At 28.7% G+C, this 432103-nt stretch overlaps 7 protein-coding genes and 8 non-coding genes across 16 annotated transcripts; 6 read left to right on the top strand and 9 right to left on the bottom strand.

The window, feature by feature from the left end:
* Positions 1-439: 439 nt before the first annotated feature.
* LOC123294595 (E3 ubiquitin-protein ligase MYCBP2) lies at positions 440-205812 on the top strand. The gene is made up of 53 exons (XM_044875677.1): positions 440-586; positions 820-1132; positions 1210-1566; positions 2905-3210; positions 4017-4184; positions 4255-4459; positions 4526-4741; positions 6077-6277; positions 6343-6495; positions 6560-6770; positions 7478-7611; positions 8157-8300; positions 8364-8509; positions 8566-8995; positions 9566-9815; positions 10098-10560; positions 12312-13044; positions 13832-14067; positions 14135-14335; positions 14392-14601; positions 15178-15315; positions 15390-15568; positions 15900-16158; positions 16229-16428; positions 16945-17160; positions 17220-17473; positions 18072-18216; positions 188571-188793; positions 189202-189630; positions 190130-190545; positions 192513-192823; positions 193152-193488; positions 193557-193735; positions 194687-194767; positions 195667-195747; positions 195811-196034; positions 196101-196977; positions 197170-197388; positions 197448-197732; positions 197792-198027; positions 198088-198259; positions 199289-199539; positions 199598-200059; positions 200336-200563; positions 201443-201560; positions 201625-202531; positions 202844-203075; positions 203135-203362; positions 203432-203560; positions 203895-204137; positions 204217-204510; positions 205148-205339; positions 205404-205812. The coding sequence occupies exons 1-53, from the start codon at positions 516-518 to the stop codon at positions 205785-205787; spliced, it is 14277 nt and encodes a 4758-aa protein (XP_044731612.1). The 5' UTR covers positions 440-515; the 3' UTR covers positions 205788-205812.
* Positions 5135-5206, bottom strand: Trnad-guc. The gene has a single exon. It is a non-coding gene; the product is annotated as a tRNA-Asp (tRNA).
* On the top strand, positions 7271-7342 carry Trnad-guc. Its single transcript has one exon. It is a non-coding gene; the product is annotated as a tRNA-Asp (tRNA).
* LOC123294598 lies at positions 21660-30004 on the bottom strand. The gene is made up of 2 exons (XM_044875679.1): positions 29789-30004; positions 21660-22963 (listed from the first exon to the last, which is right to left on the bottom strand). The coding sequence occupies exons 1-2, from the start codon at positions 29981-29983 to the stop codon at positions 21701-21703; spliced, it is 1458 nt and encodes a 485-aa protein (XP_044731614.1). The 5' UTR covers positions 29984-30004; the 3' UTR covers positions 21660-21700.
* LOC123297031 lies at positions 64947-65142 on the top strand. Its single transcript, XR_006535216.1, has one exon. It is a non-coding gene; the product is annotated as a U2 spliceosomal RNA (small nuclear RNA).
* On the bottom strand, positions 151666-151737 carry Trnad-guc. The gene has a single exon. It is a non-coding gene; the product is annotated as a tRNA-Asp (tRNA).
* On the bottom strand, positions 188355-188426 carry Trnad-guc. The gene has a single exon. It is a non-coding gene; the product is annotated as a tRNA-Asp (tRNA).
* On the top strand, positions 192339-192410 carry Trnad-guc. The gene has a single exon. It is a non-coding gene; the product is annotated as a tRNA-Asp (tRNA).
* Positions 205813-207433: 1621 nt separating the features above from the next.
* Positions 207434-209214, bottom strand: LOC123294603 (4,5-DOPA dioxygenase extradiol 1-like). Of its 2 annotated transcripts, XM_044875686.1 has the most exons (3): positions 209115-209214; positions 208851-208924; positions 207434-208497 (listed from the first exon to the last, which is right to left on the bottom strand). In XM_044875686.1, exons 2-3 carry the CDS (start codon positions 208918-208920, stop codon positions 207734-207736), a joined length of 834 nt encoding a protein of 277 aa, XP_044731621.1. In that variant the 5' UTR covers positions 208921-208924; positions 209115-209214; the 3' UTR covers positions 207434-207733. The 2 variants fall into 2 exon arrangements, with proteins under 2 accessions (XP_044731621.1, XP_044731620.1); XM_044875685.1 differs by lacking the exon at positions 209115-209214 and having other exon boundaries at positions 208851-209004.
* Positions 209215-210029: 815 nt separating this feature from the next.
* On the bottom strand, positions 210030-211680 carry LOC123294604 (4,5-DOPA dioxygenase extradiol-like). Its single transcript, XM_044875687.1, has 2 exons — positions 211499-211680; positions 210030-210954 (listed from the first exon to the last, which is right to left on the bottom strand). The coding sequence occupies exons 1-2, from the start codon at positions 211614-211616 to the stop codon at positions 210194-210196; spliced, it is 879 nt and encodes a 292-aa protein (XP_044731622.1). The 5' UTR covers positions 211617-211680; the 3' UTR covers positions 210030-210193.
* A 3256-nt stretch (positions 211681-214936) lies between these two features.
* Positions 214937-216354, top strand: LOC123294601 (extradiol ring-cleavage dioxygenase-like). Its single transcript, XM_044875683.1, has 2 exons — positions 214937-215185; positions 215397-216354. Exons 1-2 carry the CDS (start codon positions 214999-215001, stop codon positions 216158-216160), a joined length of 951 nt encoding a protein of 316 aa, XP_044731618.1. The 5' UTR covers positions 214937-214998; the 3' UTR covers positions 216161-216354.
* A 3971-nt stretch (positions 216355-220325) lies between these two features.
* LOC123294600 (LIM/homeobox protein Lhx9-like) lies at positions 220326-266966 on the bottom strand. Its single transcript, XM_044875681.1, has 4 exons — positions 266592-266966; positions 238933-239327; positions 221200-221438; positions 220326-220568 (listed from the first exon to the last, which is right to left on the bottom strand). Exons 1-4 carry the CDS (start codon positions 266870-266872, stop codon positions 220326-220328), a joined length of 1158 nt encoding a protein of 385 aa, XP_044731616.1. The 5' UTR covers positions 266873-266966.
* A 12916-nt stretch (positions 266967-279882) lies between these two features.
* On the bottom strand, positions 279883-282252 carry LOC123294605 (protein dj-1beta-like). Its single transcript, XM_044875688.1, has 3 exons — positions 282020-282252; positions 280941-281206; positions 279883-280424 (listed from the first exon to the last, which is right to left on the bottom strand). The coding sequence occupies exons 1-3, from the start codon at positions 282150-282152 to the stop codon at positions 280119-280121; spliced, it is 705 nt and encodes a 234-aa protein (XP_044731623.1). The 5' UTR covers positions 282153-282252; the 3' UTR covers positions 279883-280118.
* Positions 282253-298377: 16125 nt separating this feature from the next.
* On the bottom strand, positions 298378-298451 carry Trnan-guu. Its single transcript has one exon. It is a non-coding gene; the product is annotated as a tRNA-Asn (tRNA).
* Positions 298452-323697: 25246 nt separating this feature from the next.
* Trnan-guu lies at positions 323698-323771 on the top strand. The gene has a single exon. It is a non-coding gene; the product is annotated as a tRNA-Asn (tRNA).
* The last annotated feature ends 108332 nt before the right edge of the window (positions 323772-432103 follow it).

The following is a 432103-nucleotide window of genomic DNA, read 5'->3' as shown; positions in this document are numbered from 1 at the left end:
TATTTTCACTTCTATTCTAGAATGATCGTTCGAATATATGAAAGTAGAATCCAAATACCGCCAATCATAGAACAAAAGAATTCTAGCAATTAAAATATTAGTAATTAGTCGAAAGTATTATATTTTGTTTTTTAAAGTTCTTTTACAATTACAATAAAATTAAAATATCAATCGTTTTAAATATGTGACTTGCGCACTTTTAAATACAATTTAATCAACAAATGTCACTTTACATATTTTAAATACAATTTAAAAATGTATGGAATGTTAGATATAATTTAATTTATATTTATAACATCATTAGTTCTATTTTTAAATCGCAAAAAATTTCTTTGTAAAAATTGTGTTATGATTACGATTAAATTAAAAATAATTTTTTTTTCTTTGAAAAAATGAGGTTACATTTGTATACCGCTTTTCGTTAGTTTGCGATCAATAATGTCTATTCAACTTTGGGGTATTTGAGTGATTCATTTACGGTTTAACAATAAAAGCATCTTGTTGTATTTATTAATATGTTACCAGAACCAGAAGATTTTCCAGCGATATTTTATGAATTATTTGAGCATCAAAATCATCAAACAAGGTTTGTATTAATTTTTCTTTTTAATGTTATTTGATCAAGTACTTTTCAGTTAACAAAAATAAAAGTTAATTTATTATGAACTATGATGATTATTTTTTATCAATGCGAATCTTTTGTTTTAAATAAATGTAGCCAAAATAAAACTACATCAATAGAGCGTCTTTTTAAAATTTAAAAAACAAGAAATAGTACAGCATTTTTATAAATACAAATTTAATTTTATTTTTTAATAGAAAACATGTACAATGGAAAAAAACCAAAAAGAAAAATTCCAAAAATTCTGATGGGCGGGTAAAAAATAAAATGGAATTGTTATCCACATATGGAAATCTTGGGCCACCTGAAGTTGATGTACCAGGAAATGCATCTACGTTTGCAGTATTTGCATCAGTTCGCCTTGCGGTATTAGAACGATGGATGCGTTGGGCTTGTCAAGAATACCATTTAAGCTCTTCGAGCTCCCCACCGGGAGATTTGTCTGAAGCGGATAGCGACACAGAAGATTTATCACAATCTAGCAATATAATTCTAGTTCCTGTACCAAAGGTATGATTTTGTGTTTTAAAAATTTATGTCCCTTAATTTTAACTGAAATAAAAAAAATTAAATTTTTTCTATTTCAGATTGTTAATGTCGGTTTAAGAAGTGTATTTGAATTAATAAGAGAAAGTCGGACAACCCATACACAATTATGTACGAAAGCACTTTCAGCCTTATTAGATGTTTTACAAGGGCAAAATCCAGAAGGCTTAAAAGCTGAACCACCAGAAGCTATAGAACCGCTATTTGATTTATTATTAGATTTAGCCACACTTCATGGTCCTGAAACATCAGCACCTAATGATGGAAAACATTTAACGGCTGTAGCTTGTTCATGTTTATTAGCGTTAGTGGTTGTTAGAGGTGATACTGGTAAATTTTTATCAGCTATAGCAGCAATTTTAATGTGTCCGCGAGCATTATCCACTCAAAATATTCAGGTATTACGTATTTTAATTATATGTGTACCAATTTTAGAAATAAACGTATCCAAATTTGATTTTTTTATTTTATTTTATTATTATTTCCTTAATTTAAACCTGTATTTAGAAGTAGCTTTTTTTTTTTATTTATTGTAGTTTCAAAAGTTTTGTATAATTAAGTAATATAAAGTGAAATGTATTTTTAAAATATCTGTGCTTGAATATGGTTATTAGAAAATTGATTCGATTTCAATAGGTCTCATTAAAAAAAAATATTTTGAATATAACAGCCTTAGCAAACATGATATAGAGAAATACTTTTGGGCAGAGCTAATGACAAATATTTCATAACATTAGGCAAATATTAAACCTCTAAGTCACTAGATGGGGTGTAACTAAGTATGTACACTGCTGCTCTGTCTTGATTCTGTTATAATTTTTCTTTCTGTTTTTAAATGTTTAATTTATGTTTGTAGCACTTATCACAGGATCTAACTTTCCAATCAATTCAGAAAAATCAAATAGCATTACAAATATTTTAAAAAAAATTGAATTTAGTTAAATGATTGATGATTATGCAAATATCTAAATATCGTTTAGATATTTGCATAATAATATTTTATCTATCCAGGGCCTTATTTTCTAGACTCATAATCTGATGAGTTAAACTCATCAAATGTCGTTGTAAACCAATGTAGGGTGTTCTACAAATAACATGATAAAAAAAAATGAAGGATTCTGACTCATGAAGAAAACAAAGCATTATGCACATAATAATGTAATATTTAGATTACATAAACATTTTTGGTTTTAACATTTCGTTAAAACACTCAGAAAATGTACCATTATAAATAATCGTTTAACGAATCAATGCCTTTGTAATTTTTCTTAAAGGAAAAATTATTTTATCGACAAATGAAGTAATAAAAAGTAATAAATAATCGATATTTGGGATGTTAAATATCTGGAGAGCGCATTATAACATATTTTGCTTTGGTTAGCCTCGTCCAATGTGTATAATTGTTGATAAAAATGCTTTATTTCTATACATATTTATTAGGTAAAATTTATCCCCCGGGGATGGAGTTAGCCCTGGTTAGCGATACTAGGATGTCACACTGACGGAAAAAGGGTATCAATACTTTGTTACATTGCGTTATTATTATTGTAAAATATAAATAAAAAAACAAAATTGGTTTAATAAATTGCTTTTTAACGAAAAATATAATCTCCTGAACAAGCACTAAAAGAGAAGGTGGTCATAGAAAATGTTCCCAGTATTCCCTGTATCGTAACATGACCAAATGGATCAAAAATAAAAATTTGGTAAATTAAACAATAATGTCTCATTTTCAGTTACCAACTGTATTAACTTCACTTCAACGATGTGTACATAATGTTTTACTAAGTAAAATTGTTCGACCTGATTGGATAACTTATGGAGTACCACAAAATAGTCGAATTGATTCATTTCGAGTACGACTTCCATTAGATGTTCAAGCAATACGTTCTATGTGCAGTGATGGTCAATATATTTATTTATTAACATCCAAAGGATTATTTAAAGTGGGATCTGGCTATGGGGGTACAGTTAAAGGGCATATTTATATGCATCGTACTGATTTTTATCCAAATGAAAAAGGTTGGCTAGGATTTTGTAATGTAAGTATTACACATCGGTGAAGTGGCACATATTTGTTATGCCGGGAAAAGTGGTTCAGTGATACAGATATGTTATTTTATCTGCTATGGTAAAATGATAGCCCTTAAAAGCACTTATCAAAGTTAATTAACTTACTTAAGTTTCAAGAGCGCGTTTTTGCAACCTTGTAACAATAATTGTTTGATTTTTAGTAAAATTAAAAGCAGTTTGAAGGTATCGCGATTATTTTTTTCGAACTCTTTTCCACTGTTGTAATTTGTACCGAAAATTAAGATTTTTCCATAGAATGCTTTACAGAATATAAGTTCATTTTGTTTGTATTGTTTTTTGTTCAAAAAGTGATATTAGTATAAAAATACAAAAGAGTTGGTGAGTTTTAGAAAGCGGCACGAAAATCTAAGTTCGTGGAAACTTTAGCCATGTGGTCTTGCATGAGCCACTTCGGGCTGGGCCACTGTGGAAACTCGGGATACACAGTGGCTTATTTCCCTCATTTTCGAAAAGCTTTGTAGGCTTGGGGAAAGACCGGAGTTAAATTTGTTTTTACTTTAGCTGGGCTAAGAGTGTCGGGGGAATTATAAATCTATAAGTAAGATAAACAAATTTTAAAATTTTAAAAATGTTATTAATAATTAATAATTCCTCGGGAAACTGATAATTTTTATATTTAATAAAAGTTTAGAAAAAATTATTACGTCTTATCATTTGAGGGAGTGGGAGTCTAAAATCATTGAAAGTTTGCTAACGTACTTGAATGACGCCATTATCTAAAGATGGTTTTTAATGCAAAATAAATTGTTTTTAGAATAAATTATATTTACGGCGTATTTTAAAACAATGTACTGAACTTTTGGCTGTGGAAAGAGATGGACTTTTAGTCACAGGCGCAGTATCGTTAGATATTCGGGATTCTTCATCGTGTGTTATGTTCTCTGACGGTGATAATTTAGGAATGATTTGTGGTGCAAAAGATGTAAGATTTGTTTTTCTAAATTTTAATAATCTAATTTTATTTGCTATTGAGATATACATTTATTTTAAAGGATGGCTTTGTTGTAAAAACATTAAATCCGTCTACAAATCCCCCCACAATGGTAAATGAATTATCATTAAAATTAGCACGACGCTGTGTCGATGTATTAGGTGCTGCAGCTCATGAAAAAGCTATTTCTGGTAATACTACATTAGCTCCTACAGGAGAAGCACCGTCTACACAATGTTTGCCTCCTGAGGAAATTCTTTCAATTGGTAAGTCTTTCAAGTGGTAATGAATTATTATGAAAAACCAATTTATTTGATTATTTTTACTATTAGTTGCGGGGAAAGAATTCACTCTGGTGAGGACAATTAGTGGTCATGTAATGTATTGTGGAAAAGCGGCAGCTCTAGGCTTGAAACAAACTGGTGGTCAATCAGGAAAATGGTCAGAATTGACCCTTACTAAATCACCGAAAGTTACACATATCGCGGTTGGCCATGAAGGAATGCATGCAATTTTAGTGACTGAGGATGGAGCTGCATTTTTTGCTGGTAATTTGTATTATGAGCCTGTCCGCATAATTTTATTTTTTTATTTTGAACTATGTTTACGTGCTTTTTTAAAAATGTTTTTTGTTTAACAGAAAAAAATTAAATTAAATTACTTTAAAAAATAAAAATTCAATTAATATTTTATTAATTTAAATAGAATTTCTTGATGATAATTCGTAAATATTAGATGTATTCGGGTAAAAAATTTTCTTGACTACTCTGTTTAGGTTTTGCTTTTTAAAGGGTAATTTAAAGTAAATATTATAAGAAATTGAATAAAATAAACTTAAATAGTTACCTTAAATGTTTAAGTTTCATTGATATTTTGCATTCAAAATCATACTGACTTCATTCTCGCATATCTGAAATGACAATTTAAATTTAAAATAAAAACTCTCCGGCGGGGAATCGAACCCCGGTCTCCCGCGTGACAGGCGGGGATACTGACCACTATACTACCGAAGACTTAGTGAGAGTTCAAAAAATTATGAATTGTAGGCCATAAAATTCAATTACTACCTACTGAAAAAAAAAAAAAAACTTTTTGCTAAAATATTTGTATTATTTTCTTCATGTCAAGAAGAAATTATCAAAGGAATAACTTTCATCACCGATCTTTATCTTAAGCTTACATGGAATATAGACTCTTCTTTCTCCTAATACTTTATAATGTTTCATAAATAAAATATAGTAAAAATTTTGTTTCTATTTTTCTATTATTCCTTTTTAATGGAAATTTATACGAAAATCAAAATTTATCATCAAATATTTTCAATGCACTTGAAAATAAAGAAAAAAGAAAATAAAAGATTTAGGTCTGATCCTATTGATCAGGCTGATACAGTGCGCCACTCCCGGATGCGATCCCACTACTGCTCGACACGAGAACTTTTGACTGCTGGGTTTCCCCCCTGGTCCGGTTCGCTCTTCCTTAGACAACCTGCACACTTCGAATTCCTTCAAAGTGTCCATATTGGTGCCAAGCTTAATGCGGACATTCAGTCAACATGATCACAATTGTAACAGTACTCCTGATCTCATACCATCCACTAAATCTGACCTCCAAGTAGCTGGATTACAGGAGTTCGCCAAACTCCCAGTCGATAGTTCATTCAAATATATTTAATATAAACTATTTTGAATAATATGATGGACACAAAATTTAAAAGGCAGCTAATTTTATTTTTTAATAATAATTTTGAAAATTATTTTATTCATAAAATTAAATTTTGATGTATTTCTTTGTTAAATAAAAAAAAAATTGTTGAGACAGGCTCATTGAATTATATCTAATATAAAGGAGAAAATAATATATTTTGCATCATTTTTCCTTAGGATTAGCACGGCGAGGTGAAGATGGTGACCAAAATAAAGCTAGACGCCAACCTAAACCAAGTAAACCGAAAAAAATGATTAAAGTTGATGATAAATTCATCGTACATGCTGCATGTAACAGTGCCACAACAGCTCTTGTTACACGTGACGGAGAACTTCTAATGTTCGGAAAAGACACACAATATGCGGATCCAGCTAGTGGTAAATGGTTTATTTTAAACAAATTTTAGAATAATATTATCTTAGAAATTTTTTAAAAAACTTAGGTGCTGTAACAGATTTAAAAGGGGAGCATATTGTCCAAGTAGCATTGGGTAAAGCTCATGCTGTTGCAGTAAATACAAAAGGCCATGTTTTTACATTTGGTATAAATAACAAATATCAATGTGGACGAGAATTTCCCCATCATGCTCGTGAAGGTAGACTATTTTTAACCGTTAGTAAAATTCTTTTTCATATAATTAATAATTAATTATATTTTAGCACCGAGTAATATACCAGAATTAGGTTCACCGGAACATAGTTTACATGAACCGCAACACGAAGTGAATCGTACTACTGACGTACAATTATGTCCTAAATATTGTCATGAATGGCATGTGGATCAGTGTATGATTTGTAAAGTTTGTGGAGAGTGTACCGGTTATGGCAGTGCTTGTTACAATGCATTTTTTCCTGATCGTTATCCAGGACAGTAAGTATTATATTTTACTTATATATTAGCTCTTTTATAAAATTCTATAACAACTAAAGATTAATGCCCGCTTTATGTTTATAATTTTAAGATACTCCTTAGTAGCTTAAATGTTACAAACAAATATTTAATAAATTTATAGTCCATGATACGAACCTCAAAAAATACGAACTAACATGCCGCATAATTTAATTGCACCTTTACCATAATTTATTTTTTGCGATTCTGTATTTTTCGATTCTGATTCTGTAATTATTTGTTTTCCTTCCTTTGGCCGACTTTGCATTAAAACATTTTCTAGTCATTATATAACGAGTTTGTAATTACGAATAAAGACAAACGAAAATGGTGAATTAAATCGGACAAATTTTCAATTACACAATTAACACTTAGGAAATAAATTAAAATTGCATTTTTTGAGAAAAGTATAAATTTAAACTTTTAAAATGATGCATACTTATAAAATAAGTTGTTGAACATTATTGGCTTTCATGAACAAGTCTTCGGTAGTATAGTGGTCAGTATCCCCGCCTGTCACGCGGGAGACCGGGGTTCGATTCCCCGCCGGAGAGAATATTTTTTTAAAAAATAATTTATTATTAATTAATAGTACATCAATTTATAATTTTTTTTATGTTAAGAAAAAATAAACAGAAAACTGAAGACAATTTTGTATCGCCAATTTTGATGTTGTTCTTTTGTTATAGAGAGTGTGGCTGTGGTGGTGGTCAAAGTGGATGTGCAATTTGTGGGTGCTGCAAGTCATGCGGAGGAGGCTATATTAGCAATTCAGAAACAACATTACGTGATAAATCTAGATATTCAGCAAATAACGTTTACGGTAATTATTTTGAAGGTATTTTTGCGATTGCAAATTAAGAACTCTATGCAATATCGGTAGCAAGCAGCATACCGATGATATTCAGATCACTTTGTGATAATTTATATACTCCCTATTGAAGGATATTAAGAGATCAGTTTAATAACAATTTTGTAACCATTGTATTGGAATTTATCTCTTTATGTTAGTTTATCTTGCCATACCAAGAAGATAATTTAAAAACAAGATACGAAATTGTAATTTGAACTGTATTAAGTAAAACCCCAAAAATTGGTACTTTCCGGGTTTTCGAAAATCAATCACTTTTTTTTCAAGAAATTTTTCTTGGCAACTGTTTTTAGATATTTGTCTAATTAATAGCTATTGGTAAATTCAGCAATGATGTTTTCTTCAGATTAGAATATTTGTGTTATATAAACAGTTAATGAACTTGGTTCGCACAGGTTACTTAAAGAATTATCTCAGTTACAAATTTATTAAGAATAGTTAAGAATAGGGCAAGTTTTCAAGAATTCCAAAATAATTTGGATTTAATATGTCTTCAGGCAGTAAAGATGAACAAAAGAAGAAACAAAGAAAAGCAAGCATAGTGTCGTCAAAACATGCTGGTAAATCATCTAATTCTCGTACGGGTATTGTAAAATCAGTTTCAAAGCAAGGGTCACAAACGAGTCTCACAAATACTATTGGTAATAGCTTTTCATAAACTTTTACTCACTAAAAAATTTGATTTTAACGTTTTTATTGTTTAGTTAAAGAGTCGGTTATTGACGCTGACAAAGATACCACACGTATTGGAACATTGCCACCAGGTCGATTATACTTACCATCAGAAAGTCCTGTTATTCAAGTTGCATGTGGTCTTCATCATACGGTTTTGTTACTTCAAAATGGAATGGTAAAAATTATTCACTGCAAATTTAAAATCAGTGTTTCATAAAAATTTATTTATAGGTTTATACTTTTGGATCCAATCAATACGGACAACTAGGAAGTGGTGATATTATTGCTTTAACAGGCCCACAACTTGTTCGTGTTTCTGCTACACATGTAGCTGCAGGCTCAAATCACACTGTGATTCTAACAAATCGAGGGGAAGTGCACACTTTTGGAAATCATCAGAATAATCAACTAGGCCGAAGTGCCCCAACTGCAGATCCAGAGAATTCATCAAATACAGCTACTGCTGCTGATGATTTGATTGAATTGAGATATCCATGGCATGCTTCGCCTGGGCCTGTTCCACATGTTGGTCAACGATATGGACGGAAAGCAACGTGGGTGGGTGCTTCTGGCGATCAAACATTTTTAAAAATTGACGAATCATTAGTTAATTCATCTAGTTTAAGTCAATCAATTGTGATTGCCAATAAAAATAGCATCGGTAAGTTTTATCTTTTATTTTATTTTAGGTTTAAGATTTTGTTCAAAAGTGCTTTTCTCAGAGGCTTGTGGTCCTTTGTGTTACCACAATTTGTACTAAAAGCTATAACATCTATTTTAATCCTTTGGTTTAAAGCATTTTCCGCTTCGTACAAAGTTTATTTCACATCTACCCTAGCTGCTTCTTCTAGATCTCTTAGAAAATTGGTACAGTGGTACCAATTGTCTTTTATTCAACTTCAATAGACCTTTTGATTTCAATAACGATTCGTTATTGTTTCGGACAGGCAGTAGTAAGTTGGATAAAGATACAAGATATTTGTTATTCATTTTATCACATTAGCTTTTTAACAAACTGTTCGAAACAAAAGGTAATCACTTTTTAAAATGAAATGGATAAAAAAAAATTTGAAAGAAATCTTGTAATGCATACAATTATTGTTGTTATTACTTATCTCGGGCCACAGTCGTTGAGCTATGCGGCCTATTTTTGATTATCTTCTTTGTTATGCCTCTTTATTTTCTACAATTTTACAAATAATTTTCAATGATTGGTCTTTGTTTGTTTCAGTACTACTCCCAAGTCAAACTGAGCGCCATAACAATGTGAAATGTTTAGTAATAAATCGACATGATGGGAGTTGCAATTCTTATTCTGGAAAAGAACAAATTAATTTTGTAGATATGGCAACGTGTATGGATCCTTTATACAATGTGATTTGGGCATATCATTTACAAAGCCAAGAAATGTCCTGTTATAATGTTGTTGCTTGTCAAATTCCTACAATTGTTCATACAAATGAGACTACAAAACTATTGAATAACCAAAATATATCTAATCGATTATCTGACAAAGTCCAAGATAAGTTAAATAATTTATCTCCAAAAGTTGCCGATAATGAAAAAAATGATTTGAAAATTACGAAAACAACGTTGCCACCAGGCAAAAAAATCAATGTATCACGAGGAATACATTTTACTAATTATGCAAAACCATATGTAAAGTATCCAACAAATCAAGAATTCCAAAATGCAACTCCAAAACACCATGGAATCAATGGTGTTTTGAATTCCGAACAATTTTCATTAGAATCAATTCTATCCTGTGAGTTAGCGTTACCGGTTGTCTCAAATTGTCAAGTTACCCGCTCTCAAGCGGCGTTACATTTATTATGCTGCTTGGATACGTTAACTGTGGCGCATGATCTAAAAATGACCGTAAATTTAGAACTGGACGAAAAAGATACATCACCTACAAAGGCTTATACAAAAGATGATTTTCAAGCTGTAAATCGATTTGAAAACTATGGTGGTGGTTGGGGATATTCTGGTCATTCTTGTGAAGCTATTCGATTTATGGCTGATACTGATGTTTTAATTGGCGGATTTGGCCTATTTGGTGGTCGAGGTGAATATACAGCTCGCATCCGACTTTTGGATTTGGGTATGGAAGGTGGTGAACATGAAGGTGAAGGAGAATTATTAGCTGAAACTGAAACTCAACACTATGAATGCCCTATTCGACAAAAACATCCCATTCTTTTTGATTCGCCAGTTCCCATCAAGGTAAACTTTTAGACTATGAGCCAATTCATTTAGGGTATTTCAGTAAGTTTCATGGACACCCCGTTTCATGTTCAATTTAATTGAATTATTCTCTTGAGCTTACCCTAAAGAAAATGTGGAACGATTGATACTGCTTCAAATTGAAAAAAAATTTCAAATGTCAATTTTTTTCTGATATTTATTTTATGATACGCTAGCTTACCCTGGTGGAAAAAATATTTGAAGAAAGAATAAGAAATTCTGAAAGAGTCTTAGGAACTTTGAATTTCTCAACGTTTTCGGATTAGTCTTATTCAGAGTTATTTAGAGTTCTTTATACTTTTTTAAAGTTTCTAAGACTTTTTCAGAGTTTCCTAAAATTTATTAAGACTTATTATTTTTTAAAATATTTTTTCCACCAGGGTACCATCAAAATTAACTCAAATTTCTTATCTCATTCTATTTTAGAAACATTTCCAAAATTTGTTTACATCTTGAATTGATACCATTCATTTGAATTCGTAATGATAAAACGAAATTTAAACTGAAAAAATTTAAAAAAATATTCTCTCCGGCGGGGAATTGAACCCCGGTCTCCCGCGTGACAGGCGGGGATACTGACCACTATACTACCGAAGACATAACGTACCTTTAAAAAATATTGAACTGTACGTCATGGGTACAAAAATATACATTTTTATTATCACTATTACTTACGAAAAAAAAAAACATTCTGCTAAAATATTTGTAATTTGTAATATTTTCTTCATGTCTAAATGAAATTATCAAATGAATAACTTTCATCACCGATCTTTATCTTAAGCTTACATGGAATATAGACTCTACTTTCTCCTAATACTTTATAATGTTTCATAAATAAAATATAGTAAAAATTTTGTTTCTATTTTTCTATTATTCCTTTTTAATGGAAATTTATACGAAAATTAAAATTATCATCAAATATTTTCAATGCACTTGAAAATAAAGAAAATAAAAGATTTAGGTCTGATCCTATTGATCAGGCTGAAACAGTGCGCCACTCCCGGATGCGATCCCACTACTGCTCGACACGAGAACTTTTGACTGCTGGGTTTCCCCCCTGGTCCGGTTCGCTCTTCCTTAGACAACCTGCACACTTCAAATTCCTTCAAAGTGTCCATATTGATGCCAAGCTTAGTGCGGACATTCAGTCAACATGAGCACAACTGTAACAGTACTCCTGATCTCATACCATCCACTAAATCTGACCTCCAAGTAGCTGGATTACAGGAGTTTGCCAAACTCCCAGTCGATAGTTCAATCAAATATTTTTAATATACACAATTTTGAATAATATGATGGACGCAAGAAAAAAGGCAGCAATTTTTAGTTTTTAATAATTTTGAAGATTATTTGATTTAAAAAACTAAATTTTTTCTATTTTATTATTAGCTATCATAGACGTAAAAATGTGTGTCTCATTTGGCTATCCGATTCGTGAAGGTCGATCTTAAACCATCTCTTAGACTATATATGTAGAGTACGATTTTCAAAATTTGGTAAGACACACTTGAAAATGTAATAAGATTCTTTCCAGTTTAATTTTTACACCTTAAAGTTCTTAAAAGAATCACTGATTGGGATTCTGAATCTTTGTTCCAAGTAGAGCCTAAAAGAATCTTGAAATTTTATACGAAACTTAATGGAATATCATAATTCAGTCAGCGAGACTGAATACCATTATTCAAAATTTAAATAAAATTCAATAATTTATAATTTATATTTATTTCTAGGCAAATCGTTGGTATTTAGCTTGGTGTAGAGTATGTGGTCCATCAAGTGACTGTGGATCAGCGGGCCAAAGTATGGTCAATTCTGAAGATCAAGTTGTATTTTATTTTAAATCATCAAAAAAATCAAATAACGGGACAGATGTAAATGCTGGACAAATACCACAAATTTTATATCGTATTATAACACCAGAAACACAATCCACAACAAGACCACCTGAAACACAAGAACCTATACATATTCTAAGTAAAGAATTCTCTCGATCAGTCACTAAAGACTGTTTTCAATCACTTTTAGCCTTGTTACAATGGTCATGGAATACATTCAAAGTAGCTTTGATTGAAACTCAAACGCCACAAAATTATTCACCATTAGAATTAGAACGTTTAGTTTATATTAGTCGGGCAAGTTTACGATTAATTCGTACTTATATCAGTGAAATTTATCCCAATCATATATTAAAGAAAACACAAATGGAAAATGTTTTATTAGCACAGTGTATTGGTGATGTACGTGCTTTACTAAAACAAATTTTATCAGATACAGTTCGAAAACGAAAAGGAAAGTCTCATAAATTAACAGAGAGTCAAATAAATATGATTAATGGAATATTTGATGAGTGCCATTTAACTTTTGTATCTTGTTTTCATGCTTTTTATCCAACCGCTTATTTAAAATGGACTTGCTTATGTGATCTTTTATTAGAAATGGATAAAGTAAGTATTTTATTAAATTGTTTCTTTAATTATAGTAATTTTTTAACAGAGTAACTCCACTTTCAAAGTTGCTCTGTTAAGAAAATTGTGATTGGTTGACACTACTATAGGCCACAGTTCATTCGCATGCAAATTTGATAATAATGTAATTTTTCCCTTTAAATTTTTATTGCAAAATGGCCTGAGAGATAAATTATAGAAAATTAAATGCCTAAGATCAAATTCTTTTTCGATTAAAATAGTATTATTGAAAAAAAGGCAATTTCATCTTAGTTGCTTGGAAAAATTAAAAAACAATTTTTTTATAATTGGATTAATGTTTTTATCAAGATTATCCGTAAAGCAAAGTAAACACGTACTACAGGCGTGAAAGATAAAAAAAAAAGAAAATAATAATTAACATAAAATTAATTGTGTAACTAAGTATGCAACCATTTACACAACATAAATCTACAAGTTGCATATCTAAACTTTTTATGGCAAGCAAATTATAAATAATTTTTTGATTTAAAAAAAATATTTATGAGTTAAAAAATTAGCATAATCACAATCATTGAGTGAAATATTCGATAAAATAATTAAAATATGAATATGTATTGTAAAGTGAAATGATTTCCGATAGCGCATCGACTTATAAATTCACGACGACTACAAAAGAGTTTTTAATGAAGATTTTTATTACCGGTAGCTTAATTTTTAAAACTGCCTACAAACGCAAAATTTTATAATCCACTTCTGATAGCATGGATAAACAGTGATTAACATATAAGTATTCATATTTTCTATTTTCTAGGATAAAGATACAGGTTCTCATCATAAAAATGAACGTTTACTAAGCGCAGTAGTAGCAGCTTTATGTGGACCAACCATTCGTTTACGATCATTATGCCCTACGTTATATCGTAGCAAACATTTGTCACCAGGACATAGTTCTAATGATGGAGGCTTAAGTCCGTCAGATAATTCGGGAATGCCAATTATGTCGCCAGGAGATGGACATTGTTATCCTATTTTAGTCGAACAAATGAGTTATCGCACGCAGGTAATTTAAATATATTTGCCCTTAGTTTTGAATCGATTCTTAAACATTTTTGTAAATTCTTGTATAGTTGGAAGGAGGGAGTAATGAAATTAATTGGAGTTTACGCGAAGTTGTCGATCGACTTTTGGCAATGGTTACTAATCCAGTTCGAGCAAAATTACTAGAACAAAATCATCATAATCGACATTTACCAGCACTTACGAGACATGCGTGTCACTTATTGGCTAAACTATTAGCGGAATTAGCCTATCAGTGTACAACAGCAGATGTAAGTTCAATGGAATTATTTTGTGATCATCACTATTTGAAATATTACAATTTTAGGAAGAATTACAAGGTGGCTGTGGTCGCGGTCCATTACATTCAACCCCGTTACGATTTGCAAGAACAAATCAATCACGTCCATGGAATACAGGAGGAGGTTCGCCTGATGCTATTTGTGTACGAGTTGATCGGCCAGGTGTTGCTATTTCTGGCGTAGCAATTTACGCTGGTCAAGGGCAATATGATTATGAATTGGAGTTAATTGAAGATGTTCGTAAAAATGCGTATACCCCGGTATTTATTTAGTATCCTTTTGTCCAACACATCATTTTCCAAATAGTTTTTGTTGCTTTATAATTGTATTTAGTGGATATAATTTTACTTTGAAGTAATATTATTGAGGAAGGTGGTGAATAAAATTGAATTGTTTTTCGCACAAAAATAAGAGGGTTGATTTGGATCACTCACCTACAGGACTGTTTTTCGGAAAAATGTTGAAAATTTATTGAAAATATCTTAGGTCTCGGCCATAAAAGCTACGAAAAGTTGCCTAGAAGAAAATAAAAATACCCCTTCGGAATAATGTGTTAACATTGAACGCAATCTAGATTATGTAAATTCAATTTGCGCTAGGTCAATTTTTATTCGAAAAACCGTTTAATTTTCTCCATTTCCTTAATTTTATTTTATTTTGTAAATGTCGGCTTTTAGGTTTCTTAAAATTTTAGTTCTCAGCAAAAATACTCAAAATATTTTTATTAAATCCACACTTTTGTTATCTGTAGCTATAAATATTTTTAAAATTCTGAAAAATGTTTTGCAATCAAAATTCGATTTACTTTTTAGACTTCAACTGGAGATAATCAATCACATACACATTCACAAAGATGGATTAATATTGAAACAGTTAAAGGTTCTTTTGGACCGGACGATTGTGTTTCAGATATTGTAGAAATTAAATTTGAAAATCCAGTGCCATTAAAAGTAAGCATTCTGAAGGATTCCTTACAGTTTATAAGTGGAAAGGTTTATGTTAAATCGTTTGTTTTATTTTTTAGGAAAATGTAAATTATGCCATTCGATTACGAAATCATGGAGGTAGGACAAACAATGGAGATGGTGGTTTCAGTAGTGTTAAAGGTCCTGATGGGACAACTTTTACATTTACTACGTGCTCATTAAGTTTTAATGGGACTACACAAACTCGAGGCCAATTCCCCTATGTACTGTATTACAGGTAAATATTTTTCTAATAAAACATTTTACCAAAATTTTAAAACAGGGAATAATACCCTTAAATCCAAGAACACGGGTTGATAAAAAATTACGGATAAATTTCCCGAATGCACTTCCAATTATAATAAGGTAACGCTAGGAAATCGAAAATTTTGATTATAGTTAGAGTAACAAAATTTATTATAAAAATCCAGCTCAATTGAAGATGAATATTTTCTGCAATATGATTAAGGATCCTAGGCATTCGTCTTACTTGTCTCTTGGTTAATCCTGCCTTACTAAAATTTTAAATTTACTTGTTCTTGCGCTTAACGACAAAAAATTATTTTCAGTAACCCATTAGACTTTAGCCAACACTCAAGTCGGATGGCTTTGGAACAAGAGGCTCGTCAGTGTACTCTAACAATGGTTGCAACCATTTTACAAAAGTGTACAGAATTACTGGTTTTAGCACGAGAAAATTCCAGTAATAGTCAGTCATATTCATCGGGTGTTTCACCATGTGAAATTCTTGGAGATGCAAGTGTATTTAATATGCTTTTGCCAAATATATTTGCACATGTTAGTTCGATTGTTTCTTCAGATCCTAAGGTAAAAGTTTAACATTCTTAAATGATTTTTTATTGAAAAAAATAAGTTTAAATTTATTAATTTATTTTAGAGTGCTGTACGACTTTTAACTTTAATACAAGAAATGTTACCTCATGTATCTGCTTTGAATTTGTTGGCTGCAGGTGATACTCAAACTTTAACGCAGTCGGTGTGTGCAAATATGGATATAAGTTTATTTACAACAAGTCAACATTGTACTTGGATTGAAAGCGAACACCCCTATAAACCAGCAACAGTATCGCAATACAAGTAAGCAATTCATTTTAAACGAATTAGAAGATTGTTTAAGTAAGGGCATTCAGTGTCGGTCCTTTGATTTTTTGTAAAGTAAATTTTAGTGTATTTGAGTCAGGTTAAAGCGTCAGTTCAGTATATTTACCTGTAAATGGGAGTAGATCATGAATATTCACCATAGCAGTTTTCTTTACTAATAGATTTTTCCATTTAAGTTACGATTCATTTATGCTAAGAACAGACTTTTGATTCAAACTAACAGGTATCAATAAGGTTTTGACAAAAATAGAAGATAATATTTACTATCCATTTTATTACATTATTTTTTTGGATGTCTGTCCGAAATCAATCAAATAATTTAAAACGAAATATCTATTAAACAAGCTTACAGATAAAACAACGGCTGCAACTTAGTCTTGTACACACAAAAATGATTTTGCTAAAATAGCTGAGAGTTTTAACTTGTTCCGAAATTTATTCATACGTTGAAATTAATTAATAATAAGTTTAAGCAAATTTTCTTATGTTTAGAGTATCATTCCCAGAATCTGTGAAATGGTTATCATTAGAATTCGATCCAGCTTGTTCCCTAGCACAACCTGAAGATTCCTTACAAATATTTGTACCAAAAATTGACACACCCGCACCATTTCAACAAACTGTTGCAATACCAAACAACACTAACATTGATGAAAATTATCAATGTTCAGCTCCCCTGTGGCCAGTGTTACAAAAGTTTACTTCAAGGTAAGATTTATTTCTATAATTATATCCTAGGAAAATATAAATTGTTGCTTAATTTTCAGTTCACCATGGCCACAAAACGCAGTAATTTTACCCGGAAATGAAGTACTTTTTTCATTAGAAACAGCATCCGATTATAATGAACATAATGATAAAGGCTTAGCATATGGATTTAAATGTTTAGTGTTTGGGTATGATTGGCCGTATTTCATTGGCAATTCAGGCTTAATTCATTTAGAAGCTGAGTTATCGTTCCTTGGGGGAATGTGTGCTGCTAGTCTTATGAAAAAAGAATTGCCGTTGCCTGTTATTAGTGGTAAGTTTACAGCACTTTATTTTGAAATTTACTTACCCTTGATTCGAACAATCTGGAAAATTTTGAAAAACTAATAAAGGAATTTTCTTCTGCTGTCGGGTAAGAATTGTCCCACCTGAAAAAATGATTCTAAAATCGACAGCATAATCAAATTTGAGAGCTTCGAAAATTTGATTGTGAATACTTGGACTTATACATATCGATTTACCTTGGTGAATGATTTTCATTAGAGATCTATTTGAAGTGAATAGTTTGTCCTTATTCTTTTCAAATTCTGTACGCTATAGTTTTTCTTTTTGGTCGTCGACTTTCTTTGATATGTCGTATTTTCGCTACAGAAATACCATTGTTAATCATTAAAGACAATTATAAAATAAAATTATTTTTCATAAGTATGAGTCGTTAAAAATGGTTTTGAGGCTTTTTCGTCGGTAATTAGATAACTTTATAACACCATTTCGTTATTTTCGAACGTATACATAATAATTAGGTATATATTTAAAATGAAATCCAACATAACGACAGATTCCCCTAAATTTGACAGATATTATAATTAGTTGACAATAAATTGATTTGCAATATTCTGAATTCGTTGTAGATGAAGATTTGGAGAAAGATATCGAAATGTGTGAAGTAATTGCGCAGAATGTAGTGAAGGAACATGCACATCTTCTAGGAAAAGGTTTGGCTCTGGCAAGTCCTCCAACAGCGATGCAGGCACTAGATGGAAATCTACCTTACAGGTAAGTGCACTTACGTCATGACGTTTATGAATTTATTGAGATGAATTTTAGAAGGGTTTAGAAGGGTAAATAATCAACTTCTTGACGATTTAAAGCATTTTATTGAATATTGGCAATTTAATTTATTATCACAGGATTTACACTTGATAAATTACACCATACAATACACAGGTACAATAATAACTGACGTTTATAAATTATTTATATTGTAAACATTTTTTGCAATTTATATGCATAATTTTTGAGCATTAAAAGTTATAGAATTATTAATTACTTATTTAAATTCATCTATTTTTAAATGCATCAATACGTTTTTCTAGTTTGTTGAAATGAAAGTTTTTGTTTCAACCTTGGAAATTTTTCTCTCTCCTCTGAGTCATGAGATGATTTTTTTTCTTACTAGGTAATAAATAAAGTAGTTAGATCATTTTGTATTTTTGTTGATGTAACAGAGAAAATAGTAAAATTGTTTTGAATACTCTAAGGTGCCCGTAATGAAGAGACGAACGCCAATATTGATTATAAAAATTAAGTTAGGGTATGTATCCACTTGAGTTTTTGAGAGTAGCTATCAAAAGTTATAATCTCAAATTTATTTTGATTTAATCTAAAAGAAAAACTTCTCATTTAAAAGTTGGGAACGTAAAATTACAACACTAATAAGATGAAATTATTGTCTATAAGTAAAACGAAAAAATGATATATTTGAAAACGTCGCGAATAAAAATAATTTAAGAAATAAATTTAAGAGATAAAATAACATCCGTTAAACTGCCATCGTCTTAGATCAGTTAGAATTTGATCGGCGTATTTTAGTATAATACTTTTCAATACGCCAAGATAATCCATATTCTCTTTTGTGCAGCAATAATTCACGTTTGTTAAATAACGTGCTATGGTTTGTATATTTTTTCGATATTGTTTCATGTAGCAAAACTAGCCATGGAAATTCTATGTTTTAGAAACACTCTGTATATTAAAAAAAAGTCAGTAACACTAGGTAGATCTAAAAGATTTTCAATTATGAGTATTGTGCATTCAATGACCGGATATGAAATCAACACCTTATTAGTTAAAAAGAAATAGTAGACAGCATTACCATTTTCGTTTACCTACATTCCCAAATACAATTTTGTACTTTTTATGCATATTTTTAAGCAAGATAAATAATGATTTTGGACATTAGATTTAAAAATTTATATAAACGACGTAGTAGGTATTTATTTAACTTTACTTTTATTTAACAAGAATCAATATTTTACAAAAAAAAAAAAAAAAACGAATACTTAATCTATTTATCACTTTTCAAATTTTTTACATAAATATATAATACAAATTAAGTCTTTACAATTTTTATACGAACGATAATTTCATTATAATCGATAGTTCATAACAAAAACTCTTAAGTAAAAGGACTGCATATTCGCGCTGAGATTGGTTGAACAATGGTTCTTTACTCACATCAAAATGATGTTCAATAATACTGAACATATTTTATTCTTCGGGTATATTACGGACTATAATCTCGCCATCTGTGAGTGAATTATACGAAGTTATCAGAAATCTTAGTCAGTAATGTAAGTAAAAAAGAAATGTTTGTATCTATACACAGATACATTTATATGAATGTGTGGGTAAAAATAAAAATGTATATGTTATTTAATCTCTTTTGAACATTTTTTTCTTTTTAATATTTCTTAACTTTAAACTAAAATATAAAAATTGTCAAACGCGATAATTTTTTCAAAGTAGTATAAATAAATACTTTAATGTCTTATTTACAATAAGAGAGTTTTTGAAAAAAGCTTTTATTTTTTTCTTTATGAAAAAAGCAAAACAGTTTTGATTGTCAAAATACTCTGTAAGAGTAGGAGGGACACAACTATAATTTTCACATTCATTTTCAGGAAATCCAAGCGCGAGAAAATGTACCGTTCTATAAAATGTGGTGAAACATTGTTACAATTTATTTCTAATGCAATATACCTTAACGCAGATTAATATATCTACCTTTTCATTTTAAAAATCGCGATTCATTTTTGTTTCGAACTAAATGATTTATAACCAATGTGATAAAATGAATAACAAATATCTTTTATCTTAGTCCAACTTATTGCCGTCAGTTCGAAAAAATAAACTCTGCATATGCGCACATGACATGATGAAAAGGCATATGCTTTTCTATAAAAATGACGAATTTGTTCATTTTGTTTTGAGTAAAGAACACAAATATAGTGTAGTAAAAATCGTTCAAACTGAAATGAGACTGTTCGAATGCAGTATAGATTTAACTGCATATACGTATACTTACATAATCATTTAATTTTTTCTTATTTGGCCTAATTTCAATTTGAACCACCTTGTTATTGTATTAAATTTCTATAGTCGATAAAATTTTACTATTAGAAATTCAACCGTACGATATCTCACGGTGGTGCATTAATGACTAACGGAATTTTTAGCCCTTTCTTTAGTGTTATTGGATCAGTTTATGTAGGTATAGGTTAGGAAACTTTCTTCATAAGTTATTTCAAATTTAACGTTAAAATTTTAAATGAAATTATTTTCAATATTATGTAACTCGTTTAGTGCTTGCTTTGGTTTAAAAATGAAGATAAAATTCGTTTATATCTTCAATTATGTGACTTATTAATTAAATATATTTATATACTTTTTAATGTGATTTTGCAAAGGCGCCAAAATATTATTTTAAATATTTTTTATGTGGATTTAAATTAATACAATTTCCATTTTATGACGAAACGTTGTAAAACTTTTTATTTAATGTAGAACATTTACTTTTATTTGGCGCAACTTATTTCATGAAACTTTGACAACAATGTTTGAACATTTATGAATAAATAGTATTTCGAAGATAGTGGTAGTATAAAATGGGGTTTTATTTTTAAAGTTTGGTATACTTCATAAAGGTTACTTTTTACTGTAATAAATGGCTTACATCATAGCTTGTGGTGCAAAATTTCACCATTCAAGTTTTCCTTGTTTTTTGATTCAATAACCAAAATTTATATATTGCATTTTGCTTGCCAGGTTTGCGATTTATTGATCCTATCATTTCTCAGTTTGAATTTAAACTGAGTTGAAGGTTTGGCTTTGGGAATTTTTTAAAACATTGCATGTCGTTGAGGATATTATCATTTGCATATCTGCGATTATAGTTCCCTCTTTATACGAATTAAACTTTTTTGATTTATTTTTAATTTTTGATTATTACATAATATTTTGACTTGACTTTAATCTTTACATTTTTATAGATAGTAAGCCTGGTATCAAATAATAAAGTGTAAAAAGTAACCTTAATTTGTTCTGATAATTTTAAGGATGTACGAGCAACTAAATATTAATAATCGACTCAAAACTGTTTTTATGTGAACAACTATCCAAGAGAAAAGATGATCATACATCCTTAAAAAACATAAAAACATTGTTTATTTATATTTTACATAAATTTTTATACAATTGACTACAAATCAGTTGTTAAAAGATCAGCACTTTCAACAACAACAACTGTTTCACGATAAGTTCTACCATCGGGTACAACCATTGGTAACTTTCCATTAATACATTTCAAAGTATTATTTTTATTATTAAAATTTTTACGTTGTGCTAATGGCGAAGCATTATTAATCCATTGTTTTTTATGTGTACGTTGATAACGACTACGTAAATAAAAATACACAATTACTAAAATCACAATACTAATAATTAACGCTGTTGTAACATAAACAAATGTTTTAAATGTTCGTGTTGATCCACAATGTTTCGCTGAATAATGTTGTGCATTTATCATTTCAAAATTCCAATTTTTATTATCATTTAAACAATGTAACACATTTGTATCACTATTATATAACATTGACGTCCATTTTACAATGTTTTCACATGAACATGTTATATTTAGATTAATCGTATAAAATTTCACATCAAAACCGGTGGTATTAATTTCTAATGCACGATCTTGTAATTCGTTGATGTAGTTATTTGCGAATATAAAATCTAACTTTGGAGTACGTTCAGCGGTGATGCCAATAAATGCACCAGATTGTAAACTACCGAATGAATTATCTCGAAATGTTGCTTCACCTAATACATTTATTTTAAAAGATTCACCATCTAATTGATTAAAATGTGAATCGGTCACTTCAACTTTTAATGGTTTATTTAAAATGAACGCACTTGGTTTAATTGTTTTAAGATGACTTTGTGAAATACGAAATAATACGCGCACTTCTATGTCCGAAAATGTTCGACTAACTAAATCACTATTAAATGTTGTATTTTCGATCATTATCGAATTCGTTGTAAATTTTTTAAAGCCTTGTACTTGAATATTATTTACTACTGAATTTTTAAATTCTAATTTTTCCATTCCATTTAAACTGGAGAATGCGAAATGTTGAATTTTTCCAATGTAGACATTATCCATTGATATTTTACGTATATTACCATTAAATGCATAACGACTTACATCTGGTATATTTGTGTTGGAGATATGGATTGATAATCGTGGAAAGTCCATGTTGTAACCGGTTAATGGTGGCATACCATCACCAGCCCATTGAAAGGATTTCTCTTGTAATTCTAAACGTTTTACATTGTGAATGTTTACTGTTCGTAAACTTCCAATCTTGTTTATGGCACCACTTTGAATTTGTATGGTATCACAATTAATTATTGTTAAATTACTTGCACCCGGCCGAATTTCGTTTGGTTTTATCACGATACGCTGAAACAAAAATAAAAGTTTAATATTAGCTAATATTACTAAATAATAAATTTGTTAATATCCTAACTATGTATACTCAATTTGAAATCTACATCCGCCCGGATATTATATTATCTACATATAGTATATAAAAGTTACCTCAATCATGTAATGTATATTGCATAAACTGAATGAAATATGAAATAGAAACAAATATAATTAAGCCCACGAAAACGTAAAGTTTAACTTGTTTAATCTAATAATTAAAATTTTCTAAAACGAGGTTGTTTTCATATCGAAAATCAAACTAAAAACTGTCATTATATCTTTAGAATACACAAAATTTTTAAATATTTATTGTCACCGAAGTTGTAGAAAATTGATTTTATATAGAATTTATCATTGTGCGATCTGGCCATACATTTATAAAGACATTGACGGTTTAAATTTTCTAATTCTAATGAAAAATTTGAAATTGTTCGATAAATATTGATTAAAAAGAAAAATTTATAATAATAATTAAAGTTATAGAGAATACATTTTACCTTTCATAACTTACGCCCTGATCATTTTTGCTGTTATTGTATACGATAAATTTACACAGATATGTCTGTTCTATTACTTTTTCCTAAAACTGAATTGTATTCTTATATGGAGAGCTTTTATTTCCAAATCGTTGTCAGTTTAATTCTCGAGACTTGTTACTTTGGTATCGTAAACTGTGCGGTCAGCTCATAAAAGTACAATATTATTTGTCCGACACAGAACACTGAAATGGACTTCCCAAAGGCTTGCGTGTCACAAACTACGAATATGATATTTAATTAGGTTGAATAGGCATTCTTTAGTACTTTATTATACCGACAAAACTAATTAAAATTTATTATCAAGATATTTCGTAGTAAGATTTATAAATTTGTTTCTTAAAATATATTCATAAAATCTTAAAATTTTATTCGTGTTTCTTTGACCCTTTTAGTTTTTATTGTTTACTTGTGGGTGTAAAGTGGCTCCAAGCTTTTTAACAAAGTGGTTCGAATAATAATATTATAATATCTCTTATAAGTCGGTGATTGATTAATGTTAAGAATGGCAAAAGCTTTCTAAGTCAAAGTATTAAAAGCTTTCTAAGTTCAAGTGTTAAAAGTTTCTTAAGTCAAATTTTAATTGTTACCCGATATGAACAGATATTTGTTAAAAACAAGTAATGATTAAAAAGTTGATGATTTTTTTTAGAATTTTGTTCTATTGTTATAAATCGATAAAAGAGGAAAATTGTTGGGTCATTCACTTAGACAAATCAGTCATAAACTAATTTTACTCAAGAAAATTTATAAGAAGTATCATTTTGAACTCCGGACCATAGTTTGTTTTACAATAAGAGTTTTTATTTGAAGGATGGTTTATTTAGGACGATTCATAGTTATCTATGTTAAGCTTTGATTAGCTGTTTGATGAACAGTTATTCTTTTTCTGCTTGCTACTACGACGGTGGGAAAATGTCGGAAATTAAAAAATATGTATTTACAAAATGTTGCTTTCGTGCGCTTCCACCAAACAAATATAATCATTTTTAACACTCAAAAAATGATTTTTGATTTCATCACAACTTGTATAAATTTCTCAAAGTTTACTTATTATGATTTTAATATTTTAAGAAGATAAATAAAAAAGATAAAAATTTCCATGTGACATAATATTTTGAACCACTTGGTAATTAATATTTATAAATTATGGTTCCTTATATTACCCATATTCACGCAATACGTTTTATACATTTAAAAAGAAATTGAATAAAAGAAAGTAACAATTAAACTTGCATTATATAGATGTACAGATATCTATTTATAATAATAATAAAAAACTACTTATATTTCGTAATAATTATGTTATCTTCAAATTATGTATAAGTACAAATAAATAATAAAAGTTTGACGGAAATACTCTCGTCACTTCTATACGTAGGCCTAATAGTTTACCAGTACTTTAAATTTGGGTATTTCACTATTGGAAAATGATATATTTCTTATAATTGCAAATTAGTTTTCGTTTTTATTATTCTTCTTTTTTAATTTTTCTACTATACCAAAGAAAAATTTCCATTCTCAATGTACTAATATTTAAGATTTTAAAAGTTTCTTTTATATCTACTTAATCGTCTTTTAATCGATTCCTATCAATAATAAAATTATTTTTTTGATTTGAGTTTCTAAAAATTTTTTTTTGGTATCCTGTATATTTACGAAGATATTTTTGCAACTAAATTTGCGAATATAGACCAAGTTTAGAGATAAATTTTTTTATTGGATTCTACTCATTAAACATAATTTCCAGCTTGTTTGTTTCTATTGTAAAGTGAAAAGCTAAAATGACTATAGGAAGGAAATTTCTTACTTTTTACCTCAACAGCCGAGGGTTATGTGTTTGACCCATATGTATGTATGTTCATCTGTTCGGACCTAGCTTCTAAATTACTTATCATAATTCGACAAATGAGGTATCGTTAGAAGCTTCTTGATCGCCCGCTTATGGGTCACATTAAATTGAATATGGCGCCCTCTAGAGGACATGAAGCTATGATAGCACTTTTCAAATATATATATGTTGTTATACTTTCTCACGAAATTATGACTCCAAAATGTCTTAAATAAAATAAAGTTCGAAAACTTAAACCCCGACAATTACAGAATCGCGCTCTTAAAAGTATGAAAACAAGAAAATATTTTCATCTGAAATTGTTATGATAAGTATAATCGTCATTACAGTCGAGGGACCTCTTTTCGGTCCTGTATTTAATCTTAGAGATCCCTCGACTGTAATGACGATTATACTTATCATAACAATTTCAGATGAAAATATTTTCTTGTTTTCATACTTTTAAGAGCGCGATTCTGTAATTGTCGGAGTTTAAGTTTTCGTACTTTATTTTTTTGCATTCAATTTTGCTTAAACTATTTTCCTAACCCTCTCGATAATTTTCCCTGGAGTAGTTTATAAATTTTTTAGCTTATCTAACTTATTATCTAATATATTTGACATTAATTAATTCAAATTTACATTAATTAAATTAATTCTCAGTGAACTTAAAAATTGCGAATTTAAGCTTGCATCCCCTACATAATTATTATGATTATAATCTGTATATAGAAGTAAATTATACTTTTAAAGTACCTATACCTGTTTCATGATTCATTAGTTATTCAAGCAATAAGGTTTTGATAAAATAATTTTCATCTTTGCACACAATTAAAAATAAAAGGCTGATTCATACACATATATTTACTATATACGAGTACATTCACAATCAGTAAAACACCTTCATTTAGTATTTATACATGTGGCATTTTATAATATAAATGTACTGATAAGAAGTTTATTGTTTTTATCAATCATACATAACAAGTATATTTCATTTTCAAACTTATAAATATTATAATGCAGCCAGCAAAAGTAAGTTTAAAAAAATAAATAAATATTTATATTTTATAGACTAGATGGTATGGGCGTTGGCAATCCAAATTCAGATTTAAATTTGTACTGGATTTAGTTCAGGAGATATTACTGATTATGAACATTCATGTAACTAAACGACAATTTCGTTTAAAACAATAATATATTTTGACAAAAGAAAAAAATTAACGTACTAAATTTAAACAAGTGGAACAAAAAAATTGAGTTAATTGTTGAAATACTCTGTATAGAAAGTGTTGAATGTCAGTTCTTGATAAATTATAATAGTTTTAAAAACCAACACAATTATGAAGGCCTTTCGGTTGCTATTTATTTGGTTTTCGGAAATTTCAAAAATTTAGTATTTATATAGTATTTTCCAGAAGTTTTTTCATTTTTTTAGGGAATTTTCCACAAGACTACTAGTTGAAGGTACTTGGAAATAAACTCCCTATATAGTTGGAAATATACTCCCTTAATAGTTTTGGAGAAAACGGACCCCAAAGCTTTGATCTAATTTACGCCCTCACTTGTAAATAGTGATGTTTACAAAAAAAGTTTCAAACAAAAGTTTTTTTTTAATAAAAAATACTTTTTATATTTAAATTTAGTTATAAATTATTTAAATTTTTTTTAAGTTTTAAGTTATATCTTTAACGGTTTACAAAATGGGTCCTACGAACCAAAGACCCAATTGACCTATGTTGTTTATTTACGAACTCAACCTCACTTTTATTGTCTTGAGTACGCTATAAAAATTTCAGTTTGATATATCTTTTCGTTTTTGAGCTATCGTACTGACAGACGGGCAGACGGATAGATAACCAGAAATGGAATAATTAGATGGTTTTATGAACATATATAAGAAAAAATTTTCGTAGCATCAATATTTTTAAGCGTTACAACCTTGGGTCTAAACTTAGTATACCTTGATATATATTTTTCATTCCCAAAACAATCAATACTGATTTCAGAAAAAAATTCTTTTTGAATCATGAGCGTTATCACCCATACGACCATACAATAGTTTAAAAAAATAATTTAAATAATTTAGATTATTTATATTTATAAATTTATTTATTTATTTATTATTTATTCATTATTAGTCATGTAGATTAAAAATTTAAATAAAAAAGTGTAATCAATTAATCGCATTAAAATGAAATTTAATGGATTGTATGATTGTAACAGAATGTTCAGTGAAATAATTGATTTGCTTCGTTTTTCAAATAGTTTTATTTATAGATCTAATGTTTTATTGATTTGATGGAGTCGCATTTAAAATTTTTGTTTATATTATTATTGATGACTTTAATTTTAATTTTGTTTCATATGCATATTAATATCTATCTCTATATATTATAAATGCGAAAGTAAGCATGTTTGTTTGTTACGCTTCCACGCTAAAACTAGCGAATGGTTTTTAATGAAACTGAACAGCAATATAGCTCATACTTCAGAATAACACATGAGATATAATTTATAAAGATATATTAATACAAAATTAAAACATTAAATTAATTTGACATTACCATAAATTACATAAAATTGAGTATTCCCAGCGCTTCCACCATAATGATATCTTAATTTTGTTTAATCTATTGAAAAACTAAAATTTTTTTTTAACATAATCTTACAATCGACATGTTAATTTTTTTAACTTTTGTAATGCTTGATATTATGTGATAAAAAAATATTATAGATCATGTTCATGGTCCCCAAGTTGTGGTTACAAAAGTGAATTTCTGGTTACCTAAATAATGATAATTTATATACGATATCTTAAAAAGGATTTTAACATTACATAGAATCCTTATATAGATATTTTAGAAACAAAACATTTCCAGTCCCATATCATTTGAAATTTCCAGTTTTGATGAATTCACCTGTTAAATTATCTTGTATTATTTTTCAAAAATACTATACTGTCTTTAAAAAAACTTGAATTCAATGGGTTCAAAAACTGAAATGAAAAAAACCTCCCTATTTTTTAATTGGTTTTTTTTTTTCGGTTTGTTTAGACTAAATAAAAACATCTATACGCCCGGATATCATTATCATTAGAAACCTTTTTGAGTTATGTTTTTTTTTTTTTATTATAGGTATCTAAATTCGATACTAAAACCTTGCTTAGATGAGTCATTTCTATTCACTGAACTATATTTAGTATATTTACTTTTTAACTTTTAAGGTATACAATAAAAGTGTGGGAATATTTTTTTTTTAAAAACAAATTTTTGCTATAATTGTAAAAATATAATTTTTACACTAAATGAGATTTCAAAAAAGAAATAATCTATGATGGGTTTACCTCTTTAGAGAAGACCAATAATTTCCTAAATAAATTATGCTATTCATTAATAATAATTTAGAATACGAAAATTCGAGTAAACTTTCTTAATAAACAATTGTTTAATTTGTTGAAAAATTAACTTTAAGATAAAGTTTGTCGAATACACCAAAAATTTTTCAATTTTTAAAATTAATATTAAATACATTAAAAATTTAGTGTTATGTACTCATTTTTGTCGATACGACAAAAATCTAAAAATGACACACTCCATTATTATAAATAACGGAGATAGAGTTATGGAAGTGGGGTTTTTTTATTGGAAATTTCCTCTTTTTAATAATCTTTTTTTAAAAATTTCTTAAATTTTAATATTTTTTGAAATATTGGCCAAAAACGAAATATCTTTTTTTTCAACTTTATATAATTGTTTAAATACTTTTGCAATTTTTTATGTGCTAAAAATCGCTTTAGGCACATTTTTCTAGACATCATTCTGAATCAAACGAGCTATCAAACGTATTTCACCAATTTGAACTTGTTGACGAGACGTTTCAATAAGCGAACGTATGTCTTTTTAAGGGTTACACACTTTCTGGATTTATTTTGTTTATTATATTGCCAATGACATTCCTTTAACATACACGATTAACAAAATTGGATTACACCTTTCATTTTGCAAGATAACCTTTTAATATACCCCAAACATTAATCAATACTTTTCAAATAATATAAAAGTGTTTAGTTTACATGGTTTGATTGACACAAAATTTCTGTTAGTAGCTGTCGGTCTATTAATTGAGTTGTCAAAATGAACGCTGATCTATATAATCTTGGAGAAGCGCTTTTTATTTAAGTATTTTTAAGAATTTTAATGAACCTAAATTGGAATTTTGATTTGGTGACAATAACCCTAGCTTTGACGAAAACCGACTCGAATTTAAAATAGTTTGTAGATATCTTACAACGTACAATTTTTGCTTCCGATTTTCTGGTCGAATTTAACAACTTTCTATCATAAAGTAAAAAAATAATAATTTTTACACTGAATGAAATTTCTGAAAAGCAAAAAAAAAAAAACTGCACAAAATAATGATTGCAGGTACCTGAATTTGTTGAACACATTCACATATAATTAAATCATATCCACATTTACATGCCATTGAATCACATAGTACACCTGGCTTTATAACAATACCAGAACTCTCCACCATAAATACGGATAACATCCATATAAATCCAATAATTATTTCACATGAAATATTTAATAAATTATTTTTTTTACACAGAAATTTACACATTTTTTCTGTAATTTTTTAACACTTTTTATAACACACATAATAAATAATATTTTGTTAAAACAACACCTCTCAACACTCTTCCACTGACTAGCTTATCACATTGTTGATTAAAATAAATATTATCTTTCATTGTTTTCTCTGGACTAATTAAATTATGTGGCCTTTTATTTCAATATACATTCTAATTAAATTTAGAGGTATTTATTAAATTTAATTATCTTGTAATTTTTTTTTTATTAGTGTCTGAATAATACTTGATTAGTGGTGATATGATGATTATTCTGTTGTGTATTTAATACTCTTATCACCATTTTGCATTTGATTATTAACATTATGAAACTTTTTAAAACATTTTCAATTTTTTGTTTCCATATTTGAATCTGTAAAATGAAAAAAACAATTATTTTGTATTATTCACCACATTAAAAGCTAGGATTGATATTTTTTGTTAGGAAATAGAAAGTGTTAAATTTTTTAGGGTGTAGCTTGTTAAATTTATGGGCGAAGTGATTTATTATTATTGTAACTCGTTGTGCCTAAGGACTTGCATGAGTCACTTCAAAATTGTCGGTCTAGTAGCTCAGTTGGTTGAGGTGTAAAAAATTCCGTTCGCGGTAAGCCTAGGGTAGCGGATTCGATTACCGTCGTCACAACAAAAATTAATTTATTTAATAGTTGTTGGGGCTGGTGTAGTGCATGATATATGCATGCAGGAGGTGCACTCAGCCTCTGAAAATAGTTGAGTAGCTGATAAATGAAATTATCAGCGGAAAAGGTGGTAAAACACATATATGGTATCACAATGGGCTCCATAGCCTAAGTGTGTCCTTTATGGATAGCCAATATAACCTAAAAAAACCTAACCACTTCAAAATTATGGTTTAGGTTTTTTTAAAATCACGTTGAATTTTACTCTGCTCGAGTTAATTAACCAAAAAGCCGGTTTAAGCCTTATATTCTAAAATATGTAAGAAAATAATTTAAAAAGATGGCTTATGAGTCCTAATTACGCGACCGGAAAATAAAAAAATTACGTTTTATAATATGTAGGAAAACAAATAGTCGAAGTCATATGAAAAATAATGAAAATTTTCAGAATGGTTGTGAAGTTGCCCTCAGGGCAAATTGTTTTTTTCGAAAAGAATACATTACACAACGCTAAACAATATCCCAACGTAAAAACTTAAAATAAAATCGCTTGACATTTTTATCATTCATCAAAATACAACCCTATAATAGGGAAGTGATTTTCACTACTAATTTTATTTTGCTAGAGTTTTATGTTTGATTTGCCCTCTCCAGAGCCAATCAAATTCGGAAAGCAAAAACGAAGATCAAAAGGACGTATAAACCTTATTAATTTATTAACAACTGTAATGTAGTAAAATTTAAATGCGCGATAAGAATTTTTGTAATTTATTACCAATAAAAACTCAAAAGCATTTAAAAAATGTTAATATTTAACCTTGAATAAGATTTATTTTTATGATTTATAAAGAATATTTGATAACGTTGTGGTAAAAGTTGATCAAATTATTTAATTGGCAAAAAAACAAACCGGTGTAAGATATCAATATGGTTTCTTTTTTAAATTTTAGACACTGAACATTTAAAATCATGAAATGTCTAAAATTAAAAAGAAATCATATTGATATCTCATACCGTTTTTATAAATTAAAATGTATAAACCCAATTTAATAAACACCCTGTATAATATGCCTAAATTGAAGGTGTATAATCTACAATCTTATCCGGAAATTTCTTTCGGATATTTTACGCAGCCGAAAATTTTTCCACGTATCCTATTTCTTGAAAGTATTGCTGGATAGATTTTATCGACAAATATTATATTATCAGCTCCAGAACGCGTGCATTATTGCTTGGTGATATTGTTCCTGTGTCCGTGAAGATTTTAGTCAAAAGTCATTCGCCATGAAGAGGCCAGGCTTTTGCTTTTAGAAAATGAATGACTTTGTTCTGTTTATGTGTCTTAGACTGTACACTTAGAAGTTTTGAACGATTTTTATCGATTCGTAAAGAATTAAATACGAATCTAGGTATTTTCCTGGTAATCGGGTGGGATGTTATTTTAAAATTAAGATTTATTTTTAAAATAAAAATTCATCATAGTTTTATGACAATAAAAATGTGGTTTTTATTGTGCAAACTACAAATTAATCTGTGACATTATCTTTTTAATATTGTGAAAGATTTCTTGAATTATAGATATATATTTAAAAACATTAAAATTCATTGAATGAACGAACTCAGAAACAACTTGATATCTTTCAAAAAGTACGTCAAACAATATAAAACCCCTTGAATAATTGAACGTGCTATAATGGTTTCCATTGACAACCAGCAGTAGTTTTGTATTGTTGGATAATAAAACTTCTACATATCATAAATGTAGTAAGTACATTTGGGGGAATTCTTTTTTATGATTGTAATTCCTGAGGGGAACGTATAATACGTATAAGAAAATCAGATCATGTACTCACAAAGTGTGTCAGGAAATAGCTATTCCCAATTTTCAAGTGTGATCAATCTTTAGTTGCTGTTTGATAAAGAATTAAAAACAATAAATCAAAGACCTGATGTGAATGTTTTTAAGAATTTCTAGTGAACCGGTCTCTAAAGTAACGAAGAAGTATGAAATATGCGAGGAACGAGCTCTCTTGCAGGCAGATTCTATACCTGAGACCTTCAATTTTAGTTTTGCCTCCTAATTTTAAGCAGTACAAACTTTAGAATGAAATTGCATAGCATAATATCGATTTTGGATGCTAAAATCGCAATCTTTAGATATATTAAATATTGTTGTAGTATGTATAATATAATCAAAAAACAGACATATAAGCATGGAACAGGAAAGATGAATCATGGTCAACTTATTTGTAATTTAAACATCTTAGAACGTATATAAAAGTGGTCCATTTACATCCGTTTGTAAGAATAACGTGTCCCGATACTTTTCTAGTGAAGACTCATAAACAATATTTTTAGCCATTTGTTGATCTAATTTAATTAGGTTGTTGTGTAGGATTCTGAATGGTCTGATCGATTTGTCTGAGACATCGTAGCTCCTAAGCCGATGAATCGATTTTAATTTTTTTTTGTTTGACGGATAATTTGATCGAGAGTGTTTTTAGCTATTTTTCAAAAAAATTTACTCAGCTGTTTGAACAAAGAGAAAAATGTTCCATTAAATTAACTTTAAAAGAAAATCAAAATCGGTTCATCCGTTTAGGAGCTACGATGTCACAGACAGAAACATAAATACACGTTAAACTTATAAGATCCCTATTTCCCTATTTTTAGTCGGGGGTTAAAAAAATATTATGTTTATAAAAACCAAACATTTTATGTATGATGAACTATGTCTTCCCGTGACCTCCACCATCTAAATTTATATATCATCTAGTAAGTACCTTTACTCATGCAGGACAAATAGCTTCTTTCTAAATTGTATTCCTTACAAAAAATAGCTGATTTCCCATTGCGTATGCCAAATTTTCCTATCGCAATCAAATTTCCATTTTCGCCCGATTAGTAAAATAATTATGTATATGTTGCCGCACGGAAAATTGTGCACAAAAAGAGAACTAATCCCACATTCATTAAAAAAAGTGTGTGAAATTCGTGCGGCTGTTACACACTTGAGTGATAAAAAACACTCATTTGGGTACACTTGTTGCACAATACTATTAAAATTTCCTTCTAATATCGGAATTTCCTTCTAAATGCATGTAAAATTAAAATCGAAATTTTTATATTAGATAAGGAATTCTGGTTCATTCTGTATAAGAATAATATCAAAGTTTTGTTAGTATTTCCCTTTTTATGTAATAATCGAAAATAATGAACAATATGAAATTGTCCAATTTTACACACTCGGCTTGTTTTAGATGAGGGCAGGAAATATATTATGTGGGAATATTTCCTTAAAATAATTAAAATGGAATTAGATTTATGTTTACAATAGTTACAAACAATAGTTATATTTCATAAAGAAAAATTCTATGTAAAAGAGATTGGTTTCTTCAATCCATACTAGTCCATACTAATATTATAAATGCGAAAGTAACTCTGTCTGTCTGTCTGTCTGTTACTCTTTCACGCCTAAACGGCTGAAAGAATTTTGATGAAATTTGGTATGGTGATAGATGGTTACCTAAAAACGGATATAAGATCAAAATGATCACGTCATCGTACTTAGGGGGTAGGAAGTAGGCAGAAAACTGATAACCTAGAAATGGTCATAGGCTATAAATAATCACGCCATCGTTCTTAGGAGGTAGGTAGTAGGCAGATAACTAAATTGGGTTAGTGATTTTTAGTCGTTTTTGTTGGCACTTTTGCTCTTTCACGTCTAAACGGCTGAACAGATTTTGATGAAATTTAGTAAGGTAATAGATGGTTACCTAAAAACGGATATAAGATCAAAATGTTCACGTCATCGTACTTAGGGGGTAGGAAGTAGGCAGAAAACTGAATTGAGTTAGTGATTTTTTTATGGTTTTTGCTGGGAGTTTTGCTCTATCATGCCTAAACGGCTGAACGAATTTTGATGAAATTTAGTTAGGTGGCAGATAGTAACCTAGAAAAGGATATGGAATATGGGGGGAGGGGTGAAAGTGGGAATGTTGCCCAGCAAAGCGGGTAGTTCACAGCTAGTATTTGATAAAAATTGCTGATATAACACAAATAAAATTGAAAAAAAAATTATCATACCGCAAACTTGGTAGTCGGTTTGTTAGTAAATTAATAAGTGATTATTTAACTCATTAATTTGAATTTAAATATAAGTTTTGTTTACTGATTAGTTAAATAAGAAGAGTATCAGTTGTAAAGCAGGCTTAGTTTGTGAATCTCAAATTCTAAAATATAAAATCAGTGTGTTGAAATTCATTTGGAAGAAGTGAAACTTGAAGCATTACTTTGTGCTCAAAGATTAAAAATGAGTAAATAATATAATACAGTGGAATCTCGATAATTCGACCTCGTTAAGTAGAAATCCTCGATAAAAAAAATAACAAAAAATGCCACTGCCTTCCGCTGAACGCCCAAATACCTACGCGATATTTCAAACTATTTAGATTCTGTAACTCGAGAAATTATTGTTTCCCTCGGAAGTATCTATGGCGCATATTTACACTCGATAACTCGCTTTACAGACTCCGTAAATCGAATTTGATAAAATATGTATGTATGTAAAGAAGTATTATTTGGAATTTCCCGAACTCAAAGCAATATAATCTAAATAAATGTTTTCTTTAAGTCGAAAACTCAACATTTTTCATGTAATTAAAGTTATCGAGATTTAACTGTATTTGATATCCTATTTTTTCCACCATTGATTTAATATAGTTTCACTGTTCATATCCACCCACGAAGAGGTACTGCTACTAAACCTTTCTATTTTCGATAAGAGATTGATTAATTACTATTTGTGACCATAACTGTAAATTGCGGCCAGCAGATAGTTAAGAACAAACACTTAAATTATATTTATAAATTGATTAAAAAACAAACTGGCATAGCATTTTGTTGCGTGACTCTCCTTTGATTAGAAAACTTATAAAAATATATTTTGTGGAAATAAACATTCTTATCATGAAATCATTAATGGCATTATTAAGTAGATTTTTTTCATTGAGTATATTCTGTTGAAGATGTTAGTATATCCAACAACGAAAATGGAAATATAAGCTCGAAACTTTTTACACATAGAATTTTAAGTACCCCTGATGTAAATTGATCGGAAATATTTCATTCTTTGTCGATCTCGTATAAAAAGTATTGAAAAATTTTGTTGAGTTTTCAGTTCTCTTGGTCCATTCTATTTGAAGTTCTGTTGCGTGACTATCAAATTAAATGTACCTAAGTACTTAAAGTATTTATTTTGATCTAATTATCACCTTAGGCGTACAAATAATACCATTTACTAGTTTAGCATATTAATTGTTTCTAACAACTATTAACGGCTTAATTAAAGACTATTTAATGGTGTAGTTAAACGATTTGATTAAATATAAGTAGTCTTTCAAGGTGGAAAAGTGTATCAGCATTTTTTAACATCACATGTTATGTATGATTGACATGAAAAAAAATTATACAAAATATGCAATAAAAATGATAATTTATTTCATTAATTAAAAGAATCTTAAATATTGCTATAAATTTTCCATAAAAATGTAAAAACATCCCAAGGTGGTATAAGATGTGAGTTGTAACTATTATTTATTTCTAATACTATCGATTTTATCCAAGGACATTGAACTTAATAATATTAGAAAATTTATGAAAAATAAATATAAATACGAAAATATAATTCTAAATTTCTGACTATGGGAAACACACAATTAAATTAGATCGAAATTTAATGCATCCCTATTTACCTAAATTTCAAATTGATCACATAATTTGTTGGGACTTAACACGTGATAAATCAACAGGAAGTTAATATATTAAGTACCAAACAAACATGAAGTTTGAAAACAAATCTAGGAAGTTGGTTTTCTCTCATTTCTGTAGTTCAACACGAAAAATAAGTAATATATTCAAATTTTGGTGGAAGCGCCAGGAAGTAAAGTATAAAAAAATGATACAGTTATTAAATCACTCTTATTAGTTAAGAAATGAATTTTTTAAAATAATTAATAAGTTAACTGTAAAATCGAAGCGCTTTGTATATAAATCAAACAATGGTATTATAATTTTTAAACTAAATTTTTAATACAAAACCACCCACGGTTGTCAAATTAGTAATTTAATATTATTTTTTTGATATCTAAATCATTAATTATAATTACTTCTTCATTTATTGAATTTACTATTATTTACTTTTTCGTTTTGTGTTTTAAAATTTATGTGTTACATAAACGGCGATAGAGTTGAGAAAAGTTCATAAAAGGAAAAATAACATTCCTGGGTGTATTCGTTGGTAGTTTATATTTCACAGTTTTGATCTCGATATATATAAGAGGATGTTTTCTTTCAAACCGTCTAGACAGGCTTAAAATTTAATTACATAATACCTAATTATAAATTATAAATGCAAATATTATTTTGTCAGAGGAAAATTTCGTATCATATTATGTGCGAAACCCGGAAAATTCCAATATTCAAACCATCGAGAATTTTTCGGATGCCTTTCAATACGACGTCCTTTTTACGACAATTTCAAATTTTTATTGTAAAAGCAACGTTTATTAATTCTAAATCGAGAAATTTCCTAACGCCTTGCAAAACAACGTTTTAATTATGGTAGGATAAGCATAAATTATTCACACAAAATTTCTAGATGAGTTTTTCTGACATATATCTTATTTGCCGGGTGTTTTAATATTTGTTTCGTAAAACGGATATTCATTTTTAGCTTGGCAATAAATCGAAAATTTTTAGAGTGCCCTGAAAGAGCGCTTCATTGGTAGGTTACTCATAATTAAGACACGCAAAAATTTCTGGAAGTGGGATTATCAATGAAAGCATATGCTAACAACTCTTTAATTTGAAAATAATAATAATTACTGAATCAAATAATTGATTAAGTAATTGTTAAGAAATTCTTTAACATTCGTCAAAATTAATTTGTCAAATAAATAATAGCCAATAAAAAAAATAAATAAAATAAAATAATATTGTTACGTATTGTTGTAGTACCTTTTCTAATAAATTGTTGAATTAAAACACAAAATTAAATACAACATAATAAGTAAACAAGGAAATAAATAAATTTCAATAATAATGATGAAAAACACAATATTTTAAATGACATTTAATAAAATATATTGGTATTGTTGATTAAAAAAATTAAAATATACAACAACAACAAACAACATTGATTATTATTTTATTAAAAAACACATACAACAACCGTGCAACAAACACATTGAACAAACTAAACAACACTACTGCTGTGTGGTGATCACTTGTACCACGTTTATTTCCAACTGACATAAACATATGAACTGATAGCGAACGTATGTGTACTATGAAGGCGTGTATACGGTATACGAATACGATGAATACGGTATTCGCTCCGAGCGTGAATTTCGTTTCCATGACAACGATACACTACTTTAATTATAGAATTAATGGATGCATATATAATTGTGTGGATTGCATTGAAAACTTACATTTAAAATTTAATATTCTTGTTTCACAAATTTAAATAAATAATTACGATAATTAACATTTGAAAAATAATATTTGTACAATTTGATTTCTTATTTTCACAATTTTTAATGCATTAAGTTTAATTAATTAGTGTTTTTCAATCATTTTAATTTGACAGTTTCTATATCATTAACATGTAAATAATTGCAAATTAGTCATAACAGCCCACTTTATCTCCAAAATTTTTCACTTAAAGCGCTGGCATCGATTTTATTACCCCTACCATGACTACGCACACAACGAATACTACTACAATGATATGAGATTATACAGTGTGGTTGCAACAGGAAGGATATGTACTATGTAGTCAATATTATTATCATTTTTAGTCCGAAAATTGGCTGAATTCAAGATTTTTAACCATTTACACATTCTGAGAAATGCGTACTGTGAGCTAGAAATAGCAACGTGCGTCAGGTTCGTTGTAGCTAATGGAATATACTGAGAAATAACTTATTTCAATTCTGACTATCCAGTTTCCATTGAGATTATATTGAGTTTACTGTTTCAAATATGATTGCAAAACCAAAGTGAGTTGGAAATGACAGATAAAGCGCCGCGTTAGGCTCATTAGAGAAATGTACTATTTAAAAGATCCCCTTGCTAGGTATTTTAATCAACGTGTGTTGAGAAAAACAAATAACGTATGTTTAATAGTTTATCTTTGTTTACAAAGTATAGGAAGTATTTTAAGTGCGAAAAAAAAACTAGATTTTTCGGCGTGATATCTCTTTGAACGAATAAATAACTCAAATTCGATTCGTAACTCTTGGTTAGATTGGGCAGAAAGGTTGACTCATCAGTGCTATCACTTGCTCGAAGTCTTGCGACACACATAGCTGCCTGGAATATAATTTTTAAAATGTGTCTCTGTGATGTTTGCCATGCTTTTATTAACTTACTCCGTATAGAGTGTATATTCAAAGATTTCACTCACTTCAGAGTATGTGAATCATATGAACAATCTGAACTTAAAAAGGTTAAGAACTGATGACATTACAAAAGTACAGTTCTAGGAAAATAGGATGCGAAATAGAAATTCGAATGGTGGAGAGGACGTGAAGACATGAGAGAATTAGGTAGATGACTGATATCAAATTTGCTACATTATCTATAAAAATGTGAAACTAACCTTGATACCTGAACAAAATTTGAAAGTGAAATTAAAATTGATTTAAAAGTTATCAGCATTCAAAGATTGTTGACTGTCTCTTTCTTGCAAAAAAAAAGTTTGACATGTAACCTCTGTGGCAGTACACAACAATGACGTCACTTTTAAAGTATCTCCTTCTTTGTTTAATTAAGAGTTTTAAACGTTCATATTTTGTGTATTTTTAAAGATTTTCAAGAAAATTATTCAACTGAATTGATTAAAAAAAAGTAGTCATCCAATTAACAACACTTTAAGATTTCTGTTTGTGTGTACGCATTTGTGTATAGGTTAGGTTAGGTTATATTGGCTGTCCACGAAGGACACACTTAGTCTATAGAGCCCATTGTGATACCATATATGTGTTTTACCACCTTTCCGCTGATAATTTCATTTATCAGCTCCTCAATTTCAAACGCTGAGTGCACCTTCTTCATGCATATACCATGCACTACATATTAATTTTGTTGCGACGGCTGGAAACGAATCCGCTACCCTAAGCATACCGCGGATTATGCCTTAACCAACTGTGCTAAGAGGGTGACCATTTGTGTATAAGTGTACGGAAAAGTTTTTTCGTTCGCGATATTTTATGAAAGAAAGGTGATCACCATCTCAAATTAACGCCATTCGTTACATAAAAAAGCCCACGCTTTGTATAATTGATGTTTAAACGTGTGTGCATAGGTATTCAATCGGCAGCCGTCTAATTCCGAACACTCTGTATATAAATGTGTATTGCGCCTTTAGCTACAAGACCAACAACGAACTCGAGTAATAATAATAGTATCTAAAATCTACAATAACAGTATGTAGAATAATTTATTTAATATATATCGTAGTATTATGTGTAGAAGACACAGAATCACAGCAGCGGTTATTATGAAGACGTCATTACTCAATGTGCGCGTCCTTCTTTTTATTTTACTCATTCTCTCAATTCAATCTCAAACTTCTTTATTTCTATGTCATTAATTATTTATTTATATTTTTCTAAGTCTCTTTAATGTTTTATAATGTACATACATTGTACAAGTATGTGTGTTTATTGTAACATTCGTTCGGTTTAGAATTATGCGTGTATCTTATCTGTTTAATGTTATATACAAAGATGTTTTTATTTCGTTATATTATGTAGTATGTTATTTAATAAACAGCAGTTACTCATCTGACTCGCTAGACTATTTGAACTTTATAAACTAATACCATCACAAAATATTATCATCTGCTGAATGTTGAATATTCATGCTCACTCCTACCAGATAAGTTTATAAAAGTAAATACGTTCAGCTTAGTATTCCAATTAAGTGGTAAAGTGAACCCCCCCCCCCTCCTCCGCCCCCTTAAGCCAGACTGGGTTTCCGTCATCTTCCAATTCCAAATTAAATGAAAATCGGTTCAATTTTTTCTTTGCTCACTATTATTTGATCCTATGTATCTACAATATCATATATTTCATACGCGATTTTTTTCTTGCGATCAGATAATTAGCTTTGCTAATAATAGAAGAATAGATATACAGGCTAAGAAAGCTCAGTGTTAAAAAATATAAAATGGTTTTCTTCTGGTTTGGATCTTTGAGAATATCTAACTCTTGTGAATTGAACTTCACTGCAGACTTTGAGCTAGCAAACATTGCTTATAACTTGAGCCTGGATAGAGGATACTGTATGTTACCTGTAAAAATCGACTTTTACCAAATACATTCTATTTTGACAGCACGTCGAGTTGTTGGATTTTGGAATATTAATACCAGGTAGTAATAAGTAATACTCAGTATAATATGTATAAATTAATTTCATGGTGGAAGCGCAGATAAGATAAGTTGTGTATTATAAATACAATATTCAATTTAATTTCCCATCCCTTCCACCATATTTTAAAGCATAAATCTTTATTATCGATTTGAATTGAAATGCAAGGCTTAATTCTATCTCAAAGTGACCGGCCTCTAGATTAACAGGTATAACAGAGTTTTTTTTTTTTTTTTTCATTTTAATGGTATTAGAATATCAAACGTAGAATTTTATTACTAATTGTAATAAACTAAAATATCGGCTCAGATCAAAAATTTTAGGCTTGTAGCAAACTCGAAACTTTTCCGTGTATCTTGAAAGGGTAACCCCGCACACGAAAAGTATCGAAGAGGAATAAATTGATAGGTTAAGCATAACTAAACAACTTAAAGTAGTTTTGTATTGATCAATGACATCATACATACTAGTGGGCATATAAATTTTGTGAAGATTTATTTTTGAAGGAGAGACTCTTGACATCAACAAAACATATTAAAATACGGTTGATTATTTTCCATTATTTGTTTTGAGTAAAATTCCAAAGAATAATAAATGAACATTGAGACTAGGTCACAACAAATCATATATTTTTATTAAACGATAATCTTTGAGCTAATAAGATTTTAATTAATTGAATAATTAAATAATGTGATGATATAATATATAAAACTTAAAATCTAATTGGAATGTCATATTACATTGATTGATATATTAAAAGAGTTATTTGCTGGACTATGCCAATGGTATGTATTTCCCATTGATCTGGTTTTTATCGTGTCGGCCGCGGCGACGACGGTGATAAACATTTGTTGTTTATTTTTATTTTTTTTTACATTTTTATAAATAAATTTTTTTGTTGCTTATTTATAGATTTATATATGTTTTGTTTATTTATTCGAGAATAAAGAAAGTTAATAATACAACTTTAACCAGTCGTGATGGATATGGCTTTTAGACGCCAATTCTGGTTCTTTAACTTGCTGATTCAAAAATGTTGCAAATGGCATGATTTCTTAAAATAAAATTTAGTAAAAAAGAGTTATATGTTCAAAGTTAAGAGTTAATTAATAATAGTTGTGATGGGTTGGTGTAGTGCATGGTATATACATGAAGGAGGTGCACTCAGCCTCTGAAAATAATTTTAGAGCTGGTAAATGAAATTATCAGCGGACAAACGTATCACAATGGGCTCTTATCAATGGTATCAAAATGGACTCTATAGCCTAAGTGTGCCCTTCGTTGACAGCCAATGTAACCTAACCTAAACCCATCAGATCAGATAAAAACAAAACGGTATAAGATATCACTATAGTTTTAATTTTAGACCTCTGTGAGATAAAAATAACACTATTTTCGTTTTCAAATATACGATCCAGTTAGTCCATTTCCAGTTGTCTGCCTGTCTGTCGTCTGTCTGTCTGTCCGTCTGTCATCACGGAGATATCAAGCTGAAATTTGTATAGCGTGCTGAGGACGTAAAATGAGCAACATATAGGTCAATTGAGTCATGGTTCCATAGGACCCATCTTGTAAACGGTTTGAGATAGAGCAAAAGTTTAAATGTAAAAAATGTTCGTTATAAAAGTAACTTTTGTTTGAAACATTTTTTCGTAAACATCACTGTTTACCCGTGAGAGCGCAAATTGTATAGAATGTATAATATGGGAATATCAGTTATATATGTGTGACATGTATGTGTGTCTAATGTGACAGAGTAATCAACACTGTCTATACATGTTAGTTCAACAATTAACTCAGTCAATTGTTTATTTTCACTTGTTTTTATTTTGTTTTTCTGGATGAAAACAAGAACTTTCTATAAAAAAAAGGTTAATAATAATTTATGATACGATTAATTTTTAATGAAGCGTCCGTTTGCACATCATGTATATAATTTTTTTGTAAAAATACCTTAAGTATGCATGATATGTATGTGATTGTTGTATCACAGTCACAGCAGCGTTGTTGCAGCACTGTCGTAGCTACTTAGTGGCGTCTGTTGTATCGATATATTGGCGAGACAGTTATAATTATAATGGTTTCACTATTCTCTTGCAAATTAAAACATAGTATTTAATTTTAATGTATACGTACACACGTATTTATTAAAAAAGAATTTATCTATATTTTGTTAGTTTTCTACCCCTTAGCTATGAATTTCTGTATATTAAGTGTATGTGTTTGTTTGTTTCAAATATATACAATTAACAAACGGCTATATCAAATAATATGACGTATTGTATTCTTTTAAATATATAGACTGGTAGAGTGTGAAAATTTGGTCGAAGGTAAATTCACTAAATTTTTAATTGTTATAAAATTAAATAGAGCTAGTAGCTCAGTTGGTTAAGACGTTGCGTTAAGACCAACTCCGTCTGCGGTATCCCTAAAGCAGCGGGTTCGATTCCCGCCGTCGCAACACAAATTAATTTAATTAATATTTGTAATGGGCTGGTGTAGTGCATGGTATAAACATGAAGGAGGTGCACTCAGCCTCTGAAAATAATTGAGAAGCTGATAAATGAAACTTTCAGCGGAAAAGGTGGTAAATCACATATATGGTATCACAATGGGCTCTATAGCCTAAGTGTGTCCTTCGTGGACAGCCAATATAACCTAACCTAACCTAATCTAAATAGAGCTATTTGTGAATTATTCCACTTAATTCCAATTAAATACTGAACTTAGCCAATTTATGTTTTTGAAAAATAGAAACATACTGAATTGTATCATTAGAAAAAACATAGTTGAAAATTTTGGACTTATACAATATGATAACAAGGAACGAGTGAAAATTTAGTATAATATTTGTTAAGAATGTTATGAATGAATCATAGGTAAGGTCTGAGGCGTTCCGATGATCTTACTACTTCAAAGAGCCTCTATAAACAAAGTTGTTGCAGCTATTACAGGACACTGGCTAGGCCGCAGGGACGCTGAACCATTGCGTCTATCAGTGCATCACAATTATTGCATGGACTGTCACAGTGTGGGAAGGGGATAAACTATCTCTCATCATCTCTGTCACTATCCTGCTTTTGCCAAGAGGCAGCCTTTCTTTGACGACTTTACCTACCTGAAGTCCGTTGATGTAGCAAGCCCGTCGATCAAAGCACTCGTGCTGTTCTTAAACAGCTCAAAAGGTTCATGGAGTAGAGGCTGGGAATCGGCTAACCCTTTTTGCGGTACCACAACGGGCCGTATAGTCCTTCTCCAAGGTAACTATTATAACCTTAGATAACCTAATAATTCATAAGTAGTAAGTTAAGTTTCTAATCAAGTGCCTGGAAAAAATAGACACGAAAAATATAAACCGAAAATTTTATAGGCTCCGAGTATTGTTGGTAATTAAGAAGAGTTGGTTAGGTTCTGAAGTTTTTAGCCCTTGTGTTCAAAAATGGGACACTATCACAGAAATTTTTGCAGTCTGGTTTTTTGTCTATTTTTCCAGTCTATAATTGTCTATTTTTTCCTAAATTCTATAAAATCAAACAGACATTTTCCTGTATATTTCACCATTCAAATTTTTATTTTGTATCCTATTTTTGAACTTCTTATGATTCAGGTATGTCATGAATTCTTTTGAAAATCATTCACACACCAAGAAGTGATTGAAAACTGAATTGAAAAATTCTATTGCATTCATATTTACAAGTCAAGCCTGTTGAATAAATTAAATAACGTAGGTTTTTAATTTAAATTAATTTATAATAAAATTTTATTATAAATAAAATTCGCGTAATTTGCCTACTATTTAATTAAAGAACTAACGGCTTTATCAAAATAATAATATGAAGTTTTTTTTTTAATAATAAACTGGTCCAGTATGAAAATTCTTGAATACAGTTTTGTAATTTGAGAAATTCCATGTGTTTGTATTGACATGACAGTCAGTCCATTTAATAACATAATAATAATCATACTTTTAAATAGAGAAATGATTTAATCTTATGTTTAACTACGACTGGTCATGTAAGTAAATTAAGTGATTATTTTTTTTATTACAAAACGTAATAAATACTTTTATTTTCCATTTTAAATATTGTTTTTGTAATTTTTTTTATTCAAATACAGATTACAATGTATAAGAGAGAAGATAGTAACTGTATTTTGAATCACAATATACATTCATATATGTTTTTTAAACCCATTATTTGGGTTTTTTAAACCCAAGGCCTACGTTTTTCAAGACATTTAAATCACTGGTTACTCAGTTTTTTTAGCTGATATCTCGAGAATAGTTCGCTGGGTCGATTTTTTCTCCATTGGTATTGATTTCGCTTGTATGTATTAGTCTAGAACAATGTTTTTGTAAAAATGTTTGTTAGGTTGCTGAATCCAAAAATTACGTCGTTTCTTATAAAAAAAAAACCGGATATTCGATTAATTGAAGAGGTATATACCGTGTAATCATTTCAAAACTATCCATCCTTAATAACTCTTAACTCTGATTAATATTATTTTGAGTGAAAACACGTCCATTTGATAAAAAAAATGAAATCGATCGATTGGTTCTTAAGATAGACTACACAGAAGATGAAGGGTGTGAATTAAATCTTCTGGGTAGCCTATTTTAAGAATGGGATATCATAAAGGGCTGAAACCAAAAATTTTGTAGGTACCATTTTTGAACTTCCCCTTCGATATCTAAATCGATGTGTTTTCACCCAAACAATAATCACGTCAGGTCTAGAGTTATTAAGGGTGGATACTTTTGAAATGTCCCACTGTATATTAATTGATACTAGCCCCTTTGGAACAAGTTTTCCTTTTTTGTCTTTCACAAACAATTTTAAATCTATCGGTAATATTTTTGGATATGACCAACTGGCTATTTCCAAGACTGCGAGGTTCCCTCTCCAGTCAGCATCCTTCTATTATCCCCCTGAATTGCCCGAAGTAAAAAAGGGGTGTTATAAGTTTTACCGGCTTGTGTGTGTTTGCCTGTCTGTGGCATCGTAGCGCCTAGACGGATGAACCGATTTTAATTTTTTTGGTTTCATTTGAGGTAATTTAACGAAGAGTGTTCTTGGCTGTTTCAAGTGCGAGTTTAGGGTTACATACCCCAAAAGACTTAAAAATTGGCGATCATCTTCAAAATCAATTCAGTTTGGAAAAGACATGACATATAATTTTAACATATAAATAATTACCATGGAAATGAATGGTCAAATAAACCTAACTCCATTCATTTTGAAAAGTGAAATGGTAAAATAATTAGGTAATTCAAAACAATAATTCAAAAAAACGAAGTCAACTCAAATATTTCATTTTTAATTAAAATATTTCCAAAAATTGGTCTCAAAAAATGATATCTCTCTGAGTATCATTTTCATCTCATCTGATGTCCTTGACCATCACTTTGATATTGATGTAAGAAGGAGTGTTTTAAGTTTAAAGTGTTTATCTGTTCGTCTGTGTGTTTTTAGTGACATCGTAGCCACTAAACGGTCGAATTGACTTGATTGAGAACATTTTATAGCTAAGTTTCCAAAAATCGGTTTACGAGAATTAAATCGCATTTGTCGGGGAAATTTTCTAAATTTCACTTGCCATATAAAGTTCTTTCGATTATACATAATAAATAGAATATTATAATATTATTTCAACATTATAAAAATAAACATTTGCATTAAACTGACATTGAGAATGTGCTTTTTAATGCACCATTCACTTCACTTCTCTCATAATAATCTTTATGTAAATTTTCCCAACCATAAAATAATAACAAAAACTTACACAAAACACAACAATATTATATTATTTATAATATTTTATTTTTCGAATGACCTCGTAAAATTTTATGTAATTTTCAATTTATAATCTCCAGCTGATATTACAATAGTGACATAAATTTTTAATATTAGACCATAAAATAAGTAATAAGTGATATTGTTGAAAATATATTTCAAGCCTTGAATTTTTGTTATTTTATTAGACTTCTTTTGAATTATGTACAAAACGGTAATATTTTCCGGGTTTGTTAAGTCTTAGAAGTAGATTTATTAACGGAAGTTTGTATAATATAAAAATGTTGTACCCGCTTTTATTGAAATAAGTATAAATTCACCATGTATATGAAATATACAATAGCTACTACAAAAGCAGGTATACTAAGTTTAGTCCCAAGTTTGTAACGCTTAATAATATTGATGCTATGAACAAAATTGAGGTATAGATGTTCATAAAATCACCTAATTAATCCATTTCCCGTTGTCTGTCTGTCTGTCGTCTGTCTGTCTGTCATCACGATCACTCAATAATTAAAAGAGATTTCAAGTTGCGTGCTGAGGACGTAAAAAGTGAGGTCGATTTCGTAAATGAGCAACATAGATCAATTGGGTCTTGGGTCCGTAGGACCCATCTTGTAAACCGTTATAGATAGAACAAAATTTTAATTGTAAAAAATGTTTCTTATAAAAAATAAAACAAATTTTGTTTGAAACATTTTTTCGTAAACATCATTTTTTCCCGTGAGAGCGCAAATATCAGTTATATATTTGTGACATGGGTGTATGTGTAATGTGACAGAGTAATCAACACTGTCTATACATGGTATTTCAATAATTAACTCAGTCACTTGTTTGTTTTCACTTGTTAAATGAAACGTAAAATTAAATGTAAAATTAAACTCGTGCTTTTTTGTTTCGAAATTTACAATAATTTTGCTTTTGATTCCATATTTAGTGCTTTTGATTCCATATTTAGATAAAATAAAGTTCAAAATCTATGGAATGATCAAACCATTAAAAGGGGTCTTTTTTTTATTAGACTGCTGACTATTCGCAGATTTGGAGAGTATTATTGCAAAATAGATGCAATTTTCTTAATTGAACATTCATCTATTTGTTCAAACTGTTGAAATGCAGTTTGAGCCTATTATCATAGTTTAATTTTAAGCTACCGATTGCCGTATGGCAAAATGATTTTTATTTTTTTAATGCAGTATTCTTTACCTATATTTTTTTGTCTTTTTATCTTCGATTGACCATCTTTTGCTTACTTAGACAAAGAAAAATTACTTAAAAATCGATAAATATATATTTTTATTTAATGAATTTTAAAATTGTGGTCGTACATATTTGATTTGAATATTTGGGTGTGAATTTTATGGTACATATAATATAAACACGGATGAATATATTTTTATTATTTGTATACATACAACACACCAAATATTCTATTTTATTTAAAAAATATAACGCCTTTCTTCAATTTGTCAACAATAGGATTCATTTTTATACATATACATTTATTTATTTTTTATTCCTCTATAAAGTGTTAATTTTTTTTTATTAAACTTTTTGTATACTTAAAAATCACTCATTTTATTAGGTATTTATTTGTATACGTCACCGTATTATTGTAAGAATTGTTAGATTTTAATAAATCTAGCCAGATTGTAAACCAATAATATATTACAATACCATAAGATTTACAATCGGACGCTTTTATTTTCGTAAGTTTAAGTTATAATTTATTCCTATCCCTATATATTATAAATGTGAAAGTAAGCATGTTTGTTTGTTTGTTTGTTACGCTGTCACGCTAAAACTAGCGAATGATGGTTCAAAATGATGATTATAGATGGAATAGATCTATGATCATCATTTTGAACCATAAATTAAACAATTCTGTAAAAATTTAAAATAGTAAATGTCAAACAAATCATGGCTCACCATTCTGATATACTCAATGAATTATGACTATTTTACATTTAACGAAATTGAAAACTGTGTACATCAGGAGAGGATGGAGGCTATATATAGTGGTGGTTTTTACTTTTAAGCCCAGTGAAGCGGGTGGGTATCAATCTCATAATATGAATATTATTTGTAGCTCTTGAAACTCTTAAACTAAATAATAATAATAATGAGGTTTAACCTCCGTTTCTCAGACCACATGTATAACAGAGGCGACCCACATTGTTTTTTAATCTTTATTCATATGTTAAATTACATTCGAATATACAATTAATTTTCTGATGTGGGTGGAGTCGGTTACTTCGTTCTTATCCAAGCAACGGCAGTGTGATCAATTTACCGCCCCATTAACTATTTTTGATCACACTGCCGATGGATTCGAGCCCACAATCGAACCCACAATAGTAGTCAAAGCAAGTAAGGATACCAATAATCAAAGTAAGTAAAGTTGCTTTAACTCGCTGTCCTGCTAAGCCGGTTAAACTGAATATTGTTTTATAATAGAGGTATAGTTTACAATTTGACTAGATTTATTATAAACTAACGATTTTTACTTTAATGTGGTGATATATACATGCATTATTGAAATTCGTTGAATTTTACAGTGTGATACGTGACTTTTGTATCTAGAATAAAATTATTGCTTTTACTTACTAATTAAATTTAGTAAAAAATTTAATGTGGATTTAAAAATTTAGAAAATAATTAAAAATTAAAAAAGTCAATATTAGCTTAGATGCTGGTGGTCAATGGGTTTGTCATTCTAAATTTTGTTACTATTAATTATTATATCTTGGCAAAATTTTAGTTTTTTCGCCATTAATCATTTAGTGTCTAAGACTAAACAAGATCTGGCAACATTATTATGAATTTATTTTAAGATGACGGAATTTCGGATATATATTTTCTTATTGAATTTAAATAGGGAAAAGTACAACTTGCATCTGACAGCGATTGCGTTCTAACTATATTGCTTTACTTAGCAGGATGCTAGTAAATTAGTTAGTTGATAACCGTTTTCAGGTGCCAAATGTTCTTCATCCCCATCTTAATACAATAAGGAAAAAAATATCCTTATCCCTCGAAAATATTACCAATTTTCGTAGCAGAAAGTTTTTTTGAATTTCAATTGATTGTATGATTGTTTAGTTTTTCACCATTTGGCAAGATAGAAACATTTATGGACAATTGTATGCCACCATTACAGTTGATGGTTATGGTTATGTTACACTCAAAATACATCCAATAATCTTGGGTATAACAACTTGAACATCAAATAAATGTGTATTAGAAATGCTATTTGCTTGATATATATTTGAATACTTGTTTCTTCAGGTGTTTATATAGATTTTTGAAATGCATTTGTTAATGTTTACCAAATGTGTCCAAATATAAACATTTATTTTTAAAGGTAAACGTGCTTTGAATTTTTATGTATTTTATTTACAGTGTGATACAATTTACTATAATCAAAATAAATTCGTTCCGCAAAATCGGAAGGTCGAGGTTCTAGATGGATAGTTCTAGAACTCTTAAGTCCCATCTATATAATGTATACTTTTACTAGTTTCTATTATAACAGAATATCTATCAAGGTTGAAATAAATTCATAATTAATATTTTTTAACTTCCCAAATGATCTCCTTAAACTTTTGGTTCTTTTAGAAGTAAATCATAAAGATGTGCAGCATTTTCTCTCATAGCACATATATATGGCAGAGCGGCAATTTTCGAGATAAAGGAGAATGAGGAAATAAAATGATTAAAAATTAAAAAAGTTTCTGCTCCTTGCCAAATAAGTTCTCTAACGACCGCACAAATGCTAGCAGACATATCCCCACTACCCTTCCAGACTAATATCAAAGGTGTTCCATGCAACACCTTTTCTGACTTTTGGGAGTAGGGAGAGGGGCGAAAATGTCTGCTAGCAGTAATTAACGTTTGTGCAATCATTAGGAGGCTTATTTGGTAAAGGGTAGCAAATTTTCTCAATTTTTTACTAATTTTTATTCTATTTTCCCTTTTATCTCGAAAATGGCCGAGCTGCCTTATAGATAGTATTGCATTTAAGATAAAGACACCATTATATTTTCGTTACTTATAGGAATATCGATTTGAAATTTTGCGCAGTCATACAGGATGATGTAGAGAATAATAATAAGAATGCATTGGTGTAGGTACTTAGTAGTATTGAGTATGTAAGAGTTTGCTCTTACATCTGAAATAATGCTCTTTTTTTCCATAACTACGAATAATCACACAAATTAAAATCGAAATTTTGTTTTTGAATGTTATTTTCATTTAGAAAAAAGTATCTGGAAACCAAAATTCATATTATTCTTAGTTAGTTTCCACACCCTTTTTTTTTCTTACCCGGGGAGGTAATGTAACGACATTGCAATTGCGTTTCTATCGAATGGATGTACATTCGATAGATTCGACTTTGCTTTGTAGACAAATATTACCTAAGCAACGCCTGTTGTTTGTACTCTAGATAAATGCGGAATAAATTCTCAAACATAGTTCTTAAGTTTTATTTCGTATTTTAGATTTCAGCATTTTCAGATCTAAGAGTAAACTTTTACAAATATTGAAAGTTAATTAACCAAATAAAATTCTTTTAAAATTTTTAATATACACATAAACATACCGATAGAATAAAACACGAAAACGTTACACAAATAATTGAGTCTCTAACGTATAACAGAAATGACGGAGTGGCTACATCCTAACCGAATATCTGGAAAATTTATTCCCAACATCTGTGTAATTTTTTGGTTTCTTTCTTCTTTTTAAAATGATAAGGAATGCTTTACAATTTGGATTATTCTTTAAGGTGGTAACAAACCGTATTAAAGCGGCTAATTAACTTAAAATGTGTTTTAATAAATTGAAACATCTTGTATTGTGTAGAATGAAATATGCTTTGTTTATATTCGTGTTGATTGAGAAAACCTTTCTTTCTTTCTTTTTTTTTTCTAAATGTAAATTACACTTCAAAAACAATTTAAATTTATCGTTTTCTACGTACACTTATTTTAAGAACTTAAACTAAATATTCGATACTTTAAAACATATTATACTTAAAAACTATTTTTAAAATACAATATAAATGTTTTCACTTTGATGAAAAATTTTTTTGGAGTTTTTGGGCGTTAAATTAAATATTCATTTAATTTTGTGTACAAACATACAAGTTACATTGTAGAAAAAAAAATGAAAATTTAAGGTGGTTGTCTTGCTATGGGCAGATTGTCTTGCTATGGGCATTCTAAATTTGTGTATACTTATTAGGAATATAATAATACTTTAACCAAAAAAATTTGAAGTCGATTGAGCGTCTCTAACTTAAGTTAAATTCAATTAAAGTTCGGATAATACATGGAGAGCATAGGAAAGGTTGCGTTTTGTTGTGTTTTTAACAAGTTTTTTAATTCTAGAAAAAAAATAGATTTAAGATATTTTCAAAAAACTAACTGAACATTCATGAATTTGTGCATGTGAGTTTAAAAAAAACCAAAACTATTGACCGCTTCATTCTTGAGATATAGTCACTCAAAATTGTTTAAATTTTTTGTATAACAGAAACAATTATATTCAGAGTATAAGTAGTGTAAGAGAGATGTCTATTATATAAAGAATTACAGATGTTTATTATCATGCTATTATCATACAGAATATGTGATAAATGGATAGTTGAGTTAAAAGCATGTTTATACGTACAAACCACTGCTGTATGATCTAGTACACTATTTTTACAATATTGTACAAAGACAACCACCTTAAACATTCCATGCCTTGGACATTATCTTTAAGTAACTAAATATTATGAAAGCTAGAACGATAAAATATTAATTAATTGATATTAATATCCATAAATCATTTAATAACTTTTTAATTTTTTCTTACAAAAGCTGTAAAATCTTTGCTAAATGAAAAATATAATTAAATCTTATTTAGATGTAATTCTAATTTAACATTGACCTTCTAACATCTTTTGTATTCAAATAATGTTTATGTATAATATGAATGATATTAATTTTAATAAATACACCACATTATGAGCATATGTGGAAATATTTTAAAGCTATGTATAATTGATAATAATTAGAGATTGGCTTTATCGGATATTTAAAAAACATGCTGTAAATGCGCGCGCTTTAATTAAAAAGTGCAGAAAGGATGCATAAAATAGTCATAAGTATGAAGAATATCACAATCAGTTTGAAAATTCAAAATTTATTATTTATATCCTTTTTCTTCTGTCGGCAGTTTCTATGTCTGTCTTCGATTTTTTTTAAATGTCAGGATCAGAATTCTGACCCATTTTTCGGGACAGAGACCATTCTTATGTGAGAAGCTCAAAAATGATTCAGAATATTTTTAATATGTGAGAAAGCGAGTATAATTCGGGATGAAAATGTACGAAATTATTGAATTTTCTAGAGTGGCACAAAAAGTACAATACCTGAAAGTTCAAAGTAAATATTTAAGCTATAAATTTCAATTTGTTTTATGATTTAAAGGAATTGAAGATACGAAAAAATTCTTGAGTTTCAGAGAATAATACCTAGTTTTTTAATATGTAACGACATTGCAATTGCGTTTCTATCGAATGTATGTACATTCGATAGATACGGCTTTGCTTTGTAGACACTTAAGCAACGCCTGTGGGTTGTACTCTAGATAATTGTGGAATAAATTCTCAAACATAGTTCTTATGGTTTTATTTCATATTTATATTTCAGCATTTTGGGATGCAAGAGCTAGCTAACTCTTACAAATTTTGTGCATTGTCCAGACTAAAAGATATGCTCTTTGCTAATAACGTGCTAATAACGGGATGGTCGTTACAAATAATTCCTGTCTCTAGTTATTTTTGATATACTGATATAAATTGCATAAAATAAAATATGTCTTTAAAAAAAAATATTTTACATGTAATTGAATTTCATTTAATTGATATTTATCATAACATAGTGATGAAAAACATGTTTGTTAAAAATATTTTTATTGTTCGTTTCATACAAAATGAACATCATTTTCATGATATTTCCATTATGTGCATTGATTTTAATATTGTTATCAAACTGATTTGAATTGAAATTGTACAATAAATTATAAATTAATTAATTTATTTGAAAATTTACGATAAAAAATATATTAGGTTAAAGATTAAAAACATTATTTTAATTGATTTTCTAAAATCTATGCGCATTTAATGACATTTTCGAATGCGCACAATTTAAATTTTTTGCATATACAAATTAATTATTTTGCGTGACATTGAAATTGATAACATATCAGGGTTGTTATGTAAAAAAATGTAATGAATATTTCGCTAAAAACAAACAAAACTATGAGAGATATTTCGTCATGTCATTCAATGTATATAGTCCTTAATCTTCGTGTTTCGACTTGGAAATGGTCCATTCGTTTTCTTTATATTTCGAAATTTCCGGATAAATTTCTGTCGTATATGGTATATATACCGGGTGTTCCATTTTAAACAATCCTGCTGAGAATTTTATCAACGAAGAGTTTTGCTTGGAGGAAGCGTACCAACGTAAGACCAGTACTGAGGTTGTTAAAAAATTGACTCATTCTCTGAACTCTTCACAATTTTGTGGATTTTAATTTTTCGGTGGGGAACTCTAAACTGTTTTTAAAATGAAGTTTTGCCTATGATACTCGCTGACATTTCTATAGGTCCAATCATTAAATTAACCTGATTTTTTATACATTTGGGATGAAAATTACCCCATCTACTGAGTTTCATCAAAATTCCAAAACAAAATTTTTTTTCCCAATTTTCTCGATTTTTTCAAAGGGGTACCCTTTTAAAAAAATCGAAAAATTTTTGGTGTTTCGAATTTCGTTAAAACTCAGTATATAAGGTAATTTTGACCCAAAAAGTTAAAAAATCGGGTGCATTTGTTGACTGGTCGAATACTTTTTGAGATACGGACTAAAATCGATCCAAATATTGCGATATCTCAGAAACACTCCATCGTCTATGAACTTGAGTTTATTTTCCAGAGATCTTGCAAGTCTAGGTTATAACTAAACATCAAATATTTTGGTAATGTATTATACAGTCTTTTTTAAAAAAGATCAGTGAAAATGAAAATCAGCCTTGGTCTTACACTTTAGGCTATATCTTACAAAAATTGCAAGACTAATAATAAGATTATACCTTTGATAATATTTCCATGTTTTGAAACAGTTACTAGTTTGTCGCCTCACGAAATTAATCTTATAATGAGAAACGATAGGTATTAGGATTGGAAGCAAGTCTCATAAAGGTTGAAATAAGGACTTGATTTTCTAAGGAACATGGCAAGTTTTCTGCTTTTTCGACGTATTGCAGAAGTGTTCTGCCTATAGTTAGTATAAAAGGTGATATCGCGAGGTACTCAAAATTATTGGCTTAAGGTTTGTACATTATCCAGTAAGAATAGGGGACTTTTTTAGTCACCTATTTTTATAAGAAACTTTTATTATTATTTTATAAGAAACTTTATAAGAAACACATTTTTCGATATCTTATTTTCTCTCATTTTATTTTTTCACAAATACTTATCTTTTAGCTTCGTCTGATACAAACCAGTAGGTAAAAAGGCACTAGAATTTACCAGAACATAAAATGATTGCATCAAAAGCTACATTATATTTAGTATAAATAAAATAAGGATAGAAAGGGAATTTTAGATTTGATGACTAAACTCGATACTGTCATTATTAAGAAACACATCATCTATGACATAGATAAATATCTGATTTTATTTTAGTTTGAATTTGCATTCATTCATATAAAATTTTCTGTCTAATATTAGTAATATCTATTCATATTAAAATTTTATAATATCGTTATTGTATTATAGTTGGAAATTCATAAGGTCATGACCTAAATTTAATTCAATTAATTAGTAAATATATCAATATATCATAAAATTACATATCATACTTCTGAATAAACTATATTTTTTTCTAGATTAATAAATTATTTTAACCACAGAATTCCTTTTGCTAACATATAAATACCCAAGACAAAAGAAGATGGGGGATTACAAAATGCAATTTAAATAATAATAATACTATTAACAGTTCGTGTTTTTAAAAATTTGGTTTTAATACTACACGACATCCATATACAGATTAAAAAAAAAAAAATTAATAATTCATGGTGTCAGACATATTCTCCAAAAAATTTCAAGATTAAAAAATTTTTCATAAAGAGCTGAGGAAAAATTTTTATTATTTATTTTACGCCATGCTTCATAGATGGAGTCTTATAGCATGATATACGGAAGGAATACGCTCGTAAAGTTTTACTAATAGGGTATTATCGTTAGTCAAAAATAAATCATGAAATTTGAAAAAAATTTTAATCAATGTAAAAATATACTTAAATATTCTGATTTCGAGTCAAAAAAGCACATTTTTCTTTTAAAATATTATATTAGAAATCGTAATTTTGCCCTGCTGTGATGTCATAGCTGTATGAGTCATAGACCATCAATTAGTTCAGTGTTGACAGCTGGGTATAATGTATACATATATAATAAGTATTTATATTTATTATAATCAGATATCTATGAATATATCTGTCAAACTTTTTTGTGCAAAACTGTACAAAATTCTGACTATTTATAAAATTCTAAAAATTGTTTTAAAAATACACACTTCATAGGTTCCTATAACCTTTCAGTTCTGATAGTAAAAAGTTATAGGCAACTAACCTGAACTTGGCTATAATGCTTCGAAGAAATCTTAAGATCTATTTATACGTCTGTATCATATTACATATATTTCTAGAACATAGAAGTTAAAATATGCAGAATCATTATAAAAGCGATGATATATTCTTATTAAATTTATATTTCATATGAAATGTAATCAGTCATAAATCATCCATCAACCATAAAGTACTGAAGTAATAATTTTATTTGTGGTTTTACAATACAAATAACCATAAAATTCAGATGAAACTACAATAAACACGCACATTGCAAATTTAATTGCATTTTTTTAAAAGTAAAAATAGTATGATTTTTTACGTAGTTTATACAGTATTGATAAATTTTATGTTAAATCGAAAAAGAAATATATGTTGTCTTCACAGTCAGGTGTAATGAATGATGCGACGATTCGAATTGTTTAAGGATGTACGAGCAAAGAAATAACTTAAAGTAAAAGGCTTGATTTTTATACCATGTATATATGAAATATAAAGGGAATATTAAGTTTAGTCCCAAGTTTGTAACGCTTCAAAATATTGGCGCTACGAAAAAAATTTTGGTATAGGTGTTCATAGAATCACCTAATTAGTCCATTTCTGGTTGTCTGTCTGTCTTCTGTCTGTCATCACGATTACTCAAAAACGAAAAGAGATATCAAGCTGAAATTTATATTTATTATAATCAGATGTTTATGGGAATCGGCCCATGTTATGAATTCAATAAATCAAAATTTACTTAAATCGACAAAACTAAAAACTGAATAAATTTCCATCACTGTACCTTTTTCTTCAATGTTTATTTCATGCGAATTGTTCAGATAAACCATAACCATAGTATTTGTTTACAAAAATATAGATATTTTGTAATATCCGTCACCTATTATATGTTATGAATTTTCATGACGTGAGACTTGAATCATTTTATTTATGAATGACAAATTTAACCATCAATTATTGTTAATGATTAGTAATGACTACTCATTTTCCGTTTTGACATTATCATGCAAAACAACTAATATGGATAATTTGAAATTATTTTTAGAAATTATTCATTAAAATTATTTAATTACATTTTTTTTAATAACAACTCTAGTCTAGAACAAAAAATTAGAAAATTAAGTAATATGAGGCAATAACCGCTCACTCACAATATAATATTTAGTAGTTAAAAAAAAAATTAAAAACAAGCTTTTATTAATGATACGCTAAAAACTAAAGGACCCCTTTAAGTTAGAAAATTTAGCTTATTTATTGAATAATGAATTTTACAGTGAAGATTGTATTTTTATTGTATTTATTCACCTATTCATTCATGTAGTTACTGACCTCGTTAGAGTTAAAGTTTAAAATTCATAGTTAAATATTGATCATATTTATAAAATTTGATAGCTTTTCCTAATTTCGATCGAATTGGTTATTGCTGACTTAGTTTAATCTGAAGAAAACCCAAAACAGCTAGTTGTTCGTAATATTCATAAATATTCATAAAATTCAAGACAAAAAAAAGTTTATATTATGTAATAATGCATTAGTGTAAAGGGTTCGTTCCTTTATGAGCAAGTAAATATTACTTTATGTTTGTCAATATTACTGCAGGTAAATTCTTAATATTTCCGCGTTTGACTGCCTAAACAAATATTATTTTGAGTTGATGGTTTGTATATTTTCAGTTTATTGAAATTGACTATATATTAATTATTTATATTTAAACCAAAGTTTTAATAATCATCAAACGCGATATTACGGAAAAGGTCAAACTATAATTAGTTTCTACATTGAATATTTAACTTGGACAATTTCCTATCTTCCGTAACGTAACTCTTGTGTCTTTGGTAAGATTAATCATACAAAACAGTTTCGCCTTTCGTTGTAGTTGTTGTGTCTATGGCTACGCATAACCATGTCTTCTAGTTTTTAGAATTTTCTTGTAATAACAACATATTTTCAAATTTTGACAAGTATTTGATATTGAACGTTTTTTCTTTCTGAATTCTTCACTGTTCAATGTCCATCATTATCACTATTAATAAGAAAATATATACCGAAAATTGGTTGGAGATACATACCTTTAGGTTAAAATATTCACAAACTTTGAATGTCGTATTTATTTATTTCTAATAAAAAGCCTAAAAAATAAGTTTCAAGCTTCTAGCTTTAAAAATGACGTAATTTCCACACAAATTTGTATCCTCTATTTCAACCCCTCACAAACCTTTTTTCCCCATTAAAAGTAGCCAGTGTCCTTTTTCAGGATCTCTGTTCCAAATTTCATTTAAATTGGTTCATAGCACATTTTAGTAGCATCCTTTTAATCTTGCATCGCCTATTTCAACTCGTTACAGTCGTACTAAATATTTTCGCGGTAACACTTTTTTTTCTCAAAGTTCGAACGGATTTGACTTGTTGTTTTTCGCATCTTTCTGATTTATTAAACAACTTTCTATACTCCGATTTTTTCAAAGAATGTTTTCTTAAAAATTACTATTTTTCTTATCCCGAAGAAAATCCGGATGGGAGAATTTTTTTTTTGAATCTGAGGTATTTTTTCCTATTTACTGCATAGAAAATAAGGAACAGAACTATTAAAAAACCATGAAAAATGAGATAGTTACAGAATATATTCGATATGTGAGATGTAGCTAAAGTTTTTGACTGCTGTTAAATATCTATAGAGCCAAACATACTGTTTTTAGGTTTTTTTATTTATAAACTAAACATAATATTGTAAACATAATTATTCGTATTTGTAATATATGTAAATATTATCTACTTTTTTATTTGGAATAGTAATTTCCAGATGTTTGTGTGTGGTATTGGTCTGTTTAAAAAAATCTTTAGTGTTTTTTTTTAATACCATGTATATATGATATATACATAGTATATTAAGTTTAGTCCCAAGTTTCTAACGCTTAAAAATATTGATGCTATGAAAAAAAATAGCTATAGGTGTTCATAAAATCACCTAATTAGTCCATTTCCGGTTGTCTGCCCGTCTGTCTGTCAACACGATTACTCAAAAACAAAAAGAGATATCTATCTGAAATTTTTATAGCGTGCCGAGGACGTAAAAAGTAAGGTCAAGTTCGTAAATAAGCAACATAGGCTAATTGGATCTTGGGTCCGTAGGACCCATCTTGTAAACCGTTAGAGATAGAAAAAAAGTATTAATTGCAAAAAATGTTCCTAATAAAAAAATAAACAACTTTTATTCGAAACATTTTTCGTAAACATCACTGTTTCCCCGTGAGAGCGCAAATTATGCGCAAATAGTATAGATTTTATGTTATGGCTATATTAGTTATATATGTGTGACATGTATGTGTGTGTAATGTAACAATGTAATCAACACTGTCTATACATGGTATTTCAACAATCAAGTCATTTGTTTGGATTCACTTGTTATTTGTAAATTTTTGTTTCCCGTCGAGAATAAGAAAAAAAAGTTTTTTAGTGATTCATTCAAACACTGAATTCACCAAAAAAAAAAAAAAACCAAACGTATTTCCATAGTTCATTTGCATGTAATTAATGTTTCACTCTTTGTTTTGACAAATGTTTGAATTACCCATAAAAGTTTTAAAATTAATAAGAATCATTTGTTATTCAAACTTAATAAGGTTTTAAGTAAATAATAAACTTTCGTCAGTGATTGGTTGGATGTTTGTTGCAATTATTTAAAATTTCCCGTATGTTGGTTACATGGGGAATTTGAAATATTTGCAAACTATAAGGAAAAATAAAGACCAGGATGCCACATTCTTGAAACCTATTATAGCTAGGGTAATTTTGGTCACAAATTTGAAAAGTATGGCCCAAATTTAGTAGGATTACATAATTGGTTTATCAAAATTGGATAAAATTTGGATGTGATAGAGCAAAATAAAATTTTTTGGATTCTGATGACGTCATAAAGTTAAAAAATTCGATTTATTTGAGAACACAAGCAAATTTGATCCGATTTTATTGGAATTTTTTTTGAAACCCACTAATTTTGGGTCATTCTTTTCAGCTGTGATGTCAATTATTCGCTAGCTATCACATATGTGCTTAATTCCGGGACCAGGACTCCACATTCTTGAAACCTATTATAGCTAGGGTAATTTTGGTCACAAATTTGAAAAGTATGACCCAAACTTAGTAGGATTATATACTTGGTTTATCAAAATTGGATAAAATTTGGATGTGATAGAGCAAAATGAAAATTTTTGGATTTTGATGACGTCATAAAGTTAAAAAATTCGATTTATTTGAGAACACAAACAAATTTGATCCGATTTTATTGGAATTTTTTTTGAAACCCACTAATTTTGTTTCATTCTTTTCAGCTGTGATGTCAATTATTCGCTAGCTATCACATATGTGCTTAATTCCGGGACCAGGACTCCACATTCTTAAAACCTATTATAGCTAGGGTAATTTTGTTCACAAATTTGAAAAGTATGACCCAAATTTAGTAGGATTACATACTTTGTTTATCAAAATTGGGTAAAATTTGGATGTGATAGAGCAAAATGAAAATTTTTAGATTCTGATGACGTCATAAAGTTAAAAAATTCGATTTATTTGAGAACACAAGCAAATTTGATCCGATTTTATTGGAAATTTTTTTGAAACCCACTAATTTTGGGTCATTCTTTTCAGCTGTGATGTCAATTATTCGCTAGCTATCACATATGTGCTTAATTCCGGGACCAGGACTCCACATTCTTGAAACCTATTATAGCTAGGGTAATTTTGGTCACAAATTTGAAAAGTATGAACCAAATTTAGTAGGATTACATACTTGGTTTATCAAAATTGGATAAAATTTGGATGTGATAGAGCAAAATGCAAATTTTTGGATTCTGATGACGTCATAAAGTTAAAAAAATTTTCATAAAACCCGCCAAAAAAAACTTTTTCGGGGCAAATTTTTGTGCAACTGTTTTTAATTTTTATTTTTGATAACATTAAGAACCCATTCACCATGGTCGCAAAGTGTATACTTCAAAAAATTTGGAATCAATATAGAGCGACTGACCTGTATACGATACACGTCTGCAGTAATACATGCTGTGTATGTACTAATATTTATATACAATGGAATCTCCAACCGGTGCGGTGTGTAAATCAATACATACGATGATACCTCCCACATCTAAATGCCTTTGTAATTGGACAATTCTATTGATATTTGATTAATTGTTTTGGTTAATTACATCAGAACGTACACATAAGATCGAAATTTGGTTAAAAGTTTTTCCATTTGTCTTGATAAGCTTGATTTACTGGTATAATTTTCTACTATCAATTATAGAACACTCTGTATATGATAAGAATTTTTTTGTGAAATTTTAAAATAAGATTATCTATACATTTTTCTTTTAAATCATTTGTATTTTTGTAAACTAATCGTCTCCATAGAATTCGTAATAGAACAGTTTTGTGATGTAATTTCGATATCTCTGTCATTTATTACTTACTGATAAAATGCAGCGTGTGTAGTAGTAATTTATTGCAACAAATGGCAAGAAAAAATTTAAATTGAATTTATAAACAAGTTTTAGTATGGATGGTATGCTAACAATCGGATAAAAGTTTTATTACTACATCGATCCAAAACAATCAATATACATCAATTTGTACACATTATATCAGATATGCTCCATTATTTATCTAGCAGCAAGTGTATTAGTGCTGGGTTAAACACTTCTGATATTCATTGCGTTTACAAAATTTGCAAAATGTGCATTGCTGCTGCTATTTTAAAAAATTACATTATTTAACTGTAAAAATAAGTTACGCCTATAAATTTGATGAATAAAATTTTTATGAGAAGGACCGCACATAAGGGGGCGCCAAAGTGATTTACGAAGACTGAAAAAATACGTCGCATTGATTTTCACATTTCGTAGGACGTTCGGAAAATTTCATTGCCTAGAGGTCTCGACATGGGATAATCCTGCATTGAGCACTGTAAGCTTGTGAAAGTTGGATCTCGATAAAATTAGTTCACAATGCTAGATTTTGTAAATCTTTACATCGTGATCAAAACGCCCAATGCGCACGACGGTCTAAATCCAAAGGTTTTTGAGTTATGGGCGTTTCTAAAGGAATATGTGTTTTCAAAAATAGAAAAATTTTTTATACACTGATTATTTATATTCCAATGTCCATAACTAGAATAACTGGAAACGTTTGCATTCGTTGCATCATCTCCATTATGGTTTGGATCCGTATGCTAAAAACTACAAAATCTCGTAATATGCGCAAAATTGACCGAGAGCCAATCCCCATAAGATTTGTGCGGAATTCTTTGTCTGAACACTCTTTAAGTTAAAAGTTTTCTTTGGCATTTTTATTCTACGAGTGCAGTTCAGAAAATGACTAACTTCAGTAAATTCATTCATGAATCATACAGCAACTTAGTCCGACACTAATATTATGTTATAGCTTATTATTATTATTATTTCACGTCTAGTTGAAAATAAATTGATTTGAAATAGGTAGTTGAAATAAATAAATTTATGAATGTCACTAAAATGAATTGAAATATATTTATAATTATTAGTTAAATAGAAATAGAATACATAAATCAAATAATACTTCTTATTTATACTTCAAGACATTCAATATTATTAGATCATAAGATGATGACGTTATTTTATTGCTTCTATCTCAAAACGGGATTAGAAGTATATATATGCTTTAACTAGAGCTTCCGCTTGACTAACATATCCAAAAATTTGTTCCTTCATTTTTGAAACAGTTGCGATTATACCTGTTTCGTCTTATTTTTGAATGAATTACAAAATAAAATTAACATTGTAGTGCTCTTGGTATATAGAACGAATATCATCTGACCGCTGGCTTTTTGGATACAGTTTTGAAACTTTGCACATATATATTCTTTGGAACTATAAAACGAAATTTTACCCGATGTAATAAAATTTTATCCGATGTTCTTTTTTTAAATATCTCCCAAACAACATTAACAATAGAAATTAAACACAAATTGACGAGCGAAACATTATTTCCGTACATGATGATTATCGCAGGTCGAATAAAACTACCTGATATTTCGACCATGGAGAGTCGAATAAAATCAGCCACTTCTCGATTCGTGTTTAGCTACATTGTTCTGTTTTTCACAATGGGACCTTTAGGCCAAGCTAAGGCTTCAATCCAGTAGGGAATTGTTTTATCGACTCACCATTGTCGAAATAAAAACTTAATGTCATGTCTCGCATCAAATAAGTCCATGCTTGGAATGAAAGATGTTAGATTGTGTATCCATTTCCGTCGAACAAAATTGGGTCACATCGATTGATATTTCATTTGATAGTTTCTGAAAACATTTATGGTCAGAGGTAGTAGGCATAAGAATAACAGATGTTAAAACCGTTGAAATAAGTACCGCTTGAAGTAAGAAAGTATATGTAGTAAGGCCCTGAAAAAATAGTAGCCAAAAGTCTCAGAAAGAACAAGTAAAATTAAGAAAAGTTGAAAACGAAAATTGTTTGATATATTATCAAAGAATTCACTCTCAAAGGATCGGAAAGACATAGGAGTAAGAAGTGGTACTTCTGGTCTTCACACAAATCTAATGGAGAATGAATCCCCATCAAATTTGCTAAAATTCCGTGACTTTGTAGATAATGCCAATACTAAGGGTAAGAGTAAGGGTAGCGTAGTTCCATTTACCATCACTTTAGTAAACGATGAAATAAATTTCAGTGCTCCTCCGAGGCAGAATCAAAAAAACAAGGTACTTAAATCTGCCACTATCTTACGTTCTATATACAGCACAATATAATGTACTATGTAATATGATTTCATTATGCAATCATAGCATTACCAAGGACAGCATTACAAACCAAGAGAAGACAAATACCACCATATATTAAAACAAATAAGAATTTACATTTATAATATGAATGCAAGTTTTGTTGTGCGTATTTATTTTATTTTATATTTTGCTATTATTTTAATATACACTTGCTTATAACTTCTCAGTATTTACATGATATTTGTGGCAAATATATTGTCAAAGTTTCCTTGTTATAATCACTCTAATAGAATATTGCACAAATTTGAGGAGCCTTATCCGATTATTAATAAATAAATGACTTCCAAAATTGCGGGGTAAGAGCATTATTAACGTACACAATGCGAAATTTGCACAATTTGGCGTAGAGAAAGGATGATGTGTCAACTAGGCTTCGTCTGAACTGCTGTAGAAGATAGCCGTGTATATCGCTATCATGCGTATACACCAAAATTTATAAACGCCTTTCTTTCTATTATTTAATAGTCGCTATTATTTTTCAAATTAATCGCAATTATTTCAAACTCTCACAAGTGAGTTGTTGAAGTTTAGTGTATACAACCTTATCGTAGTGTGTGATAACTTATTGCTTCTTGGCGAAATTTAGCTAACATCAATGTGTATTGTCCGTTTTTATCAGTATAATATCTGATATGCCTCATATTGTGAGATCCGATAGTTATACTGTTTCCTTGGAACATGGTGGAATGTTAGGAGCTTCATGCTCTTCAGCCTCGAGTTGGCCCAATATTGCAATATCATTGGGAGTATCCTTATTAAAATAATCAAAAATGTTGCGGTGGTAGGACCTCCGTTAGGAACGAAGAAAAAATTTAATGCTGAAACAAAGCAAAAAATCAATATCCTTGCACTCTCAGGAAAATAAAAAGAGTAACAAAAGAAGACTTAATCATTAGGTATTTCGAAAATTAAGCCACAAATCGAAAAATTCTTTTCGGGAAATTCATGAAGCTATAACAAAATTCATCATCAAAGTTGAAAATTTGATTAAAAAATTCCAATAACATTAAGAGGAAGACTAAGTCATTGTAGTAATACGGCTTGAAAATTGACTTAACATTTGCATACACTGGTGGTTTAGCTGCTTTCTCATATACACTTATTTCTTTTTATCATATTTACTTTTAAATAAACACATTAAAAGACTTTACTTGCGTTTTATTTATTATCATTTATTTGTATTAGGTCTAACTCATAATAATAATAATAATATTATTTTAAAGTTTGTTTTTAATATTTATTACGTGATGTGAAACAATAAAATTTTGTTACCTACGTTCTAATATAAAGATTAAGATACACTAAACTTAAAGTGTTTATTTTCAAGAGTGAGAAACATTTATATCTAGTAATGACAATAAAGTATGTATTTTAGTTGCTGGAGCATATACTAATTAATTATATGTTCGCCTAAAGTGTTAGCTTTTTTATATTTAGAAATATTATTTATAGAGTATTGCTTATAGTCTATATAAAATATTTCACGGCCACCTTTTCTGATATACTCAATGAATAATTGCGACTATTATACATTTAAAAAAATAGAAAACCATAAATATATTTTACCTGTGTAAACCAATCCTTACCATTATTTCGAGTGTTATAGAAAGGGGATAAGTGAGAGCAGTCCTCATCAATCTTTACTTTTAAACCCAGCGAAGTGGGTGGGTATCACTCTAGTATATAGCACTCGAAATAATGGTAAGGATTGGTTTACACAGGTAAAATATATGTATGGTTTTCTATTTTTTTAAATGTATAATAGTCGCAATTATTCATTCAGTATATCAGAAAAGATGGCCGCAATTTAAACGGTTTGTTTAAACGTAGAAAGACCTTCTCCTCATGTGTTCGAGATATAATTTTTTGACAATCTTAATTTTCAGATAGAATTATGACATCCCCAAACCTTAACATAACGGAACAGTTTATGTATAAACAATTGATTAATCGATAATCGAACATTTTTTATAATTTTAAATACAATTTTCTGCAATACCTACATTCTGAAAATATACCCCGGGCTGCAAGAAGTTATATAAATAATATTGAATACAGAATACCGTTTCAGAACAGCTGATAAATGACTTTATTACAAACACATCTAGATACTATATGAAATAACTTTAGTAATATTATTGATCAAATGCAAAAACCAGCTTGGTTTATACGAAACCAAAATAGATACTACGTTGTCACAGTTTTTGCGATAAATATTGCCAACTTCAATTAAACAACAGAGCGTATTATATATATGATGTTTGTATAATAAACCTTGAGTCCATAACGAAGCGCAATGTCTGTTCTTTTTGCCTGCCATTCGAAGGACTGATAAAGATAAGTTTGGTTAATAAAGTGGTTTTAATAACGGCTCTAGTTGCAATTTGTGGAAATCGAGTTTTTCAATGCACGTGTTTTTGAACGACCTTTTTTGCCTAACGTATCTAGAATGGTCCAAGATCTTATAGCAGAATTTCATCAACTGGTAACATTAAAATAATGATAATTTTTCAATAAATACATAGTATAAAACAAAATCGCTTCCGTCTGCCTGCCCCTATAACCTATGTATGCTTTGATCTTTAAAACTACGAAATGGATTTTGATGCGGTTCTTTCTAATAGATAGAGTGATTCAAGAGAATGGTTTTTTATATATAATGCATAATATATAGTGGGGTAAGGAGTTGAAAGGGATATGCATCAAAAACTTAAAAAGTTGTGCATCGATTAAGCTCAAATATTGACAAGATATACAACCAGCTTCAAGGAATGTTTTTATTTATTTTTAACCTCAGTGGGTTGAAAGGGGGTTGAGGGAGGGGGGAGAAAGTGGAGATTAATAATCGAAGATTTTCAAATATACCCAAGTGGGGTATCAATTAAAAGAGCATGCTGAAGCTAGAACAGGACGCTTTCTCGGATATAAATGCATAGAGAATTTGTCATTATTTTTACGTTATCTACCACTTGACAAAAAGATATATAGAAATTTCATTTCACTATGGGCTCACGGGTTATAAGTTATTAATATAATATATGCTCATATCAACAAGTTCATGTCATATCTTTTAGTAATCTGACAGTTGATTACTGTGTAGTGACAACTGTGACAAAATTACACACGTAAATTTTAATAAAGTTTTATTAAGATGATCAAATTTACAGGCACGGAAAAGAAGTCCAAGGTGCTTAAATTTTTCACAAGAGTATTTTTTTCAATCGTGTAGTTTATTCTTCATATTGTCAGTGACCTCAATTGACCAAAAACTTAATGGTCAATCTTTACTTAAATTTTCAAGAACAAGGTTAAAAACTGTATTTAAATTTCGTGTGTTCCTTTAAAAGTTTATGATTTTTTTTTAGTTTTCAATTGAGAGAAGTTTAATTTTGTAGAATCACGGCTTCACCTTTTATTTGAACTGTAGGAAAAATTAAAATAAGTGAATAGTTCTCTCTAACCAGTTTAAAATTAATATTACAAAACTGTTAATTATTGTTGCAGATAAAAAATTGTTAAAAAAACCCTGTTCATGCAGTTTATTGATTTTTCAATAATTATGCAAAAATAGTTTTTGTGGTAATTAGCGTATTGCATGTAACAAAATACGCTAATTGTTTTAATTACTACTTATGGTAAAATTTTTTTTATTAAAAAATTTAATTAATTCACTAATATCTTATGATTATTATTAATTTTAGTATAATATCCATAGATATTTTTTTTAATGAATATTGCGTTAAATTGTCTCATAACGCCAGCCAGATTAATCATAATAGCCAGCTAAATATTAGTTCTTTTTTGATATTACTTTATAAGTTAATAAAAATTCAAGATTTTTCAAAAATATACTTTTATAAATGATAAATAATTAGTTATACTCTTATATTTTCGTAGAGATAATACCATAAAGTTGTATAGACATAAGAAACGAAATAATTCAAATCTTGGCCGCAGTGAGACAGGTAGAAAGATACTGACGAGAGACGAAAGCAGCTATACATACCTACTCTATCTGTCTCTTTCTACTGCGATAAACCGTTTTGGTGGCGACTTTACAATTCCATGGTATGATCTCTAAAATAATTTATTGATTTCACCCAAAATTAAAAACTTTTATGTCGTGAGAGATGCAAAAAAATTTTTAAGAAAAAAAATTTTGTTTTACAAAGGCTAACAACTTTTGCTTAATTATATAAATCGATAGAAATAATCCAGTGAAATCTATTTTTTCTTTTTGCATGCAGTATGTCTAGCCAAAAGACAATTAAAAGAGAAATTGAAAATAAGGTTGCAGTTTGTGGGTCACGTGATAAGAAGACAGTCTGTAGAGTAGAACATATAATTTTAAGTGTTAAAATCTTAAGGGGAAAAGCAATAAATTACCTAACATACCTGCCTTTTCTGAAACTTGTTGAGCTTTTTCACATGGCATACGATTGCGAAAATTGGAAATTTTTAATCAACAACATCTGTTGAAGAGACCAAGCACACAAAATGATGATGTAGTATATGTTGAAAATCATGTATAAAGCGAAGATCATTTTCATTATGTAATGGCTAAGAATTACTATGATGAATACGATATTTTTCGTGTCTTATGATGATTATAATGAATACGGGGTGTGTCATAATTTGCACAGGAACTGAATTGTTTTAAGCTAATTTAAAACATTATTTCAATTTTGTTATAATATTTTTTGTCATTTAAATTTTCTAGGAGTACCTACATTTATGGTAAAATCGAATAAGCACCTACCCGGATTTTTTTTGTGAATCCGGGTCTGCCTTGCTTGTTTGGATGAAAGATTCTATACCACAAAATCAACGATTAATAAAATTAAGTACTTTTATTAAAATATTAATATTAATACGATGAAAAGAAAGCAATTTATTTTTAATAAAATTTAATTGTATAATTTGATTAAATAAAAAACAGCTCTTAGTAATTCAAAGAATATAAAGTATATAAAATAATTGATAATATAAAGAGATTACAAATTTGTATCAATTACATACAGTTTATCATATTTCATAAGAACGAACCGGTTGGGTAGCGTGTGGCGCCTCAAATAATCACGTATGCGTATGTATTATAGCACTTCATATATATATTAAATAAAATAATAAATGTATAATAACTTTTTAAAAATAAATAATATTCTATAATTATTAGTTGTATGAAGACAGTATAACTTATAATTATTATCTACTTAGTTATTGGATTTATTTTCGTAAATGAAACACAAAATTTGTCCTTCAATTATAATGCAAAATCATATTCATTTTCGTCATATTTGAAATTCAATAAGTCAAAAACAAAGCAGTTGAATAGACTCATGCAACCTCTGTATACACAGAGGTGTGAAGGTCGAGTATAAAGCAGGCAACTAATGATAAAAGAAATTTTATAATAAATTAAGATAACACGATGTAATATTTTATTCATCAAATTTAATGTCTATTAAAAATGAATAAAAGTCATACTAAACATTTATAAAAACTGAGTTGATCAAAATTTAAATCTCGAATTCAATTATTAGCTACTTTATTTGAAGGCAGTTAATTATTATATCATTAATAAATGCGTTATATATAAACTAAGGAATTTTAAAAAATTCAAATTTGTGCGTACAACACTTCCCAATGTTGCCGATTAACAACCGAGACAGAAACTAAGAAGAAAACGAATTAAAAAATTAGTTTTTCAATTGTAAAGAATGAAAATGCAACTGCGCTCTCTTTTCATTTTAAGAAGAAAGATTGTTTCTTTTACCTTTAATAGAAAAATCGAGGACAGTATTATCAACCGCGTTCAGTACTCAGTCATAAAAATTTACTAAGAAAATGTCGAAATATTCTTTTGCGACTAGGTTTCGAAGAATTATTCGAGATTGGTTTAGTTCTATAAAATAATATGAACAATAACGCAGGAAGTTCTTCAAAAACTCAGATTCGATCAAACGTAATCCGCAAAGCTATTCATAATAATTTTATGTATAAGAAAAGCGAATATTGGCTTATCTAATCATTATATACTCCCGCAAAACGTCCCAAAAACGAAAATATTTTGAAGATCGGTTGCTTGTACACTTGTACATGGTGGTAATCATACAGATGCAATTATGCTTGCAAAAAATCATAAATGTAATTATATATTTTATGAGTTTCAGTGGTGTAATAATACACGAAATATTTACACGTTTCATGTATATATATATATAGATACAAAAAAATTATTATGTTTTTTCGACCATTTTATTATAATAATTTCAAAGTTTATTAGCACTTAGCCTGCCTAAAGGTATGTAGTTTGTTGGCTACGCTCAAGCGACAACTAACGTAAAAGTAATAATAAGTCTGGCCTTAAAAAAGAACGTTAATTTGTTTTATTCTTAAGTGTTGAAAGATATATTTTACCGTTATCTTTTATAACACTTATATCTTTCGCCTATTTAATGAATGATTTAGAAAATAAAAACAATTTTTCTTTGAATGCAATTAATATAGGTGTATAAGTAATTTTTAACACCGTTGGTTGTACAATATTGGAATTGGTTGATAATAATTAGATACCACAACAGTTACCATTACGGACTGCCTGTGATTTAAGAACCTGTTTAGATAAAATTTTATTACCATAATATTTTCCTGAAGAATTAAGACGAACTGAGTCCTAATATTTAAGATTAAGAAATATTTATCTTCTACAGTTCCAGTAAGAGCAACTGCAAAAAACTACAACTGAAATATAAACAGATTTACATGTACAAGTGAGGAACACTATCCATTTTGGATTTCTAGCAATAGATGTTTTAATTTTCTTGCGCTTCAAATCAACACTGTTAATAAATTATTCCAAAACCTGAAATATTTTTAATTTTCTTTTAACTTTGCTCATGTCATTAGAAGTAACAAAATACTTATAAATCTATCTAATGCAGAAGTTTTAATCAAAACTTCATTTAAATAAATCACCTTATTTTGGATTAAAACTATCTCCTATCTCGTTAGCTATTAGCTATCTCTACTTATCAAATTTTTTACCTAGAATAATAGAATATTATTCGAAAATCTTTTTTTCTGTACAAGGTTTATAATATCAAAGGGGATAAATGTATTATTTAATAATATATATAACAAAACTACTGTTTGTGGCTTCAAAGCTCCCAGAATGATGTTTTAAATGTGAGTTTTCCTATTTAAAAGAGGGTTTAACCGACATAACAGCTTTAGAGGATGGAAAACTTTGCAATTTTATATCGGAGACCTTAAGATATATTCGTTTCTTACTTTTCCACTAAGGTTAGGTAAGGTTACGTTAGAGTGACTGTTCTGGGTTTGGGTCGCATTTAGACTATAGAGTTCGTTGGATACAGAGAAGAGGAATGGTCCATCCTAGGCCATACTACTTCATGAACCATTTGCAGCTGTTTAAGAACTGCTACAATTCGTTGACGTCAACGGACCTCAGGTCGGAGAGCTGTCAGGCAAGAGTTGGTAAACGACAGAGAAGATAAAACATCCGTTCCTCCTTTATTTAAGATTTCCCTGTCTTATAATCGCATACATTAGCAGCTTGTAGTTCGCAAACGCAATTCCCGGATGCCTATTGATTCTTTGTCCGATAGCCTTGTGACATTTCTAGCAATCTGGTCGACTTCACAAGTTCTTGAAACGTGACAATGTTTTTTTCATCATAGTAATGTACAAATTTTAAACAAATTTTTAAAATTTTTATTTTTATAATAATAGACTTCAAAGTTACAACATTTTAAATTGTTATTTCATATAATTAGAATATATTTCATTAATTATAAAAATTCGATTCGTAATGCCAATAAATAAATCTATCGTGAGTTAAAATTATTATCATGAATAAAATATAAATAACACTTTCTTTTGACATTTTTCATCTTCTCAAATAAATAAAAATAAAGATAATACATACTAAACTTATAGGTACTATTAATTACGATTTACATTGAACAAGAGATCATCTCACATTTTATCGCCTGCTTGTAGCTATTTATTTTAATTTGTAATTTTTGTTTTCTACAAGGTGTGTCATGCGGGGAATAATGTTTAGAAATAAATATTAAATCTAAATAAAATAGAATTGCAGTTCAGAAGAACTTGGGCTAAACAAACAAATTTGTTCACAATAGTCCAAGAGCCCACCGTAAAATAGCTAGCCGATAAGCAGACTGGATGAAATATATTTTTTCCTATATAATTAACTGTAGGCATTACAGAAATCATTTAGTGCCAGGCGTGGCGCGGTTATTTTTATCTTCAAAATTTTTGAAAATGGAATTTTCTTATGTACTAACTATACCTACAGCCTAACACCTTCAAATTAATGGCAAACTCTTCTATTTATCATTATGAAAAAAGATTTTATCAAGTGCCTCGGTTTACCAGGTATTTACGAGTTGGCACGGATCGTTCAATTATCTTTTCCGCGCGTACTAACTATACCTACTCGTTAACACCTTCCAATTAACGCCAAATTATTCCTTAAATATTAATATAGTAAAAAAAAATCAAGTGCCAGGTATATATAAGGATTTAATGCCTGGCACGACACTTTATATTTCGTTATTCCCTATGCTATTATATATAAAACCTATTGGATTTATTTTATCATAATAATCTTATTAATCACTTTCATTCATTCTGAGGTACAGAATTCTGTTCAGCACAATACAAATCACATCTTTACACTCCAATTATATGATATTAATATAATTACCTTTTTTTGTAACTGCTTCAGCTCTGTAAAATCACCTTCCCAGAGCTCTACGTTTGCTGAGATCTATAGTTTTACGAGAAATAACAAATACAACATATTTTTATAATAATATTTTTTTATTTATTGAAAATTTGTTGAAATTATGATTTAATTACAATACTAATAGAGAACACCTACATTACATTATATCTTATACATTACTATGCATTCTTTACACTCTTTACATTTATTCATCGTGATCGCTTACATCGTTGTCATCATCGTCATCATCATCATTTTCCTCATCAACATTATTCAGATCATCATCATAATTAATATTTTCATAGTGGTTAGCATCATCATCGTCATTCTCGTCAAAATTACAATTATCGATATCAATCTGAAATTCTTCATTTTCAACTTCATCTAACTCCACCAAAACAATGTCCTCAACTGTTAGAGGTGTTGGATCACCTTCAAACCAAAGAGGTTCGAATGTATTATCATTTATAATCCAACCACATTGTTCTGGTGATAATCGGATGCAGTTAGACTCAGTCGCGTTTTGCCACATAGAAGTGACATAAATGGTTCGCAAAATTTTTTGCTGCAGTGATCTCCAACATGGTGGGAGTTGTGATGAATCAAATTTTTTTACATTTTTCATAAAATATTCTGCAACAGATGTTGATGTAAATCTGTTTTGGAATAACAATAATCTAGTAATCTATAATAATCTCATATTATAATCTTCTTTATATTTAGCTTTGAGGACAACAAATTTTCCGTAACAAGCGGAGTGATAAGCAGCATTTTCCATCGTCGCAGGAAAATCAAGATCACAATATTTATGATTTTTAAGTTTTCGAAACATAAACATACGTCTAGCTTTCTCAAAATGTGCCTCATCAAAGGGTATCAAATTATCACCACTTCCACACAAAAAACACTTCGTCATGTTTGTTAATTTGAATTATTTTTTCACAAAGAAATTACAAAAATACTCCAAAAATAGCACGTGCTCGAAAAATATGCGTGTGTACTGTTGCAGGGCTAGCCTTCAAACTGACACGTAGGACGCTAGCATCGGTCCCAAACGGCATCTCTATCTATCTTTATTCAATATTATGAGATCTCTCTCATCTACATAGATGAAGCATAGACCCATCTATGACAATGAGCAACAGGAGGTCCCAAAAATTACTTGAATGCAGCGTACCTGGGAAAAGGAGCGTTCCAGGTGTTTAGCAGAACCATAGTCGTAGCATTCACATATTCATTCCATTCAGTAATGTACAAATGGCATTTTAAATCTAAATGACAAATATATAAAATGATTTCATACTTTAAAATTAACAAAATTTTACTTCAGAATGAATGAAAGTGATTAATAAGATTATTATGATAAAATAAATCCAATAGGTTTTATATATAATAGCATAGGGAATAACAAAATATAAAGTGTCGTGCCAGGCATTAAATCCTTATATATACCTGGCACTTGATTTTTTTTTACTATATTAATATTTAAGGAATAATTTGGCGTTAATTGGAAGGTGTTAACGAGTAGGTATAGTTAGTACGCGCGGAAAAGATAATTGAACGATCCGTGCCAACTCGTAAATACCTGGTAAACCGAGGCACTTGATAAAATCTTTTTTCATAATGATAAATAGAAGAGTTTGCCATTAATTTGAAGGTGTTAGGCTGTAGGTATAGTTAGTACATAAGAAAATTCCATTTTCAAAAATTTTGAAGATAAAAATAACCGCGCCACGCCTGGCACTAAATGATTTCTGTAATGCCTACAGTTAATTATATAGGAAAAAATATATTTCATCCAGTCTGCTTATCGGCTAGCTATTTTACGGTGGGCTCTTGCTCTAACAAGTGAAATTTACAAAATTAAAAAAAACCCCGATAAATGCCATTTATTCTTTGTAAACCCATTTTTGGAAACTTTGCTTTAAAATGTTCTCAATCGAGTCGTTTCGACCGTTTAAGGGCTACGATGCCACTGAGAAACACACAGACGCACAAATAAACACTTTAAACTTATAACACTCCTTAAATCAATATCAAAGTGATGGCCAAGCACATCAGATGAGATGAAAAGGATACTTAGAGAGCTATCATTTTTTGGGACAAATTTTTGGAAATATTTTTATTGAAATTGAAATATTTGAGTTGACTTTGTTCTTTTGAATTATTGTTTTAAATTATCTAATTATTTTACCATTTCACTTTTCGAAATGAATTGAAGCAAGCTTATTTGACCATTCATCAATACTTTTAAGTGTTACAAAAGTTTTAATAAAAGTAATAAACGGACAATTTTGACAAAAATTTTATGAAGTACACAATTTAAATTTTATAAGGATATTATCTGAAAAAAAAAAAAAACAGAAAAACAAACACTACTTGATAACAGATATCCAACATCGTTACCCCGATTATGTTATATCGATAAAATGATTTCCGATGGTTTTATTTATTGCGTACAATTACACGATTAATTGCGTCAATATTCCACAAAAATTCGTAGAATTTCATAATACACACAGATGTTTTATTTGTACTAGGTACTTGAAAAAAAAATTGAATCATGACCCTTTTTCTCGTGAAATTTCATCGTTATGTAAACTTAGGTACATTATATTACGGTAACAATTATAATCAGTGTATTTATCATTATTTTTCTTATCTTTATTCTTGTATAAATAATAAAAAAATAGGCTTGGTACCATTAATAAAAATTGTTATTTTACCATGTATCTAAAAATTGAGAGAAAATAGTTCTTTTACAGATGCTTCAATTTTATAGATTATTTTTAAAGTGATTTAGATACATTTAGAAATTAGATATATATATCGTATCCAAATTTTTATCATTTATATATTGAAAATAATGTGTAGATTCAAGATGATTTCAATTCATTTCCGCACCAACCGTAAATTTTGCTTCCAAAAACTAGGGGAGTAGGTTTTTTGAGTAGGCTTCATCGCAAAACATTGGCAGGAGGTGGTAATGGACCCATCTGTCATCTTGTATCGCCCATTTACTTTCAATCGGAAGAGAGATAGGGACCCTAAAGTTTTTTCAACTCAGGAGTCAAAGTCACATATAAGGCTGTCGCCACCTATCTATATTTCGAAATGCAGCCATGTCAAAAATCCTGTTGATTTCTTTACACGTATATTGAGACAACTGGTAGTTCAGTTGGTTAAGGTAAGCTCAGCGGTATGCCTAGGGTAGCAGGTTCAATTTCCACCGTCACAACAACAACTAATTTAATTAATAGTTGTGATTGGCTGGTGTAGTGCATGGTATATGCATGAAGGAGGTGCACTCAGCCTTTGAAAATAATTGAGTAGCTGATAAATGAAATTATCAGCGGAAAAGGTGGTAAAACACATACGGTATCACAATGGGCTTTATAGTCTAAGCGTGTTCTTCGTGGACAGCCAATATAACCTAACCTAACCTAACCTAACCTATATTGAGACAAAATAATTTTTAAACCTTCATATTAGAATTACCATAAATACTCTACTTTTAAAATAATCTTCAGTGATCAATAATTTAAGGCAATGGATATTTAGTGCACTGGACGATTTTAATAATATATATACAGGGATATATGAAATTTTTCAATACATTCTCTTACAATTCACTATCACAAATACAAATATATATGAATTAGAAAATTAATCACAAATACGGATATATATATCTCTCTTCAGCCTGGTTGAGTTATACGGTATCAAGCCTTGGTGCAAATCGGCAGATAGGACCATATCTTTGACTGGTAATAGAATCTTGATGAAACTATCTGGCATGGATTTTTTTAAATATTTCCCAGGCCAATATAAATACCTCACGGAATAATATTCTGTGTATTTTTACATTTTCTGCGAAAATAAGAGTGGGTCCAGATTTTAAAAGCATTGATTAATAAACTACATACCTACCTAAGTCAAATATTTGTGAAACACTCTGTATAATATACATATTGTACAATATAATGTATGTGTTCTTTATTTAATGAAAAATATTTGCAAAATGAATTGTTTTATTTGTTATATATATTAACACATGCGCTCTCAGGTAACATAATAATAATACATTGAATTTGCACTTATGATTCTTACAAATGAATAGAAATATTTATTGAATAAAAAAACAATAAACGCCTTTCAACCCTTTTTTTTCAAAGTCAACATACAATTCGAAGATATATTTTTATATTTTGAACAAACAATGTTGCCGATTATTGTTCAATAAAGATTTGTGGCGACCTAGAATTAGATATAAATAAAAAGTAAGCAGGTAATAATCATATTTAGTGCAGGCTTTGGATGGGGTTGATTGTGCAACACATGAGTATCGCATTTTGTCAATTGATTCTTGGTCAGAGAAGCTTATAGATTAATATTCTGTATCTTGCCAGAAACCCCATTGGTCCAATTTTTGCATACCCATCCCCCTCCACAGAAACAGTTAAATGACATTTTTTTGAATCAAGTAAAAGTTACTCTAGGTTCTATGAGTCATTTAACGTCAAAAAGACTCTTTGTGATTTTTTCGTAAACTTCTTCGTTTTCGAGATATTAACAGTTTAATGTTTTGAAAAACTACAAAAAAGCTATTTTAAAAGCTGGAAAACGGGGCTTACAATTACATTTTTGAGCTTATCAAAATTCCAAAATAATGTTTGAACATCCTTTAATAAGTTCTAAAGGTCCTTAAAACATGAAATATTACCTATGAAAAATTATTATTTTTGAATGATTCTTATGGTAAATTTGAGAAAAAAAAAATGTTCGAGTGCACCTTTTAAATGTAACCTTTAGGTACAAACTGGCACCACTGGTTACAATCGAATCTTACTTCCAGTTATACGTGCAAGTATAATATTAGCATGAATACCAAACAAAATAAATAAAAATATTACGAACTAACTTCGAACGAATCGAACGTTTGTATAATATTTACATAAAGGTTATTTTTATTTATATAATAAATACATACAATTCATTATAATAACTCACACAGAGATGGCCATTTATAATTGTTTATAATTACATTTACACAAGGTGCCTTTAAGGTGAAAATATACCGCCATGTCTACATTTGTGTACTGTTAGGCCGTCCGTATGATGATGACAAATCAGTGTGGCCCATTCACTCGTTTCTATTTTTTCAACTTCGATTTGCTTACAAAATCAATTTTCTAAGTTAAAATCAAGGTTTGGAAAGTGGTAGGCAAAATTGTAAGTGAATAGAGGGTTGAAATAAAGACCTGATTTTAGAAAGTATGCAAGAGTATATCGTGTATCTCCCTTAAATATTGGTAGTTGCAGTTTAGAGAATAGGCAAGTTGGATAAGGAACCTGAAAAAAATTTTAGTTTCTAAATGTTATTCACGTAGTTTACTCCTAAATTTCTCATTTTTTCTCTGACAGTAGCCGCAGGAAGAAAATGAGGTACTCTAATCTACCACTATCTTACAGTCCAGAACAGTCTAGATATGTCTTCTGTGTAATAAAGACATTAATTTGTTTGTTGAATATAAAATGTTTGGGATATATGGGACAAGCGCAAATGATATATGTAAATCAGATATAGAGAACAAAGAAAATCTTCAAAAGATTCTATTTCTGACTACTGCTTACGTCTTTGTTATTTCGAGTGTAGATATTTACTTTTTTCGATATTAAATAACCCTTCATACACACTCTCGCTGAGTATACTCACCAATGTTAGCCGAAGTAAATCACTCAATACTACATTCTTGACTTACGTCGCAAGTATCTTATTGCTATGACTGACATCGAAATGGCAAATACTTCTTCGGTAGCCCTCTGTCCGTATGACTATTATACCCTCGACATTATCGCAAATTAGTACAAAGTTGGGCAAAAAACGAGAATGTTAAGGTGATATTTGTGGTGTCTCTCCTGTCCTAGCCTGTGTATTTTGCTATTCAAGCCTTTAATATATTTTCAAAAAGAAGCCAGCAAAGAGGCGTCAAGTTTGAGTAGTTCAAGTATATTATTTTTTGTTAGCAGACTTAAACGTATAAATTTTTTTTTTTTTAAATATACATGTAAATTACTATTTTGTGACATAAACAGATTTTTATGCCATTTTAACAATAATATTTATGTATTAGATATATTTCTTGTAAATATTAAATATGAATATTAAATCTTGATCGCTAACTTATTGTTTATTAGTTTACTGTTTGTATTTTCATTCATTGAATATGAGCAAATCATTAATTACTAATTAATGGCTGTTATGGTAAAACTCTGTGGAGGCTTTAAAGGATTTTATTTTTTGTAAAATACTGTTTTCTATTTTTATTCTCTTTAAAACTTTAAATACTAGAATCGGTACCAATACAAAAGTTTACTGCGATACCCATATACTAAATATTTTATGCGGTACACTTTTTCAATCTTTTTATGTGTTAGTGATCTAAAATAATCATAAATCTGTGTAGACACGTATCTTTGAACATAAAAAATTTCAAAGGATCGATTGAATTACACACTGATACTAGGTACAGATTAAATAATACAGTAAGAGGCGTAAAATCTGTTGAAAAATCAACTATACGGTTGAAAGCAAAATAAAATTATCACATCTCTTTTATGAAAGCTGTTCGATTAAGGTATTGCCAGCATGGTATTTACAGTTTCTATGCTTAAACTATGGTAAAACCCACTTTTCGACAGAGTTTACCTTTTTTTCATAGACTATGAATAGGGGTTACTATTAAATCCCAAAGTTTCAGAAATTTTGATCGTTTAAAACACGAGATAATTAATGCCTAAGTTTCCAATTTTGACAATTTACGTCAAAATTAGTATTAACATTCATTTTAACCTCCTATTTTTTTTTCAATTCTGTCGATATTATTTTTAAATATCGTAAAAAATTGCTGGAAAGACAATGAGTTTTACATTGTAATGGAATCTAACTTTGAAGTGTCATTTTATTATTTCGTGCCAACAGATTTCATCTTCCAGAAGAAAATTTATTTCAAGACATTTCTTTCGATTAAATGCAATAATGACATACTTTTAAGTCGTATTTCCTCCGGAATCGAACGATTTTTGATTAAATAAAACAAGCCGTGGGATGAATCTGGTGCGACCCTTAAGGTCCACATGAATAACTCCCAGTCTCGACCGAATGTTACGAAATTCTTTTCGAATCATATTGTCGTAAAACGCTTCGATCGACCCGTCAACGAAGTTGTTATCATTTTTTGTTCGCGCAATGGCGATTTGGAAAAAAATGACCAAATCCGTACACACACACACACACACACACACACATATATATACATATACATATATATATATATATATATATATATATATATATATATATATATATATATATATATATATATATATATATCTTCTTAAAAATGATGTCTTCTTAAAAGATATGTTAAAATTTCGATTTCGAAAATCGGATGCATTACAATAAATTCCTATACCGGGAAGTTAACATTTCAGCTTTTTAGTTATATTATAATTTTTGTGATAAAAGACATTGCACAGAGAATACTCAGAATAATGTATCTAATATTTGTAATAAAATATATTTCTATAGTTAGTTACTGGTACATGAAATACACACGTATGCTGGCTCTAGTTATATATGTCATCCAAGTCAATAAATTATTGTAAATGATAATAAATTGTGAGTTTATTTTGACAGTATATGTCGAATTATAAATTTATATTTTTATATATTGAATTAATCAAAAAAACATATAAAATATTAAAATATAAAAAATTGCCATAAAATGTTTGGTTTAAATTACTTCCTCTTTACTATTTTTTATATTTTTGTTTGAATTGTAGGTACAGATCATTGTGTTTGTTTAATGTTTGATTACAATAAAAAGATTAAATCATTTTGATTGGAAATATAAATCAAAATATAATCTGATTAACAATTTAGTTCTATTAAAATAATAGTTTTTAGGTTCCACCAAAAATATAGATTTATGCACTGTAACGAATGTCCATAGGGAAGGGTGGGAGTGTATTTTAAATCCGATTGATGACCCACTAGAATAAAACTCATATGATTCGTAAAATGTCTGCTTGACATTTTTAAGGCTGCACACATGCATAGAATCTCCTCAAACCAAAGAGAGCCAGAAACTGAAAATTAGTATGTGGGTTGGCCTAGTATCATAGCTGTGGTTTCTTGAAATTTCAATATCTCAGACACCCTTTCCCCTTTTTTACACCACAAAATCATGTTTTATGCGATTTTTGAAGCTTTGCCCACCTCGACGGTCCCTTCAAAAATTTCTCGATTTTTTTGCAATTTTTTTAAGGGGTTTGCTCCTCTTTGAAAAAGTCGGGAAAAACGAAAAAAAAATTTTGTTTTGGAATTTGATGAAACTTGGTGGATGGGATAATTTTGATCCAAAAAGTATAAAAATCAGGTAAATTTAATGATTGGATGCAGAGTTTCTGAGATATCGCAATATTTTGATCGATTTTAGTCCGTATCTGAAAAACTATTCGACCAGTCATCAAATGCACCCGATTTTTGTACTTTTTGGGTCAAAATTACCTTATATACTGAGTTTTATCGAAATTGGATATAAACAAATTTCTCGATTTTTTTGCAATTTTTTTAAGGTTCAATCAGGTTAATTTAATTATTGAACCTATAGAAAGTTACAATGTCAGCGAGTATCATGGGCAAAATTTTCGAAAAAAGTTCCCCACCAAAAAATTTAAATCCATTAAATTGTGAACAAAAGGATGGATAAGTGAGTGCAATAACGTGATAGTCTAAAGAAGAAATTGCCCTGCAAAGCGGGCGGGTATCTGCTAGTATTAAATTTACAGTAGAAGATTTTATTTTCTGTAATAAAATTTTTATTTTCTGTATGATAATTTATGGCGTTTTCAAACTGAATTATTTTTCTTTTTTTTCAGGTATGTATCCCTTTACTAATATACTTACCACTTTCAACATGTCATCTGATAGTTCCTGGTAAGAAAGTTTTTACTTTAATAAGTTATATAAAACGGCATACACAACATTGAAATTCATCATTAGTTAAGAGTCATAAAAAAAAAAAAGAAAATGCGTCAAAAGTATATGAAATCAACGGAGCGCTGTCTAACTATTCTTTAGGTCGACCAACAAATATTCGAGTTTCTTCAAAATCTTTATTCGTTTGTTCCTTATGATTACCGTTTCATTAATCGTTTATTCGTGTACCCTTTTCAATGAGATTGAGATAATCTTGTTGAGTCCTGTTGAAGTATAAAAATTTTGATTCCTTTGACAAAATTCGTTTAGCTTACTGCAGACTCTCTTCAATTCAGAAATTCTATTTGAATATAATAGTCACATGTAAAGGTATTTATTTGCAGTTATATCTAGAGGAGAGTAGACCATCTCGTGCCGGTTCTTAAATCGTACCTACATAACTGATGGTTTTTATGCGAAAACTGACGATGAATTCATAAACTAAATAGTTAATATAGACATAAAATTTTATATCTATATTAACTATTACAGTTTTATGTGGCGATTAAATATGAAACATAATTATTTTTCTAAACGTTTCTATACTTATATAAATAATTCTACAATCATTTTACTATTTGATAAGATCAATGTTATAGAATATGTTTTATAAATTATAAAAGTTTTCTTGATTTTTAATACGCTTTTATTAACTGGACCTGCATGTATGTATTTATGAGTTTAACCTTTCGACGTAATTTTCCCTAGCTTGTAAACGTTCGAATTGTAAACGTATTGAAAATTTTTACTTTACCCACGCTATTTTACGATAAAACGATTTTTTTTTTGAATTTAAGGAAATTATTTTCTACTTTTTGGTTCAGCTAGTTACAAAAGCATGTTTATAGTTTTTTAAACTATTATTTATTTTGTGTTTTTTTAGTTTTTAAGACTATTATTTATTAATCAAAATTCAGTGAAAATATGGTGGGAGCGCAAAGAAATGTATATATTTTCAGAAAAGAAATTCTTTATTCCTGAAAATCCTGGTCAGGATAATCAAATAAACTTATTTAATTATTGTATTTTCATTGGTCCTTGATAAATATGTCAAATTTCGAGTTAATCCGACGTTTTAAAGGGGGTCAAAATCATGTTCAAATTTTCCGTTACATACTAACATACGTATGAAGCTAATAGAAGCGTGTTAAAAAATAAGAGGCCCATTAAAATCTAGATCGAATAAAATCTTTCGAATGTTGGTTTGCGTGGATTTATTTCGATTTCGATTTCGATAATGGTTAGGTTTTGGAAACTCGATAGGCTAGGTAAATTTTTTTTTGTTTAAACATCTAGTTAAGGACACTTGAGTTTTTATGACGAATATAACGATACCTTAAATGTCAAAATCCATCGAGCTGTTTGGAAGATACGAGGTAATAATGAAATTTTACAAACAAATATTTGTACATATAAGCTAGCGCGAAAAGCATAGCAAAATTTTGACAGTCGGGTAAAAATGGATTTTAAACTCTTTTTGCTCTCATGCGTAAAGACAAATCAATACTCTATCATTCTACTAAAAAAAGAAAATTGTATTAAAGTACGATTATGGCTACTCTCCCCTATAATGAAGTTTAAGTCGTTCACGAAATTTTATGTGAACAAAACAAAACGATATTTCGCATTCATAAATAAGTAGATCAATAAACGAGATATAGTTTATAAAACTAGTATTTCGTTAGTTCACTTGTAACTAACTCTCTTTTATCTATTAGACAGCCAATAACAATATCAACTTGTAAATATGTACGAAAAATCGTGTTCGTACATACAAAATGATTTTACATAAAGATAAAATTCTATTGAATATGTTGTGGAAAAGATTATTACATTGAAAATGATTAAGACCATGTAAGATTATTACTAAAAATGAGGACATTTTAAATTTTTTAAACTGTATAGAATAGAAAAAGACAATCCTTTGTGTATCTAAATATCGTTTACATGCATTTATCTGTTGCAAGTATAAGTCAATTCAGACAAATTATTATAAATCTAGCTAAAAGATTATCCTAGAGAAGAAACTAAAAGAGACGTTAGAAGTTATAACAATTTTCAGTTTGTTTAAAAATTGTTAGATCTTTCCTGGGTTTGTAAGAATTTGATAAAATTTCCGGGAGGGCTCTGATTTTCATTGTTTTATTTTTTAACTTCACAAATTTTCATTCTTAGAATATTTAACAATTACTAATTTAACTTTTTACATTAATTTTGTAGTTTTCAAAGTTATTTCCGCAAACGATCAAAAATTTTTAGAAAGTGTTAAACTTTTAGGATTGTTTCATTTTGTGTTTTTAGTTTAAATGAAATTTTTGGATTAGGAAAAATTTTCTTTTGGTTTTGCTTCGTACATATTTCATTTAAATCCAAATAAATTTTGTTTTGCCAAAGCCCTAGCATAAGATATCATTTATAAAAGTCCATAGAATTAAAAGTCAAAAACATATATCAAAGGATATTTGAAGAAGTTTGAAAACAAAGTTAGTGCATTGGCATTCTCAAATTTTGTATTTATAGACTGTTACTACTCGATAACAAATGAGTTTCGTTCTTGGTAAATTGTATTCATAAAAATACATCCTACATGCTAAAAAAAAAACTCGTGAACAGGGGAGCCCCATCACTAAAGTCATATTTCCCCTTTATTATATATTTCTTATTATAAGATACTTTTCATTCAAAGGGATAGATACTTGCTACAGAAAAATGCATTTTCTTAACTCAATTTACATATAAATTTTCAATTATTTTATTCCATTTAGAGACTGTGTAAAGGTACGAAAGCCTTAAAATTTTCGAAAAAACATGATGTTTTGATCTCGAAAAAAGGGGCTGGAAAATAAACAGCCCAATTATTCTCCCGGGAATCTCCTCCAAATTTCTGGAATGGTTCCTGCTACTTTCCTGTTGACTTTCGATATGTCTGAACGAATAAGTCTGTATTTTCGAGGAAAAAATACCTATAAATATAAAATAAACTGGTACTAAAGTATTTTATGTCAATAAAAGTACATCCTGTGCACGTAGAAGCGAAAATGATTGATGAAGTATACAATTTTCTGCTTCGTCATTTTTCCTTTTACCATTTAATAGAGGAAATACGAATTTTATAAAAAGAGGTAATTGTGAACCACTAACTTTATTTAACAAAAGTTTTAGTTTGTTATGTTTTCACATTACTTTCTAAGGTAATAAGTTTTCATCTGGTTTTCAAAGTGTTGCTGTGTTTTCTTCCATAGCTACAAAAATATTTAAAATAATGGTGCTAAAATACATTGTTAAACAATTTTTCCCCGAAAATATAGACGTACACTTTATCAAAAGTTACCGAGAAAGGTGGAGTATGTTAAAGAGTACGCTTGTTTTGTAAATTTGTAATAGCTTCTTTTTTTTTTTAAATATTTGATAAATCTGCAAGATAAACACTAAAAGTAAATTTTTCTGTAACAAGAATTTAAATTTTTCCCAATTTTTCCAAGAAATCAACCCAAGATGGTTGTCCTCCCCCCCCCCCCCTCGTAACGCAATTTTGTGCAGTATCGTCTCCAAGTATACTCGCCAAAGTTATCTGAAGTCAAACACTCAGAAACATACTCCCGGCTTACTTCGCAAATCGCAATTATCTCATTGCTATGAATGACTTCGAAGATTTAACACAACTGCTGCGGTAGTTTTTGTGAAGTCAAATAAGGCAAGGTGAAGACAGGACAAGACACAAGTATCACCTTCACAGTTTCGTCCCTCGCCCGATTTCGTGCTTGTTCTTGAGAGAGTAGAGTAGGCTTGAATAGCTTGATATGCAAGACAAATTTTTATTTTTCTGAATTTGTTTTACACGTGTAAGACAATTTTTTTAAAAATGATATGAAGAACACAACAATATTATTATTACAGATTAAATTATGCAAACGTTTTATAATATTATATTTTTTATGTAATATAAAACCTAGCTAGTATGGTTGTAAAATTATTTATTTATAAATTTAATGTTTAGAAAATACACTTATTTAACACAATTATGTTGATATTACTTCATATTGTGCTCTAAAATTAATAAATATTGTATAATAAAAACACCTTTATCTCTTTTTGCAATGAGCTAACTGACTGACATATTGCAATTGCAATAGATATTAAAGTGAATCAATAATCACGGTGTTATAAATAATTATCTATTCAATATTTTTATTTCGTTGAATATCCAATGTTCTAAAATTTACTTCTTGAAAGTTGGCATGATCATTTTAATGTAGGAGGGCAAAATTGACTACTTCAAATTTTTACCGTAAATTATTCGTAAAACACGATCTACAAGACAGAGAGCTCAAGAACCTGAAACATACCAGGGTATCTTGAAGAGTATCAATCCTAGAATCATAAATATTTATTATTATAGTTAGTTGTTTATGCCAAGCATATGGTTTTCAGAAAATTATACGGGTATATAAAAATACATATGGCAGTGTGCACCGTTTTTATATAGAAAATAATAACATAATTTGTTGTCAATTCGCAGACAGAAAGATTATGCTAATAAAAACGAAGAAAAAAAGACACTTACCGAAGGTTTTTTTTTAAATCTAAGAATATCAAATTTAAGAAATAATTTTTTTTAATGAAAATTTAGTCTTTTTTTTTAGCTCTAGACAAATTGTAGGAATATGTTTAATAGTGTTTGTGACCGTGGCAGCTAATTCAACTAAGCTCCAGCATACAACGATTTATAAAAGCTAGTCTATGTGCAATAAAATTTTGTATTTAAGTTAAAAATTAATTGAAGTTAAACAAGTGAAAACAAACAATTGACTGAGTTAATTGTTGAAATACCATGCATAGACAAAATTGATACTCTATCACATTACACATATATACATGTCACACATACACAGCTAATTTACGATGATGTTTACGAAAAAATGTTTCAAACAAAAGTTGGTAATTTTTTATAAGGAATATTTTTTACATTTAAACTTTTCTTCTATCTCTAACGGTTTCTAACAAGACCCAATTGACCTATGTTGCTCATTTACGAACTCGACCTCACTTTTTACGTTCTGAGAACGCTGTAAAAAAAATTTCAGCTTGATATCTTTTTTTGTTTTTGAGTTATCGTGTTGACAGACAGACGGTCAGACAACCGAAAATGGACTAATGTGGTGATTTTTTAACACCCATACCAAAATTTTGTTCATAGCATCAAACTTAGTATACCTTGCATATTAAATATATACATGGTATAAAAAAGTTATCTTAAAAACTGAAATTACAATTGAGATTTCTCTATTTCTTATAAGTTGATATTTTTGTGTACATGGTTAACTTTTCAACAGGTAATTTTTCTCATAATGTATATTAATATTTATTAAAGGTTACATAATAAATTTTAATATAATAATGGTATGACACTTTAAATTCATTTTAAATTGTTATTAACAATAATAATGTAACATAAAAAAATATTTAACAAGGTAAATTCGAATATTAAATGAGCCCCGTCACTTCGTTCTTACACCAGTTATTTCTAAATGATAGTCATTCACAATCTTGTTAAATTATTATTCTTGTAAACTTCAGTTTTATTTTATCATACATGTTTAAATATGAACACAATTTTGGATGCACTCTAATATTTCGAAATATAAAATTCTGAAGACTAAGTATAAAAGTGTGAGTGAGACGTCGTACCTCCTCCAGATTGACCACTATCAATGCGCTTGATTAATTTCAAGCTAATTGAAACGGTAGTTAGTTATATTTGATAAAAATCTGCCTTTTAAAGATTCTAAGAATGCATTTTATTATTTTAAGAATAAAAATTCTAACACGTTCTTAACAATTTTCTCCATTTGATGCGATATACGACATAAATTATAAGAATGTGGTGTGAGCTCCACACAACCTCTATCCTTAACTTGTATGTGGAACTTAAAAAACAAAAAATAATAGTCAGATGAAGGTACTTACTATCAGTAGTAGAGACCGAGCGTATTGAGAGCGTTTTAGAAATAATGGAATGGAAGAATCTATTGTGCCTTTTTGAACACACAAAAGAGATATCTTGTGACAAGTCTTGTGGAATGTGAAATTTTATACCGTCGTTGGTGTTACATAATGAAGGGTAACTGGTAAATTTATGTTACAACGTTACGCTTTATGAACTAACAAGCAACATTTTTTAGATACGTTTTCTGTTAAAAAATTATTTTTAAAGAAACTAATGTTATATTATAAAGGATTCCGCAATATTAGATAGGAAAATGGTTTTCTGTAAAATTTTTTCTAACCCTCCCTTAAATGTTCTTTTGATCATTCTAATTAAAACTCTCACGGCTAGAAAAATTTTTAACGAATAGTTTTCGAGTTACGGGTAATCAAAGCTACAGATATATTATAGTTTTAGTATATGACTAGGAAAATGACTTTCTGTGAAACTTTTTCAAACCGCCCCCAAAATGTTCTTCAGATCGCTTTGGTCAAATTTCTCACTTCCACAAAACTTTTAAAAACTTTTAAGAACATTTGGGGGCAGTTTGAAACAGAAAGCCATTTTCTTAGTCAGATACTACAACTATAATATATTAATAGATTCAATCGCTCGTAGCTCGAAAACTACTCGTTAATAATTTTTGTGGCTTTGAGAGCTTTTAATTATAATAATACAAAGAACATTTTAGGCTGGGTTAGAAAAAGTTTCCCAGAAAGTCATTTTCTTATCAAATATTGCGGAGTCCTTTGCTTCTATCTCTTAGTTTAAACTTTTTGTAGCGAGAACAGGATCATTTGAGATTAGAAAATATTTCTTGTGACAATTTTTTTCTTCTCTTTTCTTTCTGTTTATATAATTAATCTATTATATTTCGGAAACATGCCCTTCCATATATACAAATTTTTAACCTATCATTTTAATTTGTGTACAGAGGTAAAAACCAATAATACTTCAATGAAAGCTATCTCTATACTTGTTAAAGCTATATGGTAGCTATAATATAATTATTTCTTCCGCACACAATCACATGCATTTCAAGTTCTACACATCTATATATGTAACAAATTTGTAATTATCATTTGTAATAAGTGTAGTAAGATTAATAATACCTACATAATCTATAAAATTGTATAAAATAATTTATAAAACAATTAAATTAAAATAATCAATTGATTTTTATCATACATGATTCGAATTAAAATATTATCAGGTTTTTCCTTTATACTACATACTAGCTGTGAACTACCCGCTTTGCTGGGCAACATCCCCACTTGCACCCCTCCCTCCACATTTTCCACATTTCCTTGCGTTGGATAACAGTTTTGTAATGTACACGTCATGCTCTTTTATTTGATACCCCACTTAGGTATATTTGTAAATATTCGATAATTCCTTCCCACTTTTTCGCTACACCTTTCTACCCTCTGAAGGTTAAAAGTAGATAAAAACAATAGATCTTTGAAGCTGGTTGTATATCGTGTCAATATTTGAGCTTAATCGATGCACAACTTTTTTTTGTTTTTGAAGCATATCCCTTCCAACCCCTATTTCAGCCTTACTCTACTATAATATGGATGTATTATACATAAAAACCTTCCTCTTGAATCACTCTATCTATTAAAAAAAACCGCATCAAAATCCGTTGCGTAGTTTCAAAGATTTAAGCGGACATAAGGACAAGGGACATAGGGACAGAAAAAGCGACTTTATTTTATACTATGTAGTGATAAACATAAAAGTTTGTGTTACAAAATGGATGTTTTATATCGTCTTTATTTTAGTTCAGTAATGTATAACAAGAATTTAATACATATTCTAAAGGCAATCAGGAAGAATGCAAAAAAGTTCCCTTAGAAACATGGAAATGGGGGAGGAATTTACCATCTAAATTAATCTTGAGCTTTTTCCAACAATATATGCTTTCTGAAAGGCAGAAAATTTAACAATATTCCGAACCGTAAAATTTTGCTAATACCAAGCTATTGTGATACAATATTTATTAAAATTAAATTTTGCATACAATCCGCTATCTAATTATTACTATTGCATAAATTACATAAAAAGTGAAAATCAAAAATTTCACACTTCATCAACATTTAAAATAATTTTAACAACACTATTAAATAGAAATACAGGATTCATTTTAAGTTTTATGTTTAAAATTGCTTTTAGAACTAAAAAAGGAAAATAATCGAAATTTTTTCAAACTCAAAAGGAAACCTCATGGTTTTTGGAAGGTAGGTTTCTTTTTTATTATCCACTTGTTGATTTGTAAAATTCTTAGTTCTCTAAATGCTAGTTCAATATTAGAGGGAAGGTTGAGAGGAACAAAAATCAAAATAAAACACAGAAAAATGTTTTTTAATATCCATGAAATTAGCTTTACTTAACAAATAATTCAATAGCATTATTAATGTTTCATTATGTTTTCGGACATGTGACCATCACGGCTGGCGAATACATGGAGGTACGATTTTCGTACACTCCTTGGCTGATAAATCAGGTTGTATTTCGTCAATAATTCATTGAATTTTGGATTACAAGTGCTAATAACATATTTCCAGATTGACAAGGTCCGGCTGAATTCACATATAAACACATGTATGAATCTATAATCTATAACAATATCAGTTATAACACCATATCGGTTGTAGCGACCAGTATTCATTACATTATCGAAAATATAGGCCGATATATCGGCTATAATGACCAACGCTTGTATATACATTCGTACATACTTTTGTTACATGTACATATTTCTCCAAGTAAAGAAAACAAAATCGTCATATACATATACACGTGCAAATTTTTTCACTTAAATATAAAAATAAACACATCGCTTATAACTACTATAACTGTAATACCATAACTGTATACCCACTTATGAACCATCCTGTATATTTCTGGATGGCATTCAATATTTATTTATATTATTGTGTTTTATTAATTTACATTAGTTTTTATATTTCTCTTTTTCCATATGTTGATCTTTATTTGCATAAAAGATTAGATAACAAATTGTAAGCTCATGATCATAGAATATTTCATAATTTAATATAATATTTCCTTTGTTACAAGAAGGTTACGAAGTACGATGGAATTTTTTGTTAGCGCTATGTACGTGTATGAATTGTTGATTAGCACTATTTATGGACAAAGTATAGTATTTGATACAATTTCCATTTGAGACTCGAATTTAGGACTCAAAACCATTTTTTGGGGTACCAAAAAGCACAATTAAAACATAAATAGTGAAATGAATGTGGAATGAAGTCCAATTGTTCCGGCCATTGTCCATAAGCAAATTTACAAAATCCATCCCGGAGGGAACGATATTTGCAGCTTTTGTCATCAAAAGGAGCAAATTGGAATTCAAATTTTGTGTGAATATGAAAGCCTTTATTTCAGTTTCTTCTTCTTCTTCTTAATGCACCCCAGACACTTTCTGTTGGGCTGTTTCAGATATCGTTTGTTGGGATATGATCAACTTACAATTTCCAACACAGCGAGTTTCTCTTTTGCGTAAGAATCCCCCCTATTATCAGAATAGGGGGAAGTAAATGCCTACATAGTTCCAGAAATTTTTGATTTTTTAAACTAATTTCGAAATTTTTTTTAAATATGATAGCTGGTTTCAGTAGGTAAAAATCTATAAGAAGCAGTTTTAAAATTTTTTTTATGCAGATCTGTGACCTGTGAATACTTAAGAAAATACCAAAAGAATAAAAGTGGTTCCTATCAAAGAAGAAGGATACATCAAAATCACTAAAAAGTGCTAAAATTCCTGAGAATTTTCTACGATTTCTAATAATGTTTAGTATATTTAACACACTTATATAAGCTTGCTATTATGTATCTATGAATCTATGTAACGGAATTTTTCATGTGATTTTTACCCACTTCAAAACGTCGAATTGAATTGAAACTTCGTACACTTAAGGAACAATGATTTCTTCGAAGTTCTTCAGGGTTAACGATTTTCATATCTGAAAATATACACATTTATATGCGCTCCCACCATATTTATACTGAATGTTTAGGTTAAAGAACTAAAAAAACACAAAATAAATAATTTTATGGTCAAAAAGCGCAGTTGCTTTTAAAGATATTTTGTATTGACTTCATTTTTTATTTGAACTTATCAAAATTATTTTCTAGGCACTTTTTAGCTCAGCTAGTTATAAAATGTAAGGGATTTCTTTGGTCTTTAGTCGAATAATTTCAAAAATATGTGTACTTCAAACGATTGAAGTACATAAACACATCATTATGATATTATGTGTACCTACTTCATGCATTTTGTATAATAAATTAGACATGGTTATTAATGTATTGTTTACCATATAGTACAAAAAGGTTTCTCCGTGTTGAATATATTGATTACATCAGATTAGAATAAGCAATATTTATTGATAAAACTTCTACATATATTGAAATAAATCAGTATAAAAACATTAATATATTTTAGATAAGTCTTTGCTTTGAGGTAAATCAACCTTGACATTTCAACATTATCATATTTCTTTCTACAAACACATACTGCAAATATTATCAAATTAAACGCTTCAATTGATTTTACAAAAGTTTATTAATAAATTTTCCCTTATGGAAAATTGAGAAACGAAGAGAATAATAAAAGTTTTTTTCCTAGTTGGTTGAAAGATACAGATTGATTTTTGTGACGCATTACTCAATTTCTAGGTTAAAAATCTCCAAAAGTAAGAAAAAGAAATATCCTATGAATAATGCAAGATAGCTATTGTATATTTTTTTCAAGCAAATAAAATTTTTGAAATTGATAAAAAATATCTAAAAGACTCATACTTTTGTTATAGCTTGTATATATGAAATATTATAAGTATTTAATTTAGTACCTTTTTAAAGCTTAAAAATATAGATGGTACAAAACTTTGGTGTTCATAAAATCATCTAATTTGTCCATTTTCGCTTGTCCTTTTATTCACAAAAATGAAAAGAGATATCGATTTTAAATTTTCGTACTCAGTGCGTAAAAAGTGGCTTTGATTTTGTTTATGAGTGACATAACTGCCTCTTGTTAACCGTAAGAGATAAAACTAAAATTTGTTACTTATAAAAGAATAAATAAATTTTGCTTCGAAAATTTTTTTGTAAATGTCATTGTTTTCCCATGAGGTGGGTGGTTTCAACCAGAGAGTCTTGTAAAAGAAAAAGAACAGTGACTGTAAGATCGCTATAAATCTGTTGGTTTTTAAATTTTGCAAATTTGTTAAAAATAATGCAACTAATGACATTCAGCAGGGAATTTCATCAATTAACTCAATTAATTGTTAATTTTCACTTTTTTGTATGTGTTTAATATAATTAAAACAATTTCATTTTTGGTTAACCACGCAAAATAATAAAAAATTTACGGTGACCTACACATTAACAAAACGGAGTGCTTTAATTTTTCCCGACTTAATTACAATAGTTTATTCAATTTAAAACAAATTGAATAAAAAACTAAAATATGCATACAATAATGCTATCCAATACTCAATAAATATACTTTTTTTTTTAATTTAAATCACCAATTATTATTATGTATTTGTAAATAATTTATTTTCAATTTTATTTGTTTTTCTAATGCAATGGAATGTTGTTTCTGCATGACTTTTTTCATTTTAATTTTTAATTAAATAATTGAAAAATGATCGTTAAGTGGAATTTTTATTTCCTTTAATGGTTCGGTTATATTATAATTAGATCGTTATGCCTAATGAAGCAAAAAATCGAAATTATTTTTAATTAGTATAAAATCAAAATGCTAGTAACGAAACTCTTCGAATAAACTTATTAAATTAATTTGCATTAAGGAATCATTTTGAACATAAAAAATACACAAGTAAACAATTATGCCGTTCAAAATTATGCAAAATATATAAAAAATACCAGTGTGAAATGGTTATGTATGCTATATATACACAAACAGCAGGTTTCATATAATTCGAGTAACTTACATAGAACAGGAGTTACGGTGATGGTTTCGTCCTAGTCCTGATATCTAAAGGACCCGGGTTCGAGTCCCGTCTTCTGTGTAATTTTTTTGCGTTTCTCTCTATTTGTTCAAATATACGTGATGTGCGTTCATCCATTGAAGTGTACAGTCTCACCCTCATATGCTAATTGGTATAATGTTTGCAATGGAAAAAGCTATTAAACGTATCATATTTGAAGCATTTTGACTTTGAAAAGTAAAAAAATTTTGTTTCATAATAAAAATACTTATTATGTATTTTATAAATTACTAACTTTAGAGGAAAACTTTTATTTAAAAACTTTTTCGTTAAATCGAAATATTCTGTTGGAAGAATCCACTTGTGAATCCACAATGCAGTGTCCGTCTGCATTTTGTGAAGAAACCAACAAGTTACAGATAAGGAATCCTAACATTATTAATTTAGTTGTAAATGAGATTATTAACTGAATATTTTCAATTTATTATAAATCTTTTTTAAGTGCATATAATTACTGTAAATTTTTACAACCTTTGATTTCTATTACAGTTATCATAATATAAATTTTAATTGCGAGTAGGTTCATTTACTACATTTTTAATATGCAAATCAATGAGTAAATATTATTATACCATGTATATATGAAATATATCAAGGTATACTAATTTTAGTACCAAAATTGTGGTATAGGTAGATGTTCATAAAATCCGTTTCCGGTTATCCATCTGTCTGTCTGTCTTTCCGCCTGCACGTCTATGATTACAATAACTCAAAATCGAAAAGAGTTATCAAGATGATATTTTTATCGTGCTTGGGACTTAAAGAATAGGTCCATTTGGTCTTGGGTTCGTAGGACCCATCTTGTAAACCGGTAAAAATAGAAGAAAAGTTTAAATATTCCTAATAAAAAAATAAACAACTTTTGTTTGAAACATTTTTTCGTAAACATCACTGTTTACTCGTAAGAGCGCAGATTTAATACGTTTTTAAACGTTACATATATTATGTGTTTGTGTGTTATAGCCATAGAAGTAATAACATAGAACCTTCATGTGGCCATCCAAACGGTTGATCAGTATAGAGACCTAAAAAAAGTACGTGTATAGCTGTCTTCGTCTGTCCTATATTACCTCAAATGTTTATATTCGCGCTTTGTCAGGCTGCGAGACAACGAAGGAAGACGGTATCTCTTTTCGGTCTCTTTTTTTGCGGTCAATAATTCACTTACTGCGTGTCCTATGCTTATAAGCCTCTTTGTTATATAACCTCTTTGGTTATAGCACTATATCCACTGAAGAAGTGAGAAGAAAGATACTTTTATTATTTTGTGTGAATAAGTGTCGATATTTCTTTACTTACATGACGTAAAAAAACAAACGACTGCGTAAACAACGCTGTCTATACATGGTATTTCAACAATCAACACAGTCAATTGTTTGTTTTCACTAGTTCCTTTTAAATTTTCATGTAGGTGGTTTTATTATTTGAAAATATGCATTAGACGATGAATTTTATATGATTAATTTAATTATATCTTAAAGAAATTATATCTAAAGAGGAATAATTCTCTGTTGGTGGCCGTAAATGTGCCTTTTGGATACACTTATCTGCATAGCTGGACACCATCGTTGAGCATTAAATGTACAAGATATATGTTTCCATTAAATTACAATACATATTTGTTTAATTTTTTATGAAATATAATTCAAAACCTTGTATTACTTTTAACACTTCTTAATTAACACGATTAATTGATGGTGTATAAATAAGTATAAAATGGTACGAGAGCTGGCATCCTTTTTTAAGGTTCATTTAGGACGTCTGAATTTCAGATATTTTTTTCGTTATTGAAATAAATTGAAATACGTCTTACATTTTAGAGCGGTTGCATTAACTAGCGCAGATTGCTCACTGGTAAATCAACCGCATTTCTGTCTGTCTAATTGAAATTGCATTCTTTAATTATAAAACTAAATCATATTAAAATTACAGCCATACTGTAAATGATTTGAAAGCGGTGATAGCAACAATAAACTGTTTAAAAAATTGTCTTAAAATGATCTTATTAACAGTAATTTTTGCAGCTTTTTCGAGGATATGCACTAGTAGTAATCCAATAAACTTATCCGCCCTAAAATATTTTAGTACGGAAAATTTCAATAAGGAAAAAAATATCAAGAATTCTATCCAATCCAGTCCGTCTTAAATTTAACTTTTTCGTAATGTTGCCAGCTTTTATACTATAATTAAAAACAAAAATGTTTTTGATAAAAATAAATTTAGCACTTTAAATGTGTTAATTTTATTAGAGCAGATCCTGGTGAAACTTTCCATTTTTGTTATTACCAGACTTACAAAGAATGTAAGTATGTTAAATTGTATATAAATTTGCAATTCTGTCCGTCAAAATTATATACGAATCTTCGAACTAATTTCAGCAAATGCGCTACCATTTCATTTTAGTTCAGGGAACGTAAAATAGGAGAAGTTACAAAAGAAATTAATATTCCTTCTTAATTAATTTTTTTATTACGTTCACATTTCCACATTTTATTGTTTGAATGTAACATCATTTTTTGCTTGTTTATATATTATGGAAATCAAAAAAACCAACAACTGTGAACAATTTGCGACGATTCGGGGTCTATAGAATGTACCAACAACTACCAAGTGTGAATATTAATAGTAGTCTCATTTCTAAGAGAGATGGTCTTTAGAAAATGTTTATTTTTACTGCAGTGAAGTTTGTTTTTAGTTAGCAAATTATTTTTCTTCCAAAATTAATCCCATCTTTTCCAATTGCTAAGAAAAATTTGAAATTGAAAATTCTATATAATTGATTTTTATAAATATTGAATTTTTGTTTTGTAAGACTCCCTGGATGTAAACTTTAATTTTAATCGATGGCTTAAAAATGATTAAAATAAAGAGACCTCGACTTAGCGGTCAACTGTTCATCAAAAATTTGTTTTTATGAGAGATTAAAAAAAATTTGCATACGAGGTTATTCTCATGTATCAATCAATTTTAAACAAATATATGATGTATTTTTTAAAAAATTTACCAAATTATTATTATTTAAAACTGTATATCACACTAATTTAGTTTTGAAAAAATTTATAATGTCAAAGGTTGTAATAAATTAATTTGAATCAATAATAAAAACAATAAATAAAAAAAATTCAAAGACATATATTATTAGTTATTACTGCAACTAATGCACTTTCAATTTATTTATTTTCGACTGTGATATATGATCATCATCACATGCTATTTATCATTTAAATAATCAATTAGGAATTTTCGATAGTTAAAAAATTTTGTGTACTTATATGAAACAATCAAAAATTTGTGTGGATGAATGAGTACGTCTAATAAAAAGATAATCAGCTCTTCAACTGTGCTGATTTTGGTTCGATTCCACTAAACTGTCTGCAGTCTGACATTTTCATATTTAAAATTTTCAAATTTCGAACTACGGAAAAGTATACGCTTTGTTGAGTGTTAGGAAAAGAGTGTAAAAGTTAACAGTGTCAGAGATCGATTATCTTACTAGCTGCGCTCCACTATCTATGCAAAAAAACATATCAATCCTTTGCTGTATGAAAAATTGAAACAAATCTATCCCACGGGAACCATAAATTTCACCGGGATAAAAAGTAGCCTATGTGCTATTCTAGACTATAATCTATCCCTGTGCCATATCTATTGGGTAGTTTTTGCGTGAAAGATTAACAAATATCCATCCAAGATGATAATAAATTTCAGATATATCCTTTCAAGATGATAATAAATTTCAGATTATCTCGTTATTTTTCTATGGAATTTTTCTCGGGATATGACGGTTACAGGACTGGAGATTTTACAGATTTTGAAAAGTTCCAACCATTAATAACGTAAGTTTGCGATAATACTGTTGAAAATTTCATCGAAAAAATGCCAACTGGATAGAAGCATCCATTTATGGGATATTGTGTAATACACATTCATTATATGTTCCAATCTGAGCAAACGTTCTGTCCAGAGTGAAATAATTAATTTAAAATAAACCATTTTTATAACAGGTATATATTTCTCAAGTCACCGTTCACAGAACTTTTAGATAAGAAAATTAGACTGCTTAAGAAATTTTCTTGAACCATTAAAGTATTTAGTTGATAAAAGAAAATATATTTGCAACCATGTTTTCATGTAACTGGTACTATTTTCAGTATAAAACTATAAAATAAGCTATAAAGGCGTTTTTAGGGAATATTTCAACTTTTTCATGCTGCTAAATAATGGTAAATACTCAAATTTTATCATTGTAAACAATATTATTTCCTCCAAGAATAGAAGCTTTACTACGCGGCTGCGATTTCTGGCATGCTGCTCTATGAAATAAAATTAAAATAATTGTCATTGATAAATATTGTACGAACACTCATATAATTATGAACATGTTAATTTTAACGCAACAGTAGCTATTTAAGTAACGACACAGAACAAATGTATTATTAACCTTGACTTATTTCAATCATTTTAATGTTCTAAATGATTTATTTAAACAAATCATACTTTATTTATTTTTATACAGCTATAGTTAATATCATAATCCGGGAGATGCGCAGGGAAAATCCAAGCGAGATGACTGTGGAGATTTTTTTATCAGTTAAAGATGTTTTCCCATCCACCGTTTTGTTTTAAGGCTCGAGTTTGTAATTCTGATCGGAGGTATTGAGAGGATGTAAACCTCCTAAATAGAAGCAATTCTGAAGAAGCCTTTTCGACATGCTTTGCAAAACATGAGCAGATAGGTAAACGTAGGTAAATTAGTGAACCTATCTCCTACTTTGCACGGAATTTCGTCCACTGATCTTCATTCAGAAGATAAATACACGTCCCGAAAGTTTTTCCAAAAAGTATAGATTTTATGAAGATAGTTGGGCAAAAGATGGTCACAAGTGGCTGCTCCATGTTTCGCAAAGCAACTATATCGAAAAAGTCGCGGAATATTGGCTGTCCATGAGAAAAACTTAGGCTATATTGATACCATATGTGCTTTATCACCTTTTCCGCTGATTATTTCATTTATTAGCTCCTCATTTATTTTTAGAGGCTGAGTACATCTTCTTCATGCATATACCATACACTAAACCAGCCCATCACAATCAATAATTTTTTTTGTCACTCTGGGAATCGAACCCACTACTGTAGGTATACCACGGATAGAATTGGAGACGCTCTAACAACTGAGCTACTGGAGTTGATATCTTAGGCTGGTTTTAAAATTTCGACGCAACCATCACGTACAGATTTTTCCCGTTCTCCATCCGGACCATTAGATGGTGGCATATTTTAAATAATAACAATAATATTTTATTTATTTTTATCAGTAATATTGACCTAATCGATTATATTTCAATTTGTTCAAGATTATTATATTCAATGCTGTGATTTTATCGATTATCTATGATTATAATTAGCAGAAAATTATCTTAAAATAAATAAAAATATTTTATAATTGACATGTTCACTTACATGGGTGGTCCAACTCATTTAGTGCAGTAAAATGAAATGTTATTCTTAATTAGTATTTATTAGTCCAGCTAATTAGGCTATGCTAATTAAATATTCAGATAAGGTATCTAACTTTAGTGTATCTGTTTGATATAGAGCTATCAGCCGTTCTTATTACTTGTCAGAAGGCCAGAATAGTCCTTATCCATATATCCGCGTGCTATGGCAAATACCAGGTTCGTAATCAGTCTTAGTGTATTGATCTAAATATTCTAAACCATTCTTTTTTCGTCGGACATTTTCCATAACCCTCAAAAGTAGCATAATAATAAAGATTTAAGTAATAATAAAGCTATAGAAAATGATTGTGAGAGATTGTGAGTGCAAGCCATTATCAACGAAACCTACGTACAGCAGCAGGCATTTTTCTGCCTGATTTGCAATTCGAGCAACAACTTAAAGAATTTTGAAGTAATATTTTCTAAAATTCCATCATCAGTACAAAAGCAATAGCTCCATTTCCTTCGGCAATTAGCTAAAAAAATTTAAATTACTTTCCAGTTTACATTCTTATTTTATTTCATTCTATTTATTCCCTATACTATCCTCTTATGTAGTATTATGTTTGAATGAAGTCAAAGCGATTTTTGAAAAAACAATGCACATAAAAAAATTTATATTTGTATGTATACTTACGTTTATCTTTGACCTTATATTTGTTTAAAACAATTTAACTAGAAACACTAAACAGAATAGACTTATTTTTTACATTAATAATATCTCAAATGATCACTACAAAATGATAATATGTAAATTAATTTTAATTTTAAACCCCTTTTTTGTAATGAACTTTAACATTACTTCGTTTTTTACGTCTTTATGATCATATATTTTATAATTTATAATAAGCTAAATAATGAAATTAACTACTTCCTCTTTAAAATATGTTCATTTTAATAAGTTTCTATGAAAATAATTATGTTAACAAAATATTTACTGTGTTTGACAGCCATTTAGAATTTTAGAAAGTATATTTTCAAAAACAAATAATATTAGTTTGTTTAAAATTAATATCGTTTTCATTTTTAAAGTACAAAGTACATTTATGCAATACAAAAGCTTTCTTCATTAAGATTAAAAGCACATTTCACCGCAACATTATACCCATAAATTTTGACCCTGTTATCTCATTTCGTTTACACACAAAATTTAATTTTCATTAATTTTTGTTAATGCAATGATAATGTGTATCATCAAACCTCATTACTTTTTATATATTCGTGAAAAACTGTAAAAACGCCGTTTAAATTCTTCCCCTATCCATGTACACCTACAACCCGGGCAAAATCCAATTCAAAATCGATTCAGTTTGGAAAAGGCATGACATATAAATAATTACTATCGAAAAAAATGGTCAAATAAACCTGGTTTAATTCATTTCGAAAAGTGAAATGGTAAAATAATTAGGTAATTTAAAACATTAATTCAAAAGAACAAAATCAACTCAAATATTTCAATTACAATTAAAATATTTCCAAGAATTTGTCCCGAAAAATGATAGATCTCTAAGTATCCTTTTCATCTCATCTGATGTCCTTGACCATCATTTTGATATTGATTTAGGAGTGTTATAAGTTTTAAAGTGTTTATCTGTGTGTCTGTTTGTTTCTCAGTGGCATCGTAGCCCCTAAACGGTCGAACCGACTTGATTGAGAATATTTTATAGTTAGGTTTCCAAAAATCGGTTTATTGAGAACATTTTATAGCTAAGTTTCCAAAAATCGGTTTACAAGGAATAAATCGCATTTGTCGGGGGTTTTTTAAAATTTGTAAATTGCACTTGTTTAACCTAAACATTCAGTATAAATATGGTGGGAGCGCAAATAAATGTGCATATTTATTATTTTCAGATATGAAAATCGTTAATCCTGAAGAACATTTATAGCACAGTTTCCAAAAATCGGTTTACAAGGAATAAATTGCATGTGTCGGGGGCTTTTTAAATTTCGCTTTTCACTTGTAAAGTAATTTTTTAAGTTTGTATACTGCAATAAAGTAGTGTTTTTTTTAGTTTTTAAAATGTAATTTTTTGAAAACAACTGGAAAATTTGAAATTTTTAGGAAATTTAGTTATTAATAAATATAAATATTATAAATTTTTTAACTACATTTTAATAATTTACTATAGAATAAATATTATGAAATTAAATGCGTCATTTAATTTCACCCCACAATCATCCATTAAAGATACATTATGAAAATAAATTCGTGTTAAATTACAATAATTTATTTATTAATTACTGTTAATATATTTTAAGTAGAACGGAAATAAATTGCTTATCTTAAAAAAACATATATTATCCCCGTATAAATCATTAATCTTTTTTTTTTTGCTCTACCCTAATGTGAATAAGTATACACAGTATTCGTACTTCAACCCCTAATGCAATAAAATAAATTGTATGTTGTGTGAAGAAAATATTTTGTTGTGGATAGATTACGAATAAAAAAAGCAAAAGAGAGGCTAGATTGTTTTTATCTTCATGAAAAACAAACAAAAAATTTAATTACACATTAAAAAACAGACCTCTATCATTAAGGTCATATTTCCTTTATCTATTAGATCAGGCATGGGCGAGTTATTTTAAGTCGAAGTCACCATTGTTGTTGTCCAACTTTATTTTGTGCCATAAACTTTATTGTGTGTCTCTTTTTCCAAGTCCGCATTGCTCATAGAGGAGGAAGCGAGACGGGTATACAACTCTTCTACCTATCTCAGTCGCTCTAACAGTAATGAAATAGGTAGAAAACAAATGTTGTCTCTCTATCTTACTCATACTTTTAGTTGTGACTTGTTAGCTTATCACTGTTTACTGGTATTTTAGATACAAAAGTCTGAGGGACTTCTCTAAGCCACGTTTGTCCATGACTGTATTAGAGCTTCTTATTAATAAAGGCTTTTAAAAATTGTATGGCATTGCCTTTTTTATTTTTTGTTTTTTTTACCTCAATTCGCCGATAAATTTTCAACTCTTCTCTTATATTCAGTATTTGAGGTTGGGAAGTTGACACCTTCCAATTGGTGAATTCAGATCCGCTTTAATGGCATCGATCCACCTAATAGATTCTGATCTGATTTACATATACTTGCAAAATTTCAGTTCCAATCGGAAACCGGGAAGTGTGCCGATTTTAATTTACAAGATTTGATTACAGATACCGGGACAAGGGAAACTAAATAAAAGCTTTTAATAAAAATGAATAGAATTAAATTGATAGAAATAGTCAAGATGCGTGGTAACAGATAAACCAAAAACGAATAGCATATACTACGTTCTTAATTTGTCGTATTCCTACAACTTAATATACCTGCAGTGTAACATGCTTATAAAAACTATTATGGGTAGCTAGAATTAGTAAACATAAACTTAAAACTAATAATTCACAGGACTATTATTTAGTAATAATAACTTACCTAATAATAAGGATACAAAATATTATAATAACCAAAATAGGATCTAAGGGAGGACCTATTTTAAAACATAATCCACATTAAAACAGAACACAAAACAATGTATGTAAATCATAAAATAATATACCTAACTATAATTTAAAATATAACAGAAATCCTAACCATCATTTAAAATATAACACAGCCGTTGTACATAACACTACATAATAATAACAACTTCCCAACATAAATATGTATGTTGTCCGTCTTCCATACATTACATGCATACATACGTACATATGTATCAAGTAAGCTGTTACATATTACATTTACCTACATGAAAAATCTAATAATAATGATACAGGTTGATGGATGTTTACAATATGGTAGTAAGTATTATAGATATGTAGTTGCTGATAAAAATATATGTGTAATATAAATAGGTGAAGCAAAAAATATAATGAAACAAGTGAAAACAAACAATTGACTGAGTTCATTGTTTAAATACCATATATAGTCAGTGTTGATTACTCTATCACTTTACACATATATCTATACATGTCACACATTCATAACTGATAATCCCATATTAATACATACTATAAAATTTGCATCTAATGTGTGTGCTCGTGAGTAAACAGTGATGTTTACAAAAAAATGTTTCACACAAAAGTTGTTTATTTTTTGATAAGGAACATTTTTTACATTTAAACTTTTGTTCTATCTATAACGGTTTACAAGAGAGGTCCTACGGATCCAAGACCCAAGTGACCTATGTTGCTCTTTTTTCGTGTTGACTGGCGGACAACCGAAAATGGACTAATTAGATGATTCTATGAACACCTATACCAAAATTTTTGAAATTTTTTTCAATATTGTTAAGCGTTACAAACTTGGGACTAAACTTAATATACTATGTATATTTCATATATACATGGTATAATAATAAAATCTTACATATCATTATTTTATTCTACAGATCATAAAAACTAAATTATCGCATCAGACTTCAATTAAATTTTTATGAAGGGTATTATACAACGACAAACAAACGAAGGCCCGTTTAAAAAACAATAATACAGTCCTTTCATTCTTAAAGTTCATTCGAAGTTTGTTTTTAACGAGTACATCTTCTTATGTGGTTCGTCCTACACTCCTATACTTGAGTTGTTTTATTTAGGACAACTTTTTGAACTTTGAAGTGTGTCTTGAAGCTTAATGGTACAATTCAAAAGATCGAACTACTTAAAATGATCTTTATAAATGTACATTGTTTTTTTTTAAATGTTGGCCTCGATAAAACAACTCAAGTATTGTATGAAATGTCATTGCTTCAAGTCTAGGAGAAAATAATTTTCCATCGGGCAGGTTTAGGTTATAGGTAATAACTCAGTATTAACAATTAACTCCGAATGGTAACATCGTACCAGGCATGGCATTTAGTCTTGGTTTTGGTAGCCAATTGGTCAGATAATGGACCTGGCCTGGCCTCTAATCTTTACCCAACCTTGGTTGCAAAAACTATGTACCTATGCTGTGACGTAATGTCTAAGAATAGTTTTAGAACTCAAATACTTGCTGATTGGACGAATTTTCTCGTTCCGAAGCTTCAATTTCGGTATCTTCCAAACATTTAATGGTTATTTTCATCGTTAGTTGATGGTTCACAAATAGAGAAAAAACTACCATCCTAACTTTTTAAAGTTTTAGGGCTATATGAAGACACAGGTCAAGGCATATTCAAGCAAATTATATATAAAAGCGTTGTTATATATTATTTTACAACTGAATGCATGGCTAAAATTGTAAACATATATTACAATAATTGTATTTATAGTTTTTGGTCTATATTTTTGTTTTTATTAAATTGTGTATAACTTTTGTAATCAAAATGATTATAAAAGTTGTAAGGGATCTCTAAAATATATGCAATAGCAAATTAAATTTGTTAATTAATCATAATGACTACGAAAAACTTAATATAAAATCGATTGAACAGTCTAAAAATTGTTCGTCAAAAAAAGCTAATTAAACCAGTCTTCAAACAAAAAAGAAGCGAAAATTTCCATCAATCAGTTTATACTCTTTTACCTCTAATATCGTAACTATTAGAATGCAATGAGAGAGAACTACGCAAGAAAGTTCCATTAGAAATTGTTATTATCAGTTATTTATCAATTAATCATCTATTTTTTATACGTCTTTTGTGAAAAATTCATACCGATCGCGATTCTCTGTACGGTTTATAAGAAATTAACTATCAAAGTCAATGTTTTTACCAAAACAGTTTTTCATTTTTATGCGCAGACCTTAATTTTGATATGATTATAAAGCTTAAAACTTAATGAATATTGAGTTTTTTATGCAAATGGTTTTAAAAGCACTTATTGACTAAAAGATCAACATTTATTACGACTTCTTCATATACCACCTGCACCATGTAAAAAGGGCTGTTTATTATAATTAATTTATCGGAAACCGTACAGAGAATCAACTTGAAATTTATACAGAAGGCGTATTAAATAGGTACTTGACACACAAAATTTCAGTTTTTTGGTAACACTTTCGTTTTGGTATCGAAACGCCTTAAACCTATAATTATTAGAACTCTTCAATTCAAGGCATATAAATGTATTTACTTCCTAGTTCTTCCACTGTAACATATTTTTCCTATCACTTGCGTTAAATTTCTGTATCGTATAGTAAAATTTCACAATTTATTTTTTTTGTCTATACTTTATAAAGCGAATATCATTGAAAGCACATTACATGTCTGCCAACGGGCACGAAGTTGGTAGCAAGTATTAAAAAAGTGCCGCTTGACTTTAAACTCATCGATACTTGCAAACTTTTGCTTTGTTTTCTTTGAAAAAATCTTTTTTCAACTCTTTAAAAATTATTTACTTTTGACAATTCTCCAAGAAGCCAACAGGTAGAATCAGTTTTCACTTATGCGCTTACGGTCTATCATTTCAAGTTAATAAAAGTCTATTAAAATTATTTTGTCATTTTGTAAATTAAACAAATAACAGCGTTTGCTTTCTGTATGACAATCATGCACAGCGTTGATTTACCGTTTACAAATCAATGTCCAAAACTGCATAAAAATTTGTACTAAGATATATATAATCTAACCTTTATCACATAATACTAGATTTTATAATAGATGCATATTAATGAATAAAATCTATTTTAATAAACGTGTGAAGGTCATCTAACTATAATTTTCCGGCATCGCATAAAGATTGTTTCATTTGAAAGTCATAACGCGTTTTTCTTACAACTTCAGAATTAAATAATAATTTTAAATCATAAAGTATACTTGGCAAAAAAGCAAAAGAAATGAATATATGCAGTCAGACGACATAAACATATTTGCAGTAATAAAACACATAGACGTGGAATTAGTGGGGCTTTGAACTTAGTGGCGTGTATTAAACTACATCATATATAGATCTATAATTTTATGAATTTTTTATATTTCAATGTCAATATTCGAGTGCATAAATCATTTCAAATGTAATTTAAAACGGGTATATTCATATAGAATAGTTTTAAATTATGAAGGAATATAGGGTGGTCGAATTATCTACTCTTGTTTCTCTTTATATGGAGCTCAATCTGTAGTGAACTAAATATGCGCTGTGTTGTGCTTTTTCTTATTGAAATTAGGTAGGGATAAAGTAGGAGCACTGAGTGCGATCGCGTTTACTGCGCTTTGCTAGGGAACATACCTAAATAAATCTGCGAAAATAACTTTTTTTTTTAATCATTTTAAATATTCTTTTAGCTTATAATAGCCAGACAGTTTTGTCGTAATAATTTTAAAAAAAGTTCAGTTCTCGTAAATCGTACAGAGAATTGAAATGTATACAGAAGGCGTATTAAACACTCGGCGTATTAATTGACTCACAAAATTTCAGTTTTATGACAACGCTTTCTTTTTGGTATCGAAACGCCTTAAATATTACAATGGTGGTTGTAAATTCTGACATGCATTTCTTGTTCCTAATATGTAAACTCCGACCTATGTTTAATATCCCTTGCAAAACTAGAAAATCTGCAAATTTAATAACAAGATGCTAAAGATATTTTTATCGAACATAGCTAGGATCTATTTCGAGTAAACCAAGACCTTTAGAGGCTTCACAAAATCCAAAAAGAAAAGGGGGCAGTAAGGAATAAATCTCTGTATTTTTAATGATTTTAGGGCAACCCTATTCAAAATATTTTCAAAAAAAAATAGCATATGTTATTATAACACAGCATGTTAAAATAATTGTTGATCGTAAAAAATGTTTTGTAATTTTTATGTGCCTGTTCTTGTTGTAAAACGATGCGCGTCGGAAAGCTGCCTTCCTAGTTGTCGTTACCGCTTTTCACTCGATGTCACAGAAAATAATTTGCTCTTTCATGAAACCTTTTATTATCATCGTTGTTTCTATAACAACCAAACAAACAATTGCATACATATATACATGCGCAATAATATACATACTCCCATGCATAATAAAAGGAGTTAAATAATTATTGAAGACTAAATTAAGAAAGCCGATATTATACCGTCATTTTTAAAGCAATTAGTCGTCTACCTTCCTTGGCTAAGTTTCCTGTCTGCCAGGCCAATTTTCGGAAGAGCTACAGCATTATATTGGATTCTAATTTTTCAGTACTTATTTATATTGATATTCCAAAATTATTTTTATTAATCTCCGCGCAAAATTCGTACCTGAATAACGCAATTTTTAGCAATGATAGAGACATTGTCATAATTTTTACATGTCTGTAAAACGAGAATTGGGTGAAAAACAAAAAATTTAAGGATTTGAAATAAGGATCAGTTTTCAAAGGATATAAGACAGACTTTCGTGCGATCAATATTCCAGAAGAGATACTCAAAGGGAAATGTACAAGAAATTTTTTTTATTTTCTCGCAAAAAATGCACTTACCCCTTGTACGCTAAAAAATTCATAAAAAGTTAAAGGAAAATTTTTAATCAATGTTTTTTCAATTATGAATATTTTTATATTAAGAAAAGTTACCACTATATACCTTCTCAAGCTTTATTTAGTCATAGAGCGTTGTTTGTAATCAAATCTTGCAAGTTTAATTTAAACCACTTCTCGGTTTCTGATTGAATTGGAATTTTTCATGCTTATGTAAATCGAATGACAATCAATTTTTAAGGTAAGTATGGCTTGATTTTCCCATCGCTTCCACCATATTTGATGTACATACGTTTTTTAGGTTTAAATTAAAAATTTAAATAAAAAATACTTTAAGTACAAACTTTTACTGTACTAAAAAGTAGAAAATAATTTTTATTATGACTTATCATTCATACATGACTATTTGACAAATCTTGTGGCGCTCCGAATGATTCTGATATTTTAAATTGAGTGCGTCCAACTTTTACAAATAGTTATATATATGCAAAAAAAAAAAAATATTTTCTACTTTTTAGTAGATACAATAAAAACTTGTCTCTAAAAAAGTATTTTTGGATTAAATTTTCGTAAAGTTTTATATTTACGGAAATATTTGCTTCCAATGGTATTAAATACAAAATTTGAAATGTTTACAGCAAAATTTTATATTTACGGCAAAATATTGTAGTTAAGTTAAATTGTCTCTATTAAATGTAATTGTCTCTACAGATAATAAACTTCCAGATAAAAGAAAATGCTCAATCGATAATTCGTAGCAAATTTTAATTTCTACAAAAGTAGAACTTACTTGATTCAGATTAGATTGATATTTCAATATATTAAACCATAAATTTTTTAAATTGAAACTCATATTTAAAGAAGCCCTGTCTTTGTTAATGAATTTAAAAACTACAAACTAACATTCTTATTAAAATTTTGTTGTTTGGGGCATTCTGCGCTGTTAATTTGGGACACGCCATAATATACTCTATTTATATGAAATTACCAAGGTATACTGAGTTTAGTCCCAAGTTTGTAACGCCTAACAATATTGCTACTATGAACAAAATTTTGGTATGGGTGTTCATAAAATCACCTAATTCGTCCATTTTCGGCTGTCCGTCTGTCGTCTGTCGTCTGTCATCACGATAACTAAAAAACGAAATTTCAAAATCAAGTTGAAATTTTACAGCGTGGTAAGGACTTCAAAAGTGAGGTCGAGTTCGTAAATGAGTAACTAAGGTCAATTGGGTCTTGGGTCCGTAGGACCCATCTTAAAACCGTTAAAGGTAGAACAAAAGTTTAAATGTGAAAAATGTTCCTTATAAAAAAACAACTTTTTTTTGTAAGCATCACTGTTTACCCGTGAGAGCGCAAATTGTATGGTATGTATTATATGGGAATATCAGTGTAATCAACACAATCTATACATGGTATTTTAACATTTAACTCAGTCAATTGTTTGTTTTCACTTGTTTAAACTAAGATAAACTACAATTTTAAAATGACCACTCTAATATTTTACAAACTCACAATATATTTTAAATAACGCAAAATAAAATGAAAACAAATACATTTATTATTCTGCATGTTCGAGACGTAATCGTTTTATTCAAATCGATTTTTTATATAAAATATAATTTAAAATTTATCTTATATCTGTGAATTGTTATTATCTTTTACCTTACCTTACCTTACCTACCAACTAGTAGTTGTTGTTTTATAATAGGTTCTTACCATATTACCTATTATATGTTATTGTACGTAAGACAATATATAAAATGAAATGATATTAACTGACTGACTGACTGACTGATGTATTGTTTTTAATAAATTATAATAATTACCAATTAGTCAATTTTAATTTTACCGTTATTTAACATATAAAATTGACAATTAATTAATTGATTTATTCAGTTATATTATTATTGTATTATTATTCAAAATAAATTTCACTTTATTTTTAATCATATTTTCATATCAAAAATATAGACTTATTTATATACACTGTATCACAGGTGAATGAAGAAGAGTGCGAATGTGTTATAAATTCGCTCCTTTATCAAAAGAGATTTCCTTCCATGACTTGAGGCAGTGTTAGTGCCTCCAAGAATACAGGCACCACCTTTAAAGCATACCTACCTCCTTATCGAAATATAATGCTTTTAAAGCTATGTACATTTCTGCTTCACCAAATCGAGTTGGACGATTCAAAATTTTATTCCCAAATCTGATTAATATTACTGTTCATTTAGCATGTTTTTTATGATTTGATGCAAATATTTGACTTTGAAATTTGAAAACACACAAATATCATTTAAATAAAATGCATCTAATAATAAGTATCTAATGAGTGTAAAATATGACCTTAATAATGGAGCTCTGCGGCTCACAAGTTTTTTTTCTACATTAAAAAAAAGTAATTATATATTTAATAATTTTACTTTTTAGGATTCTGTTCCCATAATCAGTATATTTTTCAATTTTTAAGAAGTGTGGGCTAGTTGATCTGAGCGTTTCAACAGATAGTGAACCAAAGTTTGTGGTTCGATTCCCAACGCGCTGTATATTTTTTTCGTACTTTATTTAATTTAAATGGAGCTATGCACCTAGAGAAGTGAATAATTAAAGAATCACTAAACAGGAGATAATTTCAAAATTGTAAATATAAACATAACTTATAAATTCCAACAAATTTCCTTTTTGAAAGAAAATATGCAAATTAACTAATTTTAACTTTTTAAACATTTGCTTCAATTTTTAACAAGCGAAATTTTGTAGAATTAAAAAAAGAAACCAAGCTCTTCAAGCACGAAGCATCTATGGTCTGCATCTTACGATTTTACCGTAAAAATATTTGTTGAAGCTGTCTTTTTCCAAGATTTTCAATACTATGCTACTCTGCTAGCTATGTTTAATGAAAATTTGATCAGTCTTTGAAAATCATTAACTCTTTTTCTAGTTGCCAAAAAAAAAGTGAAAACTTTGAGTTAAAATATTTTAATTTCTAAAGGGTTTTTATTAAAATATGCACCTGTGAAATTCAGAGGCTACCATAATGATGAGTGTATGTATGGACTAATTGGAAGGCATTGTTGCCTTGCGCTTAGATAACTGGGCATTTAATTTAAAACGCCTAGACTTTTTAATAAATAACCAGTATCATAATGACCTACCAGTGAAGCTACGGTGACCATTTAACAGATATTTTATGCCATGGACGGTGAATCTAATACTCTTTTAAAGAAAAAAACATATACATTTAATGATTCAAAATTTAATTTTTTATGGTAAACAAATTTACCACTTTAACAACACAAGAAAGATTAGACTATATATTAAAAACCACTTATAATAATTTTTAAAATTACAGTGTTAAAAGAGAATTCTCAATTCATTGTTAAAAGTATATCATTTAAAAATTTTCGTTCAGAACCATAACATTAGCATTAGCTCACAGCATAACAATAACAAACAAGTGATGATGATGGTTCGTTAGTTAGAAGTGTGTATATTAAAGGAGGGCTATTGACCGATACTTTTATTATGTTAATATATTTAATTATATATATTATGAGAGAGCTTTTTTGTATAGAAGTGTATAATATTATATTTTATAATGGCCAAAGAGCTTCTTTGTTATTGTTACTATTATACTAAATAGTACGTTCAATGAAGATCGGTTTCCCTTGTTCGAACGATCCTACGAACGTGTTCGCCGGAACTTTTTATTTTATTTGCCAGAATATACAATATAGGAACATTTTTACAAGCTTTTATTTAACTTCCAATTGTTTCTCAGTATGTATTTTTGTTCGGATCAAACCTTGCAACTGAATTTTAAAGCAGTTACCCACAACCGATTGAGCTGAAATTTTGCATACACATTTAGTTTAAATGAAAATGCATGGGGACTAGTTATTGTTTTTATGTACTCTATTGATATGGATATCGAATGAAAAAATTTGCTGAGAATAATACATCTACATATATAAATTGTATACGTCCATGTATTTTTAAAAATGACCTGATGCTTCTACCATATTTGATATACCAACTCTTTTTATTTTAAATAAAAGATTGAAATAAAAATTTTCTTTAAAAGACAAGCGTTTATTATACTAGGTTAGGTTAGGTTATATTGGCTGTCCACGAAGGACACACTTAGGCTATAGAGCCCATTGTGATACCATATATGTGTTTTACCACCTTTCCGCTGATAATTTCACTTATCAGCTCCTCAATTTCAGAGGCTGAGTGCACCTCCATCATGCATATACCATGCACTACACCAGCTCATCACAACTATTAATTTAATTAAAAATTAAATTTATCACTGTAAGATAAAAGGTTTATTTACTGTACTAATAGCAAAAGAGCTTCTTTGTTATTACATATTACTATATTCTAGCAAACAGCTACACAGCACCCGTCGTGTGTGAAGAGTACATTCAACTTTGTATAGTAAATTGATATTGTTTACTTCATGCAAATAAGCCATATTAGGTACAACAATGTAATAATGCATTTTAATTAATTACATAATTGTGTGTTTATTTTATTTTCTTTTACCCTTGTTTCTATTAAGTAGTTTAGAAAATTTTGACAGGCCTTATGTTACATAACATGACATTGTTTAAAACAATTTTAACTAACTTTAGTTTCTTTTATCTAAGAAGTTCTTTTTGATTTGCTTTTAATAGTTTGTCTTGTTCAGGTTTATATACGCTGTTTAAATTGTTCCGATATGACTGCTATTAAAATCTGAACTACAACTTTTTATAACTTAATATTCAGCGTGTTTGACTAAGAAAGATTATTTATTTCCGTGATGATTTCTATGTAGTGTTGTTTTTTATTATAATGTTGAAAAAATTGTATTTATTATTCGGTATGTCTTTTTTAAGTTGGCATTATGCTGGAAACTCGGTAAATAAATTTAATCGAGGAAAATACTTCAAACGAAAAAAGTTTCAAATGCACACATATTATACCGGCATCGAATTCGATCTCTGCTGTTCTTTATAAATACGTCAACCTTTTTGGTTTGAGACATTTATTGTAAACCGAATAGTTTAGACTGCAGTAATTGATCTAGTTTTTTGAGCCTTTATTCATTCAATTTGAACAAAAATAGTCTTTATAGAAAAACAAACCACTTTTATTGGATTTATTGGGAAATTTTTTTCGAAGGGTGCCTATATTTTACAGAAACAACGACGCGAATTTTAATACGAAAAAACAATTTTGGTTGAAACTTTTCAGTACGTTTTTGCCTAAACTGTAGCGTTTGCGGAAAATGTTTCTTACAAAAAATGTCACTGTTTTAATCAATAACAACTTTCTATTTTAAAGTGTTCATCTATTGATTGCCAGTTATGAAGTAGAGTGAGCTTTTCATTGCATTTTAAAACCTAGGTCAAGCATGAAGCATTTTTATCGACAAGAGTTATTTTTCGAGTTTCAAGCGCATGTCAACTTAAAAAGCCTGTATATACTTTTTTCGATGACAAAAATCAAAACAATGATATCTCAACAAACTTCGCTCTATCAGTTTGTTCCTGCGGATGGATTTGCAGGTGATTAATTAATATGCTAATTAAAAATTTTGTTTTCGTTTTGGTAACGGGGATAGGAAGATGGAAACAAATCCAAATTAATAAGTGAAATTAATTGGAATGTTTATGTATTAGTAAATTCACGTACTAGTTGATTTCGAAACTCGAAGAAAATAAGTGTGAGCGGTAAATAATATTACGCTCACACTATTTTTTTCGAATTCGAATTTTTCTATTTATTCTTATTATGTGCGAGAAATTAACTTGTAACACGTAAATGATAATTTGTCTAATTTATTGGTAAATTTGCACATTCAATGGGCAATTATTTTATATTCGTCATTGTATGGATAATTGTGATTAAAAACAGTACTTGCATGAGCTCTTCTTCCAATATTATATGCTAAAACGCCTGCGAGTATTTTTATATTTTTATAAATACTTCGTATACACAGTAAATTAGGTATTACTCTGCCATCTATGAATGTTGTACGTTATACTTGTTGTAGTAGCTGTTAGAAGAAATCGTAACTTATTCAATGGTTTGTACAACCGATCATAGAGAGTACTGGAATACAACAAAGAATGCTCTTATAAAGATCCGTACCAAACATTGAGCTCCATATATTATAGGTACTAATAAATCTAAATAAGTTGTTTCACTTTCTATTCATAAGCTTCAAGTAAAGTTGAATGTTAGTCAAAAATATTTTTCATACTCGATTATTTTGAACAACAATTTTTATTTAAGAATAAATTTTCCTACTAAAAGACTTCGTGACATGGGCGAAAAATAGAAAATTATCTAACCCGATCTAAACTATTCAAATAGGGTCCCCACTTTTAGTAACTCTCCTGAGCCTCGTCACCTGAAATTTCGGTGATAAAAAAAGAGCGAGACATGTTGTCGGACATCTGGTAGGGACTATGTTCACTTCCCCAGATATTTAATTTTTTTAACTATTTACGTGGCTGGATTTTGACATGACGACCCTCTCCATGTGAAGCGGATACCATAACTACAAGATCATGTTCTATGTGCCATTTTTCGGTCAGGGTCAGACACCTCCTTTTTCGTCTAGCCTCCATCCGTGTCCGACAAACGCGCGATAAGGAACATAGCGTCAATAAATAGTAAATTTTAATTTTATTGGTAGGTAGGATACAAACCGTTAACTTATAATGCGTATAAGTTTTAACCGGGCGATTTTTTGTTATTGTATGTTTTAAAAGAAAGTTATTGAAAAATCAATTTTAAAAAGTAATTCCCTTTTGACTTTTCCTGCCTTTTCTTTTACGCAATGTGTTGTTCAGGACTTTTAACATAGGACACAACTCACCGACACATAATTTTGTCCAGATAAATGGGCACAAAAATTGGAAAATTTACATGAATTTGGCTACTAAACATACGTAAACTACAAACTATAAATAACTAAATAAAATATATAATTAAAAAAATAACAAGTTCGGAAGATAGCGACTTTAACTGTCGGGGCCTATTATTGGCAGATTTGAATCGGTTTAGATTTTAATAAGCGCTTCTGTTAAAGTTCTATGTAAAAAATCCGCCATTTTGCTTTATTTTTTCAAACCTCTGTCTAAAGTAATTGGGTTTTTGAGACAAATGTAAACCTTAAATGTTGAAATCCATTGAGCCGTTTGGATAATACAAGGTAATAAAGAAATAATAACAAATATAACTACGTACGTACAAGATACGTGCGAAAAACATAAACACTCCTTTACAGTGGAGAAAAAAGGGATTCAAAGATTTTGGAATAGAAGATATGCAATATGCTTATTTATTTCGTCGTTCTGATACTGCTGTAAGTTTTAAATTCATTGATGACACAAACGTTAATGAATATTATTGAGATGCATTACTTCCAGTGTGAATGTAAAAATAAATAAATGATGGTCATCATTAGAGAACAGAATCTGATAACCCTTTTAACCTCTGTGTGTAGGCAGGTTGATATATCTTGGAGAGACTACATGACAATGATATAAACAGTTGTTAATTGAATTTATATTAGGTTTTTGGTAGTACATACTATATTATGATAAATAAATAAAATAATAAAAAATAATTTTATTATTAGGGTATGACGAAGTTTTTTTATATGATCTCAAAATTTTTCGAACTTGCGTTCATTCTTAAGAGATTCAAACACTTGTGTCATCATGGAGGCAATATTCAATTTTAAAAGCTTTAATTGAACTTATATTGTTTTGCCTGCCGATACCGTCTGAAAAAATTTTGAAATCAGAATATTAAGTAATTCAGATTGAACTACAAACTTGGCAATTATACAAAACGGTTTTGGGTTCAATTTCAATACGAAAACGAATTGAAAATATGCCACAAAATAAAAATGCGACGAATAAAATATAAAAAGGTGTAAGCGTCGGGAAACTAATATCATTTTTACTTAAATTTTTTATATTCGATATTTTGTCCATTATTTATGAACTCTTAAGGATACTAATGTACATATACAAAAGGGGCAAAAATATAGTAAGGAGAAACCTACATTAATCGAGATCATAAAGGTCATTGTAGAAGCCCACTAAGGGTTATAATTTGTTATTTATTGAACGAATTTTTCGTATAACTATTTAGTTAAAGGTTTTTGACAAAGCATATATAAAGAAGATTTCTGGTCTATATACGGAGATTATATGGGGTCATATCAGATTTTTTTATTAACAGAATAAATAATACTTCATATAAGTACTGGTAGAAGATCCACTCTTTAGATTGTATTTATATTTACTTTAATGCACTCACATAATATTATTATGCACTTGATATGATAATTATACTTTATTTTATACATAACCAGCCGTTACTTACCCGCTTCGCCAAAGTATATCATATTCCCTTTTATTCCTTGACAGCCTTTTTTTAATTTTTGTAGGATAACATTTATACCCGATTACACTTTAAAAATTCGTAGCTAGAAGCTTTAAAAATTCTATTACGAATTCTAAAATCTTAAAAACATAAAGTAACCGCTCATTCCTCCCTTACCAAAAGCGTAAAGGAGAAGTTTTTATTTGATACCGTTTAATATTATCGAAAAAATATTTGAATAGTAGGGTATAGCTTTCGAAGAAATATTTGACACGTATTTCTTATTTCGATTCGACGTATATGCACTGAGCGTACTGTTACAGAAGTGAGAGAGAGACAAATTCTGTTGCTCAAAATTAGCAAAGTTCACACAAACATATGTCTGAAAATAATTTATTACTAAGGTATTCGAGCAAAAAATATTTAGTAAACAGTATAATATTCAAAATAGCCACCGTTTTGAATGAAGCACGTTGAATCCATGCTTCTTACAGCAAAGGGAGCAGAAACCGGGTGATTTTTAATTGTTGTTTGCGATTTCTGATCATTGTTTCTCTTTTTTTGCCATTTTTATCTATAAAGAGCCGTACCATTTCTTTGTTTCTTCCCATAGGTTAAAAAATATATTTGTTCTGTAAAACAGTATTCATTTTTTCTTCTTGTAAAACTGATAATTTACTCAAGCAGAGATTATCAAATTGTCAGAATTTAACAAGTAACAATATTCAATTATAACCCTGGAGCTCGTGAGCCCATATTAGGTTTACAATTCATTTAAAATTCTTCCCTATCTTTCCATTGAAGCTCTTTTAACTTCAAAGTTTTGTCTGTTATACATATATGACGATAAGGACAATGAATTTAATACGAATCATACAATAAATTTATAATGTTCCTACATATGTATCTATTAATGATATTAACTAATGGTTCATTCACAGTGTTGATTATTCTTATTTAAAGTAACAAAAGTCACTGTGTTACAGCTTAAAACAGTTTGATAAACGCTTAGTGTAATAATAATTGCTTGTATTGTATTTACACAGAGTGTTGGAGGTAAATTGTGAGAAAATTTAATGGACAATGAGTTATACTTTACTAAATAGTCCTAGTATATATATAGTAGATAATACTATACTAACTGCCTTTGAAAAGTATTTTCTTCTTAAATTTTTGATGAATTTCATCAGACGAATCAAGTTCTAAATCTAAATTATTGCCTTTCTTGAATTTTGTCAATTTCAGGCGCTTATAATTGTTCCACTTTTGAAAATTTTACTGACTATCGTGATTTTTAGACTAATACAGGCATCATAGATGCTCTCTATTGAAAAATATATCATTTTTTCAACATCCTCTATCATAAAGATATGTGAAACCTTCTAGTTTTATAAGAAAAGTGATGGTTTTATACAGCGGTCATATCAATGCCTGTCTAGTTTTTTAACGACAGCTTATAGGCACAGATGTTTATTATAGTGGTCTTGAATATATTTAAATGTCTTTGTCAGAATCCATTTGGTGCGTAGTCCTGGTAGGGAAAGTAAACTCGACGCCAACGCTTTCAGTGGATAATTTTGGCGTAAAAGATGGCTGTTATGACTTACTTTCAATATTTTACATGTAAATTGTATATAGCAAATGTCAAATTAAAATTATTGAAAAATAACGACTAATTAAACATGGAAAAAACGTATTTCGAACATTTATCAATTTTGTACTTTTATAAATACTCAACTTTTTAACTGTTAACAACTTCATACACAGCAGTAATATAAATTTATTGTTGTATATTTAAGATCTACCTTTTAATTTAAATCAATTAAAAAACTTGATGGACATTTCCCGTGTATACACTTTAGATTTTGGTCAAATTAATTTAATTAATGGTTTTTTAATAGTTATGTAAGGGTGTTGTAATATAAGTGTTACCCAAACTTAATAATATATTGCGGATAACTGATTTTTATTGTATTATGGTTTATAACGGATACTGGGTAAGCGGGAACGTTCCTCTTTATATCTAAAATTAGCTAGTAATTTTGTAGTGCATTGTATCATAAACATGTATTAAGAAGTGTCGGATACTTTTTTCTGCACATTCTTTAAATTAAAAACCATTAGCTTGGTATAATTCTAAACAAAATTTAGAAAATATTTTTCAAATCCTTGTGCAATTCTTCTGATGATACAAAAAATTTGATATTCTTCTGATGAAACAAAAATATAATAGCTACATTAAGAAAAAAGTTTGGCAAATTTTAAAACTTTCTCAAATGAACTTAACCGGAAAGCGCTCGATAATAATAACATTTCTTTTTTTGCTTTTAGTGAGTAAATGAAATCATTTATGTTGGAAAAAAGTTTCATAAACTCGAAGCTATATTTGACGAAATTATTCTCTTATACTTTTTAAATCCAAAAGATGGAAAACTAAATATTCAAATTTTTTGTCGGTAGTTTTAAAATGCATCATTATTACAGAAAACTATTTAAATTTTCATTACCTCAAGCAAAAATTTTTTCTGTTTTACATCGAGAAGTACTAGATAAATTTTGGAAACGACGTTAAAATCATATAAAATACAATTTTTATAAGCTCAAGAAAAAAAAACAGAAAATTAATTATTTTGTATAATTATGTTTGATGTTAAATGTAAAAATCAATTAATTTCTATCACTTATCATCCAATTAGTTTAAGATAAATCTATGAAAGAAACTAATAACAATTATTTATAAACAACAAAAAAATGTCTTACAAATATAACTAATAAGTTTACTTAAATAATTAGTATAAATATGTCAGTTTTAGTTCATTTTTCAGATGTGTGCAGTGTACATAAAAAGTATTTTATATAATTACACTAGATATATTTTACTATTCTTTCACAAATTATTATGAACAAAATCGATATACCGTATGTTCATCTTAAAATTAGACTTTGTTTTGGAGAGCTTAATAATAATAAGGTTTTAGCACTGTTTTTATTGCAGACCGCTGAACTCCCTGACATCATTTTTTCCTTCCTGTTTACTGATAATTTTTTTTTCAGCACTTTTCCGACAATGATGGTCATATCTCACCCAGAGATTTAATGAATGAAATATTATTCCAAGCTTGACCATAAGGCAATCTGATTCCAGCTTGACCAGAAGGCAAATATAGTACTAGTCACTGGAAAATATTTGCGAATATTCCTTTATAAAATTCCATAATTTACCCCTCATTTTATAGCTTATTGTGCTGATTAACGTTTAAACTCACGGTCTAAAAATATACCGCTTAGTCAAAAGTGGCCAGAGAAGTAATATTTAATTTTTTTCATAACGTAATTTGTAGATCATATCTGTAAGAAAATTGCCTATAAATAAAAAGAAAGTAAATTACTATTGATGTTTTGTATTATAATTTCTCTTGTCAGTTTTTAGCTACGAGTACCACACTGTGGAATTCCGCGCGGGTCGAGCTATTTTGCAATTAATATACATTTTGAAAACGTAAAAGATGCCTCTCTCTATACACATTCTGAAATATAAAAGAAAAAAAAAACTAAATCCACGCTTAACAAAATTAATCTAATGATGCCGTGTCTTGAATCTCTCATAATATATAAGAATTTATTATGTATGAAAATCTTAAATAATAAAATAGTAAATTTGTGTTTACTCATTTGCTACATATATCACAAGCATTGTATGTACTTTACCGCTTCTTATTATACGTCCACGTTCGCACGCCATACGGTCTTTGTGAATGTTTTTAACACTTTTAATTTCAATATTATTATTATTATTATTTCTGTATAATGTGTGGCTGATGTAGAGAATGGAATGCAGAATCCTACAATTTCCGGTCGTTGGACTTAATCAACATCAGCTCATCTCATCAGCAAACATTTTCAGTTTATTGTATAAATATTTTTATATTATTATAAAATACATCAATATTATTTTTAATGGTTTGTTTATATGCTGAGGTATTATTTTAAGAACATGTTGTGAAATCTTACGTTATCAATAAATTTAACCTACTTTTAATTTAGCTCAAAAATATTATTACTTAAATTTTTATTTTTTAAATATAACGAAGGACATTATTTATTATCGATTTTATACTACTAATTATAAGTAATATCTTTATATACCATGTATATATGAAATGTATCAAAGTATAATAAGTTTGGTCCCAAGCTTGAAGTGATTAAAAACATTGATGCTACGGACAAAATTTTGGTATAGGTGTTCATAAAAGCACCTAATTAGTCCAATTTAGGTTCTGTCCGTCCGTCTGTCTGACAATACGATAACTCAAAAACGAAAGAAGATGTTAAGCTGAAATTTTTACATCGTGCTCAGAACATAAAAAGTGAGGTCGAGTTCGTAATTGAGTAACATATGTCAATTGGGTATAGGGTACGTAGGACCCATCTAGTAAACCGTAAAAGATTAAAAAAATTTTCTTTATAAAAAAATGTTCCTTATAAAAAAATAAACAACTTTTGTTTGAAACACTTTTTCGTGAACGTCACTAATTCTAATGTTATGTTTTAGAACATCAAATTCGCAAATATTATACTTACAGAAAATAGGATTACAAAATATCAATTTTCTAGATGTTGAAAATACCTTTCTACCTAACTGCCTAAAACACTTCAATAAAAATTATTGTATTGCAACAAAGTTTCCATGCGTCGCTTTGGCAAACTTTTCTACACATCTTGATGTTATTACGCAACCGAGACAACAAACTGACGCAAATCCGAGATCGTTATCACTCTTCATTCACTAGAAATCAAACGAAAAAGTTCTCAAACACACTAGTGCGAACACACGGGATTTCATCAGAAAACATTGCCTTGAAGATACTTTGTCTAGGCCATGAAACTTATGTTCAAAATTTTGTTTTTTATTTTCGAGTCGATCGATTACAAGAACTTACTGGAAAGTTAATAATGGAACTAAATCTATTTTAGAACTGTGCTGCTATGACAGTGACATAAAAATTAAGAAATATAGGTTTGTACTTTGGAATATTTGAGATTTCTCATTAGATATGTAATGAATTGTAACGAAATATTATTAACCTATTATATGTGTTAAATATTTTCATAGAAGAGAAAAATTCCAAATACTTTACTCTTAAAATATGTATAATAATATATTAAACTAAAAAATAAATTTTGGAATTCCAGTATAAGAATCAAAAGAGACAAAACAAATTTAGTATGTAAATGAATCTCCAGTTTATAGATAGGATAGAGGAGGAATATTTTGAAAAAGACACAAAATACTTAAATATAAACACACAAAGCCAATTGGACATTCGCCAAATTTTGTATATACTTGTTGGTTGGTTACCTCGAAAAAAAATCACCATCGATTCACTATTTCATAAAATTTACATGAACAGATCGTATATTCTCTCACATTTTAGCTTCAATTAATTAAGGTTCCGTACCGTTCGTAAGTAAAGACGAAACTCTCTATATAATCCTTTTGGTCACAAAACTTTTGTAAAATCATTTCTCCGTCCATAGGCAAAGAGAGCACCAAAAACAGTGAATTACCCGTGTAAAAGCCATAAAACCACCTATATAATTCTGAAAAGCTGATTTTCAACAAGAAAATTTAAATCATTTTAGAAAAAATGTAACTCATAAATCAGTTGAAAACTGAAAATTTGTAAAACCTATTTTTACAAATTTTATTTATCAAAAAAAATACTACAATTAATTCCGTAAATAAGTATATTTTCCTTACTGATGCAATATAAGAATTACCTTCTTTGCGCAAGAAAAATATCTGATTGATTATTGCTCTTTGGTTCCCACTTACCAAATTTACTTTTCGTACTCTTCAGGGAATTATCTATTTGTGAAAATTGTGCAAAACGAGTGAACTAATCCCGCATTCGTAAAAAACAGAAGCTCGTGCAAATTTTCTATTAGTTGCACTTGTTGCACAATACACTATTAGATCCATGAATCAAATGTTGGAAGCACAATTAAATTATCATATTACCAATTCTTATTTTATACAAAGCTTCTTTTGAAACTCTCGCCAAGTTTGTTCAATTGACCTACCCGAGCGAATGAATACATTTTCAGCAACAATCCTTGAAATTTTGAAAGAACATACTTTGTTAATAAAGTTCAAGCTTAACCAAATTACAACTAAGCACAAATTTTTGAACAAAAATGAAAATTTTGTCCGTCGTTTCTCTGTTTATACGGAACCTTGTTTCTGCGAACTCGACTGGAACATTTTGACCGATTTATTTTATATTTAAAGACATAGTGATTCTAAGAATATCTTTTTCTGAGATCACATTGTGTGTTTGTCTAAATGCTATTTAAATGGCACTTAAAATGTAGATGATGATTTGGTCATGAAATTATTGTAATCATTATAAAATGTTTACTTATTCTAAATCAAAGTTATAATGAAAAGGTTAAGGTCTTTAACAGTATGTGTACTCTTTTGGTAAATACGGTGTTGATTTAAATGAGAATTCTAGTTTTCTATAATTAAGTAAGATCAAACTTGAGTGTAAGTCTGTAAAACAACCGCCTTTACAACTCAGGTCACTACTAGCCAGAATTTTAAATTATAATATGAAATAGGGTTGTTGGGAATTCTCCAGTTTTATTATCCTAATCGACACTTAGGATTCCCTTGTATTATGTTCGAATTCAATAGAAATTTTTTATTTAATTTTTACTTTTAGAAGGCGAGCCCATATTGCCTCAATATGTCTATAACTCTTTTCGTCTGACAATTGAAGTTTTAAACGTGTCGAATTTATGATAATATCACTTTTAAATTTTATTCGACGACTTTTTTTGCCTGACAAAAGATTTTGTTTCTAAACAAAAAATAATTACCTATTCTCTATTTTCTCTTTCTACTGTTGTACGCTTCCTGTTATCCTATTGTCAAAAATTTTATGAAATACATAGGGTCGACAAGTAGTCTCGATTTCATAAATGAGTCACTCGAGCCATAATTAAAAGTTCAAATTTCTTCATTACCAAATTTACGTTTATCAATCCTCAAAAAGGCAGACAAAAAACACTATGAAAATTTCGCCTCATCATGGGCTCATGGTCTGCATGAATGATTTGAATTTTGAACGATATTAATACACAATAGTGCTGTATTCGTTCAGTTTTAGGCTTACTCTTAAAAAAATTTAGTTTTAAAAGACTAAGAAAATAAACTTTATGAATTTGTTGATTTAAAAGCAGTCCAAATTTGGTGATATTGAATTTTGACTTACAACTAATATGTTTTTGTACCTACTTTTACGGCGTTAAAAACTGTTTAATTTTTTATTTCAAATTACTTAAGAAAATGTAAGTGATTAAAGAAGTTTAAAAAAAATTTGTGTTGAGCGATTTTAGACCATAGAAGAAAAAGGGAAATATTCAAAAGCCAAATACTCCACGGAAGGTAAAATTTCTTTTAAAAACTTCACTACAAATTTGAGTTTGGGTTTACATTGTATATACGTACTGTGCATAAATTCACTACAGTGTTGAATGTGATTGATATTTTGCAAATTATTTATAATGTACACGAAATAAATATTTTAATGTATATTTCATGTGTTTTGAAAATGATCAAAACAAATGTCTATTAAATTAACAATACACGTCTTTTAAAGACTTAATAATTTGAATAGTTACTGCGTTGTTGTTTATAACAAATTCTATGTAAAATTATAATAATTTGCAAAAATAACTGTATTTTTGCGCTATATTATATACCGGATTGAATACTTGAGTAGTAAATTATTGATTGTATGATGTAACTTCTATGTTTTCTAAATCCATCCTGGTATTATGCATCTAGTTAATATACCTAATATCAAAACATTTGTTGTTAAAAGTGATAAATTGATGAAGGCAATGCACTCTAATGTTTAGGAGTTGATTCATTTGTTTTCATATAAATATACTTTATAATGCATATTATGCATTTCATATTAAACATTTACTATGAGGTGCGTAATAACTGATCCTTTTATATACATTAATAATAATAAAAACAAAGAGGGGTAGCGCAAGTAGATCTCTAGCACCTAGATCAATAGTCCTCTGTGCCCTTCTTGAGAACGACCTGTCACCTATTAAAATCAGATGAAGCTAAAAGATTCACCCGCAGCTTCTCCGCCGTGATTTCTCCCAAGATGGATAGATTCAAGGTTTCGCCCCAAACATTCTAAATCTGACATCCTGCAGGTGCTGCAAATGCACACAACATGCATGGAGATTGGAGGTCCTCGTCCATTCAGGCTCTACAAGTGGAATCCATGTTATGAAGGTGATGAATATAGTTCAATCGATAGTATCCTGTCAAGAGTCCCCTCCTTCTCAACTATGCTCTAGCAATTTTCAGACTAGCACAGTCAAATGGCCTAATTGTGGTTATACAGGGTTTGGCCTGTCGCATGCTTTGCGCAAAGTCCCAGTAATCAAGATGGGCTTGTCGAAGCCATTCTAGTAATGTCAGACTCAGGTGAAAGGGGCATTTGATACGACCCCTCTCGTGCCAACGAGTCCGACATTTCATTCCCTTTAACGGCATTCCCTCTCTAAACTTTGTGATGCAATGATGTGAACAGAAATTTATTTTAGGTTATGACATCTCTTAGGAACAAATTTAATATTTTGTAGTTGAAATTCCCACTCATTCTTTAATAAAACTTGCACTAGATAATTATTGTATTATTTATTTTTCAGGTATGTATCCCGTTTTCAATATAACATCGTTCAAAAAAATCTGGTAAGATTACATCTCTATATATTAATTTCCGTCTTTTTTCCAAGCCTTGTAAAAATCTTTATCGTATTATGATAGTGAAACTTTTTTATAAACCATTTGGTTGGTATTTACTTATCTACACAGATGAAAGAAATTTCTATAATATACAGAATTCATTATTTATATAATTTGAACAAGAAGAAGATTTATTGTTTATAAATAACAATTTATTCTTATTCTCATTATTTATCTTCAATTCTTAAAATCATTGTCAATTTCAACTAATAATATTTATCTGTATGCATCTGTTATTATATGCAAAACCTACAGTGCTGTGACAGATCACTGTTAAAATGACCCAAATAAAAATCTTATCTTAAGTTATTCATCACATAACACTAGAAAATAACTGAACGAAACTTATCTATGTTGAGATTAAATCAAATTAAGAATGGCATTTTTCCAAGATCAAATCAAAGATTAAGATAACAGATTAAACGAATATTTGAATTCGTAAAAAAAACTATTGGGACCTAGGATGAATCCATAAATATGTTAAGGAAAGTAAAAATATAATATAGTTATGGTTATTCTCCATACGAATATTCATCCATACATCCCGAAAACACATCCATACATCCAGATGTGCAACACTTTTTGTTGCCCAGACTTAAAAATAGAAATTATAAATTCAAAGCTTTTATAATTAAAAGTTGTAAGAATTCTGATGAAATTTTCTCAAATAAAAACATAACTCTAGCATTGTCACTATACACTTTAAAATTTGATGAAAAATTTTTGTTAAACAAGTTCCCGACGTCGTTAAATCATACACTAAGCAATTTAATTTGAAAAACAGTTCAAGATTTAAAAAAGATCCGCTAGATGGTGCGCTTTTTCGTTTTCTTCAAATTTCGTTTTCTTCTATTTCTTCAAATGAACATATTTTTACAACAAGCGCAGGTCGGAACTCTCTTTTTTCACTCAGTATAAAATAGGTTTGAAAATAAAAGCACACTTTTTTGAACGCAAATTGAGTCGTGCAGAAATTTTATTTCATTATGGCTCCAGAATTATCATGTTAGCAAACAATACGTGGGACTTAACTAATAATATCTAGAACTTAAACATTGTCAATAATTATTAATTATGCATGTAAAGTAATTTTGTGTTATTTATGCATAAAAATGCAATAGATATAGATATAAAGTATTTATTTATAATACTTGAAGGACAGCATATCCATAGAAGTCAATAAATTTATTATCTACAAAACCACAACACAATGAGCAATAAATTTGTTATATAAATATGCAAATTATTTTATATATTTGTTCACTTACCTTTACTTGATATTAATTATTTTATTTCTTTTGTAAACCATATGCAAAAATTTACTTTAAAAAATGACAAAAGTGCATCATTTATAAACTCTTTTAGTTAAATAAATAAATATGATTAATAAATTATATACATTAAGGTTGTTGAGGCGCTACAGAAAAAAAATTTATTAAAAACTAAAAATTTAATAATTATTTTTAGAAATTTTTCTGAAACATGTTGAAGAATTAAAATTAAATTTTTAAAAAGACTGAGTTTTTCAAAAAATTAACATTAGTTCTTGCAGAAATTAATAAAATTACGATTTTTTCATGCAGTTTTTCCTAAAAATTATGCATTTAAACTTCATTTCACAATTAAGTACTTATATGGTTAGGTAAGGTTAGAGTGGCTATCCTGGGGTAAGACACACTTAGACTATAGGGTTCGTTGTGTTACCGAAAAGGGTTGGCCCATCTCCACTACCATTTGGAGCCACCACTACTCCATGAACCATTTGGACCTGTTTGACGACTACCTGTCAGAACAGCAGTTTGACGATAACGGACTTCAGAAGTACTTATACAGTTTGAGAAGCAAAAATAAGAAAACTCTTACGCGAAAGAGAGAAAATATTTAGAGTTAGATTTTCAAGGAATGCATATTTTTTTGCTTCGCCGTTCATTCTTATAGCACATTTTTAGTATCATTTTTATGTTCTAACCAATAATGACACACAATACAAGCATTGAGAAATGTGGCACTACCAATTTAACTTGAGACATGTTTTTCATTATAATTGTTTACTAAAAGATTGAAATAAAATGTAATGATTTTACCACATTTCACACACAGGCTGAAGTAAATACCTTTGAAAATACACTACTGGAATCGGCAACAGAATGAGAACCACATCTCATATTAGATTAACAAGGATAATAAATTCGAAAGCATGTTTATTAATGCGCATGTCTTAATATACATCATAATATTCTGGCTCGTATTTACAACATAATAATTGCCATTTAATAAATATTATTTAATAATTAAACTTTACTAACCTGTGATACAAATATTCCTTGCAAATAAAACAACTGCTAACCATTTTTTATAACTTTTATACAGAATTAATTATACAAATAGTAACTATTGAAGCAGCTGACTTCCGTCAATACGATTATGCGCATTGTATACTATGCTTTCGTATTGTGTTTCTCTGTCAGCTTTTTGAACATTGAATGTTTGTCTTTGTTAATATACTCTGTGAAGCCAAAATATACATACTTGGTATACGTTGGGCTTATCTATTAAAATATATGATCTAAGGTAAAAACATCTACAAAAATGTGAATATTCGTTTTATGATCAAGAGAAACTTACCTTATTAAGTCGATAGTAACAAATCAGTTCCACTCAATGTTCAAAGAAACTTGTTTTACATTGTCACAAGAAAAGAAACCTATATTTAAAAAAAATTCAAATAGGCCAAATAAGGATGGTATTCGCTCTTCTCTATATACAATTTCTAAATGACTTTTAATTTTTTTGCTATTTTAAATTCAATGGATGTTGATGATTTCGGCATTATCGCTTTTAAAAATTTTTCTTGAATTTTGTGTTTTGTATACTAATGATTTTTTTTCTTTTCAAATTCAATTGAAATATATTTTAAATGGTTTCTCAGATTCGTATCATTTTATTGTTTATATAACATTCACGTAGTATTAAAACCGTGAATGAGATTGATGCGTGTTGCAAATTTATGGTACTAATTTTGAAATAATTACTTTTTATTTCAGTTTAATGATGTGTCCAAGTACTGAAGAGATGTAAAGGATTATTTTGATAAAAAAATTTAAATTTCATAAGACCTCCCGAAATCTTATTTGAAATGATCCTCAGTCGAGCATTTTGAAATTATATTAGGGCCCTTTTTAAGTCTTTTATTCAAAAACTTTTCTCATATTTCATCTTGTAATAAGACAGGGCTGATAGTTCGCATAGCAGTTCAAAAGATCTCCCAAATGAAATGATGTTGGAAATAGTTATTAATGATACTAGTGGGATAACAGTATTATTAACGTACGTGCAAGTAATTTGCACTTCGAGTGCGTAGCATGATTTGGGAAATCGCAGAAGTACGTCAATAATGCGTTATCACAAGTCTATCGACACAAGGCAAGCTTTTATTGTACTAAAAAGTAGAAAATAAATTTCTATGAGTCACTTATAAACGACTATTTAAAAAAGCATGATGCACTCAATCTAAAATTTCAAAAATTAATTGGAGGCTCCGCTCCGAATTTCTGCCCGCTTTTCTACTACTAAAACACTTAAAAAATATATATTTATTTCAAATATGGTGTTAACGATGGGAAAGTCAAGACGCCACTTACCTTACCATGCATTGTCATCCAAACTAAGCGTGCATGCATTTCAGCTCAATCAGTTGATGATAACTGCTTCAAAATTGAGTTGTAAGATTCCATCCGGACAAAAATATATTAATATAACAAATATGGTGGCAGCTATGGAAAGATTAAGACACCACTTACCTTTCCTTACATTGTCATCTAAACTTAGCGTGCATACAAAATTTCAACTCAATGCTGCAATGGGTTGACAATAACTGCTTCCAAATTGAGTTGCAAGATTCCACCCGGAAAAACATACATACATACATTGCAAGTTAAACATTGCAATTCGACTTAAACACAAAAATTTTGGCCATCCATGATCTAATAAGAATAAAAGGGATGACTAAAATGGAAAATTTTCACAAATAAAACGATATTTTCTATTTATATAGAATATATTTATATATAATATAGTTACTGTTGCATTTAGAAAAGCATTTTTTTTATTAAATATTTATATAATATTTATACAAATTAATAATAAAAATTTATTTTACATTCGAAGTAATCCAAATACACACACATTCATTTGAACATCAAATTATTTTTAATAAAATTAATAATTTATTCAGTCGTAAATATTTTTAATTCATTTAAAAAAAAAAAAACAAAATTATTATTTTTTTATTGTGAAATAAATTATCATGTGTGATAAACTGATTATTTTTTAGGATGTGTATCAATTTGTCTTCTTGGGTAATGTCGCAATTTTTTGGTAAGAATTATAAGAATTTCCTATTCTTAATATTTCATCGTGTAATAATTTTTGTAGACGCGGACCCATTACTGATCTGGCCAAAAGTACTAAACTTCAGAACCAAGAAAGGTTACAATAGTTCCAAAGTAAAATTTTGTAAAAATTGAAGGTTCTTTTTTTTTTCGTGGTTGGCCATTTGTTGCCTTTAAATTTACTGGCACTCAATAAAGATATTAAAAACATATTTCATTTCAAATTATTCAATTTATTTAAAATTTTCTCTTTTAGATTATTTAAAAATTAATATCATGAAATAATGACGTAAATAACTAGTATTTTAATAATTAAATTTTTTTTAATTAATTTTACCACTTTGCAGCCAAAAGTATTTTTACAAACGAACTATTTTTAAATATAAAATTTGAAATTAAAATAAGGAAATTATAATATTAATTCACAAAAATATCTACAATGCTAAATTTATTTGTGTGATTCTATTATAAAAAAAAAAAACAACCAAGAAGACATAAAAAAAAATACACAAAAATTTTGTAGCAATAGTAGAAAATAAAATTTTTAATTTTTTTTAATAATATATTAATGAATAATAATAATTAATATCAATAATATCACAGTATATAATCTACAAAAAAAGGCAATTAAATTTACATATTGTATTCTAAATCAGACATGGGCGAGTTATTTTAAGTCGAAGTCATCATCGTTATAATTTTATTGTGTGTCATAAACCTTTACTGTGTGTCTTTCTATCCAAGTCCGCATTGCTAATAGAGGAGAAAACGAGACGGGTACACAACTCTTCTACCTATCTCAGTTGCTCTAATAGTAATGAGGTTTTGTTTGTAGGTACTGTTATACTCGTATATTAGGTTAGAAGTCTGAAGGATTTCTGTAAGTAACGTTTACCCATGCCTGTTCTAAAATATTGATGAATAAGGCCTTTGTATTTATAATATAAAATATGGCATTTCTTTCTATTGGTTAGTAATTATTATTTTATGAAAATTATGTAGGTATATATTCATGTTCGATTTAAACAAAATATTTTTAAAATTATAATAAAAAATATTTTATAATCATATGAAGTTTTCTGCTTTGTTCAGAAACAAAACTATTTTTTGGTGGTATCCAAATATTGCCTCTAAATGGTTTTAGACTCTAATGGTCTAGATTTTCTTAACCTTTTATTAGTAAAATATTTTTTTTTAATTCTTGAATCATTTACAAAAAAAACGATTTCTTGAGTAATTGGTATTATTAATTATAATAAAAGTAAAAAATTATAAAATAAGGAAGTTTTTACACTGTAAAAAACATTACCCTACAATTATTATTCTCAAAGCTTCGTGAGGGCAATAATACAGCGAAATACCATTAGTCACTATGAACTAAAAAAGGAGTCATATATAAGACATGAGTGAATTATACGTTCTTTAATTAAACAAAATTTATTGATACAAATTTAAAAAAATCATGTTTTAAAATGTCTTAAAAATCTTTACTCCAAAGCAAGTTCGAAACTAACAAGTCAATCAATAGTTCAACGGAATTAGAATCGAAATGTTTTTTACAGCGTAAATTATTTAAATATTCTGATTCATTTTTTTTATAATCACAAATAAAATAAAACATTTAATACAGGAAATTATATAAAATATTAAGAAATTATAAGTGATTTTAAAAAGTTTCACACCATAAAAAAATTTCTTAATACTAATAAACATAAGTTATTTCACTAATAAAAGGTTAATTAAATAGATAATTTACAATTGAATCTATACAATAAAATTACAGAAATATTGAAATATTACTTTTCTAGTAACTACATTTTTAAATCATAAATATGATTACTCTTACAAAAGAAATTTACTTTTTTGCTCAAATAGCAATAATTAACCTTTAAAATACACTAAACCAGGAAAAAAAAATTGTTTTTATTGTACCGACAAGACAATAATGCCCATGAGTACCAAAAGCGAACAGCGATTAAGGCGACGATCCCTCTCCAATCCTTTAAGAAATGATAGATTCAGTGCTAGATAAACCCATGTTGGGGCCCATAGACACTGCCCAGCCCTTGAAACTGTGAAAATCAGACTGAGCAGATATTTTTTTTAGTCGTCATTAATCAACTTGGGGATCTTATTTTAAAATTTGACTTTCCTCTTTTTTTAGCCTCCTTTAAAGCCCTTTTCATAAAAATTTATTATATTTCTTCGCTATTTTTTTTTATAATCTTTCTAAATCAACTTGGCGTCCTGCTAAAAATTTGTCTTTTTCTTTTTTGACCTCTCTCCGGGGACCATAGACAGTTGCTTACTCCACTTAATGGTTAATCCGTTACTGGATAGATTATCGAATAATATATGAGGTGCTAAATATTTGGAGAGGGCGTCATATCCTAAATCGCCTTAACATCAGCTCACTACAGGCCCGTAGGTAGCCACGTACAGGCATGAACGACCGATGCCTATATGACATCAGGTACTGAAGTTACTCAAAATATCTAATGCGAAATTTTGAGCGCGACATTTTTTTAATCATTTGTTGTTGTAAATTTATAATTTTTAAATTCAGGCCCGTCTTTTGTTACTTTGTGTCTGTACTACTAGTTACGTCTGACTACTACGGGTCTGGCTCACTATAAGAGCACTGTCTATACTTCAACAATACTTGAATTACAGAAAATTTAAAAAAAAGCTAATCCATCATATGTTCGAGAATTATTACCTTCTTTAAAAAAGGTGCTGTCAATTAATTGATACTCCCACACTCTAATTCTTTTGGTTTAAAAATTAATTTAAGAAATTACCAAATTGGTAATTTAAATTATTTTTCCAAACTCACGTTTTATATTACCTTAATCAATTAACCAAAAATGGAAATTACATGAACAATTTAAATACTTATAAATATAATTTTCTTTCATTAGAATAACCATATTTAGTATGGTTTGTCTAGTCTGTCTTAAGTCTTTTATTTATTTATGTATAAGTTAAATCAAACGAAGCACATTTGAACAAATTAATATTCATTATGTAACAATTTAACCGGTTTATGTATGTAGTTTTTGTATTTCTTTCTAAATTTACTATGCTAGTTGAATTCATGATGTCAGTTTCGAAAGAAGACATTTTCAAATAAGAAACGCTAATAATACAAGAGGTCCGGAGACGTAATTAAATAAACTCGATTTCGAATAAAGTATAAGAAATATTTTTAGAGCGATCATATAATAATTACACGACTACGAATGGCGAAGTTAGGAATATTTATTTCCAGTTATACATGGTCACCAAGTCGGAATAATATTGATAAAAAAAATTATCAATTGTTATCGAAATTGGATCGAAATAATGAAACTTTACTTCTAAACTTTCACGAATACAATTAAGGTAACAGTGATATCACTAAAAAAAGCGAAACAAACATATGAGTTATTTTATATTTTAGACATAAACGAAATTTCCCAAATTAATTTTGGTATGTAGAACCCAACGGAAAAACAACGGTAGTCACTTTTATTTGCTTATATTCCATTTTCAGAAAAATGGCATTCAAAATTACATTACCGTGGTTCTTCAGCGGTACATCTATTTTTTAGCTGAGTTTTATATTTGGATATAAAATTTTAAACTATTTTTCGAACAAAATCGGTCGGTTGTAATTTGATACCGACATGTCTCCTGTATTGTCAATGACATCAACATTGCGTGACAAGTTGTAACATGCAAGCACAGATGAGTTGATTAACACAGATTGGAGTATTACATTTTGTAAGAGATATATTACATTCAACACATTAATTTTGTATAATAGCGCCATGTTAACGAGTGTATTTCATTTATATTACCTAGCATAGACACGGTCATAATATACTTTTAAATTATTAAGCCTCGTTTACAATAACACGAATAAATTAGAATGCTCTTAGGCCACACCGAATAGGCAACTGGATAGTGGTTCCGCATCGGTTAGGGGTCCTCAAGAAAAATCAAAAGAGAAAAAGACAAATTTGTACGAGAAGGGCGCCATAAGGAGGTGCCAAGCTTATTTACGAAATGGAAACTTTTATGAGAAGGGGACGCCAAAATGATTTACGGTGACTAAAAAACAGCGGTCTGATTTTCGCATAGCCTAAGGGACTCGGAGAATTTTATTGAGGAGGGATCCCGCCATGGGTTATTCCGGCACTGCACATCGAAGACAAAATCGATTAAGAATATAAATGAATTTCATCATTTGCTGCATTAAATATTCCTATCCGTTGCATAAATATCATTCCAGAAATAAAGTTCAATATACATGTTTTTAGGAACTTAAAATTGGCTGTAGTAAAAGTTTTACACTACTTTAATTTAATAATCCAAAACACTATTTTGATGGTTTATAAATAAAAAATTCGTAATAATTTAGAATTTCAATGAAATATCGTTTTTATCAAATAATTCAAAAAATTTAGGTTACAAATTAGAGTATTTGCTGCTTACAATTATTTTAATAACATATTGCATAGTATATTATTATTTATTACGATTAATTAAATGCTACATGAATTTTTATACACCCGAGTACAAATTCTATGACAAGATTTATCTCAAATAAAAAAAATAGGTGATTCAAATATCACTATAGATTTATTGTTTTAACAGATTTCTTTACACAGGCCCGTGCGCACGGGGGGGGGAGGTTTGGAGGTCAACCAAATAGGTGAAAAATAATGACTGAATATCACGAAAATCTTACTCATAAAAAGAGTTTCTTGTCTTTAATGACTTTATGATTTAACATTATCAACAATATTTTGAAGTTACCCCCCCCCCCCCCATGGAAGATTCGTAAGCACGGACCTCTTGAAAACTCATTTATTTTTGTTTTGATCCGGCGTCTATTTCTAGATTTATGAATAGTAATTTCTTAACCACCTATATCGTAGGAATTGACAAAATAATGTCACAATTAATATAAATGAAGACACTAGCAAAAGTCCTAAAGATAAATTTTATACAAAAATTGGAATGCATACCTGAGTTTATAATCTATACAGCAGCGTAAATACAAAAACAAACAAACACAATTACACTCAAAACACAATAAAAATGTGAGATCACAAAATTTCTTTTTAATGTTGTCTTCTATTATATCCTGATGAATTCGATGTTGACGCAGCAGCTGTAGACGATGTACCTTCACCATATCGATTCGGTTTCTTCGGTAACGGCCGTAAAGCCATTTTTGATGTCTCAGTTTCTTTAATTCGAACACTTTGTATAGGTAATTCTGAGTAAACATGGGGTATTTCTTTTGGACTCTCAGCGACATCTAATGGTTCAGCATATTCACTTATTAAAACTGTTCGGGAATTATTACTAGTCGATGGTTCGTTCAATCGTTCTTCCATTATTCGTAAAAAACTATGTGTTGTTGTATCTGGCGGTGGTGAATTATTATTCTCGGATATTGGTAACGTAGCCGTGCGGGTTGGTGTTAACGGTCCACCATTTCCACGTGCATTTAACTCCTCATATAAATGTATGTTAGCACCATCTTGATCAACTTCTTCGGTGTTATAAGGATCTTCCACAAGGAAATGATCATATAATCGTTCAATCATTTCCCTGGCTTCGTGATAACTGTTAGGATCATTTAATTTCTCCCGTAAGGCCTGCAATAATTCGTGAGTTAATTCACCGGGTAAATTTTCATTTAATTTATTCTCCGTCATTGTCTGGTCTGGAGTAATTTGTGTTGTGTTTGTATTATTAATCATATCTTCGGTTTCGTTAGCACTATCATTAATATGATGAGTTGCCGAACTATTATATTGAAATCGGTTAAATTGCACACAGTATCCTTTACGTTTTAACCATAAACCACCTTTGACTAATAACAAAACAAATGCACCGAATACTACAATTAGGAACACTAGACTTAAGGCTAATATTAGATATAAATAACTGTTATCACTCTTATTGTTATCAATATTAAAATCACCACTTTGTTGTAATCGGGTTATTAATTCTTTATTAATTGTTTCGATGACACTTTTTGCACCGATTGTTTGTTTCATTTTAGGACATTCAATTTTATTTGTATTATTTACACATATTAAATCGGAGAAATTTTTCATATTTAATAATCCTTGGGTTACGTTGTAACAAGATGATAACAATTGATTGATTAAACAATAACTTAATTCTTGGTACATAACAATTTCGTCTTCATCGTCACTGCGTATACCAAAAATATCCTGTAGCCATTTGTCTGTGCTGCAGCCGCATTCTTGGATTGGGAATTTGATGAAATTGATATAAACATGATCGATAATATCATTATATTCGTATACTGTTGATATAAATTTGAGACTAGATGCTGTCACATTAAATATTTCATTTGATACAAAATGGAAATATGAATTTTCTGCTGGAGTCATTACAAAATTGAAACTATTATTTGCAAGGACCCAAAATAAGTTCCATTCGATGTTTACGTAGTTCGTGTCTTTGAATGTTAGGGCGTGATGACCGATGTACACAAATGTTGAGTTGGTAATTGTTACTGTACTACTTGTTATATTTATTCCATTTATTTCGATTTCTTTTATTCTGAAATGAAAGAAAAATATTTTAATTAGAAAAGTTAAGATTTCGGCTGATTTTTAGTGGAATTATAAAAAACTTCTCTACAAATAAAATATAAAAAATAATTGCACTCACTTCGAAAGATGAACGGTAAAATTATTGATTGCTGTTGAAATTGCCGCTGATTCAATTTTTTGTATCATAGTATTGTGTATTTCAACCTCATGAAAAAATATACCAAAATGAAATGCACTAGTCTCGATTGTTTCAATTGTTGTATTCGCAAATGTTAATTTGATTATTTCATTTGCTGTAAATGCATTTTTTCGAATGATATTTATTTGACTGTTACGTATTTGAATTTCAGCTAATACGGTTGAGAATACACGATTTGGCAGTTCTCCAATTTTTACGTTTTCTAGATGAATCTGTAACAGAAAAACAAATCACAATTTGTAGCAAATTTTTGGAAATCATCCGTTTTAATCTTGAAAAAAAGTGATCTACATGAAGTTGAATCCGGCTTGCGGTTGCACAAGTTACACTAATTATTACTGTAAATGTCTTTTACGCAAGCGAAAGTGGATCATTTCTATTCCAATTAGAACACTTTAAAATCAATAAAATGCTGCTCAGACTATAATTTGTACAAAATTTGCAACGATTTTTAATACAAAAATGGAGAACAGGTACAATAATAAAGAAAAAAATAAAATACAAAATACTTGTCCTTTGACTAAGTCAATACAACGTGTCACAAATCCATCGTAACGATAGCAAAACATCATAAATTGAAATTTGAATAGGTTCCGTATAACTAGATTTGTGAAAAGATAATAATCACTGATGGCCATCGAGAGAATACGATACAATTCACTTAGAGCAGCCATTTTTGCATTTCAAATGGAATTTTTTTGGAAGATGCATAGATCAAAATCTACATCTAATTCGTTACTGCTAGACAGTTTGTCCATTGCTATTGGCCAAATATGCTCTTTATGGGGATCTATTTCTAAGGTGACTTAAAAATTTTAAAAACTTTGAAAATATTTAACAAAATGGACCAGATAACGATTCCGAAGTCCTCTGACATAATTCACAATTTAGTCGACTATTTACAGAATGTTGCTGCCGTAGACCAGAGAGGGTGAATTACTCCAGGCAATGGGGAGGCAATACACTCAAAATTGTTTGGGTATGCTATAAGAGTCATCTGTGTGACAATCTCGCAATTTTTCGAGACTCCATAAATAAAACCAAAATTAATGAGATCGAATCCTAGTACGAATGAAACTCTCATAAATTATGGAACGCACTTTTAATATAATACACTAATCACTGAAAATATTTTGTATTATGAAATGGTGAAAATATGACTAACTAGCTGCGAATGCCTTCATAATTAAAAATTATAAATTTCCTTAACAGATATCGAGCAATCCACGCTGTTTAATATTGAATTTTACATTCCAATTCAAATTAATTAATAACACTTTTTAATCCATTTTATAAAACAAGATATATTTACAACACTTTCACAATATTTTCATTATTGTTTTGTTACAATATTGTACTGTCATTCGATTTACATATGTGCGATTTTCTGCGCTCTATTCAAAAAGAAATACTACAAGAAAGCGAGATAATATAAACATGATTAAAAAAGAATAAACTTACCATACTTTCTGCTCCATGACGGCTCAATCGTGTAACTGGATAATCAAAATTAAATGCACTATCAAATAATTCTAATCGTGGTACATTTGTTATATTCATTCGTAACAGATAACTGAATGCTTTTGATTGTATCATAACATGATTACAATTATAAATTGTACCAGATAGTGTACCATGTATTTTATCAAATGTTCCAGATTCAATTAATACTTGTACACATTCAACAATATCAATAAATAATTGTACTGTTGTTAAATTAGCAAAGGAATGTTTACGTAATTTTAAACTTAAGACACGATAGAATTGTATCTTTTGTAAATCACGTACGTTGTAGAATAATTTTGATGTTAGTTCGATTTCTTTACCACCAACTATTTCAATTACTTGTGTTTCATTTGGAAATGAACCGGGTATGAAGTGGACAATCTGTAACAATTAAGGAAACAAATTATTAGTAAAAGTAAAATTAGTTATTAAATTTGGTTAGTTTAAATAATTTTGGCCTTCTAAACGCGACTTGTTCACTCGGAAGCGTAAGTTTCCTTGAGATATCCTTATTTTCAAAAACAATTAATATCTTTTCTAATGGCTTAGTTTGTGGTATTTCTCTATCTATGCAGTAAAGCAATCTAGGGAACACCTTGGATATCATACAGCAGGCGACCAATTTTCTCCGCTTTCTCTATTGTGTAATCTATAGGATAAATTTATCATTTTTGTGACACATTTTTTTTTTATATACTAAATTTGCATGCAAAATATTTTAACATTTTTGTACTCTGTACCATATGTAATATATATCAAGGTATACTAAGTTTAACCCAAAGTTTGTAACGCATAAAAATATTGATGCTACGAACAAAATTTTGGTACAGGTGTTCATAAAAACTCCTAAGTAGTCCATTTCCCACTATTCGTCCGTCTGTCAGCGCGATAACTCAAAAACGAAAAGAGATATCTAAGTTCGTAAATGAGGAACATAGGTCAATTAGGTCTTGGGTCCGTTGAAAAGATAGAAAAAAGGTCAAATAAGGAGGTCAGGTCAGGTTTTTCTATTAATTGTATTCTGTGTGAAAATCTGGTTCCCAATCGAGTGGGAATAAATGGTATGAACACAGAAATTGTAGGTCCATTAGAATAATATACGATAACGTTTTTTTATATCGCCAATCAAACGAAAATTAAAACTTTAAAATCATTTCGTCTTAATTCGCTAATACACGTGATGTAAAATCGTGATGAAAAGGCTTTAGCTAAAGAAGAAAAACAACATGAACCGGAAATTTCACTCAATATTTCGCGGTAAAACTAAAATTATTCAACATTTATATGACATAATAAACTAATATCTCGAATACAATAGCCGGGACTTCTTTAAAAGGATATATTTTTTTTTTCATTGCATGCAAAGGGCATTTACCTAATTCATGATAAAAATACTTATAACGATTGTGTCTAATGAATTTTAACAATTTACAACACTGGAAATTGCATTTTATACACGCGCACGTTCGTTTAGTGACCTTCTGTATAATAAGTAATATGTTTTCCTTGCTACGCGCAAGGCAGGTGCATCTTTTATTCATTCTAATACAAACGTACTATATACATATATTATTCTAACGATATCCTTCCATTCATTCATAGACCGTATGAAGCCTCCTACTTCACTGTTTCCAACGAAGGTACTGAATAATTTGTGTGATTTACTTCAGAGACATTGTTTAATAAATTATAAATATTTATGTTCTTTTAACATGCAATAATTGATACCATTAAAATAATATTTTAAATGCTATGTTATTTTTAATTTTGAAATTAAATTATTTTAAGGATGTACGAGAGGCGAATAAAAAGCTCGATTTTTTATATGAAGTTTGAGTCTAAATCAATTCTGAAAATTTTAATCGGTCTTGTCCGATTACTTAAATAAATAAATGAAGAAATAATTTCAAAAGTAGGCATATTTAACATTGGTCTTATTGTAAAACGGTAGATGAGTGAAACGGTAGTTCATAGATTTCTCCAAAACTAGTCGGTGGAAATTAAAAAAAACGATTTAAGTTAAAGTTAAAATCTTGAAAACTGAAGAAAAAAAAAACCAGTTGTGCCCGACTAATTAAGGACGGTAATGGGGACAAAAATTTAAAAAAATATATTTCAATTTTGGTGTTGAATAATGAATGTTACTTATAACTAGAAAATATAAGACGAAAAGTAAGAATAAAGTTTTTCGAAATCTGGAGTAATTTTCGAAATATCGAAATTAAATAACAAGATTCATCATCAAAGTAGAAAATAAGGTACAAATAATTTCAACCCTAAGTCTAAAATTGTCTTGGCGCTCGTACTACCTTAAGCTACTCGAAGATATCACGTTATTTTTATCAAGCTATTCTATAAAAGTTTTTTCATTGGTCATATAACATATATATATTATATATTCCTTTAGATAGATAAGGAGATGACCTGGATAAAGTTTATATTCAAGACTTGATGACAAATTTTTTGATTTTTTTTCGTTATAGGATGTTTTTTTTTTTTTTTTATTGTATGTCGTTAATCAATAAAAAATAAAATGATTCATTTTAAAATTAGTTTGAGAAAAACAACTTAATCAGATGTAAATAAAACTTAAAACAATTCGCGATAATCTATTAGATGTATACTTTTCCAAGAATTCTTAAATTTATTGTTTATATAATGAAAGATAATTGTAGGAAAAGAAATATTAATTTTATTATTATTATTAATCATCAGTAACAAAACCTTGAAAAACATTTGATTTAAGATAAATTTGTGTTTAAAAGAGAATAAATTGATTTTCTCGAATACCTATTCGTTTTCTTCATTTCTAGCAAATTGAAAAACCTACATCGGCTTCAATTTAATAATTGATTCAGGTAAATGGAAATTCCAAAAATACCGTAGTTTTAACTTTTCTTGTTTTGTTTGGTCTTTTTTATAGTCGATATTTCCATTGAAATTGATTCAGTTTTTAATTGGAGAAGCGAAACGAAATAAAAATTTTCGTTTATTATCACTGCTTAAAATAATAAAACAAAATTTTTTTTTTAAAATACGAACTCGAATTTCATTTTGTTCTTGTATTTTGAAGTAAAAATAATAATCTACTATTATTTATGGAACAAATAACAATAATTTATTAGCCTTGGCAAATTAATGATTACTTAGTCAAAACAAAATTATAATCTATGCGATATTATGTTACTTTAATCGTATATAACATGTTTCAACTTGTTCAATAGATTAATCAATTTAAAAATGACTAATTAATAAATTATAAATTTTGTAAAATTGCATAACATCCTGTTAATTAGTTTCCAGATTGCTATGTCGGCAAGCGGCAACTCATGTTCCGGTAAATCTGGTCCTCGCCCAAGTTAGGGATACGGTCCTCAACTAGGCCTCGTTGAAAGTAAAATAATTTTGTCAACCGCTGATTGCATTTTTTATGGTATCATGTTTAGTTCTTACCTGAGGTTGTGTTTGTTTTATGTCACAGTATATAATGAGTTTACGTATACTAATAATCAAACCAGGTAAATCAAGACAAGGAAATTTGGGCAATTACTTGGATACCTAGGCTAAATTTCCAAACTTTTGACTGACTCAACCACGAATTAAGTAACATTCCTTTCTTGACTAGCCCAAAGTGTTCATCAATTAGACGCATATAATAAGCGCCAAAATGTGTAATGGTACTTTTTAAACTATATATATATGAAATATATCAAGGTATATTAAGTTTAGTCCCAAGTTTGTAACACTTAAAAATATTGATGCTATCAACAAAATTTTGGTATAGGTGTTCATAAAATCTTCGGTTGTCTGTCCGTCAGTCCGTAAGCACGATAACTCAAAAACGAAAAGAGATGTCAAGTTGAAATTTTTATGACGTGCTTAGGGCGTAAAAAGTGAGGTCGTTAGTTCGTAAATGAGCAACATAGGACAATTGAGTCTTGAGTCCGAAGGACCCATCTCGGAATCCGTTAGAGATAGAACAAAAGTTTAAATGTAAAAAATATTCCTTCTAAAAATATAAAAAACTTTTGTTTGAATCATTTTTTCGTAAACTTCACTGTTTATCCGTTAGGGCAAATAAAGTGTCCATTTTCTCAAAAACGATAAAATAAAGAGTTGAAAATTTGCAGGTAGTTTCAACTAATGGTCTTGTGAAGGATTCTCAAAAACGAAAAAAAAAAAAAACTTTCTAAAAAATACTTTCGAAAATGTTCAGTGTTTACCCGCGAGGGCCCAAATATACAGTATGTATTGTATGGGAGTATCTAAGAGTGGCTATCTTTCTACACATACATGACGGAAAAAACAAACGAGTGCTTAATCAACACTGCCTATACATGGTATTTCAACAATTAACTCCATCAATTGTTAGTTTTCAATTGTTTTTATTAAGAACGTTAGATTATTTATAAAACCAGACCATTTTTTATACGTTGATAAATATATATATATATATTTTTTTTTTTTTGCTACAATATGAATCACACTAAATTCTATGTAATGTATATTTCATGTGGTAAAAAACTATATTATTATTTATCTTTAATTATTTATTTATAAAAACAAAACATTTATAATTATATTTTTATTTGTCAGCTGTTATTCATTACCGCACATGATAATAAAATATGTGTACGAATTATTCGAATCATTACAATAAAGTCACCTTATGACCAATGACTTGAGTGATGAATATAAAATAATATAAGTAATTCTTTAAATACGCAATTATTATATTAAATTTAAAAATATGTATCATTTAAAAACAGAAATCGTAGGTTGAAATGGCTTTATTACAGTTCATAGACCTTGTTTATACGTCTAATATCAAATGTAATCTTTTTATGATTGAGAACAAGTCTTTGAAGGACTTATGATAATGCAAAATAGTTCATTTGAAAGCTGCTTTGTTATAATTCAAGTGCTTGCAATTTTATTTTAATCGTGTAATTCGACTAGAAATTTCTCTGTACAGAACTGTTGAAATTTTCGACAATCTTTTTGTACAAAAAGGGTACATTTCCTCGTATTGGCGCAAAGTAAGGTGTAATTCCTTCACGGGGAAAAATTACGATAGAAACATCGAAGTAATCCGGGATTAAATCAAAAAGTGATATACTCATATTCCAAATTACACAACATCGAATCTCTCCTTCTGTGATAGGACTGTGTACTATACTTGAGTTATTTTACCGAGGCCAACTTTGAAAAAGTAAAAAGTACGTTTTTAAAGCACACAGTTTAATTTAAATGGCTCGATCTTTTAAATCTGTTTTAAAATAACTTATATTTAGCAAAAATATAAATTCGAATCAAGTAGGTTGGCCTCGGTAAAATAACTCAAGAATAGTTAAAGTAGTAATCTTTTATAAACTAATTTGAGATTATGTTTGAATTTTGTAAAAGGTACAATTTTGTATAGTTCAATTTAGTAATTTTAGAGCCCAACGGCATAATTTTCAATGGTAAAAATTGAGATATTACTATCGTATCTGACAATAGCAATGGCTGGCAAACAAAGCCTTGATTCAATAATCTTAACCATGGCCTGGCAACCTAATGGTTGATTTATTAACCTTGGACACTATTTGGGCACGAACTTCCAACCCAGCATTGATTCATTAAATTTGGTTGAGGCTTGGGCATGGGTGGATTAGCAATTCTGGTTCAACATTGATTCCATAGGCAAGCTTAAAAGTTCCTATTTGAGAATGGCTTGTAAAAAAGAAACTAAAATATGATCCAATTTCTGTTTCCTATGTTTGCAAGTGTGTAAATTGGAATGCTGTAAATACTTTTGCTTGTTTCAAACGTCAAATGATCGTTTGAAACATTCCATTTTCGATATGAATCGTTTACCTAACGCTCAATGCCATAATTGGTCACTTATTTTTAATATTAAATGAAGTATACTTTAAAAGTTTGGAAAACTCAATTTTGATCGCCTTTGTTTTCAAGCCAATTTCTCTACTCTTATTTGGGCATACCTACTGCAATACTTGTTGTATCTATTGAATTTATCTGGCAGATTAAATTTAATGAATAGTTAAAATAATTAAAATTATTGCAATCTATCGAAGCTATCAAAACTGATATCCCGAAATGTGTGACATTTATTAAATTTTATAGACAAAATATTTTATTTCCATGATTAATTATTTATGTTAAATAAATTAAATTAAATATATGGAAATTTCAAAATATTATTTAAAATTTATTATTATGAATAGAAAATGATTCACACAAACCTTGTGACAGATTTAGTAAGTTTTTTTTAATATAAAATTTTATACTTTTAGTAATATATTATCGCGTTTATGGTTATTTTGATACATGAGTTTTGTGTGTTGTGTAGAAATGTCTCTTATTCATAAAAATGCATGTAGCTTGAATCTATTTTAAACGCGAAATGTAGAATTTTAATATGATTCTTTCTTATTTCATGATACTATTTTTGAAACTCATTCAAACAATTTTTAATATTCTTTAACTTTATTTTTCAATTTTTAATTCTATTGCGGTTTTTGCATAAAAACAATAAATAGAAGTTGTAATGGAATCAGGAAAATACTTCACTCAAATTTACTTCGAGAGAAGTATAATTTTCAAAAGTGAACTTTAGCGAAATTTTCCCAAAAATGAGAATGTATGGCAAATTTTCCACTAAGCAGTCCTTATCTATCATTTGAAAATTGCATACTTTTATTAATAGTGTTTTTACTACTAAATAATATCAACGCTTATACTACATTAGAGTTTCAATAATCGTGACTCATTAAAAACCAAAGGAGTTCCAATTACTGAATTTGTTCTCATTACTGGGATTTAATGGAAAAAGTGCTAAAATTAAGCATTTCAAAAACAGCATTGGAATGTATGTATTTAAAGACTGTACACACAGCATTAGAAAAGGACGTGTTATGTTAAATGTTTTAATAACTGGACATTTCAGATTAGCGAGACTCGATTTTATTTACTTCATGCTGATATAATAAGGGAAAAATGATTAAGCGATGTAAAATATCAATTTAGGTGTACTAAAATTAATCTAATAAAATATTAAAAAATGTTTTAAATCAATTCTTAAGAAAACAATTTCACAAATGCCTTTACGACATTTTCAATTTCATGCTACAATTAACAGCAACAATTAATATAAAAACGTGTATAATTAAAACGTGTTTACGTGACTATATTCAATAGATTTTTGTAATAAAATTTAAAAAATCTTGTTCTTGAACAATTATTATCGTTATTATATATACACAGTGACTACTGTAGAATATTTATTGGTTGAAATATATGATAGCATTTGATGGAACTTTCAATTTGTTATTCTCAAACTTATATAAAATTTGTTATTCTACTTAAAGGATATCAAAATCACGCCTCTTGATTTACCGAATCCCCGAACAATGCTGGGATTCATTCAATTTTTATTGAATCCTGATTAATAAATTTTATAAGAAATTAGATTAAAATGCAGAGATCATAAAAAAGAATTGAGACAAAAATACGACAATAAATAGGTTAGTCCAAGTTCATGATTTAAGGCTTAATTGTGATAAATTACGAAAACTAGCAGAGTGTTACATCATCCTGTTTCGGAAAAAAACCCCTATCGCTATTGAATTTATAGCAAGTACAATAATCTCATGCAATAGTTTTTATTGTCTAACCCTGTATCTAAAAAAGTACGCTTTCCCGGCTGTTTTATTGATAAATTGTCATTAATTCGTTCTCTACTATTTGATGAAGTTCTGCTGTTATAACTTGGACCACTCTGTATAAGATATGTAAATTTAATTAAAGTTGTGCGATACCCGCTTACAAATATGCTCATACCCAGAGAACGAAAAACCATACAGTTATAAAACATACATCAAATGAAAGAGAAAAAATAGAAGATTACAATTTTCTTTGACACTTATGATCCAAGAGGATATATATATACCAGCGAATTTACGACTTCTGTCGTTTTTTTAACCCATTGTATTGTACAGAATGTTCGATTTACATCTAGGCACATAAATATCACGAGTATGACAGAATACATGCGTTAAGCAATGTATGTAAGTAAGAGATATTATATACATGTGTTGAAGCTTCGATATGTGTTGAGATAGTTGTAAGACGCTTGGAGAGTGGGAGTTTCTTAGTTGAATAGATGAACTACAACAGATAAGCCACGATATAAGTAACTTTTGCAATTTCATATAATACCTATAGTACCTCTTACTTAGATGCATTGCTTAACGCATGTACTCTGTCATACTCGTGATATTTATATGCCTAGATGTAAATCGAACATTCTGTATATCAACAATATGTTTTACATGAATCACCATGTACATATTTAGTATAACAACACTCTATTTACATTGTAATTTTATACATTTACTCTGAAATTATGATTTTTTTTATATAGAAAAAATTATAATATTTATTTTTTTAATGATTGTTATGTAATAAGAATACAATATTTTTATTTATTGAAAAATAAAAATATCAATATGTAATTTGAAACACAATTATTATCAATCAAATATTGAAAATATATAAAGTATCACTTTTACCTGATAAAGCCAACCTTGGTTCAAATATTAATTTTATATTCAAATTTGAAAGTAAAATTCACTGTTTTATTATAAATTAGTTTTTAATAAAAAGGATCGATCCCATAGGAATTTATTACAAGTTACATTATTTATTATTGATTGGTTAATAATTTGAAAGTGGTCATCAATAGACTTGTAACTATAACATTTTTTTTAACAATCAGTATCATGGGAGTTTTGACCCCACCCCCCAAACCAATTTTTTTTTTTTTTTTTAAGAAGTTTGATTATTTCGGACTTAAAATTCGGTTCGTTCTTGTTAATTAATTACTTTTGAAAGATAACAGAAACCACAATATAAAATTTTATACGAATTTGGCTCCTTTTTGGACTTTGGGCTTTGGAAAATTTCGGTGTTGTCATGGTAGGTTAACAGATCGTAGTACATCCATAATTTTCAATATTTTAGGCGTAGTTTTAATGATAAAAAATACATTGCCCTACCTGAATAAAACTTACATGCGTTTCTTAGCCCAATTTCGCTGTAACGGGGTGTTACAAAGAGCTAATTATTTGGTACCATTTTATAATGTAGGAGAGTCCTTTTTAAGAACATTAAATGGTACTAACCATTTATGGGCTAAGCATAATTGACCCGCACAGAATACGGGACTAATAATTTAACAATGTTATAATCTGTATATGGAAGTAATAAATAAATCCTTGACTATTAATATAAGAAGCATAACTGGTCAATTTATTTATTGGCTATAAACAGATATAATAATACTTTGTGTTAAGTATTATATTTCATTACTAGCTGTTACCCGCCCGCTTTGCGTGGCGTAAAATATACCCGCTTTGCTGGGCAACATCCCCACTTGCACCCCTCCCTCCACATTTCCTTGCGTTGGATAACAGTTTTGTAATGTACACGTCATGCTCTTTTATTTGATACCCCACTTAGGTATATTTGTAAATATTCGATATTTCCTTCTCACTTTCTCGCTACAACTTTCTACCCTCCGAAGGTTAAAAAAATTTCTAAATGTAATTTAAAACATTCTGACCAAGTTTTGAACTATTAAAAGCCATAATTGAAAAATATGAATTTTTTATTCATGAACACCCCCGCAACCCCCCTTGTGGGTGGAATTTCGTAAAATCCGTTCTTAGCTGACCTCTACTTGGCAAAAGGAATATTCCTGCCAAATGTCAAGTCTCTAGGTCTTATAGTTCCAGAGATATCGTGATGAGTGACTATCTATATAGATCTATAGAAAGTCTCCTATATATATATAGATATATTTTGAAAACCAATTAAGTAATTTATAAAATTTATTAACAAACAAAACCACGCAAAAAATATTATTTAACAAGCGTAATTTAAAGGTACTAACACACATATGCATATAGTACACTTATTATTATGTACTTTTAGTCCAAGCTCCCAGGATAGTAACTATTTATACATCAAAAAGTGTTGAAAATGATAGTAAAAACTGTTAGGTCGAATAATGAAATTTTTTGTTATAATTTATAAAAACATACATTGATGAATGGTTTTATGAATTAATTATGAAATCTAAATTCAAAAAAATTAATTATGAAGTTACAGAATTAGTTTACCAGGGGTAAAAATTTTAGACTACGGTAGCAAATTAAATAATAAGCTTGTAAAACTAGAAATTAACACAAAAATTTAACTATCTATCGGCTTTCATTTACACCTACATATTTTCAAGTGTTTTATACCATATTTGTTACTGCTATGAGAGCTTAGACTATTTTTATTCTTGTTAAATTCGTTTATTATAAACTTTATATTATTAAATTACTAACTGCACTATCCTATTAATTGACTGCCCACATTAAAATTTACTAATTGCTTTTGTTTAAATGATGTAAATTAAGAGTTTTACTTTTTAATTCGTCTTTATGAATTTAAAAAAATTTAAAAATAATTCATTAAGAACTAATTTTACATTTATCTATAAATATATAGGAGACTTTCTATAGATATAGATAGTCACTCATCACGATATCTCTGGAACTATAAGACCTAGAGACTTGAAATTTGACAGGAATATTCCTTTTGCCAAGTAGAGGTCAGCTAAGAACGGATTTTACGAAATTCCACCCACAAGGGGGGTTGCGGGGGGTGTTCATGAATAAAAAATTCATATTTTTCAATTATGGCTTTTAATTGTTCAAAAATTGGTCAGAATGTTTTAAATTACATTTAGAAATTTTTTTAACCTTCGGAGGGTAGAAAGGTGTAGCGAGAAAGTGGGAAGGAAATATCGAATATTTACAAATATACCTAAGTGGGGTATCAAATAAAAGAGCATGACGTGTACATTACAAAACTGTTATCCAACGCAAGGAAATGTGGAGGGAGGGGTGCAAGTGGGGATGTTGCCCAGCAAAGCGGGTAGTTCCCAGCTAGTTAAGAGATAAAATTAAAAATTCTCCTCGATGTCTAGATCAATTTTTTTTGTATAATGAATACGTATTTCGATTACAAAGTTGTCATTATTATTTTGAATTATCTGATCGCAGGATTTATAATACTCTTATATTCTTTCCAGCTCTGTTCTAAGCCTGTTACTTGTTATTAGCGCTGCCAAATTTTTTAAAGCAAATTCAAACTATAAAACCTTCAAAAAACAAAAATCGGATCCTCTAACAACGGACGGTTGTTAAACTTCGTGTTAGATTTAAACTTGATACAAACAAAATATTTTCACGATCAGTCAGTCACTTATATCACAAAAAACGCATTAAAACATGAAAAACTTGTTACATTTGAAGGTTTTTTTTATTGGTAATTTGATATTATCATGCCAATAATATTTCCCTTTTAGAAATTCAATGGCTAATTATTTATAATGATCTTGGACAATATGCAAACTATTGGTGTATTAGTATTTATATTTACATGACCATTTAAATAAATCAAGAGAATACTTCATCGAGTTAAAATGCGATGCATATCAAAAACTTAATATATTTACCATACACTCATTTCGAAATAATACCAAGTGTTCAATTATTTCCTTAGATCAAAAAGAAAATTTTGAAATCTCATAAGGAATAAATTGTGATTTAAACGGTTTTTTGAAGGTTTCATAGATTATTTACGGTAAGAAATGCATGGCGTCTATTACAATGCTGATATGGTATTAGGGCAGTAATATAATATTGCCGTAAGATACATAGCTATGGCTTTATTTACAATACTGTATTGTAAATAATGCCATAGGTATGTATCTCAACGACAATATACCATACCAGCATTGTAATAAACGCCATGTATTTCTTACCGTGCACACGGTAAGAAAAAAGTATTGCGTTCAAGCCTGTACTTACATACATTGATCTTTCAATAAAATTTTTAAATATATTCAATTGATATCCATACAGGAAATTAAAAAAAAAAATCCATTTATCCCCGTTTACTAAAACTTTTGCCCGCTCAAAAGTTATACAACAAAACGTCGTGTAAAATAGTGAGTCACTCCCTATTCCAAATTTTTATGAGGCTACGGGAAACTTAACAGAGTATTCGAAAACAAGGCAATCAATTAGCTTTTAATTTTTGTTTTGTTTATTATGCCATTTTGTAACTTATTAAATTTTGGGGCTATTTTGAGGCACAATAAGAAGAACACCTTGTATTTTATGTACATATAGATTGATACAAGATCCCATATAAGTGTATATATTATTACTTGTGTTTTTTAACATGTCTACATAAATTGTGTGCACTACGAAGTTTTTCAATGTTTAAGATAAGACAGATACTTAAAATGGTAAGATTAATATGTGAATCTATCTATGTTCTTTTCAAAAATGACGTAAACATAAATTTTTTAACATTTTTAGTAAAACCACCAACATTTTAATTTTCTGCGAATTACTACCATTATATCAAGAGAAAATATCTCATTCCTTCGAGAAAATTACCATTAAAATTTAAATAAATGCAAGTTTAACTTAAGCAATAGAAGAAACGCAGAAAAGTTTCACTATTATCTTTAAAGTATTGAAATTCTTATTTGTGAAAACAAACAATTGACTGAGTTAATTGTTGAAATGCCATGTAAAGACAGTTTGGAGGACGCAATCGTTTGTTTTTTGACGTCATGTAAATAAAAAAAGATATCCACTTTTAAATAGCCACACACACTAACTGATATTCCCATATTAATACATACTATCAAATTTGCACCTAATTAGCGCTCTCGTGGGTAAACAGTGATGTTTACAAAAAAATGTTTCAAACAAAAGTTGTTTATTTTTTTTTAAGGAACACTTTTTGCATTTAAACTTTTGTTCTATCTCTATTGGTTTACAAGACCAACGACCCAATTGACCTATATTGTTCATTTACGAACTCGACTTCTCTTTTTACGTCTTGAGTACGGCATAAAAATTTCATCTTAATATGTCTTTTCGTTTTTGAGTTATCGTGTTGACATACAGACGGACAGACAACCGGAAATGGACTAATTAGATGATTCTATGAACATCTATACCAAATTTTTTTTCGTAGCATCAATATTTTTAAGCGTTATACAAACTTGGGACTATACTTAATATACTATGTATATTTCATATACATATGGTATAATTAATACCTGTGCAACGTCAGGGGTGAAACCTAGAATAATAAATTGTTGCTCCAAAATACATATTTCAAAAACTTTTAAATAAAAAAAGAACAGCTTTCAATTTTCATAACTTAATTACACACAAAACTAAAAATTTTTCAAACATGATACTATAAAATCTAATTTATATTCAAATAATTCTAAAAGTCAAGATGTTAAAATGAATAGATAATTTATTTTTAGTTGAAAATAAATAACTCCAAGTTTGTCATTCGCTTTTATTCTACCGTTTAATTTAATGATAAAATGGCTCATTGGTATGTTTAAAATTATTATATACGGGGTCATAAAGTCATGACTTTTCACTTCACTTCACTTAAAATTAATTCAATTCCATGTATTTATTTAGTTGCGTAATTAAATACTTAACCAATTTAGAGAGGGGAGTATGATGCGACAAGATATACTGTTGTTTATTGAATTTATAAGAAAAAAATTAAACTCTCCGGCGGGGAATCGAACCCCGGTCTCCCGCGTGACAGGCGGGGATACTGACCACTATACTACCGAAGACTTGTTTTCAATACTGATATTATTCAGTTTTTTCAATAAGTTAACATAATAAGACTTAGTAGGACAAACATATAATTTTCTCTCAAGTTCATTTGAAATTATCGTAATTTTGAATATAAAATAATTTGACCTACTTTTTTTTATTTAGCTCATAAAAATATTATGCTATAACAATAACTTCCGTTTGCCCTTTACACAAGAAGTCATGTTCACAATCGTAAACTTTTATAACAATACATTATACCTAGTGCTTGTCATATTTATTCAAGAATAAGAAAAAAAAACACTAAAATACCAAATGTCTTCGGAAAGGGAGATATTCTTTTTGTTTAAATGCCACTTTTACTCATTAATTTTAAGATTGAGGTTATTTAATGTTTCAAATTCGTTCAAACTGGTTTAGAAATGTGGTGTTTCCGTTTTTGGACTTACCGCGTATAGGCTTTAAAATAAGCAGTGGTAAACTAAAAATTATGTATAAAATCAAAAATTGAAATTAAGGAAGAATTATGGAGGAAAATTTTCATATATTTTAGTCATGGAACGAATCGGCCTTATCAAACATGAATCACAATTTGTTTTTTAAATGTGTGTCAGTTCCGACGCACGGCTGGAGTTGGAGTGTTGTATAATGTGCTGTGTTCGTCAGGTTGTTGTCAGTTTCAAAAAACAATAGATGCTTTGTCGACAGAATACAATTATACAAGTTATATGCACGCGTTACCAAATAGTGAAAGGTGCGTAGGCTGCGCACCAAAAACGTAACAAGGCCATTCGATCACTAGATTTTATCCCTCATTTTTTTCATACCAGGCGCCTTATATGAAAATCGATTCTTAAGGAGTAAACTCCAAAAGTTTATTTTCCAATTATCTCAATACAAAGTCTTAAGTACTCATACCAGACCCCCAATAACCCCAAAAATTTGGGTTTTGTTATTTTCCGTGAAAGCACTGTTGAATAACAAGGCAGTATCACCATTAAAATCTTCGAAAACCAAACTTAAAAATTTGGTCTTTAAATGTTTATATTGTTTTACCATGGACCCAAGAGCAGCATCTTCCCATTCTGTATTCTTGCATGTCCCTCTATTTTCGTGAAAAATATCAACTCCTTTCGCAATTTTGTAGATATCTGATAAAAAATTCCAAAAGATTGAATTTGTTTCTTGCAATTAATGTATCATTTCTTTGCACTTCCACCATAGAAATTTAATGGTAAAAAGTTAACATTTTTTATTGTTTGCTTTTTTGCCAATTCTTCATAATTCAAAAGCAAAGGTATCATCAACAAATCATAGATTTAAATAGACGGACGGACTATTTGAACGATTTATGCGGATTTATAAAATTTCTTTGTCGTTAGCAAGATTGTAACAAAGATGAATAGTTATTTCACTAAAACTAATGTTAGACATAAAAATAGAATTTAAATAAAAACGATTTTAAAAGATTATCTAGAATCTTTTTTACAACTCTAAGGTGTTTATGACATTATCACACAAGTAGTTCGCAACATCATAAAATAACGTTACGAATGAAATAATCCGTAAAAAAGCACACGATTAGATATAGCAGGCATTCAGTCAGAATCGTCATAGTATTTGTGGTAGACTCCCAATAACAATATAAAAAAATGACAACAAAACTTGGAAATATTTTAAATAGACATTACATGTCTGGTAGCTTTATTATTATAATGTATCCATACATTTGTATACAAATATACTCTTATCTCTTTTTAACATGTATTAAATGTGTATATATTCAATTCTTTTTACTTAAAGTATAAAAAACTAGCAAAGCAGCAAAGAAACTACAAATAACCAGCCGTGATGATATGGTCTTTGGAGGTCAGAATCAATAAATTTCTGATTCGATCAAGTTTTGTAGTAGGCCAGTCCCTAGATCGAATCGGGACCCTGATCTGGATGGCACCAAAACCAATAGTTTTTAAAACTATTTCTTGCCCACTCTCATAATTTTCATTCACCTTTACTTACAGTCTATATTCAATTATTTTGAAAATTCTTTATTTATTCTTCTAAATCAATTACATCGCCTTCAAAGTAATTCCAATCTTCGAAACACTGGTTGTAGTCACTTTCCGGGACTGCCTTCAGTTCCGTCTTTGCTGCTGCTTGAATATCCTCTATCGTATCAAAACGGTGTACCCGGAGCGGTTTTTTGAGCTTGTTGAACAGCCAGAAGTCGCACGGCGCCAGATCAGTTGAATACGGTGGTTGCGGAACGATATGGGTGGAGTTTTTGACGAAATGATCACGAATTATGAGTGCAGTATGGGATGGTGCATTATCATGGTGTAAAAACCATGAATTGTCTTTCCACAATTCCGACCTTTTTAGGCGGATAGCGTTAGGCAAATGACGCATAACGTTCAAATAATATTTCTTGTTTACTGTTTGGTCGGGCGGAAGGAATTCATAACGCAAAACAAACGCGCGCAGTTTAAATTCAAATGTCACCTTATTTTTTGGACACAGTATTCTGTAGAAATTTTACCCGATTTGTTATTCCATTAAATCCATATATTTCAATATTATTTTCGAACTATAATCACCTCAAACCGTAATGATAACTGGTTTAACTTTTAAAATTTCGGGATGATAACAATAATTTTCTATTAGAGAGTTAATAATATTAATTTAAGAATTTGGTACGCATTTTAAAAAATATATAAAATGTATTTGAAATAAACTTCCTGTTGAAATGTAAAGAAGAGATAGTTAGCTGGAAAGACACAAAATGATATTTTATTTGGTTTAAATTTGTATTATTTTTTTGTTATTCAATGAATGAAGACTTGCAATTCATCTCTCAAATAAATGAGTATTTAATTGTGAGAAAGATTTTTTTTGGAAACAATAGTTCAAAGAAGAAGAATTTATTAAAATTTCTATAAAAAAGTAAAATTTTTTATTGTAACTCTTTCAATTTTTCTCTATACAAAATTCAATAATTCGTCTCGGAGTTTAACAAACAATTTCTATTCGGAATTTGAAACTGCCTCAATGCGGTGCTATTGAGTTGCCTCAAGTATGGCAGTATTTTCAAAATAAAGCTCGGCTTTACCAAGAAATGTGTCTCATCTAGTGGTCGCTAATATAGACTCTAAGAAAGAGATGAAAATAGTATAAATACCGCATTTTCATTGGGTCTCTCTTAGTCTGAACACATGGAAATTTCGTCAACAGCTCTTTAAAAATTTGCATCTATCCTAGCCTGAACACAGCACAATGTCGTCAAAATAAGTTCTTTAGTCGTCAAAAATTATTCCATATGATCCCAATTTATGTATATACGGAGGTTGGATAAGTGTTATGCTCGATAGATAATTTTGTTTTGTACGACCGCCCACAAAAGGATTTAAAATCTATGAACTAAATTGTTTTTTTATCTTAATCGTAAAATGGTGTAAATTTCAAAAAATCATAAAATGCATACTTTTGGAATTTACATATTTGTTGACTAAAGTGGTTTTTGACTGAATCAGATAAAATTGTATAGAATTATTAAACAACAAATTTTGAAGGCTATCAACAATTCTCTTAAAATAAATGCAAATGAAAGTTCTAATAATAGTGATTATTGCAAGTGAGAAGGACTGATTAAATAATTTTATCATATATTATCGGAAATTTTGCTCTTAGAGAAAGTAAAATTTGATGCAGCTATCTTGTAGAAAGTGAAATTTATTCGAATGGCTGTTTTGTTTTTGTGTGTACCGTCATTTACCACTGTTTAAGCGCCAGGGCAATTTTGGATAAAAGGCTTGGTTTTTTATAAGTTGGGCTAAATATAAATCAACTCTGAAAATTTCACAGGAGAGGGGGAGTTCTCTTATTATTTAAATAAATAAATGACTTCAAAAGTAGCCATATTTAACATTGGTAAAATTTTTCGATATCTAGAGTATTTTCCAAAATATCGTAAATTGAAAATTTTGTTTGATTATTTAGCTTTCGATATTCCGAAAAAGAATTTTATTCTTATTTTTCGTCTACATTAATGAAGTTATAACAAATTTCATCATCAATGTTGAAAATAAGGTACAAATTATTTCATCCACAAATCGAAAACTTGCAGTAGCGCTCGTACTACCTTAATTTTATTTTTTTTCGAAAGTTACAAAAAAAATTTTTATTAATTTGTAATGTAACTTTACAATTGAAAATGGTTTTTCTGAACTGTAAATTCAAACGCCAGTGACGTCAGCATATCGGTTTAGTAACGTTTAGTATAAAATAACATGCAAAATGATAAATAGCTTGTCTCTCAACTTGTTTTTACAATATTATAACATAATTTTACTTGGAAACAACTCGAAAAATTATTCTTTCATCGCCATCGTCAAACGGTTGCGAAATATATGAATTTGTGGCAAAAAAAATTAATGCATCTTCTCTATTTTCTTCGTTTTAGAAGTATACTGTCAATCGAAAGTATGAAAGCTTATGAGATTTTTGCGAAATCAGTCACGATTTTATCTTACGGTCTATTCTTATGAATGTAGATACAAACGAAGTCCCAAAAACTAACATAATGAAATGTGGTACCTAATTTTACAGTTAATAAAAAAAAAGATAAAATTAACTGCGAATCTGTCTATCTAATCATAAAACAGTAATTATAAAAACAATAATTGTAAGATGAAAAAAACTGAAATTTATTACATACTATTAATAAAAGATAAACCTGTCATTAAACATAACAAAAAAGAAAGCGGAAACGGATTTACGATCAAAAACGACTTTATATTATCGCATATCATTATAATTCAATATGAATGATGAGCACAGAAGCGATCGTATGTGTATATCTTGCTCGATTCGAAGTGTTATGTTGTTTATATTTTATACCGGCGAACGTCGAGCGAATAACATTACACACACTATACCACATGGTTGATATTTTAAGTTCATTCACTGTTGTGTTTTTAATCAGACTATCTATCTATACTGTGCTTCTTGCTTGTTGTTCGTTTTGAAATCGAAATGCATAGAACCGAGACCGGCCAGACAAACACCCGACGTTTATAATCCATCTACCATATTATTCTTCAAAATCATCTTCTTTCTTCATTGATGGTAATAAGTGGATTAATTATTATATTAAAAGTTCAATTTTAATACTCTTTTTTGTTTTTTTTCAGTAATTAAATTGTCATTAAGGATGTACGAGCCAGGGCATTTGCGGAAAAAACTCTTGCTTTTTTATTTTATATGAAGTTGTATGTACTGAGTCTAAATCAATTCTGAAAATTTTAGATGAGGAAAGGGGGGGGGGCGGGGTTGACTAAATTATGTTCCATTAAGCTTCAATAGAAATAACTTCAGTGTCTCGTAAATCCAGTTCCTTTATTCCCATGCGGCACTGAGAACCACGCGTTTTAACAGATTGATCGTCGTGGGTAAAAAATTGTCTTCGCTTACATATTTTAAATTTAATTCGAACGATTAAAAAAGGACCACGCGAATAAAAAAGGGACTCGGCTGGCTGAAACAAGTTCTCCGCGGGTTAACGATCGTGAAGATCATGAACATATCTCCATGTATAGAGTATAAATTTTGCATCTATAGTTTAGATTCTATACCTTTACCAATAAGATACCGTTGTTGTTGGACATCCGCAAAAAATCTCGTTAAATATCCACAGAAAAAAAAGATTTATTGTCTTGAGATGAGAAAAATCTTCTTGCGCCAGAAGTTTTTTTTTTTTCATTTTTTCCTAAACTAAACTTTAAAGTTTCACAAATGATAAATTTAAAACTTTGCCATTTTTTAAGCAGTCGATATAGTGTTTCCAAAATTTAAATAAATATTTGAAATACATTACAATTTGAGCAACTGTTTCATCCAAAACGTAATAAGCTTGGAATCCGTGACAGTAAAACTGCACTAACAAGGATTTCGAAATTTCGCATATGAATCAATGCTATTTAACGATAAGTACAATATGGACTAGGTGTGCCAGGGATTATCCTGGCAGAAATATTTTTATATTTTTAATTATTACAAGTATTTTGCACTTTCATGGAAATTAATTTGTAAGAGACCATTTTCTTGTAAATTTTATCTATTTTAAAATCGCGTACCAAGGCAACATTATAATATTTAAAATTGTGAAAGTACGTAAAATAATTTTATACTCATGAATCTTGTAATTATAAAAAGCTTTATTTACAAAAAAATAAATAAAAAAATTTTTTTTATTTCATCTTTGTAGAATTACTTAATTGACATCAACTTGGTCCAGCTTGGATAACAAAAACTATTACTAGAGTGTTACCTTTACAACACTTGTTGAACACTTACTTAATTGATCAAACCGTTATTTCATACAGATATATTGTAAGTTCGTCTAACCATGCCACGCACGCTATAGTTAAAACAAGATAGAGAAGATTTCAATCTGACTCGAGCTAATAAAATAAATAGTTGTACACCTGTGCTGATTATATTATTTAAGTTGCAAATATCAAGTTTTTTAAAGTTTGTAAGTTGTATCTAACCATTAAAACAGCTAAATTGAATGAAAAATAACAAATTCAATCTATTATAAAACCTAGTCAAGTTAGTTTACTTTTTCTTGGTTAAATAACAGTTTTCCTGAATGTAATTCGATTGATTTACGCTAAAGCATAAAACTTCTAAAAACTTCCGATCTAAAATCAAGAGCATATTTAATAATATGTCCTATATTTATTTGACCAAAATAGTATCGCAGAAGTTTAGGATGCTAAAAAAAATTCTTATTCATAGTTTTTTAATAAAACGTTAATTCTGTTTATATGAAATTCCTATTCACATGAACTCAAAGATCAATTTCTGTTCATATTTTTGCATTTCAATTACAATGTGGCCATCATTAGTATGAATTGGATAAGCGTAATTATACTCTCCAGGGGAGGTAGGGATATATGTTAACTTTCATAAAGATGTTTATCTTGTCCATCTTTTAAATTATTTGTGAGAAGTCAAAATTACTTTCATCTTTGCCTTCATTGTTGCGTCCTAAACTATTAAAAACCAATCATGAATTGGTCAGGTGATATTTATAGATAAATCATCGATGATCAGGTCAGTTTTTAGCCCCCGAACTAAAAAAAAGGATGTTATGAGTTTCACCGCTATGTATGTGTGTCTGTCTGTCTGTCTGTGGCATCGTAGCGCCTAAACGGAAGAACCGATTTTGATTCTTTTGGTTTCGTTTGAAAGATAATTTAATGGAGAGTGTCCTTAGCTATGTTTCAAGTGCAATCTTATTATTCCTTACCCGAAAAACTAAAAAATTTGTTCAGTTTGGAAAAGACTGTAAGGGAAAAGGTAATTTAATGGAAATAATTCTTAGATATATTTCAAGTACGAGTTAAGGGATCCGTACCCCAAAAATTTGTGGGAGGTTTTTTATATTTTGTAAATTTTACTTGTTCTTAGGCCAATAAAGTTCAAATCGGTGGCTTTTGACAGCTAAAACTAGTGCATTTTTTTATACGATTATGATTTACTGACCAATTTTGTGTACTATTAAAAATAATTAATAAAAAATTAATTTGTTGATGTACAATATTTCGTAAAACTCTTCTAATCTTATACGAATAAACACAACCAAACCCATAAATTTTTTATCACACATGATAACCATGAAAGTTAATAAATAGAGAAAAGAGCAGTATTTACGGTCACAATAAATTTCATTTACTGACTTTTATGAAAAAAAGTGTGAAATATTTTTGTTTGTTCGAATATATATTTTTTAAAACATGTAAACTATTAACAATGTTTCTATAAATATATTATAAACTTTTAAAAATGTGTGTACGAATTGTGTTTGAAATTTTTGAGATTTACACCTCACAATTAGGTGATAAATACTCATAGAGTTTTGGCTTGTTTCCACTAACTGCTTTTGTTCATTGAAGTATTTTTTTCTATGAGGATTTTCGTCTCAAAATCAAATAGTCACAAAGTCTTATATTTAATTCTACTAGCAAAAGTTTTTACAACAAGTTTCTTTCCAAAGCATTTTATTATTACGAAGCTTTTATGATGAGAAATAGTTCGGCAACCTTAAAATTACTTCCAAACGTTTCAAGAAAAAAAAAATGAAATTTTTATGAGCTCAAGATGACTATAAAATCTCTCGCGGGAAGCAAAGTTCATTTTTTTTGATGCCACATTTGAAAGAGTTTTTCAAAAACAAATACAACGAATTTTGAAAAATTTGCAACAACTTTTTCCGCTGACTTTCAATTATTTAACAGTTGCCAGTTTTAATAGTTTTTTTGTTACATTAACCTTAACAAAACGCCCGAAAAGAGAGGGTTTTAAGTCAATCGTAGATTAACCATGCGTAAGTGGACATTGGTGATTAAATCATTATCTTAACACATTGATTTCTTTATGAGTTAAGCCCCGTAATGTTGAATATGTTTCCGAATTGACTCACTAGCTGGGAATCTGAGAGAAGTGTACGGGAGGGTGACAACGATTCAACGTCGAGCATTGCAACAAATTGTCAATAAGTGATAGTTTTCAATTCTATACTACTTGTCAAAAAAAAAATAGATGAAGAAGATTGTTTTTCTTATTAATTGTAAAATTTTGTTTTTTTTGGAGATTCGTTGTGTGCATAGTCATGGTAGGGACAATAAAATCGATGCCAGCGCTTCCAGTGAAAAAGCGCGTTTTGGCGTTAAAGGAGGCTATTATGACTAATTTGCAATTCTTTACATGTAAATGTTATAGTGAATGTCAAATTAAAATTATTGAAAAACGCTTAATTAATTAAACTTAATGCATAAAAAATTGTGAAAATAAAAAATCAAATTGCACAAATATTATTTTTCAAATGTAAATTATCATAATTATTTATTTAAATTTGTTAGACAATAATATTAAATTTTCAATGTAAGTCATAAATGCAATCCATACAATTATATATTCATACAATTTTATAATTAAAGTAGTGTATCGTTACCATGGAAATGCCTCCAATAAAACTCACGCACGGTGCGAATAGGTCTTTTTAAGTCGTACAACGGCAGTATACATACCTAATTTTAAAAGATAATGAACGAGAGACAAATAAAATAAAAATAGTAGGTCATTACATTTTTTTTTTTTGTTAAAACCCTGATAATGTCTTTCGGCTAACATTTGACGTCTATAATAATATATTTTTTCGTAAAATAAATGGTTTTTATTGCTTATCATCTTTAGTCTTTGTTTATTTTATCAAGAATATTTTTAGTTTGTCGGAGAGATAATGCTACAATATGGAGAATGGCCCTTATAAATATATATATTTAAAATATTAAAAAAATAAATAAATTATTTTAAATTAAATATTTAAGTTAAACACTTAACCCTTAACCGGAAACACGCATAGCATAGCATTATTATACAATCTATTAAAAACATTATTTCCTGTATTAACGAATCATATATAACACAGAAATCTGTTTTCTATTACATCGTAAAGAGAGGAATGTGTGTATTATTTATTATAAAATAAATTGATTATTTTAATCGAAAATTATCGATGGTGAGATTTGTTATACTCACTAAAAATATACGCACGACGCACCTTAATCGTTTATATTCGATGTACAAGCATCAACAGAGATAGATAAAAATAATTAACAAAATAAACACTTTTAAGATTTTTGTTTTTATACCATGCATATCTATCTTATATATATAGGAGACTTTCTATAGATATAGATAGATAGTCACTCATCACGATATCTCTGGAACTATAAGACCCAGAGACTTGAAATTTGGCAGGAATATTCCTTTTGCCAAGTAGAGGTCAGCTAAGAACGGATTTTACGAAATTCCACCCACAAGGGGGGTTGCGGGGGTGTTCATGAATAAAAAATTCATATTTTTCAATTATGGCTTTTAATAGTTCAAAACTTGGTCAGAATGTTTTAAATTACATTTAGAAGATTTTTTTAACCTTCGGAGGGTAGAAAGGTGTAGCGAGAAAGTGGGAAGGAATTATCGAATATTTACAAATATACTTAAGTGGGATATCAAATAAAAGAGCATGACGTGTACATTACAAAACTGTTATCCAACGCAAGGAAATGTGGAGGGAGAGGTGCAAGTGGGGATGTTGCCCAGCAAAGCGGGTATATTTTACGCCACGCAAAGCGGGCGGGAAACAGCTAGTAAATATATAGGAGACTTTCTATAGATATAGATAGTCACTCATCACGATATCTCTGGAACTATAAGACCTAGAGACTTGAAATTTGGCAGGAATATTCCTTTTGCCAAGTAGAGGTCAGCTAAGAACGGATTTTACGAAATTCCACCCACAAAGGGGGTTGCGGGGGTGTTCATGAATAAAAAATTCATATTTTTCAATTATGGCTTTTAATAGTTCAAAACTTGGTCAGAATGTTTTAAATTACATTTAGAAATTTTTTTAACCTTCGAAGGGTAGAAAGGTGTAGCGAGAAAGTGGGAAGGAAATATCGAATATTTACAAATATACCTAAGTGGGGTATCAAATAAAAGAGCATGACGCGTACATTACAAAACTGTTATCCAACGCAAGGAAATGTGGAGGGAGGGGTGCAAGTGGGGATGTTGCCCAGCAAAGCGGGTAGTTCCCAGCTAGTATGTAATATGCAAGGTATACTAAGTTTAGTCCCAAGTTTGTAACGCTTAAAAATATTGATGCTATGAAAAAAATTTTTACAGCGTATTCAGGACGTAAAAAGTGAGTTGGAGTTCGTAAATAATCAACATAGGTCAATTGGGTCTTGGGCCCGTAGGACCCATCTTGTAAACCGTTAGAGATAGAACAAAAGTTTAAATGTAAAAAATGTTCCTTATCAAAAAATAAAAAACTTGGATTTAAAACATTTTTTCGTAAATATCACTGTTTACCCGTGAGGGCGCAAATTAGGCGTAAATTGTATAGTATGTATTACATGGGAATATCAGCTATACTAATTATGTATGTGTGACATGTATGTATGTGTAATGTGATAGAGTAATCAACACTGTTTATGCATGGTATTCAACAATTAACTCAGTTAATTGTTTGTTTTCACTTGTTATATATATTTCTGGAAAAATCAGTCATTCAACCACGAGATAACAAATAAATTCTAGGAATTTTCCTTTTTATCTTGTTTGCGTCGAGTAATATTAGCTTTTACGTGTAGAAAATTTCTGATTTAGGATATTCAAATCATTCTTTGAGCAAGGCTATTTTAAGGCATTTTTCGTTAGGAAAAAGTGCTAAAATAACTTATTACTAAGCTTTTGACGGCTATCCTATCTTGGCCGTAATAGATAACCGCACAGTACAGCTATACAAGAATCGTGTTTTTTAACTCCGAACCAAAAGGAAGGGTGTTATAAGTTTGATAGCTATGTGTATCTGTGTGTCTGTCTGTTGTATCGTAGCGCCTAAGCGGATGAATCGATTTGGATTTTTTGTGTTTCGTTTGAAAGGTAATTTGATGGGGGAGAGTTCTTAGCTATGTTTCTAGTGCGAGTTTAGGGTTTCGTACCCGGAACAACTAAAAAATGGGCGATGATCCTCAAAATCGGTTCAGTTTGGAGAAGACTCTAAGGAAAAAGGTAACTTAATGGAAAGTGTTCTTAAATACGTTTCAAGTGCGAGTTTAGGGTTCCGTACCCGAGAAATTATTCGGGGGTCTTTAAATTTTGTAAATTTCACTCGTTTCTAACACTATATTATTTGTTCTCTACCATACAAGCGTCTTACTTAAGTGACTATGCAAGTAATAAAAATCGCCCCATTGTGAATCGACCTTGTGCTCTGTATCCCGAATTGAAGTTTTTTTTCTGAATTTGAATAATTAAAGATGTCGCTATAAATCAGTGTTCAACCATAATAAAAATTAATTAAACAAAAAAATTGTTCAATTGCCATGAGATAAAGTTTTTTCTAACACTTTACAGGAAATTCGATACACACACACAGGCTACCGCTTTTTTGATATAGTCACATGTATAATAAACCCTTATTGAACCTTTACAATTAAACTAGTTTATGTAATCTGGGCATTAGTTATCATAGGAATGTGTGACACTCTTGGTTAACAATTATTTATTAAACTATATAGGAAAGAATTTTATAACAATTTGATGCGGGTAAGCGGATGAAAGATTCAAAAAAACAATACAATTTATATGATCATTAAAAAATATTAAGTCATTTATAATTGTTTACATAATAAACATTGTTTTAGATTCCAGCTCCGTTTATATTGTTTTAGTTTTTTTTTTTTTAGTCATATTTTCTCCGAAAATATAGACTTATGCCCTGTATCGAAGATCAACGGTGGTAGGAAGTGTGTTATAAATACCCAGGACACAATTTTTGCGATTTTGAAAGTCTAATTTTTTTTTTCTTGATCCTCTAGCCAAAATTAATGTCTTTCCGTTCGCATTTCACTACGGAAAGTACGATTTTTGTGGCTTGGTAGCATAGAGCAACACTTTAGCAAGCCACAAAATCCACTCTTATATCAAATGCGGCTGGAAATGCCGCACTTTTGGCTAAGGAACCAAGAAAATACATTCCACAGCCGGAATATTGAATTCTTTTAAATTTAAATGGGCTCAAATTCGGTATGTAGAGTTCGATGTAGCGGGTGATCGTTTCAGTAATTTAGATAGGATTCCCAAGGTAAAACCCATTGTTTTTGACATTTTTATGACCACGCATATCTTTTCGGTCTCTTCAAATTGAGCTATAATTGTTGAGGAAATTGAGTATATAGGTTATGGGTTAGTGTGAAGGCCTAAGGGTACGTGTTTTTTGGCAGTATCAACTTATCAACCCCCCTCGGCCATTTTTATACCACAAATTCTTTCTGTTTCGCTGTCTTAATAGCTTTGTACACCTCTATAAGTTCTCCAAACCGAGCTAGAGGGTAAATTAAGTTAATGTTCAGTATGTGCTTTTTGGCAACTTCTGCTCCCTTTTTTAAATTACGAAATCTTCACGGTTTTTTAAAGCTTTTTCCACATCCGCCATCTCCCCAAGTTGCGATAAAAAGTTGGAAATTTAGTAAGGATAAGTTAAATTAATGTCAAGCATGTATCATTTGGGGATGTCAACGTCTCAACTCTTTTTCTGCTTTTTTATATCGAAATACGATGCTTTTTGTCTATATTTATTTCTGTTAAAAAGCAATATGAAGCATTCAATCACGAGAAAATATGACTTTAGTCATGAAGTTCTTCTGCTCACGATTTTTTTTAGCTTTTAATGTACGTCATCCAAAAGAACTTTTGTATTCTAATTTTAAAACATATGTTTACCAGACCGTACACAGTAAGTGTGATTCATATGATAATAGTGGAATTCAATTTAATAATAAAATGTTGCTTCATGACCTTTTGTCAATTTATAGGAATTTTACTTTTTATTATGACTTAATTTTTATATTAATAAAATTTCAGGTATAAGAAATTTTCAAGGTAACGTAGAATTTACTCTTGTTTCTCATTTAAAGGAAATGCAGATAGACGTCTCAATTTAAAATATTTGTGAATATATATTGTGCAGATCATATTCTATATACTTAGAAAATTCTATTTTCAGAATTCAAAATAAAGGATCTATTATTCAACGAAAAAGAGCTAAGATTACTACTACCCCAGAGTTTGCAAAATCGCTGAACACAATTATATGGCGTCTATACATGGTATTTCAATAATTAACTCAGTCAATTGTTTGTTTTCACTTGTTATTTATTGTTTTTAATGAAATTAATGCAAAAATAACATAAACAAAAGATGTGTTTTTAAAGCAATTCCCACACACGATTTCAAGTGCTATATAAATTTACATTATTAATCGTAGAAAGAAAGTATTTTGTGTTTAATTTCTAACAAATACAATTCTACTCATTAGTAAAATGATATTTAGTAAAAATAATATTTATGAATCTAATTATGATTAATGATTTTTTTTTAATTTTGTCTAAACACGAAAAGATAAAGAAACATTGAAAATATATGCACAAAATGTGATTCAGAACATAAAATTTTAGCCATTTCATCAAGTCTTCGGTAGTATAGTGGTCAGTATCCCCGCCTGTCACGCGGGAGATCGGGGTTCGATTCTCCGCCGGAGAGGTATATTTTAGTTTTTAAACTAAAAATTTAATTTTGTTACTGATGAATGTTTTACACAATTATTTTAAATTTTTTAGGAAATAATAGTTATTGTATATTTAAATTTTTTGTTAATGTAGAAAATTGTTTCTGAGTCATTTATTTTAAGACATTTAAGAAAGCCTTAATAACGTTTTAAAAGGTTTATCGTTAAAAATAATTCCCGCCAGATTATTCCCGTTGTTATGTATTTTCAATTTTTATGAATCTATCAAACGAATATTTTTTCTTATGGATGACGTTTACAGTTGATTCGATTTATTTCGAAGTAGAACTTTGTTTCTTGCTATATGGGGAATTGAGTATCCGATATCTCGTGTTTTAAAAAAATAAAATTATATTCCAAAATTATCCACATAGAAACTCTAAGAGGGTATAACATGTCGAAAAAGCTCTGGGGACTGATAAATTTTCACTATATTCATAGAGGGTTAGTTTGACATTCATGGAGATTATAGTTAAAACTTGGTCAATGACCAGCAAACTATTTTTGTTAATTTCAATAAGTACATTAAGAAATTACATAATTCACACCCTAATTGTAAATAATGTTGTCGTGTCGCAAGCGTAACACTTATTGCACAGATTGGTTCAAAAAATTGATGTCGTGTAGATATCAAAGATCGATACCAGAAAAATGCATTTGAATATGGAAATTAAAAAAGTATCTGTCATAATATCCATCTTCCCTTTGTGAGAATTTGTCGACTAAAATAAAGTATGTAATAAAATTACTTTCAAAATTCTCTGACAAACAAATATTGGGTGATTGAAAGCAGTTTGGAATTGACGAAATAACATATCTACTAACATTATAGAGGGAAAAATTTTTTTGTTTTTAATAGATAAATTCAAAAACTGCTAGCCTGTAGCCTTTGCTTTTAAAGTTGAAATTGTCCAGCGAAGCAGCCAAGTAGCTGTTAGTTAGTAAATATAAGAGTTTTTCAAGAGAGAAAATTCAGCCTATACAATAGACTTGTTCACTAAATTTTTTTTATCACTTCAGGTGAAGAATTCTCACTGTACGGGCATAAAAGTGAAGTTGGTTTTGGAAAATATTTAGAAGTACACAAAATGTGAACGTTTAAAATTCCTAATTAAACAAAGAGAAAAGATATAGGTTAGTGACGTCATTGTGCAATGTCACTAAAGAGATACATATAAAACTTTGTTTTGCTAAAAGGAGATGGACAACAATCTTTGAATATCTTATTCGATTTTTATTCAATTTTAATTCCACTTTCAAATTTTGTCATGATATCAAAAAGCCTAGTTTTACATTTTTATGTATAATATTGCAAATTCGACGTCAGGCTACTACCGTATTCAATTTTTGATACCATAACCAAATCTATTTGGCTGAATAGGAATTGTCTTAAACACAAATTTTAGTGCACAGGTACCACTTTTAGTGCATAAACAGTAAACACTTACAAATAATAAAACTTTTTACCCTATTACAATCGTAGAAATAACTGAAGTGCATTTATATCCAATAAACTCCAAAGGTCATGCAAATTGACAAATGTGAATTCATTCTCTGGAATTATTTTCAGAACAAATTGTATACAAGAAACAAATGTGAAAATCAAAGAAAAGAGATTATCTCCATCTTCGTATTCTCAAAGTATGGCGTCCCATTTTTTAGACACACTGTATAATTCATTACCCTTATGTGATGTGTGTACCTATTTTTTTGAAAGAGTTCAATCTACACAAACACGCTAATGATGGGCGGGAACTATAAGATCACAGTAATAATGTTTTGTTATTGTCTATGCTGTACGGATGAGATGATGATGTCAACTTTAAAATAGATAAATAGAACTAGATTGAATGACTTACGCAAGTCGTAAATATATTACAACGGTATACGTATTGTATGTATGTATGTATGTATCTATGTATGTATGTTTGTTTGTCCATCTATCAGCTGTTTTAAAACTATTATGAATAGGATGTGAATTTTTTCATCTTCAATTGGGTGTGATTGTTTTTAATTCAATTAATTTATCATCAAGTTTTATTTTAAGTTTCAGATTCATTCATTTGTTTTTATTATATAAATATTCTAGCCTTTGATATTGGTATTTTTGAACTTTAGTACCTGAGCAACCAAACTTTGCTGCCGTAAGTAAAGTTTGAATCAAGTTAAAAATGTTTCGTAATAACGTTTTCTATACATTTTGTTTAAAAGATAATAAAATTACTTAAAACAAATAATTGACTGAGTTAATTGTTCAAATACATGCATAGACAGTGTTGATTACTCTACCACATTACACACACATACATGTCACACATACATAACTGATACAGTGATGTTTACGAAAAAATGTTTACGAATTGGACTAATTAGATGATTTTATGAACACCTATACCAAAAGCTTTGTGCGTAGCATAAATATTTTTAAGCGTTACAAACTTGGGAAAAACTTAGCATACCTTGCATATTACATATATGCATGGTATAATAAATTTATATAAAAATTTGAATATCAATTACAGGAAGTACACAGTATTTATCAATAAAAAAAATTAATATTTAATACCATAATTATCAATAAATTAACACACAAGTTTTGACTTGATAATAATTTTAAAAGCCTACATGCAATGATTACATATGCATTTCATTTCTTGCCAAAGGTCATTAGTGATAACTTTTGACATTATTTAGTAATCTATTTTTTTTTTACGTAACATTAAGATAATTAAAAACTAATGTAAGGACTATAAATAATACTATATTTTAAATATGACGATATTTTAAATTTTTTGTTTATTTTGTATAAGTTATCAACTTTTAACATGAAAATATTTTATGCTGACGTGCACCTTAAGAAGTATACAATATTTGATGACTAATAACTAATTCAAAAATAAAAATTCGTATCGCAAGGCCTGCGTTAGCTAAACGTATTTCCTCAGAATCAAAGTAAATTGTGCTTTGTTTTGACGCTTAGGCGTTGCAGTTTTTCTGTGAGCAAACAATTTTGAAAAAGGCTATTTTTAACCTCCGGCTAACAAATAAGGGTGTTAAAAGTTTAACGTATCTAAGTATCTGTGAGTATGTCTGTGATTATGATTTGTTTGTTTGTTTGAAAATTTATTTGATCGGGAATGTTTGTAAATATGTTTTACAGTTCCGTACCCGATAAAAACTAAAAAAAAGATGATGATCTTCAAATGGTTGAGCAGACATAGCTGAGAATACTCTCGATCAAATTACGTTTCAAACAAACCAAATCAAAGTCTGTTCATCCGTTTCAATTCAATTTTAAATAATGGAAACAATAAGCAAAAAAAGTAAATAAGAAATAATAAAAGTACGAAATACAAAAGTTTCTTTTTCGTACATATGCTCGTTTAGTGAAAGTTGTAACCCGGTGTGCGATGCAATAATGGAAACCATCTGCAAGAAGTATAACAATTTGAAATAAAATGTTTAGATGAAAAATAATTTCCTCTGTATTTGTATAATAAAAATATTTTAATTGATTTACATTTTTGACAGATGTACAAATAAATGAATATATCAAATTTTTACCACTCATACCTCCAATATTGAATCATTCAATGAATTCCCTTATTACTTTAAAAATATTTATTTTTTATATACAGATGGATGTTTATAAAATGTTATTAAAAATAATTTCCTGGTTTTATTGACTGTAATTTAACAATAAAATAATCAGCTGCTCCTGCTCTCAATAAATATTACAAATTTCATAAATTTTTATTTATTACAAATATAATTACTAATAATTTAAATAAATAAAATTAGTTAATTAAAATATTAAGGTAGTATACTCATGTTAATCGGAGATAAACATATTTTTATATCAATATCATGCATACCACTAAATATTAAAAACTTTTATACCATGTATATATGAAATATACATAGTATATTAACTTAAGTACCAAGTTTGTAACGCTTAAAAATATTGATGCTACGAAAAAAATTTCAAGTGAAGAAATTTCAATAAATTGCACGTTTTATATAAAAACATATGACTATTTTTCGATTGTTTACATGTAATTGATATAATAAATTTCAAATAAAAATTATTTAATTAAACTTTCTGCATTAGAAATATATGAAAATAAGACACGAAATTGCATAAATAATATTTTTTAAATGTAAATTAACATAATACTTTATTGTTTTTAGAAAATAGATTTATATATCCATCCATAATATTATATTAATAAAGTAGTGTGTCATTACCATGGGAACTCCTGAAATTAAACTCATGCACGGTGCGAATAAAAAACATACTATCCATTTTTCAGTGTGTTACAGTTTTGGTACGGAATACTTTTTGTAATTACGTTCCATAAATTTTTTATTACACAAAAACCGTGTATAATTATAATTACCAATCATATGATTACTTGAAGGGTTATCGAGATAGGGTTATTATTACTTGACATTTTATTGTTTAACAAATATTTTTTAGGTCAGGTGTATCTTTTTTATAAGTTCACCTGCCTCTTGTAAATTGTTTTAAAGTTATTTGACGACTTTCAACTTAAATATTAAACATTCTTAATTTTTTTTTTTTTTTTGAGAATGTCTTAAATAGATTTTGAAATGAAATTTTTGAGATGCAGATTGGGAAAGTAGCACAAATACTGCACGCGTTGAAAGGGGTTTCGAGCTTAAATATTTTGAACTTTTTTCTTGACCCGTAACAGAAAGATTTTTTAACTTATAGTAACATTTGAAATTAAATTTAAAAAGGATTATGGACGTAAAACTGCATTTTTGCAAAATAATTGTGTTCATAAATTAGATTCAGTATGTTAACGAGACTTTCTGGCAGTATTTATCATTACTGATCAATGTGCTTGGATTAATTTTAGAACATGCACCGGATTTAGCCAGCGCAAGGCGCGTTTCAAATTTAATCTGCGGAAACCATAGAAAATTCTAATTCCATAAAGAATTCGTTTTTAGTACTCTTGAATCTACCGTCGTTCTTTGTCGTATATGATATACCTTTACAAAACACTTGTGATATTTTTAGCCGAAAAAAAAATTCACCACTATTTTTTAACCTTTTAATGGGTAATCCGCTACTGTTACAAACGCACCCAATATCTGCTATAGTTCAAATGCAGATTTCTTTTTGATTTTTGTTATTTTTAATATTTTTCCATTGTTAGGCGAACAATAGTATTTTCCAATTTTTTTGTAGTAATTAATTACAATAAAATTTTTTGAATAGGTTTGAGGTTTACGCAGAAAAATTTTTCTTTATAAACTTTTCCTAGAATTAATTTTATATAGTCAAGTAGCTCGGAGTTTTATTGTGCGACACATGCTTTTTTTAAATTTAAACCAGTCCTGTTATCATAAAAACAGTCATTATGAAAATAAAACAATCATTTATGAATAATAAATATTTATTTATAATTTTTTAAAGTATTGTTTTATTTTAATAATATTTTTATTTGAGAACTGATTCATAAATAAATAATTATTTATATAAAGATATAAAGAACAAATCCTGTTGAAAAATTAACCATACTCTTATTTGAGCACAATAAAATTTTAAAGAACAAAACTTTCTATGGGTTTAAAACTACCATATAGGTCAAACATAAATAAATAGTCAATTATTAGGAAAATCATTTTACCAGTCGACAATCGCTAACTTAGAATATTAAAATAAATAACAGGTTCAAACCTGGTTTCAGCAGGTGTTGAATAAATAGAAGGTTATTGGCAAATTATAGTAATTTGCAAAATAATTTCAAATGAATGAAGGAACTGAATTTCGTTGTTACAGTTTTAAATTCTGCCAAGCCCCAACCTTTTACCTTACAACCGGTGTGAAATTCAAATTTGCATTAATTTTAGAGACTTTTAAACTATTTTCTTAACTGACCATTAATATTCCCAATATTGATATAAGTACTAAGAAAATGTTGGCTCGCTTTTGAGATACGATCCAATCCAAACTTTCGAAAATCATAATCCAAAGTTTCATCACCATATTTCCTGGTGAGTCTCTCATTGAAAAAGTTACTAATAATGTAAAGCAGTCAATATGGCGGTCATAAGGAGGCTGTAATCTTCTATAGTATGGCTGACTGGTCCATTAAAAGAATAGGATATGTTTTATTAGACAGACATCCATACATTTTATCAGTATTGTTATCAATTACTATGGTTTATTATTATATAGCTATTTATTGAACGCCTGCTAATTATTCAATTTAAACCTGTTATTGTAGTTATTTTTAAGCCACCCGTTTCCGCATGACTAAATGATTTTCAAAATGCTTATTGAATTACTTTTAAACACATTACACTTTGGACTTTCATGGAAATATTATTTGCGATGAGACATCGATAGTTAATTAAACAAAGACATTAATAAGTTTTGAAGATAAAAAAATTGAATATTAAAATACCTTGTTTAAATAGTTTAGATATTAATTTAAACAAAGGAATGCATTCAAAGTATGATTGTCTTCAACATTAAATAGCATTAATAAATTTTTTGAAGATTTATTTAGGTCATTCATACTAAAAGTGTAAGTGATTTGTGACACGCAAGTGTATCGGTCTATTAATAAATATGCAGACCTAATATCTAAATTTTTAGCATATTTTAAGATTAACAAGTAAAAACAAACAATTGACTGAATTAATTGTTGAAATACCATGTATAGAGTACTCTGTCGCATTACACATATATACATGCCACACATACATAACCGATATTCTCATATCATACGTTCATACGTACTATACAAAATGCGCATATTTTGCGCTCTCACGGGTAAACAATGATGATTAAGAAAAAATTTTTTGTAAACAATTTTTGTTTAAAACAAAAGTTGTTTATTTTTTTATAAGGAATATTCTTTATATTTAAACTTTTGTTCTATCTATAACGGTTTACAAGATGGGTCCTACGCACTCAAGACCCAAGTGACCTATGTTGCTCATTTACGAACTCGACCTCACTTTTTACGTCCTTAGCACGCTATAAAAATTTCAGCTTAATATCTCTTTTCGTTTTGGACAGATAGGCAGACAGATAACAGGAAATGGACAAATTAGGTTATTTTATGACCACCTATACCAAAATTTTGTTTATGGCATCAATATTTTTAAGCGTTACAAACTTAGGACTAAACTTAGTATACCTTGGTATATTTCATAGACATGGTATAAAAACTCCCAACTAGTGTGATTTTTATAACAATTCAACATTAAGAAGGACCATGAGACAAGTCCATTCGCTTTATTTCAGTTAATCGACTATGACAAAATGAAAACTTTAAAAATATATCGCATATTTTCGTACAAATAAATATAAAAATGCAAATATTTAAAATTCTCATATTGATGTGATTATATCACGTTACAAAATATTTTCTTTTACTTAAATTTAAAATTGTTATTTTTAGCATTATATTTATTATATGCAAAAGATTGCACAATCATTTAAAAATATATTGCCAATAAAAAATAATAAATTTAATCGTTGGGAATTCCAAAATTTCTTTGCAGCCAAGTTCGTGGATAAAAATTCAAAAATTTTTAAGAAACAAAAAAAATATGACATTATTTCCAAATATGGCGCACATTTAGAAGCGCAAACACTGTTCAATAAAAAAGATATTTCACTCACTCCACTTATATTAAAACTAAAAAGAGTCATTTTCTTACGAAAATCGAGAATCTTTAATAAAGCTCAAATTGACAAACTGCGTCAATTTTTGTGGGTATACCCCGTTTTTCTATAATTGAAAATTTAAAGAAATATCTGTCTAAGTTGGCTAAATTTAAAACAAAACTTTCAAAAAATATTTTTTTCTTAACTCTAGCGAATTTGTGATGATATCAAGAGTTGATTTCTGAAGTCTCCTGATCAATTCTGGAAAGGTTGCAGCCTGATGAGGAGGAAATATGACCTTGGTCCTCTACTACTCGCGAGCTTTCTTTTGTCTCCACTATATTTTGTTTCTACTATTCTCCAATTACTAGATATTCTTATGATAACGAAAATCATTAATGCATCGCAGAGTAATTTGGTATTCTCGTAATACTTTTACGATACGCCCATTATATGCATTAATACACTATTTTTACTTTTACTCTTACAAAATAAGTATACTTATCATTCGATCCATAAATTTTCATTTCAATTTAGAACGCTAATTGGTTAAATAAATTACTCTTCAGCAATACATTATATAATTTTAAACAGAGAAAATATCCCATTATATACAAAATAATAGAATGATTATACGTTTTGACGGTTTAATATTTCTTTAAAAGTGAGGGTGGTATATTAACAACAAATTTTAGTATTATTTTTAAACATTTTTTTTCCTCTCTACTCCATAAACCCATAAATCCATTCACGAAACCCTTATAAATTATACCTATCACTATGTTATAGACACTAATACAAACAAACTGTATTGATGTGCATGTATTATGTACGTAATAACAACACAATCAAACTACAGCTGTTCTAACTTTTAAAAAAAAGAGTACGATTATACGTCGATATATTCATATATTCCCTTTCCTTGTTTTGTTATCCTTTGTTGAGCACAAAAAAAGAACTAAAAATAAATAAAATTGCCAAGAATAATAAAACGAGATGTTAGATTATTTACGTAAACTATAGAAATAATAGTTTTTATAGACGAATATATAACAGCGATTGTACTCCACAGCAGGCATGGGCAAACGTGACTTAGAGAAGTCCCTCAGACTTCTGTAACCTAAATACGACTAAGACAGTGACAACAAAAAATAAGAGAGACAACATTTTTGTTCTATCTATCTCATTACTATTAGAGAAACTGAGATAGGTAGAAGAGTCGTATACCCGTCTCGCTTCCTCCTCTGTGAGCATTGCGGACTTGGATAAAGAGACACATAATAAAGTTTATGGCACACAATAAAGTTATAACAATGGTGACAAGAGAAAACAAAGTGATAAGAGAAAGATTAATTTCTAAGAAAGTTGTTTATAGTTTTCAGCATACCATTAATGAGATAAGGTTTCGTTAGTTAACGTTTGCAATTTTAAGAGATACTCTATTATTAGTCAAATTATTTTAATTGTAAGCAAAGTTGTAGAAAACAAAATTTATTGCAATTTATCTTCAATAATTATACCATGCATATGAAATATACATAGTATATTAAGTTTAGTCCCAAGTTTGTAACGCTTAAAAATAATGATGCTAGGAAAAAAATTTTGTCATAGCTGTTCATAAAATCACCCAATTAGTCCATTTCCGGTTGTCCGTCCGTCCGTCCGTCCGTCTGTGGACACGATAACTCAAAAACGAAAAAAGATATCGAGCTGAAATTTTTACAGCGTACTCAGCACGTAAAAAGTGAGGTCAAGTTCGTAAATGAGCATCATAGGTCAATTGGGTCTTGGGTCCGTAGGACCCATTTTGTAAACCGTTAGAGATAGATCAAAAGTTTAAATGTAAAAAATGTTCCTAATAAAAAAATAAATAACTTTTGTTTGAAACATTTTTTTGTAAACATCACTGTTTACCCACGAGGGCGTTAATTAGGTGCAAACTTTATAGTATGTATTTATATAGGAATATCAGTTGTGGGCGTGTCTATTTAAAAGTGAATATCTTTTGTTATTTACGTGACGTCAAAAAAACAAACATTTGCGCATCAACACTGTCTTTACATTTTTGTATGTGTTATGTGATAAAGAAATCAACACTGACTATGCATGGTATTTCAACAACTAACTCAGTCAATTGTTTCTTTTCACTTGTTTTTTCTCTAAGTTTAATATTTAAGGTGAATTTTAGTTTGACATTCTAAAATTTGAAACTTTCCAAATCTTTTCTTTGGTAATAGGTACAGACTTGTCAAGAACAAGACATTTAATCATAAAAAGAATTTTTTTTTTCAAATTTTCATTGAGACTTTGAATTAACAGATGCGCAATACTTGAAATAAAATTGTCGCTGTCCGATGTACATTCACTTTTATTTCATATGGTATATTGTTCACATGTAATTATATCTATATAAATCTATACAATCTTGTATATCTATGGATTATAATATAGAAATAAGAAAAATATAAACATAGATTTTGGCTGATGATTATTATAAACTTGTGAGTCTCAAAAACTGTGAATCATCATTCTGAAATCAAAATAGGTTTCTATAACAACATTGGAAGAGAATACTTCAATTGTGAAGTTATATTATTAGTTCTTACTATTTATTATAACCCGAATCAACCGTTCATTGAACTGTTATTTATTATTATATGTAAACAATGTAACGTACAAAAAAATTTAAACTATAATTACACAAAATTAGTTCATGTACTGTAACTTTTTTTGGTTGTAAAATATGATTTTCTGTTGTAATGAAAGGAACCTTTAAAAATTGGTATTGTTATGCTATTACATTGACCTTAAACTTCAAAATAGAAATGACCTGTTCAAGGAACCATACATTTTTATGTACACATTCTGGCATTAAATTAAATTATTAGTTTACTCTATAGAGATGATGGCCTTGCTTATGATTTTTAGGAATAACTAGTATTAATAGACCGTAGAATATTCTTTATCCCCAAGGAGCTAGGGACATGGAATAAGGCTATTTGTGAAAGACATAAAAAATCATCTTCAATGGATACACTTCATTTAGTGTGGTACGGAATTATCAACACTTGTTAACTTTTTTAAAACTTAATTTGCCTTGATTTCGATTCCGCTTTATCAAATAATTTTTCACCGATCCACTTATCATTCGGTCGCCGTGGTTTTAGTGGCAAATCAAATCATCTTTTCATCTGTAGATTTAACGCCCACGACTCATATCGAATCCAGCAGTTTTGTAAAAATTGCTTCGTGGCTACTTTCTTTATGCTGGAGTTTATCTTTAATATGCTAGTATTTTGGTGCTTATGTTACCGAATGCAGAAATATTGTCTAAACTGGAAGTATCAGCAGATCCAACATCTTCTGGATGAAAAAGCGATGCTATTTTTGAGAATGAGCTTCACGTTCCATAATCATTTTCAAATATTGTTTGGAAATAATTCTAAAATTCTCTCTTATGATATATCATTATTTAAAAACTGATACAGAATACAGAAAGTTGCGTGTACTTCTTTAGTCCAGGCTGAGCCATTTTCTTCAGTAATCGGAAATAATAGATTCGGAAACATAGACCCGGAAAAACAAGACCGAAAATTGTATAGAACTGGATTATTGTTATAATTACGAGTTAGTTGAGTTGAGTTTGTCGACTATAGAGGAGTTCTTTGAGTTCTGAAGTTTTTAGCCCTTGCGTTCAAAAATGGTACACTATTACAGAAATTTTTCTCGGTCTAAATTATTTTCTAAAGTTTTTTTTTTTTTTAAGTCGGTTTTTCTCGTGTCACTTGTGATGAAACCGATAGTTGGGGAACTTCCTCCAAATGGTGTGTATAAATATACTCGCACATTTTTGTTTCAGCAACTTACGTTTTTATACGTCTTGAAGATTCTTTTAGATAAAATATCCAGATTAAAACTTTGAATGATCCACCAAGGATGCTAATTCCACTTTGAAAGAACTCTACCCTATTTTTTGTTCTTGTGAAAGACATCTATCCAAAAACTTTCACTATTATTTAAATATATTGTATTATTATTTATCTTTTGACACATAAAGAAAGATTAAAGATGAAAAAAAGCAGGTACATTTTAGAATCTACATTAATACCTGCAAAAAACCATTTATTTATTTATATTTATCTAACCACTGACTGTGATTTATTCTCATGAAATCCCACGTAAGACTTAGTGAAAAAAATACTATTCAAATGAAGTTAATCAACTATAGAATTCGTTTCTTTAACATATTGACTTGATATTAATTATTATTTTTTAAATAAATAAAAAAAGAAATCTACAGGCTATTTATTTAGCAAATATGTAATTATTATTTTTAAAGTTCAATGACTGATCAATAAAATCAATGATAAAAAAAAATGATTATTACCAATTTTTAATTAACTATTGTTCCAAATAAATTTACAGTTCGAAAATGAATCATTGAAAAATTGATAAGATTATTAGATTCAAATAATAAATTTTTAATTTTAATTTTTCTATAATAAATTTTGTAATACGAAAACCTCTCTTCAAATTTGTATACCATGAAATATACATAGTATATTAAGTTTAGACCCAAGTTTGTAACGCTTAAAAATATTGATGCTACCAAAAAAATTTTGGTATAGGTGTTCATAGAATCATCTAATTAGTCCATTTTCGGTTGTCCGTCTGTGAACATGATAAATCAAAAACGAAAAAAGATATCAAGCTGAAATTTTTACAGCCCACTCAGGACGTGAAGTCGAGTTCGTAAATGAGGTCAATTGGACCTTGGATCCGTAGGACCCATCTTGTAATCCGTTAGAGATAGAACAAAAGTTTAAATGTAAAGAAATTCCTTATAAAAAAATAAACAACTTCTGTTTGTAACATTTTTTTGTATACATCACTGTGTACTCACGAGGGCATACATTAGATGCAAATTTTATAGTATGATTTAATATGGGATTATCAGTTATGTATGTGTGACATGTATAGTACTTATATGTGTAATGTGATAAGAGTAATCAACACTGTCTATACATGGTATTTCAACAATTAACTCAGTCAATTGTTTGTTTTCACTGCGTTTTCTATACTATTTAATGGATATAAAATATAAATAATATAAACACTCTATTTGAAACAATGACAAAAAACCGTTAATTTCAGAACATATAAGGTTAATTCCTATATTCAGCTCCAACAAACAAATACCCTTAATAAAAAAATCGATTACTATAAAACGTAAAACATGAATGATGTACAATATTTTGAACCGCACACAAAAAACTATAAACATCTGACTTTTTAAATAATAAATAATAACCAAAGGATAGTTTTTTGTTTTTATTATATCGAAGGGATGAATTAACCACAAAGCGACAGTCTAGACTCCTAGACATTGAACCAAGTGGAGATATTTTATATAATATATTTACAAGATCAACGACCAATTTGTTTTTATCATTTTAGATATTTTCTTAATTACCATGGAAATAACTTGTTGAACATAGATGAATCAATACTCCAATAGGTGCTTATATTATGAATATACAGGGTGTTCAGGACATTAATACAATTAGTTTGACAGATAGATACCCAATTCAGTGCAACCTCGACATTTAAACTGAGGTTTGTTAAAGAGTTTTTGTTAGTTGAAAATTCGTTATAAAGAGGTTGTTCGAGAATTTAGAATCTTCTCTTTTCAGGACTTTAAGTGTACTAAAGAGTCCTCAAATTTGGTCGGAAGAAGTTTGGTCAATTTTGTAAATATTACCACCCTGATCAAAAATCAGGAAGAATATTTAAATCCAAATCCTCATAAGACTTGTGCGGGGTCCTTTTTTTATCTTTCAGCTATTTTCAATCATTTTTAGCATTGTTTTCTGAACATTCTGTACAAGTTCATCTGTATTATGAATCTCGGTAATTTATTTACTTATTTAGTAGCAAAGCATAAACACAAAAGTTAAAGTTACCCTTTTTATTAGTTTAAAAGTTTTTATAATGATTCTTTCCTGTGTAAAAAAAAATAATTTTTTTATCAGACAAGTTTAGGGAAGAAATTGGCAATTAATTAGTCAGTAATTACTTATTTACAAATAAAAAATAAATTTTGTTTTCGTATAACCTTTCTAGAAGTAAGAGTAGTAAACTGATTCGTATTTGCATGAGAATAATTTGACGCTGCAAAAACTCTCACTAGATATTGCATGATTGCTAAAGTACCAGGATTATTTTTTTGTAGCATTTGAATATCCAAAACAAGAAAAAACTAATTTCAGTTATGGAAAGATGATTGTTACCGACTCCTGGAATTTTCTTCATTTTAGAATGTTTTTTACGGAGATATTGTTTGTCTATTCTATTGAGACTCTTTGTCAAAATGTTCTACCAAGACTGTAGGGAGGGGAAACGCACAGAGAACCAACAAATAAATAAGTTTATGAGAAACTAATTAGAAACAAGGTGCATTATAACCTCAATTCTCACTAGGCTATTTTATTTGGGGATTCTACATCTGGGGACTGTGTCCAAAAAATAAGGTGACATTTGAATTTAAACTGCTCGCGTTTGTTGTGCATAATGAATTCCTTCCACCCGACCAAACGGTCAACAAGGAATATTATTTGAACGTTATGCGTCATTTGCGTAACGTTATCTACCTAAAAAGACCGGAATTGTGGAAAGACAATTCATGGTTTTTACACCACGATATTGCACCATCCCATACTGCACTCATAATTCGTGATCATTTCGTTAAAAACTCAACCCATATTGTTCCGCAACCACCGTATCCACCTGATCTGGCGCCGTGCAACTTCTGGCATATCAGCAAGCTCAAAAGACCGCTCCGGGAACACCGTTTTGATACGATAGAAGAGATTCAAGCCGCAGCGAAGACGGAACTGAAGGCAAACCCGGAGAGTGACTACAACCTGTGTTTCGAAGATTGGAAAATCCGTTGGCATAAGTGCATTGCATCGGGAGGGGATTACTTTGAAGGGTATGAAATTGATTTAGAAGAATAAATAAATAATTTTCAAAATAAATACAATGCCACCTTATTTTTTTGGGCACAGTAGTAACAAAAAGCAAAATATATTATCTTTAGCTCTTTTAAAAAAATAAAAATTAATAAATCACCTGTTTATCGGTAAAATTACATCGTATTGTATACCAATTTGTATAAATTGGTTTACAATCACACTCGGACATATTACAAACAGATATCCCTTGATTTTGATTGTTTGTTGATGGAGATGATACTAATGATTGTGGATGATGTTGATATTTTGTTGATTGTTGTTGATAGTTTTTCCATGTTGTTGATACTGTATACGATGGTAACAATAACATTATCCACAAACAATAAAAAACAACAATTAATGAACCATTATTACGCACTTTATACACATCACAATCACCCATTGTTAAAAATTTTATGCATTTCTATAAATGATTTACATATTCAAAAGAATTTTTTATCAAATTTTGCATAATTTTTACATTTGTAATATTATACATTTTTTTATTTAAAACAATATTAACAGCATTTAAATGTCCTGTAAAATGTTTAATGGTTTGTAAAATGCAACAACACTTGATTGTTTTAACGAAAAATTACATTAAATTAAATGTTATCCCGTTTTTATTTGACACAACAAACATCAACGACTTACTTGTTGTTATTATATTGTTACTTGTGTATGTTCATATGTCTCTCACACTGTGATGTATACTATAATGCCCCCACTATTCTCAGATTGACTGGTATGGGAATGTTGTCAAGGTGGGTTATACATTTGACTAATGTCCATGTCTTTCGTTCAAAAAGAGTTTCTAAGAAATCCAAGCACATATCTGAAGAGATCTGGGGAAAAATAATTTTCTTCCGTAAAATCATTAGACAGAGAAAGAAAACTAAAAATCCTTTTAGACATTTAAAAATCCTGATCCCTTCCGTATCCCTATGACCATATATGAAAGTAAGGTTGTTTGTTTGATTGTTACGCTTTCACGAAAAACTACTGAATGGATTTGATTGTAACTCTACAATAATTTAGCTCATACATCACATTAACACATGAGCTATAATTTATAAAGATATATTTTTAAAAAAAATGAAACTTAATCTACAATTTAACTGCGCCATCTATGATTATCATTTGGAATCATAAATTTAAGGTTTCTGTAAAAATAAATACACAATGAATTATGACTATGATACATTTAATAATTGAAAACTGTAAATATATTTTATCTGTGTAAAACAAATATTTCCGTGTGTTATGGAAAATAAGTGAGAGCAGGCAAGGTGGAAGCTATATTGCGATGGTCTTTACCAGTCTTTATAAACCCAACGAAGCAGGCGGGTATCAAGCTAGTTTTAAATAAATTAGTTATGGTTGGCCCATCGATGAAAATCTAAGAGATATATATTGCAATTAGTGAAAATGGTGTAGAAAAAGATTAAATGAAATTCTCGCTGTTATATTCCTAATTTTTTGGGAAAATTCGGCATATTTGCGATAATCAAATTAAGGTAGTACCAGCATGAAATCACTTTTCGACAGATTTGGCCGAATTTTTTTTCTCGGGTTTATAATAGCTTTATTTATGAATTCCTAAAATTTCATAATTTTTGACCGTTTAGATCGCGAGATATTTAAAGACAAAGTTCGCGATTTTGAGGGTCATGTCCCATTTAAAGCATGTAAAATGTCCGGTCTCTCCAACTATTTTTTATGATATTATTATATATTGAAGAAAAAGTGGAAAAAAATGTTTATACAATAAAATTCTAAAAAAAAAATTTAGAAATTAATTTTCACTTTCGAGATATTAATTTTGACGTAAATTGATCGAAATTGGGACGTTGGCATAATTATTTCCCATTTTAAACGGTCAAAATTTCTGAAACTTTGGGAATTAATAGTAAGCATTATTAAATTCTTAAATTTAATTTTTCGTTAAATTCTGTCGAAAAAAAAATTGTACCATTGCTTTAACATAGAAACTGCAAATACCATGCTGGAACTACGTTAACTCAAAATATGCAGATAAAACAATATATGTATGTCTAACTTATTTTCGTTAATTTACTGTTGAAGTACCGAAAACAGATGAAATTAACGACAATGACCATTGTCCCATTTCCTGCCCCACCAAATTATCTATCCACTTTGAATATTTTCAAACATGAACCCAACTTTACGATCACAGCAATTATCATGATGATTCCTTGTTTTGAGTTGTTTCTGTGTAACTTTAAAACCTACAAAAATTTTTTTACATTTGTATGCCACTGGTTGCAAAACAGATGTATTGCTAAGCCGGCCAATTTTTTATGACCAAAAAAAGTTCTATTACTTTTTAAAAAATTGCTGTGAGCCTACCTAAACTAAGTGTCGTCTTAGACAACTCTCCTTCATATTTTTGTTTATAGTTGCAATATACAGTTGAGTTACTTATTTCATCTGTGGGTGTTGTATTTTATAGATATGATTTTACTTTGATGATTACGCTTTTCACCTGCTGCAGCTATAATTGTATCGTCCTACATAATTTATTGTATGTTGTATGTACAGTTAAAGAGAAAATAAATGTGTGAATGTTTAATCAATATTGCTTTTTAAATTACGTCAATTGCCATTTCAATAATTTAATTAATTACTGATTATTATTAGGAGCAATTAGAAGCAAATGAACTCGTTTAGATAATTAATTTAGGAAATCATGAACTAAACGAAAGTATTGATTATAATCTCACTTTAAAAATAATGTAAGCCCATTAAAAAGACATATTCAATGGCTTACAGACGTTCTTACGGGAAGGACCTAAAATTCACGTTTTCTTTGGATCATCTTTTAATCGTGCATATTGCATTCTCATTAATGTCCTTTATAAGCAGGTAAATTTTTTTATACCCCTTACGTTGCTAAATTTGTAGATTTGAGATGTTAAAGTTTGCATTTTTAACATATAAATCTTATATTGGAGTGTTTTATAAATCTTATAAAGGAATGTTTTGTTATGTCACAAAGGTAACTTTCTTAGTATTAATTTTCAAAACCAATATTCATTAGGAAAAACATGACAAATGGCGGGAGTCGTTTTTCCATAAAAAAGATTTAAAGTGATGAAATAAATGGCATTTGTGTGCTATTTCTTCTAAAAGTGATCTCCTATAAATCTTTAGATGTCGATATTGCGAAAAGTATGATTACTCTACATTTAGCAGTAAAAAATCTTAGTGGTATGGTGTGTAGTTGTAAAGCTATGTATATACGTATAGAATGGGTACTAAAAATAAACTTTATACTAGATTGTAGGGAAAGAGCTACCTTAATGTCATTTAAAATTCTAATAAGAAATACTTCAAAAAGAAAACGTTAGTGGGAACAATTGACGTCAAGTGAACAGGGATAGGGAAGAATGGCTTAGCTTGACGCGTATTCATTCTGATATCGCTTACTCTGGGTTAATTGGCTGTAAATAATGAGAATACAACTGTAAAATACAAGATATTTAACTGTTATTTTATTATATGAAGGAAAGATTGTATACATTATAATGTATGCATGTGTTAGTTTGTGTATGCTGGCTGGTATACAATTAACAATAACTTATACACATGTACACAACAAACCGTATACTAAGTTTTTTGTCTGTATAATAATTTTTATTGATAAATTTATTGTATTTAAATTAAACATCAGCTGAAATAGATGATGGAACATCCCTATCAAACATTAATCAACTTTAATTCCAGTCAACTAACATTTAATTACTCTTCAATTTATTTAAATTGTAACAGAAAAAATTTGATTTAATAATTTTGATATTACTAACAAAACAACAGTTCAAAAAAAAAAAAATTAAAAGTATATACGCTTTTATTGAAAAGGGTTGAAACTTAGGAAATCTTAGATGGACGGAGGAACGTACTTGTGGTACTTACTACATGACAGATATGGTCTGAGTACAATCGCAGACGTTCCGAAGATCTTATATCACCTCCAAGGGCCTCTGTTCGCAAAGTTGTTGCGGCTATTATAATACACTGGTTGGGCGGCAGGCATGTTGAGCGCCTGGACCTGGCAGTGTGTCACGATTACTGCAGGAGCTGTCACAGTGGAGAGGAGGAGGAGACAACGTCTCATGTTCTCTGTCACTGCCCAGCTCTTGTCATAAGGAGATGGACTTACTTGAACCAGCCTCTCTTTGACGACCTCTCCGACCTAAAGTCCAAGTTCTTCGGCTGTTCTTAAACAGCAAAGTTCTTCGGCTGTTCTTAAACAGCTCCAAATGGATCATGGAGTAGTTACCGGGGATGGGCCAGTCCTTTTTCGGTATCACAACGGAAACTATGGTCTAAGTGTGTCCCACCCCAGGACAGCCACTCAAACCTAACCTAACCTAGGTTGTGACTTAGGGTTGAAATTATTTGTACTCTATTTTCAACTTTGATGATAAATTTTGTTGTAAGTTTATGAATGTAACGAAAAATAAGCATAAAATTTTTCGATATTTGCCTTGGTTTTCGAAATATCGAAAGCTAAATGGTTAAACAAAATTTTCGATTTTTTTAAAATTATATCGTAAAATTTTATTCTTATTTTTCGTCTTACAATGTCAAGTTATATCATAATTCACCATCAAAATTGAAAAAAATATTTTTAAAATTTGTGTCCCCACTTCCGTGCTCATACATTCTTCATTAGTCGGGCACAACAGGTTTTTTTAAATTATTTATTAAGATTTAAACTTTAATTTAAATAGTTTTTTTTTTTTTTTAATTTCCACCGACTAGTTTTGGAGAAATCTATGAAAACAAATCACCCATCTACCGTTTTCCAATAAGACCAATGTTAAATATGCCTACTTTTGAAGTCAGTTATTTATTTAAATCCCTCTTAAAATTTTTCTTTTTAATTTTTACCGTTTGGAAATAAATTAATTAATTGTTATTTATGTTAAATTAATTAAAAGTGTTTTTATAATTTTATAATTGTTGTCATTAATGAACTTTCAACTTCTACAGTTAATTATTATTATTAAATTTCATGAACTAAATATATTATAAAGAAAACAAAGAGTATTTATTTCAATGGCGGCGTCATTAAAATTTATTTATTTAAGAGGCCACAAAGTGCAATAGATCAAATATATATGTATCTCAATATGGAGACAATTAATGCTAAAATGGACATTTTGTAGATAAAAATCAAGGACCATTTTTTCCATTTGAAAACTATGTTTGAAAGATAACCATTATAAAAAAAAATTTGAAGAAACGATTAGTAATTTTATTGTTTAACAATTTCTTTACCATTTGAATTGAATTAGAAATACGAATAAATTGTTTTTGTCCATGGTATTCTTCATGTCCATGCCCATGTCTTCAATCATAACAAAAAATTATATAAATTTCATATATACATAAATGATTTAAAAATTCCTTAACACATATATCTACTTCATCATCATAGTCCCAAGTTTGTTTATCAGTAAAAATCTTTGATAAGTATTTTTAATATTTATTTGTTTAATAAAAAAAGTAACCTCTCCGGCGGGAAATCGAACCCCGGTCTCCCGCGTGACAGGCGGGGATACTGACCACTATACTACCGAAGACTTGATAGACGAGCTGAAATATTTTGAACCATAGGCATGGCGTTCAAAAATTTCTGTTTTGATTTTGACAGATTAAATATTAGTCATTTAACATTTTACTTTGTAGGAGTTTATTACTTTTACTTTGGATTAATCTTTTAACCTTTCTATAACTTTGATTGTCGTTGATTATTAAGATTAATTCATACTTTTATGAAAATTTGCATTTTTTCTTTAAAAATAAATATAATTTTATCTTTTTCTATATTTTGGAATATGTATCTTTCTTTCTTTTTTACTACTTTACTCCTCAAAAACAACATCATGTCGTAAAAATTATCTCTTCATATTTCATTTATTTCTTCTCAATGGAAATTAATACGAAAATTATCAAAAGTATCTAATCAGATATTTCCCATGCATTTCCATAAAAATTAAAAAAAAAGATTTAAGTCTGATTCTATTGATCAGACTGTTACAGTGCGCCACTCCCGGATGCGATCCCACTACTGCTAGACACGAGAACTTTCGACTGCTGGGTTTCCCCTCTGGCCCGGTTCGCTCTTCCTTAGACAACCTGCACACTTTGAATTCCTTCAAAGTGTCCATATCGATGCCAAGCTAGGTGCGGAAATTTAGTCAACATGATCTCAACTGTAATAGAACTCCTAATCATACTATCCACTACATCCGACATCCAAGTAGCTGGATTACAGGAGTTCGCTAAACTCCCAGTCATTAAATCAATAAAATATTTAGTAATTATAATATCTTTTGGAACTCAGAGGGTCGTAAACATAATAATCATCGATTTATATAAAGTCTATCATTTATCTATTGGAGACTTTTTTTTATAAACAGTAGACAGACATAGAATAAATTTGAAGATCTCCTCTGAGTGGGTTATGAATTTAATTCATGACGATGATGCCGTGTTTAAAAAAACACTATGCACCGACTCCACGTAATACATAAACCAAAAATCAACCACATGAAACGACCTTCTATTTTTTTTTGAACCTGTTTTCATAAAAGGCTAGAAAAGCACACATTATTATTATTTGCATCTTTTTCTTTCATTATATGCAATCGTCCAGATAATTAAGTGTTCTCTTTGTTTACTACCACTACCATTTTTAAACACTTGTCTTTTTATAGTTCCGGAGCCAAAGTGGTTTCAAAAATAGATTGGGATCCTTTACTACACAAAAGTGTTTACTTATATATTTTTATCTCCTGAATATGAATATCGAGAGTGAGAGAACTCTATAAAAAATTTAATCGAAATTTTTAAAGGAATATTTAGAACAGAATTTAGAAAACTAAATAAATTTTAATGTTTTTTTAAATTCGTTTGCTTATTTGCAAACCTGATATAGATGGCGGGACTCCATGGGGTCTATGGGAACATTCTAGGAAATTGCGCTGTTGACGAGCTTTCCATGATACAAGACTCACGGTTGTAGGAATCCTTAAAAATCCAGGCATACGATTTGCAAAAATATGCTGAGAAACACCAATATTAAGTCAGTGTAGAACTGGAAGAGTTCCAAAATTATTATATCTCTTCCACAGTGCTCTTTACGCCACATAGTAACGATTTTAACAAGAAATTGTCGAATTTCAGATGCTTTTTTAGTCGGTGATTACTTAACTTCTTTTATCCAAGAAAGGCTTACATTATTCGAAAAAAATTGCTCTTCAAACTTCTAGCCTCGAGTTTTATTATCGCAATTCGGATTAAATTAATATCTTAGGTACTCGAAAAAATATTAATAAAACTGAGGCATCTCAACAGCTCACAGAACCCATAATGGTACCCGAACTATTATGTTAGTACTACATTGAATGTCTAATTTTTCATGTATCAAATATCACCACTTGTGTTAGTTCAGTGTTTTATGAAAGATAATAAGAGATGCATTCATTCTATGTATAATAAGTCCATGCATCAAGAATAAACACCATGCATGATTCTATCACTGTGGGGGGTAATGGATAAATGGACCTCTGGATAATATTGAAATCTCTTACACATTTAAATACAAATGAGTCCACGAATACAAACGCGTACCGGCAAAATTTAAACGTTTTGGATTAATGGTTGAAATTATTTTTATCCTATTTTTTATTTGTATGTAAATGACCAAAAAAATTTGCATCAAAAATATCTCTCTCCGGCGGGGAATCGAACCCCGGTCTCCCGCGTGACAGGCGGGGATACTGACCACTATACTACCGAAGACTTGATAAACATGTGCATCACCAAGTACCTTTCCTTAATACAGCTTCATCCTTGATCTAAAATTATATTTGCATGATTCTAAATTTCAATTAGTAATCACATTCAAACGAGAAACAATTTAACATATTTTCTTTTTTCTTACAGTGGAAATTCAAACGAGCGTCTATTCCTTCGAGATTTTGTTCGATGTGCTCCAGGAACTTCAGGTGGAAGATTAGCGTTATGGCTTCAACCTGACAGTCGAGTTGATATATCAAAATGTCAAGTTTTATATGCTCGAGATGATTTACGTGCTGGATGGCCAGCCATTGTTACTGTAGTCACACGTGATCAATATTCTGATGTTGTAAATGTTCCTGGATTAATGGTAACAATTATTTTTATCGTATTTCGTATTTTTATGTAAATAATTCAAAGTGACAAATAACGAAAAAAAAATTTACGTTTAATAGAAAAAAATTCTCTCCGGTGGGGAATCGAACCCCGGTCTCCCGCGTGACAGGCGGGGATACTGACCACTATACTACCGAAGACTTGATAAACACATAGATATATTTCGATTCTAGGCCATATTTTTCAAAATTTTTCTTTATTTAAAGCATTTTTTCTTCTATAAAATTTTACTGTAACATTTATAAAATTGTATGGTCAAATCATTTCCTGGCCCAATGCTCGGTTTCGATTCATTTTACGTGACATGATAAATACCAGTCTAAAATTATACGAAAGTTATTAAATTATGAAAAAAAATTTTAATTGATTAATAAAAATTTAGGTAACCGTAAAAGCGATGCATATTGATAAACTGGAACTAGATTGCAATTCAGGGCGTAAAATACGTCGTGTTAGTCAACCAGAACCATTAAAACTTTCCACTCAACAACAACAATCGTCACCAATCCATCAAAATAATGAAAAAATTAACAATGATTGTGTCGTTGGAACAAATGAATCAAATATTAATTTGGATGATGAAAATGCTCCCGGTATTCCATTTTCAACCGGAAATAAATTGAATGAAAATATTGATACACATCATATACCATTAACACCAAATCAACAACAGCCACAACCTGGAGGGCGTAATACGGAACGAATGCGAGTGCGTAATAATGGTGATGGAACGTATAGCGCGTCATGGACACCAAATACAGTTGGCTGTTATTCAATTTTAGTTGATATTGATGGATATCAATTGGAAGAGGTAAGTTTTTTATCACGTGTCTTAGAAAAATTACATTCTCATTCTTTATATAATTCAAAATAACTTAAATCTTACGGGAAACTGTCATTGACCTTTTGAAGATCCATTTTTTACATTACTTTGCTTAAGTAGAAATCCACAAACTTCAAACGTTTTTGTTTTTTTTTTCCGAAAAATGAACTGTTTCCCTTCAAGTAATGTTAATTTTTCTCTCTCAGTTTTTTATGAGATTAATAAACATGTATAACAACACTTTTGTTTGCTATGACATTTATGAATCATAATTAATTAAATGATATTAATTTTCCTTATTTTTGATATTATATGACCTTTTCCTTCTTTAAGAATTCTTTTTTCATATTAACGCTATCTGTTTTCGTTTTATTTCACAGTTAAAAAAAAAAAACTGACGCTTTGAAACACATATCTATTTTCTTCTTATATTTAAGAAGTGTACTAAGCTTTTGTATTTAACATTTGTTTTCAAATTTAATTTTAGGCATTTAAGGTGGAAGTAAAAGAACCACCACAAGGTTTAACACCACCCACACAACAAAATATTAAACGACCTCAACAACAACCAAATAAACTACGTAAATTTGTTGCAAAAAATAGTGCTGGTTTACGGATACGAGCACATCCATCATTACAAAGTGAACAAATTGGTATTGTTCATGTAAATGGAACAATTGCATTTATTGAAGAGATCCATAACGATGATGGTGTCTGGTTGAGACTTAGTGCTGAGACAATCAAACAATATTGTGTAAATCCTGTTATGGAAGCATGGTGTCTACAATATAATCAACATTTAGGAAAAACATTATTATTACCAATTGAAGAGCCAAAATCAATTTTGGAGCAACTTATAAAAGAAACCATACAAAAACGAATGCCTGACGTGGCGAAAGAAAGGTAAAGTTAAAAATCTTTTTCTCAATTTTTATTTTATTTTACTCGTACAAGGTAGCACAAAAAATAAACATTGAGATTGCAATTATTTATATAGATACAGGGTGAACCATTTTATATATTAATCGAAATAAAACACGCTAATTGCGGAAAAATGCTTTAGCCAAAAGTTTTCGAAGGCAAAAGAGGACATTTGATTGTGTCTATGACTTTGCTATACAATTATCGATAAACTTTAAGCGTATATTCTTTCGATTAAATGCAATCATGACATATTTTAAGTCGTATTTCCTCCGAAAGCTGACGATTTTCGAAAAATGTAAGGTTTTTATGAGGATAAACTTTCTATTTTAAAGTGTTATTCTATCTCTTACCATTTAGGATTTAATAGACAAATAGAGCATCCCTGAGAATTAGGTCCAATCTAATGTCAGAATATGATCTCCCCATTAAATTCTGCAACTTTTGTTTAAGTTATGTAAATTTAAGATTCAAGGAATTCAAAAAACAAGGTTCATTTGGGACACGGAGCGTTACAATACGGATCTGTACAATATTTTACATGAAATTTATTTTTAGCAGGAATAAATTTGATTAAAAAAATCCTCTCCGGCGGGGAATCGAACCCCGGTCTCCCGCTTGACAGGCGGAGATACTGACCACTATTCTACCGAAGACTTGTTTGACGTTTCAAGTATTTTGGACTGTACGCCCTCGCGTTTTAAAATTAACTTTTTAATGATATTATGTCAAATATTTTATAAAAATTACTAAAATACATCTGTTTTAATAAGGCTAAAATTGTTCTACAGTTCTGCTATCATCTTATTACTTATCTGATAAAGTAAATGTAGATTTTACATAATGAAAGTAGAGATTGAGTATATGTCTTTCTTGCCCTTTTTATGTTTTCATGTCTGATATTTTCCGTGCACTTGAATGAAAAACAATTTAAAGATAAGAGAATGTGTGCATTATTTGATTTAAAATTTCCCGATTTTTTTAAACAAAATACATAATTAAATTTAAGATTCAAGAACTACTTTATACAAATCTTTATAAAAACAAAGCATCATGAAAGTAATTATTTTTTATTTTAGAAGAAGTTAGTTTGTAAGATGTGTTTCTTCAAAGAAATATTTTTAATACATTATGTTAAGAATATTTTGTTAGTATGTCGACTGGGAGTTTGGCGAACTCCTGTAATCCAGCTACTTGGAGGTCGGATTTAGTGGATGGTATGAGATCAGGAGTTCTGTTACAGTTGTGATCATGTTGACTTAATGTCCGCACTAAGCTTGGCATCAATATGGACACTTTGAAGGAATTCAAAGTGTGCAGGTTGTCTAAGGAAGAGCGAATCGGACCAGGGGGGAAACCCAGCAGTCAAAAGTTCTTGTGTCGAGCAGTAGTGGGATCGCATCCGGGAGTGGTACATTGTAACAGCCTGATCAAAAAGATCAGACCTAAATCTTTTATTTTATTTTTTCATTACATTCAAATGCACGAGAAATATTAGACATTATAACATACATCAATTTTCTATTAGTTTTCTTTGAAAAGAAATAAATAAAAATTTCCCTTGTTTAAAATATGATACTTAATATTTTGAGAAAGACATAAACCAAGAAGGACATACCAATACCTTAATTTTATTATATAAAAATACACAACCTTATCAGATAGACCTCTTAATTTTGTAGTTATTCTTATAAAATATTGAAAAAGATATAATTAAAAAGTGAATTTTAAAACGCGAGGACGTATAGTCCAAAATATTTCTAACTTTACACAAGTCTTCGGTAGTATAGTGGTCAGTATCCCCGCCTGTCACGCGGGAGACCGGGGTTCGATTCCCCGCCGGAGAGAAGAATATTTTTATTTATTTACCTTAAAAATAAATTATATATATATATGCATGATATTATTTTATTTTTATATTAATATTTGGATGATTTTGTCTTTTCTAGTAAATCAAAACAAAATTCTTTGCCACCTGGACCATATACTGTAATTAAATGCGGCGCATCCGGCCATAATGTACGTTCACGACCTAGTTTATCAGCTACACCTATTGGAATGTTGGTATTGGGTAATCGTGTAAATGTAAAACAATGCGTTGTCAATCCTGAAGGTGTATGGTTATTGTTGGATGCACAAACAATTGATAAGTATTGTTTTAACACGGATGATGAAGCATGGACATTAGCATTGAATCGTAACGATGTTGTCTACTTAAAAGGTGATTTTGATAGTACAACAACTGATTTGCAACGTGTAGGTGTGTGATAATTATTACATTGTTTTGTATAAAGGTGATCCCATATAAGACATTACGATTTTTTGCATAGTTAAGAAAATTTCATAACTCAATAAGTGCCATCCATAAATTACGTAATCCAAATTTTACAATTCTTCAACCCTCTCCTATCATTGTCAAAGCTGGCCATATTTGCGAACCCTCCACCCTAGTGTGACGCTCCTCATTTCTGTGTTATCCCGTAATAATGTACTTTTACCTTAGCAGCTGTTTTAATAAAATTTCATAAAGTCTTATGTGTAATATCTTTTATAATACGGTTGAAATTTACTCATAAAATTTTACTTAGGAACTGAAACAACCAAAAGTACACCTGGTACTGGAGATACAACATCATCGCCCAATAAACGTGGATTCAATTTTTCAATTGCATCAACAAGTAAAATGCTTATTGCTCCACCCGATTCGTATGCCTTTAATTCACGCAACGATCGCACATCGTCTGGTTCAGCCGATACCAAGTCAACAAATCCATTTGTATTTGGCGAAGCATCTACAACAATTGAACATACAAATGATTTCAATCGTTCTGATTCACCAAAAGTTCCGAGGATTGATAAACCAAAAGTCATACAAAAATTTCTAAAAGCGGAAGAAAATAAACCAACTTATATTCCCGATTCAAAGTTAGTTATTTTGTTTAATTAAACTAATCCTAAACAAATAAATTTACTGTTACTTTTATTCTTTGTAGGGAAATTCCAGCCGAGTTATCTGGTGTATCTGTTAAAGAATTAGTAAAGGCAATTGGTGAATCAAGGGCTAATGGAAATGGTGTTACACCACCGGATACACCGCGTCGTTGCGCTAGTCCACGTGGAGGTATTTCCCCAAGAATTAGTAGTCGTAGTTCAAGTCCAGTTCCAATTCCAGGTATAATCTACTCTCTTGAATCAAGGGGTATCATAATATTGAGCTTCGTTTAGTTTCTTTTTGCGAATTATTATTATACACACTGAAATAGCTTCGCGATGACTGATATCAAAAAAACTAGAATAATAAAAATAGTTATCTAAACAGATATGGAATATGTTTTGGATTAATATAGATTCATACGATTAACAATTTTTCAAATCATAGAATAATTAATTAAAACGAAATAAGATTAAAATTCACCAAATTTAATTCTCTGCTTCAAATGGAAATCAGTCATGATCTTCGAGTAACACTGAAGTATGTACTTATTCTTACTGGAAGAAATATTTCTTATTACAATCCCATTTTATTTAAACATTTGCAAAAATTTTAAAAATACAAAAAATGGGGAAAAAATTTATTTTTGATAGATTATATTATTTTTTTAAAGTTCATTTTTTTTATGATATTTTAAATGTTGTTGGCACTTCTATTAGCAGCCGCCATGTTTAGTCCAAACACATATATTGAAAAGATCCCTTTTAATCAATACATCTACGTATTAACTTGGTTGCGGTTGGTAATTTATGTAATTACACAATTTTACAGGCCATCACCATCTGTTTAGTTTTTATATTAAAAAAAATTATCTGTTACATTTTCTATTTCTTCCAAAACATTTTCTAATAATTTGGAATAAATCATTTTAGAGCCTCTACACACCAAGCACATTTCGAATAAAAATTCAAAACTTATCGTGTGTGAATAAATTCTTAATTTAGGTCCATTGTTCCGAGTAAAAAATGCTAGAAAATAATTTATTATATTTAAGTTAAAATTTAAATATAATTTCATATAAAGTTTAATAAGTAGTAAGTAATTTAGTTCTTAGTTAGTATGAAAATTTTATTTAGCACAACAGTATGTTTTGCATGTAGTTTATTATGTTTGTTGTGTTGTGCTGATCAGTGAGTGGTTCCGTGAGCCGCAGTGGTGTTCCAGGAGTGCCTGTTCCAATGATGATTGGTCCAGTATCTCAAAGTATTTCAGGTATTACAATCTAACAACTGCCACTGACGTTACCACCAAAATATATAATTACAAAAACACGATAATCATTATCATCACACTCTTCCAAAAAATACATATTTACACAATTTATTAAGTACCTACATACACGTTACACGATTATTTTCTATTTAGAACTTAGAAATAATTAATCATAGACATAGATTATTGTAATTAGAGAATCCAATTGAAAGTATTTCTCATTTAATAACTAATTAAGTCTTTTTTAAGAGACTTTGTTTATTATTTTTATTAATATTATTTACATAAATGTTTAAATATTCCTAACATAACGAAACTCGAAAAAAATTGTGACAAATCATCATAGAAATAAATAAAAATCATTGAAATACTTGGAAGTATTTTATACAGGTTGTTTGAAAACAGACAACTCCCTTGTAAAATACGTCCCATATGAGTCGGACGGCCCCCACGTTGGGCGTCAAGTTATGATACAAGAATTAAATACCTTACAATAAAAAACTGCAAAACGGAACAGAAATAACCAAGCGCAAGCGGTCGCAAAGTTAAAAGACATAATAACTAAAGAACAATCAATTGACAGAATACCAATGCAGTATTTGTATTGGTTTGTTTTTTTTTTTTTTTTTTACAATAATGATACTTGATTTTTAAATATATTTAGTTCAAGTAGCAAATTTTAGCTCGGTGTTTTTGAAAATTCATAATGACTTCCACTAATTGTCATAATGATTGTCTTAAACCTAACGGGCGCTTGTCAGAAAGAGACTCATTAAACACATTGCACAATTTTTATACTTTACGCTAATATTGCTTTATTTAATATTTGAAATTTTTTTTATTATTTTTCAAACAAATTGTCTTTTTATATTTTGAATGTAATCAGTGATTATTTTTAGGAGGAAGATTTGTTCATGATAGTACAAGTAGTAGTCCTCAAGCATGCGGCTCTTCCAGAAGTATTGGGATTTCACCATTAGGTATTTTCACTTACTCATAATAATTTGTAAAAATTTTTAATTTATGTTATTTAATAACTTTAGTATCTGGTACTGGTGGAGGAGTGGATAGTGGAGTAACATCACATAGACGTAGTTCAACTCAATCCGATACCAGCGCTTTGGTGAGTAGTCTAACGCGTGATTTATCACAATCTCCTAGTCAAGCTACTGCAAATACTCGAGATCCATCACCAACACCAAGTGGATCAAGCTCTTTGCACAGTCCGCCTGATAGTACGCCAAATACACCTAACAAACAAAGAGAGGTACGCGAATTTAATTTTAAGTTAATTGAAAAATTATAAAATTTACAAACTATTCACTTTAATTAGGAAACTTCTGAATGTAGTCCTAGAAAAATGACACAAACTGGTACACAAACATCACCAGAAAATAGTACTAGTGGTACCACAGCAATTCGTAGCCATTTTTCAATTGGCACATCATATAAAGATTCAACAAATAAATTATCACCAAAATCATGTCGAAAAACACGTAGTGCAAAACGTGCAATTTCACCAGCACGTATGCAACCATTATTGCCAGCTCAACCAACAAACAAAAATTTAACATTTACACAAAAGGAGCCTGTAAAAATAGCAATTAGTCCTTCAGTTGCGGAAAGTCATCGTGCTATATTTGCAGCATTCATTTGGCATGAAGGAATCGTTCACGATGCGATGGCATGTGCATCATTCTTAAAATTCCATCCGAGCTTACCAAAAAAAGGTGCTTTGGTTGTTACACGGCATGCAACATCGACATCTAATCAAAATCAACAAGTACCACAACGGCATTCTGTTGAAGTGACTAATGCTGGTAATTACCTTCATATTCAACCGTCCACTTTAGAAACGTTAACACGTTCTGCAGCTAATGCAAACGCAAATCGTAATCGCGCTAAAAAAGCGCAAGATTCAGTTATTAAAGAAGAAATGATATCAGATACTGCGTTTCATACGGTAGCTGTCTTACCACCGGCATTAAAAGCATTGGTATATTTATGGGAAGAATTAGTTTCGAATACAATGCAATCAGCAATGTTGGAAGAATTATTAGCATGTCCATTTAGTAAAATGAACCAAAAAGAAGAAAAAGCGGCAAATATATCAAGAAATAATGCAAAAGATAAACATTTTACAATTGTTGAACGTGAAACAAAGAAAATGAATAAAAAGAAAATTGAATTTCTACGACCGTACTATAGAGGTAAGTTAAATGTGTCGATAAATTTTATAGCCACTAATTGTAAGTCGTAGAAGGCAGAAATTATATTACCCTTTGCCATGTGCTCTCTACGTTCTTTGTGATCGAGTTGCAATTAAATACAACTCGTAACAAGAAATCTTTAAAGTCATTCTTTATTGTGATATTTATTATAAATCATATTAAACGCTTCAGATGAAACACTGGTTTTTGAAGATGGAAGTGCGGTCTTAGAAAGCGGTTCCGAAAGACAAACTGCATGTGAATTGTGTGGAGGAAGCTTTACACACCCAGTAACTTATCATATGCGACAACAACATCCTGGTTGTGGGGCTCATGCTGGTGGTAAAGGATATAATTCTGGTGGTAATTTTTGCGTCGGTTGGGCTGGAGCTTGTGGTGATGGTGGAATTGGTAAGAGATAATTTAACCATAATCATAAAAATAAATCCGATAATTTACAATTTTTTTAGGTGGTAGTACTTGGTATTTAATTTGTGATACTTGTCGAAGTCGATATATGAAATCACGTAAAGTGTTAAATAAATCAGACAAAACTGGGTCAACGAAAACGAAAAGTAATAATGTGAAAAAGAAAGCGATTGAAACAACAAGTACATCCATGCCTAGTTCGCCAGCTATATTAAATACGTCACCTGCTATTAACACACCTGAAGAAAGTCCTGTAATTGAAGCTCACCGCATAATGATGAATAATGCTATGTTTTTATTAGAATTAGGCAGTGCTGCAGGAACTGGTATGTAAAATATTTTGGAGTTTAATGATACATTTTTAAATTTTTGAATAAATCCCCAGGTATATCACCAAATCCACGACGTTCTTCAATTACTAACATGCCATCTGTAGCTGAAAATTATTCACCTCCGGAGAATGGTGGTCCATTTAGCCCGTTACCACCATTTCAATGTTTAACTGCACTAGGATTAACTCCGCCTTACGACGAGCATATTTTTTATGATACACAATTACGACTTAACAGCGTACCCGAACGAAATTATTGTTCACCAGGGCCATCATTAACTGGGCAACGGGTAAAAAAAATTAGAATAAATATCTGATTCTTAACAATTAAATTTTAAATTTGATTACAGCCTTTATCGGAAATATCCTTATCAGATAATGAATCAGATTATGGCAGAAATTTACGTTTTCATCGATCTGTATCGATGGGGACAAATGGGGCACCGTGGAGCAAAAGTGGCCAAGATGGACGGATTATTATGATGCGAAAACGTAATAACAGCAGCATTGAATTATCAAATGGTAAACATAAATTTTCTTACTCTCCTGGTTAAAAAATCCGATTGAAGTTAATCGAAAATTTCTGTTTAAATCCTGTTAAATCACTATACGATTTAACGTTTTAAGTTAATAATATTATAACCATTCTATTCATCGTTTCCATTCAATTCTATTCATAGTTTTGAAATGGTTTTGGTAGGAACGAATTTAATAGAATTTGAACGATGAGAATCGATAGAAAATCATTTATTTCGATTCAAAGTTTTGAATGGGTATCAGCAGGATTGAATTAGAAAAGATGTTAAATTCTTTCTCTAAAAGGACTGGTTAATTTGGGGATTGGTTTAAAAACAAATTTTTGATCTTTGTATAAGTATGTATCATTGATCATCAGTATTTTAAAAATGGATTCCTGTTTTAAATGTTTTTTTTTATTGTAAAAGTAGACTTGATTCCATAAAAAAGTTGAAAACAAAAATTAAAATTGATTAAAAAACGAAGAAGTTATAAGCATTAACAGATTTTTGCTAAACTTTTTCTTGCAAAACAGAGTTTTGAATATGTAATCTCTATGACGATACTCAACAATGACATCACTTTTAAAGTATCTTTCTCAGTTCCTTTTTGTTTAATTACTTCTAAAGATTTTCAAAACCCAACCTCTCCTTTCTGCCCGTACAAAGAGAATTCTTCACGAGAAGTGAAAAAAAAATTTAGTCATCATCCTAATTGTTTTTACATTATAAAAACATATTTTTTGTATGACAGTTATCTTACTTATATTAAACAACAATAATTATGTAATACAAGTTGCCAATAATAAAACAAATATGTTTTCTTTTTTCTTATGATATTGGAGCGTAGATTAAATTGTGTACTATCCAAATTTTGTAGCCCGATACTATGCCCGAAGATATTATCCAGAGCAGTGATTGGAGAGTGTAGCACTTGATCGATTATTTCATTTCAATCGGAACTCACTTGAATTTTATAATCAAAACCCGTTTAGATTTAAATAATTCAACAATTAATATTTTCTTAAATTTCCAGAAGGTGGATCATCTTTGCTATGTCATCCATCCACAACATTACAGAGACTTGTACCAATGATTGATAACACGGCAATTGTTTCAACCGGACAAATTAACACAACAGATGCGGACATAGAACATAATGAACCATTAATGCTTTTACGACGACCAGTTTTAAATTTTGTTCTACAACGCCATGATTTACAAGGCTTACAATTCGCTTTAAAACAAGCTATCCGTAAAGCTGCTTGTCGAGTTTATGCAATGCAGGTTTGTAAACTACATGAATTCTATTAATGAATCCGAAATTTAATATTTTTATTTTTAGGCATTTAATTGGCTACTTCGATCTGTAACGCAACCGATATGTCTTCATGATTTGTTGTGGTGGTTTGTAACAGCTTTAACACCAATCGATATTGAAAATGAAAATGAAGATGATAATAAAGATAGCAAAGATCATCGTAAAACAGATGATAATGAAATTTTAAATGTTTGTGAGCATCCTTTATCAGATATTGTAATTGCTGGTGAAGCAGCTTGGCCATTACCATCTGCATTTCATGGTTTATTACAAACAATATCTGATATTATGCTGGCATTACCATTAGGATCTCCGTTACAACAAGCGGCTGTCCGATGTTGGGGTTTACGTTTTACACATTCCGATCATTCATTTCTACATAGATCTCATGTATTTAGTAATATTAGTAAAATATTATCGCGATCTGAAGAAATGGAGGATAGTATTATTTCAATTTGTGAAAGTCATCATTCTGTTGCAAATCAGGTATGTTATAAAAAAAAACTATTAGGATATTTTCATTTTAACAACCAAGTTTTCTTTTATCAATCATGACGCAATATTTCACAGAACTAATGTTCTGATTTTAGCAAGTCAGAGTAATGCGGAGTACACTGGCAGTGCTCTTTGCCTTCAATCGAAAACGCAAAATTCAATGTCAGTAATGTGACGTTCAATCGAACATACATTTTTTATTTAACAAGTTTCCTAGCTATAATTATCTATTTGCCATTTATAAAAAGATATTTTGTTTTGTTTTAGCCAATTACTAGTGTTGTGGAATGTCTACAAGATTTAACACCGTATCTTGAGGTAAAATCATCTAGTCGACCTGCAATGACAAATTGTCTAACAGATAGTTCAACAGAAACTTTTTGGGAATCAGGTGATGAAGATCGTAACAAAACAAAATGGTTGAATATTTCATGTGCACCACATCATCAACCACATATAATATTTGTTTACATTGATAATTGTAGAGATCCAGCCGTAAGTTCATAATTATGTCTTAAAATTATTTTCAAATTTTTAAGTAATTTCTTAAGGTATATTTACATGCTGACGCTTGACAGTAAGTTTGAGCGTTAAATTATGTCACGCCACGTGATAATTTAGGCAACGTTCCTAAACATAGTTTAGCTTTTTTCCTCAGGATTGATTTAGACAGTACTGTCAAAATAAATTTATATTTATTTATATAAAAAACAAATAGATATTTGCAGAGCACATACAATTATTTTACGCTTAACTTTTAATTTGCGCTTCACGAACTATTTTTTGTAACTGATAAATCCACAATTGATTATTATATTCACCAGCCAATATAGATATAGTTGTTTATTTATCATTGCTATGTGTTTTATTAAAAATAAGGTTGCAGAATTACTTTAAGTATGTATGTTTATCTCTAGATATTGATTTTCGATATTAATAAACTTTTTTGTCACTCATTTTTACAACATTATTTAACTTTATTTTAAGCCAGCAATTAATTGAGCACCATAGACTTTTCCATTTTAAAAAGTGATTATCTTTTGTTTTGGACAGTTTGTTAAAAACTACTTAATGTGATAAAATGAATAACAAATATATTGTATCTTTGTCCAACTTATTATTATCTGTCTGAAACAATAATGAATCGTAATTAAAATGAAAAGGTCTATTAATCTAGCTAATCTACAGACTTTCAGTAAACTAGACCACCAGTAATATACTCTCGTTATTTTCTGTAAATATGTTTTTATGAGATTACCGTTTTTATGAGATCACTCGAGTGACTATCAATTGTTAGCGAGTTTTATTATAATCAAATGCCAGTCTAGCTTTATAATTCTTAATATTATTTTCTTTATTTTATAATTATTGCAGAATAAAATCACCAACATTGTTTTTTATTCTGGAACAAATACGGATGATTTAATTAAACTGAAAGCAATTGAATTAGAAACTCGATTGGTTGGATGTTGGATAAACTGTTACATTCACGGTAAGTCAATAATACAAAAATTTGTTGTTAATCAGATAAATAATAAAAACCTTAAAAATTTCAGATGAAACTCACAGTGCCATAAGATTAGAACTTAAAGGTCCGGATAATACATTACGCGTTCGTCAAATTCGTGTTTTAGGACGAGCTCCAATAAATACATTAAACAGATCAAGAGCACATCGATCTGGCCATGCAAATGTTCCTATTCATCCTGCTATACTTCAACAACGTGCTTGTGAAGCAGAAACATTACGAGTGTTTCGTCTCATTACATCACAAGTGTTTGGTAAACTTATTTTGGGTGAAGGTAGTCCAGAGATTGGTGCAAATCGATTAGCTGATAGTGGAACTTCGTTAAGTACTAGTGATACAGGAGAACCACCAGAAGAGAGTACTGAACTTCGTGAACATATGGTTGGAATTCTGTTCAGTCGTAGTAAACTCACACATTTACAGAAACAAGTTATTGTTCACATTGTACAAGCAATTCGTAAAGAATCATATCGTATTCGTGATGAATGGGAAACTGCTTTAGAAGGATTAACATCACCCACATCAGATATACCACAAACAGTAAGCCCCACAAATAATAGACAAGTTGAAACACCATCAGCTGATAAAACTGTTACTGGAGGCACAAATACATCATCAATAGATTCTCCAAAAGCTTCAGATACATATTGTTTTGAAATGCTTTCAATGGTTTTAGCATTATCTGGTAGCTCAGTGGGTCGAGCATATTTATCCCATCAATATGGTCTTATTAGGGATTTATTAAGTTTACTTCATACTGGTAGTGCTCGAGTACAGCGTCAAGTTACATCATTAATCCGTCGAATTCTTCCTGAAATATCGCCATCAACATTTGCTAATGTCATGGAAATTGATCATTTACCACCGACTGATTTTAATATCATTACAACAACCAATAAAAATGCTGATAGTTCGGAACCGTTTGATGTGCACAGGTATACTAAATGAATTCATTAGAATCAATCAATAAAAATTTTTATTTCTTTCTTCTTCAGAACAAAATCGATAAGGTTATTTAAATATATCAGCCTTTTTACAATGAAAAGTAGGACAATAGTAAATTAAAGCAAAAAAATATCGCATCCTTGAAATACGATAAGGACACCATTCACAGTTAAAAACTGACTAATATTTTAAAAATTTATTTTTTTTCAATAGTAACATAACCCAAATTCTGGTATAAATCGGTTCTGTTCTTGAATACTAAAAGTTGCAATAATTTGACAATAATTTTGATGTTGAAATAGGGCTGGTATTTTGGATGTCTTCCTGGCATGTATTGCAAAATCTTTAACAGTTCAAGTAAAAATTAAAGGGAATGAAGCAGCCAATGGTAGCAATAACAAAGGTTTGAGTACCGTCACATTAGGAACCTGTATTCGATCAACATTTAGCTCCGATCCTAGATGGTACTTACGAAGTACAACAAATCGTAAACTTGCTGAAATTATTGTACAACTTATTAAAGATATGGCATCGGTAAGTTTTTGAACATTCTTGAATAATTTTCATTTTAATAATAAACATTTTAATTTCAGGGAAAATTATCGGAAGCATGGGCTAGTGTCACAAAAGGTGCTATAGCTGAAAATATTTTATCATTAACTCGTTTATCAGAATCACAAAGGATTCCTAGTGAATGTTTGCAAACACCAACTATTTGGCTAGCACTTGCATCGCTATGTGCATTAGATCCAGAACATGGAAAAAGATTATCATCCGCACAATGGGGTCATCAAAATGATGGTCAACCAGCACCGCCAAGAGTATGTTTTGCTTAATTGCTACCTATTGAATGAATATATTTACAAATTAATAAAAAATTTAATTTGCAGCCGACTTGTAGTAACCATGATGATGGCGTAACTTATGCCATTATTCAGTGTAATGTTTGTGGTAACCTTTGTGCCGATTGTGATCGATTTTTACATTTACATCGCAGAACAAGAATGCATCAAAGACAGGTAAATTAAAAGTATTTTACTTAGATAAAAAATTGCAAAATTTTAAACAGTTGGTAAAATTCGATTGAAATGCATCAAATTTCTAATTGAATTCTGTTTGCGTCTGTAAAATTGTGGGCACTTTATTATTTTCATTTTTGAAATGGGCGAAAGAATCGGTTTAAAGAAACAAAACGTGTCAAAATCAACCAATATGAAATTCGTTATTATAACACAACCATTCGGTCAATGAGCACATCTTATTTGTTGGTTGACGCGCGCTGAAGTACTTTGCAATTGGTGCACACTGTATTTATATACTCTGCAAAAATTAACTGAATATAAATGATTCCAGGTTTGCAAAGAAGAAGAAGAGGCTATTAAAGTTGAATTACACGAAGGTTGTGGTCGAACAAAACTATTTTGGCTATTAGCATTGGCAGACGCAAATACTTTAAAAGCTTTAGTTGAATTTCGTTCGGGTGGTACTCGTATCAATATTGCAGGAAGTGGTACTGGTGTTTGTCGTTTTTGTGGGGCTACTAGTAATAGTGGATTATTGGCAATCGGTAATGTATGTGCCGATCATGAATGTCAGGTAATAACAGTTAGACAGAGTAGTTACATTTTTTTCGAATGTTACCTTAATACTTAACAATTTTTATGGTTTTGATTAGGAATATGCAAAAACCGCTTGTAATAAAGTTCATTCATGTGGACATTTATGTGGTGGAGTTAAAAATGAATTGAATTGTTTACCTTGTTTACAAGGATGCACTCCAGGATCTGATTTACGACAGGATGCAGACGATATGTGTATGATCTGTTTTACAGAAGCATTATCATGTGCGCCAGCTATCCAATTAAAATGCGGACATGTATTCCATTTACACTGTTGTCGTGCAGCTTTGTTAAAACGATGGGCTGGACCAAGAATTACTTTTGCATTTTCTCAATGTCCAATTTGTAAAGTAAGTACCTGGAAAATTATCGGTTATGGCTAAATTCTTAGCATTTAAGCAACAAATGTGCTTATTAATTACGATTCAAAAATCAAATAGATCGAAATTTGTTATTTCTTGTTGTATATACAATTTAAACTTATTTGTACTATATATTATAAATTCGAAAGTGAGTATGTAAGCCACTTAATCAATATTAATGAAAATTAGGAAGCTATTATTCTGGTGATAATCTTCAACTTTCATTCGTAGGATGCAATTCTTACGGGAATATATGACTTTAATAACCATTATTGCATTAGAAACGTGTACAAAATAAAGCTCAAAAATATAAAATAATACATGTGTTCGGAACCCATACCTGGCATAATATTTGCCTGAGAAGTAAAGCCATTTGAAAACTTTTGGTCTGCCATTTTTATGACTAAAATTCTAAATAAAAACGGAAGGATGAAGCTTTTTCGTAGGGATTTTGAGCCATTCATCAAGAACTATCAGAATTCATAGTTTCAGAAAATTTGGCAGAAACTCATTTCTAACAAGTAAAATGCAGTCTTTTTAGCAATAGATAAAAATTATTTTTCGACTGTTTCGTGGCCTCATTATTATTTCTGATATTTGATATAAACGTATGACTTTTGTTTAGGCGACAATTGAACACGAGGCTTTAGCAGATGAACTAAAAAGTGTTCAAGAACTTTATAATGATGTACGACGGAAAGCTTTAATGAGGTTAGAATACGAGGGTGGTCGAAGTGGTGAAATGCCTTCACATAATGACCCTGCAGCTTATGCAATGGACAGATATGCTTATTATGTCTGTTATAAATGTAAAAAGGTAAGTTTAAACGAAAATTTCCTATCTTAAGTCAATTATTAAATTATAAAATTTAATTTTATAGGCATATTATGGAGGTGAAGCTAGATGTGATGCTGAAATGGGTACTGAATATGATCCTACGGAATTAGTATGTGGTGGATGTTCGGATATTGCCCGCGCACAAATGTGTCCACGTCATGGAACCGATTTCTTAGAATATAAATGTCGTTATTGCTGTTCTGTAGCTGTATTCTTTTGTTTTGGTTCTACACATTTTTGTAATGCTTGTCATGAAGATTTCCAAAAAATTACTGGAGCGTCCAAATTAGAATTACCACCATGTCCAGCAGGTCCAAAAATGAAAAAACTAGAAGGTGAAGAGTGTCCATTACATGTTAAACATCCACCCACCGGTGAAGAGTATGCCCTGGGTTGTGGAGTATGTAGAAATGCACATACATTCTAATTATTCTTAAGATAAATATTATAAATTTTATTATTTTATATGAAATAAGAATTTTTTTTATTTGGTTAAAGATTATGCAGGATGTCTGCAAAGATGAAAATTCTAACTCAATATGGATTGATATTTAAAGGTGCCTTTAGATTAAAATTGATACAATGCATTTTTTATTTACATTTTGCAAAATGTAAACTCTCGCCTGAAAGTTTTGCTTAAACTTTTAAACTAAACGTTTTATAAGTATATATGTGTTTGAATGACCTCCGTAAGTTTAAAGAGAGTTCAAAGATTTTCTAGATAAAAATGTTAGCATATTTGACTGAAATTGAGCATACAACAAAAATATTACTACAATTCAAGGGCGCCAGCGACAGTCATGAAGGAAAAGGCTACTTCATTATCGTATTATTTATAATTTTTAGAAACTAAAATGATTTGCATATTATTAAGAGAAGTGAATCAGACCTAGAAACAGCAATTTGAATATTAATAAAGAATATTAAAACATTGGCGATATCTTTATCTCTCGATCAGTGGCTATGTTTTAAGTTATCCTGTAGTTACGCCACTGTATGCGCCCTTGAAACCATATTCCATAGGTTTAATATATTCTGATTATTTGTGTGATTGTACGCTTATGATAATACAATCATATCGACTTATCTTTACAAAGATAACTTTTCTACTGGACTTAATTTTTTATGTTTAGATAGTGATTATAAAAATCTGCGATAATATATTATCTTATTCTAGTCACGAAATCTAGTCTAATAATTATTTATAACACAACAAAAAAATAAAAATCCACTCATTTGGATTTTGAAATTTTGATTTAAAATCAATTAAAATTATAATATACTATATTGGTAAAAAAAAAATTAATTGTGAAATAATATCTAAAATTTATTAAATATACTATGTAGGTAAATATTTATTTATTTATCGAATCATATATTAAATGGTAATAAATCTACGTAAAGCTCGTACCATTTATAAAAATATATTACGACTATTAATTTTAGAAAACAAATTTTTGTTTGCATAAGTTTTATTTGAGAAAACTATTTTTTTTATAAATATTTCCTAAACAAAAAGATAAAGAAAATTTCAAAATATAAAATTTGTTTTATTTTATTTTAGGAAATAAAAAAAAAAGTGTTTCAATAAGCGCTTTCATTTTATTTAAATAATTCTTAAAAATCACATGTCATAAATATGATTATAAAAATAATTCAAATTGTTTTCAAACCCTTTTTATTTTAATTTAAATTTTTTTGGAAATTCCTGCCTTAAGCAATTCAATCATTGAGTGACCATTAAGGTACACTTTATCTTAAAGATAGCCTCAAAAGAAAAAATTAAGGTTGATAAATATTTATTTTGCAAGATAAAAAAAATTTTCGTAAATCATTAATTCCTTTGAAAATAACTATTAAGCATTATACGCTTTCTACCACAGAAGTATCTTGATATTTCCAAAATGCAATCTACGGATTATTTCTAATTTAGACACTCGGAAAAGTATGAAATCGCATTTTTGTTCCTTTAATTTATTTATTTGACAACAAACTTATATTGTACAAATTTTATTTATTTTGAAATATAAAGCTTATTTTTATTTTAGTATATTATTTTTCTTTTGTTAAAATTTAATACGTTTTGATGTACAACATAATTATTTACAAATAAATATAGTTCGGAAACAAATTTAGTAAAACACTAGAAATCTTCACATACAAAGTCACTCAATTCACCGATTTTCAGCAGCTCAAAAATATGAATACTTGAGGCGTTAAAAATTTGCGAGTAAAGTTCCTGGACGATGGTACCACGTTTGAGTTCTGAAGTCACAAAGACTTGAGTAGATTTATATGCGAGGAGATATAATTAATCACCTTCTATTAATTTTTCCCCACTGTGTAACTGAGAACTAACTATTACTTATTTTTTTATCCAATTGAACCTAGTCGATATTGACCCCATGCAAAACTGCCTTCATAGCTTGTAAATAGCAAATCACCTGTATCTTCGTAAGCAGCTCCACTAACAACGAATAGCGGGAAAAAGTGTTCAAACGTTGGATGAGCATTGCGAATATCAGAACGTTTCAATAATTCATTTAAAGCAATCCGCCTTGCTTCTCCCTTGTTTTTTGTCATAGCATCCACAACCGCATTATCGAAAGGTACCACGTATTTTGCAACTTCATTATCAGCGTACAAATCACGTTCGTTTAAATTATGGACAGACATTCCTGAACCAATTATTACAATCCCTTCATTACGCAATGGCGATAAAGCTCGTCCTACATTAAAATGTAAGTTTGGATCTTCGTTTGTGTATAATGATATTTGCACAATTGGTACACTCAATGGAATTTTATCGGACGGAAATGCAATTTTAAATGGCACCCAAGCGCCATGATCTAAACCACGTGATTTCGATACAGCTTTTATATTTGCATCTTTTAATAGTTGCAAAATTTTTGATGATATTTCTTTGGATCCAACATTCGCATATTGTTCTTCAAACATATAAGATGGCCAACGATCACGATCAAAATCATGAATCAATTCGGTATGTTCTGCAGTGTTTACGTAAATTTCATCAGGAGTACTTTCCCAATGAGCTGACACTATAATAATTCCTTTTAAATAAGGTAAGTTTTTGATTTCTTTTCCAATTTTTTGAACTGCTTCATATCCACCAAACTCTGGGAAAAAACGGTAACAAATTGATCATAAAAAATAATCAAATATTTTGATCAAAAAGCAACTACTTTTAAACTTTAAAGGTGCGATTTCATTGCACTTCAAAATGTTTACAATTTTTACTTCATCCAATTTTCACGTATCCGAGAAAAACTGATTTACCCTGCATGCTTAAATTAATTCAAAAAGTTTACACGCTCAGTACAATGTTATTAAGTAAATATCAAAGTATGTATAAAAAAAACTTTAAACGAGCGTGCGGGTATTGATTTATTTTATCAATATCTAAACATTTTCACGTACGCTTGGATTAGCGGAATAATTTAAATTAAAGTAATAAATGATAGTGTCAAACCTTTCATGTACATAAAGTCTGGACCACCATGAGAAATAAAATAAACTGGTGATTTTGAACTTTCTTCCATTTTACTATAACAAATTAGAACCAAAACAATAAATATTTTTGATATCATTATTGCAAACTCCTTGTTTGTTTTAATCACGATTTTTATTATACTAATAAAAAAATTTTAAATATTTGAGGAAAAGTGTTCTACTGTGTATTTAATTTACATACTTGTTTTCAACAAAATTCCCAAAGTATTTTTTTGATACCTACCAGAAAAAATTAAAAAAACAAAACTACAGCATAGTATGATAATAACTACGTGTTATCACATTAAACTGTATATTTTTATTAAGAATGTTGTTTATATCGAGAAGGTTGCTACGTAGATAATTTGTAAAATATGGAAAATAAGATAATAATAATATTCCCATTGTTTTAATTAAATTAAATAAAAGTAATTTTTATCATTTTTCATACGAAATAGAGTGGATTTTGAACCAAAATAATGTTTTTTTGAAAAAAACTTAATATTTGTTAATAAAAAAAAGAATCCAAATAGCTAGACTTCCTAAAGATCCCCACTTTCATACTTTCAATTGCAGGTATAACACTTCTAAAATGCAGAAAAATAGCTTATTTCCATGGAATAAAATAAAATATTTATTTCACATTATTTGTTTCTTACAACCCTTATGCCCTTCATTTTCCAACACCAGGTTTGCTACAATATATTTTCATTAATGAAAAATTAATGAAATTGTCAACTTGATGTCACACAAAGAACCATTTGACTATGGCAGAACCGACAAAATCTGTCCCGTAAAGTGGGAAAAGATTTTTGGTATGTTTGGCACGTGAAAACTATGGAAATTTTAGTCCATACTCCTAAATTCCTTCTTAGGTTGGAACGAGAAAATGGAATACTTTGAACATACGGTCAGTTCCGGATCTAAAAGGGCGGAGCTGCTTACGGTTTATTATTGAATAAAATAATTTAATAATTTTTTAACTATCCATAGACAAAACTTGATTTCCTTACCTAAATAATTATTAATCAATCTATTATTCTTGATTGTATTATTAATTTGATTAATTTATCTAAATTAATAAAAAAAAAAAATATTTATTGAATTTAAAAGTTTATTTAATTTTAAACAATCAACATATAAAGTGAGATTTGATTGATTTATTTTTTTGCCTAAATATCACATTCCTGGGGTGCTAAGGACTTGAATAGCTGTATTAGTGAAGCGATATAATTAATTTACTCTTAGGTATTAAATCTTCTGGTTAATTTGAAATTTATATTTTAATTCCTATAATTTCAAAATTATTCACTAATAATATTCTTAGTCAACTGAACAACGAAATTGACCCCATGCAAAACTGGCGACGTAACTTGTGAATAGCAATTCACATGTATCGTCATAAGTAGCTCCAGCCGCAACGAAAAGTGGGAAGAAGTGTTCAAATGTTGGATGTGCATTACGAATATCTGAACGTTCCACTAATTCATTTAAAGCAATTCGTCTTGCTTCTCCTTTGTTTTTTGTCATAGCATCCACAATAGCATTGTCAAATGGAACTACATATTTTGCAATTTCATTATCTGCCAAATCATGTTCATTTACATTATGAACAGACATTCCTGAACCAATTATTACTATCCCTTCATTACGCAATGGCGATAAAGCTCGTCCTACATTAAAATGTAAGTTTGGATCTTCGTTTGTGTATAATGATATTTGTACAATTGGCACACTTAAAGAAACTTTATCGGACGGAAAAGCAATTTTAAATGGTACCCAAGCGCCATGATCTAAACCTCGTGATTTTGGTACAGTTTTTATATTTGCATCTTTTAATGATTGCATAATTTTTGATGATATTTCTTTGGATCCGACATTTGCATACTGTTCTTCAAACATATAAGCTGGCCAAATTTCTGGAGATGGAAAATCATAAAGCAGTTCGGTATGTTCGGCAGTATTAACGTAAATTTCATCGAGATTACTTTGCCAATGTGCTGATATTACAATAATTCCTTTTAAATTAGGGAAATTCTTTATTTCATTTCCAATTTTTTCAACGGCTTTATATCCACCAAAATCTAAAAAAAAAAGTGTGAACTTTATTAATTAGATTTTCTCATAAATATTTATTTACTCTTAATTCTTAGATAAAACAATTAATAAGGTGTTTTTATTGTTTATCTATAGTTTGAGAACCTCTGATTTGTATTAAAGAAACTGGTCGAGGATGACAAACATGAGATCTGAAACTATTCTTTACTTGCTCCCGTGGTGTGTATACTATTTTTCTCTCCGGCAGAGGCGGAAAGCGCTTCGTTTTACACAGTGAGCAGGACGTTGGCCATTTTTTGTTTGTAATGGATACACTTAAAAACTACTAGACCGATTTTCAAATTATTTCATCATTATTAAAAATTCTTTCTCCAATAGAAAGATACATTATCATGCAGGTAGCATGATTATGTACCTTTCACAAGGGCTGTATTTTATAATCAAAAAATTAGGGTTCCGTACCAAAAAAATAAAACTGAAATTAATTATAAACAAAAGGTGGAAAAGCCAGGCTAAGGGAAGCGAACAATATGAACAATAATTTGAATTAGCGAATGACTTCTTTCCTACCTTTCATGTACATAAAATTTGGGCCTCCATGAGAAATAAAAAAAACTGGTGTTTTTGAACTTTCTTCCGTTTTACTATAACAAATAAGAACTAAAACAATAAATATGTTTGCTATCATTATTGTATTTCTATTTTATGCTTCGTTTTTAAATATATCAGAACCAGTTTATTGCCAATTTTAAGATCACCTGATAAGATTTACTATCCTACGTTTATCACGTTTAACGAATGAATAAATTTGTCTCGATTATAAACAAATTAAAAAAATTATTTTGTCTATGATAATTTCATATACTTATTAAATAATAATTTTTTTAATAACATATATGTTTTCAATAAAATCTCTAAAACATATTTCTGTCATAGACGGTTGTAACGAATTTTTAGGGTTGTGTGAGATTGTATGGTGAAATTCCGTCTTATAATGTATTAAATTATTGGTAAAATTGTAAGCTTCATAGGTATATTATTTTTACGATTATTTAATAGGCCTTTGCCCTGTTGTTAAAATTTGAAAATGGACGAGAATAGATGACAGATGAGGTCGAGTTCGTAAATGAGCAACATGGGTCAATTGGGTCTTGGATCCATAGGATCCATCTTGCAAACCGTTAGAGATAGAACAAAAGTTTAAATGTTTCTTATAAAAATATACAACTTTTGTTTGAAACATTTTTTGTAAACATCACTGTTTACCCACGAGGGTGCAAATTAGGTTCAAATTTTATATTATGTATTATATGAGAATATCAGTTATGAATGTGTGGCTATCTAAGAGTGGATATTTTTCTTTACTAACGTGACGTCAAAAAACAAACGATTGCATCATCAAAACTGTCTATACATGGTATTTCAACGATAACTCAGTAAATAATTGTTTGTTTTCATTTGTTTTAATCAGTATATACTTATATATTGTTAAAATATTTTAACAATACACCCGCAATAATATACAATTATTATATTATTTCTCTTAATTTCTATAAAATATCATGGAAGATAACAATAATTTTTTCGAGGTCGGAAGTCGTCATCTTTATAGCTATAAAGAAACGCGTCTAACACTTTATTGAGATTATTTTAGGCAATATTATTTACCTAATATTAAATATTAAAATAAATATATAGCACAAATAATTATTCGGAATTAATTTGGGAATTAATTCTCTCTGCACGATTTTCCGTTCAGTGACAAATAGCTAATTGCCAATTGAGTGCGAAAATTTATTTGTTGCACAATTTACTTATACTGGCAGAATAATTATTCTACATATAAGGAAAATTAAAAAACCATAAGTCGTAAATACTTAAAAAATTGGACTATTATTCGTTTAGCTTTGGATGCTTACTTATGATTACACTCAGTATGGCGGTGGCTGCGAAGCACCACTCACATCCCCCTAGAGCCGCCAATGATTTTCGTCCAAAATCAAAATATAAATCAGGAAATTATTAACATATTTAATAATATAGTAATCCTATTTTAATATAGTAATAATAAATTTATACATTCATAATATATATTTATTAAATATATTATTAAATAATGATTATAAAGCAATAATCTTATACTATACTTATAGTAACAACAAAGTAACTATTGTCACAATAAAAATAAACTGATTTTTTCGAATTTAAAAATCTAGAAGTTTGTAGTGTTTAACTGTTTAAGATAATTATAAACAAAATCTATTGCAAAGAGATAATCAAATTTCTATTGTTTTATTATTAAATGTAATTTCTATGAGTTTTTTTTCTACGAAATGATGTGGAATTTGTACCTCATATTATCAACGTAATATTTTTTGAAAAATCAAATATATGTAAAGTAGAATTTATAGTTAAAGAGCTAAAACTTATATCTACATATAGGTCGGTGAAACTGAAATATTGCTCTTATACCCGACCATATTTGTAACAATTTTCTATATGGTCTTATGGAGCTATATGACGCCTAAGCGATGCTAAGAAGTTGGGGTATTACACTTCTGGTCTTATGTTGTCCGCACACTTAGGCCATCAGGCCATAAATTCAAATTGAAGCAGTAGTATGGTGGATGGCAAGTGCTAATCGTTTGCATTGGACCGTAGGCATTACAGAAACTATGATGATTACAATCATAAATGCCTTTAAAAATTTTACTGGACTTCTCGACTATCATCCTTGAAAGTGATAAAAGGAAGCGGGCAACGAAAACTTCAGAAGCAATCTAAAATATTTTTTCTCCTGCAGAAAGCGACGGAAATGAAGAATACTACGATTTAAAGCTAGAAAGAGGTCAGCCGGGAGCTAAAGGAAGTGCGGCAAGAAGGAAATCTATAGCCAATTTTGCACTGAACATACTTTCGCTCATAAAACCTATTTGTTTCATCGAAATAAGTTTTCCTTGAGTTTTTGAGCTCGCAGAATCATTTAAGAATTTAGCAAGAACAAAATAGGTAAAATATGTTCGTACCGGAACGTTGCACAATCGAGAGTAACAAACATCTGAGTTTTGCAAGGAAATAAACCACCTCCACCCTAATTGATTGGACGGAAAAGTCTATGGACAAGAAATGGAAAGGCTACAGGCCTGCTAAACAAATGATAGCTTTTAGGTCGCGAGATATATCTGACTCATTTATTCTTCATGGATTCTCATGAATCCGTTATTTAAACCTGCAGTTTCACTTTAGCTGAATCACATTGTTCAAATTAATCATGGTAGAAGATTGGAGGTGTTGAAGGGGTGGGATGATTAGTGGTCCGTAAAAAAGGCCTAGAAACATCTACTCGCCAAGCTTGTGGCCATACTACTATTTATGCAAATTAAATGGAAAAGTGTGCATTTTTATTATTTTTCACAGATTAATTGCATAGACCAGTTTTGATATAGACGAAAGATAGCTTGCATCTTAGAAAGTTACATTAATGATATGAGAGTTGCCGAAATAAATTCAAAATCACATTCGATGTAACGATGTTAATAAAATACATGAATCGTCAACACTCAACATTTACAACGTTGAATGCACATAACCTTGCCGTGACTTTAAAATAATTTAATTTTATATCTATTTATTAAAAACTAATCTACCTACAATATCAAATAATATTTTCAACATTAAAATTAGTAATGACCCATACATTGTTATAAATTTTTGAAAATTATCATCCCTATTGATATTAGATTAATTACTAATTTTTGTTAACAAAACTGGTTGCAATAATAGTTAACAAAAAACTAAAAACACTACGTAACACATGACATAGTAAATTTCTAAGTATATGCATGAAATGGGGAAAAAACATTCAGAAGGTCACGTCATATTTATTTCATAGTAATTATCAATATTACTTTTTTTGTTGTAAAGTTGTGGTAAAGTATATTTGTGTTGAAAATTTTTTCAATTATCATGTTCATGACATCATCACAAGCACAACATACAGATTTTGATAAAATTAACATGGTTAGCTTATAGTGCTTATAATAAAATAATTTATATTGAGAAATGATGTAATGCGATGTTTATTGTCTGAAAGTTTATTGATAAATAAATATAATTTTGCTGTATTTATGGGAGTTTTATTAAGTTTATTTTATTGTATGGTTTTCAATAGTTATAAAGCAATGTCACCTGTAAAGAAAACACCTGTTTATTTTTTCTCTCATGGAGGACCTACTTTTATGTATGAAGATGAAGAAGGTAACTACCTACTATGTTAAAATTAATTATTAATCTTTTTGGATAATATTTAAAAATGTTCATATTTTATGAACGCTAGTATTTTAATAAATATAATAGATCAAGGATTTAAATTACGTCACAGAATCTAATTATGTTAATATAATTTAATATTTTTGTTGAGTTTCAACGATAAAACTAGTGAAAAATAAAACGCTAATTGTAATTTTAGGTGGGGATAGTGGAGCCTACAGAAAAGTGCAATATATTGGTAAAGAAATTACTGAAAAAGTGAAACCAAAGGGAATAGTTATATTTTCAGCACATTGGCAAGCGTCCAAAGATGAGGTAGAAGTGAATACAAGTACGGATTCTGATCTTATTTACGATTTTTATGGATTTCCAAAATATATGTATGAAGAAACCTTTGAACATAGTGGATCCGCAGAAATTGCTAACAAAGTATTAGATTTATTTGAGAAAAATGGAATCAAAGCTAAACCAACGAAACGTTCAATTGATCATGGTGTTTGGGTACCATTTAAGGTTGCTTTTGATCCAAATACAAATCCATTACGTTGTCCAATAGTTCAAGTCTCGTTATATGATAATGAAAATCCTGAAAAACATTATGCGTTGGGTCAAGCGTTAGCACCATTACGTGAAGAAGGAATTGTGATTATTGGTTCTGGAATGTCTGTACATAATTTACGTGATTTATTTAGACTGAGAAGTGATAAACCAACAGATTATGCTATATCATTTGATGAAGCCTTGAAAGATGCTGTAACCTTGTATACTGGTGAAAGTAGGAAACAAGCTTTAATTGATATTTGTGAACGACGAGATGCACGTAAAGCGCATCCCACTTTTGATCATTTATTCCCAATTCATATTGCAGCTGGGGCTGCTGGTGATGATTCAGCGAAACGATTGTATTCAAATCAAGTAGGATCTATGGCTTGGGGTCAGTTTAGATTCGGTGCTGTTGAATAGTGTCTCGAATCAATGCCAATTTTGATTCTTTAAAGTTAGATGAAAATTAAAGAGATTATATCATATTCGTTGGTATGCAGAAAGGATAGCACGCTTATATAATGTGATGGCTTATCAAAGCAGTTATTTCATTAAGAAATGCGAATTACGAATTTAAGTGTAATTTATGAAATATGTTAGTTAAAGTATTTGCACTCTTTTAATTATTTATTTTTTAGTTTTTTTTTTTGTTAAATAGAAATATTTTTGTAAATAAAGTCTAATTTATAAAATTTTCGTAATTTCTGGTATAAAGAATTAATTTAGGGATAAGTACTAAATTTTTACTTTAGCGAAGTTTATTTTTTAGTTGATTGGTTATATAAAATTTCAATAATTATACGCTGTTCAATATTTGGAAATCTATCTTAACATTTTCGAATATAAGTAGGTTTATATTCTTATATGTTTGTCCAAAAACCGATCAATATCGAAGCAGAAGATTATGCTTAGTAGCCATCATAAACTAACATAATTTTGAACAAATTCTTAAAAATTTTATTTCATTGGAAGGTAGAGATCAATAGTTAAATTAGGCCGTACGCTTAAAACATGGAACGTATTTCACGGGTACTTATACTAATAAGAATTCAAATAATAAGAATTCTGTCTGTTATTTGCCTGACTATTTTGATGCATAGTATAGTAGTTACATAGTAGTTGCATTACATAAATATTTATGTAATGTAACTAAAAAACTAACATATTCGACTTCGACATATTTACAGCAATAATAAGAACATAATACTAGAGACATCTGTTTCGTTTCTTTGAAATGTGAGTTAAAGAATCCATCTACATTTGCTATTGTAAACACTTATTTTGTTAGTGTCTACATCTTTAAATCACAATAGTAGTTTAGAAGAATGGTACCATAGAATATGTTTGTATTTATGTATGGATTATGGATGATACACGTCGGACACTTCCTGTAGTGTCGGGTACAATATGTTTAATCTTGGTTGATCTCCGAGATTTTAATTGCCAATTATTGGTTGCCTATATAAAAATAATAAAACCAGAGTCTATATCAGTAAAAATTTTACCTATATATTCTCTGAATAAAGCGATCGGATTCTTTTTGATTATTATTAAACCATCAGTGAGTCTAACCTAATATTCGCAAGAAAACATGGCTCGAAAACTGAACCTGAAATATCATAATATATGCTCCCCTCTCCTCCAATAGCCTACTAAAGATTCTGAGTTCAGATTGCATGATGGTCTTCAAATATCAGCCTCAGAAGAGCACTTACTTTTCCAATACCCTGCAAACTTGAGGACTAGACTCTGTGATCCAAAAAAAAAAAAAATAGATACGGGGGCCAAACGCAAAATATTCCTAAAACCATTCGAAACCTTTCTTTTCCCCCTTCTTTGGGCATGAAAAAGCAATGATAAATAGTCTTATCCTCATAATTTTCTCTTGCTGATTCTTATGTAAAGTTTTTTTCAAAGTGGCATTAAAGTCAATTGCTAATTGCTGATTGTAAGGCCTTCCGATATTATTAAATTGTGGGATTTTACGCCTCTTCCCAGATTGGGGTTACGAGATTGAATGTTGGGTTGAGTGTTATTAAATCTAAAGAACGATGTCACATGAATTATTCTCGTAATGCCTATCTACATCTACCAAAAACTGAATCAGAAATTTTATTCCTGCTGTTGACGATATTGTAATAATGAGATGATTGAAATAAAAATCACATGTAAATATTAATAATTAATGTATTTTTTTTAAATATTATTTTTTATTACACTATAATACATATCATTTCTTGAAATTGCACAATTTGTTACAAATAAATAATAATACACGTTTTATAATTAATAATTGTACCTAGGTACACTTTTTAGTTTTAAAAACTTAAATGAAACATTTTCTAATTTATAATTTACTTTGAATGTTTTTGTATAGCCAATTTTCTATTTTAAAAAATTTTCTCTTACAGCATATGGTATCCATTCAATAAAAAAAATCGAATTTGGATAGATCTATCAATGGAAGCTCGAATTATTGAGGTTTCAAATAATATAATCTATACAATTAACCTATAACGATTCCAAGTTATTGATTAATTTTAAGTACATTGCTTCTTTCTTGTAGTCCGTTGTAACGAACTGCGAGTTGTGAAATGGTTATAGAATCGAAGCTTCAACTTGTAGATATTTTCCAAATATAAGGTTTTCTTTTTTCAAACAAACCCTTTTGAATTAAATTTCGATTTTTTCCCCAATTTCTTAGATAAATTTTTGTATTATATTAATACGGATTTCCACTACTATGTAGCCATCATCAGTATGAATTAGCTAATCGTAGTTACTCTTATAGTGTATGTTACTCATTGCTAATTTGGTGAGTTCTCATTTATTATTTTTGATAATATTTATATAACCCTTTTGAAGTGTGTTTCGCCCCTTGACGGAGCCAGCATGGATGTATAAGTGGTATATGTTGATATTATAATTACACATTTGAATATCCTTTTTATTTAAGGCGATTTTTCACTGAGCCTATAGATCATTTATGCCGAAAGAGATTTAAAAATATAATTTACAAAATTTACAAATTTAAATTGAACATGCAGCAGTTTGTAAAATATTAACTTAATTAAAATTATATATACAAATATATTAATATTTTTTTGTACGCGATTTTCTGCAGCTAATTTTTCTAAAATTAAGTGAACAAAATTATCGTATATCTATTTATGTTTTTTCAAAGTGATAAAAACAATATGTTTTAAAAAGAATAAATGAATAGTTTGTTTCAAATCGTTGAATTATTAATGTTAAATAAACAATTAAATCAAGATCAATTTGATTTACCCAATCGATGTTCGATATTTGTAGTAAACAATGAGTTAATGAGTTTTTATATGATAAGACGACAGTTTTGAAAAAATGATTTTAGAATGGAATGAATTTTTTAATCAAACGATTCAATTAATAATCATAAATGCATAAATTAAAATATTTCTTTTAAAATAATTCTTTTCCGCCTGAATGATGACGTAGGAAACATTGGCAGTTACACAACACACACATAATTTTGTCTAGAAAATTAATTTCCATAATTTTGGGGGTGGTGAAATAGAAATTTTATTATAGGTATTCGTTACGCTAAAAATTATACAATTCGATATCGGATATGTGAATGGGTAACATGCATCTATTCAAGTCGCCTTCTTCTAATCTATAAAATGAAATGGGCGAAAAAATGTCATTTGCTTTTGTGTTTTGTATAATTTCATTTTAATTTTTAGAGACAAATTTTGTTCAAATGTGATAATTATGTGTCCTAAAATCTTGCATGAGCATAGCACCTCTAGGTGTAACACACGTGAGTGTCTAATAATGCGTAAGGCGTTGGTAATAATTTATAATTTAATCAATTGTAACGCAACTTTTTATTTTATCTTTTTTTTAAATACTTATTTTAGTTTTTATGATTTGATATTCTAGATAAGATAATTTGAAAATTTAAAATTGATTTCAACGAATAGTGAAAAAAAGTTGCGCAATAGATTATTGTGCCATTATGTATCATACGTCATCAGTTTATGCATATTTAAAAAATACAAAATTATTAGGTAGAATTTCAATTTTCTGCCTTCATAATAAGTTGTAAATTTCATTGAATTGAAGTTTATTTTTACAGTTCAATTATTTCACTTCTTAGTTTGAAGTTTTAGTTTTGTCTTCGCGATGTCATAGCAAAATAAAATAGAAGCATAATCGTTTTCCGAAAACAATTCCATGTTACACATGTAACAATTTAATTAAAAATTAAAATACAATAATTTGATGTCTTTTCAAAAAGAACAGCCTAATATGGAATTATTCGTTTACAATTTTTAAAGATATTTTTCGAAAACTTTCATAGAAATTGGTCGTTTAAAATGAACATATAAACAATTTCATTTTCTGAATTAACTATATTTATTTTTCAAAACATAGAAATTTCTACGTCAAAACCATCCATTCCCATATTTAACCAAAAGAAAACTGTTTTTATTGTTGTATTCATTTAGATTTTATAATTTTTTATTTATCACAATAATTTAAAATTCTAAAAATTTTTAAGAAAATCTTTTTACTTAGAAAAGATGTCTAAAAATTTTGTTTAATATAAATCTCCGAATGTAATCGATTGTGATCCTTGTCCATGAAGATGGTGATGATGTAATTCGTCTAGCCCTGGCGGATGTGGTAAACTATTTGAATCGCCTAATAAAGCACCAGATGAGCCAACAGATGGAGGGCCATTACCAACTTGCTGTTGGCCGGGTGTACCTGGTGGTGCTTGTGAACCCTCCTGTCGCATTAAATTTCGTCTCCATTTTGCTCTTGCATTTTGGAACCATACCTATGACAAATAATTTAAATTTTAAAATACAGTATTCTTCGCCTTGTTACTAGAACTTGCTTGCGAAATTATCAATTGCATTAATTTAGAACTGTGTAGCTCAAGATATTTTGGAAAAAATTTCTGGTAAATTTGCAAAAGAAGTCTATTAGCTAATTTTTATTATATACGTTAAAATGATCCCTATTTTGTGTGTAAAACTATAATAGGTAAAATGATCCCCCATCATGTGGCGGGTCTTGTGCTGATTTAGATGATTTTACCAGTGATTTTTATTTTCATACTAATCGTTGATGCAATGCAAAAGAATAATTCACATTTTATGTGAACTGTTGTGTAAAAATGCAATGGGATCATTTTACCCACTTATTCTTACAAGGTCAGTAAAACGATTCCTTTTGAGAAATATTGAATAGTTCCCAAAATTTGAACAAATGAAAAGAAATTGGTGTGTCAATATTGCAACACTTGAATAAAGAAACCAAAAATATTTCGATGTTATACATATTTCAAATAGTTTGACTATAAATTTCATTTTTTCTTATGGAGATCATTATAGAACACCTTCCCCTACTATGTATGCTTGGATTAAAAAGTTATCGAAGTTAAACAATCAATAAACAACATTTACCTGTAACACTCGTTTTGAAAGACCAGTTTTTTGTGCTAATTGTTTTAAATCTTTGGCATCTGGATTCTGATTTATTGCAAAATATGATTTCATTGTACGTAGTTGATGGTGTTTAAACGATGTGCGCATTCTTTTCGTACGCTGTGATGTATGTCCACTACCAGATCCAGGTGATGCCACTGATGAATCGTATGATAATGATTCCATTGATGATGATAAATCTCCAGGATGTAACATTTCTGTAACAAATAAATTTGATACTATTACTTTATTGTCTAGTTAATATCTTGAAGAAATTTAAGAAAATAGATTTCAACCTCTTAAAAATATGATTATATATCTATGTTAATTTATTAATATTGATACAGACTATAACACTTGAAGCAGAAAATTTCTAACCTTACTAACCTTACCTATTAATTATTCATATATATTTTTAAAATTCATCAAAGCCATAATTTTTTCTAATTTTCTTTTCAAATAAAATGAGCTTTCTTGCTGTTCTTTTGAAAAACCAATAATTATAATAAACTTATATTTTAAATATAGGCAAAATAACAAAAATGATATGAAAGTTGCCTATGAAATAGAATAAAAAAGTTAAATAATACCCTAGTCAGTTATTTATGTTAGAAAAAATTATTTTCAATTTATAAATTATTCAAAGTAAATGTTTTAAGGATATAATTAGATAAATAAGAAATTCAAATTGCAAACACGAAAAGGTTTTAGTTAAAATTAAAATTATTTTAAAATTTAAATAATTACTTTGTTTCCAATTTTCGATCCGCAATAATCCTTTTCGTGATCTGCATTTGAATCGTGCTTTGCCATTTAGGTAGCCTTGTGCTATATTAAAAATAAGAATTTTAATTAATTAATTGTTTAGAAATTATACCATTAATTTTAAATCTATTATTTATATTTTTAGTTTAATGAGGCTGTTAGATTTTTGGAGCATATTTCGTGGTTTTATAAAATTATTTCCATTTAATGTTAAAAATATATCTTACATGAAACTGGGGAATAATAGTAACTATAATACATTTTTGTAATAATTTAAATATTTAATATTTTCAATTATGTTTAATTTGAATTCAGTATAATAATAACTACATTACAATATAAACAATAATTAATATTACTGATGATTAATTATTTATGTTAATATCAAATTCGAAAAAAAAACAATATGTACAAAACGAAATATAATAGAACGGGTGATTTTAACTGCAAAAATCTAATGGCAGAATATAGTCTGATACGTTGAATACGTGAAATAGTTACTAATGCAGAAGGCGAAATTATCGGTGGTTTTGGGTGTTAAATAACGCAGGAGGTTACAGAATAGCTCGATATTTTTTGAGTTAAAAAGGCACAATTTGTATCACTAATATAAGAGCCATTTAAATGTTTAAGTTTTTTCTGAAAACAAGGATAAAGCGACGTTTTCTAAAAATGAAGCCTAGCTAGATCGAATTTTCATGAAAATTGTTGGAGCAGTTTCCGAGATTGCTAATTGGCGTAAATAATAATATTATAATACATTATGATAGGCGTAAAATAAATTTTGAGATGAGTTTTTCTGACGATATTCAAATTTGTCGTTACGGGTAAAATGATATCCTTTGTATACGTTAAAATGATCCCTATTTTGTATGTAAAATTATAATAGATAAAATTATTCCGACTCTTTTTTAGGAATAAAACGACTCTTTTTTAGGAATATTGAACAGTTCTAAAAATTTTAATAACTATTTTAGGGTGATCATTATAGGGCATCTTTCCCATCTATGTAATTTTTTCGACCAAAATTACTTTTCTTCACACCTATCTACTGCCATGATTCACGATTATAGTAGAAAATACCTCTTAATCTTCACTCGACAATAAGAGAATATTTGAAATCTGGATGGTGAAATTTTTTTAAAAGGTGGAAATTATGGAAAGTCAAGGCAGTATGTAATGTATTTACCTTCAACTAGCTGAATGAATCACTAGCTGAAAAGCAAAGTGTACCGGTGGTTGTAAGAAGACCAACGAACTTAGCACATTAGCACTGTTAAGTTTTGAAACTCTCTCTGGGTTTATGCAGACCATACAAGTTAGTTTGCAAAAATAACAGAGTTAAGTAATAAATATGAAATGGCCCATAATAAAAATAATGAATTGTTATTTAACTAAAGAATAAAAATGAACAACAATAACTGAACACCATACATTATTGTTTGTGTATTGTAGATTATGTGTAGTTTTATATTAAGTGGATCGAACAATGTAAACATTTAAAATTATGTTTAATGAATCAATATGATAATGCATTTCAGTATTATTATTATTTAGTTTTCATTAAAATTATTATTTTAATAATTTAAAACAAAATATTTAGAATTTGTTTAAGCGCGAATACATTTTTGCTCATGTCAAATTAAATAAAAGTATTTAAAAAAATAATATTTTATAAATTTAATTTAATCTGACATTTTTCTGCTCCATCTATGGTCATTTTGAACCATACATTAAAAATTTCTGTTAAAATTTAAAATATAAATGTCAAACAAATCATGGCCATCTTTTCTGATATATTCAATGAATTATGACTATTTTACTCTTTGAAAAATTGAAAACTGCATATATTTTAGCTGTGTAAAACAATGCCTTCAAGTTTTATGGAAGGGGGATAAGTGAGATCAAGGGAGGTAGAGGCTATAAAGCGGTAATTTTGCAAATAAAAGTAGGAACTCTTATAAGCATCTTTGAGAGATTTTACATGACAATTTCTACATTATTTATTGTGGATGATTATTCCTTGATTTACAAATTATTGTAATATAGGGTTTATATATATATATATATATATATATATATATATATATATATATATATATTGAATTATAATATGCACTTTGATAAGGTTTTAATTTATTTCAAGGTAGATTTCTGTCGTCTGAGTTCAGTACAAAGGAAAAAATCGTCAGAAAAATGCCGAACTAGAATCCATAGTAATCGTACTTAGTTTACAAAATATAAAAAAATTATAATATATAATATATAATATAATATTTTTCTAAATTTGGCAGCAGAAAAATTTCATTCTTTGAGAGTGTCTGGGAATGAAAGCGAGTTTCAAAGAAAAGAAAATATTTCATATTAACAATAAAAATATTCTGGACACTCCATATAAGTAATTATAAAATTATTATGCAATAACAATATAAATTGTAGATTATACAATGTTGATTACGCACGTATTTATATGAAAAACTTGCATTATATTTATTTATATAAAAATGTAACAAGTCGAAGGAATCAATTTATGAATCAAAAAACCTGTACGAACGGAAATGAACCGATTGTATATTGATCATAATCGCATAATATAAAATGTTCAATATGCTTGTCAATAAATTAAGCACTCAAGAAATATTTTTATACTAATGCTGACATCGTTCCTTAAACAGTTATTTATAAATAACCAATTTTGAAATTTTCGTGATTTCAACAGCATCAAATATTAATAGCTACCTGATGCACAAAGAAACAGGCACATGAGTTTTCCTATAAGGGAGCATTGTCTTTTCGTACGACCTTAATATGCATTTACAAGGTGTCACTAAAAAGATATTTACAATGCGCTATCACATGTAGCTCAAAATGAGTCGATTTAGCTAGACCTGCCCCCGTAAAAGTTGGTCCGTTTTGGCGCTATATGCTCTTGTAGTTGCAATTTTGAAATCGTTTGTGACACTGTTTTTCATACAAAATAAATCATGCCAACCTTATAAGTAATACCTATTCATGGGCACAAAATGTGGGGTTTTTGGTAGCCAAAACTCCCCAAATTTTTCGCCCATGAAGATAAAAGACTGTTTACTACGAAAAAGGAGCTCTCTATAGAAATCGATTATTCTCATGGTTGACTCAAAATTTGCAATTTTTATCTTTGGTAGCAGCTTAAGCAACAGTTTTTATTCATATAATTACTACGGCGCTTTCTTTATGATTTTTGTGACAAAACCCCCGTAAATTGACCACCTCTATCCACTGATTTAAAACCATTGAATTATTTTAATTTCTTTATTTTTTAAAATCATATTTAAAATCATAAAGCAAGCGCCGATATGAATAATTACGTTTAAGCCTTATATGTTTAAGCCTTATTTGTAGTAAAGAAAACCTTTTAGCAATAAATCAAGTTAACTTCATCCAAAAGTCATGATTAAGATCCTTTACCTCCATGGGCGTAAAAATTTGGCTCGTATTAGATACCAAAAACCCCAAATTTTACGCCCATGAATTGATATTACTTATAAGGTGATATGAGTTGTTTGTATAAAAAACAGTGTCACTACACCAAATTTTTTCTTTTACTGTTTAGCTAAATCGACATATTTTGAGTTAAGCTGTATGCAGTGGTGGATTTACACTAGGGTCAGTCGGGGCTAGTGCCCAGGGCGGCAAAATTTGGAATGTGAGAAAATATTTTCTATACAATATATAATTAACTAATTCTTTTAAATAAACATTTTATTTTTCAAGAAATATAATTTATGCATTATGTATCAAATCAAAATTTTGTATATTATAATATAGGAAATTTAAGTGAAAACTATTAAAATAGTTTAATTAATTTATTTCCATAAAGGTTTGCAAAAATAAAATTTGATATTTTTATTTTCTGGAATTGATAAATTAATATAGTTTTTGTGAAGAATTAAAAATATTTATGTATGTCTTTTTGATAACAGAAACTTTAATTGATCAATGAATTTTCCTAAAATTGGAGAGTTATCAAATAATACTAATTAATTTTAATTTAAAAGAACAGTAATAATAATATGTAATACATAATAAATTTTCTGCAATTAATTAGTTATTCTAATTTTAAAAAAATAAGGTATCAAAACTATTAAAATAAAATTTCAGTCATAGGGCGGCATTTTCTAAAGTGCCCCAGGGCGGCAGAAATTTAAATCCGGCCCTGGCTGTATGCGGTAGAGCGTTGTAAAGACCTTTTAGGGACACCCTGTATTTTTCGTTATAATTTCCTATTAGTGCTTATTAGATATTTATTACTAATATAAGCATGTATTTATTGACTAATAAATTAAATATTAATTCATAATTAGTACCTTTAAAAATCACTTTGTAGTTTATCGTAATACCTAATAAATATAGATATTAATCTTTTTAATTAATTTTAAATGTTTCTTGACGAATTTACTTAATTAGGGAGAAGGGAGAATTATTTCATGTATATAAATATCTTGGTTTGTGGTGGTACCACATATATCTTTCTGTTATCAATAAAGTATATCATCAAATTTTTTAAAACAAAAATATAAGTCTGTGATTTATCTTAAAAAACATGTATTTCAATTTTAAGCTACCACATTTTACACATATCATTTATGTCAAAGAAGATCTCTCTATTGATTTAGTATTTTGGAGAATTTTGTGAGAAGAGTTTCTTTCCAAAATTTGTTTTTAGTGATAAGAATTCGAATCCAGATTTAATTAAATTATAAATTCAATTGGAAAACTTAATAAATAACACTAAAGTATTAGAGTTCATCTTAACGTTACAATTTGAAGTAGAACTTTATTCATTTTCTTGATTAGGAACTGTTTTACTTCTTAGTACTACAAATGAATATTACGTCACGTAAGTCACTTGTCTTTCATTTTTAATTATTGGATCGACTAGTAACTTCGAAAATAAATGTCGTTTGGAAGCGAAATTTGTCAGCTGGAAGCGAAAAATAGAATTAAATATTTTCTTTTATATATTTGGATTGAAAAGTTCAAATATTTTCTTACCTGTACCTTAAAATTTGGCGTAAAAATCTTAGAGAAGCGTGGTTTGCTCTGCCTGAGAAGTTATCTCATATCATGAGACATTTTATCTCATTTAAAGAAGTAAATGATTTAATAAGTTATGACTTATAAGTTAAGAAGTTATGATTTATAAGTTAAGAAGTAAATGGTTTAATAAGTTATGGACCAAAATCTTCAAAAAACCATATTTTGATGAAAATATTACAAGCTTTTATTCAGTTTCACCTGTCCGTGAAACGTGAAGAGGCATAATGCTCTATGCCTCTTCAAACTTAAGTTTTATCAGTAAGAGTTTTTCAAGATCCCCTGACACTTTGAAAAAGGACCTTCGAGATTTTGTCCTTTCCCATTTTATTATCGTATCTACAATTGGAAAATGAATTGGAAAGAATACTTTTTAGATACGCTGTTGTTTAAAAATGATTCAATATTTTGGTCGAGTTTTTTTTTTTTTACTTGTATTAAAAAAAGTCTCTTCTCATGTAAAGGAAATCAGTTTATCTGAATACAAATATAAAAGTACATACAATAATACTTAAAAGTAGTAGATATTTTAGCTATAAAAATTGAAAATGGAGATAAAAAACATATTTAAAAAACAACAAATAAAAAACAGACTACAACAAGAAACAGGAGTTCAGAAAATAAAGTGACTTTGTGTTAAAATGTTGTCCACTCACCAACTATTGTGGTTTGTTTGGTGGCAGTGTCTTCTATTACATTTGTATGAGAAAAAAGGCCATAATATTTTTGTATGGTATATATTTATTTATAAGAAAAGAAATAATCTTGGCTCTTGTTTTGTTTATTTCGAAATGAACGGTAGTGGACGTAAGCAATGAAAGACCACTATGTATATTTATAATAAAGGGACAAGGTAAAATATTAAAGGCGAAATTTTTTCACATATTTTAAAGAACATATACAGTGAAACTTGAATAAGAAGAACTTGGATAAGTGAGAAACCTACATAATTGGAACTCATGCTTAGGTCCCAGCAATCTGGGATACATTATTTCGATTTTACTGTCATAGTTACCTGTATAACTGAGATAGCGAGTGAATTTTATAACCGCTGTAACTGAGATCTGACATAACATCGTTTTGTTTGTTTACTTGCTTATCCTTATTCTACCCGAAATTTAATATTTACTATCGAACGTATGTTTATTTGAAAAATGCCGAAACGAAGGCTCAAATCGTTATCAGTACGTGAAAAATTGAAGTTAATATCCGTTTATGGAAGTGGGAAGACACGCGATGATGTATGTATTGAAATAAATGTGCCAAAATCTACTCTATGTAGAATATTTCAGAATAAAGATAAAATTCAATCACAGTGCCCTGAAGGACAAGGAAAAATAAAACGTGGACGTTTATAAGAATATCCTGAACTTGAACAGTGATTGCTAACATAGGTCAAGCAACTTCGTAACAAAAACGTTCCGGTAAGTGAACTGATGATTGAAGAAAACGTATAAGATTTCGTGTGAAGGTTTAGTATTCATAATTTTTGTAGCAGCAATGATTGGTTGGAAGGGTTTAAAAAAAGAAACGGTATAGTTTTGAAAGCAATTTGTGGAGAAGGTAACGCTGTTGGTGTTAACAAATGTAGCCAATGAATTTAAGACCTGCCAGTTCGTTAAGTCGTACCTCTATTACTGAAATAATCAGTATTCTAATCTCTATTAATGGAATCCTCCGTAAATGAGACACATTTAATTATAAAAATCTGGATTTCTGAGACACTGGGTTAGTGAGATGAATTTGCAGATCCCTTGATACCTGATTACCAGGAAATTTTGTGACGTTAAACGTTACGAACCGCTATAAAGATGCGAAGCTGTTAAAACAATTTCCTCTATCAGGTGATTATTAGGATTACATTCATTGGGATTAGAGAATGTTTCTTCAATATATAACCAACTTTCTGTATATACAAAGTTGACTTGTTTGTATATTGTATCGCATATCGAATAAATATGTGGTCGAAGAAACAAAACAAGAATATATATACACATAGAATACCTACATACATATATTATCAGAAGGTCAGGTTATTTATTGGCTGGTATTGCTACTGAAGACGGTGGGTGGCCTAGCTGGACACTGACAGATGGAATCGCCTCCTGCTCGATCCATTGATTGGATAAGAAAACTTTAACTGAATGCAGTAGCCAATAATAATAATCATCATAATCATAATATAGAGAAATGTATTTTTTTTTTAGTTTAGTTTGGTATTTTCTCATGAGATTTGATTATTGTTTTTAGTTGTTTGGTAACACTTAGTTCTTGTTTTCTTAGAAATTCGTGATTTGTTTGGGAAGCGTATTGAAAACATGTGTTTGAGAATTTTTGTTCAAAAAAGTAATAATATAGCAATGAACTTTCTTTTTTATTTATTTTATTTTCCTTTCTAAATGAGTTTTGATTTCTTCTATATGATTTCACATGATATGATCCAGTCTTTGTCAAAAAAAGACATAAGCAAGTAAACAATTTTTTCGTTAGAAATCTTCTATTAGAACTTATTATAATTTGATGGTGGAAGCGCATAGAAATGATGCATTTTAAAACTATTAATCTTCTTTCTTCTATAGATATAAAATAGTAACTTACTGGTGGATTGACTGATTGACACATCAATGCATAGACCAAACTCCTGGGAACTAAGGAATGATTTTTGGAAGTATCACTCTTAAGATGATGAAAACGAGATAATGGTTTGAATGAAAATACATTGCATCCATTAAAAGCTACTTTATAAGCGAGTAACATAAGCTGTATTTTATGTATTTTTAAAAAAGGGGCGATAATTGAGGAGAAGTCAAGTGATGGCTATAGCGTGATAGTTTTAAAACGTGCAAGTGAGCCAGAAGCTGACCATAGAAAATTCTCAACAATATATTCAAAAAAATTTGAATCACAACTTTTTTAGTGTCTGAAAAGTTACAATATTTCATTAAATTTTGTGTATTTTAGACTTTTAATTTACTGGTATAGTCTTTTTTGAAACTTATCTACATATTTTATTTTTGTTTAATAAATATCAGTAGTAATGTCTTAAAAAAAATGTCGATTACGGCTAACATTGCCAAAAACACAATCAATTCAGGATGTATGAGCACTAAAGCTTGATTTTTTTTATATGAAGTTGGACTAAGTCTAAATCAATTCTGAATTGCCAAAAACACAATCAATTCAGGATGTATGAGCACTAAAGCTTGATTTTTTTTATATGAAGTTGGACTAAGTCTAAATCAATTCTAAATGACTCCAAAAGTATGCATATTTAACACATGTTTTATGGTTAAACGGTAGATGGATGATATGTTTTCATAGATTTCTCCAAAACTAGTAGATGGAAATTGAAAAAAAATTATATAAATTAAAGTTTAAACCTTAATAAATTATTGAAAACAAAAAAAAAACCGTTGTGCCCGACTAATAGTGGGGTACAAATTAAAAAAATATATATTTTCAATTTTGATGGTGAATTATGTTATAACTTGACAATATAAGATGAAAAGTAAAAATAAAATTCTTATTTTTCGTCTACATTCATGAAGCTATAAGATCATCAAAGTTGAAAATAAGGTACAATTAATTCCAACCTTAAATCTAAAATTGCCTTGGTGCTCGTACTGCCTTAAAGAATATTTGTTTTGAAAAAAACTGAGTCTTACATTTCTTACTTTCTCATACAAAGTAGGTACTCTACTCTAAATAATATATTGTAATCGCGAAAAAAGTTCTCAGCGAAATTAAGCATTTTGAGCATTCCTTAATCTGTTATTGCAAGTTTATGTAGTTCTATACATCCATTCACTTAATTCACAAATTATTAACCGTAGGCGTAGAATGATAAAATTTTTGATGTAGGATTTATCTACTTGCCCAACCCTCCTCCCCTGAGTACTTCATTGTGCGTAACGGTCTATAAAAGTAGTTTATAATTAAAATAAACTAATAAACTACAACAATTATCATTTTCTTTTCTCCGAAAACGAAGAAAAAGATTAAAGAAATAATATGATAAACATAAAAATTATTTATATTGCACCTACAATTGAATATTTTTGAAACACTTTGTACACTTTTTCTTAAAGTATTCTAAGAGCATTTACTATACCCACTACTTCTTCGTATAAAATTAGTAATGAAAGTGTAAAAGATGTTTAATTCTAATTTGGCGGTATAATCTTTATTTTAAAGTTAAAAACAAAATTGAATATAACAACTGAAACCACTTAATAAATATTATTTCAATAAATTAACCATTAAAAAAAACTACCATTTTATTACTAGGTAGAAAGAAGGTTGGTTTGGTGTACTATTGTTTCATCAGCTTTATATTATTATCCAACAATATTGTTGTTGTTGTTGTTGTTGTTGTTGTTGTATAATTAAACTTTATCACATTTTTTTTTATTTAGTTTTGTAAACCATAATTTTATCATGTGGATGAGTGTGATACAGTATGAAATAAAAATAGTTCTGAGTGTCTATAACGTGTTAAGTTAAAACCCAAGGAAGAAAAATTGTCTTTAACTGCGTGTGTTTAAATTTGTCCCAAAAAATGATTGATCTCTAAGCATCCTTTTCATCTCATCTGATGTCCTTGACCATCACTTTGATAATGAATTAAGAAGGAGTGTTATAAGTTTAAAGTGTTTATCTGTGCGTTTGTGTGTTTATCAGTGGATTCGTAGCCCCTAAACAGTCGAACCGATTGAAAACATTTTGTAGCTATATTTCCAAAAATCGGTTTACAAGGAATAAATCGCATTTGTCGGAGGTTTTTAGAAATTTGTAAATTTCACTTGTAGTATAATTTTCTTACAATTGTTTTAAAGTATAAAGAAAAGAACTCGCAGCAATCAGTCATTTTGCACAGCTTTTGGGAAAACTATTAACTAAGAAAATTTAGGTACCTCCATTTAAAAAAAATGCCAAACAGGGAAATAAAAGAAGGAAACATAGTCTTTTATTACACGTTGAGATAGAAAATAAACTATATGTATATTGCGGATGTCACTGTTGTATGCGTATGTCACTGTTGTATGTAATTTCCATCAGATTGCATAGTGATTAGTACAGTTGTAAATTTGACTTCCAAAAAGGGGCTAAACACCACCCCGACACGAGCTAACTCGATCCAGCTTAACTAAACATAACGCAATGAGTTGATTTTCGTTAATAAGTGTTGAGTAAGCCCTAGTTGTATATTATACAAATTTTAGGGCGATCATTATTTCAGCAGATACGTTAAAATGAAACAAAAAGATTATATCTATTAAAAAAGCTCCCACAGGATTATTTGGATTCGAATTTTATACGAGCTTACGAATTAATTAAAGAGAATTGAAAAATATGAATGATTTTACTAGATTTAATGTAAAATATTTTCCATATTATTGTATGCTTCCAAACTTTGTACAATTTACGGAATAATATTTCTCACCCATTAAGACGTCGTTACAAAGCGATAGGGGATGATATAAATTTTTCAGCCAGTGATCCAAAAACTAGAAGGTACATGCTTCCAAATGAGCTATAATAAATTCAGAGTCGATCATTTTCTACGATCAGATACACAGCAGTTTGAAATTTGGATCAGTTTGGTATGTTTAAAATTGCCCTTTAGTTATTTTGCTGGGTAAATTTATAAATTGAATTAATTGTTAGTCTTATTTAAAACAAAATTGAAAAATTTTGATACAATCAAAAATACTCTACAACAAAAGCGTGTTGACTTTATTTTTGTCATCTTTTTCTATAAATTTTATAGATTTATGTGATACATATTAAAAAGATTTTAAAACCAAATCATATAAACATATTGTCAAGTAAGTTTAAAGTAATCTATATCGATAAGTAAGTGGTTGTTGTCAATAATAAACAAAACAACGGACGCGACGGAAGAATAACGTGCTAGTAATCCATTAATTATTTAGTGGAAGGTATTTAAATTATACTGCAATTATTGCATACGTAAAGGTACTTAATAACTTACGTATTGGGTATTATGTCAGTCACATTTTAAAACAAACATTGCATTCATCCTTACGTACTACGCATTACACAGTGTTTAGTTTTTTAATAATACCTATACCTACTACGTACGTTTTTTTTTTTTTTTTGTTTATCACAAATTATATAATAAAGGTATATAATATACACCTGCTTTAATTACTTTGTTATTTTAATTTATACAGGATGCTTATAAAGCAGGCATGGGCGAGTTATCTTAAGCCCAAGTCATCATTGTTATAGCTTTATTGTGTGCCATAAACTTTATTGTGTGTCTCTTTATCCAAGTTCTCATTACTCATAGAGGAGGAAGCGAGACGGGTATACGACTTTTCTACCTATCTCAGTTTTTCTAATAGTAATGAGGAAGGTAGAAAAAAATGTTGTCTCTCTGTCTTACTCGTATTTTTGGTTGTAACTGGTTAGGTTATCACTGTCTTACTCCTATGTTACTTACAGAAGTCTGAGGGACTTCTCTATGCCACGTTTGTCCATGCCTGATAAAGCTTATTTAAAGCCATTGAAGGTCTTTAATTCGATAAAAATTTCGGTAAATTACCTTTGAAACAAAAAAAATCTTAATCGGTACTTCTGCTTAGGAAATACGATGCCACAAACCAATCGATTAGACCTCATTTTGTGGCATTGTAAGTTCCTAAACAAAAGAACCGATTCGTATTTCCATTTGTTTAATGGTAATTTGATTAAAAGAGTTCCTGTCTATGTTTAAAGTGCGAGTTTAATATTCCGTACCCAGTAGCAACTAGAAAATAGTTGATGATATTCAACAGATGGTGGTTTAGAACACTCTCAATCTCAGAAAGGAAAAAATTAATTTTCATTAAATGGCGGGATCGCATATAAATAATATATTTATATATTATTTATTTTTAAAACATACTCTGAACTTAACCAGCTCAGTGGTCGAGCGGTCTAAGGCGTTAGTCTTTGACCGTTTGGTTACTGACTGGGAGGTTGTGGGTTGGATTCTAATCAGCGACAGTGTGAACAAATTATAATTAATGAGGGCGGTAGAATTGATCACATTATCGTCGCTTGTATAAGAACGAAGTATCCGATTCCACCCACATCATAAAATGTAATTGTATATATACGGATGTAGTTAAATAAATAAAGATTAACAAATAATGATGTGTGTGGCCTCTGATATATGCATATGCAAGAGAAATGGAGTTTAATTTATTACATATTAAAATTATTATTATTACTCTGTACTTTTAGAGCCATATGCAAGCGTAGTGAGCTCCACTGCCGAAGACTCCATCCAGGCCGAAGGGAGGCTGTCCAATGGATAGAAGTAAAAGTTGTGTTTAACGATCTTAAGGGGATGGGCTAGCGAGTGGGATTAACGGGCTTAGCGGACAGGCTAAGTATAGTAAAGGTATTGATGAATTGAAGTTACGTTTCTAAAGGACAACGTCTGCCGGGTCTGCTAGTTTATTTATATATTTTTCATTCGAAAAATATATTTGAAAATTTCGCCTTTATAAGTCGAAAATTTAGCAATTAAAAATCTTCCGTATCTGGAACGACTTGTTAAGCCAAACACTCATTATAACTCAAAATTTTTAGGATTTTCAACTAAGTCACACCAGAAATATATTTATAAATGCCTCCATTTACTGATGGACTATAAGAGGAATTGCACTGACATTACTAAAACAAGAAATAATAAAAAAACTCGACTATCATAAAAATTTAAAAATGTCTATAAAAACTGTTTCATTTTATATACAGAGACAGATATTTCGTTATTCATTAAAAAACCGAAAAAATGTTGAATGAATGTTTGGTTTGTGACGACAGCACTCATTGTGCATGCACTCACAGAGTCACTCACTCACTCATTGGTGGTGATAAGTTGCAGCGGATGAACAATTGACAATCAACTCCTGTTGAAGTATATAAAAATATATAGAAAGACGAACGAACGAATGAACGGTAGTGGACAAACGAAACATGACACAACACCTGCTGATAATGTCCAAAATGATATATGGTTATTAACCCTTTAAAAATAATATAAAAATACCATTGCATTTGAATTCGATTGGATTGGAACCACATGCATGATGCATTTTTCTTTAACTGATTATCGGGTATTTATAAATTATTTATATAGTTATTAGAAAGAGTTACTGCCATTCAACTTGAAATAATAACATAATGTTTTAAATATTAATATTATTTTTATCGACTTATACAGGCTGATCATTTTCGTTGTACATCGTATCCTAGAATTCTTGAAATAGTATTGAGGTATCTTCAAAGTAGTGAACATCAGAAAAATGGTGAATAGGTGACGGAATTTTATGATGAAAAGCTCTCTGACGTTTTTCGACCTAACAAGTTACACCTCCGTTAAATAACTTTCTACCATATGACTAGAAGGTAAGGTGTGAAAACTTTAAATTTAACGCCTGTGTGTATCTGTGTATCTGGTTTTCTGTCTGTGTCATCGTAGCTCCTAAATGGATGAAATGATTTTGACTTTTTTTTTAATGGCAATCTTATCGAGAGTGTTTTTAGCTATATTTCAAGTATGAGTAAAGGGTTCTGTGGAGGTGATCTTCTAACGGATTTTTACGATTTATAACCCCCTCTCCCTTGTCACAGATGGTAACATTTTTGAAGCCATCCCCTCTTTGGTGTGACGTGACATATTTTATAATTTAATAGAAATAATTAAAATAATATAGAAGTTAAAAATTTAATTATAAAAATGTATTTCTTTAGATCAAAGATCGAATCGGTAACCTTTAAAATCGAGTCTTAATTTATCATTATATACATACGGCGTGTTAGAAAAATACCTAAACCGCAAAATAATCTATGAATAGTATACCTAGCTATTTTTCGTAAACTTTTATAAACCAATTTTAAAAATTTTCTCTAACTGCTTCTAACTTAATCTAAGTCCTCGAAAAAACGATTCGAACCAAAGATGTTGTTAATTTTCAGGACTTATACAATTCTTTTAGCTCTACAACCTTTCTATACAAGTGTTTCGTCTTAAACTATTATTATCCAAATTTAGCTGCTGTTCCGAAATATTTCTAACACCTGGTATACTTAGTATACGTATGTACTTTCACGTGAGATAACTTAACATAGTTGTTACGCTAACATGTGAATAATCATGACACGTTAATTTCAATTCATTCTTTCAAATATAATCACACTGGTCTCGCCTAGTAGGTATTATTTTATACAAACTTTTTTTTATGAATTTCGTCTGATTCAGGTGGAATTTATATTTTTTCAAAATTATTTTATTTTGTGCACATGGCTTTTTAATGTATAATGTCATTCAAAAAAGTCAACTTCATTGTTATTTATACAAATGGAAACTATTTTATTCAATGAGTCAAGCTAAACAGGGTGCAACTGTTTAAGAAAGCGTTTCTAAAGAGAAAAAGAGAAATCCTTCGCAAATGCTGGCTGAATTTTTGATTTTTATTTAATTTAAATAAATAAAAAATTAATATTAAATAATAAGTAGGTGAGTCGTTGTTGATAGCGTTACATGTGGAAAATTTATAACTTTTATATCTTTTCATTATATCGTTAGTTTTCAATTTCATCATTTATGTAAAAATATTGCCTATGTTTCCCAAATAATTAATAATATTACATAAATTATTATTTTAGTTTTAATAATTTTTTACGTTTTTAAAAACTCATATTAATAATATATAATGAAAATAGAATACTATTCTAAAAACATAAATATAATTATTGAATATAGGCACATAAAATTTTAATTGAATTGGCATTTAACATTATTTATTAAGCTCAATTTATATTTAACAAGACGATAAAATTTAAGCATAAATTTTAATAAATAAACACCCTTTTTATTGCAAAAAAAAAATCGACATTGAATTAAATAATAATTACCCGTGTATTGTAAAGATGCATATTATTTAATAATTGTTTTACATTATTTTAACAATTTTAAAATAATAGTAAAAACATTTTGTATAGACTACTTTGACAGGAGTTTGTTATTATTTTTAATTAAAATTAATTGAAAAATACATGTATTTCAGGATTCGAATCCGGGTCGCTTGGATGCATGCCATGTGTCCTACCATCTCAATTATATATGCTGTAGAGTGAAGAATGTTGGATTTTTTTCAATTCAATGAAAAAGTTTACCTTTATTAATATCTTAAAAACGCCAAAAACTCGATCTTAACTCTTAGTTTGAGGGTCAGAATCGATTGTACTAGGTTAGGCTAGATTATATTGGCTGTCGACGAAGGACACACTTACGCTATAGAACCCGTTGTGATACCATATATGTGTTTTACTACCTTTACGCTGATAATTTCATTTATCAGCTCCTGAATTTCAGAGGCTGAGTGCACCTCCTTCATGCATATACCATGCACTATGCACTACACCAGCCTATCACAACTACTAATTAAATTAATTTTGTTGCGACGGCCGGAATCGAACCCGCTATCCTAAGCATACCGCAGACCGATATACCGCTAATAGGGCGACCGATTGTATCTAAGTAAATGAATAATTTTTCTCTTCTTTCTCACTATTTTAAAATAATTTGATCACGTTTCGAAGACATTTTGATAATCAAGTATCTAACTAAAGTCACCTACAAATTATAATGCAATATCAAACCAGGAAAAACAGCTCCGGCGACAGATACGGTTTGTGTCAAACACAATAATTTATTAATTACAATGGTTTAATATTATATTAATTTAATATAATAATAAAGTAAAAACATGAATATTTGAACAACTAAAATAAACATTTGAACATGAATTTTAATAACTTTATTCGATAATAAATATTATTAGTTAAGATTGTTTTTAAATACACCATTTAAAAGTGTTTAACATACCCGTATTTAATTTTAAGTAGTTAATAAATAAATAATATATTTTAGTTTTATTAATTGAATATTAAATTTAGAATATAAGCTTAGGTTTGTCACCATTGTCATAAAGTTTAAACATTATTATTGCAACAGGAAAATGTACTGTTTATTATTTAGAAATACAGTATGTAAATTAAGTGGGTGGTATAAATTATTGATTTTATTAAAGAAGAAAAAATTCTCAAAATAATTGTATCCGTTTAACATGAAGGTACTTTCTATTCTGCGTCTCTTAAACACCATAAATCTTTTTAAACGACGTTTATAACGAAAAAACGATACTTATTTCTAATAGCCGATCAGCAATTAATATTTTAAATGGTTAAAAAGATAAAATTAATAAGTCCACGAATTTGAATGAAAAACATATTAATCGAAAGAAAGATCACAATTATGGTGGAAGCTCTGGGAAAAAATTTAACCGACCAAATTTAATAATAGTACCAGGATTGCAAACCCATTGCTTGACTGTTATGGCATAAAGTAGAGGCTAAGTGGCCGATCGAGTTAAAGAGCAATCGACTTTAACTGTTTGACTACTTAAACTTAGGTTGCGGGAGCGAACCCAGGCAGCCGCAGTCAGATCAATTATAATTAAAAGGGTCGGTAAACTTATCACACTGTCGTCGTTTCGATAAGAACGAAGTAATCGACTCTACTCACATCATAAAAATTTAATTGTAATCAGATGTAGTATAAACAAATTAAGATTAAAAATGTGGGTGGCCCCTGTTATAGATCCATATGTCTGAGAAACGGAGGTTAAACCCCATTATTATTACTATAGCATCAAGTATTTTTAGGGATTTTGGGATCCGAGTAAGTATTATTTTTAATATACGATTCGTGTTTTGTTAAGATAATAATATTTTTAATTAGAGAATGTGAAAAAAAGACAAAAATTGAACATGAATTTTTATAATACTCACCAATGGTACCAGAAGACATTCGCATATTTACAGATAAATCAGCTGACCCAGGTGAATCTGATCCAGGTGGTATTTTTCGTTTACGGGGTCGTCCTTTTTGTGCTGATGCCGGACTCGGTGACATATGATATTGTAAACTTGGTGAATTTGTTGCACGAAACATTGAACCAATTTCCATTGCATCACAGTATTCACCACTATATAATAATTCATAATGGGGTCGACAATATACAAGTCCATCACGCATACCAAAATGATCACCTTTTGACAATGGTATTGCACAGGAGGCACATGTGAAACAATGTAAATGATATACCAAATCACGAGCACGCATTACCAATTCACTTGCTGATATACCGGCTTGACATCGACCACAACGTTTGACCGCAAACATCCTGTGGAAAAACAAAAATTATTATTAGTAAAAAAACTTAGATTTATGAACTAGGTGATTTAAACTAGGTTTATGATATAAAAAATTCAAAAATATTGACCGTTTCATTCTTGAGATATAATTACTCTAATATATGAAATTGTATTGTTGAACAGAAACAACTATATTTGGAGTATAAGTAGTTGAAGAGAGATGTCTATAATAATGGAGACTTTAATACGTATAAAGAAGCATGTCTACGAGAATACCTCGCGTTTATACATAAGTGTTAAAAAGAATACTTTATTTGACAATTTACGTATGGTTAACATTTGTATTGTTGCTGTTACTACGCTATTTGATATTATCTTGTTTTACTGGCACCAAAATCCGCGGGTAAAATACGTCGAATGACTAAAAGGACGACTTTAATACAAAATTTCGTTATCATTACTTCATATGGATGAAATGTTAAAAAGACTAAAATATTCTAAAGACTAGAAGAAATTTTCTTAGCAGGTGTAATGCTGGTTATATGTATTGTCAAAAAAAATTCAAGTGTCTTTCAAATAGTAATAAGGAATGATGTCACTGAACTACTATTGTAAAGCATTTCAAAGCACCTGGTTAAATTCCAAAAACATATTGAAATTGAATGTGTTTCTCTCTTAAAATTTAATAAAAGTGTATCATAAAACTCACTTACAAGTTTTTAATACAATAGTGGTAATTACCATCAGTGGTATCGTTCCCTGATAAAAATCACATGGTTTTTCCTTAAAACCATTTATATAAAGTGTAAATCGGTAACAAACATTGTATCGATTCTTTTATAATATCCAAAAAGACAACAAAATGTATATTTCTATGAATATATGGTGTAAAACATCTTTTTAAATAAAAAAACCTTATACAGAATCCAGCAACCACACCTTTTTGTTTGTTTTGACTTCGAACAATATACTTAAACAGGAAATAGAGTTGTGATAAGAAATCGATTTGATCCGATTTGGAACAATATCTTTACATTCTGTTTTAATAGAAGTTTAATAAAATTTATTTAAGCACACTTCAAATAAGTGATTACAAAATGTTCTAGAATTGATTGGCAATTTATATAGAAAGAGCTATTAAGAATTTGTCTAAATTTTCTCAATTAATTAGATCAGCTTTAATTTCTTGCTAATTTTTCATAAATAAAATATTCGAACTATTCATTGAATGGTCAAGAATTCCCCATGACTTGATTTTCTTAAAGATAGTAAAATGATTTGAATGTCTTTGAGCTAGTTTCATTTTATTTATGAATTTTAACTGAAATTTATTTTAAACGACAAATTCTGGCCATTTTCTGTCCCAAATTATATAACGTTAATGACAAGTGTACTTTATTCACTTTTCGATTCATATCAGTGCAAGTAAAAAATAAATTCCGTAACTCATTGTAAATTTTCACCATAAACAAGATTTAAAAAACTTTATTTGTATAAAATTGAAATGTAAAAATAAAATTATTACAATGAATAAAAGTTTTTGTTAAAAAGTTTGAAGGATTTTTGTAGAATTTTTTGTATTTAAATGTATAAAATTAAAACTTTGTTAAAAATATACTCTTCTATATGTGACTCTTATGTAATAGAATTGTTTAACTTTACAAATTCATTTCACCATATTTATTTTTTATTACTGACAATAATCTCAAATATACAGAAGGGCAGGCAACGAATTGTGTGATTTAGGAAACACCTTTTCTTCAGTACTTAGCTTCTTTTAATGCTATTTTATGTAGTTTAAGATGGAAATAATATAATTTGCAAAAATTCATGGGTTTTTTTTCAGCGTATACAAAATCGCGCTTTTCTCGACCTCTCCCTGTATGTACATGTAGAAAATATCATATTTATATCAAATCTTTGAAGTATAAATTATAATGCCAGAACAATTTCAGTACAAAAATTACCTTAATAGAGAATTAGATAATAAACGTAAAATTAATTGCATCAAGTGTGGATATAGATGAAATTCCTGATTCCACCTAAAATATCGAACCCCACGAGATCGATTTTTTATCAGTTGTCTCAATTTCATATCGTATACAAGGCAAGGCCAAACTTTTCAAAGCCAAAAACATTTCAGTACACGAGAGACAACGACTAAGAGGACAAATGGTTTGTCAAGGAGTTAAAATTCATAAAATTATTACAGGATTTCACAGGATATTAGAAACAGTAGAGACTGTGACAATACAGACCGCCATAACTATAAGCGAAATTTGTGACTTGCATATCTGCCATTTGGAGGATTGATAAATGTAAGTCTGGTTACAATAAAAAAAAAAACAAGTTTTTCCTTCTTCGTTTCTTTGTCTTCTGCTCTATACGTCAAAAAAAGATATTGGTAGCATGATTCGTGAAAAAAACAGGAAGTTTATTAGATAGAAAGTTATCGCTTTCATTGGATAGAAAGTTAGTTTACGAGATATTTGGAAAATACCAAAAGGGGTGCTTTTTCACCCCCCATCTTCAATTTACACACTAATCTCCTTAAATAACCCATTGAACTATTCTTGCAATAAAAACGTCTCAGTTACTTTCTATATGACTTAGACAATAGCTTCTTCTTGAGTTTACGGTATAATATAGCCGTGTACTTACCAGCTAACGGTACAAACTTTTCAAGTATCGAAATTTCTTCGATTACTTCATCCGAAATCTCTTTATCTTCAAGGAGTACGAAAATTTTTTTTAGAGGTTGAGAAGTTACTTTGATTTGTAAGCACGTGAGTAAACAAATAAAACCTTGTATAATCATTTGCAGCGTTTTTTAGTTAGCAACAACAAATGAGCGTATAATAAATTAAATAAGCAAAGAGTTTTAAAAAAAATTTGTAAAATGTTTTATTTATTATTTATTTGTAAATAATTATAAAAAAATAGATTATTATTTTTAATAGTTATAAGCATAATATTTGTAGAATAATAATACGATACTAATAATTACCTCTATGTACAAACTATAGATGTGCTAGAAGCGCACAATGTAAATCTGTAGGTATGGCAGTGGATACCATATGGATTGTTAGGACCTAGATCGGGTCGATTTTTGTACAGGGCAAGTTCCAGTTAGTACCAAAAACAATAAAATTATTTTTCTCATATGTATGTGAGATAAGATATATCATTTACTGGTAAAATGAAGTGTCGAAAGTGTTGAGTTATGATAAAATCGTATGAATATGTTCATTGCCGTCGCCTGCAATGGAAAATTCCTTCTATTACGTAAAATACTTTGTAGACTATTCGCACCGTGTGTCAGTTTTATAGGAGGCGTTTCCATGCATTTATGACTTACATTGAAAATTCAATATTATTGTCTCACAAATTTAAATAAATAATTATGATAATTTACATTTGAAAAATAATTTTTGTGCAATTTGATTTCTTATTTTCACAATTTTTAATGCATTAAGTTTAATTAATTAGTGTGTTTCAATAATTATGTTGCTGGTACCTATTCAAAGTTCTTATGGGTTTTTCATTAGATCTTTATTTTAAATTCGTAAACTAAACTTTTTTTTATGTTAAAAACACTTCGTGTGTATTTAAGGTTCAATGACTTTATAACGAAAAGACCGTGAAAATGGATATTCGCACCAAATTTATCTACTAGAAATCTTTTTTTTTAATATCTAAAATTCTACTAATTTATCTAATCAGTTTTAGTCTAAATGGTTATATTGTAGTAACCGGTATAAAAATTAATTGTTAATTACTGTTTTTAATTTTGATAACTTCTTTATTAAAATCAGTTAAATTGAAATTAAAAAAATCTTAGTTTAAGGAAATAAAATTAACTGCAATTTAATATCTATATATCTTACGTTGAATATTTTCAGACATATTTAAGCTCAATGATCATTTTGAGCTTTAATTTGTGGAACTCCATATTTAAGCTAAATTGTCTTAAATACAAAATTTGTACAAAAAATGTTGATAATGTAAATTTCTCTGCAAATATCAAACTTAAACAGAAGATTATAAATTATATTAAATTATATTTTTTATTTTAACAAAATTCCAATTTTATGAAAATTAATCGAGAAATTATCTAAATCAAAAACGATAGTTCACGAAATTGTGTTTGGAAAACTCGTGGTCGTGAAAATGCGATTATTTCGAGACACCATTAATTCAGACTCCAATCTGTATACAGAGGTGATGTTCATGTTCTTATGAGCTTTTTTTTTGCAAGTGTAGAGTTCGTTAAATCATCATAAATTACAAAAAGGAATAAGAGCGCGATACCTATTAGTAAACTTCTATTTAAAAACGAAAGATTTGAAATAGGAGGTTTGTTGTTTATGCTGGCTGGTTATTTTGCTTTGCTCCAGACATCATATGTATGATATGTTATCATATCTTGAATATATTGTTTCAAGTTGTCAATATATGATATGTGGATATTATTGACATTGACGAATGGAAGTAGTTGTGACATAACGTTCAATTATGACATGTCATTATATACGGTAAACGATTCTGTTTCTATTATTTAAAACATATTGTTTATAATATTATTATACACTGGCAAGCTAAGTCATGGTATACCATACTTCCATTCCATAAAAATATTTTGTTATTGAGGTTATTCAATCGAACGAAATGGAAAAATCAGATCAAAAAGAGATGAAAATGTATAAAATTTTTTGCTACTTTTCCTCGGATATTAAAAAAACCAAAACTAATTTTCCATACGTTTTAAACGAATTTAACATGTTAATCACACAGGCCAAACAAGTAAATTTTGCGAATATTAAGAAACTCTCGATAGGGTATACCTATATTTGAAAAAGTACTTCAAAATGTTGATTTTGCTAATAAAAAGCCATCAAAAATTTATTCCAGAAAAATACACACGCTTTCTTGCCAAAAAATTTAATTAAATTTTAAACCTTTTTTAAACTGTCACAAACGCGGGCATACAATTTGGTGACGTAATATCGATATCAATATACGAAATAACACAGATAAGTTTGACAGATATATTCATAGACAACTAATTCTAATACATATAAATATTTATTATATATGGATATATTATACCCAGCTGTCTACACTGAACTAACTGATGGTCTGTGGTTCATACCGATATGACATCAGATCAGGGCTTACCCGCGTTTAAGTCACGTGATATACAGTTTAAAAATTACGATTTTTAATTTTAGTATTATAAAAGAAAAATGTGCTTTTATGACTCGAAATTAGAATATTTAAGTATATTTTTACATAAATTTTAACTTTTTTCAAATTTCATAATTTATTTTTCACTACCGAAAGTACCCTATTAATAGTTACTACATTTTATGGTGGAAGCGTAGGGAAAAATTCATTCTAAAAAGCAATTTATATTGAATGAAATTTACAACTTAGCCTTTCTGGTAATTAAACTGAGCAATTATATCATATTTGGAGAAAGGTGCAAGCTTTATAAGTACCTACGGCGCCTTGAAATTGATGAAAATTTCATTTTTTTTACATTATTTTATAAAGTAAAGGCAGTATTGTCATCGCGAAAAAATTTGGTGCTTATCTTAAAATTTTTGTACCTAAATGTCTTCGAGTCAAAATTGTAACGCAGAATACTTATATTCGATAGTTTTATTTTCAATTCGTGTACCAATCGAATACCCTGAATTTAATTTCATAATCTTTCAGTAGCTGTACTTTGTCTGATTTTTTTTTGCGTTTTTATATTTTATTCATGTTAAGAAAAATGTATTCATTTTTCGTAATATAAGTTAACTAATGATAACAAAATCAATTTATCAAAATTCAGTTGAAGGTTTGTGTTCTGTCTTGATAAGGTCGTTTCTTCGTGGTTGTTTTGGTACTTGTGACATAAATAAATTGCATTCATTAGAAAGTTATACATATAAATGTTGACGAATATGGAATAAACAAACTACTGATGATTGATTTTAAATTCTAAAGTTTTAGTACATCAAAGAAAGATGTATGTGTATCATTTAATGATGAAGACCTGGAGTTGATCGCTACTTTTTGTGTTATTTGGTAGCATATATGGATTCTAAAATTTAACAATCGTTTTTAGCCATTATTGATGTGCTTTAATCCAAATTTGTAAAAGGAAGGGCTAATAGTTTGTCGAAAATAATTGACAGTTGAAATGAAATTTAAAATAAGCAAAAACAAACAATTGCCTGAGCTAATTTTTGAAATTCTTTGTATAGAAAGTGATGAATATCAGTGCTTGCATTATTAGAAGAGTTTAAAAAAGACCCTTAGTTAAAGCATCATGCAAAAAAGGATACCAAAGCTTTGTGCTAATTTGCGCCCTCACGGTTAAGTAGTGAAGTTAAAGAAAAAAATGTTTCAAACAAAAGTTGTTTATCTTTTATAAGGAACATTTTTTACTTTATACTTTTGTCCACTCTCTAACGGTTTACATGATGAGATTTACGGACTTAACACTCAATTGACCTATGTTTCTCATTTGTTGCGAACTCAAATTTAATTTTTAAATCTGGAGCACGCTACAAAAACTTCAGTTTGATTTCTCTTTTTGAGTTATCTTGTTGATGGACGGAAAAATGGACGGAAAACCGAAAATGCACTTATTTGACAAGTTTTTACCAAAATGTTTATGATTCCTTACCAAAATTTTGTTCTTATCATTAATATTTCCAAGCTTTACAAACTTGGGACTAAATTAGGGACCTTGATATATATTTCACACATACAGAGATTAATAATCTCTCACAATTATACAATTTCATGTTTATGCTACAAATGAGTTTCGTGTATTGCTTAGTAGGAAATTAATGTTTGTACAATTTATCACAAATTCAATTTTCTCTTGTAGGGGGGAAATTTGTTGAATTTCGATTATCAAAGTTCATTTTTAATTTTGTGCTACCTTAGCTACGTTGATAACAATTATAGCCACACCATAAAATTAATTTGATCAAAAATAATTTAAGGTAGTTCCTCCGCGACCGTCCAGTCAAAAAGTTTTGGACTAATACTATCATTCAGTGCATTAACTGTGCTATGACTATTATACATATGCCATATCATATATTATTTTGACAAGACTGTAGTTCCTCACTACTGATTCTAGTATACATATAAGCACACACACTATGACATATGCCTTTAACATTAGTCTTCATATCTTTTCCACAAAAATCATCGCTAAAACGAGTTATTTATTTAAGTTTTTTATCGAAACTATATGGTAAATAATTTTTATTTTTATTTATATATTTTCTAAATATAGTATTCTACATTATATTAGTTTTTCATAGAGATGGTGGACGTCATTCATTGGTAAATAAATATAATATTTGTAAATTTGTGTATTTTTATACACTTCTCCCATGTACACGTACAAATTGCGTCACTTTTAATTGCTAATATCTCATGTATGGCATGGTAAATCATCTTCTAATTTTAACAGCAAGTGTATTATGAATTAAATATTTTATATTCTGAGTTTTGAGAAATTCTTGGAATATCACTTTCGTGTAGGTACTACCTTAATGCTAGGACTACCAATTTAAAAACAACACATCAACATATTTTAATTTTATGCATATATAAATTATACGAATAATCATAGAAATTCGATTATTTCTTTAGTTCCTTTAATTCTATTAGTTTCTGAAATAATGCAACAGCTAGATGTATCAGAAGATTACTGATCTGTTCTCTAAAGTCCATACTCACACAGATTATTTGAAAATGTATAATGCTATGAAATAATCTAAATTCTTAATTCTTAACCTGAATAGATTATATTTATATGATAATAATAATACACAAATCATTAAATAAGAATAAAAAAGTTTGCAATCTGTCGTCGGAACACATATCTTTGAAAGAAAATGTAACAAATACATACAGAATGACAGACTTAATCAAAGATGTATATAATTCTAAAACATAAATTACATATCTTTTATTTTATTTTTTTTAAATTTATTATTTTACATACAAAATAGTTAAATTATTTACTCTGTTTATATATTTTATAAGATTCAATTATGGATAAATGAAGTAAAATATGTTGTAATATTTAAAAACAAACGGCGGTAAATTCATTATTCATAAAACAAGTAGCTTATTTATATTAAAAATATCTACATATTATAATTTTATGCACATAAATTGAGATTTATTTATCATTAAAGTAGTACTCAAAGATTGTTTTTAGCGAGTTTAAAAAAAATAAAATGCAGTTATTGATATTGGACTTAACCATATTGTAATGGCACGGATTCTAACACGGTTGAAATTACAATGGTTATAAGTTACAAATGGTTGGATAATTATTTTTATATCGTTAATGATATAAGAGCTACAACGCCACGAAAAATTTGATTTCAAGACGATATGGAGTATTCCTGGCACCTAAGGGTGGTTTTGTATTGGTTTTGAGAGTTTATACTGGTGCCTATTTCCGAAAAAAAGCTGCGGAAATTGTTGATTTTAATACAATTAAAAAAAATCATTGTCATGTTCTTTGTTTAAAAAAATTTGTTTTGTGTAGTTGTAAATAGAATTTGATTTTATCATTAAAGAATGGAAAGTTAATTTGCTTGACCCAAACTATATTACTTTACTACAGTGTATCCGACGTTAGTTAATGAAACCACTTCAAAACTGCTCTTAGGTACAAGACGTACTTCTTCCTTACCTAAATTCAATAAGAAAAAAAAAACCGAAATTCAGTCGTCTCAAAATAAACTCCTGAAAACGTTACCAGCCCTCGTACTATAAAATTTTCTCAATTATCCTATCTTTACACTACAAATGAGTTAAATACATTTCGGTGATACTCTTTTTTATATCATGAATATGAAATATACCGAAGTATACTAAGTTTAGTCCCAAGTTTGTTACGCTTAAAAATATTGATACTACGAACAAAATTTTGGTATAGGTGTTCATAAAATCACCTAATTAGTCCAGTTCCGGTTGTCTGTCCGTGTGTTGTAGAGATATCAAGCTTTTACTTTTTAGTTAAAATTGATTTAACTAATATAAGGTTTGAAAAAGGGTGATCTGGCAGGCAGTCTATCGGCATGGGTAACATGTGCACCTTAGCCTATATCAAATAAGAAATGGCACTTACCATAGCCGTATAATCCTTCTAAAAGAAGAAGGTTTTTATGAAGTAACTTTCCTACAACACAAAATTTCCCTTTTGTAGCGGGATTCCAAAATATTGAAAACAGGAAAACCTTTGTGATGTAAATACAAGTACATAAGCTCGTACACTAATAGAGCCGATAAAAAGAGTACATTTTCATGATATTAAGTTCTCTAGCCATCCCAAGAGATTATTCAAAACGCTATTGTTCTTTTTGCCAAAGACAGGTATTGGAATGTCATTGCGGTACGTTCCACCTAAAATTGAACTCAGACCATGCCTATAATGTATATCGTAATGAAATTCTTTCGGAGCTCAATGAAACATTTTAAAATTGAAAAATGCGCTTCTAAAATCTTCTCTAATTATATTTAGTGTTAATGTTTAAAAATATTATAAAGCATAATTAAAAAATTATTGCTTACATTTTTATGTAAAGTATTCGCTTTTAAAAGTTGAGCTAAGTCTATTTAAACGTAACGATAAGTTGAAAATTTCGATTAGGATTTTTGAACACATTTACAAGAACTTTCCTATACTGGGATGAAAAAAATTATCTTCATTATAATACTTAATTTAGATGGATTAACTGGGTGATTATTATTAACAAATGATCCATCTAGTACCATTTTATAATTAGGTATATACATCTACCAACATAAATGATTTATTTAATTATTTTTATACCATGCATATATGAAATATACATAGTATATTAAGTTTAGTCCCAAGTTTGTAACGCTTAAAAATAATGATGCTAGGAAAAAAATTTTGTCATAGCTGTTCATAAAATCACCTAATAAGTCCATTTCCGGTTGTCAGTCCGTCCGTCCGTCCGTCCGGCCGTCCGTCCATCCGTCTGTGGTCACGATAACTCAAAAACGAAAAAAGATATCGAGCTGAAATTTTTACAGCGTACTCAGGACGTAAAAAGTGAGGTCAAGTTCGTAAATGAGCATCATAGGTCAATTGGGTCTTGGGTCCGTAGGACCCATCTTGTAAACCGTTAGAGATAGAATAAAAGTTTAAATGTAAAAAATGTTTCTTATAAAAAAATAAAAAACTTTTGTTTGAAACATTTTTTTGTAAACATCACTGTTTACCCACGAGGGCGTTAATTAGGTGCAAATTTTATAGTATGCATTAATATAAGTGTATATCAGTGTGTGTGTGTGTGTGTTTATTTAAAAGTGAATATCTTTTGTTATTTACGTGACGTCAAAAAAACAAACGATGGCGCATCAACACTGTCTATACATTTTTGTATGTGTTATGTGATAAAGAAATCAACACTGACTATGCATGGTATTTCAACAATTAACTAAGTCAATTGTTTCTTTTCACTTGTTTGTCCTTATAATACAGCAAAATCGAAAATACTCCAGTATATTTGATAAAAATTATTCCTATCTCGATATACCCCACTCTTTAGTTGTAATGAATATTTTCTAGTCGAATTCTAAGCCGCTTGATAACACTGGTATGTTTTACTTAAAAGTTATTGTTTATATTTCAAATATTATTGCTATATAATATATTTATTTGGGAATCTTCATATGTTAATGACGTTGCTATTTTTATCTCTAAATGATAACAAAAAATGACGACTTACTATCAAAGCTAGCTACACAATGTTAATACACTTACATACATTATGTAACCTGTGTGAAAGGTAACAGGTGATAAAATTATTTTAAAAGGAAATATTTTTTTAAATAGCAAGGAAAATATTATTTCTATGTAGACATAAGTTATTATATTGTTTTTTATTTTATATAATACTTTTTGCTTTCAGTTTGTGTATAAAATCTTGGTAAACTTTGAAAACATTCTTCAAACAAGATGTTGAGGCATTAAAAATAAGTCAATTTAATTGTTTGTTAATTATGCTTTCGATAAATAAAAAAAATCACACATCTGACTTTTTGATATCCTGACTATGCCATTTCGATCACTGCTTAATATGAGACGTGCGTCAACTTTCCTTTGCTAGCCTCATACCAATCGACGGTGTTTTTTTGAATGGTGGTTAAATCGAGGTGGATCTAAAATAAGTTTGGGGAATGACTATTCAGTTATTTACAAACCATAAGTTTTTCCTCTGTTAGTGCCATATTGGTAAAATTTTCAAATAAAAGTCAACGTAGATCATAATCAAATGTTGAACATAAACATTTGTCAAAAAAACTGTTGTGAATTATCCATCAGATCAAATCTTTTGGATCTTTCTATAATTCGTAACGGAATAATAACGGCACTTTTAATGTTATGAGTTCGCAGTATAGGTAAATACAATTGAAAGTTAATCTTAATTAATCCAATTAATTAAGAATTAAATAATTCAAATTTTATAAAACTAGTGTAAATAAATTAAATAATAATTTATTTATTCTTTTAAAGTATTACTTATTATGTTAATTGATTATTGGCCTTTTTAATAGAAATTGCACTAAATTTCAATAAATTAAAATCGAATTAATAAAATGTAATTAATATAAAAGTGGTTATCACCATGAAAAATTAATTAAAGTAATTAAAAACTGAATTAAAATGAAAAAGTTTTTATTTATTTATTTATTTATTATACATATTGACAGCAATATATATCTTTCTATCTATATATTTTATTTTTATTTTTTAACAGTTGGTAGTAACTCATATCATTTTGTTGTGAATATGGAATGCGCAGGTGCAACTAAAACGCATTTAGCTATTTATAAGGTGTGAATATTTGTACATACTGTATGTTCCAGTAACAAAATTCAGATTCTGTTACAAACCTGTTATGTAATTAAATATTTTAAAAAGATTTCTCAGGACATTCTGTTATGTTGTAATTATACTATTACATTAACAGCCCATCAACAGGGACCTAACAATTCGGATATTTTCATGAGAAGAACATATTATCAAGTACAGTATTACAGTAGTTATTTGTATTAAAATACTCAGCAAGGGTGTCTTGGATAATCCATAATCCTTAGTTCGGAGTCCATTAAAATTTTTAATATCGACATCTAGCTGTAAAACGAGTAACTATGGTCGTTCAGAAAATCATATCTAAATAATTTTTGTCTTAAATAGTTGTAACAAGTGTAAGAAACTAGAGCTTTATTCCAGTTTCCGCTTAAATGGTGGAAGCGTCGAGAAACTCACGAAGTATTTGTAGTTTAAATTAAAAACATTTTTGTATTAAAAAAATGGAATGAGAATAGTATCATCTATTATATATGTATGCACATGTCACCGTAAGCTGATACTTTCCGTCAAATTGTTAACTAGCTGGTAAGATTATAATTTTATCCTCCAAAAAGTGTCAAAAATCTTACCAAATTTTTTTAAAGGCCCGTTTACTATCTAACCGAAAGTACACATTTCCGGTGAAATATGTCAATTGATGAGTTCCTTCAATTTCTTTTATTTATTTCTTTTCTTCAAAACAGATTACTTCAATTTAATAAATCAAAACCGCTTAAATAAAATAAGTGATAAAAAAAAGGAAATTTTTTACTTATGTGTAAGATTACTTATAAATAAAAAAGGTATATGATATAATTTTACATTCCTGAAAATTATGAATTTAACTGAAATTAACCCTATACCACCTTACACGTTTTTCCCGCCTGATAAATAATATTATATTTAACACACAAGTTCGTAGGTAAACCATCGCTAAATCTTATCTTAAGTTATAAAATTGTACACGCGGTATAAATGCATGCTGTTAAAACAAAAAAATGCGAATTCTCACCTTTAGATATAAGGGAATGTGTAGTACCTAAAATCCAATTTACATAAATGTTTAAAATGGGCTTCTGTGAAACTTTTTCAAACCACCCCCAAAATAGTCTTCACATCGTTTTGATCAAAAATTCTCACGGCCACAAAACTTTTAAACGAGTAGTTTTCGAGCTACGGGCGATCAAAGCTACATATATTTTAAATTTATAGTACCTATATAACTAGAAAAAGGGCTTTCATTGAAAATATTTCAAATAGCCCCCAAAATGCTCTTCAGATGGTTCTGATCAAAAGCTCTCATGGTCAAAAAATTTTGGCCGAAGGACATTTTGGGGACGATTTGAAAAAGTTTCACAGAAAGCCAATTTGGTCATATAGGTACTATAAATATATGTGTAGGTATGATCGCCCGTAGCTCGAAAACTACTCGTTAAAAAGTTTTGTGACCGCGATAGTTTTTGATCAGAACGATCTGAAGAACATTTTGGGGGTGGTTTGCAAAAGTTTCACAGAAAGCCATTTTCCAAATCATTTACTAAAACTATAATATATTAGTAGCTTTGATCGTGCGTAGCTTGAAAATTGCTCGTTACAAATTTTTGTGGTCACGAGAGCTTTAGATCAGAATGTTCCAAAAAATATTTTAGGGTGGGTTAAAAGTTTCACCGAAAGCCAGTTTCCTATCCAATATTGCGGAGTCCTCTATAATTTTTTCGTAAAAATTTTATTTTTAGTTATTCAGAAACCAAGCAATGACAATTAGTACAATCTTCAGTCTACCTTCGTTCTGATAAATTGCTCTCATTTCAATACAAATCGTGGCCAGTAAATATCAAACGCTACCAAGAAACTACAGAACAATTCAAGGTACAAATTCTAGGTACTACATATCACTAAACATAAAATAATAATAATAATAATATTTATATTTATATACATAAATTGTAATTTATTTCTATAAATATTTTATATACTTTCGTCTTATATTATATTAAGTATATTTATATATATATAATAATATTTTTTTTTTTGGATTTTTATTAAAAAGTATTTTTTATCACTTTATTAAATGCCAAATATAATTTATTACCATCAATTGTTTTATAAAAGTAAGTATATACTTGTTATGTATGTATGTATGTAGGTATGGTAGGTATCTACTACTTGGTAGTAGGTAACTGCTTGGTATGTATTAAGTATGTCCAGTTAAGCATAAATAAAGTTGGTTGGTTACCTACTCTGGTTTGTAAATGTATTGTAAATTGTCGTATATACCCCAACTACTTATACATATATTATTGGTCACGTTTTTCTATTGTTGGAATGTTGGAATCAGCCAATCAACAAGAATATAATAATTTATTATAAAAACAACAACAACAACAACAATTGTATGTGTTGTTACTTACTATTCTTATCATTTGGTATGTCTATGTACATGATAGCGAAAGAATCATCTCACACGTGAATCATTAATGTGGGAATCAGTGTTCCAATTCTTTTATGAACTATAATTTCAAAATTTTGAATAAATTTTCCAACACACTTATTAAAATCATAAATAAATAAGTTAATATGTATTTACTAATAATTGTAACTCGTATGGCCGAACTGGCTAAGGAGCATGGCATGAATTCAGGAGGACATGGTTCAACTCCTTTCTTTAATTATAATGATTGTCTATATATAGTTTAGAGCCTAAGTGACTTAGACTTAGGTTGCGGGTTCGAATCCAGGCAGTGGCAGAGTGAGCAATTAAAATAAGATTAATGGGGCGGTAGAATTGATTACATTGTCGTCGCTTGAATAAGAACGAAGTAACCGAATCCATCCACATCATAAATGTAAATTGTATATATATGAATGTAATTTATTAAAGATTAACAAATAATGATGTGGGTGGGTTCCTGTTATAGGTTTATATGTCAAAGAAACGGAGGTTAAGAGGTTAAACCCTATTATTATATTATTATCATTATTATACATAGTTTACGCCATTTGGATCATAAAAAAACGTCAATTATAACTGATAAATGTTTGTCCGTCATCAAGTGGTCATGGTAACCACTGACCGATAGCTTAAATATGACGTTATCGTTCTCAGTTAGTTGAGAACGCAACGCAGTAGAGAGAAGTTTGGCAGAGTCGCCAAACGGAAACCACTCAAGAAGTTTCTAGTTTGTGTTAATCATTTTACAAAGCACCCTTTCTGCTCCACGATCTAACAGTGATTATACTAAAATGTGTTGACACCTTGCAATTTTTTCGTAAAAAGACGGTAAAACTTTGGTAACTAAAGCTTGATAGCATATACTAGCTCTGAAAGCCAGGAGAACACTATCGTGTGATTAGACAAAACATAATGGGCGATTATATTATTATAAATATGTGGTCACATATCATCAATGACGACAATGTGTTTTAGAAATAAATAAAAAGTAATAATGATAAAGCGTACCGAGAACCGATATATTATCATAAATACATTATTTTAAGAAATATTCTCTATTTGATGTTTCCTGCCCAAAATGAATCAAATCTAAAAAATTGAAATTATGCATGTAAGCAAGACTATTTTTATGATAAATTCGACGAGAATGTGCTAATGTCAACTCGTTGAAACTTCAAAAACGTAGTATCTATTTTATCTATAGAAAGAATAGATATTTTAACAAATTAATGCCCAAATATGAAAATGCCAACTATTCACACTCAAATAAATGTGAAATAAAGTGTAAAGACTATTCCACTTTTTGTTTTATTAATTAAAATTTCTTAACACGTTCCGATTATCAATGATAATATCATATTAAACTCATATTGATGTAATGACTGAAAAAATTGAAACACGCCTGTAAATATTAATTAATTTATAAAAAGTGGAATAGCAAAACTGTGGTTGAAAATTATTATTGTTTCCAATCATACATGCACTTGTAAAGAAATGATTACTTTTTAAGTTACATGCTTAATGATAAGTGGCGTAATGTGTTGAGATGATAAAAGCTATTAAAAGTATCATGCATAAGGAACTTTGACTTATACCAAGTACAATAAAATTTGAAACAAACCTACAAATTTGGTTTCATAATAAGAGTATGTAATTTGTTTCACTTATATACAGTGTGCCGCGTTTAAGATGAAGACATCCGTTATTTATAGTAATGTCGAATTAATATTTTGCACAGTTTTGCAGGGGGTAGATTACATTTTTTAAAATACTACCGAAATCTGAACTTTAAACTCAGTCTACTACAAATTGACAAATAGGACTGATTTTTAATGTTTTACCTAGCGTCAGAGATGGTTAGAGATATCAAAAAAATTTATTAGAAAAAGTTGCTTAGAATATATTTGTATACTCATATACCGACTTTCATGACAAAATTCGCATTTTTAATTTTTCTAATATGTTGGACCACATTCATAGTTATTACAAATTTATTGAAATATTTGAATACACTATATTTGCTACATATAATTTGAGTCATTTACATAGAATAGAAGTGATGGAGTTGGTTACGTTTTAGGCCAGATATCTGGAGAAATACGTAATATGCTTTAATCCATCGAAGTATAGTCTCGCCCTTATATGACAAGCGGTATAACGTGTTGAGGTAACAAAAGCTATTAAAAGTATCATGTATGAATGAATAAACAAATGTAAAATTTAATATAAAAAATGTATTTATTATTTAAGTATATACTACATGCTTAATATTTTTGCAGTCCATTTTGAACATTTTTCTGTACAACAATTTTGTCAAAGATTTTTAATTCGTGAGCCTGTCGGGTAGTAAGGTTTAAAAGTGTACATATAGGTATCGTTTAAAGGGTACATGCATATAAGGATGAATTTTTGTTGACTTCGAGATGAGACATAGTTATTGAAATAAATACCACGATACTCGAAATAAAATTCATCCTTATATGAATTGACTCCACGGCCAAAAACGTTGTTCAATAAATTTCAACACAAATTTTATTTCAAGTTTCGTGGTATTTATTTCAAAAACTATGGGTAAGTACATGCATAATTTGTTGGTTTTCAACGAGTATTCTTTTTCATTGGAATATAATCTAACGGTGTTGACTTTATAATTTATATTATTTTATGTGTTATTTTTATGAGGGTGGTATTTCTAATACGGTGAGTCGTATTTCATTATTGACCTTTACAAATTTAATGGTTGACGTTTCCTTAATATTGAGCACATAAATAATTAATTGGTACTGGTTCTTTTACATTTTGAAAAAGCTTTAATGCAGGCCGTAAGCATTTACAATTTTCGATCACGAGATATATTAATATTTTTATACGAAAAACAAATAAAAATTTAATCAAATTTTGGTTAATTTTTGTGATAAACACGAAACTATTGGTTTTTGTATATAATTTTACGTTTTTTCTTTATTTTTTTTTGTTTTCTGGGCAGTAAAGTTTTAAAATTATTACCTATTTAGCGGAAAATTTAGGGATCAAAATTTGAATAAAGTCTTCAATATGATATTTTTACAAAACCTGAAACTTATTAAATCATGATAATTTTTTAAATTAAGAAATGAATATCATTTAGTAGCAGAATAAGTATATGACAAACATCACCTGTACGCTGCACTTGTGAGAACGATTCTGTATTTTGTGGAACTTAGTTTTTTGGAGCTATTAAATAAAATTACACCTGATGTGATCAAATTTTTTTTAGAAGTAGCTATCAAGTAAACTAAATAAAAGAAACTAAACATCAATTGACAATCAAAATAGTATATTGGGATATTTTGATCATAGTGAGTTCAATATGGCCTAGGAGTCCAATCTGACTGGGGCTGGTTTTTTTTTTTTTAAATGGATAAGACCGAAATACGAAGAGTTCATGTTTCTTTGCGTTATCTTGCATTATTGTCTTTTTCAATATTAAATCGACACTTTTCGAAAAAAGTATCCCCACAATTTTATTTGACTCGTCATCATGAAAATATGCAAAAATATGATTTTGATCGAAAATTTAATTTATTTTTAAGTTTGATACCATTAAAAGTTTGGTGCCATTTTAAAATATAAGCCCATATACCCATTTAGAACAGAAAAATTTTTTCACATTTGGTGAAATTTTATTTTACAGTTTCTGAAAATGGCTAAATATATGTAGTTTCAGAGGTGTACATAAAAGTGCAGTATCAAAATGTTAAATCTACGTTCACCTAAAATCAGGACGAACTGAGATCAGAATCTTGGTAATGCAATTTAAGCTTTCGAAACTTTATTTTGAATCTTATTATTTCTTGTATCACTTGCATCACTTTAACATTACAATGAACATATCGTTTGACGACTATCGGTTAGAACGACCATAAGTTTTGGTCCCTTCAATGTCACTATAGCCGATTTTGACTGTATATGGAATAATTAGTTTCGCAGAAAAAATAGAAAATGTCAGATCAGAATCTTAATAATGCAGTTTAAGCTTTCGAGACTTTATTTTGAATCTTATTAATTCATGTACTGGTCATAGCTAACAATTGTCATGGGAATTAGCATGCAATAACAGCCAACGTGTGTGCGTATGCACATATGCTTTCACTTTATTTTATAATTAAAATGTACATATATCGTTTGACGACTATCGGTTAGAACGACCATAATTTTTGGTCTCTTCAATGTCGTTATAGCCGATTGTATATGGAATAAGTATTTTCGCAGAAAAAATAGAAAATGTTTTATTCAAGATAGATCGTCATAAGCTGTTTACAATATCTAATTATACAAAAATTTGTAAAATATTTTATCCAATAGAATTTAATTTCTAGATTATTATAATTATATTTACAAACTACCATATTTGTAATTTTTTTTTATAATATACATAGCTATTTAAATTAAAATAACCTTGTACTAATAATATATCAAAATTGAAATAACTGACTTGAAGAAGAACAAGTGAAATTAAACAATTGAATGAATTAGTTGTTGAAATACCCGATATGGATAATGTTAAATATCGTGCTTGCATTATTTTTATAAATAAATAAGTTAAAAAAAAAAAAGATTCATGTAAAAATAGCAATCATTATTTCCTAAAAATTTCGAAAATTTGTCTTGGTTTTTTTTTGCATCTATATGCTTTGAATGTACTTTTTATTTGACGTCTTTGATCCTCCTAAATCTGAGGGGTTTAATATGAACTCACTATTTGTTTAAGTTTTGCCCTAATTTGAATCCTAAGGAATTACAAAGGTATTTTCGAAAAAGTGCTTCGAAGTTACATGATTGAACTGATCTATATTGCTTGTTTACGAACTCCCTTTTTGCGCCCTGAACACGCTATAAATATTTTAGCTCGGTAATTCTTCTCTTTTTCGAGTTATCGTTCTCACGGATGGACAGACTGGCATATGGGCTGTTGAACATACGAAAATACACTAATTATGAATATCTATACTAATATTTTGTTTGTAGTATTAATATTTCTAATCGTTAGAAACTTGGGATTAAACTAAATATACTCTGATACTTTTCATACATAGAGTATAAAAAGTTCCTACATGTAATTTAATTTACACTTTTCTAAAAATGAAGTGAGAATAAGTTGCGTATACAAATTACATAAGCTAGTGTTTTAGTACAATCTAACACCAATCACAATTTCATTTTTTTAAATTTCGACAAATTTATCCTTCAACCCAGGCTACCTCAATTTACGCGAATTCATAGCTTTATGATTTTTTTAATTTCTTGTTTTGTAATATTTTTATACACTCTTACATACAACAAGCCTTTTCGCGATACAGATTTACGCGATTACCGTTTTTTTCTGAATCATTTTAATAGTTTAGAGATGATGTTTAATAAATAAAAGAAGATTTCATAAATCTTTAACTTTAAAATATTTCGTGTTAACAGGCTTCTATAGGAACAATACAGATAAAGTAGGAACAGAACAGGAAATTCTCCATCATTTTAGAGAGAAACAAGAGAGATGTATCAGAATAGACAAAGAGTCTAGGAAAATATGCGCACCGGCTAGTTACGTACATGCAATTTAAAATTAAAAAAATTTTCAATTTTACTTCTCAATTATCTTGTATAGAGTTAAACCTATTGAAATACCTGTTGGTATTAATATCAGCAGCTGCATAAATTTGCCATAATCAAATTTACAATCATTTAATTTAATAACAATTTTATTACACAAGAAAAATTAAAAAAAAAACTCTCATAGATATTTAAGATCGATAAAACAAATCTATTTACTATGTATCTTATTATCTAAAATCTGCATGTTAAGTATTATAGTTAAAGTGAATTGTTAAAATCTTGATTTAAATAGTACAAAAACTATAAAAGGGAAAATTAAAGAAAGTGTCAATTTATTATCAATGTAAGATAGATATATTTATAGCTTCAACCTAAATATTTCTTAGAAAAATATTGATTCCATTTTTAAAGACCTGTCCAAGGAAATGGATTGCTAAAAAAATTCTAGAATGGGATTACATTTGATTTTCGCATACACACGTACCCTTTGGAAAATTAAATTGAAAATTAACTGTAAACAAGTGAAAACAAGCAATTGACAGAGTTAATTGTTGAAATACCGTGCATAGACCGTGTTGATTACTCCTTCACATTACACATACATACATGTCACACATACATAACTGATATGCCTATATAATACATACTATACAATTGACGCCTAATTTGGGTCCGCACGGGTAAACAGTGATGTTTACGAATAAATGTTTCAAACAAAAGTTGTTTTATAAGGAACCGATGCCAGCCTTTTGCTGGCGGTTTTTAGCACTAATCTAACTGCATGAAAATGCGTTTATGTAATAATACAATGAAATTTTCAATCCAGCCACTTCCTCAATAAAAGAGAATTGAAAACAAGTGAAAACAAACAATTGACTGAGTTAATTGTTGAAATACCATGTATAGGCAGTGTTGATAACTCTGTCACATTTCACATACATACATATCTGACATATTTAACTGATATTCTCATATAATGCGCAAGTGTTGATGCGAAATCGTTTGCTTTTTTGACGTCACGTAAATAACAAAAGATATTCACTTTGATATTCCTATATTAATACATACTATAAAATTTGCACCTAATTAACGCCCTCGTGGGTAAACAGTGATGTTTACAAAAAAATGTTTGAAACAAAAGTTTTTTATTTTTTATAAGGAACATTTTTTACATTTAAACTTTTGTTCTATCTCTAACGGTTTATAAGATGGGTCCTACGGACCCAAGACCCAATTGACCTATGATGCTCATTTACGAACTTGACCTGACTTTTTACGTCCTGAGTATGCTGTAAAAATTTCAGATCGATATCTTTTTTCGTTTTTGAGTTATCGTGTCCACAGACGGACGGACGGACGGACAGCCGGAAATGGATTAATTAGGTGATTCTATGAACACCTATACCAAAATTTTGTTCGTAGCATCAATATTTTTAAGCGTTACAAACTTGGGACGAAACTTAATATACTATGTATATTTCATATATACATGGTATAAAAATACACTCGAACCAGGACTCGAACCCGGACTTCTTGGATTCATGTCAAGATACATAATTCTCTTTAATTAAGATTACTAGACAAGATATTTGTCAATATTTAGTTTACGCCTGTATGTATCATATTAAAAACATCAATTATAATCGAGAGACCATGATGTAAATAAATATCGTATGCATGATTAAAAGTAAACAAAAACAAAAAGTAGCCAGCCACTTTCATTTGTCTAAACTATTTGAAATATTGACGGTGTATTACTACATATAATACAATAGTACGGTACTATTTTACCTGTTATCACAGAATTCCTGACACAATGGTGTAGGCCACGGGAAGACATTTATTTGATTAACATTTGGGCTAAAAATTACCAAATAGTTTGTATGATAATGTTAATATCTATTTTAGAAAGCGTAGAGTAACAGATATCGGGTTAACGAGTTATTATAGAAAGGCATGGAAGCATGGAAGCATAATCATTAAAATTATTTTGTTTTTTTAAGTCCACTCGTAAAACGTATTTTTTAAGTTTCTCGAAACTTTCTTTTTTAATGACGCTTTATCATAATATCTAAAATCTGCATGTTACAGCCAAAGTGAATTGTTAAAATTTTATTTACAAAAAAAAAAAAAAGTTAAAAAGGGAAAAAGTGTCAATTAAATATCAATAATATATTTATAACCTAACCTAAATATCATGTTAACAATAGGTTTTGATTATTATATCAAAATAAAATATTGTTATTTTTGCTATCAAAATAATCATCTTAAAATATTATTTATTTCTGGTTTATTATTAATACACAATGGAATATAATAGGTTATGGGTAGACATTTTAAGGTTTTAACTATGTAGCACAAGTGAAATAAACAGTTTAATATTAAGTGTACTTCTACGAACTAAATAAACATTTAAATTTGGACTGACATATTGATTGAATATTAGATATCTATATTCAGCAATTATAGATTGTATTATACATACAAGGTGCTACATGTTTTGTACAACTTTAGCTTCAAACCATAGTTACAGGTGATTTTCTTTAATAAGAACGAGTATTAGGAACGAGTATAAAGAAAGGAATACCAATTCACCGGACTATTTTTAATATAAACGATAAAGAAACTATATGAGAATATACAGAAAAAAATGTATAGGCAAAGTATTTTTAAGCTAAGCTTATTTAAAAATTAATTTAAAATTAAAGGTTTGGCTCCGTTAACCGTGATATTAACATGGAAGTGCGACATGCATCAAAATATACGTATTAAAAAGATGAATCGAATGTGCTACATTGAAAAACATTCCAAGTGACATTTTTGAGAAATTAAATAAAAAGTATAATTTCCGATTTAACGTAAAGGCTTAAATGCTACTTTTTACTCAAATACCTCTTTTACCTATACTTAGTTTCTCTGAAAATATCATAGAAATTCATTCATTCAAACAAAACAAGATATAAGATATTTTAGGGAATCAGGAGGTCTTAGAAGATCAGTTGAAAATGAATCATAATATTTTTCTGTGTAAAGTAATCTTATTAGTCAAAAATCTAGCTATTAGACCACAAGTAAATGATGTAATTTTTCGGGTGAAATGAGCCACCAGGAAAAATGTGGAAAAAGATGCTCCGATATGTAAAAGTAAGTTTAAGCATGATGGCGTCAATTTTGCGTGGTACAGGTGAGAGTATGAATGTCGTACCCCTAGTATGAATGTACATAAGTATTCGTAGCGAATAACATAAATGCTCTACAGGAATAAACACGTAGCGCTTCGGAAATCGACGGGATATCAAATTTTTTTTATCTTCCGGTACCGAATTGCCGGATTTATTTCTGTAACGCATTTATGTAATTCGCTTCGAATACCTATGCAGAGCTTGTGTCAAGCAACGCCATACATATTTGCTGGTGCTAGGGTGCTACACCAAGAGGTGTGATATTCATATTCTCACCTGTATTCACCTGAATTGCGCAAAACTGATGCCATGGTGCTAAAACTTACTTTTAGGGTGAGTTCACATGAAAAATTTCAACATGTGGTCTATTTTAAATAATTAATTAACTCTCATTAATTTAAAGTTTTATTTAAGTGGAATTTGATTCATATTCTGTCCAGATCATTTTAGAAACACTCGGTAGTTGAATGTACCTCAATTATTGTATAGGTATATTATTTTGTATTTGTTATAATAATATTATCTGATAGGTATATCAAATTTGTAAATATGTTTTATGGAAATATGTAAATATTGACACTTGTTTTAGTAAATATTATATATTATGTACCTATACTTGTATCTTGTATTTATCTATAAATCCATCTGTATTATATAATGCACACATTTAATCCTCAATTTACATGAGTGAATACATGATATAAATAGAATCTCAAAGTAAAGTTAAGAGAAAAATAAATTATTGCTAAATATCTATGATTATTGTTCATGCACATTAACTCAAAATTACAAGTTAAAATTTCTTCTTAATTTTGCATAAATAATTACTGCAGCCTAAAAATTTCACAAGACGATTTCTATTTTCTTCAAAATTAAAGTTAAGAATGATTAAATATACAAAACTATATATTAAACTAACATTGCCTTCAGATTCTATATACAGAACGTAGTATCTTTGCCCCCGAATCCTTTTATGCCTCTTAATCCCTTTACGCCCTTCAATACACATATATAATTTTAGTAGTAATCCGATATTTTAATATACAAACGTTTTTCACATTATTCATCTCCAGCGTTCAAGATATAGCCATGTAAATTTTCATTTAAATCGATTCTATTAAGTGGGGGTGCAATATATCTTGCAACTTAAAGCGGTTGTATCAAAACCAATGAATTTTGGTCTAGCAAATTAAAATAACATTATTTTTTAATTATTTGGCGTGGATTTAGCAAGATTTATATTGCTAAAAGGACAGGAAAAATAATTTTTTTGAAAATTGTTATAAAATGATTTTTAAATTAGCAATTTTCGTAGCTTTGTGGTGAAAGTGTGAAATAGTAGCCTAGAAATTAGATTCATACATATTTTGAAAATAAGCAATTAAGTTTATCAAAGAAAGGTAAATGATTCAATGTTTTCTAGCCCATCATATTTGGTAGAATATAAACTACTGAGCCCAAGTGTGATCAAGACGATTTCTACACTTACGTCTAAAATAAAAACGTTAGTCTGTGGTGATTATAACATAGCCTTAAAAGGCACCCTTACTAAAATTGGTTGAATGTGCATGGAGTTTACCAAAAACAATTTAAATATGTTAAAATAATCGCTAAAAGGAATTTCTATTGAAAAATAACATAAATTTTTACAAAGCAAATTTAAATATAAATTACATTAAGTTTTCCAAAATAAAACAATTCGAATTCTAAAATGGTTAATAACAAAATAAACAATGTGGACAAGGTGTTTTTTTTCGAAAATGTTTTTTTGTTGATGAATATACAAGTGTTGATTTAACGTGTAGATAACTACAGATTAATTTTACGTGTAGATATTTAACAATGCTGACTAACATATTATTAAATCTGCAGTACAAACAGAGGTTAACCAAATTTCAATTATAATTATTATTAATTTATAGAAATTATTTTTTTATGAAACTAAATAATTAACAATAAGATAAAAAGTTATTTTGTTCCATATATGTTTGAAATAATGGAATTTTGGCATGAGACTATTAAAACAAATTGGGTGGTATTTTGATACCAAGAATTGTGACCTGTAGCGATAAGCACACTTATAAATATATCGTATTTGGTCGGGCAGACGTATTTGGTTTTTCGGACAAACTTGAACCATAAATAAAAAATAATTTATGTATCACTTAAACAAATTGTCAGCTATCCAAAAAGCTGTATTTAAACTTTAATTCTTGGTAATTTAATCGAAGTACAATCTTTTAGGTTAGGTAAGTTCGGTTGGTAGTACCTGCACTCAATCTGAGATCCGTAGCTCATTCAAGTTGAGCACCAAATATTTTCTTTGGATGGCTAACTGGATTTAATTTTGGAACCATAAAATAATCTTTATTAATCATGTTTTTTCCATTGATACTTTGGAAACAGAAAGGATTAAACATTGAAAATTTTTTTTATGGATGTATAGAAGAGGAATGTATTACACCTAAGTGACAAAAAACTGGGGATGTGTATCCAGAAAACCTAATAGGTGGCGTATTTCAAAAAATTTCTGATTTAAATGGAAGCCTCCAAAGTACCATTCTTTTCTTTCATTAGGAGGTTTCTATTTTCTCTTATAAGAATAACATTTTATTTCGACTGTAAAAATCAATATTAGGTGATCCTATAAAATCTAAAAGTAAAATTAGAAAATGCCAAACACCTGTGTTCTGCGAAATTTCATTTAACAAGCGTCCAATGTACATCGGTCCAAAATAATTTAGAATTCTAAATATAGTATCAAATTCTGCGAAAGAAATTATAAAAGTTCAAGAAAATGATTTTGTGTTTAGGAGGAAGTATATAATAACTTCTACCTCTTTTTATTTTATTACGTATCCTAGTTAATTAATACATCCTGATTGAAATTTCACTTTTAGTCTATCAATATTTTATTGTAAAAAAATTGAATTAAAAAACCATAAATAAAACCATTCTTGTTTACAAATTTAGTTGATAAATCTATATGTAGAAAATTGTTGGTCCCACATTTTCACTCCTTAAGAGTATCTATAATTTATTCATTAGTATGCTTTATTAATAGCTAAGAATTTATTGTTTCGAAATTCAAATTTTTTAAAGACTTATTATCTTTAAATTTTTACAAGCAAAAAAAAAAAAACAACATTTTTTTAGAACTTTAATTAAAATTAAAGGTCCCGAAAATAGTGAACAGCAGAAACTTTCCAAAATTTTTCCCGATAATTTGAGATAATTAAATTTATCCGAAAAAAAAAAAAATTGAAAAAATTAAAATTAAATTCTCGATAAATATTAAACTTGGGTTGGTGATATATTGTAGAAATTGACGATGCTCTAACACGTAAACGGTGTGGCAGACTGAAAATGGAAAAAAGACGTTTCGGCTTAGAATTCTTTCCTCTTTTCTACCCAACATTTAGCTGCTGTTCACTATTTTTGGTACAAATTGGGGTGCCATTCAATATCGCATTGTTTATCGTTGATATAAACAGATTTTCTTGAAACAAAATCGGTTCAACTGTTTAAGAGCTACGATACCACGAACGAATCGATCAGACCTGATTTTATGACATTATAGCTTTTAAACGGAGCTGTACCTCAAGTGCAAATTTAGGATTCCGTTGTCAAAACAAGTAGAAAATAGGTGATGATATTCAAACGGTCGAGTAGATTTTTTTGAAACATCGCTAAAATCACTATCGATCAAATTACTTTTAAAAGAAAAAATCAACATCGTTTCATCCATTTAGGAACTTCGATGTCACAAATAAATCGATTAGATCTGATTTTATGTCGGGAGTTTCTTAAAATCTTTAATTCAATATTATTTAGAGTTCAGTTCGTGACAGTTTAGTCTCGAACTTCATTAAAGGAACTCAATCCAATAAAAGTTTGAAGAGGACATTTTGTTTCGAATTTTTCGTGTAGTATTCATTTTTTGTAGTAGTAAATATACCCGCATATTAAAAATCATCAAGTTTTAATGACATACTCTGTATAGACGAAGATTTTCGCTCGCCAATTAGCATATTCAAGTAAAGTGTATTGCATAAAAGAATAGAAAGTTAAAAGATGAAAATGTGAATAGCATGCATTAAAATTTGGTAAACCATAAAAATAGGTACAGACATAGTAAAAATAAAATACAAACCTATAATAATCTTCTTTGCAATAAATATTACCATCTCTAGCAAAACATGTTAATTCAGAATCTAATGGTAGTTTACATTCACAACACTTCAGACATGGTGAATGCCATTGTCGATCAACGGCAAGTAAATAATAGCGATCATGAATCCGACCACCACATCCGGCGCATGTGGCACCACCGCCACCGCCACGATCTACAACAGTACTACCACCCCCACCTACAGTAACGCCTCCAACACAAGGACTACCAGGACTCATCATTGAATCACGTTCTTTCAACATTTTATGCGTTATAAACAACTCCTGCACCACCGTTGTATTTTCAATAGTATAACGTTGTTGTTGTGTGTACAGTTATATAACGTTCGTAGCAATTCGTAGCAATATTTTTATTGTCTCTGGGTAAACACATTCATAGTAAAAAAAATATTTTCACTTCATGTGTATTTTATTTAGTCTACGCCACTCAATATAAAAAAATAACTCGCGGATGAAATTCAATATGTTATTCTCTCGACAAACAAATGAAAATGGGGAAAAAAATTATTCTTCGTAGCACTACGATTTTATGTTTTATACGTTATTTTTTTTATTATGTTACACTCTAATTAAATAATTTTTGTTATATTATTTACCATCTTTGTTTAGTCTATAACAATGACGGAAGCCACTTTCGTTGGATATTTTCGTATGTGGATAATGATTTGAATAATTTTCGAATTTATTTTTCATTTCGTTGGTAGATGGAGATATTCTTGTTGATGTTATCTGAAAATAAAAATGAAATAATTAATCTAAAGAATGTGTTAATAAAAATTTGGTAAAATATATGGAGATAAATTTTTAATCCGTTTTCGGAAGTAATTAAGTATGTTTTCCGTATCTGTAATATTTGGAATTGCTTCTATCTATGATCTAACACGTTCAATTACCCAAATATAAACATAAGGTTTACATTCGAATTTGCGTGTGTATACCTTTGGGTAAAACTTTTCAGTTCCTTTTTGCCTAAACTGAACGGTATGCTGAAAAATTCTTCGAACAAAAAATGTTACTTTTTCAAATCAATAGCAACTTTCTAATTTAAAGTGTTAATCTATCGGTTACCATTTATCGGGTAGAGTGAATTATGTTTGATGTGCGCCTACGCACTCAATCCTATTTGCTTGAAGCATTTTTATCGCTCAAAGTTATTTTTCGAGTTTCAAGCACTTGTCAACTTAAAAAAGACATCCTGTATATACATGCATTTTTTATAGAATCCCATTAATCTGAACAAATCCAGTAATTACGATTATCAAGACTTTACTGCACTGAGTTTCTGTCACTTGATGTACGACCTTAGATCTCCGATTGGTGAATTAATCTAGGGTTACCAGACGTTCGTATTTACACGGATATGTCTGAATTTTTCAAAAATTTGGCAACCCTAAATTAATCGCTAGTTTTAAAACATATCAACATATTTGACAGCCTATATATATTATATAGATGGTCTTTATTATTTGATTAAAAACGAAGCACATAATATTTATATTAGTTAATTAATTTTAGTCTCGTGTTGAATGTGTTGTCAAATAGACATGTTAGTGTTTTACTAGACGTGTCTAGTACCTAGGTAAGTACTGGCGCAGTAGTAATAGTAAATAAGTACCTATTTCATTTAATTAAATAATTTTATTTTTAATTAAGAAATTAAATAATAAATGAACATCGTTATCGTCTTATTTGTTTGTTTGTTGTGTTCAATATGTGATCAACAGCAGCGGGGTACACGAGGTAGACGAGGAAGACGAAGAAGAACTATTACAACAAAACATAAGCATGGAAAAGTAAATGAAGTTAACAGCAATTAATTAATTTCGAATTTTATTGTTTTATTTTTTCTTTTTAATAGATTGTGTTATTTTTCTTAATATGTAGGTATAGTTAGGTTTTAGGTAAGTTTAGCACTTTTTAACGGTCATAAAATCCAGCAAAATATTAAAAGGACTCACTAAAACATCGAGCTTAGTATTTTTTTACCAAACTTTATGTAATGAAAGTTTGATTATATCAATCTAAAACAATTTTAGTTTAGTGGTCAACCACATAGTCGTCAACTAAATTGGTAAAAAAAATTAAAAACAAGTGAAAACAAACAATTGACAGAGTAAATCGTTTAAATGCCATGTATAGACAGTTTTGATTACGGAATCGTTTGTTTTTTTACGTTATGTAAGTAAAAAAGTAAAGTCACTTTTACATAGTCTCCCATACATCCATACATGTTACAACACATATGTGATTGCCATATAATACATACTATAAAATTTGCGTTTAATTTATGCCCTCAACGATATTTCTTTCTCTAACGGTTTACAAGATGATGATAGTTAGCGAATTTTCCAGAATTTCACAACAATTTTCAAATTTGTATTTACGAGTAGTATCGCATATTCTAAAGCCCAAATTAATTAGGCTTTGTTTATGTTATTACCCAAGAATAGAAATTTATTGATCAATACAAAAGTGGTTATTCATTACGGATTTAAGGTGTTAAAAGTTTAAAAATTGTATTCCTCCTAGAAATAATTCTAGATCTGTGCCTATTTTTCAAAATATTTTTCAAAAAGTTTTCAAAATACAACGTTTTTAGTTATACATCTCAGGCGTCAAATTTATAATTAAAAAACGTAACAGCTGAGTTACTAACGTAACTCAATCCATACAGTAATTAATAATTATTATTATTTAAGTTATACCTACATCGGCTTTATAATTGATTTGTATATTGTTTTTACATTCTTAAAGTTGATTGCTGTCAGAGTCAGAGTGTTCGATGTTAATACTAATTACATGGCAATTATCGCAATAAATGTACACTGATTTGTTTTATTTACTTAAGAATACACTGAACGAACGTTTACTGGCGTCCATCTGCGTGTACACGCAATTCAAGACTAGTTGATGTTATTATATCCTATATATGAAATGTTTCAGAGTATATTAAGTTTAGTTCTTAATTTGCAACGCTTAGAAATATTAATGCTACATGCAAAATTTTGGGACAGGTGTTCCATAAATCACTTAATTAGTTCATATTCCGTTCGGCTATCCGTCGGTCATCACTAATAAATGAAGTGAAATATCGATCTAAAATTTTAAAGCGTACTAAATGAGAAATATAGGTCTATGGAATCTGACCTATGACCCATAGATCCGCGTACGATCCATTGTAGAGACTTAGCAACAGCTTTTAAATGTAAACAATGTTCTTCATACAAAAAATGTTCAACTTTTCGTTCATCATTTTTCGTAAATATTTTTGTTTTTCCGTAAGGATCCAACTTAGGGCAAATATTAAGATTCTCATAGTAAACTAGTAAAAACAAACAATTGACTAAGTTAATTGCTAAAATACCCTGTAAAGAAAGTATTGAATACCAGTGCTGGGATTATTTTTAATAAATTATAAGAGTTTACAAAAACCAACCAAATTATACAAATGCCTTTTACCGTATGAAGTTTCTTATATGTGGGGAAGCTTACATAGTTAAACTTTGTTTTTTTTAATATAACTGCACATTTTTGAAGTGCAAATTCTTTTGGCACGTTGAGCCCTTTTTGGGTGAACAAAAATCATGGAGCCCGCGTCACCGTCATCGGGTATGTATGTAATTGAACTCCTCCTAAACGGATAGACCGATTTTAATGATATTTTGTGTATGTATTCAAGTAGATGAGAAGATGGCTAAGATTTAAAATTCTTCCCACTACAAAATGTTTTTCAGGATTCCGCAACAAAATATTAAAACCCATGAAATAAATGGTGGAAACGCACATAAATGATATATTACATTATATCTTACTATTCCAATGTATTTATTTGCGCTCCCACCATATTTATCATGAATTTTGAGCAGCTAGTATACTGAGTGAGAATAAATGTGTATTTATACAATTCCCAAGTTACTTAGTTTTAACTTCTATCGGCAGCCCCCAAAGACTGCCTTGCATGTTTTTTTGTATCAAATTCCTGATCTATGCTCCAAAAGAGAAATTTGTGTTTTAACTATTTTTTTCTTATACCTCAATTTTTGGCATCTCTTTTTATTTCTGTTTAAAAAAAAAACAGCTAATGCATTATTACGAATGTTTGTAACCAAGAAATTAATGCTTGGCCGATTTGTTGGAAAAAAAAGCAAAACAATTTCTCATCTCTCAAATCATTTTCATCAAGCACGATGTGACTGCTAATATCACGCATATTGTAAATACGATTTTATAGACTTGAATATAACGGACGTACTTACTTAATCAAAAACTAATATTGCCTGAGGATTAATAGAATTGAATCAATTTCGAAAATTTTAAATTCATAAAATTTGTTTTGAAAACAATACGATAATGCAATGAATTTTTGTAATTTCTTAAAATTCCATAATTATTAAAATTTTATTTGAAATATTTAAATAAATATAAAATTTAAATGAATAATAAAAATAATAAAATAAAATATTTAATTCAAAAGAATTTATAAATTCTATAAATTAAAAAAAAAAAAAAAAAAAAAAAAAAATATATACATGATAAATAAATATTCCTGTTTAAAAAAACAAATCATTTTTTATTATTATTGTTATTTTATTTATATTATATTAAAAATGTGCGAAATAACAGCACAATTAATTTAATTATAAATAATAATTTATAATTAAACAATTATTATAACTATAGTTAATAATGTGTATTTTATTTTTTTATTTTTAAAACATCCATTTGTAATAAATTATTATTTTTATTATTGAAAATAATCAAACGGAAAAATATATAAATAATTATGATAGCATTAAATTAAAAAAAAAGATAATATTTACAATATTGGAGGTGTCACCCGCGTCAGTTAATCAAGTACCTACTAAGTGTTTTCAATTTTTATATCCTGCCTAATTGCTTGGTGACATGAAATTATTTGAGATTATGTCGCAAACGGGATGAATCTATATCAGTCAAAATATTATTTAATTAAAAATTTCAATAATAGTTTTATTTAATATAATTGTTAAAAAAAAATATTGAATTTACAATACGAAGCAATTTAATTTATTATTAAAAGAGAGGAGTCCCACAATATGTTTTGAACGTAAATATTCCCAAATTGTTTAGGGATAACCGCAGCAGGAAGAAATAAACCAACTAATACATAATCCCATTATATATTTTTGATAAACTTATCAAATTTCAAAACTCAAAACAGCTTTTACTTATTTATGAAGGTCCGTTTTTATTTATGGGTACATTATTGAAAATTATCTGGTGTTTTTTTCAATACCTATTGATCGTCCACTGGTTATAGGCCATGTGACTTCTCATTAAATTTAATTTGGTGCTTTCTAGAGGACATAAGTCATAAACTAGAAAGAAAGTTTAATTTAATAATCGCGTGTTAGATATCAAATCAAGGACGCGATTTTGGATTTTTTCAAATATATATTTATAATAATTTATCATAAATATTAAGTTTATAGTTCCATAATGTGCTTTAATCGAGATACAAAGCAATAGAATCCTGGCTTATTAAATCTAACGAACAATTACTCACAGAAATTAAATTTAAAGTTCACTAAGCCGGTAAAATTTTTTTGTCAATATAATTTCCATTATAACGGAAATCGAAAAACAAATACTATCAATCGTTAGGCATTATGTATTTTGTATAAAAAAAGTCATTATGTCACCTGTATTTAATTCATCCGTTTTTATTTATGAGACAAGTAAGTAATTCAATAAAAATTAATAAAAATGGCTAATGCAATACATTTAAAAACATTATGTGTTCATCGGGTGGGTTGATTTTGAAAAGGCAATAAAAATAACAAACATCAATCTTTCCAAATTATTTTTTTACCATCTTAAAATATAGATATAAAAAAATCTTTACAAAAAATATTTTTATATTAACAAGAGAATAATCAATTCTCCTTAATTATAAATTCTATTTTTAAATAAAGTAATATTTTTAATAAATAAAATTATTAAATATAAATGCATTCACTAAAATTAACAAAATGTTACTGGATTCATGAAATAACTCCAATAAAAGGACGTTCACCCAGATATACACATTATCCCAGCGATCAATTTATTAATCCCATTCCACAAGATTTGAAATTAATCATTGTTACTTCTGTTCTTTTGGTGCTTCAACCATTGTTGGTGGTGGATTATTCCGGTAAAGTTTCTCTTCTTCTCACAAAAAAGTCACAAGTTTTCAGATCTTACTTAACTAACTTAACTAATTTGATTTAGTTAAAAGTATATAATTTTTACAATTTTCTTAAAATTCATTTTATATATAATTTTCATACTTTTTTTTATTTATTTTAGGTTGATAAAAAAAAGACTTCGCAAAGACTGATGCATGTTTGTTTTAAAGCGTTTTCAAAATTGCATACTTATCTGCTTCACGCTGTAAATAATAAAAGGAACTCGTCGAGACATAGACGAGCTAAAATAATTTATTTAATAAAAAATTATTTCTGAAAGATAGATTGTGTATTGTGCTTTTTTATTAGTGTTTCAAAATATGAGAATGAAATTTAAAAAATTATTTTATAGTGATTTGCTTTTTGGTAAAAAAATATAAGATCGGCTGTTGTATGCTAAGAACACGGATTTATTAACAAAATACTAATAAATTTTATAAGCTCAATACAAATTTCTGAGCCCAAGAGTCAATTTATTTCTTAAAATCAATATTTTAAGAAATTGTGGAAGCGCAGTGAAAATGAATAAATTTATGAATAAGCGACGTGTATTTCAATCTTTAATTTATTGCAATTGAATTTTTTCAATTCTTGCAATTGTATAAATAGTTGTATAAATTTGAATACAAAATGACTGATAATTTTACACGTATGTGATACCTTCGAATGGGCTGGTTAAGTAGTGAATGGCATTTACATGAAGGAAGTGACTCACCTTCTCGAAATAATTGAGGAACTCAAATAATTAGCAAAAAGGCGTTAAAGCACAATCGGGTTTTGGCCTCCGTTTGATTGCTGGCAATGTTCTTTAACTTACGTACCTAAGTACCTACATATTAAAAAAAAATTTAATTTGAATGTTCTAAAATACAAAAATTTTACCTTTTTAGAGCATTGAATATAAACATCTGTAAATATTATGGTTAAGAATAAATTAATTTCGTTCAATGGTAAAAACCAGCTAATTGATAAATTGTAAAAAATTTGGTTTTGGTTGATTATAAAAATTTTAACGTCAATCAACGGTTACATCTACCATCTATTCCGACACTTTTCTCAAATCTCGAATACGAAAAATAAAGATCATCAAGTCAAGGGTTGTATTTATTTTTTTATAGGCAACTTTTAATGCATATTTGTTATTATCTTTAGTATAACTTGATATATTCATAATTAGTATGTTGAACTATGTATAATTTGTTCGATCCTGAATATTTTGATCCATTTTGAACATAATTATTTTTCTGTCTGTGTTAAGGAAGATGTACTTTTTTTTGGGTAAGGATAATTAAAATATATTCATGTGAAAAGATTTTGGCTGCAATGATATAGCTACATATCATTACAGCCAAAGATAGGTAACAACCTATCGCCAAAAATATTAATAAATAAGTAGGTACACTTAGTTTGATTACATTTATCGCCAGAAGCGTATATCACTATTTTGATTTGCGTGACTTTCATTATGCAAGCACAAACAAACAATATCTTGACAAAATTCTTTGAAATTCATATAAAAAATACCCAAAAAACAACTCTTGCGTGTTTAGAAAAAAATTAATCATCACGTAGATATAAATCATTAAAAAAACAAGATGACAAAATTTAACAGTGACAGTTATTATAGATTTAGAACACAAGAAATAAAGTCTTTCTAAAATTTAAAAAAAAAGTGGTTCTCGTATATTTATTCATTCAAAAACAAATTATTTTAATTCAAATCGTATAATTATAGCTAAAAAATAAAATAAAATGCTTTTCATTAATTTTAATGAGTTATTTAAATTGCCTAGAAAATCTTCAATGCCCAAATGCAGGTAAATTTAATGGCCCGGGAGATGTATGGGAAAAAATTCATGTGAGATGGCTGCGTTGATATTTTAGAAGTTATCCAAGATTCCAAAAACATAATCTCCAGGAAGGCTTTTTCAATAAGATTGGATCGCAACAGACAGAGAGGTGGTGAGGACCTATCTGCCACTTTACACCAACAATCATCCACTTTCCATTAAGCAGATGGGAGATTAATGCCCTTAAAGTTTTACAAAAATCGAGAGTCTCATAAAGATTGAATTAACATATGTCGCTGCCTATCTGCCCGTTTCGTGATGCAGCCTTATCGAAAAAACCTCCTCGGAGTTATTAAAATTTTGCAATCTTATGTCTGCCCGGATTGGAGTACGGTACAAAGTTGCGGTGTAAAATGACAGGTGCGGTGCAAAATGACGATATGTTTGAGTGGTATTAAAATATTGACGCGGCCATCTCGTCTTGAATTTATCAGCTACGCCTACGTCTCCCGGATCAGCCTTGTTGTTTATAAAATTATCTGCTTACTTAATCGATATCTAAGTAATTTTGTGTCAAGATTAAAGAGCTCTTGCATTTCAATTGCAATGATTGAAAAAATCAATCAGTGGCAAATATCTTCTCGGGGAAAATTAAATAAATTTTCAGTTATTACGTTTTAATTTTTGATATTTTTTTTGGGATAATATTTATTTGGAATAATGTAATGTAAAATTTGGTCCGCACTAACTCATTAATTTGTGAAAATTAGATTATACATATTACTAAAATATTTCAATAAAAGTAAAATGAAAAAAATTGTGTGTTGATGCTGAATTTATCATTTCCTCAAAAAATTTTATGAAATCGATATTATCAATGTATCTATCTTTGCAAAATAATTCCCCTTCAAATTACAGATCTTATCATAAATATATATATGTACAAAACTAAACAGTTATCGTTTTATCTTCTCAACAGGTAGAAAAATTAATTTACAAAAGCATATTATCTATATTCGTCATCAAGTTTTTACATGATTCATAAAGATTTCTCACTTACAGGATGCTCCATTAAAATTTAAAAAAAAGTATTTTTTTCGTGATTCTTTATCCAAAAATAAGGAAAAAATTTATATCAACCTATGACTTTCGGTTTCGAACGAAAATTATAAAATTTTTAAATATTTGTTCTTTTGATTGTATCTGAGATTCTTTTCAGGAAAAATTTGTTGTATACATAAGGTCAAAATCTTTTCGAGCTATTGGATTGCAAAAATTATTTCAAAACTTTTTTGTTATTCACATAAAAGTAATCTTAAATCAAAACAAAGTAAATTTTTACATGTTTCGAAAAAAAAACTTTGACTAAAGCTACGTGTGAAATTTTTTCGTTATTCTCGTGTAAAGCTATAAAAACAAAGTCAATAGTTCTTAACATGTAGGTATTGTAGGTATATCATAGTTGAATAGGAAAAATTTGGCAATGCAATGCTTTCCCTCCAAACAATGAAAATTTTCTTTATCCGAACATAAATAAATGGATAAATAATGGATCTTCAAAATATTATTGGTAATTTTAATTCACCACAATATTCACTCGTTCTCTAAATGGGCAGCTATTGTTTTCGCTAAAACCCAGGCTCAAATTTCAAACTTGGTTTTCAGCCGGCGTGTAATAAATAGGATATTAAGAAACCATGATGGTTTCCATTATAGATAGTGTTAAAATATATAAACGAACTGTTAAATGAATAAATAATAGTTTTAGAAACTAAAAAAAAACACGCTTTTGTACCTAGCTGAACTAAAAAGAAAATAATTTCCATAAGCTCAATTATTGTAAAATTTTTATTGACAGATATTGATTGGTAACATTATTTTCTACTTTTAAGTTCAGCTAGTTAAAAAAAGCGTGTTTTTTTAGTTTTTTTAAAACTATTATTTATTTTCTACTTTTTGATTTACCTAGCTACAAAAATGTGTTTTTTAGTTTTTTGAATTTATATAATGAAATATTATCTGCGCTTCCACCAGAATTATATGAATTATGTATGTAATACAATCGTTAATCCTAGATATCCTGATCAAGATAAGCATACAAACTTATTAAATTATTGTTTTGTCATCAGCCCTTGATAAGTGTGTGAAGTTTCAATTTGTACCCATTTTCCGAAGCTTCAGATAACATTTGTTATTAATAACTTTATAAGAAAAAACCATTTTTGATAATTAACATATCGATTAATTCAAAAAAATATTGCTTGAACAATTAATTTGTCTTTTAGGTCTGCATGCTATATGACATTTAAAATTTGTCAGAATTATTCTAAAAATATTTTAAAATACGAAAAAAAAAAAAATAAATAAACCTACAATTTATAACAATCCTTAGTAGAACCACATTTAGAAGACAAGTAATTAATTCACTAAAAACATTCCACAAAAGTCACAGAAAAATCTTAATTGCAACAACTGAGCATACCAATTTTTCACTGTAATATTTATTATTTTCGTGTTGCTTTTTAAAAACATCAGCAATGTAACATGTAACGTTCAAAATAACACAAAAACCACACACAAATTACACTAACTCTATTATTATTCATAAATCACATTATACCATAAATTATGAATATATCACTGTTTTTTTAATTGTTTAAAAACAGAAATTCAACATAATTTTTTATCTTTAAATAAATAATAGTGATATTGTTAATTTTGAACAATTACACTTTTTAGAACAATAATAAAATCACTTGGAACCGGTTTATTAATATGTTAATTAAATGTCATTAATTTAAAAACAAAAATATCACTTAATAAATATTAATGTTTAAAAAATCATATTCTAGATTAACAACAGATATTTTTGTAAATGCATAAAAATTTTGTTTTTATATTGGAGAGAGTATTTAATTTTCGACGTCTAGCGTCGTTTGTGCGTCGGTAACGTTTTTTAGTATGATAGAAGCGACGATAGGATTCAAAAAATTATGGTACATATACACACAGATGAAGTGATGCTGTGAACACAGTTGTTGAGATGCTGTATATGCTCCTCTGTAAAGATTAGAGTTGTATCCATCTCGGTTACAACACATTTGAATGTGATAACTCCACCTAACAGGCGCGGCACTGTACTTCCAACACCGCCCTATAATAATCGAACGTCATAATGATGAGCCAATCGAGTGTGTCTGAAATAGTTAACACTTTTGTGTATGTGTGTATGTACGGTTCTCCCCCCACCTTTTGTGTCTCAATATGTGTACTGGTAGTGTACCGATATGAGATATTCGGTTTATGTATGTGTGTATGCATAACACAGTTCATTCAACATTCAAGTTTTGTGTTATTGTGTTTTTCATCAGAGAGTTTTGTGTGATTCCACACTTTCACAATAACTCTTATCATCTATTGTAGATGGTGTCTATGTTATGTTTCTTGTCGTTATACTGTGTTATATTATGGAGACATCTTCTAACGTTATGACATCCAGTTGCATTTTATATTATAATACTATTTACTGATATAAATCAATAAATATCCGGTCTTGTTAGTTGATATTTCCAGACGAAAATATTATAAGAGACCGTTTTCGATTAAATATTTTTACACAAAAATGTCATATAGGGCTTTCAAAATATTCTTTGTGGAATTTTATAATTCAATAATTTTTGTATTAATTTTGGCTGAATAGATTAAATTAAACTAATTTGGTGTAGGCTATGGGCACCTTCAATGCACCAAGGCAATTTTTACTTAAGGCTGAAATTTGTACCTTATTTTCAACTTTGATGATGATTTTTGTTATAGCTTCATGAATGTAGACGAAAAAAAAAAAAAACATTTTTCGATACCTGCCTTTGCTTTCGCAATATCAAAAGCTAAATAATTAAACAAATTTTTCACTTTTCGATATTTTGAAAATTACTCTAGATATTCTAGGTATTCTTACTTTTCATCTTATATTGTCAAGTATAACATAATTCACCATCAAAATTGAAAAAATATTTTTCTTTAAATTTTTGTCCCCAATACCGTGCTTATACATTCGTAATTAATCGGGCACAACGGTTTTTAACGATTTTCAATAATTTATTAATGTTTTATCTTTAATTCATATAGTGTTTTTTAATTTCCTCCGACTAGTTTTGGAGAAATCTATGAAAACATATCCATATACCGTTTTACCATAAAACCAATGTTAAATATGCCTACTTTTGAATTCATTTATTTATTTATTTCAATAATCGGAAAATCCCCCTAAAATTTTCAGAATTGATTTAGACTTACTTCATGTCCAACTTCCAACTTCATATAAAAAAAATCAAACTTTTTATTTAAATTTGCCTTGGTGATCGTACATCCTTAGAAAGTACTTATGCTTAATATTGTGAACTGCGCTTCCACCATTTTTGATCCAACAAAAATTAATATTTAAAGTAAAACTAATCGAATTTTCTAAAATTTTAATTCCATTATAGATTTTGTCTTCTTATGTGACTTATGGATGGCTTTGTATCAAAAGGTAGAAAGCGGATAACGTGGATATCGAATATTAGAAAATACTCTAACTTTACATTTATCAACAGTTTAAAGTCGGCCGCAATGGACCGAATTCAATGAAATAGAGTGGTCTCCAAGATCCTGTAACAGGATATGGAACTTCATGATGATAGATTTTGTTTTCTTCCAATTTTTCTTGTTCACACTCGGAAGTGTTTTCTACCCAGAGAAACATTTAATTGCAAATATTATTGGCAATAAATTTAAAGGACTTATTTTAATAAAAATGGTTACAAAAATTAGAACCCCTGCAATAAAATTTATCAAGAACGACCTTTGTTTCTCAGAACTTGTAAAATCGCGTTTATTGTTTTGTGTAGTTTTTCGGCTTGAGAAAGTTCTCTGGCTCCTAAATTACAAGGATACATCGTTACTAACATACTTCCCCATTTTGAACTTCAGTTTTCATTCAAAATTTTGTTGTAAAAATCTACAATTACAAGATATACTGTTCACTATGAATGTTTCCCGACCAGACAAAGAAAGAATAATGTTTTATATACTTAATATACTGAAAATAAAGAGGTGAAATGTTTAAACTGATTAAAAATATTTCACTTTTTTATAAGCAATTTTTATTAAGAATGAAAAAATTTAAAATACAGTTTTACACGTTTTTGGATTATACTTCGATTTGGTTTTAACAAATAAAACTATTATATTAAAACTATAAATTACTTTAAAATTTATCAGATTCGAAAATATCTAAAATTAAATTGGGAAAAGCCAACCAAAACATCCAAGTGGTAAAGATTTAAAAAAAATTTGGGTTCCACAATTCACCCTGCCAAATTCCATCAATATGAGAATTTCTATGCGTATATAATTGATAAAAACCGAAAAGAATTTTATTTGGGACATTTGGTGAAGGAGAACTGTATGACAACTTAAATAAAAATTAAACTATATTCTAAAGTATAATTATGAATGTGGATAAAGGCAAGCTTCAGCAACTTGCTTAGCTTTTTGTGCACCAACTAATTCAACAATCATTGTTAATGCAAACAAATGTGCTGTGCCAGGTCCACGTGATGTAATTAATTTTCCATCAATGACAACATCTTCCTCTTTGTACGTGAAATCTTTGACTAATTCCTCTTTAATACTTGGATGCGACGTTAAACATTTTTTCGGAAATACGCAAGCGTGTTTAAGTAGTAATGGTGCTGTACAAATTGCAGCAACAATTTTACAACTTTCCTCTTGTTTTTTGATTAGTTTAATGACCTAAAATCAAAATAAATGTTTAAAGCTTTTTAGAGGAGGGAAACGAGTTGGAAGTTTCAAATTTTTACCAAATCCAACTTCCACTTTTTACTATGAATGTTATCAAGTGGTCATAGTGTTCGAAAAATTCCCTGCTGCATTTTTTAGACCGACATGTTCATCTGAAAACTTTTGAAAAAAGGTCGCAGAGAGAAAGATTGACAGAATCGTCAAAAGGAATTCATTCACCAGTTAAAATTATGTATTGATCGTTTACCAAAAAGGGCATTGTCGCGCGGTTTGTACAAAAACGCCAAAATTGAATTTGTGTAATAAAAAACACAATCGTTGAATCGTTATATTTTGAAGTAAACGTGAATGATAATTTTTGTCGGAGTACATACGCTTTTTATGTTCTTTAGAAGAATAACAAATAACCTGGATGACTTCGCGAATCGATGTCTCGACCCAGTTTCCGGGTTAGGAACTAGTCGAAAAACTAAACGGTTATTAACAATTTGAAAAAAAAAAACTTACGTCTTCATTTTTCTTCATCGCTTCTACTGCACAATTTCCTCCAGTTAAAATTAAGGCATCAATTGGATTTTTAGTTGTACATTCACCGAAAGTTTGATCGGGTGTAACTTTTAGTTTATTTAAACCAGTTATTATTCCTTCAGTGAGACCGGTTAATGTCACATCAATACTAGCACGTCGTAATAATTCCAATGTTACGGCAGCTTCAATTTCTTCAAATCCATTTGCAATCAATATGGTTGCTTTTGGTGAACCACAATTACTGTCTAAAAATAAAAAGGGACAAAATGAAAAATTGTTGGTGAAGTTCAAAACACTCTCATACACCCCATCATGATTTTGAATATTTTGAATATTTTATTTACTTAATATGGCCGAAAAATACACTTTTGTTAGGGTTTCGTCATCGTTATTAATTTCAAGAATTATTCGAATATTAGGAAAACCGAAATTTTATAATAAGCGAAGTAGTTGGCAAGAAAATAGATACAACAACTTAATATCACACCCATTTTTCGTGCGAAACTTTTTTTTTGAAAATCAAATACAGCCTATGTCCTATGCGAAATAATTTTTAAGTAGTGATCTAAAAAACGAGGGTTTGTATATATTTTCATGCAAAATTTCATCTTCTATTTCACCCTTTTTGGGGAACGAAATTCGAAAAATACTTTTTTAAATGACACCTACAATATATTATAATCAATACTCTCGCAAAAGAAAGATTTCTGATTTTAAATATAAAAAAATGTAATTTTAAAACCTCTATGTAAATTTTTCTGTGAATCTTAATCTTGGCAAAAAAAATGGTTTCGATAGTAAATTGTAGAATTTGTTATTCCTACAACTTTGTTTGTATTTTGTTTTTCTAATATTATTCGAGAAGTTCTTATAATTGTTAACAATGCCCTTGGTCAGATCGAAAAACATCTGAGAACTTTTCGTCTTAGAATTTCATCTATTATTCTTTGCGTAAATGTACATATATTTCTGGTACTGTATAACCAATTATAATTTTGAGAAAAGCTAATGTAGAATATGCAAAAATCATTCCAAAAAAATTATTAAATGTAACTTACATGTTCTGGTACATGTTGGGATGAAATCATTTAGTTTACTATTTACGTTAACAAATTTACTATTTATGAGATTTTGTTTGCGTACAAGAGTATTTAAAACTGAAGTAGAACGAGAAAGGGTTCGGGTAAACATGATTAGTTAGTTGCAATTTTTATTAAAATATTTTTTTTTTTGAAATTTTTGTGTGTGTTCGTAATAGAAAAAGAATTACGATGTACGCATTGATAGTGTCAAAACCGTGTTTAATCTTCAAAATTTGTTTTAAATAGAATTATGCAAAGCTGTCTTGGATTTTGATATGAAAATTGTCATATATTTGTTTTTAATAATGTTGGAGAAGAAGGCGTCGTTATTTTTACCTCTATGCATATAGTAATATGGAGGTAATATTTTCTAACCGAAAATGGGATTAAGGTTTTTGTCTAGGTGTGGACATACCTAGTGTCAGAAAATTCTAATTTTTTTTATAATACAGTTTAAAAATTTGAAACCGATTGACCGTCTCTAACTCGAGATAAACTAAATTAAATTATGTTCGAATCACTGGCTCTCAGAAATTTTTAAGAAACTGACTGATCATTGATGTATTTGTTCTGTTCTGAGTAGAGGTATACAAAACATTTATGCAAAAAATTAAGTATAAATCCTTGGAAAAACAGAAATTTTATCAGATTTTGTGTCGAAAGAACCTACCGAATTTTGAGAGAATCAAGTGCGGCCTTTAAGAGAACACTCTGTATTTTGTTTAGTGTCAATTTATCAGCTCATAATATTTATGTGTGTATATAAATAATCTTAGTAAAATGTCGCTATTTCAGCTAACCTGTCTTTTCGTATATCCGTTCACCTGTTTATTCTATCGATATTATACTCAAAAAAATTATTTAGTTAATAAAAAAAAGTTACGAAATAAATTTATTTATAGAAATCCAGTAGTGAAAACAATTTCACATTAATGAGCTGACATATATAAATCGTTAAAAAATAATAAAAATTTATTTACTTGATACAAAAAATCTATAGATTTCGTTTTAAATTATAAATATATGACCAAACAAAAAATTTGGTTTGGAAAATTTTTAATCAGGGATTATTTTTAGTTTTGAACAGATTCTTTATAGAAAAATTTCCTCCAAAATAACAAAAAATACTACCTACCTAAACTTCTCTCTTCGTTAATTTTCGTAATATGGATATAGGCACGTGTTTTCAGTCTAGGATGACAATTCAAAAATTCTTAATTTTTACGTTCTTATTTCTACAAAAAAATTAATTGTCTATTTTTGCAAAGTTTTACTGTTTATGTGCTATCAGAGAATCTGTGGAATAAAATGCAGTTATTATTTTCAATTATGTTAATTTGTTTTGGAATATATATGTTTTGTTTTACTCATAACGGAAATAACACTAGGCGAAATAGGTTTTATCATTATACACTTCATCTATTAAAAATATAAATTAAAAATTTACATAAACCCTCGACACAAAGTCTGTTAAGTTATATTTTCATTTCATAAATATCCCTTGCCTACTAGATGCTGTGGGTATAAACTATAACGTCCACTGATCTGACCGATTAATCTGTGGCATCGTAGCTCCTAAACAGATGAACCGAATTTGATTTTTTATTTGAAAGTGTAATTTTATCGAAGCTATATTTTAAGAAAATCTACTCAGTTGTTTTATGGTAATCATCTCTTTTCTCTGTGGAAGAACTAGAAAAGTGTTGATGACAGATTTTCTTGAAACATAGCTAAAAATACTCTGGATTTAATTACGGTTGACACAAAAAAAAAACCAAAATATGTTCCTAAGTTTAGAATCTCCAGACAGACATACAGACAAGCTTAACTTATAACACCTCTCTTATAGTTTTTCGGGATTAAAAAGAAAGAACCTGCATCACATCTTTGTTACCTGTTAAGTAATATCAAATAATTTGATGTTATTTAATGTTCAAATTAATATTTCAATTTCATAAAAAATATATCAGAAAAATGCCATTTAAAGGACTTCTTTCGACAAATTTTCCAAAAGGAGGCCATTTATCTGTTTTGTCGATATATCTTTAACATTAATAATCATTATAATCATTAACCATTGTATTTTATACCATGTATATACGAAATATAAAAAGGTATACTAACTTTAGTCTCAAGTTTGTAACGCTTAAATATTACTACGAATTCATAAAATCACCTTATGACTTCATTTGTCCGGTTGTCTTTATCTCTGTCTGTCCGTCTGTGCTCACGATAACTCAAAAGCAAAAATGGATATCAAGCTGAAATTTTTATAGTATGCTCCGACCTTAAAAGGTGAGATTGAGTTCGTAAATGATCAGACCTGTTTTTATGAGGAGGGTTTCTTTAAATTTTTAATTTAATACTGTCCAAGATTTAAGCCTACTTATAACTATCAAATTTCCTACTTGATGTAATTACATAATTTGATTATTTTTAACACACTCAGTGTTGTATTTGTTGTAAATATTTATATAAATAAAATATATAATTTTGCACAGTGTACTTACTTTACTTAGGTACTATTTCTCTTCTATACGTTTAAAGTTAAAGTTGCATCAACATTTTGATGTTATCAACAAAATAAAACTTCAACTTGTACATGTTACATGTTTAATTCATTCTTATCTATTTTACCTAATATACTTACTTAGTTTAGTTTTATTTTTACGTTCAATTCTTTGATTCAAGGAATCAGTAGTTAGTTCCATATCTACTTTACCTAGTATAGTATTTTATTATTTTTAACATTTTAAGTGTTACATTTTATACACATTTATATTGAATGATTTTAATCGCGTAGTGTTATGTAATACGAGAGAAAAGTATCTTAATTTGAATACCATTTTGTTTTCTTGACATAAAAAATCATTTCAAAAATTAAATACTGTTTGATACACCTTTAATGAGTCACACATTTGGTTCACATTTAGTAAATGGAACACAAACGTTTTTAAAAACATATTTTCCTTAATAAATTTTTCCAAAATAAAATATTTCTTAATAAATTTTTCAATATTAGAAAACTGTGTTAGATTAAGGAAACTCTTAACGTAGGTACTTGCAAAAATCACAAGTTTTTCGCATACGAAAGGTTAATAGGTCAAAACCACCCATGTCGATTGACTTTTTTTAAATTTTACTTTGTTATCCAAATAGTACGACTTTAAATAGTAAACCGTGTTTTAAATAAATTAAATTATAGTTTAAAAAAACTCAAAAAACACGCTTTACTGCACGTAATGCAAAATTCAAAACGTGAGGTGGTTGATGTCGTCAGTTACCACCACACGCTTTGTATTTTGCATTACAATTAAAATTATAATGCTTTCTTCATATAAAATTTTTCGTGATGATTTTATCATTATATAATAAATAAAACTTTGAATTATTTGGTACATAAGGTGTATCTTATAATATGCAAAATAAATGTATAAATATGTAAAATAATTATACATATCAAGTTATCATTTACTATAACTGCTACCATGCCGCTTTTAAAATAAAAAATAACTATTATATTATTACACGAGTTTAAAAAACTACGTAAGCAGTTAAATATCAACGTATTAGTCCCCAGTACATCACGTAATAATTTTCATAATCGATCTAAACTTCGTGAGTGGCGTTGTATTGACAAGTGTACCATACTTTACCAATGTGACGATTCTCAGTATATTGATATTGATTATTTACGACCACAGACTTTTTACTTATTGAAAATGAAAGATTATGTGGTGTATATATTAAGGTATTTGTCTCCGTACAATATTGTAAAAATATCGTATACCATATTAACAGCAATAGCATACACATGCTTAGTATACGTACATAGCCGAATAAAGTATTCTTTTTAACTCTAATAAGCATAACCTCATTAAAATTGTTTGTTTCGAACGTCAGACTGGATAGACAGAGCAAAAAATTTGACGGACAATACGATTGAGAAATTATGCATATATTTATTATATTTATTCAAGGTTCTGCAAAATCCAGTCCTGTGGCTATCAGTAACCCATAGCCTGGCAACATTTCTGAGAATTGTCACAATAGTATGATAGACTAGTCAAAACGAAGCCTCTCACGAACAGTTATGTGATATACTGGGGACTATATGTATGCAATGTAAGTACATATATTTATTTGAGATTATAATAAGTATATAATACAATCTAATCCATCCATGTGTATATTATTTATAATATAGGTTCACTATTATCTATACCATAAAAAATAAGAATAATGGAAGTAAAGTCAAAGTAACATTTTAATTCTCTAAATTAAAAAAAAATTTAAGATTTACTTAATATATGGGTTGTTCTAAAAACTAAAGAAGAATAAATAATAGAACTAAAAAAAAAACGCACTTTATAAACAAGCTGAACTAAAATGTGAAAAATAATTTCTATAAATTAAAAAAAAATTATTTTATTTATTATTTTATCGTAGCGTGGGGTGCTACATTTCAATTTCTGTAAATTATTAATTTAATAATATTTAGGACACATATTAGTAATAAAGATGCATTATAAAATATCAAGCAACCCACACTTTTTTACGATAGAATGATGTTTTTCTAAATCATTCTATTTTTTCTTTTAAAATTATTTTCCATTTTTTGAAACTCAGTGTACTAAAATTTAATTGCCAAATTCAACGATCAACTGTTGTTTAAATTTCATAAATATAACCACAAAATTATCCATATTTTAAAGAAAAGTAACGCAATTTGAATTTATAAATTATTTCGATTGTGAATATTTATTAATTATATTACCATTTCATAAACGCGTTATATATAATCTAAGGAATTCTTAGCAATTGAATTTGTGAGCACAATGTAATTTAAATGCCTAAGAATATTTTTCAGTGTACGTTTGAGACATATTTCTATCTATTGAAACGTTTTGCATGTTACTAAACAGAGACACTTATAAATTTCATCTTTTAAACGGTATGGTAGAAAAATTTAATTTTTATTCTCTTAACTAAGAGAGATCTTTTGAATTAAAAAAAAAAAAGTAGTTGACAGTGACCCTCGATACTATTCTTACTACCTTAAGTTAAAAGAACTAAACCAGTTGTATCATCTTCTTCTTATTTTGAATGTGCGCTAAGAACATTGTTCTTGTTAGTACATGTACTTAAATATAACAATAACAGTATCACAGTAGGTGTTTTGTTATTATTATTGTTTAAGTAAATTCTAGATGTTTTTTTTTTTTTTTTTTTTAATTCTAAAAACGTACTTTTAGTCACTATGTTAAATTTAATAAACCAAAGGTTATAAGATTTGTTTTAGATACGAAATATCTAGATTATATTTATTTTTGAATAGATTTATACGTATTGTTATCGCTGACTAATTCGAATGATCATTGGTCGCTATAACCGACATTCGAGTTAATAAGATAAATAAAGTTGGCGTTTTAATCATAAGGAAATAGTATTTACATGTAAAAAAGGGTTTTTTATTACATGCGGAAATAATTATATCAGATAAATTTGATTGTAATTCCATTTAATATTGATCGCTATAGCCGATGTCATTATAGCCGATACAACCCTGTCGTTGTAACCGATTTTGATTGTAGTGATTTTTCAGCGATCCCTAATCATGAGGCTTTTTTGCTTTACCCTGATAGTGTTTTATCAGAATATTTAATTCGATTGATGCATTATAAAAAAATTTCACTTAAATAAGAAAAATATGCATTATATGTATTAATATATAATACATAATTTTTTTCTATATTAGCTATAAAAATCATAAAATCTGACGCCTATAATCAATCATCGAATGTCTAAAGTATTAATTAATTTATATAAATAGTAAGTTGCGCTAAGCAAAGCAAACCGTTGAATACACATACAATTGTTACTTAGCAATTCATTCAAATACCAACCATATATAGAGATATCTTGAAGTATGAATGAACTGATTATTACCTACCTACTAACTACTATGGATAAGTACCTACTAGGGATCGATTTTAATTATATAAAGAATTAATTTAAGGTGAAGATTTTATAAAATATTTATTAATTCAATAATACTTAGTTTAATACTGGGTGCTTCAGTATTGTATGGCACAATTTTAACAGCGTTCAAGATAACCAAGAAGTTTCCAAACTTAGGTTTAAATTTCAAACACAAAATTATAACTATAAATTTGACCGACAAATGGACAAAATTTTTTGGGACGAAGTTTCTTAACGCGGGTTTACATGGTGAACCAACTGGCAGAGGCCGTCACGTAACAAAATGAGATATGCATTGTGTGTGTGCGTGTGTGCCATATCCATGGCAACCACCATATATTCATCTACTTTGTATAATTATACTATGTATGAAATATATCAAGGTATACTAACTTTTGTTCCAAGTTAGTAACGCTTAAAAATATTGATTTTTAAACAAAATTTTGGTATAGGTGTTCGTAAAATCACTTAACTAGTAAACTTCCGTCTGTCCGCCCGTCCGGTCCGCCCGTTAACACGATAACTCAGAAACCAAAGGAGATATCAAGCTGAAATTTTTATAGCGCGTTCAGAACGTAAAAAGTGACGTCAAAAGCAAGTTCGTAAATGAGCAACAAAGGTCAAGGTCTTGGGTCAGTAAGATCCATCTTGTAAACCATTAGAGAAAGAATGAAAGTTTTAGTGTAAAAATATTTCTAATAAAAACATAAACAACTTCTATATAGTTATGAATTGTCCGATTTATTGTGTACTACAGCGGATGTCTTCAAGTTATTTGCTAATATTTTACAGAATTTGCTAAAACCGTGCCGTGCATTTTCTGAAACATCTTATACAGCCATAAGCATATATATATAAATATTTTTCCTAGAATATTTATTTACCAAGTATTACACGGCAATTATGTTTGTAATTATTATATTCTTTTTTTTGTGCTTACACGTTAAAACAATAACATGGTAGTTGATTCCTTTAACACAATATAGTTTGCCGCATCACGTCGCCACACAAGAACTACATTGATATGGTGATTAATATAATATTTATTTACTCTATCATTGTAAATAATTTTATTTATAAAAATACAATAGACCGGATGTGTCATAAAGTTAAATGTTATGTAAGTGAAATTCAAGAGGAATAAGCCACAAATATCGGTTTAAATGAAAAAATCATTATAAAAAACATTTAAATAATAGTATTGAATTAAATTGCGTAGGCTTTGACATTTTGTACGAAAACAAAAAACCTAATAGCAGGGATAATACAAAATTGAAAATTTTCAAAATAAAAATTATTTTTGTATTTTCTGTTTTTTTTCTCTAGACGCTTAGTTTTAGAAATAAAAAGTTTTGAAACTACGAATTTTTTTTGTGTAGTGCCAGAATTTTGAAGCAATCTCAAAATTTGCTCGTTGAAAGTTCAAAAATAATCTAGAAAATTCTGCCACTAGACATTAGAATAATTCTCTTCTTCCATTTCGAAATATTCGAATATATTTTTTGTGTTTTAAGAAAATTTCAACCATTCCATAGACATTCCAGGAAAGAAGGAAGGAAAAACGCACACTAACCCACTACCAGAGTGATTCACCTACCAAAGTTATTCTTTAACAGTAGGAGGCTAGAGAGCTATCATCCATCAAACTAAAAGTCGACGTAGTTTTCCAGATTGGACCTAGGGACAAAAGATTAACCTATGTTATACATGCCGTGCACGTAATGCAGCAATCAATAAAAATACGGAAAAAATAATCAGCCCTTTGATACCCGACAAGGGAATGAAAAACTTTTTTCATTTCAAACCGCGATACATTTTCTAGATCGACTCCACAAACTTGCACATTGGATACAAAATCCAGCACTGATTCACAAAAAGTAAAATTTCGTAGAAGAGTTTTCGAGATATCTTCATCCTTTGAATTTTGTACCTACGCATTGTATGTTAGTCAGGAACTTTGATCATTCTTGCCCGAAAATTTTAATTAAAGGTTAAGCGTAAATAATCGGTTAAACATGTTACACAAAGTTTTCCTGTCTTACCCATTCAGTACTTTTATTTAAATTGTCGGCTTTGTATCATCTTGTTATAGTATGCGAAGTATTGATGGAATAGAATTTAAACGTAATCTTGGAAAAAATATAATTCTAAAGTAGTTAACATATTTCTTTCTAGAATTTTCATAATTAAGCTAATTTTTATTATTTTGTTCTCGAATCGTTAACTCTTATACAAATTATCCAAAAAACTTAATGATCTGATTAATAGGTTGAGTCTCCCATGAAAAAAATTAGAAGAAAAGTATTCATTGAAGAATGAAGTAAACAGGAAATCAACTTGATTCTATTTAATTTACGGTAAATAATAGAAGATATTTCTTACTGATTTGAATCAGTAGTTTGATATATATGTTTTTAATAAATTTCTAAAACTATTGATAGGTTAAGATAACATTGTAAATAATTATAGCAACTTAATGTTAAACTTGTTTTTAAATTTTTGGGCTTTTGATTATTTTGGCGAATTTTTGTATTTGCTGATAATAAAGAGATCTCAACTATTTCGGTACTTATACAATGACTGCGTCTGTATTTTTAACCCCCAACTAATGAGTGTGTCTGTGTATCTGTGTTCATAGTAATGTTTCAAGTTGGAGTTTAGGGTTCCGTACCCGATAACAACTAGAAAAGAGAAACATAGTTGAGAACCCTCTCAATGAAATCACCTTCAAACAAACAACTTCATCCGTTTAGGAGTTGTCACGATGTCACAAACGAATCAATCAGACCTGATTTCTGGCCGAATGTTTCTTTAAATTTTTAATTGAAGTTATTACTCAAATGTAATTTATATAAGTACAAGTGTGGCTGTAAATATTGTTTTTTAAGAATAATCGAATTTTGGAAAGATACTGTCATCATATATCAGTTCTTTTGTTTTTATTAGATGGAACGATTCTTACTCCAACAACGATGACAGATAACTTATGGATTTCCCTTTTTCTTCTCGTTATAAGAAGATAATCGAAACACGTTTCTCTGTTAACTATCGGAAAAATTCGATAGCTTATGAAAGTATATATATATATATATATATATATATATATATATATATATACACATATATATATATATATATATATATATATATATATATATATATATTCATCAATTTTAGGCTGAAATACTTTGGAAAAAAGCCCAGAAAATGTTCAAAAGCCTTATACTCACAGCATATTCACATACACAAATGCTACCTGTATTATTTTAATATGGAATTTTGAGCTAAAAAAACTTGCAATAATAAATAATAGAAATTAATATTTCCTTCATGTTCTCTGTACTTTTATTATATTAAATTAAAAATTTCCCATATAAATAAAAATTATTTATGTATTAAAAAATAATTTTTTAATCATGTTATTTCTAATTTCTATTTCATAGCTCAAATAATTTTTCTCTAATAATCTATTTTTTATACCCAGTATACATTCATTCAAAAAAAATTGAATCATAAATTAAAATAACTGTTGTCGCTTTTATTTTGCTTCTTTGATATATGCTTTTGATTGGCTTTTGGAACTAAAATTAACAGCACCTTAATTGAACATTTAACAATTTTCCAAATAAAATTTTTGCTTTCTCAATCATTCCTCCCCTTTTTACTCAGTTCTCTCTCTCTCTATTTCGATACAAAGGACAAACTAAATTTTTTACGAAATCAGAGGAATGAGCTGCGGTATCTCTAAAATATTAAAATAAAAAATTACTTTGATATTGAAAAGTTTTGATCTTCAACGTATTTGATAGTGATCGATATTTATATTTTTACTTTTTTATCGTTTTTTATCGCAAAGTTGTTGAATATCACTTTAACTTATAGTCAGCCATTATATTTTATGTAATTCTACCGCAGGTCAGTTCTCTCCTGATTTCGTAAAAAATGTAATTTGCGCTTTTTATGGAAGGCAGAAGCGTGTAGAAATAAGAGAATAAGAATCAAAGATTTTATTTGAATTTGACTTAACGAGAAACTCCAAATTTTCATTTCGTAATACAATTTCTTTTGCTGAGTTGAATTGCTTAGGATAATATTTTATTTGCAGTATAACTTTTCAAAAGTAAAATTATATTGTAGTAGAAATATTTTGAATACATGTGTACATAATGAATGCCAATATTAATCGGTAAAAATTTATGTCTCAATAAAACATATTAAATAAGTTATAAATCATTTAATGTAATAATTATTTATTAAAAGGGAATATTAATTTATTGAATATTAACCATTTTTGGTTTTATTACAACCTGAACAAGTTAGTTATTATCAATTGAATAGAGCTAAATAATGTATATTATTGTTATTATGTGGTTAAACATAATACAATTAAACGGGATTTCGAAATGGGAATTGTTTGTAAAATATAATAAAATTATATATAGAAAAATAGTTTTTAATAATTGTGTTTGATTTTATACAAAAACATAAAAAATTATTTATTGTGTAGTAACTAGTAGGCAACCATATTGTACCAGTTTTATATATTCTACTAAACTATGAAATTGAGAAGAAAAAATTTTAATAAAAAAATACTTTTTAGGCATAAGAAGCTTTTATTGTACAAAAAAAAGTAGGCAATAACCTTTCTTATGGGTCATTCATGCATTACTATTTGTAAAAGTGGGACGCGCTAAATTCAAAATATCAAGGATGATTTGAAGCGTCTCAAGCTTTTACAAAAAAAATTGAATACTAATAACATATAAAGGTTATAATAATAGTAATCGTGCTTGAAAATTCAATTGTAACTTTAACCATTCTTATCTGGAAAGCAGCTTTTTTTTTATAAAATTTTACAGGAATAGTGTAAGTTGTTGCTGCTGATGATAAGAAATTTTTTTTAAACTTTGGCCTCTGAAATTAAAAAAATATTTTATTTGGGGTGTACATTCACGGACATTAAAGAAAATAACTTAAGCTTACGCTTTCTGATAAATAAAATTAATTTGTAATTCGATGATTTCCCATCGCTTCCACCATGGCTCCACTTTTTAAATTATTTATTTAACAAAATAAATAAAGACTTTCATCAGTCATTCTTACTCAGGCCCAAACTACTGCTTTCAAAACTTCTTATCATTAATGAAATACCGAGAGTTATCGTCTTCCTATTCGAGTTTCATCCCGAAACCTACTTCCAAGGACGTGGATTCCCTAGGTTGACCGTGTTATTGTTTCAAAATATATATCAACGAACCATTTTTGTGTGGATAAAATTCATCTACATTGTGTATTCTTCTATCTTGAATATTTTTTACATGATTAATAAAAATATTTGAAGGTAGATATACACATTTTTTTTATTATTTAAAATGTCAGTTGATTCTCGCCTCGACCTCTTGGTGTGCCCTGGAACGTGATAATTCTGGCTCGTGCTTTATATGTCATCTAAATGTTTTATTTAAAAACGTGAATAAATATATGGTTGACTTGACAACCAGTTACAAAATATTAAAATTATAGTTTGTATTATTTTATTTGTTGCTTTCCTCTCGCCTATCAAAATATAATGTGCAAAAATAAGGTCGGAATTTTTGGATTTTTGTTTTTGGTAGACAGTGGTCGGAAGCTTTGCTTTAGTAGAACTGCTGACGTCATTTTATCGGACTTTGTATACAATTTTTTTGACATAACCTTGAAGAAAAATTGAAAAGTTGCTAAACTTAAGTCTCTATTTCATTTTATATTTGCTGAAAAAATTGCAGTTTCTTGACTTTAAAAGCTAACTTTAATTTAAGTTTCCTCAAAGATAATAAATGGGAATTCTAACTCTTTTTCAAATTAAATATATTCTCCCATTTCCTAGATCAATTTTTGTCACATAAAAAATCGTATTTTGTCTACCATGTTCATCGGCAGTATGAATTAGCTAATCGTTATTACTCTTATAAATATTGTACGTTACTTGTTGCTAATTTGGTGACGGTCTGTACGTGGTGTTTTCTGGGAAATTGGTGAAAAAATTGAAATAAAACAAATAACAAGTGAAAACAAACAATTGACTATGTTAATTATTGAAATACCATGTATTGATCGTGTTGATTACGCAATCATTTGTCTATTTACGACGTCATGCTAGTAGAGAAAGATAACACATAGCTGATTTGCCCACATGATACGTAGTAAATAATTTGCGAATAGTTCGCGTCCTCACGGGTAAACAATTTTGAAGCATATATCTGAAACGATTTCTTATTACACACACATACATGTCACACATACATAACTGATATTCCCATATAATACATACTATATAATTTACGCCTAATATGCGCCCTCACGGGTAAACATTGATGCTTACGAAATATATTTCAAACAAAAGTTGTTTATTTTTTGATAAGGAACAATTTTTGCATTTACAAACTCGACCTCACTTTTTACGTCCTGAGTACGCTGTAAAAATTTCAGCTTGTTATCTTTTTTCGTTTTTGAGTTATCCTGTCCATAGACGGACGGACTTCCGAAAATGTACTAATTAGGTGATTTTGACACCTATACCAAAATTTTGTTCATAACATCAACTTTTTTAAGCGTTACAAACTTGGTACTAAACTTAGTATACCTTGCATATTACATATACGCATGGTATAAAAATTTATTTGATTGCGCACACAAATAGTGCATAATATAGGTATATTTTGATAATATAATATATATATTATTGTTATATATATTCATATTTACGTGTTGTAGATATATTTTATTTAAAAGTATGTCGGTGGTTTTTTTTGTGAAGACCCCCTGTTGATTTTTTGATCTTGTGACACATGTAAGTAAAATAACCAACATACTTTTCATTCACTACTATATGCACTATAGCTATGTATAACTACTACTCATCTATAATAATATGTGTTCTGAATATATTAACTGGAGAGATGAAATAAATGTAATATGAAACTTAAATATTATATATTATATTATATGTACCAGAATATGAAGAAGATGATGCTATTTTTTATACCATGTATATGAAATATACCAAGGTATACTAAGTTTAGTGTGTAACGCTTAAAAATATTTATGCTACGAAAAAAATTTTGGTATAGGTGTTTATAGAATCATCTAATTAGTCCATCTGTCAACCCGATAACTCTAAAATGAAAAAAGATATCAAGCTGAAATTTACAGCGCACTCAGGATGTAAAAAATGAGGTAGAGTTCGTAAATGAGCAACATCCGTTAGAGATAGAACGAAAAAAATGTTCCTTATCAAAAAATAAACAACTTTTGTTTGAAACATTTTTTCGTAAACACCACTGTTTACCCGTGAAAGCGAAAATTATGCGCAAATTGTATAGTATTTATTATATGGGAATATCAGTTATATATATGTGTCACATGTATGTATGTGTAATGTGATAGAGTAATCAACACTGTCTATGCATGGTATTTCAACAATTAACTTAGTCAATTGTTTGTTTTTACTTGTTTAAAAAAAATATTTTTATTTAAGTCGGTAATCTTTTCAAAAATTTTAAGAATAGATTTTACTTTTTATGTTTTTATGTGTAGGTCGGTACTCTCTCTAGATTGGCAATAAAAAATGTTTGTAATGATTTAAAAACCACAATATCAAATCATCACTAAATGTCGGGTTATGTACCATTTAATTTCAATAAAATAAGAATGTATTTACTAATATTTTATAAACTTTTCATTCAAATAAAAAAGTGGATTAGTCTTAAGTATCAGTGTATCTTGTAAAAATATAAATTTGCACTGAATATTCAATGTTTAAAAGTGTAAAAGTCAACTAAACAAAAACGGCAGAGGATTTTTTTTAACGGCTGCAGCGTTTATTCGTATAAAGTTAATCAATCGACTATTAAACCATTATATGAAGGCCTTGGTTTCAAAGAAAGAGTGATTGGTTTGGCGGTAGGAACTTTAATTTTTTCGAGATCGAGAAGATATTTCGATACCGAAAAAATGAAAATGTTCCAAAAAATTTGAATTTTTATTTATGAATTAATCATCCTTTTATTTTTTTTGTGAAAAATTCATATCGATTCTCTGTACGGTTTGGGAGAAATTAACTGTCAATTTCAGTGGTTTTACCAAAAAAAGTTTAGTAGCAGTAGAGTAAGCGACTTGCTGTAACTTTTCTCAGTTCAAAATTTCGATAACTATTACTTCTACGGAAATTAAGTTAAGATCCTTTTTTTATGTAAAATTAACTGACAAAGAAATTTCATAACAGCTAAAACTGCTATAAACCTAATTGTTTACGAGAAAATTTAAAAAAAATCTATTTTCGCAGCTTTTGACCTTGAGTAACTTTTTTGCGCATATGATTTTGCAATTAACTTTTCATAGATCATTTTTTGCATACAAATAAGACAATCTTGGTGAAAAAACTTCACTTGGTCTTTTTAAGCAGAAAAACCATTATATTCCTTTACTTGGCTATATAATGAATAGAAAAAATAAATATTAGTTTAAATATTTTGAAAACGAAATATTTCCGTTCGACTAATTTTTGAATATTGCATTCAAAAAAATACAGGCATTCGTTAACGCCATCATTTTTAATTACCTTTTTAACATATTATTTCAATTATATCTGTTAGGGCGTTGGTCATATGATTGAAATATCTTAATGTCCACTTACTTCAAAAAAAGACTGACCGCTTTTACATTCACAAATATTATGAATGAATATTCTACTTAGGAAAAAAATATAACAATTATTAATGTAAAATTTTAAAATATGACATTTAGCACAAATTTTTATGATGAATGGCCTTTTATGAATTTTTAATTTACAAAAAGTGTCAGAAAAATATGTGTACATTAAATATTAAAAATATTAACCTAACATATAAGTATTATATTTCGTTTTACTACAATATATTTTTCGGCTTTTACTTTTTATTTAAATTTGGTTTGTACGCATAATTTAATATTTTTAAAATATAATTATGAAAAAAAAATCACTTGATTGTAACAGACTGGCGCCAACATAAGAATTAATCATTTTGTTTAAATTATAATCATGAAATGTAGTTCTATGTTTGATGAGTTTGATGAATAAAATGTTTATTTAATATTCATCCACAAAATTATCTAGAATTTTATCTAATATTTGATAAATTTACTAAAAATATTATGATATTTTTAAATGAAATTTGCCATTTTAAGTTGCAACAAAAAATTATGGTTGAACACCGCAATCTAACAAAAATGAAAAAAGATAAGAGAGCATTTTCCAGTATCACACTTAAATATACTGCGGAAATTTTAAAAAGAAACTCATACTAATTCATAAGTGCGCTGGATTAGGCAAGAAAATTACAAGAATCTTATAATATCTCATAATGGCTTAATTCCCAATAAGGTATTTTAGGCCAATTACATACGAAATAAAATTTTCAAAATCTGCAAAGCTGACCAATTCAAATTGTGTAGAAACATGAATTATTATAAAATATTCCAATTCCAAGTACTTAACCCAATTTACTTTTATAGGGACGATTTTAACGCAAAAATTTTAATCTGTTGATTCTTTGAATACTAAGCAATACGTATTAAAATTAAAATCTATCTAGTTCTAGATTGTCAAAATAACACATTCCATTAATATTCACATTAATTAATTCACCGAATAGAAGGCTTCAAATACTATATGGGGTCCTACAATTTATAGTAACTGATATCCCCATAGATACCCCTAATGTAGGTAGGTAGCTCACCGTCTCTGTTTTCAACATTTTAAAATAGAATGATCGCTATTTTCGATCTTACAACTTGACACTTTTAAGGAATTCTTTGCCAAATGAGAAAAAACCTTTAGAATATAAAAATTGTTAGAAATTTGTAAGTATTTTTTCATTCTTTACCATTTAACCAATCAATGAAAAATGAATATCACTTCACTACATAGTTTAAAACAAAGTTGCTTAGCGCTGTGTGTCTGTCCCTATATATGCTTAGATCTTTAAAACTACGCTACGGATTTTGATGAGTTTTTCTTTAATAGATAGAGCGATTCAAGAGGAAGGTCCATATTTTCATGATAATTCTTATTCAAAGTATATCTATCCCAAGCTTCATCATCCTGAACCGCTCGGTCATTTGACAACGGAACTTATTATCGGTTCATTCTTGTTTGTAGTCTACTTGGCGAGAAACATCTTTATACATCATGTATAAACGCAAATATTGTCCTCATTTTTTTGTAAAATGTGTAAAACTATGATCTGGTATGTTTGGGTACATGTAAAATTACCTTAAAATTGTTATAAAAGCATTTTAACATTACTTTATATTTCAGACTGAAAAAAATATTTCGCCCCCGGGTGGGCTCGAACCACCAACCTTTCGGTTAACAGCCGAACGCGCTAGCCAATTGCGCCACGGAGGCAGATGATTATGATGTACAAAGTATTTGAACACACATACTGATATAAGAGCTAGGTCACATAAATTAATTTCAAAACGGCTATATTTTGAATATTTCTTTGCTCATTGAAATAAAGTAGGGATGATGTATGTCGGGTCCTGTAGCGGTTACTTCTACTGTGTATACTAATATGTTTTCTCGAAATTGTTAAAGAAAAAGAAATCATTCTTCTAAGTTTTACCATTACATGTGTTACATGTGGTGTCTATCTGTCTATCGACACCGTTGCTGTTAAACGGATCCATTGATTTCAATGCGGTTTTGTTTGTTTGAAAGGAACTTTGATTGGAAGTGTCTTTATTTATGTTTCCAGAACAAGTAAAGGGTAAGGGGGTTGGTCGATTTTAAAATTTTGTAAATTTCACTTACACCAATATAAATTATAATTGCCAGACCATTATTAACACCGTGCCAGATATTGTTCAAATAATAAGAAAAAAGTATTTTCAAAGCATTTTTTTTAGGAATGTAATATCCAAAATGAAACCGTTTAAAAATAATCTATCGAAAACGTTGATAGTTTTCGAATGTATCATACTATAATATTATAGAATAAAAATAAAAATTTTAACGCATACTCTTATGGTTTACATTTCAAATAATTTTTCTGCCGTAGTTGATGAAAAATTATAAACGTCCCCTTGTGAAAAAATTATACAAAGTATTTGAAAGACACATACTATAGGTAATATGGAATTAGAAAAATTTTTCTCTGATAATTTCCGATGTATCATTCCAGCCATGATATTAACATTTATTAGAATTTCACATGGTTCATTCAAAATGTGAAATAACAAATTTCTAATCTTGTATGATTAGATATATTCTCTTACTTTAGTTGTATTCTTAACTTTTTTATTAATTGCTGTACAAAATACGATGAACAGAAATTAATTAAGGTAATTAACTTGAGAACACTCAAAACTTACATGTGATGATATAAGTAATATGCTTTATTAATTATGTTGTTTCAGATAACATTAAATAATTTGTTAAGTGTTATTTTGTTTTTTTGAGAAACATACAATTTACACTAACATAGGTGTATACAAAATAACACAAACCACAACAACATTGAGTGTGTTTGGTTTTTTTTTTGGTTGACCTTATAATTTTTTAATTTTAAGATTCATTCATATGTTGACAGGTGAATAAATTTTATAAAATTAATATTATCAAGCAAAAAACCTCGTATAATGTGTATCTATGTCTCTCTTTCTCTTTTTAGTATACTATTTAATAAGTGTGATAAAATGATTGAATGGTTGCATTAGCATCATATCACTCATCAGTTTCAGTTATATAACTTTCGAATGTTTTTTTACCGACCTTATGCATATATGTGAAAATCTAGAATCTAAAGTAGACAGGTGAAATTTACAAAATTTAAAAGAAAAACCCGAAAAATGTCTCGGGAACGGACCCTGAAACATAGTTAAGAAAACTCTTCATTAAATTGCCATTTATTTAATAATAATACAGACAGACACACATAGCTATCAAATTTATAGCACTCCTCTTTTTGTTTAGGGGGTGAAAAAGGGGGGGGGGTGTTGTAGGAGGAGGTGGTTCACTATAAAATAATCCTAATTATTGTAACTATTATGAGAAAATTTAAGAAAAAATTACACAATTACAAAAGTTTACTTCACATAATAATTCTGTGTAATTTGTCCTGAAATTTTCGTGAAATAAGATATATAAATATTACGGTTGCTTCATTTTGCCCCGTGTTCCACTGTGTTCCACCTCGCTTTACCATGAAAAATCGGGAATTTTCATGGGTAAATTTTGTTTTGAACTTTATTTACTGCATTTATATTGAAAAGAGGGTATTTTGTGAAAATGCAAGGAGGCCGAAGACTGATTGTCAATGTGTCAATGTGATTTTGTTTTCGAATAAACTAAAATAAGTCTTTATTTTCTAAAATAAAAGTAAAAAAAATTGTTTCTTCTTTTATTGCCTATTTACAAGCTGCCAATTATATGTTGTTTTAAAAATCATAATCAGTATGATTGAGTTTTTTGTGAGTACCATATTCCAGTTTTAAACAAACCGTTTTAGGAGGTACAATTTCAAATGAGAATAGTGACGTACCTTGAATCTAACAATATAATAGAGCATTGATACATCGAAATATGTACACAAAGAATAAGTATAATAAAGAAGTCTCATTTACTCCGAGTCATTAAAAATACTAATTGAAACAAACACTCTTTTCTGAACACTCAGTAGTCTTTATCATGCCTGTGGGTATATAAATTTTTGTAGAGTGGAACAATCTATTCCGTGTGTGAGTTTTATAGGAGGCGTTTCCATGGTAACGATACACTACTTTAATTATAGAATTGTATGGACGCATATATAATTGTATGGATTGCATTCATGACATACATTCAAAATTTAATATTATTGTCTCACAAATTTAAATAAATAATTATGATAATTTACATTTTAAAAATAATATTTGTGCAATTTGATTTCTTATTTGCTCAATTTTTAATGCATTAAGTTTAATTAATTAGTTTTTTTCAATAATTTTTATTTGACATTTCTATAACATTTACATGTAAAGAATTGCAAATTAATCATAACAGCCTCCTTTATCGCCAAAATTTTTCACTGGAAGCGCTGGTATAGTTTTTATTGCTCCTACCATGACTACGCACACAACGAATATTTATTTGTTTATTTATTTATTTTAGTTTTTTATTCATATGAATAAAAATTATATTATTAAAAGGAAATGTTATAAGTAATATTCAAGCATATTCTTCCTTAGTGTGTTATCGTCAACCACATAATGTGTATATCAAATTACTTATTAATTAGTGTTATTTTCTTACAGCTTTCACAAAATACAAATTTGACGGATTTTTTTGATAAGTATAAAAAAAAAATTGTGTGAAGCGAAATGTGTTACGATGCACGAACTATTAATTAATGTATTATATACGATATAGGAGTGTGTTAAAAATATATGTGAAAATAAAAGTGAAAAAAAAAAACAATTGACTGAGTTAATTGTTGAATTACCATACATAGACAGTGTTCATTACAGAATCGTTATTTTTTTATGTCATATATGTAAAGAACAACCACACATACATACATGTCACACACACATGACTGATATTCCTATCTAATACATACATACAATATTTGAAACTAATTTGTGCCCTCACGAGTAAACAGTGATGTATTCGAAAAAATGTTTCAAACAAAAGTTGTTTGTTTATTTATAAAAAACATTACTTATATTTAAACTTTTATTGTTCTATCTCTATCGTTTTACAAGATGGGTCCTATGGATCCAATACCAAATTGATCAATGTTGCTCATTTACGAATCCGACCTCACTTTTTATGATATGAGCACGCTGTAATAATTTTAACTTGATATCTTTTTTCGTTTTTGGGTTATCGTGAAGACAGACAGACAGACGGACAACCGGAAATGGACTAATTAGGTGATTTAATGAACACCTATACCAAAATTTTATGCATAGCATCAATATTTTTAAGCGTTACAAACTTGCTTAGTAAACCTTGATATATTTCATATACATGGTATAAAAATTATGTAAGCGGATAGACCAGTTATTTAATTAATGAATTACCGATATAATTTAAATGAGAGTCTTATAATTAAGTCTTAAGTTAGAGTGACAGTTCTGGGGTGGGACTCATTAAGACCATGGGATCCGTTATGATACCGTAAAAGGGTTACTTAAATACTTTTCATCAAACTGCAACCTTTTTCATGAACTACTCGGTAAAAAAAAAGCATAAAATAATATCCCTTTGCACATCCCAAACGCATATGAGCTGTGTAAATTATATAACATGAATATATGTAATATAATCTGTGCATTTGATATATGAAGTTTTGTTTCATATGATGTTTTATGTTGACGTTGAAGCGTGTTATGTGTGTAATATTTCGAAATTTTTTATTTTGAAAATAAATAAACATCAGAAGAGGAGGGGTTGAATTAATTTATATGCAAAGTTTTGTAATTTTTTTTACATGTATTTTTTTTTTTTATTGTAAATTTACAAAAAATGTTATGTATGTAAATATTAGATATTAATATCATAAAGCTTACTAATAAATACCGATGTTTTTATATGAATATACAAATGCACAAACATCCTGTTACCAAATTTATAAGATATATTTTCTAGGAAATGTATGACATGGATGAATTTAATGATAATTTGGCTTTATTTCAATTGTGTATATCAGTTAATTATTGTAAGTTGCTCATTTTTTAACCCCCGAACAAAAAAAAGGGGTGTTATAAGTTTGATCGCTATGTGTGTGTGTCTGTGTGTTTGTCTGTCTGTGTCATCGTAGTGTCTAAACGGATGAACCGATTTTATCGTTTTGAGCTTAGAGTTCCGTTCTCGAAAAAACTAAAAAATGATCTTCAAAATCGATTTTTTTGATTTCATTTGAAAGGTTATTTAACGGAGAGTGTTCTTAGCTATGTTTCATGTGCGAGCTTAGAGTTTTGTACCCGAAAAAAATAAAAAATTGGCGATGATCTTCAAAATCGATTCAGTTTGGAAAGGCATGCCATATAATTTTAACATATGAATTACTATGGAAATGAATGGTCAAATAAACATGGCTCAACTCTAATATTTCAATTTCAATTAAAATATTTCGAAAAATTTGTCCCAAAAAATGATAGCTCTCTAAGTATCCTTTTCATTTCATTTGATGTCCTTGACCATCACTTTGATATTGATTAAAGAAGGAGTGTTATGAGTTTTAAGTGTTTATCTGTGCGTCCGTGATTTTCTCAATGACATCATACCATTGATTGAGAACATTTTATGGCTAAATTTCCAAAAATCGGTATACAAAAAATAAATCGTATTTATCGGGGGTTTTTTAAATTTCACTTGTTTTGCTGTGAATATTATCGTATCAATTAACTTTTACTCTGCCTCGTTCGTTTTCTGCTTTAAACACAAAGTGGAATTAGAAAGTTCCCAGTTGTCAAAATTATTGTTTTTTTATCGTTATCCGGTTGTAGAAAGGACTTTTTCTAAACTAAAAACTTTTTAACTTTTTTATATTTACACACCAAATTATTATTCGTCATAGACAATCCTTGTTTATATTCAGATCATTATCTGCCTTATATTGACGGGTACATCAAAATGATTTTTACGACTTGATAACAAATATTTGGACGAAATTATGGGCGAAAATAATGACCTCTAAATGTAATATTTTTTTAAAGAATGTATTCATATCAGTGTGTATTCTCAAAATAAGGTACGTTGTTATGGTTGAAGTAGCTACTTATAAGGATACTTATTCCAAGAAAAAATCATACTCGAATTTCAAAGCTTTATGAATCGATCATTATCAAAAATATTTAAATTTTGTTTCGTTTTGTCATTTCAGAGATTTTTAGAACTATAATTAAAATTTTAAAAATGGAAACTTCCCAACTGAAAAAGCTTGTAGCTCTGGTTTTTGCTACAAAATATTTACAATCTATCAAAGAAATCGTCGATAACTTTCTTTTTTTCTTGAAAGAGAAATTATTGCAAACGATGCTTAGAATATAGACAATTTTTGACAATAACCATACGTATTTTTAATGAAAAAATATCGGTATAGGTAGGTAATGGTATATGTTTTGTCGGTAATATATAGATAAATGTTATACGATTGTGATATGTGATATTAGTCGGTAATTTTGGAAACCACAAAGCATGTTGTATTATTATTTATGTAACAAAATCTGTTTATGAATGAGTGGTGGCAAACTTTGCACAAACCCTCTGTAGTCTGTATATGACGTTTGGCGTACGGTTATTTTTTTTCGTTTGACTCTTTAAAATAAATATTTGGTTTATTTTTTAAAATCACAAAAAGAATAAAATTGGTACAATTTTGTGCATGCAATAAAAAATTGATTATATAAATTTAGAACAATTTTAAAATTTGAAAGCTCCAAACCCTTCAAAGACTAATCAATTTGAAAAGCTGTGCGGTGGTAGAGTAAGAGCTGAAAATAATGATGTATTATTTTTTTTGTTAATTAAATTGATTAAAAATGCGAAAATATATTGTTTCGTCAAAGTGAGTTTGTTACCTAAGAAACTTAGATAACGGCCATGATAATTACGCCTATACAAACCTTTAAGTTGTTGCAAATAATCCTAAAAAACTGAATGGTAATTGAATCTGTGTTGGTATATTTTGAATTATTTGAATTCGAATTCGAAGGAGACCTTACGGAACACCCTTTTTAAGAACATGAGGCGTTAAACCATAAATCGAATTTTGAAGGAAGGCAAGCTTGAAGCAAGGGAAGAATTAAGTCAGAATTATATAATTTCTTGAGTTCATCTTTGTGGATCCAAGTTATTAACTTTAATCATCCCAACAGATATTTAGGTTTAAGGTAGTTAAAAAATAATAAAATTAATAAATAAATATTCATTCCATTCCGTAGGCACAAAAATGAAAAATTAATTTTTCGTGCACGCTGTAAGCGCACAAAAAGCACTCCAACGACAGTGTTTATATAACGACTTGTAGATTAACGTGAATAAATTATCATTTTAAATGAAATAAATGTCGTATATAATCGTTTTACCTGGTTGTATGTCATATTTTCCCTGAAAATACAGACTTAGCCACTGTACAGAACCTGGAGCTCTGATGGAATTGGAATAGAAGTTGAGTTTGTGGCAAGGAAGAGTCTTTGGGGTAGCAAATTCTCAGGCTTTCATTCTCCTTTGTAATACCACATGTTTATAAGCAGTTTTGTTTGTTAAGGTATTTTTTTGTTTTTGTAGAAAGTCAAAGCATCTAACAGTAACAAACATTCAATGAGGGGGAAATAAGATTTTGGTGATGGAGCTTTTTCTGTTAACGAGTTTTTGTTTTGTACGCAATATACGACTAACTTGCATCCTTATTAATTAATAAAAACAAATAAATAATAAAGATACAACCCCTGTAGTTATATAAATATTGAAATGATTACTACTCAAATACCTATATATTATGTATACTTATATACTCTTATAAATATAAAAAAGTAAAGTAAGATGTTTTCCATTAAGAATGATAATAAAATATGGAAAAAATACTGGAAATTTTGATGAAAGTTGTGGAAAATCAACTAAACAATCATTCATACCGTGATATAATTATAACATGCATATCTGTAATATGAAAGGTATACTAAGTTTAGTCCTAGTTTAGTTTAAGTATGTAATGCTTAAAAATATTGATGCTACGAACAAAATTTTGGTATAGGTGTTCATAAAATCACTTAATTAGTCCATTTTCGGTTGTCCGTCTCGCCGTCCGTCCGTCTGTCCGTCGGTGGACACGATAACTCGAAAACGAAAAAAGATATCAAGCTGAAATTTTTACAGTGTGTTCAGGACTTAAAAAGTGAGGTTCGTAAATGCAACATAGGTCAATTGGGTCTTGGGTCCGTAGGACCCTGATTGTAAGCCGTTAGAGATAGAACAAAAGTTTAATTGTAGAAAAATGTTCCTTATCAAAAAATAAACAACTTTTGTTTGAAATATTTTTTTTAAACATCACTGTTTACTCACGAGGGCACACATTAAATACTTATTTTATAGTATGTATTAATATGGGATTATCAGTTATGTATGTGTGATATGTATGTATGTGTATTGTGATAGAGTAATCAACATTGTCTATGCATGGTATTTCAACAATTAACTCAGTCAATTGTTTGTTTTCACTTGTTTTTTATATAAAACTAATATTTAAATTTCTTGAATTTGCATAATTAAAAAAGTGATCTGGGTAAGTGGCGAATGTTGCGAGTTTTAATTTCCAATCTACACATCTTTACTGTAGTAAAATATATTGCAGTGATAAAGTCAGTTATGAAAATAACCCGATCAACTTAGTCAAAAAAAGTGGTCAACCTCGGAATCTAACAGAATTAGTGGTACCGGTACAAATGTTGTCTCAAAAGTCACATACAGCAACGTGTGCGCATCTTTAGATTTCCAAAGCAATAGACCGTGAAAGTAAGTTTGTTTAAAATATCTCGTTTCCTTTGCCTGCAGTCGTGCTAACATTTTTTATAAAACTTGTAGAGGATTAAGGTTTGTACAAAAATTCAGCTTATTCCGTTAGATTTCGATGTGAACCCCTAAGATGTTTGTAGTAAAAGTAAATTTCTTCATTAGGAAAAATGATGGTGGTGACAATAAGGTTATACAGTTACGTGAATAGCTTGTTTAAGTTTAAACTTATATCATTTTTATTGGAAAACCTTTTAGAACAAGACACAATAAAAAAATAACAAATCGTTTAAAAAGTAAGACATTTTGTAATTAAAAATAAAATGTATGATGACAATTATTAATAAAATAATAAAATAAATATTTTCTTATTTGATTTTTTTTAAATCTTCTGCATATAATTATTACATCTAAGTATATTTAGGTACCCAGTGAGTGTATACTGTCTTACATACCTATATGAGATATATCATATTTTAAATTTTAAAAAGATCTATATTTACATTACAAAAAAATAAAGCCCACTGTTATTGGGTCGATAAATACATATATTAAAGTGATTCCCACGATTTTTATTCTGTAAAATATCAAAATATACATTTTAAATGAAAACTGAAAACATCTATCGACTTATAAAATATGGAGTGATGAATGTGATTACAATTAAGAATTCAATATCATTTTGATGTGTAGAGAGTGTTGTCTGAAAGCATATCAACCAAGGATCTTGTAAATATACAAGTAATTTAAAGAAAGCAGAGAGTAAAATTTTATTTGGAAGTAAAATGAAAAAAAGCTTAACATCAGAGCCGCAATACTTAAGTTATATTTTCCGTTCATTAGGTATTTTGTATTATTGAATGCTACATATTGAAATGGGAAGTTTTTGTGAAGATGAAATATTTATAAAAAAAAGGCGGAAACGAAGGCGGGAGAGTCGATACAACTAAAAAGTACGTTACTAAATTTAACTCACTCAAATAAATTTTAAACCGTCTAAACCACTTTGGGAGGGCTGTAGAGGTCCGTAAATTCTTAAAAACTGTGAAAAACATAATATTTTGACTTTAATAATGAAAGTGCTAAGAAGTTAGCAGCCTCAAAACACATTTTTTTATCACTAATTTATCTCACATGTTGTTTTTCAATCTCCTAGTCCAAGTTGGATTGGATGTGAGACTAATCCTGTAAAACAAAAACGACAGAAGAAAGGACGAAATGGGGCTGGGAAGTTGACATCTCCAGAAATCAATTCCTTGATACTAACTGAGCCTATATAATGATTTTCAACCCTCAAGGTAATTTTGGAGGGGCTGTATAGGGGTACAGTGCTATAAGTTTGATAATAAATTTTTATCATCCGTCCCCTGTAAGGTACTGAAATCACCCCATGCCTTAAGAACTTATTATCGTTGAATTTATGATATTGTGGAATACTTTGGATATGTTACTATTCTAATTGTATAAAGATACTTCTATATTATATAGCAATGAGTGCATGAACAAATCGTAAGCTTCAGTTGATCGATGGTAATCGTAGGATTTTTCTTGGCATTGAAAGCTTTAATTTTCTGTGCATTGCATACGTGATCTTATCAAAAAGCTTGAAGAAAAAATTCAGAAAAGTTGCTGCGAGTAGGTATCTTGGTTCATAATATTTCTATATTCTAATGCTCTACTCCCGCAGATCCGATACAATCAAAACACCATTTGGTGAATTTTTTGAAAACTTTGACAAACTTAGCTTTCCAAACATATACCTAGATTTCGTTATTTAGCTGAACTATTCTTTTCACAGCATCAAAACAACAGATTTTCATATATGTCGTTTCCCTGAAAGGTATGTCCTATTTTTGTTATTCGCACACCAAACTTAGATGTAATACTTAATTTTATTCCCATCTAGAAAAGATTTTCCACAGTTACCCAAAAACCAGCCTCGTTCCAAAACGTTAAATGATATTTTAACGATACACTTGACTCAGTTGAACTACTATAAATATTAATTGTAAAGGTAATGTAAGTCCTGCGAACGATTAAAGGCCTGACTGCCAGGGTTCCTTTGTCACGGTCCAGGTCTTAGGGTTCTCAAGATGACTCTTGGTATATAAATTAAATTGCTTAAGAATCATCATTTTGTAAGTTTATTTTAATGAAATCTATTGTGTCTTGTCTGCCTAGTTGTTCGTTGTCATATGGATTGCTTCTATAAAATAATTAAACAGTTGGTGGTGTATTAAATATTTTTCTTTTCTCTTCTCTTCAATATTAATTTTCGTTTTGTGTTTGTTTTAAACATGGTTTTATGATGTCGCCACTGAATATAAGGTAATAATAATATGTAATAAAAAAATAAATTATTAAGTTTTTATCAATTTTATTTATCAATTATATAAAATATACATTTTTATTATACAATGACAATTTTTGTTTAAATATCTTTTAATGTATTCTTCAACATTTTTATCAACGGGGAGTGTAATGTTTTTCCTCCTCAAGTGATTTGAGAAATACTAAAGATTAAGTTACAGTCCAAATAATCTGAAAAAAGTATGTATTAAATTTGGATCCTGAGAAAAAAGATTCACTTAAAGATGCGCTTTTACAATGAAGCACCACAAGCAAAAGTTTCAAGAATTATACGAATGAAAATCTTAATTTTAAAGAATGAGATTTAATTTATAGGAATAACTGTCATTAACTATTTATTTTAAGTGATTGACAGTATCATTTTTTAAAATTAAGGGTTTTTTCTTGTGAGCCTAACCTAACCATATTCAAATTGAAATATTTCCTTAAAAATAATCAGAATCCCTCAATAATATAATTTCCCATGATATCCATACTCTGTTCTTAAAATAACTAATATAATAGTGTATTTTTGAGAAAATAGTTTTTCACGAACCTAATTTGATAACATTTTTTTAAATAGTTTTGAACAGGGAAAAATGTTCTTAGATTGAATAGGGAAAAATGAAACGCATCAGAAATAATTAAGGGAAAAAAACATTATTTTTTTTTGGAAATTAGTGTATTTGAAAATTAAAAATTTTGAAAGTTCTCTTAAACTTTAACAAAAATATTCACTACTTATATATTTAAAACAATTTTAGTAAAATAAAACAAGTAAAAACAAACTACTTACTGAGTTAATTGTTGAAATACCATGTATAGACATTGTTGATAACGCAATCGTTTGCTTTTTATATCATGTTAGTAAAACAAAAGATACTATTTCACACAAAGATATAAGAATTTTTCTTCTCACCTCCTCAGTGGAAATATTAATAAACAAACATATACATTACATACAATAAATGTATATTTGATACAATAAATTACATGTATGATACTCTAACCTAAAATAAAATTTGCGTCCTCACGAGTAATCAGTGATATTTATTAAAAATGAAAACAAACGTTCTCAATAAAGAACATATTTTACATTTAAACTTTTTTTCTATCTCTAACGGTTTACAAGATGGGTTCTAAGAATCCAAGATCCTATTGACCTATATTGCTCATTACAGAACTAAGCTTCTTTTTTAACGTCTTGAGCATGCTATAAAATTTCAGCTTGATATCTCTTTTCGCTTTATTGTCCACAGACAGGCGAGCAACAGAAAATTGACTAATTAGGTGATTTTATGAACACCTTTTTCAAAGTTTTGTTCGTAGCATCAATATTTTTCAGCGTAACAAACTTAAGAGGGATTCAACGTAGTATACCTTGATATTTTTTATATATACATGGTATAAAAATTTCTCGATGAAATATTCAATTTGTTAAAAAAATATATTATGGAAAAACTATATTTCATTAAAATTAACCTTTTGTGGAGTATCTCGAATATATTGGTGGTACATCCTGTAAATGAGATGAGCTGCATGCATTTTTTATGACTTTGATGTCCAAAATAATTATGTATCATCTGCTGTTTACACCCACGCTTCATCCATTAAAGTAATAAAAAAAATTATTTGTTGAACGTGATTTTTGACTTCTGAGACAAATGTTATTTGTTTATTCGTTTACTCGTTTATTGTGTAAGAAACAAGCGGAAAAAGTACACAAAGCTATTTCCAAAATAAAAAATTGAAACTTTTGTCTTTGTACCCAAAAAGGAGTACGGATAACAGCACGCTTTTTTTAATATTTTTAATTATATTTGGAATTTTTATGGTCCATTCGATTCAAAGCGTTTTCATACCATAAATAGATCCAAATTATTCAAGGTAGTTTATTAGACAATAAAGGTCAGATATGGATGCATTTTCTATCTATTAAAATTGAGTGCATATTAAATCAATTCGTTCATCATACCAGAAGTTTTTATGTAAATTTGATCGTAATGGTATCCAGTTCTCTTTTGCTTGCTTATCAAATTCAAATAGTTGAGACAGACCTTTGCAATTTAGCAATTTTGAACACGTTTTTGACTGTAATTACAACACAAATGACGAAAATTATATGAGCACAAATTGGAATTCGAAAATATCTTATGAAATATTGTTTTGGTGGAATTCTACTTTATATTCTGATCGTGGAATTTATATTATTTTTCTTCATAATTTAGCCACAAGCTCGGAATGCCTAGGGAAGTGGGTTCGATTCTCATCGTAACAACAAAAATTAATTTAATTAATAGTTGTGATGGACTAGTGTACTGTATGGTATATACATGAAGGAGGTGCACTCAAAATAATCCTCGCAAAATAATTGAGTAGCTGATAAAAGAAATTATCAGCGGAACGGTGGTAAAACACATATATGGTATCACAATGGGCTCTATAGCCTGAGTGTGTCCTTCGTGGACAGACGACATAACTGAACCTTATTTACCACTAAATTATGTAGATTTAACTACATCTTTCCATTAAATAATAGCATATTTCATATTCTTTTAAAATTTAATTTAATTATGGTATCAGAAACTCACATTTCTTCTAAATCTGAACATAACAGGCAATTTTATCATTACCTAAAATAAATTCAAACTCAATCTGTCATTATGTTAACACAATTGTATTCAATGTCAATGAATACGCTATATTTCTACAGTTTATAAGTTGGTAAGCACCAACAAGCACCTAGAAATAACCACAACAAAAGAGATGAATCTAGAATTATATTTATAATAAATATAATTTTAGTTTTTTTATATTTTTTATTATGTAAAAATAAATGTGTCCAGCTGTGATAAACATTTTAATATTCTACTGTATTATATAGTGTTGATGATGTTCATATTAACTTGATACACAAATCACCTACGTTTTTATATGTTTATATAAATATTTCAGTATACTTGTTTTAAAAGTATATATCAATGTGTGAGAAACTATTTAAACGTTGCCTAATCATCAATTGTTGTGTTAAATTAGAATTGAATCAACCGTAAGACTCTAGAGTATTTACATCAAATTTCTGGCTGAAATATAATGAAGGGGTTTTTATGCTCTAAATTGATTCACAAAACTTTTTAGATGTAAAAATACCTTTTGGCAAAAATAAAAAGGAAATTTTAGTCAATCCTTCGTCATCATTTTCGTTTTCAAACTCAACTATTTTATTTTCATCTTATTTTATATTTCACGTAATGTGATTCTGGAATTAAAAGTTGCAAAGCTTCACTGGAAGACTTCTTGTTCCTAGTTTTTGACTCTTGCCTTAAACTATCTTAATCTATTCTTATCTTTGTCTTAAACAAAAAGGCGCAAATTCGCACAATTTTTCATGAACATATTATAGAATACTTAAACTTTGCCTTTTTACAAAAAATTTTGCATGACCAAACCTGACACATAAGCAAAAACTTTGAGTATGATAAAGTTCATGAAAAAAATTACCTTACAGCAAAATTTAATACTATTCACTAAAGCATTTCGTCTTTAATATTGAATATATATCTTTACTTAATTGCCCTAACAAAGACATTAAACGTAAATTGAATGACATGGTAAATCAAGAGCGACAACAATATTAACAGGCGGTGGGCGTTCGTTTTCCAACTACAACAAAAAACAACTTTCAATGCAAGATGGAAAATTTGGATAAAAGTACTCCACTGTGCGTATGTGGAAATCCATTTTACAAATTTTAATCATTTATTTCAATAAAAGCATTTTGGTTCATTTTCGTAAAAAATATTTTCTATACTTAACTTAGCTCCAAATTTGGAATTTCATAAGAGACAAAAAAAAAAAATGTCGAACTTCTACTTCTTTAGTTCCAAGCTCTAAGATCTTATACAAGGGAGGGAAATGTTTTTGGCCTGTTTCTGAAAAATTTGTAGAAAATTATTTACGAGTAGCTATTCTTTAATTCAAAGTTCTTGAATGTTAAATATAGGAGCCCAAACCAAGACCAAAAATTTATAGACCCGTAACTGACTTGCATATGAATTTTGGCATTCAAAGCTTAATTTTGTGTGCGTAAATTTTATAATATCTTGCAGCGAAAAAATTTTATCAAAAGATACCATTAAAAGCTGAAAAAAGTTTGAGATTTGAACGGATTCCCTGCGAGTCATTCGAACCGTTTATTATTGTTTTTTTTTTGTATCAAAATGCTTTGTCCGGCTTTTTTTTTACAACTTCCTACATTCCGATTTTTTCAAAGTACCTATGCTTTCTTAAATACTTCTATTTTACTTCTTTTTACCCCTTTTGCTTGTAATGACAATTGTCCGTGATTAGATAACATTTAATTGTATTTTCACTAAATGATCTGCATATAAGTATGCTTAATGTTATTGTTGTCCATATGTAGTTACTATAGGTATGTGTAATGTGTACACGAATCATGATTGTTATCAGTTGACATTTTTAACAATAATGAACATTCCACATCACTTTTTTTTATTATCATCAAAACAAAAATATACATAAATTTTATAGTTACCAGTTTTGTTTTTTGTTTTTAAAATATAAGGCGTTGGTGTTCATGCAAAAACATATTCTGTATATATTCAATATAATCTGTATAAGTTGTTAATCTTAATTACGGTTTATTAAGCAATTTTAAACCGAATTTTCCTGTTTCTTTTTTTTTTTCTAATGTACTCGCAAAAGTAAAAAAAATTGATAAATAATTTCTTTTCTTGTAAAAACATGGTTGGGATATTTCGTGCATGGACTTTATTTTAGGAATTTCCATTGAATATAATTTTATGGATGTACATTTAAGTCTATGGTTTGTATAGAGGTATATGGTTTGCATTGAAAATTCAAAACTATTTTCTAACAAATTTAAATAAGTTATGATGATGATTATTTCGTTATTTTATTTTCGAAAATGATTATGCAAGTTCAATTAATTATAATTAATTATTATTATTATCCATTATATATATTTCGAGTGTGTAGATGTCAGTCACTGTACTCCTCCTAAATAGCGTTCAAGTGGATTCGATGATGATTTATATTTATCATTCGGTCCTCAACAACGGTTTTTGAGGGTTTCGCACCAAAAAAATTAAATTTCATTAAATGGTGGGAGCGCATATAAATCGTATATTACATCATATTACAACTTACTTTTAATAGAATTGCGGTGTTATTTATTATTATTCAAGTTATATGGGTAGGTATTTATCAGAGCTATATCCTAGCACAGCGAGCTCCAATGGTGAAGGCTCCAGTCAGGCCTTAGGCCACGCCAAAGACTGAAAGTCAAGCCGATGCCAGTCCATTAGATAGGAGTAAAATTTGGGCTCGGAGATGGGTTTAGCGAGATGGATTTAGTAGGATGGCAAGCTAGGCATAGTATAGGTATTAATGAACTGGAGCTACAGGACGTGGAAACGTGTTTGTCGGGCCCGCTAGTAATTCAATAATTTTACTTGGTAGTTCTTATAGAACTACCAAGTTTACTTCTTGTAAAAACATGGTTGGGATATTTCGTGCATGGACTTTATTTTAGGAATTTCCATTGAATATAATTTTATGGATGTACATTTAAGTCTATGGTTTGTATAGAGGTATATGGTTTGCATTGAAAATTCAAAACTATTTTCTAACAAATTTAAATAAGTTATGATGATGATTATTTCGTTATTTTATTTTCGAAAATGATTATGCAAGTTCAATTAATTATAATTAATTATTATTATTATCCATTATATATATTTCGAGTGTGTAGATGTCAGTCACTGTACTCCTCCTAAATAGCGTTCAAGTGGATTCGATGATGATTTATATTTATCATTCGGTCCTCAACAACGGTTTTTGAGGGTTTCGCACCAAAAAAATTAAATTTCATTAAATGGTGGGAGCGCATATAAATCGTATATTACATCATATTACAACTTACTTTTAATAGAATTGCGGTGTTATTTATTATTATTCAAGTTATATGGGTAGGTATTTATCAGAGCTATATCCTAGCACAGCGAGCTCCAATGGTGAAGGCTCCAGTCAGGCCTTAGGCCACGCCAAAGACTGAAAGTCAAGCCGATGCCAGTCCATTAGATAGGAGTAAAATTTGGGCTCGGAGATGGGTTTAGCGAGATGGATTTAGTAGGATGGCAAGCTAGGCATAGTATAGGTATTAATGAACTGGAGCTACAGGACGTGGAAACGTGTTTGTCGGGCCCGCTAGTAATTCAATAATTTTACTTGGTAGTTCTATAAGAACTACCAAGTAAATAATTGAGAAATAGTCTTTTAAATAAAATTTGTGATTTATTGCAAATTTCATAAGAGAGCAGCGCTGTAATCGATTTAGTTGTCCCTGTACCTACTTTGTAAACAAAGAATAGTTCACCTGGCACCTGAGAGTTTATTACTAGTACATATTCCGGAATATATAATTGAAAAACTGTTTTGCCGATGCTACTACCGCGCTGGATATAGTTTAAAAAACGTATTCAAAGCATTGATTCAGGTCAGAAATTGTCAGTTCTTGTACCAGTAAGTTCTTGTAAAAAGAATCAAATTCCTGGTAGTAAATCCTGAAATTATTCAATTGTTCATTTTCAAAAGACTGTTGAAGGTTTCAGTTTTAGGCATACAATTACAATTTTGCTTTGAATTTTAAAATTGTTTACTATTTGCTTTGTACATCCTCGGTGAAACCAACGGTAAATTTGTTTTAGCAAAAAGTTTTGAAGCAGATGTTGCGTTTTCCTTATTAATTTTATTCTTAATATCTCGAAAATTTCCAGGAAAAATCTTCTCGAAACGTTTTATAGATTGAATATGTCTTAAACTGAAGAAAATTTATTCATAATTACTATTCAAATAAATATATTTTAATACACATATTAAAAAAACAAATAATAATTTTTATTTGTTTTGAAATTTTGTATACAGATTTACAGAGTGTGACAGGGATAACTATGAAGCTTAAATATATTATCCGAGTTTTATCAAGCATACCAAAAAACAGTCGGGTTTTTTATTTTACCCTGCTTGAAATACACAATGCGAACATCCAAAGATTCGGATTAAGAGACATATTAGTTCGGAAACAATGATAATACCAAATTTTATACATAGTTGAAAAGCTCGAATAGTATTTTGAGTTAATGTTGTGTAGCTGGAAATTTCGTAACAGAATATACTGTTTTTGAAGAAAATCATAGAGAAAATAATTCAAAGTAGTATGAAAAGAATGTATCGTTTTTGACGTTCGAGATAGGCAATTTTTTTTTTGAAATATATTGTTTTTGGGCAAAATGATAAAGAAAATTATCCAAGAAGTCTCATGAAGATAGGTTTTCAACTCATGGCTAGGTTAATATCAGAGTTAGCTGTCTAAATTATTGTTTTTAGTCTCGTTCGACGGTATTAGAAAGAGAAATTAAAAACCTGGTTAAAAAATTATTTCGATACCTTTAAATAAGATCCACTTTTAAGATTATATTGATAACTTAAGTTTAATTTCATAAATTGTCCTAAGGACGAAATAATACGATTTACGACATAGACACTTGCTTTTTACATTTCATTCTTTATATAAGACAGACGTCTATTACACAAAAATGGTAAAATAGTAATCATAGACTCCTATCAAAAAGATTTTTTCAACATTATAACGAATATTTGGACGAAAATATAGAAAAAATAGTGACATTTTACTGGAATAAATATTTAAAAAATATGTACTTATATGAATTTGTTGTACTTATGTTTCTATGTCTGTTACATTCAGTTACCAACTAAAACCAAAATATATTTCTTTAAACAATAATTTGTTTTAATATATTTTAAAATGAATATTATTTATTAGCACCTAAAGGCACTTGAATGGTATGAATGAATGAATATACCAAGCATATCATACATATATTATTGAAACAATATTTAAAAATATAATACATTTTTTTCATTTATAAGTTAAATATTTATTTATGTATTTAAATGAGTAAAGGTCTGAATAACTATCATCAACCTCTCTATAACAGGCATGGGCGAGTTATTTTAAGTCGAAGTCACCGTTGTTATAACTTGATTGTGTGTCATAAACTTTATTGTGCGTCTCTTTGTCAAAGTCCGCATTGCTCACAGAAGAGAAAGCAAGACGGGTATACGATGCTTCTACCTACCTCAGTTTCTCTAATAGTAATGAGATAGGTAGAAAAAAGAATGATGTCTCTCTGTCTTAATCATGTTTTAGGATGTCACTGGTTAGGTTGTCACGTTCTTACTCGTATGTTACGTTAGGAGTCCGAGTGACTTCTGGAAGTCACGTTTGCCCATGCCTGCTCTATAACTTTACTTATTAAAAATGTATAGAGTTAGTTAATAACAATATGAAATCAAAATATTTGTTTTAAAAATAAAGTTTATTTATGACCCGAGCTGTTTCATCCAACTTGATACACAAGCATTCCTTCTGGATTACCTAGTGAACAATTAACGAGGTGTGCCTGAGAAAATACTGCGTTAAATTTCTATCGAAATTCTCGGTAAAAAAAAGTTTTACAGAAGTCTTAAATCGCCATATTACTGTCTTATTTACAAATAAATATGCTACATTAATGTCTATATCACGGGTGGCTGACTTTTAAATAGACCTAGTCATTTTCCTAATTTTAAATTTCGATTACCTTTCAACGCACACACTCAGTTGCGTATGCATAGACAATAATCTAAAGTAGTGTTAATAAATTACAAAAACTTCCGTATACTGGGAAGTAGAAAACATACAAAAGCTTGCCATAGGATACCACTGCACCTTTTTCTGTAAGTTTCGCAAGAAATGAAATCCGAGAACTGACATTCAGACACAGATTATTTTAAAGAATGAATTGAAGAAATTAACATGTTTTTTAAGGTCAATTCCGTGTAAAATTTGGAATTTTTTAAGAGTGTTTGTATGACAACAAACTTCAAATCTGAGAGATTATCGGGGAATGATTTTACCAAGTAAGTTAATCTTTTCGTAGCAAAAACTGGGCAGTTAAATAAAAGATAAACCATCGAAGTTACACAATGGTTTCTGACTTTCTTTTTTAACGAAACTGTTTTTTTAACGAATACCTAATTTTTTATTTTTGTGATTTTTCATCGTCTTTCGCCAAATTTTTCTTTTTAAAATTTCCTTTCTTTAAAATTCAAAATTATAAATGTGCATTTATTTAAAATTCAATTGTATGAAGAAGTTGTTACCATATAATCATAAAATATCAATTTTTTGTTTTCAGTGTTATGCTATTTTAGATGTACAAAATAAATAAATTTTTGGAGCAATACTTATAATGGATTTTATTGTCAGCAAATATAATTTTTTCATTTTCGGTTTGGCATTATTTAAATTTTTTTTATAACAATAATAATTTTTATGGATTTCGACTGTTAAATTGACATTCAATAAATTGTAAGTGCATTGTTGTATGTCCATAAATTAATTAATTTGTATTGTAAACAAAATTTTGGTTACTTTTATGTATAATGATCTTACAAATTTAATACAATTAAAATTAAAAAATTAACTTATTGATAAATTTTTTAACAAAAAATGAATATGAAATGTGAATTTAAAATACTTTAATATAACAGTTGTTTGTAAGTAAGGCACAAGCCATCTTTTTTTAGTTAATTTATTTTTGATAATAAATGGACTTGTGGAGAGAAATTTCCAATAACATAAATTAATAATTAAAAAAAACTCGTGGCTCAAAATCAAGTCTGATCGATTCGTTTGTGACGGGGTAGCTCCTAAACGGATGCGTCAATTTTGATAATATTTGTTTATTTGAAAGGCAGTTAGCTTCTATTACTAGTAAATTACTGGTAAATTCCAGGTAGCTTCTGCTAGTGGCCTTGTGAAAAATTCTCGAAAAAGAAAATAAATTCTTTATAATACTTTCAAACATTTTGGAAGTTTTCGAAAATCAAAACAAATAGCAACCGAAAAGCTACCATAATTGTGTTGGTTTTTTAAAATTTTTATTAAAATTTATTAAAAATAATACAAAGTTTTCTAATTTATTAAAAATAAATGCTGACGTTCATCACTGTCTATACAGAGTATGTCAACATTAAACTCAGTCAATTGTCACTTGTTTTAATTTAAGTTAAAGACATTTTTGACCTTTCACCTTTTAAACAAAATACGAATAAATATATAAAACCGAGAGTTAGGGAGCTACATACGATGCTACAGGTACAATAACAAATACACGCACGATAAACACATTACACCTGCCTCTACTTGTTTGGGTTGGAGTAAAAATCGAAAAGTACTAGCCTGAATTGCTTTCACTGGTTGACCATCATCAGATGTTGCTTTTCCATTTGGATAGTTAATCTTTTATCTATAGATTGTGAAATTTAATCTTGCAAAATCGAATACTTAAAAATTCTTCATGAATAGATTAACTTACTAAAAGTAAAAGTCGAGCAAAGAATTACAGTCATACATTTTATTTATTATGTGTTTGTTTATATTTGTTACTAAGTAAGGCACATTACTTGTTTTTGAGAGATTGTATATAAAAGTATATAGCATTAATGTAAATACACAGAAAAATGATTTAAAATATATGTAATGATTTTTTTATTCAGTTCAATATTATTCAATGTACAAGAATTATTCCTATTTTTAAGTTTATTTTATCAATTATTGCCGGTTTCTTTGATCTCAAGCAATTATTGATGTTTATGTATTAAAATAAATTGTCATGAATAATGATTATATCCTAATATCATTATAAAACTATTGACATATATTTTATATATATCTTTTTTTTTCCCGACTCTTCCACCAAAATTTGTAATAAATAAAAACGCCACTCATATCAATTATTAAATCTCTCCAAAAAAACATTTCTAGCTTACTATGATAATTTTCATTCTTTTTTTTATCGAAATATCACGATTCAACATTTGTTTTCTTAAATCTGAGCGCTATTTTTATCAATACAAAATTGAAAGTGCTTCATAAAACGCATATAGGCTATTTAATTTAATTTTGAAACCGACCCGACAAAAGCTGACACTTTAATATATATAAACTTTGACTTAATAGTCTGTCTTGTTGTTGTGAATAGTTCGCCACGAACAGTCATTGTGAATGGTTTATACAGCAATGCAGTGTGGCAGCCTCTTTTGAATCACTGTTAAATATATTAATTGTAAATATATTTGGAAATTCAACTGTAAATCGATTTTGATGTATTTTTGTATTTTTTTGCAGCTTTTGTCGATAGTATAAACGACGTCGAGATGAAATTAAAAAAAAATGACTAAATTAAATCTTGACTAAAAGATGTTTCTATTATATATATTTATAAAATTTAAAGTAAAATTTGGTTACCTTTTAGGTTCAACATTTTGCTTTTCTCATAACATTTTTAAACCCTTCAACGTATATCGAGGAATTGGAAATACATACATGTTACATACACTTTTATTGTTTCTTTGATAACAATTTCCAATAGTTTTTTTTTTTTTTTTTTTTTTGCAATACTATGATATATTTTATATAACTCGCCCTGTATTCTTCTAATTGCCAATTATTTACAACGCAACATTTTTTGATATTTTTGCCTTCTTTGAAAGAAAATTGAACTATTGTGCTAACAACTGCAATGTACAAAATTTCTAAAAATGTCTATTAATTTAGTGATATACCGAAAATTTCTTCAAATGTTCATTGAGAATAAAAAAAGGAGCATAGAGGGCAAAATATATATATATATATATATATATATATATATATATATATATATATATATATCGATAAATTCCCAATTTATTAATTGCGATTATATATATATATATATATATATATATATATATATATATAATTGAGAATATTTGAGTCTTACTATATTGGAGGAAACATAAAATTTGGAATTTATCGAACAATGTTATTGAAAGTATTGAAATATCCCTCAATACTTATACCATAAAAACTGCATTAATCAAAATAATATAAGCGCAACATTCAAAACTAATGCCCTCGGACTATTATTCGTTGTAAGTCAAATTCAAATGTTTTGTTGATCATGAAGAGCCAAATAAGGCTGTGAAGAACGCAATTAAAGAAACTTAACAGGTCTTAAGCCCAACAGAAGCTCAAATCATTATAAATGTACTGTAAAAATTAGATTCTTAGAATGAGTTACTGGCTTGGACCATTAAGTTACATAGACTGTCCGTCCAAACTTTTTTAAGATTGCCAACATCTTAGGTAATTGCTTGGGTCAATTTTATCATGACAGCGGTGTTGAAATATTAAAACAAAGTGTTATTGTCATACATGCCATTGTAGTTTCGTAAGAAAAAATGTTTATTGATACGTGATCAGTATTTTTTTAAGTCAAAAAGCGAAAAATTCAGTGAAGTCACGATGTTTTATGTCAAACATTTTGTGATATGGAAATAAGACATTCAATGTATGTTTTTTTTAATAAATGTTCCCATTTCCAATGTATATTTTTGGATAAATGTCCCTAGCTAATCCAAGCAATTACCTCAGATGTTGACACACCTCTCACTCTACGGAAAGATAGGCGATGGTCAGTCTATGTTTTAATGGTCTAAGCTTACTGGATATCCCATCGAGATAATTATTTGAATGAAATGCTATTCCATTCATAATAGGAGGGCTTAATGATGAAAATAAAGTACTTATCATTGGGAAATATTGGTTGCATGTGTATTTTATATACATTTTAAAAATGAACTAATATATTGCTTACGTAATACAATACAGTGCCTGTGAGGTGCCATCAATAATGATTAAAGTCTAAATGTTTAATATTCGAAAATTAAAAATAAAATTATGTACCAAATTGATTTTAGCGAGCAAATATTGTAGAGGTTTAAAGTCAATATAGATGCGATTGAGGAATATAATCAATTCAAACTGCTAAACCACAATATACATGTATTTATTATGATATTCTATACTGTATACGGAGGATTTTCATTTCAAATTTTTTTTAAACTGTTCTATTTAAACACGGAACTGTTCCAATGATATAAAAGTAAAATATATATGTAACAACTAACAATCTTTTACATAATTTATATATTGAAAGAAACAGAAGGACTGTAAGAAGGTGGTCGCAGATATCACTGGAAGACGTTTCAATTGAATTATACATTCAGTTACTAAACAAAACTAACTTTATATATCTTTTTAAGAGAAAACAAATGTTTATTTAATATTATATGGGAAGGTTGTGATGGTCAACCGTCCGTTTGACTAATGTCGATAATTTTCGTTTAAGAAATCCAAGTATTTTATTGCAAACATAATATTAAAAGTTTTATTATTTTATACATAGCAAATAGTGAAATAAGATACATAATGAAATAATAATAGAAACTGCTTCAAAAAATGCACAAAAATTTAATAAATAATTTTCATAGGAATACAAAGAATGGAATATTTTTCATGTAGACAATTAAGAATTGAAGTCGACAAAAATGAATCAATTTCTAGTTGAGGACATGGTTGGTGTATATTCAAAAACGTAACTACTCACAAGAAAAATATTGATGCCAAGTATTCATTTAAAAATAATTTTTTAGAATTTTTTTAAATTCGGTTCCATTTTATGTACAAAAGTTTTTATTTTGTACTTTTTAATTATTTTAGTACGTTTTAATAATCACAGTCAACAAAACTTGAATATTTTTAATGAAAGTATTAGATTTACTGAAAATTAATAATTTTAAAAAATTTCTTGAATTTGTTAAATGAAATGGTCTGTGGTCATATTCTAAATATTACTAAAAGGACGCCGTACAGTCAATATGGCAGTTATAAACAGGCTTAATCTCTAAAAAACGTCAGTTGTCTACTACTCCGGTCGCTGAGACGATTTTTGTGGCCGATTGAGTTCCACTAAGACCTATGTTTTTTGGCATATTTTTTTCTGCCGAATCCGAAAATCGTTTGTAATCAATCATGTTAAGCAATAATTTTTTTTTTAAAGTGTGAAAACGGATAGAATTATTTTTTAAAATTAACCCCTCGAAAGATTTTTTTTTTAAATATTAATTGGAATAGAAGTTATTCAGAAATTTCGAGAGAATATCGGGAAAAAAGCACTTTTTTGAACTGAAAATAGAAAACTTTGAAGCGTCGCATTTCCAAGCTAGTGGTCTAAATATTTAATTTAAATATCATGTAACACCCAATTAAGTATGGTTGTAATTTTTTACAAAATTTACGGAGGATGTACCTAGACAACTTTTTTCTTATATACAAAAATTTTTGTTGTTTTTTGTTGTAATAGTTAGTTGAATCTGAATGACTCGACAATTATTGTCAATAGACAATAGTGATTGTTCTATTGATCTAATAATATTTATACATGTATCTATTTTCTACATTGGATGTTTGTTCGGTTGCAATCTAGTTCGATATACAACAACAATTGTCTTTAGTCGAACAACTTGAATTTATTTTATTCCATTTAAAAATTTTCAAATTGAAGTTTTTTTAAAATTTATTTTATATTTATTACATTCACTTCATATTTATAAGCATAACTAATGGCGGACTAAGAAATTTAGCCATCCCAAAAATAGTAAATAAGCTAAATATAAAATATTTCAATGTTATATATATAAAATAATTTATGGTATATTATTCATCATAAGTACAACTATCATAAAAATAGATTAAAAATTAAGATGAAGTTGGCAGCAGTTATTTCTGAATCCTAAATTTCCTTCGATGCATATGGCCTCCGTGGCGCAATCGGCTAGCGCGTTCGGCTGTTAACCGAAAGGTTGGTGGTTCGAGCCCACCCGGGGGCGATGTTTTTCAACAAAATTTGTTTTGTTAAATAACAAATTCTTACTTATAATTATACTGCATTGTCCAATGCACAAAAATGTGTTGAAAATTTTAATTAATCATTTTTCCATGATAATTAAACCAAAATTATTTTTAAAATGTTAAATTGTTTCAACAAAATACTTCAATCAAGTATATTATAAAAATTTCACCAATAAGATTGTTTATAGTGCAAGAAAAAAAACGATACGAATTCACTTGCATAAAAACTTGCATCCATCATTTATATAAAGACCTGTATATAAGATTGCAATAAAACGTATTATCGTTTCCATTTCTGTTATGGCCTCCACAAAAATGTAATCCACAATTAGACTACAATCAATTCGGCACTAATGACTTGACACACTGTTTAGAAAAAGTAGTTATTTGCAGGTATATATAATCGTCGTTATAAGTAAATCGAATAACATTGATTTGTCGTTTCATATAGATAGCTATTTATTGTCTTTGTTTTTATTAGACAGCTCTTTCAGATTACTTTTTGCTGTCGATATGAATTAAAGTGCTTGTGTGCAGGGACGGTTTTACATTTCATTTCTTTATTGTTACACTTAAAAAATTAGGTGTCTTAATATTTGAATTCATATATATGTTGTCACATCACTATATGACTAGACCTGGCAAAAATAGACCAAAAATTTTATAGCCCCAGAGTATTGTTGTAATTACTCGTTACCTGGATTGAGTTTGTCGACTATAGAGAAGTTGGTTAGGTTCTGAAGTTTTTCACCCTTGCATTCAAAAATGAGCCAGTATTACATACATTTTTCCGGGTCAATTTTTCCTAAATCCATTCTCGTATTGTATCGAATTATTTTTACAAACGTCTATGTGACCTACAATTACAGACTACACTTGATCCCTGCCAATCGAAGTGTATAATCGGCAATAAGATCTGAAAATAATTTCATAACATTCGGTCGAATTTTACTTTTTTTTAAATTTTTTATAACTTATTATTATGCTGGGAAGTTACTCGTGTGGACCTTAAGCGTCGCACCGGACTTAAATTAGTTGAGTCAAAAATAGTTTAAGGGTTTCTTGTGTAAAGAGAAGAATATGCAAATAATAGGCTTTTGTCCTAAATTTGAAAAATAGGTTTATACGTTACATTATCATCTGATTTACACCAAAAATGAATTATTTAAAAATAAAAATAAAAACACTATTTTTATTTTGCATTTGCAAACCAATTCAAATTCATTTCGAAAACAGTGCAGAGTATCATGACGTCTTAAATGATATCACGACTTGTCATATAATCATTTTTGTGTATTGAAGTTATAGCAGTTGTGATAAAATAATCAGCTTCATTCCGTTCAGTTCTGTTAAAATCTTAATGACACTATTTTTAAAAAAATAATATTAATCTTTATTCTTTCTAAAAAATAATTTTGTGTTTTGTTATCTACATATCATGAATAATCATTAGAAACTTTTATCCAACCGATTTATTCTTAGTGGAATAAAGTCTATTATCATAGACTATTTGAAGCGCCGGCCACGATGTATCTAAAATGAAACGTTTGCTTGAAATAAAAATAAACCTCAATACTATCCTTACTAATTTCCTATAAATAAGAATATACAATAAAAAGAATCTGGATCGATTTGCTGATGTTGTATTTTCAATTCTCGAATATAATGTATAGTATATTTTTTGGGCTATGTGTTGTTGCTGTGGCATCAAAATGCATCCGACAAAGGGACACACAGACAACTAATAAAATCCTCACAACATATACAACAATAATATACTTTTATATAACAAAAAAAAATAAAAAATAAATAAATAAAAGAAATAAAATAAAAATAAAACCGGATTTTTATAATTTTGGCCATTTTTAGAGTTTCAAAAACAATTTAAAAGTATTATTATTATTATTGTATCGATTAAATGATTATGATTATACTTCTCTACCAATATAATTTCTCTACTTATATAATAAAATAATTAATTTATATTTGATACACATCAAACATATAAAAATAACAATTAAATTTAACTGTAAATTAAAATTGTTTTTACCTAAATATGTGAATCATTTTTATTGTTTTTATTCATTGGTATTTCTTTTGTGTAGGTACGGCTTCCAGATTTACTGGTATTTACAAGACCAATTTTTTGTTTGGGGACAGCCGAGAGTAGTTGCACCATAATCGTACCCCTTCAACTTTAAAAAGCCAGTGCATCAATTTGATTTCCTGAAAAAATTTTCTGTTTTTAAATCGAATGATTAGGTATTGATTCGTGTATACATTTTGTGAATTAAAAGTTGCTGCAAATATAGAAATGAGTTTAGAAGGAATGTAAATATTTTATGGAATTGTGGCAGCATTCAGCGTCAGGAATAGATCTATAGCTACCAAGCAACTACTTGAACTCTAGATATCTTGAACTTGGAAATAAAGATAGAACTGTCTACTGATAAGTCTTCACGGTGAAGCCAATGCCATTGAGTGTAGACTATATAAAAGTATCGATACTCCAATGTGAAAGCCACATAATGCGAATTGACCACGCTGAAAAAGTTAACGATTACAAGGGAATACGAAAGTAGAAAAAGATGCCGACCCAAGTGTCGATGGATAAACCACGTTGATAAAGAAGCACAAGACTTCAACCTGAAAAATAACACTGTGCCAGTAAAGAGAGAAGTTGGCGAAAACTTTGGAGTAAGTCAAGGCTCACTAATGGATGTAGCACTAAAATAATAAGACTATAAATGGGCTTACTTTTTTGCGCGAATACCAAAAATAAACAATTTATGTTGATACACCCGGCATAATTTTGTTGCTGTTGATACTAATTATTGTTAAAATTTCTTTAATTAATTTTGAAATTGATAATTGACCAAATTCAACTGAAAATAATATATAATGAGTTATTAATATGTAAAAAACGCCTTTTATGGCAGATCCATATTGGCTCCAGATAAGGATTTTTAACCGAATAATATTTTTATGGTTGAAATACTATTTTTACCCTAAAAAAGCTTTTGATGTATAAATAATTAAACTCAAACGAATAACTCATATGTTTAATTAAATAATAATGCATCATTTATTTGAGAATAATATAAAAAAAACTTAAAAATCTCAGATATTATTGCAAGTATATCAAATGGAAAAAATTATTTTGGCAACCGACAAAGGAGCCATGCGAAACAAAATGTTCACATATAATTTATTAGGTACTGAATAATTGATTAATCGATACTTTTAATTAAGTTAAAGTAGTTACAAAAAAAAATTTTTGTTTATAATAACAGGTTCATCAGGATTAATATTGATTTTGTTTTAATTTAAAAGTGCAAGTTTTGTGTTTATACTGTTTTTTAAATCTTCGGCAAAATAGTAAGTGATCGCGTACTGAGAACAGAGACTAAATTGTCTATATGTAATTAATTCTTTATTTGAACGATTTCCAACATTGTAATTATCAAGTAATTAAATGAGTCGTTCATTATGGTTTTGGGGAACATCAATTTCGTTAATTCCACAAATTTTGCATTATTTAAGAAAATATAATTTTGTAGTAGAAGTCGGTTAGTTATCTCATAGCTCCAGTGACGATGCGAACTATAAATATTATATTAAATATTAAATATGTTTTGCAATAAGTAACCAGATAAGACATATTTTTTATGAAGATTTATTGATTTTTAAACATTCCTATCATAGTTCTTCGATCGAAAAGTGTGCATGGCTATTTTTAATTAAATTAATTTTAATCAATTTTTTCCATGAAAGGTTTTTTCAGGCAAGCCTATACCTTATTTTCGTAATTAAATTATCTTTCTTCTGATACAACCCTCGATTGGTCGGCGAAGTAACATTTCATTGGTCGGCCTGTTCATATGTTATGGACAGATCAACATCGATCTGATAACCAATTGAAATGAATAGAAAAAATTGAATAAATAATAATTTAATTAAAAATAGCCATGAACACCTTTCGATAGAAAAATTATGATAGTAGTGTTTAAAAATCAGTAAAAATTTATTAAAAACATGTCTCATCTGGTTTTTAGATGGGAGAAGATTGACCTTATACCATCTCTTGTGCTGTAATACCAATTGTAATTTGATGATGAAACATATTAATTTTGAACTTGAAAAGCTCGAGTAATTTCTTTTGGAACCTTATTCAACTGCCTCCGTGGCACAATTAGATAGCGCGTTCGGCCGTTAATCCAAATGTTGATTTTTGAGCCCACCTGAAGTGTCATTATTAAAATTGTTGAACATTGTGCTACCTGGTTGTCATAAACATTCGAAAAGAGTACATTTTTTTTTCTCGCAATAACTTTCTTAAAAATGACTAAATTCATAGTTCAAGCGTTTAGTAAGTTAAATTATCCTTAACTGCAGAAGAAACTCATCATTTTAACTTTTGTTTTGGATGATTTGAATTATTATAAATAAAATGAATTATATATTATTCAAATAAATAATATCTTTTTAAAAAATCAGACAATTTGCGCGGACCCGATTGGGTGTAATATTCAAAAATTAACTAATTTTATTATAACCATTTTATAAACATATTTTTTCATTATTTGATCTTTTTGGCAAATAAGTAAAAAAACTAACAAATAGGGTAATAAAGAGAAAAATTACTTAAAAAAAAATTAAACCCTAAATTAATGTTGTATATAAATTACCACCGTCACATAATTTTTCAGCAAATACACTAATTCAGTAGCATGAATAAACACTATGACTTACCTTGTATGATATTATCCTAAAAAAAAAAACAAGATATATTAAGTTACAAAAGGGGTTGTTGCTGAGAGTGTTATTATTTTGTATATACAACATACACTAATTCTATAATATATACAAATTTATATTACCAAAACAAAATAAGAAAAAAAAAACTATACATCTCTGAAATATTTATTTGGGCAATATTTTTGTTATCCTACTAGAAAATATTAAACCAAGAGCACTAAACTTCCTCATTTCTTCAATACAAAATTACAGATACCAAAAGGCTGGTTTTACAAGTTTCGCCTTTTCCAAAAATTTTTCATGAGCGTTATTTAAGGAATTGTTTAAAGATAGACGAGTAACAATTTTCAACGACATGTTTCTACGAAAATAAAACTAGTTTGTAAAGCCATCCTTAAAATCTGTAATTTTATTAAGTATATGCCGCCTGCTTTTAGCAAAATTAAGCGAACAGCAACTAAAGAAAATTTAGGTATATTACCAAAAGAAATAAATAAAGCAAATTTTGAATAGCAGTCGAAAAAACAATTGGTGATATTTTCCTTACTATCAGCCCGAATTAATTGTTGAAATACAAGAAAAAAAAATTACCGTGCGTAAAGAGTGAAGCATGGTGACATTGTTTTACCACGAAATTTTAAATGTGGAATTTATTACCCTTTGGGTCTTATTTACCTCTGTTACTTTCTTGGGGAAAAATGGAGAAGAGCTAACTATGAGAGTAGCAAAACAAAGTATCGGATGGCTTTATAAATACACAAATATCATTGTTAAAAAAAAACAACAAATATGGGAGCACTTAATAAGACTAGTAAAATTTACAAAATGAAAAAACCCCCGACAAATTTTTCGGATACCCAACCCTAAAGGCGCACTTGAAACATAGCTAAGAACATTCTCCATTAACTTACCTATCAAACGAAACCAAACACACACATAGTAGTCCAACTTATAACGGCCCTTTTTTTTAGTTCGGGGGATAAAAATAAGCAATTTTAGTGCTCAGAGTAGTATTAAAACACCCATCTGAATATTGTTGTAGATAACCTGAAATGAATAAAATTAAATATTTATTTTTTAGATTATATAATTATTATTTATTTTTGTTCCTATTGGCTTTATAGTCTTTTACAATAAAAATACAATAATAAATATGAACAATTTAAAATTATTATTATCTTTTGTTTATTTAAAATATTTTTTACAAGTCAATAAATCATGTTTATATAATAATATTTTTATACTTTATTTATCTGTATAGTTAATTTAGTGTACTTTTAAACTGAACCTAAATATATTATATCAATGATATGGTGGTTGTATTGGTACACACTACCCTAATTCTGCAATTGTTAAACAATAGTGATATGTTAGTAGCGTTTAGACTTCAGAAAACATGTTTGCCTGGCACCAGAAAAGCAATTTTCTCGTGCCATTTCATCTCATTTTAAAATAAATTTGTAAAATTTATTGTAATTGGAATTAAGAATGGAAATATCATATATGTTTTATAACAAAACTGCTTTTGTTTTTTTAGTTTTTTCATGATAATTTTAAAGCTACAGGCAGTTTTAAAAGAACTTTTCAATAGAGAAACGAAAACACCCGACAAAAAAAATGTTCGGAAAAGAAATTTTATTTAAAGTAGTGAAGTATTTGAAAGTAAATAAATCAAAGTAGAAAAATTGTGAAATAGAAATATTTTGAATAAGAAGAATAAAATGCAGAATAACAAGTGAACAAGTTTATTATAGACTAACAGGCCAAGTTAATAAAAGCATGTTAAAATTATAATAGAAACTTAAAGCAGGCTTAACTAGTATATTGAATATTCGTAGTCTTGTATCAATTTTTCTATTTTTCTAAAACATTTTGTAATGAGATTTTTAAAAATAGTGTTCAACCTGCACGTAAAACCAGTGATTGTTTGTCGCAACTAAAAAAGGTATAAAATAATGCTTAGTTTAACAGCTAATAATAATTATTGTTGATAAACACAAAAAAAAAACAATATTTATTAAGACATAAAAACCATGGAGTTAAGTGTTAAAGTATACACGGTTGTTAGTGTCGCGCCGCCACACAACAGATGATATTTGCCGCCTTTCATTTTATCCATAATCATCCTCATATATGTACTTAAATAGACATCAATTTAACCTTATATTACATCAGGGAAAATATTTAATATAGAAAAATTCGATCCATATTTGGGTTTTTCCTAGCAATTCCGCTTCGTACCATAATCGAGTTTCAGTGCAGTATCATAGTTATTACCTACAAGCAGTTTTTACCCATTATTAGTTGAATCAAGTCACGTATGATATGACTTGATTCATGTATTTGTTATATTATGAAGGTATTTTTTTGTATGGTTCTGTTTAATTTACTATTAAGTTTTAGTTTTATAGCAATATGGTGGATCTTCAGTTTTTTTTTCATCTTCTGTATGATACCTTTAAACAAAATGGTATTTATTTATTGTATAAGAAAAGGGTAAAAGAAATTTTATAGAAAAAATGTGAACCTTTTATAGACTGTTTAGGTCAGTTCGATCGATATATATTACACAGAATAATATGGTTAAGTTGAAGTGAAATGTTAAGTTTAAGAAAAAGCATTTACTGCAAAGCATTTGTCAAAAACTGTATGCTTATTATTGTGATGAATTTTCCCCGAAATTTTCGAATTCCTGTTTTACCTATATTTACATCATTATAGTAATAATATCATAATACCATAAGAGTATTTATTTAGAAACGGGTAAGGTAATAATATGCTTCCTTGTGGCACCCCTTTTAGAAATATTAGAAACGCGAACTGATTATGTATACAAATGCAAAAATTATAAAATAAAAGATTTTTAAGCTACAAAAATATAAAATATTTTATACTTTTTAATCCGTTTAAAAACATGGTCACTTAAAAAATTTTGGTTTTGTTATTTATTTATTTATTTTTTTTTTTTTGCTTTTTAAAATCAATTTAAAAATTCCACTCGAAATCTTTGTCTTTCTGAAACCGTCAGAAACCGAAAGCCTTATCTTCATCTCCTCCTTTTTGTTTTTTGTTTTTTTTCTTCTTTAACATTTTCATACATTGCCGTCCACATTTGAGCTATAGTCCAAATTTCAAGCCTCTAGCTCATCGATAAATTAGTTTAAAATCAATTACAAAATTCCACCTGGACATACGCGAGTCAATAAAAACATGCTAAAAATAGTAGAGATTTAAAAAAATATTGTCAAGGCTGTCTATTACCTTCTAGGGAACTTTAAATTATGAAAACCTGGCCTTTATTAATAATTCCTTTGTCTTTAAATTGAAGTTTCTTTCCATGAATACAATTTGGATTTCAAAGTTTCTTTTTTTTAACAGAATTTTTGCTTTCATGAACGATCAAATTCGGTTCCCAAACTACTAAACAGTCAAATTTTTTCGATTACTTTCTAAATTATCAATGATTGCATAAATATTGTAGTGATATTTATTGATATAAAAATATGTTTTTACTAATGCCATATAGTTAAGGTAATTTAAAGATAATAATAATGAAATTTTACCCGCGTTTATCAGGTATCCACGTCTATAACTGAGGCCACCCAGGTCATTTAATTTAATATTTATTTATTTAAACTCCATCCGAATACATAGAATTAAATTTTTATGATATGGGTGGAGTTGGTTTAGTCAGTGTTATCAATTTACCGCCCCACTAATTAATTACAATTGATCAGACAAGCTGCTTGATTACTTAGACCTCCCAGTCTAAGTAGTCAAACGGTTAAAGTCGATTGCGCCTAGCCGCCACTTGTTCGGTTAATATCATAATTGATGTTGCAATGTCTCCCTTTATAATAATTGTTATTCTGACTCCAAATTTAAAGATAGAAATTCGTATCCTTATCCACGGCGTTTACAAAATTTTGTAATTATGGTTAAGCTTTTATAATTGATTCTATCTATGCTTATGCATTCAATAGTTAATTGCAATATAGTATATGACACAATTCTTTGTAAGATTGTTGTAGGTAGATATGGAATAATTTTATTCCATTTATGGGTATTTATATGGTATTATTACTGTTGCAATTGGTGGTACATGGTTATGTAGTCGAACTGGATTATATTGAAGCATGGCATGCTATCTATAATTTTTACTGTTGGCTGGTTGCTATTACTTATATCAAATGCTTACGTAATTTCTTCTCTCACATGGTGGTCAAAATCATTTTCATATTTTTATGGAAGTTTTCTTTTTAGCTGTTAAGATGTCATCACTATATTTATATCATCATAAACATACTTATAAATCTGTATGGGATAGTTGCGATAACTGATTATAGCTGTATAAAAATGTTCTAGATTATTTTTGATAAAATAGGCAAGGTTTTATAAAAAAAAATCGTTCATTGAAATGTAAAAATGTTCTTTATATTCCGTAGGATTCGATCGAAGAGTATCGCAAATCAGTCTAATAAATTCGCTTTTCAATTGTATACATGTTATATAAAACTTCTGCTTAGGTTAACATGGTTAGTTGGTTGTAATGCCTGTTCATGTGGGGTACACGAAGATTATTAGCTTAATGATTCGTAACCTTCGTTGGCTCTTTTTTAGTTCAGCATTTATTTAGAGAGAGTGTTGGGAAGGTTGACATAAAACTTTTAAATCAAAGAATAAAATCATAAATTTTTAAAAAGAATGAAAATACATTTGATCTTAATACTAATGAAATTTGTTATTGTCGTGTTCGATATTAAACAATTCCGAATTTTATTAATCTGGAAAATATTGTTTTTCTTCTCTATCTTCTTTATATTACTCTGAGAAATGAAATAAAAAATGAAAGTGAAATAAATTTCTAGGTAATAAAATAACACTGTGCCAGATGCAAATATTTTAGTCATCTCGAAAACTATATTTCCAAATTTACACAAAAAATGGAAACCTGAACGGTTTTATCGGGGCTGCCCTTAGACCATTATATATGAGAGCCTAAATGGCCGAGTGGTCTAAGGCGTTTGTCTTTCACTGCTTGTCTATTTAGACTTAGGTTGCGGGTTCGAATCCAGGCAGCGGCAGTGTGAACAATTATGATTAATGAGGTACTGTCAGTACTGTCGCCTGCGTTCCTTTTGATGCTCTAAGATCAGTTGCCATTTTTGATGTATAATCAAAAAAATACATTTATTATATTATTTATAATTGATCCAATTGTTCGTTTTAATCAATGGAATTAAAAAACCAACATTCTTGCAAAACGTAAAATCACAATCGCATAATCAATTTCATAAGCATACATTTCATGTCAAATGTCCATATGACAAAATGTTATACATAAAACGTAAAACATCGTGATTTCACAGAGGTTTTTCGCTTTTTGACTGAAAAAATACTTATCACGTATCACTTTACATTTTTTATTACGAATCTATAATGACGAAGTATGACAACACTTTATTTTGACATTACAACACCGCCGCCATGACGAATTTAACCCAAGCAATTACCTCAGTTGTTGGCATACTTGAAATCGTTTGACGCTCGGACCATGTGCTTAAGAATGCATATTAAAAGTCAAAACAAACGGACATAAAACATGCAAGTGTATGTCCATCACCTCTTGCTTAATATAACTTCATGATATTCTTTGAGCGTCAAAATGAAACCTATAATAAAGCTAAGCGAAAAAAAGTAATATTCTCGGATGCATAAGAGAAAAAATCGTCGAGTGAAATCTGTCACTATCTACTAGTCTATATTCAACAAAATGATAATTTAATAAAATAAAATAAATCTGTTGTATTGATCTCAAATATTTAAATTCTATAATGTTCCGTTTAAATTGTTTGTGTAGATAACTACTTACTTTATCTCTATATAAGTAAGTATTGCATGAAGTGAGCGACTTTGATCTATTTGATAATATTGAATAATCTTGATAAAATAAACATCAATTTTTCTCCAAGGTAGACAGCGGTACGTGGTATCTATTATTAAATTATTAATGATGTACTTATTATGTTTTCTATAAATTCCCATCACATATATTTATATTTTTGTCCATAATCAAAATTTTATATCAATTTTTTATCAACTTTTAGTTCTTAGAATGAATTATCATGTCAATGTGTACTAGATACGCTTTCGAGTTATTCAAAAAAAAAAGTATCTAGAATCAAATTCACCGATCATAAATTATATATTTTAATAAAAATAATTTTTTTATTTTAATAAAAAAGAGTAAAATAAAACGGTAATAACGTATTTACATTAGAGGAGGCTGTGAATCAATCGGAATCACGCTAATTTTACATTTTTCAGTTTCTTTCTATGGAAAATTACGTTTAATTAGACAAACCATTAATCATTCTGCAGCTTCTCATTTCTTCGTGCGACGGCGTTGATAAAGCGATGTGTTGCGGTCATTGGCGTTTGAATTTATAGTTTAGAAATACTATTTTCAATTGTAAAATTATATGAAAAATCAATTTAAAAAAATTATTTTGTTTATTTCTTAGTAAATTTTAGTAAACTTTCGAAAAAAAAATTTAAAAACATGCAACTTCTCTATTGAAACATTTGAAATGCAATAAGTTTCTTTTACAGACGCCTCTTTCCTCGACCATCTTATAACAGCGTTCATGGTTTTTTTTTATATATTCGCGTGAATAAGACTTTTTTAAGTACGTGATTTTGCGTGAACTCATAGCAACGAAAAATTCATTGGGTTGGGTCTGGTGCAACTCTTGAGGTCCACACTTCCTAGTAAGCCAACTTCCAAGTATAATAATGAGTTATTAAAATAAAAATGATAATAAATGAAATCGACGACCGAGATACGACTTTAATTTTTGAAAATTTGCTGATCAGAAACCGATAAATTTTACCAGAGGCTTCATGCTTATTTACTTGTTCATTTCAAATTATTGTTGAACATATATAAACCAATCAGAAATTGATAATTATGAATACCAAGATAATTTTTAACTATAAAATGAGGTGGTAGAAAACAATTAATTATAGGAACCTGTCGAAAAGGCAAAGAGATAAAAATTTTTACTAATCGAGTTAGAAACTACATAATGAATCAAGGCACAAAGATCATGGTACTACATCTTACCCTAATGTTTGGTTTATTTCAAATGAATTCATAATGATTACTGATTTATATGAAATATTATAATAAATTAAATACATAATTTTAAATAATTTTTTTTATTTATTTATATCCAGTATTTTTAATAAATATTGTACTAAATTGAAATTGTTAAGAAAGATATTTACTTTTTGAATAATAAATTATTATCACTGTCAGTTATATAAATAGAGGCGGAACTTTTTTAGCTTCTGTGTATACACTTCTGATTTAAAAAAAAAAATTTTTTTTGTAAACGGCCCTTCACCTCCATATATACTCACACGGGCTACGTAATTAAGTTGCAGATTAAACAAGTACTGCAGACAGAGTTTATTACATTTCACATGTTTGAAAAAAAATTTTTGGTTACTCACACCTTTTCATAGAGAATTAAAGGTATAACGTGTATAATATATATAAAGTTGTTAGAATAAAACAAATTCAACTAATTCTGTTCTTAATCGTGTAATCTCAGAAACGAAAATAGCTACCACATTAAAATATGATTCTTACTTAAACGCTAAATGGAAATTGTGTTTTGAATATCACGAGACACAAACAGTAGAAAATTTTTTATTTGTTATTATTGAAGGAGCTATATTTTACCTTTTTTCAGTATATCTATATTTTCATATCCAAAAGAAGCTAATTCAATGCAATTTTCAAGTGAAATATCTTGGAATACAATTTTTTTTAAATTTATTAGTCAGTGAAAAATGAGCGGGGGCCTGTTTTATTTCTTACTCTCTCTACATGACTTATCTGTCATTTAATGATAAAAATGCCAATTTTTGTATCATATTCCATTCAAAACGTATAAGTTTGATAAATACACAATTTTTAATCCAAAAAAATGTATAGGTCCTGTATTAACTTCCCAGAGGAAGTTAATGTAATGGGGCCGATTTTGAAAATCTCCAGTTTTACATATTTCCGTGGTTTCAAGGTCGCAATATCCGAATCAAACCTTTTCAATGTGATGTCTGCGTATGTTCGTTCGGATTCTTTCGCCTCGTTTATCTCGCGAACCAGTTATGGCATTAACACATGACTGGGTTTATTCGTCGCGTAGCGTAATCTATAATGAAATAATTTTAAATGGGATTTAAAAACTGGAAAAAACTGAATAAACGTAATCATAAAAGTAGATAAACACATCATTTATCTATCGAGATAATGATCGTTTCAGCATAAGCTGCAGTACATGTTCGAAGAATAATCTATGAAGGCTAACAAGACTTTTTTTTTCATGTTTTTTCACTTTCTGGGAAGTTAGTCGTGTGGACTACAAGGGTTGCACTCACCCGACTTCAGTACCACACCGACTATGTACTGGAAATTTATTTCATATTGTCTTACTGGTATACATATAGAGGTATTTATATTTTCTTAAAAGATAATAGACTTATTATGGGTATGAAATGGATGATGGCTACTAAGTTATATAACACTGATTACATACATAATTATGAATATTCATTTTCTCCCTTTTGATAAACAGACAGACAGATAACTTCATTTTCATCAATTAAAAAATTGTGATGAATTTATTATGAAGTTGTATTTTGTTAAGTTGTGTATGTAGTTCTTAAGAATATTTATAGTCACATTCTATGAGTCTACAAAACTGAAATAATTAAGATATTACATATTTATTCATAATTAAAAAAAATTAATTTCTCAAGCTAGCTTTTGTTTCCCATTAAAACTTTCCTCTTTTATTTTATTTTTAAATGTGTTTCTTTTGCCTCTCAATTTTTTTGTAATATGCAATAAAATTTCACTCAATATTTCCCATATTTCAATATTTTACATAAAAAATAAAATCACTTCAAAATTCGTTCAATTTTAAATTATTTTAAATCATCTTCTTAAAATTTAAGGATGTACGAGCACCAAGACCAAGGCAATTTTAATTAAAAAGCTTGATTTTGTTTTATATGAAGTTGGAGCCTAAATCAATTCTGGAAATTTGAGAGGGGGTTGGCTCGATTATTTAAATAAATAAATGACTTCAAAAATAGGCATATTTAACATTGATCTTATGGTAAAGCGGTCAATGGATGATATGTTTTCATAGATTTCTCGAAATCTAGTTGGTGTAAATTTAAAAAAAAAAAAAAAAAAAATAACTAAAAATGAAAGTTTAAATCTTAATAAATTGTTGGAAAAAAAACCACTGTGCGAATAATTAAGGATGGATGAGACACAAAAATTAAAAAAAAATATATTTTTTCAATTGAATTATGTTATAATTTGGCAATTAAGATGAAAAGTTTGGAATTTAAAGAATACAATTTTTCCATATCTGAAGTTGTTTTCAAAATATCCAAAATTTTGTTTAATTATTTAGATTGTAAATCATGTTATATCTAAGACCCGCCCGCTTTGCTGGGCAACATCCCCACTTGCACCCCTCCCTCCACATTTCCTTGCGTTGGATAACAGTTTTGTAATGTACACGTCATGCTCTTTTATTTGATACCCCACTTAGGTATATTTGTAAATATTCGATATTTCCTTCCCACTTTCTCGCTACACCTTTCTACCCTCCGAAGGTTAAAAAAATTTCTAAATGTAATTTAAAACATTCTGACCAAGTTTTGAACTATTAAAAGCCATAATTGAAAAATATGAATTTTTTATTCATGAACACCCCCGCAACCCCCCTTGTGGGTGGAATTTCGTAAAATCCGTTCTTAGCTGACCTCTACTTGGCAAAAGGAATATTCCTGCCAAATTTCAAGTCTCTAGGTCTTATAGTTCCAGAGATATCGTGATGAGTGACTATCTATATCTATAGAAAGTCTCCTATATATATAAGATTACTTCTAATATCTATTTACTTTGGTTGCTAGGAACTTTTTTACCAAAGCAATATTTAATAAATATATACCATGGTTCCATTGAGCCATTTTTAAGATATGGCATCATAGTGTGGGGTAACTCCACAAACTGTAAAAAGCTTTTCAAAATGCAAAAAAAGCCATACGTGCAATTGCAAGAGTAAACAGTTGTGTTTCTTGCAGACCTATATTTAAAAAATTTAAAATTTTAACCTTACACAGTCTATATGTATATGAGAGCCTTAAATTTGTGAAAAATAATATTCATATACTCCATGAGCAGCAACAGAATAACAATTACGAAACAAGACACAAACATAAGTTCAAAGAAATTAAAACATCAAAAACCAAAATTAAAAATGGCTCAATAAATATGGTCATAAAACTTTATAATAAAGTTCCAAATAATATTAAAAATCTAAGTGGCTTAATATTTTTAAAAGAACTAATGTCGTATTTAGTTGATAAATGTTTGTATTCTGTCGATGAATTTTTTTAAAATGTGATCCAAAATTTTGTTTTGACTCAATTTATATAGTTTTTTGTTGTAAACTATCTTATGAATAAAGACATATTATTATTATTATTATTATTATTCGATGTTTCGAAAACCAAGGCAGATATTGAACAATTTTATTCTTATTTTTCGTCTACATTCATGAAGTTATACCAAAATTCATCATTCAAAATGAAAATAAGGTACAAATAATTTAAACCCTAAATCTAAAATTGCCATGGGCCTCGCTCGTACTAGCATAATTCTTAATTTTTTTAGTTTAATTAAATGAGGTTTATATTAAGGTTCTGTAGGTGCTGAAATTTATAATCTATGTAGCTTTGTAAGTTGTTGGGTTTATCATCATGTATACGTTTTTACTTAAACTGATGGTAAGCGTAGTTAATATAATACAAAAATAAATATAATTAGCGAATAAAATCATCTATACAATAGGATCTCACTTCATGTCCTAACATATGTTCATATTTTGAATTATACCAGGTTATTTCATTCACAGTCTACAATTTTTTCAACAACTTTACTTATAAACTTATTAATTGTTCATCGTTTAGCATGGAATGTATAATAACAAGTATTTAATGATGAAAAAATATGACCTTATTTATGGAATTCTCGGCATATTTTTAAAAAAATTTTCAGCTAATAATTGCAAAACACATATATTGCTTAGATTTATTCATTACCACCAGAAAAAACTAACCAAGTTTCAGATAGCTAAGTAAGAAGGCAACTAAGAATTGCCGTGAGCCCACATAGAACAAATTTCTTCCACAAAATCTGTTAGCTTACTCCTTAAAGCCTCTCCATAAGGAGCCTAATATTAACAAACTTTGACCATTAAAATAATTATTAAGGATGAACAAGTGCCAGGACAATTTTGGATAAAAGGCTGGATTTTATTAAACGCACTTGAACTAAGTCTAAATCAATTCTGAAAATTTCAGGCGATACGGTGTTTGCCCGATTATTTAAATAAATAAATCACGTTAAAAGTAGGCATATTTTACATTGGTCTTATGGGGAAACGGTAGATGCATGATATGTTTTCATAGAATGTTCCTAAACACGTCGGTGGAAATTAAAAAAAAACTATTTAAATTAAAGTTAAAACCTTAATAGACTATTGAAAACAAAAAATACCCGCTGTGCCTGACTAATTAAGGATGCACAGTAGTGGAGACACAAATTAAAAAAAATATATATTTTCAATTTTGATGGTGAATTAGGTTATAGCTTGACAAAGACCAAAAGTAAGGATACAATTTTTCTGGAGTAATTTAAAAAATATCGAAAATTTAAATTAATTATTTATTATAGCTTTTTCGAAAACCAAGTCAAATATTTCGAAAACCAAGGCAAATATCGAGAAATTGTATTCTTACTGTTCTGCTACATTCTTGAAGTTATAGCTAAATTCATCATCAAAGTTGAAAATAAGGTTAAAAAAAATTTCAACCACAAGTATAAACTTGCCTTCGCGCTGGTACTACCTTAACGGATTTAAAAGTGTATGCTATTTTTTAGTATGGCTCTGTAGTTAAAAATATAAAGAACGCGTTCGGTACTTATTAAATGGAACATTCAGTATTTTATTTATCTCTTTTACAACCCCTTAAAATAAATTAGTCTACTCGCTATAGTAATAACATCTTCTCTTATTTAGTTGTACCCAATTTATTTAATTTTATTGAAACATAAACTCAATGAAATAAAATATATATAATTTTTTATTCTCATTATTATTTTTTTTCTTTTTTAAGGGATGATGATGGTTATTATTATTTAAAATATTTTTCTTGGTAAAAGGCAGAAAATTTTAACTCTTAAAACTAAATATTTATAGAGTTTGTATATAAAATATTCTTTATTCAGTTTATAGATATTATAAAATTAATTAGGCGTTATAAGAGTATGTTTATTCAAAATTTTTCTTAATTTTTTATATAATTGGTATGTAAGTATATATTTCTTATTTTATTGTTACAAGAAGACTTATGGAAATAAAAGTGTGTCCATAGTTTTGAAAAACAAATTTTTGAAAGTGACGTTATGAATTTAACAAATTTTTCGAGAAACAACAGTGTTTCAGAAACCTTCCAGCTTTTATTTACCAGTTTTAAGGTTGAAATATTTAGATAAGAACTGGAGAAAGTGGTCTCCATTTTCATTTTTCACCCGGAAACGCAATTGGATATTTATTTGAAAATGACAGCACACATGCTCAGAAGCAAAAATCTACAAGACCGAAATATTTTTTTATATAAGATTTAAAAGTTATAGAGGAATGAGCCATGTACCTTGTGAAATTTTCTTAAAAAAAAGTATAAAAGTAATTCTTTTTTGAAGTTCTCAAGCGTGTTTTATAAATTTTCGGGAGTTTATCAACTGTCAGTATTAATCGCGTTTCATTTTTCAGCTTTTAAGTAGGTATTAGTGTTCATTTTTCAGTTATCCATGGGAATTAAATTATGAAGTTTAATAAAAGAGAATTATTAAAAAAAGCAAGTGCGTTCGCGCAAAAACGCAAGTATCAATGTGAACTTTTAGAATAAGAACTTTTAGAGAGAATAATTAGCAAGTTTATTGAATATTATCTCAAAAAAATTAATCTTTCCTCATTCAACTCATTTTAAAAACAGTTTTTAGCTCTCAAACATGTTTTATCGTGTAGAAAGATTAACAGTAGTCTTATGCAGAATTATGGAAATTGATTAATTTTATCATTTTATGAGTATCAAAATTTACTTTAAGGATCAATATAGATTTTTAACTGTTATCAATTTACCCTAATCTTTGATGCCATTTATTACAGAGAATATTTATGATGCATACACCTTTATTATACTCAAAAAGCGTTGTGAATATGTTTTATGGTACCGAAATATAGGTAATTTTTTTTAAAACACTAAACTAATGAGCTTAACTTTCAAGAGAAACATAAAAAAATAGTATGGTCAGAATATTTATTGAAACATATTACCGGCTGTCATCGTCACAAAAACCAAGGGAATCAATCTATATAACTACTGTAAATTAACTGCTACAGCTTGCCAGTATCGAACAGCTAGTTACCTACACCATTCACCATATAGTAAATTTATTATTATAAAACATAATGTCAAATAATGATTTTGATTGAAAAAAACTGATAAAATAACCAAAATGGAAGAAGGATTTAATTGAAAATTATTTATATATACAGTTTTTTGTTGTCAAACAAAAGAAAGAGTTACTTAACTATGTAGAAAAACAGATGTACCATAGTAATCAACCACTCCTTTTGCTACTATTTTTATACTTACTAACTTCGTGATAGGAAGTACAATTGTTTTCAACTAGAAAATTTTGTGATATGTTAAGCGTTGTCGGGATTACTTTTGAGACTAATTATATATCTATCTGGGATTTAAAACATTTTTAACTTTAAAGTGAAAGATACAACGTTTGTTAATTACAACGTTTGTTTCCCTGGTAACTACAGTCAGAAGAATAGCAGCAAGTCCACATCGAATTTCGAAAAAACAATTCCACAGTAGCAGTTTTAAGATTCGATGTACCGTCTACGAGATTTTTAACTTCCCGCTAAGAAAGTAGGGAAGTTATTGTTTTCACCCCGTTTTGCCAAAATCGAGTTTTCATCAGATCTCGACGTTTTAAGGTGTCAGGAAGCTTCCCTGACTACTTCCTCGAGGGTGTCTGTATGGCTGTATGTATGTATGTGTGTGTGTGTGTGTGTGTGTGTGTGTGTATGTAAACTTCTCATAGCTTTTGAACGGCTTGTCCGATTTGATCGTGGTTGGTGCCATTCGAAAGGGCTTGACCAAACTTAGATTTTGAGGCGAAAAATCTAAGTTTGGTCAAAATCGGTTGATTCGTTCGTGAGTTATCGTTGACGAAAGAAAACCCAAAAAAGCGTTTTTTCGGAATAACCTCAAAATTTTTTGTTCTATCAATTGAAACTTAAAGATTCTTCATGAAGCTTCAAAAACTGCGTCGAATGTCACCAACCGCGTGAAAATCGGTTTATTCATTCTAAAGTTATCGCGATTTGAAAATTTAAAAAATAGTGTTTTATCAAACACTAAGATCACATCTAATTACAATAAAATGCGAGTGGATATAACATCAGAATAGATAAAATTTTTTACACGTTATGAGTCAATACTTAGCGGGAAGTTAAAGGGATGACCTGCAGGGTCAACCGTTTTCCAAATTTTTTTTTATCGGTTATAATGTTAACATTTCTTGATGAATATGAATAAAACATAAATTTTTTTACAAAAAAAAAAAAAAAAAAAAATTATAAATTTAATTGTAATCGATAAAATAAAAAACTTTGATCATATTCTGCCATCTGAGGAATTCTAAGGAACCTTGTAAACAAAATGTTGAAATATGCTATTTCGATTGGTTAATGGTAGAAAGAGATGCGCCTATGTTTTGCTATTGTCAGGCTTCAAAATTTGGTAAATCTTTTGTAGTGACCCTATATAATAGTCTTTAATAAAATAAATAGTTTTATTTTTTTAAAAACATCACTATCCAATTTTCGAAGTCGATTTTATATATTATCCGAAAATTAACGTAAATGATGAGTACATACTATGTTAAATCGTTCTCATTAGATAAGTAATAATAATAGTTGCATTGTAATAAGCAATATTAATAAAGATTTATTGATTTAGGGACCGGATAAAGCTTTTTTTAAGAAAGTTTTTATAAAGCTGTTTGAACACATATAAATCATGCAAGTTATTGGAGTGGATTCTAAAGGCCATATACGCTAGAATTGTATTTTAATAGCGCTTGTTTGTGCTACCAACAAACAAACAACTGTGACTTTTGTGTGATAAAAGAAATAACTTTTGAGATGTTTATCAATTTGATTTTTTTTTTTTTTTTTTTAAATTATATTTATTGTTAAAAAAATTTATGAAAACAAAAATATATACTTTGGGTAGCTTCAGTGTTTTCTGTTTTCTTTTTTGTTTGATGACATGAAATATTGACAGTAATTCAAATATTGAATAGTATAATTATATATAAATACACAACCTTTCGGATTATTGTGGTTACTCAAATATAATTAGTATACATTATTGGTAGATCTTTATTAAGTGATAAATCTTTAAAAAAATATCTAGAAATACTGGTAGGTAATTGAGAAATTAAAAAAAAAAAAAAATAACTCAATTGCCGTCCGACAATTTTTTTATTCAAGATTGTAACCCAAAGTGAAAATTTTGAGGAGACATATTTTATTCTTAGATTAGCTTAAAATATATGATATGGTAAAATAACATCATTTTATTTCTCTAATTTTTAAGAAGATAATTAAATTAGAATATATTACACGAAAATTAAATTAAAAAATTTTAAACTAGATTGTTTTTAAAAAGGAGTAATCTCGTAAGCTCAAAATTGTAGCAAAGAAATGCTAAGATAATACTCATATAAATGGATTTAGTAATTTTTAAATACCAAATTAGACGAATAAAAATTGAGCGGATCCGTACATTTTTAAATATGTCGAATGAATTCGGTTTATGAAAGAATGTTTTTTTAATTTTCGTTTTGTTGTGATGTAGATCAGTTGATTAGTGACACACACTAATCAAACAAGACCTTTTGTTGCCCAGAACATATTTTATATTAAAACATAAAAATTAAAAATTTAAAGACACCCACGAAAAAAAATGGTCTGATCGATCGCATCGTAGCTCCTAAACGGATGAACCGATTTCGATTATTTTGAAAGGTAATTTGTTCGTTCTTAGCTATGTTTTAAGAATGTTTGTTTAGTGGAATGAAGATCATTATCTCTTTTCTAATTGTTATCACCTGATCAGTACCTACTGAACCTTAAACTTGTACTTGAAACAAAGCTAAGACATTTTTGATTGAATTACCTCTCAATAAAGAAAATGTAAAAATCGGTTCATCCGCTTAGAAACAACGATCTCACAGACGCATAGATTCACTGATACATAGATACGTTAAACGTATAACACCTCTCTTTGTTTCCCGGGGGCTAAAAAGTCTTAATACTTTAGGTCGAGAATACATAGTCTTTAGATTGGATTATGCAAAATTACTTTCAACATAGCGTTTTGTTTGAGTTTAATGAGTTTAATAATTCGTCTTTATATAAATCAATTCGTCTTTATATAAATCAATTTGTTTAATAGTCGCTATTTAATGACTAAGCGTAGACAGTTTTGAATTTTGTATGATTAAAGTAAGTTGCGTTTTCACCAATTTTGTGATATATTCGCTAAATCGTAAGTTTTATTTCTGAGAAAGAATTTTTCTTCTGTTATTAAATTTTATATTCATTTATATTCAGTAAGTTGCGTTTTCACCAATTTTGTGATATATTCGCTAAATCGTAAGTTTTATTTCTGAGAAAGAATTTTTCTTCTGTTATTAAATTTTATATTCATTTAATAAATTCCTTGGATTATATATTTTCAAAGATATTTGCCATCAAACCTCTTTTAGATAAAAATAATGGGAAATATGTAAAGCTCCAGTAATGATGGTTCTGGCTTCAAATTTGAAGGAGTTTATTCTTGAGTATTGTGAAGCTTGTTTGATATTAGCCCTTTAATGAATCTTCCAATATTTCTCATTCATTAAAGATTTGTATGGCCAGCTGAAACAATCCAGATTAATCCATCCAAAAACTTATCTTATCGATAACTTTGGATAATTTTGTTTTTTATTAAGAGCCAAAACGTGTCCCCCTAAAAATAAACTCACCCTCCTTGTATACTTAAATGAACACTTAAATTATAAATTTTTTTATGGTTTGGAGTATTTTAGTGGGTATAAAAAGGTGGTAGTTATATAACATCTCAATTATTACTAATAATATTTATATAAATGTCAACCCTTACATACAACCATGTAATAAATTATTCAACCCTTATGAACGAAAAAAAAGCCACAAATGTTTTTAACTTGATTAGACATACAATAGATCCTAATTATTTTATAAAAAATTTTTACGATTTATTAGTATTGTACAAAAAAAAAGGCTATGATAAATAATTAGAAGAACGGAAAACTGGTAGTGTAAACTTCTGTTCGGTCGATTCGATCTATCTCGAACTGTCGGTTCGATCTATTTTTCTTTTTTTAATCAACTATTTTGGTTTTATGTTCTTTTGTTTAAGTTTAGAAGAGGACTCAAATTAAAAGTTAGATTTTCATTAAAATTAGAATTCTCCAACTCCAAAAGCACAAAGACGCCAACAAAATTGAGTATATTCATAAAGATTTTGTCATGGAATTTGTGCTGAGTGCCTTGTAAGCTCGGGCTCATTTCATTTAGATGACTGAATATAAAAAACATTTTCTAGTTTTTTTGCTCAGTTTCCTTCAACAAGTATTCTAGAAATTAAAAAGGTATTAGCGAAAAAATCACTTTAGTACTTCTTTATTTGTAGTCTGAACATCGCTCAGTGAATTTATAAGGGTTTTTTAATCATAAGGGAAAATCAGACGAACTCCGGAAAACTACCAGTTTGATGTGTAATGCGGCAAGTCCAGAAGGAGTTTTTCCAATTATTAAACTATAAGAAAATTATTTTAAACTGATGCAGTTTTTTTGAAGTAAAGTGTACCATAATTCGAGATAGTGATACGATATGATAATTATTTAAAAAAAAATTTTTTCAAAAAAATTTAATTAGATATGGTTAATGATTATAATAGGAATCATTATTATTTAGACAAATCATACAAACAAATGGTGTTAATATAAATTAACGAGCGTATCAACTTTATATATTTTAATAAAAATTATTATTTATTATATTAAGTTATTACGTGTCTTTTCTTTAGTAATATTCAAAAGCCGTTAAACATAAAACGACGTAGTGTTTGTATGTGTGGAATAAATCTTCTTTTAGTTCATTATTTTTTTACTTTAAACACAAGAACAAAATTATAAACTATTGTAATAAAGTCAAAGATAAAATATTGGAGCGCTTACTTTTAAGAGTGTCTTCGGTTTCGTGAGGTGTCAATTTATTCCTAACCTAATGCAATTCAAATCACTAATAATTTTGATGTTTTTTTTTTTTTTGAATTTTTCCAATGTACATGGTTTACTAAAATAAAGTTTTATCTAGCAATGGCTCACTACGTAAAAGCAACAATTCTAACCGGTACAAGGTCGATAGCTTCGGCTTTGGGACTTTAATTGCCGTGGAATATTTGTCAGTGGTGAACCTAATATTTGAACTCTAATTGTCGTTTAAGTCTAAGATATTTTAATATTGATAGATACCTACTAATCTGCAAAATTTAATTTTTAATGCAACCAATAATTTTGCCAAACAGATACACATGCAAATCACGATTTTATCTCTAAAAATGGTTCATAGTGATTGAACTTTAAAGACCCAGGCTATCGATTGATGTAACCCTTCTAATAAGATGCATGTTTCCTTTATAAATTAAAGCTTAAAAACCGAATCGTCAGATAACATATTAAGGTAAACAAATCAAAACATTTTACGAAGGTCATAGGAATCATGCAATATTTAGTACAATATATATGCAAAGTTACCATTTTTATAGGATATAATTATTAATTTTGCTAAAAATGTCCGAATTTATAAGTTTCATATTAATCTGTGATTTTTCAGGCCAGACACTGAAGGATTCACGTGATAATTCATTGGAGACTAAGAAGTTTCTAAAAAAACAGTATAAATTTAATAAAAAGCTAAAAGTATGTAGTTGAAAATAAAAATGAACTGTTGTAGAATCCTCTGCAGCGTTTGTTTTGTATTATATAATTTATTAAATCATTTTTTTGCGTGTGAATTAAATCAAAAAATACATAAAATTTTTTATCGTACAATGAAAGATGTTTCTGTGTTTTTGTATTTTAGATTTTAAATTTGTAATGGATGAGTTATAACATCCATGATTTAACGCATAAAACAGCTACACACTTCATGTAAATTATTATCGAAAACAATTAATGTGTTTTGGTTATTTAAATCATGGGTAATAATTTAATCGAATGTGTTCTATGTTTCACGAAAATCGGTTCAGTTTGGAGAGACAACTACAAAGAAAAGACCGCATTTGGACGAGGGTTTTTAACTTTGGTAAATTGCACTTGTTGTACACAAGGAATATTACATTTTTCCATTGTAAAGTTATTAAATATAATAAACATGAATTTATTGTAAAGAGTGGCATATAGATCCAGTCATATTAGAGGTTTCACCATGGAATGAGACAATGAGCTGTAAAGGATCAACATGACTTTTTGCATTGATAGTGGTAGTTTACGGGTCAGAAAATGCCATTTTAATTTTTATTCTGAAAAAATGCACGGTTCTTGTGAGATAGCATACAGGAACCGTGTTTTTAAAGGGTTTTTAAAAGTTCGCGAAATAAGAAATAAATTTTTTGTGCATTTTTCTCAAAAAGGTTTCATTAATTTACACAGTAACGATAGAAACACTCAAAATCTGTTTTATTCGCGAATAACTCCACTTTCTCTGGAGTATTCTGGAATTTGGATGTGCAAAATGTATCAAAAACAAAAATAAAAATTAAATACAAAAAATATATTATTTTATTCGGTTTTGTTACCATATCAAAGAGAACTCGAAAATTGCCCTTTGTTCAAATAAGATTTTTCACTATTAATAAACAAAAAATCATCAAACATAGAATGATACCTAGTAGTTATATTTCATGGTCCCCTTGACATTTAATTTTTACGCCAATTTATCAACAAAAAAATATGATATCTAATTCTTTGTAGAAAAAAACATGTACATAAAACCTATTGGCTTTGTTATATTCTAAAAGCCTTTAAATTGTTACAAAATACCATGCTTAAATAAAATAAAGATGGAAAATACGAGTTACATATATGAATTTATTCATATAATGTCAAATAGGTATTTGGATGAATAAAGATAGCTGTACAGATTTAGATTTACAGTAAACTACCCTTGTCGATATGGTACAGGGGGATGGACAAATTATATAATTGAAAGTGGTTTTCCTCAAAAGACATTCTTCGGTCCTAACTATCTCCTGCAATGTCCTGTAAAACTACGCAGTTATAATTCAATGTCGTAGTTTTGGAAGAAGGCAATACTTAAATTTTAAAAGTTTTTAGTTTAGAAGAAAAAATAATAATTTAAGAGTCTGAAATCGTTAATTTTTCATAGCCCATGCAGTTTCAGTGGCCTCAGTAGCCTCCAACTTGAACGTATAGAGTCAGAAACTAATATTTTCGATCGCAGCATTGAAAGATTCCCGACTCGAAATAAAAAATGCTACAAAATAAATATAAACAAAACTTTAATACGTCAACTTCAAGAAAACCCTACAAAGTTTCTGTGCCTGTTTCAGTTCTATTACTGAAGCTCTTTTACTAACTCCCTCAATCAAGTAGTTTAATGGTGAGCCATAAACACTAATTTCATGGAATTCGTTTATAAATATCCAGGTGCTTGAGGGTAAATGACATTTATAATCCAGTACTTAGCCACGTTCTATAAATATTCTTGAAGATGCGTTCAAAAAGGATACATTGTTAAAGCTGCCTCATTACCAAAGTAACAGGAATAATTTCTCAACTGTCCAAAAATTTAGACGTAAGAATTGTCTATTAATCATCAACCAAATTGGTCTTATGGGTGTGCCTTAGAGCTTGAGAATGAGAATAAAAATTTTATAGTCCTCATGCGTCATTCTCGATTTCTAAAAAAAGGTAAAAGGCGATCTTATATATTTTTTTTAATTAATTTTATAATTAATTTTTTTAAAAGTTTACTTTCTTAATAATAATGGGGTTTAACCTCCGTTTCTCTGACATATACGCCTATAACAGAGGCCAGCCTTATCATTATTTGTGAATCTTTATTTATTTTATTACAAATTATATTTATAATTACATTTTTGATGTGGGTGGAGTCGGTTACTACGTTCTTATCCAAGCGACGACAATGTGATCAATTCTGCACTCCCATTAATTATAATTGTTCACACTGGCGCTGCCTGGATTCGAACCCAGGCAGCGATTGATAAATAGATTGATAAATTTTACTTTCTTAATAAATTATATTAAAATTGTTCTAAAGCGGACTGAAACGTTTTTAATAGTTGTTGAAAGCTAAATTTTCATTTTCAAAAACGCTTTCATGCCATTCTATGCAAGTAAAATGATAATTTCTCTTATGCCATTAATAACTTAGCATATCTTGGCCTACCGCGTTTCTAATAATCCGGATGGAGACTCATCCGGTCTTACCAGTATGTACTGCCTATTCTTTAACATCGTGAAATATCTTCGTAATCACATGAATTCAAGAGATAAACTTTTGAAACGATCTCGGCCTTACCAGCAAGTCTTCATTATCGTTCTCACCAGCATGAGTATCCGTCTATATTGGCCTGACTCTGTTATTGATTCAAATCATCTTAAAATTATACATTTTTAGACATCCTGTATATGTGAAATATGAGTACACAACCAATGTTTAATGCTTGCAATACGTTTGACTTCTCAGTTAGTTTTATTTTCGTATATTTATTATTGAACTGTGTTATACGTTCGTTGTAGGATATATAAAGTGAAACTCGCCAATTAGGCATCATGTAACGATGATCCTAGTGACTGTATGATGCATCCATTCATTCCATTCAACTACATGTTGTATGTCGGTATAATTATGACGTCAGATCCTCTTTACTGCTCTCTGTAAATGGTTACGCTACTACCTATACAAAAATATTATACATACAAAACTCTGATTCAACCCTTAGCTGATGTTGAGGTTCAGATGATGTTGTTGTTATGTGTTAAAGGGAGAACGACCCTACATAACTTTTTACCCTAAATATATATATAACATTATATATCACTATGTTAGTATTATATTATATGTATACAGTTAAGTCAGAGATACAAGCAGATTGTTTCTTAATGATTCATCACATAATATAAATATTTTAAAACCAGTCATGGCAAGAAAATCTGATTGAAACTTGGGAATGATTGTAGCTGGTATCTACGACATGTGAAAGCTATATATATATATATATATACAAGTTCTTAACATCATTATATTTTCTGATCTCAATTTATACAATAAATATGTTTCATATTAAATGAAAAGTATATGATCGCGTATATTTTCGTTAAACATTGTATTTGCTGTAAGAGCCTTAATTTCAGTACATGGATTCAAATCTCCTCCTCTTTATAATCAAAATCTGCTACCGTTTCCTCTTAGATTTATTTTGTTTGTTTTAACTCAATTTGCGTAAAAATGTATTTAGGAATTAAATTTCTCTAAGTATTTACATACTCTTTTGTTTCCCAATCGATCTGCAGGGTTTATTTGAGACAAGTTTGAAAGAAAACAAAAGCTTTTTGGAAATTTTGGTGTCAAAAACTATAAAATTTGAAACTGAACACGGAATTAATTAATATTTTATTATGGCTGGTAAAGAAGAAAATAAAAAACAAATGATGAATTACACGGAGAGGATTATTAGTACTAGAATAGTATTAGAATATATGATTACTTGTAGCCATTCATTATTCCATACGGTCAGAAACTTTTGGTGGATATCACTATGTTAGTATTAGTGTGAACGCCATATACTGATTAGATAACTATTGAAGGAATAGTAACATTAGCAATAGTTATGGCCAACGAGTCAATGCAGTATTTGTTTCGAGGCCCATACTACAGTATTTGTTTCTATACCATACCTGCGTTGTAGTAAACGCCGAGCCTTTTTTATCGTGTAGTTTATACGAGCTTTTTACGAATTATTGCTTAAGTATTAACAGTGCAAGTGACAAGTGAAAGTGAATAGAAGTCAATCCTATTTACTAAACGGGTTATGAAGGGGAAAAATATTTATTTCAGATGCCGTCGTAGAGATAAGTTGTCTGGTAACATAGCGGAAAAAAATTGACACAAACTAGACTTAATAATTGAGAGGTTGGATTAAAAATCATCGCAATAATTTACTTCACATGAATTTATCAAATTCATTGTCGATTTGTGTAAATGAGTAATTGTACTCAACTTTTCAATCAGAAAAACCGTTTTGATTTAATTGTAAATTATATTAAAGTTTCTCAGAAAGAAAAAAATTGATAATCAATTTTCTGGAGTTTTCTGTTTCTTTTTTAAGACACAAATGTCTTACCATAAAATATTATTCGTATTAGAAAACCGATTAAAAGTTTGCACACCTTTAAAAGAGCTAAATTTTATGTCGGATTTTTGAAAACATTCTCATTAAAAAAACAGACATTATAAATGACTTGCACTATTAAAATAAACCTGTAAAAGTTTTTCCTCATTAGTAGTTTACTATATAATATGAAATGTACATATGAATTGATACAATACAAGTTACCACTATATAAAATATACAGCTATAACATTAGAATTTCTCACCCCTTACACTTACCCTTAACTACAACGATGATGATGATAATGATAATGATAAATACCAACCTAACCTACCAAACATAACAACTATCACATGCTGTGCTATTCAATTCAATTTTGATACATCTATATAAAATGAAGTCATTGATTTTAACTTTTATTCCAATTTTTTGCTTAAAAAATTATAAATAGAAACTAATATAATCAAATCCGGGGAAAACATTTTAATCATTCCTTCTAAAATATTTAAAATTTTACGTTTCGGAGCCCGTAAATTAAAAAAAAAGACAACAAACATTTCTATTCGTCGTATGGTATAGGCAAAAGCTTCCAGAGTTTTCTCCGAAACTATAAGAGATAGAAAGTTGATATTAAGCTTCGAGTTGTCCGTCTATAGTGTCTAATTTCTTACCAACCCAAACTGATAATTAAAAGGGTGAAAGAGGTGGGAACGGTGATTGCATTTTTTTTTTTCAAAAAAAAAACCTCAAAAGTTACCTCCTTACTTTACCACGTGGGATTGATATAAAATTAGGTACAATAAACAAATAAGTTGAAGCTACGTACCAGTTAAAGTGATCTTCTATCCCTTATAGTTTGGCAAAAAACTCTGAAAAGTAGTTAAAAGTTTTCTTCGAAAGAAACCTTTCGCGTGACTCGGAAAATTTTAAAGTGTTTGACAACGGCCATCCCTTTAATTGAGTGGTGTACAGAACATTTTTTTGGTCATCGTTACTCAATTGGCTTCCTAAGGGAATAACAAAAGCGGTTGCCTGTTAAATTGAAGTCGACGGGGAGGTAGAAAACTTTTCCAGGTGTATGAAAGAGAATGCTCACTTACAACAATTTTTGTAGAAACTAGAGTTGTTAAACTGTATAGAATTATAAACGAGCATCCAGATTAGTATATCTATTTTCTTAAATTTCCTAAAACTTGTAGTTCGAGCCAAAAAAAAATTGTTATAAGGAAAAGAACATACAAAAAGGGCTAGAAATTTGTGTGCAATCATTTGCAGTGTTTTTGTAATATGATATTAAACTGCGCTGGTATAGTAGTTATGTAGTAAGTTGTTAGTTATGATGGTGATATCATTTTCGAGTGTTGTATATTATTGATAAATAATAAATAGTTAACATACGTTTTATTTGTATATTCTGATGGTGTATCGTTAACAGAAGTTAAGAGATTTTCAATTGATTTACTATTTTGAATGTAATTTATACACGGAGTAATATTTACAAATCATCAGTCACATAATAAGCATTTATTTGCAATATATAATAGGGGATGAATCAAGTGAATGGATGGTTTGAAGCCATCCGCCATCCAAGCTACCACAAAATATGTCTTAAGGACTTTATGGGTGGTTGATCACACAAACCATACTAACAATGCGTTGATAGTAGAAAATTTCAAATTATTGCAGGAAAAATTCTACTCATTTTTATTTTTTGTACGCCAGTCTAGAATAAATATTGATTATGGTATAATATTTTTAAGTATTAATATTTTTAATTAAAGATAATTGAGAAAAATTAATTAATTATTTGTTTATATATAGTTTAAAATATTTGTAAAGAAAATACTTTGACTATGAATAAAGTTTGCATATAAGAGTTTAGTAAATAAACACAGACTATTAATTATTTGATTAAACGTTTCAAACTTCGACATTAACACAACTTTTCCAGATAATATCGTAAACCGCACATTTAATCGAAAATCATTTCAGTACAAAAGCTACGTTCATAAAATAAAAAAGAGTTTGGAATGCTTCCCGTTCTTGCAAAGCTAATACGGAGCTATCGTCTATATATATATACATCATTGAACTTAGTATTTTGCATCGGAAAAATTTAGCCAAAAAAATTAACAGAAACAAGCCAGCATTTCATTTTCTTGGCTTCAAAATTTTCATACAATTAACATAAGGCATACAATAAGGGTTTTGTTTCAAAGTATACTATATGCTTAAAGAAATATATGTATGAACATAACTTACACAGATAAAAAAGTAAACACAAGAAACATTCCAAAGATTTTCTAAACTAATCGAATATTTGACTACCTACTGTCCCCATCCATAGCCGTCGTATTATATTAATGCAGGAAATATTCTCCGTGTACAGTTTTTACGTATGTTTTTCTCAATTATTTCTTTATCTTTGAATAAAATTATAATTCAAGAGAGAAACTATATTTATAAATTATACTATTTGCCACAAGTGATTTGAATTGATAATCATTAAAAATAATTTTAAGCTTTGAGTAGAGTTCGAAGTTCTCATGAAGGATAAGTTTATAGTTTTAGCGATAAATAAATTTCATAAATTTGCATTGATTTCTAACAAACCTTCTTCAGAAAATTTGAAAGTTAAAAAAAATTGCTGTACTTCATATTTCCTCTTGCTGTACTTCATATTTCCTCTTGCTGTACTTCATATGTCTTCTTATCATGAGCGAAACAAATTTTTGTTTGCCGCCATAAAATTTAATCTAGAGGTAAATATTCCGCTTTACATATGGAATGAAGGGGTCAAAGACCATCAGATAAGCTTACATATGTATCAGGGAGGAAATAACCTATCAGGAAGATTTTCCAGCAGAGTAATATTATTTTGAATTTATTGGATCTATGAACTTTGTATTTGTCATGAAAATAAAAATGGTATTATCTCCGAAGCTTTCTGCTGCGTTGAAATTACGCTGAAATTTCAAAATAATCTTTTAACTTAAAAAAAAAAAAAAATTTTTTTAAATTATAAAAATTTTGAAACAATTTCCAACCCCAATTCACATACATTTTTTTATTAAATAATTTTTCAATCGTTTCTCAAAAAGAAGGCACTTCAAAAATATATTTATTTCATTCCCATGACTTTATTGTTTTAATTAAATAAAAAAAAATTCTCAAAATAGAATCAACTGATTTTTACATGAAAATACATTCACAATATTCTGTATATAATATTTTTTTTTGAACAATAATATCCAAAAACAATTCACAGCTTGAATATTATTTAACGATACGCCTCGAATTTATACAACAACAATAACAATACATATAATAGAACATCTCGAAGCGAATTCAATGGTTTTTATATTATTTGTAAATAATATGACAAGCCTCGTGTACCATAAACCAAATGCTAGCAGGGTAGGTATATAACAAGTAATAGACAACTGACGGCATGGCATACATTGTTAAAAATATTAAAATTATTTTTTATGAAAAAAGTCTTCCCACAATATCAATACAGCAAAAAAGTACTACATATTCTCGTTATATTTTTGGTTTTGATTTTTATACAGGATGCTTCAAAAAGGTGTAGGGGGAATGAGTGAAATATGCATGTAAAATCATACTAACTTAATAGATCTGGGATATTTGTACAAGGTAACTCTTTGAACTGCGTCCCAGAAACAATAATCTGAAACTTTAGGTGAGAAGGTTCGAAATGAAACTCTGTACTCCTAAACTGTATACATAGACTCTGTATAAGCACTCTTAATTGTCATAAGATCGGAGTAAAACTACTGAAAAAAATGTATTAAGTTTTATAACAAATATTCCCAATTGTTTGTTTTTTTAATTTTTCCCTAACGATTTGTTGTCTGTCATAGCTTAACAAGATACTAAAAAACTAACAGATTTCTGGAAAATTTTTTCAATTCTTAAAAAAAATGTTTGAATAAAAGAATAGAATAACATACTTCCCTGGCAAAATATCAGGGGTAGTAAATTGAAAATGGGGTAAAAATTTATAGCAAATCTAGCCAATTTTCGAAAAATTGTTTTTAATATAAATAAAAATTTTCTAATTTGTGGACATTTATCTCTAATTAGTTGTGAAATGAAGTAAGCTTTTCAATGACCTGAATGGTCTATCTAAAAAGTACGGTTTTATCCCAGGGTCGTCGAACAGTTTTTATTAAGGTAATTTTCTAATTGAGGACTTCCATGACAAAATAGTGGAAATAATAATCACAATGAGGCCAACCTTATATTGGTAAAATCACCAATGACGTTAAGCAGTCAATGCCACTGTCATAATCAGACTTAAATCTATAATTAAACAGCGGTTCATAAATTTGGAAAGTATTGTTATAAATTACTATGGTTTCTAAATATCCATCTATTTATTCGACGTCTGCTAAAACCAATTTTAATCCAGTACTCTTAATTAAATTTTAAGGTGGGACTTGTTTGTCGCATGATTTCCCAATAGTGTTGTGAGCATCTCCAAATATTTTTCAGTAATTCTCCAAAAACCGTATTCATTTATCGATATAACCTTTCAGAGACTTTTTGTACTACATATAATGCATGTAAGGGCTTGTAAATATTACATGTTTACTACTTGAATATCCCGGAAATATTATTACAACATATTATATCCGATTTGTGAAAATTATTGGTGTAGTATTCTTGTTGAGGGATAGCAATACAACAGAGTGTATAAATAGTAGAATAGCACAACCATTGCCGACTGACTGGTCTGTTATAACACACACGTGTACTATTTGATCTGGACACGCGGCGTTACATAAACCCATTCATTAGTGCAACCACAGTGAAAATATATGTAGTATTTGCGTTAATAAGGATCATGTTTTCTTTATAATATGTTTTATGTTACGTCATATTTATTTTATCAATGCATGTACGTACCTCTACTAATGTTCGGTTCAATAATTCATTAAAGCCTATTTATTGTATTGATTTTCATATCATGTAATTGGAACTTTGTTATCAAACAATTATTTGAATAAATAATTAGAATAAAAAAATAAATCCGTTTAAAAAAGTAATTTCTAAAAAATTATCTAGTCAAAGCTATGTATGTACTCAGGGGTTCTGAAAATTCTGAAACCTTTATTCCTGAATCGAAAATTTTTGAACCGAAATTTTAGAATGAATTTTTTGTTTGTTTGAAAATATGTTTCCTATCGGGCGTTCGGTACATAGGGGAAAGACAAACAAAAGCGTCCGACGCTAAACTACTAACCGTTTCTAATGGTTGATTATGTCGAAATATCATGGTACTCTCAATAATGCTGTGGTTACGGGTGGTTCTTATGTGGAAAGCCGTCTCGTCAAAACCCATCCACGTCAATAAATTAAAATTGTTTTTAGTTACATAGATTGCATAAAATACATAAATTATAGCGAAAGAACATTATCTTGTGAATCAAAATACTAATTTTTTTAAATCTTGGTTTGCAGTTTAAAAATCTTCATTACTCAATCATAGCTACGACAAATCTAAAACATGTTTTCTTATTTATATGTTCAAAAACCTAAACTCAGAGAAGTTGTTGCCAAGAGCCTCAATTGTAGGCACAAGTATGAGTCTGAGAATGGGTATAGGGCTCACATTTATAAAAAAAGAAACTTCCAGCCATGTATAACGCAGAAAAGAACACATAGAACTGCTGTAGCCATAGGAAGTAATTTGTGAAAGCTAAACGTAGATAGATCATTCTTTTGAAATAAATCTGTTTGACTAACGAGCTTTGAATAATTAATATCCAGCAACGCCGTACATATTTGCTGGTGCAGGGATGAGATACCAAGAAGTGTGGAATCCACATTTTCATCTGTACTTACGCGTCCCGCGCAAAACTGACGCCATGGTGCTTTAACTGTTACTTTTACATACAGGAGCTTCTTTTTAACCTTGTTTCACACAATAAAAAATTATTATTTATTTTAATGTAATAGTAAAAATGTAAATAATTTGCTGGTTTGTTATTTAGGTATATTTGACAAACAAACAAACAAGTGAAATTTACAAAATTTAAAAAACCGTCGAGTTTTTCCTTGTAACTCCAGGCTTAACTGATATTCTTGAAACATAGCTAAAAACCCCTTTCATTAAATTTCCTGTCAAAAAATCGAATCGGTTCATCAGTTTAGAAGCTATGATGCCACACAAAAATATACATAGCGGTATTTTGCGTCCGGGTTTTAAATAATGAATTTTTGTTTGAAATAATTCACAGGTGCAAACATCACCACAATTATTCATTACTCCTTAATGTAATTAATAATCAATGCATAACAAAAATGTAAAGAAAAACATATAGGTAACAAGGTTCGTCAGGTAACATTATAACAAACATGCACTTAAGTTCAATATATTCATACAATGTATAATTTTAATATATTCATTGGTTCGGTTCTTTGATTTTATCTATAAATAATACTTTTTTTTTCTGTATTAAAAAGTATACAGCATTGTAGAATATTTATTATAAATTCTGATTACTTGCTGTCGATAATTTAATCGTTTTTGATACGGAGATTATCACAATTATTTCTGCTACTAGTTTTATACATTTTTTTAGTTTATATTTTGTTATGAAGTTAATATTTTCTATATATCTATTCATTTATTTGTATGTTCGGTCTCTGCTCATATTTACCTCTTGTTTATTTGCTGGCACTCGTTATAAAATAATATAACTCCTCTGTATATTATAGTGAGTCTATAATGTCTATGTATAATGTATAGATAGATGTTCAATCAGCTTCACATATATGATACTTACTCAGCTGTTTAATTCATTTACCTTTAGGATATATTTATCTCTTACATATTAATAAATATGCGTAAAAATATTATTCGATGAAATTGAGTAGGGCCTTAATAAAGAAACCTAAATTTAAGTACATAAATGACTTTCGACCAAACTTGCTCTTGCATTTGTCATTAATTTTGTTCAACCAGCTGCGCTCCGCGGTGTTACTCGTACTCAAAAGAGATTTTGAGAGTTTTTTTCGTTACTGTGTAATGTTAATCTATTTCACAAACTTTTACAAAACCTTTTAAAAAACCTCGTTTGTATATGCTATCTCATAGGAACCGTGCATGTTTCCAGGATAATAATAAATGTCATTTTCACCCCTAAACTACCACTACCCATTAAAAAAAACATGTCGATTCTTTGCTCTATGAAAAATTAAAACAAGTCTATCACACAGAAACCGTACATTTTATTGGGACAAAATGGCTTATGTGCTATTCGAGACTATAATCTATCTTGCTACTTTGAAAAAGTAACAAACATCCTTCCATTCATCCAAAATTTCACGATGATAATATATATCAGATAATGCAAAAAATATTTTAAGTTGATGAAGAGGTAATGAAGCACTTTTAGCCAATTTAAAAAGTTCTTTGATAGCTAACATATTTTTTAATGTGCAGAAAATTATAAATTTAGCTAATACCTAACGGGCGATTATTTTTTATATCTTCTCAAAATTGTATTTAAATCTGTGAAAATTTGGCTTTACGGACATGATACAATTAACTCCCGTTAATTGTATTTGAGAAAAAACCCTTTGTTGGATTTGAAAACTTTCTTTCTTTCTAATTTCAAGGAGATAAACGGACGCTTAACGCGTTAACAAAATTAGCAGCGCTAATACATGCAGTTAAGCGCTAAAACATGCAGCGCTCTCAACCACTTATCTTGATTTCTACATTTAAAATAGCCTACTCAAGAATACTTTTTACTGTAAGTGTTTGGGTTCTCTACGTCATAAGAAATTTTTCTCTTTGAATTTCTGTGTATTTCTTTTATAAAACTTTTTGAACGAGTTTGTATGCCTAGAAAAAATGTACGTGGACATGGAACTTCCGATTGTAGTATTTTCTAGGGATCAACTAATTTTGATCAACAAATATTTTTAAAACCCATACACTGTATATAAATTGATAGGTGATGGATTCAGTCATTAATGTTTGATATAAATGCACGTGTACTTAACAAACAAGTTAACTGGACTTTAATATAGTTTTATAACTCTTCATTTTATTCATAGGTAATATTATCTGTCTGCTCTTTTGGCTGGAAATTATCAATTCAAAGTTTGCACCTGCATGTTGACGTTGAGTGGAATGTAATACACGCTATAAAATAGGCACGGATAAATTCAGCTTCTGTATTTAGCTTCATCAAATTTATGGTAAATGATTATATTTTATAATATACGTTTTACTTAAATCCCATATTATGTAAATGAACGAAATTTTATAATACTTTTAATAGCACTTAAATTGATCTATATAAAAAATTAATTATATACCTACCTGCTTATAAAAAAAAATTAATTTAAAAACTGGCACACTTGTACAAGCTGGGGTTCTTTTCTTGACTAAGTTAGTTGTTGAAATACCCTGTATAGAAAGGGTTGAATGTCAGCTTTATTATATTTTCTCTAAAACTTTATAAATTCTAAAATTTCTATTCCTTCAAACATTTGAGAGATACTTAGGTATACATACTTTTGTATAATAAAGTTTAATACCAAAATAGCTTATGTTTAGTTATAATATAGCTGTAATAACAACTAACATATGTGTAGTATATTTGATTTTACTATCGTAGTTAGGTATGTATATTAACAATGAGCTTAAGGGAATGTTGCTAAGGACAAAATGAAAATCATATTAATAATTTAAGTACAACTCATTTACAAAGTATCTCAAAAATATTGTTTACTAGAGTAATACCCACCCGCTTCGATGGGTTTTAAAGTAAAGATTGATAAAGATTGCTCTCGCTTATCCCCTGTATATAACACTCGAAATAATTGTAAGGATTGTTTTACACAGCTAAAATATTTGTACGGTTTTTTATTTTTTTAAATGTATAATAGTCGTAATTATTCATTGAGTATATCAGAAAAGATGGCCGAGAAATATTTTATATTGGCAATTTTTACAGAAATCTGTAATTTATGGTAATGTCAAATGACTACTTTTACAGAAATCTGTAATTTATGGTAATGTCAAATTAAATAAATTTTAAAATTTTTTGTTTTTTTAATAATATATCTTTATAAATTATAACTCATGTGTTATTCTGAAGTATGAGCTATATTGCTGTACAATTTCATTAAAAACCATTCGCTAGTTTTAGCGTGAAAGCGTAACAAATTGACAAACAAACAAACAAACATGCTTACTTTTGTATTTATAATATATAGAGATTTAACCAGAAACGATACTGAAGTGTTAACATCAGGTTCCTTTTTCAAGACCCATTTAAAAAAAAAAAATCGCTAACATGGATATGCCCGCTGAAAATTTTTTGAGGGGACCAAATGTATGAGGAGGTAGGGACTCTAGGAAATATGACCGGTAGGAAATATGCCCCTTTCGTACAAATCAGCTAAGGTACCTTGTAGGTTTAGTGTAATTAGTTTATTTTAATCGTTCTTTTAAATTTATTCTCTCACGAATTTTTGCATTTCTGTGCATTGGCAATTCTGAAAATTTAAATTATTAATAAGTCTAATACTTGTTTTATTGCTTTAAGAATTAAATATTATAGCTACTTTACTGATTATTTTATAAATTAATTGTAATATTAGTTTAAAAAAGACATACTTCTGATGTAGTAGTCAACCCCCTTATTTGCGTACATTACTCACAATTTGTTTGATCAGGATATTTAACATGACATTACATATAATTTTCTTGCACTTAATTCATTATCTCTATTATGTACTTTTGACTTCTGCTAACTCACAACTCATTCTTTTTGAACAAAAAGAGTAATTTTGATGACGTTTAGTTGATATTTTTGCTATTCCTAGTATTATCACATAGCTATCTTTCTCTAGTAGAATATTACTGTTTTGAGTTTTACATTGAATAACAAGAATTGTTTACTTGAAGTTATATAGTTAAATAACATATACATTCCTAGATAGAGATTTGCAGCTATCTCTGAAACTACAGCTAAACATTATTCAAAAATAACTACAAATTCATATGCTCCTTATTCTTGAAAAATTCTATGCGTTTCATATTGAGAATGTATAATCTTAAAACACTTATTTTTAAGTAGAAAATTAAATATCCCCCCAACTTCATGATGCCACAGCTCTTTTAAACGGGGTTAAATCATGCGTTAGTTACGTTAAAATTGCCGATTTTAAGAATAATCAATGCCAGTGTCTTTTTAATACCTTAACACTTCCATTTACTGCACCCTTATCGAAAAATATATTCCGAGAATATCTTAAAATTTAGGCTTATCTGTATACAGGGTGGGTCATTTTAATCTATAATGGCTAAGAGCACGTTTTGTAGCCAATAAAAAAAAAAAACTAACAAAAATTGTACAGTTTGATGGGAAACATCATGTTCTGATATCAGATTGAATCTAGTTCTTCGGGTTGCTTTAGTAGTCAATAGGGATTCTAAAAGGTAAGAGATAGAAAACACTTTAGAAAGTTGATCCTCATAATGAAAAAAAAAATTTTTTGTTTAGAACAGTTTTTTCGGAAAACTTTAGCTTTCAGAGGAATTGCGGCTTAAAAATATGACATTATTTTCCGTTTTTCCATAGTTAGAGTTTTTCTTTCTATTCAATGCAAAAATGACATTTTCAAGTGGAATTTTTTTCGAAAACTGATGTTATTCGAAAAAAATTGTTAAGATGAAAAATATTAGTTTTTTATGAGGATCAATTTTCTAATTTAAAGTGTTAATCTCTTACTGTTTATGATCTAAATTGGTTATCAAAGAAACCCGAGGAACTGGGTCCATTATTTATATTCACAACTTAAGTATATTCAAAACAATCAATGATACTTATGATATTATCCGTAGACCATTTCGAACTCGAAAATGCTTCCATTCTAGTCAGCGTTCTAAAAAATAAAATAATTTACCATTTAATTCTAGAGCAATAGCATACACACGAGACAATCTCTAATGGCTACTGAATTATTGCTGTACCGACTTGTGTTTTTCTACTCAGTTACAAGTATTTAACCACATGTCGTGGTATCATTAATGTCAGAACCATCAGCCTATAGTTTCGAAAATTTGGATATTAAGTTTATTTACTAATCGGAAATAGGCTTAAAATTAACTATAGTAAGTATTCTAATCTTAAACTTGCTGGTATTATTGACAAAACCATAGAAGAGAAATAAATGTATACAGAAATTGTAATGATCATAATACTGTTACATAAGTACCTGTGTAATAGTATATTAGTATTATTTGTATATTACGGGTGTTTTCTTTAAACGGGTAAACTTAAAATCGAAAATAAACCTCAAATAAAATTTTGATATTTGACTAATTAGACCTCAATAAAGCATAATCTAGAAGTCATATTTTTGAATTCTTTATGAAGCAGTTAAGGTCTTATGCTGGCCATACCACGGCAATATTTTGTTAGAATCAGTCTTGTGTATGTGACTATTTGGCGACTTTACACATCTCCGCAGAAAATAATCCATAGGTATCAGATCATACAAATATGGTACAATTTTTGAAGTGTTATTCTCGCGTAGTTCCATTTAAGGTGAAAAAAGAAAACATATTGGGCACTAATCGTGTGTCAGGTGACAAAATGTTTTCCACTGTAAGTAATTGGTACCATGCCCAATGACCTAGGAATTTTTTGTGATTTTTGGAAACTTTGTTAATTGAAAAATCTATAAATAAAATTTTATTGAAAGTTTATTCTCTTTAAAAAAATCATCCTTTATTTATATTATGTTATGTATTGTAAAGTTTGAGTATATGTACAGAAGTAAAAGAGTTAAAATACTATGCTTTTGGAATGATGACGCATTTGTTTCCTTAACAACGTCGTCACCATGTTTCTAAGTTGATCCTACAAAGCATTGCAGGTGTAAGTGAAGTGGAGCCTTTCTATAATATTATCTGACTGTGAGTGTATATACAGAGCTACATAGGTAGGTATACAATATAGTACCTATTAAGTAAAAACCTTTGTGTAGGAAATGATCCTTTACATAACATTCGTCAAATACTCTCATTGACATAAAGTACCTACTGAAATATTCGTTGTGTACAAAGTAGATGGAAGGTAAAACTGAATCGATCACAGCGCTGCTTTCTTATGAAATTTGCAATAAATCACTCGTATTATTTAAAATATGACAATTGTTCAATTGTTTACATGAGATTGGGGTAGTAAATGTCAAAAAAATTTATGAACAATAGAAATTAATTAAAATTGTTGCATTAAAAATTGTGAAAATAATAGACGAAATTTCCGAAACATTTTTTACATGTCAATTAAAATAATAATAATATATTTAAATTTGTTAGAAAATAGTATTAAATTTGCAATGAAAACCATATATACAAACCATAAATTTATATGTCCACCCATAAAATAATATTAAAAAAGTAGTATGTCGTTAATATAGAAACTCCTGAAATAAAACTCATGCACGGTGCGAATACATCCATACACAGCAGGTATACTGAAATTTCAATGAATTGTATTTTCGATTCAATGACTTTTGAACTTTAACATTATATACATAAACAATGTCAAAACAATTTCATCCATATTTGGTAAAAATTTATTATTCGATCAATAGAATTTTCCACTAAAAACGTTAATAAATATTTTGTATTGGGTTTATAAAGTGCCAAATAGATCGGGAGTGCATATTGAAATGAAATTTTGTTTTGGAGGGTTAATAAAAATAAGTCTGGTAACACCAATCTACCAAAAATTTCATTTTTCAACTGCATGGGATATTTTTACATTACATGTTTATATGATATTCTAGGATATTGCACGTAAAAAAATCCAGGAACGTGACTTTCAGCCGCGCGGTAAATAAGCTCTTGAGTCGATGTGGAGCATTTTCTCTCATAGCAGATACATACGGCAGAGAGGCCATTGCCGAGATAAAGGGGATGGGGTAAATAAAATTATACTTTAAGCAACCGGGTGTCGGATGGAAAAATGGTTTTCCCTTTAATAGCAATTATTCTGGAAATATTTCTTGCCTCATCGGCCTTCCAATTATGTTTTTTTACATATAATAATAAAAAAAGTTTTTTTAATTATATTTTTTAAAATATTTATTTAATTATTAATATTTTGTTTCTCTACATATTTGACGTCTGAACCACGTATAACATACTAAGAGATCTTAATGGCTCTTTATACCGATGCACAAATTTCCATTCCAAACTTTTTCTAATTTTTGAAAGCTACTTGATTCCATTATCGTAATACCCGACGATATAACAGATAGATACCTGTTCCAAAGTTTGAATTTCATGGTTGGACCTTAAGCATGAGCTCATCAGTGTCATCACATTATCACATAAATTTAGTTTAATATATTTAAATCAGGCTTTGTAAAAACTATAAAAAACTTTTTTTATTAAAGATATAATACCTTTGAACTGTCAAAATTTAAATGATTTAATTACCATTATAAATTTTAAAAATAATATTTCAATACAAACGGATATAAAGTTAAAGAATTTTTAAAATAAATATATACCAAGTTCTATTCAATAATATATTTCTTTTACAAAAAAATATTATATTTCTTTTACATCTTCCTTCATCTGTGAGCATTGTAATATTTTAAGGAACAATTTGTAGTGGATAAGACTTTGAGACCTTCAGATTAGTATTTTCTTGACAAAAATTGTTAAAGAATTTAATTAATATATAAATAGTTTGCTTTTATAGGGAATCATATTCAAATCAAGATAATATCAACGGCCTCAATAATGAAGGAATAGCAGAAGGCAAATAATTTGTGGTCAATATGTTTTGTTATTCCACCGTAAATAGACCTACGAAAAACAAATCTTCAAAAAATGTGAAAAATTTCACCTTTGGCATGATATCACACCGGCGAATTATTTTTTGAAGGGGTATGTGAAGTCTCTCAATGATGAGACACACCCATAAGACAACACACATAGCTGCTCAACAGAATGGTCGAAAATACGACTTCCATATAACATTTCATTGAGGTCAGCCAAGGATAAGAGCCAAAATCATTTTTAAACACAAATGGTATAATTTTAGCTATTAGGCAATATAGGTATGTAAAAATCAGTATTATCTATTTATTGACCATCATAATTACATGTCGCAAGTCTCAAAGATTTTGTCGTCGCCTCTCTATCTATACATTTACTATAATAAATATTTTGAAATGATGTAAAGCTGTTTTTAAACCCACGGCCTAAAAAAAACGGGTGTTATAAGTTTGACCTCAATGTGTGTGTGTGTCTGTCTGTGGCATCTTGGCGCCTAAACGTATGAACCGATTTTGATTTTTTGGTTTCGTTTGAAAGGTAATTTAATAGAGAGTGTTAGCTATGTTGAAAGTGCGAGTTAAGGGTTTCGCACCCAAAAAATCTAAAAAAGGCGATAATCCTCAAGATCGGTTCAACTTGGTAAAGGCTTTAAGAACACAGGTAATTTAATGAAGAGTATTTTTAGATATGTTTCAAGTGCGAGTTTAGGGTTCCGTACCCGAAAAATCTGTCGGGGTTTTTATAAGTTTTTTATATTTCACTTGCTATATTTTATTTTATTCATTCTTTTTTTAACAATACATCTCGTAGGCATTAGCGAGAAAATCGCCTAATAAGATCTGTCACCATCTTCCAGTATTATATCATAAAATATTTGATTTAGGTTTTCAGGATGAAAACAAAAAATTTATTCGGGAAAGCTAACAAATATAATTTTTGCTGTATCATTGATATTTAATTTATCATCAAAGATAATCATAGCAGTTTTTACAATCTGAACACAGTGAGTTACAAATATTTGTTCGATGAAAAGGAAAAGACCTTTATTAATAATTTTTTATTAATAAAAAAATAGTTAAATTAAAATCAAAAGGTAGTAGCTACCATATAAATTTTTGTATTAAAAAGGATATAAATATGTTTGTTTGATTATATGACAAAGAATAGATTCTTAATTGATAATAATAATTTATCATCGGGAAATTTTATAGTTGTGAATTATAATTTTAATATTGTTGATAAATTATTTTAAAAAATTTCTTCGCTCCCTTTGTTAAAACTTTAAATCTGTTAAATGAATTAACTTCTGATCCAACCTAAATAAATGCTTGATTCTTGATTTGATCATCATTTCAAATTTTTAGTCATATGAACTTCTTTTTCAATATTGACTTATGCGTTCACCTTTAGTTCAAATGAGCCGAAACTCGATACAAAGGTGTGTTTACTAGGCGGATAGATGATGTAAAAGAGAGGTCGTTTCAGCAATTTGAAAGGATTTCCAAGGTAAATCGCTTTTTATATATTTCAGAATCGAAGGTGCAATAAAATAGATAACCAAGATACATTGTTGCAGCAGTGAATAAATAAAAATATTAGAGGGTTTATATTTTCGATTCCGAAGGGAATCGTCTTGATTTAAATTACCTTACACCAAAGTGCATTAATAAATCAACCCATTTTATTTGGAAATTTAAAATCAATCCACATATACAGACAATAAATTGAATTGCATTTATAATTATAATATAATAATAGTGGAAACGCAAAAAGTCGATGAACAAATTCCGCCTTGTTACGTACTTCCTATTAATCCTATTGGCGGTGAATAAACTTTGGCGGTAAACAAGTGATGAAAATTGAAATTATTGTTTTTAATCCAAAAAAATTTTGTTTAACTTAAAAATTTCATTTTAAGTTAGAAAAAAATCTACTTTAAAAAGATAGTGTATATTGAAAGAAAAATACGTTTCTTTGAATACTTTCTGTTCTAGTTTTGATGAGATAATAATAATGTGTCACTGTTCCTGGCAACTTTTTTCCTTTAAAGTTGGTTGATTTTTATACAAGTTTGGCTACAAAGCAGAATAGTTTTTTTTTCAAAGTTAGCTAATACAGTGCAATGTTATTATTTCAAAAATCAATGTAATAATGTTAAATCAACAAGAAAGATTCTTTTTTGATAATAATTTATTTTTCAACTAAAACTTACAATATTTGTACATACAATATAAAACTGTGCTAAAAATGATGTATCATTGGCGGTATGTTTTGTCTATGCAGGAGTTAATGTTTTGACCCCATGACGGCCAAACAATCACACACATACTGGAGTTATCAACAGGAGGCCCTTGTCGGTAATCACATTATAAGTATATTTTTGTTTATAATATTTCGATAAGTAGCGCTTCATTTACCTTTATAGATATAGATTATACGTTTATCATCATATCCTTGTAAATATTTTATTAATATACACTCGTTTTTATAACATTTAATAAATAAATATGTATCGATAAATAGAGAAAAATACAATTTCTACCACGCATGGTTTCGTAATAAACATCGAAAATCTATTTTTTTAAACTCATTCGTGACCTAACCTCTTAAGCTCTATCCAACAAACTCTGTGATTTAATTTTTCTGACTCATAACTGATATCAGTGATAATGACTGATATTAAAAGAAGTTCATTGTGTGCTGACATCTGCATAGTTTTTCCAGTAATGATTACTCCAATAAAAAAAATATTAGATTTGAACTATTTTTTAGACAAACAACCATCCGAATGTAATAAACTGGTATGCCAATTCCCGTCACTGCTCATACTGTGTCTAGTTGGATATAAATTTTGATAAAACATAATATAGTAGGATGGGACTGAGGATTGGATCTACTTTTTCTAGTGATGAATCGTATTATTATTAGAATTACAGTACAGTATTATTTCAATAGTTACGAGACCTATGCCTTTTTAAAATTTTGAAGGGTGGGCTTAAAAGTGTTATCTTGCTACAATAATAAAGCTTTCTAGAGTTCTTGATTAATTAATTATGAAGAAGCACATAATCTTGTTTAGACTTGGTTTGAGTCCAAACAAGACTCAAACCAAGAACAAGATTAGGCGTATAAAAGAAAAAAAATCAAGATTGAATGTCTTTGCCTTAGCCTTGCTTATCACTCGTTTTTAGATTTTTTTAAATCGATCACATAGTCTCTTTCAGAGATAGATTAAAGGGAAAGGAAATTCTTTACAAACAAAGCCGTCCGTGATTTATAATTGACAAGCTGCCACCACCACGTACAAAAGCTGTAATATTATACTTTAAAGCAAACAAAAAATTATATCTCATTCTACTCGAGTGCTTGCATATTGGACTTGGTATTTGGATTGAGTTTGTTTTGACTCGATAACAATTCAAGACTGATTTCATCAATGATTTTGAAGAAGTAATCGATTACAATACTTAGCCCCTAAATTTTAATATGTGTGATGTTTATGTTTTTAATATGGTTTGTATACATCGGCATGTTTGTTTTTAAAACATGCATTTGGTCGTTATATTACGGTTTTGAAAACATTAAGAAGGCGGTGAACAAAATATACCTAATACATGCGACAGGGCAATTCTAATTTTTTTTTTTCATTATATATTTTTATGATGCTTTTTGACGTTTGTTTAAGGAAGGAACAAATCATTTATTTTAAATAAATTACATTTAAGGGAAATGATCGTAAACTTAACTTTCAATAGTGTGTCATGATGTGTTGTGTTTTTATTACTCGGCTACAGCAAAACAAAAAGGAGGGTTTTGATTTTAGAATAATGTGTATTTATTAAAATGCAACTTTTGCGTGTGCGAAAATTAAAAGATGAATACGATAGATAGAGAGCTATCAAAAATAATAGTTTGTTTGCCACAAATGCGGTCAAACTTTGTTTTTTTTAAACTTTAATTTTATCAAAAATAAAATATTGAGTATTAGTCAATCCTGAAAGCTGATTGTAATAAACACTTTTCATAAAACTAAACACAACAGGTACAATATCGTCTTGTGCATATTGTGCTTGTGCATAAAAGTGTGATGCCAATCTGATTTCATTAGGCAGCTATTTCATAAGCTTAAGGTTTGTTTAATATGCATACAAAAGTAAATTAACTGTTCAACGATACTAGGCGCATCGAGCTTTTATATATGAAATAAAGTCTATAATTAAAGAAGAAAATTTTCAAGCATTTGGTTAACTCTTTAATTGGAATTAAGAGAACTGAAAAACCAACACAATTATAAAAAATTTTTGTTTTGATTTTCGTAAATTTTCGAAAGAATTTTCTTAAAATTCTTTTTCCGTTTTTCGATAATTTTTTACAACACGACTCGTTGAAGCTATCTGCAAATTTTCAACTCCCTATATTTTTAAGTTTTGGAGAAAGTAGACACCAAGAATTTTGTCCTACTTTTCACCATCATGGATGCACAATGATATTTACGAAATGTTTCAAATATAGCTTAATTTTTTATAAAGAACATTTTTGAAATTCAAACTTTAGTTCTACCTCTAAAAATTGTCCAATGTTGCCCATTTACAAACTAAAACTCACTTTTTACGCCCTCAGTACGCGATAAAAACTTTAGCTTAATATTTCTTTTCGTTTTTGAGTGATCGTGGAGGCAGACAGACAGACTTGTAACCGGAAATGGACTACTTAGGTGACTTTTTGAACAAGTAAACCAAAATTTTGTTCGTCTCATCAATATTTCTAAGCGTTACAAACTTCGAACTAAAATAAGTATATACAGGGTTTAAAAACTCCGAATCGGGAAAAACCACGATCGGGATCTTGTGAAGTACACTCACTGTCAAAAAAATTGCCACAGTTAAAACATTCTAAGCGTACTCATCATATGTTATGTTATAATAGTAACACTTAGAATGTTTTAAAACGAGCATTTTTTTTGACATTGAGATACATTAGAAATGATATGCATTTAAAAATACAAAGGAACAGCTTTTATTTTATTTTAAAATATATTCCAATTTGTGTGTTATAAACCACATAATAACACTGCAATATATGGGTAATTTGATATGTAACAGCGTCTTAGGGTCTGGTGTTCATTAGACCCGGAGGTCCCTGGCGCCATATGACAACTTTTAATATAAACGCGAGACCGTGACGTCATTCATCATTTTTTGCTCCACCTTTTCCTATATATACCCAAAAGAAATATATTTTTCAAAAATATGTCAAATTATAATTATATTCGTTTATGTTATTGAAATTTTTAGTGTTTAGTTAATAAGCATAATACATCAGTCACTATTTTATGTGGTTATATCGACAATAATATATATTCATATTGAGGGAATTTAAGTATTATGATATAAGAATATTTTAAAAATAGTTTGAGTGATAATGAATGAATGACCTTTGTATTGCAAATTAATAAATAATTTGCTTTGATTTGATACTAATTATGAATAACTTCGCTTAAATTTCAGGAAACATTTCTCATTCAATCATTTTTATACCATGTATATGAAATACACTAAGGTATACTAAGTGTAGTCCCAAGTTTGTAACGCTTAAAAATATTGATACTATGAACAAAATTTTGGTGTAGGTGTTCATAAAATCACCTAATTAGTCTATTTCTGGTTGTCTGTCTGTCTGTCGTCTGCCCGTCTGTCATCACGATTACTAAAAAACGAAAAGAGTTATCAAGCTGAAATTTTTATAGCGTACTTAGGACATAAAAAGTGAGGTCGAGTTCGTAAATGAGCAACATAGGTCCACTAGGTCTTGGCTCCGTAGGATCCATCTTGTAAACCGTTACAGATAGAACAAAAGTTTAAATGTAAAAAATGTTTCTTATAAAAATAAACAACTTTTGTCTGAAACATTTTTTTGTAAACATCACTGTTTACCCGTGAGAGCGCAAATTATGCGCAAATTGTATACTATGTATTATATGGGAATATCAGTTATGTATGTGAGACATGTATGTATGTGTAATGTAACACAGTAATCAACACTGTCTATACATGGTATTTACAACAATTAACTCAGTCAATTGTTTGTTTTCACTTGTTTTGTACTACAATAAAATATTAAAAAGGATAATCAAATTTTATTAATATATTTATTAACAAGAATGTCTTCAAAAAGTTTCAAAAAATTTTTTTATGTTAATTAAATAAAATTTATAATTTGGTGAAAAAGCATAATCATCATCATTTTGTTAAAGGTCATAAGACTACCGTCCTTCTAAAATGATGGATGAAAGTGACATCCTGTATTTGTTGTATAAATGGGCATATGTTATGAATTAGTTATTTGTTTTTTGAAGGTGTAGGATTTAATTTACGACACAAGTTTAACTACAAAGCAAAATGCTTGTACATATGATGAATATTTATTTATTATAAATAAACTTTTGTATATATTCAGTCACCAAAGTGGGAGTATGATTTTTGATGAAGCTTAATTGATTTATAATCGATTAAATTATTGTTAATTATCAACGTAATTAAATCTATCATCAAAAATTTAATGCAGATTTTGCTGATATACCAAAACCCAGATTTTGCAAATTTTCTTGCAATTCCTACTTATTTCGTTTTTATAGTTCGATCGTATCAAAAAGTTCTTTTTTGTTGAATTTTGGTTAAGGTGAAGAGCGTCTTGCATCTAACGCTGCAAACATCATTTTCTTTCGAACAGCAAATCATCAATTCATACGGTTCTGGATTCTGAATTCAGCTCTAGGTTCCAAATAACTGCTACATAGCGGAAGATACTACTGCTTTGTGAAGGTTTGGCATCTATTTAAAATCGCAGAAAAACTTAGAAATAATGATTTTCTCAATGGTAAAAATTATTGGTTGCAAAGATAACTAACCTGTAACAAATAAAATTAACCATGTGTAGACCAGAGCAGTAACCAAGATTTTCCTTTATAATATTATTTGCTTTGACATTGACGTTAAATTTTTTTTTTTTTATCATAAATTTTTAATAAATTTAAATTCGCTAATAAATGCTATCTAAGAATATATTCTCCTATTAATATTCTATTATTATTAATATATAATTATTGTAAATTATAATTGTGTGACTCACTATGATTTTTCTTCAGTTTATAATCGCTCGATAGACTCTTTGTCTATCGTAGTATATTAAACTTTAAATAAGCATAAATAACAGTTTATTAAAATAATATATAAAAATTAATCTTACACTTCTAACTAACTATATTTCAAATGATGTGATAGCATTTAAAAATTAAATTAAAAAAAAAACAAGGCCTCAATATTTTAAACTTAAACAAACGAAACAAATAACACACAATATATTATAACACCAAAAATATACATATGAATATATGGGATGGCCATGAAATATAAAAAACATTTATCGATATTTTATTAATTGAAAAATTGGCTTTATTCTTGGCTAAATATTTCCTTTTTATACTAGTTTAGGTAACGAAAAAATTCTAAATTATAATATATATAGTATATTCAAATGTTGTATAATCCTGTTTGTATTAGATTGATTGGAAAATTGGATAATAACTATAAATATTCCTTAATTTTGATGAATGTTTGGCTAACAGCATTTGAGAAATTATTAAATATTGGATGAGTATCGTTTTTTAAGTTGTAAGTTTTCTATTATCCTACAGTCATTTAAAACACTTTAATCAATTAACTTCAACCAAATTTTTTTTTAACATTAAAGTAAACTTATGATGGCTTGTAGATTTTGATGAGTAAAGTTCAATAATAAAAAATTTACATAGAGTCTGTTCATTATAAAAAAAAAATACTTTTCTTCCTAGAAAAAACTGTGTTTGCAAATATTTTTAAAATTATTTTAAAGAAAATAGTAGTAACTGATTTAAAAAAGTGAAATTCTAAAATATAAAAAGTCGCCTAGAAATGAAGCTAATTTAAGGAAAAAAAGGCTTTCTTATTCGAGTTTTTCAAATAATCATGTATAAAAATCTAAGAAAAACTAAAAAAAATTTCAATGGAAAAATATTAATTATTACACTTGATTATTAACAGTCGTTTAGTTTATGAACATAGAAAACTACAATGTTTTTTAGGTTGAAGAAAAAAAAATTTAATATCAACTTTTAATATTAAATATAACTCCTTATTATTTATTATTTGTTCAATGGTGAATAAGGCGCATCTTTATTCGTACCTAGCTAGAGCAGACATAAAAAAAAGTTCCGTAGGGGTAAAAATCTTACACTTTTTCAATCTAACTCCTATCTGTTATATGTGAAATAGTCAATATAAAACATATCATGGCCATCTTTTCTTATATATACTCAATAAATTATGAATATTTTACATTTAAAAAAAATAGACAACCGCACTTATATATTACCTGTGTAAGACAATCCTTACCATTATTTCGAGTTTTATAGAAAGGGGATAAGTGAGAGCAAGAGAGTTGGAAGCTATAACACGGTGGTCTATATCAATCGTTACTTTTAAACCCAGCAAAGCGGGTGGGCATCACGCTAGTATTGTATATTTTTTTTTACTGAAAAGCGATAGTTTTCTTCTTTTTATATGATTTTCTTCGCAGTAAAATTTTATTAAGAATTCTGTTGGGAGTATCGATTATTAGTAAATTTGTGTCCACCCATTATATACACAGATAAATATATATATATATATATATAAAATAAAATAAAATAATAAAAGAGTATTAATAAATTTAAATAAATGGTTTTGTGTTAAGAAATTAAAAACATTTAATAATTTATAAAACAAGATTTAAGGTAAATAAATAATATTTAAAATCTATATAGGTAAATTGTATAAACATACATACATACATACATACATATACAAACATATAAAACGTGTTGAAAACATTCGTATCTACAATATATTATATATTATTGTTTGAATTGGAAGATCTCCCACACTGTGGTTTTGTGTGTTGTTGTTAGGCCCTATTTATCAACAATATATACATAAAATATATGCACCGATGTATATGAAGCTAAAATATAATGTGTATAAATAATGTGTATTCCAAATAAAATCCATTATAACACTAAAACGACCGATTATTCCATTATGACTTATTTCATGCTAATTTAATTTTTAGTAGCAGATTTGGCTAAGTGAAAATGTTTTGGGAAAATCACAGTGTTTCAAAACAAAAAAGAATTTCTGTTCAATCAATGTCGGATACAATAAATTTGTTTTCTTAAGCAAATAAAATTTTTAATTTTATAAGGATGAAACAATTATGCCCATAGAGAGTAGAAAATATACTAGAGACCAAAAAACGACTGATTAAGTTTCAGAATTAGTACAAGGGCAAAAATTGAAAACGTCATTTGTTAAGATTATGTAAGTTGTTTATACATATAAACAAATTTTTCATTTTTAACAGTTCTTTCCAGCCTTTCAAATAAGTATCCTCCATTCCCTTAATAGGGAAAGACAAACAAATTGACGGTTGATGATCCAATTAAAATAATAAAATTTCGAAAAACAATTTAATTCAATAGATATGGCGGAAGCGCAAGTAAGTATACCCTAAAAAATAATAATTGATATTAACTATCATTTAATTGCGTTTCCACCATTTATTAATTTATTGCATGCTATGTTATAAATCAAAGATTTTCTATTCTTGAGTACTTTTTATATTGAGAATAACTAGTTATCGAGGGCTATAGCTCATTTGAAATAAGAAAATTTTTACTATAAATGTTAAAAACTGACGAATAAGTGTTTATAAAATCAACTAATCAGTCCATTTTTCGTTGTCCGTTTGTCCGCCTGTCTGTCTGCCAACACATTAACTCAAAAATGAAATGAGATATCAAGCTGAGATTTGTATTGCGTGCAAAGTGAGTAAGTTAGTACGTAAAAAGTGAGGTTGAGTTCGTAAATGAGCAACATAGGACTTGGGTCCACATAGGAGTTGGGTCTTGGGTCCGTAAGACCAATATTATAAGCTGTTAAAGATACAACAAAACTTTAATTGAAAATAATGTTCCGTATATAAAAACTAAACAAATTTTGATTTTCGTAAACGTCACTGTTTACCCGTGAGGGGTAAAATAAGGTTAGAAACGTTATATGGTATGAATTGAGGAAATAAGAAGAAAAAAACTCGTATTTCTTTGTGTGTAGGAGTGACTATCTTTCTATACTTTCATGGCGTTAAAAACAAACGAGTGCGTAATCAACACTGCCAATAATACCATGTATACAATTTAACTGTTTGTTTTCACCTGTTTAATCAGTTTTTAATTTAAGAGTCAATAAAACAGTAATAAAAACACTGTAAAAAGACATCTGCCTTAGCTTTAACCGTAGGATTTGTCAATTTTCGTGAGAAATTTAAAATCGATCGGTGTGAAAGGGTTTGAGATATCTATATCACAAAGTTGAAACATGAAGTTTTGAGATAATCACGTTTTATTTACTTCCATCGTTTAAAATTTTTCAAAGTTTACTTAAAGTAAATTCTCGAATTTTTTCAAAACTTTTATGGTTAAATAAAATTAAATCATCCACCTTACAATTTTTAAAACTTAAATTTCTAAAAGTTTGAATTTGTTAAATAAAATAAAATTTTCTAGTGAAACGGATGGTTACATTATTTATACAAGGTATAAAAACTTGGATTATAAAAATACGTTTATTTGGTATACATGATTTAAAAAACATATTCACAGGTTAGCATAAAGAGTTAACAAAGTCAGTGATTTATTGTATAATGGTGCTCAGCACGATGCATGCTGTTTACACGTAGTCCCGCAGCTCGCGGCATCTCTATCCTTTATACATACATACATACATTCATATACACATCTATAATATAATATTATCAAAATAATAATAATGTAGTATCTATATGTAATATTATTTAGCTATTATAGTAATAGGCGTATATGGATGGGCACATTATAGTTTATACGTACCCTATTATTATACAGAAGTAATACATACATGTAATACCCTATAATTATAATACTCGATTATCTATTAATATACGTGTTTTTTTGGTTGTCGTTTTTTTAAAAATATCCCATCCCGCCTTATAGTCGGAAATGGAAAATAGAAACATAGATACAGCATTGTAAACAATACTTGGGCAAGAGGAAATAGAGACACGAAAAATAAATATTATTATATATTGAAGTTCATGATTGCCTTATAGAAAGGAAAGTTCAATCCTTTTTTCTGTTTATAAAGTATAATTTTCTGGATAAAGAGTTACCATAAATTACAGATTTCTGTAAAAGTAATTATTTGACATTACTATAAATTAGAGATTTCTGTAAAAATAGTCAATATAAAATATTTCACGGCCATCTTTTCTGATATATTCAATGAATAATTACGACTATTATACCTACATTTAGAAAAATAGAAAACCATCCATATATTTTACCTGTATAAAACAATCCTAACCATTATTTCGAGTGCTATAGAAAGGGAATAAGCGAGAGCAATCTTTATCAATCGTTACTTTTAAACCCAGCGAAGCGGGTGGGTATCACTCTAGTTTTAAATAATCATCTGACTGACTTCTTAAAATATTACAAATTTTTATTAATTTCCATAGAACGTAGATTGGTTAAGTATTTTTTTGTGGTTTGTAACATTTTTTCTCGGCAAACGGAGAAAGAAACCATCATTGGAAAAACATGTTGTCCCGATTTTCAATTCTTGTTAATTTCTTATTATTATCAAATTTACTAATTTTTGTGTGATGGATATTGTAATCAGTCGACAAGCATGTAGTTTTAAAGACAGAGGCGGTAAAATAAACATCAGTAAATAAACTTAATTTTTTTTATGATGATAATACAATCCAGACCGTAAATTTGGAACGTAAAAATTGAGATGGTTCTACTTTGCCAAAAAGAGCAATTAACAATCTCTTCTCTAAATAATCAGTAGTTCACGATAGCCAAGGCAACTTGTGTTATTACAAACTTTGGTAATACCTAAATTATAAATATTCTAAATTATAAAAACTGTTTTAGAAATATCATTCTTTTAAAACTGCTTGACCAAAACATTAAAGTAATTATTATGAACAGTATATCTTCATAAATATCCTGAACATCTTGAATAAATTTTTAACCTGGGTTCTTTGCCTTGGAGTGTTTTCACAAAACAAATAAAAAAATTCAATAGACATTTAATTTCAAAAAGTTTTTTTTCCATTAATAATTCATCATTAACTAACTTAAGCTTATATTTACTCAGATAGATAAATAAATATATATGACTTTGTAATAAATCTATTGGTTATTCAAACACTTTTTTATGATTTTTAACACTTCGTTAAAAGTCTGATATATTATAGGTAAAACTATCATCAACATTGGGTTTTAAAAAATATGAAAAAAATAATCAAGTTGTAGATAAACTACGTTAAGTTTAACTCGCAAATGCTTCAGTATCTGGATTACTCATTATTACTTCGGTGGGGTATCCGATTTGTCACTGTTAAATTAGATCCCTTAATAACAGATCAGCGAGAAAAATGGAAGCTCACACGGTTACTCTGATACGATGACCCGGCTTCTACAAAGTTTTTTTGAGGCTCGATTTGATAATTTCTTGTCCATCACTCGACTTCAAATTAAACTTTTGTTATCGTTCTTGCAAATATTCATTGATTAGCTTTATTCGACTTAAATAAAACAGATATTTTTTTATATATAAAAGTTTAACTGCCTTAAAATAAGTTTGAAAATATAAAACGCACTTTTATTAGAATAAATTTTCAGAAAATGATCATAACAGTGGTCGAGGATCTTGTTTGCGCGGCCAATTATGGTTTATTGTTTCTTCATTTTTTTCTCTTCATTTTTTTTCTCTTTTCTCATTTTTTCGCAATACATAAAAATGTGCTAGGTTAGACTACATTTTATTATGTGTCCACGAGAGACTTATGCCATAGGGCCCATAGTGATACCATTCACCTTTTCCGCTGAGAATTTCATTTATCAGCACATCAATTATTTTGAGAAGTTGTTGAGAGGCTCCTTCATGCATATAACATTAGCCACTACATTAGCCCATGACAACCATTAATTAAAATAACTTTTTATTGTGACGGTGGGAATCGAACTCGCTATCCTAGTCCATACCTCGTACGAAATTGGTTACGCTATAACCAACTGAGTTACTAGGGTTGACATAGATGAAGATAAATCACTTTAATAATTGTCGGCGCTGTACAGTAAGGACGGCGTGAAATTCTTGCGTAAATTTTGAAACATTCCGATATGAAACTAGGATCATAGGCCGAGATTTGTTGTTACTTTCACAAAATATGCCTTTATCTATGCCAAATTTTTATCTAGGTAGTATTCATTGTAGTTTCATTTTTCATCTCTGATTCTTGTACATTTTTGCGTTTAAATATGATTTCGGATAATATAAGACCAATATGTGATTTACAATATGACAATTTAAAAACAAAAAAAGGTATTTTTTTATAGTTTTAGGTGAAGTCTGCGCAATTTACTTACTACCAAAATAACAATATTAACAAATATTAAGAAAAAAAAATGTTGTTTCATAAATAAAAATTCTAATTAACATATTTATTATAAATTTGTTAATATTTATTATTGAATGATTATAAATTATATAGAAATAAATAATAAATTTATTTGTATATTTAGTGAGTGTTAAAACAAACGTTTTGGTTTTTATTTATTTATACTATTTTAAAAGATTACCTATGTAGGTGCCTATGTCTAAGGAGAAACAGGGTATCTTTAAAGATCATTAAGATAGTTTTCACAGAGAAATGAAGAACACAATATATTAAGAATACTTATTAGTCGAAAGGTTGCATTGATTCAGGGAAATATGTAGAAAAATCATTTATAGTAGTGCTGGCCCAAAAATAGTTTATGTTTAAATTTGAAATTATTAAAATTTTAAAAAACTAGGAAAACCAACTATTTTTAAATCCAACAAGGAGAAATTTATGTTTAAAAATACCTAAGTGCATATGTTCATTTATGTTTAAAATTTTAGGATTCTTCAAGACTCACATTTAAGCAGATTCTTTCATTCTTACAAAACTATTTCGCCTCCAAGTCTTTTCTTCACGGAGCGGAACCTGAATTCACCGTTGATTTAGTTGGCTAAGTAAGTGTTGAAGTCAAATTAATGTTGAATCTCTTATTAGAATTGTTAGATCTAAAATTTTTGCATTACCCATCTTTTGGTAAAAAATTTCCCCTCTTTTGTCAAATTCTGGGTAAGTCCATGTCTTCTTTTGGCTTACATTTCTTCTTGTCTTTTGGAACCTACATATTTTGAAACAAAAATTTTCAGGGGAAATATCCTTAGATCTCTAGTAAAATATTTATATTATGCTGTCAAATAATTGAGTTGCTGTCAAATAATGATGGTTGTATTAAGAACTTTTTTTCTTTCTTTCACAAAGGATCAATTACCTCACGGAACTTAAACTTACTTTTACTGATGAGGATCAATTTAGACAACATGATCTGGGAAATACCAGGTGTCATTTTTTGTCAAGTTGGCCCAAAATTACAGCCATTTGGCACAATAATTGTTGGTGCAATGGAGTATAAATGGAATAACAAACGCTCTGTAATCGGCGTTGAACGATCGAAATCATTTCGAAAATAAATATATTCAGCGAATACCACCTTAACATCAAGCTATTCTTCGGGGCTATACTTATGTACAGTACAATATTTTATTTTTTTCTCGAATGCACAAATAACAGAAAATACAGATATAATAATAATAATAATAATAATAATAACAAGAAACAAATATAATAAAACTTTAAAATACCCCAAGAATATTTTACTCGTTCGTTGCCTGCCGTTGAATACACGGGTATATCTTCTAGCTGCATAATATACATTTTCCATATGCATATGTATTGAATATAGTACCTATGTATATGGTAAAACTGGTCAACAGTACACATTTGGAATCCAATTGATGCCCATTCTGTGATTGGAGGACACGGCTCGCTTAAAAACGCGTCAAATATTATTTTTAAAATCTATAATACTTTTTTATTTCCTTGTCTGAAAATTTATATCTTTGCCAACATATCCTTAGGTTTCATAGTCAGGACAATGTGTTAACTTCACTTTTAAATTGATTTCCTTTTGAATGCATGTGTGTTCGTTCATTTGTTTCTGTTTCATTTCTTGTATTCTAATTTATAGAAACTGGAAATTTTGATAAATAGTAAACGCGTAAAAACTTAATATCGTTTTTTTTTTTTTTTTTTGTAAAACAAATATTTACATAAATATATAATTCATGTTAAACCCAAGACTAGTTGTTCCGAAATCGCATGCTTAGAACCTTTGAATCATCTTTGTTATTAAAATTATTATTGTGGTTGTTTGTTTATATCGCTTTGGTGCACACTTTACTGATAAAGGGAAAAAGTCTTTACTGATTGAAGGACAAAGTTTAAAATAACTTAAACGCTTTGATTAATCAGTGAAGATTGGCTTTCAATAAGCTTATATTGATTCAAGAACCGAGCAAAAAAAATATTGCATATCGAAAAACGCATTTCCACAACATTTCTCTGTAGGAATGCATATATTTGCCATAGTATTGGAAACGACTAATCTGACTTCGATGAAAATTCCGTGGGACCAATCTGGAACAAGTTTTGTTGTATTTTTTGAAGAAGCAGAGGTTTAAGTCAAAATACCTAATGTAATAAAATGACAAACAAATAATTAAATAACACAATACTTATGCTATTTTAAGGTTTCATTGGGACTTTTTCATTCGGAATATCATTGGGAATTTTCTTTTCTTTACTAACCTCCCAGTTTAATTTGATATAGTTTCTGCTCCTTTTTCTTTTTGTTAACCAAAACGAAAAGCAGTATACAAAATTCTGGTTTATAGCTTCTTTGAAATATAATTCAATTGAATACTTTCAAGCTTTACCCTACATATTCATACGTACATCGTACCTATATAAATGTTGACGCGTATGTGATATATATATTTTTATATTTATTTTATTTTTATTTTTTTGTTCTTTAGGCCTCAAACTCATCTCATCTTGATAATACACTAGCACCAAGCCGTATTCATAAATAAAAAATTAAAGCTATGCTTAGCTTGACGAAAATGCAATGGGGCTGGATATTTTCCAATACTTATTCTACACCAACAAAAATTTGCTACAACTGAGTTATTTAAGCAGATTTCTATTAAATGTTCAAATGTGGTTTAGATATTTATAACTGCGATGATTATAAATGCGGCAAAAAATAAAAAATTAAAGCGATAATAATATCGATTAAGCCAAAGCTACGATTTGATATCGAGGCACTAGATAATTAGTGGTTTAAAATCTTGTGGATTTTTCACGTGACTTTTCCGGTTTATCCAAGAATTTTTCTCGAAAGCAATAAATAAAAATTTTTAAATCGAGGAAAATATTTGAATTAGAATCATATTAAAAGGATTCCGAATATGACTATGAATACATACAAATCTGTTTATTTGTTTTTTCTAAACCACATTATTAATATTTACGATGTGGGCGTGACAAAGTCTCATAAAAAATATATACATTTACAATATATATTTTAATTTCTTTTTTTAAATATATTATATCGTCTTGAAAATTCACCATTCATTTAGTTAACGCGGTATTTTTTTCATACAGTTTGTTGAATCATCATTTAAATGGGATATCTTATATAATGATATTCCATACGGTACGATACGATGCTATTGATATATTATAATGTGTTATTGAACGAGAATCGTACTCAAAATCAATTCAGTAATTAATTTGATTTAAAGTTCAGGGCCGATTCATATTTCGGAAACAAATTTTATCAAGGATAGAAGTTTCAGAGGAAATTGTCATGGTCAAGCCTTAAAAAATTAATTCATAACAAAATTATAATTGCCAGACAGTTTTGCCGTTGTTAACACCGTGAAAATTATTATTCTAATAGTTCTTAAGAAAGTTTTCAAATCATTTAAGTGTAGCTGCAATATGATTTTCTTTTATTATTAAAGAATGTCATTTTAATTTTCCAGGTTGAAATTTGGTTACAAGATCAGCCCTACCAAGAATTCAACTAGGAAAAAAATATCAGAAATTCAGCGGTCGTAAAATAAGCTCTCGAAAATGTTGACAGCTCTCATGCCATTTGTTATTCAATTGTCTTCTTATATACATTATATGTTTATGGCGCGATCTTTTCTCGTCTCTCCTAAAAGGGAAATCCCCGGCTACAAAAACTTTCTTTAAAGCAAAAATTTGGAAGGCTCGACTTTGAGAACAGTTTATCCTTTTCCTGCTCTTGATTATTACTTTTTAGGAATGCAGAACTTTGAACTCGCATCCTGATAAGATATTTGCAAAATAAAAAAAAACCTACAAAATAAAGCAGCAAGTCTTTTTATGTCAACTGAACTTATTTTTCCATCCAATATATTACAGAAATAAGACACACATCTTACTACTTTACGCCACACTATAAAAATTTTATTACTCTCGACGGATGAAAATATCAACTAAATAATCCTAAGTTTTTGTCGTGTACGGTCATGTATCACATTTTTATGGACCGTAATGCAAAAGTTCTAAAAAAAATATTTTTTTATTGTAAAATTTTTTATACACCAAAAGAACTTGTTTTAATAATTTTTTTGTTTTAAATTTTATGGGGTATGAAAACAGTAAAATATCGTTACAGAAATAATTTAACGGGCTATTCGTGTCAACTATACACACGAATAAGTAAATCACAAATGTTTTATTAAAATATTTTGTGAAGATTTCACTGTAAAGAAGACATTTTAAAATAAAGTTTGTTTTAATGAGTAAATGAAAATTTACAACCACCGTAAATTCTGAAAATATGAGTTTAAAAAAAGTCCGTTTAAAAGAATACATCAAGTGATGCACACCTCGTAGGCATTTAACCACAATAATTTACCGGATGTAAATATATAAAATATAAAGCCGTGTATACACAAATAACTTTGCTCGCTGGTGTTTAAGAAGGGCATTATTTGGCCCTTCTTGGGTTTATACTTACCCAGGTTTCTTTTTCGACTAACGAACAATTTTCGACCGTATTTGTCTTTGATTAATTACTTGAGTGGTAGTTCAAATAGAGAGTATTGTAGCTAGTAAATAATTCAGGTCAATCATTTTTATAATTAGCACAACATATGTTGCTAAACTATTAAACTATAATTGCTAAATAAATATTGTCAAAAGACAGAGTGAAGGTATCCGTCAACCGAGCAGGAAATTTTAATGCTAAGTAGGAATGCTCACAAAATGCCTTATTTAAGTTTTCCCTCTCTGTTTCCTTGAGAGAGACAACCGTTATCTTCAATTTTAAGGATAAATTCATTTTTTGTGCCTACAATTGCACTTTTTCATAAAAATTAAAACAAACATTTCTCAAGGCTCATTATTTTTGAAGAAAGTCGCTACATATTTTTGAATATGGAGTAGAGCTAAAAGTAAAATGTTTTTCCCAGATACATACTGTATTTCTCTTTTTAATATTCCCCCATTTCATTATGCCGCAATATTACAGATACTTCAACAAAAAATTTTGATAATATTAAATTTAATTTTTGTACATTTCATTTAAAATTCGATGCATATTTATATCCGATAAAATATGAAGAAACACTAAGAAAGATATTTTTGATAGGTTTTATTTTCGGAAAACTTTAATTTTTTCGTAAACTCTTATTCTATGTCGGAAAATTTTATTTCTGGTAAAAATTAACAATATTAAATATAGCAAGCAAAACTTTATCAAGTTTCATAACGAGATTGTTCTTTTTGAATTTAAATAAATCTACTTTCTGGTCATGTGGAATTACCAATACCTATATGCATACACTTTACGACAGTTAGAAACAACCTTTGCTTCATTTATTTTTTAAATACAATATGAAAAAATATTTTGAAGAGAAAAAAAAAACGAAATGATAATCAAGAACTAAAAACAAATATAATAACTTTTCAAACATTGTGGCGCCTGAAATTCACATAAATCATTTCTGGGAATAAATAAAATAAAAAATTATAACCCCAACATAACGCATTCAAAATACATTTATATATACAACACCAAACACTTCATATCCTATGTTCATGTTAGCGAGTTTGTTAACACGGTAACGTAATAATATTTAAGTTTCTTTAATACAACCTTTAAATAAAAATGAAATGTTGTTCGTGAGTAAGATTATCGTTTGGTTTTGTAACAGTCCGATGTTGAAAAGGAATGAAAAGTTGGAAAAATTGTTTCATAAATCGAAAAAATCTGGAAACACTATTTTAATGGGTTTCGATTGGTTTGTTCATTTCAGGTCAATGGGACTCAAGGGTGAAGCAGATAAAAAGGGCTTAAGACATGCTCAAGTCAAATGGGCTTGAAGAGTGATGCAAAATCAAAGGCAAAAGAGAAATATTATGTTTTTGTTAGGTTTGTTTCAGGTCAAGGGGGCTTAAAGGTCTACTTCAAACGGGAATATTGAGTTCTTAAATATAAATTATCCAGAGAGATGTATAATCTTCGTCTCTTTATCAATTCAACTTTCCCTTTTTTCTATTCTGTTTACTGTCGGTGGGTTAAAATGATCTACACTTCCTACTACAAAATAATTGAGTTATTTTCTGAAAAACATAACAGAAAGAATAACCGCATAGTTTGTATGTATACCGTGTGTTTTTATAGTTTTATTCATTATTAGAATTCCGATTGTTAGCGTGTGAATACACACTGCGATATTTTTAAAATTTTAATATTGAAAATAAATTACTATATATTTGATTTATTCAAACTTATTCTAATTGAAAATATATAAGTTTAAATATTAAAAGAAAAAATATTTTTTAGTTTCGTTTTGAAATAGAGTCAATATTTATTAATTGATTCTAAATTTTGAATTATTATTATTCATTATCATAAATATTTGTTTTTGTTTTTTGTATATATAAATATTGTTTTTATATTTGACTTCTAGGCGTAAATCATATCGATTTGATAAATTTATAATAATTTAGAGTGGTGCGGCATTTAAAAAAAGTCTTCAATAAATATAATATAAAGGTTATTTATTCGAAGAAAAAAAAAACCAATAATCATATTTTGTTTATTTAAATTCATTTATTCTGTCAGGCAAATTAATTTTACACATTTAAAAAATCAAATATGATGAGAGGAGGTCATATATTTTCTTATTTGACCCTTTTTTAAACTTTTAAATGTGTTTTAACTTATATTTAATTGAAGTTTGAGATGAATTCAAGAGATCCACGTTCTACTCGTGATATGTGCGGTTTTTTTTTATAATTTTCCTTATTTGTTGTATTTTGCTCAAAAGATGTTGAGATGTGAATTTTAAAAATATAATTTAATATTTTTATATTATTTTAATATAAGTTATACAATAAAATAAAACACTTAATATATATTATGTTCTTAAAATACACATCTCACCCATTAAGTGGTAACATGTTTTTAGACAATGTATTTCTACATTAAATATTACGTCGGATGAAATGCTTATCCTGTTAGTGGTAACATCTTATTGATGAACCTTGTGTAATTTATGAAAAAACAAAGTTTACCTTGTTTATTTGTGAAATAACGAATATCACAGAATCAGCAAGCCTCTAAAATAGAAAAAATATTGGTGCAAGTTTATTTTTATGTCCTGAAAATGAGCTATTTGTCAAGTAAAAATGTTGTATGGTAGTTTGCAATTAAATGTCCGTATGGCATTTGAATAAATTCCCGTCCGTTTGATATTTGAATATCCGTCTCCATTAACAGAAAGTTGCCAATCAGCGTTGTTAAGGTTCATTATCATTTACGCCTACAATTATTATCCTATCGAAATAAAATTTGGTAGAACATTTTTGGTTTAAGTTCATAGATGTGAAAAATAGGACCGTATAAAAATGAAATTAAGAGAAGTGTTCAAAGATAATTTTTTTTATAATTTTTCAATTAATATTTATGAGTAAAATTCAAAATTATTAATGGCTTGTAGGCTATGAATTATACAATAGATTTTCTAGGTACATTACTTGTATCGCACATAATTTTTATCGTAAGTAACTTTTAATACATTACCTTAAAAACAAATAAACGTAAATCTCGATTCTAAGTTGAACATTTTCTTTTTCTTTGTTTGAAATGAAACACAGTGGCTTCGAAGCATACTTAAGAATGCAACTTGCTTTCTCGTTAGAAGTACAAATTTGGCTCAAAAGGTACTCATGGTCGGTTTTCCTATTTGCAGAGGATAGAAAACCTTCTGTTACATTTTTTTTTTTTCAACGACTGTTTTCTGTTTATTTTTACTCCTTGTATCCAAACAATATGAATGAAAACTAATAAAGATATATATTTAAATTTTTAATTTCATTTAAGTTTAAATATTTCCACATGAATAAAATGTACATAAATTATAAAGAAAAACTATTCATTTTGTATTACTTAGTAATGTAATATGTAATATATTTACATTTTAACTAATGATAATTTATAATTTACAATTAGACACACCTCATAATAAGTGACAATTTTATAAAAATTAACACCATACAATATTAAATTAAAACTATTTAGCACATTATGTATTTATAGCTAAGCTTTAGCATAAATATTTACAATTAAGATATACAGGGTGGTCCAAGTAATAAGAGCAGGACTTTGTCAAATGGTAAATACGTTAAAATAATGATAATTTCTCAATATACTTATATTCAAGAAAACGCCCTCTTCTAGATACATGGAATAGAAATTTTAGAAGCAAAATATTATTTTTTATTGCCAAAACGACAGCTTAAAAAATTATATTTGACAATAAGAGCAAACCGTGGCATTACTCCGTTTCGAGACAAAAAAAACTCCACGCAATTGATTTTATTGCAAAAAATAGAAGGTTTTTCAATGTTCCATGATGCTTGGAACATTTCTTCTCGCATTTAAAATTAACTAACGAAAAAGTAAAAAATAATTTCTATCATTAAAAAAAGTAATTAAGAAAAATATTATTTTATCGTAAAAAAGCGTGGGATGCTTTTTAAGCGTTTTAAGATATGAAATCTAACTCCCCCACGCTTTTTTACGATGAAATGATTTTTTCTTTATCACTTTTTTTTTTTTTTTTTAGAAAAATCACTTATCGAAAACTTATTGAATTATAGAAATTATTTTCTACTTTTTACTATTATTTATTTAATTTTTGTTACACATTGTATGGCAGTTATAATAATATTAACTACCCATGTTAATTTATTGATAAGACATTAAAACCTCATAAATTGTCTAACGATATTTTATACTTTAGTAGGTATATAAATAAAATAGCTAATAATAATATGATTATTAAATAAATGTTAGCCAAGAATGAATTATTAGCGATTTAGAATAATAGTGAAATAAATTATAAAATAAAAATAGTGTCAACCTTTTTTTTATTTTTATTTTAAGAATGTAAGTAAATAATGTTTTATTTTTAACTTATAAATGTTAATAGGATATACGAGAAAAATTATATCTATACCGAAACTATACACGGAACATTTGAGCGTGGATCTTGAAATGGTCTAACAAAGAACTTAATATGTTATTATATTAAACTTCGTTTATCCTTTGTATGAAGATTCTAATTCATGTAGATAAATATAATCAACACCTTTGTCGATCTCCGTTCGATCTACCTACAATAAAAGATAAACATGGGATAAGGTTTAAGATTTTAGTATAGAAAAATTGCTTAATAAAATTTACAGCCTGGCTTATACGTAGCTCGATTGCTTAAATGTTAAGAATATTATAATTTATATATTCTACTAGCTCTGAACTACTCGCTTTGCTGGATAACTTCAATTTCAAAGGTTATTGTGTTATAAACTTCACTCCCCCTCCCCATATCCTCTTGCGCGGAGGTAACGGTTTTGTAAAGTACACGCCATGTTCACTTATTTGATACCCCATTTGGGTATATTTGAAAATATCCGATTCAACCGATTTATCGCAAATCATCTTTCTCCTAAGCCGATATTCCTCGAGTGGATACCAGCGGTATACAAAAACATCCAGTATGAACTTTCACGCTATGTTGTTTTTCATCTTTCCACTTCCATATATTGCACCTGAAAAAGAACTAATTTGTTATAAATTTTCACTTGATTATACTTGAAGCCTGATTTCATTAAAAATAAAACCACGATCTATATGTGCATTCGTCCTAAAATTACCTTACAAAATACAAGGATTTTCTAATAGAGATCGAATCCATAAAAAATTTGCAAGCGTTTACGTGAGTAAAGGAACAGCAATATTTAAAAACCAGAAGTGTGAATTAAATACTTTGAGTCGATTTAGGTAGTGTAACCAAATGTTATTAGAAAACATCGCAATTTACTACAAAATTTCTCCGTTATTGAAGTGCCTTTCACAATTATTATTTAAAATCATGTTTTAATATATAATAAAATAGTGTTAAACTTTTTTGATCGTAAATAACAATAATTATTATATTGAAATCGTAATAATATGAAATGCTACCATATTATTTAATATAATACCATTTTTTTTGTGAAAACCATTATCTACAATTTTATAAAATAATTGGATGCGTGTTTAAGAGGTTTATCAACCAAAATGGTATAATTGTATGGAAGCATAATATAAGTACTACATTGCACTGTCCCAAATCATTTTAATAGCCATTATAATATTTGTTTATAAATGTAATATGAATTGGAATAAAATACACTTGTAAAATTAAATAATTGTTAATAATAATGTTTATATTGTTTATTAACCAATTATCTGACTGAAAATAGAAAATAGAGTGGATAAGAATCGGATATTATCGAGACGAAATCATTTATAATTTCATATTGATTTAAAATTCAAAATTAGATCAGCCTTCTAGATCCATGCAAATGGCCTGGACAAAGGCTAAGAGCAGCACTTGCACATATTAGCCTAACACACTCGATCTTGAGCTCCAACTTTTATTTTGATATTGTTATTACAAGCTTAGCTTTGGGTTTATTTGTGGTCCCTTTGGGTTTATTCATGGTCCACTTGACCTTCTTGCAAGTGTTTTGGTCAAGAAAGTAGCAATAGAATAAGAGGCAAGTATCTTCACGAACACTATTTTGGCATGAAAAAACTTCAACTTGTTTCTTATTTTAAAACCATTTTAGAAGTTGCCATACGAATATATATGAAATACGAATTTGAATAAAATAAACTTGGAAAATTTAATAGTTTTAAATAATAATATTTTAAAAATTTAAATCGTTTACTTACCATAATATAGTAAGAATAAGTGCGTTTAGGTTGAAAAAGATCGGAAGGTAATAAAACTTTGTGATGATGTTCAATGATTATTACTTAACATTTTCTCAAGTTTTGGACATCAAGAACCCTTGGCGAGAACAGGAAGAGGTGGGAAAACTGCAAATTTATCTATATTCATTCGGTTTTTCCTCAATTAGTTTTCGCACAGTGTTCTCATTCTTCAAAAAGGGCATTTTTCAAAATTCGCTTAAAAAATTATAAATCGTTGTTATAATTATTGTTCCGGGATACAATATTAATAAAAACCCTGACTAAAAATAAAACGACTGTGTTAAATAAAAATTGAAAAGAAAAAAACAAATCCAGTAGTTTACATAGTGACTTCGACAGGCTAGCACAATTCAAATTTATATTCTGGTTTTCTATGGGTTACCAAGTATAGGGATGGAAGTATAAGTGAGAAACAGAAGTTTCATTTATCCTACATCATTAAAAATACCAGTTGAAGCTGTTGTTCCACTATTAAGTAATGGACAACTGTAAGAGAAACAAGTAGTGCTTCCTATGTTTCAAGCATATACATTTTATAATTGTGTTCCTTAGAGCAAATTGTAACGATTGCTTGTTGAAATGCGCCTTCAGTCCAAGCGATGGAGTTGATTTAAAGAATAAGAGCGTGATTCATGGTACATGATCATATTGTACCATAGGTCACACATATGTACCAGTGCTATAAACAGGGACAATTCCATAGTGATATTTTAATATATGACTTTAAATAACACATAAATATGAATTTTTATTCTCGTGCTACACCTTCCCCAATATTAAAATTTGGCGAAATCTTGATTTTGAAGTATATACGCACACTAAATATTATTATCTACATATTTATTTATAAATTTCTAAGAATAATTTATGTATATTTGTATATTTTTTTATGATTATTTGTTATTATTAATTATTTTGAATGGTAATGATGCGATTATAAAAACCATTTATTTTTATTTAAGCGCTAAACAACAGTCAACAAAATTATTATACAAAGTCATTTATCAACTTAAAATTCAGAATAAAACAACATTACTTAGAAAATGAATGGGTTGATACTTTAAATACATTTGTAAATAAATAAAAGAAATTTATGAAAAATCAAACATATGTTTTTTCAAGCGGCAATTATGATTATTATTCTTATGATCATTAAAATATTTATTGTTAATTAATGTATTTAAAATAAATTAATATTAATTCAGATTTTTCTTTATAATTTAAATAATTGATTTTCATTAATTTATGCAGATTGAAGAGAAATAATTTTAGAAAAATTTCGTACGCTTAATTATTGAAGTCGAAAACTATTTTTTTAAAGTCCGCAAGTCCACGGGAAAAAGCTTATACTGATTACATCACCATTGAGATTTATCGATACAGGTGGGTATTCACATACCAAAATTCTTGGTTTTGGGGCTTTAGAAAGTTCCACGACCAATTTTTGATTGCTGCCCGTCTTTCAAATTGAAAGTTTTAATAACCATAGATAAATGGATAAATAATAATAATGGATAAATAGATAAATTTTCAATGGACACGCCATTTTATTGAAGGTCAAGAAAAATCGGGTTACTTTGGTTATTGGATCATAATTCTGTTAAAATAACAAAACAAGGATATTTTTCAACTTGAATCTTGGGGTACAATCAAAAAATTTTCGAACCCAGTTTAAAAAAACCCCAGCTGCAGATAATTTTTTGTTACGTAATCAGTATGTAATTTTGGCGTGGACCTTCGGACTGGGAGCTCAATCATATGATATTCAAAATATGATATAAATATATTTTATTTTCATAAATCCACCCATATGTTCGTACACCCACCTTTCAAGGATTACGATAATTAAAAAAACTAAATATATCGGAAACAGCGAACGGATTAAGAAATATTATAAGGAAAAACATTTTGTGAAAATTATTTCTTTCTTGTTATTTTTTATCTTCCTTATCTTTAACTTGAAAAAGTTTTTTGAAAGTGGTCAGAATTTTATAGAATTTTATACAATTTTACGAAAATCATTTTGTTATTTGAAACAATGAAAAAATAGTTATATAAAATGTACAAATTGACCAAGATTGGGCTTTTGTTAGTAGGTAGTTAGATTTATAAATAAACGGAAAGTCACAGTTAGATTGATTATAAAAAATTTAAAATGTCAACTTCAAAACCGTAACATCTTAGAAAACTTTAAACTGTGTGAATATGATGTTTACCTGTAATTTAATGGAAGACGATGATTTTCCATTTTCTTATTACGCTAACTATCTACTGGCAAAAGCTCTACCTTGGCCAATTTGTACATTTTAAAATTATTTTTGCAATGTCTAACACCTGGGAAGTCGCATTTAACAATATTTTTTGGATGGAAGACATTCATTTTCTCATTTCATTGACTTTAATTAATCGATAAAAATAAGTTTCGTCTTTGGTAATGTTGTATATTAAAAATTTTTTTTGCCTCGTTTCGGACTCAGCAGTTGGACGATGCAACACATACGGGTTGGAAGACTAATAGCTTTCTTATGTATTGAGTCAGTATTTTCGATAAAATGTGTTCTCAACCTTGATGAAAACAAATGATGACTAAAAAACTGCCATCAGCTCCCCTACTTTAAGTAAAGGTACTCTCTACATTATGAAAAACCAGCTTGAAACCTTACCGATCTCTTGCGTCATCTTAAAATTTTATAAATTGATTATGTTTTTACTCTAGGGCCTAGAGAGACTATCAGCTTCTTCTTTCTAAGTATTGGTTACTACAAATTATTATTCAATGACATTATTATAAATTTATTGTAAACCAAAAATAAAGTATTTGTTTAAATACTTGACCATTGGAAGGCAAACAAAAAAAAAAAAAACAATGTGTATGCATAAAGGTAATAAATTTCTATTTGATGATCTATATCAAATCGGAAAAGATATGCAAGGTATTCGAACGAATTTTGTGGCCTAATTGGGTTTGTTTATTTTGTTTTAGAAGATATACTTTTTTTTTTTTGGAAACAAAATATTTTATATAAGTTTTTTATATAATATTTTTTAAAAACATCTGCTGTAACTTTTTATTTTTATTTATTTTTTTCTGGTACTCTTTGATATTTTTATTCCATTTGATTTTTCGATTATTATTACTATAGCAAAAAGAAATTGTATTATATTTTTTTTTTTTCAAAATGTAGTATACATAAATATATTTTATCATTATGGCTTGTTTTTTATACTACATAATATATTTATTGAATTCATTCGACGAGATCTTTTACTACTTCTTGTTTTACAGAACAGAATGGTTGGTGAATTCTCTACTTCTTGTGTGTGTAGTATGTGGGACCAAAAAATCAACAACTGGCTAGTTGGCTGCTTGGCTGGCGTTTCTTGTTTTCATTCTTTGATCGCTATAAATCTATAAATGTCTGTCAGATCGACAAGAAATATTGTCCCCGTTACAAACTGACTCCTCCACGTACTGCGTTTTTTTTTTTTATTTTAAACTGTGAATATTGCCATTCAGAGTTGCATTGCAGCACACGGATACCTTAAAATAATATTATTTATTCGAGGTTTTATTTTGTTTGTATACAGTTTGTTTCAATTCTTATAATATTTCATATTTTTTGCATTAAATGATATGTTTCAACCAAATGTTGTGTAGAAATTTTTACGTATATTGTCTGAATAACTCAACTATATGAAATGTAAAAGCGAAATGAATACTGATTTGTTGATTGCCATCTGTAATGGTTTCTTCAAACAAAAAATAGGATTGTCTACTATATTTGAAAAAGTACTTCAAAATGTTGATTTTACTAATAAAAAGCCACCAAAAATTTATTTCGGAAAAATACACACGATTTCTTGCCAATAACTTAAATTAAATTTTAAACCTTTTTTTAAACTGTCAAAAACGCGGGCATCCAATTTAGTGACGTAATATCGCTATCATTATACGAAATAACACAGATAAGTTTGACAGATATATTCATAGAGATATATTATACCCAGCTGTCTACACTAAACTAACTAATGGTCTAAGGTAATTACCGATATAACATCATATCAGGGGCGCCTATAGCTCGCCATTGGAGTTTCACGTCCTTTTTCCAAAGTCCTCCCATTCTGAAACGAACTAAATTAATTAAAATAACAAGTGAAAACAAACAATTGACTGAGTTAATTGTTGAAATACCATGTATAGGCAGTGTTGATAACTCTGTCACATTTCACATACATAAATGTCACACATATTTAACTGATATTCTCATATAATGCGCAAGTGTTGATGCGCAATCGTTTGTTTTTTTGACGTCACGTAAATAACAAAAGATATTCACTTTGATATTCCTATATTAATACATACTATAAAATTTGCACCTAATTAACGCCCTCGTGGGTAAACAGTGATGTTTACAAAAAAATGTTTCAAACAAAAGTTTTTTATTTTTTTATAAGGAACATTTTTTATATTTAAACTTTTGTTCTATCTCTAACGGTTTACAGGATGGGTCCTACGGACCCAAGACCCAATTGACCTATGATGCTCATTTACGAACTTGACCTGACTTTTTACGTCCTGAGTACGCTGTAAAAATTTCAGATCGATATCTTTTTTCGTTTTTGAGTTATCGTGTCCACAGACGGACGGACGGACGGACAACCGGAAATGGATTAATTAGGTGATTCTATGAACACCTATACCAAAATTTTGTTCGTAACATCAATATTTTTAAGCGTTACAAACTTGGGACGAAACTTAATATACTATGTATATTTCATATATACATGGTATAAAAAGGAGCCCTATATAGTATTGCAATAGTAAAAAAATATTTGGATGCCAAAATTTTCTCTTTTTACAGAAACTTTTTGTGTGTTTAAATTTTCTTTGATTTAAAGAATCTAGCAATTGGACCCGGTGGTTGCAATTCCGTCGCAAAATATTTCAATCACCATTTTGAAACAAATGATCTCTACGGGTGTAGTTTTAAAAATTATGACATCTTTCCACTATTCTCTAGATACTTACGAAATGCAGACAAGATTATTAAATATTTTGTCATTCCCATCGTGACTTTAAATCAAAAAATTTATTATTTGTAAAAAAAAAGTAAAACCTTTAATTAACAGAGAATAGATAATAGAAATTAATATTTTATATGTTAAAATATATTACTCACAAACAATTAGAAGAACAACAATGTTTTCAAGTACAATTATTATTGTTGCTGTTGTTGTATAGTGTTATAGAAGACAACAATAATTTTGTAAAACAATATATTTATAATAATAATAATAAAGATAATAATTAACACTAATTCATTTCCTTTTACTCATTAGCTTTACAATGAACAAACTAATTCAAACAAATTAACCACGTAAATCTTAGAGTGTATATAATACAATAGAATGTTATACATACATGCGCTGCCCATTGCTACACTCACCTAGTTACTGAAATGGATATCAAAAACAAGTTTGTTCTTTATAAGTATCGAAAACTGGGACACCTTTGATATAATTTTGATCGTTTGTGGGTTATAATTTTTTCTAATTGTTCTAATCTTATTGGAACTACGTTTCTTATCGCACGTTATAATTTGTTTGATGCTTAGTAGATAAAACCAAGAAAAGTGCAACAATAGACATTTTCAACTATTTGCTTTTGTTTCGGACAGTTGTCAAAAAACTATTCAACCTAAGAAAGTTAAATATAATTTATCTTTTTCAAGCAGCGCTTTTTGAAAAGGATAGAAGATATAAGATATTACTTGATTGAAAACAGCCCCGAAACAAAAAAAGAATCATTTTGTAAATGAAAAGCCCTATTTAAAACGACCCCAAAATACGACGATGTTACCTGGGAAACTAATAATTTATAAAAGGATTCAGCTTGCCCTGAATTTTGAGAATATTCGGAAAATAATTATTAATCGGTCATTTTTCTTTCGAATAGAAATTGAATTTAGAAGATTCCATTTAATCAAGACCAAGAAATGTAAAAATGAAAAATATTTCTTTTTTCGAAAATTTGTATATATTAAATACGCCTAACACCAAAAGAAAATACAAATTTTTAAAATCTACGTGTGAGTTTCATAGCGTTAAGTATAAGATTGAATTTCAAATTTGTATATTTATCTGTCTTCCCATGTGTTTAAAAATTAATTTACTTGCTGTAAAATGGCATAGCATATTTAGGAAATGGTCAATTTTCAATCAACTGACATTCTATTTTGAAAATTAATTATCTAGAAGGAAATCAATAGTCTAAATGACATAAGAAAATAGACTAAGAGATAGGTACATATTTCATTTGATAATTTTCTCGCATCAAGTCAGCTACCGTTCCGAGTGAGGGAAATTCGTTGTGTGCATAATAGCCCGCTTAAGCCGAAAACCGATAGGAGATAAAATCAAAAAAAACTATAGGTCTTAAAAAGAGAAACCTAAGTAGCTGAGATTGGTTGTTGTTACTTAGGTTGATACATCGCTCATAATCGACGAAATACGTACTTCAACGATTGAAAATGTCTTGTTTGACATTTCCTTTTTTCTAATTTGATTGGTGTTGTTTATGGTGCATTACTGAAATATCTTCAAAATAGAAAACTAAAGAGTAGTAATAAAAAATCTGCAAGCGGCCAAACCTTGTGAGCGGTCAAGGGATAGAGTAGAATTTATAAACCAGTTAATACAGTGCAATAAGAAAGTAATTTTTCGCCTAAATTGACAGACTCTAAAAAACAATGACAGATATCTTTCAGAAGACACTCGAAGACACGTTATAAATTCAATCACCATCTCCCAGTCTAAAAATACTTAAATCTTTGTTATTATTTTATTTAGAGTGACAAAAATCAAACATTAAAAAAAATATTTACCACCTTGTTCTGTGTAGAAGAAAATAAAACTCGTTTAAAAAATATTTTGAATACTAATTCGTAGAAATTAATTAAGCAAAAAACAAAACAAAGCAAAAAAAACATAAATCCATGGCGACGAAAACTAAATGTGTGTGTGGTCTAGTGTGTTAAAAATGATTTTACCAAAATCTTTTGTGGTAAATATTACTTATTATTGCTTCATAATGTGCCTAGCTACCTAATATCTTCCTCTCGAATATCGAATATTTATTTCATTAAATAATAATTTCATAAATGTTTTAGAGGGAAATGCAGTAGCAATTCTAGTTGTTTTACGTTTAAGAGTTACCCAGATAGAAGCTTATTTCCAATATACGTGTTAATACATAAACTATGTGAAGTTTCAATTAATCAATGAATAATTACTTAAAGTTAATTTTTGTGGTAACCTAAAATTTGCAAATACATAATCCTTCGTTCATATAATCGAAAAATTTGGAAACATTTTTAAGAGTACCAAAAGTTGTACTTCGTCGTTGTCTTCGTTAATTAAGATGACTGCTTTTTATTTTACAAGTAATTGATCATTTTGAGATACATTTTCAAAAATTTGTAGTTGTGTCAATTTTTTTATATAATTTTTATATAACCGGTGAGCATAGAGCCTGGTAAGATTGAAATTCGCATTATACGACGTATATCTATTTGAAATCAATAAGAGTGTTGTAATTCTTAAAGATCCATTCTTCCTCTTTAAGCTCTTATCGATACAAGTATCCACTTAGTAGATAACAGCACAAATAAATTTGTAATGAGGAATGGCTCTTTCTATAACTGCACATCTGATTCAATATTTTCTTCTACTCTTATAAAATAGTTTCTCCTGACAGTCGTGAGTATATTATTCGTGTATAGATCGTTGAGTTTAAAAGGATATTCCGAGACTTTTTCAGATGATCATGTAGAATACCAGCGTTTTCAGAGTTACTTTTCTTTTGTTGTCTGTATCTACACATTTTAATAAAATAAAGAATGCTAAATTTTTTAATTTTTAGCCTTAAATTTCTCAACACTTCAATCTGTGAGCTACTCTAGAAGGCAAAGAAAATGGGTAGGGAGTTTCATTCTGCTACATCATGTACTTTCCACTTTCACTTTTGTGAGAGTAGCAATACGATTTCTAAAAGTGGTGTGGTTAATTAAAGGAAATCTTTTTAAATAAACATTATGTTAAGATCATGAAAAAGGATGCAGGTTTAGAAATATGTATTTTACACTCAAAACAACTATAATAATAAGACTGCGTGTAATATTTAGAAACAAATGCCACATTCAAGACACGCAAATTTAGTTGACAGAATGTTAAAAAAATATTATTGAGAGAACGGAATAAAATGTGATACAGTCATTCTGGGTAAGATTGGACAATCAAGGTAAAATTAGATCACACCTTGAAAAAACAATTTTTTATATTCATTTTCAGGTAAAAATATAGATAATGCATTATCGGATCGTAAAGTGAAATAAACATTTTGTGGGCATACAATTTCATAAACCAACAAAATCGTTTATTATGTCGATGTAGATGGCTTTTGAAAAAGGGCTGTTTTCATGTTAAAACATTTTGTGTTCTTGAGCAAAAAATCGATCAGATTTTGTATTTTTATAATTTAAATGATTTCTGCAGGCTTAAAGAGAAGATTTCTTCACGAGTTCAAGTTTCGCGCTAAACTTTTCTTGAACCACTTTTCTTTAACAATGACTGCTTTATCGTAGCCTTTATTTTTTATCACCTCAAGTTTCAAAACTTGGAGTCTCAAAAAAAGGCAATTCTAACCCACATCTATCTAAAATAAGGTCCTTAAGACGTCATATTTGGGCCAGTTACTAAAATCTATTGGCCAATTGTGACCCATTCCTGACCAAAATATTATAGATGCATCTGAAATTTTTAATTTCCAATTGAAATGGCAGTATTGTTAACCAACTGACTTTTTCAAACCCCAAATATCGCAACTTGAGATACCAAAAAACAGGAGATCAAATTTCATCATATTTGAATGAATTTTTTTTTGAAACCCACTAACTTTGGATCATATTTTTCATTTTTGTGATAAAAAAACCTTTGGCCCATTGTTTTTTTGCCATATAACAATTTACGACAAATCTTTTACACTTTTCGATATACATATATCTCATTAGCCACATCAAATAATCACCCACCCTGTTAGTAGGTATTGTGTATAAATTATTGACAAACTACAGGAATATGTTTCAAAATGGTTTAATTTTACCCAGAATAACTGTAGTAAATATGTTTATATGTATTTACTATAATATTTGTAAAAGGAACATATGAACAACTAATATATTTCTCAAATCTTTCCACATTATTATGATCAGTGCCGAATAGACGACAAACGCGTCTTGTATCCGACTATAGACGACGTCTTTGTGTATAGTTGACACTCATCATCATGTCATACAATCACAAATGATAAATTAGATATTTGGGCAATCATGCGATCGATTTTTTGTGTAGTTTTGGTGTTCTATTCTCTTATATTTAAAAGTAAAACTGTAATTCGGTAATGTGATTATAATCTAAATTTTATAAAATGGTTCATCATCATCTCGGTTGACCAGACATAATTCCATTCTACCACTTTCTATTTATAGCTCTTGTATACTGGTCTTATTCTTTGGTGGATATAAAATTGGATTTTACTCAGTGGAGTCCTTACACTTCAGTTTAGGTCTTCCTCTTTTCCTGAGAGCTAGTGGCTTATGTCTATTTCTTATACTATGCTATCGCCGTTCCTTTTCCAAAAGCTATGCCAACAATAACTTGGTTACTGGTAAGGTCACCCTAACCAAGCAAATTGGTGAGTAGGCATCAGACTGAAAAAAACATCGTGAATCTCTAGGTTGGAGATTTAACCCGTGGTTAAAAATTTTCGTCGAAGTACCCTTTCTGCACGGACAGAAAGTCAAATTGATTTTTGAAAATTTTTAGAAATACCCAAAGTATATACGTTAAAAACTTCTAGTTAAAGAAAGATAGAAATTCTTCGAAGTGATGTCACTTCTATGAATCGCGTTAGAGACACATAAACTTCATGTTATTTTTTCATATAAAACTCCGTTCTGCAAGGAACAGATGGATAATGATGTTTGAAAGTAACTACTAAACTTTAATCAATGTTAATTTAATCAAATTTTGTTATGGTATCAAGTTTTAATGTGTCATATGGAAAATTCGGTATAAATTACTCTATGGTACAAGGTAATAAGCTCATAAAATACATGCACGGATCGAAAGCAAAAAATTGATAATTAAACAGTTTCAGAGCCACTGTATATAATATATTCTTCTTACGGACAGTACTTCAATTTTATATTAAGCAGTACTATCATCTGGAACACATGTGAGTTTAGTCTCTCAAATAATACAATTGATATGAATTTCTAAATTCTCATGATGAACATTTTATTTTTGTTACACATTCAAAAGTCATCACAAATCAGCGATTTAAAAACTTTCACAACAAACTGGAATAACATAACATACAGATATAATCATTATTGTATCCTCGGATCAATCACGAAAATGATTTCAAGGTTTGTTATCGAAGTCACTGTCGTTAACAACTGGGTTGTTGATTGTTAAAAGTACGTTCCTTGATACGGACGTACTACGTATACTGTAAAAAAAGGACTATTTACAGGAATTTTGTTCTTAAAATGGTATCAATTACATATTCTCTTGGTTCAAGAAAATAGATTATCTTTTAATCAGTTAAATACATATTTTCTTAAATTAAGTATTAAGATCGTTGGTTTAAGAAGATCCATAGCAAATAAACATGTTTACTTCAATCCAGTAGTTTACAAGCGAATTTTTTTCAAATAGTCAAAGAATTATAGCTTTTTGATAAAAACTATTTTATATAACGAGTTTATTGGTTTGAATGACGGACGGATATATATAATTTGTATACAAAATTACAGACCGCAAATGCTGTGTCTGCAAACTTAGAAATTTAATGTGACCGTTTTTATTTTCGAAACAAAAAGTTTTTTTGAAACAATTAAACTTTTTAAAAAGAAAAGGCGATGGAATTTGCAAACCAGAGACTGAAATAGCAAAGTCTTATTGCCTCATTTTTGCAAAACTTTGTCTTTACTAACGAATGTATTCTCAAAAATGAGACAGTTATTAAGTATATCGACAAGAAAGTTATTATTCTCAAATGAGGCGTTTTATAGATAACCAAATCGTAACACATAATAAATGCACAATATAAGTGTATCATCATCATATTTCAACAAATATGGTTAAAATAATGTATATCATATTCATGGTGTAAACGAAATCATTCGTTTTATGAGACACGGAAACATTCTAGATAACACATAAAACATGACAATTTATGATGGTAATAACATATATTTTCTCTAATAATTTAAATGAAACTATATTATTATAAATATGTACATACTATACACACAGGGTGTCATTTAAGTAACGGGAAGTTTTAATAGCTTTCCAGAATATGAAATTATCAATGTCCCCATTATAAATTTTGTTGCTACAAACAAAATCATCCAATTAGTACATATCCGTTTTCCCGTTTTTGATAACTTACAAACTAAAAGAGGTACCGAACTGAAATTTTCATTTATAGCGTTCTTAGGCCTGGAAAAGAGAGTTTGGATTCGTAAATTAGCATCATAGAATCCTTTGAATAACCTAGAATGTAAGAGATAGAACAAATGTTTAAATTCGCTCCAACGATACCTGTTTTATCAAATTATGATTAGTAGTTTAGAAGTTATGAGGAAACAGGTGAACATACATACATACATACAGGTAAAACAAATAGTCCTCGCCGTTGTCGGGGTAAAAATAATACAAGCACTGACATTCAAAACTATCTGTTTAGTCTATTTCAACAAATTATTCAGCCTATTGTAATTATATTTTAACTATTGTTTAAATATTTTCAGTTTTGTTTTAAAGTGTTTTCAGTTTGGTTGTAAAAGTTTGGTTATAAAAGCAAAACTGTGAAGGGTCTAAAACAAAATTATTTGAGCAAACGAAAACGAGGAAGGTAAATTTAGATAAATTTTGCCTCATAATTTATTTTTCGAAAAAAATTATCTTTAAGCCATCCTTTAAAGTTCAAGATCGAAACAATCGAAAGACTAAAAAAATTGATTTTTTATTCCACTGCCATTGCAAAAATGAGCTTTTCATATTTAATTAAAGTTCCCTCATTGAAAATTACTTAAAGTATGAAAATAAGTCAGTTGAATATGCCCACAAATTTTCTTAATACTATTTTCAAAACACGCTTTTATGAAAAATTTTGAGACTTCTTATAACTTATATGACAGCCTGTATATGAAATCCACTCTCTTGTTACATTTAAACAAACTTTAACACATAACATCGGAATCTTTACTTCCCCTTTAGAAGCAGAAATATCACATTTATCAAACCATGTATCTTTTTTTTTTGTACGAATATTCTGAAGAATAAGTATATCTTATGATATAGGTTGATTTTTTTCATAACTGTATAGAATAAAAGGCATTAATACATCATCTACGTATTTACTTCTAAATTGATCTCCTTCAAAAAGTATAAGTCATTCTAAGCATCCAAATTTCTTCCAATGTTGCAATAGTCTCTTTAATCGAAAGTTTATTTTAGAAGTTCTTTCACAATAATTTTTTTTTGGTCAATAATATACTAAACAAATCATTCAAATAATTTTACTCTTACCGAACATTGGAATGCAATGGTAGTTTCAATGAGTGATATGTTAATAAGGATTTCGTTGATTGTATCTTAGAAGAGTGATTTGCCTAGTTTCTAGTTTTTACACGAATACTTTTTAAATGATATTACCTGTTTTTAAAATTCTGTATTGACAACGTTTTCGAAAGTTTATTTTAAATGACTGAATTTCTTATATTTCTTTATCTTCTTGAACTAGGGGAAAAAGCAACCTAATTTCTGCCTGGCAAATTAAAATTTCATTCTTTAATTATAAAATAAGGGCTATTTATCATATAAAAATTAAGATCACACTAAAATGTTTTAATTCGTTTTTTAATTTAATTATTAGAATAATATCAGGCGCGAGTTAGCAACGGTAAAGCTCCCCGTAATTTATAATTTATATTTAAAAAATGGCCTGAATTTATTTGTAAAATCTTTCCATCTATTTCACTTCTCCATATATTTTCAGGAATTAGACTTTTTTAGGATTTTTTCAGAAAAGAAAAATCAAAAATTCAACCGTCCTATAATAGAATTAATCCAGACTTAACTACTTACTTCATTGCGGAACATGCATACAAAGACTTAAATATAAACTATCCCATTATAATTATGGGATGTAATAATCATAATTCAACCTTTAATTTGTGTCATAAAGTTATGTCATGCTTGGAATGATTTTGAATTGCGTGTATTGTTTATAATCATTCTATAGGTAGGTAATAATTATCTGTAATATCATGTAAGGATACACATTGTAAATTCTTCTCATATATTACATTACAATATTTAAAGGTGATATTTTTAAATATTATATATATTCTATAATACAGTTGACAAATATGTACAAAAGAATTTTTTTTTCCTTACTGCATAATTATGTACGAGAAATATAACTGAAAAAGGCGGTACTTTTTAATTTATTTAAGAAAATAATGATAAAATTTAATTGACATAAGAGTTTCAATATATTAATCTCGCGATCTCTATTTCACGTTTTACTGAAAATAAAGACATTTTTATAAGTATACTAGAGTGATACTTACCCGCTTCGCTGGGTTTAAAAGTAAAGATTGATAAAGATTGCTCTCGCTTATCCCCTTTCTATAACAGTCGAAATAATAGTAAGGATTGTTTTACACAGGTAAAGTATATGTTCGGTGTTTTCTATTTTTTTAAATCTATAATAGTCAGAGCAGATGGCCGTGAAATATTTTATATTGACTATTTATACAGAAATCTGTAATTTATGGTAATGTCAAATGACTACTTTTACAGAAATCTGTAAGTTATGATTATGTCAAATTTAATAATATAATTCTGAAGTATGAGCCATATTGCTGTACAGTTTCATTGAAAACCATTTGCTAGTTTTAGCGTAAAAGCGTAACAACAAACAAACAAACATGCTTAACATGCTTACTTCCGCATTTATAATATATAGAGGTATAGAGATAGAGATAAGTATACCCACTGTAGTCAGGTATATCGCATTAGATCAAACGTTCAAACCGTTTTCTGTTTTCCACGATACGTAGAAATAGACCGCTAAATGGTTGATGATTGTGACAGGAGGTGTATCAATTGCTTGTTTGTGAAGGGGAATTTGGAAGTGAACTACGTTGAATTCATTTTTTGGGCACGTAATCGTACTGGACAATTCGCAAACTCTCTCGATTACTAGAAACTTTTCTAGTAATCGCTGAAATATATCTTGGTCCTTGCAAAATCACGTCGTTATTTCAACGTAAGGTACGTTCAAACTTCTTTCAAAGTTCTTTTACTTCAATTTTTATCTTTTACTTAAACTAGAATTTTTACTACCTACCAAAAATTGTTCTATGTGGCCAAAGAAGTTTTCACTTCAAAGAGAAGTTACAAATTAATATAAGTTTTTATTTTATCACGAGTACATTCCCAAGAACTTTAAAATGTAAATCGCATCAATCGTTATAATGTTTTGAAAAATTAATTGCAGCACATGTCTACATGAATATAAAACTATTATTGGATTCAGGAAAAAAATGGGAAGAAAAAGTCGTTCCTAGTTGATTATAATTGTAATTTCTGGTGAGTAAATAGAATGAATCGAAAGAAAGTATTCTGAACTCAAATTGCACTGTTTGAATCTAAATCGAGTCATAAATTTTTCAAAAACTAATTTAATTAGGAAAGCTTACACTAAAATCTACACATTTTTTAAAGAAAAAAGGCGTAAAGAATTACGTAAATACCACGTCAAGAAAAAAAAAGTCATTTAAAAAAATAAAAAAACACAAAAAATAAATAAAAAAATAAAATAAATGATGATACTTATAATGTGTAAGTTACACCACTGCAATAACCATTTAAAATGAATGATCTACATCCTGGCATTGGCAATCCAAACCCAACTTTTATGTTAACTCGTTAAATTAGCTATCAGCAAACATTTGCTTAATTATTTACAATTTGTTTAGCGAACGCTTTTGCAAATTAATGCCATGCTATTTAAAACAGTAAAATACATTATATTCATTCATACATATTATAGGTATACATATATATAAAAAGCATGGTGGCTTTTTGAAATAAAAAACGAATGTAGAGTTAAAAAGAAACCAACGTATGGATCAAGAAATAAACCAAGTCAGGCAAAGTAGCAACAATAAGTTTGGTGAGTAGCAAAAACAATCCAATAAATGTATGTAGTATCTCTTCTGAATTGTAACTATTTAACATTTTCCTGGTGGCTCTCGAAAATACGCCCTCATCCATAAATTTTCTTTTTTAAATCAGAAAAGAACTTCTTCCATATTAAGAAGCTACCGAATGAAATAGATCGGTTTCCCAGCCTCAAACATTTGGTTTAAAATGTCTGCTGATGTAGTAAATTTTTAAAAGACAAAGACGAGTTAGTGCCATGAAGTGTATGAGATAAAATCAATCAAAATAGACTTGTTTTGGCCTTGATGCTCATTGCTATTGAGCCTTCTGGAAAGCCATTTGGCGTCGCAACTTAAGTATTCAGGTATTGACACATACCTTCTCTATGGTTATAATTTTGAGCGAGATAACATTTTGTTTTTACATATTTCTAAGACGAAAATAGACGAAGAAGAAAATTCAAAATGTGATACAAAAAGATGAAGCGGAAAAAAAGAAAGAATATGAAAGTGAATTTTTGAAAGACTTTCACTTTCTTTTTATACAGGGTACAATGATTTTTAGCCAATCTGTATAAAAAATGCAATAGTAGTCAACAAAACGAAGTTTACGGCAAATGTCGTTCATTTGTTTTCGAATTTTTTACAATTTTATTTTGTATCATTTGTTTCTGCTGTTTATTTTTCGACTTTTTTATTTGTTTATCTTCGAGATTTTTTTCTTCTTTTTATTAGTAGTGTTGTGTGTATTTTATAGTATACAGAATGGGTAGTAGAATGAAGTGGATGAGAGTTGAGTTCTTTCGTCGTCTCATCTTTTCTCTTAATGTGTATTTTCAATTCGTTTAAGTGTTTGTTTAAATTATGTATCAGTTAGAGACCGGTTTCAGTAATTTATATAAATGTCAGAAATTGTGTGAAAAATTATGCAATTTAATTGTTTTATTTACATTATAATTATTTTATTTTATACTTATTTGTACTAAAAAAAAACTAAATTTGCACAGTGTATAAATGATTCTTACTACTTATAATTTTATTCGTATAAATCTTTTTAATGAATATTATAAATAAATATTTGTTTTCATATAAATTATTCTTTTTTTCTTTTGATCTTATTCATAAATATTCCTTATTAGGTATATTTGTAAAGAAAATAATGAAAAAAATTTTAATACAGCTAGCACAATTTTTATCAAAAGTACCCTTAAAATTGTGTTCATTTATAATGATGCTATTTTTGATTTACATTTGGCTATAGATAGAAAATTGTAAACTTTTTTGGTTTATTCGCACCGTGCGTGAGTTTTTTTGGAGGCGTTTACATGGTAACGATACACTACTTTAATTATAGAATTGTATGGATTGCATTTATGATTTAAATTGAAAATTTAATATTATTGTCTCACAAATTTAAATAAATAATTATGATTATTTTATTTGAAAATAATATTTGTGCAATTTGATTTCTTATTAATTAATTTTTAATGCATTAAGTTTAATTAATTAGTGTTTTTCAAGAATTTGACATTTTCTATAAGATTAACACTTAAAGAACTACAAATTAGTCATAACAGCCTCCTTTATCGCCAAAATTTTTCACTGAAAGCGCTGGCTTCGATTTTATTGTCCCCACCATGACTACGCACACAACAAATAGATTAAAATTTTGGCTTAACACAAAACAACTTAAAAACACCGGGTGTTAATAAATATTTAAATCAAGTATACGTGACGGGAGGTCAAATCGGTACTACTTTCGTATATAGACAGACCTGTCAGATATCGTTAATGAACACTACTTCTATCTTCCAGAAAATTTGCCGATTACTGCATGGCGAATATTGTCTTAATAAAATCAGCATCGTTCTGAAAATTCAATCTTACCTCAAATGATTTACAGATATGCGAAATTTACTTGCAACCATTGCAGGGAATGTACTGAAAGACACGATGAATGAAAGTCTAACTATAGAAAAAATAATTTTGAATTTTAAGTCAATTGATTAACGGACACGACAATAAAAATATTTTACAAAGCACTGTCAGTAACCATTTGAATGGAAGTGTGTTCAGCTTACTGAAAAGATAAAAAATTCGTAGTGCAGGGGCTGCGTTAGCTAAGCAAATTTCCTAAGAAATTGAAAAAATAACACGTTTTGCTTAAATTGAATAATGCATTTTTAATTTTTTAAGAATTTTTATTTCTAAAATCAAGCGTCTATTAAATTGAATCCGTTGGAATATTTGCGAAGAGCTAAGCACAAATGTTTTGCAAATCATCTAGAGACACTAAACGCTTGAAAGGCCACAGTTAAAGCGACTTAGTAAAGCTCGAACCTTACAGAAGCTTTAACCATTAAAACTGTATTAAAAATTGGGGGCTAGAATGGGATACTACAAGTCCAGCCGAGGCAATTTTTAGAATGTGGTACTATTACATTTTTAAAAAGAAGGCTTACCATTGCAAATTAAGTACAAATCGTTGGAAAATATTGCTTTTGTATTTAATACACACTCTTTATCATAAAAATAGCATTGGCTAAAACATTCTGAGTATAGTCACCACAAGTAATGTTACAGTAGTAACACTTAGACTGTGTTAACTTGGTTTTATTTTAGTAGATTGTTAATGATTGATAATTCTCAACCAGGATCTTGTATATATAATCAATTGTTTTAAGAAAAATAATTTTTCACAGCAAAACAAATTGTTTTTACATAAAAAAAGATTTGTAGAAAAAATTTTTAGTAGATTAGAATGAGAAAAATGACGCAACAAATAAAACTGTTATTTTTAAATGATTGATGGAAACTTAAAACATATTTCATCGTCCACAGTTGACTTCCAACCATTAATCATTTCAAGTCACACTATAATTTTTGAGTTATGTTTTTTTTTTTTGGTAGGAGTTTCAAAATTCATTTAGTTAATTAGAGTATATTAGAATTTCTTAAAATGTATTATTATCAATTTACTGTACTCCAGGTATATAGTCAAAATGAAATTCACTACTAAATTCATTACTATAGAATCCATACTGTTATCTGGAGGTGTTAAGCAAAACTAATCTCTAAGTTGTTTTAAGCTTTTGGACTCCAACTCCCAATTTTTATAACATGCATTTATGTAATATGCAATTGGTATAACGCTTAAAAATATTAGTGCTATGAACAAAATTTTGGTATAGGTGTTTATAAAATCACCTAATTAGTCCATTTTCGGTTGTTTGTCCGTCTGTCTACCAACACGATAACTCAAAAACGAAAAAAGATATCAAGCTGAAATGTACAGCGTACTCAGGACGTAAAAAGTGAGGTCAAGTTCGTAAATGAGCATCATAGGTCAATTGGGTCTTGACCTATGGGTCCGTAGGACCCATCTTGTAAACAGTTAGAGATAGAACAAAAGTTTAAGTGTAAAAAATCTTCCTTATAAAAAAATAAACAACTTTTGTTTGAAACAATTTTTCGTAAACATCACTGTTTACCCGCGAGGGCGCAAATTAGGCGTAAATTGTAGAGTATGTTTTATATGGGGATATCAGTTAGGTATGTGTGACTAGTATGTATGTGTAATGTGATAGAGTAATCAACACTGTCTATGCATGGTATTTCAACATTTAACTCAGTCAATTGTTTTTTTTTTCTTAAAACAAGGTGATTTCTGTTAACAAGTAATTTAAATGCTTGGAAAAAGCAATTATTTACTTGCGGTCATGTAAAGAATATATTTTTGATTCAAGAGCATATCCCTGGCAACTAGTTCTCTTTTACAGTACATATCATTACATATCGGCAGCAAACGGTTGTAATTTTACTTTCAAACAAATCTCTGAACAAAATGATAATTTTTCACGGCAAAATAAATCATTTTTTGAAAAAATATAGAATTTGTAATAAAGTTTGTGGAAATTCTTCATCCATTTAGAAAATATCTCAGACCGGCGTAGCATCTTTTCCAATAAAGCTCTGTGCCAAAAATAATCTTTGAAATTTAAAGATCAAAAATCTTCAAGCATTGGATTAATGAATTAATGGGTTAAAAAAAGTTATATATCCAGTTTTTCCTTGACCCATTCTGAATAACGCTCCCAGTAAATAAAATTTAAAAAAAAATTAAGTATCAATCTTATTTATAGTGTTTACATAACAATAAGGCTTGTTACATACTTTGCTTGCAGCTTGCTTCTTTAACCAACAATAATAATATATCGTATAATTTTTCATTTTATGCTGTACATTAACACACAATTGAGTGAGTTAATAATAAATTTTTGATTCATAAATAAAAATATTACGAACAAAACAAGTAAAAAAAAAACACTCAAATAAATTATTTAACCGCCTTTTAACTAAACTATATAATATACAACAACACAAGTTAACAGTATTCATAACTGAGTATAGAAATCAAAGGAAGTGTATAAATGCTACATTTCTAAGTGTATTATTAAAAACAAAAGATTTATAAAATAATGAAGGTGGAAATCTCATGTAAGGTAATTAATTTGAATATAAACAAGTGAAATCAAAAAATTAACTGAATTATTTGTTGAAATACCATTTCAACATTTTAACAGTTTACAAGGTGGGTCCTACAGACCCACGATCAAATTGCTCTATGTTGCTCATTTACTAACTCAACCCAATTTTTTACATCCTAAGCACGCTATGAAAATTTCACCTTGATATCCCTTTTCGATTTTGAATTGTCTTGTCAACAGATAGACGGACTAATTAGGTAATTGTATGAACATCCGTACTAAAATTTTGTACTGGTTCGTATCATCAATAGTTTTAATCGTTAGAAACTTGGGACTAAACCTATTATACCTTGATATATTTCCTATGTGCATGGTATAAAATATGTCATTTAAAAAACTAATTTTATGAGAACGTAGGTATTCTGAAGACTTATTCACAATTTGGTTTTATTTTCGAAAAAACTAACAATAAAATTTTTCTTGCAATAAAAGTAAAAAATTTCCATTCTTATGACTGTCTTACTTACTAACTGGCATTAGTATTTTGTTTCCTAAATTATACCCATCCATATATTTTAAATTCGCAAAGTTCAATAACAGTACCTAATCTATCATAAAAAATAGGAACCAGGCAAAGAATAAAAAGGAGTTCTCTCACATAAAAATTAAAGCTTTTTATGTTGGCACGTAACACAATTTACTAGTTGAGCAAAAGATTATGAATACTTTCGATATTTATAAAACTCTCGGTTTGAAGTGATTTTTATCAGATGAGCATCTTTTTTTTCCTACCATTCAAATTGGTAATTCATTCATTTATATATAAACTAAAATAATTGGAGTGAGAAAGACAACTAATATAAATCACATTAAAAATAAATAAAACTGTCCATATGTGAGATGGTAAGTAAGGTTTTTGTGTCTCTGTCATATTATAAGGTCCGTCTTTATAACATATTCTATATATCCATATGTTTCCAAGTCAATCGCATCGTTGTCCGTCAGTATAAAAGAAGCTGCAACCTAATAGCTACTGTTATAATTGACATATATGACTTTTATTAGGGTTTTGTACCACTATATTAAGCAAAATTTTTGACCAACCAAATTGGCGTAGGTAATTTAAAGTAGAGATGCTTACCTATCATGTAAGAGCGAGCAAGAATTTAAAAAAAAACATTTTTATGTTTTTTGGAGCTTTAAAAAATACGGTTTTTCACCGTTTTTGCTAACTAGCAGTGGTTTTGGTAGAAAAAATCGTAAGTAATACGAGTAAGATATTAAATTAACTGTTTTAAAAATGAATACGTAAAACAACTTTACTAGTTAGTATGTGTGGAAGGTTTCACCATTCAACTGTGGCGGAGTCTGTAACGTGCATCAAATTTGATTGAAATAGCTCATGTGGAAATATTTCTGACTTAAAAAGTCTCACAAATACCAAAGATGACTTTTTAAGAAATACTAAGACTTTTTAAGTCATTTCTTTGAAATATTTCTACAAAAGAATTACGATGTTTCTACTCTGCTCCTCTCTCTAGCTTTATAGAATGAATGCTATGATAGATTTTAGCAACAGAAAGCCAAATCGACCTGAAAAAAACTTTTCCAGGCACTATCTAACTTTTCCAGGTTTTTAACTTTCGCTAAAAAGCGGTTTTTTTTTGTTTTTTTTTTGAGTCAAAAACAACAAGAGGTAGCTCAAGTACTACCTATAGGCGAGTACAAGCGAGCTTCATCTTCACGGTATCGTGAATTAATTTCTTTATAAAAGTTTTTTCAATAAACAAATTAATTATTTCTATAATAAACATAAAACTAATTGTAATAGGTTTACGCACAGAAGGATACTGCAGCAGCGGTTTCCACTTCCATGTCAGCCATACCAATGAGATACTTGGGAGCTAAGACAATATTGTGGTATTGAATGCTTCACTTTGGCTAACTTTATTGATTATACTCGGCTAGGATACTTCCCGAGAATTTGGATCAGGGATTTGGCACTATCTAACAAACTAAATGTATGTTCAAGAAATTGATCACTGTAAGACTACTATAAGGTTATATCATTATTGATCTATAGTGGTAGTAACAGAACTGTTTATAGGTAGACGTATTATATTTTGACAGAGAGAAGTACTTTGAGACAGATCATCTTGTCTTCACAATATTCACATTGTGTCGTTAACGATAATATTCGAAAAAAGAAACATATTTATAAATATCGTATCCAAAATCTAGCGACAGATACAAAAGATATGAATATATTCAAACATGTAGCAGTATATATCGTTGTGTGTTCATTTATATTTACCAAACGATGAAACGAATAACGCGTCACGATATACAAATGTCACATACATACTGCATTATACATGTGAGGATGTGCTAGAATATTGATCTTTAAAATAACGTCTAGAAAGTCTAGACTTTCAAGTTGCTTTTTCATTTTAAGCATTAGTATGTTTAGTATTTTAGACTTTATTTTAGCATTGCAGATGACTTAATTCAAGGTTAAGGTTATCCTACCTCCATGATAAGAAAAATTTTCTCTTTACATATTGATTTACAGTCAAAATCAGTTATAATGACATTGAAGAGACCATCAACTATGACCGTTATAGCTGGTAGGCGTTATAAGCGATATGTATACAATTTTATATTATTAATTAATAGTCAGTACTAACGACTAATAACCATTGGTCGCTGCAAGTGATATATGAGCTAACAAGGTTCAATATAAAGTTACATAGCGGATATGCACGGCTATAATCGATGTTGTTACAGTCGGTATATGCTTATAAGTGTTTATATAGGGAATCAGCCCAGAGGTTTCAATTACGTTGTTATAACCGATGTCCTTTTAACCGGTTTTGATTGTATATCACAACTAACAATGATTCACAGTTTTGTAATTCTAGGCAAAAAGATGAATTGCTAATTTTAGTTCTGATACTAAATAACGAAAACGAAACCGTTATGGTTTCGTCATATCTATCCGCCCGTTTGTTTGACTGGGTTAAAACTGATATTGTTGGGGCCAAGTCTTAAAAAAAATTTTTATTTCATTGTAAAATATCAGAGTTTTTCCATTTCTCATTACATGACTATTGAGATGAACAAATTAAATTTTTGATTTAATATCCAGACGAAATTCGATAGAAATTATCTTGAAAAACTTTTCCAGTCATTCAAAGTGACCGAGTTAGATCAGTCAAAAAAAAAACTTCTTAACCTTTTACTTTGAATAACTTGCAGTATCTGTAATTTTTGATTGTATAATTTTTATAATTACTGTATTTAATATACACAAAATCGGCTTCACCAGTGTTTTTTATAGGTTGCCTCTCTTTGACAAGTAGCGACTAGATCTCAATTTTAAAATCGGTTAAACAATCTTAAAAAACATTAAATAAATGGCAAAATTTTTCTACATTTTTAAATACTATCTTCTCGGATTTTGTTTTGTCTTTAAATAGATACGATAGATATAAAGTGATATTTCATTTCTTGGCACTTCCACCATTTTTATACCATGTATATATGAAATATACATAGTATATTAAGTTTAGTCCAAAGTTTGTAACGCTTAAAAATAATGAAGCGAGGAAAAAAATTTTGTCATAGGTGTTCATAAAATCACCTAATTAGTCCATTTCCGGTTGTCCGTCCGTCTGTGGACACGATAACTCAAAAACGAAAAAAGATATCGAGCTGAAACAGCGTACTCAGGACGTAAAAAGTGAGATCAAGCTCGTTAATGAGCATCATAGGTCAATTGGGTCTTGGGTCCGTAGGACCCATCTTGTAAACCGTTAGAGATAGAACAAAAGTTTAAATGTAAAAAATGTCCCTTATCAAAAATTAAACAACTTTTGTTTGAAACATTTTTTCGTAAACATCACTGTTTACTCGTGAGGGCGCCAATTAGGCGAAAATTTTATAATATGTACTATACTTGATTATTAGTTATGTGTGTGTCACATGTTTGTATGTGTAATGTGATAAAGAAATCAACACTGACTATGCATGGTATTTCAACAATTAACTCAGTCAATTGTTTGTTTTAACTTGTTATATATTTATTGAATAAGGATTGATGATTTGAATGAATTTTGTAGAAAAAATTTATTAATTCATAATCAGATTTAATAAATTGTTTTGAGAAAATTTTTCAAAAAATTTGCCAAGGAATTTTAACTCTTTATTAAACCCAGGACTTTTTTTATTCTATACAGTTGGCTTAATCCAAATCGATTCATGGTAACCAAGGCCTGAAAATATTCCGTTCTATGTTTAATATTTGTTTGTTAATATCTTTATATAACTCAAAAAGCATAATTAAGACTTTCCTTCTCTCTATAATTTAAAATTTAAACGGTGAGAGAAACGGATTATATTACCGACTTCACAAACAAAGGAGGATCTATGTTAAACCGTATGATTTCTCTGCAAATTGTTAACCGGTTTAAAAAAAATGTTTTTTGAAAGGGTATACTTTCGAGGTAGTCCTATAAGTGCTTCCTCGAAATCTGTTCATTCGTTTTTAAGATATAGACTGTGAAGAGACTTTGTTCACGTACGAAGGTAGACATAAACTCATGAAAGATATAAAATAAAATTTTCTGTCAAATTGAGTAGACTTCAAAATCATGCACAAATAAGTAAAAATATTTTAAGTTAATACTCCAGTTAATTTCCTTATGAACAATTACGCTTTGTAGTCAACGCTAACCATGTCCTTATCTAAATTGATTGACTGCATCTTTTGCAGTCGGTTCTATTGCAAAAAAAGTTTATATATTACAAACATTATAAATGTTGTTTGAGGCATTTTTTCGTAAAATCATCAGTTTAGACACAATTTGAGTATGTGTGTTTAGAGTTTATTAAGGGTATAAATTTGAATATTTTAAATTGTTCCATCTTTTCGGTTTATATTGCTCGAATTTGTAACATTATCGCATTTATAAATGCACTCTAAAAACTATTCTAGAATAAATTCAAGATTTTAATGTTTTAAAATGTGTTGAGGATTTTATTTTTGGTTGAAATGTTATGCCTCTGTTATAGCAAACCACCAAAACAAATATACATTGAAAACAACTTACTGAACGCAGCCGACATGAACACAAGTCAACGGTATAAGAATAGTATTAAAGTATACCTCTATAATACACAGAATTTACTTTATATACATATATATATATATATATATATGTAGGTATGAGTGTGTGTGTCCCTGAATCTCTCTCACTTTAGTCCCAATTAAAATTCTTTAAAAGTCGAACTTTTATAAAAATATTAGGTTAAATATCTTTTCTTAGCTTCTGAACATATTTTTTCTTTAGTTTTTGTATACCCATAAAACACTACCGAAAATAAATGTGTGCGGTCAATTGTAAAAAGATTAGAAAAAAATCAAAATTTATTATTGGACATTAGAATGAATGAACGAGGCCGATTCCTTATACTCGTTCAAAGAAATATAAATTTTTTTTTGTATTTTAAAAATTTATTTGCATTTCAATGAACACAAACTTTTTTAATTGGATGCATAATTTACTATGGGAAAAATTTATTAATAGAAGTGAATTATAGATATTCAAAAAACGAGAAAGGACAAAATTTTTTGCATTGTTTTGTTTTTAAACAAGTGAAAACAAACAATTGACTGAGTTAATTGTTGAAATACCATGTATGACAGAGTTGATTACTCTATCACATTACACATACATACATGTCACACTACATAACTGATATTCCCACATAATACATACTATACAATTTGCACTCTCACGAGTAAACAGTGATGTTTACGAAAAAATGTTTCAAGCAAAAGTTGTTTATTGTTTATAAGGAACATTTAAACTTTTGTTCTATTTCTAACGGTTTACAAGATCTATCCTACAGACCCAAGACCCAATTGACCTATGTTGCTCATTTACGAACTAGACCTCAGTTTTTACGTCCTTTAAGCATGCTATAGGAATTTCATCTTGATATCTATTTTCGTTTTTGAGTAAATGTAATGGCAAACGAACAGACAGACAACAGACAGACAGACAGACGACCGGAAATTGACTTATTATTTGATGTTATGAATACCTATACCAAAATTTTGTTCATAGTATCAATATATTTTAACGTTACAAACTTGGGACTAAAGTTAGTATACCTTGGTATTTTTCATATACATGGTATAAAAATATGTATATTAGATATTTTAATGAACAGTTTTCATATAAGCGGTTAACTCTGACCGAAGTAGGTCGATCATGTAAAAATTTGTCACGGTCCGACTATTTTACAAAAATATAGCAAATAAGGTGAGATAAGTTAATAATAGTCGGTGCGTAAATGTTGTATCCAAAGAGATTAAAATTATTAATTTACTACGCAAATAAAACAAATAAAATTGTTAAAATTTAGTACTGTCTTACCCCTTTCTGTCTAGATGCACTCTATTTCTGAAAATTGACAAAATATACGCTGGAATGATAGAATACGATGTAAAAAATGGATTTAATGAAATAAAAAGCCTAATTTATTAAATGTTTTTGCTTTATTAGTTGTAATTTTTATAAAATTTTTGCAAATAAAGACTTTACAAATCGCCCAATCTTGGTAATCTCTTGATAATCCGCATTCACATTGCACCGCAATACGGCCAAACATGCTATGGGATTGAGCTAATTTTCTACTATTTTAGATGGAATTTAAACCTGATCAAATTTCATAATTTTTTTTTTAGTTAATTCACGTTATGACTTGACACATGTAAACGAAATACACAAAATAAAGAATATTTAATGCAATGTAATGGCAATTGGTTTGTATCGATTTGAAATGTATAAAATCGTTTTTGAAAAAAAGTTTCAATATAATCTTAGGAATTTTATAAATATAAAACATAAACTATATAATCGATATTTAAAAATAAACAACTTAACGTTTCCATAGAATAAAACAACATATGCTCAGGCAACTTTTTCTATTGTTTTTCGACAGTATTACTCATTCGTATGGCTTGACAGTTTTTATAAAATGGTGAATCGACCATAACTTGTATAAATGATTCATATAAAATTTAAATTGCAAAATTTTGGATATACACGTCATTTTATATAGGTAAAATTTGTACACATTTAGAATTTCAAATGGTTGACGCCTGTGGTTGTTGAGTTGAGATTATGTTTCTCTTTCTGATGACGAAATATATATATATATATATATATATATATATATATTTTTTTTTTTTTTTTTTTTTTTTTTTTAAATCGTGGTGAATATGACTTTGAGCTCCAAAGATGAGCCATAGCTTCTTGATAAAATTATTGTGTTCATTACTTTTCCAATTGTTGTTATTTGTTTATATTTATTTTTTGTTAAGTAACTTTGCAAACTTATGGGGTGACCTAGACCCTGACCTCCAAAATTATCCACCTTTGCGTTATCTCTTGACCTTACAACAAAACCAAACGTTGTATAAGATTGAACTACTTTCTTGGAACACTTTACTTTATACTATAATATAAACTTCTCCACACATTCACAATACAGGCAATCATGATTCCATGTTTCTGTTTTACTTATATGAACGCATGGTAAATTTTTGAAGGATTTTTCTCAAAAATAAGTTAAATACACCATCTTGTTGTTCTTGCTTAAGTTCTTTAATGGTTTAATTTATCAGAATTTAAATCAAAATATAAATAGATACCAACGCATAAATGACCAAACATGTGAACTTAAAAGCTTTATACCAAAGTACTCAGAAAAAAGTGAAGTAATTAGTTGAAAGGAGTAGAAAACGAAACAAATTTTTAGCTTCGAAGGAAAACATACTTTCTGTCATAGTTTCCTTATTCTTCAGCGCTACAGAACAAATTTTACATGTTTTTTAAGTCTCTAATAACAAATTTGTTTAAAAAATGCTCTTTCAAGATAAATAAATTAATATATCTCTCTTTAAAGATAAATAAATTAATATTGGAGGCAAATAAGTTTCTTATATATAATACCGGAATGAATTTTAGGAGACAGTTGAGACTTATTTACGAAACTTGTTACCAAGATGATAATTTTTGTTGCATTTCAATAAATAGCGAAAACATTTATAATGTTTGATTATAAATAATGCTTTTTTGCTTGGGAACGTTTAAACAAATCGATTCCCTATTATTGATTTTAAAAAAATTTTAAAAGTAAATCAGACTTGTGCACACTGGCTCTATAAAATTCAGGAGTACGATGTGGCTAAGCCCGTATAACATTGTAAGCATTCATTTTCGATTTTTTGACTTTCATGAATAGAATCTGAAACTTTCTTACAGACAGTTAAAAAAATGTTTTCCTCTATATTCCTTTGTGTGTTTATATTTTTATTGAAAATTAATTAAAATATTTTAATTGGAATTTTGTTCAAGATGGTTATGTTTTATTTTATTTTATTTTTTTTTATTTCTATCTATGTAGATTGATATTTATTGAACATTCATTCGTTTTCAATAAAATTCTTTGAAGTATTGTTTTAAATTTTTTGTCACAATATGACTGTTTGTCGCCACGTTTGTTTGATTTGAATTGCTATCGATTTTTAATAAGTGTATTAAATAATAATTGATCAAAAATGTTTATATATATATATAGAAATTTTTTTACAAAAAATAATTGATTGATACAAGTTTTTTGTTGTTGGGTGATTTGGAAAACTTTACTACATTGATTTGTCATTGTAAATATCAAATTTGCATTTAAAATTTGAGAATTGTTAATATATTGTTGAGAATCTAATATTTAATAGCTAGAGGGACATGCTTCTCACATGGATTTTAAGTAGTTTTAGTTCAATAAAAAGCAACTTTTAGTATGAAACATTGAATAGCAAGATGAAACATGACTTAGGGTTGCATTTTTGCTGCTCACGGAGTTTGCTTATACGTTGCTGTAACAATTAATTGACTTAATTACATACTTCTCCATAACTTATATTTCGAAAATATAGAAATATATTTATTGAGTCTTTAATTGGGCCTGGAAATATAGATTGGATCGTACTTATAGCAAGTGTATACACTAATATATCACATCGTAAAGAGTTATACATTGCTTTCACAATTAGCTAACATAATACCTACCTCAATTCTGTACTCAGAAAACAATTTGAATACATTAGCAGATCCCCGTTTTGTGTTAAAATCAAGAGTAGAGTTTCTAGTCCGTTTTTATAGGAGACTAATTAATTGATGCAATGATAGCAAAAATTCAAAGCCATTAAGGATCCAGGTTTCCTGAGCTAGCCCATAAACCATGTGATCTCGACAAATAATTTCATGGAAAGTTACTGAAGAACAACACATCAATATTTTGTATAACTTCCTATTTCTCGATGAGCGCGCTGATCTTATATTGTTCATATTTTGATTATTTTCTCCTTTAAATAATAGACATTTGTTTGAATAATTGATAGTAATAATTGCTTATTTCTACAAGAAGTACAAACTCTACTATCCTGCAGTACTTTTTCAATCAAACCTACATTTACTAATACTAACAGGCGCTTTGTAATTATTACCTTAAATGGTTGACAAGTCTTTAGCATTTTCCACAAAAGAAATAGTTCTACTATAGTACCTAAATTAGGATTCAGGAAAATGAAATCTGGATTGAATCTAATTGAGATCAACTAAAGCTCTCCACTTCGAGATGTCCTTGATCATACTTAGAAACCACTCGCAGTTCAATAATGTATCATTTTATAATGAAAGGAACATACTTCCTGGTGGGTAACCCACGACATCTCTGGTTTTTTTTAAATACTAAATCATCAGTATGATGTAACCAATGGTAAAACGTGAAAATTATATTTTCATTGTTAAAAAAATATGAAAAATGTCTTAAGAAAATGCGGTTTTAAAATGATTTTAAAAGAAAATAAACAGTTTTTGCATACATTTTCAGGTATGCATACTAGTTAATGCCGTAAATGCAACCGCTTGCAGGTTCCAAATATGGGTACTAATTTAGCTAAATTCAATAAGAAAAGAAATATTCAAGCAAAGGAATCATGCTGTCTTGAACTCAATTTTTTCGTGACGCTGACTAAAATTGATTTAGCCACAAAAACAAAATTTCATCTAAAATTCTAAACAGATATTGTAACTTTATAGAATAAAATATTTTATTTTTAAACTCCGCCTACCGACTTTGTCACCAAGTGAAGCGACCAATAACATATTCCAGTTCGATACACACCGTTTGGTAAGCATGCAACTCTTCATATAAACATTTTATAAAGTAGCTTGTGGTATAGAATTATCTATAGCATCTAATAAATAAAAACCTAACTTTTCTATTCTTAGTTTTAAAAAAGTCATCATTATAGTGTTATTAGTCATGAAATTATGTTCTATTTGAGTATATATAAATCCATTATATACTTCCACAAATATACCACAGGTCGGTAAACAGTACTTAAGGAAATCATATTACAATAACACATAAATTAAAAATTTAAAGATATTTCCGACACGAAATCAGGTCTGATCGATTAATCTATGGCATCGTAGCTCCAAAACAGATGAACTAATAAAAAAAATTTTTGAAACGAATTTTGATGAAGAGTGTTCCAAGCTATGTTTCAATAAAATCTGCACAGATGCAGTCCATTTGCAAAGCATCATCTCTTTTCTATTTAGTTCTCCGGTACGGAACGCTAAACTCACACTTAAATCATATCTCAGAACACTTTCAATCAAACTACGTCTCTAACAAAAAAAATGAATGCCATAGATAGACACACAGATACACAGACACGTTAAATTTCACCCCTTTGTGTTAGCAGTGAGTTACAAAAATAGTCAACTTTACATGGTTTCGGAAATTTTGCGAGGTACAGGTGAGAATATGAATGTTTAAGCACCATTGCGTCAGTTTTGCGAGGAACAGGTGAAAATATGAATGCTACACTCCTTGGTGACTTACCTGTGCACCAGCAAATATTTTCGGCATTACTGGATACTAACTCTGCATAAATATTCGAAGCAAATTACATAAATACCAAACAGAAGTAAACAACGCAGGGCTTCGGAAATTGGCGAGAGATAAAAACTTTTTTTTAGTTTTCCGCTACCAAAGCTGCCGGATTTATTTCTGGCTAGTAGCGGTACAGGTGAGTACAGACGAGAACTTAATGTCACACCCCCGCACTAGCAACGCCGTACATATTTGTTGGTGCAGGGGTGAGACACCAAGGTATGTGTCATTCAATTCTCTCCTATATTCGCATACACCGCGTAAAACTTACGCCATGGTCCCTAAACTTACTTTTACATATATAATTATAACATAATACCTGGCTGGGTCCTTTCACCCGAAAAAAATTTATCATGGGCTTGAAGTCTAAGTGTAAAATGGAGTGTGTTTAATAGAGTGTTTTCCCATATTCTTGTATGACGTTTCCTTACCTACTAAAGTCAAATTTGGTTTTAAAACGAAAATAAAAAAATAAAAACAATCTCTTAAACCTTTTCTCTATAGTTGATAAACTTTCGACAGTTTGTTTACGTATTACGTTGTCAGTGATAACGAAGTTTTTTTACTTAATTCTCATAAAAACTCACCTTCACATATATTTGAATGTCTCAGCAAACACTTACTGTAAATAAAAGTCTTATTCATACATCAAACACTAACCAAGAACTTTTCGGGAGTTTTTATGTAGGAGATGTAATTCAGTATTATAGAAAATGGAAAAGGATTTAAAAATTAAAAACAATTTGAGATATATTTGAAAAATATTTATTTGATCAAATGTGTAGTAGTTTTTCATATATATGCAGAGTTTTTTTTTTTTTGTCACATAGGAAATTTTTGTAAAAATGACTACCACCATTATTGTTAACTAAATTTTTTTTTTCAATAAATTTACATTTCATTATTTACAAATTATATTAAACGAATTATTTTATTTATGTACAAATACAATTACAATAATAAACAAAATTATTATTGAATTTCATACATTTCATATTTTTATATATGATATGAAATGAATAAAATATAATAACGACATTGAGGTAGTCGTAAATGAAATATATAATTTAATATGTTGTATAAATTACCAAAAAAAAAAAAAATTATTAATATTTTATATAACTTAATAATAATTCATAATAATATTTGTTTATTAATAAAATAATAAAACGTAAAAATATATTAAATTAAATTTAAAATATGTGTGTAAATAATTGTTTTTATATATTAATTAATATATACAATTCATTTAGTCAATTTGTTATTTTATTTGGTACACATTGTTAAGTCAATTTCATTTGTTTTTACTGAAATATCATCTGGGCTCCATTACATTCTTGATGTATCAATCACTGTCGAATCGGGGAAATGCTATTTTAAGTTTATTTTACAAGATTTATTTTAATCAATTTTGTACAAAATATTAATTACGCGGCTTTTTCCATATTTATGGAAAATTCACAGTTCTCAAAAATGTGCTTTTACAGTGTAGGTACCTACTTTTCAAGAAAATCATGTTTATTTAAGTGTACAAATCAGTTTCATTAAGTACTTAATAGTTTTACGATACTAGTGGTATAACAGCATTATTAACGTACGCCTACGAAATTTACTCAACGAGAGCATTAATTGCACGAGTTGGACAATCACAGAAGAACGTTAATAATGCGTTATCACACGCATAAAACCTATTAACTTAAAATAAAGATAGTAATTTGGAGTGTGATAATGAATTCATTACGATACTAATGCGGTAATGAATTTATTTTCACCCTAGTGCGGAAATGAACTATTTTTCCCGCGCATACTGAATGAGAAAAGTAGTTCTTACTGACGGGCGTATAAGTTGAAATAAAAAAGGCTTCCAAAATTCTATAGATTTCATTTTTATGTGCAAGTGCTATCACTTAGGCTTCGAACTTGTGTTCACTTTGCATATACTAAACTGCAAACGAACATGAATTTAGAAGTTTTAAACGTAATGATATGACATGAAATTTTTTCCAAATTTTAACTGGTTGTTGTTTTTTGGTTCTATAGTTTAACAACCCTATAAGCACTGATAAAATACCTTGATACTGAAAAAAATATGGTAAAAAGAGTGTGATTTTATAAATTTTGTTCCTGAACTTTAAATCTTTAACTATAAATGATATAGAAAAAACTACTAATCGTTTACAAAATGTGTAAAAAATGTCTAAAAAAAGATTCTATGATATTTAAAAAAAATTTAGTTTCAGTTATAAATTTTTTGGAATATATTTGTTATTTAATTTCTAAAAGATGAAAACATCATCGGAGTATCTTTTTAATTTTAAATAATAATTATTTAGTTGTAGACGATTGCATAATATTACAGAAAACAATTTTATTTTCAACTTCTTTTTATATCTGTCATATTGCATGCGACTAATTTTTTTACTTTTATACAAATTTTATGCATAAATTATAGCAACAAAAAACACTTAATTAATTTATGAGAATAATTTCAATAAAAATAAGAATTATTTGACCTTGGAATTTTAAACATACCTTCCACAATAAAATAATTGTCGTTTTAACTTAATATTAAAATGCGATAATTTAAACAAAAATTTCAAATGACTCGAAAATTTTTTAGCGTATTTTCTCCGAAGGGCACGGAGCGAGCAATTGCTTTTGTACAGTGAAATTCTGAAGAGATTTCTTCAACTGTTAATCGATTCCTTACTAAATGTCACAAATGACCATCGTTAAAATGTATAAATATAAATATATGTATGTAGTATATACATATGTTGTATATGTATATACTACATACGTTTATACGTTTATATAAAATTAATAAATACGAATAAAGTACGATTTCAATAAATTTGGTATTTGAAAGGTCAAGTCGATAACGAGAAAAGCCGATAGGCAAACAAGGGATGGGAAAGGTGCACCAAGTTCAAAACTTTCATAGTTTTATATTTTTTTATGCAAAAAAGTACTCGTTTGATTTTTTTCTCTAGAGGCGTAGTTTTCGATATAAAAATTCTTCAAAAATTAAAAATACAATATTAGGTTTTTGCGAAGGAAATTCGCTTAGCTGAGACAGCTCCTGCGCAATTTTATTGTTTATTGTATAGGCTACGTACTTTGGAATTGTATAAGTCGTGAACAAGTTCGTCTGAGCCATCATATTCGTCTGCCTGTCTGTGGCATCGTAGCGGCTTGTTAGATGAATTGATTTTGATTTTTTTTTTTGTATCGTTTAAAAGGTAATTTAATAGAGAGTGTTCTTAGCTATGTTTCAAGAGTTTAGGGATCCGTACCCGAAAATTTGTGGTAGGTTTTTTAAATTTTGTAAATTTCACTTGTTGAGATGGCTTCTTTCTAATGGAGATTTGACATTGGTTACTTTGATCTAGTTATCTTTTAACATGTGTTATTTTAACAATTCATATTTTTCACCAATTTTTTTTTTTTGCTATTATTTTGTCCTAGTCCCAAGCCTTAAATTTAAGCGCTACATGTCACATGTATAGACAATTTCTTGGTACTTTTTTAGGCGATTTTTTCGTTAATGATTTTTCTTTTGCATAACTCAATGGTGGGTACTTTAATTGAATAAACACTAGCCCAAAGTCCTAACCAAAAGTGTTTAACAGTAAAGTTTTTAAGTTTAAACTTCACTCATTTTTCTTATCCGATCCATATATTTCTACAAAAACGTCATTATTATGCAAACACGTGGTTTGTACTTTTCCCATAATATATGAAGAACAAAATGCAACTTGAACGTTAAAAAAAATATTGTCTAGCATGAAAACAATTTCATATGTTGCCATTTACGAACTCGACCTCAGCAAGCTTTAAAAAATTCAGCTTGATATCTTTTTTCGTTTTTGAGTAATCGTGATGACAGACGGACAGACGACAGACAGACATACAGATAGACAGACAGACAACCAGAAATGGGCTAATTAGGTGATTTTATGACCACCTATACCAAAATTTTGTTCATAGCATCAATATTTTTAAGCGTTACAAACTTGGGACTAACCTTAGTTTACTTTGATATATTTCATATACATGGTATAACTAGAATACTTTATAGACCATACATAAAAATACAAAGAATAGAAACCGCCTGAATTTCTTTTTCTGGTTGTTTTTCATCATCGAATAAAATATATAATGTATGTTTGTATATTCTCCTCTTCTTGTGTGATTCATTCCACCATTTTGAATAAATGTTTTACAATATGAGGATACTTTTGTTATTTTTTATTTTTATTCTAAATATCTCTCAAACAAAACGGTAGATGAAACTTGTTTGGTTTTATAAAATATGTTTAAGATTATTATTCAAAAGGTTTGTTTCTTTGAAAATAGGTAAAAGATGATGTATTTATTATCATACACATTATTATGTCTTAAAAGCAGTTTATTAGGCGAGCCCCACGACTATGTTTTATAAAATATTCCTAACATAATACTGAAGGGCTAAGAGTAGGCTGTAGTTATAAAATAGGTGAAATATTTTTAAATTTCTGGGTGGATCTGTTATATAGTTTTTGAAGTTGGGTAGCATTGATTTTCTAATACTTCTAAATCACTTTTTGGTTTGCTCGTCCTTGTCTAAGATTAGTTAATGAAGTCCTGGTTTGTCAGTCTTTGGAAATCAATGTTTGGTTTGTTCGTCCTTTTCTAAGAAGACTTAATGAAGTCCTGGTTTGTCAGTGTTTGGAAAAATGTTGGGCAAGGTTCTTAATCCTAGTATAATCAGTTAGTCAGCTCTTATTTATGAACAATAAATAAATAAGATTCATATACGATTTCAGCAATATACAAGCTGTATAACAATTTTCAGCTTTAATAAATTCATTTAAACACCTCGGAAATCATAAATGAATCTGATGTTTTTATTGTTCATAAATAAGGTCTGACTGACCAGCCCTGTTCTAACACCTAACTGACTGACAATCATAACTGTTATTTATATGCAGTATACAGTCTGTATATCAATTATCAACTTTAAGTTCATTTTAGTTCAATGTTCTATCGTTCGCTTGACTGACCGCAGTGTGTACACAACTACCATAATCAAACCTCAAATGATCGGCTTTAGTAAATTCAACGAATGTTTTTTGGCCTGGCTCTTAATCCATAAGAGCCAAGGTATAACTTACATTACATATATCGGGCCAAACTACAGCCGAGGGAAATGTATTACCTAATATGTATGCTCCGATCAATTTACGAAAATATCAAGTAAAACCATCTTATTTCACAAATAGTTTTTCTTCAAAGCTAATAGATCACTTTTATTTATTTAAAGTATAATACTATAAGGAGATATAGTGTTTTCATGGTTGATAGAATATAGGAAAAACATTTTGTATTTTTTATATGGAATCTATTCTCTTTTACATTTTATTAAATCATGAACATTTTTATCTTTATTTTATATCGATTTCGATTTTATTGTGTCCACCATTTTTTATTATAATATGCAAAAGAAGTGGCCATTTTAATAAAAGAATGTGGTTTTCTGGTTTTGTAAAAATAACATTTTTTGTTGGTTTCTGAAAAGTTTCAGAAATAGATTTAAAAAAGAAAATTTTGTATTCCGTTTCAAAACATTAAAAATGTATTTGGTAGCCCATGTTTAATTTATTTTAATACACATTTGACTGGGAAGTTTGTAAATGGTCGATACACCCAACAAACATGTCACAAATACTACTTCTTTATAGAAATATATGGGTTTTAATAGGATCGGAATCATAATTACAGCGGCTTTTACTGGCGTTTTGGAAAGTGTAAAATTTGTATTTGTCTGGAAATTTTCGCCGAAAGAGGATGTAAGTTAGCTCCGGAAGGTATATCCTCTATTTGATATCCACTATCTTTGATATGAAACAGGCAGCGCCTAAAGTTTTTGAGATTTATGTAGATATATAAAGAGAGTAGTTTTCATAAATGACATTATTATGTAAAATAAACACAAATTATTAATTACACCATCAGGTATAAAAGTTTAAATGATGTTACAGACCATTTTAAATTTGCAGCAGTTTATAAAATTTAAAAATAGGGATATTTGTCAAATTGTCTTAAAATAAAGGTGTAGTTAATTAATTTATACTGTTATGTGCAATTAATTATATCCGGTGAGTTTTATGTCTACAATAATGTTATAGTTTTAGATTGACATTACGTTTCCTGGTATATATAAGAACTAGACATCAGAAATTAAAAGGGTATGGTAAAAAAGTCGTGAATAATCTTTAAAATAATTAATTCAAACAATTTTTAAAATTAAAATTAATAATATCTTTTGATTATCAAGGTCTATTGAAGGTAACGAAGCACTAAATGCTAATGCTAAAAGTAGTAAACATTTTATGATTAAGTTTAGAGGCCTGTTTAGATATCCGTTGTATGACACCCTTATAATCAAGTTTAAGAGTTCGGGAGAATATACAAAAGATTTTTTGGATTGTTTGAAAAAACAGTTAAGCATTTGATCGATAGATAGGGTCAGATTTCCATTCGCTTTTTCAACGTTTACTGGATTGGGTAAAAGCCGTGTATGGGAGGTAGTAAAAGAGTGGAAGTAACGATTTGATGCTCAAAAGAAATAAGGCAATTTTTTGAAGTATCTTAGAGGTGGTCTCTAGAAATGTCTTAGAGGTGTTCATATCGAAACATAAATGTGAAAGTTTTTTTTTTCTATGAGTGCATAAAAAATAATAGCATAAGGTCGGCGAATGCTCAAATAGAACTAAGAGCCTGAAAACGTGAAAATATGGAATAAGTTTTAAATGTGGTGCATTAAATTACCAATACGCAAATATCAAGTACAATTTAGCCCTCATTAGTTGGATCAGCTAATCGAAATTAGTTTACTTAGAGATATGTTACTCATTTGATGACAATTTCGAATTAGCGAAAAGTAAATATTTCTGAAGAATAGGCCACCACAATAAGTATTCAAAATAAATTGAACTAGTTGTTAGGGAAGCTTTGAAATTTTGTTTCTAATACCTAAAGTTTCCAAGAATTACGTTTGACAATGTACCTGACAATTAACACTAGAATACTTGTCTGCCCCTTTCAAAATAGAAAATGAACAAATTTTAACAAAAGTTATACCAAAAAGGTACCTACAGCTTTTTATTGGTTTTTTATAATTTCACAGTAATTCGCCTGAACAATTTTTGTCTCCAAATCTTATCTGCATTTTGTGACATGTTGGTACATTGACATATCGACTACACTTTCAAAATGTGAATAAGTATATTGGGATATAATACCATTTTAGGGTAATGTATGATACCCTCGATACTACGTACCTTAAATCATAGGCATTTTTTTCAGAAATTTCTATCTATGCGATAGTAAGTATATGAATACAAATTTTAGTTATAAGGTGATGCCCATGTTTATTTTAGAAACACAACACAAGGACCATGTGTTTTGAAATAAAAAATATTGCTTGTACTATATATTTATTTATAAGTCGTCTATTCTGTTCTGTATTTTGTGAAATCGCATGATAATTAAATCATTGTTATTTTGCTATGACATATTTCTGTTTTAAACATAACATGAAATGACGAAAAAGAAAAACCTTCAAAAGATACACCCAGAATTACAAATGGGAAAAAAAATGCAGTTTGTGAATTTAACAATTTTTCAATCCTATTCATTTTATCTATTTTGTCGTTGTTCCCTAAAAACAAACTATAAATATTATGTCTTGAGGAGCAATGGTGGAAGGGGGTAATACTGGGTACGTTCGAGTGTAAGTCATGCTATATAATGATAATGTATTTAACCATGGATCACAAGTATTTATTATTTATGAATGCTGTTTAGTATTTAAAACCAAAAAAATGTGTTTAAGAATAATAATGCTGTTAGAGAGAACTGAGAAGCCACAAATATAAATTTATAAATCCATGACACTACACTTTCCCCTATTGAATGCTAATATATAAATTTTTTAATAAAAAAATAAAAAATACCAAAATGAACACACAACACATTCATGTGATAAAAGCAAAATAAAATTTATTTTTTATTTTTTTATTTTATTATTGTTTATAAATATAAAGACCACAAAGTTGTTTCAACCACATTTGGTATAAAGTGAAATTCATTTTGTTGTATATGTTAATAATATCAATTCAAAATCTGCATATCGACGTACAAACACCACAACAGCATACTATATGGTACAAGAAGGTGCAAAAGTAGACACACAGTTATAAAAATATATGTGTGTCCAGTTAAGTCGACATAATATGGGAATTTTTTTTTATTATTTGTTTAATGAAAATTAGTCTTGATAAAAAGTTCTGGCCTAGACCGCAGTACGTATACGAGGTTTGACGAAATATGAAAATTTTTCCAAGAATAAAATACCTTCTTTTTACCATATTTTTTTTTAAAAAGTTTATTCCAATTGAAAACTACGGTCAGGCGTCCAATATTATCCATCTACTATAACAAAACTTTTTCTTTACTTTTAGTAACTCTTCTTTTTATTACAATTAATAATATGTGCCAACAGATCGTCGCATAGACGAATTGATACTATACAGAATTTGTCAGTATATCCTGGATAAAATAACTATCTTAAAAAGTATCTATGCTAATACAAAGAAGAGTAAGAATGAACCACATATAATAGATGGATAACATTGGATATCTGACCGTAATTTTAAATTAGGAATCAACTTTTTTCAATAAACGTTACCGATATTGCAAAAATAGTACTTTAATTTTGGGCAAAATTTATATTTTTCGACAAACTTCGTATACTAATGCAAAAAATTGATATCTGACTATTTCATATCACTTTCTATGCCATGCAGGCCTTTTAATCAAAAACAACTTTTTTTCATAAAACAAATGCAAAAAAAAATTTCCTGATGGTGCCGGTTTAATTAGACATACTGTCTATATACAAAAATATAATTCTATTGACTTTTTGAATGATGGGAGTCATAGTTTACTATCTATAAAAAAATAGTTATTCACGCTGTCGGATTTCTTCTGGGAAAATGGAAAACTTTGGTATGTTTTAAGGTCAAAATATGCGTTATGTCCTGTTTAAACAATCAATGTTTATTTTAGGACGCATACAAAACAAAATCGGCCTTTGAGTCTACCATATAAATAAAACAAGCACGCAAAACTAAAACAAGAGAATGAAGCAAAGAACTATTGTGTATTTGTTTTTAGATTGTTATTATATTTAAATTTGATTTCATATGAAACAAAAGGAACACTACATTGATGGTTATCTCTTGTTTCATATGAAATCGAAATTGTTTATGTAAAGTTAAAATAATTTTTGTTTTGTTAAATAAAAAAAAAGATAGTCAGTCATGACGACTGTCGACGAGAGTGGAAACTTAAAATTTTGGCATGGTTGGAGACTTCGGCGGTGGACATCGCATATTGCTATAATAAACACCTATTCACAATACCAGAATAATAATAAATAATATCTCAATACTATTGAAATAGCTTTTCACAATTATAGATAAATATGGTGGGAGCGCCAATAAGTACAATTGAATAGTAGGATGTAATGTAATATAGAATTTATATGCGTTTCCACCATTTATTTCATGGGTTTCAATTTTTTGGTGCGTAACCCTTAAAAACATTTAGTGAATTGTGTTGCTAATCTATGGAAAAAATTTCATCAAAATTGGTCCATTCCGTTTAATTACATACACCAAAAGAAGTTTTCACTTTAAAAATTAAAAATATTTGATTGTGAAATTTATTTTTATTAGCCAACAATAATTTGAAATTTGCCTTGCAAAGAATGCAGAAAGGAATCGAGAAGAGGATCTTATTCATTTCCGGCAAATGCCTTGTCATTTTCTCAAAAATAGTAGGTTAAAAATTTGTAATACCTACAAAGTTTTTTAATCACAGTTTTGAATAAAGTATTGTATTGAATAATGAGCTATTTTCGAAAATAAATAGCGAATAGCAACTTTGTACATTAATAACCATTTGGAGTTTAAACTCCATTAACTTCTATGATCCAAATAAAAATATTAACATAGCAAAAAAGGACCCTTACTAATCGTTTATTTTAAATAAGAACAAATGAAAATGACTTCAAATTTTTATATGTGTACTAAAAATTCCGTTTTATTTATGAAAACCATTTTTTCCATAAATCAATTTATGAAAATGTAATCAACAAAAATACAATTTAAAAAAGTAACATAAAACGATTTTTTTTATACAAGAAAAAAAACAAAAATTATTTTATGTAAGGAGACCTCCCGGTAGTTAAAAGTATACACTTTTTACGTAAAACAAGCCTGCTTTCGATTACTTTTAAATGTGATAAAAGTGTAAATCAATTTTGGTACCCAAATTACTATCAACTGTTTGGTATGAAATTTAATCAAGTGAACACAAAAATCACCATTAAATTTTGGTTAAAAATTAAAAAGAAAAAAAATTACGTGAGAGTTCTAACTTACGATGTGAAACCCCTGCCGCTACAACAATATCGTTATAGTGTACACTATGTTGATAGAATAGCTTGTCAATTCATTATTTATGTTAATTTTTATTTTCAGAAGTAAAAAATTTCAGTAAAAAAACAAAAGGAAGTCTACAGTGAATTGGTGTCCCGCAAACAGTTAAAATAATTCAAGTTTTTTGACCAACAGGAGGATCGCCTTAAAGTAAGATTTTTTGTGTCTTAAATACATATTTAC

The sequence above is a fragment of the Chrysoperla carnea genome, chromosome 3 (genome assembly GCF_905475395.1).
Source record: "Chrysoperla carnea chromosome 3, inChrCarn1.1, whole genome shotgun sequence".
NCBI classification, from domain to species: Eukaryota; Metazoa; Arthropoda; class Insecta; order Neuroptera; family Chrysopidae; genus Chrysoperla; species Chrysoperla carnea.
Note: the sequence above shows the minus strand (reverse complement) of the source record. Positions and strands in the feature narration are given on the sequence as shown.

What these genes read in the sequence shown, in the direction of transcription:
- LOC123294595 (XM_044875677.1), top strand. Translation starts at nt 516, where the DNA reads ATGTTACCAGAACCAGAAGATTTTCCAGCGATATTTTATGAATTATTT. An exon ending in GAGTCTCACAAATACTATTG is followed by an intron (nt 8,301 to 8,363) that starts GTAATAGCTTTT and finishes TTTATTGTTTAG; the next exon opens with TTAAAGAGTCGGTTATTGAC. An exon ending in ATTCGCCAGTTCCCATCAAG is followed by an intron (nt 10,561 to 12,311) that starts GTAAACTTTTAG and finishes ATTTATTTCTAG; the next exon opens with GCAAATCGTTGGTATTTAGC.
- LOC123294598 (XM_044875679.1), bottom strand. Translation starts at nt 29,983, where the DNA reads ATGTGTAAATTTCTGTGTAAAAAAAATAATTTATTAAATATTTCATGT. An exon ending in AATGTGTTCAACAAATTCAG is followed by an intron (nt 22,964 to 29,788) that starts GTACCTGCAATC and finishes TTTTTGTTTCAG; the next exon opens with CGTATCGTGATAAAACCAAA.
- LOC123294603 (XM_044875685.1), bottom strand. Translation starts at nt 208,968, where the DNA reads ATGATATCAAAAATATTTATTGTTTTGGTTCTAATTTGTTATAGTAAA. An exon ending in AGACTTTATGTACATGAAAG is followed by an intron (nt 208,498 to 208,850) that starts GTTTGACACTAT and finishes GTTTTTTCCCAG; the next exon opens with AGTTTGGTGGATATGAAGCA.
- LOC123294604 (XM_044875687.1), bottom strand. Translation starts at nt 211,616, where the DNA reads ATGATAGCAAACATATTTATTGTTTTAGTTCTTATTTGTTATAGTAAA. An exon ending in AAATTTTATGTACATGAAAG is followed by an intron (nt 210,955 to 211,498) that starts GTAGGAAAGAAG and finishes TTTTTTTTTTAG; the next exon opens with ATTTTGGTGGATATAAAGCC.
- LOC123294601 (XM_044875683.1), top strand. Translation starts at nt 214,999, where the DNA reads ATGCGATGTTTATTGTCTGAAAGTTTATTGATAAATAAATATAATTTT. An exon ending in TATGTATGAAGATGAAGAAG is followed by an intron (nt 215,186 to 215,396) that starts GTAACTACCTAC and finishes TTGTAATTTTAG; the next exon opens with GTGGGGATAGTGGAGCCTAC.
- LOC123294600 (XM_044875681.1), bottom strand. Translation starts at nt 266,872, where the DNA reads ATGTTGAAAGAACGTGATTCAATGATGAGTCCTGGTAGTCCTTGTGTT. An exon ending in AATGTCTTCTGGTACCATTG is followed by an intron (nt 221,439 to 238,932) that starts GTGAGTATTATA and finishes TATTTGTTACAG; the next exon opens with AAATGTTACATCCTGGAGAT. An exon ending in TTTCAAAACGAGTGTTACAG is followed by an intron (nt 220,569 to 221,199) that starts GTAAATGTTGTT and finishes TATTTGTCATAG; the next exon opens with GTATGGTTCCAAAATGCAAG.
- LOC123294605 (XM_044875688.1), bottom strand. Translation starts at nt 282,152, where the DNA reads ATGTTTACCCGAACCCTTTCTCGTTCTACTTCAGTTTTAAATACTCTT. An exon ending in CCCAACATGTACCAGAACAT is followed by an intron (nt 281,207 to 282,019) that starts GTAAGTTACATT and finishes TTTTATTTTTAG; the next exon opens with ACAGTAATTGTGGTTCACCA. An exon ending in CGATGAAGAAAAATGAAGAC is followed by an intron (nt 280,425 to 280,940) that starts GTAAGTTTTTTT and finishes TTTTGATTTTAG; the next exon opens with GTCATTAAACTAATCAAAAA.